We start from the raw sequence: 469,209 nt of genomic DNA, 5'->3' as shown, positions 1-469,209 counted from the left end.
AAAGAAGAAAGTAGCCTCAAAGGTAGGAAGGCTGTGGTCAACAGCAATTAAATGTTACAACCACTGGAAATCCAAGATGCACAGGCCCAGAATAAAATGGAAAATTTCCATCTCCAGTATAATTTCTGTGGGACTATGCTCCAGCCAATGCTGGTGATTTACCAGAATGTTAGGAAAAAAAGTTAGATGAGTGAGTGAGCACCTGACAAGGAGTCTAGGTATGTGACAGAAAGTTTTCCCCACCGACAGGGATCCAAGAAGTTATAACAAAGCAGTTAATCTCTTTCTTACTCAGAAGACAGTGGTGAATATTTAGGGATATTCTCTCTGGGTGCCAGCCCACAGACTCCCTCTGGAAACCAGCTGCTGCAAGAAAATGAGGGTATTCATAAAAATAGCTAAGGGGAGAGCAGGAAGACCAGGGCAGTCAATCTCAACAACAGATAGAAACAGACACAAATATCACGGAGGAATGGAAAAGACTCTTTTCCTCCCTGTGCAATGGTGCTAACACAAGAAAAGTGAGTGAACAAATAATATATGTAAGACAGTGGTAAACCAAATGTATTTGGGAGAAAGAGCCACTGCCTTTAAAACCCGTGCTCGTTTTTTCTTCGATAGTCTTAATATCAGAACAATAACAATAACATTGCACAGACAACGCAGGTAATATTTTCCTAGAATACATTAGTGTAGAGTTCGTGTTCATAGCTGCATAACTCATTACAAACTTTGTTTTGTCTGTGTTCAGAAAAGGCTGCTATAAGTTGGGGAACTTGCTGGATCAGAAAGAAATATGCTTTATGGTTAGACAGAAAATGCCATCTTGTAGAAGGACATCTCATACTATATATACCACTTTGGTTCTCAGAATACAGCCTTGCACTGGGCCTTGTGCAAAGGAATAAATTCAAAACATTTTCTAGTCACCAAGATACAGTCGTATTTAAATTGGAGGTACAAATTCATGCATTTTGGTGCCCATCTGTGGCCCCAAAGCAAGGTAGGCTTACAGCAATATTCAGCAAAGCTAGTGTTAAAGCCCCTCTTTATCAGTGACCTTTCCTTTAGAATTTCTGTGATAACACTTGGGGATATCACATTAAGTTTCTTAGTATAAAATTGAGCACTGAACAGACTTTTAGAAAGATTATGATGCTAGAGGGATATTTAATGGTGAAATCACTTACTGTAGTACTCATTTCTGAGAGCAAAGGTCTGAAGTGAAATGAATTTGGTGATCTTAGATTAGTCCTCGGTGGGCAGAGGTCCATGTCTGAAGTCAGCTACATGTATAATTAGGTATAATTTCTACATCTGTTCAATAGAGGTTAATTGAACTATCATAATAATTGAATTCCAGTACTTCTGATTTTTCTATTCAAAGTGTTCCTGTGAGATCAGAGCCAAGTATTCATCATCTAACACATTTGTAGGAAATTCCTGTTGCATTCGGTATTTGGCTTGTGGGTTAAAGCAGGGCATTGGCATTTTTCAAACGTCTGAGCACAAACACACGTCCAATCTTCCAAAATAAACAGGCAAAAAGAAAGCAAAATACATGCGACATGTACATAGATTCTGTACCGAGAATTCCTTATAACTTTAAGAAACAGTGAAAATCAGATAGATTACCAGCTGACAAAGCAGGAAAGATCTAATAATCTTACCCAAGTATTCTGCAAGAATTTCAGTTTTCTTATGGTGGTACTTTAGATTCAGATTGTGTTATAAGCACTCAGTGAATAAACACTGTGCATTAATTTTGAACCTGGAACAATACAGCTTTATTTTCTTTCTACAGTCACAGGTGTGCAAACATATGACAAAAGCATATGTACGAATGCTGTGTATATTTATTCTTCTGTGTATGCAAGCAGTTACACACATTTTACAAGGCTACTGCTCACTCATTCAGAAAACTAACAGGTTTTCTTTTACCGCTTCCTTATGAGAAAAAAAGTAGACAGGCACCGTGATGAACTGCATCCAATTATACATTCACCTGGGATCCAACATTATTGGATTATTCTTGGCTCACTACACTTGTCAGACCCACTCTTTAAATTTTTAAGGAAACAATGTTTGCTTTTTATTTACTGAGTTTAGCATTTATGAAGAATACAGACTTTTGAAACTGAAGTTCTCTGTGCATTGAAATAGGCAAGCTACTGAATTTATTTATTTATTTATTTTTCCAAATAGGTAGGAAAGGCATTCTCCATTCCCGTATAACTGTAGGCTTCTCAGCTAGGACTGCCCACAGAGGTGTTAGAGATGGTCAGGGAGTGCAGTTTCACCGGAACTCCTTCAGAAATTTAGACAGTTTTTAAAAAATAATAAAAATTAAAAATATTCCATTTTAAATAAACAAACAAACAAACAAAAAAAACAGATTGGAAATACTGCCATATTGTCTCAGGGGCTTTATGAACATTAAGCTTGAGTAACCCTGATCTGTCAGCTTGCTGGACTACGTCTCTCATGCTACACAGGTTTGATCTTAGCAGTGCCTTGCTTTGACGTAGAATGGGAGTCATGGGAGTTATTGTCTCTCTGGGGAGTCTAGTTCATAGTGGGAAATAGAGACAAGGCACAAATATGTCACAATTGCTAAATTACCATTTTAATTTTTTATGCCATTAATTCTCTCCAACCGTTGAACTTTTTGCTTATAAATGATTTCTTTTTTAACTAAAAGTGCAAGTTTCTGAAGAAAGTTTGGTTATCCATCCATTCTACTTTTTTAACTACAAAATAATTTTCTGAAGAAAGTCTTGTTACCAACCTATTAGAAGCAGGACTGGTGTTAATAACTGATTTAACATGAGACTGTAACTAGTCTTCTTATAAACTTTTAGACTCAGTCGGGCTGGTGGTATTGAATCTAGTGGCGGTCCTGTTTGAACAAGTGGAGTCAAGAGTAGTGCAAAGTTTCAACAGTGCAGAGAATGCAGGACTGATCCCTGTGAACACGCTTAACATTTTTTTGCAACTCAATCCCATAAACCAATTTTAGTGATGCAATGAAGTTCACTGTCTGCTAAGTCATTGTGAATCATAAAGTCCCCATTTGTGTGGTATAAATCAACATAACTATTCAACAATTAAATCTACAATGAATATATTTTTTAAATTACCAAGCATTATGTTTCGTTTTACAAGCTTGCACATGCATTCTTTATAGCTTACTGTCATGTAATGCTTTATAAATGATACTTGATAAACAACAGCTGTATAATCTTAGAAATATTCATCAAGAGGCACATGTATCCATGGTAAATCACTTTTGACTTGTACAATGCTGGTGCTTGGCATATAATCTTCTAACTGCTTGCATGTGGAACATAATAGGACATGACACTATGCTTCTGTGAGACCAAAATACATTCAGAAAACATACTTGAGTATCAATTGCAAGCAAGAATGAAAAACGTTCGTCAAGGGCACAGTTCTGAAGTGTAAATCTCAAAGTAGATGCTATATTTATGGTACACCACTATGCATATTTTGCATATTGTTTATTTTTAAAATGGACTTCTTTACACTAATTTTCACAGTTTATTGGCACTGAAAACTAAAGTTTAGGGAAGATGTGGTATTAGGGATTGGGGTTGGCGTCCCGTAAGCTAAAACTAACTGCAACTCCTGTACTTCTCTCAGCTGTTAGAGTTCGACTAATTCCCTAGATTATGTCATAGTTTATTTCCTATCTGTTATATGCGTTTCAGCTTTCAGAAAAGTTCTTGTGAGGCAGAATATAGAATAAGAGGGTTCGGCTATTCTTTCAGATGCTTCCATACAACTTCTGCAGAGCCAGATACCATAGTTCATATGTCATAGTGAGTTTTGGGGAGCAAGAGACAAGAAGGGCATCATTCACATGCTGATGGCAACCCACTATGGTTGCTGTTACACAGCACTTGGACTAAAGAATTGAAAGTGCTCTGTGATTGCTACCTTTGGTCTCTTCGCTGAATTGAACTGCTTGTTATAGCAACCTCACCTCTGTTTTATTGAGACCGTGCAGTTTGTATTTAATATTTACGCTATACAGTTGCAATTCTTTTTCAAGAAGCACCACTATTTATCCTTTATTTAAGATCTTCTGATAAAGTCAAAGTCTAAGGTAAAAAATGTATCTACTCGATTCACACAGTAATTTCCATGACACAGGTTATGCTGGTTTTTTAAAATTGTGGGTAGGATTCTCCTCACCTAATCATGTAAGACACCAAATGTAAACCCTTCAGCTAGGCCTCCTCTAATACCCAATGGAGAGAAACAGACCAATTAATTAAGAGTCCAATTAATCCCACCCTAAATAGCATGAAGAAAAGTGGATGAACCTCCCTGTGGAGGGGTCCGTCCCACTCTGTAGACTCTAGAGGCAGCCTAAAAGGCTTCCTAAGAGTAGAAATATACTTTTTATAGGGTAGCGTGAAGTGAGATGGGAGCAGCCAGCTGTGCCCCTCTTAGTCTCTGTGTAGTACCCACCCCCTGCCACAGCTGCCCTTAACTGCAGAGCACAACGTTTTTGTGTGCATATGGCAAAATTTACCCCAACTATGCAAATCCGAAGTAGTTCAGGAAAGCACAGGCCTGTTGTGTCCACCTAAAATTAAGAACTTGATCCATGAGTGGGTAAACAGCTTTCACGTGAGTTACATGAAGTGGTAAGAAACTTTTGTTTTCAGGCTAACCCTACAAGACCTGGAGATTTCTGGGGAATATTCTGCTTGAATAGGCTTTCTACTAGTTGTTTGCATCCACAATGTGTACTCGGAGGAATTTGCTGTCTCTGCAGTTCTGCATTTGTGTCCACGTTATGCCAAAACATCTCAGGTTTTCGACAAAAGTTAAAGGATTCCCTTTATATCCTCTTATCACCACCCTGAATAGAGGAAAAACTGGAGCATATCTTTTATTCTCTTACAGAGGCAGAACTTAAGTAAAGGCTCTCAACAGAGGAGGTGCTGCAGAGAAAGCCTCCTGGCAGGCAAATTAAGAGAGGAACTTCGGGCTGAAGGGAAAACTGCATACCTCTGAGACAAATGGTTGAAAACGAAGCATTTTTTCTCATTTATTAGATCTGAGTTTGGAAATATGACTCACATAAGAAAAAAAAATCGGTAGCTGTGTTTCTTGCTCATTAGAATTTATTATTAGGAAGTGTAGAAGATACATTTTCTTAGCCTTTTTTTTTAGACTTGAGGAGTTTCAATAAATTCATTGGCACCCTATCTGTTGTGTTGGCATTTCTGGTTCTATCTGTGCATTTTGTCCATGTCTATTTGTGAACAGACACAGCTGTTCCGGCTCCTGCCACATATTTACCCCTGTAGCCTGTTTTAGGCCTTTTTAAACCTATATGACATGCTCTTCAACAGTTTCACTTCTTTTAAACATTTCTGTGACCTGTGGAAACAAAGACTGGATCTGCTAAACCCAATCTAAGAGCAGAAGAGTTCTTATCACTCAACACTTTCGCAGAAACGAGAGCAAGTAGTAAAAGTAAAAACACAAAGTTAAAATGTTTCTTCAGTTAGGAACATACTAAATTTGTATTTTGAAAGCAGCAGAGAAGGTGGAAAATATTCAGGACTTGAAGTTACATCTCAGTTCGCTATTAATGTCACCCTGCTAACAACGTAGGACCAAAAAGCTTTACAGTGTATATTCCAATTAATTCTATGCAAGACCTTCCATTCCAGGTGACATGAAGGTTTCCAACAGAAGAAAGCGACAGGTACTTAAAGAACAAAGCATGTACAGAGGCATCTTTTTCTCTCCCATACTATTCCAGCTTTTGTCAGTTGTTTGTATTTCCTGAAACACAGGCAGCATGTGTAGAATTGTGTTTAAAATTCATTAATGAACCTCTCCTCCAGGGACTCATCTAATCCTTTTCTTGATTCATTTTAATTTTGGTCTCCACCCTGAAGCAATGAGTTCCACAATTATATGGTGTATAAAAGCATTTTCTTTTGTTAGTTATAAAACTGCTGCCATCTGAATGTTCTCTAGTTCTTAATATTGTGAAAAACAGTGAATAGCAATTCACTACCTACACCCTTGACATGATTTTTTGTTTGATAAATCTCTGTCGTGTTTTGAACCTGACCTGCTTGGTAGCTTTTTTGCCAAGATTATTGCCGTCTTTTGCTCTGTTTTGTTCTACTAAAAGTTTTTTGAAACAGGGTCACCAGAGCCGCGTGCAGTGTTAAACCTGTTACACATCTGAGTATTATTAAAATGTTTTCTATTTTGTTCTCTGTTCCTTTCCTAAGAAGTCCTAACACTCTACTTGCCATCAGTGATGGCATCATCTGGCAGATGATCTTGTAGAATGAACCCCAGTAACCCTCAAATCTCTGTCCAGGATGGAGATAGTTCATTCAGGGTCCATTCTTCTTATAATCAGGACTGATTTACTCCAAATGCATTACTCTGCACTTGCTGATACTGAACTTCATTTTATTTCACTGTCCTTTCCAGTGAGCTGTGGAAGTTCCTGCAGTCTTACATCCCAGGAAGCCCCCCTGCCAGGTAGCGCAGGAGAACGATGAGCAGTTCAGATTGAACTACTGGGGTTTAGGGGACCTGTTGGTTGAGAAAGTTGACCACTTACAGTTATTCTTTGCCATCTGCCTTTAAGTCATTACTAATCCATGGCAACAGCTTCCTGTTAATCCCGTGGTAATTTATTTTGTAGACGCCTTTAATGAGGGAATGTGTCAAAAGCCTTTTAAAAATCCAAGTACGTTATAGCATTAGGATCACTGTAATGATCAATGCTTGTTGACAGTTTTAAAAAACTTAAATACATCTGTAAGGAACATCTTCCCTCAGTAGAAACTGTGTATTATGCCATATATAGTGTTTGTCCAGGTGTCTATTAATCTCATTCTTTATTACAGTTTTACCATTTTGCCTGTACAGAAATCAGACTTGCAGACTATAGATCCAAGATCTCTCTGGAGTCCTTCATAAAGATTGGTGTCACATTTCCCACCTTCTGTTCCTCTGGCAATAGGTTAGACACCACTGTTAGTAGTTTAGTGATTTTATATTTGGGTTCTGTTATAAATCTTCAGTGAATACCATCTGTTCATGGAGATTTCTTACTGTTCAGTGTGTCAATTTGCTCTAAGCCTTTTCTATTGACACTTGAATTTGAGCCAGTTCCTCAGCCTTATCTCCCCTAAGGAATGACTGATATCAGGGCCTCATTCTCTTCTGTAATGAACACCGATGCAATAAATTAATTTAGATTTCCTGCAATAGCCTTACCTTCCTTGAATGTTCCTTTCATACCTTGATTGCCTATTGGTCCCATCTGACTCTCTGTCAGGCTTTCTGGTAATGGTATGTTTGAAAAAAGTTTTATTAATAGGTTACCTGTCCTTACCGTTACTCCTTCAAATCCCTTATGGCCTGTCATATGGTGTGTCTGCATTTAGCTTGCTGCCATTTATACTCCTTTCTATTCTGTTTGCTTGGATGTAGCTCCCAATCTTCACTTCTGATAGCATTCTCGGATCTACTATTTAACATAGGTCAGGTGCTTTTTTCACCCTAATTTATATTGTTAATGATAGCATATATTTTTCTCTGTCTCTCTGATATGGAAACTCTAAATGGTCTCCCTGCAAGTATTTTACCCCACTGATTGCTCCTCATCTTTGTTTCACCAGTTCATCATTTTATATTGTTCCTGTTTTTAAAGATTGTGTTATTGCGGCAAATTTCAGGCCTTTTCCCTTATAAGGACAATGAATGTGGTCACTATTAGGGTATGCTGTATGGGTATATATTTTTTTCCCTGGGTAGTTGTTCCACAAAACAGTAATTTCTGATACCTGAAAAGGTTCCCACAGAAAAGAATTTGCCCAGAAGTAACATTTTCTTAGGTAAATTAATATATTTTCAAAAAGTCTACTTACTTGCATTTGCAATAGAAAAAAGTAAGGAAAAAAAAAAGGAGCTACCTGGAGTATGACCCTTTATACCTAAAATTACAAAAACTTTGTATGATGTTTACTGTACTATCTACTATATAAGTATTAACATTCAAATTCTAAGCTTGATTTTAGTCTGCAAATTTTATTTTTTTCTTAACCCATTGTAGCTTTGATAAATTCTATGGATCTGCTTTTCTGATTTATACTGAAGTAGAAGTAAGATCAGAATCAGGTCCTAAATCTGCAGATATACCTGAAAGAGATACTATATTTTGTTGTAGTTGCAGACCTATGCACTGTGTGGTCCTTTTCAAACAGCCTTTTATTCCACCTGCTTTCCTTCTTCATAGTTGTTTTAAATTTATGGCTTACATGATTTATTTTTCGATGAAATTACCACAGAGAATCAAGAACTCTACAAATCTTCTGACTAGCTAACTTTCCCCTTCCCTGATAATTTGTGTACTTATGAAGGAATTTAGCCATAAATCACCAATAACACAGCTATCTCAGCAAAACCAAATGTCATCCATTCCTTTGACTTCCGGTCTCAACATAGTCAAAATGCCAAGGGAGGAGCAGGAGATGAGTGTAAGTGCTACACAGCGGTGCATTTCATTTTTCCATTTGTCATATCATGTCAACTCATGCTCTTCAACTTCTTGCCACTTAAGATGTAAGCAGGAAGAGCTGTCAATATAATCTTCAGGACATCTACAAACAAATTTAATCAGCTGAACACAAGGGTGACTAACAAACTCCAAGGAGAATCAAGAGTCTTCTCTGGAAGCAGAAGAGATATCAGTGCTTTGCTGGGGAGTTTATCTGTGTCATTGCCCGGCAGTCTTGTACTAAGTGCTTTCTCCTGATGTTTTGCAGCAGTGGACATGAATCTCCACCTGCATATTTTACCAGGAATCCCATTCTATCATCACACGCATCACAGTACCACGGATTTCTGCACAGAAAAAATTTTTTAGTTTTGTGGAGTTATCAGAGAAATTCCAAATTAGAGCAGTTTTAAGGACTGGTTATAATAATCAAAGAAAATCTATAGAGTGAAAAGGTGAGAATGGTAGTAACAGATCATGGAACTTTTCTCCAAATTAAATGCATATTTAATTCTGGTACCATTTCTCTCATTTTGGCACTTGTGTAACGTGAAAATTATTTTCTTATACAGCTAAGTATATTTAGTTAGCTTATATCTAAACATCTAAATGGAGGTTGCTGTGGAACCTTCTTCTTGTACCAGAATTGGTCTTGTCAGGGGCCAACTCATATGTTTCTGTGCCAGCTTCTCTCTTTATGCCAGTCTTAAATGTTCAGGAGATGGAAGGCAAGAAAGTGCTTTTCTTACTGAATGTTTTGTTGCAATAGAGAGAAATCTAAACTCTTATTTCTGATCTGTGACAGCTACTGGCACAAAGTTCTGGCAAGCCAAAGCTGATAAAAGCTAGCTCTGATTATGCCTGTTTCTTGCCATCAAGTGTTGTGTGCTTCTGTCATTCTAAGTAAATCCATCCAGCTCATGAATCATAATCTATCAGAGGTTGCTTTTATCTCTCAGATTGCAGCGATACCTATTCTGTACCTCTGCTTCCTGCTCTTACACCTAGTATAAATCTTATGTGCGGTTATTACTTAACTATTCAACTGCTCACTTGCTTTTTACATGTGTAATTAAATTTAAATGGCTAACAAATGAAAATGTTCCTGATATTTCATTTTATGTCTGTAAGGAAGCGTTAATTACTGTGTTATCTCTACCAAAAGTTTTGTCCAGTGTCAGGACAAGCTATAACTATTTTTGCTTCTTTGTTTAATGAGGGTACATTTCTTGGACTGTGTTGTGTCCCATTTCTTTTTTTTTTTTCTCCTCCTTTTTATAATGAAGAAGGGTTTCATGTTTAGTTTAGATCAGCGCTAGTGTAATGTAGCCCTGGCAGCTAGCAGAATAAGACAAAGGAAAGATAAAAATATCACATTGCTTCTTTTTAATCTTCCATACCCCCTATGATTGCTGCTTCTCTTTTCAAGAGAGGGGACTTCAAGACTTTGTCTCCATTTAGTGCCTATTTAGAGCTGTTTCCTAACTGAGTGTGACATCCCTGCTTTATGGGTGCTATTGAGAAGGAAATCTTGAATTTCATGCCTTCATTACAGCTCTCCTTTCCTCAGCCTGCTATGAGTAACACAGTTTCTCTCTGGTGGTGCATTCTTCTCTAGTTCTAAAATCCTGGTTTTGTGCACAGCAGCTTTAACAATATGTACAAGTATTACGACTATTGTATTTTTTCAAAGGTAAGACATTATGTGAGGAAGGGGCTGCTTGTAAAAGAAATTATAGTGCATAGTGCTTTGGCTCTATATCCTGCAGGTAAACTGACTGATATTTTAATTTCCTTGGACTCTTTTGAAAGCTCTCTAAATGAAGGTTCTGAAGAATATATATAACTTTGGTTATCATACTTTATGGTTATTACTGTGTACACATTAAATGTGAATTAATGTAATAAAACAGTACATTTCACATAAAAAATACTGCGAATTTCACTGCTGTTGCTGACATGGCACATGTATCAATGTAATTATGGGTTACAAATCCTTGGTAAGAGAGGCAGTGTTACAGTTTTTGAAATTCCCCCATTATGTGAATTCAGAGAGAATGCTGCCGCTCGTATTTAATTTATCTTGTCTGGTAGGTCTCTCAAAAAAGCAATATTGATGCTGGATTTATCTTTAGTTTGATGACAGGCAGAGTAAATAAGCATGTGGAATGTACTAGTGCCAATGAAAATGTTGGGGCTTGCTCCTCCCTGGATTAGCCTGATGTTGCGAAACCGTCAGAGAGAACTGAACAGAAGAGCTCTGAGGCATTTTGCTTCTCCAGGGCAGTTACAGACCTAACACATCAGAAAGCTCTCTGTTTAGCACTCATTACATTTGCCTCCACTCCACATATTTGTCTCAGGATGCCTGAAGTACGTTGTTGTTTTTTTTTAATAAATCACTGATCAAAAATGTTTCTTCTTAAGCATTTATGCAGAAGAACAGTGAATCTGCAAACCCCAGTATTCTGAAGATTGCATATAGCAGAATTAGGTGTGCCCATACCTGCGTATCTTAGGACTTGGAGAAACAACTGCATTATGATGACTTTAAAGAGCTGCTGAGTATGTGACCATATGCATCTTCTCAGCCTGCTGAAAATCTCTAGCACAGATTTAAGCTAGCACATTTTACTTCATGCTTCCCATGAGTGAGAAGTATGCAGATAGTTACCATGGCTCAGCTGAGATAGAATATCTCAACCAGCTGGGATAATTCAGCTGTGCATCTGAGCCTGTGACAAAGTTATTTATTATATTAACATATTATTTGTTCTGCTGTGTCTTTCATTCATTGCCAGTAGAGAATGAATATGGTCTTCCTACCTTTGCGCTTCACAGATATCCTGTCTAAATACAACTTTTGCACTCTTTTCCAGCATCTGTAATCAGACTTTATTTCTCCTGCTGATCATTTAAGAGTGGAATTTCCTTCCAGTTTTGATCCTCTGGTCATTCAAATCCCTCCTTCAGTATCAAGTCTTCCAAAAAGCTTACCTATTTTAATCCCTTAAGATAAGAAATGTTGTCATGACCCTAGTGTTTAGAAAAATCTGTGTACATGAGGAGTACCCTAGATCAGGAGCAGGTCAGTAAATTTATTGGATATACCACTAGTTTCCAATAAACAAAGAGCAGTTTCCTACACGTCAGTGCTAGAGGTGAGTTACAGCACAGCAACAACAATCCTGGGCAAGCAGACGAGTAGCTCGTTGGAGGGGACTGGGGAAAAGGAGCAGGACTGGAAGGGGAGCGTATAGTGCAGGGGAGGGAACAAGAATGCGTACGTCTCAGCTCAAAAAAGGAAACTGGGCTGAACCTATTACAACTGTGGGGTGTTCGGTTTGAACCTTAGGTCTCTCATTCCTTTGAATAAATCATATCTCAGTGTTCATTTATTAATGCAGCTATTACTCTTTTGCTTCCTGTTTGTAAGAATAAATTATTAGAAAGCATTCAAACTTTGTAACAATTAGGTATTATAACAATATAAGTATTCCAAGAGATTAAACATCTTCTATGAGTATATGAATAGTTTCCTTTTCAGCTTAGAGTCCCTTGTCAACACTTTCAACACCCACCAAAGACACGAGATGCAGATGGTCAGCACCTGCTTGTCATCGTATGGTCCTTCGGGCATTTCGTTCGGCTGTATACAGTCCTAAGTGCGCTGTCACTGCTTAACAAAAACATCATAAATAATTACCGTAATTAATAATGAAGCTACTTCCTTGGGCTAGCCGTGCCTCCTTTGTCAGTTCTGCTGTATGTAATAGTGCTAATCTTTTAGGCTAAGTAGCTATTAAATTCTTTGAGTTTTGTGAGTTGATTCCAGCAGCAGAAGAAATGAAGTATAATTAGAAATTTGCCTCATATTTCTGTTTATCCTCAGAGAATAGGCATCAATTCTTGCTTGCCTGAACACATTAGGAATCATTCAACAGGAGACTGCTCATAATCCCTTATCATAATTCCAAATTTTTCTACCCAGTTCCTAGCCCCAAAACACTGTCCCTTAGCCATGCTGCCATGATTCCTTTGCTATCCTCTGGGCTTTCCTGCTGCCTTCATGGTGGCATCTGCCTCACAAATATTTACAAATACATCAGAACAACACTCGCTCTCTGTATTTCCATTCAGACCCCAGGGAAAACTCTTAAGCACATAGTTCCATGGATATTCCAGCAACAGAGACAGTTTAAAAGGATCCTTCCACTAGCTGCCCTTTTTCACTTGTTTCTATCCCCTGCTTTAGTCCCTGCAGTTAGTCCTCTCTGAAGTACCAGTGCAAATGTTTGTGGGATCACAGTGTAACCTAGATCACTGACACTCTCCAAACAAATCATTCTTTCTCCTGTTTTGTAAGCCTTTTTTAAAAAAAACCAAAAAACCCAAAACAACAAAACAACTGACCAAAACCAAAAAAGTAAAAAGCCCTACAACTGGATTGTTTCATGGCTTTGCCTTAGCACAACTTGGGGTGGTAAAACACATGAGGAAGAGCGGAAACAAACAGGAGAAAAGGGGAGCAGGGATCTCTTGTCTGCTGCAAAGAAAGCAATGCCAAAACACACCCTCAACCCTCATAGCTGAGTGCCTATCCCAGCCTGGGTGCTGGTGTGTGATTGGGACACAGCCTGATATCGTTCCAAAATAAAGAGGAATGTGACTGTTTCCTGATTTAACCTGACTTGAAAGGAGCAATTACACCTACAGGTTCCATAAGGTTTGTGATGGCTAAAAGATCAAAGACGTCCTCTGGGAACCAGCCAATCTCCAACATAACAGTAAATCAGTATCTCCCTACATTGGATATGTTTTGGTTTTAATTTTCACCTAGAACTAGCTGCTACAAATTAGCTATCCTGTCTTTCCTCTTAGTTTCAATGGGCAATCTGAAAATATCATCACAGAGGCTCAAGAAATTGGAGACAATTGTCTATGATGATTTGTTATATGTTTTGTTACTTTAAAACCTCTTCTTTGCTGCCACACAGCCTTAGGGATGTTTTGTTATTATCACTGTTGTCAGTTCTGAACACTAAAATTTACTATATTTGATGTTAAAATCTCAACTCAAGGTTGTAATATCTGTAAAGAAAATATTGCTATAAAGATTAAACTCTGAAGGGGCTGTTCACATCCATGAGCAGACAGTAGAATAAATACTGAAAATCTTATCTTTTTCTATTTATCCAAGAAGCAGGAAACAATATGAAAAACATTTATTTCTATTTGACAGAAAAGACTTTTAACAATACATAATCATTATCAGTCAATACTCTGAGAGGTTGCTGTTGATAGTAGGTGTCTGGAAGATGCTTTTCCTGATGACCTTTAAATGCCACAGTCCTAAGTGATCATGCAGAAAGAATATTTCTTCATTTCAATATCTACTAGGAAAAAATCAAATTGGTTTTGGGTATAAGCAGTACGCATGACAGTAGGACATATCTATCCATTGGCTCGCTCTGCGCAGTGAGAAATGAACAGGATAACATTCTGAATTCTAAATCACTACCTTTGGGCACGGCATTTCTTACTGGAAACAACACATATTTCATTACTCTTAAAATACTGTGTCAATGATTTTTCTTTGTCATCCATCTCATTTTTTTCTCACTAGTACATCAGACATAATATACAAAAATATGCTTCCAAATGCAGTTCTAGCATATTAGTGTTTGTCTAATTGTCAGCACCAGGATTTTGCATGAATATTAGCCTCTTCCCAACTAAGCAATTAATAGGAGTATTCAGAGTCACATTAATAACAAATTTTCTCAAATATGGAACTTCAAAACTCTTATCTTGTGTCGGATTATTCAACAGAAGGAATAAGGAGCTGAGACAAAACTTTTTGTATGGGGAAGGGACTCAGTAATTGCCATTTCAGACATTTTTGTGTCTATATCTGAATTTTTTCTAATGATGTGGCCAATATTTTATACTGTCCATAAGACACTGAACTGAAGGGATACGTGGGGTCAATAGGTCTTACTTCTGTTGAGACTATCCTGTATATATTGGCCAAATTTTGGGTGCAAACATTGATTTTTTTCATTCAAAGATGAGAATCTAGAAAGTTAGTGCAGTAAGTGATGAATTTTGAGATTAAGACCAAATGTGAACTTAGACAAATGCATATTTAGTCTTACTGAACTATTTATATTTGTTGAAATGGTATTTCAGCAGCAGAAATACTGCTTAGAAAGCAAATAATTACTCTTATAAATCTGATTATCTTCAGAAGAAAATTACATATTCACAAATGGAGAAGAGTGTCCCCAAACTCTGGCTACTTGCCAAAAGGAAAAGAAAATATCTATAATATTTTATATTGCAGAATGTATCACATGAGCAGTGGGGGGAACTAACTTTGTGAAAGTGTGTGGGACTGACACTGTTTTGTTTTCTTTTTTCTTTTTTTTTTAGAATCTTTCTCTTGAATTTAACTTCTCTTTTATGCTCCTTTACATCCAGTAATCTCCAAGCTCTTTAAATCATTAATGAACGAACCAGGCTGAACCAGGCTGAACCAGGCCTCCCACTGATTTTATAAAGCAGGAACATATAATTAGGCTAATTTACAGAAGAAAGAGCTGATGTATGGAGGGTGAGTGACAAATCCAAGATCCCAAAGGACACCCAAAACAGAACTGGTTATAAAACGTACGCCTCTTAAAAACAAAACTATTTTTTTCACCCAATCCACTTTTGCAGTAGTTCTACAGGAATAGGTGCTAATGTAAAATAGCATCTACTCTCACAAAGGGAGTTGTGCTAAAGCGCAAGTCAACTAAGCACTCATCAAAGTAATAGGCTGATCAAGTTATGCTTTCATCCCTTGTTGCAAGTTCAGATCTGCAGGTCTGGATTCACAGAATCAGTGGAGGGAGATGCCCCAGTGCTTCTGCAGATCCATGTCAGTTTCCTAAGAGGACCAAAAAACTTCTGTTGCTGTAATACCTGCTGAGGAGCCAGTACTTCTAAAAAATGTGTTACTTGATGGGCACTGAGGAAAATGAAGCAAACTAAACAAAGTACATCTTACATTTTTCTTTAAGTCCACTGTGAAAACAACATTCAAGCAATAAAGTGGTCTCTGTGACTCAGTAAAGGACTCCGTTTGTTGTCAGTCCTTTATTTAAAGCTACGCTGACCTAACCACATAAAGGAAAATAATCTTCAGCCTATTTTTGTGCGATGATTAAGTCTGCATGAGCTCCAAAAGCAGCCACAACTGACAGTAGTGAAGAGGGTCCTGGGATATTTAGCTGTGATACGCTGCTTCTGTGAAGGTCATCACTTCTTTCAATCAGAGTGAATGATTGACTCAACACGAAGTTCATATTGCACGACATACTTTCAGAAATGATTCATGTTAATGGTGTATCTCAGGGGATTGATGTTGAACAGAAGCTACGTCTCAAGCTTAAAAAATGATTTAGCAATAGGAAAGCCTACAAACCAGAGCTCACGTAGACACGTTTCATGGTAAACATCAGAGAATAAATACAACTAAAAGTCATAAAATTGGATAGACAATAAATCTGACAGTTTAAGACCTTTTGGGGCTCAAATCATAAAAAACAAAATTACTTACGCAGCCATTCCTTGATTCAGCCATGCATCTTTTCCTGAGATGCTAACAGAAGACATTTTCACACTTCTGACAGGTCAGAGCAGCTCGAGGAAGTAGCTATGTCAAAAAAACACAACAAAGTACAATATTGAGGAAATACTGCTCCCCGACAGCACTGCCATCTCTCCCCACCTCAGCATTCGTGGGACGTATGTTCAGCAGAGTGTCTCTGGAAACTGTTTTCCAGATTTGGAAACGTGGTGATGCAGGCTGTGAGAGGAGAGGTGGTGACATACCGTGCTCGTGCCCTTCTTCCCAGGAGCCACCACTTTTCTGCCTCCTCCAGGCAAACACCCCCCTGGTTTCACTCACATAAAAGCATTTATTGGTTAATGTTTCTCTCCAACACAGCTGTTGGTTTTGTTAAGAAGCCTGGCAACTGGCAGCCCACTATCTGCTGGCCTGGCCATCAGCCTCAGAGCCCTGTTGCCGTCATGGTCCCACCAGACATGAGGGGGGCTCACCGAGGTGGCACTGGTGTTTGCATTCACAAGCAGAAAGACAGGTAGAGAAGTCAAAGTCATTTTTGAGCAATCTAGGGACATGGTTTAGTGATGGTTTTGGCAGTGTTAGGTTAATGGTTGGACTCGATGATCTCAAAGGTCCCTTCCAACCTAGACGATTCTATGATTCTATGAACTGTTCTTGAAGTATTGCTGAGTGTGTAAGAAGCAGGGTGTGAGGCCGGGAAGAGGTCATTTAAACATCTACTCAAAGCAGTGCAGGTTTGTGTAGCTTTTTTTTCTATTCAAATGCACTTTGTGTTTGTATCAAATGTTGGCATTGATAAGGCGAAAGGGATCGTCCTTGGCCAAAAAAAATGAATTTAGAAAATATGAAGTCAGAAAAGAAAATATGGATGGCTTGACTTCTGAGTGAACTTACAGTTGAGGGGGATTTCTCTGAGAGGAGGTGGTGTTCTGCTTGTGATTATCTGTCTGTGTTTAGATAGGCATAAGCACAAAAGGGGATTTTAAAGATTAGTTTGGTAATTTTAAAGATTACCTGGGTATATTTTTGTTGTTATTATTACTATGTTATGGTATGACTAAAATATTTTTTTTTCTGTACTAGGCTCAGAAATGCAAGTTATCCTCAATTTTTGTTGTTCAAATAATATATCTTGCACCCTAAGCTTCAGAGGAAGTTATAAAAAACCCGACAACCAGCAAGCGTTATACAATAGCTATTTATCTTCTTTTAAATCAATAATTATGATAGGTCTGTATATTCTTGATATCTGTATGATTATTCAGTCCTTTTTTATCTTATTGAATTCTTAGTCTCAATGATTTCCTATGGCAGTGAATTTCACAGCTGAAATGGATTTTAAAAGTATTGAGCTTCCTGCTTCTTAGTTGCATTGAGTGGCTCCTTTGCTTTACAACCAAGGACAAGCTGCCTGCTCTAGAACGTCCATTATCATACAGATTCACGTTTGTAAGACAAACTACTTCTGTCGTCTCCAGGAAAATTATTTTCTTTCCCCTTCGGCACCCATTTGGAGATGGGGTGACACATACCCCACCATGCTATGCCTCTGTTTCTGTATTCTGCTTACTGCTCTCCATGTCCTTGATTATTCCAACCCTTTGCACAGTCCCGTAGCTGATTTGCTTACTTGACTGCAGTTGTACATTGATCTGTGTACAGTGATGTCCCAGCTCTCCTTGAGATGATATAGTCAGCTAAGAGCTTTTCAGGTTGAACAGATTATTTTTCTTTGCACCCTGATTTTGAATCTCACTCTTATCACGCTAACTTTTCACCTATTTTATTTAAGTTTCTTTAGTGCTCTCCACAGTCATCTCAGGTCCTTGTACATATCTACAACTTAGTCTCCTCAACAGACTTTGTTGCTATGCTATCCTTTCCCCTTTCCAAGTCATTAATGAACTCATTAAATATCATGGCACGTCATATGGAACACCTGGGGCAGTTAATCTACCACCATGATGGGATTTGGTCATTTAATCTTACTTGGTTTTCATCTTTAATCAGGTCTAGACTGCAGCAATCTTAAAATCTCATAGTTAAAATGTTCAAACTGTGTCCTGACCTGTCTGCTAAATGTACATTCATTTCATATTTATAATTAATTCCCCTAGGACTAAAGATTAATTGAAAACCAAAATTCAAAAATCTTTCTAAAATTCTAAAACCCACTTGAAAAAAACAACCTGCCAAGCTGCTATGTCAGTACCCAGTCAAGTCTTTTGCACTGGTATGGTAGGGACTGCACAAAAAATGCTTTCTGATGCTTAATATATTCTCTTACTAGATGCATGGTCTTACATTGCCTTGTCCAGCCACTGTTCTAATATCTGCAGATTTTTTAATCTCGTGGCATTTAATTTATTCTAACTAACCATAGGGAATGCTTCAAATCTACAGTAGAAAAGAAAGGCGAATAACATGAGAACACATAAATAATTCGTGGAGCAGAGGCAGCAACCCAGGATTCCCCTATCTCAGGAGATCAACAACACCTATATGTCTTGATTAATGATCAGAGGAACAAGAAATTTATCATAATTCCCCAGTGATCTCTGCCCTGATGTTTATCTGTCATTTTCTAATGACTTTCTTCATGTGAATATGCCCAGTTCTATGAGGGCAATCTCGTATTTCTAAAACTCTTATCTATAGTCAGACTGTCTTGTACTGTAATTTTTCATACACTTTTCCCATCTAATTTTTTTGTTGTACATTATAGGACACAAATGGAACTGAAGGTTTTGCCCACTTCGTGAACAGCACACCTGATTTTCCATTTTTTTAAATACAGACTGATTGATAACAATTTTTTAAAATATGGGCAAACGAAAGGCAAAACAGCATTTCAGCATGTATGCATTATCTCACTAGTTATTCACACAACATGGGAAGAGATCTTGGCATGTTAATATCAGGATATGAATCAATAATAAAGGAAAGAAAAAAGCTGAAGAAAAATAATCTTCCTAGAAATCTTGGAATAACCTTTTTTAAATCAGTTCTTCATCAGAATTCATTAAATTTTCCAATTGATTGCCAACATGAAGTTTCAATTTTTCCTAACTTGGCCACAAAACCACCTACTTGACCTCTCTGAAATCAGAAAGAGAACGTCAGTTCATCTAATAGAACCTACTTTTTAGCAAAGAATAATATGCTAATGCCAAAGCTCAGGCTGGAGGATCCCTATTTTAGTTGTATTAATCACCTCTGCTGAGCTTCAGTAGCTCTAGCAAGGTTAGCAAATGTGTAGATGTAATGGGCCTGTAAAAACATTCCCTGTTTCTTTGAGACTTGGTGATTATTTTTCTTTGTCTGTTGAATTAACCAAGTAATGAATAATATTGGCCTGATAAGTCTTAAATAAAAGTGAGGCATTAATATTATCTTTATCCACATAAGTCTGTCTAATGTCGTGAATGGCTGCAAGAGGACTGAAAAGATTAAATAATTTTGAAAGAAGGATAACCTTTCTGATCTGAAAAAAAATCAGGATTACTTCATTATTTCCTCTTCTTCTAGCAGATATGTGAACTGCAGCTGAGATTTATTTATTTTACGTTTAGGCTGAGCTGCAGTGGCCCAAAGGGGGCTGCTTTGCTGCTTGAATAGTTAAAGCATAGCTTGCATCAGTCTTTTCCCCCTTCTGCCATTCCAGGGTACCTCTGCATGTTGTCCAATTTCCAATTTACAGATTTCAAGGTGGAGCAGGACAAATATGTACCAAGAAACCCCTTGCTTTGAGAATATTCCTGGAAAACCATTTGTGCTCCACTATTTACCTGGGCAGCCTAAGAACACCAGATGAACACAGCCTCTCTTAGATAAAGTCACATTTCTTTGGGGGAATGTTTTACAAGCACAGTCATACCCACATCCTGTTACTGCTAATGGCAGGATGGTTAATCCAGTAGAAGACTGACCCCATATTTCAAAGTCTCATTCAGCTAGTCAAACACGCAGTGGGGATCAGAAGCACAAACGGAGGGTAAGCCTCCAATTCTCTTTGACTTTCAGTAGAACTGAGAAACCTTCCTACTCCTTGTGCCTCAGAATGTCTCCCATAACCAATAAAATGCCAAGCTAGAAACACTGCACTGCAGTGAGGCTGACTTATGCTGAAGATAAGACAATGTCTCTGAGTTTATTGAAGCTATTGTTTTGGGTAGTTTTATAGCTTAACCTTCAGAAAGTGTTATGAACACCATATCCTTTAAGATTACAGGGAGAAGAAATTTATCTAAAAGATAAAATGTCTGATAAGTAATGAGAAGAAAATGCTGCTTTTGTATCAAGTTGAAGATTTACAGCACACAAATGTGAACTGCCTTGGTATGCTTATTGTAGTGTCTGCAGTAGGACATGTTTACAGAGAGGGTGCAAAGGCGGAGGAAGTTTCCCCATGAGCATTGCCCTGTGAGGTACCTACCCCAGGCACATTGCGGGGGACCAGCTGTGCCATTCCCCCTGCTTCTAAGCACACTGACACAGCATCCAGTCTTACTATACTTTCACACATCCTTAATCGCGGTATTTCAATTTATTGTGCACTAATTAGATAGACCTGTTGGCTGAAGGAGAAGAATCAACACCCAGTAATTACTTCACTGTAAAATGTAATGAGTTTTGGAACCTGACTTACTGTAAAAATTGCAGCATAATAAATAGAACGCAGTTTTCCAACTATAAACTAGCAGTGAATTCTGTTAGTGTATTTCTTCATGAAACATGTTTATGTGATAGTCTTCCAATTTTATGGCTGAAGTTTATCACCATAAGGTGCATTTCATGACAGCCAAATAACTACATTCAGTTAGACTTGTCACCATGTGCCTTCAGTATCAAGACACATGCTGATTGTATCAAATACTGTTGACTGTCTTAGTGCTGCAAATAGAAAAGATGATTACACTGTTCTCTTTAGATGTGATGTAATATTATTCACCTCACTAAAAACTGAAGGTCAAGGTTGTCTAAGAACATGAGAAAGATCATCTATTGAAAGCTTCATAATGTGATGATAATGCACTGAGACACAGCAGTGGTTTTACATTAACATTTCTGTGATTTCTTATGCAAGAGGCAGTGTGTATTCTACAAACTAAGCAAGTGACCCACTGGTGTATTTATATAGAAACGAGAACAATTCCAGGAATTCCAATGCTACCATGTTTTGCAGTCATTTGTTTGTCTCACAAAGGTCCATAAAAACAGTTTACACTCTTGAGTGAAATTGCAGCAGAGGATTAGTACATCATCAATACATTTAAGCCAGAATAGCACTATCATCTCCCTGACCCTGTGAGAAGGCTGGTGTAAAAGAAGGGATAGTCATGGAATCTACTGAAATAGTAAAAAAACTTACTTAAAATCGTATTCAAGACTCGTGAAACCACTGGCAAAATGATTTATATTGCATGCAGATAGTAGAAATGCTTGAACCTCATTCCATAAGTAAATACTGAATATATTGCATACCATGGTACATTGCTTGTGTAATTTGAATGGAGGTATAAGACCCATAGCAGTTTTAACTTTCTCGTTACAATTTTGAATTCTGCTGTGGTGCAGGGTGTATATATGCTGGTCTTGCAGGCTGGAGACAGGCATGGGAATTTCAGGAAGAAATTTTTCACTATGAGGGTGGTGAGACACTGGAACAAGTTTCCCAGAGACACTCCATCCCTGGAGGTGTTCAAGGCCAGGCTGGGTGGGGCTTTGAGCAGCCTGGTCTAGTGGGAGGTGTCCCTGCCCATGGCAGGGGGTTGGAACTAGATGATCTTTAAGGTCCCTTCCAACCCAAACCATTCCATGGTTCTATAATTTGGGCAATGAAGTATGTCTTCATGGATCCCAGTGGGGGATTCTAGACGTGACAAAGACTGAAATTATAGGAGGCCATAAAATTATTCCTGTAAGAAATTTAAATGGCAGGGGAGACTGATTTTCAGCAGTTGCACCTCAAGCAAGCGGTGCGTTGCTGAATGAGGGGGAAGTGGAAGGCAGTGAGTGCGGGATCATGGTGAGATGCTGCCCGTTGACCGGGAGTCTGGTGTGGGGATGGCTCTGGCTGCCTGATTGCCATGGCAACCACGAGAGGAGCTCCCCCTCTTTGCCCTCCGATGGAGAGACCTGGTCCCCTGCTGCCTTGTTGCCTGAGGCCCTGTGACAGCGAGACCCCCCGCCCCACCTAGCTTAAAAGAACAGAGATAGGTGAAAGAGAAACTGATCCATGATGGTTTTTTAGCTGCCCCCACTAGCATGTGATAATAGGAAAATTCAGGAGATAAACCCAGCTTTTAATACTGACGTGGTAATCATAAAGAAGTAGAGTGCAATCTGCTTTAAAAAATCAGTTTAGTCTAACTTAGGACCACACACAGAAGTATTTTGATGGCAGATACTGAATGGCTTTGTGGCAGCAAAGGAGGACAGAAATAAGGTTGTTTAAATGCCCTATTCAGGCATTTTCACCTTTAGAATATGTGGGTTGTAATCCTTACCCTTAATTTCTCTCCTTTAGGACACTCAGTACAAGGATAACATGTAATCTACCTAAATCATCTTAGTCTAAAATATTGATATGTATTTTTAACTGCAACCACATCTTAGTGTAATTTAGTTTGGGAAAACATGTAGAGCCTGAAATAATGACAAATGCTGAAATGATCTTATATTGAAAAATACTGTATCCGGGGATTAATTTTAATGAGGTTTCCATATTTATTTTATTGCTTTAATTTTAATTTTTGCATTTTGGTTAATGAGAGTTGTCCCCTTAAGAACACATTTCCAAATAGAAACAAATCAGTTTACTAAATAATTTTGATAAAATGTCACCCGTGACACTGCTGAAGTTTTGGTGGATGTTTAAAAAATACCAAATAATATAGTAGTGTGATCACCCCAGGTTTTCCTTTCAATAAGCAAAGGGAGGCATAAGGAGACATTATAGAAATTTAAAAAACAAAAACGAAAAAAACCACTAAACAACAAAGAGAGAGAGAAAGCAAGTGAGACAGAGAGAAAAGTGAAATTGAAGTCATTGAGAGAAGTGAAGTAAGAGGTAGAGGGGCTGCCAAGTGAGTAATGAGCTGCAGCCACAGAGACATGGATGGCTGGCTCTCAGCGAGCAGCTATCAATGCTGCTCGGAGCACCTCTTGCCCCATCCCCATGCCAGGGGATCTCTGCTGGGTGCCAGATGTTCCTCCCCCTTAAATTCTTAGCAAAAAGGTATTCAGACAGAGATCTCTTCTTCAGATCAGCCGTCCCTGAGATCTGCGCTGTGGCATCAGTTTTCCTGGCACAGTGGTTTTAGAAATGTGAGCTCGTACAACTGCAGCTGAAGTCAGTGAGTGCTGCAGGTGTTCAGCTGTCTCAGCCCCTATCCCTTTCCTGTTCCATGCACCTGCCCCTCTGAGGTGCTCCCAGAGTTCAGCCAGAGGGAAAGGAAAAGAGATCTGGGGAGCACCAAACACGTTGTGGCTTCCATATCTCCTGTCTTGCTGTATCCCTGTGCCTGGAATGGGGTTTGCCCTGCGTGTGGCAAAGGTGCTGTGTTGTACCTGTCTGTATCTGGGCACTGGGCCACGGTCAGGTACTTATTCTGTCCTCGGCATCCCTTCAGAGGGATGCGAGCTGGATTACTCATGTGGATAGAGTGGCAATATCTGTTCTTTAAATAGCTGCATGGAGGAGTTTGATTTTATCATATATATAAACCATTATGTTTAGGCATTATAAAAGATCTCCGTAATAACAAAAGTATTCTACGTAGGCTATGTTTGTTCCCACAAAATGTGGCAGAGTTCAGTTTTGTATCAAAATATCTGGTAATACAGTATGGGCTTGTTTTGTCTTTTTTAACTGAAAGTAAAAGAAGACTGCAAGAAAACAATAAAAAAGGAGCTATTATTAACTTCTAATGCTAATAACCCTATGCATAATAATCAGTATTTTGTCCTGATTGTCTTTTCCTATCATTCAATTTTCAAAGGGCCTAGGTCAGACTATGCAGTCCTCATTACTGAACATGCATAACATTGTCTTCTAAATTCCCTGTAACTATTCAAATAGCAGCTCGAAAAGACAAATTGCCTATCACTCCAAAGTCTTAAAACAAAACAAAAGGCACCATATTGCCACTTTAGGGACACATTTGTTGCCTGCTGTTGCTATTATATATGTCATTTCAGTCCTGCAGTTAGCTATAAACTACATCTTTTCTTTTTCCAGAGAGAAATAAGAGATGCCTGAAGGGAAGCAAGAATGGAAAGCATCCTTAAAATGACTGATTTACAATTGGTAAGGAGATACAATATGAAAATTATAGCTTTCTTAGTGTGTCACATCCCAAGCTTGTGCAATGCTCTTGCTTTAAAAGCTGCCCCACAGGCCAGTGTGATGGCTCAGAGGACAGCGTGGCATGCGAGCAGCTGTGTCACAGGCAGATGCTCCAGCTTGTGGTCCTAGGATGGGCAAGAAGCTCCTCTCAGGGGCTGAGCTCATGGGACACCTCTGCTGCAGAGACTGCTCCACACAACCCCCTCCACAAAACAACCATATGTTGCAACCTACCCCTCTGCTGTACATCGGAGAATAAACATGATAACGGAGGCCCCAAAAACATGAATTGAGAGAAGGAAAAAGGTCCCTGTCATTCAAACCAGACAGAGGCTGTCTCAGACAGTAGGAAACCTCTTAGCATAAAATCCTACCCCAAGTGCTAGTGAATAAATGAAAGCCAATGCGTATTTTATGTGACTGTAAAAAGCAAACACGCAGAATGTTATTTTTAGGCTCCTAGGATTTAGAAGCCTGATGTGAGTTAATCAGCTTTAGCTCCTGTGCAGCTTGGTCTCTAACCTAGAGCTGTTAAATAGGATGTGCTGCTGCAGCCTCTAGATTGCAGTGTTGTATTCTAGAGCGTCCACCTTCACTTGATCTGCAAGGTGTAAGAGGAATATGGGCATTTTGGGGTGTAGGAGATACGTGGTTGTTCTTTGCCTTTAAACAGTCTAAGCTGATAACGCCTAGGAGTGCTGCTGATTCATTTGCACTTTAAACAAAAGCCTTGTCCATCATGGCATTCTGTGGGGAGTTTGGCCTAGTTATGTGGTAGGTATGGTGCCTGGCTCAAACGCCTTCAGCAATGTGGAGGCAGGTGCCTTGAGTCTGTATCTGAGGCTGATTCAGTCTATTTCATAATCTAGTATTTCACAAAAATCCCACTCCTTCCTACCAGCATACACAATTTGGGATTGTGTTGGACCATCACATCTAATACCTACTGAAGTGCTTATCCTCCGTGAGTGTAACAACCCCCCTCTTTGATACCCTTTGAATTTTTGCTGTCTGTATTTTACTGTAGCATGGGATTCCATATTTTACTTACATCCTTTGTGAAAAAGTACTTCACTTTGTTTTCTGTCCTTTACCTGATAATTTCATTCCATGCCTGCTAGTTCTCATCTTGTCAGACACAGAAATGATTAATCTGCACTTTTGTTTCCCAGTCATTTGGGACTGCGAAACCTTTTCTATAACTTTCACAGTCAGCTTTAGGTTTAACTACTTTAAATAATGTAGTATCACCTGCTACTTTATTCATTCCGGATTTACACTGTTTCCCAAATAATGTATGAATAGTACAGATCCTTAGGAAACTCCCCCACGTAGACTTCTTCAGCTGGACATCTGCAATTTATTCCTGGTCTTTGTTAGATATTAATATTTAATTAGACATTAATCTATGAGAAGACCTTCCCTCTTTTCAATTAATAAACCGTAATACTCAAAATATGTAGAGATTTATTTTATTTAAAAATCAGACATTTCTATAGGAAATTCTTGAAATATGGAGCTAGTTGCACCAGTGTCTCCAAGAAGCAAATTTGGGTTGTTATAGATATAAGTGAGCTACTCCACAGAGCATTACTAATAAGTGACACAGTGATTATCACTCTTGTGTTCACATTTCCCCATCACATGCTGGGATTGTTGTTTAAAAGTCTTTCTTGTGGACTTGTTTTGAAAAATTATTCTTGATGCAGTAACCCAAGAACGTAAAACAGGGTGACATTTCAGTTCAATGTTTCTCCAGCTTTAATTTGTATTTAATGAGCTAGTTTTTGTTATGTTTATTAAATTTGGTTGACTTTTAAAAGGGCACCCACTGAGTTTTATAAATATGCAAATTGTATGTCTGTTTGGTATAGAATGAAACCCTCAATTACAATGACAATAAAGATGTAGTTATAGTTTTAATAATCAATTAACACGTAAGTATCCTGATTAGCACTTGAAATGAAGTGACTAATTAAATATTTCTTTATATCGAGGGTATGGGAAACACTTTTCTTAAGAAGACTGAGCCTCAAACCCAAAGAAAGAGTACCTGGATGCACATCTATACATTAAAAAAAGGTAAAGGAATTTGCTCCAATATTTACACTTGTTGCCATAATGAAAGATTGCAGGTCTGTGTCAAGATTCCTACCTGTATCAATGATCATTTAATCTGCACCAGGTAGTCGACTGTAAATTGGGATTCAGTGTTACATCTTAAACTGTTCATGAGCAGTTACATTGCTTGAGACAAATCTCTTCAATTTCCCCATGGGCAAAGTTGAAATAACAGACAGGTACTACCTATAGATAGTGTAAAAAGATGCTTGAAGGCATGTAAACAGAAGATAAAAACACAAAATACCATTAGTGTGAGACATAACTGCGATTTAACAAATAGCTTGGAGGACAGGAAATCAAAATATCTGAACTATTTTTCTGGCCTTATTGCTAATTGGCGGTGTGATCTGGGGCAGTGTCAGGTAGGAATTACGCTTGAGACCTTCCTAATAGGATGTTAAGCTGCACTGCTTAATGTTCTATACTCTTCTCATCCTGTATGTAAGTCTATAGCATGTTTTAGTGAAGTGCTTACAAATGGTTCGATATTTTCAGAGGTATGTTCACCATGTGACATTTTGAGCTAGTTTATTTTCAGTGTATTGCCAAAACGAAACCTCCAATGTTTTCCCATGTTTGTGTGCTGCTCAGAGCATCAATGTTTGCCTTGTTGTTTTCCCCCTAGGAAGATTGCCTTGTCTACTAATTTGAATGTTTTAGCCTTTTAATCTACATGGATTTTAATGAAAACTCTTTTGAGTGTTAGTTCACGGATTTGCCTTGCATGAAAAAGAGCCTGAGGTTTTTTCCATTGAAGTCATTGTCCTAATATGGTGAGAAAATGCCAGCATCTAGAAGTAGTGACTTAAAAGGAATGAATACTATTTGAATGAAAATAATGCAAGATACTAATTCTGACTGTATAGAAACTTTTGAAATAGTAGTGCAAAATAACAGCAAATCTAAGACGTCTCATCAAATCTTTGAGTGTAAACAGAAATCAAGAATCAAGAATATATAAAGAGATTTCAGAGTCCTGGAGAGAGCAGTAGCTTAGAGGGCAAAACCTAGCCTCCAGAGTTGGGAGAGTGACAGGTTGGAAGTGGGGAGATGGAGTTACTGATTTTGGAGGACGACACAAGGAAACAGTGAACAAGCATTTCTTGTAGCTTCCTCTCGTTTTAAAGAATTTGGAGCTGGCAAAGAGGGCTTGCCTTGCCTGCATTCTGGAGCCTTCAGTTTAACAGGTCCTTCCAGACCTTATACATCTTGGCACATCGTTTAAATCATTTAAATCATACTGTCCAAACAGGTCCCTAAAAATCTTTCTTGCTCCCCACCAGTACTTTGTTATCTTTGCTCCGAATGTGCTAATGTATGAAACACTTATATTTAGAAAAGATTAGGTTAGGCAAATATTACAGGTGGACAGTGTCTGCTTCCCAGAAACTGAATAACAGACTTAGTCATTCAAGCATTTGGATGTCTGCAAGGAAAACCTCACAGATCTCAAGGTATCCCCAAAGGACTTACTTATGGCTCTTCTTTTTCCCCTGACAGCACTTAGCAAGAATCATATTTTCCAAAGCCTCCTGACCTGCCTATGGCCCTCTCTTTTACTGAACGCTCTTACCAGTATGCGGGACATATACCAGCAAACAGGGACATCATTAATTCCTGTAGCTTCACTTCAGATTTTACAGATGCTGATGTCCTGGAACCTCTGCCCCACTGCTAACTCAGAGTTCTCCACACACAGGCAATTCACCCTACTTTACAATAAAAGCTTCAATCCCAAAAGTTGTTAAAAATGTTGTTAAAAATGGGTCCCAAAGTGGAAAAGCTTTTACAAATTTCAGCAATCGCCATCAGCCAGCGGGGATAATTGAATCTGATCTATGGGCGCTAGGTACCAACAGAAAGATCCATTCTAGAGAATCCCCCGCATCTTCCTTTTGTGTGACTAAGAGAAATAAAACCAATAGTGCCCAGGTTTCTGACATTTTTCATATTTTCATGTTTCTGTCTCCTTTTGTCACTCCAATTGCTATGAAGCCAAAACCTATGTTTTGTTCAAAATGCTGTAGAGGAGCAGAAAACCAGAGATTTCTCTGTCTTATAGAATGGGCAGGAAGAGAACAAAAGAGGAAGGGGCAAAATCCTACTATTTAAGAGTTCAAAAGTTTCAGTTTTAGATAAAACACCTTCTTTATTTAAGAAGGCAAAATGTTCCTGTGGAAGTTTTTGATGTTGAAAACAAACACGCCATTTCGATTTGTGGGAAAGAGACTGCAGACATAAAATTTAAGTGGAGCCATGGAAATTTTGCATAACCACAAGTTAGAGGAAATGATAGTTCTGCATGTACTGTGCAACAAAAAGAGTGTTTTTTCTTGTGATTGTATTTAAGATTGAGGCTAAATTCTGCTTTTATTGAAGTCACTGAGTGTCATTATATAATGAATATATCCTCCAATCTCTAAACCCTGGAATACAGAGTGGGCAAAATCAATTATGTATCCACTCTATTCTAGAGCAGCCTACACATCTTTGTCATTTCAGCAGCATCAAATACGTATAGCAGGTGCCATCTTCTGGCAATGTCATTTTTGGAAACGAGCACTAATCTTACACAGTTTACATGCAATAAACAATAAGGAACTGATTTTTTAGTATTTTTGAATGATGGTTAATGCGGAAGAACAATGTTACGTCCTTGGAGTTTCATAGAGAGCATTAACAGTTTAGAGACATTAGCTAAATGTTCTGCTTTTCACTTGACAGTTCCTAATAGTCTTGTAGTAAAGAACTGTATGTTAAAACCTTGAACACATGAATAACATACTTAAAATATGTTAGAATTGTTAAATTACAAAGTTTGCAGGTAGGGGTTATTTTTTTTCTTGGACTAACCAATACAGTTGGAAAAAGAGAATAAGCTTTGGGATTCAAAAGAGGGTTTGTAAACATCTTCAAATTCTTGTGTCATTATACACAGAAGAAGCAGGAGTTATAAAGTGCAATGATTTTCAAGACAGACATGTCTTGACTAGCACAGAAACATAGTATAGAAACATGGAAAAAAATCACACAGAATAAAAGTGGATAAATTGTAAACCAGTTTTATTTTATTTGGGTGTATTTAGAATATTTAATTGCATTTCATGAACAATTATTGAATTTCAGTAGCATCCCTAAGTGGCAAACAAGTATGGCTAGGCCACACAACAAGTTCATGGAAATGAGGTCTGCAACTTCTGACATGCAGCGATCTGTTTTATTAGACCAACAAATTGCCTGGCGCTCAGCAGAGCACCTTCATGAGATCTGTGGCACGGCTGCTTTCACAAAGATGAAGCAAAGACAATAGCGATGATTCTTCCAGCTAACTGTAATCTGTATTCATTTTGTATTTCCAAGTCCTCTTGGACTTAGTGATGTTAAAGTAAGGAACAAAGAGCAGGCGTCTCTCTGCTCTGTATCTCTCTGTTCATACCACACTGTGTTATGTGATTTCTAATACAGACAAATCCACACAAGACACCAAACCAGAAAGAGTAAGGAGGTCAGAAACAAGCTGCAAAGTGATCTGAAGATGTCAGGGCTTCTGGGGCTTCATGAAAAGATGGAAGTGGTAGTAAAAAAGCTGACACTGTGCACCAGATCAGCATTATTACAGTGTGGACAAGGTGAAAACTAACAGCTACACTCATCTTCGGACAGTAAGTTTAATTTTGCTGAAGCTTCGCAAGTGTAGTTAGTGCAACCCATTGCTATAGTTTCTTCTGTTAAAGGATAAGAGAGCAGGTGATCCAAAAAGTTGATGCTAAAAGAGGATCCTAGTTCATTTGCAGAACATGAAGTCCATGGCCTAAAAAAGGAGCTTTTTGCTGTGGTCAGCTGTCGAAGTAGCAGTCGAGTATTGAAGCAGTGGTGGTTAAAGGGTTACCTTTAGCTGGACGTGGAAGCAGGGTGCATTTCTGGCTAGGAGAGCTGTCAGCTCTGGCAGCTGGGCACTCCTACCCCCACATGTGCTCCATTACAGGACAGCACAAAGGCCTGGTGATCTGTTCTGGGACCAGGGTGAGTCTCCAAGGGAGACCGGTGATAGTAAGAGCAGCTGGCCCAAATCGTGGCATGAAAATCCTGGAGGGCTTCAGACAGACCCAGCCATTGGGAGTAACCCCATGAGATGGGAAAGGTTTTAACCGTACCTGGATTACACCTTCATGGCCACAGCCTTGTTAGTACGTGGCTGTCAGCCACATGTAGGTGGCCGTCCATAAACAAGCCCCTTAGGAGGCTGTGCTCACGAGAATTTTATTCTTAAAAAGGCTTAACACAGAAAAGTCTGTGAAGCACTGTAGTAGACCACTGTCTTTATGTAAATATATCTGTAAGGGGATCAACATGATACACATACTTCTAGATCCACGTAATGCTATGCATTCACGTTTACTGCAAGCAGAAACCTGTGCCTCAGATGCTGCAGCTGGGCTTGTTTATATTACAATTTAGTAATAAAGCCAACAAAGTGCCATTTACCAAAAATGATACCTTTTGCAAAAGTTTTAGAAATTCTCAAATATTTAGAGCTGCTTGTTGTAAAGCTTGCTTTTGCTTGATTTTTATGCAATTCGGCCCAGACGTTTTTCAGCAATGTTTTGCTGATGCAGCTGTATAGGGAACACAGCCCCAGTCAGGGGCTGGTTTTGCCATTGTCGCCTGTCTGGGAGCTGAGAGCCTGTCCCTCTGGGGCATCCCAGCTTGGCCAAGCGCTTCCCGCCTCTCACCGAGCTTGTGATCTTGGAAAGGCAGAGACTGTTTCCATAGCCCTAATTGCTCAGTTTGCAAGGCTCCTTGTTACAAGTGTTTTTGCGCTTACTGAGGCATGTGAATCAAACTTGTCTGTGTTTGCTTCAGCCCCATAAACAGTGCTTGTTACAATGCGGGCTGTTTGCCTGATTATTCAGAAGTCTAATCATCGTAGGCTTCATTCTAGCAGCTTTCACACTGAGCTTGTTTTTGCAAAGCCCTCTCATGACTGCCATTATTGGGTCTGTGTCTGGGAGTTTTAGTACTATGAAATTCTTTCACATCATATTGTTTTTAGAAAAGGAGCGTTAAAAAAAAAGAGCCAACACCACAGAAACAGCTTCTTTGCACAGTGCAATATTGTTTTCCAGGGCGTGCCCAGAACTACCCTGGGTACGAGTTATTTTGCTCTATGGGAACAAGGATGTGTTTCCCGTTGGTAATTCTCATCTGCCCATCCCTAAGCCTCATTATAATCTCTTATTCCCTATTGAAGTAGTTATTGCCCAGCTTCTAATTCTAAAAGTAGAATAAATTAATAAAAACTGGAAATTGCTATCACTGATAATAGGGAAAATATAAACTGGCCATGTGTTTCTCCTGGAGGTTTTAGCTGAAAAAACTGGAGCGTAACTGTTGTCATTGTCTAAAACTTCTGTAGCTGCTGGTAATTTACATTAATTAAGCATGCAAATAGATGACATAAACAACAAATTGGCCTCAGCATTAACAGTTTTCCTCCCACATTCTCTGACAAGCAGAAGTGGTATAATGGTATGGAAGAGATCTAATTCATCCTAATTCTGATCTTCCTCTGAGAGCAGAAGGAATCCAGCTGGGCTGCTGGTGGTGGTAGTAATTTTGACACATGGAAGATTTTGTATTTAATATACTTTCAGATAAAGACCACTTGATTTCTTCTTTCTTTAGCAACATTTACAGCAGAAAAAATGTGATGAGAGTTAGGGTATTGCTGGTCAGTCACATTGCCTCCAACATCAAGAGTTTCTTTTTTGTAGGTGGAAACAGAATTTATGGTTTATAGGAGGCATCAAACTAGTGCAAACTATTTCTAGGTAATGCGCAAGAATCCTAGTTGTATTTTTTACTGCCCTGAAAGGACCATGTTGTTGGAGCGCCGGAAATTAGTACTTAAGGTTATCGATCTGTTTTCTCTCCGGCCATGGTAGAGAATGTGCGAGTCAGAAAAATTTATAATAACAATAGTCATTTATTTCTAGACATACTCTTGTTTTACAGCGGAACAAAATGAATAAAGAATGTATTCATATTTAAATATCTCTGTATAGCCACCACAGTTCCCCAGAGAGCTCTGTAAACCCTGTAGATCACACCTACCTTTACGTTTCATCCATTTTTCCCTGTTGGATCTCACAATCTGCCTCAGCCCCAGAGCCCCTGGCTTACTTCCCCACAGCTGCCCCATATTGTCCCACAGGCCATTTGTTCTGATCTCATGCATTGCTCATCATTCAGTCATGTCATGCATGCTGTTTGCTAATTGCATGGTGGTTACGCTAATGCATGTCTCTCACTCTTTCACGTGGGGGGGACTGCTGCTGGACTGCTCATGGGCCTCTGCAACATCACTTGCAATATAATTCTGGATAAATGATTGAGCTGTGCTTCATCAGTAGCTTAACTTTTTTGACTAATGCATTTTCTCTGCAGATCTATTTCTACAACTCTACAATGCTGAATATTGCTCTTGTCTTCATCCCCGTACATATTCGCTGTGTGTAAGTCAGTGGTTATAGACCAGAACCATGCATTGGTGCTCTCATTGCTTCCTCATCCACAGATCCCTGCAAGTTTTACATTTTTGGAGTCAGATTTGCTTATTTTGATTGGGAGTATCATTCATGTGGTTTTGTATTGTCTCTTCTAAGTGGAACTGAGACACAAGTGCAAATTCCACCTTCTTTTGAGGTCAGAATGTTCCCCTGTGCTTTGCCAGTACATTTGTTCACCAGAGCACTGACAAGCCAGTGGAAAGCAAACACAGATAAAGCACATTCAGTAGTTAAGAAGAATTTTCTCAGGTATTAGCTTGGCTTCACTCATAGCTTTTTTACTTCAAATATAAGAAACAAAAGTCTCATGTTTAATATAGAGTGAAAATGAAAACAAACACAGCTGTATTCCACAGTCCTTATTTGACCAAATTATTTACTGTTGCACAATCTCCTAAACCTTTTATTATTTAGGTTTGCTATTTTGGAGGCTGATCCTTTTTCTTACATAGCTTTCTGCTCAGCAAAAGCACAACAAAATTATTTGATCCCATATGCTATAAGCCCAAAGTAAGAACCTCTGCCATAATAATTCAAGATTCTTCTTCAAAGTTTTTGTGTTTCAAGATGTGAAGACAAATTCAAAGAGGTTATTTTAATACTAATTTGGTTTTGTATATTTTTTTTATATCTTATGTATGAGCTCTACAGACTCCAGTGGTTCTGACACAGACTGAGTTTTTAAAGATTAGTCCTAGGGAATTTCTGTGTGACCATTGCACAAAAAATGTGTTCTTAAGTAATCAGCTGTGTTATAATTTCCTGTCAAAACTGCAGACACTGTGAATTTGCTATGATTGCACTGCAGCAAGACCTACTCGAAGAGTCAGGCAGCAGCCTGGATTTCAAGGAATTAAACTTAAGCAGAGAGACATACTTGCATTTTCTTGCTGTAAGCTAGGCCTGTTTGAAGTGATGATATCTGGAGAGAAAGGCCTTGACGACTTCTTACACTGAAGAAAAATCAGTGTCTGTTAAGTACAGACTCGAGTGGTAAGGCAGGCATGAGTTTCTTCAGAGAGGAAAGAGACGATGAGTGCCTGCCATTTGGGACAGGCAATTCCTCAGGCTTGCGGGGTGCTCTGTTGGTTGTTGTCTAGTAGTATATAAGGGCAGCTAAGCTTTATGAAAGATGGAAGGAATATGGCCATGAACTTACTTTTCCTTTGGTTAGATTAGTAAAATCGCTGTGCATAAACCTGAAAGGTTGTATTTGTATGGAGACGTTATTTCTGTTTAACCTCAGATTCCCACTGCTTGGATCTTATGGTCTCATGGTCTTGTCTCGTGGTCTATTTGGAACATCTCTCTAGGCAGTGTCCATGGGGAGCATGGCTGGAACTTACTTTAATATTTGTGCAGAAGGTACTGAAATACAAGTTGTGATCTGAAGCCATCTGGTCCAAATTTGACTTCTTCCAAATACTGTGTGCTGATGACTGCAAAGACTTTGAATGATCTGGTGCTCTAAAAATGAGCCTGACTCTGAGCCCAGTGAACCACAATGACCTCCTTAATAAAATATGCAGTTGAAAACTTGATGTTGAACTGCACCATGTATAATGGCCTTGCAGGCTTTACACCATGCCAGGCCATTTTTATAAAAATAATAAACTGTGGGTTTTTTTTAAAAAAAAAATAATTGGCATGCATGTACATTGACAGTTATCTTCACAGGAAATCCTACATCTTTGTATTTAAAAAAAATACAATATTCTTTAAAGAGATCCTGTGCTTTAATCCGTTTTGGCCTTGTGGAACCTCTGAGATTGCAGTGGAGTATCTAAAGTCTTTGGTGAGATGTAATGAAATCTTCATGCTGAGGTAACTTTCTTGCTTAATAGCATGGTGGGAAAGAATCTATTATGTATTAAATCCATCTTTGTCTCTGTGGAGACATTCATTTTAAAGTAACATTTTAATCATGGCTGCAGCCCGCAGAGGGAAAAGAAGATACCCGGAGCTGAATAATGCATGTCCAACTACCAGAGGGGATGCTCTATTAACTCTGATTTACATATGACTGCTTGTTTAAATTTGTAATATCACCATTCAGATGGCGTTTTGGAAAGGTGAAGACCTGGTTTAGGGCCTGCCATAACTCAAGGAGTAAATGAACAGTGTTTAAAAAACATTATTTGAAAGCACATGTTGTCAAAATAAGGCTGACCCCAACCATGATCACTTTTCTGATAAATCTTCCAGGGTTCTTTGCCTACCTCTTTGGCTTAGATGTTGTTTGCCTGGGTGTTCTTTACTGTGTTTATTTTGATGGACCCTGGGCAATTTTAGGGTTAGAAATAATGAATGTCAGCCGAGAATTAGAATTTAACACACCTCATTGTAGGCACCCAATTCTTTTACCCATTTTCTTGCCAGATCAAGTAGTTCTGCTCAGTTCAGTTTGGACAGTTGTTTTGACTTAATTGGTCTATGAAGAGTGTTCCTAAATTTAGTTTTCACAAGTTTCTCCTGGCTTTTCAGGGCTGGGTGCATAGAGGGAGGCTCTTTGCCATTCTGGCAGTATTTGTGCGTTACTAATGGTGTGTGCTGCAGTTCAGGAACGCCTGGTTAAAGACTTCCTTCCCACTTGCTGGACTGGCGCTGCCTTCACTGACGGCTCCTCAGCTCTGAGCACCAAACTGCCCACTCCTGCCTTTGTGAGTAATTGCCAGATCCAGTGGCACTTACCGCTGGGTAGAGGCAGCTAACAGTGCCATATCCACACAAAATCTAATAGCTTGTTCAGAATACTTACAAAGTAATCTCTATGAGAATACTTTCAGGATTTGTTTTATGAGCTGGAAGCAGTGAACACTGTTATAAATGCTAGCGTATAACACTCTGAGAGGAATAATTGCAGCACATAGTTACTTATGTTAATACTATCACATTATCTTGTGATAGCTGTGCAATTAAATGAGTCACCACTATGCCAAAATCTCATTTGTCTCCAAGCACCCCACAAATATGCTGCATTCACTGTCTGTGCTTCGGTCTGATAGCTTTTTAGTCATTGCATTCTCTTTGTGTTTGGAGAACAACAGAGCTGTGGAGCATTTGAAAAGATGGAGCACACTGTTTTAATAATAGAAGGATATTAATTTAATGAATGTTTTTCCCAAAACGTATTTAAGAAGATACTTTTCTGAATGATATTTATATAGCAAAGTCTGAACCTTGAAAGGGTATTTCAAGAACAAAAACACTGTTGTGAGACAACAGTCTGCATTCTTTTTATCCTCTATTCTGACTACAGCCTGTGTACTCCATATTCCACTGAAACAAATCCCATTGGCACCATTTATTCGATTTTAGATATTCCCAGAAATATATGCAGAACTTTTGTGCTGAGCAATACTGGAACATCCCAAATATTCCCAAAGGAATATTCCATCTGAAGAATGGTCAGCCCTTGGTTTCTGGTAGAAAAAAAAAGGACCTTATGATAGCAAACACAGAGAGGAAAAAGCTCATTGTTGTTAGGGGAAGCAGGTTTAAGATAACAAACACGGTTTGTCCCTTTTGCATTACAATAAACGTAACAGATCTTTACTGGAGAAATTGTGTCACAAATGCGGAAGAAAACTGATAAAAAAGAATTGCTTTTCTTTGCACAGTGTCTCTTCCATTTCTTTTCCTTATTAGAATCTGCAGTTTCATTTTTGTTTACTTAAAGATACCTCTCTGGCCTGGAAACACAGCTAGGTCTAAATGTGGGTAGCAATCACACAACTTCCACCTAAATCATTACAGAACTAGAATATAGCCGTAATGCAAGTGAGAGCTAAATACAAGCACAACAGCTCCTCTCCTGGTCGCGTAGCAGCTCAAAAAACAGCTGCGGAAAAACAAAGAAAAACAGAGTTAAGCAGTGCTTGAGAAAATGTTCCCTGTGGCCTCAGGACAGCGTTCTGTTATGGTCAGATGCTGTTAAGGTTTAATAAAACAGAGAAATCAGGAATGGTATGTTTATACCTCAGAGTTTAATTGTGACCTTTTGTATTTAGGCAATATATTTTCCCAGCCCAGGAATTAAATATAGTAGAGAGACACTCCTCAATGTGACATCAAGTATCGTTTTTCCCCTGAAGAAATAAATGTGAATGATGAAAGCAGGAATGTGGAAATAAAAGTGTTACTTCCACACTTATAATGCCAGCTAGCACTTGTTACCAAACTTGTGAAAATAACACGATTTACTGTAATAGTTTACACTTGACTAGTGAGGTATAAAATATCTTTATCTTATAGCCATATAAACCATGGTTAAATTAGGCAGAAGAGACACACAGAGCTGTTCCCACAAAAGGATTAGGAATACAAAAGCTTTAGGAATACAAGAGGCAGAAGCAGAACATCCTGTTCAGAGTATATGTTGAATGGAATGGAAGCAAAAGGAATTAAATAAAAGAGAAGATGAGGCAGCTCACCTCCTGGGTAATTCTTAATCTGAAGCAGAAGTGGATTTAGGTTGGGGCTTTACGAACCCGTTATTACCCTGCAGCATTTTGACTGATAATAATAAATAATAAAACAGGGATCCTAAATGTGAGAATAGTAAAATAATATCTGATTAGTCTGACCACTCGGATTTGCACTGAAACAACAAAAGCTTTCATTTAAACAGTATAATTTTATTTGTATGCTCTCACCTACCTAATTATTTACATTGAATACCAGAAATTTAAGGCTTGTTTTGCTTTGTTTTCACATCTGGATTACTGAGGTGAGAGTATTCACAATTCTTCTATTTGAGAGAGATGGGGATATCGAACTTTCACTTCCAGATATAGGAGTTAGTGGTACAAAAATAAAGTAACAAACTAAACAGCTGAAAACAGCCTGAGCTGAAAAAACATCTCAACTGAATTACACTTTTCCCATTTCCCTGATGTGATAAACCTTACGCTCTTACAAGATCTGTCTTTTAAATGGAAAATCAAATGGAAAACCTCAGCACTTTGGGGTTTTTTTTATACACCATGAAATATTGAACAAAAAAGAGGTCATAAGCCGTTTTGTCGACTTTATAGGTCTCGTGAGACTTCTTCAAGCTCTCTTCTTGATTGCTGCTGTACATCTGGAGTGAGAGTCAGCCAGAGACAAGATGGCAGGTGTAAGTTGCTCTTGGAGATGTAATACATTTTCCTTCACAGCATGCAAGACAAACACTTCCTTTCCTGTTTCCACCAGAAGGATAAAAAAACTTTATGAGCCACCTTCTTGCCCACAAAAGTCAATTGCATTTTTCCCAGAAGCTTCAACGTGACCGGGACTTCCTCCTATAAATTGAAATATACAACTTTTTTGTTGGATGTAAAAAAAATTATTTTGAGGAACTACCAGGAAAAAGAAAGGTTTCACTTATTTTCCTAAAATAACTCACTTATTTAATGTAGTAGTTGCTTGTGTCAAAACACTAAGTCACAGAAATCAAGGCTTTTGAAAATAAACATAGGAGAAGTAACATTTAATGTACACTAAAATTAAACACATCTATGTATATAGCAACGGCAATCCAATTACTTAGAAAACGTAGTCATGGTAAGCTTATGAGAGACAGAACTGAAAGTTAGAATCCTTCATAGCACGAGCACTGCTAAAATCACCTTTATTCGACTGAGCTTTTTCTAAAGACTACCACCGGATGGCACTGTAGGAGAGAAAAAGAAAATGTTTCAAAACGCCCGTGGCAAGTGTGGTAAATATTCGTTTTCATAACTTGGGCGCTTGCGCATTGCTGAAATAGTCTTTTCCATCCTAGTATACATGCAGCTTTCTTATATTAAACATTTCTCTTTCTATGTCATCAGTTATTCATTTTACTTCTCTTGAAAGTTATCGGGGAGAGAAATTAACGTCTTGAAATCTGGATGTGACTCACATTCAGCAGAAGTGCAGTGTAAGAGCTGATGGACTGAAATGATTTTGTTTTGCTTAGCAAATCCATGAGACTTCACTAGGCAATTCTGTGGTAGTTAAACCTCTGTGGTCAATTTCGATCTCACATTCTTTTCATTTATTTGCTTTAACCAGTACTACTTTCAAAACGAACCTCTCTAAATTCCACCTGTCTGCACTACCAAATCTCATAACACTTTTGTAGTTTTCCTCATATTCGCAAATAATTTTGCAGGTAACTATGCAAAGCTTGAGAGCAAGCCCAGACTGTAGGAGTACGAGCCCATCAGTCCGAGCTCTGCTGACCTACTCGGTACCGTTCAGACCCGCTGGAGGGTGATTTACTCTTGTGCTATCTTATCTGAGATCTGATTGATTCTCCTTTCATTGACAAGTTGGTCAAATTGCCCAAGAAACAAAGCAGGATTCTGGAAGAAACAAACAACGCACAGATGTTATTAGAAATCGTAATTAAAAATAAATTCCAATGTTATGAGGATTTGCCTAGGAACCAAAAGGCAGTATCAAAGGATATGTATCTCCTATTAGGCTATTATGTATTATTGAAATATGCAAATCACGGCTATTAAGGAGGAATTAAAAGGAACAGCCAAAGGAGTAAAAAGTTTGCAGGTGGCATGCTGATTGTTTAAAGATGCTATACCAGAGACTAAAAGCAAACATTTACTACTTATCAAAAAAGACTTTAAAAGGACCACACGCACACAGAAAGCTGGCATGATTAAACAGAAATGTGAAAGCGCCTGTTAGAAATAGTCTTCAAAAAGTGGAAATTATGTTGAAATGAGGAAAACAGAAAAGAGCATAAACTCTTCCACATTTAATATAAATCCTTTATAAAGTGGGCCAAAAATATTTTGAGGAATAACTTCTGATAAGCATAAGAATGAATAATAAAACTTTTTCTAAACACATCAGAAGCACGAATTGTGCCAGGCAGTTTATAGGCATTCTATAATGTTTGGGATATAAAAGGAGCATTTAAAGAAGCTAAGCCCAGAGCAGAAATGCTAAATTAATTTTTCACATTAATGTTCTCCATGGACAAGCTTGGGCAGGTTTCCACAGCAGAACCTTTTTTATGGGGCCAAGTCAAAGAAATTATCTCAAATTGAAGTGTCAGAGGAGAAATTTCAGATTAGATAGAAGCAAATGGTAACAAATCACCTAGATTAGATCAGGTTTTCAAAACACTTCTAAAGGAAGTCTGATATATGTGACAAATTATTAACTGCGATGTAACTCAACACGTAGATTGGCCTCTGTTCCAAAGGAATGGAATGTGGCAAATGTGACGTTCCTTTTGTTTTTAAATTCAGGGGGACCTCAGGAATTACAGACCAATAAGCCTGACCTCTGCACCGAGCAAGCTGATACCAGCTGTGATGAAAAATGGACAGACTTATAGCTAATCATGACGTAAAAAGGGAAACTTGATAAAGCTGTTGCAAAGGGAGGGTGTAAGGCACAAATGATCAGAGCTCATTGAAAGAATATGCACGCAGGTGAATGAGAATGGTTTGGATGATACATTAAATATGTATTTCCAAAAACTTTCAGCAAGATCCTTCACCAAAGCATGCTGAAGAAAGCAAGTATCAGATAAAGCATGTTTTCTCAGGTGTTCATACTTAAGTGAAAGAAAAACTTCAGAAATCAGGGTAGGGAATGAAACGGTAGCATTCCATTTTCATAATGGCAGTGGTTTACTCATAGGTGTTTTTCAAGGTTTTATGCTCACTCCTGTGCTACTTTACATTTTGAATGTTTTGGAAAAGAAGTAAATGGTGAGGTCATAAGATCAATGATACATAGGTGATACAAACCAAGAGCCAATTGCAATGGGATGCAGAAGTTCTTTCAATACAGAGCAATTTGGCAGCCAATGGTAGAAGAGATTAAATGTTAAATACAGAGTAGTACCCATGGGGACAAAAAAGCCTCATTAGAATTACACAAATTCAGCTCTAAATAAGTTATAACAGCTACAGGAGGTATCTGAGTTCTTGGAGAAATAGTGTATGCAAATGTCAGATTAATACTCAGCAATGGCAAACAAACAAAACCCCCAAGTATTAGGAGAATGAAATGGCCAATAAAACAGAAACCATGATACAATTATAATCATGATGCAATTTGCGGATCCAGATTTATAAATTTGACCCATGTTTTGAAAACTGTGCATTGTTCTGGTTGTGCTTATAAAAAATACTGTAGAAGTGGAAAGATAGTAATGATGGCAATATGTGTGACCAAAAGTAAGGAATGGCTTCCATAAAACATGAAACTTAATAGATTAGGGATACTTTAACTGGAATAAGAAATAACTGTTTGGGATATGATGTGACAGAAGTTATAAAGTCATTAGTGGCTTGGAAAAAATTAATATGGAGGGGTTCTTCCCCTTCTCTTTGTCCTGGTTTGAGGTAAAACAGAACCAATTCTCTGTTCGGTAATTTTACTTCTCAGCTAAGCCTCTTCTAACTAACTAACTCTCTGAAATTAATAGTATGTTTTTCAGACAGTGTCCACTTCTAGCAGATAAGGTCTGATGTTTATAGTGAATACCAAGGAATGGTGTGCAGAGAGGCTTCTGCTTATCCTTATTGCTATAACAACCAAGGTCAGCTAACTTTGTTATGTACCAAGTTGGAGGGATGGAAGCAGAAAAGCATAGAGGGGTCACACATGTGGGGAGGAGCAGACAGGACAGGGGACACAAAATTGACCAACAGGGTGTTCCATCCCATGTGCATCAGGCTCAGTATAAAAGCTGAGGGATCAAAGGGGTCAGTCTCTTTCTTCAATGGCTGGCATCCGAGGAGGACTCTGTTCATCTGCCTTTGATCCCGGTCTGTGCATTCCTGAATCCAGTTCCTGAGTTCAGCTCCCATCCATCGCTGAGTTCAGTCTGGGACTTTCCCAGTGCCTGCCGGTGACATGATCGTCATCCTGGGAGCGTGATATGGTTTTGTATATATTGTATGTATTTAATTATTTTATTTTTTTATATTATTATCCTTTCTTTTTATTATTAATATTTAATTACAGTGGTTTTAGGTTTTGTTTCAATCCATGAGTCTCTCTCTCTATCTTGTTCTTCTCTCCCTTGGGAGACAAGTTAAAGAGGGCATCTGTCGTTCATTTTAGTGGCCAGCCCAGACCAAACCGCAACACTCTCACAGTGTAAGAACTGGGTTGCCTGCAATGCCATTTGCTGATGGTAGGTTCAAAATCAAGAGAAGGGAGTAGTTTTTTATTTTTATTTGCTGTGGAACAGTAGGCGCTGTCTCAGAAGCAACTCCTGCTCTACGGAAATTGGAGAAAGCCCACAGAGACAAAAGGACATTAAACAAACAGCTAAACTGTACCTCAGTGAAGTATAAACAAATGTGATTGTCTACTGTTTCTGAAAGATAAACAGTAGAGACAGGGAGTATTAAAGTCTTTTCAGTACCACAGTCTTGTCTTTGCTACAGAGTTAACTTGAGTTAAAGAGATGTTTCTGTGCATTTTTTATGCAGATGCTTTTGTTCAAGACAGCACGAGAGGAGTTAATGCAATATAGATTACAGTTTAACTCTGCAGTGAAAACAACTTCTACAACCTAAGCATCAGTCTTTTCCTAATGTATAGCATTTACTCTTTAACAGAGTAAACATCTTCCATGGAAAACAAAGTGCTAGACACTATGAGATACAGCCTGAAAGACTAATTAAGATGAATGTGTGCACAATTAGTGCAGGAGATTGTGAAGCTCTGTGCAGTCCAGAAACCATTTTAGATGCATAAGTTCAGGAATGCACTCATAAAGTAAGTCCTGGGGGTTACTTATATTTTTATAGATTTTTAGCAATTGCAGGTAAAGGATTAGAAAGTTATTGCTGAGACTCATAGCTAATTAAGAGCTTAGTTATGATAACAGAAATAAGAATAGGAAGGTATATGAAATGGCTTACCTCTGACACAAAGAGATCATCTGGTTTTGTTAATGATATAGTAAAGCAATAAATATTGTTACATGTGGATCTGTTAAATTGGAGTCTGTGTAGAATAGGAAATAGAAGTGCATTATCATCAAATTCCCTGAAAAGACATTTATAAGGTCATGATATGCTGACGCCAAGCATCTTAATTAGGGTTAAAATCTTATAATAATACATTTGATAACTCTAATGAGCCTTTCTATTGGAAAAAAATATTTAGCTGTAATATTTAACTTAAAAAATGGTAAACCTCAAATGCGTTGTGGCATACATTACCACTATAACTTAAAATTAATGTATACATTAGATAGTTACAAGGGAAAAAGAGGCATTTTTTGACTAATGGAATGGTAGTAGTTCTGTCTCCTTTCACTTGTTCCTGCAGAGTGAAAGACATTGTGAATACGAAAGAGAAACAAACCATTAAGAGGTTTAGCCTCTTAACCTCAGCTTTACTTCTGCTATGCAAGCATAATATATCCCATACTAGTTGATGACTTTCCTGAATTCTTCAGAAGGATGAACATGAAAAAGAAAAAGAAAGTCTGGCGTTTTGAGCAGACTTTGTCTAACAACCAACGTTCATATTAAAGGCTGAACTGTGTTATTTCAAGCTGTACCATATATACCTCACCAAATAAGGGACCAGCCAACTTATGTAAAAGAATAACCTGCCTCTGAGCAGAACTTATTAGCTTGGGCACAGTTCCACATTAGCGTGTCCAAACAGCTTTTGGATTGAATGTGTCTTCCATTTTGCAGCTTAGAAAATGAGCTAAGCTGTTCCACAACTGTCTCCACCTGACTACGTAGACATGCCTTCATAGTATAGCTTGGACCAAGGCCCTTCCCCAGCTTGCTGACACAAGTTGGCTGTCAACTACACTTACTTCCCAGACGATGTGAAGCAGCCCCAGCAAGTTGAGTTCGGTATCTATATTTACATGAAAGTCATTAGATGAGCACTAGATGAGCACTCAAGGATACATAGCATAGTTTCTGAATTTTGTAGGTTCCTTAAAAAGTGTTGTGTGAAAGTGCACAGCTTTCTCTGCTTGCTTACTTCCTTGAAATAGGGATTGCCTGAAAAACAATTCCAGTTAAAACTGAAGACAGAAAAAAAGGTAGAATTTCCTGTGGATCAATCAGTCTCCAGTGAAATGGAGACTGTGCTTGGATAAAGTTGAGGAACTCTTCTCAGGAAAACACGTCTTCATCTGGGGAGCATCTATAGTTCAGAAGAGAAGGACCATCCCGTTTAACAGGGACTCTGCTCTGGTGAGTGACTGCGTTGCACTCATTAATTGTTGTGGTTCTAGGAGGCTTTACAGGGAATGTGCACCTTCCCAAATCTCCAGTTCTTGAGTGCATACGCTTCGGTCTGTTCTGCTCCTCCCCTGCCTTTTTTCTCAAAACCCAAAACGTTTTGGTTTTGACATCTGGAATGTATGTGACAATTTCAGCATTATGGGGACGTTTGTGTAACTATGTGTTTGCATGCTACAGAGGAAATTGATGCAAGCCCAAAGCGAAGAAGGCCACATAAACAAGGAAAACATTAGAAAGAAAAGTAAAGATAGGGTTCAGCAGCCAAACAAAAAAAAAAAAAAAAGAGATAGCCCTCAAAGAAATAGGAAAAGAGAAGCGGGGAAGGAGGAGGAAGAAACAAGAAACAGTTTAAATAAGACATTGATTACAAAGTTGCTTCATTGTTCATGTTTGGCAGTGTAAGAGGAAGGGGGACATAGCTTTTCGGAATGCCGCATGAACATTAATATTGATGGCCTCATAAAAGTAAATCTGTTTCTCAAGGGAGAAGAGTGCAAACACTTCTTTGCCATTTAAAGCTGAAGTTCATGTGGAGGAGGGTCACAAAAGTCTTTAGTCTGTGTACCACGGGTATTCAATAGACCAAATATTTCTGGCAATGTGCCTGCTCAGAGAAGTGTGTCAGTGCTGCTTGCTGGGTTATGTAAAGGGGGACACTGCAGCCGAGGCAGTGAAGCGGGAAGCCTGAAATATTCCGAAAGACCAACTGGGATTTCCCCTGCTGCTATTGTCACAGCATAGCCACTATTTTTAATTTAACCAGTATAAATGAATTTACTTGTCCTTTTCTAAACTTAGTCTGGTACTCAAAAAAAAAAAAAAAAAAGGATTCAGGCAATGCTAGTGGGATATTAAAGCATGTTAGATTTTAACCACACTAATTCTGTGCCCAGTGGGGAGAAAGCTGGGAAACCAAGAAGCACAGCCATGTCTGCCGCATGCAGTATTGTGTGTGGTGCTTGGTGATGGAGGGAAATACTTGGCTGTGGTGCAAAGGTGGTAGAAAGCCAACTGAAGCTGGCAACTCTGCTTGCATAAACCAGAAATTAGTTTAGCCAACAGTCTTATGGGGATGCATCGTAAAACGATGGAGAGGGCAGTGTGATGAAATTAGTTATTACAGCAGAGGGATGGGAACCAGGACGCCTTGATTTCCAGCGTTGTCCAAATTACACGCTGAGGACTGAGTCTTGCCAGGTACTAAATGTCTTCTCACTTAGGTTGTTATCTATTTAGGATCTTGCCGTGTGGCCTTTCCACCTCCACGTGCTTTAACCAAACATGGGGACTACAAATACAGTTCAAAACGTTATTCGCTTGCAAACTAGAGGTTTTGCTGAGTCATTGTTTCTAGGTTAAAAGCATTATGTATACAGACAAAAAAAAGAGTTTTAAAAGTAATTTGTTGAGAACTTGGTTCCAATAAGATACATTGTCATATTACTTTTATTGAGTGGTAATTATGTGCTGCAGTAACATAAATCCCATGACACATCTCTGCAGGGTGTATTTGCACATGATAAGTATACAAAACAGCGTTAGCTGTACCATGGCTGAGCTGCTGAGGAAAGGACTCAGTAACAAAGACAGTGAAGTGTAAAAAGTCATACATTAGTCACATATGAAGCTAGAACTAACAGTTCCTGGAGCCTGGCCCAGTGTACTTTTCCTTTGGCCAAAGGGTAAATTCGAGGGTAAAACAGAAATAAAAAGTTTAAACTTGTCCATGGTTACTTGAATTCCAGTGTTGAAGACGTGACCTAGCTTATGCCTGACTCAAGAGATGCAGAGGAATTTGGGACAATGTGATGAGTACTGGTACATTCTGAAAAGTTAGGAAGTGACTAACAAGTACTGCTATGCACTTGCAAATAATTGTTTTCCAGAGATTTATAATTTGTTCCATGATTTTCATGGCACATCCCATTATTATGTCCTGCTCCAGTCCTCATGTCCCCACTAAGTCCCTTTTTTAATCATTCCTTCTTCCCTCTCTCCTCCCTGACCCCTAAATCCTACTGTTTCCGCATCGTAAATTCTTCACCCAGTTTTTCCTTCTTTCCACAAGCTTCCAGTTTGTTTTTATACCAGGTTTTCTCAACAGTTTCCTCATGTATCAGCTTCACACCCATTTGTACCCTGTATTTCTATCAGGCAGCTTCATCCTCTACCTATAACAAAAAGGAAAAAAAAAACAAGGAGGATAAAACCCCAGGAAGAACAAGCTCTTGGTTCTGATCTGTAAAATCCCAAAGCTGCAACTGTAGGTAGGAAAAGCTCTGTCATTCCTGGCTGAGAGTATTGTTGCACTCTTTGAAATTTCAGGTGCAAAGTGCCAGTGAGTCTCTCCTGAGCACCGATGAAGAGAATTTTCAAAGACTTGGACCGTGGTCAAGCTCGGTAAGCTTTTCACTGACACGTAGACTTTTCACAAACCCATGTAATTTGGCCATGACTTTGGAGGAGACAGGAAGGGAGGAAGGGAGTGAGGGAATGAAGGAGGAATTGGGGGAGAGAGGGAAGGAAAGGTGATTTGGTCTGCAGCAAACACATATGACTGTATAAAATTCAAATGTGTGAAATTTCAATGGTAAAATAGCAAACAGTTAAAGTACTGCTAAGTTGTAGCAACAGAATATAGGGTATTATCATAGAAAGTGTCAGGCAAACTTAGTCATAGGTGATACTATCAGCACCACCTCTTACTGCAATTCACACATAGTAAACTCATACTTTTTCTGTCATAATTAGGTTTTATGTTCCTGAAACACATCATAGTGTGATATTTTTCTTGAATGCTTAAGGCCAAAAAAATCTTGCTGTTGATCCTTGTGTTTTAAATATCAGTTTACCATTTTAAAATTAGTGCTGTGTAAACAGAGGAATTTGTATAAGACTGTGGGAATTTCTAACCCATTCATGTACCAAGGTTTCGTCAGATTTGCTAAATGCAGGAGCTTCAGCTGTGACTTTAAAATCATTGACACTTCTTTCTCTGTGGGCCTAATCCTGCAAAGTATCAATCGCCTTCTACAAAGCAGCCCCCAAATCTGTCAAAACCTTGTGAATCAGGTACTCCGCCTCTGGAGTACTGAGTCTCAATACATCAATTTTATTTAGATTCTGTGTTTGGTCTCTTAAAAGTCCTGTCCTTTGTCATTATAATTTATGTTCGTGTATATTCAGTTTGCAGACACTGTTTCTGTTGATCGTTTAAAACTTTGGCATGACTCCGAGTAAAACATGCAGCATTATGCACTGCATACCAGATGTGGATTAACTAACTGGTGCTTGTGTTCCTAGAAATCACAATCCCAAAATGTACTTATGCATAATCATTCAATATAGCAAACCATATTTTAACATGAAATCTATTTAATCAACCATTTGCCAGATCACGGAAACATAGTTTTATGTGGTAAATTAGTCTGTATGAGATAATCTGTATTTTACAGGTTTTCCCAGGTGCTTATTTTAAATGGTGTAAATTTTTTCAATTTTTTCTTTCATCTGGAGGATCACAAAGTGCTAGACAAACTATAGCATTGAGCAGTAGAACATTGCTACGATGAAATGTGGCAAATACTCAATGACAAGTGGGAAATCTGAATGCCATTTAAAGACATTTAAAAAAGCCCAACAACAACAAAAATCCAACCCAGGATCAGGTTGAAAATATTGGGATGATTAACTCCCTGGATGTGAACCTTTGACTCACCTTGTTCTGCTCAGATATTTTAACTGAAGAATTCATCTTTTTGTACAAAAAGGATGGGGTAGAACTCGGGAAGCCAGACAAAGTCCTGAGCAGGCACGCACTGTGTGAAGGTCCCTACGGACCTCTGCTAGTGCCTCTCGGGTCTGACTTCATTTATAGAATCATAGAATCATAGAATGGTTTGGGTTAGAAGTGACCTTAAAGATCATCTAGTTCCGACCCCCCTGCCATGGGGGGGTCCAGGCTGCTCAAAGCCCCATCCAGCCTGGCCTTGGACACTTCCAGGGATGGGGCATCCACAGCTTCCCTGGGCAACCTGTTCCAGTGCCTCTCCACCCTCACGGGAAAGAATTTCTTCCTAATGTCTAATCTAGATCTCCCCTCTTTCAGTTTAAAACTGTTACCCCCCGTCCTATCGTTACGCTCCCTGATAAAGAGTCCCTCCCCATCTCCCCTGTGGGCCCCCTTCGGGTACTGGAAGGCTGCTATAAGATCTCCCCGGAGCCTTCTCTTCTCCAGGCTGAACAACCCCAACTTTCTCAGCCTATGGCAGACGTGTTCTGGTTTGAGGACCCAAACCATGACAAGATACTACTAGGCAAGGTCAGTTCTGGGTAGTTTTGCAAGGTGAACAATCACCCTGCAGAAACCAGTATTATTATTCTTTGTAATTAATAATTATTCTCAATTTAATGGAGCTTTACAAAATACACATTGAAATACATTCATTGCCATGTGGGCTCTCAAAATCAAATGAATCTAGCTGCGATGAAGGCAGAGTCAGCCCCTTTTTCTGGGGCAGTCTGTCATGCACTTTGAGAAAGGTTTTCAGGGAGGAAGAAGTAGTGGTGTGGACAGGACGCTGGAACATCTCCAAACACAGCAGTACAGCAGAGCTATCGTGCTTCTGGTGACACCTGACACTTTTGCCTCCTTCTCCATATAGCCTTTACCCTGTCCCTTCCTAAGTCTCCCCGCAAGGAGGTCCCACCCCAGCCTGCTGCTCCTCCTGCTCTGCCCATCCAGTCGCTGCTAGTCCCCCACCTGCTGCACTCCCTTGTCCTCTTCTTGGCTACCAGGCCCACCTGAGCATGTCCCCTCCTTACTTGCCCACCAAGCAAGGCTTAGCTCCTCTTCTGATAGCGTTTCAGAAGTGCAAGCTCCAGATGTGCTTCCTGGGAGTCCTCTCTGAGGGCAGAATTAGAGGATGCATTCTGGAAAAAAAATGGTGTATAAGTAATCCCACTGCAACATAAAAGGAGGCAGGAGGAATAGTGAAAAAGAACAGCGTAGAAAAAAAAAACCACAAAGAACGCGTATCTAGTGAGCATGGCGGGGGAGAGAGATGGAGTTTAAGGATCTGAAAAAAGATAGTGTTGGTATCAGAGACTGAGAGTTCAGGTGATTTTGATGAGGTCAGACATGAAGGGAAGGAACGGAGGGAAGGACACAGATGTGCTGAGGCACATCAGGAAGGTTGTTTCATTCTTGTAATTGTGGGAGACAATGAGGGAAGGGTAGGACTCATGTTTTATTCGCTTTCACCTAAACTAGACTGAATGGCATTATCCTATGCTGGAAGGGGAATGTGTTTGGACATGGAAAAAAGTTGGATTCTGTGGCATCTGGGAGATCTTGTGTTGGACACCACCAGCAGGAGTCTGCCGGATATGATACCACTGCCTTTCAAACACAAAAGCATTTGCTTTTCAAAACTGTCATTATGGCACACTGCTAAGTCCAGGCAAGGAGAGATTTGACAGGCAGTTTGTGAAGTGTCACGGCCGCTCGCGCTTGGCAGCAGCACCCCCATGTTGTGACACAGCTGCACAAAGCTTGCAGCTATGTCCCTGCGGCCTCGGTAGGGACAGACGATTATAGCCTCCTAATCCACAGCTGCAGCTGACTCTTGATTCTTTGTTATGTATTGTGCAATTGCATGACTGCACTCTCTGTATCTATTGTCTGTATCCTTTTTATTTCTGTAGCTATAATCCTAGGTCTGTGCAGATACCTTTTAGATACTCTTTACACTGTAACTTGCCTTTTTTTGCTTCTGGCTTCCATTGTCGTGACACTAGAGGGTGACAAAGATCCAAATGAGAACCACAATGGAACCATTTAGAACTGGAAACTTGAAATTCAGAGGAAATTCTTAAAACTAACGAGTCTTCCAGTAGAACAGGCATGAAGATTCAGCGCTGCTAATGGCTATTTAATAGAAACTAGTGGCACTTCATGGAAGCTTGTTTGATTCAAAACAACCCTAAACCAGATTGTTCAAAGTGAAGAAGGTGGTAACCAGATTTTCTGGGGTTTTTCCAGGACAAAGTGGAAAAGAATGGAGTGGTATTGCAAATTTGAAGTTGTGATGGGAAATCTGTGTTTTTAGAAGGTGTGAAATAAAGAGAAGAAAAAAATACACAATCAATTTTACGCCCTAAAAGTACTGTTTCTAACATGAACAGCAGTTTTCAGTTATAGAATTATGTAGAAAACTAAAGCTTTTCTGTTCGTAATATTGTTGACAAACGTGAATACATTGGTTAGGAAGTGCAAAATGTCCAGTTCCTGCCTTTACAACACTGAGGAAACCAATCTCCTTTTCTAAAACAGTCTCATGCTTTGCTACTGCATTTTTATGGACATACATACAATTTAGTTTGTACATGAAAAGAAGGTTTGGATATCTATTGGTCTCTTGTAAGCACAGACATGCAAGAGATTCAGGATCAAATAGACAATGTTTTTACTTCCAGGTGCTGTAGCAATCATGTCAGTCCTTGCATCACTTAAAATGTGGTCCATTATGTATATTAAACATTTAAATTATTTAAAAACAGTAAGAAATGCTCTCTTGAGTTCATTTCCTTGACTTTATTTGCAGATTCAAAGTAACTACTTAAGTGGAGTTTGCATGATATTACCAGCTCCCAGGGCTTTATCATGAAATTTGATAGAAACTGTAATGTACTGGCACTCAGAAGTGTGTAAATCTCAGCTTTCATTTCTACAAAAATATTTCCAGTCTGCAAGACAGTGGAAAAAGAGTAGAAAAAAAGGAACCTAAATTTCCAGCATCTGAAGTGTAATGAAAAGAACCTCCCTTTGTTATTTTAAAATGTTATTTTAAATTTTATTGTTGTTTTAAAATTTTTTAGGCAGTCTCGTGATGTTTGGGCTCTCATTCATGACTCTCAGGGCTTGCTGTTGGCAACACGGCATGCAAATGGCACTAATCTGTGCTATGGGGATCGCTGACTGCAGTGAGGGATTTACCCCACCCTTTAAAATGAGCAAAAGACACGTAAACCAGTCTGATGGAAACTTTGGGAAGAAATAAGAGATTTGGTTAGAGATTCTGGCTGCTCTAAGCACTTGGCCAAAAGCAACAATATTTAGTGGTCAGAATAAGACAGAGACTGTAACATTTGCTGTCGCCAGAACTGAGCCAGCACTTCGCCTGTCAGAGCCAAACCGCCTTTATCCTTCCCTTGCCCTCTGCAGAGGCGCCCTCCTGGAAGATATAGCCGTTTTAGGCAGACAGGCTGCCGTGCCATTTGTGTGGCATCTCTGCACAAGACCAAGCAAAGGTTAGGGAGAAGGTGCGTTTCCCCCAAGGGAGGAGGAAAGCCCCACACGGACGGTAACGTGCATGTTCCCCACTCTGGACAGCCCCTGTGGGAGAGGGGCCAGTCACGTCCTCTGGGGCCCTATGTGCTTGTTGGGTGAAGCAAAGAGTGTAGGACCCTGGTGTGGGATGTGGGAGTGGAAGAGAGGCCCTTGGCATGCTTTCTTAGTCCACCTTTTGGTTCAGTTTTCTCTCTAAAATAGTATTCCTGACATAAAAACCTTTGTAACATGTTTTGAGACCCTTATCGTCCAAGAGAAACACTGGTAAAGGCTGGAGAGGAAGAAGTTGCTGTCATAGATGCGTGTAGACTGAGCAAGAAGGCCTGAAGTCATCCCATTTTACTGTAGGTGCTCAACCACCACGGGTGTGCTGGGGCTGGGCCTTTGGTCTCTGGATAAGCAGTGACTGGAGAGTGACTGGAGCCTTTGGGCTTGAACTGGCCCTTCTGACCAAGTCTGTAATTTGTCTTAGTGCCATGTTTGCTGCTGAAAGCTAATCCAGAAAGCATTCTCAAGAAAATATACACATAAGCGTTGCTTTGTGTAACTTTTCGAGTGTATTAACAGCCCTGACTGATAAAAAATGAAGGGGGAGCCACCCAGCAGTTGGCCTAAGAGGAAGAGAGGGAGCTGCCTTCATGCAGTGCAAGGACTCAGCCCTAGGAAAAGCAGGCAATAGCAATTAGATAGGAAAGGCAGGCAACAGCAATTAGATGATGACATAGATGGTTGGTGCACCCACTGGTGGTTTTGGAGCAATAAAGAGCAATAACACTAATGTGCTCAAGATGCTGTCCAGAGAGAATAATCTGCATTGGTATCTCAAAGGCTGCGTCCAAGGGAATATAAATAGAAGTCAATGAAAAGGGAAGTAACTCAAAGCTCAGGGCAGGTGAGGAGCATGTGATTTTGCCATGCAATCTCTGACTTGTTTATGCAGGACATTCATAAGAACTGTAGGTGAGAGATGCCAAAAAACCCCATGGTTAAAATAATGCTGTTGAGGAGAATGGAAAGGCATTTTTTTTGCTCACAGCTTTTTTGTTACACTATTTGTTTTCTTTATTTTATTAAGCTGCCCAGGCTATGGGTAGTAGGTATGTGGACGATCATTAGGTATCTGTTACGAGTTTAGTGGCCCCACAGGTGGGAAGTGCTGCCTGTGAGGCTGCACGGTCACCGCCGACAGGGAGGAGTGTAGAGCCCTGTCCTCCCTCACAGGAGCAGATGGCAGAGGAACACCCCCAGGAGCCAGCTGTGGTCCAGATCGCCACGCTCACATAGGAGCTACTGGGCCACCTCTGCTGCTGTTGATGGTACGAAGCAGTAGACCACCAGATTTTTCAGTCTCTGCTGTGGAAGTCTGGATTTACTCACACAAATGGTTCCTGGGAAGGGGCTTTGCTGTGTTTGACACAAGCCTCCAGTGGAAGGCATGAATGCAACATTTTGCCAGTTTGTTTTATTCAACAAGCTTATTTTCTTTTGCCATTTAAAGGAAAATGCCTACTTCCTCTCAGACAGTTCCTGTCTGTGGCTATTCTATTTTTCAGTAGGAAGATGGAAAGCTTTTTTTTCTCTGCAGTCTCCAGACATTTGCATTTTGCTTTCTTTCTTTTAATTCTTCAGTACTTACCTGCCAAAATATAACTGCCAGTATATTTTTCTTCTCTGACCATTGTTTGTGAGAGTTTAAAATTAAGTATCTGTATCTTGGCATGTAGAAATCCAGAATATTCTCCACCTTCCTCTAAGAGACATTATGCTTTGGCATGGATTGCAAATTGTTCGTAGCATTAATAATGTCAGTGCTTAAAAAGTTTACCTAGTCCTGTGCTTTGCATAGAAGCTATGCAGACACAGCATATTCCTCCAGGAACACATAAAATATGGTTCTAAAGATATTTAATAAAGTTATCAAGAGTATATAATACAGAAAATCAATAAGGAATTTGTAAACTCTGAGTACATCTGCTTTTTAGAATTTTGCAGTAGAAAGATGATACACATACTGATTTTGATTTCTACAATTATTTTAAGACTCCATCTATTTTTTAAACGATCTGAATAAGCATTGTGATAAACTGCATATAATCTCATAGTGATAAATTTCTTAAATTCATCACTATCATCCAGTCCTGTGCCACCAGCTTGGAAACTTTGATCTTGAGCTTGTAAGTCAAAGATAAAGACACTAAGAAGAAGTTGTTTCATAACTATCTAGTGATTTGACGGTTAGAGTCATGATTCTTTCCTGACATTTACCATTTGTCATGACTGTAGCCTTTGTGAGCCGGATCTTCTGTGCTCCATAGTCTTCATGTTGCTTCAGAAGCATAATTCATATGACTGGTAATGGGGACTTTGCCTGCTTTCAGAGAGCTCCATAGAGGGAGCAGAGCAGCTTAATGGGTTTGTGGCACCTCTTCTACCCCCTGGCTTAGGAACATGGGGCAAACGGTTCAGGCTGGAGCGCTACTGTGCTCTACATATGCTTTGGCTGCATGAGCTGCTGGGAACTGCTACAGTCAAAACACATTGTAAGTCCATAGCAGCTCTGGCTTTGATGAGGGAACCTTCATCAGAGTCAGAAAAAAAATTTTCAGGATTCTTGAGTTCGTAATACTACTAGAGCTAGCAGTAACGTCCCTAGCATATTACAGATCCTTCTCTTAAGCAAAGCAAAAGGAGTAAACAAATTCAAGTATATTAGAAGAAGCCATTGTGGAGATCTCGTGAATCGACAGAAACATTTGGGAAAGTTTCAAAAAATGGATGACAACTTAATGTGCAAAATTCCATGAGCCAAATCCTCATCTGGTTAATATAACTTCTTTTCTATGAAACTGAAACCTCTAGATTCATTAACACCAGATGAAGATCTGGTCCTTGTCTGAATTTTTCCAGGCAGGCAGCTATTACTTTTGCCCTCAAATACTAGCCCTACTCCTTCAATAAAACAAGGCAGCCAAAAATTCAGAAATGACGGAGAAGGATATGGGGGAAATTTCAAATTCAAGCCAATAGTGAAAAGTTGCTTCAGTCTAATCTGGAGACTAATCTAATCTAATCTAGTTCTCCATAATGGTTTCACTAAAATGGTAAATTAACTAGATCATAAGTGTAATTGACGGCAATTGATATGATTGCTGTCAGTGCATAGGTTTTGTTCAACGTCTCATGTTTTCATAAGAATATAAAGTCTTTGTTGTTACAAATATACAGAGTAGTTGATATTAAGAAGAAAATACCATTTCTTGTTTGGCCCTTGTCTGCAAGCAATGGAAAAATCTGCTGGTTTTCCAAAAATGATTCCGCTGAATTTTGAGAAATCTGGCTAGGCTCTGAAAAGTCTCTTTTTCATGAAAAAATCCCCAACAAGGTAAAAGTCAATTTTATTTTTTCCCTGGTGATACTCTGCTGAGACTCTCTGAGCAAAATTAAGAAGTTACTGTGGTAACTGTACAGGCTGCAAGATGCTGTTCCTTGGAAAAAGACCTTTTTAGTGTTCAAGGGACATTTTGAATGCCTATATGCCAACGTCTTGCTTTTTGTAATGCATACCTTGTAAGCTTTTAAAATGGATCTTTTGTGAATGTACTTAATGCAAATCTAAACCCATGTGTTTTCTCTAGTTCATATAAGCTTGACAAAGTTACACAGACTCTTTCCTCTGTCTGGTGGTCCGTGTGAGAAATATTGTCTATACTGCATCTTATCACTAAGCAACACCCACTGTACTTCCTGTGTTATGTCCTGACACATATTCATCAGTATGTACATTTGGTTAGATTAGTATACGCATTTATTAGTGGACAACAAACATCTTTAAAATAATGGGTTCCTTCAGAAAGTCACGGTACTCTTAGGGATCTGGACTAAATAGACAAAACCCAATAACTCAGAGTCGGAACGGAAACTTTGAGCCCTGGATCATCCGAACGCACAGAAATATGTGAGAAACTCTAAACATTGCATGGGTCTTTGTTGTAACGTGTAGAGCCAAGTAAAGTCAGTGGAAGTTTTTCCCCTGACTTCAGTGATACCAAGTAAAAAAGATGACAGACAGAAAGGAATCTGTGTATTTTATAGCTTTGGAATTACCCAAGGAATTCACTTCTCAGTAAAAATTTTACTGTTGAACATCGTCAGACACATTGAGTAGTGTTCTCATCTCGAGCCCACATTATATCCAGCTTTGTCAGATACTGGCTTTTCATAATTATTTTTCAGTAATTAAATAAAAGGACTTTGTCTCGGATTTTGAGTCTGTTAGCAGAAGGCCTTAGAACACAACAGCTGCTTGGAGGGGTTTCCTGAAAGGCTTTGTTCAAAGTGAATCACAGCCAAACAAAACATTACTGAGACTGAATTAGTACTAGCTACAAAATAGGATGTTTAAGAAACCACGCATACATATCAGGCACTTAAGAGCTGATCACGGCCAAGATAAAAGACACGCCAAAGCAGCCAACTTGTGTGAAATACTCCTACCCTTCCTGCCTGCCTGCTTTCCCAGGCTAATATCACACAGCCTGCCTGCATTGCAGAGCAATCTGAAATGCAGTGATTAGTAAGGGTGACCCTTCCAGGCAGAACTACTGTTTTGGTCACCTCTCATCCCAGCATCCATTTCCTCCTTAAAATAGTAGCAGTAGTGGACACTCTGGATGGCTTCATGGGCTCTCTGACCCTTACTTCTTTTTCTTTCGTTGTTGTGTATGGAAAAAAATTAAACTTCCATGAGAGTTATTTTATTTCTGCATTTGTTTTTTTTTTTTTTTTTTTTTTTCTTAATTGTTTGCTCTGGTTTCTGTGCCAAAAAGCCTTTCTGAAGATGGTTTCAGTGTTGCCCTCCTGAAATAAGTGCATTTATTACGGCAATACAGAGGAATTTCTATCTGACAACCCAACCTATTTATTTCTTCATCAGATCAATCAATGCAGGATCAGTCCTTAGTCAAATAGAGCCCCAATAAATTGTAGTGAAGCTGCATAAAGAACTTCAAGATTATTTCATGACTAATAAGATCAAAAAGCCTTTTGAATATGTTTACTTGGTATTTTGTTGCTAGTAAATGGTAAGATATCAATAGCATCCAGCAAGATACCAATAGCTCCACAAGGCCAATGTGGGCCAGGCTGCTGCCTGGTAAAGTCAGGTATCTAAGCATGAAAGACAGAGGCTCTCCATAGCCTTAAAGTATTAACAGATGAGAAATTAAAAAAAAAAAAATTAAAATCAAGACCTGAGTCTTCAAATTTACAAGATTTGTTGAAGTATTGTAATACTTCTGCAAGTAAACTATGACATCACTTCTGTTTTCTGCTGCTATAGTCGTTACCATCGCTGTACTCAAGAAAGATATTTTTCCTGAGAGCCAGCCCTGTTTCTAAATCAGTAAATACCAGTTAAGGTACCTCAATGGAATAGTGACAAATGGGATGTAGCCATTCCCAGACAGTTCATTTGGCTTTGTTTCATGCAGTGAACTCTTGTTTTTGGCAGGGAGTTTTCCATAAAAATGGAGGCTAAAAGTAAAAGTACATGTCAAGTCCTTTTGGAGTGTTACATATAAAATTTGGAATTGTAACACCTTCCTTAAAAATAATATCTGCGTATGAAAAATACTGTTCTTTACTGTTGTCACAGACCTCTCTACAACTCATGCAAAAACGCCTCTGGCTGAAGTACATAATTAATGGCATCATAAAATCTTATTCTGTAATATCAGAAAATGATTTATTCCAGCAGATATATGCATTCATCCAGAACAATAAATTCTTGTATTGGAGGCACACTGTTTTAGAGAAAGTAATGGGGTAAAATTATCCTTGATTGCTCTTCAGGTGTTCATCTGAGAACTTTAATGAAAGTTAAATGAAATCACCTTTTTTGTACATTTGCTTTTTTACGTATTTATCTAAATACAAAGAAAGAAAATAAAATTAATAAGGATGAAACTTCTCAAAATTCTTGTCAATTTAGAGACAGCTAGGTTTATCTTTAAAAGACATGCATTGATAATCAAATATATAGGCCAGTTATATTTATGATTTTGTCATTATGGAAAAAAACTGTAATATGCCCATTATATTCTGTGTTTTTTTCCCAAAATAGTTCATGATTAATCATTACCAACAGTTTCAATGTGGAAACAGATGTATTTCTCCATGTCACTATGGTGTATTTCAATGCCCATGAAGAAAAATCACTACCATGAGATAAGCAGTTCTACATAGCAGTTCTGCAAAGCAACAAAAACTCCGTTTATTTGCCTGTTTTCATCCAAAGTATCTGAAAAAAATCTTGCTTTCTAAGTCTATCATCTCAGGCATAGTTTCCTCCCCAAAAGGTAGTTTATATCTCTGAATATCACGTGCAGTAGTCTGTGCTGCAGTTTAAAATAGTTCAGACACAGTTACAAAAATGTCATGTACTTACTGTCCAAAAACATGACTACTTTTTGTGATATTGCTTTTTCCAAAATTTACTGAAGTAAGTGGAAACGTTTCCACTGATTACATGAGTTTTGGAACAGATTGTGTATGTCTTCAAGCCGGTTAAGGTTCTGCCTAAGGAAAGATTACAGGAATATGATTCCATTTTAAGAAATTAAGAAAATGCCTATTTTAAGAGATTTCCATTTAACATTTTTTTCTGGACAAATGAGTACTTAAACAGGACCAAAAAAAAAGCTGAGATAAAGAAAGAGTCATCTGCTTACCAGGCTGCATACTTTTCTCCTCTATCTTCTTATTTTTTTATTCTCATAAATGACATTTTTCTTTATAAATATTTAATGTCTAAAAATATTCAAACGTCAAGGAAGAAAACTGAGGGAATTAGTTGACTAATATTTCAATATTACTAATATTTTGAAAATAATTAATTTAATTAAAATTATTCAGTAAGGCTTAATTAAGTATAAGTAAATTCTGGCATTTGCATTGCAAGATTTAATTGACTTCTTTGACTTACTATTAAATACTTCCCTTTTCTCACATCCAGTAGATCAGAAAACTGCTGGAGGTAAACTTCTGAGGTATAGAGAATTGTCTGAGCTTCATGACATCAGCTATAGGCTGATTTTTCTGGCCTGTTTAATTTCTGTTGGTTCCAACCAGTATTGTGATGTCTATGTTTTGCAATGATATCAATAAATACATTAATGCTAAAGCAATAAATATAACAGGTTAAATTTATGGCAGGTCATTCCTAATGAAATGGATATAGATGAAATAACCTTTTTCATGTCTTTATGATTAATAAGATATTATATAAAATGAATTTTTTCATTAGAAAATGATACATTTTTCATGTGTCATGTAAATAGCAAGATTACCATACAGAAATTCCACATATGGAGAGCAATCTGTCATGATGATCTTTTTCACTAATGAGTACATATGGTTTTTCCTCATGTTTTCTCTGAACACTTGTACCTAACCCACAGCATTCCAGAGCAATCAGATATTGTGGCAACAAGCCCACGCACAAAAAAAGTAGAACTTTGCTTCAGCAGGGAAATCAAAACTTTGCTATCATATATACGAAGTTTTTTTCCTAGGAGGACAAGGAGCAAAAACTTCAAACTGTTTTGAAGAATGAAGATTGATTTGCCATAAGAGGGTTTGCAAAATGGAGTTGCCTGTGATAACAGAGAACTAGACTAAATGACTCAGTCCTGTATTCCTGTTCAGGACAAGGATGATTTAGTGCATAGAAAATAGCTTAGGGACCCTCTAAGAGTCAGCTGAAAAGGAACTGAATAAAGCTAACTCAGTTTTATTCATTATCTATACGTAGGCAGGAACTAATATGTTTGGCGTATGTTAAGACTTGCATTTAATTTCTTCTCATGAATTGCAATAAATATGGCTTTATAATTACTTATGCATGAGTTAGCAAGCCATGAACCTCCTAAAAAGGAAATTATTTTCTTTTGTTTTTCTTGGATGGTAACGTAAACTGTACAATGTGAATGGAGCCCAAGTTTTGGCATTATTGCATTGGCTGCTGCTACAGTTGTGGTATTACTTTGACACTTGGTGATGCGGCAAGCACATAGGGTACGAGGGTCTGCCCCTGAAGAGCCTCTCAATCTATGTGTGCAGGTCTCTATAGGAACCTCAAGAAGTCCCTTTAAAAAAAATATCTAACATGCCATGGGTATAAAACTCTAGAGATCAGTTCCGTGATACGGAGGCTATCTCCTAGTGAGGCTAGATAGGCAAGAAGAAAATCTCTGAGGGCTTACCTGCACCTCGGATGCCAATCAGCTAGACTGAGAGACTTTTCTACTCTTCCTGAAGTGTAAGTCACACAGGGGGAGTTCATGGAGTTCTGTTGCATTTCATCCCCATTCTTCAGGGTTACCAAGGAACCCATAGCTGAGTAAAACCCAGAAAGGAGCAGCTTTTCTTCCAGACAGCAGGTTCATGGCTAGCCCACCTGCCATTGAACCATCAGTTGCCAGTGCTTTGGTAGTAGACATCTGTAAGACACTTCCTACCAAAGGTCCGGGATGAAAGGGAAGAGGAGAAAGAGGAGGTTAGCAATCTTGCTGAAATGCTAACTGTAACTGAGAGATTTGGGACATGGATGGGAACTGCTGCCTCAGTGAACATACTTCTGGGCAGCGCCTAGAAAATATATCACTCAGCTCCGAAGCTGAATCCAGATAAGCAAAAGGAAATAAGGCATGTCTTCCATGCTCATACCCTTGCGTCATGCAGAAGGACGATCTTGAGGAAATGTATTGTCATCATCAGGGGGAGGAAACGATAATGTGTATTGTTGCAGTGTCTGTATCATTTTATTTCCTGTTGCTTTTATGTAATTACAATATTTTGATAATGTTAACAACTTGGCATACAATTTTGTTATTCTTCACTCTTTATCATGTGTATAAAAATAACAATATATAGCACAATCAAAACAAGTTATTAACAAACACAACAGGAGTCCAAACCATGCACTTTTAAAAGCCATTGCAGAATTTATCTGCTTGCCAACAGTGAAAACACACACGGAAGTTCCAGTGTGCACAGGACCCTGTCTGTTGTCTTTCCTCTGGATTTTTCAGTATGAATATTCGGGCAATAGTTTGTAGCTCATGTGCTGATTACCCTAAGTGGATGACCCTAAGAGTAGGAAGGAATTGCTCTTCTGCTGTGTCCACTCATCTACACTCATCTTCTGGTGGTGTTTGAGGAACCATGTTGCCTTTCTCCTCTCTCTCCAGGCTTTCTTCCTCTTTCTCCCTATGTCCTGCTTCTTTCTCCTGTCTCCTCATGCAGCCAGCTTGTGCCCTGTCCCGTGCAGTGGGACATCTCAACCTTCTCCTGTTGCAGTTGAGACTCCTCTCCTTGTGACCATTATGTAGATTCCCACCTACCCCAGCAAAAGATTTTTGCCTGCTAGCTGAAGAGCAAATGGAGACAGAGAAGGCTGCTGATGTCAGGACATGGTAAGAACAGGCTGTGTTGAGGGTGACAACAAGGCAGGCAGGACAGGGGCCTCGCTGACAAGGGTCCAGTCCCACACAGTGAGAGCCACTGCCACATGAAATTAGCCTCTGCTGACTAGCTCTGTATTATCCCAGACTATATCTAACATCTGATCTAGTTTGTGTAAAGCCACCTTGAGTATCTCAGCTGAACTCCCCAGTTGGCAGGACAGATGTTCACCAAATCACAGCCATTAGCAGAGCTGGGCTTGGACCGGGGCATTTTCCAGCATGTCCCTTGAAGTGGCTGTGTCCAAGGCTACTAGAGGGAGAGCTAAAATCAGAGTGCTGCTTATGAAATTAGTTCTTTCCAAGTATTTTTTATCTGAACAACAAAAAAAAAGAATATGTTTTCCCTGGATTGATGGATCTGTGGGGATAAAGGATAGACTTTGCCTTGTTCCCGTTTTCTTTTGTAGGTGATATTATACGTAACTGACCAAGGCGTCCTTTGTCTTAAGTCTGAGATCTTCATTAGTTTTGTGACACTGCTAGTATGAAGAAGGAGTCCAGATTCCTCATCCTTGCCACAAGTACATGGACTGGAGTTAAACTGCAAGAAAATGGGCTGGTTTTCAAGGATCATTATAGTAAATTTTTCTAAGCTGTGCCAGCACTGTTCTGAAACTGCAGCAGCACTTAATGGTTAAGTACTTCATTACTAACTTAGGCAAACTTGACTGTAATAACAGTCCATACATTTTCACAGAATAAACAAATGCCCTGACTATTAGATTCGGTTGTTATGTCTAATTTGAAGTCATGTCTAGAAAACAAATTGAGTGCGTCACTAGATCAAGAATGCATCAGACTACCAAAGTTTTTTTCCTCGCCAACTTTTGTCTGAAAATCTGTTACCAGCGATCCAGGCTCTAGTGCTCATGTGATAGATGTTTTTATCAGCACTGGGGGAAAAGTCAAAGTGGAAAAAATTACAAGGCTTGTGTCTGTAGCATTTTATGGATTGACATAAGGTTTATTATTGTTTAGTAATATTAACGGGTTGACATCGAGAGGGAGATTTATTGGAACCATTCTAATATCAAGATGCTTCTGCAAACACAAAAATAGATTTAAGACCTGAAGGGTATCCAGGATCATTTCAATGTCACGTACAAGTTTGGCAGTCCTCTTTACTTTGATTTATCTGCTCTCTTGCTGAGTCCATAGTCTCCAAGACTGGCTCCTTGCTGATTATCATAGCATTATGGATTTCAGTTGTTGTAAATGGGAGAAATATTTATATAATATTTTCATAAAACATGATTTTATTATTAAATCATTGTTTAAATAATACAAATTGTAACAATAGTTATGAATGACAATTTCCTTTAAACTACATAAAATCTTTAATTTCTTTTTTTGAATTACCTTTTCTAGAGATTTTGTAACTGCACCAAGTAAACTACAGAAATACTAAACAAAGTAATGGAAATACAAATAAATCTCAGCTGACAAAACAACATATAACTTAGGCTATTATTTTCCCTTCTTCTAAATATAATACAGGTTTCACGTACCTTTCCTGTGTTTATCTAGATTTTTCTTCCATAAAACTTACGATTACAAGGACTCGAAGACCTCATGCAAGAATTATTTTTGATCAGAAATTTCACAGACATCCAGTGATTATTTTGTTAGCTGTGTGCAGACCTGTGAAATCAACAGCCATTTCTGAAAATTGTTGCCTGTCAGAGATAATGTTTATCTAGCATAGTTCTGGTATTTTCTACCTTTCACCATTTTTCCACTATCTGATTTTCACTTCCACAAGAAATATTTTTGAAAGTTATTCTCCTATTGTTGTTGTGCATTGTCATCTATAAAACTGTACCTGAAAAGAAAATTAGTGTTTTTCAGCTTTCTGCTGTAAGCATTTGGCAGCACCTTCACGCCCGTTTGACTGTCTCATTACACAGCCCAGTTTCTCTTCCCGTGTACACAGCAACAAGGGGAAGTAAAACAGTTTCAAAAGGCAAAATATATGTTTGAAACAGCAAGAATAAATGGGGAAGCAGATAGCATGTGAAAATATGCTTTATATATTTAATCTCTGATCTATTGACCCAAGATACAACATTCACAAACACTTTTAATGACTTGTTTCTTGTGCTGATGATCTAACTGAATTTATTGTGCGTAAATCCTTCCTTAAAACTCATCTCCACCCTTATATATGCCTTGACTTTTGCAAGGCATCTGGGTTGGGTTCTCTTACCTAATTTAGCCATCTAAAAGCCATTTAAGCACTAAACATACACTAGTTACCTAGGTGCCTTCTGCAGTCAATGGGCACGATCACATGCAGAAAGCGGTGATTCATCATGTCCTAAAATATGTTGGATGAATGGCCCATTTCATGTATCTGTCTCTCTCTGTGGGCTATGGCAACAGCCTAGGTCTAAGACCAAATGTATTACTTTTGTACAGCTAAAGTGAGGTGAGATAAATCCCAGTACTAGCGTTTTCATTGGATTTATTGTCTTGAATGAGATAGTCTTATTGTTTCTTTGTCTATTCTATCTTGTCTCTGGTAACTAAATATAATCTTGTTTATTCTAGACACATGTTCTGTTTTTTTTCTCCTACACATAAATTTTAAGCTCTTTAGAACAGGAACATGGAGTAGTCCATAGGCTTTACCTCCCCTCACCCTTCCCCCACCCCTCCCCCCAAAGAAGAAAAATAATAAGGAATAATTCTGGTCCCAATGAGCAATCATTTAATACATATCCTTTAAGCAATCTATTACTGCTGATTTACCCAGTAGAATTTATGACATCTGTTCATGAAAAATACCCACAAATAATTTAAAGACTGATGCTGGAAAATCTTACTCTCACAGTTAGTACTACTGAGGGCAACGGAAAGATTTATATAAATAAGGGTTTGAAATTGGTGAGAAGGCATGCAAAAATAAGAATTACTTGTATCAGTAAGATTTGCTGCATTGAGCTTTTAATTTACCATCTGTGAATGTAGCCCAATAAAGATGTATTAAGATTTACCACCCAGTAGTTACAACTCCAGGTTTTGTTATGTGATATGCCGTAATTGAATAAATGCATGGTATTTCTGAAGGATTGTGAAGGGGTATAGAAAGATTGCTTTCTTTACTGCTCTTCTAGTGGAATTTCATATATTTGAACAGTGTATTACTGCAAGCTACATTTATTCCTTTTCCCATTTTTAAATTAAAATTTATGAAGATGGGAGCCAGAAACAATATTGCTGGGTGCATTAAATAGGAAATTCTTGGCACCTGATAGGATTGAACCTTCAACAATGAAAAATAAGTGTCCTTTTCAGAATGACTAAGGCTATAACAACTTCTGAAGTTGTTGATTTAAACAATCCATAATGACACTGTCCTCCTACACTAAACCTACTGGATTGTAACAGTCCCCATTCCAGCCTGTAAAATATATCCACATTATGCCAATTCTTGAGAAGATCCTTCTAATACCATTACACCTCACTTAGTCCTTTCTCAAGTTTTCTCGTTATAATTCAGAATTTCATAATTTTCCTTGGTTGCAGTGAACAATTTGGCCAGTTGGAATAAAAAGAGGCTTTGTTTCATAGAATCATTTAGAATCATTTAGGTTGTTTCGTACGCTTGAAGGAGAATTATACTGGAAGGAGTCTGAAGTAGACTCAAAAAGGGCGGTTCTTTCCACCACATCACATGTGAAGAAATAGCCCAGAGAGAACTCCTTCCCTTCTTGAGCAGAAGAGGCCAGGCTTTGTGGAGCACTGAACCACTGCCAGCTTTCAAAATTTCTCAGCAGCTACTCTTCATCCTCAGCATTAAACACATAGCTGTACATGCTGTTGAACACATCATTTAAGATGGTTCCATGGAGTAACTTCTATGAACTCCAATGGGGACTAGATATTACCCATAATTAAATAAAAATAGTAACCCCCTTGACTACTTATGTAGTAAGCATTTTAAATATCATATTACTCAGCTTTGCAAGAAGAGTTCGTAATATTGAAATGATAGGTTACTACCTATGTGATTGAAACATCTACTAATTAATGTGTCTATGTGTTTATAATCCTTGGATCAACCTGGTATTTTTCAAAGGTTCGGAAACCTTGTGTTTGCCTCCATAGGAACATTTTAAATCAAATATCTCACAAACTTCATGCCAATGCCAGTTTTTACAAAGCAATCTAAGACTATGTTATTGGGAAAACCACTTAGAATAGAATCATAGCATGACAGAATCATTTAGGTTGGAAAAGACTCTTAAAATCATCAAGTGCAACCAAGTCCAAACTTGTCTGTTTCTATTGCTAGAATGGCATTTTACTTTTCCCATTGTGTGGATAGCTGGATCAGTCACTGACATCCACGGAGGACTATTCACAGTGAAGCCACTTTTGACCCAAAAAAGAATTTTAGGATCTGCTCCTCTTTGACTATGTGTGTACTGGTGGAAAGTTTTTGGTCTCCTGGGGCTGGGTATATGAATCCATGACCTATTTTCAGCAAAAGCGTTGCCAACGTGCAGCCACATGATCCCTGACCACAGTGCCCAGGTTTCTGTGGAAACAGAATGAGGGTTCACCAAAAGGAAAGGTGCTGCTGTGCCCCTGAGTGCCACCTCTGATTTGGGTGACTGGAGAACCTGAATTCTGGGGTTCAGGCATAGTGCTGTGTGAGAATTGCATCTATCTATCTCCTTTCTTCAGTTTCTTTAAATTCTCATGCTGTTGCCAAGTCAAGTTGTTTGAATATGTTTTTTGGTGCTCCAGTATTCCTTGCAGGATTTGCTTATGTAATAATTTGATTGCCTTATATTTACTTTTGCATTTATAAATGACCCATCTGTTTTTAATTTAGGTAATGCAGTTCCTTCTACAGTGAGACATCTCCCTGTATGCATAGGTACATAGATCAGCAGAAATCTTAAAATATCCGTAAGATTATCTAGTTGTTTTTTTCCTAGGCTATGAATCAGTCCCTGATTAAAAGAAACTCATCCTGCTTCTGTTTAAATCAACAGAATAACTTTTAATTCCCCTTGGACAGAGATGAGCTCATCATGATACTGAGAAAAGTTTGTTTTACTTTTTTTTCCTTAGCAAAGTATGTGTTTTTCTGTCCTTCTGTAAGACTGAAGAATTTTCCAATATTTAAACTTTATTTAGGCAAAGCTCCCATGAATAGGGATGTTAGTATAGGATCAACTGGCTCTTTTTAATAAAGAGGGTGAAAACCCCCCAATCAAACAAACCCCTGACATCTTTTGCTTTTCTATTAGGGAAAAGCAATAAGCGATATTCCTCAGCCCCTCATGTGAATACCTCAGTGCCCATGGGTTGTCCCTTAGGGCAGTAGGATGGGCGCGAAGAGTCCCAAGCTGCTACCTTTGACAATTTGGTTAAGGCTGCAGCAATCCAGCAGATGGGGAGGCTGCAAAGGCTGGTCCCTCTGTGAGCAATCCAAGATGGATTATTGTGTGGGGCAGTACCAAGAACGCTATAATCCTCTCGGTCTCTCTGACAAACCCACCATGGTTTTGCTTGGTCAATGCCTTGATTTGCACTTCTTCCTTACAACTTTTTATTTCTCCTCCGTCATATTAGGACTTAAGTATTAAAGTGGAATAACTGATACATTCCAAATTCACTGCATGAAACTTCCCTGCCAAGTCCCACAAACAAAATTACAAGGTCTGGTGAAATCTTACACTTCGTAGTTATTAGATCTGTCAAATGAATCATGCTTCTGGGGAATCAGATGTTGTCAGGATTTAAATATACATAGCTGTAAATGCAGAAAGATAATATATCAGAATAAAAGTTTACTGTTTAATGAATTTGGGCACATGATTTTTTCAATGTATCCTGTACGCAGACTGTAGGAATAACAGAAATGTAGCATGACACAGATAATAACCACCATAGCCCATGCTAAGCCATTATATGACAATCACAATTTATAATTAATACTGACCCATCTCTTGCGGAAGGAGGTCCATTTTTGCATGATTTCCAAGTCATTCTTTGTGTCCCTAGACACAGACTCACTGCAGAGTGTCACAAAGATTTCTTGCTTCAGAAGCAGGAAGGATAAAACAATGTAAAAAAAGATTTTAAAGCATTTGATACAGTGAAGCTTAAGACGGATTCGTTTTGTAAAATTTACAAAGGAAAAAAGCATGTATTGGAATATTTTCCTGCAGTTCCTTTGATTGTTGAATTCATTCATGGATTTTCCTTTTATGTGTAAAACATAAAGAAATATTTTACTGGGCAAATATAAACAGTGTAACCAAATTTAAAAAATTCTCAGTAATTACCATTGGATTTCTCTTCATTTGCAAATTCAGTACTAGCTCTGAAGAAGACAGAGACAAATCCTATTTGTACTATTTTTTAGGAGATAAAGCCCATTGCAAGAATCCCTTGTACAGCAAAGCTTCAGATGGAAATGGGAACACAGCCTAACTGTAATCCAATTTCGAGGCCTGCTCCTGCAAATATTTGGGGAGTACTGAAAGTGTTCAGCCCTTTGGTGGTATCTAGTGTCTAATTCAACAGCCACATTGTAATTTAAGCATGTGAGAGATCTCATTTCTTACAGTATATGCCATATAGAATAGGCTGGCCAAACCTGCCCTGGATTATTGAGGGAAGTGGCAAAAGTCCATATTCTGATACTTTTGCTGAGTTGAAGCGGCACCTTATTTTAGAAATATCTCTCTGGAGACAATGAGGCTTTTAAGCCTATCTCTGCTGGAAGCTGTATGTCCATACTCTACGTCTATAGACTGCAGAGCACTGTGTTCCGAGGATAAGCAGATAACTACCCACAGTCTTGATGCGATGGCACTGTGTCACTGCTGTAGTGATGACATCAAGCTACCAGGGAATCTTTCATCTCTTTCCTATGTTGTCTCCTACAAGCAGGAACAGAATTTAGTAGCCCTGGCTACCAGCGTCCCACAGGTGGCAAGCTGCACTGTGGAGCTGGGTCGGGAAGCGCACCCAGCTTTAGCCACCCGCTGCTGAAATCAGTGCAGGTATGGCCATGGTGTAGAGCCATCAGTCTGTTCCTGTAGAAAAAATCCCGACCCAACCCCAAACATTCCAAATCTTTTAAAGCAAAAGAAAGAAACCTCACAAACCCGCACAAAGGAAGAAGCGAAACAATAAAAAGCACCCCTCACACATTTAACAGGTAACTTAAGTATTTTTTCCTAGACGTCCAGTATTGGAAGTGCAACAGATTTGAAGAAGGACGTATAGCACATCTATGGGATTTCACCTCTTTAATTATATTCCCATTACACAACAGAAAGTGACTTGGATTTTGGTTTTATGGTTTTTCTATTGAGCTTAACTCTGACTAGTAAACTTTGTACATGCTACAAATGTTCTCTGATGCTCGCTATTGTAATAACTACTGTTACATTGTCTGCTTCTGAGGGTGTTATGTTTTAAGATCCATTAACAAGAGGGACCCTCCTCCTTCATTGTTACATTCATTAAACCCAAGAGACATAATCAGTGAAGGAAATAATTCATTTTGAAGAAATTTAAAGTTCTGAAGTTTTAACTTGTATTTTGTTTGTCTTCCATCTGATATAACTCTGGTATCTTCTTATTGGAAAAATAGTGTCAGGAGACCTTGACGATGTAGCTTGTATTTCCATTAATTCATTCTTGCCAGATAAATTATTGCCAGATCTTCTCAGTCACTGTCTTTATTAACTCAGTTAAATTTCTCCTTTGGGTCATTGTCCAGTAGTTTGTCCAACTCACTGAGCTGCTGGCAGACTGAAGGATCCAGTGTCCGGAAGAGTATTCTAGCAGGGAAGATGATGAAATCATAACATTTGTGGGATCACACTTTTTTTTTAATTGAGAAACAGGTTTATGAAAAACAGTCACTGTGGATGCATTTCCCTCAGAATACAAAGGACAAAAAAATTCAGTTTACTAAAATAATTTGTTTGGGTCTGGCTAGTTGCTCTCAAAGTCAGTTTTCCTTTGGACACAAAACTTCCATTCAGAAGCACAACCACAGACTGCTCTGTTAGTGAGGGATGGTGCAGTTTCCCTCCCACTCAGCATGACCCATTGAGAGGCTTAAGGTTATCTTCTTATTTGTATTTACTACACAGCTAAAAGCTTCCTCCCCACCTAGCTCTTCTCCCACCATGTTCTCACAAGCCTGCATAATGAGATTAAGAAATAAAGCTTCAAAAGGCAACCAGATCAATATGAGTTTGTACTCCTGAGCTTTTGGTGGTGGTGAAGTAGGTGTAATCAGCATCCTCAACTCTTTCCCATAAAAACCAGGAGAAGCTCCTGGTGCTTCAGATGGAGCCTGTCCCAGGCATTACATAGTACCTTAAATTACAAATCTATTTTCTAAAAAATGATGCTAGAAAAATTTCATAACCAAGTTATATTTTTATATTGTTCTGATTTGTTCCAGACAAAACATATCAAATTTACAAGTGGAAAGGAAATCTATCTCCTTTCTCAGTCCTAATGTTTTAACTTGCCAATACTTGGCTCTATCAACTTGCTTAGAAGCTGAATGTCATTTTGGACTCTTTCTCTTGTTTTTTCCACTGTATTGTCACCAGCAGGCCAATTCTGCCACCAGAAATACTTGGCAATCAGATTGTCTTCAGCAGCTCTGCATACACACAATGGATCCTGACATTGTACAAGAGAAATAACAGAATCCATTTCACTTCCTCTGGTCTGCTTAGCTATGAAGAGCTAACAGGAGTAAAAAATAAACCCAAACGCCCCCCTCATGGGACCAAATCAATATGAACACATATGGACCAAAGCTGCAGCAATAGTGGCCAAACTTCTGCAGGATCCTATGGGAAGCTGCCCTGCCTCAGAAAGCAACAGGAGGCTGTGCCTAAGGCACAGGCGTCTCTCCCTTACCCCCTTGCTGCTCCTCAAACTGTGCTATTGAATATCTGGTCCACTCAGCAAGGTTGGATCTGACTTTTCCTGGAGAATTGGCCCACATTACACATCCATCTTGGCACCCATTCAGCCTGCAGTCTTTCTTCTCTGATTGCCAAAAAGCATGCTAGCAATTCAGATACACTGGTGGGTCTGGGATATGAATAGCCGGCCACTGGGAACCGTATGAGAACTTTATTGTCTTCCATAGCCCATCATAAACCAAGAATGATTCGCCAAATGTAACTGAGCTGGTTTTGGATTTTAAATCCTAAGACATCAAGCCTTCCAATCTATTTCAATTATATTTTTTTTTCTTTCCGTTGCTCTGGGGGAGGAGAAAAAAAGCTTCATTCCAGCACAATAAAAAAATCAAGGGTTATCAAGAGGCAGTTCAGGGATTGTTTGTGGCCTGTCAGGCAAACTTATGCAGTCTTTAAGTATACAGTCAGCACACCACTGAAAATGGGTCATTTCTGTATGTCTGTTGGGACAAGGAACTTAGCAGGTTAGTCAGATGGAGAGTTATGCAAACATGGTTAAAAAAGCAATGCTTTTGTAGACTGCTTCAAAAATCAGATCCAAAATTTGCAATTCATTCAAAAGCTGAACAGAGAGAGATGGGGAAAAAACATAGCTAAAAATTAAAACATTGGAAGACAGATGGGATTTTCTCCAACAGTGTGACGAAGAACTGATGGTGAGAGCTGACTGTTAGTGAATTCTGCTGTATTACACTCTCAAAGCCATTAAAAGAAGTGTTGAAAAATTAACCACCATGCAGGAGTTCAAGAGATCTCTCAACCATGCATTTATTTTTCAGTCATGACACAGCTTTATGCATGTAAGAGAAAGAAGTAATCTACAATTTGTTTAAAATAACAAACCTCCCCAGCAGCCCTATATCTTATATAGTCTAAAAATAGCAATATTGAAAAACTATCCATCCAGTTCTCTAACCAGACATGTAGCATATTTATGTGCAAGACGTGTTTTACAAGCCTGCAGAAGAAAAAGAGGCTGCTCTTCTCGTAGCCGTCAAAGCTACGGGCCGGTGTGCGGATAATGCCATTGCATTACAAATGACAGTGGAAACCTGCACGGACAAGGCTGGGTACTGCCCACCCACCCTGCTTTCAGCCAGTGACAGCATTTCCTCTCTTCCTCCTTATTTTCCTCTGTTCCTAATTCAGCCATATGTTTGTGTTTCGTACATGTAAGTGAAGTTAGCAGGAGGCTCGCTGCTAACTTCAGGGGGGCTGAAATTTAACCCGCTATCTACATTTCTGCTTGTAACATTAAGGGGGGAAAATGGCATTTCGGCAGTGCTTTCACAAACAGAGCCTCACACAGCTCAGATCACTTGGGTGAAATTCAAGCCTGTTGCAGTCAATGTGGTAGCTATTTTTTTCACGACGCCTCTGTTTAGCCCACACTTGAGAAGAAAACACACACACACACTGAAGTATTATTTATGTAGAATAAACATCACTTGAAGGAATTGGATGGTGGAAACTACCTAGTTGTTTGTATCCTTGGTCCCAACTATAAAAGCTGCCTCCAGAATGGCGTAGTGTAGAAATAATATTATTCCTTCAGTCTTTTTCTCTTTTCTCTATAGGAGCCTTATCGGTAATACCCTCAATCATTTGGAAATGCAGCAACAGTGTATTGTAATACTATTTTGAGTACTGAGGAAAAGCCTCAGCTGTCAGTACTAACCTTTGTTTATTGCTGTGAAAAAAACACAGTAGCACATCATGCAGATCTAATTTGAGAATTGCATGTTGAAATTATTATGTAATTTCTTGTGTTTTCCCCCTGTTCAGATGTTCTACGACTATTCATGTGTATTTTGTTTTAAAGTGGTTATAAGACTGTTTACAAGGCTTTGTTTAATCACTGTGTAGCGAGATACTAGAAACCAGAACTGAATTTACCTCGGTTCCCCACCACCATGAGCTTGTTATAACCAGATTTGAACTTCAGAAAATTCAAATTGTTTCAGTGGTCCTTGCTGTGCAGGTAATGCAGCGCATTCTGTTGCTCTTTAAATCCACTGATTCATCTGCTTATTAGATTTCAGCACCACGCTGAAGTTGCACCTCAATTCATTAAATCGGTTGTATTTATTGGGTTTTGTGTGTTGCTTTTAAACAGTTTCCCTTTCTTTCTCAGGGAAAACAAGAAAAAAAGGGAATTAAAAGCCTGTGTAAGGACACAGAGGAAGACGATGGCAGTCCTAGTAATACTACTTCAGTCCCCTGGTGCTCGATCTCATGCCACTGCCCGTGACTGTGCTGCCATTTGACATCACCCGAAGAGAACCACAGGTACCTCCTACTGTAAGCTGGGCTAGCGGTGACGCAGTTTTGCAGACCCAACTTTCAAGGGAAATTTTCCAGTACACGCATGGGAGGAAGCTGGATGGTAGATACGCAGTTTCATTTCAACGTGCTCGCAGAGGCCTAACATTCTGCTCCACAGGAATTTTCCTAGAACATCCATTCATTTCTATTTCTAGAAGGTTGAAGTAGTAATGCCCTCTCAATATAGAAGTCCACCTGTGAACTATGTAAACTGCTTTGGGAGGGAGATGGAACATATTTGCTTTTCATGAAAAATACAAATATATATGTGTATATATATATTTAGTTTATTTTAGGTAGTTTTACATGCCTTTTTAAAGGAATCTAAATATATACACATGTATATAAGCACTTAGTTCTAAGAGTCAGCTCTGAGCAAGGAAACAAACTGGTCTGGGAACCCAAACAGCCTGTGCAACTGAATCTAAGACTCTTTAAGTTTTTGTTGTAAGGCTTCAGGTGGGCGCTCCTGATTACACAGAAGTCTATGCACTGCCACAGTTCCTATAAGAAGTGGTTTCACCAGCTTTGCAACCTTAATAAAAAGTCATTCTGTAACAGAGGAGAAAAAAAAATATCCTATTTTTAAAAAGCGTGGCACGGTTCATCTGTGTTTAAGTTACTTTTAAGAATAAACAAAAGTAGTGTTTTTAGGAACACCGGTCTCTGTCACGTAGCTGCTTGTGAGGTACCTTATACTGCTGTGCTTCAGCTTCCCTGAGCAGCGAACACTGGTGCCTGTGGAGCCAGCATGAACGGATCTGATACTCTGCACACCCATGACACGGGGGGCAGAGTAACTCTTGTGGATGTTTGCAGAGCCTGCTGAATTTTAAAAAATGCGGTAGATCTGGAAAACATACCACACTATTAGTTCAGAAAGAATTTATGCTTTCCTTCAGATTGTATATTGAATATTGGCAAGAGGGTCAAAGAGGGCTATTTATATTATAAGGTAGTTGCAAAAAGTTGCATTTTATATATAAGAAATGAAAAAAGAAAGCTAAGTTAATGAGATGGTTAGAAAGGTAAGTTGGTAAACTAGCCTTATACTTTTAGACATAAACAGTCAAATAATTTATGAATAGGATTGAAACTTCAGTTTAAATTCTGAGTTTGGGATGACTTACACCTGCCCCCCTCCTTCCACCCTGCTATTTGCTCCATTCAGTCGCTCACAGGGGAAAATACTACTGGGGGCATAGCCATAGATTAGGAGCCAGAATTTCACTCTGCAATAAGTGTCAGCAGTTCCTCCTTTTCTCCTCTTCACAAAGGGATGCTCTTATCAAGTGGCTTTCCTGTGGAAGAGGGACGAGCAGGCTTTTTCTTTCTGACCCCTGTTAAACAACTTGACGTGCTTTTCCTTTGTTTGTTTGTTTGTTTGTTTCTGCAGTTCTCACTTTCAGGACATTTCCTGTGGACTGTCCAAGTCCAAGTGCACTTCAAAAGTGAGAACTAAGTGTATCTGCGCAGTGTCTCACTGCATGTTCGCTGTCTGAAATGAAATAAATGAAATGACTGACCCATGGCTCTTAAACTAGTTGAATGCATCCACAACTGTGCCAACGTTCACACTGTTAATCCTCTTTGAAGCTCCAAAATTTAACCCTATTTTGGAGGTCTGGTGTTGGTTTTTCTTTTGTATCCCAGACATCTTTCCCAGTACAGCTCTGATCTTGGCTCAGACAAGAAGATACTGCCTGTGAGGTGCTAGTTTTTCTTGTTAGTCCGGTGTCAGCCTTCCTATCCCAAAATATGAACAGTTAATGTTTTTCTGGAACAACTAAGCCAATTACATTTGTAGTTTCACAGTCTCCCTGACCCGAAGACAATTTGCTGGTGCAGTTTTGCCCCCTTATTAGGTTACCTTGTCATAAGTTTTATTCAGTCCCAGCAAGCATCGGGGTACAGTGACAAGCGGGTGCTCTACAAGGGCAGAATAAAGCCCTTCCTTGGCTTTATTCTGATTGCAGCTTTGGTTGAGGAAAGAAGAACACAAGACATTTCCCTCTCCACAGCAGAAACCCCAGTGATTTGCATACACTCTGATCTCATCTGAACGTGTTTTTAACATGGATGTTTAAGATATTAATAGGCTACTTTTAACTTGGACCTCCCCAAATATCCTCACAGTGGTATTGTTACTGTAACAGAACATACTCCTACATGATCCTACTTGGTTAGCCTTAAAAATACTTTAAAAACAGAAAGGAAGAAAGAAGTCTTTGTCTACGAATGCTAAAATCTATCTTCATTTATGAGAAACTGTCAATGAATTGCCATGGAAACATTTACTAATTGTCCATGTAGCCTGTAAAAATAGTAAGAAAAAGAGGTAAGATTTGTTAAGAAATGTCACTCTGTGAGAGATGACCTGAACCAGAAGATTGTGAAGAGAGGCAGCGTGGTGTAGCAAAGCCTTCTCTTCTCCAGGTTATCTCTTGCACACTGAGATCACCTGGGCGTCTTCCCTAACGAGACGTCATTCCCACTGAGTTAAGAGTAGTGTCACTGTGTCCCTTGATGCCTGTTTACAACCCATCCTTCAAAACACAGGGGTTAGTGGACTGTGACTTCAATCAAAATTCAGGACACCTATCCATTCTCTATCATAGTTTAAAAAATTTGAGTAGTCACATTTCTCACATTTTTTTCCATTTTTTTACACTCTCTGTGAAAATGCTCTTTTCCAGTTCTAGGTGTATCACTTCTGGGTTCCATGTGATGCAAACCCAGTTGTAGCCCTGTGGAATTTTCAAGGTAATTTAAAAACTCACAGCAAATCAGGGCAGTAACTAGAAGAGGCAGGAAAATAAAATACATTCATGTAAAAGTGGTTAGTCAGAAGTACATCTTGAGAAGCCTCAATTATTATTTTTTTTTAATAAAATCATTTTGAAGTACTACTGTACACTAGCCATTAGTGTTCCATTGGCCAACCCAGGAGGCATTTGGGCTCTTAAAAAAACACTGGGCCTCTCTGCATCTTTAAGGTCTTGATGTTACTCATCATGTAGCAAAGGGATCTACCTGTTCTAGGAAGTATTTCTGTAGCTGTGTTGGTTTAAAAAAGTTGTGAAATGACAGCACTGATTTTTTTCATGGCTAATTCAGGCTGCAGCTAGCAGTAGGGTAGTTATTGACCTAACCAGCTTGTCTACTACTCAATCTAAACAATTCTTTACTCATTACACGGGTCATTTAACATGGGCAGAAAATAGAACCAAACATAAGGATTTTCTTTTCTTTCTGGGTTTCCCTCTCTCTTCCCATTACAAAGGAGTCTGTTCCCTACCAGGTCCCTGTGTGAACGAGCAAATGATGCCTTCTCTTAAGCGAAGTGGATTCCTTGCCCACTAGCAAAACTGTGGAACTTAGAATTAGTTTCAGCTGTAAGGCTTTCCTCCTCAGTGTTCCTGCAGGGAGTTATGAGAAGAAAAATGTGTACATATATATATACTTTGCTTAAAATGAGACAGTATATGGAAGTCTGACATATGGGCACTCAGAACATGTATGACAGCCTATTACTGTGGAAGAAACCTTGAATAAAATTGCCATTTCAACCACTGCATGTCTAATATTGATTTTAAACTAATGAGGCCCCCTAACAGAATGATAACAATGGAAATTTTCAGTGCACTTTGGATCAGAAAAAAGTAATTAAATTGCTTTGTATGTTCCTACTAGGAGTATCACAAGCCCACATTTCTTTAGTGTCTGAAATCCATATTTTGAAACATGAAGAACCGTGCTTTCCTATAGGGACATGAACAGAAGATCACTTAGGGCCTTAGTTACTCTCCTTGTGCCACTCCTTCAGATTTCTTCTAGGGATCACATGATGAGAGACCGTTAACTAGAAAGGTGAGAGGGAGAGTTAGCGGACTGGAGACAGAAGGAATAGCCACAGCAGAGCTGTGCGGCTGGCAGAAGGGAAGAGCCATGTGGAAGCAGATCCCGGGAGCCGGGAGAGGCCAGGAGCTGTCCAAGCATCCCGTGTTTGCGTCGCTAAGTGGGAACCGCTGCACGGTCGAGGGCTTTTCTCTTTCTGATTTTTTTCGTGTCTTAAACCTGTCTTCTTAGAGTACCAATCCTAGGAGAGTCCATGGAGTGATCTGCACAAAATTTGTCTGTCCCTTTATTCTTGGTGGATAAATCTTTTCATACGGTGAGCTGTCTGAGGCAAAGCTCATGGCAGAAGCTTTGGTCCAGATGAAGTTTTACTAGATATTCACCTCAAAGGATCATTACTCTACAGTCATTGCTGATTTAAAGATAACTAGTTTAAACCCAGTTCCAGTATACATTGTGTGGTGGCCACAGCAGTGACTGGTCAGCAAGCCACTGGCTGGACACTAGTCTGTGTCTGGACATGACCTAGCAAGCTAGAATGAACCTTTCTCCATAAAAACTTTGACTTATTTTTTTGTAAGTGTAGAGAGGGCATTACCCTTGCTCTATTTCTGTCACGCATAATTTTTCGACTAATCTGTTGCTAATCTAACTTCTCAGAGTGTGTATCAGCATAGTCTAAAAACAATTGTCAAAGGAAGACTGAATAACAAAAAAAGACTAATATAAACCACACATATTTCACAGAAGCATTTGATAGTCTCCCTCCTGATTTATTTTGTTGTATCTTGAAGCAATGTGTTGTGTCAAGGAAAGTAACTAATATCAACACAGCTTTATATCCACGTGCAGCATGCATAGATAAAGCATGAATGAAATGAGGTAAAATATTCCGCTTGATGACTGAATACTGAACAAGGTTGCATTGAACAAGGAGATGGCAAAGTTTTTAATATGAAGGCCCATCAACAAAAAAGATTAAATGTTTTGGGGTTACTGCTGATTCACTATCAGAAAGGTTTAGACAGCCAGACTATTAGACATTAAATGGCTCAACAGCAGTATGCTGAATTTTTATTTTGCTAGCGACTTAGGTCTTTAATGTCCACTCAGACAGGTAAGACTGTCTGAAAAGGTGAACTAAAAGACTACTGAGGATGATAGTAAACATAGGGTTAAAAATAATATAATAATATGCAAAGAATTATTCCAACAAGAAACCTAAAATTCAAGCATTGCCTTAGAAGGCAAAGGAGTGCAAGAGATGAGTCAGTCTCAATACCTTGGCAGTAATATGCAAGCCAGTGGGGGTATCTAGAAGGAAATAATGTCACAAATTGGCAAGGCAGCAACTACATGTATCTACTTAAATAAGATTCAGTCCTTGAAAATCTATAACTTAAAGAACAAACTGAATATTCAATTCATGTTATTTTCAACTTAACAGATGGATGTGCAAGCTGGAAATCTACCAAAAGTATAGACAGTCATCTAAGAAGCCTGATAAAACACTCAGAAAAACTCAAACTTAGAAAAATATTAAATAAGTGAATTTCTAACGAATTTTACAAAATTTAACAGTACCTTATGTCAGATATCAACATTAAAATGAAAAGGAGATAGCTGTATCTGGGATATGTGCTGGTAACAAAAATGAAGAATCTACTGGGTAGAAGTATATTCAGAAGCAGAAGGATACGCCAAAGAGGAGAACCAAAGGGACACCTTCCGGGTGACGGGTACCGCTTATGGGACTGTCTACCATGAAGACGACAAACCCAGCAGTTGGAAGAGACATCCCCCTTTCCCCCCGCCGCCCCCGGCGGATGGCGGCGGTTCCTCCCGCGGTCCCCGACCAAGGACAGCTCCCGCCCGGCCGCGCTGCCTCTGGGCGGCCGCTTCCACGCTCAGCGACAGCTACCTCTTCAGGGCATGAGTGTCCCTCTTTCAGTGGTGGGCTTCTATGCAATTCACGTCGTGAAAATAATTGAGGGCACCCCTGAGTTTCTTCGCGCTTGGACAACGCAGCGAAATAGGCACTACAGCGCGCCCTCTGTACGGGAGAGTAAAAAATGCTGCGTTCACGAAAATAATGAGTAAAAATGCTGCGTTCACACAAATAATGGCTGCCTGCTTCAAGCAGCTGCTTCAGGTGGTTGCGCTGTGTGGCTGGGAGTTTTTGAGTAGATTCACTCCGCTCGAGATTTTAAAGGCAAAGTCTCTGGGAGGAGATACATCTTTTTTGTAAGAGAATACAGAAACATGATTCTGGTCATTCTCCCTTCAAAAAAATCATCATTATAGAAAATAATGTTACAGTCTATAAGGAAACATGAATAGCAGACCCTCCTCCAGACATCGTTTTTCATTACACTGGGCCTTGTCTACTCTAACATACTTCCCAGTTCTTCCCAGTTCTGGCCAATTGTGTCTTCCTACCTAGCGCTTTAGCACATAATGAAAAAAAACCCCAACCAACCAACAACAACAAAAAAAAGCATAAATTGTAAAATCCTGTATACATCAGATATATTCTTTTTCTGCTGGATGGAACTATGGAGATTCTACAGAAAACAAAACCCTTCAAATGTGTCTCAAGAGAGGTCTTGAAGGCACTCTTCTTTCCTGATGGTCACCACCCTTCCTTGTGCTCCTGGCTACGTCACTGCTATTGAGCATTCAACTGGCTTCCCTTGCCCTGCTATATTAAGCTGAAGTTTATGTCCTTACTTGCCTTCACCTTGCTCCTTTGTCACTGATTTTATCATCATCACTCTCCTCATCTTTTGTCATGTAAGACTGCAGCCTCGTCAGCTCTTTTGCTGGCTTATTATAGCCCTAGTCCACAGACCTTCTCCTTCTATACAGAACAACTGGACTTAAAGGACAAAGGTGGTTCGATCACATCTTATGTATTTGTGCTAGCTGCAAAACTGTAATTTGTATAAAAATGAATGAACGTAATTCAGTTCATTACCCATAGCTTTTTAAAAGCATCTACTTTTTTTTTTTTCTAGAGCAAGAATGGTCCTCCCTAGTGTTTCTAGAATACATTGAAACTGTTTGTAACATTGTAACTGTTTACCACAGTGAGTTCCTAATTTTATAACTCCACAAGCATGATTTGGGGAGACCTTCTGCAATGTGCTACCAGAAGTTGGGGCCAAAGCATTAGATGATCTGAATAGAGAAGCTTGTTTTCCTGCCTGAACTATTTCCTGTTCAGGCCAATTCATGTTTGTTGAGTTTTGCTGTCATTTGTCAGGCTACATAACTAAATTAATTTGAATTTAAAATACGAAGCATGTTTTAGCTGGATTATGAAGAGTTATACTTTTTTTGGTGTAATTTTAGTGAAGACTTGAAGGTATTATGCTGCATATAGGAGAAGTTAAACTTTCAATCTATTTCAGTGCACTGTACTTAAGTAATTATTCTATTAGTTGAAGAGAAGATCTCAGTCAGCTTTGCAGGATTGTAATCCAGTGGCAACATCTTTTACGTGTAAACTGAGCCATGATGCAGAAAGCATTAAGACACGGTAAGCGCATGGTATCCCATCTTCAGAGCAGAATCACATCATAGAGGAACAGCGTTCAAGAACTTTAAATGCTAACTGGGATGGAGCTTTAATCCTTTTACGGCCTTTGAACTGCACTTTTGTCTCAGCCGTGATATTATGAGGCTGTCTAGTCAAATTAATTGCATTCCCTAGTAGAAGTCATGTAGGTGCTTATCTTCTTTATACATTTCTAATGCTGGCAGCACTGCGAGAGCTGAACTATGCTTTGTCCTTGTCTTTTTCTTTCCTTTTATTCCTTATTACTACATGTAAAAATTACCAGTAAAGAAGTTGAAAATGGAAAGAAGTAAGCCAATTAAAACCTGTAAACCAAACGGGCATAGAATCATAAAATCGTTTTGGTCGGAAGAGATGTTTAAGATCATCAAGTCCAACCGTTAAACCATCCCTGCCAAGTTACCGCTAAACCATGTCCCTCAGCACCACGTCTACACGTCTTTTAAATACCTCCAGGGATGACGACTCACCCACTTCCCTGGGCAGCCTGTTCCAAAGCCTGACAACCCTTTCGGTGAAGAAATTTTTCCAAATACCCACTCTAAACCTCCCCTGCAAGGGTTTCGATTTGGCTGCCCCGTAGCCTAGCCTCCACACCTGGCCGCCGCTGAACACGAAGAGAAAAAAAAAAGAAAAAAAACCAAACCAAACCACCCGGCAAACAAACTTCTTTGCAACCTGGAAGAAACACGGTGTTCAGCGCCCGCTCGCTGTTTGCAAAAAACCGCCTGCGCGGCGGCGGAGCCCGGCCGCAGCCGGCTCACCTTGCGCAACCGCGCAGCCCTTGCGCAGCCGCCTGCGCCCAGCGCCGCTCCGAGCCCGGCAGCCGCCGAAACGCCTTCCCCGGCCTCGGCACCCACCCTCGGCGCCGCCCTTCCCCCGGGGCTGCTTCCCCCGACGGGGATGCCCTCCTCGGGCGGCGTGTCCCCGTCTGTCCCCGGCGCCGCGCCGCGCCAGGCCGCGCTGCCATGACAGCTGCCGGGCGGTCAGCGGCCGCCGCCGCTCGGCCCCGCCGCTCCCCGCTCGCGGCCGCCTCCCTCCCCAGCGAGAGGCGGCCGCCCGGCCCGGCCCGGCCCCGCGTCCCGCCGCCGCCGCCCCCCCCCCCCCCGCCCCGCTTCCCCGCGGGGTCAGCCGGGGACAGCGCCCGCCTCCCGCCGCAGGAAGCGCCGCAGCCGCCGCGGCGTCTCCCGCTCGGCGCTCGCCTGTGGCAGGTGAGACTCCCCGCGTCCCTCCCCGCTCCCCCGGCCGCCGCCCGGCACCCTCTCCCCGCCGGACCCCGTTTCCCGGTCCCCGGCCGCGGCGGCGGGGCTGAGGTGAGCCCCCGCCCCGGGCCGGCGGGGCCGGGTGGGGCGGGAAGCCCGAGGCGGGGGGGGGGGGGGCGGGAGGGCCGGCGCTCGGCTGTGGCGGCCGCGCACCGCCGGGGGATGGAGGCGGCCGGGCGGGAGCGGAGCCGCCGTCCGCCCCCGCAGCCCGGGGCCCGGCCTGCCGGCGGGGCGGGGAGGCCCCGGTGTGCCGCCACCGCCTCCCGGGGAACGCGGCTCCTTCCCCTTCCCCCGGTGGCCCCGGCGCTGCCTGCGGCCACCGCGGGTGCGAGGACGGGGCTGGAGCTGCCCGGGCGGCCTCGGCTGTTCAGTGTCCCCGGCCCTTCGGTTTACCAGATGTGTTTACCCGTCACACGGGAGGAAAATCGGCTTCAGGAAGGGCCACGTCGTGTTGGCTGCTTCTGCAGGGTCCATCCCTTTCCCCCGCCACCCCCCACCACCGCCCCTGGGAGCTGCAGGGAGGGTGCAGGGGGGCCGAGCAGCTCCCCAGGGGCTTCGCGCTGCTGGCCCTGGGCTGGGCTCAGCTGGGAGGGTACCACGGGAGACGGCAGAGAGACGCTGGGGACATCAGGTCACAGACGGGAGCGTCCGTGTGGGGTTATCATTCCAGACCGTACTCTGTGACCCGCTGACAAATCGAGGCAAAGGCTGTAAGGACCTCTCTGTGAATGTAACACTGTTTGTTAATTGTACTTGTGACTATGAGGGACAATTAACCAACATTTTTTTTAAAAAAAGCAGGCGCTACTGGCCTCCTGGTCGAGTGAACTCAATACCTCATGGAAAAAAACCATAGTGTTCTGTGGGATGCTTCTGCGGGAGAGATGTAAACAAACTAACGCAGAATACACGTTATGTGGAAAAGGAATATGGAGTAACTTCTAAGTCCCACAGCAACAGGTGGCAGAGCTGAGAAGAAGAGGCTGCACGTCCTGGCTCTCTGTCTCGCATCTCTGTCACAGCACAATCTTCCTCCATTAGGGGCAGAGCTTCCTCTCACCAAAACAGCGGCAAAATACCATCAGCTGCAAGGAAGGCGGGATCAGCTCTTGCTTACTAAGGCTGTGATAAAGAACTGAGATTAATTTATTATTAGACTAGGAAAGCACCTCTGGGCAAAAAAAGAAATGTCCCTGTAACTTGGGCTGAAACCATATGACCAGAAAAGCCGTGTTCTGGTGAGGAAACTGGGGCTTTCCCGGGTGCAAATATTGCCATATGTGGTGAGGTGACCACTGTCGTCACAGAAGGACGCTCGGCTCGGTTGTGCAGCGTGGGTCAGTTGTGCCCTGGAGCAATCAGGAGGCAGTGAAAAGCAGAAAGAGGCTTGATGAAAAGCAAGTACTGCAGAACATATCTATAGGATAGTCAAATCACAGCTCTTTCCCATATTAAAGATCTTTTCCCCAGAAACTATACTTGAAAGAAAATACTGCAGGAGACTGAGGCATTAAACCAGTTGCAAAGGAAAGCAAAAAGATACTGTGCAGCATTAAAAAAAGTTAATAAAGTCTATCTATACAAGCAAGATTTCCAAAAGGAGTAAGACTTGGTTAAAAATTCAAAGCACAACAGGATGCTGGACTGTGAAAGTTTAAGGTCTTGGTCTTTTTCATTGAATCAATAAACATAAAATGAAAATACACAGCTTCTAATATAAACTTATACAGAGCAGTTGAGATAAAACTTGAACAGGGTAAATGAGAAGGCATTGTTACTAAAAAAGGCTTGGGAAATGGTATCAGGATTTATTAGGGAAATGAAGAAAGACATATTGTCTCAGATTTAAAAAGGAAATCTCTTAAAAAATGAGGCCTAGCAGAAAGAAAGAAAGGGAACCTGCTAATAAAACAATGCTTTGTTCTCATGGAAAAAAATGACATCGCAAAGTTTTGAGAAAAAAGGCTGGGGAAAAAAGTGAAATGTAAATAAATGTCTTTGATAATGATGGAAACCTCTTATTAAAAAGAAGTCAAAGAAGCTCCAGGTAAAATAAACATTTTTCAGATAGTAATATTGGAGTTAGCTGAGCAGCTTAAGAGAGTCAAACAAAAAAAGACACAGGTTAGCATTACTCAGAAAGCAGCTGAGAGGAATGGTACATTTATTTTCATCACATGAATTGTTGAGATCTGGAGATCGACCGGCATAAGGCATAAAAAGAGAGGTAGCTTGTGGAGGAGTTGTAGAAAAGGATTAGGAAAAGAGAGCGGGAAACAGAGCTGAACTGCAACAGATTCTTCCTGGGGACTTTCATCTGGGAGGGAGGATGCAAAACTTCAGGCTGAGGGAACTGTGGGCTAGCTTTGCTATGTGGACGGCAGATAAAACTAGAACCCCAAACCCTGAGATCTTATTGTTTGGTTTTCTGGACAAATGAAGATGCACTGGAGAAACCTGAGAAAATTCTTGAATGTGCTAAGCGCTGCTTTTCCAGGAAAGGGAAAAGGGCTAAGCAGGAAAACAGCCGATACAGAACGGTGAATCTGCCCCAACTGGGGGATGTCAGAGGGAAGGCCAAAAAAGTTAAGGAGGAAAAACTGAAACTCCTGTACAGGGCAGTGCAAACCAAGGGTACTTATAGGAAATACAGATTTTACATGCATCTAAAAGAAAGACTAAAGATTGTGAGGCGATTTCCTGGAAAGTATTACTAACCAGAGGAGCAACTGTGCGAAGGGCTGAGGTTCAGCAGCTCTTGCACAGCAGCACGTACGCGACTATGAGGAATGGTGTGTTACAGGATGTCCCTCAGACAAGGCAGCAGTTTATAGCCATCTCCTACCAAGCTGGGCCTTCTAGGCCATGGCAAAACAGCATTTCATGTAAGGAAAAGAAGGCAATTACTAGTTTCTTCATAGACCCAAAGGAAATGTAGCACTTCTAATGGGGTGTTTGCCACCATCACACAGAAAAAAAAATTACACAAAAAGGAAAATGCAAGGAAAGCTGTTGTAGAAAGACACAAGTAGCGAAGTGGTGCAATTCCGAGAGTACAGACGGTTAAAGAAAAGGCGTGACATAAATAAAATGAGAGGAAAAACAAGATGTATGGAGTAAACTTCCTGACCTTTCCAGGTCAACAAAGCAATTCAGCCACACTTGCAACCAGTCATAAATCGTGGCAGTCATTCTAACAAAAGATATCCTTACATTAGGATACATCCTGACATAGACCTTACACTTAGGTCTGACCTTGGCTTCCTGAATACATACTACTCTATTTTTACTGTTTTATGAAGTTCTTAATATTTCCGTTGCAATTCTTCAATTTGCATTTCCAAAAATGTGCTATGGAAGTGAAAACGTTAATAATATCATTCCCAATCAGTTAATCTTCTGTACCTAATAGTTTAGTAAAATGTAAGGGAGAATACATGAAACCTATGAACACTGAGGAACCTACGAAACTCAAGCTGAAAGAGGGCTAGAGATGTGCAGGATCTTCCAAACATCTCCTGATTTTTTATATTAATGGATTAGTAAACAGACAAGGGGGGGAAGAGAAGGAGCTTTCAACTTATTAGCTAAAACATTGCAATTGTCTGCCACGTAATTCAAATGAGATATCAGGGGCTGTAATATTGAGTGCATTATATAAATGGTATCACGAATTTGGTTATCTTTCTTTTGTGACTTGAAGTTTTAGCTGTAGCTAATGAATGTTAAGAGGCCATTTTTGGAAAATTTCTAGCCATTTTCTAGCCGTTTTTGGAAAATGACAGAATACGAAAGCCACATGGTTACTTCAGACAGTTGTTTTCCTTCAGGTGTCTAGAGACGGGCGCAAGAGAAACCCTTGGCTTTCTTCTGTATGGCTAGGTCCTGGTGGTTACCCTTGATCAAGCTCTTCGTAGAGTAGAACTTCATGAAGTTTACCTGTCCTCCTGGTGAAGGTAAGGAGACTTTTGTGAAGAGGTTTGACTTCTGAATGACAGGTGACTGTTTCCAGCATGTGAGTGGAGGGAATGTAAAACTTTGGGTTGAGATGAACTATTGAGATCCAATTTGTAAACTAGCCAGCTGAAGATCAAATGGCAGAGAAAACTGAGTAACCAAAATAGATAGGAAGACACTCAGAGGGTTTTGTGTCTCAACATTGTAATTAAAAGGGCATCAGAGTGGAAAATGTTGGATAGAACTTGTGACTTTGACAAAAGAATTTTGTATAACACCACATGGCTTTTGTTAGTATAATGGCAGGTTAATTAAAAAAAGGTTAATAAAAAAAGTAAAAGGGAATTGTAAATAAGTAAATTAATAAATAATAAAATAACCAACTAAATAACTAAGTATAGTAAAGTGGGGACCATTGTGTCATGAAATTGCAGAACAAGTGTACATCTGGAATAGGAAACTCAAAACCTACTTACTATATGTGTGCACATTTTGTTCTCCCTCAGTCTGGCCGGAGTATGTGGATTTTGGTTCGTTGTCAGTGTTATTTTTTGGGGGTTTTTTTTGTTTGTTTTTTTTTTATTACTGGTCCTCACAATAAGGATGCATGAATTATTTACTGTTCTGAGATACCATAGGAGATGTACTTACGATCTGAGATCTGTCCAGTCCTCTGGCATTTCGTCGGATGATCTCATTAGATTCAGAGCCACTGCAGTAAAGTCTGGAAATGTGCAGATGCTAAACATAATGCAGAATTTTAATTATTGTTTACAGTTAATTAAAATGCTATTTTTGTTTGTTTTGCCTCCCTCTGGCATCTTCAAGTCCTAATTAATTCTTAACTGTGGGTGGTGGGATTAGGATTGGCAGCAACGCGCACCTCAAAGAGCCCACCGGCACCTATGGCTGTACGTGCAGCAGTACTGCAGAAGCAAAGATCACATTCTTGAGAAGTTAGATAAAGGTCGCTATTGTTCTTGCCGCCAAGATTATTTTTATCGCTTTGTCAACATATTTGTTAATGTACAAACATGCAGGTGAGATACAGAACACATGAAACTCATAAAAAGGTGAAGACTTTGTGTACACGCGAAATTAGAGCACTGTAGATGAGATGTATAGAAAAATGCTGAAGGGGAGTGAGCGTTCGCTTGACAGATTAAGGAGCTGGCTGGCGCTGTTCCTTATGGTGAACTGCTTGGTGACATTTATGACAGTGATAAAGAAAATCTGTGAGCAAATACCATTAATTGATGTGGTTCAAGGAGTGGCTATTTGGCACGTTTCTATGGAGGCGGTACTTCAGGTGCATAACCAGATCGTTGATTGAGGGTTTTGGTTTGGTTTTTTTCCCTATAATGTTGCAGTTGTTTCAGAGTACAATAAGGTTTTTTTTGGCTTAGAAGTGCTGCTGTAATTGGTTTCTAGGGCTTTCTTGATTTGACCTAATTGGACATTTTGAAAGGTTGCCAAAGTACGGGGTAGGATTTTGCCAGTTTTCCGTCAATGATTAATAAAGCTCATTTGGAGGATCAATTAGAATTCCAAAAAGAGGATTTTGAACTGGAATTGTTATAAAACCAATGAATGCTATTTTATTAATGGCATTTTCAATGTTGAATGATGAAACATGGCACTGTAATGAACAGTAAATACACATTTTTTCTAGAGAATCTCATCCCTTCAGATGATTATCGTGTTGTATCGGGAATTCTGTAGTCAGGGTGGAGAAGCACTTTCATTCTGTTTTGTAATGACATATTGGGCAAAATTCAAGTTGTTGTTTAAAAAAAATCATTAGACCATTAAAAAGTGGTTTCAACAGGTAAGATTTCTTCCAAGGTTTATTTCCTCTTCACGGTGCTAAAAGTGTAAGTGCTGGCTTTCTAAAAAGTCTTTAGAAAGAACAAGTAACTGCTCTTGGTGTGTCTGAAGACCTAGTGAATGGGAAGAAATGAAGTGATATGTCTGGAGGGAGGAAAAGCAGGCAGTCCATGCCATCATCCGTTTCTAATCATCCCCAGCTCCTCCCAGAGTTCTTCTTTTTACGAAGATAATTTAAAAACAACCCAAGTTGTTCAGCCTGTCTCTGTGCATTTCTAATTTGTTTGTTGCCCTGGTACATGAATATAGATTTGGCAGATAGTTTTTTCTATAGTCAGAGGGCTGACTAGAGCGGATAATTTAACAAGCAGGAGGTTCCTGCATGTTGGAATTAGCTAGTTATCTCTCTCTCTCATCCATTGCTTGTTTGTTCATGTTTTGCTCATTCGGATGTATCCTAAAGAAATGAGATACCCAGCTATTAGGGTAGCGCCAGTTTCTAATTTGTTCCAGGAGTTCGTAGCCGTGGGTCGGAGTGCACCAGGTAGGATCTGTAGGTGTTCCCATAATACTTGTCATTGCATTCAGGTTGTACTTAGCTTTTTAATTTTCATGTTACTGGCTTTTGGCTGACCAGGTAACTATAAAAAGGTATAGCACCGCCGAGTGCTATGCTATGACTTGCTATACTTATTCTTTAGAAGTCAAGAAATAGCTTTTACTGAAGTACTTCCCTCTGCAAAGATTTACGCCCACTAAGTAACACTACCACTCTGCTGCAGCACTTTTACCCAGTTTATACTGGGGAAGGTCACTTGAAAAGCCAGAGTTTTGACTAAACTTGTCAGGTCCTAGAGAGAGCTTTTCCAAGCTGGCCTCCAAAGCATCTTCTGGGATTCCTGGCAGATCAGGTTTTCTAGGGGAAGGAACTGCTTCTTTTTTCAGACACTGTTAGCATACGTATCACAACATGAAGCCCATAATCGCACTCAGAAGACGCTTTCCTCTTGTATGTCAGGCAAATTGTGTTTAAATTGGCATTTACTGAAATACGACTGCTGGAACTGTACCAGTGCTACTTATTACAACGAGCTACCCTTGGAGCAAAAAATGGCAACAGCCATTCAAAATAATAGAATTATAGTGCTATACAATTATAGCATTTCAGCTAGCACCACGGTAATGTTTCTCTTCCATACCTTTGAAGAGAACTTCAGAACCAAAATACTTCAATGAAATCCCTGTGCGTGTCTCTGAATTACTCCAGAAATCCAACTATGACTGGATTCAGCATGAAGATGGTAAAGTGATGTCATTCACTCCATGTTTTAGGCCTGCTAAAATAAAGCTTAGCAAAATACTCCTAAAGTAAGAGATGGAGAGTGAATGGAAAGATGATAGTGCATTCTTTTACATGTTTTCACTTACTGAAATGAGTAGATGTCCTCATCTTCTCCAGAGGAGAGATACCAGGCTTCTACATTCTGTTCCGAGCTTAGTAGAAAGGTGGAATCCCAGGTAATTGTTTTTGTTATTTTTACTTAGAGGTGGAGGTTGTTTCCCGGTATCTCTATGTTTCTTGCTATCTTTTCCATAGTAATGCTCACTTATGAAGAACAAGTTGATTTAGAAAATGATGAGCTGCACGTTCCCTCAATTAATGCACCCACCCACCTGGTAGTTGAGCTCCATATGGTCTTAGATTAGGAATGAGAGAACTTGCAATGCTCTTGCTTCTGTCAGGCCTCCAAAATCAAGCCTCTCCCCAGTGGGTTTTAGCTTTCCCTCAGAGTAACCCAGTTATAATTATTCCAACTGCAGGAGCCTTTCCAAGCCCTAATCTTTTAACTGAAACCGCAGCGGTTTGGGACAAGGGATCTGGTTTCAATAGGACTTCTAGCCATCTTCCCACTCTACCTCCTGTCAGAGCTGCATTCACTTTTGCTTGGATTCTTCTTGAAAGAGACCTTATCCAGCACCGAAAGGGAACTGTGTGCAAAGCCTTTGGTGCTGTCCCACCCTCTCAAACTAGAGACTTTTCTGCAGGTCAGTTAAATGCTATTTATTCTTGCCTTACTGGTGTGCCTTACTGGGCTGTCCTTACTGGTGTGCCCATTTCGCCCTTTGCCCATCCCATTTAGTAGGAAGGAAAAACTACAGCTGTGAGCTAATGAAGCCTGTAATTTGCCATCTAGTTCTGCCATTAATATTAATTTATTACTGTGGAGTTTCTTCTGCTGTGTATTTTTGTGGAATTCGAACGAGGCCCGCTCTAATTTTTATGAGATTTGGAGCCATGATTTGGATCATAAAAACTTTGCATCATGGGTGACAGCATAATATGGCAAGAATGGCCTCGATCTTCTCTTCAGAGCATAAGAAGAGTCTGAACTACCGGTTTTATTTACTCCAGTAGCCCGTCTAGCCTGGTTGTCTTTGACTGACTGTGACGGGTGGAGGATGCTTGCAGAAAGGCTGGAAGAAACAGGACAAGTGTAGGATTTTCTAACTTCTGTCAGTCGGAGGTTATGGGAATTTCCTGAGCCAGAGATTTCACTGGATTGCATCATCATGTTTACTAGCCATCGATAAGACTTATCGACTATAAATTGCCTGATTCGTTTTGAACTTTCTCGAACCTCCACATCATCCTTTGATGACAGTCCAAATAGCCTTTTTTAGTAAAACGGCTTTTGCAATAAGAAGGAGAATATGCGCGAATTCCTACTTGGTCTAGAAGCCTGCTTCAGTGTAGGAGGGCTAAGACTGTTTTCTCCAATACTTTCTTGTTGCAATTTAGAAACACAGATCTTAACAATAATTTTTGGTGATAACCTAATCTTGCTGTTTTTCTTTCAGTTCAGATTTTTTTGCCCTTGTTCGTTTGGTTTTGTGGACTGATTACTAATGTCCTATGCCACGTGCATCCCCGCATAACTTGAAAAAAATTCCCTGCTGTGTTTTTGCATGGAAGATCAAAAAATGGATATGAACTGTGCATTGGAGGTTAGGTTGTGCCTCTAGGTTTGTTTCTCTCTCTTTTGCTTTCCTTCTTGTTATTTATTTTTCTTCCCTGGTTGTCTCGATTTTCATTCATTTCTCTTCTGTTCTCACACATCCGCTGTGGTTCCCCTTGAATTCTGATGGCAGGATGAAATTGGATCTCTGTGCAAAAACTAAGTATTATTATGTTAGGTTATTTTTATGTTCCCCAGAAATCTTGAAACAAACATACATTACACTGTATGGTAAAATGGAAATCGAAGAGGAAGAGAACTAAAGTTGAACAGTATATCGTATTAGTGGTTTAGTATCAATTTTTCACAGGAAATGGATGTTTGCCCCAGACAAAGACTAGAGGATGTTGGCCAAATACCTTCAGTTAACAGCAAAATGTCTTGAAGTCTTTCATGGCATTTAGAGATGATTGGCCTCAGCTATCATTAATAACAAATGGAAATTAATCTAAAGGCATTGTATTTACCTACTGCTTGGTAGTTTTGTTGTGTGTATAAGCACTGGTTATCCGTGGTTTAAAGAGGGACCCACACAGGATGCTTTCCTGCTGTGCTGGCTCACTACTGGTAGTCTAAAAAATGAAAAGGGACATGTCTGCTTCCCGATTTCCACATTCCTTGGAAGGTTTTTAAAACAAAATGGTTTGGATTCTCCTTGTGTGCCAAAAGGTGAGGTTCTCATTTAATCAGAAGACTCCAGAGTGATCTTAAACTATTGACACTTTGTGCTGCTTTACCATAACTGTTTTTGTCTTCAGTTGCCCTTTTCCATGCGCTGCTATTTCCCTTGCACATGCTATTTCACAGGACTGGGGAAATAAAAGGCCTGAGAAATTACAAATAATAAGAAAACCTGCATGTTTCATAAGACCTTCCTTTGGAAAGTGATTAGGAACTCCTCTGTCCACTAGATCAGGTGTGCTAGGTGGTCAAGTGACTCCGCTGCTTCCTTAGCTGTCTGCCTGTGCTGTCTGCCTGCTTGTGTATAAACAAATTAGTAACACCCCTCCTCAAAAAAGAACAGATAAGGTGTGTAATACTTCTGAGAAAAACACAAAGTCATTTGTATCTCAACTGATTTGCCAAGCAACCATTCTAAAATCAAAGATCCATAGGGAAAAACAAATCAAAAGAAGCAGTAACAAAGGAAATCTGCCAGTTGATGGCAGAATGCAAGATGTCCGTTACAATTAGAAAGCCCAGCTGAACTAAAGTTCTCCCCTACCTCCCCATACCAGAAGTATGAAAGCCGGACAAAAAATACTGAGGAGTAAATTGAGAGCAATAAGGGATAAAAACACTGAAATCCAACGAGGTACCAAGTTATGTCTGTATGTGTTAAAATGCAAAAGAAAAAATACAGTTTCATAGACAAGAGCTGTATGCCCTGAAAGGTGGAGAGATTCTCTTCCAGCTCATCTCAGAGCTGGATTACATCCTATGCACTCTTGCTCCAGCGCTCGGTCACTGGATGAGGGCAGTGTTAGGTTGCTTTTTAATTAAAGGATGTTTCCGACTCCTACATTTGTAGAACAAAGTCAGGGCCCGTGGGTAACTGATGCAGTGTGAGCTTATGCCTGTAGACGACCTGAACTTCTGTTCTCAGGGAGGAGGAAAATGCTGTCGTTACTTTCCTGGCTGTAGAAGCTATGTCCTTCCTCCCTTCACTCCTCCCTCCCTTCTTCCCTCTTAAATGCCCGCTCCAGGTTGGGCAGTGCAGATACTGCAGGGTTTCACAGGCGCTTCTACACGCCCTGCAGTTGGACTGAACCCCTGTCTCATGGTCTCTGCCTAGGAAAAGCGTTTATGTGAATGCACGGTAGGCATAGCACATCCCTGGTAGCAACAAGGCAAGCAGAGATTCCCTCAAATTCCCGAAGGAAACAAGAGGACCTACCTTTCTGACTGGCATTTCAGGCACTGGCAGGGGCCGTTGATAGTGAAAAAGTCACAGAGGGCTTTGGCTCCTGGATTGCCTAAATCTGGGGGCCTCTGCTCCACTGGTGTCCACACCACACCCTGGACCTGGGCAGCAGTATTGCCCTAGGTCCAAGTCCTTTACTTGTTACCAACGTGCTGTTGAGCTCCCTCCCATTCCATCCCTGCTTCTGTCCTTCTGCGCACGGGGAACTCACAGTCCGTAATAGAATCATAGAATCGTCTAGGTTGGAAGGGACCTTTAAGATCATCGAGTCCAACCATGAACCTCACACTGCCAAAACCACCACTAAACCATGTCCCTCAGCACCACATCTACCCATCTTAAATGCCTCCAGGGATGGCAATTCTACCACTTCCCTGGGCAGCCTGTTCCAATGTTTGATAACCCTTTCTGTGAAGAAATTTTTCCTAATATCCAGTCTAAACCTCCCCTGGCGTAACTTGAGGCCATTCCCTCATGTCCTATTGCATGTTACTTGGGAGAAGAGACCGACCCCCACCTCTCTACAGCCTCCTTTCAGGTAGTTGTAGAGAGCGATAAGGTCTCCCCTCAGCCTCCTTTTCTCCAGGCTAAACATCCCCAGTTCCATCTTCTGGCCAAGCAGGTGGAAGGGACGGTGTGTTCGTGTGAGGACCTGGAAGCGTCTGTCCTCATGTTAAAATGCAAAGCAGGTGGCTAGAGGAGCACTTTGGGATGCTCTGACATATCTCCTCTGAATGATGCTTTGTCTGTTGCGGGGAGACGGCATCAGGACATGCTGCAAAGCCATACCTCTCTAGTGGCTGCAAATATTTGCCGTTGCCATCAGTGAATGGCGCGAGGGATCGGTTTCATACAAGGAGGATGATGACACATTTTAAGGCTCCCGTTCTCACCGTCACATGACTTTGTGTCCCCGCATTTCAGTCATTTCAGAGCAGTGCATCACCACCCCACTGGCGCACGCTGTGCTCTGTGTTTAGCAGCACATAGTTATGACATGGGGAGTGAAGAATGAAGTTTAATTCATGTCCTTAACTAACCCATAAGTGCGGGATTAACTGCCTACTGCATTCTTCTACTAAGTATTAATCACTTAACATTATTTTCATTTTTTTTTAAAGTCTTTTGCTTCCTCAGTGTATCAGTACACGACTTGGTTTGAAACCACGGGCTTTGAGGGGCTGCCGATACATTAGTCACACCATTGCTGTTCTCGGCCTGACAAGGGACCTGTTGTGTTCCTTCTGGGTGAAGGAAAAACTACACGTCGATGGGCTACAGCTCAGTTATCGAGGTTCGCCCTTGCTTCACAAACCTGTCTTCCCGGCTGTGGTAGAGTTAAAAAAAATAATTACAAGTTTTTCAAAGGATCACCCACATACACATGGTATGAGAGCTCTTTTCTTTGTTGGTTTCATTTTATTTGTACATGACTCACTCTTGGCAAAATGAGTGAGCCTCATGAGCCTGTAAAAATTCTGTTTGGATTAAATGATTTGCATTAAATGATTTATAACTGCAAGAAGGGTTTAATATTCCTGTAATTCCTTCAGGAAAAACAAACCGATCTTAATTCTTTCAAGTAGCTATTGCTTTCACGCCTGTTACTTCAAGACGCCATCTTACTCGCTCAAGCCGATAGCCGTTAACGAGGCTCTGGGTGCTTCTCCTTCCTGGCTTTCCCTGCCTCATGAATTAGAGATGGGTGGTAGGGATGCGCTGCCATCCTTTTCCCAGCACATCCTTCTCCCAGCACATCCCTCACGACTGAAGGCCAAGGAACCGCACGGCCTCCCCGAAACTACCCGCCTTTGCTCTCAGCCAGCAGCACCGCTTGGGCTGAGGGCGCCGCGATCCCGTTTCCCACCCTCAAATTTTCCCCCCCAGTTTTGTAGCCAGCCTTCGTTTTCCTGGCGGAATGGGTGTCGGAAGGATGATGGTCCTCCTTTGGCCAAGCATCTGCCCGCGGCGCTTAACATGCGGCCGTGGATCGCCCTTCGGGCGATCCACGCCCGCATGTTAGGCGCCGCGGGTCCCACCGCATCCCACCGCATCCCTGGAGGAGAAGGGATTCCTCGGCGGCTCCCTGTGGCCCGCCGCGATGCAGCCGTGTGTGTGTGTGTGTGTGGGGGGGATCCCGCTCGCCTGCGGCTTGCAGCCCCAGCGGCGCTACAAGTGGCCACCGGGGGCGGTTTTCGGCTGCGGCTCCGCCGCGGTTTCCCTCCGCCCCGCTCCCGCCTCCCGGCCACCCGGCTCCGCGGCCGCGGGGCGCGTTGCGTAAGGCTGCGCCGCGCTGCGCCGGGCGTCGCTCGGGGCGGCGGGGAGGCGAGGCCGGGCGGCCGGAGGTGAGCGGCGGCGGCGGCGGCGGCGGGCGGGGAGCGGCGGGAGGCGCAGCGCGGCGCGGCGAGTGCGCGGCCCCGCGGGAGGCGGCGGCGCGGGCGGGGGGAATCCAGGTCACGTCCGCAGCCAGACGGCGGCTGGCGGGAGGGACGCGGCGAGAGGCAGCGGAGGGCGGGCGGGCGAGGGGAGCGGGGCAAGGCGGGCCGCTCCGCTCCGCCGGTAAGTCACTCGGGGTGCCGAGGTGCGTGTGGCGGGGGGGGGACGGCACAGCGCGCCCCGTCCGCAGGCGGGTGGGGCGGACAAGGGGGTGCCGGCGCCGCAGGTTGACACCCCCCACCACCACCTCCCCCGGCACCGGGGCACGCCGCGCTGCCCCCCGTGGTGGCCGTTCCCCGGTCCCGTTCCTCCCGCCGCCGCTCGCTATATTTAGCCGAGAACGGCGGCAGCGGCGAGCAAACGCTGCCGGGGCCAGGGAGCCGTCGGGGCGCCGGCCCGGCCGCGGCACCCGGGGGGCGAGCGGTCGCCCGGCCCGTCCTGGCCCGGCCCGTCGGGGAGGGCAGGGAGCGGAGCGGCGGAACCCGGCGGTGTTCATCCCCGGCGGAGGCGGAGGTGGGGGGGAGCCGGGGGCGTGCGTGTCTGCCGGCGTTTCCTTATTTATTGACGTTTTGCAGCCTAGGTGGTGTTTTCCCCGTTAAAAAAGAGTTTATCCATTGAAGTTTTATTTGACTCTATCCGAAGGGAACAGCAGCAAGCAACAACAACAACAGCAGCAGCAATCCGTCAAGTTAAAAAGCCAAACGTGTTAATTGTTAACTAAATATAGCAGGGGAAGGCTTGGGAGCTGCCGTGGGTGGGTCGATCAGGCAGCCGTAGGAGTAAAAAGGGAAAAGGGAGAATTGTCATCCTTACGGAGCCGTTTGCCGGCGGGGACGGTGGCACCTGTTCCGGTGAGCGGCAGGAGCCCCATCGGTCCGTGGTCCCCAGAAACCTTGTTTGCACTCCTGCGATCCAGGCGGTGGAAGCAGAAACACAGGCTGAAAAAGCTGTAATAAATGCCAGCTCTGACTCAGGAGGGCGAATGAGAGACGACTTTTTTTTTTTTTTTTTTCCCCCCCTACAGTATACACTTTTATTATTTTAACTTAACGCAAAATTCAGACCGAGCCATCTGCTAGTTATAGCAATATATTTAGCTTTTATTTACAAAACTTGGTCTGTCGTAAATATATGTTTGCATAATTGATAGACTGTGCATATCTTTTTATAAAACGATTTGTTTTCCTTTTGCAGTTCAGTACTACTTGGGTGTTGAGACAATTTACTAGATTTTCTGGTTCTTGTTTTCCCAGCTCCAACTTCTGAATAAACATCTGAGGGGAAAAAAAAAAGCCAGAGCAAAGGGTTTGCTCTTTATAAGAAATTTCTGTAGTAAGAAGGTAATTTTCAGGAGACTTTAATCGTAATCAGTGCAGTTGCATTAGTTAGCAGTATTGCCTTAGAGTGGGAGGCTTGAGTTCTCTCCCTTACTTTGGACTTTAAATAATATAAGTTTAAATGTATAGCCTTTTTTTTAAGTGAAGAAGCTGGACTAAGTCAGTGGAAGGTATAGCCCTTCATTTTCTCATAGAACAGCTGTCTAAGGCACAACAACAAAAGTTTTGTGAAACTGGATATGCCTACATGCTTCCTCACAAGAGATTTTTATTTTTTTTTCTCGTTTCTACTAACTGGCTCAAAATCATCCTTCATATCAGTCCAGGGACCCTTAAATTAGTCTCAGCCTTCCTTCAGTTTATTTGAATTGGTGACCTTTGGATGAGCTGGTGTGCTCCATTGTTACTTGCTAATGATGGAATAATCCAGTCCTGACGTACCAGTTGTGAAACTGACGGCACTGCTGCCGGATGGTCCCGAGGAAGTTTAAATGTCTTATGGCTCTGTGTTGGAAGAGGGAGGCTTTAGCTGTGGTTTGCAAGGGCTTTTAACTGTGCAGACTCTGATGTTCGGAGCTGAAAGGGCTCAAACCAAAGTCTGTTGGAGTCGATGGAAAATATCCCATTGATTTTTAGTGGTTTTGGATCCGGTCTTGCATGAGCTAGTGTTGAGCACATCATGGCTACTCCAGATTGTTCAGTGCTTTTGAAATTCTTTGCATATCCAAGTCATTATGTAAAGTCAAATTTATTGTGCTGTCTCCTTCTCCTGTGTGGGAACCTTCGTTTGCTGAGTAGAAAGTGGCGGTGGTGCTTTTGTTCACTCTTTTATATGCTACAGCATTAATTTTATTATCTGATCATCTCCTGTTATGAGAGGACAACTTGTATGCTTTTTCCTAATTCCCCTCCCAAATTGGGGGGGGGGGTGTGGGTTTGGAAAAAGTGGACCTGCTTTCGCTGAGGGCTGCTTACCCTGCAGACAGGTTTCTTCAGGTATTTTTCAATGCGTTTAGGGTAGTGGGACATCTGAAGTTGTAAAACATGCTTTCTCTGATGTGCGTACTGTAATTCCCTTGTTCAGTAGTGTCGTGGTTTTGGCCGGATTGGCCAATCAGAACGACAGATGGCCCTTCCCCCCCCCTCTCCTCAGAGAGGAGAGGAAGAGATAAGGAGATTTATGAGTTTAGAAAAAGAACTAAACTACTTTAATGAAAATAATAATAAATAAGAACATAGTAAATAATAATAGAATAATAAAAATTAAAGAAAAAAGTATACAATATATACAAAACCATACCCAGCTCCCAGGATGACAATCACATCACCAGCAGACACAGGGAAAGTCCCAGACTGGAGTCAGCGATGGACAGGAGCTGAATTCCAGAACTAGAGTTAGGAATGCTCAGATCGGGATCAAAGGCAGACGAAGACAGGGTCCTCCTCAGACGTCGGCCGTTGAAGAAAAAACGAGCCAGAGCCCCCTTGCCCCTTTGATCCCTCAGCTTTTATACTGAGCGTGATGCATTGGGATGGAATACCCTGTTGGTCAGTTTTGGGTCACCTGTCCCGTCCGCTCCTCCCTGCGGGTGGGACCCCTCTGCGCTTCTCTGCTTCCGACCCTCGAATGGGGCAAACAGCGAAGTTAGCTGACCTTGGTTGTTACAGCAATAAGTATCAGCAAGAGCCTCTGTGCGTACCATTCCTTGGTATAACCAGGTCTTTTCACTCTGAGAGTGAACAGTTTCTGACCAATATGTGGTTAATTTCAGGCTTCAGTCAGTTAGAAGAGGCCCAGCTAAAAAGTAAAATTACAAATCAGAAAATTGGTTATGTTTTATCTCAAACCAGGATAAGTATATGGTTGTTTACTGCTTTTTTTTTCTTTTTTTTTTTCAAAGGTGAAGGGGAGAAAGTTGTTAGTGATAACAGATACTGGTATTCCATAGAGAAGCTCGTAGAAAACACATACCTGTGGTAGGCATATATCCTCTCCTGGCTTCCCTGTTGTTGATGATGAGCAGGATTTTTCCTCTTGGCTATATGTAAAAACCCAGCCAAAAGAAAAGTAGGGAGGAGAAGGATTACTAAACTCAAATCATGAAAGTTTGTCAGAGTTTATTGTGTAGTGTAGCCTGTCTTGAAATTTGATTCTATTTGGATGGGAATCAAGAGACGAAACCTCAAAAAAGGCACCTGATTTGAGGCAGGACATCCTCCAGCAAGAATCTCATTTGCTACCGGAAGGGTGAGACCAGGAATTTTGGCTCCTTGGAAAAGGAAATTCTAGAGCTCGTTATCTCTCCTCCATCGTATTCTGGTTTACTGATTTGGGGTTTGCTTATTGCTAAAAGTTGAAGAAGGCAAAAGAGGCATGCATATGAAAGAAGCTCAGGTAAATAGCCTGTGATGAGGGAAGGCAGGAGAAGGAAGGTGACACAATTTCTGGGAGCCTTCGTGTCTTGGATTTCCTTCTAGGACTTGGGAAGTGCAAATTCTTCCCGCCAAACTAATTTGCTCTTTAATGGGAGATGGCTGTCATGGCAGAAGGCAGAGCCGTACTGCAGGATGCAGAGCTGCGTATTTCTTCTCTCTTGTCCTTTTGCATGCTGGATTTCCAAAGCACGTGAGAATCTGGCATCTGGAGGAAGGGAGGAGATACCACTGGGGCACTGTCCACCTGCCCACCTGGATTGAGGCAACTCATCCATCTGTTGGTTTCTAGAGGGTATCACCAGGATCTAAATTTATGAATTTTCTGTCAGACAGGGTCTTGATCAGGAAAGATTTTCGTATTTCCACAGTTTGTCTTTGTTCCCTCCTTTCAAAACGTTGGAAGTAGTTACATATACAGTCCTGGAGTCTCTCCTGCACGGCCCTGTTCAAATAAACAAACAAACAAATAAATAAACACATGCCGTTCAGTATCTCCTCAGGTTTAGTAGAGCGGAATTCTGCTAAGTCATGAAGGGATTCTCCTTGTATCTGCTTAACTGACGTCAGGCTTCTGAGTGGTTGAGGAGGTCTATACTGGCAAGTGCACTATAGGTGTGTTAGTGCAGGGGTCTGCTTGGGTTAATTTGTCCCATCAAAGAAATTAGTAGAATAATTGGTGTGGCCAGTAGTGTGCCAGTACTGCTTCTGACAGTTCTTGAACTTCTTGTTGTGCGACAGAGAAAAACTCTCGTCTTCTCAGGGATGAGCTAGGATTTTACATATTTTACAGAGATGACTAAACAAGTAACGCGTGTATTACAAGAACCTTTGTTATGAAAATCAAGAGCAGACTATAAATAAACTTAATTTCTGTGTAAAGATTAAAGAATTGTATTTCTTCAATTCTCTGTCATTTCATTGGTTGTATGTGGTCCAAGAGGGCATTTTGAATAAAGTAACTGAATCTTGCAGAAGTTGTTTCTCTCATTTAATTCACAACACGTGAATGAGATCGTTACCATTACTCACCACCATTACTTTGCTTTAAACATGGTTGTGGTCGGGGGACGCTGAAAGTAAAAAGAGCAGTTGAAAAACGTGGGTTCTGTTCGTAACCTTTTCAGTTTATGGTCACACTGCCAAAGTCCATGTAACAGCCTGCAACTAGACAGGATGAAACTGTAAGCAAATAAAATGGCTTTTTAAAATAAGAAAATTAAGTTGTGTGTTCAATTCTGAATTATTTTGGTCATAAAAATTTTCATTTTCCTCTGACCTATTGTAGCTTACTAGGAATTGAATATCCTGTGAAACTTGAACCAGTAAATTAGTCAAAGAATAAAGGAATAAACTGCTGTTTAGAAAATAAATCACTGTATATCCTTAAGTGTTTTAAATGTACAGAATTGTAATAATTTTTCCTGATGAGCTAAAATGGTAAATACTCTTATGTTATAATTAGATTATACTCATGAAGGCAATGTGATCATTCTAGATTACAAAACTGTTCTGTGTCCTCTGGTGACCCTAACCCAATAAATTAGGGTTCTGTTTTCCATTGGAAGAAATAAAAGGGCTGACTGTCCACCTGCTTAATAGGAAGGTAGAAAACAGGGCAAGATAATCAATGTCTCTTCAAGTGATTTTAAAGTCAAAAATGTAAGTCTTCTCATTGCTGGACGAGGAAGGAGTGAAGTTGGTACATGTAGAATGAAATCAGTTGTATGTATGCATATGCAATGCGTTCTTTTCTGTCTTGGATAGAAGTTTGTTAATTCTGCTCACCTGCTAAATATTTTTGCCTATTTAAGACTGATGTTTGAATGTGTTCTGGATTACTTTGTTTGAGTTGGTGGGAATGGACTGTAAGCCACAGGTACAGCAGCAACGTTGCTTGGCTGTAGGATGTGCTTTGGAACAGCTGCCGTGTAGGAAAATAGAGGAGCTCTTTGAAGAAGATCAGAAGTACTTTTCAACTACGTAAGTGGTTGGATCATTGGACAATTGCTCAGTAACTGATATCGTAGTGACACGCATGTGGATGAACCATTTAAAAAATATTCACAAGAAAAATACACTTAAGTGGGTAAGAACAGCTGCTTTCATCACCTTTGCAAGTTGGCTTCCTTGAGCCATGTGTCATGTTTGCTCTCATTATCTACATCTCTGCAATGTTCTTGAACTCTGGGCCTTTTCCTTTCTCACGCATCATGAGTTTGCAGGCCTTCACGTCTTTCTTCCACTGCCTTGGTCTTGTACTTTGGCCTCCCTTAGTATGCTGTTAACTCCGCACCTCCCACCCATGACTTTGTGGTACTTCCCTCGACTCCGCTGTGCCAGCGACTTGCCACGTGCTCCAGCCAAGCTGTACCTCAGCAGGTATGGAGTGCTGCTGCTACTCCTTCTTGGTTCCCTACCTGCAGAATGAATTAGCACTAATAAATTGAAGATATTTTTTCTTTAGCATTGTTTTTTCATCTGGCCTTTAGCACAGTCTTATCATTCCTCGTCCATTTGTCTACCTCCTTGCAACTGTGGACAGGTAGGATTGCCTTCATGTCGCTTCGTACCATGTCTTCTAGCTTTACATTAAAATAATTTTATTTCCATGGCTCATTAACTTATCCCTGGCTCCTTTTTTTTTTTAATATTTCAAACAACTTTTTAAAAAAATGTGGTATGTTTGCGTGCAAGGTGCTTCAAAGTGTAAGCATGAGCTGTAGCATTTCTGTACAAGTCTTAGAATAACTTTATTAATGGCTTTAGGAAATGGAAGGGTTTACCTGGAGCTGCCTTTTTTTTAACTTAGGTATCTTCTTTCCATATTGCATTTATTCTTCTAAAAAGGATAAGGTGAAACACATTATCCAGTTAGATAAACAGGGAAAGAATCCGTACGGAGTTGTATCCATTTAAATCCAGAATATACATGCCCATGCACATATGCGCTAGAAGAGTATTAGCCTATAAAATATTTATGACAAATTTCATTTTTAAAGCAAAATAATTAGTTCCATTAATCATTAAAGTAGAATTTTATTTCTACAAATATAGAGAAAATTATATCTGGAACACAGAATACTTTCTATGCAGCACTGAACTGCATGTAGTGTATGTTGTGCCCATTTCACTGATGGGACTTACTGAAGTGATTTGGTTTATTGAAGTGCTCTGTGTGACCAGAATAAAACAGCTTAGTTGAGCCAGAGAACTTGGATCAACTGTTTAACTGCATAAGTTGATGATTATTAAAGTTATAATGTCAAACACTAAGGAAAAGAAATACCGGAATTAAGGTTGATTATGCAGCCTTAATTCATGTAACTTTGAGTATATGCAAATAAACTAAGGTTTAGAGTCCAGGGATGGTACTGCTTCACTTGAGGTTCTTTGCATTATGTAGTAATAGTTTGAAAACTACAGTTCCTCTTCATTTGAAACCCTGAAACTTCTGAACATCAGATCATAGGGAGTGCGGTTGGTTACGTAGAATATGGGGAACATGTGATCCTTCCCTGTAAATTGTACACATGTATTAGTAATTTGTCACTGGTTATTGTGAATTTTGAGTTGAAAATCACTTAGCTCTGCACCGTGAAGGTGTCTACCCTGATAATCTGATTTAGCATTCAACTGTTGTAAACGGTTGAGCTCGCTCTTTATTTATTTATTTATTCACCCCACCCCAAAGTCCCCTTCCTCCAATACTTTACGCTTTACTCCTTTGGCGGAAATAAGACGGGGATGCTAAAGACATCTTTTTTCCTTGAAGAGTCCTGTGCATGGAGATGCCATCCTCAGCCTCATTTCCCCATAGTATGTCGTGTCACTTGCCCTGGTTGCTGCATCTGGCAGATGTTGAAGGCAGCCGCCATGCTCCTGCTGTTGGCAGAGTGGGTTGGACTGTCCTTGGTTCCCTCTGACAGGGTCTTCTTGTCACCAAAAGGGATAAGTCAACAACAAGAGTCCCTGCTTGCTGTGGTGTTGACTGGACCCTGTGTTTTTGTCTCTCATCTTTCTGCATTACCGAGTGTTGGGTTCTTTGTTGTTGTGTTGGTGTTTTTTTGCCCCCCATCCCACTGCCTTTTGGCATCTCCCTCCCTTGCCCCTCCACTTGGCAGTTGCGTTGCCCACGTATGTGACCACTGGCACGTGCTGTGAGACTTTGGCAGAAGTGGTGATAACCTCCAAAATGTACGAAGCCTTCTTTGTTGCCCAGTAGGTTGCTGCACAAGATACTGTCTTGATGACAGCTGCCTTCATTTCCATTGAACTGTGGGAGAACCCAGAGACTGCTCTGATAGTCAGGCTTCCTGGGAAGCCCTTTTGCTTTCATCCTTTGCCCAGGGAAGATGAATCCCACCTGCTGTCACTCTCCTGGTAGGATGCAGGGAATGTGTGTGGAGCCATTCTGGCCATGCTTGTCCAGTTGGTGGGTGGTGGGAGTGTGTTTTGTGAGGCAGAAAGATCTTCTACTGTGATCTCTTCAAGAGGCCTCGTATCAAAACACTCTTCAGTTTTGTGAATGTAGAAGTGCTTTCTCTGCTAGGAGGTTAGGTGTGGGCGGGACTGGTGTGGCCTGGGGCAGGGAAGTGCTGGATTCCCTAATTCTCTCTGTAGAGCTGTTTCCTGAGCTAGCCCTTCTGGTCTCCCCATCCTACCTCCAGTGATGTGGATTAAGATGGCTTGCTTTGGTGTAGGATGCTTGGAAGAGAGAGTGCCAGGCTAAGGTGCTTCCTTTCCTCTGCTGCTTCTATCTCCTTCTCTGCCTTACTTTCTCTTTAGGGCAGATTGCCCATTTCTTCCGTGGACCTACAGCTGTTTGCCTTCAGCCTTCCTTTTGCAGCACAGCCCTGAGTGCTGTCGGTGTTCACCATTTACGGTCAAGGTTAGTTATGATTTAAGCTGCCAGCTGTGGTTGTGGAGTGTTTCAGCGTTTCCCCCCACCTGTCTAATAGTAAATCCTTTGTTATCAAGCCCTTACTTTGCCTTCTTCATGAGAGACAGAAGGGGTTAGTGCCTAGCAGCCAGGCTTTGAGAGTGCTTTTCTTGGTGTCTGTTGGTGAGGAGCTTTCATGGCTCCAAACCAGAGGACATGGAGTGGACAGAGCCTTGCCAGCCCGTCCAGGTCACGGTTCTGGTCTGATTACTGGAGGAAGAGGGACAAGCAGGCTTTCCTCAAACTGCCCCAGACCAGGGGTTGGTGTGCCAGGCATCTGCTCTCCCTTGGCCTCTCCATTGCCCCAGTCCATCTCAGTTTGCTGAACTGGAGACCAAGGGGCATGGGGCAGACACCATGGCCAGCTAGCTGGCAAGGGGGTGAACTTCTGTAGGCTCACTGGGCTCTCCTGGGGGAGAGGGCAGACTTGGCCACGCTTGTTTCCACAGCCAGGACCATACCTCTGGCCTTTGGGCTCTGCAGTGGCTTCTTTACAGTGCCTGTTACCTGGCTTGGAGCTATGTATATGGAGAAACGTGTATATATAGTGTACTTCCTTCTGTTTTCAGGTGTCTTCAGATCTTCTGAAATACCTGATAGCAGGTAGATTCAAGAATCTGAATGTAACAAGTTTTTTTTCCAAATGATATAAAAATTTTTGTGGAGCACAAATAAACTCTGACAAGCCCCTCTCCCCCATTTTCCCTTCTGACTAGATTTCCACAGGGACGGCTGGGTTAATTCTCATTATAAGGGCCTTGCTTGCCGAATTACAGGTTCTGTTCCAAGGAATAGGAGAACTCAAGTAGTTGAAAGAAAAGGAGTCTAAAATCTTGCATAAAGGGAAAAACCCCCAACATTTTCTTTGGCTACTTCTGCAGAGGTAGCAAGACCATTTCGACTGGTTGAACATCAGCACAGGTTGCCCAGAGAGGTTGTGGTGTCTCCATCCTTCCAGATATTAAAAACCCAGGTGGTCATGGTCCTGGGCAACCTGCTCCAGGTGACCCCGCCTGAGCAGGGGGGCGGACCAGACATTCTCTAGAGGTGTCTTCCAGCCTCAGCCATTCTGTGACTGAAACTTTATGAAAAAATTTATCTCGAGATGGGCAGTCTGATATGGGGAACGGCAGTTCACTTGGTTAGAGATGAGTGCAGTAAAAAATAATCTAAGGTTGATTTATTTAATTGGAAGTATAGAGTGTACTTTAAAAATAAGCTGGTCTGCTAGGCTTGCCTAGTGGTTCAGGCAAGTCAATAAAAATATTATGAATTCATACCAAAGTAACAGAGAGGAAATCTCACTGGTTCTGTCTACACAAAAAACTTAAGCTGCTCTGTAACTTTAAAAAGTGCCCTAAATGCATTTTCCATGCACACATCGAAGTTGTGAGCTTACTTAAAACTTAGAACCAGAATTCGTGCTCTCGGCTTTGAACGTAAGGGGCCAACGCTCAGGATCATTGCCTTTGATCCCATAGAAAGAGTCATATGCGCAAAGAAAGCCAGGACTTGGCTGCTGGTAAGAAGTCATTTTCTGATCATGCTTTGCTCATAGCAATGGAAGTGTAAAAAGCCAACTCTACATAAGCAAAGTACTTCATGAACCCTTGCCCTCCCCGCTCCCCTTGACCTTTGCTGCCCAGTTTGGCTCCCAGAGCTTTTCCAGACATGTCTTGCTTGGGTTATATGTCTCTCCAGTGAGAAACCCAGGTTCTGAAAGCAAAAAAGTGCTGGAACTGCAGCCACAAAACCTGAACTCAAGCAGACAATCTTCCCTCTCCCATTACTACTACGCCTACTCAATGAGGCAGCCCTGTGGGGACCGGTGTGGACGGTGGCTGGCAGCCAGGGCATGTGCCAGACATCCCCTCACCTTTGCTTGTAGCTCGGGCTCATCCACAAATGGCAGCTGAAAATTCATGCCCCTAACATAAGTTCACATCAGTTTAACCTGTGTTTTGCAACACCACTGCAGGCTCCCTTTTTTCCTAAAAGCTTTCTGTTTCTCACTATTTTTTACATATTTTATTTCCTCCTCAACTTAGGAGGACTAGCAGGAAGGCTCGTCAGCAATTTACCTTGGAGATGGAAGGCAAAGGGGAAGTGGATCGCTGACAGGATATTGCTCGCTGTCTGGGCAAGCATAACGTGCAATAAGACAAAAAGCTTGGACTTCCCTTTGTGATGTTCAACTCCGAGCCAAGTTACAACTTGAGCTCAGTCCCTTCAAAACATGTCTGTGTAGATACAGCCGTAGTCCATTTTGATGTTCATGAGTCTGCAGCTGAATTAATTAATTGATGGTGCAAGAAAGATGTTTAAAGGCAGAGCTTTACCACTCATAAGTCCAAATCTACAAGATCAAATCTACAGTCTGAATTTTTTTTTTAATGTTCTTTTACTAAGGGTTTTCTCACAGATCATGCCTAATCTTGGCAATATTTATTTAGGTCTTGCTCCTTTAAATAGCTTTGGAGGAGTGGAACATCCCGTACTTTTGCAAAGACCTCCTGAAGTCAGTGAAAGCCATTTGTGGACATGGGCAGCTGAAAGAAGCAAATGCATTTGCGTGCCCTGCACAGTTGCAAGCCAGTCTGTGTTTGGGAGAGTAGTAGTATAGTATTACTGTGTTTGCTTTGGAAAGTAATCTAATCTAAAAGAGCTCAAAACAACTTGCAAATTAGGATTGTGAAAACCTCAATATCATTTTTTCTTCTGTAAGAGAACAAGTATTTAAACCCAGAAGGAGCAGTACTCAGGAAGAATTTGAGAGATTCACCTTGGCAGATGTTGCAAGGCATGGGACAGAATAGGACTAAGCTTTACCTATCGCTGTGTGAAGGTTAAGAGCTGCAATCTCTGTTAGGAGATCCAGATTTCACAACGCTCAGGTGATGGTGTAAGAGGAAGAAGGGTGTGGGCAAAACTACAGAGTGACATATGAGTAATTCAAGGCCTCACCTGTTTTCCCATCTGGAGAGCAGGGCTAAGTGGGGAAAGCAGATGGGAAGATCAGAAGTTAGAGTTTAAATGCTTACTTTTGCTGAGCTTATCTTTATTAAGGGTAATCTTCGTGGATTCGTGTTTGTTGTGTGCTTTTTGTATTTTTGGATGGATGTTTTTTAATTGAGTCAGAAGAAATAATGTCTTTAATATACCGTATCAGAACAGCAAGTCTGAGCTACTAGGATATAGCCAGCAGATGCCAGCAGTCTTTGTGATACTTTACTGTTAATTTACTTAGGATATGGTTTCTTCAATAATGTATCTGGTAGTGAACGAGCTACCTTTTTAATAATATCAAAGGGCTGGAATTACCGTCTCATTTCTGTGTGAAAAAGTCTTGGTGAGTATCAAAGGCAGATTATGACCTTAAGTAGTGCCCAGAAGTGGTATGTCAGAAAAGAAAAGTTATGATCCTAACAATGACTTTTGAAATTCAGTGAACATTATATATTTTTAATAAATATACATCTTCCTGCAATATTTGAAATCAGGAGTCGGGACTCCGAAATGAAACTTAGTATTAAGTACAGCTGAGATTGACTTCCGTGGTTATTACTGCCTGAGAAATGAGAAAGGCAGGAATAAAGGTAGGTGATACAAGCTTAATATTTTCCAAAGGTCAGCAGTTTTGTGAGCAAAATGATGTGCTTACAGTGTATTCTTCAGATAGAAATAATTTTATCTCCAGTACTAAATTTGGAATCAGTATACCCATCCATCTGCATCTGTATATGTCAAGCCTAATGTCTTGATTTAGGGATTAAATTTGTACCGTGTTCTTGTTTGGTTTTCTTCAGACTTTTGCTGTACCGCTTGGTTTTCTTCTGATGTAAGGCGGAGTCTCATTGATGAATTTGTTGTATATGTTGTCTACTGTTATCTTAATGAAAAACTTGGTGAAAGTTTGTGAAACCTCAGTATAAGAGTCCTTATGCCTTTACATGTCAGTTAGCCAGTGATATTAATATTTAAAGCAATTAATGCTGTTCCCTTTTTAATCCAAGCTAATGTTTTCTAATATAACAAAACCTAACAAATTAAGATACTGTACTCTTCTGTTATCTCTGGATGTGCAGCGTAGCACATATTTTTGTATCTTTTGAACATTTTGTAGATTCGTAGCTGAATTTCTGCTAGTAAACACATTATATTTTTGAGTCAATACTTTTCATTTTCTGTCAACACTAACATTCAAGTTATGTTTCTGCTGAATTACTCATTGTTAGTGAAGAATAATTTTACCACTTCGGTTAATATAAGAAATTGGGACATTATTAGGGTGTTGGCCTTGATGTTTCCATGACAGGTTAGCTGCTTTGATCTGGCTGTGTTGACAGTAAAATTGGGTCTTCTGCTTGGACGTGTAGGAGAAATACGTGTTTGGTTAGACCGTTATCGAATTGGAGGAAGTAACTAGAATCGGTAAAGCAAAGACAGGCACAGTAATAATAAAAAAAGAAGAGAGGAAAAAAATAAGCAATACAGGGTCATGCAGAACACTGTCGCTTTGCTGGTACAATTTATGGCTGTAAGCAGAGGTCGTGGCGTCACTCTCTGGCCATCCCAGCTCTTCCCAGCTTTGTACCAGTTTCCTATGGCCAGTCCTGGGACACTGTGTTCACTTTTGTGTGCCCCTCTTTATTTGTTATTTTTTCTACACCAGAAGAGATTAAACAGAAGAGAGTTCAGGGAGGTGTTGGAAAAATAATAGAGGGAGCGAAAGGCAAAGTGCATTAGCAAAGACTGCAGGGTGTCTGCGTACGTATATTGGCGACGCGTGTCTGAATTGTCTGAAAGTGTTTGTAAAGAGTGACCGTAAAGAGTGAAAGTGGCTTTTAATTTTAACAAAAGGCTCTCTGATTGGAAGGGATGGACCTAAGACTTCTGTCTGTGTATGATGGTGTTATCCCCTTGAAAGTGATGGGTAGGAATCTAAGTTGTGTAAAGCACCAGCAGCTGTATAATGTGGAGTGAACAACTTTGGTGGGGTGAGGGGTAGGTAGCTCCTGAAGTCCTCTCTTGTATGATTATTTTTGGTAGTTGTGACGTGTTCTGGTTTTGAACACTAAATGATGCCTTTGACCTAATTTAACTAGTGTAACAACATTGAGAATGTGGGCAGTTTACGTGATGAAAAGAAAAAAGGAAAATACTCACATTGAAGTATTTCCTATTTTTAGTGTAGTATTTTTTCTTAATTAAACACTCACAATAATATAATATTCTATTCTATTCTGTATAAATTCTATTATATATAAATTCTAGTCTATATTCTAGTTCTATTCTATATAAAGCAAAATACAGCAAAACCAGGATTCTGTTGCATTTGCCTAATATAGGCGTATATAAACTTGTAAGGGCATGTGACATTTTAGATTTTATTTCATTTTCCCTTTAAGCTTCAGACTGGCAGATAAAGTGCCCTAAAGGGGTCTTTATTCTAGTTGAAGTGCTCTGATTGCACTCGTCTTTTCTTCCCTTTCCTTTTCTTTATGGTAGCGTTGTAAGTTTTGAGGATTGTTGGGGAAGAAGTGCCATCTTTTCTATTACAGTCATTGGCAGCTGAAGCTACTCGGTGCCTTTTCAGTGATCTTAAGAATCATCAGTCAGCCAAAAAATGAGGAGTACCTCGTAGAATTGCAGGTTATGTGCACATGTGACCCTGATTCAGAAGCGTAAGTGTCTGTAATTTAAGAAACTTGTAGGACGGGTTGTGTGATCCATTCTGTGGTTGGCCATTTCACTAGCTGTCTGGTTCTTCTCTAAAAAAATGCTATTTAAAATGTTACGACAATGTTTTAGAACCTTGTGTTTTAAAATCACACAATATCAAAAAAAACCCTGAACTGTGAATAACTATATGGAGGTTGTAGATTGGTCAAAGCACGAGAGGTTACATTTCAAGACCAATATGCTAGGAGAAGTACACAGGGAAGAAAGGGGGGAAAGCACCCCTGTCCTCATGTCAGAACTACCAGGTGTGGTCTGTGTTCCCCTAGTTGCTTGGTAGCCCAGCTGGGCAGCACTCCCCAAAATGTGGTGGCCGTACCCAGCCTTGAACGGAGGTGTCGTGGTAAAACTGCAGTGCTCTTCCCAGCTGCCCAGAGAAATCTAACGTGACTATTTCATCCTCATGAAATTTTCAAATATATCCTGGCTTCCTTAATTTCAGAATGTAGCATGCCAAGTAAAGAGCGTTCATCCTAACATTTGGACGGCATCCATTTCAACTTTCAATCTGGATCTTTTTCTAATGGAGAGGTGTTCACAAAGAAGGCAGATTAGGTGCATGGGTTTTCCTATCTTCGCATCATTCTTTATTGTCCTTAAATATTTTATTTAATTTTTAGGGTCTAGGCTGTTCTGCTTTAGTCCTTACAAGTAAACATTTCAGAAGGTTATGTGAGAAGGCGCGGTTACAGTACAGCATGTTTATGCTCTTGGACTCTTACTGTCACTCTGGAGCCACCACTCACAGCTGCTGAGATGCCACAAGGATCACTAGCTTCCATTTAATTTTTCTTTTAAAACCACTCGTGAGCTTTGCAGGTGTCTGCGCAGAGTGGCTGGCAGCAAACTGTTATAGGCAAAGTCCTTACAGACAAATGGCGCTTTGAATGGACATGGTATAAGCGTGTTTTTCATAACCTTCATTCTCCCTTCCTACTCCCCGGAGGAACTTCAGGAGCCTAACGGTGAACTTGGAAGCGTAGCATTAGAGATAAGATACACACGGAAGTAGCAATAATGAAGGGGAGAGTATTTTACCACAGTCAGTGATTGTCTGGAGATGAATCCCTCCACAGTAAATTCTCAGTGTGTTGGGAAGTCATCTGAAAATGTGTAGGAAAAATAGGAGCAGTTTACCTGCCTGTTATAATTCCAGTGTTAGATTTACAGTGCTCCTTTCCTGCCTGATTGCCAGTACGGAGCGTTTCAATGGGCCACATTGTTTGGGAGTGTCGTACAGTAACCCGTCAAGAATGACAAAATTGCCACGGCGTGTTTGTGTTGTGTCATCCAAATAAAAATCCCTCTTCCATTTGTTCCTGCATATATTTAAGATTGTGTTTACCCATTTGTATGTCTTTAAATGCTGCTTTAAAGACGTAAGAAAAGACATAGCCTTTCTGAGATCTTCTAACACATTTTTATCTAATCATGGCTATTTTCTATAGCTTTTCTAATTTTTAACACTTTATTAGGAAAAAAATGCACGTAAGTGATTCAATTTTCAGCGTGGTCTGTTTACCCATGTTAGAAATTATTCTTTAACTCTGTGTGTTTGCTTTTTTAAGGTTATCATGACTCATTATTTACTCATGGGTAATCATCTTCAGTAAACAGTGCATCTTGTGAGAGCTAATACAGAGCCTCGTGTGTATCAGTTGGAGAGAGAGACCCTTCGATTCAAAAGCTCCTGCCAGCTGTCACCCCCCCAGCTAATATCACCTCATAATATAGAGCTAGTTACAAAATACCAAAAGTAATGTTTGTGTTCAGAGAAACAGGAAAGCTTGCAAATAAACCAGCACTCAGGAACATGCATGACTTCAGGGCTGCAGCAAAATACACTCAGGCATGTAGTACTACAGATTTCTATTTTGTATCTGATCTCTTGCTGCTATGTTTGGTTGGGATTTTATGCTTTTTCAATTAATGAAAGCAAAAAAATGGCGTAAAATAGAATAACTTAATCCTGTCCTTTTTCTGTTATGAGAAGGAGATACGCTCTGTCTCTATTCCCAGTTACCTTCCCTTAAAACGATAGTGTAGGTTTAGATTTTGAATCATTCCCTGGCTGACTAAGTGTTGACTCTCTCGTTTTGTCTCCTATTTATAAAAGAAGTGAAAAGATTTAGCTCATGGATTTTTCATACAGACTGCAGGCGTACTGTTTGGGGCCCAGTGCTGTCCTCGGTGACGAGTCGGTGTCACCAGTTAGCTGCCTGAGTCAATGGCAGCGGCGTGAACGTATTTCAGCGTAGTACTGAGACTTAAATGTTATGTTTCTGTCGTGTCTATGGGGGTAAGAATTAAGCAGATGATAGATAAACTGATTATAAAAATAGATAGGAAATAGAGGTTCATTTTCCAGTCCAACATGCCGCTGCCAGTACTGAAGCAAGAGTAAAGCCATTACTCACTGCCCTGCGGGTGCTGCACCCTGCAATGAACGAGTCCCATATTTTTTAAATATCTAGTAACATCATGAAAAACTGAAGTTGAAGCAGCAGTTCAGATCTTAATTAGTGAAACTGCCTTTCCTTCTGCGGGGCTGCCAGCCAGAAAATCTGATTATATTTTAAACTTCCCGAAACGGACTTTGCCTTTCTGCTTCTCAGGATCTGTCTGTGAAGCCAAGGTGGCTTCGCGAGGAAAGGTGTAGTATAAGAGGCAGCTTTACCTGCCTTCATCCACAGCTTTCAGGTTGGTAACATCCCTCTGAAGTTTCGCTTTCAGGGCAGCCCTTACCCCTGTATTCTTTCAGCCTCCAAGATTTTCTGTACTTTGTAGCTAAAAGCCGAGTTAACCTTTGACCAAGAATTTCAAAACCACCTGATGGAAAGCCCTTCCCTTTCTGCTGACCGATAAATGGAAAATTCTCCTCTGCCTATAGGGCTCAAAATGCCTCAGTAGAAAAGACCTGAGGCTTCATCAATCCTGAATAGCAGTTTTTCTGGATAATTCTTTTTCGGAGGAGGCATCCCCGTTAAGTATTTGAAGCTCTTCCTTGCTTTCTGACCCAGAGAATAGAAAACTGGGCAAAAATAATTAGAGAGAAAAACGTTAGTAGCGCGACTGTGATGTGAGGACCTTACCCACAGCTGGGGGTCTGCCAGGTAAACACGAGATTGCTCTCAGCCTTACCAGCTTGAGACCTGTCTGAAATAAAAGAAGAAAGCAAACCCAAAGAAAATGAAAGGGAAATACAGCCCCCCCGTGCTTTTTTGGGCTGTAAAGAGGAACAAATTCCCTTTGAGCTGAGACAGCTTAAGGTTGTTTTGCTTCCCGTTGCTTGTCTAGTTCAGCATCTGTTTTCTGAAAAAGGGCCGAGTGTCAGTTGTTGCTGGTTTCTCAGTCTTCTCCAGCCGGTGGGCGTGGGCCGTCTTCTCCCCCCCTGTGTGCCATCTCGATGGAAGACAGAGAACATTTTCTGGTATAAGGGTAGATGGTATATTTTATATTTGAAATTCCAGTCACTGCCCCCTGCATGAGCATCCTGAGGTTTCTGAACGAGTGTGTTAGCGGTTTCATGGATTTCTGTCCTCCTCGTGTAAATGCTTTTCGAAACTGTCTCCCGATCCTGTGGCTGGGGAGCTGACAGGCGCGCTCATGTGCTCTGCTCTGTCTCCGAGGGTTTTGTCTGGGGGGCAGCCAGGCATCGGTACATCCTAGGAAAGCCCATGCCGGGCTGCGCAGTGAGTTAGCACGGTGGCCACTGCTGTGTCACATCCACCCCTGTGCTCCTGCCGGAACGCTTCACGCGGAGCCAGCTTTCCATCAGATACATGTGGCAGCATCAGCGGCATGGTTCAGCAGATGGGCAGTTCTTCTTCTTCTTGGGGAGAAGGAGACTTCCAGGCTGCATCCCACTCTGCAGAGCTGGTCAAGCGGTTGGCGTGACTCTTGCATGGGCAGGTAGCCCGGCTTTGCTTGTATGCGGTATGCTCCCAATTCCTCAGATTGGGAAAGTCAGGAGATTTCTGCTCATGGTCCAGCTTTGAAAGCATCCGCATAGGACAGTTCTAATACCCTTTCAGGAGGCGGTATGTCCCTGGAAGCGACATTCTGTCTAGCGCAGGCAGCGCTGTTTATTGTGGGATACACAGTGTGGGAAGGCAGGCATGACACGAACTATCTGTTACTGTCAGGATAATGCAAGATAGGTCTTTTAAGAGAAATCATAAACATGTTTGGCATATATACACAATAAAGTGTCTCCTGTAAGACTCATTCTTCCAGTGTTGCCTAATCAATTTGGTAGGTTGTTTTTGAAGGTTTGATTTCTTTTATGCTTTGCATCTCCTTCTGGTACTCAGATGTCTGGCTGATGAGGTCTTTTGATGCTATGTGCTGTATTTATAGCCCTTATGAACTTGTCTTGCAAAATCACTAGATTGTAATCACTCACTTCTTTGAGGACTGAATCCTAAATATGCAGACTTGTTGGCACTTAGAGAGCTTTATTTGTCTATCAAAATACATTAAAAACAAGCCTGTCTATCGGAGCGGACTGTCTTGAAAGGGTTAGGATTAAGAGATCAGCTTTACCCAGCGGCAGCACTGAGGTGGATAACAGGAGATGGACAGGACGATTGGGAAAGAATTAACTATGAATTTAAGTATTTTGGAGTTACAAACTGATGTTTTACCAGGGCAGGTCTGTCATTATCTGTTTCACTCTTTCTGCGGGCAGTTCCTGATCTCTCCAAGTCTGCTGCTGCATGCCATTTTGAAAACCTTTTCAAGGATAATTGCTGCCGCAAAGGTAGATATTCTTACATTCTGTATGATGCCTGGGTTATAAAACTGGTGATGTCTCGCACTACCCATTTCCTTGATTTTTCCCTTTTCTTCCTGAAATTTAGAAAAAGAGGTGTTAGGGAATCACACTGATAGAATGGATTGACTGCCCTTGATTTTTGAAATCCCGGCTTTTCTGTGTGGAATTTTTTTCTTAACCTTTTGAATTATTTTCTGTGGAGAGTTAAACTTCTCAGAGAGATTGTTAGACATAGAATATGAGCCGTGCTAACTGAACAAATAACATTTCCTACTGAAGCCTGTCTGAATTGATATCTGCGTGGCAACATAAACACAGAACGGAAGAAAACAGGAGTTTTAGAATCTCAAGAATCTGATAAGTCCCCATTCTTTTGCTTCTAAAATATCTTAAAAATGGAGAGAAGGCTGATAAGGCGCTGTGTTGGAGATAGGCAATATAGTGTACGAAAGCAAAAGTTTAGCTTTCGGCTTGCATAACAGGGGAAAATGTCACTGCAGATTGTATTAGTGGCACTAAAGGCTTGTCTATTAAAAGCGATTTGTTTTTTTTTTCCTGCTGACGTATAGAGCTGCTGTCTTCTGTGCTATAGCGTTAAACCAACACAATTTCAGCTACGTTGAATTTATTTTATTTTTTTTTCCTCCCCAAAGTCTATGTCTGTCAGTCACTTTACCAAACTGGCTAGGAATTACGCATATAAAAGTTGTGCAACGAGGAAGCGGGCTGCTGTCCCACCGCTTTCTGCTTTTCAGTAGCTTTTCACGTGAACGCAGGATTTTGTGCTGTGCAACAGGAGCAATCACACGTAAACTCAGGGCAAAGCAGAACTGAAGAGTTTTGAAATGTCGTTTCTTCAAGCCTTGGGCGGGCAGACTGCTGCTTATGAGAGTTTTGCTGGGTAAATTTTTTTGGATTTTGACCCTTAGCATTTATATTCCATGGTAGGAATATGATATGTTTGGTTTAAAATCCTAGAGGCACAGTGCTTGAAATGGGCTGATGTTGCATACATGCGACCACGTTAAAAAAGTAGGCAAGCTTTTGTTACCCCTATTTCAATTTTTCTTCTAGAATACAGGCAGATGATGTTTAATTTGTGAGAAATCTATAGTAGGATTTTTCTCCCCATTTAAGAGAGAGCCTTATTTTTGTGTGGTTTTGTTTTTTAAACTTCTCAGTTGAAAATTTTTGCTGTGGTGTTGTGTTTTGTTTTGTTTTTGGAAAGAAACCAGCCAAAGTGGGCTTTTCATTCTCTCCAGATTATGGTGCCACTCTGATAATAGTTAGGGAATTTATTTTTTTCTGGTTTTTGATACTAGATACAGGGTCTCAATTTTTCAAAAGTGACTCGTGATTTGGCATAAGGCCATTTTAGAGTGCATAACCTAAAACATCTGAAAGATGGTATTCAGTTCTTACTGGAAACAAGGTTCCATAAAAGACACTTCAGTTCGTCAGCGAAATGCCCAGGCATCCAAAATCAGCACTCGTATGTGCAAATATAGATTATTAGATTTCCATTCAGGCTGTGATTGAAACCTTTTCATAATTTGAAAAAGTTACAAGATGAAAAGCAAACAAATTTTTACATCTAGCTCTAATTACATAATACAGTGTAATGTGATGATATAATTTAGGATATAATGTCATTTATTATAAAACGATTGCATTATTGCCTGTATTGTTGCAAAGGGAAGGCAAGCAGGAGTAACTAATGGCTAGACAGTATCTTAGATATTGCTAATTTTTATGCTACAGTCAGGCAGAGGGTGTAGTTGCATGGTTATAAGCCATTATGATCTTGGTTTCCTAAATTCTGGACAATTCTAGCTGGAAAATAGGAGTCTCTATAATTTTCTCTTTGCAATCCTTACAGCACTGTGTACAGCACAGATTTCAGTGGCTGTTTCTCCTTTTTTTTGCTTTTAGCTGGTGATGGAGCTGCCACCAACAGGTGATTAGGGAACAGCAGCCATCAGTTTGTCAGTCTGTGATTCCTCGGGGCTGTAGCAGGGGGAAGCGGCAGGAAAGAAGTTGCTGAGTGGCCTGACATAAAAGAAAAGGGTAAATCTTAACAGAGCCAAGTGTAAAACCTAGGAAGGGTTCTCAAAACAGCAGCACCGAGATCAAAAGTGCCATTGAATGACAATTTGTACGTCAATAGGGAAAAGCAGAGTGCTGTGTTTATTCCTGCCAAGGAGACATTTTTCAGATTTTTGTCATCAGTAAATACCTGTGAGGATCACCTCAATCAGTACCTTGTCACCAAAATACAGCTATGAAGACTGTAAGCATGAGCTGCTTGGTGTGTTTCATTCCCAAACACTGGACTTTGTCTCTTCACTGCTATAACAATGGGGAAAATCATTTGAACATCATAAATTAACAAGTCTGATTTCAAATAGATGAGACTATCAATAACAGCCGTCTTTTATGTTTACAGCATCACTTTCAGCATAGCATAAAAGGAGAAATTAAAAAATTATTTAGGAGTTTGCCATGGATGCATCCTATGGGACAGGTTTATAGTTCATTATTGTTTTGAGTGAAGAAGCCAGGTAAAAAATCCAATGAAATCTAAAATGGTTCCATGAAACGGGCAGATGTTCATCAAAATAACATGATAAGAACTGTCAGCATTTGGTGGAAGATGTGTTCATAGTTAATAATTTTGATTCTTTGTTGGTGAGGAAACCACAGAATATTCTGTCCAAGTTGTTAAAGATGCCATCCAAAACATTACCCAAGATTTTGATTAAAACAGAGTATGCCTTTTGTACAATGAGATGTTATGGCTGGATCTCATTAACGATGAACAATTGGAACCATGGGAGAACAAAATAAAATAATGATTCAGATAAGTTATAGAGCTTTTCCATTACATAGTCCATATGACCAATCCCAAATACGAAAGCCATGGATTGAGCCTGAAATAAAAAAAACAACCAACAATATTGAAATTTTATATGGAATGAAACCTCTTCTTTTGTAAAATAAAAAATGCAGATTTCTAGTCCATTGTAACTTAGCTGCAGCATTCAGTTGCTTTGTCATATTGTACTTCTGATGCATTTCATAGAATCATAGAGTCATAGGGTTGGAAGGGACGTCTGGAGATCATGTAGTCCAACCCCCCTGCCAGAGCAGGGTCACCTACAGCAAGTTGCACAGGAACGCGTCCAGGCGGGTTTTGAATGTCTCCAGAGAAAGAGACTCCACCACCGCTCTGGGCAGCCTGTGCCAGTGCTCTGCCACCTGCAAAGTAAAGAGGTTCCTCGTCATGTTTAGGTGGAACTTCCTATGCATAAGTTTGTGCCCATTACCTCTTGTCCTGTCGCTGGGCACTACTGAAAAGAGCCTGGCCCCATCCTCCTGACACCCACCCTTTAAGTATTTATAAATGTTGATAAGATCCCCCCTCAGCCGTCTTTTTTCCAGATGAAGAGACCCAAATCCCTCAGTCTTTCTTCATAAGAGAGGTGTTCCAGTCCCCTCATCATCTTTGTAACCCTTTGCTGTACCCTCGCCAGCAGTTCCCTGTCCTTCTTGACCCGGGGAGCCCAGAACTGGACACAGTACTCCAGATGTGGCCTCACCAGGGCAGAGTAGAGGGGGAGGATGACCTCCCTCGACCTGCTGGCCACACTCAGGATGCACCCCAGGATGCCATTGGCCTTTTTGGCCACAAGGGCACATTGCTGGCTCATGGTCATCCTGTTGTCCACCAGGACTCCCAGGTCTCTTTTCAGCTGAGCTGCTCTCCAGCAGGTCAGCCCCCAACCTGTACTGGTGCATGGGGTTATTCCTCCCCAGGTGCAGAGAAGAATTCCTTCCTTATAACCAGGAAGGAAAACAAGTATGAAGGCCTTTTCTGAATGAATTAGAGAGAAGGGAAGGTAGGATATTTTGTGTCTAATATTGCCTATGGACATGGAATCATGCCTCAGAGTGATCGGGCTGTAAGACTGTGAACCTCTGCCTGTCCCCCGCATTCTCCCCAAATTGCTTCTCTGTCCCGCTCTTCTACCAGTGGGCTTTGAGCATCTCCTTTTGGCACGCTGACATGGAAGGCTGGTGGAGGTGATGCTACCTATTCCTCCCTCCTGTCAGATCGGGACCACTCAGCTCCCCCTGCACCCTGGGTTTGCTCCACGTGCCTCTTACCACTGTGTTTCTCCCCATGCATTCCTGTTGCGCTGCTTTCCTGCAGCCCTGGCTGGTTCAGGGATCTGTGCCAGAGGTCAAAACATCATAATTAATATATTAAGAAAAAAGGTTCTACATGGGAGGCATATTACTCGGGGTATTGGTGTCTTGTTGCATTGGATCTGAATTTCTCTTGACCATCTAATTAATCATAATGCCTGCCTGCATCAATGCAATTAATAATAAACTAATGCATTTTTTGTCATATATAGCACTAACAGCTGTTCCCGTGTGTTGAAGGGTAACCTTAAAAATCCAATGCATAACTCTGCATGACACCAATAATTAATTATTTACAAAATTTAAACTATGATAATGAATCACTGATCTTAGAGAAGTAGTTTGGGAAAGTAATTCCAGTTTTATTTACTATAGTTTCTTGAATAACAGTCAGATTCTTCCATTTTAGGTTAACAATAAGCCAGTAGGGTCAAAAGGATCTCAGGATAACTTTATACAAAATGTTTTGACTTTGTTTGTGATTCCCAGCTCAATGTTTTATTGCGAGGAGGTGTAGAAATCTTCTGACTTAACAAGAACAGAAATCATGGTAGCCATCGATAACTAAATAAAGAATGTGCACCATACTGGAAAATAACTTCTCAGCTATGTTCTGCTGATGTAATATATTGAAGTGAAACCTAACATCCTCTTTAATTCAGACAGTGGGATGCTTGAAGCCATCTTTGCTTTTGCGTTTCTCTAGTCTTGGGGCAAGCTGGCTGGCAGTTTGCTTCAGAGCATCCTCTGACACAGCTGTAACCGCTATGGGTCCCCCACAGGTCTCTGGTGCACAGGGAGTGCCTGTCCTCAGGAGGCTGCTGGTGAAACAGGAGCTCCAAAATACTGTCTGCATCCACCATAGGTTGGGGCATTCCACTCCTGTGTGTCCAGGTGCCTTTCTTGTCCATGTAGACCAGCACAAAGGCAAGAACGTGGTCTTTGTCCCTGGCAGCATGCTACTCAACTAATGCGTTGTTGTTCCCGTGCTGATGGCACTTGGTGTCGGCAGTGAGCCTGACCTGTAGCCCCAGTGGGCTCATTGGTCAGTTGTTCTCCTGCTCCTGCTCGTCATGCAACCGCGCGGCTCCTCGGCGGCAGCTGGTGGGGACCGCGGGCACCAGTTTGTGGTCTCTGCTGCCCTTCCGCTGCCAGGACTTGCAGCAGCTGATGTGCTTTGGCTGGTTGCTGGAGGACCTCATCTACCTTTAGTGTGCTTTATTGCTTTTGGGCTCAAAGTTTGCTCTGCTCGTTTATCATCATTTGCTAACCGTAGAACCGGTACGTGCTACCAACTTCAGCCTGTGTAGGAGAGCTTGGCAGAGACTGCAGGCATCCTTTAGGGATGACATACATTTTAAATCCCTTTTATGGTAGTGTTAAAAGGGTCCTTAGTGTAAGTGGTGATAATGCCCAGAGGATTTCTTAAAAAAAAATTGTTTGGCGTATAGTATTTCTTTTAATATATCCTTATGCATAAACCCTCTCAGTATAATTACAGCTTTGTAAATCCCCATTATTTGTTCTCTGTTTGTAACAAAGGATTTGTCTGTTGAGTTACAACTGCAAATACCTCATAAACCCGGCAGCTGAGTATTATCTGTGATATACTGGGGGAAAAAACAAGTGAATACTGTCTTTCTAAAAATACGGAAATGTAAATGAAGCCTTTTTTGTGGACCATCCAAAATGGGGAAAATACCAGTTTCACATTCCCTGCTAGTTGTGCATTCAGAAGTCTTCAGTGTGCATGATGGCAGTTTTGAATTTGAGTACTTTGATAGATTATTTTTTTTTCTGATTTCCTTTGGTAGAAATAAACATAAAAGGCAGTTGCAACAGATTGGCTTTGGTATATTACTACATAGTTACTAAACAAATGTCTAAATCTGTCAGTTTGTCTCTTAATCGGAGTTTAGCCCAATTCCACCTTTCAAAAAAACCTGGAGCTTTGGCAGGCTTGACCTTAGCTCCAGAAAATAAAGCAAATATAATTTCTTAAGGCTTCTATCCTGTTAGCTTAGCCACAAAATCTTGATTCAACAATATTTTGAATTTAGTCATAGTTGGTTATCACTAGCAAATGATGTCGTTGTCACTAGCAGCGTTTAGCACCACCTCTCCACAAATGATGAAGAGAAGTTAGGCAGCTGCAGAGACTACTTAAACGTAATTGTGTTACAGTGAAGATTTATATTTGCTGTATATACTGGGCAGAGGGAGACATTTTCCAAGGCCCTTCTTAGAAATACCTGTTTCTGTTTCATTGTCTATTTCTTGTATCGGCAACCAAACCTGCCACTTGAAAAACGCTTTGCAGCGGAATTGCTGGCCTGATGATTATACAGTGTTGTTGCACAATGCTCCTTAAAAACCTTTACTGTACCATAAATAAGAAGAAATCACTCTCCTCTCTAAGCCTGCTTTCACTGACTTTCAAATGGCAGATTTCCATTTTATTTGTTCTTCGGGTCTTTTTCATAGCTTTCAAAATGTATGCAAGGCTTAAGGACATAACTCCTTGCTCAAAACCTGCAGTCTGCGCCACAGTTCTGAACTGTATTGGGACGATTTACTGGGATATATTTGAGGGCACGTGCTATACAGGAAGAGAAAAAAAAAGAAGAAAGAAACGTAACAATAATCTTAAAATCAAAGTTTTTGATCACAAATCACAGTTAATGTACTAGAGACTGGTTCACCATAATTTTTTCCCCATTAGGTGCATGTGTTAAACCTCTTCTTTCATAGAACTTTCTTGCTTTAATTTCGGATAGAATTACCATGAGAGCTGCAATCCAGTGTGCAGGTATGATGGTTGTCATCCGCCATCCCAAGCAGAACATGGCACTACCAACTTTTTCTAAGTATTGGGGGAAGTATCACGAGTTGGAGGCAGCCAGGCTTTAAGCTCTGGGATGTGTTGGATTGGGACTGGCACCCTGAAAAAGATAACATAACAAAGTCTGTCGTGTTTTATTCCAGGACTCAATAATGAATTCACTGGCTGGGCATATTGTGCAGCAATATTTACTATACATTCATCCTTGAAGATCCTAGCCTTTTTAATTCTGCCATCCCATAGAAGACAAACTAGGGGCAATGGGGCGATTATGTGCAGAAGAATACGTGCTTTCTGATACAAGGTTTGAAGGTCCAACTCTTATCTCTGATGTAGTTTGTGCTTACTCAGACATATGGATAATGATTAAAATCAGGCATCTGGTGTAAAACAGTCTGAATCTAAGGATGAAGTATCTCACCTTGTTCCGGCTGTCTTGGCTTGTCTGCCCTCTGGGTTCCTCTTCAGCAAGCTGAAGGAGCAGAGGACGAAACACCAGGGTGCTGTTTGCACCACCGATCTCAGAAGTGGTGACTTCCAGCAGTAACTGCAGTATGTGGTGAAACACATGTGGGATGAATACCCCTAAGTCCCCAAAACTTTCCACTTCACCATCTTCATACATTGCATTTAAAGCTTGAAGGTTCCCCTCAGATTTGACTATTGCTATTTTTTTGTGAAGTTTCGGGCAACACGCAGAAAAGTGATGAGCATTGATAGTTCAAAAATAAGTATGAAGGCTTGTTTTCAACATCCTGATGCCTTTTGTAATTGGGTTTTTGATGCTAGGCAAGGTTTTCAAGCCCAAGGTGAATGGAAGGTTTCTCGTTGGCTGCAATGTGCATCGTTGCGCTTTCGGTGGCACTGGTCCAGGCCCTACAGAGATGGCATCCTTAGATACCTTTCAGAGGGAGAAAATAATGAGGGTTAGGGTATATATTGTGTTATGCACAATAAAACAGGAGGGCAGTCCTTTCCTGAGATCTGCTTAGTTCTCTTGAATTCTATGAATCCCTACATTGCAATAATACTTTCGCTTTTCCTTTTAATGGCACAAATAGTAGATTTTTTAAAAAAAGAGTGGATAAATAAGTTTGAGGACTTGAAAAAATTATTTTTGGCACAGTTTTTATTTTAAAAGTGAATTAATTTACCTTGTCCTTTTTTAAGTCAAGGAAAATTGTGGCATTAACATTTATAATGTAAATGAAATAGCAACTTGAAGGTCTACTAGCCAAAGTATATTTTAATCTTGTTAATTCATCATTAAAACGGAGGATTGGAATGGAAATGCTGGCAAAACAGGACTGTAGACATTACTGTCTGTGAACTCACCATTTACCGGAGAGGATAATAGCTTCTGCATAGTGCACTCGTAGCATTTTCAGTAAAGCACCTGTGAGTTTTTAGCTCTTTAGGATGGTCTCAGGAACCATACAACAGTAGTAATGGTGATTATTGTTTCCTCATTATTCCACCTCAGAACAGTTGGATCAAGCTACCTGGCTGAAATTTAAGACTTCTTAGACCAAGGTGGAGGACTGTCATCCAAAAAAATCATTGAACTTTATGATTTCTATGACAACCAGTCATCAAAAGCAATCGTAAATGGCGGGTGAAGAAAGAGGAACGTGCCTGCACATTCAGCTCTTCCTTGGGGAGAAGGACAGACATGAGGCAGTGGCTCTGTGGCTGGTCACGCTGGTGGGGCAGCAGCGCACAGACCACATGTTCCTCTTGCAGTTGGCGGTTATGTGTGGGCATCTATGGCTGTGGGTGGGGTTACATGCAGTTTTTTGGCAATGATGGTTACTTTTTAATCTCTACATATGCCTTATATGGATATATTTTATGTGTTTCCTGCCTTCCAGCTAGGATCTTGTCTTTGCTGTCCAATCTAAACACAGGCTTTCTGCTAGCTTTTTATCCTGCAGTGAGCGTATACCCACATGATAATTACGATTAGCATTGTACTGGTAGTAAACATTCTCAGGATGCATCTGTAGGTCCCAGCGTTCAGACTGTGCTCACAGGCATATCCACAGCCTCCCCGCGCCCACAGAGACCGAGTCTCCCTAAGGAAGCACCAAACAATCCAAGGCATGCTGTGTAGAGTTTCAGAAATGAAAATGCCTGTCACAGATTAGACTCTGGCACGCTGCAGTCATGGCTTTTTGCTCTACAAAGTGCATGGCACAACTTGCTAACTACTGCAAGTGCTGGAACTGTGAAATCAAATGGCCTTGAGTCAAGACTGGTGGGGCAGGAAGAATTAAATTATGTTTCTGTGCCAGCAGAGTTCCTTGCATCTTGAGCAAGAACTTTGCTGAGGGAGGTCACTGAGATTTTCCCTGTTGGTTTTTTTTTCTGAGTTGTTTGGGTTTTTTTGGTTTGTTTTAGGTTTTTTTACAGACAAGCATTTTAATTCTTAGCTGCTAAACAGCTAAAAAACTGAAAAGCCAAACTTACTGGAGTGGCATTAGGAATGAATTTATCTCCTGGTCAGGATTGTTGGTCCTCCACCCCTTTGTCCTTTCTTGGCTCTGATGGAGTGAGATGGAGTGAGAACTCGGTGGCCTTTCCAGGCTTGGTTGTCTCTCAGTGATCTTTTGTGAAAAAGGAAATTGCAGTTGTTTTGCTCAGTCAGTCTCCTTGTGGACCTCTGACCATCAGAGCATCCTGTGGGGACTACAAAAGTAAACTGAAGCAAATTCTGGGATGATGGTGAACCTGTCTAGAAGACTGAAAAGATTTTAATCTTTTCGTAACTTTGAAGAATTTTCCCCTCGTTGTTTCTTTCTAATTTAAGAGGTCTGTGAAGGATTTCAGGAGCCTAAAAGTAATTTTTAAGAGCGTTAATAGGATTTTGTTGGATAATAATATATGTAGAAGAAGAAGAGTCTCTCATATGACATCTGTTCCCTAACATGATATCTGTTCAAAGACTTAGGCAGGATATGTCGTTTATATCTAAGTTTTGTGAAGTGCATCTGGATGCCTTTTCTCCTACTGTGTTCTGGATAAGTGCTGAATCATTTGGAAAGAACTTATTTTACCTAATTGGGTGTATTCATTATAGGGATCAAACCCACATTTTGGTTATGGCAAGATACGTTGCTTTATCTTCAGCTTTGCAAATTCTGATAAAAAGCATGCAACAGGAAAGATGAAATAACAATGACTGAGACTAAAAGGAACGCTTTTATGCGTACAGCTCCATGCAGTCAAGAATGTTCTAAGTCTGGTAAAGGGGGATATTTTCATCTACATCTATTCTGCTGTCTAATCAATTTGGCAGTATTAGTTTTCTGTGGTTCGCCTGAAGTCGGTGGCGAGTCTTCTTTAAGAAGACTTGTGAACAGCATTGATAGCAAGGTACATTGTTAAAAAAATCTCTGTCAGTAGTTTTTTTGTGCGTTAGTATTTACAAAAGAGATTCAAGAGGAGTTATTCTGGAAAAGATGGAGCTTGCAAAAAGATTTATGGTTTTTTTGTATCTGAATTGAAAGGATAATGGTAAATACCTTGCTGAAATTACAGAGCCTTTTGTCTCTGAGTGTGGACAGTTGTCTGCTTAGTTTAACTGAATTGTATGGATGTGCTTTTGAGGCAGTCTGCTAGAATCTCTCCGGAGCGCATTCAAATTTAACACATTTGGTGACTGGCAACAAGTACTGTTTTTACTGTAAAGAGGCATATGCTTAGAAATATGACACATCCGAATATTGCAATGAAAATGTCTTCTTTTTTTTTGTGTGTCTGTAGAGATCTTCCCCTCCATTTAAGCAAGGAGGTCATTTAGCATGAAAGCAGTGCAAGCAGTTAACAGGAAACGTCATATTTTTATGTGAAAGCAAAGAGCCCATGTGAAACTCTTTGCCAAGGTGACAGGGGCAGATAAGGCAGGAAGCCTGACGTGTCTTCTGCAGGGAATGTTGAACACTCACTTACCCACTGTGGTTTCGGGCGTGCTGGGGTGGGGTTATCTCCACTTGGATAGAAGCCAGATCATCTGAAGACAGAGAGAAGCTTCCTGCTACCTGATGGAGAACAATAACGGGTCCTTCTTCCTCTAGGATGTGATCCTCTTGGACAAACGTCTACTGAGACCATCAAGCTAGGCAGGCAGCAGGGCCTGTGAGAACGTATGATGGGAGGTGCTCATGGCCCTCATTACAGCTTGTCCTGTTATCAACAGCTAGATCAGATCAGGGAAACTTATGCAAACTGTTTCTTTAAGCATGCTAGGATTATTGTTTTTTTCCTGGGAGTCATAAACCCTGCCAAAGTCAGCTTTCCTTCTTTTAAAAGAACGTAGGATGAGTTAAATATGCTTTAAAGCAGCCTGTGCTGTGAGTGTTTCTAACATAGAAATACTTTGCTTCAAAAGCTGTGGATCTTGTCACAAGTCCAGGATGACTTTCAGTCTTCTTCAGATTTGCCTCTGTACCTGCTTTGTGGTTAAAACAGTCTGTCCTGTCAGATGTTCCCTTCCGGGCCTGCAAAGAACCATTCTGGTCCCATAAACTTTGTGCTGTGGCCCGCTGTAGTATTGGGACAGGTGAGTAATAAAGAATCAGAGACATACTGTGTCCTCAGTTGCACTCTGGCTAGCTTCAATGGGTGTTTTGCATGAGAAAAGTAAGAAGGATTTGGCTCGTGCTCTAATAAATCCCCCTCAATCCTATTGAAACCCTGCGTAGCATCCAGAGATACAATACCTACTGCTTCTGTCCCTTGATGCCCGCAACGCGTGCAAAACCTTTCTTAAGTTACCGCTGGTGGGTGATCCGGACCTAAAGCCAGACGGGTAAATGTGAAGTAATCTGTTGTTCATGCGTGTTTTAATAGCCGATTATCAGAAAGAGCTCTAGAAAATTAAGCCTATGAGGTTTTTATATATTTCACTATGTACTGAAATGACCTTACAGTTATTCCTCTTCCTTTAAAGGTATACATGTATAGATATTCCCTTGTGGGAAATCAGACATTGCAAATGTCAGCTCTGATGAGCTGATTCATAAAAACAAGATTTCATGCCTTTTCTCAAAATGGATGATTAATCTAATGTATTTCTACACCTCAGGAATGTCTCTTTATAAGTTTACCCATTCTGTTTCCGAAACAGGCTCATTTTATAGGTCTCTCATTAATTACCAGGTGAATATGGTCTAAATTAAGGGAGGAGGCACTTCTACTATTCAATTAAGCTTTGCTTCCCTCAGATTGACAGATTCCCAGCCATTCCTAGAAGACTCTGTTATTAGCCCCTCTGTCCCCCAAAAGACAGTATTTTCATCGGAGAGCAGAGAATTCATCTCTTCAGCCGCCCCATTGATCGCGTGCTCTGAGGCCAGGCTTTGAATTTGACCTTGACAATGATGAACAAGGTCTCTCCTTGTTTTCCCTTCATCTGTAAATTTCTAACCGTACTGACTGATGGCTAATGAAGTGTACAGAAAGTGCTAGAGGTTGAGATGCATTGGCTGTGACTCAGCATGATTTTCTCTGCTTTTCAACAAATACCAATAATAATTGTCAGATTTTATTAGACTTGGCTTTTTGTTTTCTATTTCATGCTGTGTGTTATGCTAATTTACAGAATGTAATAAGATAAAGTGTGATTCTGTTCTTGCATATATTAGTGGCAAAAATTTCTCATTTACTTCAGAGTTACCAGAAGCTAATTCCCAATTATAATGCTGATGCCTGCAAATAGTTCTCCTTGGTTGCAGAGGACTGAACGAAAGTCACAAAGAAATGAGAAGTTAATTGATATTTTTGCAGGCCTCAAAATTCATTGATTGTTCTGAGTCATGCCAGAGCTTTTTCAGAATAGTCTTAAAGCTTACTTGTTTTTTTTCAGATTATGTGATGTATGTTGGTAAGCTATTGGGAAATGTGACATTTGGGGTGAGTTGAAGCAGGTGTTTAATGAAATGGCTCTACGCTATCATTCTTCTACAACCGCCGCTGACTCCACCTGTTTTGGGATGGAGCAGAAAATAGCTGCTTTTAAAAAAAACCAAACCTTCCAGGCTAGGACAGTCTTTGAATAGGCATACTGCAACGCAGGTTCATCTTATAATAGAAAATTTCAAGTGTCAAATAAAAGTAATAGCAATACAAATACTGGTCGTAAAATACTGCCTGCAGTGAAAATAAACCTATAAAGTGTGCCTAATCAGCCTGCCGTTTAAGTGATGAATTGACTAGATCAATTAGTTGTATTGATATTTCCAAAGCATTTGAAATGTGTGTTCAGAAACAACAGCTAGTTAAGATAGTAAATAAATAAAGGCTTCCATCCCAGAGTGTTGAGAATGATTAACTCTCCAAAATAATGGAAAGTTATTTCAGTTATGTAAAAAGAACCCTATAGTTTTGGTGTTAATTGAAGTGAAACTAAAATAATAACTTCGAAAGAACTTTTTGCAAAATGGATCTTTAATACAGATTTCTTTACTCTTTTCAGTGAAAGAACAGAAAATGAAGCTCTAATAAGGTAAGATTTTTTTTTTAAATTCCACTTTAGTAAGACATTCAAGTTAATTGGAGGTATTTTTTAACAAATATGCTCAGTATTTCAGAGTAGGTCCTAGAAATGGTGTGGGTCAGTGTGAAAGGAGAGTATTGCAGAATGAGTGTAACGACATTTGACTATTTTTTATTGTTACTAAGACACTATTTGTTCTTTAAATCGAAATAAGATACCTGCATAGACTTGGAAATTTTCTTGCTTTTAAGGAATTTACAGGTAATTATTTTTCAGCAGACTATGGTTTTCACTACTCAGACAGTTAACATCTTCACTTATAAGGAGAACTTTTTTGCAGTTTGAAAAGGAAATATTAGAGTATATGCTGATAAAATAAGTAGCGTTGTAGTAAATTATTGTTTTTTGAGATGTGGTGGTGGGACTTTATGATTTACATAGTTAAATAAGTGTGTCTGTAGAGGGGGAGTGCACTTCCCTAGGAGCGGATATTTCCTCTTCTATGTAACGCGACTGAGGCTGCTGCATTCTGGAAATGGATTCTCTGTGTGTCTGCTAGATAAGCAAAAGCAGAAGAACGTCTTTCTATATATTACCAACAGCAAGGGGTGTTAAAAAAGGGGGTTTTGTCTTTTTATTTCTTTTATTGCTAGTGAGGATACTGACATTCACGTGCTGTGTTACCTAGAAAATGTAGAAAAGGAAGCAGTTATGTCAAATAACATAAATGGTCTATGGGAGCAAGTTTTTCTGACAGGCAGCTGCAGTATAAACCTGTTTGCAGCATTACAGAAATGCATAATTACTTTTCAGTCATAGGTAATAGTTTCAATTTCACTAGCGATTCACAGGATACCGAGGAAGGGAGGTGTTTTTGGTCACTGTTTTTCTTTCCTCTCGTATTTGCCTGTTTTGGTTTTTGTCGGTGATTAAAGTAAAAGCTTGCAGCGTTGTTAGCTGGATTCCATGCACTTATTTCAAGTCAAACACCTTCCAAATGGAAGTGTGATTAAAAGGACTGGTTTTTTTCAACCTACTAACATCTTAAACCAGTAAAAGTTGATACACCTACATAAAATGTGTTCCTGATTTGCAGAGGGGCATCCTTGGAAGATGGAAGCTAAAAAAAAAATACTAGTTAAGCTATGCAAAATGTAAACTGTTTGAAACCACAAGTGAGTAGAAATGTGAAATATTAATGGAAAAAAACAGAAGTGTTGTGAAAAAGTAATGAGGTGTCATATCACGTTGTTTTGTTGTGGAAAATTTTAGAGTCATGTTGTAAATAGACAATCTAGCTCTGCATATTCTTGCTCTGTATTAGTATGTGGAGAGTATGTGCGTGTATTTGCAGTTACAAAGGTGTGCGCATATATAATATATCTCGGAGACAGCAAGATGCTGCTGTTCCACACCAAATCAGTGCGAATGACTGAAAGCCCTTCTGGAATAGTCAGCCAGCTAAGGAACTTTATAATGTGTTGAGAATCACATGGGTGGTACAGGGATTTAGTGAATGCCAGAAGAAATTCTAGTTCTGAGCGGTCTTTGTACACTGATCTCATCAGCGCCTGTGATCCAGGGAGGACACAAGTCCTCCTTCTGTCTCCTTAGCAGGATTCAGCCATACACGAGCTGGGCAAATGCTGCAAAAATGAATTAAGCTTGCTCTGTTTGTAGTTGATCACCTAACACAAGAGAGCCTTATGCAGAGCCTCTGAATGCTGCAGTAATATAAACGTGTAAGTAATATGCCTAAGTAATATAGCATGACAGCAGTAGTGGAAATTTACTCATTTTGTTTCCCAGAGTCACAACTGGAAGTATTTTCGGGTACATATTGCTCACTCCTGGATTTCCGCCTTGGCAGTGCCTGCAGAAGTACTGGGTCATTCTGTTAGCAGGATTTTTATGTGATTTTGACATACAAGTAGTAGAAAACCACCTGCCATCAGCCATCTATTTCTTTATGAGTTAACTGTAGTGTTTAGTAACTACCAATCTGGTTTGAGCTAGATTTATTAGTTAAGTTAAAAATGAATCTCTACAGATTGCAGTGCTATTTATCCCAAATTTCCAGGTCTTACAAATGGGTGATTGCTGCGAAAGCTTGTTAAAGAAGGTGCTCGGCGCCTTCCCCTCGCACTTGAATTGACTTTTCTCTTTTAGTCTCTGTAGTCAAAAGCTATCTATAGTACCGCCACAGCTGCTGTGCGTTGGATTCAGGAATCCCTGTTTTGATTTGCCAAGCTGGCAAACTGTTTATCTCAGGTAAGAGAATTTTGAGGTGTGATGTGGTTGGTATCTAAAAATATCTGTGTAGGGAGATAGGATAGGGCTCCAACAGACAAAAACACAGCAAGATAAGCAAGAGGAGTTCAGGTTGGAAATACGATACTGTAGGTGTAATTAACCATTGGAAACGCTCAGAAAGGAATGTGGTAGATCACTTGGAGTAATTAAATCAAGATTAGATCTCCTTCTGAAATATCGTCTAGTAGAGTTACAAGTTCTTGTGCTTTGTAAAGAAATTGCTGCGTGAGGTATTACGGCCTGTGCCAGGCAGGAAGTCAGACCAGATTATCCTAAGAGTTCCTTCAGGCCTTTTAAATCCACATCTCCACCAACAAAGGCTCTTATGTGGTACAGGCAGCCGCAGGATTTCCAAGATCAGAGCTGGAGCAGGTCACTCTTGTTTCAGTGGTGAAAGGTTGAAAAGTCTTTGAGGAGATCCTTGAAGAAAGGCGGTGGTGGGTACGGCGCCGCTGCCTGCGCAGGGTTTGCCTGCCCCGGTCGTAAATACTGGTGCTGAGACAACTTCTGCTCTTGTCTGAGCAGCCCATAGACACATCTTGCTGCATAATCCTCTAATATTTCACCTGACTGACTTAGTAGGTTGCATTTTGTATTGAGAGTGATAGGACAAGAGGAAATAGCCTCAAGTTGCGCCAGGGGAGGTTTAGGATGGGTATTAGGAAAAATTTCTTCGCAGAAGGGGTTATCAACCATTGGAACAGGCTGCCCAGGGAAGTGGGTGAGTCACCATCCCTGGGGGTATTTAAAAGATGTGTAGGTGTGGTGCTGAGGGACATGGTTTAGTGGTGGATTTGGCAGTGGTAGCTTAATGGCTGGACTCAATGATCTTAAAGTTCCCTTCTAACCTAGCCGATTCTATGAGAGCACTGAAAAGTAATAATTTATCTGTCATGTTTATTGAATCCCTTCTGGGATGTAACTAAAATCTGAATGAATTCAGCATTTCCTACAGTTATTCTGTGAGCACAGTGCCATCATCTTTCACATGCGATTTTCTATAGCCAAATATGGTATCTGAAATCTTAATATCCCTAAGAGTAGAAAGAGCAGGTTAAATTTTTAGCAGATTATGCAGAATTCCTCATATAAAATAATCTGCTTTGCCCAAAACCGCAAAAGAAAAAACTTGTATGTTTTCTCTGGGGCCTACATGGGATACTGAGAGAGTGTGGAGGATACTCGCCTTTCCGTTCTCAGAGGCAGGGAAGTGCATCCTTGTTTCACCGGGTCAGAGGCAGCAGATCCTTTTCATAGAAAATACATAAAAATGGTTGATCAAAAAAGTAATTTTTTTTTATTAGAAGAAGCATGAAACACTGTGTTCAACAAGAATGGCCCTGGCTCCTTTTTTGTTACTTTGATAAGCTCATTAATTTCAACGTCCAAAACTAATCAGGAGTTACTGTGCAAAATCTTGCGCATGGAAAAATCTATCACCTTGAGCTCAGAATTATGTCATCCTACTGCATTTACGTAGGAGGAATGTACAATGTAACTCCACAGCAGTATGGACAGGAGCAATAGCTAAGAGTTGTGCTGGCTGTATGCATGCGAAAAAAAATTATCCAGGAGAGTTTTCATGTAATTCTGGCTCTGTTGAAAGATCTGTGAAAAAGCTCTTCTGTAAAACTTTAAGAAACTAGAGCTACCCAGGGTAATTCCAGGGTGAGCCCAGGCTTATCAAAGGATTTTGTGTTCCAGAATACCTGATACCCGACCTGCTGTCAGGTGGTGGGCACTTGGTACCTGCCTTGTTGTTCCCGTACTCTGACCATCCCTACTGCTCTCCCTCCCTGGACTAACCCGTACCTATGGTGTACACGTGGCAGTCTAAACCTGAATTGGGAAAATTATTAGACTAAAACAATAGGAAAACAAAAATAGAGAAGAGAAATACCCTTGTGTTTGAAGGTGGCTCAGATAAGAAGTCTGTGTCCCTGCACATGGAGGCTACACCTACTTTCATGGACATCCAAGAAAAAGAGAAAGGTGAGGGCGGGCAAGAGATTGGAAAAGGATAAAAAAAACGGTTAATTACCCTTGCTAGTAGGTAAGGGATTCGTGGCTGCAGTGAGGTAAAAAGGAGACTTTGGTTATTCAGGAGTCAAACATGTTTGGCTGGTGGCTGTGCAATAACAGTTGTGATTTTTTACTGTGAAGTTTCTTACGCATCTCTCTTGAAAATATATTACATACCTATGGTTTTCACAAATTCCTCATAGCCATAATACTGCCTGTGGAGATTATTTGAAAACAAACTTCAGGATGTCCTTTTTTCGCGTGTTTTTGCTACCACTGAGTCACTCTTAATGGGTACTTCAGCTCTGAAAATGAGTGCAGGAGGCTGTGCCACGGAAGAAAAATTGCTGTCTCCATTAGTGAATGTATTTGAGCCATCAAACTGCTGCTCTTTTCTTCTGTGTCAAAGCTCGTGGCTAAGTCATTTGATGTAAAGGAAAATAGTCTTCCGTACCACAGAAGAAATGCCTCTACTGGACGGTGGCACACAAAGCTGCAAAATTGATTTTGGTTATTGCTAGAGCTTCCGTGGCATTTCTTTCAGTTCAGGCAACTCTGTAAAAGCACTCCAGATGACAAAAGGGAGGAGTTGTGTTGAGGTCTGGGGAGTTCCTTTGGCTCCTTTCCAATGCACTACCAGTCCTGAAGTTGTTATTTATATTGAAGAACTGCGCTTGCTTTCAAAGCTCAGCTTTACTGCATTTAAAAGCTATTGAATCTTGTTTCCTGCACTTTGTTTACTTCATAACCCCTATACAAGAATCCATGATCTTGCCTGGGTAGCTTGCTTTTCTCTTCCAAGAAATAAATATATCTTTTTTTTTTTTTTTTTAAATTTATTTTTTAAATTCCCATGCTGGGTTGGGGCACAGTTCGTTGTAAAGAAGTACCCTGGTGCTTACACTGTGCCGGCAGTGTCTGCTCAGATCAGAGTTAAGCATGCTGTACTCGCTGTTACATAACCTCGCAAAAAGTGTCGATTCAGGGAAATTCTGCTGCCGTGAGAGAACGGGAGTATCGGGAATGTTCTCTCCCGCTTAACGGAAATGTGGCTTTCGGTGACTAGCACATTTGAAAAACAGCAGATTGTGTGTATGCGCTCATTGACCGAGTCCAACTGGAACATGACGGTGATGTTGAGGGCAGCAGGTCCTGCTGTTTGCTGCAGCCCCGGGAGAATGGATGTGGCTCCGGTAGCAGAAGGCTGGTACAGCATATGTCTGGCTGTTACCAGAAGGGATTTGCAGCCGGACAGTGTTTTGTTTTGAGTAACCTTTAGAAGACTGCTGCTGAAAAATTGCCAGGTTGGCCAAACGGATCAATTCCCCTCAGCGGGGGAGGCAGATGTTCATTTGGCTACATCTGCTTCATTTGGCTGTGTGGGTCGTCCCACTGAACGGTGTGGGCTCCAAAGGACATACCTGTGCAGAAAGGAGGCAGGTGGGACAATGTGCACTGCGTCAGAAATTCTTTTCATCTCTTGGCATTACAGAAATGGCCTTGCCTTCGGGATGTGGTGGAAGGGGAGGTTGCTGGTCTCATTTTTCTACCTTTGCCAATTCTCACATAGCCCCTCTATTTCAGCTCTGAGGGATCCTGTTAACTACAGAATATTTCAAATTACTGTACCCTGCTATTAGCACTAGCCAAAGCCTCCCCTCCCCTCCATATATTACTGTGGGAATACGCGTAAGAAAGTAAATTAAAGGTTGGGAAAGTCAATGTTGGCTGACTATCATTAGCCCTAGTTTCTCTAAGCAACATGTAACCATTCTCTGCCTTTTCGCCCACTTGAAGGGTCTGCGACTCCATAGAAAGCCTGTCTAGAAGTTGCTACAGATCTAAATGGCATTAGCTAGATTTGCTTCTAGGTCATTCTCATTCAGCAGCATCCTCAGAGCAAGCTTTGCTTCTGTTGTTTCGATTTTCTCATCTGTGGCTTTAATCCAGTGCTCTTTCTTTAATCACATTCTATATACACTTGTCCTTTGAGTCCCCCAGCTCTCCCCCTCTCCCAGTTTAGGGTCTCAGTTGTTTGCACTGTTGCGCAGGAGACTCTGTGAAAGATTTAATTTTGTCAATTGAGGTAAACAGACAGTAAAAACATATGCTGCAGCACAAAACGTTCTCTAATCGCTTATTTGACAAGTGCAGTTTAATTATTTAGCATAGCTTGTAAAAGTAATGAAGTCCTAGTAACATGAGACTTAACACTCTCCTATTAATTTTTCCCTGAGAGGTAGGAAAAGACTGCTTTATTTTTGTGTGCAAACTGAGAGCATGCAAACTAATGAGATTCAACTGAGAATACGTAAAAGGGGCTGGAACCTTTCAGTGCTTCTTAATAGTTTTGCTAATAGGTAGTAAATCCAAGAGCATCCCACAGTTAGACAAGATTCTGCCTGTGTTGGCAAACCAGAAGATGCCGTCTGATGCTTTGCCAAAACAAAACAGAGTTTTCTTGGCCCAGCTGTATTTTTATTGAATGTGTAACTTAGTAAGAGGAAAAGCTCTAAGTCACAGCCTTGTTGAAGAGGTATCATTCAAAATAATTTTCTGTAGCATGATAGATTTCATGTTGCTACAGAATAAATATTTAATCAGCGCTAATATTTTTGGTTCCCTCAGGCAGCATGAGATGTAGAAGTTCTAACTTTTTACTCAAGTAAGCGCAGATGCAGTCTAGCAGGAAGTTCAACGTAAAATCCATGTATATCCTAATGTATTTTTTTCAAAAATGGATGTTAGGTGCAGCCAGCCAGGATTGACGGCTAATTTTATTCCTGACGTAGAAAAGTTTATCTCTAAGTTGAAAAGCCCCCCTCCTGCAAAAAAAGGAAAAGAACCCCAAAAGAAGACCATAAACCGAACTGCAAGCTGGCATGCCTGTTTGATTGATTTGAGTTGTATGGTGAACTGTGTCCATCAAAATTACATTGAAAAAAAGAGAAGAAACACAGCCTCAAATGCGTTGCTTTTCAGTCGCAAAGCTGCCTCAAGCACGCCAGCCCAACTGGTGACCGAAGGGGACTCTGCAGAGTCGCACTTACTGGTTAGTTTCTAATTCCTTGATCTTGTGTTATATACCGGGCTCTTTATTCAGGGGTTTCACTTGTGTAGTACGAAAGGATATTGTGCGCAGGGAATATTTCTTATCTGAGCTGCTCTGTGAAGAGCAGCGGCAGAGCGTGGCCCTTGGAGGGCATGAGCTCTCTGTGGGCTTTGGGTACCGCTGAAGTTGGGGTGTGGTCGGGGGGGTCAGAGATGGCTTCCTACCACCGCCACAGCTCTCGTGATTCTCATCAAACGGGAGGATGGGAGACGAGGACTCCGGTTTCTTGCTCCTCCTGTGTTTCCACTTGGTATGATTTTGTTTGCAGAGGGAGCAAGGACTAAATGGAGTCTGCTGTATTTTACCTTCAAGTGTGAACTGCTGACTGAGGCTCCTTCTGCTGCTTTCCCTTCCTACTCAAGAGTCAGTAAGAGCTCTTCCCCAGTACCATGACAGGCAGACCTGTATTTGTAATGAATCAGTCTTGAGACAGTCATCGTGCTTGCATTTAAGAAAACTTTCAGGACACATCTGCTCATTAATGCTCACTTTCTTTTGATCTCTTAGAAACCTGTTTGCATCTTTCTAGCCATCAACATCTTTCATTGTCCTTTCGCAAATTAATTTAAAAACCAATCATGCTTTCTTTGATTTAATAACCACAGGAAAAAAACAAAAACAAAAACCAACACCACAGAGGTAAAGGTAAAATAATAAAATTTCAGGGAGGGGAATTGTACGTTCTGAACTTAGACCTGAAGTGCACGTGCACCTCACGTAAAGGCAGCAGGTTTCTGTAAAGGTCACCCAGAAACTAAGGAAAATGTTCTCTGCCACATTTGTCTGTCAACACGGAAAAGAAGTACTGAATTTTTGCTGACCGTGAGGATGTCATGTTAAAATGTGTCCTTTAGTTAGCGTAGATGTCTAGTACTTAGAGAGAATCCCATTGAGCAGTTACGACAAGTTTTGGCATTTCTGACTTCCTTTATATTAAGCTGCTGACCCTACACACCATTAGTATCACTCCCCGGTTGGGGCTGATTCAGAGCGCCTTACTTTTCATGGTTTACAGAGCGGGTTTGTGAAATGTAAGGACATACAGGATAGTAAAAAAGTCAGTGTAGAGCCACTTTAAAATACAATGCCAGTACTAACCCATGAAGATCTCCCGATAAGTAGCCACAATGCAGATGTTCACCAGCTCTGAATTTCTTCTGACGTAGGAAGTAGTGTTTCTCTCTGGCCAAAACTGCATTTCTGAAAATGAACTGATTGGAAAGCACTGAGATTGTGGGAAGAGCTCCAGCATGGCTGGCGGCAAACGGTAAGTGAAAATGACAGGGAGTGCTCGCTTCTTTCAGCAACCTGTCCTCAGTGGGAAAACGGCAGGCTGACCCTGGTGGGTTCCTGTTCTGCGCGGGTGGATTCGATGTTCCGTGTTTCCAAACGTTGTCTAAAGGTAAAGCTTTCACAAGGTAGGAAGAGACAGCAGTTAAATATGCAGTAAAATGTATTACCACTCATAATTCTCTTTAAATTTTATTATTCCTTGCTTCCTCAAAATAAAATTAAAACAGAACCTGCAGTGATTCCTTGTTCTTGCGGGATCCCAAATACTGGTTCTGACTGGCATAGTATCACACCCATTGTATCAAAACCTTTTAGAACCTCTGAACTTTTTCTGCCTTCCTTAGAATGCCAGTACAATTTGCTCCAGCTAATTCTTAAATTAAGTGGAAATTACACAAATAGGAGTTATTTGAAGCTGCAGAATGATTTTACGCTCATGCTTCTGCAATGAGCTGTAGCTGCACAGCTGACCAGAAAACAGTCCTTAATTCACAATTCCAGCCTGTTTTTCACTTCAGCGGCTTTTTAAACTTCCCTCTAGTCTTTACGCATCATTTTATGTGGTTTCGCTGAAATTCTGAGAAGGGAAAATGAACCATGGACACGAAGAAATGTGCGAGGACAGATGAAGTGAGAGGTTTCGTGTAGGCGAGGGGCATGGAGAAAGCAGCGCTGTAAGAACGGTTTGATCAAAATGCTTGGGATGGTAAAGTGGCGTATAGGAAAAATTTGATGAGCTGAGAAAGAATGCAGGTCTGTAGGAGAGATGCATTTTATCGGACTGGAAAAGTCTTCCTCAAGGAGGGCAAGTGGCATCATTTTCCAAAGAAAGTGTCTGTGTTCTTTGGGAATTGCAAACTCGATCAAATAAACACTAGAAAATTCCCCTATAAAAGCTGCTCTGCTGGAGGTGAGCACTCTCTGAGCAGAAAGCCTTTTCTACCTCTGTATTCTGACTTGCTTGAGACAGCTCCGTGAGTCTGGTTCAGACCATGGGTGAAACCATAAGGTATGTTTTCTCTCCTCTCTCTCTCTTTTTTCCCCTGAACGTTATTATACCGCAGCTTGGCTGCGTCCACATAGGGCTGGAGCAGACTGTGTTATAACTTGCTTTAGCCATCGCTGAATTTAACAGCTTTTGGCTTTGTAAGCAATGCCTTAGGAGAACTCTTGCTCATCTGTTCCCTGAGCCAAAGGAAAACTCCTCCAGTAGCTTTCCCAGTCTTTTCTCTGGCTGGAACACATAGTTACCAATTGCTAGGTGAAGATACACTATCTTTAATCATCTTTTATTTTTGTATTTTTGGTTTGTCCAGCTGACATACTCTTAAGACATCCACTTTGACTAGAACGGTGAAAGCCCTTTCACAATGGATTATTTCTTTTTTTTTTCTTTTCCCTGTATCCCATGTAATTAAACTCTCCCACTGGTGGGAAAAATGCTTTTCCTTGATGTAAATGTGTGGCAAGTAGATGAATGCTGAACCAGTCAGTCACATTTCCCTGTTAAGCATACTTCTGCGAATATTTTTCATAACAAAAGGATTTATCTTTGGAATCTTGTTCAGAAATTTCTTTACGCGGGTTTCCTAGACCTTCACGATTGGCTCTCAGGAAATCTGATCCTATTGGCATTTAATCCGTTGCTAGAAATGTGTCTACTGGGAACTTTTTAAATAGGATGGCAGTAAGCGTTTGGATGGTATTTTGCAAGTATAAATCACTAGCAGAAATTTGCATATTTATTTGTTGAATTTCAACTTCCACTTCAGGTTAGATGAGACATAAACAATTATACAGCACCTCTGGCAAAGAATTAGTCTAAAAAGCAAGTCAAAGCAACACTGAGAATTCAGAGGAAGATTTCTAAAGTTCTAGAAGTAACTGTGAAAGGCTTGCACATTTTATCTCCATAGATTTTATATAAAGTATGTTGTAGGCTTTTACTCTGATACATCTTCTTTTTTGTTTTACTCTAATATATCTTTGTGGAAAATATTAATGGCAGACACTGGTCAGAGGCAGGGACTCTGACCGCACCTTTGTCTGCATCGTTAAGGAAAAAATGACCCTAATTTAATGCCAGCTAAAAGATTCTTTTTTTTGTTTTTTTGCTTTTTGCCAGGGTCTGTGGATCAGTCTCTGCATTGCACTTTGTAACAGAGGCCCCAGATAAATGTGATCTGCCAGAAAGGTGTTAATAGGTTTTTCTGCAACTAGTTCAGGTGAGGCTGGTGCCGTCAGGTGAAGCGTGAGACACCCTGTACCGCCAGCCTGACCGGTGGTGGTACACTGTTAGAGATGTGGGGACATTTTCTGGCAAGAAACATCAGCAGTTTCAGACTTCATGGTGGTTTTATGATGATTCAAAGGAAAAAAAACCCTTCAGACTCACTGTCACTGATGTCCTAAATCAGTTTTAGGCCAAGGTCTGGCCAGGGCAGTAGGCGAGGTACGACAGCAAGCTTCGGTGACCTAGCAGAGGAAATACCTGTTTGGATGTATTCTTGGCCTGCTTCATTTTAGGAAAATCACTGCGGAAATTATGAGAGAAAATTAATGTAATTAATTATAATTAGTATAGTGTTTATAGAGGATGCACGTTCCAAGATCTTTTAACAACAGTGAAGGAGACTTCGTAGCTTTCAGGAACTGTAGATTTACAGAAGCAATTAGATCACTTAGACCAACCTTGAGTGTCTTTTGAACTTGGCATTTACAGTCCATTTGCATCTTTGAAAATCCTCACAGTTATTGACAATTACATTTGATGTCTGGATGCTTGTTTACATGAAAGCAGTCGGCATACTCTTTTTGTTTGTGTTTCAGTGTGCCTTATTTATTTAGCAGCATTGCTGGATTTTAAGTTCTGGAGATAAACCAAAGCATTAAGGGCACAAGGCTTTCCTGCAGTTCATTGCTTGTCCTTTCTTGCACGCGTGGATATGCAGGAAAGCCTTGCACTGAACGTGAACCTGATAAACTCCCAATTCTCAAAACAGAGTGCTAATTTTGTTATATAGTTAAAAAGTTCAGGTGACACTGTGCTTTGTACTCTGTTCCTATACATCCGCATGTCCTTTGAAGATCTGTCCTTATTATTTGTCTTATAAAATCTGTGTTGTTTCAAGGGAAAAAACCAATGAAGTGCAGTTAGATTTTATGATCTATCTCCTTAATATGGTTTCACACTTTGATGGGAATAATCAAGGGTTGGAGTCTGTACTTTGATTTGCAAAAAGATATCCTTGTTAGATCCTTGAACTGTATTTTCTTTTCACCACATGCTTCTGCAGCCATTTCCAATTCTGCAGTAATTTTCCAGTTACTCCAGTAATTACGTTCTGTATCTGAGGTTCATGTAAACTTTTTTTTTTTTCCTCCTCCTATTTCACAAGCATGAGGAGTTATCTCTTAGTACCTATCCTCTTATCAGAAAAGGAAGATTACTCAAACTGGGCTTATTGATGTCTGACATGAAATTCCTCCCACTACGTCTTTCATTTTCTGTTATTTAGGTAGGCATCCATTTTTCTTTAAGTTGTAGTAAAGGTTCACATACAAGAGTCCCTACCCTACATTGTAATTACTCTTTCTTCTTTTCCTTTCTCTGGTGGTCGCAGGACTTATTTGCAGTTCTCAGTGGATTAAATTTCTTGTAGCTGAAGGATGTGAAGGAGGTTTTCTGCCTTTGGTCACAACTGAAACCTTTCACCTAAGAGAGCTTAGTATAGAGCGGGCAGATAACTGCCTTTCGGATGTGGCCAAAAATTTAAAAAGTCAGTGTCCAGAGGAAGCCAGCATTTAATGAAAATTTAGAATCTGGACGGGTTTTGTCTGGGCTGCTTTTTTTTTCCTTGAAGGCAGAGGCAAGGAAGGATGTGCAGTGATGCAGCACTGAATGAAGGAGAGCAGAGAAGACACTGAGACTGAATGCAGGAACAGAAGGAGGTTTACTTTCTATACTGTTACTTGGTAGGATCTATTTTTACATAGAAATGTCACCTGACAGAAGTCAGGAGAGAATATTGAGGTAGTTTTGATGCAGCTAGAGGCAGGGAGCTAAAGAGATGAGGGAAGAGAAGCAGCAGCTGAGGTGATCTGAATGCAGAGCTGTACATAAAAATAGTAGTTGGAAGGGAGAGGTCTTTGAGGAAGCTGACCACAGATCCATGTGGCTATAATCACAGTGTAGAGGCTGGCACTAATTGGTACTGGAGAAATCAAGTGAAAGACTGATTTGTTATGATGGAGAACTCAGGAGAAAATGGATAAACAGATGACACCAAAGAACAAGAGTGGCACCAAAAAAAAGGAGGGTAAGGTGGAGATAACTAGAGACTTGAGGCTGGGGAGGAACAAGGATGCCATTAAAGAACTGGGGAGAGAAATTAGAAGATAGTTGGGCAGCAACAGGGGAAGAAGGAAAAAAAAAAACATGAAGATCTGGGATAGCTAGTGATATGAGGAAGACTCAGATATGTGTGTCTCAAGACTCCTTTTCTTTAGGTGGAAAGACACATCCATCAGCAGAGCTTAGCTAGGGGAAAGAGCTGTGTTTTATTTTCCAGGAGCAAAGAAACACTGTACGACCGTAAAGCTGAAAACGGTCCTGACAAAGTAACTTGAGACGAAGATCTCAGCATCCCTGTTGGAACAAAACAAAGATTAATATTTCAAGCCAGAGAAGAGTCTTCTAAAAGCTCTAAAAGCTGTGGCTGGTGTGGTATTAGTAGAATTATTTTGATCTCTGAGAAGGAAGGTGAGAGAATGACTAATGAAGATCTGCAAAGAGTCATGAAGAACTCTGGCTCATGCAGGCATCAAGAGGTCTTCATGCAATGGGCATGTCTGTGCTAGTAAACTGAATGGTGCTAGGAAGCATTCCCAGGCCCTGGAAATCGATTGTCTCTACTGTTAACTGTCCCTTGGTTTATATTACAGGAACTCACCTGAACTGTTCCCAGGTAAAGTATGAAAGTTATCTTGGGATTATTCCCAGTAGGCAGTTTGGAAGCAGCCACCCAGTTTTGGAGGGTGAGAGAGTTTAATAGCATGGCACCTCTCTGTGCCAGTTGGCCTCAACAGTCTCTAGCTTGTTTATTTTCCATGTAGAAATACAGCTGTAAATGGCTCAGTAGATGCAATCCCTAGGAAACTTAGGACACCGACTGTCTTGGGTGCAAGCTGTGACAGGCAGTGAATATCATTTCTTCTTAAAAAAGATTACTGAACAGAGATGTTGATGTGCTCTCTCAGATTTTGTTTTGATATAACATGAGGACATTATAGAATAGTTGGTTATACAAAATAAGGTTGAATGAAGCATGCATTTGTTTCCATTAAAATTTATACAAGCATAAGGAAAAGTAGATCCATAAATAAGGCACTTTCTCACAGAAGAGTAGGCTGTGAAATTAAGGAAACAAGGTATTGAGGTTGGTAGCTAGTTAAGTTGTCTGGACTAAAAAGCCTAGACATTTAAAAGTAGAGAAAACATTTTAAAAAGTACTTGAAACTTATGTCAAAACAAGGCAAATCTCCAGACCTAAATGGATAAGTCATGCAGACCTTGGAAAGATAAATATGGACCTAGAATGGAATAGGGGTAATGTGAAGGCGATGGAGGCATGGAAATTTTAAGCTCATTGAAGAAAAATGTACAAAATGAAATGTCATGTGTTGCACTGTATGTAATTCTGGGGTTTGAATTCAAGAACAATTTGAACTAGAACAGGACAAGAAAGAAAAGCATTTCTGAGAGCCTATATTTTACCAGAATAGGCTAGCAAAGTAAAACCTGGGGCATGATAAGATAGTTCTTAATAAATACATCAGGGAAGGGACTGCTAGAGAGGAAGGCTAGCTAATTAAGCCAAACAGTGTTGACACATGAACAAAGCTAATAACGGATTTCAATTTTAGCAGAAAGCAGTCAATTGACTCTGAAACTACGTTAGATCATCCAGGTTACCAAAGAAGCAGCATGCATCTTAACCCGCGTTTTCTAAATGGGTTCATGAATGTGATCTGTTCTTAACCAGGCGTGCAGTCGGTGTTTTCTGAGGAACTTCAGAGATGTACAAGAGGAGTTGCGCTTTCCTTTCAAAAGCCTTAGCCTCTGAAGAGCCAAATGCAACATTTTTTGAAAGGATGTTGAAGGGTATTTCAGCGGTTCTCCTCCAGCATGTTGCCAGTCTTTCATCAGTTATCCCACTCAGGGATCCTTTCCTCTTCAGTTCTGCCCTTTATTTAGATTTGCTCTGTCGTGAGTTGATGTTGTGGAAGATCTTCATGGCCCTGCCATCACAGGTGCCGCGCTGGTGTCCTGAATGAGATCAAGTGTTCAGCTCTCTGGGAGATCAAGCACACACAGAAGTTTAGCTGAAAGAGCTTATCTCCAGGCAATGTAAGTTGTGTCAGACTGTGTCAAACTGTTGCATTAGATTTTTCGTGGTGTGCTGCGTTGCTTGAGCAGAATTTCATGGAGAGCATTCAAAACGTGTATCAGTGTGATGTTGGGAAATATTTTGTTTATACGTGGCTGGACTTGAATGTGAGGTGATAATAATAACCCCAGATTGTGACATAAATTAGTTTTAATGTCTTTTTTATTTCTGTTGGCCTTTACATGTTTCTATAAATACTGTGTAGTTGAATGAATACCAGACCAATGAATGTGGAAGCCTGCCTGTCAGCATCTCAAAGGGAACGTTTTCAAATATAAATAGCCTTAAAAGTATAAATAGCAAGATCTCTATACTGTATTTATCACTGACCACTTTCTTTTTTCCTTTCGTTGCATCTCTCATTTTATTTTTAGTGATGCTTACTTAAAATAGTTTCCCTGCTTTCCTGTTGGCGATTAGAAGGCCACTCTGGAATCCAAGGGATTTCTCAGCCACATGGTGAGGAGAGTGTTCCTTACTTGAGCAGTGTGAGCTTGAAGTCTTCTCTGTCCAGGCCTTCTTTACTGAAGCATCAGCATAAAGTGAAACACATTTCACCCCAGCTTTGTCTGTTTGGTTGATTTCATGTACATATTTTTGAGTTGGTTTCAAAAAGTTATTCCAGCATTGTTTGGGACATCCAGTTCTTCTTACACTGATGTTATTCCATGTCCCCCAGAGTTTGTAGCTCTGGTTTTAGCTAATTTACAGGAGTCAATACTCTTCACTAATGTACTACATTGGCAGCCACAACATTTTTTAAAAAATGTTTTTTTAGTCCCACAAATTCTAGAATGTGCGTATGCTAGTGATCACCTCAGCTGCACATCAAGTAATGTGAACAGGTTAAAGTTTTGATGACCCTTGAGCCTTAGCTTGTCTTCGCTGTTGCAACCACAGCCTACTTTCCACTTATCAGTTGTGTTGTTACATCTTTTTCCTCTTTTGTGTGTGTTAATAAATAAATACATAAATTTAAAGTAGGGTTGAATATAGCACGAGCCACACTGCTATTCGGAAGGGTTTGCAGGCCAACGCTGATCTTCCAACACTACTTGCTTGAAGAGGCCGCAAATGCATCACTTGCTTGTTTTCTCCTAAATTATCTCAAGAAAGGCGAATAAGTCTCAGCAAGGACTAGCTGGTTATCTATACATTGCTTTAGCCATTTCTGCCTCAAAATGGCAGGGCAAGATGAAGGAGTTATGTGGGAGCTTCACACACGAGTGATGTTTACCAGACAGCATTGGGGTTCAGCCCAGTAGCTGGGAGTGAGGATCCACGCTGGAGCATTCCTAGAAAAGGGAGGTATGAAGGACATTGGGATCTTGGAGCACAGCAGGACTGCGCCTGCTGCTCGTAGCTCTGCTGCACGGTCTCAGGACACAGGGACTGAGCCAGCAGCAGCTCCTGATGAGCATGAGACCAAGTGCAGGGTCACCCAGATTCCTTACTGGGGTGCTTTGGAGGTGTCATTGGGGTCTAAGGTTGCCACGGGAGCATCCGCTGTGCCCCGTGGCTGCTTGGGCACTGTGACTGGATGGTGTACAAATGCAGTTATTTGAGCCACCGTTGGTTCCTTGTATCTCTGACTGCATGCTTTGGTCTCAGCCTGAAGCGCTGCCATGAGAAGGAAGAGGAAGGAAGCAAGATGGCAAGTCTTATGGCAGAGAAGTAGGAAGCGAGTGGACCGGTTTGTGTCCACACCACCGGCAGCCAACAGGTTCACTGGCACTTCAGTGGCAGCAGCGGTTCCCTCTCGTACCAAGAGAAATGCCTTCTCCCGCCTCACCTTGCCCCAGCAGCCAGGAGGTACGTCTGTACGGGTGGATGAGCTGTGCCCAGTGTGAACCTCAGCCATGCCAAGGTCTTTGCTTCTCTTTCTCGCGGTGTTGGTGGAGTCCCAAGAGCAGTGGATCTGGGAGCAAAAAGTCTTTGGGATGAGAGGTGACGTTCCTGTCTCTTCCCGAACCTTTGCTACTGTAGTCACCCCCACGAGACCGCTTGTAGCTTGATCCTCTTGCAGCTGTGGAGAGGCAGAGAAAGGAGCAGGAATGTGTTCTGCAGCTGCCTTTGAGAAGTGCAGGAGGCATTGCCTTTAGTGGGTTAGGAAGTCCCTGAAATGGCCAGCGGCTGCTCGTAGACTGAAGCTGTTTTCCTGCCCTCATCAGGGGGGAATATTTTCCCTGCCAGTAGGCTGTCGTGGAGGTGCCTCGGCTTTACATCTGAGCAGATTGCTAATGCATCCAGGCAATGACAGGTAAAATGGTCTGTGTTCATCCAGCTCTGAGACTTCGGGGAATCGTGGAATCATTTAATCATCGATCTTTATATTTAGGCTTCAAGGCATGCCAGCGTCTGCGAGCTTTTTGTTAGTTTTAAATGCAATTTGTGTAGTTTTATTTTTATACAGTGCCTTGGGATGCTTACTGTAGAAGGCTCTTAAAATAGGTGTAACTTAATGTGCTGTTCAGACTTCTCATTAATCTGCTTGTCTTCACTCGTACCCAGAGGTAAAATACAAAGCCTACAGAGTGAGGAGTTTGGAATAAAATGATAGAAAATGGGGCTCTGAAATAAAGACATTTAGCACTGAGGACTCAGACTAGCGGTGGAGGAAACAGAACAGGATGTTCAGAAAGTCCAAGCCCTTTGGCATGAGTTGAGGAGCTTGGAAAATAAGCAGGGCCACAGTGAATTTGTGAAACAATGTTTGTCTTCCTAAACTGAATGCTGGAAAGCATCCATTTCACACTTCGCCTTTGCCAGCGCCCTGATATCTATTGTAGCACTCATCTTCTAGCCTCTTTATTTTCAGAGAAATAGTTGATTTTGTGTTTAGAAGTTATTTGTGCTTCCCGCTTTCTTGTGGTGCTAACATGATCGCGTTGTGGCTACGGGACTAAACTCTGGAGTCTTAGTCCTCAGTCCTGCTGTACCGCCCGGTTTCCAATGCTTCTATTTCAACTGTGGCGATGGGCTTGAAAGGCTCCACTTCCACTTTGCTTCACCATTGCTTTGTCTGCATTGGTAAATTAATCGGGGCCAGGATTTGTATCTTATGATTGTCCGTATTGTTTAATTTCTAGCACGTTCCGTGACATGGTTTTGGCCCGTGCCAACTAGCACACTCCCAGATGACACCTGTGGCAGGATGGCGTGGGAGAGGGACTGTTCTCGGCAGGCGTTATTGAAAAGGTAACCCGTGTTTTGCAGGGGAGAAGAGTGTAGAGATGCAGATTTGAGCTGGATGTGCCATTTCCCTCCGAGCCTCTGGATCCTGGTGTATTTTATACACTAGACCGGCCTCTCTCGGGCTTAGCTGAGATGAGCATCCTTAGATGAGGATGCTGAAATACAAGCTTTTGCTTCCTAACTGCATTGCTAGCGCTGTTACCCGCAAAAATATCAAGCCACCTCCTCCTCCTCTCCATGGGCCATCCGTGTGGGGCTTACAGCCCCACTTCCACAGCACTAGGATTTTTTCTCTTTGAATAAGAGTCAGGCTGGGGGCACAACTCAAGTTTCACGTCGAGCTAGCAACACAATGAAACGAAACCCTGTGAGCTTCAGCGAGCTGTCTAGAGAGCGGTCTTCCATCGTGCAGCTCATTTGCCAGCAGAGGTACAACAGCAGCTCCCCAGCCAGTGTTGTCACAGGCCCACAACAGCAAGTTGGGTAAATAATTGCTGTTGTGGTATGTATATATTTACTTATCACACAGGGACACAGTAATTGCACGTACAGGTCACACATTTGCATGCACACATGGATTTTTTTATTTTTTTTGAACTTCACACCTACAGTTCAATCTTCAGGCTTCATTTGTAACACTTTACGTGCAAATAGGCAGTGTTTACTTGCCTCTGTGGGATTTCTACTTTGTAAAGCCCTCTGCATTTCTCTGTTGGAAAGGATCATTGAATTCCTGAGCACTGCTGATGCTTTGGCTGAATGTGTTCTTTCAAAAATTGTATAAGATATACCTATATATGCAGTATTCTTTATAATCCTTGATTGCTCTGACTTTGTTTTCTGTTGTCTGAATTTTTAGTTGCGAATGAAGACGTTATTAAAACCATAGTCTCACTCACTCACCATTGAAAGTATTTTTTCATTTAGTATGTGGTGTACTAGTAGGACGTACATCACTAGTAGCTGTAGGCTGCACAGGCTTGTGTTTTTTTTGTCTTGAAAACAATAGGATTGGCTGCACAGTGATCATGTATTTAGCACCAAGACTTAAGCCCCTGAGACAGTTCTTGATGATTCTTGAAGCAGCAAAGGAAGAAACAACCTGGAGTCATCTGACTAACCAGTGTACCTTCCCTTCTTCATGACACCCTGTGTACTGCGCTGTTATCGTGGGGATTAGAAACACTGAGCAAATAGGATTTTGTTGTGTCAGTGCTAGGTGGAATGATGTTTTTACATGCTGGCTTGGTGGGCAGTTTTCTTTTGAGGCTAGATGGTAACAGTCGCACAGAAATTGTTACGAAAAAGAAAAGGCAGCGAGAGTTGCAGAGCCTCCTGTGTAAACTGTGTTTACTGTTGTTGCCACGCTATGCGCTGCTCTCAGTATTTATTAGCTGAAGAGGCTGAAAAGTCAATCTGGAAGAGATTGTGCTGACTACAAGTTTCTGTAGCCTTTGGTGGTGCCAGCTGCAAAAATAGGCAAATCCGGCTGCAGTGGAAGGGCGTGATGGGGCAGCTCCAGCCCAACTGCTACCCTGGAGGTGTTTTGGAGGCTTTGGCTGGGAGCCGTGAAATGCATCTCCCTGGGGAGGACTGCATTGCAAACAGACCTTGCCCTTCCCTATCGGTGAATTCCTTTGGCAGTAGGCTGGCACCAGAACACCTAAAAATATTTATGATAAAGCTGGAATGATTTTTTTTTTCCTCTCTTTGAGATGGGGATGGGGTTTGCATTGTGTTCATTGATTCGTATCTCACAAATGACTCTTTCAAAAGGTCTCGTTATAGCAGCCACTCATTAGTGGTGGCACCGTACCTGGCTGAAGGCCAGGTAAAAACATGTTTCTCAGTTTCTCGCTCTTATATGGCCTAAAACCAAACACTAACAGCTCTCCTTTGACTTAAGTGGCTGTTGGTTGGATCAAGCCACTCTGTTGTAGGAAGCAGAGGACTGGAGCAGTAGCTCCTATTTTTCCTCGGAGTTTAGCTTTTGTAAAGAACAGGAGGAGAAGAACTGAAAGGTCTTCTGCACCCCAACCTAAAGGAATACCTTTGAAATAGGATATGTGTTTACATGTATGAAGAGATAAGCTTTAGAAGTACCTTAGAGGTAATAAATTAAGCCTTTATGAATGCTTCAGAGCACTTTCTGTTTTCCCATGGAATTATGGTCCTTGGTAGCTTGGTCAGCTCTGTGTAGGAAGTGTCTTTGTGGGAAGGGGTTAATGCACAGGGAGAAGAGTCTGCTGAACAAAGCAAGCTTTCTGCTGCACATTAAGAATTCAGAAAATTTAGAATTACTTTATCTGTCATCCTTTTACACTTTCTTAAATTGAGTTCATCAGTCACAGAGAATAATTAATCTTTCTTGTTTGTTTATTTACTTACTTTACATAGGAAGGGGAAAATGTTGGGGTCAGTTAGGAAATAAGTCTCAATAAGAGCCATTCTCTGCTTTAGGCAGAAATCGGACCACAGCAAATACAGGTAGACTGAAGGTAGCTCCCATGAACTATAATGACACTTAAACTGTTGCTGAACTAAGTATGCAGGTCAGCGGGTAGGTCTCTTCATCCCATACTGGAGCTCATACTGCTGCATGATTTACGGCTTTTAGGATCTGCATTAGGCAAGATTAAAGTCAGTGCTGCTTTGCCTACCTAGCTCCTTCCTGAGTGCAGGGGAAAACTACTTCTGAAATCCTGAGCACACAGAAAACAGCGAGAGACCCACACTCATCTTGTACAGAAACCCCCAAAATCACGGCAACGTTTCCCTGCCGAGCAAATGGCTGTGTTGCCTCAGTTTCATTAGTGTTGTTCAGACATCAGTTATTCAGTCTCTACCCTTGCACAAGTGCCAAAAATCACAGATGTGGAAATCTCGGACGCTGTGATTTTTCACAGTGTTCATGACACAAAGGCAGTTGGCTTGAGAGATCAGAGGCATCTGTGAATGTGAAAAAACTCTGTAAGTGTATGCTTCGTCTTGTAAAGGCAATCGCTCATTCAGAAGGCCCCAGAAAAGTGCAAGTACCCTCAGCTGGAACCCTCGTCCCTCTGCTGCAGTGTGGTCTTGCTCCCATTTAGAGTTGATGGGGCTGTTTGAGCCACTGCAGTTCATTACCCAGGGTTTTCATCAGCTGCTGAATTTTATTTGTTTTCTGGAGTGTGCTTCCTTAAAAATATGGTAGCCATCAGTAGAAAAACAGCTGAAATAAGAAGTGTCGGACTTGTTTTCTTTTTTCGGTACTATATGGTTCTATAACAAATAAAAGGTATAGATTATTTATACTTATTCAAACAAATAATTTGCAACAGCTGGAACGGTAAGGGAACAGCCATGATCTGAAAGTAAAAATTACAGCACAATTCCGTGTGCGTTGTCGGGGAATCATTCCCATGCAACCCAGCAATGGCACAGAGATTTCAGGGATTATGTTCAGATTAAATGTCAGCCAGAGCTGAGCCTTGGCACTGTGCCAGGAAGGTCATATGAGGAAAGTCCCAAACTTTTACACTCCAATAAAAATGTGTTCTGCTTAATACCCATAATATGCTGGAAATGTTAACAAAGCTAATGACCTGGGTTAGAAAATCTCATCATAACTTGATTTTTTAAAAAAAAATTTAAGAAATTTAGATTGAGGACTTTTTGCCGCTTTTTTGTTATTTAAGACTTTGTCAGCAATTTTGTATTTGAGGGTTATGCCTCTACTGTAGAATTTTTTCTTAGTAGCACGACATAAAGAAACATTAGTCCAAAACTTCTACAACACTGTAAAATTTTTATTTTCAAGTTACACATAAATGGAATTATAACCTGCTTATACATCCACAAGGATTACTACTACACAGAAACATCCCTATTATTTGTAAGATGAAATCCAAGATGCTACAATTCCACAGCATTTATGGGAGAATACTTTATTATGGGGAGGGAGTGAAAAAATAGATACAAATACATAGTTGGGAAGTTGGGGATGGTTCTTTTTTTTTTTTTTTTTTAATCTGTGGTTGGTCTGTGCCATTCCAAAATACCTGTGGACTTATGATGGACTATGCTGACAGTCTCGTACTGCATTGAGAATGCCTTCTTTTGGTTTAACTTGATCTCAGTTTACAGTAGATTGATTTTAACTAGAACAGGACATTCTTACTCTGAGGGATATCTACACATGCAGTTGTATGGCCTTAGCTATACTACTTGAAATAAACACTGTACTAATCTACTTGCCATCTCTGAAAAAGCTGAAACTGTTTTAAAACTGATTTATTAAATCTCTGTAGTTCTCTAAACGGGATCCTACTGCTGGATGCGGTCAAGGGTATATGACACTTTTTTTATGTATCATTTTATTTGCTGCCTAGCACTAAACCCAGCCCTGCAGTGGTGTGAGCACCCCTTCCTGATGCCCTTCGTGGGCATCGGGTTATACAGAGAGAATTTTCATGAGGCTTTTTTGGATGCGACCAACATACTGAGTCAAACCACAGCTGTTGGATTTGGTTTGCCAGTGAGCTTCAGTGTATGCTGCTTTGCTCCAAAATTGCCTCATGTGAACGGGGAGCAAAACTTGGAGTCATTAACCAAAGCAGCTGATGACTCTGTGGATTCAGGACTCCACCTTTCAGTTCTAATTATATATATATCTCCCATATTTGTAAACCTGATTTTAGGTATACTATATACACGTAAATGCATCTTCATATGCACATGTCTGCACGTATGTGTAAAGATACGTGTGTAAGCGCACGCTGAAGTTTATTTTCCCCTTCCTCCTCCTGCTTTTCCCCTCTTTGCCTGCTGCAGGCGAGGCACAAGGGAGGGGAGAAAACTCTTTTAGCTGACCCAGGCCAGCATCGCCGCGGGAGGATCGACCAACCGATCTGCAGTTTATTAAAGATGGAAGCTGGGAGAAAACAATTAGAACTGTCAGCTTTCTGGAGAGTGTCCCGGTGGGAATGGCGGGGTCAAAAAGCAAACTGCAAAGTACGAGGAGATGTGGGTGGCTGCAGGAGCAGGGGCAGGCGGCTGGTGACCGGCGTCCTGAGGCAGGGGCGCCACCGCTGAGTTTTGCAGTTAAAACGACTTCCATCGGTTTGTTATTTATGAAGGACGCGGTGCGCCACCCTCAACATGTCAGCACTTCTTTAAAGTGCAGATTTAAGAAACTGCAGTTTAGAAGTCAGTCTTTTGAAAAGTGTAAATGAATAAGGTAAATTCTCAAGTTATTTTAATAAAGTTAAGCACCTTATGTCGTACCACTTTATGTTCTGAATTATGAAATTGATAGGATTTTTTCCATTACTTTTACTAGACTTCTATTTAAACTGCAGCCAGTGGAATTTTACCATCCTGCAGCCCGAGACACACAGTAATAAATCAACCCTTATTTCCTTATTTGTTTGAAGCTAATATGACAACAAATAGTCTGTTAGCATACATTATTTCTTTGTACTACAAAATATGCAAATACTTCAATGATTATACTTTTATCTCTGTAATATTTTACAAACATGATGCAACGTGTTCCTCCGATAAGTTGCGTTACATAAAAGCAGCTTCACATCTACATAATGCTTTTGCAAAACACTCCCTCTATTTCAAGTTAGGATGTGTGTTCAGCTTGGGAATATGTTCCTAAAGAAACTTCGTTTACCTTATTAAGAAAGACTTCTGTGTTCTCTTAAGTTTCAGATACTTATTATATTTTTTTTTTAAATAATCATTTTATCACTTTCTGGACTGCTGCCTGCCCAGCGAGGCTGGCGAAGGTTTGGTAGTTACGGTGCTGCTGAGTTCTGCAGTTAAATTGAGTTTCTGGTTTATGAAGGGTGCCGTTGGACTCCCTTGCACTTTTCTTCCCCCCACTTCTGTGAATATTTTCTGTAACTGGATGTTTGTTTTCTAGTATTAATCCTTAGTGGCTTGACAATGCCAGACACCTTCTCCCTCTATAACCTGTAGAACCACCCAAACTGGCGTTACCCCAGTGGGGCTCACCCACCGTTGTACCTCTGCAGCGCCGGGTCGACAGCATTTATTTTAAGCAGGATCGTTTTGAGGGACCGCGAGGGCTCTTGGCTCTCTCTGCCTGTGTCGCTGCATCCCGGTGCCTTGCTCGGGAAGGCAGGTGTCGTGGTGCCCGTGATGCAGATGGCGCTGGTGGGTACCCGTGTGCTGGGGCAGGTGCGGGCGACTCCTCCATGCTGGCCACCCGGCCTGGGTTCCTCAGGGCACGGGTCAGCGCTAGTTGAGCATTGAGTACCGCGTAAAGTTGTATCCCGAATTTTTTGAAGTGTTTTATCCTAATGTGAAAAGCACAGTATGCTAGGGAGGAGTGGGAATGTCTCCCCCTTTTCCACAGAAGGGAAAGATAAACACATAATGATAGAAGAACTAATTTCCACTTACCTCTGCAGCACTGGCTGTACTGTCTCAAGCGTTTCTCTTTATAAAACCACGTAGCATTACTAAGCATCTGTTTGCTGGGTGAGATAGCCAGGTGTGCTTTGTGTCCAAGCGAGCGATTGTAGCCTGAAACATTGCTTCAGACGCTTCGTGAGTCAGATCATTCATGACTGCAGTAACGAGATTATTCGTGGTAGGCTCCTCGTTGTGACAATGGTCCTTTGTTTGAAGTTTGCATTGCATATGTGTTAGACTTCCGATTTGCAGATTGCTTCTCTGCTAGAAAACAGCATTGCAGCAGGGAACTGAAAGTGAAGGTCAGTGCTGCTAAATTCAGGATGTTACTCAGTGCTGGAAATAATTGGGAAGACTCATAGTTGGGTTAAAAGCTTTAATCATGACTTTCATTGAGATGATACTGCTTCCTATTGTTCCTGAGGTTGGATTTTTATTTGGTTTTTTGGTGTGTTGTCTTTTTTTTTTTTTTTTGGTTTCTTTTTTTTTAACTCTATCTGCTGATTAGAACTGGGTAAATACTGCCAAAAGCATTTCGTTACTCATGACCATATAAGAGCTGTTCTCTTTTTATGGTGATGATCCTTTGCGTACACACAATTTTGTTTAAGGAAAGGAAGAAAAACCCAGCATTTCTTCAGTGTTTTAGTGTAACCTTAGGGTTTTTTATAAAATTATGCTTGTTTCCATAAAATAACTGCTGTCAAGTCCCTGCATTACAAGGTGATTATCTCCCACCGCAAGGTGATTACGCTTTGTGGTGGAACCGTGACCAGAGTGCTTTAGGCTTAGGGAGTGTTTTCTATTAGCTTCTGGCTAAGATTTGACCTCCAGACCTTTCTCCCGAGGGGAGCATCCCTGTGTGATCTCCCTCTGCCCGGCGTGCAAAGCGGCCGGGGCGCTCATCCCTGGCGAGGAAAAGTGGGAAGCAGGTGGTACCAGAGTCTTCCTCCTCTTGTGGCATCCCACAAAGTTTGCAGGCAGGACTGGTGGCTGCGTGGAGAGGAGGCAACCTCTGCACCGCTGGAAAGATGATGATGAGTCAGTGATGATGGCTGTACGCAGTATTTCTGCTTCCCTTCGGGAAAAGGGAGAGGCCATCCCAGCGTTGGGCCAGCACTTCAGAGGGAATCACCGGCACCGTTTGCTGCAGTAAAGGTCTAAAATAACCGTGTTTCCCATGGAGGGTGTCAGCAGCTTGTAACGAAAACACAGAGCAAGCTCAGTTCCTGAAAAGCACATCTGAAACTAAAACAGTCCCTTTGTTTTTCGTTCTTTGATGCCAGATTTTATCCTTGGAGCTCAGAGATTTCCTGATGTTTTCATTTGAAACTGCACTGCTTCATGCAAGATGAACACGGCTTAAAATAAATACAGTGCGAGCATTGCAGGGACTCTGTCCTGTGCTTGGGCATGTGATTTTTAATTTTTTCCCCCCAATTATTTACTTGATGTGTTCTACAGGAGAGGATTGTTTAGGTTATCTATGTTAGCTATGAATTTTCAGCCCCGGTGTAAATTTGAATTCCAGGTCATTTTGTTGCAAGTTCACCTAATATTTATACACTCACTTTCAGCGATAAAAAAGCAGCAGTTAATTGTTTGACAGGAAGAATAAAGCATTTGACTATTCTGTATTGTGTGGGGCGTTATGACAGATTTCTTTTGATTGTGCAGCATTCAAATTATGCATCAGCAACGTAACGTTACATTATGTTTTATCTGTCTGCACTTCTACAAGCAATTTCATTATTTTAATAAAAACTTACAGTGATCTGAAAGCCACTTTTATATACATATAGTAATAACTATACACATATGATTTTGTATATTGTTATACGGGTCTACATTTTCTGCGTCCTACAGCAAGATGTAGACTATTGTTGCTCTTGAGATACCTGCCAGGTAACTGAATATAAAAATTGAATTTTTTGCTAAAGGTTTTGGTGATCTCTGAGAGTATTCAGATTTTAGCCATGTCATTTGCAGCCGGCAAAAAAGCTTTCACTGAAACAGAGATCAATTTTTTGAGACTTACTTATTTACAAATGAGATTAAATGGGAACATGACTTAAATTTGTCCTAAACAGTTAAAAGGCCAGTGTTTACTGATCACCTTTTCCATACATCTGGATCAGGGCTGTTTAAATTGCAGACTTTCATCTAGATTTGGAGAGTGAGTGTATTTGACCTTGCTACAACTACATGAAGTTTCTTAGATGTTGTTGCAAATGCGGCGCTTCTTGCTGTTTTTTCCAGTATTTTGGAGAGTGGATTCACCGTTCCTAGTTGTCAAGATTGTGCACGACTCTAAACCACGACATGCAGTTTAATATAGTGTTACCTTGTTATTTAGTGCAAAGGATTATTTTTTAATGAAAGGCAAAAAAATTTAAGCTACAGGATCCTGTTCTCAGTGAACTCCTTGATATGATAGTTTTATTTACCAAAAAAAAAAAATTCTGATATAGTTCAGGAGAAATTATTTCTGTGAAAGTGCGTCAAACCTTTGTTTTTGTGATCAGAACTTGTTACCAAGTTTAATAGGTATTAATTTATTTTTCACTATGCTATGCTTGAGGAAGCCCGAAGAATCTTATGTTGGTTGTAAGCATTATGAAGGTCAAAAAATACATTGGGAGTCCGGGGTACTGACTTCTGACATTGTGCCCCATTTGTAAAAGTGCAAAATGAGCAATAATTATATTGTGACTATAGTTATATGTGTAAGCTGTAATTGTAGAGATAGGAAAAGATCTCTTTGGAGTTACTAAGTAAGTGGAGATACTAAGTACCAAATTTGGGTTGTCTTATTTCTTCTTATGTTTTGAGAAGTTCACAGATTTGCATTTGCAGTTTTACAGCAAATACCAGATTTTAAACTCTTTTCAGCAGGAGCACTAACACAATTACTGTGTGTTCACAACTGAGCAAAAATTTTGAAAAGAAAACAGTTTCCCCTTTCCAGTTTCCACAAAACTCTTAAAAGCAAGCAGTCACATGAAAATATTCTCTTAAAATTGTTTGACAGTGCCATTCAAAAATGAGGTGGTTTGTTATCCTAGTTGTTAGCTCAAGCACTACCAGATAATGATACTTCTGAGACCTGTGATTATTCATTGCTAAGTTTATTAATAATGCTACTATCTTATTCTCTTATTGTAGCTCTCCACAAAAACCTATGTATTGCAAGGGAGCTTGCTCAGGTTTTTACAATCACAGCGTGCTTTTTTTTTTTTTTTAATTAACATATAGAAAAGGACATGATCCTTAATACACAGCCTTACTAGGGAAGTGTAAGGAGGAGAATGAGATAAATTAGCCCTAAAAGCAAAAGGCAAAATGAAGTCTAAAATCTAAGGAAAGGTCTTCACTGAACTTTGAAATATTTATCTAAATCAGCGTGGCAATGATTTCCTCTGTGAGCACTGTAAAAAAAGAAAATCTGGAATTATTTGCCCAAGGTTGAAGCATATCTTTACTAGAGATGCGTCACTGCTATCTGTGGACCATTCAGTGGTCAACATGCAACAATCATCTTATTCTTTATAGTGGTCAGTTTATCAAAATTTATTCCTTAAGATCTTCACAAACGCATTTTTTTAATGTGGTGGAATTAAAAAAAAAAACCACTACCACTACAACTTTTTTAATATACTTTTAAAAGAGCTTCCTTATGCGCACGCTTTTAGCAATGCTTTACCCAAAAGCATCTTTTGCATTCCTCTCATTTTTTGTCAATGTCCCACAAGAACTATACCTCAAGGGTGTCTTCACTTCCTTCCTGTCTTCTCCTGTGTTTGGGGATATTCCTCCCATACACAGAGACATCAAAATACTTGTTTACTGAAGTGTTTGTTCTCAAGACCTCTGGAAATCAGTCTTGCCCTGAGACTGAATTGGTCCATTGTTCCACTTAACACTAAATAAACAAAACATCTTCTTGCTTAGTAGGAATGGAAATGTATTTCCATGCTCATGAACTTCTACAGAGACATCCATTTGCTCAGTCTTCAATATAACAATATTGGTGACACAATTTCTGGATACCTAGCATCATTGTTTGCCATTGCGAGAAGAATTTGGAACGCATGTGGTAAAGGCCATTGCACTATAGCATAATAAGGCTATTTTTCCTCTATCTGAACAATTCTGACTTTGAACAAGGGATGGTACCGTGTACTTCTGTGCAATACTGGTGAAATATTTAAACAGTTGCAAATGTGAAGACAGGCTGTTCCAACTAGTTTGGCCAGGAGACAACATTATTAAGTCTTCTGCATGTACACACCCTTCGTAATCACTGAAGATTTCATAAGGAATTTTTGGCTTAGTGCGATAGCTTCACTGTAGAGCTGGAGTAGCTGACCGTCGAAGCTGAAGAAGAGCTTGACATATGGTGGATTATCTTTTGTACACTGTAGAGATGGCCGGAATCAAAACCTTGCCTCACAACATTTCAGAACAACAAGTAAAAGCAAATTGAACCCAGTTTTTGAACTTTTAGTCTTGATTTATTTTATTAAACTACTGTACTTGGAAGGATACTGGCCAACAGCACCAAATTGTGCACTGATCAAGGCAGATATCTTGGTAGGCAGAGTCACAGAAACCTTTTGGAAGCATCCTTTCATCTAGTGGTACGGTGTGTGTGGAATCCCCCAGAGGTAACTGTCATTAACTACTCCCACGATGTTCCTAACGGAGAAGGCCTTTCAACACCAAACCTGAATCACGAAGCATTCCTTTGATTGATTGCAGTCTCGTGTTTGGGAATGTAACTAACTTCTTGTTTCAGCTGCCAACACGCTGATGCCCAGTGATACCTGAGATGTCGCAGAGGGTGGGGTGTCCTACTCAGCCTCCAGCAGTGGCTCTAGAAGGGGAGATACCCCCTAATGTTGAGGTTGTACCTGGAAACAGGTGGTAGAATGTGGAAAGCCCGGTGTTATTTAAATCCACCTGAGAATTTGGGGTTTTCTCCATTTTCATCCTTTTGCCTTTGACTTTTTCCTCTGTTATAAATAAGACTTAAATGTTTATGTAAAAGGGGACCAGATTGACAGCAAAGATGTCAGCCACTTCTCACAAGAAAAGAAGCGTTAGTCTTGGTCTTCATCTTATGTAATAATGGCCAAATGACCAAAACTTAGTATTTTTTCTTTATTTTTTTGGCATGGAGATTAGCCACTCGTAAAATCTCTTCTACTCTGGCTTGTGATCTCCTCATTACAAAATCGAAGACTTCTTAGGACAGTTCAGGGAAGCGTGCAATGCGTTTCCTCTTGGCCGAGAGCCAGAGGATTCCAGCACGGTCGTTCTGGCACAGTTGGTGTGTTTTATAAAGCAGGTGTCTACATGTGTGTAATAAATCTAGTTATGCTGATAAATCTGAGCAGATAGTTTAAAAGTATGTGTTACAGTGAACAAGGCTGGTAATTTACCATGTCAATAAAACAAAATATAAGCAGCATTTCTCTAATGTGTGTAATGTACAATAATTCTGTAATGTAACGGCTCCATTGTGTGAGCCATTTTTAAATTCCGGTTCAAGATGTTCTTAATGCAGATGTTCATGTATTTTCTTTTATCACTAGTCCTCTTTCAGTTAAAATCTGCAAAACTGATTCTCTTCTTCCTTACAGTGGTATCAGCCAGTCAGGTTCACCAGCAACAGTCCCTGACAAAAGGTATAAAATTAAGGAGGAAACGGAGAGCTAAATCATACACATGAAAAATATATGTAGTAAAGTAAAATTGTCAGTAGGGTTGCATTACCAAAGAGTCACTTTTCCAGATGATGTTCCAGTCTGTTCTTTGAAATCAAGAAAGCTTTTTAATCCTACCTGTATCGCTTACATCAGACTGTTGCTAGTTAAATTATTAAAATTCATCAATGTCTCAGGTGTTCTGGAAATCTTAGAGAATCGGACTGGCTATTTTACTGCAATGAGCTCAGTCATTAGCATTTTGAGTTTTGGGGATTTTTTTTACACATTTTTCTTCCAAATTTTTAAAGTCTTAGGCCTTTATTTCAGATTAATGCTCTGTAGGATTGAGCTAATTATCCCTGTACTCATTTGGAATCAGATGACCTCCAGAGAAAGGTCTTCAGCGTTTTGTGAAGCTCATGAAGAGCTGAAAGAAAACGAAGCTCAAATGCTATAACCTCCATGATTACTGTTACTGAGTTTAAAAAAACCAGGGCTTTACAAGGAGACCGTTATATTGCATTTTCCACTTAGCAGAAGTTCTTCTAAGACCCAAAGGGTATGCTGTAGTTTGGACTCTGTTCCTCAAGTGCCTGAGGCACTCAAGGGTTGCCTCCAACTCTCGGAAGAACTAGCAGCCGTGACCAAAAATTTCCAAGATGCAGAGAGAACCACCGCAGAAAGCCCGGGATTCTCTGTCGCTTTGGGGTTTTCCTTAAGGAGAATGCATGCTGAAGTTGAAGGTCAGTTAGTCAGGATCTGTAGATGAGTATCTATACAGTATAACTGTATCTATATAGCACATCTATGTTGTATCTGTATATTGAGGATCTATATATGAGTTGATGATTTAAGAGGTGTGGCCTGCATAGCACATTAAAGGATAATCCAGTCCCTCCTTCCTTTAAATGCTAAATTAGGAAAAGTCCAACACCCTGAAGAGGCCACCTGGATGTGCGCTGAAAAACGGGATTGCGGCAGGCTCTTTTCCCCTCTGTAGGATGGTTTGTCCTTGGACATGAGCCCTGAGAATGCGTCTGACCTGTCTGAGCAGACCTTTCCGAAGTGCCTTTGGACAGAGCGCGCACACATTGCCCCTGTTGTCTCCCTTCCTCCTGCTCAGGATACCCAGCTAAAGCTAAGGGTAGCTTAGGTGAATTAACAGCTTTTTCACTTTCTTTTGAGACTGTTTTGATCATCCTGAGTTTAGGAGCATAAATTCCCCTTGGAGTCTGTCTGAGCTGCCGGTTGAGAGTGAGGGGGTTGTTCAGTGCAGACAGATGAATCCTCTTCAAACTGGGAATACGGTTTCAAGTAAAGCACTTCTTTCATGTGTCCTGATGCACCGATAGTCAGTTAATCATAGAATCTAGTTCTCTTAGCTGTGTGTTTTGGGGAGTCTGCAGATCTAATTCAAACTTCTAAAGAGCACTAGGAGCTGCAGATAAAAGGCTCGACATGCATGCAAAATACTGTGAGAACAAGCGGTGCACTGTGCTTAGGTTCAGCTGTAATTACATTTTGTGACCAAGAGGAGGAAGGAAGCATGATTTACAGTGTTGTGATTTGTGATGTTTTTCATGCGTTTTGGCATTGCAATAGTATTGGGGCTCTTTTATTGTGTACTGCAAATCTTTCCCCGATGAGAGTAATAAGGATGAAGGCAGGAAAACCACGATATTGATGACCATGCTTATAAGAGAGTTGTGTGATAATCCATTCTAAATCAAATGATGATGTACAATAAACAAGCACCTACCACAAAGAAGAAAGCATTGGGATGTCTAGCACTTGGGTGAAAAGAAAAGTAAAATACCCATTCCGTGATACTGCATTTCCCTTGGTTGTCATATGTATAAATTGAAAATAATTGCACCAGTCAGTGGAATTATATTACAGCTCAACAAAAGATGGGAATTATCTCCTGCTACTTGTTTACTGGAGACATGAAAAGTTTGAGTTCACATTTTGAAGTCATTATGTGTTATGGTGTCACCATATCTGGCACTGATGTGAATAGCTAAGAAATTGAAATGAATAGAGAGTGTTTATATAGCAATGAGTTACAGATCTGATCAGGAGGAAGAGAGTTCATGTGAACTGGGTTCTTGCACAGGGGGCTGGAGGGTTACCAGGCTTTGGACATACGTGGGTGGTAGTTCTGAGAACAGGTTCCAGTTTAAAGCAAACACTGGCAGAGTAATCGTTGTCTGATCCTTTCACACGTAACAGAAAGTAGTATATTTAGACAGGCAGTTATTTGTCATAGTTTTTATGTATGTTTGCATGCACAGGATAATTTACACTTTTGTATATAAAATATGTGTAAATCAAATAATGTAGAATTTTGTGTATATGTTCTTGGGTTTTTTTGTGACATCTGAAGAAGTACCAAGATATAAAACGATTTTAACTTTTTTTTTTCTTGCAGCATTAATATTAAACTTCATGTAGAATAAAGGAAGCATTAGTCAAAGCATTCTGCTTACCATTTCTATGCTCAGAAAACTGTGAGTTTTTATTGCCTTTCTTGGCCAATGTATAATGACCCAGCATTTCCACTGCTGAAGAAGACTGATTTCTTGTGCAAAAGCTGATGATACTAATTAATCTACCTGAGCTGTTTTCCTGAGTCTCTGCCCAGTCAGTGTTGTGTTGAGATGGGGGTAGGTGACCAAGCTGTAGGTGCCTGAACTTCTCGCTGTACATCTCAAGATTTACAGGGTGCATCAGGACATGGGCGCAGTACGTAGTGGATGTTATGCATGTAGTATCTTGGGCCTAATTTGAATGAAAATGTGGAGACTTTACACCTTACAGATTGAAAATGAGTGAAATGAATGAAGAACTGGACCAGAACTGAATTAATTTTTCCAACACCAGCTTTCAAGTGAGGCTGGATTGAAATTACCCTGCTTCTGATTTAGAATTGGAAGGGTTTTTAGAAACCAAAATTAAACAGAAACAGGATCCAAAGTTACCATCATGGAGAACAATCCTATGCTTTTGGCAACATCCAATGCATATATTCTCCACAGCAATCTGATCAGTGTAAAAATAGTTTGTCACCATATATTAATAATGTCTTGTAATCTTGACAGGTACAGGCTGCAGGTACATGGCATCTGTAAAACAGTGACACAGACCGCAAATATGACACAGACCAGATTAAGGAAGGAACAAACCGGGTTTTATTGATGATATCTCCAGTATTCAGAAAGAATTGCACCATTTTTTTGTCACCGTGAAATACATGCAATACTAGCAAGACCCTTGCCTTGTGATTTTTTTTCAGTGATGATGCATACGCTTTGGTACCAGAAGGGAAAGAAGCTAATTAAGTCCTTTACAAATACACATGAAATATGCAATAAATAAAATCTTGTGAGAGTGCTGCTTAAGGTTATAGTGTTCATCTGTCAGCCTCAAAAGAAAATTCCAATTATAATCCCAGCACGATGAGTGGTTTATGTTATGTGTGTAGCACAGGTATCATCATAGTCTTCCTTCTCTTGATATATCGGTAATTTACTGAATAGTGGCATGAGGCACTGATTTGTTTTATGGGTGTCTGAGAACATAGTATAGTGTTAATGCCCCATATTCTTCAGACTGAAATGGTTTGGATGCCTTCTGTGTTTTATCGAGGTCTAGTGCTATATTTAAATGTGTTTTACCTTACTGATTTATCAGCTTTTCATAAGCATATCTGAACTGTCTCAAATGCTCTCCTATCCCACATCATTCAGTCTGTGTTATAGTCCCTCAGACACCAAATCCTGACAGCTGCCTGTCCTGTATGATCATTTGTGCTTTTATTCCCTGATGGAAAGTGTAATTAGAGAACAATGATTTAGCTTTTGGGTTGACATACACCTCAGACTTATTACAATACTCTTCTCTTTTCATCTGCTGCTGTCTTCTTATCTAAGTATTACCAATATCTCTTATTTCTCTCCAGTTAACCTCCCAGCTCCCTCAGAGGCGGAATGCTGTGTCCATTAGCCATATAAAAACTTGTTGTCTAGGAGGGGAAGAGTTATTTCTCGTAGTCAGCCTAGTGTGGGAATTTGGAGAGGCAGAATGTAATTAATTATCGAGCTTGAATTTTGGCCAAGGCTCTATTAGACTGAGGGTTACAGTTTATTAATTTCTTTCATTCTTGTGATGATAGGAGGGGCAGGAGGGAGACAAGAGAGTGGGATCTCATGCTAACGTAGAGAGTTTGGACTCTTGCTGTGGCAACGTGTTTCAGTTGTCACCATTTTAAGCTGGACTGCTTTATGTGGCTGTGGCAGGAGGATGGGGGGGTAAAAATGATAGCGCAGCTTCGAATGAAATTATTTGCAGGGAGAAAAAATGGTTAATTATACATAAATCAAGCCCGCAAAAACCAACCAGAGCATGAAAGAGCTACAGTGCATGCCCTCTGCCTTTCACAGTCCGTTTCCAATTCACTTGGTGCTTTGTGTTGCTTTTCTGAGGCAATTCTTTTCACTTTAAGTGCATCAACACACATTTTGTCATAATTTGTTGATGGTAACTTTCGGGCCAGATCTAGCAAGTCTCTTGTAGACTATTTAGCAATTACATCAAATATAAATCAATGACTTGCAGCACAAGTTATTTTATAAGTATATTTTATTTGATTCCCCTGCTAGCTCTAGAGTTAATTTTTGTAGGGAAGAAATAGATGACCGTGACAAGAAGTAAGACTGAATGCATCCGGAATTGAGGGGGAGGAGAAGTTATGTATCCGCCGAGGCTACTCTTCTGCCACATTATTGGGAGCATATGCCACATCAGCCAGCACTTATTGGAATAGTTTTATGCAATGGGGAAATGGGACTGGGGAGTAGACGATCTGTCTTTGACAAATACATCTCTTGTGAAGTTTCAGTTGTGTTCCTCTTCATCACCAAAATTCTTCAAATGTTATCTAATAGTTAAAATGATGGAAGAAAATTATTCAAGGTCCTGACTTCTCTGAATCTCTTGGTTTTATGGCTTTGTCTTCTTAAATGCATGGTATGCGAAGTCCCAATATGTTTCTGTTTTTAAATAATATGAACAATAATAATTCACAGAGAATTAGATCTGGTTTTTTCTATGTCTAAAGAAATGCTTGCATTCTGAAAAGGTTGGAGCACTGTGTAATGGTTCTGTCGTCCTTGTAAAACAAGATGTACTTTGTCCTGTTAAAATTAGAACTACTTAAGAGGCACCGCAATTATTATGAAATTGCAAATCATCTCTCTCCTGGGAGAAGGTGATTTTCTTCGCTGAAGGAAAGTTGGCATTAATAAGCACATAATCAATGAAAATAGCGTTGTCATAATGGGTATTGAAGTTTATATCTGTGGGAATAAATGGTATTGTACAGCGTAGGAAGAAAAGCAGGGTCCAAGTGAACGGCCAGCATTCCTTTTCATCTTCTGCCCTTTAGACTAATTCATCGTATAACCAGCTGGTTGTGGAAAGTGGAATTCACTGCTGAAAGGAGAACAGGTGAACAACGTAGAAAGTGAGATGAAAATTGGGGAAAAAAAAGATTCTGATCGGTAATTTAAATTAATACATTTCCATGTATATTTCCAAGTATAATTTCTGGGTACAAGCTTGAACCTCCAGTCACAGAAAGTTTTTTGCCTTATTTCATTCCATTTCGACTCCGGACCGTGCTGTAGTTGCGTGAGCCATGCCTGCTCTGTGTTAAGCAACCAGCGCAAGAAGGGGTAAATGTTTAACCGATGATTGCGGTTCCTTTCTGGCCATTGCTCAAAAATCACTGCAGATGTGGGTGGAAACCTTCAGAAATTCTCCTGTGCTGAGGCAGAGCACTCGTCCCGCTTGCCTGCCTGCAGAGGACAGCAGTCCAGGACCTCCCTGCCTTTGCCCCTGCCGTCTGGCAGGGTGACCTTGACTGTACCGGCATCTCCCAGCCGTGGTGGGACAAAGACGCTGGAGCTGAGTCTGAGCGGTGGCTGTTCTGAAGGCAGGGACACGGGGATTTTGCCTGCGGCGGCTCTGTGCTGCTACTACGTCTGGGTAGCCGGTGGCTAAGGAGGTGTGAGCTGGGCTACACAGCAGCCGCAGAGTAAACACACTGTTTGCCTTTCCAAAGGGTTTTTGTTTAACGTTTTGTCCTCAGTCGTGATTGGTAGCTCCAGCATCCTCTCCCCACGACTGCTGACTGTGAAGTTGTCTATAGGTGGATTTGTAAGGAAACAGGGAAGATTTTCAAAGGCATAAATTTCCGTAAAAAACTCAGTACGAGCTATCTGCCTGATTGCTGTTTGAGGTACTTCAAATCTTCTTTCTCATTTTTTATAGATAGGTTTCTAATCGTGGAAACAGGGGGGTAAGTTTATATATCGTTTAAAAAGAGGGATCTTCTTCTGATAAAGAGAAGTTTATTTCTGATTGCAGTTATGAGAATGCTTAGAGTCTAAATAACAGGATACCTGCATGGAGGTGCCTAAATATTTAGGAGCAGGATGTTATATCTGAGAACGTTAGCTTTGCGTTGTCCCTTTCTGAGTTATCATGTGATGATATCCTTTTAAGCGTATTTTACTTTTGAGTTCAGTGCTGTACACACACAACACACAGACTTCGCAAAGGCAAGCACTGTACCCCACCCGTGAGTCTGGCTGGCTGTTTGTTTTCATCGTAAACTCATTATCCAAGTCACTTCAATCAGCTAATTAAATCCTCTTCTTTTTAACCTGTTCTTCAGTGGATCCTACTCAACTGTTTTCTGCAGAAGTGGTCCATCTGGGCCACGCGTACGTTCTTTCTCCTCCGCTTTTCACCAGGTTTTTCCCCGGGATGGCGGGTCAGCCTGGTCCTGCTCTTGGCCCGTCCTGATGTCCATCCCAGGCTATGGCACAGGCAGCAACGATGGCAGGGAAGGCATCTCACCTTCCTCTCCTCCTGTGGGGATGATGCTTTGTCAGTGGTACCCAGTTAACCCTATCCGGCACCTCTCACCAAGTTTGCGGAGGTTTGAAGTGTCATCAGATTTAAACTGGTTTTAACTGGCCTGGCAAAAACCACTTCCCTGACTAAAAAGCACCTTCTGCCTGTTTAAAACAAGAAGGATATTTGAATTCTTGAAGGAGGAGCTACCAGATAATATTTTCTCATTGTAAAACAATGTCTTTTTTCCTGGCTTTTATCTTGGAAATCATTGAACAATTTTGGCTGATGTAAGAAAAAAATAGCCTGAGGCACACATCCAACATGGAAAGTTTCAGCCCAAACAATTAGTCTGGCAAAATTATAAGCAAGTGAAAATCAAATCTTATGGGAAGTATTGGATAATCCTTAGTAACAGGCTGTGTCACAGCACTGAATTTGCAAGAACACTTTCTTTTCAACGTGCACGCATGCAACTTGCACACACTCTGATCCAGTGCATTCTGCTAAAATGCATATCACTTAATTAAATAATCCAGTTAATGTGCATAAAAATCACTCTATCTTAATATGACTGCAGCTAATTGCATGTATTGTTAAACCTGTTAATTGCTGATCATCTATTTGCCTAGTTTGAGTTTTATAACAGCAAACGGAGGATCAAATGCTCAGTGTCCTTTATTAATACTAGACATATTTGAATAATTATAAAATTTTTGTCCATCCTCAAAAATGTACAGTAAATTTATCATATAAAAGGTCAGTAATTGAAATTCTATTGTGACATAGAAAACTGTCTTGCAATTAATGATTCAGGAAAACAATAAGTTAGCGGAAAGCCTTCAGTCTTCATTCTTCTAATACATAATTTTGGTTATTTCCATATTGCGTTGTTCTCGGTGGGAGTCAGAGGAAGGCTTTGGCTGAATATTCTCTACCCCTAGCTAAGAGACTCTGTTGTGTTTTCATTACGTTTGCCTCACATAATCACTCACTGTTAATTTCAAAAAGGCTTTGATATTTTTGTGTTTGTGTGTGTCCCCTAAACAATAAGCTGATCCAAAACAAAACATGATTTATTGCCTTCTGACCTTACCCACAGCTTTTCCATGTGGAAAACAGCATATGAATCTGGGTGTTAACTGCATCTTGAGCACAGATAACTTCCCTCCTGCGTATGTTGCCTGCATTCCTAGGTAAGGCCAGGGATCTCATCAAGTGAGGCTTCTTCTGTTTGGATGGCCACTCTTGCCCATCTTCCTTATAATAATTTTTTTTCCTATATTCAGGTATGCTTCCCAAACCAACACAATCTTTGTGGAGAGGTCTCAGTATTTACTGTAGCCACGGGCTGGCGATGCGTTGCATCTAGCCTTAGTACTCCTAGGACCAGACTGAAAATGCCAGGGTGCTATGGCAAAAGCAGCAGTAAGCATGAACGCCTTCCCTTCAGCTTGTTTGTGCTGATGGGTTCATGTTGTGCCACCGGGACAAGTCTGGTGTCGGGGATGCCGGGTCAGGAAGGCTGAAACTTCCTGAGGAAATGGGGAGAAGGAAGGTGGCATGCAGAGAACACCCCCTTAATGTTTATAATTTTCAGAGGAGCTGTCTGCAGGAATGCCGTAGGCGTGGAGGAATGATAATCTCAGGAGATCGCTTTGACTGCACCCTGGGTTGTATACCCACTTATGGGAAGATTCTTCTCACAATATTATAGGTAGAAGTGTATAAATCTGGGTGGCCTAACTAAACCCGGAAAATCATTGCCCAGCATTGAACAGTTTGATTTGGGACTTTGAGCGCAGGAACCTCTACTACGTAGTTCTTTGGTAGACGCAGTAGACACGTGCTGCTTAGGGGTCACAGGAGGGAAAGGATTAGATGAAAAAAAGTAAGCAAAGCATTTGAAAATGCGGTATCTGTGCATGGCATATATGATCAAAGCCTGCTAGAAACCCTTTGTCAGAGAAAAGATGTGCAGCTAAAGTGGCAGTTTGTTGTTTGGACAGGTGCTTTTGGGAGAGGGAAGGGGGTTCACTGAATCTTCAGATGGTCATGGTTACTTTTCTGGTTTTGCGCGCTGTCCTGGCACACGATCCTGATTTAGCCAAGTTTTTCCTCCTCCACTAGTCTTTTCAAGGTGGGAAGAGCCCAGGATCATTTTGCCCCAGTATGATGGCACCGTGCCTTGCAGTCAGTCCTAGCGTAAGAGGAAATGATGGAAGAAAAAAGAAGGAGGAGCCCATGCCGGGGCAGGGAGAGAAGAAGGGAGAGCACAGTGGTACTGTGCTCTTTTGTGGGAGTGAAGTATCATAGGTTAGGGGAGAAGCTGGTTCTCGTGTGCGTTGAGATCTGCACCACACGTGCTGATGTGCTGATCGTGGCCAGTGACCTCATCCCTGCGTGGATCTGGATATCGCAGTGGTTGAGGTTTGCCAGCCAAGGACTGACTCTCTGGAGGACTGGTTTTGGCAGAGAATCCCTGCTCTTTGCGGCGTCAGTTGGAGTCTTGTGAAGACCATGAATCTTACAGTCTTTTCCGTTGCAGGGCTTTAAGGGTGGATGGCAGATGGAATAAGTTCATCCTCTGGTTATTTCATTCCGCAACTAAACCTGCTTTCTATTTGTGCGTGTGTGAGCTCACTCATTTGCATTCCCATACTGTGCTCTCTCTTTCTTTTTCTTTTATTTTTCCTGGACTATTTTATTATCAAGACCCCAAAAACCAGCATCAGACTTCTAAGTCCACTCAGACGCAGAGGAGTGGTGATAACCTGTTCCATGTGCAGGCTGCTGGGAATGTTGTCGCTCCCATGGAAAGCGTCATGACAGTCTGGATCAGTGATTTAGGTCTAGGCTGAAGCCTCTATCCCTGCAGGTGCTCTCAGCTGGATGCAGCGTTGTCGAGATGCCTTATCTGAACTAGGACTTCATCCCTAGCTCAGCCTTTCCGTGCAGGGAAAGGCGTGCTAACAGGAACCAAACGGCTTGCTATTTCCCAGCAGCGTTACGCAGCCCTGCTCAGGATGTGCCAAGGCCTCATAAACATCTCATGTCATTCTTAACATAGCTCTGGGATAGCAGTGGTTGGTATTTCCCTTTGGAGTGACTGATTTTTAGGTTCTGCATCTGACATTCCTTGCTACGTTTTATTGTAAATAAACACGAAACTCTGCTGTGGTCCCCACAGCTCTGCAGTAAAGGTAGAACTGTCCACCCCAAGAGATGGAGCATTTTCCCATCAATTCTTTGTCCCATCTGTTTTCAAATTAACTGATGATGGAGGAGAGGGGAGGATGGAGGGAAAGAATAGCATAATAAAACTCTTCTGTTGCATCAGTTACAATTCTCAAAGAATGTTTTTAAAAATCAGTGTTGCTTTTCTTCAAGCTGCTGGAGGGAACAAGTCTTTAGGCAATCAAAACCTCATTTTTGGTTTTGTTTTTTTCTCTGTGAAGGCTTCTTAAATGTCTTTGTGCTGTTACGTCTCTCTGGCGTCATTTTACTAGCTAAAATAATCAGACAAGTTTTGTGTGTTTTACATATATACTAGATAAACAAATAATAATGGGAAACATTAAAGTATTGTTGAAATTAGGAATTAAAAATTGATGTAATCTGGATGTGAGCCACAGGAGTCTGAGTTGTCTGACTAGTTTAGGTCATGCAATTGGGAAAATAACAAAAAGAAAACCTAAGTACCTTACAGATAACTACATTTGGTTATTCTGGATGAAGCAGAATATTATCTAAAATTCTGTATTTCTTTTTGTGATCATCCTTTCCAGTCTTAGGAGGGCAATCAAGATAAAATAAGATCTGTAAGCTGCCATTTATCCCGCTAGCTGTAAAAAAGTTATTCTGGTAATTTGTTCTTGAGCAGGTGAATGTGGCTGTTCTTATTGTAGTCTTAATTTTCATTTTGAATAGAGATACTAATCTGGCAAGCTGTACTTGATTTGTGTTTCCAAAAAACCCAACTGGTGGGATATCTATAGGCCAGATAGGAATAATTTTATCTAAAGATACTAGCTCCTTTAACAACAAGTCATCCCTTCTTCTCAGTGTAGTTTATCCCACTACTTTTTTTCTTCCTTTTCAACTCCGCTGAGGGCTTGTATCCTGAGAAGACCTCCATTCCTTGCGCTTTGTGTCTGACCTCCCAACAGTAGTACTTGTTTACCTAAAGAGATAATTGTTTTCTGGAGAGCATCCAGCCGGTAACTTACTTTTTCATTAGACCCCTTTTTCTTATTAGTTATCTCCTGTTAGTTGATCTGTGTCATTTGATAAAACTAATTAGGTAATAAAAGACTGCTTCTGAACTCCTCCCTTTTATTTTGGCATGGTGAAATGTACTTCTTGGCACCTCGCGCTTGCCTCATAAAGACAGCCTTCAGTTGACAAACAACATTAATCCAAAAGAAAACAAGCCAGTTCACGCATCCTCTCTTGATATATCCCTGTGCCAGAACAAAATAGTTCCTAACAAATTATTTGTACCAAAGATAGTGACATAACCCTGGCTCTGTTTTAGAGTTTTGTAAATGTTTGCAATGCATCTCAAGAGGCCAGGCTAAAAATACTCAATGAAACCATTCAGCATGCTACTAAAAGCATTTTGTTTCCTAGGACTTTCCTCCCTTCTGAAAATGCCCTTCCACAGCTGCATTACATTTATTAGAAGGTGATGCAGGTATAAGGTAGGAACATCACATTTTATATTTTATTTTAAAATTTAGCCTTATTTTCAGGTTTCCTTTTTAGGCTACTTGCTTGTTTTCTTAAAAAGAAATCTCAATGGAAGGAAAGTTTATTATTAGTTTCAAAATGAAGTATACTCATCCAATGAGAAAGAGGCTGATATCCCTCATAAAAGTTTTCCATTTGAAGGTTTGAGGTGTCACAATATGCAGCATTTCAAAGACAAATAGCAAAGAATTGTCACTTCTGTATGGCCAATGGCCTCTGCTACATTCTAATGAGGTGGAAATTGCCTGAGGACGCTGGTGGATTTTTTCTTGATTGCTGCATGTGTGCAGCCCAGGAGACGGGGGATCTCAAAGCTTCCTTTGAGAAAAATATGGAATATGCTCTGCTCAGGTGTGAGATGTGTAGAAATCACTGTAGTTATCTTGTTTGTGGTGCTCCAGATCCTGGAGGAGAGATATGTCCAGGATCCTCAAGGGTCCAAACACCCAGCCCACCAGAAACTGAAGGGAAACAATTGTCCAGGTTTCAGATGTTTAGAAACAGCCATCAGTTTATGGAGTGATGACTAACTGTAGGCATCTAGCTTGGCTGATGCTACACTTCACCTATTCAGACTTATATGGGGTCTTGAGCAGCTGGTGGAGGCCAGGCAGGATACTGAGGTCATGTGTGGACAACCGAACTGAACTCTTACCTAGTCTTTGTCTCTATCACAGCACAATTTCAGCCTAGAGAAAATCTATGAAAGCCAATGAAATTAGGCCAACATAAGGATCTCATCAGAATCCCATGTTTTACTCTCAAAAACTGTCATGTCTCTTAAAAGAGTGGCTTCTACCTGTTCATTATTCAGTGTTAAATGCAACCAGCACTTTGGTCAGGTCTGAAGAAGTGTTTTGATATTAGTTGCGTATTTGCAGTGCACTGGATTTACTTCCATGTCAGCAAGATGTACCGTGGGGATGTGCAGAATCCGTTGTGCTCACAGAGATTTGGAGTACTACATCTTCAGGGATGCAAGAGCCCCAAAATAGCAGCATATGAAATTTTAAAATAAGTGGTATGATACTCGGATAGTACCAGGGCCTGTTTATAAGTGAATCGTGTGATAAATAAATTATGGGAGTAATAGCGAGATGCAGTTATAGCAATAAGAAATGACTGTTTTAAAATGAAAGAAAAACTGAAGTTTGTACTTTTGTTTGTCCTAATTAGATTCAGAAAAAAGTTTTGACTTTTTTCTGCCCCTGAACATTTTTTCGTGTCTTCTACAGATGCACTTAGAGCCAACTCTGACTCAGGAGCATTTAGCTAAGATGCCTGAAGTAGCTATTATCCTCTGGAGCTGCTGCTTTTCCTATCGGGAACAATCCTGAGCTATTGCAGTTTATAACCTACCATAACGTCAGCTAAAACTTCTGGCTATTTTGACTAACATACCTTGTATCTCAGGCAGATTTGATTCTGTATTTCTAGCATTAAACGTAAAAGCTTTCTAAGCAAATGCCAGTTACCACTGCTGGCGAATTGAAAGCACGGACCAGCCTGCCATTGTGTCAAATCTGATAATTGCTTTTTACTCATAAGCAGCTCTAGAAATCCAAATGACCAAGCCTGTTTGTCCTGTGTGCTTTCATTTAATGTGCTGTTCATTTTCACTTCAGGTAGTTTCTCAGCCCTCCTGGCTGAAATTCGGTGCCCCGAGAAGACGCTATCAAAGCCTTGCAGGAATTGTTCCAGTGCTGTGCTAAGGGGTGCATCAGTGAATTGTATCCCGTGTGGCGTGACTTACAGCTTGCTGTGAACAAATTCTCCAGGATTATAGATTGGCTAAGAGGTAGTGCTGAGAGTTTCTGTATTTATAGGCAGCTCTGTGGTGCCCGGCAGTGCGACACCCATTCACCCCCCAGGATGCCTTCCCTGTCTGGGCTGTGTGCTGATGTGGAGCGGTGCCAGAGGTGCTCTTGCCAGCAGGGTTATGGGCTGTTTCTGGCCTGACCCCAAAACAAGGGCACAGATAAGGAGCAGAGGAGGCTGCAGCCTGGTTTTGAATGGAGTTGCTGTTGGTTTCGCTGCCTTGGCTCAATGTTTAGCCATGGTCTCGGCAGCGCTGTCAAGATCTGGTCCATGGGAAGGGAGAGAGATCGCTTGGCTTTTACAGCTGCACTCCCGTCCTAGGCACCGCAAAAATAAATGAAGAGGTGCTGTTGAGCAGGAGCGCTGCTCTGGGTGTCCTGCCAGGAGACAGCATAGCACCTCTGCTGATTTTTGGGCTGGACAGGACAAGAGAGCTCCTCTACCCGCTGCCCATTCGTGCTGCCGACAGATGCTGCCTGTAAAACTGATGAGATGAAGCAAACCTCTCCATCCTCACCCTCGCATGCGAAGGCAATGCATCCTCATATAACACGTCCTTTTCATTGCATATTAAAACTAAGCTGTCGACATGTTGTGGATTGAACCAGCAACATCCACATTTTCACTCAAATAGGGTCCGCAAACACTATCTGGATACGGGTTTAAGAGTACGTAGCCACAGGCGTTATCAGTGAACAAGGAGAGCTGTGTCCTTACTAGATAGCAGCCGGGCAGCTGCTTCTCCTGAATTCTGGAGAAACCATTCCACAGTGTGTAAGCAGTTGCAGTGATTTTTGCAGGATTTCTTCTATAGTAGGGATTGCTGTTGTGACACTAGATTCTTTTCAGGTTCGACCCAGCTGTGCTTAGGGGAGGCAATTATTTTAATTCTTTTCTGAATGAACACGTCAGAGAAATGCCTGAACCCATTAGATTTAAAGGGGAAAACCCCACCTTGCCGCACTGGTGTGAGTTTTGCTGACAATTCAGCAGTGGATGATATTTTACAGTGCTTTTGTCTGGTGCTAAAAAAAGCTTTCTGATGTATGCCAAAGTTGCATGGAATACATATAAGAGCTAAAATTAAGCATACCTCTTGCAAAGGAAAATTAAAATTGGAAGGAAAATATACTAAATTGCTGTGTGAGTGCGATGTTACAGTGACTTTCTTCCATGCAAAATTGAAGATAGAAGGTGAAAAATCCTAAAAGCTAAATAATAGCTAGCACTAGTAAACAGTATTTGTCTTCAAAGCGCCATGGGGATTTTCATTAATTTCAAAAGCTCTGTAAGAGGAAGGGGTGATTTGGCTTGACTTACAGATACTGCAGCCGAAGTAAAGAAGTTAAGTAACTGTCCATAGCAGAGCCAAAATGAAATCTGACTCAGGTATTCCCAGTCTCTGGTTGCTTGACTGTCAAAGCAGACTGACACCAAAATGTCAGGAAGGTCTACAAATTCTTCTTGATATTTTTTTTTACCTCATTTAGCAACTTTCGTTCTCTGTAACAGACGTCGTTTGTACCACAGATGCATAAAAGTGGTTCGAGCATGTCTGCTTCCAAATATATTTTATTTTTAGAAACTGCAGAATTTTCCCCTCTTCTTACCATTTCCTGTGGTTTTACTTTGGAGCGTGATGGATGAAGAAGGCTATTTGTGTGATTAAGGTATGAGAATAGAAATTACATGTCTTAGGTTTACAGATGCAAGTCAGATGTGATGGTCAGTCCCTTAAGCATACCAACAACAAGTGAGCTTCCTCAGCTGTAAAAGAATATTTGTCTTATTGGAAGCGTGTAGGAGGAGTGAGGCTGCATTGGGATTTGAAAAGCCCTGTGGGATCCATGTAGGAAAGTGTCCGTAAAATTGATGTTAAATCAGTGAGAGTGTAGAAACAGTACATTCACCTGTAGTAAGCAGTGAGAGAATTAAGCTAATTCTCTCCGAAACAGAAACAAGACACACTGGAATGAGTGCTGACACATGGAGTTAATTGAGAACAATTAAGTCTGTGTGTAGACAAGATCTACATAGTCCGTTTGAACTGCATGGTATTATGTGAGTAAAGGGTGCAGGATTAGAGCCATTGTTTACAGATTTACCTAATGCTTTAAACTATGTGGATGAATGGTGTTACACAAATGTTAGTCATAATTATTATTTAATTATGGCCACATGTTTATTTTGAACATAGTCCTATGCTTAATATGTAGGAAAGCCAGGATAACATTGCAGCTTCAGTGTGTGAGCTACTGTTTGCCAAGCAGCGTTTTCGCTAATGGCTTCTCCTTTTGTGTGATGAAAATGCCTCTCTGGATTGTGAAGTTGCACTGGTTGTGGTATGTAATGGGCAAATAGCTTTCATAAAAATACCTTCAGCTAGAACATTTTGAAACGGATGCGTCTTGAGATAGAATGCTAACTTATTAAAATTAATGCTATTAAATGTGCTGCTTGTGTATCATTTCAAAATATCTGAGATGCCAGCATTTCATTCTGGTTACATTGTGAGTGCAGAAAGCGAATTTCATAGTATGATTCATAAGATCAGGAGTGCTACAGGATTTCTATAATTCATGTGTTGCTACTTGCTTTTGCATTCAAATGTTTAAACTGTTATAAAATTTCACATCCTTTAAACTTGAATCTTATTTTTTAAGTCCTAAGCAGAATGAAGTTATTTCTACTCTAAGTCTGTGTTTTGAGGTATTCCTTTGCTCAGATATTCCATTTCAGATACTGTGGAAAGCTTAATATAAGTTTATGAATGGTTGCAGATAGAAACAAAGAAAAGAGCTCAGTGGTTTTTTTTTTATCTTTTTCATTTTTGTTCTTTTTTTAAGGAAGCTGATAAGAAATATGATTCCGAGGAGTGTATAGTATATCCTAGGCTGCAAGAGATGGGATGCCGTTCTATCCTTTTTACTAAGTTAATGCTTTTTTTTAAGTGGCTAAGGATAATGGAGAACGTTAGCCTTTTCTTTAGAATGCTTTTAGTGCTTTGAATGGAGATATCACAATCCCTCTGCGCGTGGCATTTTACAATGATTGTCAGTGCTACTGAGATGAGAGGGGGGGAAGAAGCCCAGGCTGTGCATGTGGGCTTCTGTGAGGGACAACCTGGTTGATTCAAAAATATTAGTCTTTCCTTTAACCCAATAGGGGAATCTTCTGAACTCTCTCAGTTCCTGAATCTTGTATAGTGACTGCAGACCATATTTTTCTCATTGCTGAAGGCACTTGGTTTTCCCTGTGGGCCTCCCCTGACACGCTTGCCCCTCAGTAAACCAGCTTGTGAACCCTACTCACCAGCATGTAGAAGACCTGTGAGTGTCCTGGCCATGGCAGGCTTGAGGTGACCTGACACTTACCATCTTCACTAAAAAAAACCCCATGTGTTTCTTCTGTGTTTCTGTACTTCAGTGGCCAGCATGTATTCAGGATTGTCCTTAATGCCTGTTTGCTTTGGGGAGAGATGACTTTTCTAATGCATTTTTAAAAAATAAAATATTCAATCATTTAGAATAAGTGTGTGTTTTCTAAGAGGAAGAGGAGAGACATGCTGGTTCCTGTAGGAGAGAAGAAACTTTTTGAAAAGTCCTAGGTGTTCAAAGTTTACTTAAACTTTCTTTCACACGAAAAGACGTTCTGTTCTAGATGACTGTTTCTACTTGAAAACAAAGTATTTTGGTAGAGGTAATTTACGTTTTATTTGAAAAGACTTCTGAAAGGAAGCTTGGTTTTAAGAAACCATTTCGCCTCTTCAATTTATTATTTTGGTGTAGAAATGAAGGTAAAAATAATTTGTGAATGCAGTTTCCTTGCGAGGGCTTGAGTTTCTGCCCAAGGCTCAAGCATTCCTTTGCCTTCCTCTGTGTTTTTCCAGCCCTGCAATATGACTGAATGTTGAATATTGTAGTGTCAACAGCTCCTTGTATTTTCACTTGATACAGTTGAGCAAAAGTTCTGACATTCAGCTGAAATGTTTGAGGAGCCATTACCAGCATAATTCTGCTTCTTAAGTAAATCTCATCTTGGTGCTTGAAATCTAAATGGATTAATATTTTTAATGTCTTGTTTACAATGCTGCCTATGAAAGCCTGTATTTGTCTACTTGCCAACCTTCCTTCTTGGCCAGGAACCGTTCTGGCGTGAATCTCCACGCTGGGCTCCCATCCATTTTCCTTGAGTCTCTCTGGTTCCCTCCCTTTTCCTCAGGGGCTCTCTGGAAGATTGTCAGAAGGGCTTTAATTTTCTTGAGCAAGTCAGCTTTTTTTGACTCCTAAATATTTCTGCCCCAGCCCTGAATTTCAGAGTTTGGCAGCCAACCACAGATAGCTTGCCCTGGTGGTGTTACAAAAAACCACATCTTTTCTCAGGTTTTGACGAAAACAAACCTAAAAACAAGCCAGCATTAGCTTTGCGAGTGGGCAGGAAAAGACGGTTAAGAAAAAAAAGAAGCTTGCACGGGGTGGGGGGTGAGGGGGGGTGTATGTGTGACTTGACAAGGTGCCCAGCAGTCACGATGGACTAAAGGTGAGCTAGTAGATAACTCCTGATGTAAGATTATATACGTTAACAGCGTACTACAGTATTTTGCCAGCAGAGACGTACTCTCTGGGAATGCCAAAAAAAAAAAATCCACAAAAAAAAAAGACAAAATGGTGCACTCCGGTGGCACTGGCTTAGATATGATTGCTGAGGGTCTTCGGGGGTAGGCAGGCTCTTAGAGGAGAGGCAGGAGACTTGCTGAGTGTCACATAAGCCCAAGTGCTAAAGCAGCTAAAGCAAGGTATTAGAAAGTAGAAACCAGGGGCGTATGATATCAGACTACATTACGGTAAAGTTATGCAGCTGTAGGTATGGTGAACCCTCACTTCTGAGGAGGCCAGCAAATCCTCACTAGTGGTTATTTTGATATGCGATACCCTGATGCTAATCTCAGAAGTTGAATGCAAACCCAGAGAAACCCCAGCAACAATAACAACCCTTAGCCGAGTGAGAAGCACTTGGCAGCGCTCACTGCCTTCTCAGAAAGGGAGAGAGAGCATGAGCTCGCTCAGTGACGGGGTGCAAGTGTCGCCACGAGGGATGGACGGATCTTTACGCGGTCCCCTCAGCTGGGTACGTGTGGAATGAAGAGGCGGTGTCTCCGCATCGCAAGACCGAGACTGGTAATCAAACAGCTCCCCCCTCCCCAAAAGCGACAAAAATTTCTACTTGGTCTGTCTTCGGATAAGGTGGGGGTTTGCTGCCTGGGCTGGCGTTAGAAGGGGGTGCAGCAGGGTGGCAGCCCTGGAGCAAAGCCTGGTGAGATCTCCCTTTGGCCTGCTTGCCCTTGCCCTCAGATGGGCAGGAGCCGCTGTGACCACAGGGTGGAGGAGCAGCCACGTTGGCCCTGCCATCAGGATGGCACTGGCCTGTCTCCAGTCCGTCCCCTGCCTCGGGAGCTGGGCTCCAGCCTCCTGGGAGGGTCCCCCTGTGCTGGAGGTGAAGATGAAGGCACGGATGAGAGGAGACAGCTGAACCCCCTCCATGTTCCTGCCCACAAGGGTCTTCAGGCAGGGGCCGGCTGTACCCCAGGAGTGAGTGAGTGAGTGAGTGAACACGTGTTGGTGCGTGTAAAGACGCTGATTTCCAAAGAGATTTCAATTTCTGGTTCCTAACATGCCATTTAGTTTTCAAAACATGGTGTTGCTCAAAATGAGATGGATTGACAAGACAAAATAATCTTGACAATCTTTAATTACAGATAACACAAGATATATGAGTATCCTTAATGTTGTGTAGACTAGCCTGTCTGGCACTAAAAAATTCCAAAAGAAGTATAAATAGCAGGGATAAGGAAAAAGGAAATCTGCATTTAATATGTGAAGCAGCTAAGTGTTTTGCTACCCTTTATCGATTATTGATCATTCTCTCTGCTGTTCAGAAATCATCCGGAGTCGGGGATTCTGAGTATTTTATTTCTTTTTTAAAAAAGCCTCCTTGCCTTTTTCAGACATCAGGACTACAAGATGAATGTGCAAACATGAGTGTGTGAGTCAGGAAACATGCCAGCGGAGGTGGCTGCGTGAGCGAGTCTGTAGGTAAACAGAAATAAAGTTAATTGGCAGTTTTCTTGTATAGCACGGGCAGCTGAAGTCCTTCTCACTGGAAGAAATTCTCTTTTCCCATTATCCTTCAGCATTCTCTTGGAGGGATTGTCTCAAGGGAAGTGAGTGAGTCAGAAAATATGCCAAGTTCATGTCACGGCTGTTGCGGCATTTCTTTCTCTTGCTGGCCTCCAGGAGCTTTATTGGCAAGTGTTTTTAAAGGAAATGTTGGCACAGGAAGGCCTTATTGTTTATGTCATGAAAGTCTCTTGGCGTCTTCTGCCTTGTTATTTTCTCCCTTAAATGGGGAAATTAGGAGTGGGGGGGACTGAGAAAGGAAAAGAGGAGAGAAGCAGAGTATTAACTTCCAGACTGTTGAGGGTTGCTACCAAAACTGTTCTCCCTACGTCAGGATGTATCTTGGTGAGTCCTCTCTTTCCTTTTTCTCCGTTGCTGCTTTGCAGGCTCTGCTGCAGCCAGCGGATCGATTTCTAAATGTATGTTTCCTCTTCATGCTTTTCAAGATGTGGCGTTTAGAGAGCTTTTTGGAAAGAGAGGAGCCAGCAGTTTTCTGGTGGGCTCTCCTCTGCCAGAGCAAGGCGGGGAGAGGCAAACGCGGAGCCCGGCCCGGGTCAGATCACTGACACCTTCTCACACGCTGAGCAGGGCTCTGTGATGGGCTGTCGAGGACATTTCATTAAGTTTTTTTCAGTTCTGTGTAAGGCTTGCATACAAAATACAATGTGATTTACGGAAAAGAAAAAAAATAAAATTGGGAAGTTCTGTGGAGCAGATGTGGTGGGTACGGACAGGAACAATAGCGAGATGCTGCGTGGTCAGAAATGCTGCTCGTTGAAAACCAAAGCAGAAAGCAAAAGCATTCATTTAAATGTATGCACATTCTTAAAAAAAAAAAACAAACCAAACCAACCCAACACCCCCCCACTAAACTTATTCATACGCACTGAGGCAATTTTGGCATAACATTAAAGCACACAAAAAAAGAATTATGTCCAGTGCAGCAATAAAAGTTGCTGTAACCTATTATCCTCAAATTAGGTGAGAGTTGTGAAGCCTCTGAGGATGCTATTAAAGAATTAAATGTTAACATTTCAAAGAATGTTTCAGTATTTAATATTTTGTCATTTGGAAAGTGAAAAGTTAACTCTCTGCTTGTGATATGTCATGGCAGAAAGCCTGTTTCTGTACCAGGTTCGTTTTTATCTATGATATTTACCTTTCTGATATGTATGTGTGGAGCTCAAAGATACGGGATGAAAAATCCTTTCAGGTTAACGTACCGAAGATATGCCTTCATGTACAAAAAGGGCAAACCCCTATTTCTTCTGGATTTGCTACCAGCAGGGGAAAAAAAAAAAAAGGCAAATGCCTATTTTTGTGAGCTCGATGTAGAGTAATTGACATGTAAGCCACTTTTCTTTGTACCCAGTTAAACTAAGGATTGTCTGTGGGATTAAATATCTATTTCAAGGCTGTGATGCAGTTTTTGTGATGTCTCTTCAAACCCTAAGTATTTGTTGGTACATAATACATCTTTTTATTGTGGCGTCTTACTTGCATTTTGGTGATGCTTTTTTGGAATGCTTTTTTTCAAAGGAAAGGGAGACGATTAATCTTGGCTCTTAAAACCTACATTGTTTTGCTTTTCAACTCTTTCATGTGTCTTTGTTTTCTGACCTACCTATTTGTGGGTCTATGCAAAATTCTGTAGTGTATAATAGTTTAATTTGTGGAAGCTCTTTCCTCCCCCCCGCTTCCAGTTTTGCGCTGTGATTTGCTCAGACCTTGCCTTCACTTTCTTGAAAAATGTATATACCATCGAAGAACGTTACTTTAGAGGAAAAGTTCTCGTAGAACATGCATTTCTAGGTCTGAATATTCTTAGATCTTGTTATTTTTTCAGATTTGGGATCTTGTTCAGACTGTTACAGGAAAAGTGTTGGCTGCCAGCATTAGAATCCAGGGAACTGGAACCTGGATCTTGCTTGGAAAACATCTTTAGGAACAGTGGCAGTGGCTCATATATCCCTGTTTTCAAGTATTTTTACCAGGAATGATCCATAAGAATTGTTTTGTAAAATTCTAACCATAAAAACAAGGTAAAATACCCCTTCTTGTAAGCACTGGCTGATTTGTATTTAATTTCTTTGGATGAACATGAATCTTTAACAATATAGTCGCTTATAAAAGGACATCCTAGTTGCATATAGTATGTTACAAGTGAACCATTTTCAGTATGTTTTAGTTGTTATCTAGAATAAACTTTCTCTGGTTTTCTCTATGTGCCATAGATATATTTATCTGTATCTATGAATATATTCAAATAGCTGTAAGTATCTCAAAAAGATAAGCTCTGTCATCCTTAGGGGAATATCACCATGGATTTTTCTTCTGTATCAGGAATGCTGCATTTCTCTGTTCCAGCAGATAGAAACCTTTGTGCTGTGTTCCTCACATCTCATGTCATAACATGAGAAAAACCAAACCATAAAAATGGGTGTGAATAACTGTACTTTGGCCTTTGTCTGCTATCCACTTTACCAGCCAGCCAAAATTCTTTGGACGTGACAGTAAAAGTGCAATATTAAATCATCAGCCTATACCTACGGCTCCAGTGTTGGGTACAGTGTGACAAAACTGCTTTATTGCTGTGCAGGAGCACGCAGTGAGATGCATTAGAGCTCTGTTAACACAGTGGCACAATGAAATTTTAAATGGAAAATTGCAATTTTCTGAACGGAAAGTTCAATTCAAAACCTTTTGGGTTAGGTAAGCCTGGGCTGGACCCAGGGGACAGTTGCCTGATGACCCTGTTTTCGTCCTGGCAGTCTGCTCCGTAGCAAGATGCCTGGCATTGACTAAGCCAGCGGGTGGGACACGCTCCCTGACCACGGGCAGCCGGTGGCCCTGCACCCCTCGGCTGTGCCTGGATGTCCTGGAATCCCCAGCTGAACCTATGTTCCAGCTGCTCTGAGAGGTCCAGGGTGCATGACCGCAGTTGCCCAAACTGTTTTTTGTTTAAACTTTGGCTAATGAGACATCAGCAACAAATACAACATCAGCAGGAAGGATTTGTGTCAGAAGTGGAGAGAAACCGTGCACAAAACCAGCAAATGGTGCACTACGCCCCGTTCCCTCCTACCTGTGCTGTGGGTAACCCCAGCTGGGTGCTGCCACGGGGCCTTCCTCCTCCTCCTCCTCCTCCTCCTCCTCCTCTTCCTCCTCTGGGAGCCTGACTCCCATCTTCCCGCTTGAGGGAGGTGCTGCTGGCCTCTCTTCCCAACGCCCAGCTCCTGCCTTGCCAGTGGTAATTGCCAGAACCTGCAGGGTTTTGGGATTTCCATGTCCTTGTCGAGCTGGGTTGAAGCCGCCTGGCAGGCAGAAGGTGGGAGGGAAGGTGGTAGTGGAGTAGTGCACAGCCACTCTGATAAACCTCATTTCCTTAGGAAATTGCATTGGAAATGTCCTTCTCCTCTGTCCCGTGAAGCTTTGAAGTCACCTGTGAGCTTGTAAGCCTTCATTTTGGGCTACTCGGTTGGTATTAGGCTTGCTGGTTTCCTTTGCAATGAACTCTTCAGAAAACTACCTCCACCCTTTCGAGAACTTTCTCCCCTCTCCCACACTTCCACTCATTTTTATTGCATTGGAGAAAGAAGGAAAGAGAAAACGGATATGGGAAATAACAGTCTTGTAAAAAAATTTTTTTCCATAATTCTGACAGCCAGACTCTGTCACACGTGCGTAAAGAGCTGGTTGGGATGATGAGTGCTGTCAAACCACAGCTACAGCTCAGAGCGGCAGTGTGGACTGAATGGGAAGAGGGAGTCAATTATAATTTAGGATTGTTTGTTCATTGTGCAGGCTAAACAGCATGCTTGATTAGGGAGAGGTCAAAATTCACAAGTCTACCCGGTTGTCCAAGGGAGGCAATGATTTGGGGAAAAAAAGTGATCTGGTTATAATCTACTTGGATTTCCAAAAGTTTTCAATAGGGTTCTTTCCTGAAGGCTTATAAAGAATTAAAGCTGCCGTGCAATGAAAGGGAAACTCCTGTTGTGAATTAATAGCAGGTTAAAAGTTAGGAAGCAACGGGGAGTAAATGGTCAAGTTTTACAATGGAGGGAAGTCACCAATGAAGTCCGGTAGGCATCAGTCCAAGCGTCTGGGTGGTTCAACATATGGAAAAGGAGGGAAATATTGAAGTAATAAAGCCTGCTGACAGTGCTGGAGTCAACTGGGAAGAGTTGTAGAAGGATCTGACAGTACTGAGAGTGACCAAGTAAAAAGACTGGCAGAGGAAATTCAGTGGCAGTAAATGTTATTTTAGAAGGAGAAGAACTGCAGTCATACTGGACTTGTGATCACTTAGGAAAAAAGTGTTTAATAGATGCTTTTATGAAGATAACAGCTGAATGCCCATCAGATGTCAAAACCAAAACATTGGGAATTTTTGGGAAAGGCACAGAGAAAAAAGCCATATTCTCCATGTTTCACTCTACATAGGACTGCATCCAAGTGATGCAATCTTTGTTCCCATCGGTGAGATTTTCATGTCTGTAGTGTTAGAGCTCATGAAACAGCACAATATTTTCTGCACATAGACATGATCGAGAAGCCCTGTAATACTGAAGGACAAATGAAGATAGACTCTGAATAAAAAAGGATAGTTCAGCTGGAGAAAGTTATGCGTACTTTGCTGTAGTGTGCCTGTCTTCCGTTGTGTTTTATTCCAGGATGTGTTAGTCCCAAAGGACTTTCTGAATGGGCGGATTCAGATGTATGTGCGTACAACTGTTATACCTGTCAAATCCTGTATTTATTCCTGAGCAATTTTACCTAGCAAAACTTGTGCCTGTAGGTATTAAGCACCAGTATCATGTCCATAAATACATAAAATTAACCAGTTTGCCATAGCTACTTCGCAGGTACAATAACTTGCATATTTTGTATATATTTCAGTTGTTCTCATAGTTACAAACTCGCACATTGTGTGGTACGCATACTGCACTTAATGATTTCCACTTTCCCCTCCCCATCCATCTGAAGGTTTCAGATATTTAATAGAAGAAAATCTAATTGTGTTCATGATTCAAAGGTCTTTGAATCATTTCGCTCATGGTTTTTTATGATCTTAAAAGTTCCCGATTCCTAACAAAAAAAAAAAAAAATTGCAAAATTCTTTGTCACCTACAAAAGGCTTGAGATCATACTGACCAGACTGCTCTTCAGAATTATGTAGTTGCATTCAGATAGCTTAAAAGATTATTATTGCTTCCCTGATAAAAAAAAAAAGATAGGTTATGCTAATATTGTTCTAATGTTCATTTAATATATGTACAGAAGTAATAAGTAAGTTTACAATTTACATATATACTCCAATTTAAATAGAAAAACATTGAACTTGAAGAAAAGCAGAATAAACTTTGATTGATAATCAGTGTGTTTTTTCATGGAAAAAGTAATGCAAAGATTGCCCCTGTATAAATAGATCGTGCATAATGAAAGAAAATGTTATTTCTGCATTACTTAATTTCTCATTTTTCTCCCTGACATTTTGAATCAAGCATTAGTCTGCAGAATAGATTCGAAATATCAGACGTAAAACAAAAAGCCGAACTTTGTCTTCAGAATGTAGTTTCATTAACTTCATTGGGCATTACTCAGAGCAGGTCCATTTTTAGCATATTGCATTTGCATACTGACCTTTTTTGCACTGTGAATGAAAATTGGTGCTGTGATTTGTTGATTAATCCCGTAAAATAACATTTAAGACTTCATTTAAATATATTCTTAGGTGAACAATAATGACATTTAATCCATTACAAGAATAAAAATGTCCTTTATAATAATAAAAGTAGTTCTAGATAGATTCCGGATAGTTGAAAAAGGTGGTCTTGCAAAGCGAAGTCTTATTTTCAGAAATGGTGACGTTCTCCCTCTGTCTTTGGTAGCTGTCAGTGAAGTGCAGAACTGTTGAAAGTTTAACGATCTCATGCAGGACAGATCTGGACATTAGGTCTGAAACGAGGGAATGCGCATACATTTGCATGTGTGCACACGCTGACAACATTAATTTGGAAAAATGTCAGCTAAAAAACCTGAGACGGAGTAGCTACTCCAGGTGAGCTACATAAATGGATGCTTTTATTTCTCTTCCAACATGATCTTTACATACTTTAATTTAAACTGAAAGCAGACTTACTCCAGAGGAAGTAATCTGGAATAGTTAATGTGTAAGTTCCCTGAAGTAATGACTGAAAAATACGTACGTAACTGCGTTGTCCTGCTGAGATCCCAGGTGGAGGACCCGCTCCAGTTTTGCATTGTAGGAGAGATAACGAGCAACCGGAAAGAGTCTAGGCAAGAGTATCAAGAAATATTAAAGGCTTAGGAAGCTTGAGTTCTAAGTAAAGGTTTAGCGAAGCACAGCTGTTCAGTTTTGCAAAAAGATGATTGGGAACACCATGGTAATACTTCTCATTAAATGCATAAAAATGAGCTGTGAAGAAGAGGGAAAGACAGCATTGCTTGTGGATATAGCAGGACACTGTGAGCTGAATTTACAGGAAGAGGACTCTGTATTGGGAAAACCACTCTAATTAAAGTAAGAGATGAGCAATAGAAGAGGCTGCTTAGGGTAGGTGTGGTGTTTGAAGCTCACATAAATGGGCCTGGATTTACAAGAGACATAGACCAACTCGCAAATCTCCCTTGGTCTCACATGGTGAGGTGTACGCTCTGTCTCACGCAAGACACGCTGTAGTAGTCCCAACAGGTGACCTGTCCTATGCCAGAATTTATATAAAATCCTGTAAGGTGAAAACCCTTTCAGTCTTTTCTGTCCTTCGCTACTTCGCCCTGCACTTAGCGCAAGCCCTGCTCATGAATTACAGCAGCACCCGCCCTGCTGGTGTGTCCATACGGACAAAGTAAATCCACCGCTGGATGGGAGCTGATGCCTGCATTGGGAAAATGAACTTCGGAGTTGTTGAAATGCTACAAGCCCGTTGAAAGCTGCAATTAAGTTCTTAACGTGAGGCTTAAGGATGCTTCATTGCTGTTGCTATACACAAATTGGGAAAATACATGCAGATTGTTCTGTATCAGAGAGGTTATTCGGCGTTTAATTTTCTGCTGTGTTTCTTGGAAAGAGGAAGCAAGCTTTCTGTCCTTCACACTCCAAGGTTCATTCTGAATGCCGGTTGCTGTACAGCCTACCGTGGCACCTTCTTTAATTAGCACTTGCTGCTTTTCTTCTGCTGAAGAGGATTGTGAGAGTGGCAGACTTCATGTCTTTACTACCAGCGAGATGGGAAAGGCTCCTGTAACTTTTATAACTGATGAGCTGAGACAGCCTGGCTGCCCGTGGTTCCTAATGAGCAGCGCATGACACAGTGCAGAGTATTGGCAAGATTAACGAACCCACATTTCCTTACCAGCAGACTGACTTGTAATAGGAATATAGAGAAGGAGTGAGAGTGTTAGCACAGGTAACGTAGCGTTATACTGAAATGAAAATCCTTTGCAACCAGCTACAGAAATAGGCAAAAAATCTAAGGTTTATATTTGCAAATCCAGAATTCATGCAAGTGATTGTGGACTGACCATTGCTAAAAGACTGAAGCCCTAAAGGGAGAATCTGCTATTGACCTTATTTTGGGAAAGTATTCCCATTCAGGAAAACAGTTCTCTTGGCAACATCCAAGGATATTTTTTCTTAGTTAAAGTCCCTGACAGTACTTTTGTGACGTCTTTAACAGCCCCCCTCATTTTTTAACAAGAAGTTATTATCACATAAAAACCCTGAATTGAATAATAATAATTCTGATGTCTTCTGATCAATGGATTCCCGCTAAGTTTTCCTCCTTATTGGTGAAATTGTTTTCTACATGCTGTTCTTTGGAAAGCTAATGACACTTGCGATGGTTTCTGACTAAGAATTTGCAAATACCAGATTTTCATTTGAAGTTTCTGATGTGACGATACAAACAGCTCTAAGGAAGGGTAATCTTTTGGGTAATCTTTAAATGGTGAGGACACAGAGAGATTCATTTGAGTTGAATCACATATTATAACCATTCAAGTCATACTTTGGCAACTAAAGTGCTTAAAAACACCCACTGATTTCTTTATATTTCGTCACTCTTAAGGAAGACCAGAAAGATGAAACTTTAGGAGTCTATATGAAGGGGGAATGAAAGAAGCCTAACAAACAGTATATGGGCTTTATCTTATGTTCCTTCAAGGAGCTGAGCACCTGCACACTGGAGGGACTAATGAATTTGTTTGGAGATCAAAATGCTAAGAACAGTAGGGGAGTCCTTTGAAGGAAAATGCATGAAGGTTTTGCTTTGTGTCACCTGTTTCTCAGAGTCTGAAGGTCATTTCAGGCTTACTTCTTGGGGTTCCTTATGGAACTTATGTATGAACCCTCTCCAGCTGCCCATAGTGAGAGATGCCTTGGAGAGCGGTGGAAGCTAAATCCCACCCCTAAGCTAGTGAATTTGGGCTGGCAGCGCTCACTTCTGGAGCCAGGCATGTTAGATCCGTCCCTGTCTCCCAAAAGCAGGAGGAAATGCCCTATGCACAACAGATCAGGTTTGCAGCACTGAGGCTTTCCTATTCCTGTCTCTCATCTTCTCCAATTTGATTTCTGGCTCTGCGCCTCTTTGCTAGCTAGGTAGCGTTGGTCACGGTGGGGGTCTCAGTATCCCTGCTGAAGCTGTTCTTCCTTATATATAAAATATTTAAATATTCCCTGAAACCACAGAAAGAAAAAATGTCAGTCTCTTCTGAGATAAATCTGTGCAGCGCAGAACTGAAATCAGCCTGGAGTTGTTTTACATGGATTTTAAAAAACAGAACAAAACAAAACAAAATATCCCATCAGCTGTGAGAGAATACTGAGAGAAACAAATATTCCCCAGCATCAAGTGAGGGTTTATTTGGTGAATACATAGAAACGTATATTTCTTCGGGAGCTGAATTACATGGTAATACAAATTTTGTAAGACAGAAGAATATTTCAGGAATCAGCTCTCCAGTTCCAGAGCAGCTGAGACTTATAAACGGTGTGTACTCATAGTCTGGTAAAATTTCAGCTGAAGCCCTTGGTCTCGGCCAGTGCATTGGAGTTGGGAGACGATGTGCTGGTGAGGGCTGTGGAATTGCAAATGAGCACCATGCTCCATCTTCTCCTGGGCGGTGTAGGCAGCTTTCTGCTCCAGGCTGCTGCCCACCTTGCCTGCTGCCTTGAGCTGTCTCTGCTCTTCCGTGAAAGAATATAAGCAGTGGGTAGAAGTTCTCTTGAGTTAAATGGGAACAGGATCAGGCTATGATTCAGGATCAGACTGTTGGGGGTTTTTTTGCATTTGTGAAGTCCAAGTATTTCAGTTGGGAATCTCATCTTTATCCAACCCTTCTGAAACAGGGAATGGTGGTCAATGTAAAGAGGAGCTTCACTTGTGATCATTCTTCTGTACAGCTACCAAATGTTATATCTGGGTCCCAAATAAATTCTGAGTTTTACATCAAAAACCTGGAGCAGTGTGATTACTGCTGCTAAGAATTATCGAGGGGCATTTGCCCATATATTCATCTTGCTTTTTTTAAAATGAAATCAGTCCAAGTTCTTTCCATCTGATTTCATTAATTTAAAAATCTGTTGGGAATTCAATATTTTCTAATAAGAAACAAAAATAATTTTACCTGCATGTCACAAGTTTGCCCACACCCCACAGTGCAGTAACAAAACAAAGAAACAGAAAAAGCATGCAGGTTATTTTATGTTATTTAGCTTGTAAATCTGATTTTTGACATCACATGTACATTGATCTATTTCCAAACTATTGGCTGTCGCAGTGCTGCACAGATCCCAACAAATAGAGTTTTTTCTTCAGCAGCTTAAAATCCTATTCCTGTAAAAAAATACACTATGTGTAAAGTATCCCTCTTCATGAAAGAGCTTTAAAAAAGAATGTATGGTGCTGTTAAATATTCTAGTGGGCTGCTAAACCAAACAAGAAAAATGCTGGCAAGGGCTAACATCCCAAATCCTAGATTCTTCCTAGGAGTGCCTGGATTCTTCAGTGTTACACTGCTTTGTGCAGCTACTTTCATTTGTAGCATTTAACGGTGCCTTGCTCAGCTGTAAATGTGCTATGAACGCAGGAGGTGCTATTCAGTGGAGATTCAGTCCCTGTTTCTGAGAAAATGGAACATTTTTTTGTTAAAAAACTCTTGTAGGGAGTAAGAGGTAATATACTTAGTGAAGTTTCTGGGTTTATATCCATTGTAGATGTCTTGGTGTGGAGCCAGTCAGATTTCTTTCTGCCAGCTGGTCTCTGGATTTTATTAAGTCTTCTCCTTAATGAACAAGCCCCTTTTTCTTCTCCTTGTCTGTCTCCAGTTGAGAGTTGTAGGACTCCTCCTCTTTATTTTTGAGGATATTGACTCTCGTAGACGAATTCTTTTTCCTCTCTGGTACCTCACTTCATATTTGAAGCAAACTTCAGAAGCGCAGCCAGCACCCGAAGGCAGCACATCTGTCTGCTGGAAAACTAAGCCTTAGTTATTTCACCCGTCAGCATCAGTAGTCTGAGTGGGGGTATATCACTGAGAATAATACGCTACATACTCTTTTTAAGGATAATTTGTGCGCTATCTAAAGGCGGTAATACTTACAAGGAAAACTCTGCGTGAAACTAACTGAAAAAAGATCTAAGGGTTATTTTAGAAAAGTGACAGTGGAAAAAACAATTTGAAAGGAAGAGACTTCTGTTTTCACCTAGTCCCTATTGTCACAAAAATGATGCTTTCAATGTAAAAACACAGCAATTTATTTAGCATTTTTCTGAAGAAAAATTCAGTTTCGTTACCCACTCTGTTGCTCATTGAATTTGAAGGTGTTAACTCCTTCTTTGGGACTAGGCAAGCAGTGAAGTGACTTCGGATGATTTTGCCAGCATACATATGTTGTGTAGGGGCATATAAAAATAATCACCCACTCCTAGCCAGTGAAATTATCCTGGCAAAGCCCCTAGTACACATGAAACTATGCTGACGAACAAGTGCCATTGCCTCTGTTGGTTCAGCTAAAACCATTTGGGGAGATGACGCCGCGTTGGTGGGAGAGGGTTTCCTTCTGCTGGTGTCCACATGAGGAGGAGGAGGAGGTCAGGAAGAGGCTGAGGCTGTCAGGCCTGGCATGGGCACCACCATGGCAACACCCGATGCTCGATCCATCCTCTCGGATGTTCCCCTCCACCCATCCCACCTGGTCCTCCTGACCATGCCAGCAGGTCGGCACACACGGTGTGCTTAGAACAACAGGCTTGTTCTGATTTTGAGCAACCTGGCCTAGTAGACGTCCCTGCCCATGGCAGGGGGTTTGGAACTAGATGATGTTTAAGGTCCCTTCCAATTCTAGCTGTTGTATAAGTCTATGATTTGGGACAATAGGCTGCAGGGGTCAAGGGTGTGCTGCCGGACAGATACCCACAAGCAGCCTCGGTTGATGTTATTTGCATCTCCTGCAATCTCATTTCTTGACTCTCCTTTTTGCTGCCCTTGTGCCTTTTTTCTACACCCCATCCTCCTCCCAAATAAACAACCCACCCTTGCTTTTCCCCCCTTGATCCTATTTTTTCCACATCCATCCCAACATGTTATTTCATATACCATTACCTAGGTAATCCTGGCCTTGTACTCCCCAGCAGGTCCTCTGCCCTCCCCTTCCCTCGTGTGTGAGACTTGGCCGTTTCTCACCAAGCTCCCCTTCACCCATCTGTGAAAGCTTTTGTTGGCAACGTTGGCAGCATCACTCTGCCCTCTTGGGGTAGGGCAGGGGTAGGGATTCCCACCCAGACTCCACAGGTGGGTTGGGATCAACATCTCAGATCCTACAGAAATCTTTAAGCATGGGAGAAAAAGCAGACTTTGGGCACTGCCGTGGGAGCAGGAGAGCGGTGGCTGGAGCATCGCCAGAATGGCAAGATGTCAAAGGGGAGCTGGGCTCCAGCACTCGGCAGGCAGACTGTTTTGTCCCTAAAGGTAATGTCCCTAAATGATGTATTCCCATGGGCCAATATTTTGGGCCGGATTTTGAAAAAGCCATCTCGTTGCCGGTGTTATTGCTTCCAAAGGGTAAATGTCCAACAAAAGACCAATCTCTTTGAACTTGGTGTAGGAAGTAGAGTAAATAAGAGGGTGAAGTGAAGGAATAAACTCAGATAGGCAGAGAAAAAGACTTTCCCTTGTAAAATATGAAGGCCTGGCGCCTCGCCCAGACAGACTGCATAAACTAAGGTAAAACTTATATAAAGGTTGCAGGAATGACGGTCCCAGTAGACTTTATTGAGCCTGCTCAAAAAAAATGAGCGCACATGAAGAAGTAAGTACAGAATTTGGCGTGAGAAGCTCGTCTTTGTGTCCTAATCCATGCTAGAGGAACGTGGTACAAAATAGCTGACGTCAACAGAAAAAACTCCCTCGGCTTCAGTGGGTCTTACAGCAGACCCTTATCTTTTCTCTTACTATCTTAATGCTGGCAGAATGACCAATACAGATGGATATCCTAATGCTGACAATGACATCTTAAATCTGTCCTGGAGGATCGAACAGAATATTTATTTCTACAGCTGCGTGGGGTTGTCATGAATGGTAGCCCATAACTGTACAAAAAACGTGTAAGGCTGAATAAAACCAAAATGAAGAAATACATGTAAAATGTAGTAAAAGGATGTATGATTTAAAAAAGAGAACTGAAAGAGAGACACATATTTTGGCTATTGCTGTTGACCACAATAGCTCAGAAATAAAGCCCAGCGTGGTTGTGAATTCCAGCAAACTGATGGATTGTAGTGATGTCAGTTTGTTCAGGAGAGAAGAGATGTCTGTGTTACTAAAGCATTTCCAATGATCCAGTACTGTCAACTTCAAGCACTTGGGAACTGTGAGTCAGGTCATTACTGGCAACTCTGCTTTTTCATTCTGAATTTTTAAGGCTCTTTTTTTTGTTTCATTTTATTGTCTGTCTGTGAGCAAGAACAGCGTTTTATAATCCACTGTACCCTGGACTATAAAGCTGTAGTTTTTGTGCCTGTTCAGAAAATCCTAAGAGTATACCAGTCTCACTTTTGAGAGATCTACAAAGATGTTTTTTAAAAAAACAAGCAGCTGGTTTTAAAACATACCGCATCCTGTTTCACAAATCTTTTTTTTCTATAATTTGGTTAGGATACCTCAAAGAAAATTCTGATTTTAAGTCATTATAAATAGCTTGTTATGTAAGATTCTCCAACAACTTCACAGATACTAAAAACTAAGCCCTCTTTAGAAGCTAGTACATTTTGTGCTTCCCTTACAATCAAACTGCTTTGTTGTTCAGACCAAAGTCTCTTTGTTAGTGGATGGCAGAACATGAAAATAATCTGGGAATCCTGTTCTGATGAAGTTTTCCCATAAAAAGCACAGTTCGTTGTGAATAGTTTCCATAGACAATATGAGATGTTCTCTCATTCTGTCAATATCTTTGGGGTTTTTCCAATTAATCTATTTATCTGCTTTGCACAGTAAAGACACTCAGTTTTGATTCCCACAAAAGAACAACTCAGAAACCTCCATGCTGGTTTTTTTTTTCGATAGAAATTTCACCGTGAGCTTTTGCAATCTCCACATATTGTATCTTGGCACAAAACACTACCTCTGCTTATGGTTTGCATCATTAAATATCAGATTGGCTGCTCACTGTGTTTATAGGATACAACAAGAAATAGCCTGTTAAATCTGGCTGGTTGGTAAAACTGGTGTTTGTTGAATCATTGTGCTACTGTGTTCCCACATCATACAGAGAACAAAATCCCATAAAACTAATAAGCTGTAAAAGAGAATTAAAGTCAATGGCAAATAATATGCCCCAATGTAATAAATAAATTGAGAATAACTTTTCTGAAGCTTAAAAAAGTCATCCCCAAAACACTGAGAACAGACCAGAAATGCAATCTGTAAGCCTGTTTTGAAGTAAAAAATGCATGCCAAGCATACATAATATTAATAATAGCTATTCTGATGGCTTATCTGTAGATCTTACTGGCATACTGTTGGAGCTGAGATGAGTATTATCATTATCATCTCCACTTTATGGATGAGGAAGCTGGGTTACCGTAAGAATAATTTTTCAACATGGAACATGAGGTAGTGCCGACTCCAATTCCCATTGCAACTCCCAGCTTTAATTGTTTTTCCGTGAGCTTCGTTTGTTTCTCTTCATTACACAGAACTTGTTCTTTCAGCACAAGGTAATTTGGATAACACTGAATGTAGATTAGATCCATATATTAATACTTACGAAACTTACTAATTCTAAAATTTCTCTGATAGATTAGCTCCTTCCCATCACTGGATGGGAAGATGGCTACATCCTTAATTTAGATCGCTGTGTCGCTTTTAACACTTTTAATGTTTTACTGCGCAAGACGCTATGGAAAGCAACAGGAAAAGGATGTCTCAGATGCTTTTTTAGCATGTTTTCAGATAAGCCTGGTGGGAAGTACACAGAATATTACTTGTGGGATCGTGTATTTCCACTGTCCTTTTCAATATCCATGTGATGCTGCTGAGATAAATCACGGGAAGCCTCAGTTATCAGCAGCGCAGAGATGACATCCCATTCTGCTTCTCCTGATGGGAGTGGCATAAAAGCTGTCCCTGCGTGTCTGGCTAAAATCAAACTGCATATTAGTTAAATAGAGATGACGCTAAATGGAGGAATGAAATCCACTGAAAAAGTAGCAATTTCCATCTTGTCTTGTGTTTGGGAGTCATTTTGCTTGTGACTTTGCCCTTGGCTCTCTTTGGCTTCTTTGTTGTCTGCATTTTCAGGGCAATTTTTCCTGAGATAAGCCGAGAGAGCTCATCGGATAACTTGACTTGGGTAATCCTCACATTTGTGCCTTCCATCCCTTACTTGTGCAGTGCATTTGCATAGAGCTTTAGAACAGAAAACTCTCAAATTCTTTGAATCTGTGCAATACGCCGCAGCGCTGGGGGCACACCCCATTTTATCGCTGTCTTGCCCCTGGGGCTCCGTATCGGGTCAGATGCAGTATCTTCCTGTTAACCTTTGAAGTCGTCTGTGCTGGGTGTCTTAAAGCAAAGTTTTCTTTGAATGGTGATCGTCCCTGCTCGCAGCTACGTTTCTCAAGGATCTGTTCTTCACATGGCAGACACACGGGAGCAGAAGACAAAGATTGACTCATTAGGGCTGCGGCTTTGGGGTTTGGTGATGGAGTCCCCAGATCTAACATCCTCAGGAATGAAACGCAGCATCCAGTTTTCCTGTTACACATTCATACAAAAAAAATTAGAAACTAGAACAGAAAGAGAGACTAATTGGAAAATTGGAGCAGGAGAGAATTATGTTTTAAAAGAAATGCCTGGCCAATCTTGGTAACTCAGGAGAGCAAAGAAACTCAGATTGATACCCTGGTGTTACCTTGGTCACGTAGCCATCATGAAGCACTGGGGTAGTACGGCATTGAGAGTTTAAAGAACTTAATAAAAGGAGTGGACAAGATTCCGCCATGTAATTTTTGGTGTGCTCTCTGGGGAAAGTGTGTCTGCTCATACTGGGGTTTTGCTCAGGACACTGGGAGGATGCTGCTTCCATACTTACCTAACATTATTGCTTTGATAAGCACATGCCTTAGGTCCCACTGCTTTACCTCTGTTAGGAGTTGAATGCAGGCAATGGTGAAACTGGAAAGATCTGACGGTACCAAGTCAACAACTGGCCAACCAGGGAAAGCAAGAGAGTTTCAGAAGTCCAATTCAGACCTCAAACGAAGGAGGCAATGCAGAACAAGGCTTTACAATTGAATTTTTCCCGCTTGTTCTTTCCCTACCATTCTCCCCAGGGGCTTGGGCTTCTTGTGTGTAGTCTCCAGTGTGGATTTCTGCCTCTGTCCTCCTACGCGCAGGCTACCCTCAAAGCTCTTCCAGTAGTTTGGTTTTCTCTATGAGTCTAAGCTTCTAGAATGCCTGCTCAGAGCCTCATCATCTAAAGATGGTTTGTATTAACATGGGATGTACAATATTAAAGCATATTCAGAATACAGCTGATAGGAATATCTTTCTGAGTCTTAATTCAGTTCCATTGCTGTGTCTTTGCCCCCTTCCTCTTTCCTAAGCAAATGTAAAAAAGCTTGCATCTTTCCTCTCTATACAACAGATGTATCCATTATTGAGCCTTTGATGGCTTCTCTTCAACAGGCCACACTGTCCCTGAAGGCCATCCGTAGGCTCCTTATTAAAAATTTAAGTCACCACTTTGTCTTCTGTTCTCCTTTGCATCGTTCTGCAATCCCTCATCTTCTTCCTCTGCACCTGTAAGCCTTGTCTTGCAGTCCCAAGTGCTGGCAAAGCAAATGCAGAGATGGATGCTTCTAATTAAGTACCGTGCAAAGATGGACAAAGATGGGGCTGGCAAGGTGAGCTCCCCAGGAGGAGGTGTGGAGTTACTGAGATGGGCAAGGAAGGCGTTAGGATGAATGCAGTGGTAGAATTTGGCAGCAACAAAATGCTGCTCCAGGATCTTCTAGCCCTGCACTATGTCTTGGTAGCCCATACCCAAAGGTGCAATGCACAGATGGCATAACAAGCTGAAAAGGTTAATTACGGCTTCCTCACTGGACAGAAAGACTGTCTTTTGGAAGGGTTACATAGGTTCTTATTAAGGTGTGCTCCGTAAACCCCTGTCATTTTATACACTTTTTTCTGATAGGAGCAAGGAAAAAAAAAATTTAACATTTAGACTAGTCCTGGATTTTAGCATTGTTAATGAATTCTCAGAACAAAGTCTATGTGGGAAGTTCACTTTGCTAAATATGCTGGCTTTCATATGTTTGGTCTTTATTTATTGTTTATTTCACCCATACATTTAGGTAACTTAGCGAAGATGTGGACTTGGGTTCTTGCTGGAAATTTATTCTCATGTCTCATCAGTACTAGAGTCTTGGCTTCATTTACCACTAAAGGGAAGACTGACCCTACCAATTGGTATTGCTATTCTCTAGAACATAAAGCAAGCACTTTTTAGTGCCATTCTTCAGCATATAAGGGTCTAAATGCAAAAAAAAAAAAAAAGTTAGAATGAATTGCGTTGTCTTTAGGGTTGGTTTTTTCCCCCCGCAGTACAAGATTTATAATCTTTAAAGGTGTTTTAGAAACCTTCAGAAATTATTTTAAGAATTAAAAGGTGATTTCAATGCACAGAACCATAAATACCCTAGTTTATTACTAGGAGTGTTCCTCCACGGTGCCATTTTGTGAGAGAGGGTGAACCCCATCTCCCTCCCCTGCCCTCCGTGCAGCCGTGGGCTCCTGACTCTTACTCTGTGCTGGCCGCAGGGCTCGCCAGCCACCATGCGGGGCTGCTTCAACTCACTAACCCAGCCCAAAACTAACCCCGCAAAAATGTGGGTATTTTCTGCAGGGTCAGTGAAGCGAGTCAGGTCTCACAAGGGGAAGAAGGGGGCTGTGCTACAGAGAATAAAATCTTTTATGTCTATTCTCATTTTTTATGGTGTTTTATATGGAGATGCTAAAGTGTGTTGACTGTTAGCCCCACACTTAAAACTCCTGATGTCCCACGTGTTAGATTTTCTCCATTATCTTTGTTTGAAGTTCAGCTGTTCATAAAGCTGTGTTGCATTTCATGGAATTTTAGTGTACGGCAAAGTAAGCATTGCAGTGATAGGCGTTTTCTAGAACTATTGACATAATTATTCCTTTATTAAAACTTACTTCAATAAAGAAAAAAATGCCCAATGTGATCTGTATACAAGGAAGAAAAAATGGCCTCCCATGTTTGCAGTAAACTTTCGTCCGTTAAAAATATTCCATTAGACGTTAAATCACCTAAGGAAAGCAGCTTAACTCTTCTTTGTCTTCAGCAGCTTCAGCAGTTTTTGCAGAGAGCCACCTGTAACTCGAGAGTGGTTCAACAGCTCCCCACTCATGACCCCATACAGCCATACCAGGAACTAAATAAACCCTACTTACTAGCAATTAAAGTGATTTAATTTAAAACACAATGACAGATGCATAATGGGTTAATTACAAAATAAGTAATTAGCAAATAGGATGGAAAAGGTTAAAAGGTTGTAGACTTTTGTTGTTTGCTTGGGAGAGATAGCAAAATCATCAGTGATTAAACTTTTTCTTTTGATTTCTGGGCCTGATTCTATTATTGTTAGCTGTAAATGAGGCAGCAAACAAGAGGAGAGGTTTATAAAAAAAAAAAAAAGGAAATTACTGCTTTATCGAACATACTGAAAGGCCATTGTTAACAGTGGGGCTATGCGATTTCTTTCCAGTCTGCACCCAAAAGTAGGTTTGCATCTATAATGTTTCTACTTAACGTTAGGATAGTTGCCTTTTTGGAGTAAAAGTAGTCGTCGTCTCCACTGCCCGCACTGGGGCCACAGTGAGGTCAGGAAAAAGGGTATAAGGAGTGACAGAGGTTAGAGCCCACCTCTTAGGAAACTCTGCCTGCCTTAAAGAATAAATCAGTGAATTATTTAGTTTGGAATATGCCATAATGTGTTTGTTTTCCAAAAAATGAGGTTAAAAAGGAATAGGGCTTTGAATAGGGTAACCTCTGAGCTGTGAAAATCCTCAGCTGAAATCCAGTTTACTTCATGCAGTGCTGGTCATACAGGCAGAGCCATTACAGAGGGTGCAAGCAATTTTCTGTTAAAATAAGCAAAATAAGAGCATCTGCTTCATTTTCACAAGTATTATTCCTTCTGTCCATGACTCCTGTCTGCCCAAAACCATAATCAAATGGGCGTTTAGATCGTTTTAATACAGTCATATTTTATGACCACTAGCTTATTGCCAGGTAACTTGAAACTCTTTATTTATTTATAATAATTATAAATATATTTATGTATCTATAAAACATGTGGTTTGTATTTTGAAATATCAGAGGGGATGTGTACAGAAAGCTTTCTCCAACTTGAGCTTAATTGTTCCTGAAGTCATTGAATTTTTTCTTTTGAAAAACAAGCTTTTGGGTAAACCTCAGAAATAGCAATATGGGCTGCTCCATTTCAAAATATCAATTAAAACCAGGCAGGAATTCTCCTTTTTAAATATAGCTGCCCTCTAACCTAATTACATATCCACCGGTAACCATTAGCATAATTTAACCAAATTTCCCATAACAGTCACATTCTTCCATGCTCTCTTCTGAGCATGGTTATCGCATGCTCACTTCCCTGTCACTTTGCCAAGCCATAGTCAGCTCTCAACTGATACATGTCAGTCCAGCCCCTTAATCGTTTAACTTTACTTGTCTGTCACTCCTTTTCTATTAATTCATGCTTTTGTCTGTCTCTGGTGTGCCTTCATCGTGCCTCCAGGGATATTACCTGCCTTACTGCTTGACGCAAGGCCAGAACCTACACGTCCATAAATGCACTGTCCCCTTCTGCTGCATATCGCGCTGTCAACATCTGTCTGATGCCCGTTGCCCTTGAGCCGCTTCTGCAGTGGCAAGTGAATGCTCCAGGACCACCAGTTCAACTTGTAGGAAGGATTTGCACAGATTTTTAGCTAGTCTTTATCCCCCTGCTGTAGATTTTGCTGGCTAGGGATTTAGATTTCAGAATCATAGAATAGAATCATGGAATGATTAGGGTTGGAAGGGACCTTAAAGATCATCTAGTTCGGACCCCCCTGCCCTGGTCAGGGACACCTCCCACTAGACCAGGCTGCTCAAAGCCCCATCCAGCCTGGCCTTGGACACTTCCAGGGATGGGGCATCCACAACTTCCCTGGGCAACCTGTTCCAGTGCCTCACCACCCTCACAGGAAAGAATTTCTTCATAATATCTAATCTAAATCTCCCCTCTTTCAGTTTGAAACCGTTACCCCTTGTCCAATTATTACACTCCCTGAGTCCCTCCCCGTCTCCCCTGTAGGCCCCCTTCAGGTACTGGAAGGCCACTATAAGGTCTCCCTGGAGCCTTCTCTTCTCCAGGCTGAACAACCCCAACTCTCTCAGCCTGTCCTCATAGCAGAGGTGCTCCAGCCCAGAAAACAAATTTTTGTTCTGGTCTGTTACCTTAATTTTGTTGAAAATAAGTCTCTTCAAAAATTTCCCTCAGTTATCATTGAATTTAAGCCATAGATGTCAGGTCTGGAATTTGTGTTGAACATTTCAGAATTCAGTGGTTTTGCAGTTCAGCTATCAGTTTTTAGGACAAATAGATTCAGGTTTGGAAACTCATCAAGTCACACAATATGCAAAAACCGATGAGGCTGAATCCATAGCTGTAACAGCATCTCTTGTTTTTCTTTTCCAAGGGATTCTGCAAAGTTCTATATATTTACACACTGTAACTCCAGGCGTGCAATCTAGACAATGATTATTCAGTATTTAGAATTTAATTTTTAAACTAAGTGGTGACTCCCAAGCTCTGGTTAAGAAAAACAGAAAGCCTAAAGCTGCATTAATTTTGCTGTTCATATCTGAATCCCTGAATATAGCCCAAACAAATGCCAGTACCAATCTTTAGGGTAATGCTTACCCCTATTCAGAGTGACATTTGTAGTTTAGAACATACTCATTTCTGCTTCGCTGATTTTTTAGGCACAGCGCATATAAGATGCATTGACAAAATTCATTTTTGTTAACAGATTCATCTAGGTACCTCCCTTCCTGACATTTAGAAAACATTCTTTTTCTTAAGTCATTTCATCATGAGGGTGGAAAATCACCAGTTTCAATAAAAGTCGTTGAAATTTAGTATCTTCAGGATTATCTCATGTTAGTCAGTTGTAGAGATTTACTGGGTAATACAAGACAGCCTTCGTCTAATACAAGCTTCGCAGTGAGTAATAAGAGAAATTAGCATCAAAGATAAACTGTCCCTTGTTGAAATTTCAGGGAGAGCTAATGTTTCCTGAGTTGACAGAACAAAACAGACAAACAAGAAAAGTTTTACGTCAAAGCTGTTGTCTGAATGAAACTCAGAGAAGCTGGAGAATGGACACATAAGCCACAAAGTGTCTCAAAGGCCCTTCAAAAAACACGGGGAAAATCTCTTAAATACGGGGTCTTTTCTATTATCCCTTTCGCTTTTCTATCATCCTTGGCTCTCCAGGATCCTTGCTGAACTGGATATTTATGCAAGTAGGTAGCAGACTTTCTGAATTAAGGCCCAAACCTCTAACGATAGAAACATCTCTTAACGCACAGTTACAGATCAGCTCCTCTGTGGCAAATCTGGCTAGCTTGCACTGTCACGCTTCATGTTAAGAAAGTCCCCTGCAGGGAATAAACCACTGCGTATCAAAATAGTGGCTAAGCAGGGCTGCTTCCAGTTCTGTGCTCCTCTCATGCCCTCCTGTGTACACATGTAGAAGGCCAAAGCGAAGCGCTAGAGAGCTGACGTTGCTGCAAAGGGGATGAAGTAGAGCAAAGAGGAGGCTGCAGCCCACTGCGCTGGCAGAGTTTTAAGCTGAATGTAAGCAGATTTCCTAGCGCCTTTACATTTTAGCGCCAGTTAACAGTTCCGCACCGTGATAATAAGTGATTTGAGATACTCTCTAAGTGAGATAATGTTATTCATTTATGTAAGTACAGAGAGAGGTGTATTCAGATTACTGCTGATGCCCCGGTGGTTTAAAGCTAATGTTACAGTCTTCCCCTGTGTACTTTCGATGATACCTATGAGACTGCCTTTTTTAGCATGTTCAGGCTACTGGGAAACAGACAGAAATACTAAAACTCTTCTTTTTTGTTACGATGAAGTCAATTATTATATTTTCCATTAGCTTCTAAAAGGATACATTTACCCAAATACAGTAAGACATTAAGTTCTGATGAAATCACAAAACCAACTTTCATCTTGTTTTTATCTTGCAATATTACATTTTGTGGTGCTGTGTCTATTTTCCATAGATACTGCGTTCAACACAACAGCTTTGTCTTTCAGCCTGTCCTGCAAACTGTATGCTGGAACAGAAGTCTCACCAGTGAGGGACTACAGGAGGAATTAGTTCGTCCATCTAAATTAACACTGTTCATCCTGTAGTTCTGCTTATTGAAACACAAGTGCTTTCAATAACCTGTAATGCAGTGAGTTTACTGTTATAATTTATCAGGCTTATTGTCTGAATATAATAATTTCCTAGCTGTAAAATAGCTGCTGATGCCTGCACAGAGCCGAGCACATGACTTATTTTGGTCTGATCCTGACTGATGCAGGGCATCCATAATCTTGACTTGTTAGTGCTTAGCAATTTTTAAAGTATTTAAGAAGCAAGTTAAAATAGGAAATTCTGAGCCTAGAATATAAACCCAGTGCCCTATTCTGAAGAGCACACGTTGAGAGTCTAGTCTCTGTGAGAGGGAAAGAACAGGATTACACAGAACTACTGGACATCCGTATTAGAAAGCTGAGTAGCTCCTTGCCTTTCAACCAAGTGTTTCAGGATAGACAGCAAATGTTTATACAGATAGCGCACTGTAATTTTGATTTTATGCTTTATTGCACATTTTTGTGTCCTTATGAGTTAAGCTAGACCAGCAGTAAAAAGCACGAGTCAGAGTCCACTTCTGAGCTTGTGCCTACAAGCCAGTTCTGATGGGGGCTTTTCATTAAACCTATCTAGAAAACTAGACAGATTTTTATATCTCATACGGTGCACAGTTGTTTTGTATGTTCTATAAGGGAGAGAATGCTGCTTGCTCATTACATAGGTATCATTCATTGTAAGCCATAGCCATTTTTCACTGAAAATGTATTAGTATAAAATCCTCTGTGTAACTCTGCTCTAAAATACTAATTTTATTTTGCTGTTAAATATTGAAATATTAAATATTGAAACAAATTTAAAAGTTCAGTTAGGCATTAATACAGCCTTGTCATTTTTAGGCTACCTTGTCATTTTTCCTGATGCGGAGTTGCTGCTTTGGTTTTTTCACTCAAGATGAAGTGAAAAGTGAGAGCAACTTTCGCAGAGGGAGGTTCCAGAACAAAATGTTCAGGTGACACATCCATCACCTCCAAGCCAAGGTAGCCCCCAAGAAAAACAGAAGTGCCATAACATGTGCCAGAGCAGAGTGTGTGGGGCTGCCATCCCTGGGGCGTTCGGTCTGACTTGTGCTGGAGGTTTCCCCTGTGCACTATTGCAGAACTGATGTGTTCTGCTACCCTGCTCCGCATCCTCGCCTGCTCCCTGCTGCATCCCAGGACCTGGGCAGGCTCCCGCCTGCTCCCAGCCCTGCCAGCAGTCCTCCCCTCCTCCCAGCACAAGGCTTCTCTCCCTGGAGGCAGCCCCCAGCTCCCGGAGAGCCAGAAACAGGGAGCGTTGTGTAAGAGCGTTGTATAAGGGTACTGGGGATGAGACAGAGGTACTGGGTGCTGCAGGTAGGGTTACAGGAGGGACTTGTTGGGATGAGCCAGGTCACCCCATGGCCCTGCCTCAAGCTTTTAAAGGGCAGCCAAGGGACAGTCCGGTGAAGAGCAAGGAGCCGGGTGGCTTGTCAGTGCTTCTGAAAGGCACAAAGTCCTTTTTCCCCCACTCATTCCTGCCTTGAGCAGGGACATGAGGCAGCAGTGCCGGTCCCCCACGCTGCTTGGGGCAACTGACTGCTGAGCGGGAAGAAAAGCCTGAGGCTCGCCAGGAAGCATGCAGCTCACGATATAGACAGGGACCAGGATTCAAACCACAAAATTACCATGCCCCTAGCCTGGAGGAGAGCAGTAGCCACCGCGTAAACCCAAACCAAAAAACTAAGGTCAGAAAACATCCTCATCCCCTGAGCAGTGCAACCATTTTCTATACCTATTAGGTAATTTGATGCAGTTGTGTGAAGGAGGAGGCACTTGGTGAGAGTGGGAGAACGCTTAACCACATTGAATAATGTTAATTGGTTAATCGCCTTCCATTATGGGAATAGAAAGTAAATGCAGTAATTGGCAATATGGCTTGACAGTGTTTATAGAGTGGAGACCAAAGCCTGAGAATTCATGCCAAATACAACCTTTTCAGGCCTGAGCAGTTGAAGATTGCAAAGATGTCTTTTTTGATTTGGGGCAAAATAGGGATATTCTTTTCCTGATGCAGGTCTGTAGGCCTGAAACACAACTCAGTATCAGAACAGAATGAGCATTTTGCTACTTTTGTTTGAGGTATCCAGTATGAATTTGAGGACTACCTTGTGAAAAAAAAAAAATAAAAAAGAAAGAGTAGTGTTGAACTTGAGTGATGGAGAAAGAGCACACTGCCCAGTCTGCAGCCTCGGCTCTCCAGTGGGGAGATCACGTGGGATGCAGAGATAGCAACCTCTGAAGTTAGTGCTGCGTGCTCAGGGCTTGTGACTCAGAGCCATGAGACCCCAGCTAGCTCTTTGTGGGCAAAGGAGCGCTCAACACACAAAAGATAATCTAATGAAGCCTGTTCCCTGTGATGTTAGCAAAGCTTAACCATAAAAATTGTGTCGCTTTTGGCAAGAAAGAAACTTATTCTGCAATGTCCGTGAAGGCTCCCAGACATTATTGGCCTGATGTGGTGGAGCCTTGCCTGTGACTCATCCGCCTCCTTTCCATTTGTGCCTGTTCACGTACTTTTTAGTTGTAGACTCTGAAAAAGAATCAGATTCCAGCATCTTCTGCATCTATGCCTTTGAGAGAAAGCTGTTTACTCTTCTTGTCCATGTAAAGTAGCAACAGTGTTGGGCGTGTAGAAGACAGTCAAGGTTTTGGGTGCCAGAATGGATAAATGGTTCTGTACTTCCACAACATTTCCATCCATGTGCCACATTCCTTAGCAGGAAAAACAGGAAATTACTTCTGGCATATAGAGTGCAGGATAAAAACATTCTTTAGAAGACATTTCTGATACATTTGGAAAGATTGTTAAAATCACCACCAGGTGCAAAGCAGGTATTACAGATGGGCTCATTTACGATGTATGTTTTGGCAGCTGCGAAATCAACCTAGTGGAGATGCCGGATGGGCGAGATGCTGTACATTGACACAGCAACACCAAGACCTGCTCCGAGAAACTTTTTTTCTCTAGGTGGGTACGAGGAAAAAAGGAGGATGCACACACACTCTCCATTTTAAGCTGTGGGACACAGGAAGATTGTGCCAAAGCCAGATATGTTAGCGTAACGCTGTAAACAAAAGGCTATCTTTTCCTACAGTCATTTCATAATTATTTTTTTTACACAAGTAGCAGCTGCCTTCATGCCAAGTCCTGGTCTCATCAGGGAAAATGGCAAAACTCCCAGGATAGCTAGAATTTTTCTCTTTATACAGAATTCATTGAAGAACTTTGTATTTCTCCTTTCCCCTCCCCTCCTTTTTAATAGATTGGCGCAAAAACAATAATTTTGGGATTAGTAACTAATTATTTACAGGAGGGGCAGAATTTTTATTTAAATCACTCAATTGTTTACTTCAAGAGCACTTGTGTGTCACTGAGTCACCAAACCACAATTAAATTCTGGGAAATGGCTTATTGTTGAGGTTCACGGGGTCCCATGACATGGTGGGATGGGTCAGAGTCTGATTTTAATTGGAGGCCTGATCGGAGTTTGTATCCTCTTTAATCTTTTGATTGACAGACTGTGAAGGATTTTTGAAGGCCCACAAGACGTCGGTAGCAAAAGAAAGCTCTTGTATCGTCACCTCTGGTTGTAGTGTTTGTGCATGGCAAATATGAAGTGGAGTATTTGCTTTTCCTTAAGAGTTTAAGGAGATACTTAAAGGTTGAGGGGGGTGATTCTGGCCCTCTACTGCACGCTGGGGAGACCCTACCTGGCGTACTGCGTCCAGCTCTGGAGCCCCTAGCATAAGAAGGACATGGACCTGTTGGAGCAGGTCCAGAGGAGGACCACAAAGATGGTCAGAGGGCTGGAGCACCTCTCCTGTGAGGACAGGCTGAGAGAGTTGGGGTTGTTCAGCCTGGAGAAGAGAAGGCTCCGGGGAAACCTTATACTGGCCTACCAGTACCTGAAGGGGGCTACAGGAAAGATGGGGAGGGACTGTTTATCAGGGAGTGTAGTGATAGGATGGGAGGTAACGGTTTTAAGCTGGGAGAGGGTAGATGTATATTAGATACTAGGAGGAAATTCTTTCCTGTGAGGTTGGCGAGGCATTGGAACAGGCTGCCTAGAGAAGCTGTGGATGCCCCATCCCTGGGAGTGTCCAAGGCCAGGCTGGATGGGGCTTTGAGCAGCCTGGTCTAGTGGGAGGCGTCCCTGCCCATGGCAGGGGACTGGAACTAGTTATCTTTAAGGTTCCTTCCAACCCGAACCATTCTACGGTTCTATGACAGTGTCTCTTCTGAGAAGAGCCCAGAGAGAGTGATTTTCTTGGAAGAAGAGACAAGGAGATAAAAACACATTGTAACATACATGCCGGCGGATATTTTACCCGCTCCCGCTGTAAAACCTCCAGCAGGTTTGACTTTGCGGCGCCGTCACAAGCGCAGTGGGGTCCGGGGGGTACCCGACGCTTCGGGCTCCGCCGCTCCCCTCCGGGCTGCTGCCGGGTGGCCGCCAGGGGGCGCCGTCACACCGCGCCGCGTCGTGTCGCGTCGCGGGCAGGGGGGGCGCGGGGGCGTCTGTGAGGAAAACGTTCGGGGAAGGCGGGGGGGCCGCGGCTCTTCCCTGTGCCTCGCCGGCGGGCAGCCGGCCTTTCCCGGGTACCGGGGAAGGCGCCGGCCTCTACCCCGGTCTCGAGTAGCGGGACGCGAAGTGGCGCCTGGGGCGAGGGGCCGGGGCGGTGCGGGGCCCGCAGGGCACGGCGGGGGCGTCCCGCCGCCATCTTGTGGAGGCCTTGAAGCGGGGGCTGCGAAGCCTCAGGTGTCTGAGTTGACGGGAGGGTTTTCGGCCCCCGCCGGCGTAGCGGAGGGGGGGGATCGAAGAGCTTAGGTGAAACTGCGAGGCTGCGTCCCAGATACATTAATTACACGGTACATGCGATTGCTGCAGTTCTTTCTCATTCTGGTGTGGTAGTCTGTGCCTAAATAGAGCAGATGCGCTTGATGTCCTTTCAGCCTGGCGTTGGTGGAGGGTGTTTATTTCAAGGGCAAGGAAGGGGAACGCTCCCCGTGTGAGGAGACAGCGGCTGTGGAGAAATACAGGCTGGGCTCTGGTGCTGGGTGGATGGGGAGAAACAGAAAGCAAAAGATTGTTAACAAAATAAAGACCAAAGGGCAGTTTCGTAACATAAAATGTCGATCAGGACAATCTGGGAGAGGTTCTACTTCCCCCATAAAATATCACTTGCATGCTGACATTACAAGATATTTGTTTCCTGATGATCGAGAGAGTGTGACTCTGGTCCTGGGCTAGTTTTCCACTGGCATTAGTGGGGTCAGTTGTAGGCCTGGGATTTCTTATTCAAAAATTCTAATGAGATCTTGTCTCTATTCTGGAGTAATGCCTTTAGGATTGTCTCCGCTCGGATTGGATTGTTGATGCTTAAACTAGGGATCGAGCTGGGATCATCCAGCTCGGCACCATGTTTCAGGTCGGGATGGCTGAACAAGGGCATGCTGCCTGTGATACCTCTGTTTGAAAACTGTTGTAGCTAGTATAAATACAGATACTGCTGGAGGATGATGCCATAACTGCTATTTGTGACTTTTTCTCCTGACACAAAATTAGGTTGCAGGGCTTCAGTCTTTGCTACCAAACAGAAAAGGAGTATAGTTAATATGTTGATGTGTATGTATGGACATAAGAGTGGGAGAGGTAATCTAAATATTAAAACCACAACTTCAGGATGCCAAATCCAGTTCCTCACAGCTGCAGTTATTTCCTTAATAAAACAGAGGAGGCCATTGTTCAAAAGTTAAGTAATAAGTACATATGGATCAGTTTTCTACAAAGTGAGTAAAATTACTATTTACATCTCAAAACTTTGTATAAATTTATGGACTTCTGAGTTTCAGATGATTGAAGAAGAATCAGTGTAACTCTAGACAGAGAATTTCTAATTCCTTTGAATCCTCTATTCTTACTGAACCTAAGAGTAATGGTCATGTATCATTAGAAACTGGAAAGTAAAAAATAATTAGCTCCTAAAGTTACATATTAGACCTAAAGGAACTTTTCTTCTACAAAAAATTAAGGGAAAGCGTTCCCTGAAGTGGGCAGAAGCGTGTTTTTTTCTGCATCAGTAGCCACCAGCTTTTTGACCTTGCTTCCAAATCCCTGTTACCCACAGCTCCTCCAGTCCACCAGGTTTTGGATCCGACTTCCATTCATTGACTCATGTGGTTAAGCAAGGTGCATTGAATTTAATGTGTTAAGCCATCAAACATGTATCATGGCATTCAAAATCCAAAATGTTCCATCCTGTTTAAATGTTAATGAAATTCTGCAGATTTGCATTTATGGACATATCACATGGGATTTTTTCCTTTTTTTTGGCAGGTGACATTGGTGACGGAAGAAGAACGAGAATGATTACATATCCATAACTCCCAGCAGTATGTCAGGTAATCATATTTCATAAGACCATCTATGTAATATTCCTTGCTTTGCTGTAGTGATTGTTATTAAATGTTCACTGCAAAATACTGCTTTAACAAGTTCTGAATGCGTTGGGTGCTGGGAATTGAAATCTTTCCTCTACCCAGAACATAGAGGTGTGGGACACATAGTAATCTTCCCCAGTGTTTTTCCACCAACTCTCATCCTCCTTGGTTTTCCTTCAGAAACAAAGTTGTATTGTGTTCTAAATGCATATTCCAACTTCCGCATTTCTGCTGAAACTGCCAGTACAGTGACAGTTTCTGCTGAGTACGTTAGCCTAAGTTATTTTGTAACGTGGACGTATCCCCTGTGGTTCAAAGTGAGACAGTCAAATTCATTTTACATAGATTACCGAGTACTCTTCAGGTAATAATTGACTAGGTCTGCAGGTGGGCTTAAGATCCAGAGTTGAAATGGCCATTAACCATTTTAAGTCTGCTTAACCATCTTATCCCTGCCAGTTGCAGAGCATTTGAAGGCTATACATAAATTAGCTGTGTCAAAACCCCCACATATTCTAATCCCAGAACAGGGTGTCTAAAAAGATGTACTTATTATGTGAAGATGATACAGAAAGCTGGAGAATTCCAGACTTCCAGAATTTGTTTTAGTATTCATCAAATTACTTAAAGTGTTCTGCTGATAGTGTTTTTCAATGCATATTTCAAGAACCAAATGCCATAAATGGGACCTTTTAAAAGCCTGTTTGTAAAATTCAGCATGTGCTACATAGGGGAAATCATAACAAACAAGACTGAATTCCTGGTATGCTCAAGGGACAGTTTATTTTTACTGGCTGGGCAGATCAAATATTCTTTCCTTTCCCCTGGAAGACTCCCATCCTTTTGTATTGACTAGCAAAGGGTAACAGCTGCATTCACCAGCAAAGCTGGTCTTTTAAGTTTAGGGTCCTCGATATGAGGGACTCTCGGGGGGAGAAACAGAGTATTATTTAAATGCATGCTTTCATAGTAAGATGTATTATTTGATAGTATGCAAATCTGTGTCATTTGACTTCTGTTTCTGTGGTTTCTTTGCTGTCTGTTGAAGCGGAGTTTAGGCATAGATGAATATAAGATGGAGGCAGAGGGCATCGAGGCTTCTCGTGGGATAAAGTGGAATACCTGACCCTTGGTTGCTGTGTCAGCTTCTGGATTAGCATCACTGCCACATGAGGATTGGGAAGGAGTTATTATCCTTAGGCTACATTGGCAGGGCCCACTAGAGTGTTCTTGCATTCTTCTGTAGGTGTTCTAGGCATGATAATTACATTTAGAAGTACTTGTTTTGGAAGAATTTAAAGTATTGACATGTAACTCAGTCTTCCCAGCTCTCTGATGTGCTCTCTCCTGTCTCATGTTAAACATGGGGTTTTGACCTTTTACTACAGGGCTTGATTTTGCTGTGGTTTTGGAGGGACCAATTGGTAGCTTGTGCTATGTGATGGCAAGAGATGGGGAAGGAAATGCAGTGTACCCCCTGTATCCTCACCTTATCTTTTCAGGGTGTAGCTTCCTATGAAGGGGAGTTTGATGGAGAATTCCCACTAGCACTCTAACCAGACCGGTTTCCCTGGACTTCCCCCTGCCAGGGCAGTTCTATTAAGCTCAGTGAAACACAAAGCCTAATTGGAAGGACCTACATTTTCTGCATTTCTTTTGAAAGGAGTGGGCAGAACAAGTATGTGCAAAGAAAATAATCGCCAGGTGAAAAATAAGGTTCGTTGCAGAAGATGACTGTTGGTACAGCTGTAGATGACCAGCATTTTTCATTATGAGCAGTTTATATTTTCTGTTTCTCATTATAGGAATTAAATTCCCTACATGAGTGTGAATGTGAAAAGAAGCATGGATGAAATAAAAATCTTTCAAACTCTATAAAAAATGCATAAATACCACCATCCAGAGCCAGACAAGGCTCCTTTCCTAATGAATGAAATGAAAGCTTAGATTCTGTTACCAAGTCACTGGAATATGAGAGCAGAATCTAATCCAAACCCAAGCCAGTTGCCTAAAATAATAGACTGTATTACTCTGATTTTTTGACAGATAATTTCTCTGCCCATTTTTACTGCAGTAAGAATTTTCCTCTTGCAGGCACTGCCCAAAAGCCCCCAGTTCTTGGTGCAATCTAGAGAAGTCTTTCTGACAGAAGATTGCAGAATTTGGTCTTTGGCAGTAAAGCTAAGCTTTACTACATTTTGTAGTTACCATAGGAAAAATATTTTTAATATTTTGACAGCTTTAAAAACACATACTGGTGTGATTATTTTATGACACACATCTGTAATTGCGTGTGTGTGTGTAGATAGATAGATAGATAGATAGGTACATAGCTTTTAATAAAGAGAAAGTTAGTTTTCCAAAATTATTTGGGGAACTTCAAAGTTATGGGTAACATGGAAGGATTTCCGAAGCGTAGTAGCCCTTGCGTAAAAGTGAATAAAATGAAAAATAAAAAGCAAAATGAAAGCATGCAAAAAGATAAACTGAAAGTCAAATGTTGAGATAATAAAGTCCAAACTACTCTTCCTTTTTCTTAGAATACAGTCAAAATAGAGTTCACTCAGCAGTACAGATGGAGTTAATGAACACCTAATATTGGGTACATAATGACATTAGAAGCTGACAAGTGAAAAGCTGGACCTACAGATTTTGTAAACACTGTGCTTGTCAGTATACTTTTGCAACTATGCCAGCTCTAAGTGTCAAAACTTGCCTGACAAGTTTTATGAACACATAACTCAGATGATGACCAAACAATGAGATAAAGGGATGCTTCTGGAGGGGGAGAGCTGGACATAATACGTCTTGCAGTCGACTATTAAGTCTGAGACAGACACATTCTGTTCTCATAAACTGAAGCTCGGTACATCCCTAAAATAAATAGTTTTCAGATGAGTGATCACAAAGATAAGAGTAACAAAGCAAATCTGAAAGTTTAGTTTTCCTGTTTTGAAACCTGATTTTTTTTTTAAACGTTCGTTGTCTTTTATGATGAATGCTGCAGCAGATCTAATGTTTTTAAAGAACGGCATCAAAAATGCATTTAGGGAATGTAAGTAAAGTATGTTTGGGGTTTTTTTAAATAGAAATAAGTGGAAAATGACTGATTCGATGCTCCTCCCATAGTTCAACAGCAGCTTTACAGTTGGCACCAGCAATTACTGTCCACAGAGTAATACCTGGGGAAAAAAAATGTAAGAATTTTTAAAACTAGTACTATCTTAGCAATAGCTTTAAGTCTTTCTGCCATATATTTGCACAATAGAATAGAAAAATTAACAAGTTGGAAAGTAATATTTTCTCATTGAGAAGATAGTATTTTCAAATAAATACGTATGTAACATAGTTCATAAAAAAATTCTTGCTGTTTAAATACTCTTGTGAATCTTCTGGCTTTAGCATCGCTATTGACTGGCAATATAGTCATTATTCATTGGCAATAATCTGTCACTGAAAGCTTCCTTCTGCACATTTTTTCCCAAAATGCAGGACAAGCCTCAGACAGATCTTCGTCTTACTTCATTTACAGGAGTGAGAACTGAAGAAAGAATTCAAGAATGTGTTCTAAAAACCATAAAATAGTATTTGTAGAATAAAGTAAATCTCATTAATTTCACCTTCATGTCAAATGAAGATAGAATATAAAGAATGTAATAGCGGTGTCAGTGAAGTCTGCAGCAGTTCTTTCACTGACTTCAGTAAGGACAGGATTTTACTCTGCTTTTATTTGGAGTTTCATAATCGACTCCGATATTGTGCTTCTTGTCTCAAATATTCACATTGTTCTATGTGGTAATGACTGTAAAGTTAGATCAAGATAGGAATTGCACTAAAATTAAGTGCTTACATTAGGGAATATAATTTAAATGTCATAAATGCATATTTTCAGTAAGTAGAATTTAATATGCAGCATTTCTTGTAACAGGTCACTCATTTGGAGAAGAAAATTAATCAGCTTTTGTGCAACAAATCCATTTGAAAACCAGTGTCTCCAGGGGTGTTGCATGTAGTTTCCAAGAACTGGGAAAAGGAATAGGATAGGAAAGGTACCACCTTTTCTTCATGAGTCTTTTCACTGTAATCCTCATTAACCTGTAAACTTGTCATTAATTCAGATGGAGAATAGTTTATTGTGTAACATGAGTTGAGAAATTATTTCTCCTGAATTTCTATAATGATTTTCCTGGGATGTGATTTAATTAGACATACATCGCTGTCTGACACTTCTTGTCCGCCAGACCATGATAAAATCCGACTAACTCCAGTGTATTATTTCTTTTAGGTAATGGACTTTTTAGAAGGACAGTAAATACTTTAATATAAGGTTTTGTTATGCCAGGATTCAGCAGCTTTGTAATGAGCTTTTGGGGATTTTCAAAAGGTTAACAAGATTTATATTGTGGGATGTTTTTGCATGAAGCTATGAATCACTCCATGATGGCTCTTATTACTTAGAAGCGTATTTTTGAATATGCAGTTAAAAATATCACACTTGTTAAGTTCTAGGTTACAGACATTCTGGTTTAATTTTAACTTTTTTGTTTTAAACTTTAATGTTTTTAAAAGTGCTTTCAAAAAGAGCTATATAAATACAAAAGTCTCAAAAGGCAAGTAGTCTGTATAAAATTTTGTAATGTTTCATTTTTTTATGCAATTATCTAATAATATGTTGAGGTTTTTCTTTCCCATCATGGGGGGGAAAAAAAGGCTTTCTAAAGAGTGTTTTTCTTTGGGAGAAACATGAAGATCTTACGTGTTTCTAAAGGTGTTTAAGTTTGGTATTTACAACTCATGGATACCTTCTATATTTTCCACATAAGACACACATATTTTTCAAAAAATTTGGATCTGTTTAGATTTCACAAAGAATAGAGAAACCAAGCATGTATTTTTTTTAGCTTTGCAACATCTGCTAGCCATTTTCTTAAGTGCGTTTCATTATGTTAGTGATGATATTTTTTCCTTTTCTATTTTTTTTTCAATAATCCATCAGTATACTTAGTCCCTTTCTGGAGTGACTTTATTTAAACCAGAGGCACTTCTTTTTGTTCAGTCATCCTTCTCATAGGAGCAGACTGCTGCGTTTGAAATTTTGAGTATCATTCTTACACTGTGTAATGCTGTGTTTCACTGCTGCCATCAGTTAGGAGTACATAGTGTTATCAATATAAAACATACTTGTTCATAACCTTTTAAAATAGTTCATTTAAAAGACACCAAAGGTCCCTGTGTTTTTTCTAAGTCTTCTCCACTAGCCTATAAAACAAAACACAACACTTTGCTGTGCTTGCCATGGGAGTTGCAGCCTGCCATGTTGTGGTCTTCACAAGCCTGACCACAGGGGCTGCTGCTCAGTTCTTCGGATGGCTGTATATCAGAGCAATGAACTTACACTACTTGTGCTTGATATACAGTTCTATATGTAGAGAGGACTGTAATTTTTTTTGTGACAAATGGAAAGCTGTTGATGAACTACAGGAAAGCTACTATCCAATCAGGTATTTTCCAGTTATTTCCATATAAACAAAATACCTTTTACATTCCCTAAATGCATTTCTGATGATGTTCTTTAAAAGCATCAGATTTGCTACAGCATTTATCGTAAGAGAAGATGTTTAAGGAAGTGTTTAAATCTTGCAAAATATAAAGGCCAGACTTTCAGATCTGCTTTGTTACATATATGATCGCACGTCTGAAAACTGCTTAGACCTGTACCAAGATTCAGATTATTTCAAGTTTTGAAGCATTTTCTCTTCACATCCCAGTTTGTCTGTCTTTCTGAAGAAGCTTTTGACTGCATTATTTGGGCAAACTTTATTAGTGGCTGGGTTTTGTCTTCCACAAATTACATAATTGTCAAGCCTGCTAGTTTTAGTAGTCTTTTTTTACCTGGCCATTGCTCAAACTTTGGTCTTTGAACAGGAGGTGTTATTTCAAGATATATGCAGATATCCCCAGGATGTGCTATTAATAAACAGTGGCCAAATATACTGTCCATTCCTCGTCGGAAGGGGTCGAAGGTCCAATGTGGGATTGAGGAAAGACCATGTGAATTGATTTGAAAGCTCATGGCAAAAGCAGTACTCAGAATCAGGATTTTACAAAACAGTGGTAGTGATTTGAAGTGATTTCCCAAATTGTTTCACTGTAACTTACACATTTTTTAAGATCTGTTTTATGGTATTTTGAGCCATAATCCGGAAATGGTGTTTTGGCTTCTCACTTTTATTGTAGTAGGTTCCCGGCATTAAAAGAATTGCCTAGCATAATATGAAGAGAGTAAAAATCCGTTAACATTCTTATATTCACGCAAGGAGTGGTCTGCAAAATGGGTCCTGGAGAGGTGGATTGCTGCCTGTTGAGCATCGAATTAACCTTGGTTTTAAGATGGAGGTGGTTCTGCACATAAAGGAGAGACAGATACTGGAACTCCCTGCCAAAGGGTGTTGTGAATGCAAGGAGTGTACAAAAGGAGGCTGGGCTGTGCTTCAGAGAGATCCCTTGGGTGTTACTACAGTTCAGGTAGGCTACAGGGGCTCAGGCAATCCCTTGGGCTGACAGGAGCTGGGGATTGGGAGATTGTTGTTGGCAAGCTTTCATTATATGCTTGCTTTGTTCTTACTCTTTCCCGGGTATCCACTTATGGCTGCCATTGGAGAACAGTAACCAGGCAAGCCCCGTGGTTTGAACAGAGCTTCTGTGCTCAGATATACCTTGTTCTCAGAAAAACTCTCTCCCCATGTGTTGTACAGAACTATGAGAGGGTCAAATGCATTTAGCATCTATCTGACTGTATTGGTTAATATCACCTTTCTAGTTCCGTTGTGTATCCCGGTATCTTACTGCTTTTCCCCATATAGCTTTGGTCATTCCTTTCAGTATTTTTATTCTATCTGTATAGATATTATCTATATTATATCTATATTATCTGTATAACATAAGATTCCATATTAGGCTACACAACTCCTGTTAGTTTCTCTTAAGGAGAGAGTTTCAGACAGCTCTTCACATACCAAAACCCTGGACCATTGCTTCTCTGTGGTCAAAACCTGCCTCTGATTAACTTACAGAGGAGTTGTCACATTCTTCTGGATATTCTTTTCCTCTGATTAATTTTTTTCTTATGTTTAGAAATTTGAGCAGAATGTCAAGCCCAGGTTCTTGATGAGATAAGTATATGTGTAGTGTTACTTTAATAGTAAATAGAAATTCAACGTGTTTTTAAAAAGCGATTACACTGGTTCACACTGAGGAGCTCACTGAGGTACCTGTCGGCAAGAACAAGGATAAAGCGATTACACTGTATATTACAAGTTTCTTAATGTTACCTTTTCTTAGACATTAAAAACTCTTTACACAGTTCATTATAATATCTGCACATTCATCTTTCACGGTCATGTAATCTTTGTCCAAAAGATTGTTTGAAAATATTGACATTTAATTTATATTGAAAGCCATATTCTAAAATATAATATTTAAATATTTTATAATATTGCCACTGTTAAAGCAAGTAACAGCACAACAGGCCTGGATTAAATAATCCTGTCACTGTTTGCTTCCATAAGCATACACATACACACACATGTTTTGGAAATACTGGAAACCACCTAGTGGTTTCAGCAGACATCACTAGTTCCACCTGCTAATTACAGTCCCTTTCTTTCATTGTATACTTTTTTTGTTACAGTCACTGTCGTTTTTACATTTTAGGAAAGGAATCATATGTTCTCAAAGGTTTTAGTTAGCACATTATATGAAAGCACGGTTTGCACATTTATAAAGAAGAATCTGGCTAGTCTGTATTAGCTGTGCTCCGTCCTGCTTATTCAAGGATCACACAAACCTAGTTTAGAAGTTGGGAGACTCCATTTTAAAGTGTTTCCATGTAAGAAGAAAATGCTATGGTGTTTTTTGGGAGAAAAGGAAAGGAAGAGAAAGATGAGAGGAGAAAAGGAGAGCAGAAGGAAGATAAAGGAAAAAAAATGAAATGCTGTGAACTGACTGCAACATTAGTGAGAAAAAATGAAACCTTAGCCTTGTCAGGCACAAATGCTTTTACCATTCACAGCACGAACACACATGGAAGCTTTACATGCTGTTACTTATAGTTACCTTCTGTGCTTGAAAATGCTCGTACAAAACATGGGTCGAGTTTTAATTTCGCTGGGGAAATGTCCTTTAATTGTAGTTTGCTTGCTTTGTTTTTCCTCAAGTCATTAGGTAAAAATCATCTAGTGTTATTGGACTGGGTCCATACAAAGCTAGGCTGCTTGATCAACCTACTCTGCACCCCTCAATTCTAATCCTGATTACATTTGCCTTAGTTGATCCCTCTGAAGCCAGCCCACTTCAGTGTCCTTAGATGCTTGCATACTTCAATGTTTAAAAAAAAAAAAACAAAACAGTAAAGTGCTGTTGCCCTTGCTGCTCTGTTTTCAGTAAACTTTAAATATGAGAATGAGCAAAACTTAATAGAAGAATCGCTTTAGTCAATCTTTTGTTTTGCAATCAAGTAAGGTAATGACAATTCAGAGACTGCTAATATATTCACCTACTGATACAAGCTGGAATTCTTACAGGCTGTGAGCTGTTTTTGGAATGTAAAATAACTTTTTGTTGTGAGAGGAAGTGTCTTTGTGACTGTAAAAATAGCAATCTTCTGACGTCCCAGAACCGTTGATTTACCTTTTGCCTTGAAACTGATAGACTGGTGCTGTGGGTGAAAAATAAATGTTTGTACTCCTTAAAAAAGTGTGAACAATGTAGTCTCTGAGGAGCAGGGACTGGTTGCCTGCGTGGTCACACAGCAGCTTTCATCACCAGTGGATCTAGCTGTCAACTGCAGCTACTGCGGTATAAAGCAATAATGGTAATAACGGTAATACAAATGCCAGCCTTGGGTGTAACAGGGCAGATCCCGAGTTAGGAAAAATGGGTGCATCTCTCAGGGCACAGCAGGGAGGGTTTAATGCGGTGCCTCTAGGGTGGTTGTGGTGAGCGCAGGGAACAAGCAGTCTTTTCAGTGTGCTTTTTGGTCCGATGCTGTGCACCCTGAGTTTTTGTCAGGGTCAAAGTTCAGGATAGGTGCTTAGCTCATTCCAACAAGAAATTGGCTGGCTGGCTGCCACCTCCTGTCTTTCTGGAAGAAGGAAGTTATGACTCCCTTCTCTTGAGATGTAGTAAAGAATGGAGAGGCTTTTTGTATCTCTTCCTTTATCACTGTTGGCAGATACTAATAGAGAAAAGGAAAAAAAGCATATATCTGTTTGAGGTGAAAACAAAGTTATTGTTCTGTTGTTTTTTATAGTCCATTATATACTGCCATTCATATAACACTTGCATACCTGAGAGCAGCCCAACCTTTACATTCACCCATTAGGAGTCTTTGTTTTGGCCTGCAATAAACAATTTTTGAGGGATTCTCCTCATCTGTCCTTTTAGTTTGGCTTGATGGGCCCTTCATCTCCTAAAACTCTGCTGCTTCTGTAAAACAAACTCACCTTAAAGACACTCTGATGGGAACCTGAGGAAGTCTTTTGAACTGTTGACTGCTCAGATGCCAGTTATTGCTACGATATGCTGGTTTTATATCTCTGAAATTACTTGGTGATTTTTTTACTTATGTTGACAGGAAGAGCTCTAGGTCCTTCTTATTAGTCCCTCTTTACTCTGAAATGGGGCCTGTAGTTTTAGTTGTGATTCATCCCAGTAGGCTGTACTCCTTTCTGCCTTGATTATAGCCATTTCAACAGTAGCTAGAGGGAGAGAGAGATGCTTCTCTTACAATTAGGGAGCTCAGGCAAAAGTACATTATTATCCTTTATCAAGGGTTTTGATTTGACAAAACCAAGAGCAGATGCAGGAGATTTAAACTTCATTCTCTGTTGGAAAAAAAAAAAAAAAAAAGGAAAAGAGAAAAGCTTTTGACAAATTCAAGCAAGATATGTTAAAACAAAAGTAATAGAGTAAATAACGTAGTCCTGTAGTGAAATTGTAATTTAACTTTTTTATAACCTTAATGGTAATTTCAGACGTATATATCTGCTGCACCACAGTATAGGAAGTCTAGGAAAGGGAGACAAATCATGAGACTTCCTCAGTGGTAGTTCCTTACAACTTAATCCCTGTTTGGCAAAATTTGAATTCAAAATGTCCCTGGTGACTGAATAGAATTTGTGAAATAAAATGGAAGCTTGTAGAATTAAATAAACTGTAGCTAACATATAGGAGTCAAAATAGAGAGACAAATTTCAGAGGTAACTAAAGGAAAAGAAAGGATAAAGCTGCTTGATGTTGGGTTAGCCTTTGTAAACTCTGCCTGGGAAAATTCCAGATGATGGAAGCTGTAATGGCATCAGTTTATTCTCATAGTTTAAGTGTGTCTAGAATCATATTTAAAAATACTAAATATGCTTTGCAAACACAGAAATTGGAAAATATGTTTTCATTTTATCCTTCAAGTTAAGGAGGCCTTTAGACTTCCTTGCTAAAAAAATCTGTGAGCCTTGTGTGACATCCTCTCTGAATCCTTGTGTGACATCCTCTCTGAATCCTTGCAGAACAGAAGTTTTACTATTGCAACGAATGCGTGTTTTTTTAATTAAAATTAGAAGTAAAGCAAATCCTCTTAGGCTAAAAGGCAGCAAAGATGGCCTTTAATATCAAAGATTAAAGTTGGGAAAAAGATGTGGAAATTTTTGCCTAAGAAGAATGAACAGCCTGCTTATGAATCACTGATGTCATTTCCAGGACTAATAGCAAGAACTGAGTAACTGAGCTTATAACTGACTTTTCTAAACAAGGTGGAGAATTATGTGGGGTCAGTGGTATTCTCAAGAGATTCATAAAGCGTAGAAATATCTAGTTATGATTCAATTATAGAAATGCCAGATTTTACTCCTTATATCTATCTATCTGTCTGTCTGTCTGTCTATCTATCTATCTATCTAATCTATCTATCTGTCTCACATGCCTGACTCTCGCATTTGTATAAAGATGCAATATTATCCATGCACGGAGATAACAAGAATGTGAGGGAAGACGAGGAAGAGGAGAGTAGCCTTGTACTGAAGGGTATGTTGTCTGAGGTTACACAACGCCTGGTGGAAGGGTGGGTTATAGTGTACGGTTCCTCTCTATGCCAAGGAGAGTGAAATAGACAAGTTCGGTTCAGATCTTACAGGGAAGTTCCGTGCAGCTTCCAGAGGGTCTTACCAGAACAATCCAGTCTGTCCCTCTCAACTTAAATTTATTAGGAAGTCTAGAAGACAGAAAAGCGTTCAAATTATGAAAAAAAAGTTTTATATTCTGTTCTTTTATTTTTTAAAAATTGCCTAGTATCTTCTGGGTTACTTTCACTATTCTATTTTAAATCTGATTATCCTCCTACAAGTGATATTCTCTTGCCATATTACCTGCATTTAGAGTTAATTTTTAATTCTACTAAGAAAACCAAGTCTGAACTAAGAGGAGATCTGTAAAGCCAGAAGTAGGTAAGTGCAAATTCTGTAGTTAACTCACCTGCCTTACGTATTGAAGTATGTGATGCCAGATAATTTCTTAGACAAATTCATGTTATTGATGTCCAGCTGAGATACAGTGAGTAGAAAGAATGGACTTTTAACTTCCAATATCAGGTGATCTTACAATCCCGGGAGAAAAAACAGTATGCATTTACATTTAAAATTAAATAAGGTATTGAGGAAAGCTGCATGTATTATGAGGATACCAGTATTTAATACTAACCATAGTTAAGTCTCATGAATATGTGCTATATTAGCAATGTTCCACTTAACAGAAGTCTTAAGACAAAATTTTCAGAAACGGCAATAGTATGATAGATCTGGTAACTGAAATCCAAAGTTATTTAAGAACATTTTTATTAGGAAATTACTGACTTGGTATGCACTTATTTACTAATATGTATATGAAAGATTTTTCTGAGTGAACTGCATGTAAAATTAACTCTTGGGTCCATTAAGATAGCAGAAGCTTACTATGATTAAGACCACAGTGGATATCAGTCGCTGAATTTCTGGAATTTGTGATTTCCTATATGCAAGTTAGAAAGCTATTTTGTATATGAATTTTGATACATATAATATACAATAAAACAATTTTTAAAATGTGGAATATCATCTCTGATGTGTCATTTCTATAGCATTTAGTTTTGCTACCCAAAAATAGAATATGGGCTATATTTAGTTTTACAGATTTATCAACTAGTGATATCTCAATGTCTTCTATATCAAAGAATAAATAAATAAATAAATTTGCCTAACTATTATGACTAATTAGATCAAATCATGCAGCTTTAGTGTTGCTCATTATCTACACTGGACACAAATGTCCAAACTCCTGTGATAAAATTTGTGTCTCTGATACTCCACTGTGACCACAGCTAGAGAAAGGCAGTAGGTAGCAACAGCAGAACTGCTAAGCATGCCCACATAAGAATGTCACACTTAGGTAACAGAGTGTCCCTCAGGTCAGCCTACGATAAGAGCAAAGTCAAACAAGGCTGAATCCTTGATGTTTTGTGTTTTAAGTATCTGAAAATTGTTCTCGACCAGCCTCGACCTACAAGACCTCAAATGATCATATGAGCAAGGCAATAAATTGGTGGTAACTTGCCCTGAGGCCCGTGCTGTAGTTGTGATGTCGTGAAAGTTACAGCTGGTGTTAGCCTGTCCACATAGATCTACCTACTTGTTCAGGCTTCACAGACAGGAAAATTTTATATTTACCGAAGGGGAACTATGGTGGCTGAATGGGCATGGCTGAAAGGCTCTGTATCGTATCAGTGCGGTCAACTGGAGATGCACGGGAATACCACGGCATCAGGAGAGCCGGGGAACCACTTGCTTTCCAAAACTCCACACCTGAGCAAGATTTTGGCGATGCCAACAGTTTGTAGCCCTGCAGTATTTGCCAAACATCCAGGACGTGGCCTCCTGTCATGGGACAGACTGATTCACCTTCCTGACAGAAATCAGAAATGGAATGTAGTGGGCATAGAGGAAAACCGTTTGTGTAGGAAAAGACACTCCAAAAATTATGATTTCCAGAGGAACGGACAGCAGCTTTCGCAGTGTCGACATGCTTCAACTTGGACTAGCACTGTTTTACAGCCAGGCCATACAAAAGCAAACTTTCAAGTACTGTCAAGTGCCCAGGAATACCAAAAAGAAGAAAAAAAGTTTAAAGGTAACTGACATTATTATGCAGAGCACAGCAAATGCTGTATTTAAAAAAACAAACAAACCCAGGTTGTTGTATCTGTGTTTGTGGTCAGGAGTTTGGCCATTGGTAAAAGCATTGTTAGGTGGGGGGCGTTTTCTTGTTACCATTTTTTTTTATTTTAATTTTTTTTTTTCCAACAGTGATTGTTGGAAATTTTCCAATTGTGATTTTTAGTATTCCTTTTTATTCAATTTAGTAGCTTTGTGTAGAGCTCTGATGAAAATGCCATGAGTACTTACTGGGGTTTTCTGTGTGATAACTAATATAAAATAGTATCTATTCCTTTATCCCTTTAAAAATTTGTCTCTATGGTCTTGATTAGCTGATGAAAAATATTTTCTGAACCTGGCCTTTTTAAATAAAGCATATCTTTGATACATTAAAAATGCAAAGGCAAACAAAAGCATTTTTTTACTACTTTCAGGATGTTCATCTCTCACCTGTCACTGTTGTTTGCCTTTTCTTCTTTCTTAACCATCCCCAAAGCTTCAGTAAGTGCACATACAGAACTGAAATAAATAGAACTTCTTGTTGTGAATATTCTTTGCCTCAGTAGTCAGGAAAATTAACTGGTTTCTTTCAGGTAGCCTTTTTTGTTCACATCAGTGCAGCATTGAAGGAATTCCTTTTAAGAATCACAGTTGCTTAGGTATTAGCACAAATTTAGTGTGAAAGTTATTTTTATTCCTTTTTAAAGTGGGATAAATAGTTCTTCATTGTTCTTTGCCTAAAAAATAATTGCTGCATATTGAGAGGGAGGGACTACAAGTTGTTTTCTTTTACTTAAGTCTTGCATCACTCCAGGAAGAAAGATTACAGTGTCAGGCAGGATATCACCTCATGAAAAAGTTAAACTGGTCTAAGTACCTGATTTCTTTAGATTTAGTTGCTCTTTACCTCAGAATGCCTCGTTGCTAACAGATGTCAGGTGTTGATCGCTTTAACGTCTTACTAAGGGCTGTCAGGAGGCTGCCAAACCCAGACAGTCCCACCCCAGAGTCTCTTAATTACGTTGTGTCAAACTACATTAGCTGGCTTTCTGCTGAGTTTTATTTTTGAACAAATGGAACTTTTTACGTTGAAGTTTTCATGTGGAGTTGGGGTAGGGGATGACTCAGAAGAGGTACATGTTTTAAGTGTTGGTGGTTACTTTCTCAAGAGATTAGCTGTGTAATTAACTGATGTCTGCTAACAGGGTCTTCCAATTACGAGATATGGGGAGACTTAACAAATTGGGTTGTCTGGGTCACAGGTCTATAATCACTCTTAGCAATATTTGCTGAGAGACCATCTTAAAACTTGTCAAACAATATTCAAGAATTTTGTTGGCCAGTTTGTTGGCAAAACCTCCCAAGGAGCAAATGCTTTCTGGCAAGACCGTGTGCTACCCACGTGTCACCAATTGTGCAAGGAACTCGTGCAAGAAAACAAGCACGACCCCTGGAAGAGTCTTGATCATGAAAGAGCAAGCGCCATTCTCTTTTAATCAAATTTATTCAAGGTGTCAAATATTTTCAGGGAGAACTGGATTTGTAGGGAATCTGAACATTTAAATATAAACTATGACATTCTTTGTTATCCAAACAGACTAATGAGCCTGAAGTGTTTCAATAAAAGGCACATCACACTGGCATTTTATGAGTCACATACAAATTTAGTGGCATGTCATAACCGAGGTACAGCGGGTTTTGTGAGAGAGGCAGTTCTAGAGAAGGAACTAAGTTAATACATGTTGAGGAAAGAGGTGTGCTGTTGTGTAAGATTTTCCTCAGGTTTAAACCAAGGGCAGCTAGTTTGAAGCTTGTTGCATCTGTTGCAAACCCAAAGACATGATTCTGTGCCAGAAAGCTTTAGCTCTTTTCCCTCAACTGTATCGCTTGCTATAATATAGATAGTGTAGACAAAGTGACAAATTTTAATGTCTTTTATTCCACTGAGACATACTCTGTCGAATGCTATTGCAACTTTACAGCACTAGAACTCCATAATTCTACATACTTTATTCACAAGTAGAGTTTTCAAAATAAGATAAATCCTATATAGAGTTAATTTTCTGTTCTTGTAAGTGCTCGGTGCTATTTTGGATTCTGATGTTTGAGCTTTTTCGTAGTTTAATCTATAACACTAAGGCCCACGAGGGTCAGAACTGATGTGATAGGCTGATACTTGGATTCCTCAAACAATAAGTTTGCATAGTCATATTTTTGAGGGCCCGTTTTGAGTCTCTGATCATAGTATGTAACGTGAATGAATAAGGTTGTGCAAATGTATACATTAAAGAGAGGTGGTAACTCATGTGGGCACGGAGATAGCTGTATTTGACAAATGATGTATGTTGCAAAAGCCACGTTAGTACTTCTGCTCAAGGTTCTTATAGTTTTCAGTATATTTTTTTATAATATGAAAAGATAGGGACTGTCTGGGATGTGCCCCATGTTATGTGCTGTGAGTCCTGAAAATGCAGATTTGTGTTCTTGAAGAGCAGTGTTCTAGGGTATTTTTCCCCCGTAACCTTCATCAGTGGGGGCTGAGAGAATGGAGGCAGCAAGAAAATCTATAAACAAGACATGTAACAGTTATTTTGTAACAGGTAAAAGTAAGTGTTATAAAACCGGGAGCTGGAAAACAGGCGTACAGAACTGTTAAGAGTTTAGAAAGGTATGTTTAATCCTTGCAACTACATGTTCAAATGTGCAAACCTTTTTGACCAAATGCTGGATTTTTATTCATCTGTATGCATAAAGTGTGAATACAACCAACGTAAGATCCTTCTGTTTGCCCCGACTACTTTGAATGCTCTGCAATACTTCCCACATACTGACACTGCCCGAATTTTTTAGAAGCAGCGCACAGGGGCCCTGCCTGCAACACTGAGACAGCCAGGACTCTACACCAGGGGTGCACAGTTTGGAAACAGTCAGGAAAATATGACTTTTGTGGGTAATGCATCTGCACGTTCCCCCAGGTAATAGAGGTAGACAACAGGAGTGGATTGCGCTGAATGACACACTTTTTTGTGTGTGCCGGGGGTCTCGGTTGGTTGGGGTGTTCCGTCGGGAGGATGATCCACAGGAATACTGTCTTGTCTTGAAATTTCTGTGGGTTCATTTTGGTGGTTTTTTGTAACTGGGTTAAGTCACAAGAGAAGTGCAGCTTAATAGGGCATTTGATTGTTCATAATTGAAAGTTTTAGAGTTTTAAAAACAGGAGTTGATAAAGAGTGGCATGGTCTAGTCTAAGGCAGTCTCTCCTGCAGACATCTCCTTTGAGGCATTCTCGACCTGACTTGTGCCACCCAGTGTAACATCACTGACTGCACTACATTTACTTCTAATTTACACCAGGGTGAGCGTTTCAAAACCTTTGCGTCATTCAAGACTTATGTTCTGCAAGTTAATTTCTACCTTTTTTAATACAATAAACTGATACCTCAGACTGTGAAGGCTTCAAACTTTGGATCCTCTTCTGCCACAGTATCAAAGTTTCTGTTTTATCACTGGCCTCTTTGCTCGCACCAGAGGTTTTATTCTGCTAGTGATTAATTTCCATGTGTTCGCATAATCATACCCTTGTGAACTAATAAAATTCCAAGTGCGATACTACATTGCTGAAGCCAATGAAAGCTCAACATGACATGATTTGAAGACTGTAATATTCAAGTCAGAATACAAGACAAAGAAAAGTTGTTAATATTATTTTCTACTCCACTTTCAGGCTTTTGATAAAGACTCCATCTGACTGTCTTCTATCAGATCATTTAATTCAAAGTGATACATGAAAGGGACCTGCAGGAGTGGACCCTGAGAGATTAAAATGAAAATATTTTAGGAATATTTCATTTTTAATAGGGGTGTTAAATCTTTGCGGTGTTTTTTGAACTGATTTGTTTCCAAGGGAACAACAATCTGCAGTGCTATAAACCTCTTTAATGTTAGCACATTAACAGGTAAGGAGCCCCCATTCCCTGGCAGTGTTTATAATTCTTTTTTCTCCCCCCCCCCCGGAAAAGGCTCTCATCTGTTTTTCTCCTCATTCTTCACAGTTTCATGTAATTTAATTTCCTTGCAGTGTGACAGTAATTCTGACAAAAGTAGTACATATGACACATTTCTAAGCATTATTGACATAGCAATAGAAAATAAAAAATGTTCAAGGGATTGGAAGAGAAAGTAAGTCATAGGCTGTGCCATGTCGAGATACCATATCCTCAGGTGCCATCCTGGCTGGGACGGCTCTGTCTACACACGGTCTCAATTCTGTTTAGTTTTTCAGTAACAAACCTAAATGAAATTGGGGAGAAAAGAAAATATGTAAGAATTTTGTCTCATCTAGCAAAACAAATACACATGGGGAAAAATTCCCACTAAGAATGTAAAGCCTAGTTCTCCAAAGCTTTTCTGGGTAGTCTAAAAGTATCTAGGTATTCTGCTCTGCTAACCTGTGAAGTACAACCTCCCCTCTGTGCAAGCCCTCACATAAATTCCTGTTAGCTGTACAGGAGATCATTTTGTGGTAAATGAACAACCCACATATTGCACTTGTGGAATGTTTTCTTTCTGGGGAGTGTGGAGAAGTAAGCTTGGCAGGTTGTATGTGCTGCATTTGTATGTACTACACTATTACCAACCGATGACATAAATGGGAATGGTTTGGGGGTTTCTGTGTAAACTGCTATTGCAGAGTTTCTTAGGAAACGCGGGCATGTTTTTATGAAGTGATGACCATCTATCCATTCTTGAAAAATTGGATTTTACCTAAGACATGCTTTTTATCATAGCCAAAATCACTGCTTGTAAAAACTAGATCATGATCCTGACCTAAAATGAAAATTAACTTTCTTTGTGCGCTCTTTCACATTGTGTTTCGCAATGCTATTTGTTGAGTTAGACCTTTGGTAAAAACAGCATGGAGAATGAAGGTTCATTTGTGTTTTACTTCTGGGATTTCAGTAGCTATTTGTGCTCTTAATGAAGTAAGATGTTAAATTATCAGAGTTTTATCAGAATAAGTTAATTTTGGAAGCAACTCCATTGACTTTGGTAGAATTGATCTTGATAAGAGTTCATTTTGACTTACCAAATGCATTATTATTTTCTGAGCAGGTTAGTAAGAAATGTGTGTTAAAGATGCTTCTTTTCTAGTTAGAGGGAAAAAAATTAAAAATCCAAGCATGAGCTTTAACTTTTCTGTTAGCCTGCACATTAGATAGTAATTGGCAACGGTTCTTATTTAGATAGGTTAGTTATGGTTGTGTGTTGGAAGGGAGAATGTTTGCTTCTCGGCTCTTAGAGTGAAACGTTAAACAATATCAGGTAGGGAGAGATACGTACATGTCATGCCCAGTTCTTACTTATTTCACTGAACTTTTGAGGACCCTTTAGGTGTATGTTCGTCAAGGTTGTTAGATGTCTACTTAAGATCCTAGATGAAAAGGTCCAACCTACGTGATAATTTTGGCAGTCGCGTAGATTGGTTAAAATGAGTGAAATAAGAAAACTGAGACCTCATTATCAAATCAGTAATAATTCTGCTTCCTAATAATAAGAACAGACATTAAAGAGGGATACTGTCTTGTTACTGACTTCACAAGTTTTTCCATATTTTAGCTGTGCTGTAAAGAAAAAACATGTCTAGTAAAAAACAAATAGCAGCTAATAGAAATAAAAAATAAAATAACTTCTTCTAGATCAAAAAGAATGGCTGGTTAAACAAGGTATATTAACCGTTTTGAGGTTTGGGGTGTGTTACGCAATTGTAAGATCGTATAGTTTTTGTTGTAGTGGCATTGACACATTCATAGCTCGTAGGTGAGCCAAAATGAGCAAAAAACCCTCCTTACGCTATTCAGTCTGTTGTCGAAAAAGATACACTTCTAACAGTACTTCATTACCGAAACATAAAAGATAATAAAGCAGAATAGCAAAGCAATTAGCTTATTGATAATATTTAAGCAGTGTTCTTTTTGCTGATTATATTATTTTGAAGTTTCCCACCTGTTGAACTCAATAGAAATTACCTCCCCAAATCACTGAAGTTTAGAAAAGCTGCTTTCCCGTAAATGCATTAGCAGGCAGTGGGGAGGATTGTGTATGTGTGGAAGGCTGGGGAGATTCATGCATGTAATTCTGTAACACAAAATCAATAAAGCTGATGACAGATTAAGTTGCTAAATTTCGTAAAACTAGACTACTGTTTGGGTCATCAGCACAGCACTATTGGATTTTCTATGGTTTAATGCTGAAAAACAGGATTATTGATTTTAGGATTTTCAGCGTATCCCCTCTGGGAGTTCTTAAGCAGTCTTTATAATGCTTCACACTTAAGTTGACAACTACAGTGACATAACTGTGTCCTCGCCTTAGTAATCATTTTCTAATCATATTGGAAAAGGCTGGAAATGGTTTATAAAACGATTATTCCAGACAAACGAGGGAACAGGAGGATTGTTGGGCCGTCGCTTCTTTGTCTGGTGGTCATTGCTACCTGCCTGCCATCTTCCCTTGGAATTAACTTACAGTCACAGATTAAGACCTTTGACTGTCATAAATCTGCTTCCCAATATGTTTGACTGGCAGGGGAGTTCACAAGCCGTCCCAGTATAAATAGGATTTTAGCACATCAGGTGCCACTCCAAAGTAAAACGGGCTGTTTTGCAGTCGACTTTGTTGGTGTATATTCATTGCTCCTCTCCCGGTCCATGTGTATGCATGCCTGCGTGTGTATGCATGTGTGTGTGTACGTAAAGTAGAAGCTGAGATAGGGTAACAAAATGAACTACTGTATGCAAGAAATATATGAAGTGCACCCAGCTGCTGGTAGCAATTGCTACATGCAGTCCACTGATTATTGCACATATATCGAAGATAATCAGGGTTACAGCAGTTGTGATGCTCAGGTCCTGCACAGTAACAACATATATATGGAACAGGCCTGGGCGGTGAATCAGCCTTATACCTGTAGTTACCCTGGAAACGTGTTTAAAAGCGAGTACTCTGACATGGACATGGCCCTGAATCAGTACAACCAACCTGAATATTTCACCGAAGAAAAACCTACTTTTTCTCAAGTGCAGTCGCCATCGTACTCTCAGAAGAAAGGTAGGGGCAATTTATTTAAATAACAGCAAAAAATTATCTCTGTTTTTGTTTTTGTTTTGCTTTAAACTTACAGTGGCATCAGTTGGCTCAGATACATCTTTGAATGTGAAGGCTGCCTGTTCAAAATTGAAAGCAGCAGTAACATAGGTTGCTAGGTGATTGTAAGGTTTTTCTGTGAGCAATGAGGATTTCCAAGCACTTTTTCTTAATCTATAAAAGACATTTGCAAATATAGTGCTTGTTTTCTGCTTTCTGGGGCTATTAAGTTCATTTGCTGTTCACCAGTGAGCTAGATAAGAAAGTTTCTCTTCTGAAATGTCGTCATTCTATGTTCTGCATCTTAAAGCTGTGTTTCTGGTTACATACAAACAATTTGTGTGAGTGCTTGTTATCAGTAAATGTGAACTCTGTTTACTCAGCAACTCGGGCAAAATATTTTGAAAATGGAACTGTAAATATGTACGGGAAAGCGATTACGTTTAATAGAGTTACTGTCTTATAAGTGAAAATCATGTAGTTTCTGATTATGCAAAGCAAAAAAACCCTGAAAATTCAAGGGTATATCGATGCAAGAAAGACTCTTCTGCACCCAGAAAGTTGATCTAATCAATATGTTTGTGAGAGATAATCAGAGTGCGGTATCTGCTCCCTTGGGGTTAAATCATTGCCTGTTTTTAGAATTTCTTCTTTTACTTTCAAGTAAGCAAAGCAGATTCAAAAAAGAGCCCAAAATACCAACAAACACTCGGAAATGTTTTCGGTGTTACTTGTTTTGAACTCAGACAAGCAAACCGATGCATGCAGAGTATACGTTCTCAGTGTTTCTTTAAAATCACATTATTAAAAAATAAAAATGCGCAGTCTGTTGTACGAACATAAGGTCCTTTTTCTATTAAGACCAGATTTTCTGTATGCAGTTAGCCAAACCCCAGATGAATCGGATGTAACTAGGTAGATAGAGAAAACACAATTTACTACTTTTAAAGTGGCTTCGTAGTAAAAAGACTGTTTAATCTTATTAACTACATGGAAAACCAAAATGTTTTCCTTTTTGCAGGCAATATTCATTAGCACTTGGTGCAAAAAATCTGTATGTTCGGTAGAAAAATGTCTTAGTTTTATACTTTATATTTCTTAATAAAGGAAATACTTTTTAAAATCCTGTTCTAGGAAGCTGTAAGAACATGGATCAAATTGTAGACTAAATGTAGTTGTGAGTAATGCATGGTTTTGTATTGTGCAGCATTTTAAATGCCTTTTAAGGCTATTTATCTGCTTTTGCGTTTTAACTAATGAATTTACAACTCTTTATAGACTTTTGCCATGTCTTATTTTTGGTTAAAGAAAAATAGTGCTCTGGAGTAACTTAGAAAAAATAAAGACTTGCTATTGCAAATTCAGTGAAGGAATACATTTTTCATAATGTTAAAGGTTATAAATAATAATAGATATACCTTGATCAGAGCTTTAAGTAAGTTATTTCAGTATTCAGACACCTGTCATTTGCTTGGTTTAAAGTTTTGGTACTTGTTTGGTTGAAAAAATACAGAGTTGTTTTTAAAAACTGCTTGTCTGCCCTTGTTTTCTACTGCCTCAGTTTCACTAAGAAATGGCAGTGAATTTTGGTGGAAGCTGGCTCTCAAGCAGGCTTTTAATTGATCATTCACGGAGCCTGAGCAACGTGCTTTGGGATTCTTTAGAGCCTTATTAGTGTGATAATCAATAAAAAGTTGCCTCCCTTCTGTCAAACCTTTGCAAATGCTGAGTTTGTTAAGCACAAGAGATCTAAACTGTGTGGGACATGTGCATCTTCTCTCTTTTAACCAAGCTATCATAAAACTAACGAATCTTTTAATCCTGTCCTAAGAACAGAAGGCTCTACACAGGGCATGTGTGTCTGTATTGATCCAGAATTGATTTTGGGGGGGACAAGCGAGTTTGTTAGAGAAGCTTTGGTAATAACTCATTAAAGCAAAATTAAGTCCCTAAGCAGGTGTTCATAAGGAGTCTTGATTGTTGCAGTTGGTATTTCTGTTAGTCCCCTGAAATCTGTAGTAATCTCAGTAATATGCTATCCAAATCAGATTGTAATTTACAGTAGCACATGGAGGCTTTTCGTATCAAAACTTCTGCTAGTTATTAAATGGTTGAAGTCTTTTCCCTGTGGGAAGAAAAAAAGACATCAACATTTTATACGGTGAAAAAATTATGTCACTTTAAAATAATTCAGAAAATAACTTCAAAAAGCAACAACCAAAGACCCCAACAATGTGTTACTAGAGGAAAAAAAAAAGTATTTAGAAAGTATGGCCAGTTATTCTAAAATACAAGAAAGCACTTAAGCTGCTTCAGCTATTACAGTACATTAAAAACTATTATTTCCTGATTATCTGTCACAAATTCAGATGAAAGTCTTGAATTTTAAAGGAAAAAATTGCACTCCAGAAAATCAAGAGAGGGAGGTGTGGTTTTAGTTTTGTGTCTGCTTGTTGCTCCGTTTGTTATCTGTTGTGCTGTAGTCTACACTCTTAAAAGGCAGCAGCACAATCTTTGTGCAAGAGCTTGCTGTTTTATTAAGGAGGTGCTTTTAGACCTGATCCTACCACAGGAGACAGGCAACCAGATACACTTTGTTTTCTACATGAGGCGGTGAAATCGGATGAGCAGAACGGGGCTCGTCATTGTGAGTTCCCAGTTCTGTCCCAGCATTTTTCCCCTCTTACGGTGCCGCCGGCCGCAGTGAGAGCTCGCAGTACTTCACGCTGGGCAGATGATGCTCCGGGGGAGCCCGTGCCACCCTACCCTCACACAGAGGCTGAGCAGATAGGCAAAAATGTCTCTGGATCTCCTCACACCGTCCGTACAGAGGAGGAGTACCCAGTGACAGGGTAGAGGTAGCACAGGCAGGAAGATGCAAAAGAAAGGTGTACAGAGTCTGGAAACCTCAGCATCCCCATGTATGGTCTGCGCGCAGTGGTTTTGGCCGTTCGGACAACGTGGGAAATAGGTGTGCAAAGTTAAAACTGGGATAAGAGTTGGCTTTCACTTCCCTTTACACAGACATTTCACGGACAAAGTTAACGACAGATGCCCACAGGTGTCTATGAAGTTAGACTTTAACTTCAGGCTCAGTGGGGGCAGACCAGAAGTAACCAGAGGCTGCCCCCCAAACCCAAGGGTTTACGATCGGGAATTCTTGAGTTGGGCTGTAGCAGTGGTGGCTCCTCAGCCCTGCATCTCACCTTGCTTCCCAGATGCAAAGTGAGGTTAATGCTGTCTTTTTAAGGGCTCTTGGTATGCTGGGAGAATGGGGCTTTGAAAGTTACTGTTGTTGTTGTTATTATAATTATTATTATTTCCCTTTATATTTTCTCAAGCAATTTGCATGCAGCTGAGAATACGTACTGTACGGCTGCTAGAGTATGCGACTGAATTAGTCCAAACTGAGTTCTCAGCCGTGTGGAAACATTAGGGTACTTTCTGAATAGCTAAGAAAATACAACATGGAGTTTATGTCAAGATGTCTTCTTATCAGTGCAGGGAGTATGTGTGCATATAAGCGATTTACAAAAACGCTGAGCATTTGTCATCTTGGCCTTTGCAGGAGAGCATGTTGACAATTATTTTGGGCGTTAAATTGATTAATTTTGCTCTTGACCACCCATCTAAGGAGACAGCACTGATACGAAAAATTGCATCTTATTCAGCAAATCGTTATGCATTTGGAATTATATCTGTTTCTTTTTTACTAAAAATGTCAGTGGCAAAAGTGTTTTCAGCTCCTTTACTGTACCCTTCCCACAGCCAAATGAAGGATGGGAAAGTGAACCAAGTCATACTTTGCTATTGCATCGGTAGTAAAACTGATGTTCAGCGAGGCTTAGATTTCTAAATAAGCTACTTGCAATACTAAGTTACGGTCTCTAAAAACATTTCAGTAATTTTGGGGAAAAAAATTTGCATGGTCTCACTCATACAGTAATACATTTTGTACCTGTAGTTGTTAATGGGTGCAAGTACAGTACTGATCACAGCAGTTTTAAGTGATAACACAGTTTGGGCTAAAATGTTTTTGGCACATCTGTGCAAAATGCGCTACTGTTGATGAGGTTTCTGACTCAGCCCAAAGAACAGGGTTCATACGTAGAAATGTCATCGAGGGAAAAGAGACTATAAAAAATGTTCCAAGTTCGATCTTTGCAGAGTCTCTTGCCAAATTTTAGTAATTCCATAAATCACAGAATGTCAACAAAGATCAAAATTGCAGATAAGCGAGCCAGTTAACTAGGAAGAAATGTGTGAATCTGTTTAGCAACATTCTCGGTGCTTCCAAGCTCGATGGAGAAATAAACAGGTTTGCTCAGTGGGAGTAATTTAAAGAAATCGGGAAACAAGGATCAGTGTATCAGCCCAGCCTTTCAGATCAATACTGATAATAGCACAAACAAGAATGGAGTATGCTTTTTCTCACTCGGCTCTATGCTTTCTCCGATAAACACTCTTTAAGCTTTTACTACACAAGTGTATCAAGGATGATACCTGGATGGTTCTTGCAATTTTGTATAAACTGCAAAGAGTTTCAGTAGAACAGCAGTATGAATTTTCTTTTCAGCTCTAATACAGTTGGGGATTCTCAAGGTAGTAATTAATTTCATCTTTCTCATTTTCATACTGCAGTGTCTAGTAAGTGAATACGAGCTTACTGGTAGGTCCTAAACTCCTCATTTTAGTGAGTGGTCTGTGGTCATGCAAACCATACCAGATGGGTGAAAGAAAGATTTCAGGGAATGTATTTAATACATGACTCTGCCAGTGTACAGTGAAAATCAAAATACTGAATAATGGCCTTAAAACACAAGTGTCCCTGTGCAATAGCAAAAAAATGGCTTTTCCTGCTTGCAAGTTATAAGCCTATGGTGGACCAGGAACAAGCTAATAAGGAACATCTGGTATACAGACAGAATTTGTTTGTATCGGTGTCACTCATATCCCTGTTTGGTAGTCAAATAGGTTTGGGTCCTAGAAATTTTTTAAGGTGTGGTTTAATCCCTAAGCCAATATTACATTATCTGCACAGACAGAGACCTGGAGATGTAAACTCTGTGCAACAGCTCTTTAACAAAACTGAAATCGGTTCTTTACTTTTCTCAAAACATGCTTTTTTTTTTTTTAATGTGTGCCAGGTAGAGAGTTAAAAAACAGTATCATTTTTCAGCGGTTGTTTTGTTGTTTTCATTTAAATAGACTTTCTTTGCGGGGGGGGGGGGGGGGGGGGGGCAAGAATAGCCACGGAGTGTCTTGTTTGTGTCACTGCAATCTGTTATGCTGTGCAGGGTCACATATACTGCTTTAAGGTATCATTCCTGCAAATGGTAATTCGAGAGTGTAGTCATACAGTATTCATGAAACAGAGTACCTCAGATGACTGCATAGGTTAGCAGATCTCGTTCTGTCCTTACGGCTGCTGGGGCAGACTCATTGCGCATTTTCCTGTCGAAGGGAATTGTTTCTTGCCATACCTCTACAGAGCTACAGTTGACATTTAAAAGATATTGTAAATCACTGTCAAGATTGGTTATAATGGACTAAAAGACATATTCTTCTAGATAGGGGCAACTGGCCCTGCTGAGTATTTTGCCTTGCCAAGACAGTAAGATTAGGTGAACTGGCAGGTGGGAGTCTGAGGAGCAAAGGAGTTACTTCAGGCTGCTTCCCCTGCTTCAGGGGAAACGCCAGACACAGCAGATCAAGGCCATTCGTTGGTGTTCTCCACTCAAAGCAAAGATCCAAGGTGGGCGTTGGGATGAACAATGTGAAGTCATAGTTGACAGATAGTTAACTTCGAGGTTCATGTGGGATGCACCAAATGATAGTCCATGAGGGTGCTGGAGTACAGCAGACAGAGCCTTGAAAGACCAAGGAAAGATGTTGGTTATTGTTGTACAGTTCAGTGACATTGGTGTTGCTTTTGAACTCTTCCTCTTAGCTATTTACTTAGTAGGTTTTGACCAAGAATTAAAGGATGAAGTAAGAACACCAGAAATAGGAACATACCTGATGTTCCCATGAAATTTGTCATCAGACATTCTTCTTCCGTAAGAGAGCACCTGCGTTACTCTGCCCAGGCAGCATCTGCTTCTTCCGCACAGGAGCTTTTATTTTTGCTTCAGGGTTATTAAACACATAAGATGGCAAAGTACTTGATGTGAGAGACAAGTCCCTATTAGTCTGCCCCTCCTCTTTTTTCCCCCAAGTGCTGCAAGGAGTGAGAGAATTCTGTTGCTCTGCTGCTTCCTCAAACCATCCAACGCACGACTCTGCTGCCATCCACATCTTCCCCAAGAATCTCCATTGCACTATTCATAGCTTCCGTGGTGGTACCAAGTTTAGAAAGACACCATTGAATTTCCTCCTGATGATATTTTTTCTAACTCTAAGTAGCACCAAAAATGCACTCAGGCTGCTTATCTGCACATCTTACAAATGAAATTGCGTTGAATTTATACAGAGGTCAGACTGGATATTTGCAACTACTAGAAGTTACAGTGGGCATTATGGTTTGTAAGAACTGAATGTAAGTCCCCTTGTTCCTCTTGGCCTGATGTCTGTTTGTCTGAATTACATCTTTTTGAAATACTACTGAAGGTCCAATTTTCTTACTTTCTAGCAGTTTATGACCCCATTAACTGTTGGAAGGAGGGTTGCAAATACACAAAAGTGGGGATATCACCCTCAGATTTGTAATAGAAAGAAAAAAGTTGTTTATTGCACACTTTTATTGCCAGTGATTTCTTGGGATAAGACATTTTTTCCATGTTTCTTGTTGAATCAGTAGAAGAGTTCAAAGTGTGTGCTTACCTTGTGACATGGGAACAATCCTGAAAAAGTGATGAACATAATATTTAACATTTAAGTAGCTTAAATAGCTGGCACTTCACACTTACCATGCAGCAAAATTGTGAATGTGGTTGCATATAAGGATGCCATTTTTAATGTCTGACTAGGAGTGCCTGTAGGAGATTTATCTGTTCTGCCAGATTGGAAGCTTTTCCTGAGTTGGATGAAGTCATGAAACTCCAAGAAGGAGATGGACACCAATGGTCACATGCGCAAGCTACTGTATATATTTAAGGAAGCGGTTTAGACGAGTGGTCTCCTGCGCCTCCAATAGAACAAAGCTGCCATTACATGAGCAGTGCTAACCAGATTATATACTTAATGAAACACCAGGGCGTTTAATTCAGCAGTAATTCTTGAGGAAGCAAACCAGGGAGACTGAATTTTAGAGGACATAGTCTATGCTACGCTAAGTCTGCGTTTCATGAATAGCAGTAACAAGAAGCCATTAGTCTTTATGAGAAATTTAGTGGAAAATTCTGCATCCCTTTGCTGACTCTGCTGCCTCCTGTATCAGCTCCGTGTTGTGTATGTGTTGCATGTGCAGAGGCAGGTGTGAGCAAAAGGGGGGCAGGATGGAGATAATAGCCTCTGCTAATCCCCCACTGGCATCATGTCTGTTAGGAGTCAGTGATGTAAATTGGAGACAAAACCCTGCTGTCTCTTTTCCCTCAAGCTCACGGAACTAGCTCCATGTGTCCACCAGTCTTTATCCAAGCACAACTTGTTCACCGTGGAGAAATGTAACCTGAATGTAAATCCAATCTTTTGCTATATTGTAGACCGGTATGCTACACCAGTAAGATCTCAGCTCCTTCCCCCACTCCCCTTTCAGATGCCAGCAGGAGTATTGGCAAACCTGAGATGCAGGTACCTGGGCACAGCTTCAAAGTGCGCCTGTTTCTTTGCATTACAGAAGAGGGATGCGTGTTCCTCTGTAATTTGAGGTTCTCATAGTTATGCTCAAAGTAGAAATATGAGGTAGACCATACAAATTCTTCATGCCTTCTTCCTTCTTTGCTTTTTCCTAGTCCACTCACCAGCCCGCAGAAAGTTAAAGTATTTTAAGCTCAATCAATTTCAAGTATTTTCTTTCTGATTTGGGCTTTTCGTTCTGGAGAACCTCTGTCAAGTGTAGCCTTATGTAGACACTTTTCATTTAAGCTGTCTGTTACTGAGCTGGCCCTCTGTCACATCAGTCACGGGAAGATGACAGCCACCCCTCCAGCATCCTCCAGTAGCCTTCTGCTGCCCTGAGTCTTGTTACTGGTTGCTTTCCATGTCACTGTGGTGTGCTGAGTCCCCAAGCTTTACTGAGCCGTACAGGTGTGGGGGCTGCACAAAGACAGCAAGCTTGGAGTCTACTCTAACATGTGGTGCTACAGATGGGTTCAGCAAGCCACTGGCAAGGGATAATGTTACAGGCAGCCGCACCCAAAGGAGTCTCCCTCATTGCACTCGTAAATTGCACTCAGCCAGTTGGCAGATGATGCAAAACTGGGAGGAGTGGCTGGTACACCAGATGGGTGTGCTGCCATTCAGAGCAACCTAGGCAGGCTGGAGAAATGAGATGAGAGGAATCTCTTGAAGTTCATCAAAGGGAAATGCCAAATCTCGCACTGGGGGAGGAATAACAAATGCAGCAGTACGGGCTGGGTCCCGACCAGCTGAAAAGCGCTTTGCATGGAAGTACTTGGGGGTTTTGGTGGGCAGCAAATTGAACATGAGCCAGCAGTGTGTCCTTGAGTCAAGAAAGGTCATCAGCATCTCGATGTGCATTAGGAAGATCGTAACCAGCAGGTTGAGGGAAGTGTGATCGTTCCCCTCTGCTCAGCTCTGGTGAAACATATCTGCAGCATTGGGTCCGGTTCTGGGCTCCTCAGTACAAGAAGGAATGGACATACTGGAATGAATCCAGCAAAGGGCCACAAAGATGATGAAGGGACTGGAGTTCTATGAGGAGAGACTGAGAGAGCTGGGATTGTTCAGCCTGGAGCAGAGAAGGCTCAAAGGGGGTCTTATTGATGCGTGTGAATACATGATTCCCCATTACATAGAAGACAGAGCCACCCTCTTCTCAGTGGTGCCCGGTGACAAGACAAGAGGTAATGAGTGCAAATAGAAAAGCAGGGAATTCCTTTTGGAGACAGTAAAATAATCTTTTCTTTTCACTATAAGGATGAGCGAGCACAGGTTGCCCAGGAAGGCTGTGGAGACTCCATCCTTGGAGATATTCAAAAGCCATCTGGACATAGTCCTGGGCAGCTGGCTCTAGGTGGCCTTGCTTGAGCAGGGAGGTTGGACCAGATGACCTCCAGAAGTGCCTTCCAACCTCAGCTATTCTGGGATTCTGTGAAATATTTACTACACTTTAATAATCTTACACGGTTACACAAATAGCTGCACTTTCCTCTCTCCCTTCAAAGTGAATCTGAGATCTCTGTGTTACATCTTTATAGAGGGATTTTTCAGAAGGAAAAGTAACGTACCATACCTCCATTAATTATGAATCATGGGAACACATATTTTGAAAGGTTTGTATTTTACCCTCTTTCAAAGTTCTCTTTAGTTTCGAATTACTTTTTGGTTGCCATCAGAATTGTTTTGGCTTTTTGCTTACGTTGGAAATATGTTTATGTTATCAAAACAAATGTCATTGTGGGAAGAGAACGAAGCATTGCCAATGTTTTTCGTAGCAGTAATGTTTTATTTCACTTGTTGGGTGTCTGGTAAACCACTTCAGAAGAGACAATGTCATTCTAACCCATGCAAGTACACACACACATATTTGAATGCCCACGTATTTTGCCCTAAATTCAGGCTATATTAAATACTCCTGCAGAACACGCCCAGGTGAGGTATGATCAATACAGCTTGGGCTATCTGTTGCTGGTACTTCTCCTACCACACCTGCAGAGCTGTTTTGAAACAAACGATCTCTCAGTAAATACTTCTTTTGACCAGGTCCCTGAGTCACCTGCAACCTGGGATCTCATCTTCAATGTACAAGTATATCGGGTTTTTTGTGAAACAGAATAGAGGAATATACTGTATGTCTCGCAGTTATTTTTTTATTCACATCAAAGCCTTTGAGGTAAAAATAAATATACTTATTTTTTCTGAGGTAGTATTTCAATAGAGAGCAATTGTGTTCCAGCTTCTCCCTCTTGACCAGTAGGCGCTGAAACAGTGTGAAACGTAGAAGATACTATAGATGATGTTTAAATAGTTCTGTAACATTGTTAGTATGGGCCTTTTATTCAGGAAATTTGGTGAGTTCAGATAGACAAGTGGATTTCAGTATAGTATTTTTATATCAAATGTATCTTATCATTTTATATTGAGTTTACATGCCACATCCTCTTTTTTCTTTACAGGGTATATACCCAGTTACTTAGACAAGGATGAGCTATGTGTAGTATGTGGGGACAAAGCCACCGGATATCATTATCGCTGCATCACTTGCGAAGGTTGCAAGGTAAATGGCACAGTGGGGAAGTGGGAATCAGAAATAGCTCTCCAGCTCCTCCATTATACAGACTTCCTGAACTGCGCTGTCAAATAAAACAAAGACAGATTAGAAGCGAATAAGAACATCCAGTACTGACGATAAGCCGTATCTGGCTATCCCACCACTCTTCATATGCATAAGGAATATAGTTGATTTTTGCAGTGTTTGCTTCTGAAAAGAAAACAAGAAATTTAGATTTTTGTTGTTGCTTTTTAACTGTTAGCTTTTACATTTCCATTTTTTAATGTTTCTTTGGCCATGTTCTCAGACAGTGTATATCAGCATACTCCCAGCAACTCCAGTGAAGCTGTTTATGCAACAGCTGAGATTCTGCCTATGGCCATGAAGAGTCTGTAGCGATTAACAGTGTTCCAGTGCCTCTCATCGTCTCCACGAAGAAGCAAAAATCAAAATCCCTTCCACATGCTCATACAACAGTAGCATCCATCACTTTGGGAAGCATTGACACCCAGTTAAAACAGTTCCAAAAAAGTTGTGACTTCTTTAACTTAAGCATATTGAAATGTGCTTTCAGCCCTAAATCGCATCTCCAAAGCTACATGCAAAATTAAAAAGGAGATTGCTTTGGGCAAGTAAATAAATAAAAAAAAAAGATTGAGTAACACAATCAGGCACATCTTACATGATTTCACTGCCATAAATTTGCCTGAGTAGCTTGTGTTCCTTTAAGAAAGCTATTCTTTGCTGCAGAAAATAAAAAATGATTATGTTTTTCTAAAGAAGTGGGACCACACATGTCATGGACTAGTGTCATGGGACTAAGCCACAAAAGCTGTATTCTGTTCATCCCCAAAGTCTGGAATATTCGGATCTGAGATTTAAGGTTTGGACTAGCTTTAGAGCCCCACATCACAGTAACTCTTGTGTTGAAGTAGCTCCATCAGTTGTACATCTTTGCCCTGAGTTACATTTATGAAATGCACACAGACCTAAATATCCCATGTATAGCAGGTTTGCGGTAATATCCATAATGGTTTTGTAGACATACACACATAATATGTATGAAAAAATATTTATATCTGAAAAAAAATGGATCTGAACAAGAGATTCTTACACATTTGCGTCCCATATACCAGATAATAACAATACATAAAATGTATTATTATGACTTAATTCATATATAATGAGAAGTAAGCGTCACTGTGGCATTATGAAATATCTTTTTGCTCCCAGCTGAACAGCTATATCTCTCACCAGCTTTCCTACTAAGGTTTTTGTTACTCCAACTGATGTATTTTTTTTTATGCCTACCAGCTATTTTAAAGATATAGCATACAAAATCTACTTTTATGTTCAGATACAGTTCTTTTGTCTCATGTACAATTTAAAATAATGCTTATGTGCACAAAGAACTGAGCTAACAATTTGCAAGAAGCAATTAATTTAATTCTCCTACTTAGAGTTGGCTTACAAACAGACCGTTTTGTTTTGGTTTATTGTTCTTGCAAATGTATCCATTGTAAAAGATGGGGTTGTTTTGTGTGGACAATTTCAATCCATGCCTTGGAGGATCTGCATAGATATTTCAAGTTGTATGATTTATCAGCAAAGTTATATGTAATCAATTCTCAATGAATTTGACATTAACTAGTTGCTTCCACTCAAAATCACTTTAATCAGGGCTGACAGCCAAAAATTTGCTTTGGCAAGTGCTTTCATGAACAAAGCATCCTCTCACACATGATTTCTGAAGAGTAAATTGTAAGGAATTTAAACACAAATAAACCGTCAGTGAGTTCTGACATCGCTGAAATATTTCTTGAGACGGTAGCCATTGGAACTATTGCTATATAGGTGCATAGTAAAGGAATTTAGGAAAGGAGTAGTTGCCTTACAATAAAATATGCTTTCTTTTATTGATGAAGTGTTTGGACAAATATCGAGAGCAACTTCCTTATCACATTGTATCCAGAGATGATCAAAGAGGATTTTTGCAAAAAGTTTCTGAGAAATGTGAAGAAATGGGAAGATGAAAAGTGCTGGTCCCAACAACAGGTGGTGAAGAGCCTTGCCATTGTAAAGCTAGAGCTTCGTTAAGACCCATGCAAGGTTTGGAAAACAGAAGTTCAGTGCCTCTTCCTGAGATTCATCAGAGATTTTTCTGTCTCTTGCTGTAACTAGAGATTACCCCGTGTCCTTGGTTGTCCAGAGCTGTCTTTGATGTTCAGGGAGGAGAGGGGCAGGTCCTGTCTCTAGGAATTCGTCACAGGGTTGAGAGTGGATCCAAATCCAGTTGTTGGGTAGATGAGAGTTTGAGACCTGATCCAAACCTTACATAAGAACATCTTGCCTCTGATTTCTTGGATTTTGGCTCAACTTAACAGGTTCCTGTCTTGCAAAGACTCACACGCATGCTTTATGCAACTCAGTTTAACTGATATTTCAGGTTTTTCCATTATCAAGGAAGAGAGAGTTGTACTCTTAGCTCGAGCTGGATCTTGTTAGATAAAACCCTAATGAGGACAAGGCTGTTTATTGTCTTCACTGGAGTTGGGAGCTCAAGCTGAAATACAGACTTATTAGTACTTCTTAATTCAACATTCTGTGTTAAAAGAAATTACACACTGCTATAAGATTTTACCGGGTGTTATTTAACATGATTAAAACCAGACATTTCGTCTAGTGAAGTGAAGAGACTATTCATTAGATAACATCTCAGCTGAAGAGAGTATTCATTAGGTAAAATCTCACTTGAATTTTGCAGTTGTTTTCACTGAAATCAAAGCCATTCACCAGGGTCCCAGCATGTTCTCTGTGTTGAGGTGGTCCCAAGCTGCATTGCTGAATGTAGACGGTCGCAAAGAATGGTGAAACTTGAAATTAAAGGGAAGTCTAAATTTCTTGCTTTACAGCCTATCTTGTCCATATCTTGCAGTCTTGGGAAGTTTATCCAGCTCTTGTGCAAGTCAATGAGAAAAGTCATGTTGAAATTCGTACCAGGATTAGGTCTGTAGTGTTCAGAGATAAATTCTTAGTTTTTTACCTAAGGCAGGGTCTATGTGTTGTATAAATCAGTGAATTCAGTGGAGCTACGTTGGTTCACATGAGCTTAGGATCTGACCCCATATCCATGTTGCAATTGCAATATTGATCTGTATTAGATAGATAGAAAGAAAGAAAGAAAGAAAGAATGAATTTGTATATAGAGGGATTTTTATTGGTCGTGTTTGCTTTGAATACAGAGGTCTGTGGTAAATACAAATTGAATCCTCTTCTCGGAAATACAGATAATTTTAAAATTATGGATCCATTACTTGGAGCAAAACTCAAAAGATTGTGTAAATTGTGTTTGCAAAATTCTTAGTCTTTCCCAGATTTTGTTGGTTTGTTATTTGTCTTTGATGGAAAGAAAGGAACAGAACTGTTTGTTCTTAACTCTTTAGTCACTCATACACACCACCATTCTTACTATTTGCAGAAGCTGCTCTTTAATTAAAAGTATGTATATGCCTCTTAATATCCCTCAAAATGATTATGCAATTTAGAAACGGGTACAAAATAAACTCTCTAGTTCAAATAAAAAAGGAATTTAACACACAGAAACGTAAGACTTCAAGAAGACACGTAGACAGCATTCGTCCCTCAAGACAGCATTACTTATGCCTTTACTTCCCTCAGATGTCTATATGTTTTCAGTTTTTAGGGAGGAAATGTTTTGTGAAACTCAGAAAAGAAACGCCATACACTATAAAACTAGTTTGTTCTGTTTCTCTTTGTGAGTTTCATGGCATGAGGTATGTTATCTTGCATACTTAGGTACATTCTTACCAAACAAAGTGGCTCCCAATTTTAAAAAATTGCACAATGCTAATGTTTTCCAATGTATTTATTTATTGCACTTAGGGTTTTTTTAGAAGAACCATTCAGAAAAACCTCCATCCAACCTATTCCTGTAAATATGAAGGAAAATGTGTGATAGACAAAGTAACAAGAAATCAGTGCCAGGAATGTCGCTTCAAAAAATGTATCTTTGTTGGCATGGCAACAGATTGTAAGTATATTTTTCTGTTTTTCTTTCTTTTCTCTTTTTTCTTTTTTAATGTGTTTGTTTGCTTAAAGTATGTTGATTGGTGAAGATTGTTGAAGTAGAGCACAATTACCAGAACTTTCTTGTTTTTAATAACTTGTACCGGAGAATTATGTTTATTACATCAAACCACTTTCATAGGGCTGTAATTTTTTGTTTATCCTTTGCCAGACTGCACCTTCTCCTGGCTTTACCAGGCTGAGTAACAGTAGGAATGTTCACTCTTTGCAGGAGAGGAGGGAGAAATGCATCTGGATGGACAGTTTGCTTTAGAAAAAAACATCTTGTTTAGAAAATTCTGGAGGATGTGAAATTGAATGTCATTGTATGAGTCATCCTGCAGTTGTTTGTTTTATTTTTAGCCCTGAAGAAGTTATCTACTGCAAAGAATTCGACTCTCATTCTAAAGAACTAGAACATATGGCTGTAAGATTAACCCTTAGGGGTCTTCTTTTCTTGCCGTTGCACAAGGATTTACACTGATAACGTCAATTAGTGCAAATGGGAGGAAGTCACATAAATCCCCCTGTGCGTTAATGTTAATGGTTGTTGCTAGCATAATCCTCTGCAGAAAAACTGACAGGAAAACAGGCCCAATAAACAACAGAAAAATACTCTAACTTGGTATTTTTCGTTGGTAATGTAATGTATAACAACATCTTCTGTCTGGAGGGAAATAGATGAAAAGACACAATTTCATTTTAGCCAGGTAGACCTTCAGGAGAGGGGCTGGATGCCTCTGGGTCACCAGTTTGCCCCAGCCTAGCCTGGTGCGGCAGGCACTGGTGAGCATCAGCCCCGCAGCGGCTGTGCAGAGCCAGAAGTTTCTCTGGGTCTGGTTCTGACCATCAGGTGCCAATACCGTGACGCTGGTATGGACTGTGTGGGCTGCACCTACGTACGCGCCAAAGGCGCTGTGGCTGAGCATGGCAGAGAAGGCTCAAGAAGGCTTTTTCACATCTTTGGGTGAAAATGTGTGAACAGAAGTGTGCAAGCAGGGCTTTCGGTGCACCTACCTGCCTGCCACCAGCTGCGGATCAGAACGGTCCTCCTCCGCTAAAACGGGCCAGCCTGTTCACGTTTGTACGGCAAACAGGATAAACTGTCAGCTCTTGGGGAATGCTACAGAACGGCACCATTTGTAGGGCTTACGGAAAGAGCCGAAGGGAAATTGTTTCTAAGCATGTCTTACAACAGCGAGTTGAGCCTCCTGTGAATAAGGACTCCAACTCTGTTAAATCCACGCTACCTTCTGCTGGCTTACAAGAACACATTCTACACAATTCAGAGCAGTGAGTGTGCCAATACTGCTTTAAAGAAAACAAAAGTGCGTCTTTCCCAACATGGACTACTCCAAGTCCATTAGAGGAGTGCTTTGTCTGAGTCCTTACAAAGCTTTTATGTTTTATTGATGGACTATAACACTGAAGGCAACAGTAGTATCCATTATGTTACCGGAAGGATAAGTCGTTCTTTGCAATCCAGGCTTCTGAGAAAATGAAGTTTGGAGAGAGAAATCAGAGAACTCTGTCAACTGTGTGTCCTACCAAAGTACTTCTTTACTGATTAGTTAAGGTGTTTGTAATGAATTAGTACCGCAGGCATAGAAAATACCAAAGTTTAGTCAACCTTAAAGAACTTCCTGTCATTTTTATATGCTTTTCCCCCTGCTAGTGGTGTTGGATGACAGCAAGCGGTTGGCAAAGAGGAAGCTGATAGAAGAAAATCGAGAGAAGAGACGTCGGGAAGAGCTGCAGAAAACAATTGGGCACAAACCAGAGCCAACAGATGAGGAATGGGAGCTCATCAAAATTGTTACTGAAGCACATGTGGCCACCAATGCACAAGGAAGCCACTGGAAGCAGAAAAGGAAATTTCTGGTAAGGACTGTAGCCTTTTACACTGCTCTTCGAGCCAGGTTCCTTTTTTCTTCTGAAGTCCCTTCCCAACATTGCAACCCCAAAGAGGATCTATCTGCCAGTGTATTGACATAAGTGAAAAATGGATTATTTTTAAAATTGCTACTTGCTTATTCTTGCCTGAAGCTCAGTGTTTGATCAGACGATGTATTTCAAAAGATAAACAGCATGTTGCTGAGTTAAGGCTCACCCAGCTGGATACTTTTCATGTACTATGATCAGGAAAAGTAGAAAAATCATTTCACTCCTGATTAACAGTAGTGGCAGTCTATAATGCGTACCATATCTTTTTTTATATATTGTATCTAAGGATAGTTGTCTTTATTAGGGACTAGCATACAACATATTGTAAGTGTTAAAACAATGTGAAGTTTTAGCTGAAAGCTGATACTTTTTATTAATAACTCGTGTTTTTTGCTCCCTTGTTCCAAAGTGAATACATTAATTAAAATAAATTTGGCAAAGAAAAGTTAATTTCAGTGAAAGCAGGATGATACATACATAATAGCACTGGGATTGCAGACTACAAAATGACTTAAGTTTTCAGCCTATAGCCAAGGATCAGAAAATAAATGGTGATTTATGATGCTCAGCCTTAGAAAATGATTTATTTGATTTTTCTAAATTTTTAAAGGAAATAAGTACAGAATACAAAATGCTTATATGGCAAGAAAGAGGGTTTATAGACTTCATGTCAGGAATACACAGGGGTCGTAACAGTTCGTGTATACTAAATCAGATAGAGAATGTTCATTTTTTTGCCAGTCTAGGCTCCTGCTGCCTAATTCACCATGGGAATCTCGTCCCACTGTTAAATCGCTAAGAGAAATTATATATTCAAACCAGCTGATCCCTTTTGTAGTGTTTTCTTAATTCCAGTGGCACTGTCTAACTTTCTATGTGAATGGCTGCATGTTCGTGGTAGCGTGCAGTCAGGAAACCACAGTCAGTGATCACTGGCAAGAAGCAGCAGAGCACTTCCCAGTGGTGCTGCACAGCAAGGTTTGCGGCGCTGGTTTTGGCAGACCAAGAAGCAGCTGCAATAGTGCGTTTGGTTACTTGGGCAGGAGTGCGGTTCTTCCAGTATCTCCTCATTTGGGATAAAGTACGGGGAGCTTGAGGTTCAGGCTGGGAATGAGGACACAGGCAGAAAGCTGGTAGGGACTGGGCTGCATAAAATGTGGTCATTGAGGGACTTCAGGCTCTGGAGACAGTCACAGCAGAGGGGGACCCTCCAACAAAGGGTGCCCAGAGGCAGGACATGAGGTGGTGTAATGACAGGGCTATTGGGAGAGGGGAGGGATAGGGCAGAGGCAGGGGTGGCGGCTGTAACGGATGGTTCAGAAACCAGCTCTGACTTCCACAGCTGGTTCCTAGGCCAGACCAAGCTGCTCTCAGTGCAGCCCTTGATGCAGGGCCTCCTGGTTCTTTGCAGTCCTCACATGCTGAAGCCCAGTGGTTTCAAGGCAAGCATAGGGAGCACACTGACACCTTGCATGAGCGCAGAAGGGAAAGCCCAGGATGACCTGCCAACCCCAGGTGGAAGGGCTTTGAAAGCCTCTGCCAGAAGCTGTTGAAGAGCAAGAGGAGCTGACTGCACGCCCCAGGAGCTGTGAGTCAGTCCTTAGGCAGCTGAGGCTGGTTCTTCAACAGCAGGAGCTCCTTTGAGGTCTGGATCTCTTTTCCTATTGAGGTGAGTTAGGTGGCAAGGGCTCTCCAGTTGCATGCCCTTCTGGAGCGCATTAGCTTTAGCTAGTGATCCTGACTTCTTTTGGCTTTCCCAAGAAAATAATGTTCTCTCTTTTTCTCCCTAACAATGTTATGTGTGGTTTTAAGCATTTGGTCTTCTTGCTTGGAAGTGATGAAGGTTGTTTATCATGAGCACACAGACAATGTGGTTTAGTTTCCCAAGATTCAGGGAGGGAGGGATCCTAGAACTGGGATTACTTAAGTGTTTTAGTAGGAACCATCAGATAATTGAGCCCAGTCCTCTTCATTGTTCCTTTACAATTGGTGCTTGCTTTATTAACGCATTGCTGAGCTTTTTCTTGAAAGAAGTTAGATTTGGATTCAGATTTGTGACAGAGCTGTGGAAGGATCTTTTATGATGTGTTGCTCTAAAAAACGGGTGAGCACAAGTTTTTATTATAGACAGCACTTTCAGCACCATCCCTCTTTAAGTGCCCTTGTGTAAATGTCATTAAGTCCATCAGTCTTAAAGGCCTTCTTCTCTGGGTGTTATCCAGTTTTTGTCTCTCTAACAAAGTGGAACCTCTGCATGGTGGTTGGCAGGTCTTCTATAACTGTAGAGCCATGCTCAGCAAACAGAACAGCTTTGATAGACCTGATTTTAAAATACATGGTAACATTGATGAGCTGTCATAAAATCAGGTGAACAAGTTGAAGTGCAGTTGGAATAAAAAAAACCACTGCTCGCAGATTCTGCTTGAGTCTACTTCATTGTATATCCCTCTTGAAATACTCAAAATATTATTTTTTTTCTCTCTTGGGGAAGTGTTGGGCTGAAGTCACGCAGAAGGTGATTTTCATCCAAAATTTTACCCAGACAAGTTCAAATTCTAGTCATTTTGTGCAGACTAGCTCTGGGTTAGCCCATTCTTAGTCATCAGTTGGTTTAGCCTAGTTTTGGAAAGAGGCCTTGGCAGTTGCCTGGAGCTCTGTGATACCAGGCAATCTGTTCTTGGGAAGATTTCAGAATTTTGAGTAGGTGAAAGAGCCCAATTCTGCAACGTTCTGAGCATCTTCTCAGGGGTGACAAGTCACCTCAACTCCCTTCACTTTTAGAGAAACCTGAGAGTTCTCAGCACCTGTAAGAAATAAGAAAGTGCCTGTAGTTTTAAGAAAAAAATGCATAGGCTACACCCATAAAATATTCAGATACGGGCACAAGGAAGAAATTACATGTGCAAAAAAATGCAGCTGCCCACACAGGATGGGTAGCAACGTGCCAGTCATCCATTTCTCTGTGCAGTCACCTCTTTCACAAATGCCTTGCAAGCAAATTCACATTTTGTGGTGTAACGGGCATTACTTACAAAGTGAATAGCGTTATTTTTTATTTTAGCATATCTTCCTTTGCCAAGCAGGACTTTTTGGAGTATAAAATACTTGCTCTAAGATAGATTATTCCTTTAAATATCTTTCTTCGTATCCTTAGCCAGAAGACATTGGACAGGCACCAATAGTTAACGCCCCAGAAGGTGGGAAAGTGGATTTAGAAGCCTTCAGCCAGTTTACAAAAATCATCACACCAGCGATTACAAGAGTGGTGGATTTTGCCAAAAAGTTGCCTATGTTTTGTGAGGTAAGAAAACTTCCTTGCAGTCCTCATTTATATGCCTGTTGTTGAAAACTATTCAAAGCACTCCTGGCATGGAACTAAAAAATTCACTATGTTTAAAATCAGAAAAATTAAAGAGACTCAAAATAGATGGAACTAGAATCATCTGGATTTTTATGAGTTTGCATTTTCCTGTGAATACTGAAATCCCGATTTTGTTCATCTGGAAGTCCTCATGGTTTGTTAGGGACTCGAATATGTCTTTAGAGGTGGCCTTGAACAAAGCAAATGGGCAAAAAGAGACTGTCTAGAAGCATCTTTGATACATTTAATTAGATCTTCCAGCACACAGTTCCCTCTGTGCTTTCTGGCCCCTTGGCAGGTGCAGTATCGTGGAGTTGGGTCTATGCAGTAACTAATTCTTCCAGTTCAGGAAAGCATCCCTTTCCAGGAATGGCACTTGCCTCATTATGTTCCCGAGGCATGCTTTTCCTAACGGGGAGGTTGTGCATAAAAGAGTCTGTAAAAGTAATGGACTATCACTCCAGGTCGATACTCACATGTAAAATATACAGTAAATAGACTTGGTTGCACATAAGGAATACAGAGACCCTAGGCTGATCTCATTTGCACTGAGGTGTCATTTTTATTGCAGGACCAGATGCAATGGCTCATGATATTTTTTTCCTAATTTAAAAAATGTTATCAGAATGGCAGCCTGATACAATGTTTCAGTCTTAATAATCTTACTCATTTTAAGTCTTGCGAGTCCCTTCGGATCCACAACCATGGGATTTTTAGTATGAAAATATCCCACATCCAGCCATGGAAGGATGCCTGCCTGCTCGCCCACGCTGCAGAGCAACACTTGACTCTGCTGGTGAAATGCCAAGTGAATGACATTCAAAATAGGAGTGACCATTATCAACGAGTTCATCAGGCTCCCTAACTCGGGAGCAGTGTTTCCTCCTAATAACTAAGCACCAGTGAGGAAGGACGTTTAAGGCAGCCATAGCATTTTACTCTTGTGTGGCTGGCAGCTTTTCTTTAAGGTCAGTCAAGGAGAACTATTTATGTCCTCTGGCACCTACAGAACAAGAAGTAAATACCAATAGTTGGCATAGTGTAAATAGCTCTCCCTGGCTAACCTCAGCATTGGCTCCATCAGCCAAGAAAGCATGAAATAGTGGTCAAGCATGAAGATTATAAAATACAAGGAATGTGTCCATAGATCAAGAGGCCCCCGGAGCATTCAGTGTCTGACAGAATCTGTCTCCTCTGATTTGGCGTTTGTTGGTAGGAAGTCGCAGTGACATACCAAGGTAGCCTTTTTAATTTAGAAAGCTTTGCCAGTCACACACAGACTGCAGTGCCCATCTGACATCTCCTACCCCTCCTGGCTACCATGGGCCCACTTGTGTCAGAGCCGGGCAGGAAGCATGGATGAAGAACTCAAGGCGTCGTTGGGCATGACCTCTGTAGGTTATGCAGCTCAGCTAGGACATGCTTTGTTTTCAGCTGAGCCACTGTGTAAACCTGACACCTGTATACAGCAAGGTCTGATGGCAGAGTGAGGGACAACTCCTGAATGCAAAGGTATAGGACAGCTGTCCTCCGAGCTGTCATATAGCTCCTGCTGTAGCATAAAGAAAATGACAAATGTTTCCCCTTTTTGAAGTGCGCTGTCTTCTTAACTTTATTTCATTTATGTTTTTTAACCCATATCTTTTCTCAGAAGCAACACTGTGTGGGCTGTGTGTTTGTTTATGGGAAAAAGCCCTCCTTTCTCCCATCGGACCTGCAGAGCATTTAAACATTATCCTGGTTTTTAATTTCCACAGATTCTCAGGCTGAGAGTGCAGTAAATCTCAATGTAGGAGGGGCAGGGCCTCTCACATATCCACAGCCCCTTTTCCTTCTTTCTCTCTCCTTTGGACACATGCACAAGACAGCAGAGCAGTTTGAGTGCCCAGCTTAGTTCACGTGCATCCAGTGGCCTGTGCCTCAAAGCAAGAATCTAGCCCTGGAGTAATTGAAGTACAAGAAAAACTCATTTCCTTCTCAGCATTTCTGCTGTTGTTTCCTTCTTGCATTCCCTTCTGCTTAGAAAATGAAGATTGAGGGACACTTAATGAGTCTGATGTGAGTTTAGGTGTCACAGGCATCGGTGGTTCTTGGGTAAGGCTGTGTAAATACCCTTCTAGGTATCTCAGCTCACCTCAGCTGCATGGTGCTGCGTTACACATGTGATGGCTGCCAGTGTCTCCCACCAAGGTGAGCACCTCAGGTTCCCGCCTTTTGCTTTTTCTCCCTGCAGAGAGAGAAGGAAAGGACAACACGTGGCACATAATCAGTCACATTTGTTGACCCCAGTCCTGGAAGGTGCTCTGGTAGCAACACTCAGGTGGTGAATCTAGTATTGAAACCTGCATAGTCAGGAGCAGGACTGACATTCAAGACCCCTGTCTTTGGTAACTGCTGCTACTGGCAGATAAGACCTGTGGCCTGGCATCCGTGAAACAGGTGTCCTATGTGTCCTATGTGTCCTTCAGAATTAGGAAAGCAGATGAAGGATGGACATAGTCAGATCACCACTACCTTAAGGAAGTTTTAAGGAGGTGCAAGTAGGAAGAGAAATGCTCATGAGTTTAATGGCTCACTAATAAAACAGCTGAAGCGTCATGAAATATCTTCCCTACTGTTACCTGTCTGTTTCTCATTCACCATTCTTCCTTCTCCTTAGTCTTTTTTTCTTCATTTCTCTTTTCCCTTCTCCCTTCCTTTCTTTCATGTCCCCTTTTTCTCTGCAGTTACCTATTCCAATATTTCTTTGTGGTTGCTGCCACACATCTTTTTCTTTTTTTTTTTTTTTAATTATTTTTATTTCTTACTCTGTGTCTTTCCCTACTTCAGTCTCAGCAGCCCAACAGTGGCGTCATTGTTGGGTAGCGAGACTACCACTGTGCCTGTGCAGCCTTCCCCGTGCTGCTGCTGAGCTGAGTGTGATCCGCAGAGAAAGTGATTTGCCCTGAACAGGATGAGTCATTTTTCTTCTGTATCAAATACTTTACACCTGAAGTTGGCATTGCTGGGAAAATAGTTGCATGATTCAAATCATTTTTCTGTCTGGGGCTGGCTTTGTGCTTAAAACTCTTCTCTAACAGGCAACTGCTTTCTACTTGCATGAGGTAGCTGGCATCCACTCTACATCATTTTACACCAAATCAGTATACTTGCTTTGTGAGTACACAGCTGCCATGTAAATCTGTAGTTGGTAGGTTTTCTGTGTTCATTTTGAATTGCAAATCAGGTAAATATAACTTTATATGAATCAGAAATTGTTGGATTTTTGCTTTCTTTCAATCCAAGTAGTAATGAGTTGCTTTTTCATATACGTGACCACTTTGTTCATTTAGTGACAGTCTCAAAATAGTCTTGGTGGTTTTTGCTATCATTGAATTACCTATGAAAATATAAAGACATGCTTCTGTGCTTCACAGAGCACATTCTCCTCATGTGTCAGCATCCTGGTGACACTCTATAAATACAGAACCTACGTTCACCAATTCAGACAGCTTAACTTTTTTTAACGTTGTAGAAAAGACAGGTCTAGCCACGTGCCCTGAAGATCACGGCTTATGCACCAGCATAAAAGCTGGACCTGTACCATAGATTTTCTGTCTGTCCAGCCATAATCTAGGGAGTCTAGGCAGATCAGCCTTCGTAGGCTAAATATAGCTTAGTAAATGCTCTGTTGTTTAAATGAGCAGTGAGAATTAAGAGCACACGCCCTATTGATCAAGGGTGTCTCTTCTAGCTACAAAAATTTATTTCATTCCTTTTATTTAAAAAGCAGTTCACTCCTATGGACCTTCCCAAATGTTTTTCTTTTCCTCTGGTCAGGTAGGAAATAAGCATGGCTGGCGGTGAGTTTAACTGGCATGGCTGAGGTCTGTACCAACCCCAGTTATAGTTTATTCTGTTTGCTAAATTGTAAGCTGAGGGAGTAGAAGAGAGAAGGGTGAGCAGCTGAGAACAGTGACCACTTCAGCCATCTCAGTTAGATCCACCCCTGATGGGAGACAAAGCTAACAGTATATGCCACCACCAACCTGGCACCTGACAGGTCTGCTTCACCCTCCACACGTTGTGAAATGTTATTCAAAATGGAAAGCTACGTTCTTAGGGTTTATTGGACTTAACTTTATAATGCTCCCACAAACTGAGTGATCCCATGGAGAGCAGCACTTCTGCAAGTTGGGTCACTTCATTTCAGCATCTGAACCAGCTTGGTTTGCTTTGAGTCTTTTGCCCAGGACCACTTGGCTACTGCTGTGTCATCACTAGATTTCATAAGAGTGTGTGTGGATGTTAACCTGCCGTCAGTTTCTGGACACAGGAATGTGAGTCTTGGAGGTTTCTGCGGTGCACTGGAACTAGTCGGTCAGCAGTGTGTTTGGAGGGTAGTGTCCTGTGGTGTGAACTGCAACTTCATGCTCATGGATTTAATGTAGTTGTAAGACCAACTCGGTTTGAAAAGCACATGTTTTTTCTTTACTGTTTATAATTTCTGCAGCTGCCATGTGAAGACCAGATCATCCTTCTGAAAGGCTGCTGTATGGAGATAATGTCCCTCCGAGCAGCAGTTCGCTATGACCCCGAGAGTGAGACTTTAACACTAAATGGGGAGATGGCGGTGACAAGGGGCCAGCTGAAAAATGGGGGTCTTGGCGTAGTGTCTGATGCCATTTTTGACCTGGGCATGTCTCTTTCTTCATTTAACCTGGATGACACCGAGGTTGCCCTTCTTCAGGCTGTTCTGCTCATGTCATCAGGTGAGAACAGAAATCTGTTGGGACTCCAACCAATTTGAAACTCTTTAGCCTTTTGTCACAAGCCTCTTTTTAAAAGAAATGGGTATGTTAGATCGTAGAATTATAGAATCATAGAGTGGTTTGGGTTAGAAGTGACCTTAAAGATCATCTAGTTCTAACCCACCTGCCATGGTCAGGGACACCTCCCACTAGACCAGGCTGCTCAGAGCCCCATCCAGCCTGGCCTTGAACACTTCCAGGGATGGGACATCCACAGCTTCCCTGGGCAACCTGTTCCAGTGCCTCACCACCCTCACAGGAAAGAATTTCTTCCTAATATCTAATCCAAATCTCCCCTCTTTCAGTTTAAAACCGTTACCCCTTGTCCTATCGCTCCACTCCCTGATAAAGAGTCCCTCCCCATCTTTCCTTTAGGCCCCTTGTGGTGCTGACCAGAGTAATGTGGGAGAAATTCTCTCTCAAAATCCCAATGCAGCTTAGAACTGGTTTGGTAAGCACTAGGAAAAAAAAATCAGGGTATACAGAAAGATGGGCATGAAAGTGGCTTTGGTAACACACCTTGCTCGTTTTAGATCTCAGAGAGGAGGCAGGGATGATCATCAGGAAAAAAAACAGATGTGGCTCTGAGCCAATTTGCCTTGAATGAAAAACTGATAATTTAGAACCAGCTGTCCTTAAAATAAGTTCCCTTTTCCCCTAGGTACTGTCAAGCGCTGGGTGGGAAGTTCGTACACATTTCCATCAGTCTCATATGCTTAGCTTGACCTGCCTTCTTGTTTCCCTACTTAACACCACCACCACTTGCTAATGGGCATTTGAGAGCTGTGCTGTTTCCCCACACTGGGACCATTTGCAGCTGGTCTCTTGGTGGTGTCACACAGAAGCCACACAGACCATTTCATATGATTTCCAGAGTTTCATGCCTTCTTAGATCGAGTATGTTTTCAAATATGCTTCCACTGACTGTGCCAGCCCAAAGAGGAAATTCCATCCTTGGGCAGTGGCAGATTTGGCAAGGTTTTGTTTTAAGACCACTTTGAAGATTGGGCACTGAATAACAATACACAGACAGTGATCTACAAGCATTAACTGCGTCTGAGACAGAAAGGTTTCCACATCAATCACAGCACCTGACCTTCCCAATCAAAACATTTTGATTTCTTTTTAGTTCCCTACACAGTGATACACGAGTAGGGGTTTCAGAAGGCAGTTCAGAGGACCTGCTTTTCCAGAAGTGTCTCCTGAAGAGTGACTTGTGAAAGGAGCTTTCCCAGCGCCCATCTGGGTGCCGATTCAGACCATCAGCCAAACTTTTGGCCTTTGCTGTTCCTCGGTGCTCCATAACAGTTTCCTTTGCAGCTCACCTATGGATCAAATCTTGATCAAAGCATTGGTCAGACTGCAGAGAAACAGATAGGAAAGAACTATAATTTAGATATCTGACAAGGAATTTTTTTTAGTTCTTTATTAGTTGTTTTACAGAAAGGTATAGATAGAAGCCTTAGCTGAGATCAAGGATCTGTTGCTTTAGTCACTGTAAGGAAACACTTCCCAAACAGCTATACTCTAAATAGGCAAAGCAGGCAAAGGATGAAGAAAGGAAGGATTATCTCCTCATCTTAACACGGATAGTACTGATAAGTGAGGTGTCCAGAGTCAAAGAAGTTGTTTGTGGCAGAGACAGATGTCCTTGGTCTCCATCCTTTCTTTACTAACAATAGAATTGTCCTATTTTTCCTGATTTATGATCAGGAATTCATTAAAGTAAATAACAATAATTCCGCTTCTTTGTACCTACAGATCGCCCAGGCCTTGTTTGCGTCGAGAGGATAGAAAAGTGTCAAGAGGGTTTCCTCCTGGCATTCGAACACTACATTAATTACAGAAAACACCATGTTTCACACTTTTGGCCAAAACTGCTGATGAAAGTGACAGACCTGCGAATGATCGGAGCCTGCCATGCCAGCCGCTTCCTGCACATGAAGGTGGAGTGCCCCACAGAACTCTTCCCTCCGTTGTTCCTGGAAGTGTTTGAGGATTAGAGAGACTGGAGCGGTTCTCCGCACCCCCCGTCGCACTACTGGCTGTCATTTCATCCCATTGCCCGGCTCTTCTCCCCTCTGTTTCTTCTTCTTCTTCTTCTTCTTCTTCTTCTTCTTCTTCTTCTTCTTCTTCTTCTTCTTCTTCTTCTTCTTCTTCTTCTTCTTCTTCTTCTTCTTCTTCTTCTTCTTCTCATTCTCTTGTTTCTTGAGGCGGGGTTGGGGTTTTGTTTGGGTTTTTGTTTAGGATTGCTGGGGGGCCGTTGTATACACATGGATGAAAACATCCTTTTAATGCGGGTACTTGTGACTATTGCAATTTGTTCTTCAGTCCTTTGATGTGAATGCTTTGACAGCTTAACAGTGAAAATACAAACAGACCAGTCTCATTCACCAGCACTTGCGTGGTCACCAGCTCACACACATCATTGCTTGGAAGATATGGGAGAGAAATTGAAATGGCAGAAAATAAATTGGCCTCCAAGTTAAAACAGCTATTGTTAATTTGACCCTGGCAATTCTGTCTAGTATTACCTCATTTTGCAGGGCACAAGAGAGCAATTCATGAGATGAAATTTCTAGTCTTCGCGGTTGTTTCTATTGTAACTATCACCATTATGGTCTAGGATCTTCATCATCATCAAGATCCCATCATTATCTGAGGATTGTTCCAGCAGACACGGCTTAACTGTGCCCCATAAATCAAGTACTTAAAATAATGCAGAGTGTTAGAAGGGACTGACTCTTTTTTTTCCATGTGTATAAGAAAGTAAGATCCTTCGGTTTTTACTACATTTGAACTCCAGGTAACTTCACTGGAAGGTCTGTTGCGGTCAGGAGGGGAATTTGATCCTCTGAGGTGCTTTTCCTGCAAGTGGAGAGGTCTGCTTTTCCTGAGGTGCATGGAAAATTCGTCACTCTAAAGGAGAAGGCTCTCTGTCAGGATAGCAGGCTTTCCTCGGAGTTATTCAGGGATGTGAATGATCACAGAATGAGGACAAGGAGAACGAAACATACGGGGTGACCTTCAGATGGGACAGAAACCAGCTGTGTTAGTAACAACACTCAAGACTGTACAGCTTTATCCCAGTAATACAAGTAGTGTTGCTTGGCAGTAATCTTTTGTTTTATATATATATATAAAGTTTATATGCACGTATATATATAATTTTATATATATATAACTACAAATCTTCAGCAGATGTCTTAAACATTTTCCCATATTTTTATCTTCTCCCTCTCTCCGTCTCTCACCCTCTCCTGTGCGTGTGTGCGTTTATATGTGTTGATCAGCTAGGTTCTCTCTCTTTGGTGTCTGCGTGTGTTCCGTTTGGCTAGATTCTCTCTTGATTCCTTTAATTTATTTCCACTAACTGCACTAGCAGGAACTGAACGGAGCAATGACAGGATGTCCTGCTGCCGAAACCTGCAAGCCAGTACTCACAATCCTGGAATGTTTGGGGGCCGGTGATGAGGGCATTATAGGAAGAGGTTCCTCTCTGTCATCCATCTCCATGCAGGGGTGTTGTCCCTGGGTTTTTTTTAAACTTGATATTAAACCATTCTCTGAATTTGTATGATACATCAAAAGCATCCTTCTGTTCTTCCTGGGAACCAGAGTCTTAGTTCACGTATTTCGCACTTCCTCATACCCCACGTTCTTTTGTGTTGTGCATTCATTTGTACCAGTTTCTTTCTCTGCTATTTATTGATACATTTGCCTGGCAAGTCAGTGGGCATTGTTAGGGTGGATGTTTTGACTTGGAAAGTTCATGGCCCATATCTAAACCCATATGTTATGTGTTTATCCCCTCATGAAAGTATGATACTCAGGAAAACTTACCTTGTAGGTGGAACACAATGTGTGTGTGTCAGGGGCTAAATTCTTTCCTCCTCTCTTTCCCTACATCATCGATAAAACATCTGGAGTGCTATTGGCTATGTTTTCAGGGACATGGAATCTTGTTCTCCCTGTTCTTGATGCACCTGTGATCAGTTGTGAGCGCTGATGTTATCACTTAGGGGTTTGTACCCATCATTTTGTGAGAATATAAAACAAAATGGGATGTATAGGGATGGTTTTTTTGCAGGTAGAAAGGAAGACAGACCATTGGAAATTTGTTCCTAAATGTTTGCTGAAGTTGAAGAACCTCTGTTGTGGGCTGTGTTTGCTCCATTTCAAAGCATATGTCTTAACAACATCAGTCTCTATCCAAAATCCTTGTAGAGCACTGCGTCCTGGGGACAAGGAGTTAGAAACTTTCTAGCTTTTTGGAACGAGAGGCCAGACAATGTGATGAACTCGCGTGTACTCATGCAGAATCTCAGATGAGCAGCATCCATAATCAGTCAGTCAGTCAGAGCAGTGAAGAGTGCTAAATACCTGATTTGGCGCTGGCTTGGTAGGGAACTGATAGCATATATGGAAAGCAAAAAACCAGCTAATCCGTTACTTGCATCTATACCCACAATGGCTTGCAAAGAGAAAAGAAATGTGCGTGTCTTTTGGAGTTCTGTTCTGCTAGAGATCTGAGGATGGCGTTCCTCCTGAAGCCAGTTCACATATCTCACCTGGTTGCTAAACGTGAGCTTGAGTTAGCGTACAAGTTTTGACTGTGCTGCAGATGAGACCCGGGAGAAAAAACATGACATTTCTCTTAGTAATATTCCCGGTGATCTCACTACTACAAGGTCCATGATGCTTCATGTATTTTTCAGAGCTTCAGTTCCTGGAGTTGTGCTGCTGCTTGAGAGGTTCAGTCTGTCATTAAGGTCAACAATTCTTATCCTTTGGGCGACCAAAAAAATCAGTAGCCTAAACGTTAATTATTCAGATGGGAAGTCACTATCCAACAGGGATTTAGCTCGTAACTACTGAGGCCCTCACAACTGGCTTTTGAACACTTGGGATTGTTAGGACTACATTAATAAAAAAATAAATAAAGATCAGAGGTTAGGAAAAAAGTTAGTTACTGGATTGACTTGGGGAAGCAGCAAGAGATGAAAGAACTTGAAGTGCTCTGAACAGAACTGCAGTTTGAGACAGTGCTGAGAATTAACACTTTGCACACTGGCTGCTGTAAAAATCATTGCTCATACAGCAACTTGTCCCCAAGGTCTACCTGGCAAGTTACAAAGTTTTCAAACACAGCCTGCATAAATAGTTGTCTGAATTCGGGCAGGTAAGCTGCATTTAGGCATCCGAGCTAATGGTCTGGCTTCCCAAGATGCTGATGCTGTTTGGAGTTGTGGTTCATCAGGGTTCAGAAAAATCAGGCCTCTTTCCTTAGGTGACTGCAGATGGACTGAAGTGCCTAAAATCAGGCAACGACTTTGACAGGTTTGGCAGTGCTTTAAGCAGAAAGGACATATGTCAACATACTTTTCTAGCTTTTTAGGTAAGTTGGAATCTGGCACTGATTAACAGAGGGGGATTAGTAGTATTCCTCAATTGAAAACTAAGACCAAGCTCTTAGTTTGACACATTTGATGTACTGACATCTAATGGCCTCTGATCTCCTGTCAGTCTTACTTTGTGTGATTTCATTGACTCCCTCAGTACGACTCCTGATTTATATGATCACGAGAGCAAAACCAGAACACACGAGGGTGATCTTGTAGACTCTTACCAGTGGATACTGACCTCAGTCCTACAAAGACAGACTTGCTGTTAAATATTGGTGGTCTCAAGGGGTTGAGCCACTGGATTGACCATCTGAGTGGCAGACGTCAGTGCTGCAGTCAGCACCCTTTGGGGTAACTGGCCTTTTGAGTGAAATAACGAACGTGCACTTTCCAGTGCAGTCCAGAGTCTCGTTTCTGATGGTGCCATGTAACTCTCACGTTTCCTTTGTGGTCTACGTGTGGGTCTTGCGTAGAAGGTTCTTCCTGTCAAACCTGATTGTCACCGTCCATGGTTTTGCCCTGAGTAACACGTGCATTTAGATACTCATTTCATGTGTAATCTCAGTTAAGTTATGATATTTATAATGACATATATAGTGCGTGATAATGATTTTTGTTTACATTCTGCCAAAATGTAGACGTTAGAGTTAGACCTCCAAGGTCCAAAATCATCCTTGAGCAGACTGCTTGCTTCTTCAGAGGCAGGCATCAGGAAGAGGAAAAAAACTGTCCAGAGAGACCATTTATATCAGAAATCTGCCAAGACAGGGCTGTTGATCACAAGCGGAGCATGTCGTTGCTAGTGATGTATTTTTATGCTATGGAACTCTAACCTGTATGTGTCATATTGACTTTTTGCTGCATGAATCATAAATTATAAAAATCAGTCTTACGGTTTTGAGATGTAGCCAGCATTCCTAAGGCTAAACCTTTTTCATTGACAGAATCAAAATCCACAACCAAGGAACGTATTCCTCTCGCTGTGAGAGCGATTGAAAGTGTTCAGCATTTTCACAAAGGAAGAGGCGACCGGACCTCTTAATGTGTCTTGTTATCGTGATCATCTGGAAATGATTGCCAGACGTTTCCTTTTGATACAGCAATGAAGTGATCCATATTTAAATTTTATAGAGAGAATTTTATTCTAGTGTGATAGAGATTTATTTTCCACTTAAAAGACTCGAAGCGGTGTGAGCACATTTTTTTACTATGGTATATTTTTGCTTTAAAATTAAAAACAAACAAAAAAAAAAAGGTTTGGCCTTATCACGAAGTTTTAGTGTGTCGTATAGATGTTAGCAAATGCAAAGAGTAAGCATTATTTGTGTGTATCCACATTGACTGATGTCGCCTTCAAAAAGCAATATTGTGCAGGTAATAAGTTGTTTGTGACTGTCCATTGCACAGTTTACCTTCTTCAAAAGCTAACCTTGTTTATGCACAAGACAATCAAATGTAAATCTACATCAGCATCCGGGTGTAGATTAAATTTATGTAAATTACTGAGCACAATGTAAAACATTAAAAGACACTTTATTTAATTACACATTTAATGTTGGTAAAGATAGTATCAGGGCATGAACTAGCTGACATACTGTAATTTCTTTTTCTCTTTTCCTACTTCCTTAGCACTCTTCAGTTTTAGTTTGCTCATAAATACATCAAATTAGGCATTCATAATTTTTTTTTTTAAGAGAAGGGTGGTGTTTGGGGTGTTTATTTGTTTTTATGAAGTTGGTTGGGAGGACTTCTTACTTTGTCTATGAGGTTTGTGGGTTTTGCTTATTTGGCTTATTTTTTTATATCAGTTTCGTGCCCTGAGGGTAAGGCAAACATTACACCGTACAGTAAAAAACAAAGTACCTTGGATGATGTATTTTTTTGCAAACAGTGTTAAGAGTTATGCTAGATTGGTAATATTTTTTCAGCCTGAAATATATTAAAAAAAAAAAAATCTGTGATCACAAATGTTTTAAACTATCTAAAGAGAAAATTTGTATATTTGGGGAAGAAAATAATTTTTACATAGCTTTTGTATGCAGATATTAAAATGTAATTATGAATATAGTGGGCATAGATAACTGTGTAAGCTTGACTTCTAAAAAAGAAAAAGCTTATAACTGAAAAAATGGTCCTGGTGTCTCCTTCTCTTTTCTCGCAGGCTCTTTTTGGCAGCTCTGTCGCACACTTCCAAGCTGCTGGAATGGGAAAAGTAGGACCCCGAGCACAATGTTGTATCAGCTCTAACCTGTTCACGTTTCTACCCTCCTTCTAATCCCTTTCATCACCCACTTCATATCTTATCTCCTCTCCTCCCCTCCCTCGGGCACCCAGCCAAAGGTTTTCACTTCCCCACTGTTCACATCAGCCAAACTTCATTCCCTCCAGTGAACTGGCTCTTGATTTATGTCTCGCTCAATTACATTTTTTATGGGAACGCCCTTTCTTTCCTTCTCCGTTCCCAGTCTAGACAGGGATGGTGTGACAGGAGCAATAGGCTTCCCCTCTCTTCGCACTTCCCGTACCTCAGTCTCCTACCTTTGGAGAAGGTCTCCTTGTTCAGCTGGTCTCTCTGTTCTCATGTTCCTTTGCAGTTTTCGTTTCTACTCCAAGTCTTTCATTCCCCTCAGGAAGAAAAGCGAGACCTAGAGCCTGGATCCAAATTCGCTTCTTAACCTCTCCCAGGTGGGAAACCTGTTTAAGGCTGTTGCTTCACAGTGGTTGCCACAGGCATTTGCCGGCTGACTGCCAGCCCCTGCCCCTGCTCCCCTTCCACCTGAGGCGCTGGGAGCCTTCAGATGGACGTTGAGCTCCCTGACCTCCCTCTGCCTGGCGTCGGTGGGAGCTCCTTCCCCACACCAGGCTTGGTGTCCCTGGGGAGCGCCGTGCCGGCACTTCAAGGGTTTGTTCCCACTGTTGCCCGTGGGAATAGGGCCCACCTTCAAAGGCAGAAGCTCCATGTAAAGAGCCTAAGGGAAAGCATGAAATCCATGCTGTCCCTTAAATTAAATCCCTTTGAGCGCTTCAGTTGAGGCGCCCGAGGGAGGAAGTCTTGCCCAAGCCTCTGGTGGGTCTGCGCTGAGTGAGCAGTGCTGTGGGCTGCTCGGGCTCCCCAGGACCAGCTCTGGAGCGAGGAACCGATCTGCTGCATAACAACAACTTGTTTACTCGGTGTGAAGAAATAATCCCGGTACCACAGACCCCAGTGCATGGGCTGTGGCATTTTCAGGCTTCATTCATTGTCTGTAGTGGTGAAATCTGTGTTTTTCAAAAAATAGTGTGAGGGCTGTGGAGAGGAGCAGTGTTGTGGCAGCGACGTGTTTGGTTGGGTGTATTTCTATCGTTGCAGAGAAGGACATAAAAGGTGGTGAGTTCTGCCCCCTGAGCTCTGGCACTGCCAGCAGGAGCATGGTCTCCATGTGTTGTGAGCTGCCTCGTGCGTCCGGAGCCTGTTGTTGACCGTATAGCTGCAGGCTGTCCTTCCTCTTAGTGGCAGGGGATCAAGGCTTTCTCCCCTTGAAAACTGAGCCACCTCTGAAGGATTTTCTCAGTGTGAACTTAGGAGTCTGACATCAAACAGCCACGTCTCTTACACCCATGGGCATGCGTGCTGTGTGGTATTCCCAATGGCATCTATGGTTTCAAAATGAAGCATGTTCATCTTAAGAGTGACTGTGGGTGCACCACCTTTGAAATAAGCAAAGGGTTAGTGCAAAAGTCCCTCCACTCTAATCATATTGCATTGCATACTCATTTACAGTTTACCAGGTAGGAAGACTCCTTTCCAGATTGGATCACAGAGCGTCTGTCTCTCGTTCTCTCTCACGCCTGTGTCTGGGGGGAGCACTGGCCCCGCAGGTACTGACTGAAGCGGCTTTGGCAGGCACAAAGAAAATGTGCCGGAAAACAGATCACCATTTGCCAGGGCCAAGGAGCAGATTTCAAGAAGAATTTTAAAAAAAAAAAAAATGGGGGAGCTCTTTTGAATCATTTATGAGAACTTTGAGACTTCTGAGGTCAAGGAATACTGAGAGATTTAGGGGATCCTGGAGTCAGAGGTCCTGAAGGGAGAAAAAAGGCTCCTAGGTCAGGCTGACCTTGTGATGCCTTGGAAAAGTACAGATTTGGAAAAGTAGTACAAGTTCAGTGCCCTGCTGTGCAGAACCAGTGTGGCCGCCTACAGGGAAAACAAGACAATCTATAGTGGATTGTGTTTGGAAAACTCAGTGTAAAAAAGTAGAAAAGGACATCAGCAAATCAATAGCAAAACCACCAGCGAGTCATTCCGCAAATGCCATTGGAATTTGAATTTGCTGTCCAAGTGGGTATGGGGGCAGCTGTAAGCAGTGTCCATCTGAACAGAAATGCTCTAGTTGCAAGAAATAAAAGCAGTTTTGCAAAATCCAAAGGAAATCAGTATTTAAAGGGGGAAAAAGTGTTACATGGACCTGCGAGGTCTTTGATATGTCCCTGCTCAGAGGTAAGAGGAAAAAAAAAGGTAAGATGTTGTCTTCGCTGGAAAAACTGTAGAAACGGAAAGCTTCACTGCTGATGTAATGTTTAAAATGTAAATGAAAGCTTGGGCGTAACTGAATGTGTATATAAAGTTGCAGTAGGTGTTGGCTAGGGCTGAAAAAGCGTCCAAAGTGAAATCTCAAAGACATATTCTCCACTCTAAAGAGTGTGAGCCCAGGAAAATAAAAAGTTATAAAGTCAAAGACCTGAAAGAACCACAAATACAGCAATATCTGAGGATGAGACAATTCCTGGCAAGTGGATAAAGCACTGAAAAAATGGAGACTGATGAAAGAAAGAGGAAACAGCACTATTAGAAGAACCAAAAATCATAACAAAATGCCTGCCCAGGGGTGAGTAATTCAACATGAACAGGGACTTCACATGGTCCAGACAATCCTAGATTTGTTTGCTCATGATGAAAACACGCATGCTGGCTTTAGGCTATTGTTCTCTCTCTCTCTCCAGAACTAGTCTTCGTCAGAAATGGCACTGTAAGCTAACCTTGCACTGTGGGTCAGTGTCTACGAAGGTGCACGAGACCAGCTGTGACAGCTGCAGGCGATGGGCTTTGCAGCTTTGTCGAAGAGCGTGGCTCTGGCCGTGTGTTGCACCAGGACGTGCGTAGCCAGGGCGCCGTGGGGACCGGTGGTGTCAAAGCTGTAAGGAAGATACGGAGAGAGGCTGAAGGGTCAAATGTCATCCCCTGCTTTCGCACTGCTAAATTACAGGCTAGCATCCTTCAAGCGGGGACCCTTACTTGATGAAGAGTGAATTGTGTTGAGTTCCTGTGTAGTCAAATTTAAAAAACAAAGCTGGAAATAATTAATGGGTCTGAGAGGCCAAACCTTGTGTCCCCTGACGTCAGAGCTATAGGTAATGGCAAAGACTGAGAGCCAGGCTGTGGTCTTGGTGAAGTTGTTCCTTGCTCCTCCTGTGAAGTGTAGAAGAGACCACAGGTACTGTTGGTTGCTTTCAGAACCATGTGTTTGTCAACTATGACGCAAAAATGTAACCCATGATTTGAAAACAGCACGTCCTGGTGAAGCTGGTCAGAGTCAATGGATGTGGGCAGTGGAGAGCCTCCAAGACACTGAGCTCCCCGCGGAAAGAAATGTATTTTGTTCTTTTGCTCTTGCCCGTACAGATGTAGCCTGGGGTTCTCCAGCTTGACCCCAGAGAGCAGGACACAACCTGCGTTTGGCTGTGCTGTGCCGATGGGTAAGAATTGGGCCATTTTCTCTGTGTGTGCCTTGAGGAGCGGGAGACTTTGGGCATGTAATAGATGGTGAGCCTCTCCGAGAGGTGTGCCAGTGAAGCTGCCACAGCTGCTGCAGGTCCAAAAAAAGCCAGGGCAAGCCCTCCTGTGGGAAGGAAACGCCAACCTCAAGCTGTTTGACCAAGCAGAGAGCAGAGGGAAACAGTGGGCAGCTAATAACTGTTGAGCAGCACCTTGCCCAGTAGCTGTGCCCGCCGGCGGTTTGGCTAGCAGCAGCCGACAGAGACCGGCTGACTTATTCCCAGCCAGGCACGAAGGTGGAGATCCCAACCTACAGCAGGAGGGGCTAAACAGAGGTGTCCAAGCTGCTGTTGCCAGAGGAACAGGAAGAGGGAATGGGCCACCAGCTCCAAGAGAGTGTCTACGGATGGCAAATAAAATTTATAGGCCACCTTCTTGCTAGATATCTGAGGTGGAGGAGTAGCCCGTGCCCCAAATGTTTCAGAAGAGTCTGAGCACAAGGGGATGAGCAACGGGCTTTGCCAGGGTGCTGAGAGCTACAGCTCATGGTTAAGCACTTCAGGCTGTCCTCAGCGGGTCTGACTTAGGTCTTAGTACTGGAAAAAAGTGGTGGCCTAAGGAGGAGAGCTTGGGCTCCTGAGTCCCAGAGCACGCACCAAAGCTACTGGCTTCTCCTCCTTCCCAAAGCGAGATCTTTGCACCCTGTGTCCACACTCCTGGGTGTATCCCTGAGGCTCCCCCGCGGGATGGAGCAGCTGAGCACGCTCTGCTCTGGCACAGCCGGTTCCCTCAGAGGGGAAACCCATCTTTGTGTCTGCCTGGAGGGTGAACAAGGTGCTTTTCCATTCGGTCAGCAGCTTCTTTATATATCAGGTGGAGACCATCTCAGGCCTAAAGACTGTTCTCTTCTGGAGTTAAATCATGTCAGGAGGGGAGGGTTTCTCTGCTGCTGCCAGGTCACTGCCTGTCTTGCAGCATGGTGAGAGAGCATCCAACAAGGGGCGCCTAGGTAGAGTCTCTACCAGGTAGCCCTGGAGAGCCCACCAAGCTGATGTGTGTGGCAGCACCAGGCTCCATCTGATGCTTTGCAGGAGACATGGCAGCCTTCAACTCTCAGAGGGAATGCTTTTCTCTGCCCAGTAAATCCTGCTCCTTTCATATCCCCAGCCTTTGCATTGTGGCAGGACAAACAGGCCCTCAGCTCCCATACGTGTCCTTTGAAGGCAGGTCCTGACATCAGTCATGCATTTCAATGCTGCATGTGTGCAGAAGAAATGTACCCCAGAGGCATGAGCCTTCCCTGGAAGTCCTGCTGACACCAGATGAGGGGCACCAGACCAGACTTCTACTCAAGTCAAGAACTTCAGAGCTGGAGAGACAGTCACAAAGGTCTGCCTGGAGGAAATGGGTGGTGACAACAGGGACAGATCTGCTGCCTCTGAAGCCTGTGTACAAAGCTGAGGAGCAAAGTAGTCTTTGTTACGACTCTGTAGTACTAAAATGGGCATCTCGTTGTTATAAAAACCCAGCATTCACTTGTCTGTTCCCCTCAGAAGTATCCTGTCACCAGAGCTTGCAAGTTGTGAATAATATCGTTGCCAAGACCCATGGGAGAAATGAGAGTCTGTGGGAGAAGCTGTCCTGGCCAGGAGGAGAAGGGTTTGAGCTCTCTGCAGATTTTGTGTTTCCACAACTTTAGACTCAGCACAAGGCTAAAACCCCAAACTGGGCTCATCCACTTCAGTCTACATCCCCAAAACACTATGCTGAAACATAGGTGCTGATTCCCCTTTGAATCGAAGCTCTTCTGGGGCCGACTGTTCATTCTGGGAGCCAAGGACAACTTCAAGTCCCAGGGTGCCCTGCAGCAGGGGCGAGGGAACGCATCGGGCTGGGAAGAGCTGTGGCGAAATGGCCACGTGCTTCCAGCAGCCCGTGGGCACGCAGCCCTCTGAGCCTGGAGCCCTCAGAGGTGCTCTCCGGCACTGGCACCGGGGCTTGGCTGCTGGGCTGAGCGCAGGGTGGAAAGGGCACACGGAGACCACTGGGGTGCGCGAGGCGTGGGGTTCTTCTTCATTTCACTTTTATTTGAAGTTTAAAAAATGAAATTAATTAATCACCTAATGTTAATTATACCTTGTCACATTTCCAGCCGTGCTGATCTGATTTGCCTCTAGCCTTGGCTTCAGACAGTTGAACGCACCTACATGCTATTTTTCCCACACATGTTTTTTCCTGAACTGGGGATGATGACAGTGTTTCAACTTCAAAATAAAGCTCACGCTCTCCATTTCTTTTTTATGGTGGGAAAGAAGGTGGTAGTAAGGATTTTAACCAGGAGATGTCAAGACAAGACAGGGGTCTAGGACAGGACAAGAGGCTAGACTAATAAGCCAGGTTTTAGGATCACTTTCACGAGCTGCGATGCTGCACTTTTATCCCTCCACAGCTCAAGGAGGCCGATCCCAGTAATACTTTCATCAAGGAAATGAATAAGATTATTTTTTCCCCCTTTTTTCTGGGCTTCAGAATAGACCTAGGAGATGTTTGACTTCCTCCGAGTCAAGATGTTTGATTTCTGCAAAGTCAAGTGAGCCCCTCTCAGCTGTTGACGATTTGCGTCTGGTGCAGATGAAGCTCTCCTGTGCGATGTGTATTTTAAGCAGAGAGGCTGAGCGGTAAGAGGGAACACTTGTCTGCACTATTTGGCCTTCGCTCCCACATGTCACACATAGGCACACGCTGGCTCCCGGGCATTTTCTTTTCCAGCATGCAGTAGTAGCTCCTGCCCTTGGACCAGGTGCCAAGGTCTTCTAAGAAGGAGGACTATTCTGGGTGGATGCCAGCGGTCTCCATAGAATGGAAACTGCTGTCACTCTAAAAGTACTGCAAAAAACTTACATGCTTTGTGAAAGGGAGCAGATTTTTTCCTATTGCATGAGTTAAAGGATCAGTCATGAAAACCTCGCTCTTCTCTGCTGTTGCAAGCTGTGGGATGGCTCAGGACCGCATTATTCTTGGACCAGGTTTGAAGTAGTCTAGCACTGAACACAAGAGCATATTCTGAGCTTTAGTTTGCCTGGCCCTAATTTTAGAAATTGTATTAAGAAATCTGCTTGTTGCCTTCCCTCTGAGCTTCCATCACGTCCCTGAAATGGGTACTGAGTGGTTTGTATTGAATTTTCCCATTTTTTTTTTTCCTCTGTCACTTCAGGCCCACTGGACGGAGGGTGCCGGGAATAATTTTTGTATAATGCAGAGTAACTGACGATTAATAATAAGACCCAAGACTTGAAACTGTTTTCTTAATTCCCCTTCTTGAAAGAAGAGGTTGGAAAAAAAAAAAAAAAATCTCCATTTCCCTCCTCTGTGTATGTCTCTGCGTAAAATGCCTTATCTAACCAGAAATGTATCCTTCTGCTTCTGCATTGCAGCATCAGTATTTTAATGATTTTTAAGTGCAAATACGGTAACTAACAGATGAAAACTACAGCCTGCAACGCGTAAACAAAGAGATAAATGATAGCTTAAGGCTTGTCTAGTTTAAAGAGGTCACCTAACTGATGATGATGGGGTTGGGTTCAGGCCTAAAAACTGCTCAGAAATCAGGTGGCTGTAGAAAAATATCTTACTTGCGTATGAGTCAGCCATCCCCATTGTTTGTGTCAGTGGCGATCTTTCTGAGTAAAATGTCATTTTAATTTTTTTCTTAAAGTGGGCTTAACACCATTGAGAAGTGATATGTTTACCTAACGATCAATGAGAGGATTTTGGCCTTTTTCACCGGTTTTACAAAGCGCAGCAAAGACAAGGAAAGGTTTAAAGGCCCAGCCTTGTTGAACCTCCACCCCTGGAGCTGGGCTCACCCATCACAGCAAGAACTTGTCTTTGGCAAAGTTGAACCTGTTGCATCTTGTGTATGGGTTAAACTTCGTTGAACGGGTGCGAACAGCTGTGTGGAGATTCTGCCTGTGGTTCGAGCCAGCTTACATTCATGAACTGGGTACCAGTTTAAGCTAAATTAAAACAAGAACGTGTCTTTTCCACGGTCACCTCTGCTTGGCCGTGCTGACTGAATGAAACCAGCGAAAGCCTAAGGAAGAGAGACAGATCTCGGCCTGGTTGAGGTGGTTATTTGCACCCACAAAATGGGTTTCTGAAGTGCTAGCAGGGAAGAACAGTGTTACAACGTTGGCATCATTCACCTCAAAGCATATCAAATTATACAGCTCTGTGGACTGGGAGGAGAGCTGTCTCAAGTGTTGGTGAAGAAGTGATGCTTGTATGCCTGTGCGTGGTGAAGTCTGCTTCACCCAGACGGCGGGTGCAGGCCCCAGGGGTGCTTGTGTTGCACCTTGCTGCATGGCTCCTGCCTCCAAGCCCCTCATCCTGGCCTCCCCAGAGAGTCCCATTGCCATCAGTAGAGCCACTGAGGCAGTCGGACACTCGCAGAGCGTTGCGAAGACATGAATCCGGCCCTACTGTGGTATTTCAAAGATGATAATTCCTGGAGGCGAAAAAAAAAGGCAATGAGGAGAAACATCTCAGAATGTTTTATAAACAGAAGTTTTACATACAAAGATGCTCAAATAGCATGAAAAGTCAAGCATATACAACACCACCTTTAAGAAAAAGAGCTAGAGAAGAATGAAAATGACACATGCTGGAAAAACAAAGGAAACGGCAGCAACTGGAGGCTGCTTGTGATCCCTGCTGGTGATTCATGAGGTCTTCCCTGCCACGACGTGCACCTGAGCAGAGACTGCTGCTGCTTTGAGTCACAGCACTCCGCACCACCCACCCCGTCTGCACGGTGCCTGCGTAAGGGAGCGAAACCCAAAGCAACCGGGTCTGATTTGGTTGGAAAGCCAACTTTCTAGCTAACCCTGGTTTGAAATGGCGTGTTCCCACCAGCCCCACGCACAGTTACAAACAAAGCTCCAACAGAAACAGAATAAAGTGGGTTTTATGAGCCCTGATTTGGTGGCCTATAATGCCCGCTCAGGATGCTGGGTGCCAGGTGAGACCCTGCCGGCTGTAAAGCTGGGCAAAAAGTGTTTGCACCTCAGTTGTTTAAAATGTTGGGAGTCTTCCCACATGGAAAGGATGGTTCATCGTGCTGGGAATGTTGATTTCACGCCTAGGCAGTTACGTGGTAGCTTTTGTGACAGGAGCACCAATAAGTAGATGTAGGGAGCCACTTAGCATCTAAAATATCTCTGCTGAGAAACCCAGCCTGGCTACGAGTCTTGATGCACCAAGATTGCTGGCAGAGCATCTATAAGGGCCGGGGTGATTTTAGTTTGATTCTGCATGGATTTTTTTGAACCCGCCCATGGTTCTTGCAGCACGCAGATGGTGTGGGCATGGGTAGGAATTTTGGCTGCCTGAAAACCGTATCATATTCACGATAGAAATGTCAGTTTCTCGCTTTTGTAGCTGGGCGCCACAGACAGGCTGAGCTTGTCCTTGTGAAGAGTCCAGGCAGAGAAGAGCACTGAGGAATTCAGGTAATTGTTTCCTTTGGAACTTCATCTGTGACTGCACATCGGGCGGGTTGGAAGCTCATGTTTCAAACTGGGTTAGAGAGAAAGCTGGTTTTCCAGCTAAATTAGATGTTTTATAAAAACATTCTTCTTTCCAGCAACTTAATTCTGCAACTCAGGCATTCTTCTTCAGATAAAATGTTGCGGTTTATCCTGGGACTGTAGCATGGGCATGAAAACTGGGAGACAAACACCTTCAGCTGAAACAAAGCAAAAAATGGTTTTGGAAATATGACCAGAGGATATTATGAAGCTTGTTGGTAACTACCTCCCTGTCCGGCCTGCCTTTCTCGGTCCTTATCATCTGGCCTCTGCACAACGACAGAAACTCTCAAAGGAGCTCTAAGCCCCCATGACCCCAGCCTGTGCAGGAGGATGGGGACACGTAGCACCCACACCATGGGCTGCTAGAAAGCACCTCTGACATTCCTGATAAAATAACTGTAGGAGAGAGGGCAACTCAAAGCTTTTCTTTCAACTACCTTCTTTCCCAAAAGTACTTTTTGCCAAAACTGCAAAAGTCACAGAAAGAAAAAAAAAAAAACAAACCAACTAATCTAAACTCCAGCAAACCCCAGGACAAGGAGCGTGCCAGACTATATGATAAACAGGATTTAGAAATTACCTACTTTGATTTATCCTTCTGCCTCCTCTCCACAGTCGTTTGATTTCACAAGTTTTGCTAGGGAGATTGTAGTTTAAATAGAGGATCTTTGCCCAAACCAGTAGCAAAAAGTACTGGAGAGCTTAAGGTGAAAAACAGGAAACTCCTACACCACAGGAATCCTGAATGTTCAGTTTAGAGAGGATTCGCTGATTGGAAAATGATAAATATTGACTTGAGGGCAATAAGGAGAAATGTTCAGAAAAGAGGACATGAGATCAATTTTAAAAAAAGAAAAAGAGGAGGCAGTCCAGCTAAAAAGCATGTTTTGCCCTTCGGGAGGGGGAAATCTAAAATTCTGGGACTACAAAAAAACCCTGGGATAAGTGCTTAAGATTTCATGGGCTGAGGAACTCCATTGAATACTAAGCTTTGTGCGGCCTTTAAAGTTTGAAAAGGGATGGTGAAGCCATGCCATAAAGGCAAGAAAATGTCCATTTACTTTCTTCCAAGTACCAGGCAGACCCTCCAGAAATGAGAACAGGCCTCAAATACTGCCTCCTCTCTGGACAGCCCTCAGAGCTAAGTTGAGGGATGGTGTTTGTGGTGGTCAGCAGTGAGGTCTTCCTTCAGCCCCAGGTCAGTGCCCACCTTGCTGCTCAGCAGGAGGCTGGCCACCGGTCAGGGTGAGGGCTCATGTTTCCATGAGCAGAGGCTCCTGATCAGTTTTTTCACAGCCTGGAGGCACAGTTGACTCAGAGGAACACCTTCATCCTCCTCCTGGGGCCAACAAGCTTTGCACTTGGCCCACTTGCTCAAGACGACTAGTATGGTCAGGAGTTGCGGGAGGGTTAGGGAAAGGAGCGGTGGCCACACTTCATTCCTTCCTGGGTTTTAGAAGACTTTCAAAGTAAAGTTGAAGGCTGGGGGACACAAGCATTCCTGAGCTCTCCTGTTCTTTGGTGACCCCACCTGACCTGAATGCCGAGCTCAATACTCTGCATGGCCTGACACCACTGACTCCATCCAATTGTGGGGCTGTTCTTCCCATGCTGGGCATAGATCCCCCAACCCTCTCCTCAGCTCCAGCCACTCATGAGAGAGAGGAAAACCATCAACTTGATAGTTGAAAATACTAATTCCTACCTGGCCCGTGTCATCACAGGGACTCTTTCCATCAGAAATGGCATGCAAAACCAATGATCCATTTTCATCCCACCCCTACTCTGTCTTCTAGCATTAAGAAAGACCATGCTGTCTTTTTTATTTCACTTAGTCCCATTTGATCTGTGTTGATTTTTATCGCTAACTTCATTCTGCTTTTCTATAAAGCGTGGTGTGTTCTTTACAGGCAGGTATAACTTTCACTTCTTCTATTTGCTTTCCTTGGGAGGGGTAATACTGTGGGTTTCAATTATTCATAAAAGTCCCATTGCTACCCATAGTAATAAATTAAGTTGTTCCTCACGTATGATTTGCTTTTATGATGATGTGCTCATCCAACTTGAAAGAGTGGGATTTATGCAGAAATAATTGAGTAAATTAACTATCTAGGAAATCTTAGGTAGAACTTAATAATCTCCTTAATATGCTTTCGTACTTAAACTTTAAATCTTCAAGGCTGTAACACCAGCAGTTCCTGTTCTTTCTCACCTTTCTGTGTGGTAGGATAGAACCTGTTCCAGCCAAACCCTGTGCCAGGGTTGCCAGTATCTCAAGAACACGAAAAGCACAACCGTCATCTGATCCAGTGTGTCGTGGAAGGAGATGTCCTTCCAGGTGGGCAGAGTCACTTTAGTACTGCAGTCTCCCACTGGTCTGGCTTCTCTCCTATCCTCTGCCTTGCTTTTAAGATATAGCCATTGAGAGACTGCAGACAACCAGCCTGTTCCAGCATGTGGTGTCACTGACCAAAAAAAGAGCTCTCTTCTCCTTCTTTACAATATACTTTGAAGAAAAATAGTAGGCTGGAGCCAATTGTTCCCAATGTGACAGGCCTAAAAAATATATGGAAAGAACTGGTAAGACTTTGTTTAGATGCCAGTCAGGATCTGTCCTCAAAAGTAGAGCTGTGGTCTAGCTGTATGTTGCTAGAAATAAAATGCCAGATGGCACATATACTCTCAATAATAACTCCTGATCATTGAGGATCAAGATGGCAGGGAGTGATGCAAGTTCCCTGAGCTCTGTTACAGCAATTACAATAAATATAACACAGACTTAGGAGCTTTTACTAATAACACTTCTTTAATTAAAACGTCCCATACATATAGACAGGAAAGGAAAGAAACATACTGTGGGGAACGAGTTGCTAATCTCAACACAGTATAGAGAAGGTGTTTATAGTTTGGCACCCTCTCATTTTTTCCTCTTAGGATGGTCTGTGTTTTACACTGTAAATACATTAGGTCCTTTCTCACTTGTATTAAGAGAATTCAAGAGAGAGATGGAAAAAATGGCAGCTATTTTTAAAAACCATACCATCACCAGTCTGAACTTCTTTGAACTGTGCAAAACCAGAAAGTGAGAGCTTTTGGTTACATCTCACACATTTGCACATTAATTACCAAATGCACCTCTACTGCACTTCTGTCCTATTCCAACAAAAGGTAACAGCTGTTCCCTCAGCTGGCAAGACCTTTACTTCTCCTATGCCAGAGTAACTAAAAGCGAAATTGTAAAAATTCAGATTTCTCAAAAGATTTAAGTCCCCTGACTTGCTTTCTCCAATGTGCTATTTAAAAATCCTGACTTTGAGACCTTTTTCACAAGCCACTCATAAGGCATATTCCATTTGCAGAGTATTCTGGCTCCACCAAGTGACAATTGTTGTGATTGCTCGTCTAATGCCTGCAGCTCAGATAATACGAATCTGGCACTAGGTACCACTACAAGCCACTAAAATCAGAATTTCATTGGAGAGCCGTCGTGGTTTAACCCCAGCCTGCAACTAGGACCACGCAGCCGCTCGCTCACTTCTACCGCCCCGCTCAGCGGGATGGGGAAAAGAATCAGGAAAAATAAGGAGAATTCGTGGGTTGAGTTAAAGACTGTAATAAGTAAAGCAAAAGCCGTGCGCGTAAGGAAAGCAAAACAAGGAATTAATTTACTGCTTCGCATTGGCAGGCAGGCGCTCAGCCATCTCCAGGGAAGCAGGGCTCCATCAGGTGTAATGGTTACTTGGGAAGACAAACACCATCACTCCGAATATCCCCTTTCCTTCTTCTTCCCACAGATTTATGCACTGAGCATGATGTCACATGGCATTCAATATCCCTTTCATCAGTTGGGGTCAGTTGTCCCAGCTGTGTCTCCTCCCTAGTTTTTGTGCACCCCCAGCCTACTCGCTGGCGGGGCGGCATGAAGAGCAGAAAAGGCCTTGACTGCCTAGCAACAACCGAAAACGTCAATGTTTTACCAACAGCATTCTCACCCCAAATCCAAAACACAGCACTAAACCAGCTGCTAATAAGACATCCAACTTTATCCCAGCCAAAACCATGCTAAGAGCTTTCAACTCGAGTGTTCCATGCCCCTTAGATTATTTCACTCTAATACCTATGGAACAAATTATTGTTGGGTAGAAGGATTGCAGAAAAGCAATTTCCCACAGACTAATTTCACAGACTTCCAGATGCTGGGTGAGGTACTTACCTCTAGAAAAGTGATGGAAACCTGAGGGAAGTGTAGAAATGACCATTCTGTGTGGCCTTTAGCATGCAAAGATCTGAAAGATGATTCATTGGAAGATGCGAGTGAAGTGGAGAATCCTGCTGACACGCAGCCCTGAGGCACGATGCTCTCATACCTGTTCTCCTATTCTTTTGAAAGAAAAGGTAGAACAGCAGAGCTGGTTTTTTCCTCATACAGCGCCAGTGTGCATACGTGTATATATAATGAGAAGAGAGGGAAACAGATTGCTAATGTTCCTGTCCGTCATTGTGTTACACTCTGCTCCACCAGCATCCAGGTTTCTGCGTGTGTTCATTATATGGTCAATATTCATCTCTCGGGTTGGGACAGGTATTACAACAACAGCTCTACACTAGGGTATTTTGCTTTACCTATGGGTGAGTTGCTTTCTGTCACGTCAGGTATCACCATCGTCGAGACCCACTGTACCCATCAGAGACATTTTTGTCTCATTATACCACTGTTCTACTTTGAGCCACTTAATCACTAGGTAAAATGGGGAATAATTAGCGGACAGCCACATATCTTTATTTTTTTTTTAAATTTAAAATAACTTAGAAAAGTATTTTTAAAAAACTACAAAGAAAAAAGTTTTTACAATTAATATCCTGTTCAACAATTACCGAGGGGTAGGGGGAAGAAATAATACAAGCCTTTTGGCCATTTAGTTACTGAAGCCTTACTTCAGTCACGCCGTGTAGTGTGTGCGTGTAACTTTATGTGCATATGTGTGCCGGGGGGTGGGGCATGCTTTGAGTTGAAGGTTCTGGGAATTTTGTGTTTGCTTGCTTCTGGCTGCGTGTTTTATTACTGCTGTGTAATGGAGAAAGCGAGAGGTCTAGTGAACCGATGGATGATTTAAAGATACGCACTCAGTGGAGGAATTCCGAAAAGTTAAGTGCTAATATGTATTTTATTGACTTCTGTTTCCCTCTCTTCTCACTATATATACACTAACGTTATACATATTACTATTGTATTACTAACAATATCAATGTTACAAATTGGTATATGTATTTTTGTAACGGTGCCATGGGATTAGGATATCCCTTTTGGCATTCTAGATTTTATCTGAATTTAGACCAGTATATGTTAAAGTATTAATAATAAATTATGTTTGTAGTAGAAGAGACTGAGTCTGAGCTATCTAATAACCCCCGTGTACTTTTTCTTCTTTGGAATTCTCCCATAAATAGACCAAAATGTTAATTCGTCTTCTACTTACTTATTTACACTAAACTGGTGAATAACTGGAAGCATTTTAGAATAAATGTGTACGTCAAGAAGACAGTGATACAATTAACATGGCTATGATGATTTAGAGCATATGCATTTTATCTTAATGAGACATATGTTGTATCATATTAAATTAACTCATGCTTGTTTGCTGTTATTGTGTATGTGCTGTTTCAGCTGTGAATATGCTAAAGTATATCATTTAAAGATGAAACATAAAAAGTAAAAAAAAAAAAAAAAAAGAAAAAAGTCCTGGCCAAGCTGAGCTACCCCGATGGTTCCCACCATCATTGTGGTTACCTGAGTTAGCTTAGCTTAGTTGCCTGGGTACCTTAGCTGAATTTCTGGAGGATATACTGCTGCCTGCATCAACAAAAGCTTGCCATGAGTCACCCGTGCATGGTGGCCCTTCTGCCATTCCCTGGTCATTCCCTACGTGATCAATGGCATCAGCAAAAATGAGTTGACAAAACCAAATAAGGTGAGTCTAATCATTTGACCTGACAAAGCCATTGAAGTCGGTCCTGTTACTGAAATTAGTAGAAGTTTTTAAATGACTTTCTACCAAGAACTGTATTATCAATTTATCTTACAAACATCCAATAGAAATGTTATCATTCCACTTATTCAAAGACTTTCATCAGGGAAGCAACCAAAACAACTAATTAACATTGCATAGGACATTTCAGATCCAACTTCTTGCTTAGATGGGAAAAGCAAGTTTCTGACTTAAAAGCACTTTACTTGGACCTCCAGCAGCACATGGTGGACAGCAGCATGTAGCATCAGTTTCACGCTCTGATGAGAAGTGTCCAGAACGTTCCCAGAATCACAGCCCCCATTCCTTTAATTTAACATAACTATACGACGTAACTCTAGCCACCTGACTTAGTAAAGTGAGATCAAACCTGAGCTGCGGTTATATCTTTTAATCCTCCACTGACTCCGGTCACTGTAACACCTCTTTTGCCATATGAATACACCTACCTGCAATAATCTAATCCATGCGTGATGTAGCATCATCTTCATAGAGAAAAACACTAATCCACTTACAACAGAGTCACTTGAGCTAGAACTATTGACTTCTTGGGAAGATTCATTACCAAAGCACCAAATAATACAGAGGAGGTAGCTTGAAGATTAGCTAATACAGTAACAAAGAAATACAAATGTTTTAAGCAATCTAGAAACGAGCAAAATTTGGTAACAATTTGTCAGTACCACTAATACCAGAAGTAAGAGAAAAGTGATCAGAAATTATTTTTTCTTGGTAAGTACACTTCGGGAAAATAAAAGGAGTGGGTAACTGGGACTGCCTTTGGATAGCCAAAAGGAAAGCAATCAAACACCATTCACTTAATTCTAGTCAGTGTATTCGTGTCAAGCAAATGGCTGACTAATGGCTAAAAGACCTTATCAGCACTGTTAGAAACCACTAATTTCCAGTTGGCCAAATGCAAAATATGTTAGCCATAAATGAGGCAAAGTTTACAGGGAAAAGTATTAATTTGGTTAGACCAGATGCTATTTGGCTGGAAACACTGGGAAGCTTAGTCTAATTGAATAATTAAATAGCTAGATAATTTTAGAGGCAGCTGTTTGCAAGGGGACATGTAAAGACGTTAGTGCTATAGTACGGAGAGATATGCCGAACCACTAGGGTGTTAGAATGAAGCTAATTGTACAGTACCATAAAGCCAATACTGTGTTGAGTACTCGTTCCTTAAGACCCTGTAAGGTCCTTTTTTCCCCCAAGCTTGTGGAGCCTTGGGGGGCTTTTGGAGGTTTGTTTGGAAGGAGGTCGGTAGATGTTTGTAGGAGCTAAGAAGAATGATCGGGGGACAGAAAGGGGGTGGGCGAAGTGAAGAGAAACTAAAATGCTCGTTTGGCTTCTGTGACATTATGAACTCAGAGGCTCTTATTACCTAATTTGCTCATCATTTCTCATCTGAAGCCTAAGAGTCGTGACTCTTTATGTTATCATCTCATATCTCAAAAAGGCATCTTCACACTGGATAATGAAATGTGCTCCCACAGCAACTTATTTGATAGAAGGAAAGTGAATCCCAGCTTTTTCAGTGCAAATCAAGAATAAGTTAAATACATTAAATAAAAAGACTTACACCACTGTAAAAGCTATGCAGACAAATCCAGAAATTTTGAGCTGAAGAAATGAAAAATACAGAATCTTCCAAGGAGTTGATATGCATAAATGGATACATAGTGTGACCACAGTTCCCATTCTCAATCCATAAAAGGCTTTTCCAGTTTGAAAGATGTCCTTGCCCATGGCAAGGGGTTGGATTAGATGATTTTTAAAGGTCCCTTCCAACATAAACTGTTCTACGATTCCATAAACCGATGTTCTGGGTAAGTATCTTTTCTTGTAAGTACCTTTTCTTAACCTGTATTTATATTTGAAAATTCTATACAGTACACTTATTTTTCTGATTGGAAAAGCGAAGGAGCCCAATGCACTAGGAATTGTTTGCTGTCCTAAAAATGTTGTTATTCATTAAATTCTACCTTTTTTCCTTGAAGAACTTCCACAAAATGCTGCTGGAGATGGTGAAATACTTGGAAGTGAAATGGCAGCTGATAGTAACAGAAATGAGCCTTCTCATTTTATTTCAGAGGTCTGCCCGCAGCCTGACAGCGCCATTTCCTTAATGAAAATGGCTCCAGACAAAGGTAAACAAATCTAAGTAGAAATTAGGCATTGTTTCTAAAACATAATTACTGCTTTTGAAGTAATTGTGAAGTCATTTTCACTTATTATCATAAAAAGAGTACATTAATGTCAGTAAAGGATAAACCTTTTGAATGGAGATGCCTAGCAGAATAGAGGAACTTGAAGATGGGCTTTCTGATATCTGCAGTCTATTTTCATTATCTACCGAGCAGTTCAATAGAGACAACTATTGTTCAGTGGTGCAATTAGTATTTATGTAATCAACAGCTGTTACAAAGTAAAAGATTTAGAAAACCTATTTAGAAAACCAGATGTGGCCTGCAGCTAAATTTCCCAAACTGAAGCAGTTTAGAGGAATTCTCAATCAGTAGTCCATTTACGAGTTGCTTTCTGGAGGATGCTTTAAACAAAGATTATCTTGGTTACTACCTACAGGTTCGTATGAGTCTTTCTAGAAATTCCTATCAGTCTAACTGTTTACAGGTTCCAAATATGAACAAAACTCCAAATTGTTGTGGGTTTTTTTTGTTTTCAATTATAAAGCCATATATCAGATTTTCTTCTGGACAAAGTAGTGTCAGAGCTGGAAGATGCTTTTTTCAAGTGAAGAAGAGAGGCCATTTTATAGCAAGTTACCAAAAAGCACATCCACTGGGCATTACTATTTAAAGACAAGAACTCAGGATGTACTTTGTACGTGTGACTTGGACCGCTCGGAGACACCTGAATCAACAAGACGGTTTTCTAACTGAGGGGCAATTGGACTTGAAAGTCTAGAAAAGCACACTGTAGGAAATACAATTCCAGTATTTTTCCAAGATATATCCAGGATTAAGCAATTGAAAGTACAGATTTAGAGATCTTAAAAGGATTGGTGTAAATATTTATTTAATCTTACTTGAAAGTTGCCTCTATGACCTACAGCTAGGAGTTCCTGTCTGGCACCTTCACAGACATTGTCTTTTAAAAGCCACATTTGCCTGAATCATCCTAAGTGCATAATGACACAGCATACTTTACATTTTTGAACAGGGAAAACCTCTGAGATACTTTCTGGTGCTGTCAAAAGTGCTTCATCACTGCAGCACTGTGAATGTACAAAATTGTCTCAGAAAGTGAAGACCCAGTAGCTCCAATAGGCATCTGAATTGTGCCCTTACCACCTCTCAAGAGGAAAGTATTGAAAGGAAGCTATCTTAGTGAAATTAGGCTGAAAAGTAAGTGAATCAAACTATCTTTAAATACAGGCTCGGAGGGAAAGATATTTAAATATGAAAAATACATTCTTAATTAAAACATTTACAGAAGGATTGGGTAATAGCAATACAAAAGAGTTCAAGCAGAAACAGACTTCCTGGATTGCCAAACGTTGTATTTCACGGTCTACTACCTGTTGGAGAAGGTATCCTCATGCAGATGTTATCTCTGTTCTCATATTCCTTTGCAGTTTTCGTTTCTACTCCAAGTCTTTCATTCCCCTCAGGAAGAAAAGCGAGACCTAGAGCCTGGATCCAAATTCGCTTCTTGACCTCTCCCAGGTGGGAAACCTATTTAAGGCTGTTGCTTCACGGTGGTTGCCACAGGCATTTGCCGGCTGACTGCCAGCCCCTGCCCCTGCTCCCCTTCCACCTGAGGCGCTGGGAGCCTTCAGATGGACGTTGAGCTCCCTGACCTCCCTCTGCCTGGCGTCGGTGGGAGCTCCTTCCCCACACCAGGCTTGGTGTCCCTGGGGAGCGCCGTGCCGGCACTTCAAGGGTTTGTTCCCACTGTTGCCCGTGGGAATAGGGCCCACCTTCAAAGGCAGAAGCTCCATGTAAAGAGCCTAAGGGAAAGCATGAAATCCATGCTGTCCCGTAACTTAAATCCCTTTGAGCGCTTCAGTTGAGGCGCCCGAGGGAGGAAGTCTTGCCCAAGCCTCTGGTGGGTCTGCGCTGAGTGAGCAGTGCTGTGGGCTGCTCGGGCTCCCCAGGACCAGCTCTGGAGCGAGGAACCGATCTGCTGCATAACAACAACTTGTTTACTCGGTGTGAAGAAATAATCCCGGTACCACAGACCCCAGTGCATGGGCTGTGGCATTTTCAGGCTTCCTTTGCAGTGCTGAAATCTGTGTCTCTCAAGAAAACAGCATGGGGATGTTCAGGGGCTTCCAGGAGTTGCCCTGCAAGACCAGTGTCCAGCAAAAAAGCACTTGAGATGGATGGCAAGAAGTGTGGGGAAAGGTCTACAGCCAGCACTTGGGTTGTGCATGGCAGGTTTGTACAGTGGAGTTAAACAGTCCTGAACCAGCCGGACTCTGCTGACCACAAGGGCAAGAGCTGCTCTGGCTGAGCTGCAGGGGCCTGGTGTCAGGCAAAGCAGTGGCTGCTGATGCGCTGGAGGCTCCTGCTACAACTGCCAAGTATCATTTTCTTGTCTCCATGATGACCAGGTTGTCTCTCAAACGGAAAAGTTGGTGCTGGAAGTGTAAGTCACTGCTCTGTGGTGACATTTGAAGCCGGTGGGAAGGAACTCATGATCCCCAGCCATCAGGTGCTTTGGCAGCCATCTCTCCATGGTCAGATCCAGGGGCATGGGAGGCTGACACCATCACTTCAGTGCAAAGAGTGAAGTCCTTCTCTGCACTCGGGATGACTCTGGTAGTCCCATCTGAAGCCTGGCTGTGGTTTTTTCCATAAGTCTGGGCATTTCCTCCCCGTGACCCAAATCACCCTCACCAAACACATTTTGGCCATGGGGCTGTGCAGGGCAAATGCATTGCCGAGCTCCCCAGGGAGCCAAATGTACTCTTTGATCTGGGACATCAGGAAGTACTGTGAGGCTTGGGACATTTCAAAGCCTGGGTTAGTCAATGAAGCAGAGAGCAGAGGGACACGGTGGGCAGCTAATGACCTGACGGTGGTTTGGCTAGGAGTAACTAACATCCCAGACTTTTTCTGATTCCCCTTTGAATCGAAGCTGTTCTGGGGCCGACTGTTCATTCTGGGAGCCAAGGACAACTTCAAGTCCCGGGGTGCCCTGCAGCGGGGGCGAGGGAACACATAGGGCTGGGAATAGCCGTGGCGAAATGGCCACGTGCTTCCAGCAGCCCGTGGGCACGCAGCCCGCTGACCCTGGAGCCCTCAGAGGTGCCCTCCGGCATCGGCACCGGGGCTTGGCTGCTGGGCTGAGCGCAGGGTGGAAAGGGCACACGGAGACCACTGGGGTGCGCGAGGTGTGGGGTTCTTCTTCATTTCACTTTTATTTAAAGTTATATTAAAAGAATCAATAGTGAAATTAAGTAATCATCCAATGTTAATTATACCTTGTCACATTTCTAGCCATGCTGATCGGATCTGATCTGATTTGCCTCTAGCCTTGGCTTCAGACTGTTGAACGCACCTACACGCTCCATTATTCCCACGCACGTGTTTTTTTCCTGAACCGGGCATGATGACAGTGTTTTCAGCTTCAGAACAAAGCTAACAATCTTCCCAATTTTTTCTTTTTTTGGAAGGAAAGAAGGTGGTAATAAGGATTTTAACCAGGAGATGTCAAGACAAGACAGGGGTCTAGGACAGGACAAGAGGCTGGGCAATAAGTCAGGTTTCAGAATTGCTTTCATGAGCCAACAACTGCAGTGCTGGACTTATACTCAACTAGTGCAGCAAGCCAAGCTCAGGAATTATTTCAGGACTATTTTTGCAATTCCCATGATTTTACTAAGGAAGTAAAGAAGATTTTTTTTTTTCCTTTTTCTGGGCTTCAGAAGAGACTTAGGGGATGTTGACTTCCACTGGTGAGCCCCTCTCAGCTCTTGAGATTTGTAACAGTCAGCACTGGGAAGGGAGGAATCCCTTTTTGTGGTGTGTCTGCTGCAGATGGAACGCTTTCCTCCTGCTTAATGTGGATATTACGCAGATCCCCTACCTGTAGGGGAGACACTTTTCCACACTGACCATTTCGCCTTCATCCCTACGTCTTACGCACATGCGTACTCTGACTCCTGGGCATTTGCTTTCTTAGCGAGGGGTAGTAGATCCCATATTTGGATGGGAGGTTAGCTGCCAAGGTTTTGTAAGAGAGGAGGCTATTCTGTGTGTATGCCAGTGCTCTCCACAGAATCCTCACTTTAAAAGTACTACACTTGCAAAAATTTATGTTTTTCATCAGCCAAGTACAGTTTGTCTGCTGCTTTTACAAAAAGCCACAGGAAGTAAAAGTACGGATGCCGGTGAAGCCTGACTTTGCCCTTGGCGCAAGGCTGTGATTCGTGACCAGGGATCTGGGTGCTTGATCAGACCATGGCAGCTGTGGGGCAGAGCGTTTACACCTCTGTTGCTCAAAATGTTCTTCTCACATGAAATGGTTGGTGCATTATGCTGTGAATGTTGGTTGTGCACCTACGTAGCATAAACAATACCTTTTGTGACAGACATAACAACACACTGATGCAGGGTACCATTTATCATCAAAAATCTCTCTGCTGAGAAATACAGCCCGGCTGTGAGTCCTGATGCACCTGGGTTCCTGTCCGAGCTTCTGTAAGGTCCAGGATGATCTTAGTCCGATCCTGTCCAGATTTTCTCATAACATTCCATGGTTCTTGCACCACACAGCTGGTGGGGATATCGTGGGCTGCCTGAAAATCATGTAGTATTTTTTAAGGCTGCAGGCAGATGGCTGTGTCCTGACCTGCCTTTGAGCTAACCGAATGGGACATAAGAAACTGCTGGGCACAACGTGAGCAATTGCCAGACATGACAGCTCCCAACGTGAGAAGCCAATGGAAGTTACATATAGCACCATGAGGAATGGACAGACTTCACAGATGGTTAAAAGTGATGTCTGTGAGGAATAACCAGACTTCACAGATAACTGTAAGGGAGAGTTGGGGACCTTCTAGGGGGTGGAATCTTGCAAGGCCTACAATGCCTATGTAAAGAGTACCAGTAATGTCATATAAGGTCAAGTTTATCTATGTATCGTTATCAGTAGAACAGAATTTGGGTATGGACGTAGTCAAATTTGGATTGACGGGGAAAAAGTAATTAGGGGTGGCTTGTTTATTTGGGAGGAGACTAGGGTGGAGAAAGGAGGATCGAAAGATGGGAAAAGAGCTAATAGATGTAAATGATGTAATCACAGCTGTCCATGAATACCTGCCCTTTATCACTAAAGCCTGGAGCAGGACAATTAGCCAAACCTGTTGTTCTGATCATACCATGCATGTCTAACTTGTTTCCAGAGTCAGGAGGTCCAGGGTGCATTCAGTTGAGAACACCCAAGATGGACAAGTTGAGCATCCCAGCATCACCATGTTGGTATCTGTTCCAGGCCTGATAGTATCAACAGCTCCCTATCAGACTAACATCAGTATTCATGATACAAATGTTCATTACGTACTTCATAACAGGTTGATTGCCCTGCTTCAAAATGCTCTGTGTGCTTTACTGACTCATCTTGGAAAGTTTCTTGTTACTGAGCCAAGCTATAATGGGGAGAGCAATGACCGTCTCCAGCCAGGGTCTGTAGGATGAAGCCTGCAGTTGTCCGTTTGAGGACTCCAGACACAGAAATGCACCGAGGAGCTCGCATAGTTTTTATTTGGTTTACTTTGGATCTTCGTGACTTCAGCAAACCCCAGAACAAGGGGCTTGCCAGACTATATGATGAACAGGATTCAGAAATAACCTGTTCACATTCACCCTTCTGCTTCCCCTCAGCAATCTTTTGACTTCACAAGTTTTTCTAGATTAAATAGAGAAGTTTTTCCCAAGCCAGTAGTAAAAAGTACCAGAGAGCTATAAAAAATTCAAAGTCCAGCACCACAAAGATTTTGAACTTCAGCTGAGCTCTTCGGTCATACAGCATATCATGTGCTTGGTACATGTTCATTACCGTATCATGCATTCTACTTACAAGACTCCATGTCTGGAGAGTGGATCCTGTTCATTGCCTCGCTCACCTGTTTGTCACAAAATGAGCACTGAAGGGGGAGGACGGCACCTTCCTGTCTCCAATATATTGTTTGTAAATGGGACTCTAAGAGCGTAGTTCAGTGAGATGTTTCTTGAATAGGTGTGTCTTCAGGAGTTTCTCGTTCAGCTCCTGGGCCTCAGTCAGCCCGAGTGAATTCTGCTCCCAGCGCTCCAGCTTCTCTGCCTGCAGCTCTTGAGGCACACCAGGAGGTGAAGCCCACACCCCCTCCTACCCACCTGTCCCTTGTCTCCCTTTGCGTTCTGGCCTGGGTTCCGGATGCTGTTTGGGTATAGATCCTGTTCAGCATTAATGGAGACTGAGATAAGAAAGGGGTTGATGATGATGGGAACTGGAATTCAGGAGGTCCAAAGGTCATTCCCACCTTAGCCAGGGATTCTTTTTGTGATCTTGGGCATGGATCTTTAGCTAAACTGTCTGCAAAATGGAAGTAAAATATCCCTGCCTTCCTGGGGCACTGACGATACAGAAATAGCACAACAATTAGGGCCATATTTACACCTCTAAGAGCAGCGTAGGGCACCCTGGTCTCTTGCATATGCATCTCATAATTGAATATCACCCTTTGCAGGGAATTTTGCTAACAATGTTGTATCCAATCGTCTTCAAATGAATTCTTCTGGATGGTGGATTAAATACAGCTCATTTTATCACGTTTTCCTAGGCTTTCTGGCAGGGTAATTAATAGCAATACACGCAAAGCATTAGTAGGTTTTGCGTGGCTCTTATTGTGAAACAGTTGCAATAATGAACCGTTTTCTTCTGAAGATCTGAGGACTGAGTCTATAGGCTGTTAATAAAATTAATTGAACAAAGTGAATAGAATCTCAGAGAGGGCAAGACCTTTCCTTCTGGCAAGGACAGGTATTCTGCAAGTGAGATGTGCTGTTCTGACAGGGGAACAGGAGCAACGAAGTAAAAAAGGCTGTTGGTTTCCAGGCAGACACTGGTCTTTTTCTTCAGCCACTTTGTCAAGTCTGCGGCAGACAGAAGTGTCTGGAACCCGTCCAGCCCTGCCATCTCAGTATGCTCCAGTCTTACTGGCATGTCTTACTGCCAGGAATGAGCCATGTGGAACAGAAAGTTTGCTCCTGCCTCTGCGACACTTGGTGTTTTTCTTTCACAGGCCAAGTAACATGAATTCCACCAATATTTTCCCTGTGATTTCTTGGGCTGTCGCATTAATGACCACGTATTAATGCTGAGGAAGAAATGCTTATAGTAGGAGTTTCAGGTTCAGGATGTACTTACTATAGTAATTGATGGCTGACAGTGCTGGCAGGGTAAGATCTACAGTTCAGTCTCAGAATGAGTTCATTAATTCTGCCATTCAGGAGCTTGGATAAATTGTTGTCACTGGTTTTAGCTCGGGAAAATACTAGCCTCCTCAAGAGACTGGCATCTTCGTACTTGATGTGAGACATAACACGTGGAGTTGGAGGAAGGCACACAGGGTGAGTGTGGATGGGAATTGAATGTGTGGCAGCGTGGAGCAGTTCCCTGATCTCTACTGGTATCCTGCAAAGGACAGCAAAACTAATTCTGCCCTGCAAGTGCCAGGAAGATGGGGGAAGCACAGGCATCATGAATAAATGAAGAAGGGAAATGAAACACACAGGAGCTAGAAAATATTGTATTTTTTATCCCAGGTTCTTAAGAAGCCTGCAGTCACGCACTCTCACTTGCTCGCTCTGTCCTTGTGTACCTCTGTTGATTTTGCCCTCCCCTCCCATCAATAACTTTTGACTCTTGGTGTTTTCTGGAGGAACTGAGATCTCAAGAGTGCCTGTCAAGAGGCGTCAAGGTAAAGAAGAGGCCCTGTAAAAGAGAAGTTCAGTGCTTATTCAACAGAAAGGCTTCCACGTGGGAGGGAGAGAAAAAGGGAGAGAGTGAATGACTGTCCAGATTGCAGAAGTGCTTCAGTTAAAGATTACATAAAGTCACACTTAATTATTATCAACGTGCTCAACACTTTTTGCAGCCCATGATATATTCTTATTAGCAAGCATGGAATATATTCTTTAGCAGCAATTAATAAGGTCCGATAAAACATACATAATTGTGTTCCAAGGCTGCTGGACTGACAAGATAATCTTCTGGATGGGGAAGAGAATGTGAAGAAGAAAAAGAGGTTAATAAGTTATTTTAAGACTTTAGGCCTCATAATAAATTTGTTATTTACGTTCTTTCTTGATAAGGATGATGTGAGCTGTTTACATTACTGAGGGATGCCGCACCCTGGTGTTACAAGGGCTGCCAAGAAGGTTTAGAAAAAGAGGGCTTCATGGATGAACTGCACCTCCAGAGGTTCAAACTATTAGCTGTAGGATATGCTAAAGGGCATGTGATCTATGGGCCCATGCAGCTGTGTAGTGGTTTTGAGGGATGTGTGGCATCCAAGTGGTAGACTTTGGAGTCTGAAGAGGGATTTGGATGCTTTTGAACTCTATCTAAATATTATTCCCGAACAGTTTTGCGGTTTCAGAAAGTTCAGAGGAACGGTTTACCTTTGAAGAGCTTTAAAACCAAACAGTCAGGTGTATTTTTTTCATCATTTACCCCAGCCCTCAAAGTGATCTAGATATTCTGCAGATAGGTAAGAAGGCCAGGGGGATGATTCAGCAATCTTTATGCACATCAGCAGCCTCAACAGTAAGGCTTACTCTTCTCTGAGGGATTTATGATCTCCTTAGAGAAGGGCCAGCTAAAGAAAGGGATACAAAAAAGTGATGGTGTGGGAAAGCTTAGCTGTCTCCCTCAGCCAGCATCTTCTGGTTTGATCTCACTGTGCTGTTAATTTTTATATTTATATTTGGCGTCTTTCTGAAGTGCTTCTTATCACAATGGGAGCACAAATCATGTTAATTAATGAGAGTAGCAGCCAAAAAAAAAAAAAAAGGAGCTTGGACTTCTTTCCCATAGTCAAAAGCTCTTGAAAAACTTGTCCTTGACATTGTTTTGGCTGAACAAAAATTAGATGCATAATCACTATTAGACTTAATTGACTTGATATTTCTTTCTATTTCAGTGATGAAAAGTACATGGCAGAAATTCTTAGCCTTGTACAACTATATTGCCACATACACATATTGCTAAATAGCTGAACATCATCTCCTTGACTTGGCCATCTATCACTGAGAGCGTTGAAATGTCTGAGGTAGTCCACAATAGCTTTAGCATGATGGAGAAGAAACCCCTCCTGTTGATGTAAAAATCTGTCAGGCACAAAATTAGGGCATGATGCTGTGAATCACCACAGCACAGCTGGAGAAGCCGTAATTTCAAAACCTTTGGTGACTTCTCATACTCATCTGCAATCATCCAATGAGTATGAATTTAAATACCCCTCTTCATAACCTCAGATAGCAACTCACGTTGCTCACTGTGGGATGCTGTCCACTTGGCCACACACCAGCAGCCCAGGTTTTAAGAACACATGAGTCTTCTTCAGTCACAAGTAGACACCAGTGCAGCATGTAGACTGCCCACCTCAGCAGAGGAGGGAGCAACTAGCAATGCTCTCAGTGAAGGCTGCCTTGCATTTCATTAAATTCATAATCATCATAATCATCAAAATCATAATCGGTCATTCAGTGGTTGCTTCCCAACTCTCCCATACCAGTCAAACATTTTCTTGTGGGCGTAGATCCGACAGTGAAAGAGAAACAGAAAATTTACCACCAGAGTTTATTCAGTTCTTTCTCCGTCTTCGGCTGAGAGAAGATGAAAGTGTTGTATCATCTGGCTCACTGACCACCAGCAGCGAAGCAATGCAACTTGCTTAGCAGGGACACATAGCTCTTCTCCTAAGAAGAAGAATGATTCTCACAGCTACTGAATAAACCACCTCTTGCAGGGGGGGTGGGGTGATTATGGCAATTTAGATCAAACTAGCTAAGTATTAACTTTTCAGGTCTTTGCAAACCCTCTTGGAGCTTTTGAATCATCTTTATATGCAGCTAGAAATAGCCCTCTGAATGTCCAAGGCTGTGAAGGTTGGGGGTCAATCCTCTTGATCTTGTGATATACATACCAAAAGTCTTCGGGTGGCCAAAAGCCACAGGAGATGTACCACAGAGAGCCAGAAAGAGGGGGAGATGGCAGCAGCTCCCTGTATGTGGAGTGAAGGAGGGCAAAAAGCATGGCAGCATCTCAGAGAGGTCTAGATTGAAAGCCTCTCAGCTTTCTTTCCCAGCTGAAGGAAAAGGCTGTGGTTATCCAGCAGCACCAGCACAGCTCTGTGACAGACACATGGTGTATTGCCATGGAAGCCATTTCTGAACTGCAGACCAGGGGGCAATATTGGAGTCACAGGGTGTCTGAAGGACAGACTTTCCTATCCACTGATACTATTCATCTCAAAGCTGAATCAGGATTAGACGTAAACAAGGAAGAAAGTAAACTGGCTCTCCCTGGCAGCAGCAGATCAATGTAGCCTGAAAATTTTAAATGCAAGACTGGTCCTGGAGAACCACTTAAAACTCTCTTTAAAAGTTTGCCATCGTTCAGAGATGCTGTCTTGGCATGAGTTACATGGAGCAAAACTGGGTTCTTGCCCTCCCACCTGAACAGATGATCTCAGACATCTCTAGTACAGTGTCTGGTCTTAAGACAATAGGTAGAGAAACCAAGATACTTGCAATGGTTAACTGATCTTAAATAGCTTAAAAGCTGTACCTGAAACAGCTGGGCCTATGGCATTACAGAGCTGTCAGTCACATACACTGTTCAGTTCTTGGTACCTCATTTTTCTTCATCTTGTCAAAAGTCAACCCTTGATTCTTTTCCCCTCCTTGATCACTTCGTCTTTAACAAAATACTATCCATTGCTCTTGGGCTTCCCAGACACAAGTTGGACTCAGTATAAACACAAGAGCTGTCTCTGTTGCTAACTCTTGCCGGGGTGGTGGGATGGGAGATGCTGCAGGGGAACGCGTTCATTAAGGAGGGGGAAGTGAAGCCAATCAGCAATAAGCAAGCAAGCGTGAGTAGGAGGGAGAAAGATCCCAACAGCCCCAAGTCAGGCAACACAAACTGAAGAAGGTGGCCAAACAAACTGAAGAAGGTGGCCAAACAGGCAGGACGTAATGGGATCGGGGCCGGAGCCGGGGCCGGGGGGGGCTGAAGCTGGTTGCACACCTGCCAGCTGGCTACTGGGTGGTTTTTGGCAGGCAAATGAGGAGGGGGCTGTACGGAGCTGCTCAGGGAAGGAGTGGGTAGATGACCAGAGGTGCTGGAAGATCAGAGCAGAGATCTCTGCTCTTTGACCAGCAAGCGGGTAGAGCCAGAACAAAGTAAGCTGTAGAAGGCACAATGCAAACGTCGTTACCTCGTCTGGCAAGGATGCGAGGTATTGCTGGATGTGGCACTGCATAGCAGGGACTTGAGGCCAGGCACAGCACAGCTGAATTCCTCTTTTCTCTCAGCTAAAGCCCAACCACAGCAGACTCCAGCAGCACCCTCTGGAGCTGCGGCTTGGCATAAACACATTAAGAGCTGCTGTGCATGGGAGCAGAGAAAATAATCCAGGGGGCTGGATCCGCAGCTCCGATCAGTCACACGCGGAGCTCTGTTTATATCTTCCTACACAACCAAATGAGCTGTGATTAACAAACACAGGCATCACAGACTAGACTCGCTGTTAATTAAAGAAGGAGATGGAGAAGGAAAAAAAAAATGTTATCCATCTCCCCCCAGTGCTTCTTCTCTGTCTTTATTCTCCTTTTCTTGCTGACATTCTTCACGGCCTGTCTCCCAGCAGTGAGAGAAAGGGTATATGATTCTATTAGGACTGGTTTGCCTTATGGGACAAACATCATCCCCTGGGAAACTTAGGAGTTACTAACACTGCCAGTGCATGCCTGCATGCCCACAGCTGATGGTCTCCATCAAGTTCCAGGTGCTGGAAGCATGTTAGACTCTGGCGGGGGCGGGGGGGGGAAGAAAAAAACAAAAGAAACTCAGAAAAAGGTGGATCCTAATACACAGCTAAAAAAAAAATCAACTACCAAAAAAAGGAGGAAAATTAATGGTACCTGTTATTATTATTATTATCAAGCCCCAGACTGACAGGCAGCGTGCAGGCTGATTCTGTAAAGGACTGCTTGCTCTTAAGGCTCTTGCCCTCATCTTTCTCTCCCTGGAAGAAACTGTGTCCAGGAGGGGAGATGTGGGGCAGGAATGGCGGACGAAGGCAGAGACGGTACAGAATTACTCCGATACGCGGGCTCTGAAGCTGCAGCATCCCCTCCCCTGCCCCAAATGCCCAGCCCCGAGAGGGGTTCGGTAGACTATGTTGTAGTCCTGATTACGCTCAGCAGTGATTTAGGGCTCTTTCCCTCTTTCAATTCCCTCCCGCTCCCTCGCACTCTTCCAGGGCCTGTGCCGTCACCGCGGTGCCTGTTTGCGGGGCTGATGCTCTCCTGGCTCCACCGCAGAGGCTGCAGTGAGAAATGTCTGTGCATCGCCGAGCAGCTGGAAGCAGTTATTAACCGAATTTGGCATCCAAGCTGAACTATGAATGCATCTGGGTGGCTTGAATTGTTCTTAATTATATTTTTGTTTTATTGTTTTCATTTCGAGCTGCGCTCTACCACTACTCTCTGTATATCTCTGTGCTGCACATTTTCTTTGCTTCCAGCCCGCGGTAATTGCTCCTTGTCGTGCTGTGTTTGCCATTTTAATTTTTTATCATCTCGGTTACTTTCTTTTCTTTTCCCCTTTTGATTATTTGGTTATGTCATTCCCATTTGCCCTGACATTTCAATAAATTCACTGCTACATTATCTTTGTCCCTAGAGCTGCAGTTTATCCTTCTCTTCTAGTGGCTCTGTCTCAAAGCTGGATAGAAACTGTTTATTTTTTTCCTAACAGCTTCCCTTTTGGGCTGAGGAGCAAACAGCAGCAGAGAGCAGCCCTGCCGCAGACAGCAGCCTGCTGCGCTGCAATCGTGGTGCCAGAGTGCCCCCTTCCAGAAATACTGGGGAATGACACGGCTCCTCTTCCTCAGGGGAGGAAGGAAAACCAGGCAGGGCTCTGCAGCTCAGTGTCTGGCTATAGGTTAATGTCCAGGCACTCAGATGAGGCGAGCTAAAAGGATGCTGGTGCAAACGGTGTGTAAGGAAATGGCGGCTTTTGGAATACATTTTCAGGCTGTGAAAAACTGTGGCCAAGGCGGCCAATAGCGCCCTGGCCTGTATCGGAAATAGTGTGGCCAGCGGGACTAGGAAAGCGATCGTCCCCCTGTACTCTTCACTGGTGAGGCCACACCTCGAATACTGCGTCCAGCTTCAGGCCCCTCACTTCAGGAGGGACACTTGAGGTGGTGGAGCATGTCCAGAGAAGGGCAATGAAGCTGGTGAGGGGTCTAGAGCACAAGTCTTATGAGGAGCAGCTGAGGGAACTGGGGATGTTTAGCCTGGAAAAACGTAGGCTGAGGGGAGACTTTATCTCTCCCTACAAGTACCTGAAAGGAGGCTGTAGCCAGGTGGGGGTCGGTCTCTTCTCCCAAGTAGCGAGTGATAGGGCAAGAGGGAATGGCCTTAAGTTGCACCAGGGGAGGTTTAGATTAGATATTAGGAAAAATTTTTACACTTAAAGGCTTGCCAAGCGTTGGAACAGGCTGCCCAGGGAAGTGGGTGAGTCACCACCTCTGAAGGTATTTAAAAGGCGGGTAGATGTGGTGCCGAGGGACATGGTTTAGTGGTAACTTGGCAGTGCTAGGTTAATGGTTGGAAGTGATGATCTTAAAGGTCTCTTCCAACAAAAACGATCCTATGATTCTATTTGAGGTTGAGGGAATGCCCTTTACCTGCTGGGTTTTGCATTTCTCTCTCTGCCTGAGGTGCTTGCACTTCCCTCTGTCACACTCCCTTTTTGACCCTTCCAGCCAAAAGCTCCCAGGCAAGGGCTGCCCTGGGCAGGGAGCCCGGCGGTGGGCTGGGGAAGGGGCTCTGCTCCTGCTCGCTCGCGCTGTGTGTGGGGAGGTGGTACTCCTGAGGGAAAGCACTTTTTTTTCCTTTGCAACAGCCGATTCTACCCCGAGCAGCCTAGTTTCTGTTTGGTCAAGACTTTGGGCTTTGGCAGGCGCAGACAAATCTTGCTCTGTGGTTAGAGACTGTTCCGGGCTGCTGGCCAGTCCGCCTGCTCATGGAGGGAGCGCCAGCAGGGTGGCACGCGTGGGGCGGCTCACGGACCACAGCTTTGGCTGCTGCGGGCAGCACCTGGCAGCTCAATTTAAAAGGGTCGATGAAGATGGGTTTTGGGGAAGTCATTGGCCTTTGTGCAGAAGCAGGGGGGGCACAGCCAGGCACCAGAGCCCAGTTTATCTGCTGCGGGGGCAGCAGCATCCAGGGGAGATGCAGGATGGATAGCTGCTGGGTGGAGAGGTGAAGGGGACAGAGGCGTACGAGACTCTCCTAACCGGCCTTTTTTGGGGCTGAGTAGTGCTTACCTTGTCACCACTCTCTGCAGCAAGGTCCTCACAAGTGGTTTGGTTCCTGTACCAACAAAATGACCGAGACCTTGAGCTGTGGTTTGACGTATACAGCCCTTTCTAAAGTGCTAGCTAGCGTTGGAGATTTTTGGCCATTCAAAGCTAGAACACTGAGCCAGATCTTTGCATTAAAACTACTCTCAGCCCAGGGGAGGCTGTGGTCATACCTGCAACAAGAGGAAACATGAAGGGAACACACTGTCCGTGACTCACTCGAGGGAGGTATGAACCCATACGGTTCACTCATAACCATAACACTAGGTTTAAGGTGAAGTTAACAACATTACGCAATCCTTTTAAAACGTTGTTCTTATTGTTATTAGACTTTATTCATATATGAGAAACACCATTTTCCTTCAAGGCATTCCTTTCAAACTTTATATTAAAGTCCTAGTGTATTAATGAGTTGAGCCACCGGAGTCTTGCTCTCTCTTAAGTCTTTTAACACTCTCCAGAGGAGAGAAAACCCACCCTGGCAGACACTTGTTTATAAGCTGTTTTTAAGTGCAGGAAAGTCCCTTCCTAATACGTGGCAGCTCTTCAGCACTTTGGGAAACACAAAGGTTCCTGTGGGGGCTCTCCCAGCAGTCAGCTAATGCCGTGGAATGAAAGCCCACGGTATTCACACGTGGCAAGAGCTGTGTCATGCAGCAAGGGCAGCTCGGGCAGAGCAAGGGTAGGTACTTGACGTGTCCAAGAGCACATAGCAAGGGACGAACAGATTGGAGACTGAAACCCAGCTGTTCGTCTCGAGGCTTCGCTTTTACTAGACCAGTTTATCATTTTAGGCCATAGCAACACCGGGAATGCGACCCATGGCTGTGTGGTCACCCTCGTTCGGGTTTGTCCACAGCAAGTCTGGCCAGCCAGGGCAGCACCGCAGGCTCCGAGAGGCTCTCGCCGCATCCTCAGGTGGCCATGCGCACTCCTGAGGCCACCTTCCCACCGTCCCCAAGCCAGCCGTGAGACTGCCAAGCCTGAGCATGCCCGAATGCACAGGTCCTGAGCTGGGAGCGCACCGGCACGGAAATACAGCTGCACCCCAGCAGGACGACGCTAAAGATGATCTCTCCTCCGTGGAAACCTCAGCGGTTGGTAGGCATCAGGTGGTTTGTAAGGCGGGAAGTCCTGTGGTTCAGTCTCTGGGCTGAACTAGCAACTGAGCCTAAATTATGCCAGTCTGTAGGCCAAGAGGCAGCCATTGCTATCAGTGACTACATGATCGCCAGGGTACATATGCATGGCTGCAGACGTGTGAACTGTCGGGCAAAGCTGTGCCCTGGTTCTGGGGATCCTGTAGTTTTATTTTATTTCTAATGAAATACTAGGACTAAACCAGGAAATTCTTGCGGCACTAAGGCAAACTTAGCTCTGTCATAACTCCGACAGCACTGTTTCTGGACGTTTTGGGGGTAAAATGGGTAAAGAGGCAAAGCAAATGCTTACTGCAGCAGCCATCTGGGGCTTGTGCCGAGTGTGTTTGAAGGCCAAGCCATGACTGGACAGCCACACCAGAGACACCTAGGGACATCAGAACATGAGAGCACTTTGCTCTTCAGCTCCAGAACTATTTTTAAAGAACCTGACCTGGTTGCAGACCTGCAGAAACCTGGTGGGTGGGAAGGAGCAAATACAAGGAACTTCGTGATTTGAAAATAATTACTAGCTGTGGATGTAGTCACTGAGCCTTATCATCCCCACCCATCCCATGTTTGTCTTCTCACCCAGCCCTGCGAACGTGACACTCTCTCTTCTTGGCTTCAGCACATCAGGAGGCTTCTCAGGGCCAGACGTATGGTCTGAGTGTGGCCCAGGAGCTGTGGTACCGGTGGGGCAGCAGGAGGAGGCTGACGCCCCTCCAGCACAGGAGCAAAGGCTGAGCCCGCAGCCTGCTCATTTATGCCAAGGAATTTTTGGCTGCAGGTGCCAGGTAATTCCTGGTAACGCTGGCAGGCGATCCCCCTGGCTATTCGCAGCAGCACTTTTATTCAGCCCACCCACGTTCACACAAGGCTGCTGTGCAAGAACAACCCCGTGGCGGGGCTTACATGGAGTTAGCTACCCAGAAAGTTTTATTTACAGTGAAGTTAAAAAGTGACATCCCCACTTTGACTTAGAAAGCCATGGAGGAACCTCTCCTATACGAAAACCAGGACTTTTCTGCCCAGGTTTATCACAGAATTTACTGTGCGCAGATAAGCAAAAAGAAAGCAGCCACTGAGTGACAGAAGAGGGTTCCCCGGTACGTCGCTATTTTAGCACAGCTCCTCCGCTCGGCACGCAGCAAATGACTGTAAATTACGACTAAATTTCCCGGGTGAAATGTAAGAACCAGCACTTTTGTTTTCTGGTGCGTTAACCCCGCGTTTTTTGCTTATACTCTTATCGAGGGACCAACAGGGCAGATGCTCCCCTGCAGATGTCAGGGGGGGTCGCTCTGGCCTGGCGCCAAACTACCAACAAGGGGAAGCCTGTGCGTGGGCACGCGGAGGGCCAACGCACACTGCACAGTAGGAAACGGGGCTGCCAAGCCGCACACACACCATCAAGCAGCATGAGAGGAGGCCAGAGAGGTTGCTATTGGGCAAGGATAAAAAGGCCAAAGGAGAAAAAAAAAAAAAAGTCCTCCGTGCAGCATGGACCGATCTCTGTACCACAAGCCACCCTAAGAGGTACGAGGTTAGACGTTGTGGAAATGCAGCACTGTTAAATAATTTGTGTCATCTGCCACTGGAGACCCAGGCGCACATGTTAGCTGGCCATTTATCCATGTGTTTTCTCTGTCCTGAAGTGTTGTGCAGCAAAGAAGTCAGCTATCAGGATGTCTCTACTGTGTGCAAATCTGGGTTGCTTCCTGGGGCTTCTGCATCCGCATTTGAGCCAAACGAGCAGAGGGAAGGGGACTGAGGGGTACCTGAGGTTCTGCTCAAGATCCTCCCATATTCTGGGACTATATGGGAACCAAGTCATCCCGGGTCAGAGGCAATCTTCAGCTGTGTGTTGGCAATTGGACCTGCCAAAGTGGCATAAAAGGGGGCATTAGTGTCAGCCTCATCACCATCACCACTGCTTATGAATCACACAGCTTTGACTATCTGCGTTAAGTAAATGAAAATCAAGGTGGCAATCATCTAGCCGTGAGGCTAATTCCAGACACGAGGTCTCCGGAGCATCACCCATGAAGGAGAAGAGCTGTCGTACAGCGGTAACCCAGCAGGCCTCCCTACATGTGCTTCATTTCAAGCTGCAACTTCTGGGCCAGGTGGGCTTTTAACACGACGTATTTGCTTCTGCCTTTCTACCACCATGTAAGTAGCACCCAATGCTGTTCCATGAAACAATTTGAACCACAATCTTCTCAAGCTGAGGTACAAGGACTGAGGCAGAGAGAGGAGCCCTTTGAGAAGACATTTCCCCCAGTTTGAAGCACGTAGCTTTCCAAGTAACCCCCTGAAGGTCCTCCTCCAGCCAAAGACTCCTCTGGAGAGCAATGCAGGGGATGGATAACCCATCCATCCTGCCTTGGGGATTCAGGCTGTTTGCTTCTATGGCTACAGGAGATGGCAGAGTTCAGCCCTCTGCCATTGCAAGCTCTGCCTTCAAACAGAAGTGCTAAGGCGTGCATTTGCAGCAGATACAAACTGCTCTGTGAAGGGGCCTGGTGCAGTGTTTGTACAACTCGGGGGCTTTGCTGACATGGATGGACCTGTTTGTTCCCGATAACCGGGGATCTGCAGCCTTGCAGCCTCCATGCGCGCCTGCTCAGCTCCGCGCTCTCTCGCTGGCGACGCGGCCGTGTCCTTGACCAACTTTCCCGCCCAGTGAGCACAGCCTCCGCGATGGGTTTTTCCAACCTGCCCATGGCAGTTCAGTCGGCTCTCGGGGGTGGGTGTCTCCGGCCTCTCCCCACACCTGGATGTTTCTCCTTCCCGATTTCAAATTTCAACCTTGAAAAAAAAAAACTTTTTAAAGAAAAAAAAAAAAAGGTATTCGCTGATGGAGGCTCTGGCAACTGCTCACTGTACTCATCAAAGAAAAGGAAGTGCCAATTATTTCCTTGTACAAAGTGTTTCTGCAGTCAAAGCACTCTGCGGTTCAGGGGCGAATGCCGACTGCCTCCCACCCCACGCACACCCGTGGGTCTCGAGCCTGGGCGGGAGGCAGATGGCTGCCCGCACCCTCCTCAGCTTGTACTTTCACGCAGTGACACTCATACCTTCGTTTTCCTTGCAACATTCGCTATTTCCTCGTGGAGGGAGGACAGAGACAGGGACAGGCTTGCTGCGGGCATGTTTGCGCTTGTGTCGGCACCGTCAACTCCCAAGTCCAGCAAGTTTCCCACCGACAAGCACCAATGCTTCATGTCCCATCCCCAGAGCATCTTGACAAACCAGGGGGGGTGGGAGAGGGGGAAAGGAATCGTGTTTTTACCGGGAAGCTTCCCCTGCCCCATCTCCCCGTTTGCTGTGGTAAGGCTCTCACAGCAAAACAGGGAAATATTACTCATGCCCCACCTGGAGCATCCCAGCAAAAGCAGGGAAGTGCTCTTCCCAAGGACCTCCCAGGCCCTGGGACCACTGTGGCTCGCAGTCCCGCTTGCAGGGGCGCAGACTTGGCGGCAACAAGGGAAGCCATATGCAAACATGGCACCAGAGAATACATGCCAAGAAAAAAGAAAGAGTTTTTGTGCTGTTATTTTTTTCCAGTGCTGGCAGTCATAGTTTTGTTTCTGTTTTAATTTTGGGGCTTGGGGGTTTTTTAAACACTAATAGATACAACATTTCCTGGAGAAGCTTATCTGCTAGAACAGTAAACACTTCAAACTAGGAAATCAAGTTGGAAAAAAACAGACTTATCTTTGCCCTTTGTGTGCTATTTTCCATCTACCTTTCTTATAACCCAGCTTAAAGACTCTTCACAAAAAATGAAACCATCTACGTTTTTTCAGTTGCAAGGTTATCTTCTTGAGACATAGTGAAGGTGTTTAAAATTACTACCTATTTTAATGAAGCTACCCAAAAAGTTTGTTAACTGCACTAAGCGAAGTGCACCAGAAAACCCCATCCAACCATCTGGCAAGGCAGACCAGTATCACGGGTGGACCCAGATACGGGCTCCCAGCCACCCTGTAGCTGCCACGGCCTTACAGCAGCTGATGTTCTCATCCATTACTGCTGCTTTGTTCATCTCGGCGTGTTGTCCTCCCTTCCAGATTTCGTACGGAAAAATACAAAGAACACAGAAACACGGTGTAGCTTGCTGACATAATGCCCATATTTAATCTTTTAAAACAAGAACAAAATCAAGAATAAAATCAAGAATAAAAATTTCATTTAAGTCATACAGTACATTAATCTTTCAGCAATGACCCAATCTACAGTACTCAAATGCCTGGCATGAAGTCTATTATCTCAGCGTTTAACAAGTGTATAACCAGTGACACAGTAAAAGAAGAGCTCACAATACACAGCTAACACGATGAGTTTAGATTTTCTTCTAAGAGTCCAGCTAGGGTTTTTAATACGTGGGTCACTTTTGAACTGCACTTTAATCAACTTTTTTGTTCAGTCAATCCGTTTGGGGCTTTTTTTTTTCTGTTATACAAGTTTTTCCGTTATGTACAGGAAGATTATTTCAAATGAAATTGCACAAGTTAGAATATCTATCTATAGGTATACACAGTCAATCTAACTAAAAATTTAATAAGCAGTAATTACTCAGTCCTGGTTATACATTCCTAAAGGCTTAATAATACAGTTTTAAGAAGGAAAAAAAAAAAACCAAACAAAACACAACAAAACACAGTTGTAGGGTGGCAATCTTTGTAAGAAGCCTTCTTCCCTCCCAAAACAACCAAGGGTTAACTGTACTTTCCACATGTGAAATGGGGTCTACAAAGAAGTCATTTCAGCTCCTAAATAATACAAAACATGTGACTGTGTCCTTTCTAAAGTCTGAATGGTTCAATGCGTAATTCGGTGAAGCTCTCAAACAAGTAATACTGGTAGGATGAAGACTGTTAACAGAAATGAGGACAATATGCCCCGATACCACATTTGGATAGCAAAACTGTACGTATTAAAGGGCCATTATCCAGTGGTTAAAGCAGTTTCAGGCAAGAGGATGGCTCTCCCTGTAGCAGCTGCAGAGGAGGGGAATGGGTGGGCTCTTCTGCTCTTTAGACAAGGCTAAAGCCAAATTTTCCCCAGCTTTTACTCCCTGATCAGCACTCCTTACCGCTTTCCCAAGGGAAATCCCCAGCCCAAACCTCCCCTCCTCTGCTCAGAGGCAGGCAGAGGTCTGCCTCTGCTCCCGCTCCGCAGCAGGGACGAGGGCTCCCACGGACCCGCTGCTGCCCCGGAGATGCTCCTGCACAGCGAGGAGGAGGCTCTGCAGTCCGGCGGCTTCCTGCCTCCCCACCTCAACCACCGCATGCATCTAAACGCAGTAACAAAAACGGAGAGGTCTCTCCCTCCGCAGCGTAGTGTTACCAAACGCTAGAGCCCCGGAGGGCTACCTCTGAGGGAAGCTGACTAAACACAAGGGTAATGGAGCATCTTCTTCCCACATTAGCAAAATATAAACATAACTAATTAACACAAGTGCTTTGACTTTTTTTAATCTCTCTTTTCTGGTGCCAGGTCCTGCTACAAATGGAGAAAACCCACAGAGAACCACTTTTCCTAGAAGGAAAAGCGGCAGAATTTTAAGCCTTGAGGATCTGCTTTGTAATTTGCTACTGGCATAAACAACGAAAAAAAAAAAGTCCCATTTGTTTCTTAGTTTTTTGTGGTGGTTTTTTGTTTTTGTTTTTTTTTTTAAGAAAAAAATCCAGACCATCCAGCGCACCTTCTTTGCACATACACACACACACGCACATGCACACGCACCAATGGAGAGCTCCAGAAGAACAGGCATGGGAACTGCAAAGCCCAAATTGTGAAAAAACATGGGGAATCTCACATTTCTGTGTTCAATACGCATTTAGCAATGCAGCAGCAAAATGATGTATTGCAAGAAATAAATGGTCACAGAACACACATACACCCAAACGCAACCATGGATACATTCCCCCACCCCCCCCTTTTTTTTTTTCTCTGATAGATGCTGTTACTCATCTGATTGTTTCTTTCTGGCTGTGCTGAAGTTTTTGAAGAGCATCTGGTGCTTCTTTAACCTTTAGCAGAACGCAAGAACCTCAGTGGCAACGGACAATCAATCTCATCAGTGCCACAACCAACCCTCTCCACTTGAGATTCTCTACGAACCCCTTCCACAAGTTGAACCTGACTCTGCCCCTTTGGTGCCACTCTGTTGTGTTTTTTGTTTTTTTTTAAATTAACAAACACAGCATATTAATGCAAATTCGATGTTTTCTAAAAATTAGAAATGCTCAGATAATTAGCTCAGCAATATGCAAAGTGCATCTATTTGGTTCTTTCCATAGATCACCTTCTGTTGTAAGTTTAAATTCCTTCACAGTTTAAAATATTGTGAAGAAATTATATGTATACTTTATGTATAGAACTATTTATATACATACACATATATACACACAACTCTGTACTTTATATAGCGATAAACACCCATTACTTAACTATTTATATTATATACACATGGCATGAACACACGCTCAGTGAAGAGTTGATGAGGGCTGAAATCATTCCATCGGGTTTAATGGAACAACAACAGTGAAACCATGAGTGAGTTACCAAGAGACACAGACGTACATCTATTAGATAAGTGAAAGACCAATTAAATCAGCTCTTCCTATTAGCGCAGGATTGTTCCCACCCCATTCCATGCTCCATATGCACATAACACAGCTATTTTGCATTCAGTTTACATGAGAGGGCAGTGGTGGTTCTTTTTCTCTAAGTGAAAGAACAGTCCCTATTTACTCGGGCTCATTGCGACCTCTTCTGCAGAAGTGGGGCACAGCTGGGTCTGGACGTCTTGGGGGACTCCGAATGCTGCGCCGCCCTTAGCTGAAAGCACCTGCTGAAGCGTTATTGCATGGTTATGGGACAGCTATCAATTGTTCACAGTCCGTGAACTCTCTCCGACAAGTGGTACAACTGTATAAATACATATTTTAGCACAAAACAGTTTTAACACGAGGCAAGTCCAAGTACAAACGAGACCTAAAGGCCTATGGGTGAACTTTAAAGGCCAAGAGTTCTTCAGAGTGCATGTTGTTTAAGGAACGCAAGTCAGGTAATTTCAAAAGAAGTTTTGTGAAAATAGAGGCTTCATTTGGGTGGTTTTTCATGATTAAGGTCCTTAATGCACGGATTAGCGTTTCCTGAAGTGCCTCCACAGAATTGACATTTTCTATTCCAGAGCGATCTAAAGAGAAGGGGGTGGGGAGGGGAAGAGAGAAAGAAAAAAAAAAACAAAAAAACAAAAAAACAGGATGGGGGGAGGAGGGGGGGAAAGAGAGACTGAACACATGTAGTTTGCAAAATAAAGCCACTGCAAGAATCACTTACTAAATTATCAAACACAAGAAAAAATAAACACTTACGCCAGAAGTTTCAAACAAAAAAGTCTCTGAAATACTATTTAGCATCAACTTTGTACAACAGTATGAAGCTCGTGCTGAATGGGCAGCACTCCATCACCTTTTCTGTAATCACTTACCCACGTTACCAGAAAAGGGCCGATTGAAACACACGCTTAAATATTTTGCTGAATCACAACTTTCAACGCAAGGAGAGAGACAGGGCACATGGAAGTAAACATTTCAAACGTTTTTCAAGGCTGGACATAGAACCCTATGCTGAAACTGGAGGCTCATGTTTGAGGAGGGAATCCCACTCAGGACAAGCCACACTCTTCTGCACAATGGGATCCCCAGGGGCAAAGGGAGTCCAAGCCTTGACATGACTGGGGCACCGTTTCTGAGTGCGTTCTGAAGCACTTACAAAATGAAACATGACGCACCCGAAAATTCCCAGCTGAGGAAGAAAAGAAGAATTTCAACATCAAGAAAAAATATTATGCTTTCACATACTGCACTCGCCCCACACCCAAAACATCTCTTTCAAGAGAGCTGTATTTAAGAACGTGCCCGTTGTCCTTAGGTCGAACCTAAGCAAGCAGCTGAAAAGCATGGATTTTTAAGCAAAACATCTCACCTAATAACCACACACAGCAGCTGTTTTTTTCCCCCAACCTGTAGCCTCTCTTAAATGCAACATAAATTCAGCAGGGCCCGTACATACACGGGTGACGGACACAAGCAGAAATGCGCTTTGATGTGTACATGTACTTAAGCACTTTGCAGAACTGGGACACAGAATGACAACAGCTTTCCGGAGTAGCACTGAGTCAGATCGTACAGTCAGAGTGGGAATCCCTTCCTTATGCTGTCAGTGTCGATCCAGTCTGACCCTAGAAGCCCTCCTGGACTATTCAGTGCAGGTCCCTACCGCTGTGGGAAAAACTATTGTACAATCCACTTAGGGATCCATCTTGAAGCAGTTAATGTGTTTTGTTCCCTTAGAAAGATTGCTCCAGAACCTTCTACTCTAACAATTGGGAATTTTGATTAATATCAAACGATGTTTATTAGCACATATCCCACTCTTCCGTGAAGACTGTTCATTAGGTTGGATAGCCGCACTCCGAGAGAGCACATGCGAAGACATGCCTCCCTGCCTTTATTTGTTAAGCTATCTTATTCCACTCACCCCCTGCTTCGCAAAACCTTTAGGTTTGCTCTGTCCTGAGCAGGGATGATGACATTTGCACGGAATACGCCAGATGAGGTTTCTCAAGAGCTCTGTAGAGTGACAGCAGTACTGCCTTGCCTCTGAAGGCAGAAGAATGCAGGCCATTCTTTCCTGGCTGCCTCGGGGGAGTTACTGGAGCCTCCTCTCTTCAATTAGTCCAAGTCTTTCTTCTCCCTCTCCGTCTACTTCCAGTTGCTCCCAGTGGCCAGCAGAAGTTTTTGTTAGTACCATCTCAGTAAGAGGGAATAATAGAGGGTGTGTATTTTATATTCTTCTGCCACAAGGCATCACCCCCAGTTAAGAGGCTATTTGGTCTCTAGACCTGCACAAACCACATTCTTTCAGCTTTGCTTCCACCTTGCTTCTTCCTTCTTCAGTGCCCATGATCCGTCTTGCTATCTCCCCTCCATCTTCAACACATCTGAACACAGCTAACTGAAGCCAGACGTGAAGCGTTCTTTCAGTTTTGGAATGCTACCAAGGTAATTCCTCAGCACCACCAGAAACACTTCCACATCCTCCCTGTATGGCCCTGCTTTTTCTTTCTTTGCCATATGACACCAAATCAAGAGGATGTACACAGTTACGCTTATTCCTTGCTACTATCCCTGCTGCTTCTTGCTGCATGTTCTAAACATCCCTGTAAGAGTGACTGTTCAGCCACTGTTATGTGGAGATGCTTCTGACAAGTCTTCTCCCCACGAGCACTATTTAGAGACTTATGAACATTTCTTTTTTTTCCACTGGTATTTTTTTTTTTTTTAAGATCTTAAACAAATGGAATTCTTTTAAAAAGATTTTTAACTAGTGCAGCATGGTATTTTGTATTCTGGATCACTTAATCAGGATTTGACAGTCACACTCTCCTGTCTGCTTTGGGAACTGATGTGAATCTTGACTACTCTCTATCTTTCTTTCAATCTTCTCTTGAGTGACTTTCATTCTGAGATGAAGTAGTCTTAACAGCCTTATTCTTCCACCTTCAGTTCTTCTACCAGTTACGCCACCTTTTGCCTTTGCCCACATCTCCATGTCATTCTCTCTCATGCTGTTCCTCAACTCTTCCCCCTTATCTAATTCAGCTCTGCCTCCACCTTATGGGAAATAACTCCCTGGGTCACACTCCTCCTTGAGGGATGGGGTGCAGGGGATCTGTCCTTCAACACCTGTTTAAGCAACAGATACCTGCAATCCTTCAGTTCTACAGGCACCTCTTCCTGCTGGCAAGCCCCTGCACTGCAAGCATCTTCCCCAGGAGCTCCGCTGAGGACACGTCTGTTCTTCTTCGGTAGTTGCTCAAGCGTGAAGCCTGCTCACTTACTCACTGGCTTGGGCAAGTAATGACTGCAGCATTTCAACTGAGTTGCAAGCTACAGAGTCAAGTTGATACGAAAATTGCTGGACTCACAGTGGCCGTCAAGGTCACTATTGCGTCTGGAACATGGTACAAATGCAAGTTTGGGCCCAAAAGTTAAAAGACCAGTGAAGTTTTGCTTTATAAAACCCTAGAAACATTTTGTGAAGATGTCCAGGAAGGCTGTGATCAGACAGCAGATCAGATCACAAGGCAGCTAAGATAGGGAGCGACAACATCCAAAGCTATGATCTGAAGAGTCCCCAGCAGCTGCAAGCAGCCTGAATACCAAACAGCTCCTCTTTTTGTCCTGTTGCACGGCTCTGACGTGATGTGCTGTACATGTTACATACCATCCCTAAGCTAAGACCTGCTGGGAGCTGGCAACAGCATGGAGCAGTGCTTAAAAGGCTGAGGGAGGCTCTGTGCTAGAAGCACATTTTACAGAAGAGCTATGGCCTCTTACACACAAAACAGGTGGCACAGAGACTGCAATAAGGGCTCAGCAGCTGAGCAAGCAAGAAGAATGGCTGTAGCCTAGTTACGACATTGCACAAGGAGGCAAGAGGCCTGGCTCTCAGTCCTTATTTTAAAGGTTGTCTCCAGTTCTCATCAATTCAAGTTTTTGAAAGATAAAAATATGTAAAGCAGAGTCTGGAAAAGCAACAAAAGCCCAGGTTTCTCTCTGCTACTTGAACATTTTCACTGACAGAGTACAGTGACACACTTCCTTCATGCTGCCATTCCTTCTGGCTTTTGAAGCTTCCGGATTCTGTACCGCCCTCTGCTCATTACCACCACTTACAAACTGCAGAGGCCCCATCCTGTGCTATTGTACTTCGCTTAAGCCATGCATAAAGCTATTAGACTGAACTGTCCTACCATGTCTACAGAGGCTTCACGTGCCTCCATCACCATGCCTGGGGTGCCCCTCTCTGATCCGAGAAATGTGGGTCTAAATCACTCCTGGAATGAGTGGAAGAGGTGCACTTGCTCAAGAGGTGAGTGGCCCCCAAATGCTGGCTTGTTGTAGAAGTGGGCACTACTAGCATTCCTGCAAGGTACCCCTAGAGAGCTCCTTACCCAGCAAGCAGCTATTCTGCATCTTGTATTCCAGGCATTATATGCAGAGCTAATGTGCCTAATTTGAGGCTTTAGATAATACTAGAGAAGTAGGTGCTTAATCCTTCTTTGAATCTGGGCCAGGGCGTTCTGTATATCCAGGGACTGAAACAAGATATGAGGCTGGTGAAGATGTTAGTGGATTGGCAGACCTTTAGCAGTAAGAAGTCACGATGCAGATGAATAGGGCTTTCCTGCTGACATAGGCAGAGATCAAACTTGGATTTAGACTTAAGATACGCAATAGACTTCAATGATGATACTCGGAAGTAAAAATACCACCTTATCCCAAGACTTAGGCTGTGCAAGTCAGGAGTAATTTCCCTGATGCTGTTCTGTGAAACTCAGATGAGTCAGACAAATAGCTTCTAAACAGCCACCGGGCAGCTATGACATGTATTTTTGCATTCTATAGAAAAAGTAGCAGGAAAATACAAGCCCATTGCCACATTTTTCCAAAAGGCAATATTAGAAAGAGCAGATATGTAAAAAAGTAAATTACAGGCTGCTAGTAGCTTAAAATCCACTAAATTGCACTTAGACGTGAAATAATAGGGTATACACTTTACAGAAGTCTTTTAATAGAGAGCCATATTCAAAATTTGGCAAAGGTGTAAGTTAACTTTCTCTCCTTACCAGCAGATACCAGGACAACCGCTGTAAACAAACTCATTTCCTCATCACTAAGTTGCAGGGCATTTAGTTTCTCACTAAATTCAAACATTGAGTTGAGCAGATCACCAGCTCCCATTGAATGCAAGTCATCCACGCTGTACTTCTTTCCACTCAGGAAGGTGACAGTACGCTCCTTTGCGTCAAACAAAGATGCAAACCGTACCATTAAAACCTGGTGAAAGAAAGAGAGAACAACAAAACCAGATAAATACAGGTGGGTTTCTAGAAAAGCCAAAGAAACAATTAAACCTTTTAACATCATTCAAACTGTCTCGTTAGCCACTGTACAAGCATTCTATACCAAACTGTCAGCATGCTACTGCGCTGTAAAAAACAGTGCAAGCTCTGGCCCAGTAGTCCCAGAGAAACAAAGAAGTGAAAAAATTAGCAACTGGATGCAGGGGAGGGGCTATAGCTCATGAAAGGAAGGAAAATTAAAATTTAAGCCTCAGACAGCCTGAGCCACGGAGACAATGCCATTCACAAATACGCCAGTAGGACAACTTGCTTAAGCCACTGAACAGCCAAAGGCACACAGAGCATCAAAAAGAAATGTTTTCTTGGCCACACTTATGAGGAGAAAAACAAAGGTATTGAACCAGATTCTCGCCTGGCGTAAAGTGGAGCAGCTCCATTGCAACACTGCCGATTCACACCACCTGACGATCTGGCCCACTAGGCATTCTTTGGGAAAGTACCATGCCCCCATCCCTGCTCCCACAGGAATGTTAATGAGCTCTGGTAGAAAGGTGCCACATGTAGGGCCTTCAAAAGGCTGGGGAAGCAGGGCTTGAAACGGCACCTGGTCTGTAGCTGCAGCTGGGAATACCCTTTTGGTATAAGCACCTGGGCTGGAGCAGTTGACATGTGCTGAACTTACCCCTCTGGGCCGAAATTTCTCTTGTGGTTTCTCAGGCGTATTGTGAAATGTTTCCCTCTGGAATGGCTCGTAAAGTTTCATTTGCTCATGTTCAACAACCTTATTTACATTTTCAAGGTTTAAGTTGCACACAACAGCCTTCTTATTTGGAGAAAATGAACCAACTGGCACTGGTTAAAACTTCAGACTTGCTGTAATCTCTTGGTGTGACAGTTGTCTCTTCTCACTTACCCTACATAACTGCATTAATTTAAATGTTTACTACAGATAAGAGGAGAACCAGGTTTCCAGCAAAGACTAGTGCCTTTGACAAGCGTAAAAAAGGAGGGGTCAGGGGAAAAAAAAAAAAAAAAAAAAAAAAAAAAAGAAAATGTTTGAGAATTCAAACACCATTCATGCACATTACATGACCTGCTCCTAAATTTAAACAGCCAAACGACATGCAGCAATCTTGATGGACACATGGGCGCTATGTATTATTCACCTTTGTCACCTAAGCTATCTGTCCTTTGATGACATTAACTACAGAGTGCAGAAACCTAGGCGCAGAAGCCCTCAGAATACAACAAAAGGAGACAAAGGGTAGACAGACAAAGCTGAACTTGTGCATTAGCAGGGACCCACCAGATACTCGACAACTCTCCAGTTCAAAATGATATTCCCCTTACAGAACTGGGCTTTAGAAACATGAACTTTAAGTAGTGAGCAACCACTACTAATGCCGGTATTCAAAACTGAAGCCCGTGAAGCTGTGTTGATTTATACTAAGGTGAAGATCTCGCCCATAGATTTCAATGTCACCATTCTATTCCAAGGAAGAACAGTTTAGACTATGGTATAGCACATCACTGATTAATCCTGTTTCACTTCAAGATAGTCTCCTATTTCTGCATGCTGAGGATACACCTGATCAACCCTATCACCTGTCCATAGCAACATAAGCACACTAAAACCTCCACACAGGCAAGTTCTTGCTCACTTCCCCACCACCTGCAGCCAAATTACCAAGTTTATGAGGCTGTGGAGGAACTGAGTCACTACCCGAGTGGACCCAAGGGGCTTCTTAGCTCTACCACCAACTACATTTGGAGTGGGGGCTTGGTGGGGTGGGGGAGGACCAGCTCAAATCCAGTTGAGTTCCTTATTTTAGGCTCACTGCTCTTTCTGAGCTGGCTCCCATACAAAGCCATACAAATGCCACCACAATATACTGAGATCCCCAGCACTGCCAGTTCTAAGAGGGCTTTTTGGTTTACATGTGTGCGAAGACACACAGCTATGTTGCTTCTGCACCAACATTGTCTCCATGCATCTTAGCCCCAGACAAACAAGCACTTCTTGAACATGAGCTGCTGGTAAGCACAGTGCCAAAACAGCCACACACTGGTACCCAGGGGAGCCAAAACAGGCTCAGAGGCAGTACTTTTACTCAGGTTCTTCTATTAACATGTAGAAGTTGGGACATCCTAGTTTAGTTACCCAGAAGACAGAAATGACTTCATATGCACCAGGCTTTCAAGCACTGCCTTTTGCCTCAGTTGCAGTGGTTTCATTAATCCTGACTGGTTTTGGTTTTTTCCCCACTGGCCTGCAGCATTATTTACGTCGGGTTTTTTTTTTTTTCTGTTGTTAAGATGCCACGTAGGCCTTTAACTGCAGGTACCAGCTCTCTAACAGAAATCACTAATATTTCTTATAAATAAGTGAATAGGGATAAGCATGCAGCCATGCATTGTTATTAATTCCCCTGGATATAGAAACCTTCTTATCAGCAGTGCTTGTAACCGGCAAAAAAGGCACAGGAATGAGGCTTGAGAAAAGCCTGAGGTGAAGAAAGGCCACGACAAAATATTTTACTTGCAAGACATGAAGGTTTGGCTTTATGTTATAGGAACAGTTCAAGCCTGATTTTCTGCCCTCCTTGAGGGCACTGGACAGTATACCACTTTGCAGAGGAAGGAACCAACATTTTTGTGTAATGTGAACAGCAACGTAAGAGACTGTAGCTGAAGAAGTGAAAACACAGCCCTTAGCTCCAGGAGTTGTAGATGAATATTAAAAGATCAAGAATAAGTGTAACAGCAAAAAAATACATGACAGCAAACTGGAAGAAACAAAGAAACTGACACGCTCCAGGCACCAAGTCTTCCAGTGTAACTTGTACCTTCCAACCCAACAACTGCACATTTTAGAACCAGGCTGTATAAACACAGATGAAAAACCCAACACATTACTTGAGACATGTCTTCAGTTGAGGTAAATACAAAATCCAGCACCCCTCTTTGAAAGAATAAAGCAAGTAAACAAGACCAAAAGCATCACCAACCCTGTCCCCCCCAAGAAAAGGACAGTAACATTGAATACTTGGGAATTCAGCTCCTCTGGCCCTCTCTGTTTAAACTTTGTATTTGAACACTTGTAAAATGTGCATGGTCTCCAACAGACACAAGAATCTGGAAGAGCAACTAAAACCTTAAGTAAAGGTCCCCTGGTGACGGCCACTAATTATAAAACAGCACCAAGCCCTCTGGTATACTTCCCAATTTAACAGCACTAATTCACACACATGTCACGCTCGCAAGTAGGTGAGATTAACCACAAGAACCTGGTGGGATTAGTCTAGGGTAAGTCAGGCTGCAGCTGGCACACAGTATCTACAGAGCCACAGCAGTACAGCTAGTTATCAGTGTTACTGCGTTGGAGATGAGGCTTCAGCAAACCCCAGGTGCCTCCAAAGGCTAGTGGTGACTGCTCAGCGTGGATGCTCTGACTTTGGCAGGGAGCACAGTGGCAGACGGAAAGATATACAGAGCAATAAACACATTCCTCTACAAAACCAGGAAGTCAGTGGATAGCTTTCTAAACTATCCACCCTTCCAGATGCAGTCTGCTTCTCTCCAGGCTAAGCAAACGTAGCTATCGAAGTAACCGCTGCTATACAAAACCAAGAATCTCCTCCTCAGTCTTTTATTAATGCCCAGAGAAGAGGAAAGGGTAAAAAGGATGAGCACTTTAGAGCTACTTGGAAGAGGGACAGCTCACCACGATTTGACCAAACAGAAGCACTGGACGCCATGGACACCACCAGCTTAAGGAAAGCTCAGAGCTAGCATCCACAAACAAGCTAGTTTTGCCTGATATAACCCAGTTCTATTTGGTTTTGGTCCTAAGGGAGTCAGACTGATGCATAGGTTGTCAGGTCCGCAATATACACACAGTGGTCTCACCTCAAAGGTCCCAGCCTTCAGAAGATTAACCTGGTCATGTTGGGAGAGATCTCGGAAACCTGGGATGCGCTTGGCAAACTCCACCACTTCCTTCACTGCAGGGGTAAAACTCAGGGAAAACTCTTCCCAGACTTCATGGCCAGACTTGTTTGGGTCCACATGGGGAGTCTTACTCATTGGGCAGACCTGGTGTTTACAAAACATAGGCAGAAAACAACTCTTAAAGATATAATTCCAAATACTGACAAATACTTGAAAGAAGCAGGTTCATTCTTCAAGAAAAACTTTGCAATAACAACTAATCGAGAAAAAAACATCAGTATTCCTCAGTCAAGTCCCAAAGCAACTGGATTTCTCCCCCTCCCTTTAAAACAAACAAACAATAAAAACCCCATGGCAGTCCATTAGCACTCTGTTTCTAAATTTGCTGACCTGGAAACGCCAACACTGTTTGCAGCCAGAGACTTGAGAGAACCCAGGTTATGCTATTCTTCCCTGATGTCACTCATGCCTGACATGTGGATTTCTCTTACTTGTATTATCCCTGTAATCTCACACTTAATCATGATTTCACAATCAATTGATTGTAATCTCATAATCTCTACTACAATCATTCTCATGTATCTCTGTTTTGCAGACACCTCAAGTGATTCAGTCAAGGTGACAAAGGTGTCAACACCAGAGCAAGGAACCGATCCTTGGTTTCCTGAGTCACAGGTTTACACCCTCATTACCAGGACAACCTTCCTCTCCTACATGCTTGCTTTTATTTGTATCACTGAAGGCGGACCAAGGAACTGGTATTCCAATTTTGCTCAGTCACAAAATGACAAAATGCTCCTTCTTTTATACAAACATACAGTGATTTGTTTGTAGGAAAGTCTGAATCTGTTACAATGAGATCAGACGTATCAGTCAAGGCTGACTGCCAATAAATCCCCTCTGTAAAACCCAATCAGACGCTCTGAGATACTTACAGTTCTGCTTTCTAAAATTTACATCTTTTAATGAAGTTTAAACCTTTTAATATTCAGTTCACCTGTCATCATCAAGAACGTCAATTCCTTTAAGTATGTCTCACAAGTATACTACACAGTGTATATAATCCTCCATAATGTTAGCAAACCAAAGAGAAAACAGTCAAATACATCAGTAATTCCTTAGAGCTACACTGCTTTTGCAGGGCATCTGGAATCTGATAATCGCCTAGCAATTTTTTGTGTGGAAGGTCCCAAGTTCCATTACAGGGATATATTCAACAGGTATACACATGTGTGCATGTTTGGCAACAGCTAGGGAAAACACAATGGAAATAGTTAGATATACATTTCTGGTTGTTTTTTTTTTTCCTCCAAATATCAGTTACTAACTGGGCAGTCAATATGCAGAAAACTCATCCCTTTTCTTTCTCCCCAAAAGACAAGGAACGGAATTGCAGATTTCTTGGTTCAGTTGTGAATCACAACATCATTTGTGTGCCTGAGGAAACGCCCAAACCCAAATGACTGCTTGTCGGGTGGAGGAGGACCTTTTCCATAAACTGAAAATCACAGAATATTTTGTCAAAATGAAAGCCCTAGGCACACAACCAGAAGCACAGCACACACTAACCACTGCTCTGTCCATGATGTTGCAACAGTTGATGTGGGTATTATTGAAAATTCAGTACTCTGAGGACAAGGAACCTCTGGTTCAGCACCCCGCTCTGATTTGGACACAAAAAGCCCCTTAACTTCTCCTCCTACGACGGTTTACCCTAACCCCCAGGCACTTGGTCCCAAGGGGAAACTGCCACTTTCCCCCCATCCGTGTAATATGTCTAAGCTCTCTTGAGAGACCTCTGCCCAAGCATCACAGAGTATCTCAAGTTGGAAGTGGCCCATGAGGATCATCGAGTCCAACTCCCTGCTCCTCACAAGACTACCTAAAAACTAAACCATATGACTAAGAGCGTCATCCAGACGCTCCCTGAACTCTGACGGGCTTCCTATGGAAGCAGATGTCAGCTTGCACAGTCACTCTTAGAGGAACCTCTTCAGGAACGACCTGTTCGGCTTTGCTAGTTGTGGGAGTATTGAGTAAAAAAAACAGACCCCTGAACATCTGTCTCCGTACTGGTTCAGAGTCTAACTACACTCCCTTACTGCTACTGACTCATTTCGGTCGGATCCACTCTCATTGAGCTCTCCGGCAAAAACCCTCATTCATGCCAGGGATGCTGGCGGAAGGCTGCAGTGCCCTGTTGGATTCGGTTTTGTTTCCTCATCGTCAGCTGCGTTAAACCTCCCTGCAGCTGCCACGCAGAGGTCACACCGACTGGCCGGGCCTCTGCAGGCAGCACCACTCCCTGCCTGCCCGTACTGACAGGTTTAACCTCTGCTCCTCAGGAGCGCCAAGAATGCCGTGGCAGTGACTCCACATACTTTCCCTGCAAGGAAGAAAGGTTGGGAATGATTATTATTTGCCACAGTGTAGTGCCCGGAGTCTGCAATTAAGGTCAGAGCCTGCTAGGGATGGTATGGTCCACTTACACCGTAGCCAAAGATGACAAAAAACAAACAAAGAAAAAAAAATTTTAGAAAAAAAGGAAGTCCAGCATCAAAACAAACAGCCTTTGCTGCATGGAGACTCTCAGGGGCCTTCAAGAACCTGTGAAGAATCTTTACGAACTAGGAGGAAGAAAAACACCGGCAGCTCGGGCACTTGAGAAAGGTCAGGGGCTCACGCTTCTCAAGGGGAGCGCAGGATGAGAACGAGGATGTTATGTTCTCTCATCCCAGGCGGTTCCAGTGATAAAGAGAAGGACGATCTATTTTAAGGGGCTTACAGAACTGGTTGCCTGAATGGCAGAAAAACAGCAGGTGCAAGGCAAACGAGAGGGACCTGTTATGGAAAGGGGGAAAAAAAAAAAAAAGGAAAGAAAAAAAAAACCCAAACCAACTGAAAACCCATATGCTAGAAAACAGGAAGCATCCTTGTTAAGAATTCAGTGAGAAAACACTCCAGCAAAGGGGTCATCTAAGGTACCATCTAAGGTACCCGGAAGCATGTTAAGAGCTTCGCTTGTGTAAGTACAATGGAAAAGACCCTGGACTTCTCTCAAGCAGTTGAGCCGTGCATCTTCCCCTGCCTCTGTTCAGACCTGAGGATGTTCTAGGTGAGAAAGATGCGCAGCCTCTGGGTCCCATTGAGCCTGTATTTTACACTGCCTGTAACAGAATCAGCCTATCCCCATTAAAACAAAACAAAACAACTCCCCCTTAAAAAAAACCAACACAAACCAAAAAAAGAAACAAAACAAGAGAGATTTTATAACCCATTAGCAAGGCGTGCACTGGCTCAAAATCCTAGCCCTGAGGTTTCACCCCAGAAATTTGCTCTGAGTACCTTTAAGAAAAATACAGCATATCTGATTGTGCAGATTATTTTAAAGTGAAGTCTTCAAGAGAACTGAGTGAAGAAGCAAATTTATAAGCTCCTAGTATCTATTTTCAAGTCAAGCCAGTTAAGAAACCCGTGAGTTTTCTTGCAACCAATGCTCTTTGACATTAGCCTACTTTCAGTTTGCTAAAAACCAAGCCAAGAAACCCCATCACTTGTATGATTTCAAATCCCCCGCACAACTTGAGCCATTATTCTCCTTCATCACAATTTGCGCTGTCAAACTCACACCACTATTTTAAGTTTCAGCAGTTGTGCCAATTGTGTGCAGCTCCACTGATTAAGGAGTGGGGTCACAGCGGGATCACACCCATCACTAAGCCTTTCACTAAGTCAAATCAAACAATTGATATCAAAATACCAGATGCATTCTTCCTCCAGTGCTGCACGAGTAAGCGGTATTCTTGTTTGGAGAAAAGCCGTCTTCTGGGATCCTATCACACAGTCGCTGAGTATAACCACTGCTGAAGTTCATGCAGTGGCTATTTGGGAAACACATGGCGTGCCCGCTCGGGTAATGCATTGCGCTTCTCCCTTTGTACTGTCCACCAAGGTGCTGCTCGCCTTCAGGGTACTGAGGGCCACCCAGCCCACTAACACAGTGCTCGCTGCTCAAGACGTACTGCTCCGTGTTCTTTGACACTCTCTCCCCACTCTGGGACTGCATCATCTCTGCTGGGTTCTGGGACTGTTCTTGGTTGTACATGAAAGTGTCTTTGTGGGCCCTAGTGACCATACCAATCACTTCTTCCTTAGCCATGTCAACGCTAGGAGGGGGAGAAGGGCTTTTGATGGTTTCCCTCTCTTGTTTGGGCTTGGACAAAAGGTCTTCTTGAGGTGCTTGATCCTGATGTTCTGTTAACGCTTCATTGGGTAAGTGACCGCTGAACTGACTGTTCATCATGGTTTTCATGGCACTCTGCATTTCAATCAGCATCCTCTGTTTTTCACGTTTGGGAATGCGGCCAAATCGAACAGCTACCGAGGTGGAGAAACAAAAAGTGGTGGGAAGGAGGGGGGCGGAAACCAAAAAAAAAAAAAAAAAAAAAAAAAAAAAGGTCAATCCTGGAAGCGTTAGCATGCACACCCACAGAATACACAACCCAACCAAAAATCTTGTGTTTTAAGGGAAGACTTTAACTGCTCTCACCAATACTACAGCAGGTCTATTACCACTGAAGTCAAGGAGCTTCCTGGGCATAGGACAGGCGTGAGATATGAAATGTATGCTGTTGTTTACATACAAAGAGAAGGCGGCTCTGAAGCACACAATCTCTAAAGCCTTTTCCCCTTTTGCTAACAAACCTGGCTATGGACTATACACACAGTTGTGCTAGTTAATTAAGTGCCAGGCTTTAAGATTGGATCAATTAAATCAGTATAACTTTGTGACATGACAATTAGCTGAATTTAAACACAGTTCATATCACATTTGAATAGAAGTCCTACAAGACAGCTCCTCATAGACCAATTATACAACTTGCCAAAACAGTTAAGAGAATCAACGCTGAATGAAGCTTACCTTGGTATATTTTCCCGATAACTTTGCCATGACAAGGACATTTTCTGCTGGCAAGGGGATGGGCATCATTGTGGCTGCAGCACTTTTGACCCTGTCCTAGGGAATCTACAACTGCCTTTACCATCCTGTCCAACCACAGCCTTACAAGGGCTTATAACCAGTTTCGACTGATGTAATTATGTTCATGCAGTAGTCCATCATTAATGTAACTAAATCTCTTTCATTAAAGCAGGTGCAACCTTACGCGCAAACAAGCGCCTAGGGGATGAAATAACTCCTATGCACGACAAGAACTCAGAACAATTATTTGGAATAAGTTTTAACACTCCACCCACTAAATTATTAACAGCCTAAGATTCCTAGCTCTTGTGAAAGAGACACCCAGAGAAAATTAAAAAGTGAAACAGAAGGAAGAGTTCTGGTTTGTGACAGTGTGTAAGTTGTAGCAGACTCAGGAACTACACTTTCAGCATTGCACTTTAAAGAAAAGTCACAAGGAGTGGACAGCCAGCAAGGTGGTCAGAGATACAGCTCAACATTACCCTTCCCTCCTTGCCTTCCCCCTCCCTCCAAGAAAAAAGAAAAAAAAAGGAGCAGATATATGCTCATCCCACGCACCCAAACCTACGTCTTTAGGCTCTATAATGATTACTCTAAGGTTATCAGCTCAGGCAGAATTCCTTTTCATTGAAAAAGCAACAAAACAAAACAAAAAAAAAAAAGAAAAAAGAAAAAGAGAAAAGTCTTGTTCAGATTCAGGCAGGATACAGCTATAAATATTAAGTCATTAAAACAAAACTAAGACTCTGGTTACAACCGTCCCCTTTAACAGACCACTGCAGCACATCCCACCGCATGAGCCTCCAGAGACGGGAGGACAGCACTGCGGCCGGTATTGCGTTACCAGTTCAGGAGAGTCGCGGAGCAACAAGGCAAGCTGACCTACATGCTCTCAGACCGGGAACCTGTCCCTGACTGTAGGGCTGGCTGCCTTCACTGCCATTGAGACCCTCAGCAATCGGCTTTTGAGGTGGGCAGCAGATTCCCTCTCAGGGGATCACTGCTCGGTAGAGGAACGTACCATCTCTCGACATCCCAACAGACAGGCATTTTTTGAAGCGACACTGCTGGCATCTGTTCCTATTCATTCTCATTATAGAGCAGTTATTATTCTTCAAGCACTTCTTATACTGGATGTTTTGCTGAATGCTTCTTCTGAAAAAACCCTGTAAACAAACAAACAACCCCCACAACTATTATTACAGCACATGTCAAATCCTCCTGCCAAGATTCACCTCTCCGCAAGCACAGAAAACCCCACTGTCTCATCAGCTGCTTCAGAGCCACCAGCCCCAGGTGATTTTAAAGAACATGCTACTCTTCATCACTTACTTCCCCTTCGTGTGTGACCTGTGTAAAACACAAACTAGTTATGATTTCTAATTATAGAAGATGCTAAGTTGTTCCCTGCAGAGTCAGCACCTAAGAGCAAAATATATCCACTATTACTTCTATCACTGTACTGACCATTTACAAGATATCCCCTCAGTCTCCTATGACATCAAGTGCAAAGATGGAAGTCAAAATCAGATCTCTTGACTTCAGTCTCCATAGTTTGGCAACAAAACCATCCTGTTGCACCACATGACCTTCAAAGGTAGTTCTCTCACATAACCCTTAAGTTGATAAACTCTATCACAGAACATAAAGTTTGGAGCGTTACAGTATCAGAAAATACAGATCTACTGATGCGTGCACACACAAGCACCCAGTTCTGGCTTTCCCTGTGGTAAAGAATTGCTTTTCCAAAGCTGTTTTGTTCTGTGTCCTGGCCCAGGTGACAACTCACACCCACTATCTCTTAATGCAATTAACATTCACATGTCTTGCGTGACATGGTCCTCACCACCTCCGTCTCCAGTTCTTCTTCTCTGCCGTGCACTCCAGGTCAGGCAGGATCAGACAAGGGGCGAGAACAGAAAGTAGTGCAGAGTCTGGAAAATGCTGTGTATTGCTAAGTGGTTTGCCTTTTCCTACAACTTATACACTGTCTGAAATTTCTCAGACTTAAGTTTAACAAAGAAGCATACAGGTGTTTTTTCAGCAGAATCGCCCCTTTCCCCTTGTGGGGAGAACTAGAACATTTCACCAGCAGGTTGGTAAGCAGAAACATAGCTCACCTTGCAGCCCTCACAGGCGTGAACACCGTAATGAAATCCTGAAGCAACATCTCCACAGACTTTGCAAAGAAGAACCATGCCATTAAATTCTAGAATCAGAACAGAAAAGTCAAGGATATAGAAAACCAATGACAATTGCAGGAACCTGTTTCCAGCTTTTAAAACCCGGGCTAAAAGCAAAATATGTCAGGTCAGTTCAATATACAAAAAAATGCAGCATAGGAACAGGCAACAAGAATGTACAAAACCCCTGAACAGTTCAGAAAGTACCAGTGCAAGGGCTGGGGGGGGGGGGGGGGGGGGACGGGGAGGGGAAGAAAAGGACAAACATGAAGCACTCAACAGAACAGGGAGAAAGCACGTATTCCCTGGACTTTCAGTCACAGTAGCATTGTACTCAACTGTAGAAACAGAAAGTCTGCTTACATTTATGCACTTTTAAAAGGACCATTAAATTAACTACGCCACCAAAGCTCAGGCTCAATCTGTTTTTCCATCAGGACATGTAAAAGCCCATATCCAGGATACAGGTTCCCTAACTAAGAATAAACATATTTTCTTAAAAAACAGAAATATTAAAGGACACTTTATTTTATTATATATTGTAAACAAGCCATACAGTCTACCCATGTTATAACAATTAAGGACTGGTAACTCAGCCACATCTACGCATGTAAAGACTACTCATTTGAGTGCATATCCAGACTGGCATGCTTGCTCACTTGAACTTGAAAATACCTTCTCAGCCCTGTAAATATGCTCTTGGTTTGGGGTTTTTCTAAGGTTTTCCCCACCTGTTTTATTTCAGCTTGTCAATAAAGATTTTTTGCAAGTCCTAAGTGCTGGTCTAACACTGGTTTCACTGAAGCCAATGGGAATTTTACCAGTGACTTCAGTAACCACAAAGTTACCTTAACCGTGAGCAACGCAGACAGCTGGAAATACACCCAAAGAACCATATTCTACCAGAAAAGCAATTTATTTTGACATTTGGGTTTCATTTATAAAGAGGAACTAAAACTTTTTTTTCCTAAAGGTTTTGAAGAAGAACCAAACCACAAAATTTCTCTTTTTTTTTTTTTTGGGGGGGTGGGGTGGGGGGGGGTTTGGTTTTGTTTTTTTAAATAGAGTTAGTACTGAGCTAAAAATGTTACCTATCTATCTATACATCTAAACAGTTTACAAGAGGTTTCATCTTCAGGAACCTCCGACCTGATATCAAAAATCTAGTTGCTAGCGAATTTTTAAGAGGAAGGTTCTTACTAAGAACTTAGGGTAGGGACACTTCAAAAAAAAAAAACCAAAAAAACCCCAAAAAACCAACAACCAACCACAAAACTTTTAAGGTAGAACTGTTAGATACTTATTCTAGCTTCACAACAACTCAAATTAATAAATTTGATAAATTCTGCCAATAAAAGAATTCAGCCTTTGAAAGACTAAATTCGAGCTGAGTGTTTGTTGAAACGCTCATTCCAGCACTCAGTTTGATTCATGCCCTTCCAAAACTGTTTAAATATAGTTCTTCATCATCAATCTTCTCTGATTACCAAAAAAAAAAGCATGAAACAAATAGCTGGAGATGGATTGTCAAATGCATTTTAAAAGGCTATCCTCTCGTTCCAGCTTATGAGTACTTTGGTTTTTTACATCCACAAATTAAGACTTGGAATGAAAAAGGTAAAGGTCCCAGCTACAGCTATGTAAATATAATATAAAGTTTCGTCAATTTATTGTTCCTCAAAGACATGTTGGGGGGATGGAAGGCGAAGGGGCAGGGGAGGGAGCATGAAAAAACAGAGAAACTAGATTTTCAAGACAGCTCCATAAATACTCCTGAAGGCAGTTTCTGATTACTATTAACTTTACTTCATTGCATCTTTCTAACCAAATGCTTGATTTTTATTAAGATCAGTTTTCACTAGCGAAAAATCTGAAGTAAAGCTGGACTGTATTTATAGACTGTTTGAAGTTAGCAGCAACAGGACATCCATCTATTAGCATTTGTATGGCAATAGCGTACATATTACCACACATACCATGGAAAAAGATAAAAATGGAGGCTTTGCTATGTGCCTTCAAAGGAAGGCACACGGAAAACCTGGTTGTAATATACACGGGGGAAAAAAAAAAAAAAAGGTGGTTTCAGGAACCAGCAGCAAACATACTTGTGACTCCATTATGGCCTTTTGTCAAACCAGCAACACTCGACTGGTTTGTTTTAATAGTCTCCTCGAGCCGATCGCTCTTGAGTGCCCCATCCGAGCCCTCGCTGCTCCGGCCATTGCAGCCGCCTTCCGAGGAGGAACTGTTTGGAGAAGACGGTACAGGCGAAGAGGACGACTGGAAACCGCTGTCTGAGCTCTCGCTGTGACATGAGGCTGGGCTAGATGCCGAGCTTGAAGAGCTGATGTAAGCTATCACACCCCCTGAGGCAAGAAAGAAAAAAAAGAAAAAAAAAAAAAGAAAAAAAAAGGCGGGATGTAGTGACATAACAAGCAGACATGCACCGCTGCCATGTGAGCCACGCCATGACCCAGCACCGCCAGACCCAGCCATCACGTGTTCCTGGGAGCACGCCTTGCCCTCCCTCCCTTCTCTCCATCCATTCCCAACAGCTGACCTCCCAATCTGCCCCGTCCCCTTCTCCCATCTCATCCAGCCTCCTTCAACACAGGTCGGGATGAAACGGCAGAGCCAAGAGGTGAAGGAACGAGCCATGGTGGCTGGTGGGATGGGGAGAGGGCACGGGGTAGCCCAGGGAGGGTTTCCCCATCCGCCCTCTGAGCGGAGCTGGTCTGGAGACACAGCAAAGGTGAGATCTCGCAGCGCTGCGGAGGCAGAATGCAAACCAGACAGGTTAGGGACAGAAATAGGGCAGGGTGAAAGACTTGGTGCAGGCTGCGTGCCAGAGGCACAGAAAAAAAAAAAAAGGGCTGGGAGGTACCGGTGATGCAGAAGGAACGGGGGCAAGGGGAACGAGCAGTGCTGCAGCCTGGTGAGCCCAAACCGAATGCCTTTTTTTTTTTTTTTTTTGCAGCGTTTCTAGCAGCAGCTGAACTCCCGACTGCCAGGCTGCAGTTTGCAAACAGCCTCTGCCCTGCCGCATCTTGCAACCTGACACACTTGAGACTCCCTCAGATGAAACAGCTTTTTGTCCTCGGGCAGCCCTGGGAGCAGCCCTGGCTTCTCGCAGGCTCCTTTTTCTTGCTCGTAAGCAAGAGACATTGTTCTCGCTTCACTCGAGTTTGTCTCCAAGACTCGGCATTTCAAAAGTCAGTATAAAAAACACTTGACAAAAATTTCAACAGTGGAAGCCACGCAACTGCTTAAATAAATCACACTCAGCATCTTCTGTTTTATGCCCGTATTGCTCTGCAGAGTCCCTTCACAGACGACTCAGGACGTTGCAGCAAGGAACTCCACACACCAAAGAATTAAAAAAAACTTTAAAACAGCCACGCGCCGGCTTCCTTTGGAGGAAAAAAAAGCATGGGGTGTCTGTAGAGTCCTCCATCGAGCGGGTCGGCATGGCAGGCGGGGGCTGCAGCCCCTTACATCAGCCATCGCCTCCTCACAGACAGAGGCGGTGGTATTATACAACCCTGGGAATATCCCTGCTTGCAGGCAGAAATTCTGACTTACAAACCTCCATTACTTTTATCAGCTATAACGGTCCTCTCAGCATTTCTGTGCCAGCTTTACTGGCCCATTTCCTCTTTAACATTTAATTTATTTATTTTCCCCCCCCACCAAGGAAACCACCGCCAGCACCCTGAGGGACCCTGAGCCCCGAGAAGCCCCTGGCAGAGCCACCACCGAGCAGAAGTCAGACCAAGCGGCCGTGTGACATGCGCGCTACACACAGGCTGCCGCTCACGTTCCTGGACACCTGTGACCCTAAGCCCCACCACTGCCGTCATTCCCACAGGGATTTATTTATTTAATTATTTATTTATTTCTTTTAAAGAAATCCTCCACGCAGCACACGGTCCAGGATCAGGTTTTTGGAGAAAGGAGGATTGCGATGGACGCAGGGGTCCCACAAGGACATGAGGAAAAAAAGACAGTGCCAAACACCTGTGCCTGTGGTAGGACACCACCTATGTGACAAAGGTCCTGCTGTCCCCTGGGCGCTTGCATGCGCCTCTGCCAGGTGCCAGGTCAAAGCTCACAAGTCCACCCAGTCCAAGGGAGGCACCGAGTTCCTCAGCAGGCGCCATCCTTATCTGCGAGGGGCAGAGCAGGACACAGACACAGCCCCGGCAGGGAACTCCACCTTGCCCCACACCGCCACCTTGCCCCACTGTCTTTGAAACTCTGCCTGGTGAAGGGAGATGCTCTTCTCCTTCAAGGGTAACACCAATGTCATCGGGGGGGCACGGAAAGAGCATGTCTGGGCGGGGGTTCACCTCTTGTCTTCTGAAGGAGACCCAGACAGCTGGGCTGCTCCCGTACCCTGGAGAGCCTGGTGGGCCTGCCTATGCCACGGTCAAGGTTTCTAGTATTTTTGTAATTTTAGAAGTCGCATTTCCTCACGAAGCCTATTTTTGTTTCATCTGCAGTTAAAAGTTGAACCTCATAGACGGTACAGGGCGATAACTGGAAACAGAGACCACTGGGCCAGGGGCGCACTCGCGCCCCGCCGAAAGGGACCCCGGGGCCCACGAACCGATGCGGGGGGCTCTGCTCGGGGCCGGGTGGGGGTGGCGTGGGGGGTCAAACGCGTCCTTCTGTCCCCGCGGAGCCGCGCTGGGGCGGAGCTGCAAGGGTCCGGCCTGGCGGGGATTTAGTTGGGGGGGGGTGGGGGTGTGGATCACGGTAACGTGCAGGTATTTCATTGACGCAGAGAATGGTGAAGTTGTAACGACGTTAGGGACCGTTCCACCCGGGCCCGGGGATGCTGCCGCAGCAGGGGCTCCCCCGGCCGCCACCGCCACCAACAACCCCCAGTGACAAAAGAAGCAAAGCGGGGTCACCCCGCCCGCCCTCCCTCCCTCCGCCGCGGGGACGCAGAGGCCCGGCCGGGCCCTGCCCCCGGCCGCCCCCTCCCCGTTACACAACGCCGCCCCCGCGCACCGGGCCGGTCCACGTGCGGCCCCCCCTCCCCACCGCCACCGCCGGCTCCGCACCATTTCCCCCCCCCCCCTCCCCGGCTTCCCCACGGGGCCTGTCGCGGCGGGGGCGGGGCCGGTAACGGCGGGGGCGGGGCCGGCGGCGCCGCAGCGGCGCGGCCCCACGTGTCCCCGGCGCGCCCCCGCCGCCGCCCCGAATGTAGGTCACCAAAACAGCGGCCGCCCGCCCGCCTCACGTGTCCGCGCCGCCCGCCGCCCCGCGCCGCCGCCCCGGCACTATTATGCAATCCGCGCGTCACCGCCCCGCACGGCCAATGAGCGGGCACGCCGCGCGGAACGTAAACACAGGGCGCACATGGCTCGGCCGGCGGGTCCATGTGAGGCAGCCCGCCGCCCTCCCGGCCACCAGCGGGGACGGGGACGGACAGCGCCGCCGCCCGCCGCGCTCCCCCGCCCCGCGGCGATCCCGGCCGCTCCCCGCCTGCGCCCCCGCACCCGCCCGGCCCGCCGGGACCACCCCGCGGAGCCCCCCGCCCCCCCCCCGGGCCCGCAGCGGCCGCTCCGCTCCTTACCGGCGCTGACTTCCATGGCGGCCTCCCGTCGGGGCAGGGGCGGCGCCGGGCCCGGCGCGGTTGGGCTCGGTTCCGCTCGGTCGCTGTCTTCCCCAGCTCCGCCGCAGAAATCCCCCCCCCCTACATGCGGGAGGGAGAGGCGGCCGCGCTGTCGCCTGTCAAGAGCGGTGGCTGCTGCCAGTGCCCGCCGCGGCGCCCTCCCCTTTACAACAAAAGCGATCGGGAGCCGCGCAGAGTTGCGGCACCGCCGGCCCGCCCCGCCCCGCCCCGCCCCGCCCCGCCGGTCCGCCCCGCCCCGCCCCCGGCCGCCCCCCTCACCCAGTGACACACTTTCCGCGCCCGCCCGGGCGGCGGGCGAGCGGTGGCTCACGTGCGGCCGGCGCGTGCCGGGGCCACTGCGGCGGCGGCCGGGCTCGCCGCGGTGGCGCGGCTCCTCCTCGTGAACGGGGGTTGCGTGCGGAGGGTCCGTCGCCCCCCCCCCCCCCCCCGCCTCTTCCCCACCACTCGCCACCTCCGCAGCGCTCGCTCGCCCACCGCGGCTGGCAGTGGCCCGCGGGTCCGGGTGACGGGCGGCGGTGTCAGCATCCGCCGCCGGGCTGCTCCGCCGCCGGGCACCGGCAGGAAATGCCACTGCTCTGATTGATTGCCGCGGCTAATTAGCTCTCTCCTCTCCCCCACCACGTTGGCTGGCCGGCGCTCCCGTCCCCTGCCGGCCGCTGGTTTGCCTCAGTGCGGGGCGGGGGAAAGGAAAACCCGGGAGAGACCCCCTGGCGTGCACGCCCCTTCAGCCGAAAAAAATGCAATTAAGGGTCCGGGCACGGCCTGCTCCCCCCCCCACCGCCCCCCGGGGGGAGGGACGCACCCCCGCGGACACACCGCACCTGGGCGGTGAACCAGGGAAGTCCCCGCTGGGGGTGGACCACCCGCAGCCTCCCACAAGGGACCCCCCCCAAAAAAAAACCCATCACAACACTAAGGAGGATGGAGGGAGGGACAGAGAGGGGGTCGCCATTAAGTGAACGCAAAGCCCAAAATGAAGCTCTGTCCTTCCCGGGCCCCCGGGAGGCGGAGGGAGATGGACGTGGCGCACTTCGCCGTGTATTTTTGACTTCCAGGCTGAGCAGGAGGCGGTGGGGTTAAATGAGGTTAACAAGCGGAGGTTAAACGCAGCTAAATGTAGTTTGCCGCCTCCTAATTTGGGTGAGTTTCCTCTCAAATGAGGTAAACAGGTCAGTTTGGGCGAGCTTCCTCACTTCTCGAATAAGGTAAACGGGTGAGTTTTCACGTTTTTTCCGCCTGTGGCCCAGCGGCCGGGAGGCATCCAGCTTTCCTCTTGGTCCACACACAGAACCCACCGCCATCTCCGGGCCCTCCATCCCCCAGCCCTGATTTCTGACAGCAAAGGCTTCTTGTCCTCATATTCCCAATTTCCTCCTCATATTCACAGGTGTCCTCCTCATACCAACTCCAAACTACGTTTCCTAAGCCCTGCCACGTTACCCTCTGTCTCTCTCGCACAGCCCCAGCCTGCTCGGCTGGCCATCAAGCTGTGCTGCCTGTCCTGGGCACAGCCAGCTATGGGACATGATGTCCCTTCCTATGGTAAGGGCACCTGGGTGGGTCTTTGTCTCACTCCTCTGCCTGTCTGCTGCTCTTCGCAGACCAGGAACAAATTTGATGTACTTGAGATTAGCCCAACCTTGCTACGTTAAACCTCCCAAAGGCTGAAATTGGCCAACAAACTCAAAGGAGAAGATAGCGTATAAATCAAATATCTTAGGAAACCAAGTTGAACACCAGAAACAGCAGAACAAGTCTTCTCTGCCCATGCATTCTGTGTCTCTGGGAATTTTTTTGTTATTTTTGGGTTTTAGCAAAGCAGATGCTTGTGTAATATTTACTAACCAATGGGTTACCAACCCTAGATGTTCCCTGAGACTAATGAAAAAACTACAGAACTCGAACTCTTGGATAAGGCAGGAGACTTCAATTTGCAGGTGGTGGTGGAAGCACTCAGAGATGAGTATGCAAGCACTGGCACTCAGACCAAAGGTCCCATCTGGCCTGCAAGCAGTCTGTGGTGCTCAAGGGAGGCTCCAGGTTTTTCGGGTCCATGGACTCCATTCCTGAGAGTGGCCAGTAAAGGGAAGGACTGCTCCTCCACTTCCTTTGTGGGCAAGGACAAATGCTGCTGCTCCTGCCTGGCGGGACAAATGGGAAAGGCAACATACATAGCTTCGTAGAACACTGTAGGGAGAGGCTGTCACGCTATTGCTCCCAATCTTGATCTCTCCCATTTACCACCAGGATAGGACTTTGTCCCTCCCAAAGGGATTCCAGCCTCTAATATCATCTGCTTTTGAGACTCCCGGGGATCATTATAGCAGTTTCAGCCTGCTCTTGCCTCTGGCACTGCACTTTACAGTCCTGGAGCCACCCCCCGCCCATCTTCAAGAATGTCTTTATTTTGCTTCTCTCTCGTATCTTAGACCAGCCCCTTCCTTAATGACCTTGGACTGCTCCCTGTGCTCCCATAATACATCCTCTCTGGTTCCTTCCCTGAGGTGGCTCCACACACACACGGGTTGCAGGAGCTGAGCAGTTCTCTTACGGACAGAGTATGGCAAAAGCAAGTAATAGGCCCACCACCCAGCCTTCCACTCCAGCATTGTCCTTGTCCACAACACCAGAGGAAGCCAAAAGCTGTGTTTTTCTGAGAAGGTCCAGCAGGTAGAGCTGGCTGTGGATAGCCACGGGATGGTGCAACCAGTGTAACTCCCATCCTGGAGTTCCTAATGGAGAAGGTCTCATAAATGGCCCTCTCCACTGCTATGATATAGGTCTGCTGGTCAGCCCAAAGGTGTGGACTACCACAGTAGTCCATGAGAGGCGCTTCAGTGTTTGGAGGAGAAAACTGTTTTAGAGAGCAACGAGGTTTTTATTCTGCCCTGTAACCTGGGAGAAGACAACACTCTGCCAATGGGTTGCAATATGGGAGCCAAATTTTTCTTGGACCCCCTTTCCACCTACCTCTTCCAAACCTCACATAAACAAACACCTGTGGCTCTGGGTGCTGATCAAGTCGTGATGCCTGGGCCTCTTCTTGAGGGGCTTCTCTTTGACCCTAGCTTGTTCCCTAAAGCTCTAGTATTACTTGCTGAGGTGCCACTTCCCTTCAAGATCTGATGCTCCGTGGATATTCCCTGATCCTCACAAGGAGACGTGATTCCCTCCATGTTGTTCGCCCCTCCACAAAGGGCAAAACAAATCCTGGCATTATGGAGAGGCAGTCTACTGCTGGCATCCACAGTGGTGTGGCACCTCTCCAACCCGAAGGCCAGGTGGGCAGTAGGATGACCACCTGAAGATTGAGAGTCCTTGTGTTTGGTCAGTCCTCTGAATCCTTCAGCCTCCGTTTGCTAAGGGTGCTGCTCTCTGCAGATGTCTTGTGGTTCTGGCAGGAGAGTGAAGTGAGATATTGGCACGTGAAGGGCAGAGGAGGGAGAGAAGCACAGAAGGTGGGACAGAAAGCTTCTACAATCCCTCTTCCCACCCCTGGGGAGGAAAACAAACATTTCTTCCTCTTGCCCCCCACCCCACACTCGTGTAGCAGCTAAAACTGCATGTTTAAATTCCAGAGGTTGCGGAGCGACTCCCACCTGTGCTATGGACTCTCCTACCTCTGTCTGGGAGACGGCACAACAGTGTTGCAGCAACTAATGCTGACTTAACTGTTAAGTGCAGTTGATAGCTGGATGGTGGGACAGGATGCACTTTGGCCACCTCACCGGAGGTATGTGGAGGCTGATGACTCCTTTTCCTCAGGCCTGAAATGCTGGTGGTTGCTCAGGTCGGGACAGAATGCCCGCACATTTCTGTCCCTGTGGAGAGGCCCTCCTAATCCCAGTAAACATCCACACACCAGCCAGGAACGTAGGAGTTTCCATCAGCAGGCATTTGTCTGCTTTTGGATGAGTTGGATTTCTTCAGTGCCTGGCACATTTACAGTAATATTAATTTGTTCCCCAAATATATATTTTGCAAATAGTAAAAAATTGTTTACACGAAGAGTGCCAAGGAGCAGCATCTTTTCATGCCCCAACAGCTCCTGATGTTTTCTGTTTCTTTGTTCCTTATTACCTCAGGAAAAAATTCCTAACCTCTTATTTGTCTTTTTGACTGATGCTCAGAACAACGCTGACATTTGCACAGATCTACAGTGAGTCCGAGTTCTCTTCCCTGGTCATTTACAGCTTCCGATGGTTTACATATAATGAAAGTTATTTTCCCCCATATAAAATGCTTTGCCACTATTTTTCTGTCCGGTCCGTCTGTTTGATGAGACCCTTCTGAAACCTCTGGTAATCTGTCTGTCCTGAATAATTTGTGCTCCACAGCTGCAAGTGGAACTAGTTCATACAAGTACACTTCTCGTAGGCGAGGCAACTGATACCAAAGCCATCCTTGCCTTTCCAGCTCCTTTAAAGCAAAGATTTACTTGCTATCTTCAGTTAGTAGCTTAAATATTTCCCTCTAAAAGTCATTATAATGATAGCTATAACCGTGACTTCTTTCCTACATTAAATGATATAAATAGCAATAACTCGCCTAACTAATCTCAGCCTCTGGAAGCCAGTGGAAATTTTTCTATCGATTAGAGACAACTTGGGTCAAGCCCTACACAGCGTTTTCTGACCCCTTGCCCTACTTATTCTCCATTTCTGTTTCGCATGTGTATCTAACTCTTCAGATTGTTGCACATTTTTTTCTCTCTGCTGAAGAGAAATCCGGATAAGGAGGTCCCAGAGGTCTTTAGCTTGTCATCACATCCCTTCATAGGCTGAAATGTGTGCAGAACGCTTTAGGAAGAAGCAAAAGCTAAATATAGAATCATTTAAAGCCTACCCATTAAGGGCATGCCTACATGACACGAATGCAACTAGCTTCGGTACCGGGAGCAGTGTAGTCAGGGAGCTAAGTATAACCGAAACAGAGGAACTGGCTCACAAATTGTTCCCACCCGCTCACATCCTGTCTCTCGGTGCCAAGTATCAGAGCCTCGGAGGAAGATATAAAAGCTCATAATAGACAGTTACATACTAACTTGCCCATAGGGTAACTTTCTTCCTGATTCAGCTCTTTAGCAGTCAGTTTATGGCCTGAAGCACGTAACACTTCTGCTTTTTTCTCTTAGCTAGTGTTATTGCAGGTGTGCTTTTTATTCACATAAATTGATAATACACGTGGCCTTCTAGGCTGGTCAAAATGATGGGACATAACCTCATGCAATAGTGACATCTTGCAACTAGCCTCAGCTAGTTGCCCCTGCAGATTTTAATGGAAGGCGAGGACTTGGACCTTTAGTCCAGAAAGACAAAGCATTAATTTTGCATTAATTAACCCTATATTATGTGGCTGTAATGTCACCACTCACCTTTTCCTTTTCGTGCTATAAGTTACTTAATCTGAACCATAGAATCATAGAATGTCAGTTGGAAGGGACCTCAAGGATCATCTGGTCCAACCTTTCTTGGCAAAAGCACAATTTAGACAAGATGGCCCAGCAGCAAAATGTCCAATAATGGGGAATCCACTGCTTCCCTAGGGAGATTATTCCAATGCCTGATTGTTCTCTTTGTGAAAAATTTTCCTCTTGCGCCCAATTGGAATGGCCTCTGGAGTAACTTGTACCCATTACCCATTGCCTTTTCCACCTGCTAATACATCGTCTATTTATCCAGAAATAAAATCATCAGCTAATGAAACAAAGACAGGAATATTTATTGCTTGATTGGGCCAATCGTGATTTGGGGGAGAGAAGCAGAACGGATTGTACAAAGGATGCACAAAGAGCTACCCTTTACTTTCACTGAAATACTGGGACTTATGCGACTTAACTACAGGTGATTTCTAATGACACATTGTACTGTCCCATGGACAACATCAACGGGGCTGTATGGAAGGCGCACAGTCAGCAGACAACTGTCACCTTTCACTTAGAGGAGCCATAAGAGTTGCCAGTCCCTTCTCCCCACCACCCAAACCTCTCCAGGGGCAACTGCATTTCTCCCTCTGATGTCTTTTGTAATAAATGTCCTTCTAAGACTGGTTTTTCTTCTGCCTTTCCCAAACCCTCTTGTATCACAGGGTCCTGCAGAGCATCTTATTTCAAAGCACTGATGGTCACTAGGAAGTTGCCTAAGCTGCAGGCTGCCAGCGATCGTGTGGCATTGCGTGACACTGGCAAGGTGCTGGCCAGGACATCCCCAGTGTGGCGGCACTGCTGTCACCGGATCAAAACCGCTTCAGAAGTCACGTAGCTCAGCTCCACCATTCCCCTTCTGAACCCTCCAGGCCACCAAAACATAAATCCTGTGTGCCTTTTCTCTTTGTAAACTATGTTAATCCTTGGAGATGAGTCCTGGGCAGAGCAGAGACGCAAATGATGCCTTCTCCTCATCTTGGGAAAACTCTGCAGGTTGTATGGAGGGGACACAAAGTCAGAAATGCCACCCACAGCTCCTGCAAGGTTTTGCATATCGCCCTTGCTTTTCTCCTCTGGAGCAGCACAAGCTTATGTAATTACTGGCGTATTTTACAAGGAAAAACCCAAAGAAAACAAAGCCCAGTCATGAACAGAGGTAAATGCCACCCACATCTGGGCCCTAAATAGCCCAAGATTGTAGAAAACAAACAGCCTTTCATTACAGGTGCCATTGGTCCCTGTGCATTGGCCCCAAGAGAGAGGACTGCCTTTTTACATCCAGGCAAAACAAAGGCAACTATATTCAAATCAGTAAAATTTCTCTGGGGCGGAAACCAAAACATATTTTTGTCCCCAAGAATTATGACCTGTAACAACCCAAAGGACAGCTGGCAGTTTAAGGGCCAGGACAGCTTCAGACTTTCAGCAGCTCCATATAGCGCAGTGGTTTTTTCCCCAGTCGTTGTCTCACCCTGGCTAACTTGGAGGTCAAAAGGCGATTTAAGGCCTAATGCTTCAAGGTGCTGGGTTGTATCAGGAGACGATGCATGGAACACTGTATCAGACCTCGTGTCCTCCTGTACTAGGTCCAAGTAGTCAAATTCTTGTTCCAAAATGCTGGCTTCTCTATTCTGCTGAGAACCTGAAGAGTTAAAGTTATTAACTGGTTCAGAATAAAATGCATTAGGAATAAATATGCTTTAGGATAAACCTATTAAATGGATAAAAATGCCATTACCAGTGGTGAAATATGATTGTGTGACCTTTTAAATAAATAAGCCTGCTATGCACCAAATTATGGCAGATAATAAGCTTTATACATGATAAAGTCATGCAGTAGGTCTCGATCTTCAGGCATTCAGTGAAATATCGCTAGCCATAAAGGGCTTCTGAAATGTTACACTAAAGAAAATTGCTTCCAGCTATAAAAACTTAACTGTTAAAACAAATGTAGTTTCTCTCATAAAATCCTACACAAGGCACTGGTAGCAAGAGTGAAAGCTTACCAGAAACAAACCTGAGGTATTCAAACTATTTTGCAAATACACAATGCTTCTTAAAATAACTCGGATTCCAGATAAATGTGGAATAACTCTATTGAAAGCAAAAGGGTTATAACCCTGTAACGCCAGCGTAAGGTCCAAATTATGTTCGTAGGGTCTTAGAAATATGTTTGTGGGATATCTCTGGATACCAACGTTGCTGCGGATCTAAACTAATCTATACTTGTAGTTTTGGCACTTGTACAAGCGGTGGAAATACTGACCTCTCCATCTGTCCTGAATCCTGGGCCTGTCTGTGTTATGCCTCAGTGACTTGCCCAGATTACTCCTGACACAATGATATTCCTATTAAGGGACCATTCATATTTGACATGATGGAAACGGAGCTGGATATGATCAGCCTCATGAATAAAGGCAGACACGTGTTTAAGTCAGGTTCAGCTACCAGCTTCATGCACGGCAAAACTGGCTCTCTACAGTAAGTCAGGGTAAGAATGCTCTGCTCTAAACCATTGCAAACAAGAAGGAAAGAAGCAAATTCTCTCATTCCTTCTAGTGATCATGGGTGAACCAACAAAACCTCCTGGTGAGGCACTTACAGTTTTAATAAAATCATCGCGGTCACTTCGTCTATTGTTACATGAACATCAGGGAATACATGCGTTGCCCAGCTAGGGTCTCAAACACAGCTCCTAGGACTGAAAATACACTTGGAACTCCCTGCCATGATCAATTGTCTTCTCCAAAAGGTGATACAAAACAACACATCAGACATTAACAAAATGGAGCATTTCTGTCTTCTGGTGTTTTGTTTTGTTTTGTTTTTTTCTGAACTGGGAGAATGCAAACACTGATTTTGAGGATATAAAGAATCTTCTTAACCGCCAGCTACAAACACTTGACAATTTTCAATGGTGTTCAATCCAGGACAAACTTTTCCAGGAGGGGAACTGAAAGAAATATAGCAAAATTCAAGCACACGAAAGAAGCCAGCTATGCTCCGACTCCCATAAAGCAGAGAGTTCACTCTCTGCACCTTAGCCATTTTAACTGTAAAGAAATAGGCACATTCTCCACCACTACTTTTAGTGCTTTTACTAAATAGAGCGAGATATGCCATAGAATCATAGTACCTGATGGGGGCTTGCAAGAAAGCTGGAGAGGGACTTCATACAAGGGCATGTAGCGACAGGATGAGGGGCGATGACTTCAAGCTGAAAGAGAGCAGATTTAGATTAGATATCAGGAAGAAATTTTTCACTATGAGGGTGGTGAGGCACAGGAACAGGTTGCCCAGAGAAGCTGTGGATGTCCCATCCCTGGAAGTGTTCAAGGCCAGGCTGGATGGGGCTTTGAGCAGCCTGGTCTAGTGGGACATGTCCCTGACCAGGGCAGGGGGTTGGAACTAGATGATCTTTAAGGTTCCTTCCAGCCTAAACCTTTCTATGGTTCTATGATGCTAAACACAGCTTAAATGTAACCACTGCAAAGGAATGGGTGGCATCATAAGGCTATCAGTGAAATTTTATTGTCTCTTCCTGAACAACTGCAACACAATGTCCAGAAACAAATAATAGGTCTTTTCCGCGCAGGAGCTCAGCTGCATCCTAAAAATGCCTCCAGGCCCTTGCCAGTTTGTTTTACTGCAGTTCTTCAAAACCGGTCAATTGTGAGCATAAATCTGGCGGAGAAGGCACATTACCAGTGGTGAAGGACAACTGCTTGTTATATAATCCTGCCAAATCCTTGATACAGCAGTTCTGGGTGAACAGCCGTCCTGCTCTGAGTCATCTGGAAAGTCTCCGGTTCGGTGAGCTTCCAGGAGCAGGCCATCAAAACAGGTTCTATTTCCACTTCCCATTTCAAATTACAGTAGGCACCTATGAGTCAAGGCAATCATTTTCTCTTTATCTGCCTTCAGATGCCATCCCGCGTACGAAGCCAGCCCAGGCTCCTGCTGAGCCAGAAGCCCCGTGGGAGTTCCCAGCTCAATTCAGATGTCACAGCTTGCGGCTGTCCTGTTGGCATGCAGGTCCTGCTGCAGGTGCCCAGCAGGACGGTCCGAGGAGATCCTTACTCTGCTCTTTAGAGAACCTGAGCCGCTACACACGGGGATGGACTTGCTCCATGCTCACCAGCCTTTCTCCAAACACCCGTCGCCGGCCCCCGTCAGAAGCAGACGCCGTGTGTAGACCTCTGCACAGCCATGCAAGTGGCGGGAGGCCAGGCACTGCCAAATGCCACATCCTCACTCCAGTCACCAGAACCAGGGTCTCGATTAGCTCACTCTTATTTATTTTTCCCCCCTACTTTGAGGCAATGCCAAGTCTTAATCTGGTCCTGGGTCACAGATCTCAGCGGGATGCGTGACACTGGGTCTATCTTCGAATTAAGAAGTCTCCCACCTCCAAGCTGCCCAGCTTAGACCTCCTGCTCTCCTGCCTCTTCTCTTTCCCGTACCTGATAGACAGCCGGAGTCAGCTCTTCCAACAGCAGCGTTGGCACCCAAAGCTGAGAAGCTCATTTTTTACAAACCCAAACGACTGCAGTTTTGGCAATCTCACCCCTATTGACCAACAGCAACAAAAAGAACCGAGTCAGCAGCAAGCAGTAGCCTGTTGCACAGGGCTGCACCAAACCCAGGAGAAACGAGATGGGTCAGGTTGGGTTGGCTGGTAGGTGCCGAAAGAGCTGGTCCAGGGTTACCACTTCAGGAGCCAAAGAGGGGCAAGATGGAACATAATTGCTTCCCCAGTTCTCCATCCCACTCCTCTGCAGAGGACAAAGTTGCTTCAGCCTTTCCTGCTCTTACCTACGAAAGGACCATACAATTCAATACGCAAACAGCAATGCAAGTAACTTGATTTTAGGACAATTTGCAAAAACCTACAAAAAACATCAAGTTTCAGCATTCGTTATGATCTGGAAAAAAATTCCAGTTCTGTAGTTCATTTCCACCCGGGCATAATTTGGCTAAAATAATTATTCAGGCTCAAAACGCATCTCTCATTTCCTTATTTTAAAATTATTCTTCTTAAAATAAATTAAAACTTAGGAGTATTGCCAGAATGGCACCTACAAGAAGGCAAGATCATTTATTAGAGAGGTATTTTAAAGTTTTCAGCCCTAAATGGATGGGACCATCACTGGAGAAAATAGAACTCATGTATACCATATGCTTTCCATAGCTTTATGGTGCTTGTATTTTTATTAAACTAGCCAATGAAAATAATAACTATAGCGGACTTTTTAATTTAGCCTCAGGAGTCAGAACAATGGCCCAGTTGTTCACAGTGGGTTGTTTCCTTTTCTCCTTCTCAGCAACATAAATCATAAGTCTAAGAATTAGGTTTCCAGTGTAACCCATCATAGTAATCCATTTTTTTGTTTCCCATGGATAAGGTATAACTGCTGTTTTAAAATTGCTGTTTGGGTAAACCAGGGTCCAAAAGCACCAAGTGTAACCTAGAATGCATATCACACATAAAGGTGATAAACACCTTCCTGGTACAAATCATTGGCGTTAACACGAAAAACTTGGTATCTCACTGTGAGTTTGTACATTTTTTTTAAGCTGTGTCTGTTAAGAATGGACAGCCAGGCACCTGTCAGAAATAAAACTACCTACATTAAGATTAGGAACTAGGTTCTCTAGATTCCATAGAATCAATTGAATCATGTATTTTGTATAATGTATGTACAATTCTATTAAAAAAAATAATGAAGTTCCTTTTATTTCCACTTCTTCCTTAATTTATAAATATTAACAGATTTATACTTGTCCTTGATTTTTATTGTGTAGCTGAACCTTACTTTGTGTCTTTTTGTGTAACAAAGATCATAAGCAGATGTTTTCCATCAACACCTGTAGCAATAACTTGTAAACAAAAACAGTATGAAATTTTCTATTTTACTCAAAAGCTTTACTCTGACTTTGTTTAACCGTGCATTGCCAAAAACACTATCCAAATAGTTGCAAACAACATAGCAACTTATAAGACATCATTTTTATATATAGCTCTGAACGAACTGAAAAGACAAAGCTCAAAACACGTTGTTCATAAGGGTTGGGTAACTCGCTATCTAAACTCATCTGATTAATCACGAAACCTGTGAGAGAGGCAGGTGGATCGTAACAGCGGATGAGTTGAAGGGCCACAATTCTCATACGAGGAAAGGGTTCAAATAATTGCTCGTTAGTCACGGAAAAACAATGCTGGAAGAAAAAAAAATGTATGAATAAATGAATGAGTGAACACACCGGACTAATGAGCTACTTCCTCCACTTGGCGTATGAGCTCTCCGGGGATGGCGACTCATTTTCGGTACACGTGTGAACACCGGGCAGAGTGGAACAGGGGCTTGGTGCCTGCCTGCTGTCCTGGCTGCTGACACAGGGCCTGGTGATGAGGCCGGGAAGATGGAGGACACCGGCATTGGATGTGGTGCCTTTCACAGCACCAGCTGAGAACCCTCCTTCTGCTCTGGGCTTGGCGAAGCACAGCCGCTGCCTGCTCTGTCAGGGTTGCAGATGGACACCGGAGACACGGGCACGCGGAGCCAGTTCTGTGCTGAGGAGACTTGGGTCTGGCCAGGCTTACACTGCGGGGACCACACCAGGTAAACTCAGCTGAGGAGCCCTGCTGGACCCTGGCTGGCTGTAGCCTCCTCTGTAGACTCCTCTCCCATCAACGGGCAGCACTGGGGTACTGATAAGCCCCGCTGGAAGCCAGCTGGCTTGTTCTCTTTTTTTTTTCTTCTCCTTTTCTTTTTTTTTTTTTTTTTTTCCTTCAACGTGCCTCTCGATTCTTATGTTTCCAAGGGAATTTACCAACTTGCCCATGGACGGTCAGTTTGGTTCCAGAGGTAATACCTCCACAGCCCTTTTGCAACAAGGTACTGGCTGCACAACCCCTGAGGAGCCAGCTAGGGCCCAACATATTGAACCAGCAAGGGTTTTTCTAAAGCCTGGTACCAGGAAGGCAACGCGGGGAGACCTGAGCAGGCTCAGAAGGGGGCTACGTTCCACCCAAGAGAGCAATCCCAGCCAGCATCCATCTGAAAAGAGCCAGGCTTAATTTAATCGCTCATCTGCTCCCACTGAGGTCCCTGTTCTCCAGGATACCCCAGCTCTCCATTTCCCTGAATGATGGAGAGTTGACAGTATTTAATGAGATTAAATGTCATCTTCATTACATAAGAGCCTTTAATTATAGGATATCATTGAACATTATTTGATACTGAAGAAAAGCATGCTCTCTCCAATTTCAGGCAGCGACAAGGGGCCCAGAAGAACCAGGTTCCTGTCCTGGCTTTGCCGGGGGCCTCTTCTGGCACATTAGGTAAGAGCAGCGTAGCCACCGAATTCAAGGTTGCATAAGCAGCGTAGCTCAGGCACTTCCTAACTTTAGGGAGCTAGACTTTGCAACCTAAACGCTGTGGCCACAGTTATTGAACTGAGGCTGATTCAGAACCTTGACACAGGGAGAGAACAACAACCCACAGGCTCTCCATCCTTTTATACGGCCTTGCATTTCAAGCAATTATTTGAAAAGGATGGGATCAAAAAGTTGGTGGTTGCTCAAAGGCTCTGAAAAGAGTGTCCAATTCAAAACCAAATTGCCTTTTTTTTTGTGGCTGAAGCAGTGTTTCCATCACTGTGGGTATTTTGGGTTGATACTCTCAGAACTAGAGCTGTGTGTGCTGCAAAAGAGCTGTACAAGGGCAAAAAAGATGGTGTTTTTTTTCCCCATCTTGGAGAGTGAATAGATAAAGAGAGTAGGAATCAGGCTCTATTTCTAGAGTCTAGCTTTTTAATTCATTAGCTGGATGGGACTGTTCACATGCAGCCACTTTTCTCACTGGGTCAAGGCTAGAGAAGAACTGCTGCATTGCAAGGACAGAGATAAGCGAGCAAGTTGAGCTATTACTCTCCTCCGTCGCCAATTACTTCGTTCTAAGACACCCCCCCAAAATCACATTCAATGACCTTCTGCTGCAGGGCAGGAGCCAGCCCCCCCGCCTCCACCAGCATCTGTGCCTACCGCAGGCAGCACGCTGGCATCCCTGGCTGCCTCGCAGAGACTCCCAACGCTGCGCAGACAACGCGAGGAAACAATTATACTCGCTGTTGATTAGCGAGTCTGTACTTTTCAACTCAGCTAGCGTTGACAAGTAATGAGCCCTTGTATTAGCTGCGTGGAAGGGAGTTTACTACTTGCTTATTTAAAGAACACGCTAAAAATCACACTATCTGTTTATACACATCCCACCCTGCAGGAGGGCAGAATTAGTTTCTAATGGGGGCTGAATTACTCGCCCGGCCCTCACCTTCTACCAAAGGCTAAGTGATTAATCTAGACGGCTTACACAAAAGTGAAATACAGCCTAATAAAAGCTTACAGTCAACTAGTTTCAACAGCAGCCGGTATCAGGCTGAAATAGGCTGGTCCCGCACAGCCCCATTTCTCTGCAGTCTAACTGCGGCACTCGCGCTGTCTTGCCTAGAATCCAGGCAGCTCTTTTAATTACATCTAAAAGATGCCTGGCCTGTTCAGACTGAGAAATAAGCATTCCTGCAAGCAGAGCCAAGTAGGTGGCTTGGAAACCGCTTATTGGATTCCCCCCTCTCTTAATAAATTTCACCAGTGAAATTCCTGGTGCTGCCTCTTCCCTGCCCTATCCCCCTTCAGCCTCAGCCCAGTATCCGTGTTTCAGGCAGACTCGGTGTACAGGGAGGGCTGAACTCGACAGCCTCTCACGAGGACTACTCCCAGGTGACTCCCGAGCTAACAACCCCAAACAAGATTTTCCTCAATTTCTGCCTTCTTTAAATACAGATTTCAGTAAAGATAATTTACTTTCCTCTTCACAAATGCTGCACTGCAATTTCCCCTCCTTCCAACCCAAAACACTGTTCAACAGAGCATAAGATACTTCCAGCATGAGAAGATGCTCAGGCAATCTGATTTCCCAAAGACTTGGGATGAGCCGTACGTACCCGGAGCTCCCGCTGAAGATGGTACCATCTGCATCAAATTCCTCAGCTAGTCTGATCAACACCACGCCCTCTCACACGCACTTTGGTCAGGATCTTTCAATAAACTTCGGAGGGGATAGTATTTCCTCCCCTATTTTAAAATTCAAAAAGCTACAGGACCATGAGTGGAAACCTCAGGCAAGTCTCACTGAAGACACCCCCCACATGCTAGAAGTTTTGAACCCTGGCAAGCAACGCTGTGTTAGTGGTGACTGCCCTGTCACCTGCCCCCACCAATGGCAAGGGTCCTTAACAGCTTAACAAGCCCTAGTACAGCATCATCAAACATCTTAACTTAAAAAAAAAAAAACAAAAACAAAAAACAATGGACATGTTGGTTATACTGGCACCACCTTAAGCCCTTAGATCTACAAAAGGGAAGGATCAGGCTAACCCCCTCCATGCTCAGCGGAGGCCTCATTCACCAAATCTCCTCCTAGGAACATCCACCTCCTGTCCTACGCCATCACGGGAGCTGCTTTCAAGAATACTAGTGCTACTTCACAAGTAAGGTTAAAAAAAAATAAAATCTCCCATCTTCAGGGGAGCCGACAGCACTTTTTAAACAGAAAATTCCTTTTAATTTTTTCTTGAGCCAAACATGTCATGAAAGGACTGCCGCCTTGAGCTGTTCTTCCTGGCTTGAAGAACGCACTGTCAAGAATTGTTTTCTTCAGACTGCTATCCTCCTGTAAGAACTTAGAGAGCAAAACAAAGTTAATTTATCAGTTGAAGGGCAAATCTTGGACGTTACAGTCCCAGCAATTTTTTTTTTTTAGCTCTTTCCACATCCCACGTTGAAGGTCCAGGAAGACACAGCTTCTTCTTGGCCTTCAGTTCATCCCTTTTCCTATCACTACCCAATGGACGTGGCACAAAATCCATGGAAGCTAGGATAGTCCTGCTGCTAATTTACCAGAAATTGCAGTTGTTCTCCTCTCAACATTCATGGGCAAGTTGACTTCATGCTGAAAGGTCACACAGTAATTTCACAAAATGTAGCCTAAAATACATCCATCTATAACTGTCTGCCACCTAAATGTGATTATTTCTACCACCTAACCATGCAGAGTACCATCAGAACGCAGCTCTTCAACACCAGAGAAATGTTCTCTGTTCTGGTATCAAAAGGCCGATCTAAGAAACACTGTCTCCACTGCAAAATGTAAAATGAACAGCCTGAAATCCTGCACAAAGTAACACCTACAGTACACAGTAACACCTACCTACAGTATTTAAAATACTGTGCACTTCAATGAACAGAGCAAGCCTTACCTTTCTGTTCTGTGCTTAGTCGATGTAGCCTATATTTGCAGGTAACACAGGCCCAAGAGCTGGTTTAACACCGAAGACATTACAAACAAACAGAACTTGAAAACTAAAAATTGCCATTAGTATTTAATCGCCTATAAAAAAAAAATAAAACTAGCACTTTCAGTTTACATCTCATTGCACAAGATCAAAGCTGGCCTTCAGTCTAAGCCCAGGACAAGACCCCGACCTACAGACAGTGAAGAAGCATACCCAGACCGACAGAAAAAAAAACATGGACGAGCCATTAACTTTCAATTCACACCGCACATGTCTTTTTAGTCTTATCAAAAGTGAAACCCATCACAGAACTCTCCGCTCAGGGCCTACAATCTTCACAAATATCAAATTACATTTTCAAAAACATGGAAACAACTGAAGTCCTGGGGAATTCTACACTTCTCCACATAAACCAAGAAGCAGCAGAAGCACTTGTTAAATTCAACAACCCGCATCAGCTTTATTAGATCGTTACATTTACAAGAATTAACGGTAACGGTGCAGCTGCAGGGTATTGCGTCTTCTCCAGGCAGCACGACGTGAGCCACCAATGGTGTGGTGGAATTTGTGGCCCTTGCCAAGACCACGACTCTTCCGCCCGGCCGATGTCAGCCCGCGCATCTCTCTGTGCTTGTGAACAGGCTTGGTGATCCATTGGGTATCAGGGTTGCGCCTGATGGTCTTATGGAAGGGATCGATCAGGATCACTTCAAAAAACTTGTAAGTGGAATCTTCACCCACCCAATACGAGTTCAAGACTCTCAGAGCCCCACAGTGACGGCCAGCACGTTCCTAGAGGGGGAAAAAAAATGCAAAAGGCTGTAAAGTTATGGATGCAGGGCACTCTTCATGCAGAAAGATATGGGTAACTCAAACCTAAAATTTTGTAGGTGCTAGAAACTTCAGTTTTCCCTGAGAAACCTTCTCTTCCTAAAAGAACTGTTCCCCTTCCAGTTGCAAAGACACAAGAAAAAGTAGTCACTGAAAGGAATGCTGTATTAAAAAAAAAATTAAAAAAAAGTAAGAAAAAGGCTGCTTGGATTCTTACATGAAACAGGTTTTAAAGAATGGAAGGAGGAAGGTGCTTGCTTGACAAAAGAACGAACTACTCTGTACACAGAAGCACCCAATAAATAAATACACAAAGTTAAAAATAACTTTAATGTGAAGACGAACACACAGAGCACAAGTTTACTTGGGGACACAGAAAAATCTTTTGTGGGAAGTTATGAAAGAGTGATCAATTTGCACATCCAAAGCTACATCGGAAAAAGACATTTCTGCAGAGAATAAGCCTGTACTCATAGGAGAAAAGAAACAGCTGATGTAACAAGTCTTTGTTCCACTGCTGGTATAAATGCTTTCTGTTCCTACCCTCATTTGTGGTTGGAAAGAAGCAGTCTTAGTTTGGAAAACAAAGTAGAAAATATAAATTATGCAACTCCATCTGCCTCTCCTGTCAAGAATATTCCTTATTTAAAACACTAAATGTGTGTTTAATCTTAGGACTTTATCGTACATGGGAAAGTACAAACCAATGGAGCCCACCCATCTTCTATCCCAACATGAACCCTACCTACTACTACAGCCTTCCACTAAACAGCACTTGACTGTTTTCTGCATATATAATAAAATTCCTTCAAGTCCTTGTTTTATTCTAGTTATGCGAGAGCAACACATATTAAACATTAAAACATCAACCACCCTCAACCAGCTTGTATGCGGGGATGGCAGCTACAATCCAGGTTTTATATCTCTATAACTTCTCTATCTGAAAAATATAAGTCTTCCAGGAAAGAGCAAGTCACACTCAGAAAATCGCAAACTGTAAATGAGAGCAAACAAGCTTTTCCATAAGCTGCCACCACAAGCGAGCATGTGATTAGCCATCAGTTATGGGGGAATAGCATACATGAAGAACATGCTATGAGCACTGAAAACACAGAACTGCATTTTTAACTTGAACTCACAATCTGTATTTCTTTAAAATTAGCGTGTCCCATTTAATTTTTTTTCCCTTTAAAAAAAAAAAACCCCGCCATATGCAACTTGCTGAAGGCAGTCTCCATTCTTTTACAATGTCTCTTTTTGAGAGTTCAGACTAGTACTAATTCTAACTCACTGAAAGAGGTTGTTTTTTTCCTAAAGATGAGAACTACACCTCCTCAATGCTACCACTGTGACACTATGAAACTTAAAAGATTTCACCAAATAAAAATTTCTGTTTTGAGTATTTTTATTTCTCATGCCTAACCCTTTATTTTACTGGGGCTTATACTAGCTGTATGTCTATTTTTCATTACAAATAAGTATACGCTATGAACTTCCAATAAACCATCTAAGTAGCACTTTCCCCAGGCTCCATTTGTAAAGTCTGAATAGTTTTTTCATTTGTCTCAATATAGCTTTTCAAGACATTCTGGTGCTCTCCTGCCATCGGTATTCATGGTCTTTTACTCCCAACACATTAATAAAATGGTTGTTTGGGGTTTTTTTTGTCTCTGAGCATTTTCAGCTCTTACAGACTAAATAAGACCTTCCTACTGTCACATTTCTGAGCAATAACCGAAATAGTCACCTCTGCTACAGACTGAAGACTCCGGGCAAACTTCAGCTGGTTAACACCATGATGCACAGGTTTACCATAGGTTGCACCTTTCGGGACTGGGCGTTTACGACCACCACGGCGAACACGGACACGGTAGATAACGTAACCTAAAAGAAATGGTGACTTAGGAACTAGAAAAATTCTGTAGTGTAGCAAGTGCAAATCACAGCCAGGCAAGTTTGCTGCCCGCACTGCATTTCCAACCCCAAAAGCTTCACATGAAAATTAGGTCATTATACCAATCTTCACCCAAACCTACAACTGGAGGTGGCTAGCACAAGATGTTTTTATTATTTCCATTAAAACTGAGTAAGGGAAGCAACTATTTTTTACTTCCAAACCAGAGTTTTGTGTCACCTTTCCACTATGCAGTTCCAAATACACTAAGAACAGCTACAGCTACGTTGTAACAAAAAAAACCCTCCCACCTTGAAACACACAATAAAACAACCACCCCAAAACTAAAATCCCGTATTCTGATAGTGGCATTCATAAAGCACTGAAGCACAAGCCACCCATGAACCCTGCTGAAATCTGATCACTGAAAAATGAGGAAAATAAACAAACTTCACAAACAGTAAAAGAAGCACGGACTCTTAGCTTTATATTTTCATAGCAAACAAACATATCGTTTCAAGGATTTGCCCAAGTTGTAGATGGATGGCCACTTTCCTCAAGTTTCTTTCACTGACCAGTAACTGTTTTTTAATGACAGCATCAACTACGTCATCTTGCTTACTCAAGCACGTGTATACAACCAAAGTAACGCATGATAAAATCTGGGTGGAGAAGGGACACCCACCAAACCTAGGACACTAAAAGCATCGGTCAATTCTGCAGTGGTAACACAGCACAAGAACTAAAGCCAAAGCCCATTTGATCTCCATCTGCGAAAATGGCCACAGATAGCGTGAATTCAAAATTACATGAAGTAAGGCTTTGGGTTGTCAGCACTGCTACCAATTTAACATATTTATAATATTAAGTTAATTTCATGCAGGACAATTCTGGTTCTTGGGGAATATTTAGGTTTCAGATTTTGTTATTCTACTTAAGGAAGGAAGCTGACATAAAACTCAATCGCTCCATCACGAAGCACATGGACTTCACCTCTACGTCTCATTACCTTGCTTGGCCTTGTACCCCAGCCTGCGAGCTTTGTCTGGTCTGGTGGGCCGGGGAGCTCGGTGCAAGGCAGACAGCTGGCGATACTGCCAACAGCGGACGCGGAGGAGGAACCGCATCACATCCGACTGCTTTTTCCTCCATAGCTCCTGGATGTACTTGTAGGCACCCATGTTGGTCTACCTGCTGGATTGAGAGGTCAATGAAGAAAGTGCACCAAATATGATTCCCGATTTGCACAGCTTCCAAGAGAGACATCACATAAAACCAAACATGTAACACCACTGACACATGGGATGCTCTCAAGCCTCTTTATACCACGGGTGCATCAGGTAACACAGCTCACACCTGGCAGCCTCCAACAGGACACATGGCAGGTACCAGTCTCTTCTTTCTTTTCATATGGCTTAAGTATTACACTCTTCAGCTGAGGATTTTTCAGATGTTTACCTCAGATACTACCAAAATCGACAGCAAACATCTGAAACAAGTTGTAAATATTAATCTATAAAGACGCATGTGACTGTAAGCGGTGTGGTCTTTATTTTTAATGGGGTTTAATTATCTCTAAAAACATCTGAGCTCTCACACACCTGCAGTGAACAGTGGATGTAAGTGAACTCCATTGAGCCACCACCCAAAGCACCATCAGAAAAACTAATTTTATTTGCACCAAAAAAAACCCTGTTTAAGCGTGATTTTCTGTACCCCTCTCTGCCCAACCACGGCACAGCTCTTACCATCCCAAGCTACCCCTTCTCCATACCCCCATAATGGCATAAAGCGCCACAAGCCACCTGCAAACCCAGCGTCAAACCAGGAGGCGCGGCCTGTCATCACCGCGCACCCGCTACGCCGCGGTGCGCGGCCTCCCGCCCGCACCGGGCAACCCCGGGCTCGACCCAGCGTCCCCCTTCCCTACCCGCCCCACACCCCGGGCGGCCGGGCCGCCCCGACGAGGGGCAGCCGGTGGGGCCTCCCCCACCAGCCCGACAGGGCCCGCCGCCCTCCCGGGCCCCGCTCCTCGCCCCGGGACACAGGAGCGGCCCCGTCCCACCCCGCCGGGGTGCCGGCGGGCGGGGGCGGCGGGGTGGCGGGCGGATGGCCGCCTCGGGCCCGCGATGGACGCGGATCGCGGGAAAGGCCAAGCACGGAAGGCCCCTCACCTGATGGCGCCCAGCACCGGAAAGGAAGAGGCCTCCTTCCCACGACCCCTTGCGGCGGCACCGCGCTTCCGGTGGCGGCGCCGGCGCCTCATGGGAAATGTAGTCCTGGGGAGGGGAAAAAAGGAACACAGTCGCCCTCCTCGCCCCGCCCCGCCGCGGCCAGGCCCCCGCGTCCACCAATAGGCGGAAGGAGGCGGGGATTAACCGGCCAATGGGCGCCAGGGGGCGGGGCTCGTCCCGCCAGGCCGGCGCGGCTCAATGGGGCGCTGTGGAAAGCTGCGGCCCAGGTGCGCGCTCGCGCTGGGAGGGGGCGGGGGGGGGAGGCGGCCGCGGTGGCGCGCGGAGCTGCGTTCGTTGGGAAAAAACCCAAAAGCCCTAAAAACAGCCCCAAAACATGTTCAGTGCTGGGGCGGGGGGAGCAGCGCAGTGCCCTTGGCTGGCGCGGGGGAGTCCCCGATGCTGCAGGCCCTGGGGGAGTCCCCGCGGGGCTGGCGGGGCGGGGGGGTGGGGGGGTCGGGTGTCCCCGCCGAGCTGAGCGTGAGCAGCCGGTGCTGGGCCCGCGGCCTGGCTCTACCCGCCGCTGTCGGTAACCGGCAGGTTGTTCCCCAAATCTGGACCCGCTCACGTCCCTCCTGCCTACCCGAGCATTTCTGTGCCCCCCCCACCCCCCCATCCATCCCCGCAGAAGGGAATTTGCCGGAGCCCGGAAGGGGCCAGATGCTGAGGAGGCTTTCGTGTCACCCCCATCTGGCCTTTTGTCCCCTTCTCTGTCTCCTGCTGTGCTGCTGCGGAAGGTGTCGGGCCCTGCCGGGGAATCAAAATGGGAATCGGGCTTTTCCCTGCCTGGAAATCCCCCCCGCTGCGGCTGCCGGGTGACCTTTCTGTTTTTCAGATTCTTGCTTCGCGGAGCGTATCCCCTCCCACCCCCCGACATTCACCAGTTAAACTGGGATCGAAACAGGACAAGGCCAGCCCCTCCTGGTCCTACAAAAGGTACTCACCGGCTGACTCTGTGGCAAAGTGCTCCCAACAGCAGCTCACTTGCAGAGGGAGCTGCCCCTGGCTTCTGCAGCCCTCCTGCCCATTAAACTGGTTTAAAACAGATGAAAAAACCTGCTTTTGCATTTGCTTTCCTGTGCTTCTGCCTTTAACGCTCCTATTTTCTTGCTCTGAGTCCGTAAAAGCTAGAAACTTTCTGTGCATGAAATAAAATGGAAGGAAGAGCTGTTTTGTTGCGTTCCCAGAAGTCATCCTGATGCCGCCAGATACTGTCAGGCACGCAGCAATAAACACGAAGCCCAGTAATGCAAGCTGAGCGGTGCACGCACACACACCGACAAGCACAGCCCCTGCCCCAGAGGGCTTCACACACCTCAGCACCAGCAAACAGCCTCTCCCAGCCTGACGGGATGGGTGTTGAGGCTGCAGGCAAGCACCAGCACCCATGGCAGCAGCCTAAAACCTTAAAAAAAGGTGTGGGAGGAAACCTCTAGTCCTAAAAATATCTATCAGTTGCTGGCGAGCGCCTGGGAGGGAGCTGTGCCTCCCCGTCACCCACTGCTTTGCGTTTTGCCTCTCGCTTTTCGGGGGCTTCGCTTCTGTCTGGTGCTGAGCTCTGCCACCGTGCCGGGCTAACAAACTCCTGTGTCTGCACAGGGATCCCCTGCTGACGCTGCCCTCGCGGGAAAGATGGGAAAGGGCTACAAGGTGGTGGTTTGTGGAATGGCCTCAGTGGGAAAGACTGCGATTTTGGAGCAGCTTCTCTATGGAAAGCATACTGTTGGTGAGATATTTTTACTTTTGGAGGGGGGTGTGTGTCTTGTTTCCTTTTCCAGAATCTTGTTCTGTGTGGGCCCCCAAAAAGCAGTAACTGCACAGAGGTGAAGGAGGAAATTAATGTGGTTTTGTTGCATCTCTGGGCAGTTTGTAGTCCCTTGCTTACTGATTTTTAAAAGAGGCTTGGAGAAGAACCCTTTCCATGATGTCCCCACTTATAAAATACATGAATGGTTAAAAAGACACAGACACAGAAAACAGGTGACGTGTTTGCTGCCTATTTACATAATACCTCATTCCCTGAAAGATACTGTAAAAGCCTGAAAAATAAATAGATATCACATGATGAGTGGAGAGACTGCTTAGACTTCTGTTCCGTCTTCTTAAAGCTTTATTTTGCTTGCGTTTGGCTAATATTTAATCAAAGTGCTGAAAAGAAAAACAGCTCTGCTTTAGGTCCCACATTCCGTGCTCAACTTCAAGGGCCAAGCTTCTCAGCTCTCAAAGAAATCCTCCCGTGGAAAACGGACTTGAGAGAGGAGCACGGGATGTCTGAGACTTGCTGCGCACAAAAGAAAGGGAACGAAGGCAAAGCTGGCTTGTTTCCGTCTGTTTCCACATGACTTGGCTTTGAGAGGAAGGGCAACGACCAGCAGGCTGACGAGTTATTCCCACCTCACCCAGAAACAAGGGGTGGCACCAGAGGTGAATCTCGGGGCTTTGACAGAAGGTGTCTAGTCCGTTTGCATCTTTTTCTTGGGCTGGTAAATTAAATGTTGGGGTAAGTGATTGGATAAACGCTAGGATTTCTAGAACGGTGCTTTGCAGGCACTGTGCCTTTAAAATGTGTGGATGGGAGGAATTTGCTGGCAAAGCGTGATACAGAACTGCGTGCTAATACCCTTGTTTAACAGGAGGATTTCCTCTAACATTGCAGCAACATCTGTTTCCAGCGTCCTACTGAGCCCCGTGCACGTAGCCCCATGTAGCTTTTCAGCGTGAAGGTTGCAAAACCTGCAGGCTGAAGGTTTTTCCCATTTTTCCCTGCCTCTCCTCTGCGCTTGGCGATTCTCAGAGGCACCCCAGTGGCATGAGCGAGGCCACGTTGCTTAAATCGTATTGCCTCGCATTACTTCCTGCCCCCAGCTCCTATTAGCGACCCAGGCAGGAAGGATATTCGGGTGTTGCTGATCAGAGGAGCTATTTATGGAACCAGCCGTGTACATGATTATACAACGTCATGGATACTGGCTGACATAACCGGAGGGAGGCCTCGTGCCTGGGGTTTAGCTGCGGGTGTCCCTCGGTCGCTCCCGAACGCTCAGCTCCAGCTCGGCCATTGCGCAACACAGACTTTCCCCCTCCCCTCTCAAAGAGATGTGTTTTCCTTTCCCGCAGCTCTGCTCTTATTTGTCAGAGTTAACAGCAAGGGAGGGAGCAGCTGATAGTGGAGGAGGGGATGCAAGGGGAGAAGGAAGAAGGTAGCTTCCCGTTTTTTATGATTTTGGTCACATCTTATTCCCGAGATGTTTGGAGAAAGAGGCACGTAGCAGAGCCAAGATCAGAGTCAGGAGAGAGCTCGTACGGAGCCACTGCAGCCCCAAGGGATGAGCGGCCACGGCCCAGTGCTTTTGATATCATCCACGTGTGCCATCAGGCACATTTTGGGGGATGGACTGATACGTTGGTGTTTCTGGCAGTCCCGCTGAGTGGCCACCATCCTCCCTGCTTCCTCCTCAGCCCACGGGCAGTTCTGGCAGAGGGTGCCTGAAGTATGGTGAAAACAGTTCCTGGAAGATCTCTAGCTACTGCACCGATCTGTGTTGATTTGACCCTCAGACTGTGGAGGCAGGACACCACTGTGAGGGTCTCACTGGGCAAGGACAGAGTTTGAGGACTGGTGAGTCCTTGATTGCTCCTCAGCTGAGTGGCTTTAAACTGCAGAGACCCGCTGCTGGTGCTACCATTGCAGGGGCGTCCCCTCCACGCTTAAAACATGATCGCTGAATCTCAATCCTCATTTCCTAAAGCTTGCGAGCTCCAGAAAGCTGACATGTACATCTTGGCCGCTGGCCTTTTTGGCAGGAGGCAAAAAGGGCTAGTGTGTTTGCTGAAAGCCTGTCTGTTCAGAGCCAACCAGCAAGGCAGCTCACTGGGCATGGCAACATGGACACAAGCTGTTTCAAAACCTGTGCTTCCTGACTGACGTCAGAGCAGCTCTGCGGCCAGTCCCAGGGCCGGGGAGCCATGGGGAGGACTGCCGAGCCAACCCACGGATACTTCTCCACTCCTGACGGCATCCACATCCACCTCCCAGTGATGAGAGGCGTGCTCCGACTTGGTTGTAGGCTCAGAACACAAGGCCTGGTGCCATCCTCCGAGGTGTCCCAGCCACTGACATGGAAGTCTCCTCCTGGCTGTAAATCAGCTGTGAGTCTATGTCAGTGCTCATGTGCCTCCTGTTGACTTTCCTGTAAAGAGGAGTGGTGGCGCTGCTGCTATCAGGGAAGTGACTAGTGTCCTTGGAGGTTTCACACTGCTATATAAAGCCCTTGGCTCTGAGTCCATGCTCCCGGCTGTGTGCTTGGTGATGGTGCTCTAAACCCAGTTGCACTGCGTTGCTTTTCCTAGAAAATTGTGCACCTTCAGCTCTCCCTGGCTTGTCACGGATGAAGATGCCTAAGTGCTGCCATGGCTTACGTGGTCAAAGGCACTGAGATTGCTTGAGGTCAAAGAGGAAAAAGTACTCAGGAGGGAGGAATACCCCCCAAAAAAGGAATATCTCTGTCCCTGGAGCATGTGAGCAACAATGTGTGGTACTGGGCTTTGTGCTAGGCTTTAAAACTGCAAGAGGGGCTGTTTGCCTTGGGCCCGAGGGCGAGAAAGGAGAAGGCAAAAAGATAAGAGGTGTTTTCTGAGACGTGTAAACTGTGTATTTCACGGCAGCCTCTCTGGCTAAACCGATACAAGGAATCAGACGCAACCTGGAAGGAGGTGTTCGAAATGAGTGCAGATTTAGCTTTGAGTCACATGGGGACTATATTGCCATAGGTCAGGCCAAATAGTTGCTAAGGCTTGCACATACGGATACAGTTGCCTCATACCTGGGACTATCTTTTTGTGGCTTTGGTGTTGTGTTTGTCCAAATCTTCCAACTTCTCTTGCGCTCCTGAAGAAAGAGGTGCCAGTCTTTTCTCCTCGGTCATGAAATGGGTCCTTGACCAGCAACAGAAGATCGTCCCACTAAATACCTGTGGTACCTGGCACTGCTTGGCCTGAGCTCTCTTGAGAGCGCTAACAGGAGAGTTGCCGGCTTAACTTTGGCATGGGACACATCTGTAAAGAGGATAGGTATTTTTCCTTGAACAGTGTCCTTGTTCAGTGACACCGAGCAGGCAGAAAGGAGTCTTCCTTCTGCCTTTAAAATATCCCTGGCTCTTCAACCTATGGTAAAGCTTATCAGCTCGACAGGAGGAGATGAGAACTCTTCCTGTAGAAAACACGATTTTCCTTATCTCTGCCTCCTGGCTGTGTGAACAGCTGGTATGGTCAGGTTAATCATAAGCAGCTACTTCAAATCATCTTACTAGCTACGAATGAACACACCATATAGTACTGTGGTAGAACCCATAACAAGAGAATTTACCTCTCTCGGTCTCAGCTGGAGGGATTTGGGGTTTTGGCTTTCGCGGCTCCAAAGATGAGGAGGCTAATTAACCAAATTATGCTTTCTTACATCTCTGTTTCTTAAATCAAAACTACCTCCTGATAGAGCTGCAGTCAGCTTCGCATTTTAGAAATAGATGAAAAAGGAGCTGAATGTTTGCAACTGAGGGTCACAACTGTGGCTACTGATTGGTGGAACCCGTACTTAACTAGCAGCTAAATCTAAATAGACCAGCTCCTGTTGAGGCCTGTCCAGCTCTTCTCTGAGTCAGGAGTCCTCTGACACACTGTCATTTGAGATATGAGTAAGAAAAGCCTGTTATCCTGCAGTTTACAAACACAAGGAAATAGGAGGCTTTAGGGTCTCTTTGCTAAATTCCTGCTGGAAAGAGGGAAGGGGAGATTACATAGGAGGTCTTCAAAAGTACTCCATAAGACACAAAATTCGTACTGCGTTTATGTTCAAGAGTCACTGGGGAACTTCTGAAATTCCATCCATCTTGAAATTTTGCTATATTTTGGTATTTGCAATATCTCTGCCTTGCCTAGCCTGAGCGTGCAGTATTCATTGGTATATTGAGCCTTTTCTTTTCCTCACTGGGAAACCACCAGGGGTTGAAACACCATCCAATTTATGACTGAGGTTTCCCCTGGCAGTTACTCTGTGGCAGCAGTCGGTAACATAGACGAAGACCTTTCTGTGTCTCCCAAGACTCGCACCAGCTAAGTAGGCACTAGAGAATGGCATCAATCTCCTGTCTATCCCTCCTTTCCCTCCCTAGCTTTTTTTTCATCTTTAGTTTCCAAAGAAACCGCGAGATTGTTCGCTGTCTTGTTAGTTCCCCCTTCTCCCCATAGCTTCTGAACCTGAAAGCTGGTTCCATCTGCCCGTGCATCTGTGTCACAGCAGTAGGTATCTCAAAATATGTTTCTGTAAATTTAGAAAAAAAACTGGCTGCAGGAAAGAGAGAAAAGTCCCACGATAATGATCTCCTCCAAGGAAAACCTACTTGAGCCGGCAGCGATCTGCAGGGTGGTAACTCCCCAGCACAAGTGCCCTTCCCCACCCAGGGAGCGAAGGTGGGAGGATGCCTGGGGATGCCAGGGATGGAAAGGAGAACTGGGGTCCTCGTGACAGGGAGGATGGGATGGTGCCAGACACCCTCCTAGGACACTGGGCTTTCCTGGCTAGTTTTGCCCCTCGTACAATGTCTTGCCCGGCACGCGTTTGAATGGAGACCGGGAAAGTGTTTAAATGGGATGGTACTAACAAGAAGCGTAAATTTTGCTGTCAGCAAGATGTGGCTAGCACGCGGTCTGGGCTTTAGAAGCAGGGCCTAGAATAAGGTGACACAGGTTCGTCTAAAAACTGTGTTTGCTTAAGAATCTACTTGCATATACTCCCTCCCCCATTGTACATAGGTGGAATTTCACCTCCGGAATCTGATACTGATACATAAATACCAGCTCCCTCCAAAGTCATCCCTCCCCCCTGCCTTTCACATCAAAATTTGTTGCCGTATTCTGCTGACTTAAGAGCCAGGTCTTAATTTTTCCTCCTCGATTTCAAGTAGGAAGTTAAAAGACATAATTTTCACTGCTACTTTTAATGCCATTAGGAAGAGACTGTCACAGGAGAATGTGGATATATTAAAGACTGTTGAATTACAGTGCAGCATTTAGATGGTAAGAACCTGTACAACATTATTCGTTGTTTTCTAAAAAGAAAACTTAGGTACTTATGGTTCACTGCTTCTTGCCAAAGTAGTATTTACTGATGTTAGATATTTCCTTGACGTGTCTGCAATGAGGCAGAGCAAGGAAAAATACAGTGCTATGTCCAAAAAGGGATCTGTTACCTACCTCGGTCTTTAAAAATGCCCTTGTAACACATTCTCCAACCACTCGGAATGCGTTCCTGCTTCCTTTTTTTTTTTTTATTAAGCTTTGTTTTGTCCTTCTGCTCTTAGTTTTGCTCCCGCACATTAGCGTGACTATATTTGGAGGTGAGATAAATTAATTTGATGCAAACCTAATAAGAGTTTGATCTGTGAAGGCTGCACAGAGAGGGGCAAAAAGAACAGCTTGTGCCACTTTCCTGTGCAGGAATGCTGCATACATCATGGGAAACCGTCAGCGTGGGTGGAATGCTTTAGCTTGTTTGTCAGTGTGGAGTATCTTGAATAGTGTCATTGAATACAGCAAAACCCGTATTTTCACAGGCCAGATAATCCCTCATGTTTTCTTAAACAATGCACTAATATGGTCCCTTTTTGGCAGACAAAGAGAGTAGCGCGGGACTTACCGTCGTAGCCCTGCAACAGCAAACAATTTGTGTGTATAAGACAGCAGTAGAGGCAAAAACATGGATTGCAGAGGGTTTACAGGAATACTTAAAACCAACTCTGAAAGTGGCCCAGCTACACTATACATAGTTTGTTGGGACCCGTAACCTTATACACCTGCACCCAGGGGGAATACAAAGGTAAGGTGAGGCTTGGCTTGGAAAAAATCATTTTAATTTGTTCAAAATAAGCTGCCTTGAGTTACCTCACATTTACCATGGGGAGAGAAAGGAAGGAGAGCCAGTAGGCAGACAGTTACCATAGAGCAGGTGATATATATATATATAAAAAAGCTTGTTAGCTTGTGCATGCTTTTACCTTGGAGTAAATGAGCTTGCTCCTATTAGCAAATCTGAGTCATTTTAAATCCCTAAGGGATGGAGAAAGCTCACTGTGTATTTGAGTAAATATAGCATACAACTTTGCTTGCATGCAAACATCCCCTTCTCTTTCTGGCTTGATTTCACTTGTTGGTTGGTTGTACCACCAATACACATTCATTTCCAGAATTATTCCTTTGGCTCCTGCTTCTGCCGTGTGATCCAGCTCGGTATGAAGCAAAGAAGTAGGCTCAAGATGTTAGTACTTGATTTTCTGGTGTTCCTTGGCTGTTCTTCCAAAAGGGTATGTTTGGGCAGGCCCCTTTGCAGCATGTTTGGCACAGAACTGGTACACTGGGTGGCTGGAGTTTGGGAAACCTGGAGGAAGAGCCATGTATCTTATCCTATCCTGAACGAGCATGTTGTATAGATTAATTTTCCAGGCATAATCATGTGCTCATATATTAGAGGGTTGTGTTTACACAGTGTCGCTATTGTAAAGAGCTGGTGGGGTGATCTATCAATACAGCCCTTCGTGGGAATGTCAGGCAAGGTCGAGCCCAGGTCAAGTCACTCTGGGAAACATGCATTGAAAGCTGTTGTGGGGTAAAATTCTGCTGTACTGCAAATAATTCTTATAGCGGTGCCGTACTTACACCAGCTGAACTTTCCCGCTTGTTTTAAAACAGGGTTAGAAGAGGCTGCCACAGTGGAAGATGTGTATTTGGCGTCGGTGGAGACAGACCGAGGCGTGAAGGAACAGTTACGGCTTTATGACACCAGGGGTCTGCAGGAGGGCGTAGAATTGCCAAAACACTATTTCTCTGTCGCTGATGGCTTCGTTCTCGTGTACGCAGTGACCAGCCTCGAAGCTTTTCAAAGAGTTGAACTGCTCAAAAAGGAGATTGACGTCTTCAGAGACAAAAAGGAGGTAAATGCGTGGCGCCTTAACCGCTTAGTTTATCGCTGTATCAGTGGTAGGAAGTTAAGGTTGCAAAGCATAGATTTTGCTTATGTAAAACGCACACAAAGGAAAACAAATGTACCCACAGCCTTGGGCAATCCAGCAAAAGGAGGATTTCTCGTGCTGGGGAAGGCTCATTCACACGCCACGCAGGTCATGCAAAAGAACGCGGGGGTTTTTTCCCTCCTCGCTTCCTCTACTACAGCTAAAATTCAGTTAGCTGAATGCACCAGCCAGGACACTTACGACTAATAAAACATATGGTCTACAGCAGTGCAGTTCATATGTTTTTTTAGATATTGTACACGGGAAGTCAAGTGCATAGAATAATATAACGAAGGGCATTATCTTTGTTTGTTTTGTATTCATGTACTTGATGGCTTACAAACTAGTGTAATTGACAATGGGTCTCCCAGACATTAGTCAATTGGCAAAGCAGCTTTAATGTATTTTAACAACCATATTGAATCAATTCAATTGTGTGAAATGACTGCTCTATTTTCCCTTAGAAAGCAGCTAGTGTTTTCAGCTGACAGTGTTCCAGCTTAGCTAAACAAATATAACTTGCATGTGGCATTAGCATTGTGGCTTTTCCTACAGTATCTTTATATTCTCGAGTAGTTTTCCCTGTTAAACGTCTTTAGCCTACAGCTTTCCCAATGTCTGGTTTATGCTGTTAAAAAAAAAAAAAAAAAGGGGAGGGGGCATGAAGAATTAATTGGATAATGGTAGGGAGAGACTTTCCAAAAATGTAACTCGTTTAGTACTGACAGCACACAGGGTGGTGGAGGAAGGCAGGCTCCAAGCCTGACAGCAACAGCCCGTGCAGTCACAGGAGAGGTATGTTAGCTGGGAGGGCTGGTGTGAGCTGCAGACTGTCACGTATATCAGGGATACGGGAGTCAATCGTAACTCCCCTACAGGGCAAGGAAAGGTGGACGAGCAGGAAGTTTTTGCCAGGCGCTGTGTTTTGTGGGGGCCCCGGTTTGTTACTTTACATCAGGTTGTAATGAGGAGAGGGAGTCACAGCCCCAACGGGATCTGTGTCCCTCTCTTCTGTGACCCACCAGAGCTCTTCCTTTCTCATTGCACGCAGGTGTTTTAGAAAACAGGGAGACCTTAATGTTGTGATCTTAGGACTGAGGGTAACATAGTCGAAAGAGTGGTGCCCACAATAAGCTGGATAAATTAGTTTTATTCCTGTGATTTCTAGTCCATGTAAAATAGGCTTTGAAGCATAGAAGGTGAGATCAGGAGTCCTACCTTAAGGTAGCATCAGCGGACTTAAAGTTTGGGCTCTGCTAGAATGCATCCTTAGCTGAATTAGGGATGTACCTCCACACATGGTGTTTCTGAGCTGGCAGAACTTCACCTTGTCGAGCGGCACAGTCCCCCGTTGTGTGGCAGATGATGGAAAGCACTGGTGGCTGGTTCCTTGCCTCTGCTGGCTCTGGGGGCTCTCCAGCACGCATCTTAAAGCCTGGCCAAATTTTGTACTAAATAGAGGTTGTGTTCTCTCGTACTGACAGAGCTTAACCATAGGTAAAATTCAGTTGGAGCATGCGGTAAATGCATATGAAGATTATAGCTTCTTTCAAGGACTTCGCAGAGGGGAAAAAACATTTTTCCAAACAGCCTGGGCTGCTATAGAAAAGAAAGGAAGCCTCAGAGCTCACATGAACAGGACAAACATCTCTAGCTGGAAAGAAACAGAAGACATCCCGGAGTTAGTCTGATGAACCGGAAAGAGCAAGCAGGTGTGGCCACAGCAAAAACCCCAAATCATCAGCAAAAGAGGACTTTATCGCTTGATCTTTGTCAAACCACTAGCATAGAGATGAGACCGGATTTCGACTAAGGGCTTCGAACTATAAATATTAGCATGGTTTCCCCTAAGAGCTGATGCTGGTAAAACATTTTTAGAAAATGGTTAACTAAAAATAAGCAAGAGAAGTAACTTTAAGCGGCCAGCACTACCTTCAGCACCTCCTAGAACTGAAGTGCCGGGGAGGCCACTGACCTCAGCCACACTGGGCTGTCTGGGTGATACAGAAGCCACTCGATGGACCCTCACAACGAAGGGTCCGACTTGCTGCGGCTGCGCTGCCCCGGCTGGCTAACCAGCTGCTCTTGAAAGGGCTTCCGAGGGGACGGTGCCGGTGCTTACCTGACCCTTCCAGCGACAGAGGACTGTCCGCCGAGGTCCCTCTAGTGGCTCCGCCTGCACGGAGGAGCGGGCAGCCGCTGGGCTGGCACTGGGGCTCGGTAGCCCAGCCTGCCCGGCAGCAGCCCTTGTGGCAGGGTGGGCTTTAGTTATATTGTGGGCTGGGGCTTGGGGAGAAAAAAAACAAGCCGGGCAAAATCCACAGCTGGGGGGTCCAGGCTTTCTCCGCTGCCATGCATTTTTTTCACCTCTCAAGCGTCCGTGGCTCTGACCTACTCGGATGTCACGCTCTTATCATTTGTCTAGGGCAGCTCAATTGCAAAGTAAACGGAGAATAAGGCTGTTTAACTTTGGCAGTCTTGGGTATTGTTTCCCTCTAAGCAAGCCAGGAGAAAAGGGGAAGTCCTGCATATCCTATGATTAAAACCAGCTCCCAGCCCACAAGTAGATGAGGCTAATTCAAATCCCAGACCCCGATCTTCCAAACTCCACGCAGCTTACCTTGTGCCAGAACGAAGTTAAAGAACAGGTCTGAACTGTGTTGCTACTTGCCTGCTGTTTAAAAACATTGCGAGTGGTGGATGCTTTTTTGTGTAAAGCTCACCCTTTCGTTTTGCTTGTAGGTAACAGTCATTGTCTTGGGAAACAAAACTGACCTCCTGGATCAAAGGCAAGTGGAAACCGAAGCAGCACAGCAATGGGCAAGGGCCGAGAAAGTGAGACTGTGGGAAGTGACTGTGACAGATCGAAAAACACTGCTTGAGCCCTTCACCTTCTTAGCGAGCAAACTCTCCCAGTCCCAGAACAAATCAACATTTCCCTTGCCTGGAAGGAAGAGCAAAGGGAATAACTGCGATAACTAAGTTACCTTAGTATTGTCTGCTGCTGGCCAGGTCACAACCGAAGTCCTTTCCGTGCCATTTGCTTCTCACAGTTTCACTTAAAGCAATAATCTCATTCAGCAATAAAATCAGCAAGCTTATGGCTAAGATGTATCCTTCCTTCTCACAGGCTTGGCTTGAAAAAGTCACTGATGGTAGAAGCCTTAAAAAGCACTTATCGAGAGGAGTTATCTTGCAACAAGGGTTATGGAGGAGGGAGGGACAGGTGGACACCTCTGTCAGAGGCTTTGACTATGCCTGGACACAACCGTGTTGAGGGACAAATCAACAAGCTTAGCGTTAAGCAGCCCCCCTGCAGATCTATAGCACTAGGCACAAACAGTACTAGCTGCAATAAAGCATTAAATGTGGAGAGAGAGAATGTGTTTGAATTGGCAACAGTCCTTTTACCTTGACCTTAAAAGGGCCACAGGGCTTTTTGATGCTACAGGAGGCTGAGGTCAGCGTGTTGTTGCAGGAGCAGGGTTTGGGGCAGGAGGAACAACTACCAGCAGATTCAGCTGCTGAAGTTCTGCTAGCGTCTGGAAGAAAGAATGAAAAAAAAAAAAAAAAAAAAGAAGAAGAAAAAAAACCCTAAATCTTGTGGGATACCAGAACAGATGGTGAACTCAAGGTGAGGCCCCACCTTGAGTACTGTGTCCAGTTTTGGGCCCCTCACCACAAAAAAAGACATTGAGGTCCTAGAGTGTATCCAGAGAAGGGCAATGAAGCTGGTGAAGGATCTAGAGCATGAGTCTTATGAGGAGCGGCTGAGGGAACTGGGGATGTTTAGCCTGGAGAAAAGGAGGCTGAGGGGAGACCTTATCGCTCCCTTACAAGTAACCTGAAAGGAGGCTGTAGCCAGGTGGGGGTCGGTCTCTTCTCCCAAGTAACAGGTGATAGGACAAGAGGGAATGGCCTCCAGTTGCAGCATGGGAGGTTTAGACTGGATATTAGGAAAAATTCTTCACTGAAAGGGTTATTAAGCATTGGAACAGGCTGCCCAGGGAAGTGGTTGAGGCATCATCCCTGGAGCTATTTAAAAGACGGGTAGACATAGCGCATAGAGATAGGGTTTAGTGTGGGTTTTGTCAGTGTTAGGTTGATGACTGGACTCAATGATTTGAAAGGTCCCTTCCAACCTAGGCAATTCTACGATTCTAGATCTACCCCGACATGAAGGTTATCAGCAAAGTCTGGCAAATAGTGCTTTCAGCTCAGGGATTTATTTGGACAAACCAGAAAAGCTCTCAGAGCACTCATTAATTTAACTGCGACCTGAAGGACAACATAGCTGTAGCTGCGTTTGTTCCAGCATGTCCAGTACAAATCAGTCCCATTCACATAGGTGATAATTTTACCAAGGAATTATATGGAACAGCTTTGTACGCAGGAGGTAGCGCCCAGGCTCTGCTTAGTGCATTGCCTAATACTCCTACCCGGCTGTACAGCCCCGCTGCACCGATCCACCCTCGGTACAAAGCTACAGGCCAGATAGATAGCAACTGGTAGGAGTGCTGTACTACTTTTGTGAGAGGGGGGCTAGGGAGCGTAGGAGGCTGCCTTTTGGGAGCATCCCCATGGTAAACGCCCAGAAATACCTGCACAAATGGCCTTGGTCTTAATACGCCGCACGTCGTCCAGCAGCAGGAACACAACTGCGTGTTGCTGTGTTTGACTCTCCACGCTGGTAAAGCTTGTGCCGCAGGAATCTGCTGTCCTGGCTCAGCCTGTCAGTAAAGTAAACAAAATTGCATATAGAGGGACAGAACGAGGAACTGTTCCCAGAGAGAGGGTTTTTCCCCCTCTTCCCTCCCGAGCTTTTGGCCTCTAACAACCCCATACTAACGGATACTAGCTTTTCTTTGTATTTGAAGACAAGAATGAGGAGAGGGAGTGAACTGAAGCACCTAGCTCCCTCAGTTTCCACTAAATTAATGTTGTTTTGATCAAATATTGAGAATTTCACTGTGAGTCAGCAAAACCACGAGCAGTATTTGCACTGTCATATCATAACTGCTAAATAGTAAGCGTGCTTAATGATCACAATTAAGCTGTGTGCTTATAGCATTGCTCTTCCTGAATACTGACAAATAAAGTCCGTCAGCATTACTAATATCAGAGCAGCAGTACAATTCACTAAAAATTAAGCAGGTGTTCCTACCTTTATAATGAAGGCAGACGAAACTGTTTATGTGCTTTGCACAATATAGTTTGGATTGCTGTGGCCAAGGAGTAAGATAAGCGAGCAATTATGAATGAGCAAGCTCTTGTAATGCCCTGCTAGAAACATCCAATTGTTCCCATTGCAACACCCCAGCTGAGTAAGCACTATAGCACGACCTCCCCCAGCCCTGGCCAGTAATAGTCATTGTCCCCAACGATGCTGCAGAGCAACACTCCCTCCTCACTCATTTCCTACCCAACACACGTGTACTCAAGGCTTTTCCCTATCCACAAGGCTCCGTATCTGCCTGCGTGCTTGGGAAGTGGGGGTGGCTTCAGAGCAATAGTGGTTCACCTCCTCGCTGCAACCTCTCACCGAGGAATTGGTTACGTTCCTCCTCTTCAGCTCTGCAGAACCCTGCTTCTAGAAGGGACTTGATTCAGCTCCGGATCAATCAAAATAAGTGAAGACCTCTGCTAACCACGCACGGCCACTCAAGCTGACTCTTGAGCCAGGGGAGCACAGGTTGATAAGCCAGGATTAACTTAAAATGTGTGGAGATGGAACGGAGATGACTGGCTGTGCACCCCGCAGACTCGGTGCCACTTCCACCGCCAAGCCTGATGTCACCTGCAGGCTGCCAGGGCTGTGTCGCGCGAGATCAGCTCGCTCACTCGCTCCCCTGCACACTCAGGACTTGATAATGTTTTAAGAAAGGCGAGAGGAAAGGGATCTTTTTCCAAAAAGGTTAAGTAAAGGCAAACACGTTATCTTTGATTTGCTTAAATTCGTTGGTAACGCGTTTGGATCATTTTGGGCATTCACGTAAACAACTACCACCCACTGTTTTCTTTCATAAGCTTATTCTGATGCTTTTGAAGCACTCAAATCAATTGTCTTTTCTAAATACCATAGTATTTTATTGACAAGTGATGGAAAATGTAGCGTCTCCTCTGCAAACAAACTGCACACAGCGGTTGGTACTGAGTCAAAGTGAAACTCACTATAGTACAGTTTTATACAGGGTTAATAAGTAGAGTACAGAGTATAACGTAGTAGCCAAAGGGCAGAACACGTATTTTGTTCTTACTATTCCACTGACTCGAAAACCCGTCCCAGGTCACTGGGATCACCTACTTACTAGAAAGCTAGACAGTCCCTTCATAAGACAATGGAGAAAAAGTATTATAAAAAATAAAAATAAATTAGTAAATTGAACTGTCTTCCTCTGTTCCTTTTAAACTTCTATCCTGCTGGATAAATACAGATCAGTCACCCCAAATCAGCTCCCTCCCCCCTGCCAGCTACAACAGTTAATTTGGCACGTCCTGGTATCATGAAGCAAGGAGCTGGCAAAAAACCTACTGAGATGAAGCCATTTACCTCCTCACTCAGTAAAGGAGAGGAGGAAACCATTACCACAGGCGCTCCTGGTGTGATGTAGCTGTACACCAATGATTCTGCTAGGGCGAGCCAAACAGCTGAGGGAGCTCATACACCAAAACATACGTTGGGTCAAAAGAAGGCAGTTCAGCAGATGAGGCTAACGTGCTACTCCCCACGACCACCCAGCAAGGGTACCGCTAATTAACAGATTACTTTGGCCCAAGTTAGATTTGATCTACATATAGATAGGAAGTATATAAATAAAACATATACAGACTTTATTTTAAAGTACCAAAATAAATCCGAGCGCAAGACGACCACACAGCACTCAGAAGAATGTCGCAACGTGAAGTACTTGCCGTGTGAAAATGAATCTGTACTTCCGGCCTTCACCTTAAGGGAGCGGTCAAAAATGCCATACCCACAACTGCCCGCCTGTTGCGTCACACCTCAGCGTAAACACCATGTCTCTAGGAGATAATCTTTGTAGGCAGTTAAAGGACTTACAGATCAAGCCTCCTTTACTCTCCTTTAAAGTGTCTCCTGCTAGCTTACCAGGACACGATTCCTTCTCTTCCAAGTGGGAGTTGACCACTCCATCAGAAAACCACGATCTCTTCTTCCTTTTACCTCCTGCCCGTTTCCCTTCCAGATCTCTTACACTTTTTCCAGTTGTACTCTCAAGTAACGTGCCAGTCCTGAAAAGCCAATGCTGTGAAAACTTAAGCTAAAAAGAGACTAGCGTGGACTCTGCGGCAGGTTACCTCCTTATGGGCCGTACCAGCTCGTGCAACACTTACGCAGCACACAGTTGAAAACATCGTAGCTGCAGCTCGTCTACAAGTGTCCTCCCAAAATAGCAGCAGTCAGTGCACTCACCTGCAGATCTCCCTTGTCCTTATCCATACAGCAATCCTCAAAGTGTACCGGGAGACACTATTCTGGCAAAATGACAAACCAAGGCACTAAGCAGAAATCTTTTCTTCTTCTTTTTTTTTTTTTTAAACATCTTTTTATTAGCACAGTAACAAATGCAGACTTAAGTAGCCCACAACATACAACCAATCCACTGAGTGACTCCTATTCCATGCCTTACAGTTAAACAGCTTAAGGTATTTCACTACAGGTTGCCGTAAGTCCTGATTAAACCCTTTATTCTTTTCACGAAGATAGATTGGCTTATAAAATAATACATTAACTACTTCTCATTTCATATATGACGCCATATATCCCCCTCTCCATGTCACAGATCATGAGATGACAGTCTTTAAAAAGGATTTGTTAAATACCAATGTGCCCTCCATAGGGGAAAACAATCCCGATATCTTTTTACAAAAAAGCCCAAAGAAACCCAACCCAGAACAAAATAAACCCCCCAAACCCAAAACAAAAAGCAAAAACAGTGTGTAGAGTCTTGAAAGGACTTTTACATAAATGTCAACATATGTACCTGTACAAAATTAAGCTGTTTTAATCTTTTACATATTGCAAGCAAACTGAAAACCAAAGAAGTCTAAGAAGTTTACATTCTTCTCGGTACTATATGTGAGCTAATATTGCTGAACTAATTACAGTCTTAAAATATGCTATTCCCAATCCTAGCTGTCTACTGTAGCAAGATACCTTAAGTTACAACAACAAAATTGTAGGAAATAAAAGACTGAATAAAATCTGTTATAGAAATACCCTACTCTTTACCAGCACCCTCCCTCCCCCCACCCCTTCAAAATCATAAGCAGCTCTTTCCATCACAGACAAATAATGTAAGAGTTTGACGAAAATCCAGCTTATGTAGCGTATCTTTTGGTCCATTGTCTGGCCATTCTGTCGTGCTCTGCTCTGTTAGTCATATACTGAGTGGCAATACTTCCAACCAGGGGGTCAGCTGAAAAGAAAAGAAAGCAAACTGCTTATTTTGGACAAGTTACTGAATAACAGCTTCAAGATAAAGCTGAAGTGTGAATTTAACACAAGGGAATCACACAGGTAAGGTACCTTGCGACAATCTAAATACAACGAATTGATGGTCTGTATCTTCACTGATTGTGTGTATTTATGGCGACATGCTAATCTATTACCTATTAAAGAGTGAAATGCCAATTAAAGTTTTAAGGAGTTTAAAAGACAATTCAACCATCGTATTTTGCATCACTGAGGACTTTCACTAATTCATGCATTTCAGGTTTATTTTACCCTTTCTAAAAGTGCCTGGGACATGCTCATTGCTCAGTGTACTTGTACCAATACAAATCTGCCTTCTAGGAAAGATCAGGTCACGAGGGGAGGTTTTATTTTTCCCACAAGTTTATTTTTATTATATATAATATAGCATGTACTCTGGTGTTTCTCTCGTCTTTTACAGACACATATAGAAATACAACCTGTAAAACTGACTTTGCAAACCAAGACATATTCCTCTTAATTGGTGTGGATAACGGGTGGGTCAGAAAAGCAGTGAGGACTACCTGTGGCATAGCTGGTTACTGGTTTTAAATGGATGATGGAAAGTAAAAGGCTAACCGCCGTGTTTTCAGAACTGCGTTTGTGGCTGTGTTTCCGAATGACTACAGTCCTGCAGACCAGCGAGGAGCGTTGAACCCTTACCCCAAAACCAGAGTTGGTTTGGAAGGGGAAGTTTTCATGTGCAGGAGGAGGACCGCCGCTTTCCTCGCGGGCCAGCCTGAGGAGCGGTGAACAGCAGGCAGGTAGGGTGTAACACCTCCACCACCTCCAGCCCCTCTCCAGCTGCCCTGGAGAAGGGAAACGTGTTGCGCTGGAGGCCGGAGCTGTGCTGGCCGAAGCCAACAGGATGAGATGAGGGCCACGTTATTTGGGTGCCGGGCAGGGTGTAAGGCGGCAGGTGGCCTGCGTGCCTGCGCAGGGGGACTTACCCGGGTTGCAGTCTGTGAGGAGGGAGCAGATGGAGAGGAGAACTTTAGAAATGGTTAACGCCGGGCTCCAGTTGTCTTTTAAAATGTCCAGGCAGATGACGCCTTGGCTGTTAATATTACAGTGGTAGATTCTTGTCCGAAACGTTACCTGCAAGAAACAGCTATTAGCCGGCGTGCTGGGGTACCGCGGGCGATGCCGTAACACGCACGATGCCGTTAAATACACGACCTCAGCGGCAACAGCGATGTGACAGGGGGTGACAACTGAAGGGAAAGGAAAAGAGCCCCCGCAACCTTGGCGGAGGAGGGGGCACCGGCGCCGGTCTTTCGGCGCGGGCTCGGGCTGCCTGACCCAGCCGGGGCCGGGCTCCCCGGGCGGCCGCCGCCCTCTGGCGGGCGCTGTCGGGAGCGCACCCGCCGCCCCGCCTCCCCCGCCCCGCTCTCCGCCGGGAGGGAACGGCCGGGCTCCGCCGGGGAAGGGGGAGCCCCGACAACCCCCATCCCGGCCGAGGGCAGCCGCCTTGCACGGAAAAGCCCTTTCCCATCGGTAGTTGCTGGGTGAAATAGCGGATACAGCCCCAGTACTCTCTGATGCCGGAGGCAAATCAAAAGAGAGACAGATTTTAAACAAACAGTAAATAAAAATCTCACGTTTCCAGCCCCTCCGAGTACACCCGAGCGGTGTCAAATACACCGTGACAGGTGCCGGGGCAGGTTTCCCACCCGAAGGAGAGGGAACCGAAACCTAGGACGTGGGTGCCTTATCGGAGCCCTGGGGTGAATCACTGCGGCCTCGGCACGGGCTCAGGGCTGGCAGCCCGTCTGCCATCCACCTCCCTGCAAAACAACCGCCAGCTTTCCAACCCTGGGTGCTTACCAGCACTGTGACACCCAGGTCCTGGGGTTTCACATATTTTTTATTATTATTATTTATTACACCTTTTGTCTTTTTGCTCACAGCGGCAAAGGGGCCTGTGGCTTTAACGCCAGCGGTTTTCTCCCACTGGGCTCCCAAGGACTTGTAAAATCCCCCAGACAGGCCAGGGCACTTGGAATTGCGGGTCCCATCACTTCTAAGTGCTGAGGAGTTGGCTGGATTTTATTATTTTAAAATTTGGGAGATGTGACTGAGCCGGGCAGCCTGCCACAGAAATTACCCGAAAGGGAAACAAAAGCACCACGAGCCGTTTTCAGGAGAATACAATGTGACCTGCAGAAAGGCCTTACTCTGACTCACTGGGTGAACAGCGACAACAAATTTGGTGGAACTTGCATGAATTAGGATTATCTGGGTGAATAAAGGTTGGTGGGTTCATGCCCTAAATCCTCAGAATTTGTCAGCTATCCACACCCACAAATTTTATTGTCTGTTTATAGGTCACAGGGGTATTTGCGAAACATGCTCGCTAACTGTGCGGTATGACAGGAACACACCAGTGCTTTCTCTCGAGATTAGACCACCCCGCACGTAAAACTTGCCAGCCAACCCTCATTTTTCCCTACTGTCTTTCGGATGCAAAAATTTTGCCTGTGGCCCTCCCTCTCACCGGCTCCAGGGAGCAGGCACGGGGTGGGGTGACACAGCTACAAAACCCCAGTGCCTGGCATGTCCCCGTGCCCGGCATCCGTGCAGCGTTCCCAGGAACGCTCCCGATGCAGGGAGCACACTGGCCATTTTTGGTCTCAGACTCATACCTGCAGTTACTTGTCACACAGGAGACACCCACACTTGGACAGACTTTCTACTTTGTTCCTTGTAAGCTGCTTGGATTTTAGATTAAAACAAGGAAGCAAGCAAAAAAACAAAACAAAACAAAACAAAAAATCTCAGAACAACCCAAATCCCTACGCTTTTGCACATTATGGCTGGGAATAGCAAAACTGCAAGAGAGTGGAGACGTGTCCCCTTCCCACATCTTCTGCAAAAAGCTGCAACTCCAAAACTAAGAACCCCTGCTACTTTCTACCTAAGGAACCTTAGAGGTACATCAGGTAAGAAATCAAAATGACCTGTATTTCCCAGATCATCTAGTCCTCAGAGGAAAAGAGTAATGACTCCCTACAGCCATGTGGAAGTCCTCATCAGCCTGAGCAGAGGGTGGATCTGGCTGTGCGGTACCTGCCCCAAACCACGCTGTTTAGGGCAAAATAGAAGTTTGTGGCATTTGCAGTTGCTGGCAACGGCTCTGCCTCGGGTTCGCGAGCCCAGCCCCACTGCTTGCTCGGTATTTCTCTATTCGACCTGCAGCTTTGGTCTCCTTCCAAGAAGGCTTCTAAATGTAAGTGCGGTAATAATTTTAACAGATTAAACACTTCCAGAAGGGGCAGTGTGAAGTATTCCAAGTTGATACAATAAGGACCAAATTAACAGAGAGGTCGAGAGTTCTAATTTGTAGAGACCGAAAGTTGTTAATCCTGATTCTGAGCACAAAAGCTAAATACTCTGTAGGCAGTCTCTCAGACCAGTTGACAAATAATTGATAACAAAGCATGAATCCTGTTACCCTTTAAGTATAAGACTTAATTTTTAATTATTATTCATGAAGGAGGGGAAAGAGAAAGAAAGGCTTCCCCATATATTTGCAGAACAGCTTGGTTCCTTAAGAAACCTTAAGATAGAATTCTTACGGGTTATACCCCTGGCACTAAAAGCAGTTTTCTCCAGTTAGAGAAGCCCTACCTAACCGAAGCACTGTGGGGAAAAAAAAAAAATCTAAATTTGTTTTCACTTAAGCAGCAAGTCAGAACTGGGATGGTGTTAGACACATGTAGTCCAGCTGTTCGCCATTTACAATTTTTGCTGATGGTACAAAAGCCAGCAGTGCAGGGAACCCAAACGAGGTAGGGAGAAGGGGAAGAATTGGAGGCTCACTTAAAAACACACAAAAATATTTAAAGCAAGTGTACGTTACACCTTAAAGAGGAAAAAAAAATAAAAATCACATAAACCTAGCAGATTCTGACCAACACCAAGAGGTAGTACAACGTATTCAGGGTCAAGAGAATAGCATGTGGAATAGCAGAAAAATACAGTGTAACTGAACAATCCTTTGGAAATGTCCCACCTGGGATTACATTAATGCAGTAACTACACAGAGGCAAGCACAGCTTTTGAAAAGACATAAAAGAAGGTAATCTCCACCTCACCCCGAAGTGATAGCAGAGGTTAATTTACACAAGCAGCAAAATGGGAGTGGGGGGAAGGAAGTGGTTAGAGGTTATTAATATAAATGATCAAAGCACACACCAGGTCAACACAAAACTACTGTTTTCACCTCAATAAATGAAATCTAACCCAACTATAACGTAACTCTTGGGAAAATGTCCATTGTAATAGTACAAAAGGAAAACAATCATCTTGAGGACTAAGTACTGAACTCTTAAATACTAATTATACTTGTTTATTGGATTCTCCTGAATCCAGGCCCACCCAGCATGTGCCTGACTGAGTTGCTATCTGAAACAAAGGCAAAACCAGAATACCACACAAAATGAGAAAACATAAAAAGCAGAGAACAGATTAACACTAACATCTTCAAAGTGTTGTATGGAATGCTCAATAAATGCAAGAGAACTTTGTCATACATATTTAGGGCAGAAGAGAGAGTATCTTTCCCTGTCTCAGATTTCTCCCACTGAAGTCCCTTGTACTCTGCGAAGCATTTCCAAGTCAAATTTTAAGACCTTTAATTTCTCCAGCCTCAAGTCCAGCAGTGCAGTCCCCCTTTCCATCCTTCCAGGAATCTATTAATATCACTTCCAATACAGCCCTCTGGCTCTCCTATGGCAACATTTTCCCCAAAAAAGTTTGCTCCAACATACTGGATCAAACCCTCAGCTGGAGAGACAGACCCAGTCCTCAGAGGCTGCACCTGTATGTCCTTCATCACACATCTGTAGGATGCTTGTCAACCACGCGGCATTTGTCAATACTGGCTATGCCTCAACACCTTCTCTCACTCATATTCCTAAGGGCTGGGAAGCCTGCTGGGATGACCAGTTTCACCTCACTTTATTTAAGAAGGTAAATCCTTTAATGATAGTTCATTTCCCAGTTATGGAATGTGTTCTGCCATAGGCACTTCACCATGGGGCAGCCCACAGCAGGGACTGTCCTCATAAGGATTACAGAGGATTCAAAGAGGCAGCAAAGGTTTTCTTCCACTGCTCTTGCAAGGCTTATCAAGGAAGATTCAAGGGAAACTAGTCCTTTCACTCTAGACAGCTTAATCTTTACAGAGGTCGAGGCTTCTGAAATGACCTTCAGCCGCTCTATTACTCTACTAGTGCTTATCAGCAAAATGATACACTGGGTTTTGTTTCAACTAGCTGTTTCTTTATTTCTCGCCCTAAAAGACAAATACAGGAAGGCTGTGGTAATTACATTAGTCCCACCACTTCCAGATGACCCACAAACAAAATTTATCAGTCGCCGTAAGCAGTTGGGCAATCTGAATCAACAAATTAGTGGGAATAAAGCAGGAGCAATATGATAATTATATTTTCCACATTATCATTGATTAACACTAGCATAGGTGTTAACAGAGGAGCTGCTATAAGAGTCTTTGGTTCTCACCAAAATAAAGGTTCTTCATTTAAACCTGAAGTACTGAAGTAGCACAAGTACGTTCTGATACAGCACTGCTATGCTTTCTCCTATAACCTACCCCACTGTGACTGAAGCTGCATGTATTTTGTTTACATACATACATACATACAAGTGGTTTGTAAACCAACTTGGACTCTGCCAGATGAAAGACTCCGTTTAAATGCAACTCCGCTACAATGCAGTGAATCTCCGCTAAACTGGTCTTTTAAGGCCTCACTAGGTAGTGCCTGGGGTTTTTTTTTTGGTTGTTGGGGTTTGTTTTTTTTTAATCCTACCCTTCTTTTCATCTGGGTTTGGGTTTAGATCCAAAGATAAAGGCAAAGAGATCCCTGTCAGAGGCGCAGAGCAGAACGCAGGGCTGAGCTGCAACAACAAAACTCTATCTTTGTTTCTGTGTGACGGAACTTGGCATATAAGGGTTGTCTCAATACCACTGGTAGTTATAATACGGTCTTGTAAAGCATCAGGCTGGAGAAACCTGGGACCATAAATGCTTCTGACCTGCAGCAGAGGAAGCAAAGGTGTAGCAAATCACACATGGGAAGACAAAAGCTCCTTCTTTAAATGCTTACTGGGCTCATGACATAAGATAATGCATATAGTTGGTTGGACAATAAATTATCCAACACAAACTAATTAAACCAAAATAATGAAAGACTATTCTGAACTGAATTAAACTCTAACACAAGAGAACCATCTGTGCTGCCACAGAACCCACGAAGAGGTGGACAGGTGTCAGCAGGAAATCACTAGAGATGTCCCCAGGCAGACCATGCTGCTTGTGAACTGGAGCCCTAGCTTAGGGGCAGAATTTAAGGTCCTGTTGATACTACCAGAAACCCTGAAGTTATGCTAGCAGGAAGTTTCCTTTATTTGGGAAGTTCCTATTCGTTTGGCTGGTATGACCAATCAGCATCGTCTCTGCGGAGATGGATGGATGGCCTCAACTATGGCAGCAAGTCCCTTCTACTGCAGACTAGACCAAAGCCTGAAGACAGGGCAGTCATTGATGTTTATCTCATCAATGCAACTATTTTTAAGTAGGAAGTTAAACATGCACATAAATGCTTTCAGATACAGGGCAAACATGAAGTGTATACACAACCACCTCTTCTTGTAACCCAACACTCTTCCTCTGGCCAAGTATGTGAACCACAAGATAACATTCGTTTGCACTGGTATTTGCCTTGTGGCATTGGAACACAACAAGACTGGAATATAAGAGCTTCGCAAATATAACACACCTACAGAAAAAGTTTGTTACTGTACAAGCAGGTGAACAACACAAGTACCCAACAACACTGAAAAATTAAATACTACTTTAGTGGCAAAACCACACACAAACGTTGCTCTTATGGTAACCGAGTGGTTTGAGAAACAAGTATTTGTATACTTCCTCCTCTCCCCAAGTTTATTTACTTTGCAGTTTCTCAGTCCTGTCCTGATGCTCCCGCTAATTGCTTAGGACTTCTCATAAACAGAATCAGAGAAAAAGAAAACAAGCTCTAAAACTGTGAGCAAGTTGATCGGAAAAGCCATTAACATTAGCTAAGAGAAACCAATGTAATGTCTGAAACGAGCTTAAGCTTGTTCTTAAAGAGAACGGCTTTCAAATGGGCTGTGTTCCTTTAACACTGCTTGCTACTTGACGGGCTGTTGAACTTTCATGACTTCAGAGGTCAGGTACAGGTCTCTTACCTTTGGAGGCTTGAAAGGATATTCTGGTGTAAATGTGATGTCAAGGAAGAAAACACCTCCCTCATAGACTGAACCTGGAGGTCCTAGAATGGTTGATCTCCATTCGTAGATGTTATCACCTTTGGGGCCAGCGCTGAGAGATAAAAAAAAAAAAAAAAAAAAAAAATGCTTAGGAATATTACCACAGTTCAAATAAATATGACCTCTTACATTCTTCAAGTATGATATGGAAGAGAGTTTTCAGTGTTACACCTCATACACCACCTGGAGTCAAGACAAGGATTAAAAGTAGATCGAATGCTTCCAAAAACCTCAGAAATCCTACCTGGACTTACCTGTGTTCCAGACTGCTTAGCAAAGCTGAGAAACAAGAGGTGGGGTAAGGTTTTCAGCATCTCACTCCTGACATTTATAGGAGCAGCATTGCCCAGAACTACTCCTAAACATGCTACACAACCTCAACACAACAGAAAAATGACATTTCAAAGAACAATTTCCTACCATATTTCAGAAACGGCGGCCCCAGCTCAGCCTTAATAGAACTGCACCACATCAAAGACCATACTAAATAAATTAAGGGCTTATGTTGATTTTATTAATCTTGTGTGTTCTTTAAAATTAAAATATATTCCTGTATTATTGCTAAACCAAAGCTCACTGTATAATTGAATGAAGCCAAATACATGATGATACTCTTAAATGTCAAAATTTTCTATACTCATATAATTTTGCTACACTGATTTCTAAACCGAGACCACATGAACTCATCCCATTGATACTATTTGCATTGTGGAACTGCTTTTGTAAAGGGAATTAAAATGCCTGTGTCAAATTAAAACAGGGCTTTCTCAAATCGGCTTTGTCGAATTCCAGATTCTCCCTAACCTGCCGGCAGCTCACCCAGAGCCGTACAAACTAAAGGTGTTACAGAACACAAATGTCTGCTTGTTGAAAATTAGTTTTACTGAGATCCTCAGACACTTGTATTTGTAGCGTGCCATATGTCGCTGAGTATTTCTAAGTACAGCTCAACCTATAAAGCCATTAATGGTTTAGGACTCCATTGTTGCCTCTTTCTTTCTGTGCTGCTACGGTAGTATTTTATCAGTAAGATGCCAGACCTGAAAACTCCCTTTGCATAGAGGGAAGTGCTGACACAGCTTTTTGCTATGACTTCAGAAATCTCTTCTCCCCTGGTTCTGTAAGGGGCCGGATTTTAACAACACTAACACAATGAAAACCAGCCTTGCTCTTCTTTCCCCATTCTTTTAACAAGGCTCATACAAGAGAGAAAGATAAAAAAAGGGCTCTTTTTATATTATAACAATCACGGAGCAGTATTATTTGAGAGGGAAGGTAATCCAATAAATTCAATATATGCATGACAATACACATTTGATTAATGTGAAGGAAAACAGTGTAATTGCTAGGTGCTAGTAACAGTGTTACAAATAGAAATACAATTACAAAAACATAAATTCTCAACTTAACAACAGGGCTCAGAGACATGCTTTCTTCCTCCTGCTCTTTGCAGTACTGGTGAACATGATCTTGACAGCAGGGGAATCAGGGGAGAGAAAGGGAGTTCTGTCACCAAACATAAAATTTTATTTTTAGATTAAACTAAAAATAAAAGTTCACAATATGCTGCTGCCAAATAGTTCAGCACTAGCAAAGCTATGACTAAAAGCGTGCTTCCAGGGGCAGGAAAGCATGTAAGAAAGCAGTAAAGGGAGACAAGGTTCTCTGCAAAGTGATGCACCGGCCACTAGGGAAAGGTTTCTCTCCTCAGAGCACAAAACCCTGCACAGCTCAAGATCGGTACTAAATCAAAGTAAAAGCCGTTCCATCCTGAACAGTCCTGGCATCCCGCTCCACCTTAATGACTTGTCCCTGTCCTATGCAGGCCTATATATTTGGGCACTCAGTACTCTCCAGCTACCACTTGTGCATTAGACTGGAAGAGCGTTGTATTTCGACAGGAAGCTCTACCTCTTGAAAGACATCAGCTTAACTGTGAAAACTTACCGAAAAGGACTCTCTGGGGCACCCTTAGCCACCACTCCAAGGAATCACCTCTTTATGTACGTATTAGCAACCTACCGACACACTGTCATTACTGCAAGTTGCACCAGCGATCACCCTCCCCTCCTTCCCCTAAAGATGGAGCTACTGAACGGAACAGGTACTTGAGCTTTGTTAGCACCGATTTACTGTTGGAATTTATATCACGAGAACTGCCAACTGGGAGCACTTCAGCACTCAAGAAATGTGATGTGCGATTAGCACTGAATACAGCCCTCTGAACCAACAGGAAATAGTTCAACATTTCGCATTTTATTTCCAGCTTCAACCCAAAGGACTGTCAATAAAAAAAATCCCACAGACTTCAAAAATAACATATTATTATTTGTAATAGTCTTAGAAACCTCTTGTATCCTATTAGGTTTCCAATTAGAGCTATCACTGCATGCAAGTAATATACTGCTAGACCTCCGTATTAAAAGTGCAACATCTTTGTAAGACATCAGTAGGCTCTAACAGTGATGTACTAAGCTTACCTTTTAAGCTTTTCATAATTCAATTAACAGAGTGAAATAGCTGTACATGTCCAATTTTTACGTATTAACATTGATTTCTTATAAAGGAAAGACTGAAAGAGGAAGATGCAAGTCAACTACAGAGTGCAATACTGCTCGGATTTAAATAAGGATTAGGTAATATCAAGCGGCTCAAGACAACCTAGTGCTTAATAGAAAAGTGACAATACTGGACCACAGCATAAGTGCAGCAGCATTAACTTTTGGTAGAGATATAAAAACTGCCAAAGGTTAAAGATTACATTCTTTGTTTAAAATCCTTGCAATTATCTGCTTCAAAAAGAAATTCACTGATGCATAGATACAGGGCTCACAAGCACAGCTGCCACCTTGCCCGATGTGTGTCACCACTGCTCAAATTAAGTGTCTAGATCTACTAAAGCAACATTTTAAAGCTGTACAACATATGACCACTGGGAAGACAATTTTAACCAATTAAACAGAAATTGTTTTCACTGCAAGACAAGAGCATGAGAGCAACAGCTTTCTGTATTGAACTCAATAGCCCACAACCTCTTCACTTCCAGAGAAAGAAATGAGACAAAGTCCAGTAAGATGGAGCAAAAGATGACATCGAAAAGAGAACTGAAAAGAATCCCAAGCCATCATTATCATATCAGGCAGCATGTTTTACACAGCAGTGCAACCGAGATCTTTCTTCCCTGGAAAAACAGTGATACAGTCAGTGAAGATACGCTGCACCCACTGTAAAAACTGGTCCTGATCGTTCCCAAGTTGCTGCTGGCTTATCCTCCGGACAGCTGTTACAACAGTAACACCCTTCAGAAATTGCCCGGTGCCAAGGTAGTTTTTGTTCAAGGACTACCTAACTTTCCAAGTCTAGAAGCAGTGGTCTAAATCCTCCTGGTAAATGCAAGGCAGAGAGAAAGTCTCAGCACAGTCGAGACCAAGCTCCAAGTTCTGTCTGGGCCAAGTCCCAACCAGCCTTGTGTTGCTTTGGTAGAACCTCATCTTGCTCTGCCTCCCTTTAGCTTTAAAGTTGAAAAAGAACATGGCAGTAAACAGGGAAATTAGAAATGCCTGCAGCAGAGGCTGGGGATGCCTAGGAGATGCCTAGGTAAATTGTCTGCATGCTCAGGTGCCTTGCAGTACCGAGGAACTGTAAACACAGGATTCTGTCTTGGAGATTAAGTGTTCATGGAGAAGACACACACACTTTTTCATGTATTGAAAAGGCTGAAAATACAGATAGTCTGCAAGAATCACAGAATTGTTGAGGCTGGAAAAGACCTTTAAGATCATGGAGTCCAACCATCAACCTAACACTGACAAAACCAACCACCTCTAAACCATATCTCTAAGCACTGTGTCTACCCGTCTTTTAAATAGCTCCAGGGATGGTGACTCAACCACTTCCCTGGGCAGCCTGTTCCAATGCTTGATAACCCTTTCAGTGAAGAATTTTTCCTAATATCCAGTCTAAACCTCCCATGCTGCAACTGGAGGCCATTCCCTCTTGTCTTATCACCTGTTAGTTGGGAGAAGAGATCGACCCCCACCTGGCTACAGCCTCCTTTCAGGTACTTGTAAGGGAGCGATAAGGTCTCCCCTCAGCCTCCTTTTCTCCAGGCTAAACATCCCCAGTTCCCTCAGCCGCTCCTCATAAGACTCATGCTCTAGATCCTTCATCAGCTTCATTGCCCTTCTCTGGACATGCTCCAACACCTCAACGTCTGTCTTGTAGTGAGGGGCCTAACAGCCAGCCTGGTGCTTTTTTGTATTAAGCCAGCCAGATACAACTGCCACCACAAGCATTATGTGATACCACCCTGATATTTTGCACACACAAACTCACCTCCCTCCTCTGCCTGGGCATCCTTGGGCAAATCACTCAAAGTCTGCCTATGCCATGGAGGGAAGGCAGGATTTTTTGCCGATCACCACATATAGCTAATGTACAAAAATCCCTGGCAACACACTGCTGGTACTTTCCAGGGGAATGACTCAGAAAGAGCCCCCTGTACATGTCAGCTTGCTAGTAAGTTGGAAACTACCTGGTCCTTTCTAGGAGCTGACCAAATGATAACATAAGCTTTTCTTCCAGTGAAAATACGATCTGGTGAATACTTCAGTTCCTCTTCTTTGAGATACAAAAAACTTGCAATGGCAGATCACTCCAGTGATAAACAAATCAAAATCAGTCGATGCTACAGGCGCCAGGTTAATATCCTGATATACCAAAGCAGCGCATATTCCTTTTAAAAGCTAAGTAATTTAGCAGAGTAGTTTAAAAATGCCAGAGACAGCTATCTGTCAGGGTTATGAGAAGAAGGGCGATTTCATGGTATGCTGAAGTAAATAACAGCTAATGAAAAACTACAATATGTTTCAGTTAAAGCCACAAGTAACAATACCACAAGCTCATGCTCCAACTACTCCATATCCCTAGATGCTATTTTTGAGGCTATTTTGCCCTGAACAGGAAGAGTCTGATGCAAGAAGCTAAGCTGTTTTGAAGTTGCACACTTGTGGAAAATATAATTTCCAAAACCACTGCAGACATGACCTTTTCCAAGGGACATAGCTCAAATCAGAAAGCAAACAACACACTAACAGCACATGGGAATTCCAAGGTGACAGAGAATCTAATGATCCCCAACGTAAAGCTGTGCCATTACAAACTGATAGCAACATCATTTTTTTTTGTTGTTGCTTTATTTTGTAGTAAGAAACCGTGAACAACTGAACATGGAATTGATGTTGGTCATATACACATCACCTTACACTAGGCAGCTTTAGGAAATATTTAGTTGACTGTTAGAAGGTCTCTTCCCGCCCCCCCCCCCCTTTTTTTTTTCTTTTTTCTTAAAGATGTGAGCCCAAAATGCATTACAATTTTTGACTCACAGGGAGGTAGCATATCATTCTCACTTGAAGTTCTGGTGCACCTTGACCTTCCCCCTCCTAATCCACCCCATTCCTGACCTCAGGGTAAATATGCTTTCTTTTCTGGTAGTCCACCCTCCAAGTGGTTCCACTGAGCTTGCTCATGTACATTGTTGGGCTGAATCTGGTGCAGAGACTGCAAAAGTACTTGCGGAGGTGGCTATAGGGTCTACAAAGCAGCAGGACAGCTCATCTAGCTCAGCCATTGGAAAACACACATTTACAAAATCCCTCATTCACAGAAATTTTGCTCTACAGGTCTTTAAGCAATCCATGTTAAAAATAGGAACATCAAAGGACAGAGTTAAAGCCAGACAAACAAAAAAGCAGCTAATCCTTTGGCTACAATGTCACTTCAAAGATTTTGTATTAATACATAGCTGTAATTTTAGAAATAAATTGTCACATTCTGCACATGCTTTAGCTAGCAAAATGTAGTATTATTATTTTTATTACTACAGGACCGAGACATTCCTTCACAGACAGGACCCCACTCTGCTAAGCATGCTACAATGCAATCTAAAGGCTCATGTACACAACTTACACAGGTTTTCCAATTATAAAATAAGCATTAAAACATTACACAGTTATTAGGAAGAAATTCAACGAGACAAGGCAAAAGTAGTTAAAAGGATACCCTGGACCAGCCATGTTTTGGTCAAGTAGTTTAGAAGTGGGATATAATTTTTTTGCCTCCCATTTTTAGTCAAAGAATGGAAATGAAAGGAAAAGAAAGGAAAAAAAAATAAATTACAACACAACAAAGCCCCTCCTGGACAACCGTGGAATGTAAAAGGTAACATACTGAATTACCACACGACTACGTGAAGCAGAGTGATATTTTTTGCTCACTGTCATTCTACACAGCCAAGCTGCTCCTCTGTGTTAACATTAGCTAAAAATGATGGATTGACCACAGGTGAAATGTCTATGAGCTCAATGAGAGACGCAGGAAAAAGACGGCAAGAGAAAAAGTTGCAGCTGGCTTTAATTAACACATAAGGCGGCAGCAAAGGAGGGAAAGGAGAGGTAAGTGAGCAAAGATGGAACCTTATATTGTTACAGCAATCCAAACCATAAAATTGTGAAAACAGAACTTAATTCTCCCTCTAATGCACGTTCAGGGGCATAGTTTTCAAGTACAAAGCAGTAAATACTATTATTTTTCTTGTAACTCATTGATGGTACTGTATTTTCTGTCTTACATTTAGAACAGCAGTCACAATATTATTGCACAAGGGTAAGTACCTTACAAATCCCACCACAGTTCTACGAAGAGCATGCACAAAATTTCTGGTTTAGCATCTGGGAAAGCTTTTCCCTTAAGTATCAGACTAATGTAAAATTGGGGAGGGGAGGTTTGAAAAATTGCACATAAATTGCACAAAGCTTAAACTGGAGGATAAACGGTGCAGTGAATTACATTCTTACGAGGTTAAAAAAAGGAACTAAATAACTAAATAGCCCTGATAATGGAGCTGATAAGGTGTAATGCAGGGATTTATGAGACTTCAAGGAAAACTGTTTCAGGGGGATTTCTTTGTGGGAAGAAAAAAAAAAAAAGACCAGGTTTTCCAGTTTATATAAAAAATACTTGGCAACAAGATCACACAACAACCAAGAGCCTTATCGCTGCCAAGATCTCACTCTTTTCAATTACAACAGGAAGAGAAATGCCCAGGAGTACTTGCAAATTTAGGACCTTCACCTGAAATATTTCAGTCTCTGCAAAATATTACTGTAAAGTTACTCCTAAACTACTTGGTGAAAAGGCCAACTCTCTTGAATAATTTCACTGCAGAGTTTGATTTTTAAACCAGGCTTCAAAGATTTAAAATAAAAACTCAGTTAACGAGGAGGTCAGAAGGAGACTTACGATACTCTCAGGAGTGTGCTGCAGCTCTATTTAGTTTAACAATAATCACTTCAATTTAGGAGCAAGTCCTCACAAAAAGGTTCAAGAGAAATTAATCCATTTAGCATTGGTTCCAAAACTGAAAATGAAACCAGCTTGCTCAGCTCTCAAGGGCTTACGTTTTTCTTTGCAGTGGCTTCTTTCTAGCTTTCTCCACCTCAAAGCACTGGAAGTTTGTCCCACTACACGTAGGAACATTTTCAGTGTCCAACATGACTACAGAGAAGCCAACTGTTTCTGCAAGTCTGTGGCTTTAGTTCATACAGTACACAAACACAGAAAATGTCAGGCTTTAAGTAGTCAATGAAATTATTTTCATTGTATGCAAATCTGTTTTCCTTTTCTCCTCATAGTTCTAGCTTGACACCGTGACCAAATATTAAATAAATTAAAATGCGCTGGTTTATATTTGACCTTGCATCTCCCATTTAATAACACTCTGCACAAGAAACAATAAAACAAATTGGGAAAGATTAGAAGAGAATCTGACTTGCCTAACAATTAGCAACCGTTTATTTAAAATGACAAGAAGATGTGATGGTAGAAACTGTGCTCTGCCAACTTAACCTTGTGTTATTTTTACATCAGTTTCCTTCCTGCCATTTGTCAACTGGACTATTAGCTGCCAACACGAGGACAGAAATTCCTTCACATCATCAGACCTCATTTCCAAATTTAGTATTTACGGCACAGATATGTAATTTACAATTGGTAAGCAAAACTAGGCAGTTTCACAAATGCTGCATTTTTGCAGCGACATCATTTGGTCTGGGTCTCCTCACGTTCCAACAGGTTTTTTGAAGCTGCTATAGAAATATCTAGTAAACCTATTTGTTTCTGTAATTTTAACGCTTTCATAAAGCAAACATACTCTTAAAGTGGTTGCCCAGCATCAAATTGACAGTCCTGTATTTAGAGACTATAAAAGAGAATCAACACTATTAATAATTATGAAATTTCTTGTGTCACTAATCTCAAGTGTGGTGTACCCCTCAAGTGAACATAAAAGCTCTACTTCCTCCTGGTAATTAGTGGGACATAGTAGGTTCTCCACACATGGAAAAGAAACTACCCCCTCTGGCAACAAAACAGTTCAATGATGCCCCATTCCCGCCCATATGCAGCCTCAACTGTGCAACACTGAAATGATCAGAGGGCTCTCCCCTAAATACCATATTTTACCCACTAGAGAGAACAGAAATGCACCACAATTAACCTGTCACTCCAGAGTCAAGCTGGGACCTGCATCTGTGTTTCTGTCCTCCATGCCCATCTCCTGTCCTGTTGTTATCAGTGTGGGAATATGAAAGGTGGTCTCAATAAATGGATAAAAAAAGCCCAGCACATTGTAAATACTTAGGCGCCCTGTAGTAAATAAATTGTAAAACTGCTAAGTTTGGACCAGTGGGATCTGGAGGCTTCTTTCTCTTCAAAAGTCACTTGCCCTCTTCAGGAAAAAAGAAAAAAAAAAAAAAAAAAAAAAAGAAGGGATCCCACCTATTTCGTAAGACTACCTATCCAGCATTGAGATAACACTGTGGTCTCATTATCTTAGACTTTATTATCACCAGTTTGCCCTACTGATTTCATTATAATGAGTAATTCTGTAGATCAGGAAACGCATACGCTAAATAACTTAGATCGAAAGGGCAACAGCAGCTACAAACCAGCTTGGAAAAACTGGCCCCAGAAAGTTAAAGATGATGTGTAACACTTGGCAAGAAGCCCCTGCTATGCTGAAAATTGAAAGCAGACAAGATTCTCAAACTTCCTCCAACTAATAAGGACACAGTTCTTGTGGCTTCACCCAACTGTCTCCTCAAGTAGTTTCTTACTTCCATGGGGAGCAAAAGGGCCATTTTAAACAGGGCAGCCAATGCGTTGCCAGACTAGAGATACACCACCATCTCTCTGGCACTGAACTATGGAAATTCTGTTTAAAGTCTGTACTCAGAACAGATGATGCAGTATTTTAAGATTGCTAGTTTACATGCAACTTTAAGTTATAAAGAGAACACAACCTGAGGAGAAAAAAATCTGCACACATACAACATGCTCCAAAACTGGTCCTCCTGTCCTACCACCTACCTACCAACTCACCCTAAAAACACACTACAAATTAAAACAAGTCCATCACCCAATCAATACCAACAACATCTCTTTCCCATTAGATCAAGGATAGGTAGAGTCAACGTTACTTAACTAGAGAACCAGGTCATCCCATTATCTTGGCTTTGCATCATTCTATTGCTTCCCATCTGCACACAAATGCTGATGCTTATAACATTATGTTGCTAATCAAAATATATTATGTTTTGAAGGATGTATCTTAGCCATTCAGGAAACCCAGAAAGAAAAAGAAAATATCTAATCTGGATGTCTTCCCCTTCTCCTTCATCTACATTAAACTCTTTACATTAACTCCTTTCCTTGCCATTCACCAAACAAATCAAGATCACTGCACTTGGATTAGCCTATTTCACTGCGGGTGATAAAAAAAAAAATATATATATATATTGAACAAACCACCCAATACCAACCCAAAATTTGGTTATTCAAAACAACAAAATATAATCAGTTACACTGCACTACCCAAAGCATCTCTCTACTGATTTTCACAATTCTAAACTATCAAAGCGGCCAGCAGAAGTCGTTTGAAAACACTGCCTTTGAGTTCTGAAACTTTAACATGCACAGACTAGAAATTTTAACTGAGAGATCTGAGTTTACTACTTTTTAAGTAAAACAAGGTTACCTACACTTTAATATAGCACAGCTGCCAGCTAACTACATAACAGCTCCTAAAAATTGTTTATATACCACTGCAAGTTGTTCTCATTAATAACAGTTGCAAACACGAGCCAGTCACAATAGCTAATCAGCATTTATTGTAGCATTTTCTTAGGTAAATATTATTCTGAAGCTGACATGAGGGCAAAAGCTTGGAAAAAACCCAACCAACCAGAACAAAAACCAGCAACAATCTTTCAACGGATTTAAAAAACAAAAACAGGCTTTTGATTTCTTGATAGCATTTTCACACACATAAGGATAGCCTGAATAGGAATTTGTGGTGGCCTTCTAAAGTTTTGGGTGGTTTTTTTTTTTGGTTTTTTTTTTTGGTTTTTTTTCCTGTGTCGTTTTGTTTTCAAAGTATTAGGAACAATAAATTTAATCCACATTGGGAGGCACAAGAGGACTAAGCAGTGCTCTTAAATAATGTATTCAGTTTTGGGGCCAACTTGCACGCCTTAACTTGAAGGGGCAGATATAGTCCTTCACAAATTATCTTTTTTCTCCAGAACCCTATTTGGCAATTGATGTTAAGTAACTTTCCCCCAAAGCGAAAAACAAAACAAAAAAATCCCACACAACAAGAAAAAAAAAACTGAAAACCCCAAACCACCAACCCCCTCCACCCCCCCGCATCGTTGACTTTCAAACTTCCTAATGCCTTCACTTCATGACATTTTTGTCTGGAAGTATCTTCTGAATGTAAGGAAACATTAAAGACAATGAAGTGCCAGGCAATAAGAGTTTCAACTTAGGGCATTACATCACTTACACCTTTTATAATAAGCACACCGCATTCACACACATAAAAGCCAACACACAGGTGTCTGCTCCTCCCTCATTTCCACCAAAGAGAGAAGACTTAGCAACAATTTAATAAGCTGGAAAAACAACATCAATGGGTGGCAGTTAAGTTCTCCTGACAGAAGTCTGCAACAGGCAAGTAAAAGGGAACTGCCAGGGAGCACAAGTAAGTCCTGGCATCTCCCTCAACGTCATTCCTGGTCCCACATGGCTTGGAAACTTTGCTCCTTCAGCTGATCATTGACATTCTTAGTTTAAACTAATTTTCAGCCTTTCCTTGTCATGAAAAAAAAAAAGAAATCATGCTAAGTTTACACTGTAATTAGCTGAAAACACTGATGTTAAATAATACTTCAGGTATGTTCCCATGATCTGAAAGCTTTCCTAGTGATTAAAAAAGACATATTTTCCCCATAAACATCCTGCATAACCCACGAAGTCCACAAAGAAGGACCTTTAGTGGCATTTAGTAAAAATTCACATTTCTTTATTGGATGGTGTTAACAATTGGATTTCTAGTAATGCTAGCATGAGATTTTTCTACTATATTTCATAGAGACAGAAGGAGGAAAGTACACCTCACAGATACATGCACTGTTTCAGTTTACAATTTCTAACCTTTTAACCTCAGCATTGTTAAAAGTAACACCTTAGAGCAAGAGTGACAAGATCAGGAGAGAGTTCTGGGTATGTTTGGAGAGTTGTTATGCTGTAACCATTTCCATACAGATAGCAACAGAAACTAAGAGGCACGCCCATGAAACTTTGAAACAGCCACGAATATATTGTTTGCACCTAATTTTACACTATTAATTTTCCGAAGAAAAACTGAGTATGCGACTTATAATTAGGCACAAATATAAAACAGGCGTAATAGCGTACAGTAGTACGGCAAAACACCTGGAAGAACTGACAGCTTTAACACCCATGCTTGATGCAATTTTACATACATATCAACATAAGAGGAGAAATAAATCTATCATTAGCTACAAATCACAGGGATGTGGGGTATGAAGGTAGGGAAAAGCACGCTAAGAACAAAGAAAAATGACTTGTTTCCAGTCACTACAGCTTCATTCACTTTGATTTTCTCACTAAAAGGCGTTTCAAATATTCCTTTTAGTGAAATAAAGATGTTCAAACAGCAATACGTTTACAATGTAAATATATTTACAGTATTTACATTACAGTAGAAAATTCCTCAACCAGTCTAGGCAATCCTATCTGAACTTTTAAGATAAAATAATGAAGAGCTATTTCTTCATTTAAGTTTCTACGCCAAGATCTCAATTCAGAAAGGTCAGCAAATAAAACCCCTAGAGTACAGTTTTCTTCATAAATCTGTAAGAATAGACAAATTCCAAAGGCAGCTAACACTCCCATAATTAAAACAAGTTTTTAATAATTTTATATATATATATATATTGAGTTCTTAATCAAATGCAACTGAAAATTATGAGACAACTCTCTTTTTCCAATTAAGCCAAACTAACCGAAAATAGCTCTCTCCTCCTGAGTTTGTGCCTGTCACAGAAGAGCAAAACGGATCACACATACACAAAAAACCATCCCAATGGCAGTATCATTCACAGAGTACCAAACTAACCAATACTAAAATGATTTTCTTAATTCACTCTGCATAAGTATATGTGAAACTACACCTCACACATATTACTTTCAAGCCATGAGTTAATGATACTACCCGCATGAAATTTGATTAAAATCAACCTTAAGATTAAGTACTGGAGTAAGACAACACAGTATGTATGCACTCCTTTTCAGCTTTAAGACTCAATTCTCTGAGACAGATACTAATTTGACGAAAACATTATGGGAAATACTTTGGGGAAATGACTCTTAAAGGTGCTCTTATCACACGTATACATGCAGGTGTGTTTCATAATGCACAAAACCTTCTATAACATGACCTACAAAGACTTTCTTTTACACACAGTTTTCCCCTATAAAACAGCGATAAAATAAAGCTCAGTCCACCCATTACTATGATAGAGGTAGTATTACTGCAAAGACTTTGAACACAGGTCAAATGCAAATTTTGTCACAGAACTTTGTTCCTCTACTAGCTTATCAGAAGAAACATAGGAGATCACTGGGCTGGATCCGATGTGCAGTCCACCTATTCCAACGCCCTGTCTCTGACTGGTTTCCAGTGTCAAATGTGGCAGAGATGGGCATCAGAAGGCTCCTGCCAGGTCTTCTGCTTTCCCCTGCCTCAGCAACAACCTGAGCCTCAAAAACAGGCATCTATGTTTCCCTTCTGAAATTAGTACTACAAATAAGCAGCAGTGATTCTGTCTGGTTTTGCCCTCCATAGAAGTATGAGTCTTTTTGAAGCTTGCTAAATTCCTAGCTTCAGCAACCTAATGCAGCATGGAATCCCTGTGTCTAATTTCATTCTGTAAAAATTAAATAAATTAGATTTCTCTACCTTTTAATCTCATTCCATATGCCTTTGTTCTTGTATTGGAAGACAGAGGAAAATAAGCTTCCCATCTATTTTCTCTAGAGAATAAAAATAAGGAAAATAAATATTCAGTCTATTTTCTGAAGGAAACAATCCCTGTGTCTTCACATGAGAACTCCTCCAGTTTCTTTTTTAATAATTTCCATCTCTCCTTTCCATCTCCAATATTCATTTTCAGATAAAGTGGACAGCATTACACAAAAGTTGATGGAGGAGACATTACTTTGTATGTATCTATATTAAGCTTTTTTCTCATTCACATGCCAGAAAAACCTACCACACTTCCTTTTTCCAAATGGGAAGACATCACCATAGGTATGCCCTTAATGAGCACTAGGCCAGTAAAGAGTAAGTTTCTTTCCTACTTTCAAAGTAAAAAGTTTGCAGCAGATGATGCGTTGTTAAAGATCTGTCCTGTTAGCAAATACGTTTGTCATTTGTCTTTCTAGAAGCCAGTACTTCTCTATCAGTATGGGCTAGTTGAAGTCAATGACAAAACTTCCATCAAATTCAGCCGAACAAATTCATATGCAATGCAGGACAGAGAAATCTCTTTTTGGGAACCTGTAAAAAAACCAGCAGTGACTGAAAAAGCCAGATTGCTGCAAAGCACTTTGATTAGGGGTTTGCTTCATCACACTTAGCCCAGACAGTAATTACAGCATTCCTCATTCTCACACTTACTGTCAGCAAAGCATGCTTTTGAAAGCATCCTTGCTGCTTCTGCATCCTGTAAAGAGACAGAATATTATATTCTTTATGGAAGAATAAACTAAGAGTTTTTTATCAATCAACGCTGCCGCTAAGCATCTTAAAACCAAGCTTTGCTTCTGTCATTAATCTGACTGTAGTTTTTAGATAATTACAGAAGAGCAGAACCTTACAAAGGAATGCAAACAGCTCTGCAGAGAGCCGAACTCCTCTTCAGGAGACATTTTAAGGTTCTTTCCTTTAAAACCACGTGTTTTACTCAAGTTGCCTTTCCTAAACTTCCAATAAGAGAATCTGAAGACCAGGAATATTTTGGCTAATGCTCAGGGATTTCTAATTATTGATTTTATTATGCTTTTACTCAACTACTTTTTTCTTTTCTTTCTGATAGTACAGATGTGGGTTTGATGTTTTTTGATTGCTTTTTTGTTTGGTTCGTTGTTTATTTTTTTTTTTTTTTTTTTAAAAAAAAAAAAAGCTTTAGCATATCAAGAAGGTATTTCTTCCCCTGGCCCTAAAGGGTAGGAACTGTGTGGTTTAAAGCTCTGCTGAGATTTGCAGGCATAAATGTCAACTACAATAGTCAAACCTTTTAACATATTTATTACTTCACTCCTGATATTTTTCCACTCTGTGGAATTAATTCCATAACTTGAAGTGCCACTTATTAAAAAGCCAAGACATGGTAAAGAGCCTGCTACCATCATCACTTCCTTTACAGAAATACAGTGATTTCACTCATCACAGCGTACTCAAGTTTAATCAACGCTGTGGCTCTTGCTCTGTGTAGGTATTAATCATTCATAAGTCTTTGGATTCTATTGCTCACTTTGTAGGTCATTTCCGTAGGCATTCACGGGCAACCTGATCAGACATGATGCATAATGGTCATTCCTGGGATGAGCTGATATGGAAAGGGACAAAGAAAATACCTGAGGAGGATATCCAGTCCCAAAGACATATAAGACAGGTGTGTACATGTGTATGTGGAAGAAGGGAAGGAAAAAAATGCTTGCATACATACAAGCTGGGATTGGACAAAGAGAATTCCATGCAATGCTCAGAATTCAAGTAAATTTTGTCTATAGGCAAGTTTAATTCAAAGGAACACAAAAAAGCACGCTCTTCCAATATAACATCTCAAGATAAACTTGCTTAAACCTAGGAGCATGGGTTTAATATTGCTCCAAAATCACCATAATTAATACGACTGAATTTGAACATTCACAATAGCTGTAAGCCTGTCCAATTCTATTTCAAATTCTGTTATGTTCTTGGCCTCAGTAATTTCCAGACTAATTATATGTGTGAAAGACACATATAATACCTTCCTTTTATTACTCTTATATTTGCCACCTTTGATTTCAATAGAACGTATCTCTTTGTTCTTCTGTTATGAGAAAAAGAAAACAGATGTTTCCAATTTATTTTCTTTTACACTTTACACACAGTGCAGCATGAAGCTAACAGTAAAATAAATGACTGAAGTATTTCATCCCGACTGCGTTCCTCCAAAGTAAACTTACCTGCCTACTAGGAGAATCAGAGAAAGATGAACAAGTAAAGGAAGTAAAGAAACTCAGACTTACAAACTCTAAGCAAGAGGCTTACGAAAGAACATGAGAAAACAAATACTACAAGCATTAAAAAATGGCCCCTTATTCAACGCGGGTCCACTTATATTTGAAGAAGAAAAAACAAACCAACCAACCACAAACTCCTACCCAATGAAATACAGCACGTATGGCTTAAGATGCTAGTGAGGGAGAATAAAAAGAACAGAACCTATCATGTAATGTCACCCAAACCTCTGATACCACACATACTTAGCGTACTATTTTAAACCTCATTGTATAAGCAGTTACAGTCATCAGTTCCAACTTACTTTGTGACCATAAGCAAGTTCTCAGGTGCCATCATCAGGGTCATGGATGAATGGTTTAAAAGGGATTGAAGCCACAGTTTCGCAATGACATTTCTGGGCACTTGCAGGAAGGGTGTGCCTCTATTTTTGTATATAACCACCACTATCTGGGTGAAAGCTGTGCCAAACAAAAGCATGACATCAAACAAAACATTTCATAAAATAGGGATGTCTATGCAGAGGATTAAATTTATAAAAGCAGTGGAAGCAGATTTCAGAGGGACTTCACCAGATTACAGACACTGGCATTACAATTTCAGTGGAAACCTTGCTTGATTTAGTTATTGCAGGACAGAAAAGGACAATTCAGAGAAACTACAGAGCTTTTGAATTACCTCAGCTACAGGACTGATCCCTAAATACAAAGGTTACTTATCCTCAGATGCAATATCAGCCTGCACTGTGGCTTCCTGAGCCCAGTTCCAACTTCCCTCCTCTTCCAATGACTGAGACACTGCTGCAGTTAGCTGCATCCAAACTAGCACCAAATCATTCAAATAAAGACAGTATGCAGGAAAAAACTGACATCAGAATTCTGGCAGTTTCTGTAGGAAATCTTAGCCACCTGTCAAGTATGCACAGAGCATGCTTGAAGATATTCAAAAGAAGCATGGCCAGCAGGTCAAGTGAGATGCTTCTCCCCCTTTATTCCACTCTGGTGAGACCCCACCTGGATTACTGCTCTGGAGCCCCCAACACAAGAAGGGCATGGACCTGTTGGAGCGAGTTCAGAGGAGGGCCACAAAGATGATCAGAAGGCTGGAGCACCTCTCCTGTGAGGACAGGCTGAGAGAGTTGGGGCTGTTCAGCCTGGAGAAGAGAAGGCTCCAGGGAGACCTTATAGCAGCCTTCCAGTACTTTAAGGGGGCCTACAGGAAAGATGGGGAGGGACTCTTTATCAGGGATTGAAGTGACAGGATGAGGGGTAACAGTTTTGAACTGAAAGAGGGTAGATTTAGACTAGATATCAGGAAGAAATTCTTTACTGTGAGGGTGGTGAGACACTGGCCCAGGTTGCCCGGAGAAGCTGTGGATGCCCCATCCCTGGAAGTGTTCAAGGCCAGGCTGGATGGTGCTTTGAGTAACGTGGTCTAGTGGGAGGTGTCCCTACCCATGGCAGGGGGGTTGGAACTAGATGATCTTCAAGGTCGCTTCCAATCCAAACCATTCTGTGATTCTATGATATTTGCATAAATTTGGCTCAACATGTCTCCCGGTCTAGGCAATGAAAATCACAAGAAGATAGTAATTCAGAAGGACAAACACAAAACAAACAGATCTGAGAAGTTCAAGATCACAGTCCTTTTATATTATGCTACTTAAATGAGGACTACAGCCTCTTCATTTTGAATAATCTGGTTGTTCTTATGTTTAATGGAAATGATACTGTACTTCAGGAAAAATATGCTTACATTGCAGTATCATGGGATCCTTGATCTTGAAACCGGCATAATTAATATACATTAGTTACATGTGAAAAAGCATCAGCTATATGTGATCAGCTTTGAAGACTTGAAAACAAATTTCTGGAGCAAAGAAACTCTTGTTGACAATACACGTCACCTGGATCAGATTATTTTTTAAAGGTGTATTTTCAACAATGAAACAGTTTATGAAACAAATAAAGCGTCCTTACATAGTTAAGAAGTCCATTTTTCCAAGTCAAAACTCTGCAAAGAGTCGGGGCAAGCTACCAGTCTACTATGATTAGCCAAGGGCACAAGAGCACAATTAGTACTAACTTGCTGACAGAAGGACTGGACGGAAAAAGGAAACCCAGGTAGGTGAAATACAAAATGAGGTGTCCTAATTGACTGTGATGACATTCAGATTGAGTTTTCTAAAAGTGTCATACATCTTTTAACAAACTTGGGTGATAAAGGTACAGTTACATCTATATCTATTATATGGACACTATTTCATATCTAAAATCTGAGTATATATGCATGCATGTATCAACATGCACACAGGCATACAGACACACAAAATCTGTATGCCTCCATAGCTGCATTAACTCAGTTTGGTGGCAGTTAAAATGAATAGCTACTGCTACCGTAATAATACTGTAGAAGTGCAGAAAGACCATTCAGGATTGATAAAAGAGAATTAGCACACTTCGATCCCTTTGCTTAGACATCTGTTCAGAACACACACACTCTTATATAGTCTTCCATAATGGCAGATCCAGAATGATATTATCATTTTTGCTACAAAATGATAACAAGAATATACAATATTGCAGCACTGATCCCAGCTAACACCTTTTGCTCTCAGTCATGACAAGAATTTTAGCCTTATCCTTTATACCACTGGTATTAACTGTGGCAAGTCAGCATCATCCTTAGATTCTATTTTGCCTGCACTTAAGAGACTCTCCCACGTACGCTTCTCCTACGTGATGCAATGTTCAGAGTTCAGGAAAATGTGTATTCAGTCAACTTCTGCAAGTCAAGTTAAATGCTGCAGAAAAGGAAAGTTGATCTGACAATAATTATTTTCCATACAGCTATTTTTGTGCATTTGGGATGGGTAAAGTAAAGAAAAAAATAACCCTTTACTTTCTCAGAAACACAACTGCACTCCGCTAAGTGAATGCAAAAGGGGTGTTTGCACAGACACGCGCGCTCTAAACATACCACTAACAACAAGCCAATCTGATGCAACACTGCTCCCTTACAGCTGTTGCATCAGATAACATCTAGTGGTTTTAAAATTTGTAAATTATCATCAATTACCTCATAATTTGCAAAATGAAACGGTGGGCAAAATAAAAAACAAGCTAAAATCTACTTCATGTATGTCGAAGTCTGTCAGTTGTATTCTATTCTCAGTCTTCTTGAACAACTCACCTAACACATACTGAGAAGCACTATTTGGAGCCTTCCTTACTGTAAGGGATTTACCTTTAACTGCTGGCAAAATCCAAGTACACATTCCCCTCCTGAGCATCTTTTAAGCTTTATAGTTTGTTTCTGTTCCTTTAATCCAAGTAGGGCAGACCCCCAACAAGTAGGTACGCCTCCCCAGCAGAGGCTACAGAAGGAAGGCAGCTCTGGCTCAGGGGCGACTGAATTCAGGTATCTTTCTGGATAGAGTGGAAAGCAGGATCTGAGCTATGCAAGCTCCAATTAAAGTAGAAAAATAGCTTAAACCAAGAAAAAGTCTAGCTATTAAAAATGTCTTAGCAGCTGCGACCAACATGGATGAAAAGTAGTGAGAGAGGCTGCCCGGTGGCTGTTGTGCTGTTTTTACACACTTTTCCCACTAGGGCAAAGAATGATCAAGAGACTCATCACCTCAACAAGTACTCTTACTGTAAACAGCTAGTGTGGAAAGTCAGACCCTTAATAAATATATACACGTCATAATTTTACTCCTGAGACACGCAGTTCTACTACATACCAAAAGAGGTACAGAAAGAATCAAAAATACAGGATAATTTAAGCACTTGCTTTCTTCAGTACTACTTGTAAAGAGAAACTTGAACACATAAAATAAATCACCTTTCATAATCCTGTGAGGGTGCTAAGGATGCACACAGGATTGATTCCCCACAGGCATGATGCAAGTATTAAAAAAAAAAAACAACAACAAACCAGTTCAAAAGACCTCCCCTCATCTAGATCCATGTCTTGCTGCACATCTATTTATCTTTTGCTTTTTTTTCTTTGCTATATGCTCACTTGGTCTATAATTGTTGAAGTTTCTTAAAATCTGTAACAGTCAAACCAATGCACGGAGAAAACAAAAACCACAATTCTTCTACAAAAAAAAACAACCAAACAACAAACCCAAAAGCCAGCACAGCATGCCCTAGAGTTTCTTATACTGTGAAACAGAATAACAAATATGAATAAGGAAGCAACGTGAATTTGTGCATGGCATTATTATTATTTTTAAACAAACAGTCTATATGTTCGCTTTTCATTGTCTCCCTGTGGTGGCAAAACTATAAACGTAAAAGTTAGAGACATAAAGGGAAAAAAAATGAAGTAGCCAATAGCAAAGATTTCAAATACACTTACACAACCACACTGTTTGTTTTACAGCTGCTTTACATAACAATAAAATTGTAATATACCATGTGTTTTTGGCAGTGTGTAGAGAGACAGCGTCAAATGGCAATAACGGGAGTAAGCACAAATGATCTCTTTGGAACAGTTAAGCAATTTTAGAAGCACCACTATGTCCAACAGTTAATGGGTCCAAAGAGACAAAAAGGTCAAAAGTGTGAGTTTCTCCCTACTGACCAGAGATCACATATATGACCCTTTGGAAAACAGGATAACTTCATAATCATATTATATAATCCCTACTAGAGAATAACCCTATATAAAATCAGAACACTAAAAAAAAAAAAAAAAAACCAACAAAAAAAGAGAAAGCTCTTTCCTTCAGAAGCCAAAAGCAAGATGCACTCTTTCATCCAGCTGCCTCAGCATAATTAATAAATCAAAAAAGTAAGAAAAAAAAATGCTTATGCTCTTTGTGTATAACCAGCTGAGAAAAAAGAAAAGTCACTGGCTATACATAAAACATTCAAGGTGCTCATGCAGTTCTGTAAAGAGTCTAACACTTTTTAAGAAAGAATGGGTAAATCATACATACTGTACGTTAAAACCCACAACTCTTCTAGTGACCTGGAACTCTAGCAATATGAACAGGGACATACAAAACCACTTATTTCTGGACACAGTTTGTTCACTATCTCCAGCAAGGACTGAAATTTAGCACTTGACCTAGTGTGTCATTAGGATATGACAAATTATCTTCCAGGAAAGCCAATCTAAGCAAACGTCGCAGTTCCATTACTATTTTAATACCCAGAAAATGAGATTCTCGCTCTGAAAAAAAAAAAAAAACATTTGCTAAAACAGCAACTAGATGACTTTCCGGATGTGTCATTCAATGTGTACATGAGAGAAAGATTAGTAAAAATACTAACCAACGAATCTTTCATTTGCCTGGCATACAGCTGCCTGCTGCTCGTACAGGCTCACCTACTGCACGTCAGATGTCCTCATAACCCCAGAGTGAAGTTTAGATGCATCCTCTTGCCTAGAAACCTTTCAATGATAATAAAATACACTTCCAATGACCAAAGAGTACCGCATAAGGAACAATGACAAATGTCAATTCTTATGTATACCTTGTACATGGGATTACTCCAATTGCCAATTTAAGTACTTTAAAAACACTTTCCTCTTTCCCTTTCATCAAGCTCCTCTGATTTGTGATCTGAATACTTAAGCAATTAAAAAAAAAAATCTATATACACATTCAGTAGTTTAGCTGATCACTGCTAATTCATTTTGCAAGTAAATTCATAAAACAAGAACGGTTTTGCCTGCATATTTTTTAATTCCTCATACACATTTTCTTTCTGTCAACAGGACAACCTCGCCTCTCCAGTTCCCTGCAGGCACAGGCTGCAGCCTTTGACAGATGTAATGGCTTACTGCTGAAGGATCGGTGCAGCCATCAGGAAAGAGAAGGGGCCAGAACCTGCTCAGCTCAGCAGGATAAGGAGGCAGAAGACACTAGCACCGTTCCTTACAAGCCTGTGATGGTTTGCAGGAAGAGGCCCAGCTGCATGAGCCAGAACTGTCACACGATCTCTCTTTTGGAGAGCTTATACCCCACCGTTGACTTGGGAAACATTGGACTGTAATGTAGAGAGTGTCTAGGAAAGACGTACAGAGAGAGCACTGAGAATCTGTGCAAGAGACTGGCAGGTTTGGCAAAATGCATTTTTTTTCCTGTTGTTCTCGGCTTTTAAGGGTCACATCTAACCCGACCTTGTATTTTCACTCTTTCGTAGCGTGTCATAGTTTAGCCCTCAACTCTAGCTCCATCCTTTTTTTCCCCATCCGTTCTGGATCGATGAAGACTGCCTGCAAATAGAACAGATTTCACTAGGTAACAGACAAGTCTCCTTCCCAGATCCAGACCCCCATCAGCATTCCTTCCTTATCTCTCTTTCAGCCAAGCTGCGAATCACTAACAAATCCCGTCCAGCTGTTCGGCCAGCTGTGAAACAGGTCACATCACATCCCCACTTGCCCTCAACCCTTCACTCTGTTGCTACAGCTTTCGGCTGGACCCTGCCAGTTCATCACATCCCCACTGCAAAGTGTTACCATATAAAGGCTCCACTATCCAACCCCTATTTTTCAGTCTTTCCTTACAAAATCCAGTACTAGTTATTAAAGATCCCCTAAATAGCTAGTTCTATGCTACTTTGCTCAGATGCATGTTTCACTGCAGCGCTATCTCAATGCCAAATTATTTGTCTGAACTTCACATCTCCTCATAAATAATACTCTACTATGAAAAAGCAAAGCAAAAATCCCTGTAAAGCAATGTAGAAAGCACAGCTTGCACCACCTATGGGTTAGAAAATTTGCATTTTCTGTGGAAAAAACAATGTCCAAGACATACCTGATACATTACAAAACTTCAAATGTAACATAATATTTACAGTCATTAGGAGTTAAGTACACACACTGAATACTAAGCACTTTAAATTGGAATGTCTCAGCACACGTAATAGCTCTGCAATTTAACTAATATTTCCCTAACAAATAGCTACAGTCCTCCTAGTTATTGAGGTGGAAGGTGAAGTAGGAGTGCAAAGACAGCAAAGAAAGAGATTAGCTGTTGGACACCTTTATTATTTCTCTGCCACTATCCAGGAAGAAAAACCCCAACACCAATATATCTCAAAACACATTATCCTATTACAATGTAGTAGTATCACAAAGTAACAGCTGTGATAACCTTGATGTGCATAAAACCGGAAAATAACCAAATCACATATTCAAAATAATACAATAGCTGCTGAATAAAACAACTCACTTATTTACCTCAATCATATAAGGAAGGAAAAAAAAACAAAACAATGTTGCAACATATGCAGAACTTCATTTTTTTGGGAAGTGGGGATAGGGAGACATCTACAAGTCCAAGGACTAAACCTACTTTATTGTTAAAGAACACTTAAACATAGCTGGAAATTTACATACCACTTTGCAAACAAAGACAAAAATGAAAGTAGCCCTTTGCCCTGAAAATTTTACAGTCTGAATTCAGCAGGACAAACGCATGAAGGTTAACCCTTTCACAAAAGCAAGGAGAAGTAAGTGGCTGAGTGACAGGAAATGAGGGCTTGCTTTAAACAGCAAAACATAAAAAGAAGAGAGGCGGGAACTGTTCCATAAAGGGCAGAAGTTGAACGCTTTATGTGGCTAAAAGCAATGTTGAGAGGAACAAGGAAACAATCCATTCCCCTTGTACTCCTGCAGCATCCACAGCCACTGGATTAGGGATGCTAAAGGGTACATCCCTGACTTTTCTCTTTCAGTCTGTTTACAGACCTGTTGCCCATGAATTTGCTCAGCCCATTTTTGAGTGTGCTGATACTATCTGCCTCCGTGACCTCCTGCAGGAACAGCTTCCAGAACTCCACTGCCTACTGGGCAGAAGGACTTAATCTGTTCTAAAATGATCTCTCTAACAGTGTCAGTGAACATCTCTCTTTCTAGCATTACGGAGTTCACTGAATAACAGCTCCTGTCATGCTTCTCTTCCACGTGCTACAAAAACAAGGCGTGCTCCTTTGGGAGATGCAGTCTCGCAGGGCCTTCAACAAATTAAATTTGCAACTTTTTATCTTTAATATTAGTCTACTTGATTGGGACTGACTGAGTTTCAAGCAATTTTTTAACTTTGCTACCCTTTTTTGCTTGCTTAATTGTTTCTCTCTCCCTTCTCTCTGTTTCTACGTCTGCCTTTCTCTCCCTCTGCTCCTTTCTTGCTGTCGCTCCCCTAATTTTCTTCTCCCACTCCTCGTTGTTTTTTCACATCTTGTTCATGCACTTCGAAAGATAGAGAAGGGCAGTCCATGAGTCAAGAGCCGCATGCAGCTTGTGCAGCGGTTCAAGGAGGCCTGCAAAGATACACCTGGGCACTTGTTACATGCATTGTGTTCTTCAAGCTATAGTAGGTTACGCTTTCTTGATTTACAGAGCATTGTAAATAGGGTAAGCTCATATAAATGTGTTGACTTTATTGCTGTATGAATAGTTTGCCTCCCAGGTGGGGGTGTAATACAGGCAGCACAGCAAAAACTATCGTTGCAGCTTGCATGATTGCCTGTTTTAAAAATTCACTCATGCCCAAGAAAAAGCTGGCCCATGGATGGTCCATTCAATAGGAGGATACCCTGTCTCTTCTGCTCCTTATGAAAGGCAATAAGAAAGTGGAGCTCAATTGATGGAGCAGAAAAAAAGAGTCAGTCTGTCTCTGCTTCTACCTTTGCCACAACTATTTCAGCAACCAGTGCAAAATTGCCCCAGCCACCGTGATGGGCCATCTCTTTCTGCAGCCCTTTACATTCACCATTAATGCCTTGCACAATCTTGCTGCCCATAGGAATGTAACACCCTTCTGCCTCCAGTGGGCTTGTGCTCTTTTCTGTTCCTCACCTCATTCATTCTCTCAGTCTTACCAATGTCTGCAATCTGATTAACCTCATAATGGGAGTGAGGGGATGGCGAGAAAAAAAAAAAGAGGAAAAAAAAAAAGGAAAAATGCTGTTTTAAACAAAAAAAATTTCACTAGAGACTTCAATACTGGGATGTAACTAGAAGACAAGCAGTAGAGCAGCTGAAGGCCTGACACTAGTTACATTCCAAGTCCTAGATCTCCTGGGTCACACTTGTCGCTACTATACATCTTCTTGCCTGATTTCCTAGACCACAAGAGTGCTGTTGAAGTTTGATTTTCCTCTCCCACAGTCCCCCAAGTGCAAGTAAGCATAAATACTTTTTATCAGAAGCCATACAATACAGGATGAGATTCTTAAGTAAGGATTACTCCATCAAAACCAAAACTCTACAATTCTTACTGATAAACAACTTAGAAGTAAGTCAAGGACACCAAGTATAAATGCTTGTATACATCATCTCATTTATCTCCTTTAAAAAGGTTATCAAGAACAAACGGGAAATAACGTGCAAATATAGTATTACAGCAATCAGTTTGATCAGAAACTTCTGACGAAATAACCTTTTGTGGTATACTATAGTATTGATACAGTTGCTTTAAAACGATGTCATTGCAACTGTATGCATTTTAGCAATCTTTCAAAACTATCTGCATCAGTTAAATGTTGCTTTAGTTAAATATATTGTACTTTCTCCACCATTTACAGGCCACTTCCCAGAGCAGTCTGTACTTGTTCAGAATACCAAATAACACACTGAAACTTTCTAGAAGTTGTCCACTTGAAAATTTGAAACATATGACAGATCCATAACAGTGATCACCTAAATTAGCACCTTAAAATTTCAGTGAAGATATTCAAACTGCATGTAAAACTTTTGAGGCAGTTACCCTGATGGGCTTCCTTTTATAACAATCACCACTGCCCTGGAGCTTTGCTGTTGTCTCCAATAACTCTGACAAAGTTCTGAGTCCATATCAGAAGTATTTTTCTTCTTTTCATCAATTCAGCTATTGTGAAAAGACACCTTCGATTTCAGAATTTATTTTTAATGTTTGTGGGTCTTTTTACTCCTGTGTGCACCTCTCTGTTGGATCCTAGGCATCAACAGAAAGAAGGAGAGACCCCAAGACCCCTCTCCTCATTTCTTCTTAAGAGACACTGGAATTAGCTCACCAGCAAAAATCTATTTCTCAGATATTCATAGTGGCAAGAGCATTAAATATCAGCAGCCCACCTGCCCCAGGAAGCACCTCTCCTTTAGCCCACAGCATTTATATTGCCTTTACAATTCTCAGTTCCAGATTCTCTGTGTTTCCAGCAAGTCCAGCAGCTCCAGAGGGAAAGATGAGAAATCCCTTAAACAATCATTTACACCGATACAAAGAAAGTGCAAAACACATCTAACATGCTGATTTGGTTTACACTCACTTTCGACTGGAAAAGTTGAAGCCCTTGGAGGAATCAAGGCCTGAATTCTCCACTGATTCACAGAAGCAAAGAAATTTAACAGGACTCTACATCATTAATCGTACAGCCTCTTTAATCCAATTACTTTGTATTTTCTCTTAAACAAATGAACTGCCAAAACTTGGCCTGGACCCAGTTCTCAGAACAGCTCAACTTAATCTCACCTGATCTATATTTTCAGTTGTGAAATCATGGAGGAGATTGGAGGGAGTAGGGGGAATCAAACGCCACATCTGCCCTGAGCTACAATCTCCATGCCCCACTCTCCTTTTCTCCCCCACCACCTCCCATCCCAGGGAGTCCAGGTTAATAAAGGAAAGAATATTGCATAAGGGATGTTGCAAGTTAAGCATACAGATCCGTGATTTATTCTCCTGGCAATGTCAATTAGCCCCTCATGCACAGAAAGTATGTATTAAATGCACTCTAGTAACCATTATACTTTCCACAAATGCCTTGGAAGACCAACTGCATGTTGCTGAAATTTGCAAATTGGCAAGAGAAACAAGAAAACCCCTCTGAATTCCACAGTGTTTATTTTGACAGTTGTAGTTTATTTATAGTACTTGACAATACATGTTCTCTAGTTCATCTTGTAAATTAATGAAGTCAGTATTTAGACCTCCTCTGTTAAGCCTCAGAGGGAAAAATAAGTATAAACTTATTTCATTCAAATAAATATACAGATTGGCAAGATTCTACTATAATGACTAAATTACATCATTAATTTAACTTAGTTTAAAGCACTTTCTTTGGTGGAGAAAGCATAGCCCTTAACTTTGTATGTGGTGTGCAAGTCTGCACAGATGTGCAATAATCTCTTAACCCATTCATATTAAACGATATCTTCTTTTTGTTTAGAACATTAAATACTTTTAGAGAGGTACTGTATGGAAGGCTGGTCTTCCACATACAATTACAGAAGAGCGCAGGCAGAGGCTGCAGAAGTTTTGCTATGCCCTAACTCATCGATAACCTTAATCCATCAACGTAACTTGTACCAGTGCAGGTGAGCCCTGTCTCCATTTCCAGCACAACCCCCCTCGACAGCAGGGCCAAAGTTAACATCTTGTCAGAAGGCATCTTATCAGCTTTCAAGAACAACCCATTCTTCAGAAACCACAAAGCTCTCGGTCAGTCGCAACCTGCCCTTGTTGAAATCCTCAAACACAAAACCATCCCCTAACACTTTCTCAGTCCCCTAGACTAGCCAGTTCTCCGTGGATAATTTTTGTCTTCATATAAAGAGACAAGACAGATTCAAGCCCCTAAAGTACAAATACTCCACACAGTGTTTCCTCTTTGTTTCTATAAAGTACCATATACATATCATGAGTATTTCTTAAAATAAAATCAGACATAACCTGCATATGTGTACAGCAATACACATATCCAATACAAAAATCTAGACAAGAGGAGCTGGAATACAACGGAAATGAAACCAAATTAAAGACTGCATAACCAAAAAGAAATATTAGAATTTGTCAGATAAAACGTATATGCAGCACCATAAACACAGTTGCACAGTGCCCTCCAAGGGCAGCAAAGCTGAAAGTCAAATAATAAAATTAAGTGGTATACAAGAGAGCGTGCACAGAAGGGATTTCAATCCTCTTTGTTCTTAGCCATGATACAATTTCACAGCCGCTCTCAAGATTCATCGTTCTGATGTTTGGCATGCAAGAGCACAGAATGCAGTTCATTTGGGAATTACTGAGCCAGGATGTGCCAAACAAAATCTACCACAGCGTAAGCCAGCTCCTGCCACAGCATCCGAGGAGCCTGGCCATCAAAACATTTCTGATTTTGAAAGGGGAGCCAATAAATAAAACCAGGAATACCTCCAGAAAGGTGAATCCCTGTAAAATTAACTAATCAATCCGCACTAAAGAAGCTGCTCCTGTGCAGCTATTGTCTGAGTACATCAGGCAGAGGACTTCGCCTGCAGGAGCTGCTACCTACACGTACTTTGAATTCACCGAGTGTAGAAACGGTATTATTTTTATGGTTTGCAAGCTAGACCCTACACAGCTGCGGAGGATCTCTAAATTAGTTAATACACCGTTTCAAAAGGAAGAGTTATTTCTCCAGGGATCATGTGCCAAACAAAGGGGGGAGGGAATGCTGAACCACTAGTAGTTTATATGACAAAAGATATTTTTCAACTACATGCAGCACTAATTACGAAGGTCCTTCCTACCCTACGGCTGGAAACTTCTCAGAGAAAACGCTCCCATTTCATAGAAACGAGGGAGGCTGGGGGGGATGGAAAGTACTAAAATCACTTTTGTAAGCTGATAATTTTCATTAAACATTATCTGCATTTTTTATTTCTACAAGGAAGTAAACCCCAGAATTTGTGTCATTCTTGATCTAACCATTTCAGTGTGCACATTAAAAAAAAAAAAAAAAAAGGGTCATACCAAAATTAAGCTTTTTAATTACAAAATGTAAGACCAGAAAGTTTATGCTAGAATATTACTAAGTTCAGGAAGGACTATTCCAAGCATGAAAATAATAAACTATAATATCAGTGTTGCTTTTAACAGCGACAATCCACCCTTAGACAACACACTAGCTTTAAAAGCAAAAACACTTAAAGCATTATTGGAGTTGGAGGTATTGAGAAAATACATTTGCAAAAAATTACAAGCACCATAAAAACAAGTGTAATCAGAACAAATGCCAGACTTTCATGGTATGTAGACAAAGTATATTAATTATAATACGAAACTATTGAGTTCAAAACAGCCTTTGAGCCACACATTTTCTGCAGACTTCTCTATAGCCAAGAAATCTTAATTCCACATTGCAAAGTTTTGAAAACTATGAATATTATACACATTATAGCGAAGAGCACTTCTCCCCGCTATCTATACTGATATGTATATTTATTAAGTGCTGACAGTTAACTTTCACAAGACTCTTAGGGAGATCTGGTCCTTATTCTGTGAATTTACAAAAACTGGCCTGAAGGAGCCAGGAAACACAACTGTATTTTATTATTATGTAAATGATGAATTTGTGATAGCATTTCACTCTGAAAGGAGGGTAAGCCTTGCAGGCAAATGCCTCCTTCAGTAAAGATTTTAAAATTATTTTTGTTTAAATAACAGCTGGTCTTGCCTATATGGACTTAAATGAGCCATGTGGAAGACAAACTTGTTTCAGTTTGGGTAAGAAAGATTAAAAGACATTAATTGTAGTTAATATCCATTTTGGTCCCTCTACACAGATGGGAAAAATAACATTAAATTACCATGCTTACATACAGTCAATACCAGACACCCAATAAAGCACAGATTCAAAGCCCTGCTCATAATGCAACCGACGCACACAGTTCCAGGAGAACAGCTCAGCTGCAAGTTAGCCTGAAACAAAGGAGATTTACATTCATTTCTCCACTTTGCCACAGACTTCCTGCGTGACCTTGGACAAGTCACTCGGTTTTTCTGTGCTGCAACCTCCCATCCCTAAAACAGGGAAAGACATTTCTTTCATAACCTCACAGCAATTCGCAGATTTACTATCAGGAGATGCTTAGATGCGGAGGTCAAATAAATGACATAAACAGAATAAACAGTACTTAAAGCTTTAATTAACTTTCGTAAAAGCTTTGAAAACCTTGTCACAGCGACAGAAACAAAGCTTTGGGCACAATACTCACAAGTGTTACCTACAAACAAAGATCAGGTTTCCCTATGTAGCCAGATAGAACTGTATTTTGACAGCCACAGACACAGACTTCCATGACCCAAAGCAAAGACAGGACATACTCCTCTATCACCAACACATAGAAAAGACTAAAAGTCCAAAGTCTTTTTTTTTTTTTTTTTTTTTTTTTTTTTTTTTTTTAGTTCTAAAACAAGAGTTATAACTTTCTGGTATAATACAAAGTAGGAAAAGAAATCACCAGGTACCCTCTTAAAAGATTTGGAACACTTCAGGTCCAAAGAGTTATTCTCCAATTCACATTAACCACTAACCACCTTTTGAACTTTAAAGCCACATTTAACTTTCATAACTCAGTATTAATATCAGGAGTCAAATCATCTTGCGGACAACAGAATATTAAGGACCTCTAGAGCACCAGCCTACTGAAAACAATGACGAGGTTAAGAATCATTCAGAAGTAGACAAATGCTACACACGTACTACACTAGGACACTTGGGAGGACAGCATTGCCTCCATCAGGTATCCACAGATTTGTGACGTGTATAACACACATCTTTTCCGAAAAGGTCTTAAAGTCCAAAAACCTATTTTTTAAATGCAAGCCAAACATATACTGCGCTTCCATACATGTACCCTGCACCTCTGTACAAGTAACCGCACTAGCCTGCATAAAATCAAAATCATAGCCTGGAGAGAGAAACATAAGGGGCAAAGGGACTATATGGGATGATGAAGGAGTCAATGATAGACAAGGACAGGTAAGCTTTTGGGGGACACAGACAAGCTATGGAAAACCAGAAGCAAGGAAACTACTGAGGGGAGAGGAAGTTCTGGGATAAAATTCCCCTCATATTACCCACATATGTGTAAAACCCACACAGCTGCTCAATCACAGGGTGTTGAGTGTGCTTGGGGTTTGGTCTTTTGTTGTTTTGTGTTGGTTTTTTTTAAAAAAAAAACCACCAAAAAAACCAGATGATCTGTGGGTTACACTCACGAAAATACGGTCACTGCAAGCTACAAAAATAAAAATGAAACTCATTTGTTTTTAAGCTATTTTGTTTGAAATATCAAATGGTTTTCATTATTTGTAATTGCGTCTTATATGTGGTGTTTTATAAGAAGAAAAATAAAACAGTTCTTACTAAAAATCATTTACAACCTAGAGCTTTTTCTTTCAACATGCAGAGCTGCTCTGGGATGTGTTAAATATCTTGAACTCCCATTACTGCAATAAGACTGGAAAAAGAACAGCACTTTGCAACGAGGCCAAAAATTAAAGTATGGCCAACAACGAACTGCTATCAAACACCGAACACAGCACAGAACAGGGGAAATTACAAAGATGGTGGTGAGGGGTACAAGAACAAACATCCAGTAGAAAAAAAAAAGAAAAGAACATGACATTTCCAACATAACAGAGGATACAGTTTTGGATGCACATTTTCAAATGTGACTTCTGAGCCTTTGGCACCCCTAAAGTTGACAGCAGGACAGGTAATACCTGGTATGTATATAGCTCCCTGAATATGTTAAGTTTTGAGATCAGTCTGGCAGGAGAGAGTGAGATGACTATAAGGAGAGGACTGCCCTCCCCCTCCAGTGACTCCTGAAAAAAGTCAGTAGAGGCAAAAAGGCAGCAGAGAGATGAGTGGCTGGAGGTCAGAGAAAAGGTGAGGATAAGCAAAGTCACGAAGACAAGAAATTGAAACTAAGTTCTGGAACTATGCATTTAATACTTCCTTCACAGCATGCTAATAATGTTCATACAAAGGGAAAAAAAATAATAATAAAGGAAAGCAGTGACACTGTTAGCAGGCTTCCCCCGAGCAAATTTTGGCCGCCTTAAACATCACGCAGCAACCAGAATGTCTCACTTGCTTAATCTCTTCACACTCTCAAACTGACTATTTCTATTTCTTTTTCCACGAGAGGTGAACTTTCCCTGTAACTGTGACAACTGAAGTTCATCTCACTGTTGCGGCAATCGCCACCTGCGTACCCTTTTACAAACCAGCTGCTGGAGAAGCAAACCCCCAGTGCTTGACTGGGCAATTGGAACCTTGTTAGCCACAAGCAGAGCTGCTCTGCACTCTCGGCACTATCTTCACCGAAGTAGAATAGCTTCACCCCAAGATGAGCAATACCAAAACTCCTTTGGTCACACGCACAGACACACACAAACCCCTCCATTCACGTTTTCCTACCTATCAACATATTGAGAGACAGCAACAATTACACCAGTTTCACGTATTATTTGCAAGAGCTGCCAGCCTTCGCTGTCACTCACCTGAAGGTCGAAAGGAATGCAGAGTACTCGTAATTGCATTATGGGCGAAGATTAGTCATCACTACTTGTACTATGAACTGATTTTTACCATTAGAAATATCTATAAAGGCCGAAACAACACAAACTTACTATGTTGGCCTTGAAGTGCATTATCCTCAGCGGTCTATGCAATTAAAAAAAAGAAAAAAAATCACAACCACATTCTATTTCACAGGTAGTCTGCTAGCTCATCTTTACCTGTGAATGATGCCAGTTGAAACAAGGACAAAGTAGGGTTCTAATATTATTTACACAAACCTGCAGATGAAGCCTGCAATCTGACATGCTCATACACTGTCACAACTTTTGGATAGATTTGCCAAGTTCAGACTGCAGTCCCTGCACCTTGATCATCCAGGTTCAGTTATCTACAGAGCAAGCCACAGCACCTGTCTGAGCTGTGCTTCTGGGTTTCTTTCCCATGAAAAATCAGGATATGATGGGAGGAGGAGGGATGTGGACTTCATCCTGACACAGAGCCAGGATGCAGACAGGACAGACACCTCCAGCCCAAGAGCTGGAATCTCTCATAATATTCAGGTAGTCATTGCTGTCACCAAAACCATATTGTCATGGCTAAAGATTTCAGAGCTCATCAGTTGTCTTCCAAGCAGCGCAAAAATCTTAGTATCAGCCTAGACCCCTGCTCACACGCCTCACCCCATCCCTCCTTTCATTAATAATGATCCTTGGGACTGGTACTGAAATAGTGGCGCTGGACCTGCCAGGCTAACTCTTGTGCTAATGCGCCCCTGCAGACTAACAGCAGCAAAAAGCTTCAACGGAAAGGTTCGTGTGCATTTGTGGGTGACTACTCAGTACTAAAAATACCAACTTAAATAGTTATTTATAAACAGAATTTTCTCTGATTTCTGCCATTACCAACATCAAAGGGCCTCAAACTCAGCCACAACAAAAAGATAGGAACAGAGTTGCGCTTTGGCAACTACAGCCAACACAGATCAGACCGAAAGCCACTTTCCTCTTGAATAAACAAGCACAACCAAAGTTGTTACACTACTACTGTCTCCTCTCCAAACGCAAAAAAGGCTTGGGCCACCGTGCAATGAACCAAATCAACCTGCTAGATGTTTTAAACAAACAGTGCAAGTTTCTAAAACATACTTAAAAACAAGCTGCCCTATAAAAGGGCAGCAGAATACCCCTGCTTGTTATTTCATCAGCTAACACGTGTGCTCCTGTAGGGCACCCACGGAGTGACGAATTCCCGCTTCTCTTCCACTGTAACTTACTGTTCACAACAGAACTCTCTGAGCTAAAAAGCTCGTAGCATTTTACTATTCTTTGCTTCCTTGGCAGGACTCTTATTTATATAAGATTAGTGCAGTCAGGCATTAGATTTATAAACCAGAAAAAACAAACAAGGAGAAAGTTTTGACACTCTTCTTTATAGGCCAGGTTCGGAAATATACACACAAAGCAGTGTAACAGATCGAAATGCAATTGTTCAAGAAAAACAAAAACAAAACAACCCCCCAAACAAACAGAAAACTCATATCAAAACACACACAATCCCTGGAGGGCTCCCCCCCTGGAAACTATTTAATGTCACCCAAACATTCACAAAAGTACTCTCAGCCACCTAAACAGCCATTCCTCTGCTCTATCCAGAGCCTCTGAGGACAGTGACAACACATGCCAGCACCGTTCAGCCCCTCGCCTTCCCCCACCCTCCTCAGGGAAGGAATCAACACCAACCTGCAGTTGGGAGGTGGATCTAAGGTGATGTCAGCCAATTCCTTCTGAATCCTGTGGCAATAAAAGCGAGAAGGAACAAAGGTAAGTCACTGTGTGGGATAGCAGTTAACATATATGCCTCACAGACGTACTGTCACCGCCTAGTTTGCAACGCTACATAAGAGAGAGGCACTCTCGGCTGTAGCCTCCCACCAGTCCAAACACACTAAGCAGGACAGGCACCCTGTTATGGAGATGGTCGGAAAAAACAAGACGGGCACTGCGGACTGAACCCAGGCAGGTGCATGGTTGTACGCTGCCACAAAGATGCCAACCACACAGGGGCAGCAGGAAAAGACTGTCCGCTTTACTCTGCCAGCCAGCCTGTAAATGAGGGAAAACCTCTGCAAATGCAATGCACCAAGTGCTTGGAGGAAAACTGCAGTCTGAAAAGGAATTTTGTCTTGCTGGATTGAGAGAAAGAGTCATTGCCAAACTGGCTCCCCCCCTCTCCCCCCTACAGCTTCCCAGCACCATCCTGAGAAAAAACACCAGCCCCAAGGGACTGAATAACTGCACCGTTCCCAAGGACATTTAAAGGAAGGTGAATGTCTATTTCCAAGGCTCTTGCACATTCCTGCCACCTTCAATTCTCCCCTCTCTTCACCCTCAAGAGCCACACAACATCCCCACTTCTCCTCTCTCAGGACTCCAGCCGCTCCCTCTCTTCGCCGCGTTCAGCCACCACCCTGTCCTCCCTGCCCAGACTATTCTGGGCTCACTCTGCTTTTGCCACAGAACGCCCAACCAGCTATCATCCCCTTCCCTGGAGTCCCATTACTGTCACTCAGGCTTCCCCTCCAGATTTCCCCACCCAGCACTCAGTCTGCCTCCCTTCTCCTTCAAACTCAGCCAGCATCTTCTGCCTCCCTTCCACTTGTCATACATGAGAACCACAGCCTTTTCGTATTAGGCAGTTTACAATCTTCTTCATAAAATAGTTAAGGACACGACACATAAACACTGCTTGCCACTACCTATGTCAGTTTGCCACGGAAACCTGAAGAGTAGAGATCAGGAATAACCAAACTGCCCAAATTCTTACAAAGCCACAGAGAACTCAGTTGCGATGACAGAGCATTTGCATAAAACCCCAGTCACTTTTGACACCTACAGATACGACCTCTCTGCGCCACTTGGCAAAGCTGTTCAGTGAGATGGTTTATTATTCTTACTGAAGTACGGCAAGTTTGCTTGAAAACTTCCATTTGTCAGCTTAGCTCCCTGGAGCAGGATGGTGCTGAATTCAGGCGAAAGACTGAATAAATGAGAAAGGCTAACCATTTATTTAAAAAAAAATAAAAAATGGAGTGGCTCTAAAAGTCTGCCTAGGTGAAGAAAACTGAATGATGTAGCTGCTCTGGAATCACTATTCTATGCAGGCATCTCTTCCCCATGTAGACATTATTCCGGAACAAAAATGATTTCACTCTCAAAAAAAAAAAAACCACCCCACCAACAACCAACCCACTCTGTGCTGTGAGCAAAGACTATTTCAGAGCAGAATGTCCACAAGTGGACCTGCTGTGGGTTATTTATTCTAGTCACCATCCAACCAAACACAGAAAATTCAATATAGGTGATGAGCAGACAGAAAAACAGTAATATATTTGGGCAGAAAAGATTTGGGGCTATATTACACTACTTGCACTGGAGTGCACTACCCCACTGCAAGCAAACTCAAAACTCTTCACAAATGTTAATTAATCCCCAGAGCAGTCCTGGAAAGAAAAAAAGCCACTCCAGATCAATCCCAGCCTACAGAGAGGGAAACTGATGCTGAAATGCAATGCCTTACTCAGGACCATACAGCTTCCAGTAGCAGAGCAGGAATTAAGGTACTACATGCCAATCCTACACCATCCCTATAACCGATGCTCATAAACAAAAAGGAAAAGCCAGAAGAAATAATTGAGGGACAGAATAACAGCCCGGAGGAAGAAAAGACAGGAAAATATTTGGGATGGAACGAAGGAAGATGCAGGAAGAGAGAGCAGAGAGCAGCCAAGTTGGGCAGACACTCACTGCACAGAGACGCTGAAAAAAGTGAGACAATGGCAGCTTCATGTGGAAAGGTTGAGTGTAACAGCTAGAGACAAGGAATGGGAGCAGCAAGGGAGCAGTGGGGTAACGGATCAAAATAAAACAAGGAAGGAGAGAAGATGCAGCGAATCAGTGAGAAAACTGACTGCAGCCTCACCTCTTGGCACTGGTAGATAGCAGCTTAGAGTTTTTACTCATGCTGACTTTGCTTTCCTTCTTCTTAGGCGTGCTTGTCTCTTTCTCTGTCTGTTGGTTGGAGGATGAAGATGAGGAGGAGCTGGTGCTGGCCCTCGAATCGTCATCCGACATAGCGACCCCCCCACCACACACCCCAACCTGGAGAGGAGACACCATGGGGCGTGGGGAACAAACAGTGAACACAAACACACACAGAGAAAGGCCGCTGACAATCTCGCTCTGTGTTTGGGTCACACTCCCTTTAAAGGGTCCTCGTGTCTCCCTCTCCTCGTCAGGCCCTACGGTGGAAGCAGAAGGAGCAGCAGCCTCCCCTGCACTAGTAACACCGTGGAGAAGGGGGACTTTTAAAGCTTCCTCTTGGAATGCAAGTGCGAAACAGCAGGAGAAGAGACTGGAACGAGGACGACGGCAAGGATCAGGAAAGCTCAAAGCAATTCCTTCTAATCTCCCCCAAACTGCACACACAAGAGGAGCCATCACCACCCACCACTATCCAGCCTAGGGGTGTAGGAGATAAAAATGGAACAGCTCTGGTCCCTTGGGTTCCCGGGAGGCACGTGGGGGAGGTGGGAAGGGACGGGGCTGGGGGTGTGTGTGTGGGGGTGACCATCACCAGCCCTAAAATGGAAGTGGGGCATCACTGGCAACGGGGCGGGGGGGGGGAGACCCCGAAGGGGGATCAGTGACCTGTGGTAGGGAAACCCCTGCCCGCTGGATAGCCCCTGCTGGATCGGGCCCTGGGAGCAGGGACGTGGGGGTGGGGTGGGGGAACGAAGGGGACAAGCTCAGCAGGGAGTGGGCTGCACGGCGGGGACCCACCGAGGCCCACTGCGCCGAGGGACGTGCCAGCAAAGGGGGCCGGGGGCAGAGGGTCTGTGCTGGGGAGCGGGGGGAGGAGAGGAAAAGAAGGGCCAGGGCCTACGAGGGGTGAGAGCGGAGGGGCCTGGGGAGGCCGGTGGCAGGGAGGGGGGCGGCGGGTTGCCGGGGGGAGGCAGCCCGGTTTCCTGCGGGCACCTCAGCGGCACAGGGGAGAAGGGCGAGCACGGTGGGCTACCGAGGGCAGGTCCGGACCCGAGAGGGGGGAGAAGCCGTCGGGAGGAATGGGGGGCCAGGCAGGGCACCCCGGCAGAGTTAGGGGGGGAGCCAGGGGGGGCAGCCGCGGGCCCCGGGGCGAGCGGCGGCGGGGCAGCAGCGGGGCCGGGGGTGGGGGGGGGCCGGCACACGGCCGCCTCCCTCCTAGGGCCACCGGCCCCCGGGGAGCTCCCCTGTCCCCGCCGGGCGAGAGCCGTGGGGCCCGGCCGAGCTCCCCCGGCCGCGGGCCCGCAGGGCCGGGCGGCGAGGGGCCGGGGGGACAGCGGTACCTGACAGCCCCGGGCGCGATCCCCCCTGCCCCGCCGGCTCCGCCGCCTCCCGCCCCATCGCCGGGCCGCGGCCGGCCCTGCCTCTCGCCCCTGCCCCCGGGGCCGGCGGGGAGGGCGGCGGGGGGGTGCCCCGTCCCCCTACCTCTCCCTTTGTGTCTGGCTGCTCCTCCTCGGTGCGGCTGGGCCTGGCCACTCGTGTCTCTCTCGCTGGGAGAGAAGCGGAAGTGCTGCAACAGCAACTATTAAACAGGCAATGGCTTCCCTGGCTGCCTCCCCCACCGCCGAGCGGGGCTGGGGGGCGGCGGGGACCGGGCGCCTCCCGCCGCCGCCTTGCAGGGAGCGGGGGCTGGAGGGGAGGGGAGGAGAGGGGGGCAGGCGGCGGAACCCCCGCTCCGGGTCTGGAGGGGGGATCCCGGCAGTCATAGTCCCCCGTGTCCCATCCCCCCCTGGCTCCGGCGGGGGCTGGGGAAAGAAGAAAGGGGCGCCCGGAGCGGGGACCGTGAGTTTTTAATGGAGACCCTCTGGAAAGTACTCTGGGGGGTGCCCGGGGGGGAGGGATGAAAGCCCTCCCCGGGTACGCTTCCGTGCCAGAGCCCCACAGGGACGCGGCCGAGGCAGGTGGCTGGGAGAGGGGACAAGGTTCCGGGGCTGCTGCTTTTTGTTTGTTTGTTTGTTTTTTTAAGACTGAGAGGGGGTTATTAGGCTTAGCCGGGGGGCTGCTTGCTTTCCTCCTGTTCTTACAACTGTTTCAACCCCAAAGCTTCTCCCCTGCCTCACCTGCTTTGTCCCTCCGGCAGCAGCAGCAACTTCTCACCTGCCTCAGTTGGAAAGCAATAAGGGGAAAAAAAAAAAGAAAAAAGAGAAAAGCCCAGCCCAAAGCTTCCCCCACCACCACCACCCCGGCCCCGAAAGCCAACAGGGATCCCCCGGCAGCTTTCCCGTCTCTCACCTGTTTCAGCCCTAAAGCGGCAGCTGTGTCCTCCCTTCCGTCCCCCAGCTCAGCCCTGAACCAGCAGCAGGAGCAGGCGCTTCCCACTCGCCCTCGCCCGGAGTTCAGGATTCCATTGTCCCCCACACTGCACTTGGTGACATCACTGACACACAAAGAAGGGGCACTTCGTGATGTCATCAACGCATGCTGGGAAAGAAAACAAAATCCTGGGCTTGGCAGCGACAGCACGAAAAAAAAAAACACCCCTTCAATTTTCCAAAGGTAAAAGTATTAGGGATTTTTTTTCCCTTCCCCCCCCCCCCTTTTTTTTTTTTTTCTTCTCCCAAATCCCCTGATGGGGAGCCCGTCTGCGGGAACAGCGCAGCGGCGTTCAGCCGCTTGGGCTGCTGGCGTGTTGTGTTTGCCAAGCGTTTTACTCTTCTTCCCCGAAATCTTTGCTGTCGATCTCTCTCCCTGCCCACCCAACGGAGAAAAGTGGTTTGGCCGGAGCCACCCCCCGCCCCCCAGCCCACGCGTGGGCGCGGGGAGCAGCCCCGGTGGGCTGCCACCACTCTTCCCGGAGGTGACCACTCGTGAAGGGACAATAGGGACCAGAGTTTTCCCACCGACCTCGCCCGGGGCAAATTTGGCCCCGTGCTGCCGGTTTCCACAGTCTATCGAGGGATCGCCTATCGAATTACTCGCTGTCTTCGGTGGCCGACAATACAACGCCTGTCACGCCTGTCACCACCGGGCGTCACGACAACGAATAGGAGTTTGTACGTTCTCCCTTCCTCCCCTGGGAGGACCTCGAGGGGATCTGCAGGCGCACACGGATGCTGCCTCGACAGAGCGCTGTCGTGACATGATGCCTTGTGAGTCCCAGGGCTTCAATTACAACACCGAGGCCGCTGGACCAGCGGGGGACAGAGGGGCGACACGGTCCCTCGCCCGGGGGGACATCCTGGGGCTGGACATCTCCACTGCATTGCGACTTTGGGGGTGGGGGGCAGACTTGAGTGGGGACAAACACCTAAAGGTTGGGTCGGGTAATGGATGCCCGTGGCTTCTTTTGGGGACACTTGGGACCTTGAAGGAAAGGTGTGTTTGGGTCAGGTGTAAGCAGGACTGCCAGGCGATGCTGAGCCAAGCCTCTGTGGGACAGTGGCTTCACGCTGTTGTGGCTCATCACGAGGATCTGGTTGTGGCACCGATCTTTCACCGTTTATGGCCAGTAATCCTTGAGCCAGAGGTATCCCTGGAGGAGACACCCAAGAGGGGACAGCCTTTCCCTTTGCCAGCCTTCCCTCTGTTTCCTTGGACCTCTGCATCTGCTACTTCTCCCTCCTCATCTTCCCCCCTCCGTCTCCCAGTCCCTCCCCCCCAGTCTTCTGCACACATTTCAGCAGCACTTCATTTCACCTGGATTAATCCCAAAACTACCTACCCTCCCACAGACTTGCTGCCTGGTCTCTGTGTGGTTGAGCAGAGCAGTGTGTCATACAGGTACACCAGTGACATTGTGAGAGTCACCCTGACAAGAGAAAAATTCCACTGCAGTGTCACACTTCTCGGTCTTTGGGTGTTGTGGTTTTTTTTTTTGGTTTAGGGTTTTTTTTGCTAACCCTCCTCTTCAGTCTTTATTACCTGTGGTACTTACATATTAGGCCATAGTGAATTGTCCTCCAAAAGTAGCTTGCTAGCATAGCCAACCTGTCTAGTTTGACCTATGGGAATGACACTTGAGAAGTCATGTTCATCCTTCCCTCTAGTAACTGTGGAGCTTTGGCATCTCCACCATAGACAACAGCCTTGAAGGCACATAATAAATTTCATGAAAACTGGCATTTAGATAAAGCCGGGTGACCTGATCACTTAGTGCCCCTCATTGACAAAAAGGGGACAGAATTCAGCTCCTATATACTTAACAGCAACCAGCTGCTCTGTCAGCATTCTCCAAGCTAACCCAGGGGGCTGTGGAGGATGGGGCTGGCGTATGGTGGTACGTGCCAGACGACAAATACAGGAGATGAGAGGACACAAAGCAAGGTGACCAGGCTTCACAAATTTCACTGCTTATGGAACAGCTTTTTAAAAACAGAAAATCTTCACTTTCACCACAAACAAACCTCCAGCCCTTTCCTGTCATCACAGGAAACCTGCACCAAAGTCAAATAAGACAACTGATATTAATAATGAAAGCCCTCTGCTTCTGTAATAGGGGGCAGGGAGAATGTGAAGTTTGTTACAAAATTACACACACGCTTTTCCTTTATTATGTTAATAACCTTGGTAGGGGGTTATCTGTAGACTAACCTTTTCTGCAGCACACAATCCTTGCTAACCCCGTTCAAAGTAATAATACGATAACCAGCAGCAGTAGTTATTTACTTTGAAGCCTACCCAAAAACGCATTTGCTGAAAGCACCTACTAATGTCACCGCTTGAGCAGCTGTTACAGTGGCAACTCCCATTTTATGACTCACCTCTTAGGTCATGGCTAGGATCAGGCAACAGGCTGTTCTCCTGTGCTAGCCATTCCGTACACTTAGCCCTGGAGCGAGAGGGAGCCAAGAAGCCGACTTCTATGCCCAGAAATGATTTTGCAGCTTGTGTTGTTCCCACCCGTGATTGCCCTCTCAGCCCTGCACGGATACCAAAGAACTGGAAAAGAGTATATAGAACACGATCCTTTTCCCAGCAAACAGGAGAACTGGCTCCTCTAATCCAATCTCTTCCCATCTTGGGAATTTTGACAAAACCTTCCTGATTTGCTTCTATCTCTTTTCTGTAAAGTATGTGCATTTTATTGGGTGAGCTTTCCTTCTTATCAGTGCTTCCTCTCACTGTCTCCTTACTTTTCTTTTTTCTTTTTTTTTTGGCCAAGTTGTGCAAAGGACTCCCAGAGGAAAACTGACCCAGATTATTCATTTTCCCTGTGCCCCAAGCTTTTTTAATCGATGGCACTAGCTCAGTGTAGCAACTGAATAGGATTAGTCACTTTTCCCTCTGGATCGAGTTTGGAGAAGGCTGCAAAGCTAGATGACTAGAATCGAGTTGCCTTTGGGGCTTTGAGCTTAATTCACAACAGAAGCTAGCCAATTCAAATCACCCTGAGCCTCCTGCTAAAGGAAGGTGACTGGGATTAGTTCCTTTGTACCATCTCAGCTCCAGATACATTTTCAGCATTATTCCCGGCTGGTCTGTTTGGGTCTGAGCCAAAGCCCCTTATATTTCCAGCAATTCCAGCGAGTTTTGCGTCAGGCCTTTTGTGGGGAGCAGAAAAGAAATGATCATCTGTTTGGCTCTCCTCATGTCAGCTCGTTGCTAATGACACACTTGCAAGTGACAGAAACATGCTGATATCTCACACAGTCCTGTGATGACACACTTTGTCCTTTCTGTGTGACCCTGTGATACAAGGTGAGGTAGCAAGGAAGAGCTATGATAAGCGCAGGACTTATGACACAGCTATTTGAATAAAGCTAGGCAGAAACTCTGAATTGGGCCAAAAGAGGAAGGAACTGCATTCAAATGAGAGAAAATGTAACAGAGAAAACACAAGTGGCTCATTTATGTGACATGAGGGTAGTCAATTTACAGGCTCACCCTTCGGTTTCCTGCTCACAGCTATCTTGCCATACCTTAATGATGCAGTCCAACTTCCCTTGCTGTAATTTTCTCACACAATACAGCTCTTAGTCCTTAGAGTTATATCTTTTTCAATTCCTTACAGAAGAATGACAGGGTCCACAAGCAGAAAAAGTCGTTTCCTCTCCTTTTATTCCAGTGCCAAAGAGGACTTAGTTGTGGAAGGAAAAGTTTAGGTCTCGTTGTCAGAACCCTGTTATTTGCTACTGGGTTTTGGGTTTATTTGAGATAAGCCCAGGGAGCTCTCTGAAGGCCTTGCCGAGAGACGGTCGCGTGGGCAGGAAGGCTTGAGACCTGTTACATGTCTTGGCCTTATTAAAGTCCTGGCTGAACTCCCACAGACGTGAAAAGTGGCTGGCAGTTAATTCCAAAAGCTTAAGCAGAGAAGCACGGCTGCATATATCTATATCTATCTTCTACCTCTACTGTGCTTCTTTTATGCCTCTCCTGGTATATGGTCCGGTTCATTCTGGTAACTGAAAAACTGAAGATGCTTAGATCAATTCAGTTTCACAGCATCATAAGAAGCTTCATGAGATATATTTCCAGGGGTTTCTGCCTTGCTTCCAGGTGATAAGATTGAGCCTTAAAATTGCTTTACCTTGAAGATATGATGATTCACTGCTTTCTCAGTTTGCCCGATCTATAGCTAGTACTTGTCGATCAGGACTGAGAAATACGTGATGCTTTCCCTGTCTATGCCTCTAGCAGTGACTCCATATTTCTGATCCTCGTTTTCCCTCCTGTAAAAGAAGAGAACAATGTTAATCAGGAGTTAGACTGAAAGTGTAAATAGAGGTGCACATACAGACTTTACCCTAGCCACTCATTGGAGTTTTCTGTCGCTTCCTTTTTATGCCCGATGGATCTGCTTTTCTGCAGAATGCTGCCTCCCCAACGGTCTCTCTGCTTCCTTCAGGCTTCGCAGTAGCTGGCTCTGCTTTTCTTCTGTCTCTGCAGCACACAGGCTCCCTGGATTGCTGTATTCCAGACTCCTTGGCTTTTTCTCTTCTTCCACTGCGTACTCCCCTGGTTCAGGTGTTTTTCCTGTTTCTGCCTCTTTTTCAGTTTACAGAAACCGCTGCTTTATTGATTGTCATCAGCTCTCCATTTCTACATACCACTTTTCCCTGGCAGCAGTACGTAGATCCTGAAGAAACTCAGAAAGTGGAGCGATTATACTATATTAAGCAGTAGATGATAGACTATCATCAATCAGTTCTGCCCAGGAAAGCTCCCCTACAATGGCATTCCCCAGGGCAAGAGCCCTGGAAGAGGTGAAAGGTGTTGGACAATGTGACCTAGACAAAAAGACTTCTGAAGGCAATGGGTCAAACAGCAGCAAATGCACAATTTTTGCTGCTCTTCTCCTGCTAACTTGCAGGAAATTCCAACTTGACTTTAGACTTGTGTTTCCCTCTTATTTGTCACCACTAAATGGCTGATGGTAACGGCTGCTGCTGGAGCAAATCTGTAGTTGCAGCTTTCCACTACAGTAATAAATGGTTAGGTAGTGACATTCCTATGCTGGCAGATTGCCAGGTGCAGCCCAGGAAAAACCAGTCTAAAAGACTGTGTTCCCAGCACAAACTGCACCTTCTGATGTTGCGCTTTGCCTGTGCAACAGTCTTGCCTGCACAGCTATCCGGAGAGATCTTTTACTGTCTTGCAACAGAATAGCCAGAGAGGATAACCGCTGGGGATTGCTGATTAATGATGTATGCTCATAGTTTACGCCTCTGCCTTTGTAGGGTGCTTTGATAAATTCAGATGAAAAGGACAGTATTTTTCATACGGTCACCAGAATGTTACAGGTTGACCATAGACTCCCAAGACGTATCCTGGAAAACCACTCACTGTGGAGATGCAGGTCTGCAATAAGATATAAAACGCCAGCCAATTGTACAGAATGGGCTATTTAAGAACTCAGCAATATGTGGACAAAGTAATTTTCCTAGTATCCGAGACAAAAGGGTTTCTCACCATATAAATAATACTTACACCTACAGTCCTTTTTTTCTTTCAAATATTTCCCAGTGTCACAGTATGTGTCACTCTGGCTCAGATGGGTTAGTACAAGAAAATCTGCTTTGCTTGCTCATATGCTGAATTGGTAATATTCTTATTCTAGTTTATTCTTTCTACTGAAAAAATGAGTGATTCCCCGTCTGCTCCAATTCTGTGGATTTGTAAATCCATGTGGGGAAAAAAATCCACATGTCCTAACTTCTCAGAAAATGTATTTAGTGAGGATTTCAATTGAGTCTTTCAACCTCTGCCTCCTCATCTAACAAAGGTTCTTCTCAACAGAGAAGGATCAGGAGAGGTGTTCAGGGCTCAGTAATTTCACTCTGTGGCTTGACTACAGTTCAAGACTTCAATGGTCTTCAACTGCAATTTTTCTCCCTAGGCCTCCTTATTATTAGAGCCCTTCAAAAGGAAGCAATAGAATCACTCAGACTTTTACAGATCCCCGATGCTGCATTCTTGAGAAACCAGTGTATAGCACTTCTTTTCTTCTTTTTTTTTTAATCTGACCAGCACACAGAAGCAAAGAATAGAACATGCATCTGATTGTTAACCATTACTTATATTTAACACTTGAATCATATATTTTTCATATTTTTTGAGGGATAAAGAATTTTTAATTTCCCACATACAGTCTACAGTTAAAACGAGAAGGTGTATGCTCTTAAAAACTCCAGCATTAGAGAGCCCTTCCTTTAAAGACTTCTTAAATGCCGTTGTCTATTTTGTTCTTCCTGATATAGGCCATGGCAACTCTCAGATTACGCCAAAGGTTATAGAAATGTTCACAGCATGGACTAAAGCTTCACACGTAATATTTTCTCATTATCCCTTCTCACATTCATGATCACAAAACTTCCATGTAGCATCTTCAGGACTTGCTTACATGGAAGTATAGGCTTAGGAAACTTAAACATTTATGAATGCCTGTAAAAGACTTTTTTTTTCTGCTATATAACCTTGTGGTGTTCTGCTCTGTTCCCATAGAATCCTAAAAGAGGTCTTTGAAATGTGGCTTCTTGCTAAGCTAAAGAATGTCACATCTATGGCTTGAAGGACAGCTAGATATTTCAGGCTTTGTCCACACAGGCACATTTCACCCTTCACATCAATACAACTATACAGGTATAGTTAAACAAGCATAACCCTACCTGTGAACTCCTGTCCCAACAGAAAAAGTACTGTCTCCAGTTCAACAAAAACCCTTTCCAGAGCAATATAAGTCAAAATTGGAAAAAGACTCACTTCTGGAGTGTTCACATGAGGAACTATAGCAGTATAATTATATAACATTACATAATGTAATAACCTCTTTCGTTGCACAGACACGCTTTGGGAAACTTTATCCATGGTGTAACGAAGTTGTTACCAATCTTTTCATTCAACATTTTTGTTGAGTTAGAACTGAAACAGGAGGACCTTGCTTTGATGCTGTGTCTGAGATCCATTCTCAAAGAGTTCATTGCACCTTTTCTCCCCCTTTGGCTTTTGCTTTTCTTTCCCCTCCCCATAGCCTGAAGCACTGTCTTTCTCCATATTTGCCTGGCCATGACTCTGCTTCTTTTTAACCTTTTCCGCCTTTTCTCCTTTACACCCTTCCTTGTTTCTGGCTTTCCTTAACACCCTGAGAGCAATTCCCTGAATTTTGGCCAGTGTGTCCCATCAGCCAAGTTTTTTTTCTCCCGTCTTCTCCGAGCATACAAAATGGACAATTAATTGCTTCTTCCCCTTTCTTCCAGGTGGTATGGTGGCTACTTCTCCAGCAAATACCTCTATGTTAGTTCCTTCTCCGTATTTTCTTCTTCTTCCAGGCTTCCAGGCTGCTCCTTGAAGTGCCTTGCAAGTACCTGTGGAAGCTGCTCTCTCTTGATGGACCAGTAACATAGCAAATGCTCTACAGCCTCACTGGTCTGCAGTGGCCGTAGTTTGAGAGCCACTACTTATTGCATCAGTTGGCATGATAAAAATAGGGGGCCTCTGGGCATGGACTTTTTCTTCTTATAACATAACTGGGCTTCAGACATTACCAGAACACAATAACATAGCTGCAGAAATTTAATTCCTGCTTCGTGAGTTTTAACTCCTTTTTTTGAACAATATCCCAAGTCAAAAAATATTTTTATAGAACCTGATTTAGTGAGACACATGGCTGGTAAGAAGCCAGTCATGCGTATATGCTTAAAGCAGATCAGAAGGACTCCTATACAGAATGCCATGTTTAAGGTGTCAGTAAAACTGCACAGCTCTGTGGCACTTTGGGTGGCGACACTGTACCACACCCTGGAAGGGTTTGTTTGCAAAACTGAGGTTGAAGAAAAAAGGACGCTGCACAACAGATGTCAAGAGCACTTCCTCTACCAGGTATAGTCAGGAGGACAGAGAAAAAGCTTTTCAGTTGCTCTTTGAAGATTTGCACACAAATTGCTGTGTCCTCAAAAATGAGATTTGCATTTCAAATCTCAGAATTTATGTATTGAAACTACAAACTACAGGCAGTCGTTACAGGGTGGGCTGATATGAAAGGCATATTCATACGACTTTTTTTTTAAAGAGCTAATAATGAAATGGAATATTGCCATTTCTTCTAGGAATTTGTTGGCAAGGAAATTGGAGATTTTTCAAATAGCAGAGACAGGACTAACACCTTTCCATTGCCACTTCTAAATTCTGCCATTATTTTTGTTTTAAACATCTGTTAACCTCAAAAGATGCCCCCTCCCTTTTTTTTTTATGTCATAGAAAGGTGACACTCACCCTTCTGAATATATAGCATCACACAGGACAAACAGTGCAGTACAATCATCTGCAGTCTGGGAAACCGTGGGTTCATTTATCATGACAGTATTTCACCAGTTTACCTTTTATTTCATAGCATCATAGAATCATAGAATCTTCATGGTTGGAAAGGACCCTTAAGATCATCGAGTCCAACCAAACAACCTACAATCTCTGCCACTAGAGCATGCCCTGAAGTGCCACATCTAGACGTTTCTTAAATACCTCTAGGGATGGTGACTCAACCACCTCCCTGGGCAGGCTGTTCCAGTGCCTGACCACTCTTTCAGTAAAGTAATTCTTCCTAATATCTAATCTAAACCTCCCCTGCCGCAACTTCAGACCATTTCCTCTGGTCCTGTCATTATTCACCTGGGAGAAGAGGCCAACACCCACCTCTCTCCAACCTCCTTTCAGGTAGTTGTAGAGGGCAATGAGGTCTCCCCTCAGCCTCCTCTTCTCCAAGCTAAACATGCCCAGCTCCCTCAGCCTCTCCTCATATGACCTGGTCTCCAGACCCCTCACCAGCCTGGTAGCTCTCCTCTGGACACGCTCCAGCACCTCAATGTCCCTCTTGTACAGCGGGGCCCAGAACTGAGCACAGCACTCGAGGTGAGGCCTCACCAGTGCTGAGTACAGAGACACGATCACTTCCCTGCTCCTGCTGGCCACGCTGTTCCTGATACAAGCCAGAATGCTGTTGGCCTTCTTGGCCACCTGGGCACACTGCTGGCTCATGTTAAGCTGGCCGTCCGATAGCACCCCCGGGTCCTTTTCTGCTGGGCAGCTTTCCAGCCACTCTTCCCCAAGCCTGTAGCGTTGCTTGGGGTTGTTGTGACCCAAATGCAGGACCCGGCACTTGGCCTTATTAAACCTCATACAGTTGGCCTTGGCCCATTGATCCAGCCTGTCCAGGTCCCTCTGTAGAGCCTTCCTACCCTCAAGCAGATCAACACTCCCACCTAGTTTGGTGTCATCTGCAAACTTACTGAGGGTGCACTCAATCCCCTCATCCAGATCATTGATAAAGATATTAAACAAAACTGGCCACAAAACTGAGCCCTGAGCGACACCACTGGTGACCAGCCGCCAAGAGGATTTCACCCCATTAATCACAACTCTCTGGGCACGGCCATCCAGCCAGTTTTTAACCCAGTGAAGAGTACACTTGTCTATGCCATGATTCACCAGCTTCTCCAGGAGAATGCTATTTAAACTCATCAGGCCTCATGCACTGACTGATGAAGTCAATAAGATTCTTTTCACTAGTTTAATCTGTTTCAAACGAAGCCATTGGACAGGAGCCGATTTTTGGAAGGAATTCATTAGAGGAGATGCTGCTGCTTTCTGCAACTCCGAGATTGCCATCAGGAGAATCCTTTAGTTGCTTTAATGTCTCCGCTGCAGCCATGTGTTGTTTTGTGGCCATGTTACCCAGGTATTGTGGGTTTCTTTAATTTAGCTGCCTTGATCTCCATTCAGTTATATTTTTTCCCCTGCTGTGAAATATTATTTTCCCGTCTTCTAGTTTCTGTGCTATTGGCAGCCCTTCCTCTCTGCTTATCAGAAAAGCAAGAGAGAGGACAGCGTCACACTTGAATGATTTTTTATAAGGTTGGGATATACTGTAGGTTTCGCAATAAGATAGTCTGGCCAGTGGAGTTTGTATATATAGATTTTTCAGTTTCATTGCAGCTATGGGATTAGCTAGCACAGTGAAAGAAAAAAAAGCAAAAGGGGCGATTTTGATTTTGTCTTGGCATAACTCCATCGAATTCAGCGGGCTTACTCCAGATTTACGCTGGAATAAAGGGAGTTCAGAGTCAAGCCCAATGGATCAGTTTACAGTGCTTTTGGAGGCATCAATTTACTCAGTGACTTGGAAAATCTTACTCCCTTACTGCCAAAGATCTGGGACAATTCACAATTCTAATGTATTTGGGGGTCTGCACTGTGGTGTGTAGATGTGTTTGCTTAATAGAATTAGTTATCTGTAAAGTAAACTTTGTACGGCAAGCCCTGCCCTCTCTTGCGCTCAAGGGCAAAGCAGAGCATAAGACGCACAGGGAATTTCCTGCCCCTGTACAAAGACAAAAAGCTCATGAGTGCTGGCCTGTGGCAGCCCTGGATACAGCCTTCCAGCCAGCCATCGCTCACGCAGCCCTCAGAAGCAAACTCCAGCTAGATGCGCGTCTGAGTGCTCTCGTTCACGGGGAAAAGGATGCCAACAGCCTACTGTGAGGAGTCCTGTCCTGGCTAATAGCATTTCTCATAGCAGAGCCCGCGCTGAACAGCACCTTCGCTCCCCTTCGCTGCGCGGACGGGGTTCTGGTCCTGCTGTTAAATGGCTTCATGTACTCACCCTTGTTCTCTAATGAGACAGGCTTAAACAAGTTTGTAGGTGTGGGGAAAAAGGCTGTTTTCTTCCCCTATCAGTGGCAATTGCATGATGTAAACTCATCAACATTGACCACACACTACTACTGTAAATTTTCCTTTAAGAAAAAGGACTCTGTGGTAAGTAAAAACAGAGAAATGTTGTTGTTTGGAGGTTTGTTGATGGATTTTTTTTTTGTGCTCCCCAAGGTGTGAAATCACACTTGGCAAAAAGCATCCAAACACTAGAACGTGTCATTTAGTGCCCTCAGTGTTTACGTCCAAACCCCTGCCACTGAAAACACGACACGCTGCAAGAACAGAAGTCTGTTGGCTGGAATCTGAACTGGTTTCCGAATTTGCACCTGTGCATTGGCAGACGAGCAGCCATCAATCCCACATTCCCGTGCGTCCTCGGTACGGTGCTGTAGGCAGGGCTGAAAACATTTCTCAGAGCACTAATGGGGGGGATAGGGCAAGAAAAAACAATAGAAGAAAAGTAAGAAATGAAAAGTAATAGAATTACAGGAAACAGGGCTGGAAGGGGTGTCAGGAGGCTGGATTGACTATACTTGTGTAATTCCTGACAGATGCGATTTAAAAAAAAAAAATCTCATTGAAACGCATTATGGCCACAGAGCCACAGATACAATTTGTTAGAAACAAATCACTCTCTACACCTGCTAAATCTTAAAGCACTGTTCCAGAGTGGTAGACAGCAGTTTGAGTCTCTGTACAGAAGTTCCTATATCTTGTTTTATTTGAGTATGTATAAAGTATTTGTATAAAATATTTATCTGCAGAATGGAAGAGCATAGGTATGCATGATTTTTGTAACACTCTGCCGAGAAATGGAATTTTATTAGAGTAAGGCTTGTGTGACATGCTTGAAATTGGGCTCATAACCAGCTTGTACAGCTTTCAGTTTTATGAGTGTATTTTGTGTTTAAGAAGTAGAAGTAAATAAGAGAAAAAAAGAAAAAGAAAATTAAGTCCTATGCAGCTAAATCATCTTTAGAAAGGTATCAAGGCCAGGTCTCCTCATTAGTTTCTTTCTTCATTAGCATTGGAAGAACAAAGAACAGCATTTACTTTATATTCTAAAGATTAATTGAAGTGGGGGATGAAACACTGAAATTGAATTAGTAAATTATTAACCAATTTCTAAGTAATAAGAAATAATCTATTACAGAGTCTATCCTTCCATCTAGAGATTTGTCTTAAGCATTTGTCTTCAGGAGAGAAGGTGGAAGGAATAAGGGGACACAGACTAGAGACAATCCATCAAGTCAGCTACTGGAACATTAATAATGAAGACCTTTGAACTTGGCAAATCTTCCAGATATCTCTCTCTTAACTGTGACTTACAAATTGTCCCAGGGTTGCTGCTTAATCTAATGGCCTCTTTTTAATTTTTGCCCCCCACGTTATTAAAAATGCTCCCGTTATAATCTCAGCAGCTGACAGTGAAAGCAACAGTTAACAAAGCCCGAATCTGGCAGCGTGTCAGCTCAGGAACTCCCTGAGCCTGCAAATACAACTCCACCCACTCACATTTGCAGGAGAGGAGCCTGGTGCCAAGGCAGCTCTGGCGAAGGTGGTGGCTGGGGAAGTGGAGGTTCTGGCTTCTTTGATTTGGGAGGCTGCCTACGAACAACCGGGTTCTTTCTTCCCTTTTGAGTCAAACCTCACTTTGACGACTGGAAGGTTTCCCCATCGCTTATTTCTAAGATTAAAACTCTGATTTACTTTTAGAAACCATAGTAATTAACACGAGCATCCGACTGAAACCAACAAACTTACCTCTTGTAGAGTTCTGACTAAGAGGAAGGGTCTGGCTCTCACTATGAGTACTTCTCAATGGCATCGTGGCATAAACCTGTTTTCAAGCAGCTCACAGGGGTGAGCTTTTAATCTGTCAGGCCCTCCTGACCCCTGGTTTATGGGATGCGCTTGCAGGACACATGGAAAGGTTGGGGAGGAGGAGGGGAGAAGGTGTATGGGCTACTCACAAGCACCTCCACCCACAACAACTACCTGATGGAGGTTATGGCTGTTCTAAGCCCTTACACCAGGTGTAAAGCTCTATTTCTCTCTGCCTGTATGGTGATCTCCTTCTGCCCTGCTTCGTATATGCATCTCTCAGCTCACAGCTCCAGCTCACAATACTTTGCAACCAAACACACATATACAGTCTCTGCTCGGAAGAACAAATGTGTTTTGTCTTACGGTCTAACTGTGCTCGACAGTCTATAGGGGCCTATGAATGGCCTTGATGGATTTGAGAGATGGGAGGGGGGAGGATGGAAGTAGGATTTTTTGGAAAACTTCTACCCTGTGGTACCTGAACTGTGCCAGATTTCCCTGGCTGGGCTACAAACTGTGCAAACACACATTTCTCTCTCTCAGACTTCTGCTTAAGCTTTGGTGAAAGCCCATAAGTAAGGTACTAAATTCTCTACTCCCACCTCCCGTCTAAAATGAATAGCTTCTTGACTCATTGTACCCTATGCACAGCTTTAATGAATGACTTCAGGTCCAGGGGTGAGCCTCTCTCCCCGGTCTCCTTCCTTGTGCGTCAACACCCCTGCCTCCTCCCCACCCTAGCCCAATGCCTTAGACCATCCTCCAGGCACTTCCAGGGCCTGCCAGGAGTGGGAAGTGGCAGAAGGACACAGGTGAAATTATCCTGTGCCTGGGTTCACTTTCACCCTGAACGATGCTCCTCTTGTTCAATTTTAGTGACAGTTCTCAGCTCACATTCAAGACAGGCCTGAATCCATTTTCCTCCTTTTTCCCCTCCCTCCAAATGAGCGTTGGCTTTGGTTTGTAAATGAGGGAACAGCTACACACCTTGAGCCGCTGGCTCACAGTTGCTCCAGATCACACCCTGCCTCTGAGAAAGAGTGAGAGGAAACTCCTGGACTTGTTCTGCCCATCTTCACTTTGTGATTGGGCTCTAAACCACATCAGACCCAAGGGTAGACCTACAGTGATTGCCTGTTGTCTGGCAGCACTGGCTGGTGATGATTTCTCAGCAGAGCTTTCACTTGGAAAACCTCATTCCTTCTTAAAATGCTCTCAAGACGCTGTGTGTGAAGATGAGCTTCAGTAGCACTCACAGCAAATGCACTCCTGGATCTGTCTCTCCTGTCCCTCACACCTGGAGCACACTGCAAGCTTCTGACCATCCCCTTGCTGTATAAATACACGCTGCATCTATAAAACATAGATGGGGAGAGCCTGAACAAAATTGTTCTGACTACTATGCATGTGGTGCCCTCTCTCCACACTGCTCTGTATTCACCTTTCCTTCCTGCCTCAGGGGCAGGCTTACAGTCTCTGAAAAAAATTCTGTTTTCTCCTTCCTAGATCCCAAATGTGTTAAACCATGACAAGGGAAGATGCAGAGATAGCAGAGGAACAAGGGATTTTCTTGTAATTTTAGCGCTTATTTCCTCCTTAAAGATACAATTGTTTAAAACAAGTGACGGCCTGGCAAAAGCTAGCATCCTACCGCGCCAGACAATTTTTATCAGCCCAGCCCATGAAGGCTCTGGTGTACAACATAAAGCCGCTTGGCTTTCCGACATGCCGGTTTTTCGATGCCAGACACCCCCATCTCCCGCTCCCCCCCAACCTTGGCAGCGCCCTATTCCTCTCCGGAGTTTTCTTCGTTCAAAATTACATCCCACCCTCCCTTTCTCCAGCATCCTTCTGCCCTCCTGGAGGTACCACCGGGTGCCGAGCCGGAGCCGAGCCCAACCGAGCCGGAGCCGAGCCGAGCCGTACGGCTCGGCTCGGCTCCGGCTCGGTTGGGCTCGGCTCCGGCTCGGCGACAGGAGGGGGAGCTCGCAGCGCGCCGGCTTTTAATCAGGGACTTAATTTAGCAAAGCTGCAAAATCACCACTGCGGCTGGGGGGCCCTTAAGGCCCTTCTCAGATCCCCTCCCAGAGGGAAAAAGGTTTTTTTGGGTTTTTTTTGTTTGTTTGTTTGGGGTTTTTTTGTTTGTTTGTTTGGTTTTTTTTAATTTTGGTGTTGAGATCAGGAACAGAGAATGAAACTAAATTCAAGGGGAGCTGAGAGGCGATGCCAGGAAGTGATGGAGCACCTGGAGTACTGTGCCCAGTTCTGGGCTCCCCGTTTCAAGAAGGACAGGGAACTGCTGGAGAGGGTACAGCAAAGGGCTACCAAGATGCTGAGGGGACTGGAACACCTCTCTTTTGAAGAAAGGCTGAGGGATTTGGGTCTCTTCAGTCTGGAAAAAAGACGGCTGACGGGGGATCTTAACAATGCTTATTAATTCTTAAAGGGTGGGTGTCGAGAGGATGGGGCCAGGCTCTTTTCAGTGGTGCCCAGCGACAGGACAAGAGGTAATGGGCACAAACTGGAACATAGGAAGTTCCACCTAAACATGACGAGGAACTTCTTTACTTTGCGGGTGGCAGAGCACTGGAACAGGCTGCCCAGAGAGGTGGTGGAGTCTCCGTCTCTGGAGACAGTCAAAACCCGCTTGGACGCGTTCCTGTGCAACTTGCTGTAGGTGACCCTGCTCTGGCAGGGTGGTTGGACTAGATGATCTCCAAAGGTCCCTTCCAACCCTACGATTCTGTGATTCTGTGATTCTGTGATCTTAATAGGTGTTTACGGTGCTAGCAGTGATGAATAAGATGCTTCCAGTAATAAATAAAACCTTCACTCTGATAAACCAGGGCAAGTTCACTGCTGGTGCAGGCTCCTCAATCCAGCTGAGGTCTAAAGAGTTATGCCCACTTACACTAGCGCCGAATTTAGCTGTGTATCTGCTCGGACACCCGTGGAGGGAGCAATGCCATGCAGGAGGAAAAGTCTTTGTTTCCAAAAGTGAGAGTGAAAAGCATTGACTACCAGTTTCATCATAGAATCATAGAATGGTTTAGGTTGGAAGGGACCTTGAAGATCATCTAGTTCCAACCCCCCCCCGCCATGGGCAGGGACACCTCCCACTAGATCAGGTTGCTGAAAGCCCCATCCAACCTGGTCTTGAACACTTCCATAATATCACAAGACCAAAGGACTGAGCTCTCTTCTTCAGTATAAGCTCAGGTGAAGGATATTCAAGTCTGTGCTGTTACACGGTGCAATAGGGGCAGAATTCGGCCTTGTGCGCAAACTTTCTGACACACCTTTAGGCCTGACTCAAGACAGCCCAAATTAACATCAAACTTCATGAAGTTAGGACGCTTTCCTGAAAAATTCCTCTTGAATTTGGAGGCACCACACCTTTTTTTTTTTTTCTAGCTTTTGCTTTTGCTTTTTTCTCTGAGAAGGCAACTGAAGGCAGAATCTGGGAAAAATTCCCAACCCGTCAAAGCACCTTCCTGAAGCCATTTCTCCCTAAGGATGCAGAGGAAATCTCAGCTTTCAGATTGCATTTGTTAAGACAAAACTAACATCAGATTTTATGGAGCTAAGCCACGAGAAAAAGTTGTATTAGTTTCATAGCGGTAGTGAGAGCAGGTTTTCATGATGGAATGATAAGATCAAGGACCTCTCTACCCTTGCCCACCGCCTACCGGTGCACTACTGCAGCTGAGCTAGTCTTTAAAATGGGCATTATTTTTCCTAGTGCAGACAGCCCTGTAGAAAGCTAATCTCCTAATACTGTAGTGATCCATTTGGGAAAGATTTATTTTACAGTCCCCTAAGTGCTTGCATAATTCTCCTGTATAAATTCCATGAAAAATCCCAAATTTGAAATCCAGCTACCTTGCAAAAGATAGCTTTCTAAGATAAAATATCCTCCTCCTTATGCATAAGCTTGTGAGCCTCATTATTAGCGCAAGCTGGGCCCATGATTAGAAGAAAAAGAGCCTACCACTTGTGCTGGAGAAGAAAGAATCTAGATTGGATTCAAAATACTTAGTGCCAAATTAAAGAATTTCCTGAGGAGCTCTCCCAGACAGAGGGTTGTATCTTCCCTTGCAATGGAATAGGAGGAGGGTTCTCTGCAGGCACAGAAAGCTTTCTACAGATACCGCCCTGTGATACATTTAAACAGGCTGAACCTCGTTCTTAAACCTATCTAAAAATGTTGGCGGAATCATGAACACTGACCTTAAAATGAAAAATGATTCGCAACCTTTGCAGTGTGTCTTTATCATAGTGCCATAATTTAAAGCATTTTATCCACTCAGCTACACAATCTTACCATTCATTTGCAGTTGTCATTTTACCTACAAAAGAGTTCACCTAATATCCCCCAAAGCAAGAGAAACCTACCGAGTATTACAAGGGGGAAATTATTACTAGTATATTATATAGAAAGGCTGTAAAGTTCAAACAGAGGCAGTTGTGTGTGCACACCACGTTTCATGCAAATTACGCGTAATAGTTTGACACTGCATTCTATTTTGCCTCCTGAATAAAAATGCTTCTTTAGTTATTTTTCTAATAATCTATGGAACTTTGGGGAACTCATTAAGGCAAACCATTTCCAATGTGCCTGTTTAGCTGCCTAAATCAAGTGGCTTGATTTCCAAAAGTGCTGACGCTTAACATCTCTTACTACCTGGTCATTTTTATGTGGTCAGTATAAATTAAGGAGCCCTATGTGAGCTACCTATGTGATATTTTTGGTTTGATTATTTCAAATGTAAGTCCACAGCTCACAGTAAGAAAATTAGATGGAAGAAAAATTTCTAGTAAGTTTATTTTTCCTCTCCCTTCCCCCCATCTGTCCGACTGAGCTGTAGGAAAAGATGCCGACCCACAAGACTGTTTCAGCGTAAAGGTGTTTCTGTAGCTGCAGGAAAATGCTGATGTTACTTTCTTGATTGCAAAAGGAGCATGAGATGCATAATTAATCCACATATGGATAAGGAGGCCTTCCAAGACTGGAAATGGAAAACGAATCAGGAGTGCGTATGACACACTGGATCCAATACACATGCTTCACTGGGACTTCTTGGCTGCCTCACATCTGGCTGGCTGGAGCGCAGGCAGAGCAGCACATGACTGTCTGCCCTCTTTCATGGAGGCGAACACTGAACTGAAGCCTGGCTGTGCCTACAAGGCTTCAGTTTCATCAGCTTAGCGAGCGCTCAAGTATGGTTTATCTGCCTGGACTAGAGTTTTGCATATATTAATTTGTTTCCAGCGAACTAACACCACCCAATAGGAATATGAGGAATCCTAAACCTTTGGCTTGGTCTACACACAGATTTTGTACTGATGTAATTAACAACAGTGCTAGCATGATTTATTTATTTTTTTATCCAGGGACCTTTCCCACAGAAACAAATCCCTGCTGGCAACTGACTCGCAAACCGCATACCGATACCTTATTTTGAAGGGCCAAACTGGCTGCTGATACGGACGCCAAATTCTCATTGACTTTAGCAGGGGATCTGCCTCGGAAAGGATGGGGTGTCGTGTTTTATATTACTGCATTGGCTACTGGAACCAGCTGTGCTTTCCAGTCATATGGAGAATCGTTGAGGTTCCCATGGCTGAGCACCACCAGAAAGACTTGGTGACTTGGTTCCCCAGGAACCTCTTGCTTTCCTCAAAACACAGATGAACATAATGACAAATTAATTCTTCAGTGCTAGATGCCCTACCTTATAGAAAGATTTACAGAGCTGTTTGTAGCAGGTGCTTTGGCTGTGCTGTTTACTGCTTCAATGAGAGACAAAGTAAGATTTTTATATTCCTCTCCCATAATATTTAATGAGCAATATTTATGCCTAAATCAGAGATATGCTTTGAGCTGTGATTACTGGCTGCAATTTTGCAGGCTAATGCAATGTCCAACTTCAGTACTCACTGTTACGAGGTACCGTTATGAGGCAGTGGTCCTTGTCGTCTGGTCTTACAAAAGAGAGAGCAGTAATGGCTTGGGAGGCTGGAAAGGTCTGTCAGTGTTAATAGTGAATTATGAAACTGTTGATTTTCTGTGTCCTGAATCTGAAGAGCAGCCAACCAAAGCAATGTGCCTACTATATATACACACATATATAAATACAAACGCGCACACGCACATGAACAATACAGATATGGAGACAACGTTTAACTCGGTAAGTGTGCCCTGAATCAAATACTCTAAAATAAATCTCCACTGCATATTGTCTCAAAAGTGCCCCGTAAACAGTAAAGTGCTCAGACACGTTTGACCCCGCTAGCAAGGCACCACGCATCAGCTGCTCTGTAATGCTTCTCTTGGAGTATCTGACTCATCAGTCATGCCACCTCCCTTTTACAATGGGCCAAGGGATGGCCACAATCTCCCATCTCATGGGTGGCTATTTGCTGGGCCTGGTAATGCAGGAAGGAGTCTGAGCTCTATTTCTGAGGGAAAGCGTGGACACAAGGCTAATTCAAAGGAAACATAAAGGACGAGACCCTGGTGGGGCCAAATCACTGTTAAGTGTTTCAAAGTGGAAATTTGCATCAGCTCAAGACGAGGCCTGATGTACTTTGAGAACCCAGAGCCTTAGTGAAACAGGGGGTCTTTTCTCTTTAAATGTGTGTTACCTGTTACAGGTCAGATTCAATGAGCACTTCAAAATGCGACTGAGGCACAAAGATTGCAAAAGCACTCCATGCTTCCCCTGAATATTCATCTTAGTAGGACTGCGTTTGAGGTACAAAACTTTGAGAGAGATCTTTGCACAGAGGATTTTAATTCTTCCCATGGAAAGATGGTGAAAGGAAAGTAGAGAGAGAATGAGGGTAAAGGAGGGGGTCTTATGCCGAGGAAATTGTCAAATCTGGAAAAAACTGTCAAAAAGGGCTTTCACAGTAGCTTTCTTTGGGAGAACTATTCTTCAAGTAAGGTCTCTTGGGGCCGTATCACGCTATTCATTAGAGAGAATTGGTGGGTAAAGTAGTGGCAATGATCTTTGAAAAAAAAGTCCTATTTCCACGTTCCATTTTGTCATGAGCTGTCAGGAAGTGTTACACAGTGCTATTAAACAGCTGTTGCCTTTGTCCTTAAAGACGGATGAAGTAACGCTGGTAGAGAGCCTTGCTCTCAGTAGATCTGTGAAGTGTGATGGAAATCCCCCTAACCCCCACCTCACAATACTTTGAAATCTTGGTTGCCCTGGATGGTTTTTCTTCCTGAATTCAAGAAATTTCCAGTTTTGTTCCCTGGGATGTTCCCGGGCGGCATTTTAGTATTTTTCTTGGAGAGATGGGTGCTGTCACCAACTGTCACTTTGGATGGTTCCAGGTCTGGGTGAGGAGGGAGTGGAGAAGGAGGAAAGAGGATGGTGGGAGAGGATGTAGCCCTTGGACTAATGGAAGCAATTTTTTAATAGCTGGTCCTAGCAACAATTTCCACCATGGTTTTGTTTGGCTGCTGGCAGGCAAGTGTTTTGCAGTGGCATCTACACTCTGTTAGGAGACTTGGAAAGGAATTAAGGTTTTAAACCAGATCTCACTGGCTCTTGTTGACATCCTCCTGATTGACGCCAGTATAGATGAGCAGAGGATCTGACCTTAGGGCTTATAAAAAGCCCCCACATTTCTAAACAAATTTTTTTGTGTGATTAAAGCTGGCAGAGCGCTGGTGCTACCTCAGAGAGAACTGAATCAGCAACGTAGTCACTTGGCTCCACATTCCTGCTTCTCCTGCGGCAGCCAAATGACAGCGAGAGGGGGAAGGAGGAGCTGCGATGAATGTGTTGCAAAAGCACCAGAGTGCAAGAAGATGGGGGATGAGACAAGCAGTTCCCTGCTTCAAAGAACTACCCAGGGAAGACTTCTAGCTTCCACAAAGCGGTGCAGCTGAGGCTGTCAGCCCACATCTGAAGGAGGCGGCTTGGATGGCTACGCTGAGTTGCTCAGTACGCACCCCACTACATACACCCAGCTAATGCTGTGAGGCTCGTACACCTGAGGTGACGTTAGTGTTATCATCCCACTGACGAAGTGTCACAGCCAGCAGAACAGTTCTCCTGCTCAGGTTGTCCTCCCTGCAGTAGCTGAAGGATATCTTCTGCTGTCAGGGCATCACTAGGCACATGTGGGGCGAGTGTCTCTCACTGAATCATGGCTCTTACGGTGGGAAACCTCAGTGGACAACTGCATTCTTGAACACACCCGGCATCTCCTCTGTTCAGGTACTGCGAGGACATTTTAACGCCTGAATGCAAATATTATGTACTACTTTCCAAGAGTTCATATTTAGAAGTCTCACAGTCGTTAGTTCATATGGACCACCAATTCTGCATTTCAGATGCTCCCTTCATCCCACGGCTGTGTAGGAGCAATCATCGGGACACCTCTACTGCTGATCCACAGCAAAGATGGTCCAGCAGAGCAGTGGACTACACAAGCTGAGATTCTTCAGAGGAAAGAGCCAGGCTCACTCATGCTGCCATGGAAGACAACCTCTGTTTGCACAGAGCAAGGGACCAAACGCCAGCGGGAAGAATCAAGTATTTTCAGGCTTCTCAGAGGAATATTATAAACAAAGCAGAGTAAAAGGAAAGGTGTATAAAATGTCTTGACAGTGCCTTTTAAGTGAGTCGCCATGTGTTATTTTAGCCAAGTCTTTATTCATTTCTACTTAATGCTGTGTGCTAAAGGTCTCAAAGCTGCTGGCAATACTCAGTGGAATAATTTTAGAGCAACCTTAACAGAATGAGCAGAATAAAGGACTGTTCAAATACATTGTAGCAAGATAGCTTTTTAATAGAACAAGTTATCCAAAACACTGATGGCCTGGGCTTGTGAATGGAAAAAATCTCCCCTGTGTTTAATTACCCCAGCCTGTCTTTATTTCCTTCTTATAATTCTAAACGCTACTCGCCTGTGCTGGACGTCGTCCAGTTGGAAAGTCAGTGTTTGATCAACGACGTGTCCTATTCGCAGGCTGGAGGTCCAAGCAGGATGACCACAGCCAACCATCCCATCTGACCTCCTACATAATGTAGATTATGGCATTCCACCCTGCGAGGCCTGAGGTGGAAGGAATTACTCTTTGCTGCTATTCCGGATTCAGGAAAGCATTTCTATTTAGAGCAGTACTTAAGCACACACTTAACTTTAATAATATGCTTAATTCCCATTTAAACATGCGGTTAAGTGTGACTTTGAGTTTGAACCTTTGTGAGCAAACACTATGAGGTCCAGTAACTTGGTCATGCTGAAAAGTGTACTTTATGACTCCCAGTGCAAAGTGAAATCTTAAGAGTTTATTAAAAAATGTCAGATGGCTTGCTAATGTGTCTCCAGTCAGCAGGTGACCTCCGGAGAGGTCTGATTTGCTCGGGGATTTTCAGGCCTATGGGAGTTCAATGGTGTTGCCAGTTGCACTATGAAACTGCTGCAGGAAACACAAGCGATATCCCCTTCCATTTCACTTATTAGAAAGGATATATGAATCAATAGTATTTCATTAATTCAGTAACAACCTCTGCTAAACCTCTCAAAAGACAAGAAAGAAAAGAAGCTGATTTTGTCTTCATTTCCAAGGTTTTTTTCACTTGCTTGGGGAATGGAGGAAATCTCTGCTGCACCATAATACCTCACCTAATTGAGCTCTTAGATTAATGTTTAAACTTCATTTGCAAGTCCATTACCAAATCTAATCAGTTACAAAGGTACCATTAAGGAAGGGATTTTTTTTCTTTTTTTTTTTCAAATCCACTTTTAATTCACATTTCTCCCCACAACTGTCCAAGGCCCTGGCAGTAGCTGCAAGTACTGCGTTATAGATATTGTACTTACACCAGGAGGGAAAAAGAAACCACAGAATATTTTCAGTGAAGATAATCTTATACAAAATTACATGGAGTTCATATGCTGATGTGAGCCAAAAAGGGGTCGGTTAAATCTTGAATCTACTTTCAATTATCAAAGGAAAACAATACTAATGTTCGGCCTCTTTTAAATTGATGATACCGCCTTTGAGAAGGTGCTGGACTGATTGCAATGAAGGCTTTTCCCTAGATCCATTACCTGCAAGAGATGTGCAGCATCGTCAGCATTATCCACAGTGTCTTCCAGTGTACTAGAAACCTGACACAGCCCAGAAGTTTCAGGCCTGCTTAATTTTCCATGCTCATGTACTCCTCATCTTTGGTGCTAATAAATCCTAGTAAAATGTTCCTTTTTAAGTTACACATCAGAGTAAGACCACCAACTTCTCCGTACATGGGATAGCAGACAACATAAGTGCTAACACACGGCTGACCTGACCACAGTTGAATGGGTGACTTCAAGCCAAAGACTCTCTCTCCCATTACCTAATCCCTGAGACATCCCGACTCCCATCCTCATCACCACTTAAAAAAAATAAATCTGGATTTTATTTTTATAACTGTTCTCAGAAGATAAACAAAGCTGGAATTGAGATATAAAAATCAGCAGGGTGATATTATGCAGACACCACTACTTTCAGGGAAATCAAAATTTTGCTGCTGTGTGTGTGTAACCGGGGAAAGCTCTGCCTGCCCTGGGTAGTTGGACCCTGGCTCTGGGAGGGAGGGGTGTTTAGAGGTAGCTGATAATAATCAGGTGTTTAGTCACCTCTTCCCAATCCCCTGATGCATACAGTCATTTCCCGACCCCTGCCCACCCTTTGCAGCCTGCTCGCCCAGCCAGCCTAGCAATCTCGATGGGAAGCAGTGGTTGGGAAGGAGTTTTGCAGAGTCCTGAGACGAAAGCAACTCTGTTGCTGGAGCGCAGATAATATTACACTGCACTGGCTTGTCCACTAAAACGTGCAGTGCTGCAGCTCTCAGAGCTGCTGTTTAAAAAGGATGTCTTCTGCTGGTCAAAATGTCTCTGATTAAGGACAAGAGAGGCCTTCCCACCAGGCTACTTGCCTTAAGAAGCACATAGCATAAAACCCAACACGCTGCATGGAAGCTGTAAGATCTCTTCCACCCTGTATCACTGGCCTGCTGCGTGCCCTTGGGTTTCTCTCTCAGCCTCGCTTCTCTAATTTGACAAACAGGGATGATAATTGTTATATTAGCGCTTACCTTTGTAGAGCACTTTGGGATCTGTGGATAAAAAAGTGCTGTGTAAGTACTTCTGCTATGATATGCTGCTGCCTTTCTGTCTCCCTATACAGAAAAGAGCGGGAGTAAAGAACAAAAAGAGAAGCAGGTAAGAATGATTAATAAATATGCAGCCTACGATGGCCCCTCTCCCGAGATAAATGTCGCAGCGACAATGAATGCAGAGGAGGAGAGGGGCCAGCGTACGGCAGAAATGAAAGTGTAGACAATGCCGGCATTATATCCACAGATCCTTGTCTCCGCGGACTTCAGTCGCCGCTGTGTGCCTGAAGCTGGTCAGAAGAATCCCCAGCAGAGGTATCTGACTATGCGCCCTTAACACAGGATCACTCTGCCTGCTTTAAACATGAAGAAGAAGAAGGAGGGAGGGAGAGCCCCAGGGTTCAACGTCAACAAGATCTAAACTGCTTGACATTCTCGTTCTGAAATGCCAGCTCTTAAATTATCAAGGCGTTTTTTTTTTTCTTTTTTTTCTTCCCTCCCCGCCCCCCCCATCCCCACTGAGTGCTCTGTATTTCCCCGTGTAACAGTGTGCAAACATTTTATCAGCAAATACCGGGGGGGAAAAAATTGGCTATCTAAAACTGATAAAGCAATTTGGCACGGAGGCAGCAGCTATCACTTCTAAATGGGTATGAGCTTTCCAAGCTTTAACAAGTGGCAGGGATAAAATTCAGGGGATTGACTGCTCCGAGGGTGAACGGGAAGCTGTGCTCGCTCGCTCCATGACATTTCTACCTGCTCCACTGCCCATGTTACCGGGACCGTGCCCTAATGAAAGGAGTTATACTACTCTGCTGTATAGCAACAGTCCGTGACGCTGTGCTAACAGTATGTTTGGGGCCATTATTTAAGTGATAATCTCACTGCTCCTTTGTTTTATGAGGCAATAATCTGATTCCCATGTGCATAAAATGAGGCCAAAGGGTAAAGAGTTTGTTATAATGAGGGAACAACATTAAGACTGATGAAAACTGGAGGTCAGTGTTATTATTTCTGTTATGACACCCATTCATTTAATAATCCTTGTGTTCATATTCTAACGGCAGGGATCCATGTCCTGGCTTTTCACGGCAGTATCTGTCCCCTAATAAAGGCAGATATTATCCTGCTGCCTCTCATATCTAACTCAGCTTGCTCTCGATATGGTTCCTCATTACGATCAGATCTGAGAGACTCACAACATGGCTGTGTGGTGAAGAGCTACTGGAGGGGGACCAGAGATGCTAAAGAGGCATTCTCTGGGTGGCCTCAAGGCACAGAGCTATCAGTGGCAGGACAGGGAACTCCTCACAAGTTTTCTAACTCATCATGAGCTTCCCACTTCGTAGCCTCTTCTTTCTTTCTGCTGCATCTTTTTATTTTTTTTTTCTTCCCAAAAGTATCTATTCTCTGCTGATGGTTTTTCATTCCCAGCTAAAAAAATGTCCCCAGTAGGAATTAGTGCATCAGTGATGCACTTCTATAGGTCTTTCTTTTTTTGAGAGAGAGACATAACAAAAGCACAGCTGATCTACTTAAAATGGACCCAAACATGGCAATGTTATGAGGTTTTCTTAATTGCAGAATAAAATAAGTAGTGTCATGCATTCTGAACGGGCAAAGTTTCCATGTGTATTAAATGTATATATGGGTATGTATAATTTCATAACCGGTTAAATAAATAAAACATTTTTATCTAGAGCCTTATTATAGTATACATCCTCCAAGTGCCCTGGATCCACCGGTTCCCATCCTATTCTCTTGTCTTGTCACACAGTTAGACTCCTGTTAGGTAAATTCCTTCTTCATCTTAATACATATATCATTGGTACATATTCTTCTGCCTGTGGAGTATATAAAGTATTATTAATAATTTGTTTTTATTTTAAATTGTATTTATTTTTTATTTTATTTGTATTTATTTTGATAATAAAATAACAGCAGTAATAAATATTATTATTATTAATTATGATGCTGTGCTGCCTAGGAGAGGTAAGTATGGACCAGCACTGTGCTGGAGTAATGTATGTAGAACAGTAGATACATCTTTTTACACATCAGCTATAGACAAGAACATTATAATAAAAACAGTCGGGAAGTAGAAAACAACTGCTGAAGAACAGGGGACTTATTATAGGTTTTCTAACTCATTTAATGTGCAGTATGCAGTATTTACATAAAAAAACCCAAACGCGACTTTTATTAACAGCGAGGAAATTTGACCTAGAGTTCCCAGTGAAATCAGCAGAAGTAAAGCTGGCTCTAACATTCCACATCCAAGATCTTTACTTTGTTTAAACACATTTTTTTCCAAGTATACCTAAAGGCCAAGTTTTCAAGGAGGTTTTATGAAGCAGGGAAGCAGGTATGACAGACAAAATGAACATTTCAGAAAAGAGTGTTTTTATTGTAGGAGCTAAATCAAAGCTATTGGGATGAATTCCCTTCAGGTCTTCTAGAATATTGTCCCTTGCTTTTGGGGGAAACAAGGAAGTTCAAAAACCAAATTATCTGGTACTGATATTGCGAAAATGAACCTTATGATGGAAGTCAATACTCTCCTAGTTGTGAAAAAAGATAGTGTATCTACAGAATTACCTGTATCTTGGCAAAATATAATTTGCTCCAGAAATGGGTAACAGAACCATATGCGTCATTTTAAGAAGCTTCTGGATGGTTTATAAAAAAAAAAAGCCCCCAGAATGTAAAGTTTGAACCAATGCAGACGGACTCACCGGGTGTGCATCCAGATTTAGGCCAATGTAGCTAAAGTGTGTTCTACTGACTGGCTGTGGATACCAGAAAACTGCATAATGACTGTCTGAATGTCAGTGAACCTGATAAAACTTCCACTGGAAAAAACTCTGTGGAGACTCCCTTTAGTTTCACTGCTCTTTGGACTGGGCTTGTATTAACTACTTATCACAGACAATAACAGGAACCTCCAGATGATTTGGTTCAGTTGCTTAGCAAATAAAGACATTCATTTGCTTAAATTACTATATTGAAAGCATAAATTCAGAGGGAAGGAAATGAAGAATTTTGTTGTCCAAGCCTGCCGGTAGGAAAGAATTTAACAATGGGAATCCCTGCAAAAATAAATTAATTTCTTGTCCTCTGACATTATTACTAAAGAGTAAAGTTATAAGTAAAGTAAAAAGCTTCCGGTTGTTAGAAGCACCCCTACTCCTCTCTGGATGCTGAAAACACCTTCATTCTTTCTCAGTTGGTAATATCTCTCTGTAGTGCCAAAATTCATTCCTATTATTCATTGATGCACAGAGGTTAAGGTGAAAAGAGATCGTTAGCTCATCTGGTGTAGCCTCCCGTGCATCACAGGCCATTAAATTCCTTGCAGTTATGTCCGTAATGAAACCAATAATTTGCATTTGGCTAAGGCACAGCCTGATTTGAAGAGGCCATAAGATGGAGAATGACTTGTTCCTTTGGTTACTTGTTCCAGTGGTTGATCACCTTCACTACAAAAAAAAAAAAAAAAACCACTTCAGTTTTCTAATTTGAGTTTGCCTGGCCTTAGTTTGCAGCCATTAGTCCTTATTACAGTTTTCTCCACTAGGCTGGGGAACCCTTCTATTTTCTGCTTACAACCAAGGTACTTCTGTGCTATAATTCAGTCCCTTCAATATGCTTTTCTATGAGCTAAAGCACTAAGCTCTTGCATCTCTTGCTGCAAAGATTTCTCTCATTTTGGAGGCTCTTTCCTGTTTCAAATATCCTTTAAACTTGTGGACACCAAAACCAGATGTTGTATTCCGATATAACTTGCCCCAGTGTTCTATCCAGTAAAATCACTTCCTTAGTCCTACTCACTAATCATCAGTTTAGAAGTCCCAGGGTAGGACCGCTCATGTTTTATCACAGAATCGCCTTTGGAGTCCATGTTGAACTGCTTTTCTGCTATAATCTTTTTCAGATCCGTTCTTCAACAGGATGAAGTCTGTAACTTTGGCTTGATTCCATGCTGCTAAATGAATTACTTTACTTTTCACTGCATAAAACCACATTTTCTTAGAATGATCCAGGATTGCTAAGCTCCTGGTCAGTTCATATGAGTGCTCTGTCCTCATCATTGTCTTTATGTCATCTGCAAATTTTATTAGCAGTGATTTTATATTCATTTCCAGGGCATTCATCTGAGATGTTGAATGTCCTCAATTGTAATGTTGATGCTTACAGAAACCCAATAGAAGCCCCCAAATACCATGCCGTACAGTTACTATTACTTTTTGAAACCTTAGCAGTGTGTTTCCCAGGCCACTGTAGGCGTACTCTGTGGAAATTTTATAGTGTTAAATCTAAACAAAACAGCATGAAGTACTATGTCAAACATATCAGCTGGTAAAAACAACTACATAGATGTAATACATTCAGGTTTTTTGACCCGTTTTTCACAACATCTGTTGACCGGCAATAATTGTATCTTGGTCCTCCAATTCATTATTAATTGAGTCTTGTGTCATCATTTTCTTTTTCTCTTTTCTCTTTTTCCCCTGGGATTGAAATCAGCCCAACCAATCTGTACATCATGCAGAACCCTGGAACCTCAGGGAGACATCTACTAATGACCAGCACAGCAGCTATGAAATTTATTGTCTGATATATGTGCAAACGTAATACAGGGCAAATCTCATTTTTAAAACGTACTCATAAAACTTCTGGAAAATTCAGCTCTGTAGCAACTGAACTTACATGTGCGCCCGAAGATCAGGCACAGCTTACCACAGAATACCTGAGGACACTAGGTATTGATACAAACATTTGCTTGTATTGGGGAATCAGCCAGGACTGTGGCTTATATGGTCTTGGGGTGCTCACAGTAGCTATCACAGTTCCATGCTGCAGCTGAGATAGACTCTCCTGTGTTACGCTAGGACCCTCTCCAGCATCCGAAGCAGGCAAGACCAGGGCAGCGTTCAGGTAGCTCTCTCTGCCCATAGGCAAGAAGTCGTGTGAGGCTCCTCTCAGTACACCTTGGGTGGTTTTTTTCTGCCCCTGCACTGCCCGACATGGAGATGTATTAGGTACTTTTTTTCAAGGCTGTCAGTCTGGCACTTCTCACAAGGACTAATATGATGTTTGCTCTCTCTCCTTCATCCCAAAAACAAGTGACACAAACGGTTAGCATTAAAAATGACAAGGTGCCCAAAGACATTAATGCCTTTATATAACTTTATACACATCGTAAGATGTACAAGCAGTACTCAGAGGCAACCGACGCTATCTTTTTGCCCTGTGCTATCCTTGAGTGATTGCAATTTTACTTCTGAGTCTCAATTTCCTCACTTTCTCCATTGTTATAGAATCATAGAATGGTTTGGGTTGGAAGGCACCTTTAAAGGTCATCTAGTCCAACCACCTTGCGGTAGGCAGGGAAACAGCCATTAGTATCCGAGGTACTTTTATTCTCTGCTTGAGAACAAAAAAGGTAACGATAAAAATAGAAAATCCACACTAGAAAATAAACACTGATGTTATTTAGTACATTGAACAAAACCAGAACTTTGGAGACCTATAAAATAAGGATAGCTGAGGTACCACGAGTTCACTGTGAGCCTCCCTGAACTCAGTCAGAGTTTTCCTGGTCTAGTTGGAAAAAGCAATGCTTCTTTTTTTCTTATTACTTATTGTTATTCCCCTGAGTTTCCAATTAAAATTTCTTGGATCAGGACCCTGGTTTGTTTGCAGTGCCACTGATGGAGAAGCTCTAACTTGCAATTAGGCCTGAAGCGTGGTGGTAGAGAACCACCACGGTACTGTATGTAGCTCCACAGATGAAGCAAAAGAAAGCACAGTGGTTCAGGCTGGGGGATTAGAAAGCTGTGTGGCTAATGATGAAGGGCCATATTTTATAGCCAAATGGCATAGTCAGTGTGTGCTCCAGACGATGATGGACACAACAGGAAGACAAGAGGAGAGCTGTGGCTGAAACGTGGTACTCCAGCCATCAGCCTTGCTACTAGAGGTGCTGCGAGCTTGTTTCTCCACCACCACAGTCTCATTTGCATTAGGCAACACAGCTTCTTTGTACTTTTAAAGAAAATACAAGTAGCAATAAGGTATCACAAGGTCAGCTGCAATCATATATGTTATCGGTGGTTATCTGGAAACCACATGAAACAGCAATCTCTTTCCTCACACCAGCTCTGCACTGCCTTCTTGTGTAGCAACAGCTTGCAGATGAGGAGATGAGAGTGGTTTTATTTTTCTTCCCCTCTATGCAATTCTTTCATGACTTGCACAGCCTTGCATCTTGAAAAGTAGCTGCAAAGTTGGTCTGTTCCCATGAACACTTCTGAAGGCAATGGGAGAGGAGGTGCCGCTGTGGGAAGCCCAGCTGTCCCTGCACCTTCTGCAGGCTCTAAAGGAGATGTTAGACCAATGGTTATGTAGGGGGCATAGAAGAGTGGTGGTGGCCTTCTCCAGCTCTTTGTTGACTGCTCCAAGACCCACAGCAAGGATGACAGCAGGAGAACCTACCAGGCGAGGTACGGGCCAGCCCTACCTAAGTGTTGGTCCAAGGTTGTCTCCAAACAGCAGAAATACCCTCCTGCCTCTGTTTCCCTGCTTCAATGTGGAGACAAATCATTTCCTCAGGACAGATTTAAAAAAAGAGATGTAATGCAGGCCAGTGGCCCTCCTTCAGCGGGCGGTATGGGGAGCCCCGCAGGTGTAGCAGCTCCAGCTTCTGCCGACCCATGGCTGTCCCCGGAGGTGAGCGGGTGCCTGCGTGGGCAGCCCGTGGTTTCTGTAGGTGCACAGTCTGCGCTGCGACTGCTGCAGCAAATTCTTTTCATGGGAGGGGCAGGAAACAGCTTTTTTGTAGCGCAGTGGAAAGCAAACCATTCACTGCCGTCAGAGTTTCATCTCCTCACAAATAAGATCTTTGTTTAGAAATGTGGCTTTGTAGCTCTGTGAGAACCAGTAGAGTTCCACTTTCAGGAAAATATTAATGATTCAGCATGAATAAGTAAAGGAGGATGAGACCTTTGTGGTGTCTGCTGGGAGACAGCAGTATTTTGCCATAGCTGACAAAAAACCCAAGCCCACCGCCTGCGGATACTTACTCCAAACTTCCACTTACCCACAAACAAGGCACACACTACATAGCTCCTCTCCAAACTTACCCAGAAAATTGCCTTCCCCCCCCACCCCGAGTATGCAACCTCGGGGATTCTTACCCCAGACCTCCCCTGTCCTCCCAGCAGACCAAGGGGTGAGGACTCAGAGATTTGCCCAGTTCCAGTGAAACTGCGCAGTAAACTTCAGTGATCTTTCCAACGTAGGAATTGGTATCCGTTCTTCTTCCTCCTCCTTCTTCCTCTTCCATCAGCACCAGCTGCTACAATGCGTATTGCCCTATAAAACACTTTCCATTGGATTCTGGTGCCCTCAGGTGCCCTTCTCCTCCCCCCTCCTCCCAGATGAACACCTGTGAGAGGCAGATGGTACAGATAATCCAGAATATATTTCTTGAGTCCATGTAGAGAAGCTGCCAAGCTGCCGAGTTTTTGGCACCATGCCTTGTGGCATCCGTGGCTGGTGAGAGACGCAGATGCCGCCTGAAAATAGCTGAAGAGGAAATTCTCCCAGTGTCTCCGGAGGTCCGGGGAAGGCGGCTGCTGCCGCCGGGTTCACGGGCAGGCGTCCCGGCGGCACCCCTGCCGGGAATGCCTCGCCAGCAGAGCTTCCTCGCTCACGTCTTAATCAGTCCTTCCTTCGGCTCCTCTTCAACAGGCTCCCTGGGCACTGCCTTGCCTTCTTGTAGTGGAGGGGGAGAAGCTGTTTTCGGTGGGATGTGGCCTGGCAAAGGGAGGAAGCGCGTCTGCAGGGAGCTGGGAGCTGTTGTTTCACCCCCGCGGGCTTCACCTCCACGCAGACTCAGACACTGCAGCAAAAGATATTTCTGTTCATTTGTTTTCATGAAAGATAAGCACCAGCGCATACTTAATGTCTGCTCAGAGGTATAATATGCACCCTCTTAACTGCCGGGCTTTGTCAGAGTGGTTGCACGGGGAGGCTTTGTGGGCGTCCAGCCGCGCAGGTGAGAGAGGGCTCCCAGCACAATCCCACACCAGGCTGCATCCTTCAACTGCAGCGAAGGGGTCGCCGGGACAAACCACCACCATTAGCGGCTCAGCTCCTTCCTGATGAGAGAAGTGGTTTTCTAACATGTGATCGTGCCTGGGAAATAGCTGGTTCACACAGGAAGAAATTAACTCTGGGGTAAGAAATTAACTCATGCCCAGGCACAGCCACGGCAGTCCGCCTGAAATTCAGATACTCATCAGGGCCCATCACAACTGAAGCTGGATTATTCCACAGTAGTCGTAAGGAAAAGTAGCTGAGACCAGCTTACCAGCCCATAAGACTAACAATAAAAAATACCAAAGAGTCAACACACTGTGCTCTTCCTATTGTCTGGGGCTTCAGGGCAGCGTAAATCCTTGCACTGCCTGGCCAGTTTTGAAAGGCACGTTCTTATTTGCCCAGGCTCTGCCAAACACTTTCCGGACATGAAGGAGAGCAGGGTCCTTGCCTGAAGGGGCTGATGGTCAGTGGCAGACTAGCAGAGAGGGAGCGGAAAAAATAAGACAGAAGAATAAGCATGTGAGCGTTGGAAAGTGTGTGGTTTGCTCCAGTGTATTTTGAGAAGCTGGAAAAGATGTGGGAAACATTAATTTTGTTTCCACTATTTATTCTGTATTAGTTCTATAACCTTAAGATCTGTAATTCAGTGTCTAATATCCTTCATTTCCAGTATTCAGTCCTTTTATGCACATTTTGCAGAAAGATGCCTCTTGCTCCTTGTCCCCTCTTCTTCCTCCCCGAAAACCAGGACGCTACACCCAGTTCCTTAAAAACACAGGGGTACCTAACCCCACTGGGATCAAATAGGCTTAACCAGATTTAGGTGCCTAAATACCTTTGAGGATCTAGGCTTTAATCAGCTCATTTAATGAGCTCCTATAGTCAAAATGCACAAACAAGGTCTTAAAGCCGGTGGCTCTGAGATGCAGTGCAGAACAGGCCCTCCAAATGCAGGCACGGAGGCAAAAGGTCAGGGAAAGTTCCGGAAAGGAGTGTTGAGATGGAGACAGGCACCATGCTCCCCAGGCACCAATGCTGTGTCCACAGCAGGTGATGTAGTAGCAATCAAAAAAGAGCCGCGCAGTATTTGCAGCAGACCTGCTTTCTGAATTCCCTGTGAGACAGTCTCTCCTGCTCCCATTTTGTGAAGGAACCTGATTTCTCGCTGCAGACCAGGTGCAAGAAGGCAACATGGAGAATTTCAGCTGTGCCAACACAGTTTTGGTGAGAATACATCTTCCCATTAAAGGGCACAAGTAACAAATGAACTAACTTCAGTCACAAGTGACTTAGCAGGGAGACATGAAGAAGCTCATAGCTGTGGCTGCTCTTGCTGCTTCACCACAAAATGAAGAAGCAGCTGCCTCTAAAAAATGATAATACTATTCTCATTACCCCAGACCTTGCACACCAATCCCACTCTACTACAGAATATAATTCTGCTAGGTAACATATGAACAGAAAACAAAAGAAAAAAGAAGAAGAAAAGGGTGCCTTTTGGATGGAGAAGTTTAGAAGAAGAATAGATGGTGTCATAAGCAGCAAGGAGCAGTACCAATGCTGTAACAGCTCAACCATAAAAGAGTTTGGGTTGTGGTTTTTGGGAAAGTGTCATAAGAACAGACCTTTCCTGGAGAAATTTAGGAGAAAAATAACAAGATTAGTTTTTTCAATAGTTTATGGGCAGCCTGTGGATAAGAAGATGTAGATGATGAGGGTTAAACCATGCAATGCTATGAATTGTGGCACTGCCTGCCCCAGGGGCCAGTGAGGGCTCTGCTGTCCTGAGCAGATGGCAGCTGAACATGAGGACACAGCCACGGATGGCAGCACCCAGCCTCTCCAGGAAGTCACTTACCTGCTACCTTGCTCAGGAGGTCTGACACAGCCATACGCACATGATTTTTCGTTGGGTCCTCTATGCCTTTCATCATGTAAGAAACGGAAATTTTTTATTATTCAGAATATTTCGCTGCCTCTGGACTGGCTGATGGATCTCAGGAACCTTTTTTAACAGTGGTGTAGGACTGGGAAACTGTGGATACATGCCTTAAAATAGTCCTGGACCATGATGGCAATTTTCACTGTGAGGTTAGCTAGGAAAAGCCATTTCTTGGTATTATTACATAGAGGGGACCACTGATACTATGTTATATGTGTGAGCTTGGAAAATGAAGAGACAGATTAACAATGTCTAATGCAGGAGATGGCTTCCACAGTAATCAAGAAAGACAGTAGACTTGGAGGATCTACATGATAGTAATAGCCATGGTGAGTCAAACTCATGGATTGACTTTCCCAAAGCAATGTCCAACAAGCTGGAGATATGAATGGAGGCAAAGAATCACGTCCACAGCTGGCAGAGAGGTCTGGTGCTTCTCCTTGCTCCTCAAATAGTTCTGGACTGTAGAAACTGTTTGGATAAGGGCTGCAGCATTACATGATGCAAGAGTGAGTCCTTCTTCTAACCACAATATGACCCTTCATCATTGTCTGCTGCACCTGAACACACTTTGCTTTAACCCGCTACTGGGCACAGTTCTTCTGTTTTGGTACTTATTCCATAGCAACGGGCTTTGGTATTATTGCAGTGTCTGAAGTATCGATCAGAATGGGGCAGAGGGATCTGGGGTAACAATTGTTCTGCTAATCGCAGTTCTTGGAGGAGCTGCCATTTCTATTTTGTTCAAGCAGCAGTCCCCAGGCCTAGGGCTGTACTGGGTTTCAGCGGCAGGCCTCCTTCAAGGCAGCTGTTTCAGAAGCCCTTGCAGATTTCTTAGATTGTTCTCCATTCAAGTCAGCACACCGGCACCCACTCCAGCTCTTCTCTTGCTCTAAGTGATGCAGGGATGCTCAGACCAACAGATGGAAAAGAGTAGAAGGCAGTGAGCACTGTTTACTGTGCTCTTGTGGAAGCACCACTACACCTGATGGTACTCTAGGCTACCACTCTCTGTCAAGGACCCGCTCATTTCCATCCTTCTAGCTCAGTCCTCAACCCTCCTGATGCAACAGCTTTGACAAGAACCACCTATTCCTTAGGATGCAGCCAAATCCTGCTGGACTGCCCAATCCCCTGCTTGCCAGGGAGGCAGGATTTCTCAAGTTGCCTGAAGACCAGTTAGGCACTTCTACAAATTCTGCAAATTATCAGCGCAGGAGCAACGTTGAACTCTTGGTGAAATCAAGGAGATCTGAGGACTTAGCCCGAAGAGATATTTTTAGAGTGGAGATATCTTAAAAATATGTCCTGTCTGCATTTTCAGGAAACTCACTGACTTTCAAGATCAGCCTCCGTGGTTTCTTTATCATTCGAGCGGTGCTCAGGGTGTTAGGTAAATGTCACAGCATTTCCAGTGAAAAGAGGCATTAGTGCAAATCATAATCAGGCCTGAGGATTCAAATCCTCCCTCCAGGTACGTCAGTGTGACCCTGGTTCCAGGGGGGCACCTCTCCAAGCATAAAATGGGGAGCTCTCTGACCTGTCAGGGTCAAGATGGATTAGAAATTCAACTCAAGCCCCATGCAGCTGCATTGTAACCGACAGAGGAATCCCTGCATATGTGTTCAGCTTTTAGGTTAGCTTTCAGTGTTATTAATTTCCTTTTATAATCTCCATTTCATGTTTACCAACTCAGCACGAGATTCTCAGCTGATGTAAATCAGCAGTGATCCATTGCTGTTAAGTGAGTGGCATTATATTACAGCAGTTGAGGGGGATGGCCCCTAGCTATTAATTTCGCTTTGCTCCTCTCTCTTGACAGGAATAACCTCTTTTAGAATTTGAGACTAAATAAAAAATCACCCCTTGGACAGCTGAATCCTGTTATTCCCTCCTGCCCTCCGCTCTCCTTGCTGCCAATGGAAATGAAGAGCACTGAGCACCTGGCAGGATCAGGCCCTCAGGCGGCTCAATGGCTGTGCCAGCCCTCTAATTCTGGGGTAATGATAGTAATCAGGCTTGCACCGAGTGTTGACATATATTTATTAATTGCAAGGTGCGGCTGGCCCTGCGCTTTGCTAAGACAAACACTTGCAGAACAATGTGCGCAGAGGAGGCTGGAAACCACCCAGCCGTGTGTCAGCGGCAGCTGAAAGGGGAGGAAATTGCCGACTGTCCCGCGCAAGGAGGCAGAGCGCTGAAAATCCGGCTGGAGGAGGAAGGATCTCCTTTTCTTGGGCTCAGCTGTCCTTTTGGGAATACCTTTCCTGTTCCATCAGAAAGTCCCCGACCTCGCCGCGGCCCCAGCGGCTCATGACACAAGACCAAGATGACACAATCGGAGCCAGGCTTTGCGCCAGGGCTGGCAGTGATTTAGTGACGTTCCTAGAGAGCAGGGGGAGGCAGGCCCTGGCCCACGAGCTGAAGGTTATTTGTGCAGAGTCATATATTTAAGGCAGCAATCACGCAGTCCCAGAGCGGTGGGAAGGGAAGAGGAGCCGGCTGGCTGGCCTGCCTGCCTGCAAGGTAGCTGGTCCTGCAGAGGTGAACTGCTGGACGCTTGAGGGAGAAACCATCAATGGGGCTGGGATGGAGAAGAGCTTTCATTCTTACTTTCAATGCTAAAAAAATAAGTAACAAGTGACTAGACTGTGTTTATTTACTGCTCTGTAAGCGGTGCCCAGTGACTCACTCCTTTTAGTGCTTTCCTTTATCAAGTGATGAAATTACTCTCTCTTGTGAGCAGCTTCTTTCCTTCCTTTTCCTTCAGCCTGAGGATTTACATACGGCAATACCAGATAAGCGAAGACGGTGCAAGACAGCTCACTGGGTTCATACCTCAGCTTCGGTTGAGTTATGCCTGGCAAAACTGCAGCTTGCTTGAATGTGTCTGTAGGCTCTTCTTCACTGTGCCTCTGCTGGCTTTCCTGCACGGCTGAGAGCACTTGGGAGCTGCGCTAACTCATGTCACTTACAGCGATTTTCAAAGCCCACTTAACTTATCTGCCCTGTCATAGCTGTGACCAGCCTGGCACTAATCGGGATGTTCAAGAAATATCAGCCAGTTACACACAGTCCCCTGAATCAGTGAAAAGGAGAAACTTCCTTTCTCATTTTAAGTTGTTTCTATATGTCTAGAGACGTCTTATAGAAACAGAAACTGTACTTGATAAAGTGCCAGCATTAATCCATTTGATGTATTTAAGTGCGGCTGTTTAACAGCAACATATCAAGTTAATGCAATACTGATGGAATAAGAAATGGCATCAGAGGGTTTCAAAAGATTTCTTATCTCAAGGAAAAAAAAGGATTGTGACTTCCCATTTCACTTCTCTGTGAATGAGAACACCTTTGCTATTTACATTATTTACTGTTTACTGTAGTAGAGTCACTACTGAAAATCAAAGTGATTTGCAGAGCCCTGCCAGTTCTTTTTATATCTCCTTTGCTGACTCAATAAACATCTGACACTCCAGTATTGTAACTAAGTACTGTACTGATTCTGCCCTCATTGAAAACATCTTTCTAAGAGAAAGGAATTGTTCTGCTTCTGCTAAAAATGTGATTCGTCTGGCGGAGCATTTGTAAAAAGCTTTTTTCCCCCAATGTTACTGTGGCAATTGGAAGCAGTTAGGCATGTACTTGAGAAGCTATGTGAAATCTTCTGATATGCAAATATACTGCTGTATACATGGCAAAGAAGAGCTTTGGGCACGCTTACATGAAACAGAGTTGCGTTAACAAACAATTCCCTTATATGCTGTTTTGAAATAAAACTTTGTCCTGAAAAATGATGTGAAGTAAATATTCCAAAAAAGCCTGTGCTGGTAGAGGACTGGTTCTGAATTCAGACCAGTTCTGCCCCAGGCTAGAAATGTTTCTCCCAGTACAGACACCTTTAAATAAAATAGAGCAGGATTGAAGCCAAGGAGATCAAGCAAGGTGCAGCAAGGGAAGACAGCCTGGTAGCAGCTGGCAAGGACAGGGCATTTCACTTCTCGACCATCACCTGGCAGAATCAAACTGGATGGATGTCCCTGGGGGAAAAGGTGGCCTTCCAGTCTGAAGAGGACATGTTGCATCTGGTCCATATCTGCTCTTGGATCCAAATTCAGGCGGGGAAGAGACAATGGGAAACCAGAAAGAACAGCCTAACGCAACTCCACGATGGTGTTCTTGGATGCCAGCCACAGGCGAGTCTTCCAGGTAAGCACAGAACACAAAGGAATTTATGAGCGCATAAATCATAGGTGCTGAAGATGGGAAAGGCCACTGGAGGACTAGTCAATGCAGGCCTGTTTTCTACAGGGAATTTTCCAGTTGACAGTTTTAACAATTTCAAACAATAGGGCTTTAACTTTCCTTTGGAAGCAATTCAAGGTGGTTAGGCACCTAGCTGAACCTTTCAGCATCTCGGTGCATTTCACGGCACTGGTCCTGTGCAGATTCCTACCAACTCTTACATTCAGATTTCTTTTTGCTGTTTATCCCAGGCTTATTCTATAAGGAAGGAAATGCAGAAGTGGAGGCAGTCACTTCAGGCTTGCCTACACTGTGGTTTTCCCCAGACTTCCTCCCAGGGAAACCGACTCAACAGGAAGAGAAGTGAAAAGGTCCGTGGGTGGACAATCTGGGCTTGGGTTACAGGGAACTGGGAAAATGCATTAAAATCATGGAACAAGGAAGCCTGCATGCAGCGTTGTTGTGGGATAGCTGCAGTGTGTTGCAGTTACACTCTACCGCACAGCAGAATGTCCTCTGCGCAGCCCGGTCCCTAAGATTTGAGCCACTTCCACAAACTGCTCCTAGAAACTAGGCTGAGTTTCAACAATGCAGGTCACATCTTCAAATGGCTTTGCTGGATTGCACTAGGGCAGGCTGTGCATCAGCAGTTACTCCACGACAGATTCCCAAAGAAGGTGTAAGAAAGAAAGGGCACACAGAAAGATCGAGGAAACCGCCTCTGCCCCTAACATCTGACAGTAAGGCTGCTACAGCAAGAACAGAAGCCTACTTGTGCTTAAATTCCACTTTATATTCTCCGTAGAGATGAACAGAGTCTGTTGGCATTTTGCAGTGATTGTGAGGAACTTTAGTGGTTAATTATATCCTCTGTTTCTTGCTTCGCTATCTCTGTGCACATTCACATGAGTCCTAAAAGGAGTTTACTGTTCAAATGCCTAGGCTCTGGGCCAGGAGCAGTGCCTAGATAGAACACTGTGAAACATCTCCTCACGTGCTGTCGGGGACACACTCTATAGAGCTACGAGTACATCCGCAAAGTCACGAAATGTTATGTCATCAGTGCTACGAGCGCTGCAAGGTTATAATCTCAGAGCAGTCTGTCGGCCAAAGTAGGAGAGTAACAGATCTAAACAGCAACCAGCATGCAGGGACTGTGTCACCATTAGATGGTGGGACTTTTCAACCTGGTGTGCCAAGAGTGGTAAGGAGGTGGCTGGCCAAAATGTGCAGGTCAGTGCAGTGGGAGAAGTGGGGCAGTGGCATAATGGGCACGAAGGAAGGAAAGGGTGAAAAGCAGGTGCCAGCGGTGGTGGCAGTGCGGTGGGAGGCCAACAGAAGGCTCTCAAGGCAGCGGTGTGCTTAACCGTTTCCTCTTGCCCTGGGTTGGGCCCTCGCTTTCAGCGTGTGTGAAAGGGGAAGACGGTGGTGTGCCACTGTGGTGTGCCAGGTGAGAGTCAGGACGGGGAGAGGAGCGGGAGCTGGGGGTAGGCGATGGTTTAGCCACAGCAGGAGGAAAAGGGTTTGTGTTAGCCTATGGCTTGTTTGAATCCATCACCACCCTTCACCGTCCCTTTCACATCGGTCTCACCACCATTTAAATTAAAATGCTAATAAAATGTAAGGGAGGACAGATACTTTCCACTGAGGTCCCTTGCCCTGGAGTGTCAGTCTGTGTGTCCGTGCCTATGCACAGCCACATGTCTTTCCCTCCTGTGTTACGGAGGTATCCTTGCTTACAAGCAGAGATGCTCTCGGAGCCCAGCCACTGTGGCAGCTCCCTGGGACACTGTGAAGGAAGAAGGGCAATATACTTAGCTAAGATAAAAAGCAGCAAACACATCCAATGCTGAAATGGAAGAAGAAAGGGGCTTACCTCCTAGCTTCCCCCTGGCATACTAGAATTCTATGGTTAGGTCTTCCTTACCAGGCACTCCGCCAGTCACAAAGTATTCAGCAGTCTTGACTAACCTGAGGCAATCATAATAAAACATAGTTTAGTAGGAATGACCCATGACAAGACCCCCTCTCACCCATCAGAATTTGGCAGGTAGCACAAACCCTGCTGGAGCCTGACTTCTTTCCTCACGAAGCACTTCAGCTCCAAGCTCTTGACTGAGAGCTACAAGATGCCCTGACGTGTTCCTGCTCCAACAATTCGTTAGCTGTGGCCTTGTGCAATGATTGCCATATTGCAGTGTTTCTTCAGGGCTTCCTGGGTCTCCCCGGAAGACAAGGAGATGCCGGATCGGCGGCGGGGCGGTGCATCAGGCAGTGCAGTCATGTCCACAGCGGAGCTTTGCTGTTGATTCCAGCAGTTTGCAGTGGTGAGCGAGCTGCACTGGAGTGCAAGCCCACACTGAAACGCAGCCTTGGCCATCTGGCCAACAGGATTGCAAATGGGTGGAGGATGCGCAGGCACTGACCAGTTTTGGCGTGACAGGAAAACAGAGTGGGAGGGTGGCTGGGGGCCAGTCAAACCAGCAGAGAAGCGTTAATCCTCGCTCACTGTGTGCTATTAGTGAGCAGAGCACAGATTGTCTCCGGCGTTAATGCCCACTGGAAATTGGGCCGTGTGGGTGCAGGGCGGTTTGGTGAGAATATAGCTGGGCTTGGTGGGAGTCTTGTGCCAACAGGCTCTGAGAGTAATAGCAGGCACGGGAGTCGGGAGGCATGGGTTTGATTTTTGTGGGGTTCATGGGGCAAAGTCCTTCCTCTTGGCCTTTTGTCCTCCTCCCTGGCACTGGGAGGTGGCGAGTCCTTTGGAGCAGAGGCTGTCCTTTCAGATGGTCGTGGACTCAGTGGGTCGAAGATCTGGTTTGGGTACCCTCATATGCACACAAAAGAAGTTCAAGCAATCATAGTGAGGTCCTCCCTTGCTTAATTGTCTACCTTTACTAAACCCTCTGCCTGCTTATCTGTGTCACAGTGGCAGGGAAAAGTGTGGCAGGAAAGGGTTAATTTGTTGGGGGGGCGGGGGTGGTTTGCAGGCAGAAGGGAGGAGCAGAAGAGTATTTCTGTATTAACATGCAGCTGGTTAATGCAGCTGAATAGCCCTGGCTCAGCTGTTACCTTTCTCAAAGCCAATGGCAAATGATGAAAAACCGTGGTAATATCTATTAAAAGTTTGTGGAAGGGGCCTGCTCAGTGGGAGCTTTTCCATCTCACATACAAGTGATGATTTAGAACAGAGAAAGATCCCCTCGAGGGGATTTTGTGAACCATGCAATGCTAATTAACTCCATTGTTGTATTTTGTTTTGAACATAAGAGTCCCTCTGGGATTGCAGCACTCTTTCCTCCTGCAATAGATTTCCATTTTGCACCACTGTATAAAATCTCCTCCACATCCCATCAGCAAAAGGGATTAACAATAGGGAGAAGCATATGTGCATAGTTTTATGGGGTTCTAGGGAGGAATGTCTCTCCCTTCACCTCCCAGATGCATTCTCAATAGGGGCCGTTCTGTACATCCTTGCTCTCGCTGTTTCTTTAACCTTGAATTAAAAACAAGTGTACATCAAACACTGGGCAGCATCTCCCTTTGATCTTCAGCATATTCAAACCACTTCCGACCATGCTGTGCTGGAGTTTGTTTTGGTGGTTGGGTTGTTTGGGCACAAATACAACAAAAAAAAAAAAAAAAAAAAAAGAAAAACAAAACCCAACACCCCCTCAGAAAACCAACAAAACCCGTCAACACCAGGAGTGGAAGCACTGGTGCAAGACTGATTTGCTCATCTCCCCTTCATCCCAAAAGGAAAGCAAGAGAATGAAAGCTCCCATCTGTTTGAAGCCCTTACTGTCTTGAGCCAACTATGTTAGGAAGAAACTTGACTCCCTCTGTGCTGGATCTGCTCTTCATTTTCTGGACTTCTGGCGTCCCACTTTGGCTTGTGCAGACACCCTCTGCTCACTCCTTTTGTGTTGAACAAAGTGGATCCTGACTCGCCCTCCTGCTCTGGCTATTACAATGGAGCATCTACTTCAGCCAAGTCAGAACAAGAACAAGAGTGAGGAGCATCAGGTGAATCATACGGCATCTTCTTAATTCATCAACTTCAGTCTCTGGCCTCCATCGACTCTGAGAAAGCCCAGATCTCCATGTGGTGTCTTGGATATTCTCTTTTCTCCACTGCCATAAGTTTCAGCTCTGCACAGGCCAGTATTTACAGAGTGTTGATGTCCGTCTTCCTGCTCTAGGCAATTTGGTTGTTTCATAGTAAAAAATAAGTATAGTAAAAACAAGTCCCACGGGAGAGCCTAGTGTACTGGCGTCAGATTGACAACTTCTGGATGGAACTGGAACTGAACTGAGAGCTACCAGGAGCTACTTGCCACCAGCTGTAATGGGGATTCTGCCCGAACCTGACCAACAGGAGCAGGGATTTGCAACTAAGAGACTTTCTTGTGTACCTTATGACACTGTAAAGTCTTGATTCTTAATTCATGCTGGAATGTATATATTATATATATATTTAATTATAATCTGGGCAATTTTTGAGTTCTCTGAATGAACAACAGGAAAGATATTTAACAACATCTTCAGGAGCATAAATAACAGGAGTCATAGAGGAGCAGTGCTGCCTTTGCACTCAGGCCCCTGAGGGCATGACTATGCCACCTGCAGACCCAGGCAGAGCTGTGGCCCATCTGAGACACTGCAGCCCGTCAGAGACCCTGCCCGCCCCGTCTTCGGTCAGCTAAGCAGAATACTGGGTATATTAAACAGCTTTGTCAGGGTTCCCGTGGGGATGCTCCTTGAAGCAACAGCCTTTGTGGTATTGCTACTAGACTGATGAAGTAAAATTTGTCATGTAAAGCTTCCTGTTCTCCCCACATCCCTTGCTTATTGCAAACTCCTCTTTTCCTTCCCAAAAAGCAGGGTAATCAATTTCAAAATGTTCATACTGCTTCTACTCCAAACCTTCCTGCACCACCATGGCTGGATGGACTTTGGCTTGGAGTAGCACATTCGGTGATCCTAGCAGAAACTGCTTCTGAGACCCCTCTTGTTCAAATGCTATGACATTATCTTATGCTGTAGGGTCTTGAGGGCTATTACTACAACAGTTGAAGTTGGAGTTGTCTGTCACAACAGTGGCCTACAGAACATGCTAGTGTAGATAAAGCAACATACTGAAAGGATGTTCAGAGTTATTCTTTCTGAAAATGCTGCTAAATATTTTCTGCTTGAGTGTTACAGATATGTGTAAATACATCTTCACAGTCCCTTTATAGCAAATGACGGAATTAAAAAGGTAAAAACTCAACGGGAGGGACTTTCCATTCTAAAAACCTCAGCTGACTTCAAAGACACACACTGGTGTACTGACCTCAACATCTTCTCGCTCACACCTGTATAAAATAACCAGAGCAACTCCATAGGTTTAGCCCCCTCAACATCCAGAGAGGGAAGCCTGTTTTTGAGAAGCATTTCCAGTGCAGTCTTCTCAGCAGGAGCGCATTTGCCAAATCCTGCTGCTTTTTTCACCCTTTTATATATATATATATAGCTACAAGGGACGATTTCTGTGAACAGAACAAGCCCACAAGTCATTTTTTCCAGTCCGCCCTGTAAGTTCGTCTTCCTCTAGCGCTCACTGACCACTGGCTTGTGAATGTATGGGCAGAGAGACTCAGTGAAGGTGCTGTCAGCGTGGTCCTCATCATGCCAGCCAGGACCACCTTCTCTGCTCTCATGTGGCTCAAGACGACAGTCCTTTATTGAGCTGCTGCGGATAGCCATTGCCCTGAACAGCTCAGGTTCATGTCCAAAAGCTGATGACCAGTTTCCTGCTAAGTGTGCGATGGGGACATCAAATGCCACGCGAGAAAGCAAGCCCTTTTATGACTGCTGAGATCACAGCAAGACAAAGTGCAGCAAAGGTTTTCCGCAGGTACTGAGGGCTGATTTTGCTTTAAGCCGCTCCTGCTCCTGGCACTGCAGAGGCATCGCTCCCCTCGCCCCCTCTCTCCTGGGCTAAGTATAGAAGACACTTGAACTCCCAGAAGTTTCATTCCCACTCTGAGTTTTGCAGTGCAGTTCTTGACAAGCAATCTCATCTGTGTGCTCTGCCCCCAAAGAGGTCCCCACCTTCTCCTCTAGGGCTCTGCAAGGGGCCTCACGTCGCCAGTGTGCAACCCACAGCTGGGCCTGCCCATCTCTGGCTTCCTTGCTTCAGCAGCAACGTGGAGATGTTTTTGTGGTTTCCATGATACAGATGCTTAATGCCAATGTCCGTTTGTCCTCTGTGACCTATGAATTTCCACACCCTGCTAGAATGAGTGAGAAGCAACTCCTCTGCCATTTGAGTGGCTTTCACGTGCTGTTAGGAAGAGGTTGGATGTGGGGAAGGTGGGACACAAGGAAGGGTGGGAGCTGCTTCCTCAGCTGCTGAGCTTTCTACCAGCTGGTTTCTGAGCTTTGCATCACCATGTCAACATTTTTCCCTCTGTCAGGCAGAAAGGAGTAGGAGGGTAGCTAGTCCTGCTCATCACAGAGAGCACGCACTACTTGCAAATATTATTTTAGCATGTCCCTGATCTTCCCTGTCTTGGCCTAATATTTGCAGTGGATAATTTCTAAAGCCTAGATAACATAAGCTCGTGATTGAACATGCTTTTCTTGAGCTAAACTCCACCCTGTTCCCAAGTAATTGCTTCCTCTCGGTGCCCCGTGTTAAATCCTCAGGAGAACAGGACAAAGGCTCAAACTCCGAGTCTTGCAGCCAAACCCACATGTCTGGGAGCTCCTGTGTCACACCCCAATCCATCCCTCTTCCTTCCTCCATCCCTCTCCCCTCTACTGTCATGGGTCAAGCCCGGCTCTTTTCCTGCAGAATAGGGTTTCCCTGCCTGGAGGTGGCATCCACGCAGAGCTCCTCCGGGTCAGGTCCCTGAACTGCCCAAAATCTCCCGCTCAGCTGCCGGCCGCGTGACAGGAGGCAGAGGCGGGTGTCACGCCAGGATGCATTTCAAAGCCAAAGAACCCTCGTTTTAAGTCTGTTGCAAGCTTTGTGCAATAACCTTTCTCCCAGAAGATTGGCGATAAAGCTTTTAAAATTAATTTGCATAATTGGATCTTTAATTCTTTTTAAATGGAAACCAAAATGGCACTGTTCGCAACAAAAAAGACTTTCACAAAAGCCAAAGGATTGGTTGCAAGGTGGTGATGTGTCACTGAGCTGAAACTAAGCCCAGATAAAAGATAATTAGGCGGACTGAACCAAATTCTGGTTGCAGATAGAGCGGGGAAAGTCTGAGGTAACAGCACAGACTTCAGTAAAATTACTTCACGCTCGTGTCAACATAACTGAGACTCAGCCTGCAGTAACTGCTTTAACTTTTCAGGTCTGTGGTTAATTAGCCACCCTTTTATTAGGTTAATAAACACTGCAGACATTTTTATAACAGCGGGGCAAATGTTCCATTTGTGTGAAAGACCAAGACACCATTTGAGTCAACCTGACTGCGATCACTTAATTCAGTGGAAATTTTGGCCCACTGAGATACCATTGGGGGAGCTGTGCACAGAAAACCAGACAGAGTTCAGCTGGTGAAACACTGTTCTCACGGGCTTGTAAATGAAAAGCACCATTTCTAATGAAGTGCAACGCATTTTACCTCCCACTCCTCCCCGAATTACATGTGTGGGTTTATATGGTGTTTTCGCCTTAAAATAATAATAAAAAAAGCAATTTTAGTAGGTACAGTTTGCCACGCTCGTTTCTAAAGAGCTGTTTTTATTGTTAAAAATATCCAAATGGCGAGGTACGAACCTGTTCTACAAGAGAGCTTGGTTTTCTCCCCCTGCTTGCAACAATTCATTCTTTAATCAAATATAAAGAAACTCCATCGGTGTCCTCTACTCGCCAGCGCTGCCAGTTACCCAAAGCAGCCTGAATACCAGCCAGAGGCTTATGGCCATAACCTCGTTAGCCTTTGTTTTAAAACAGTAGTGAAACAGAAACACCGGAGCTGGGGCGAGCTGGCAGAATACAAATGGAAGATTTCTGCGACTTGTCGGTCCTCCTGGGTGCTCCATCACTGCTCGTGCCATGGAAACGCAGCCCGGGTGGCGGGAGCATGCAGGAAGCCCACAGTTGGATTCTGCTCATGGGTACCACGGTGTAAATCCAGAACAACACCACTGGAGCCACCGGGCTTAATTGGGATTTTCACCTGGGCAACCAAAAATGCCTGAAGAAGTAAGGCGTAGCCGGGCTGCTGCAGACACTGCCAGGAATAAAGCTGAGCGGTCAAGGTTAGTTGCAAGTGCTGCTGCTCAGATCAGTGTTAGGTAGCTTACAGCTCTTAAAGATATCAGTATTGGCCATATTTTATTTTAAATTTTTTTTTTGTAATTTTTCGAGAATCCTTGTAAGAATAAAAACTGTGTTGCTATAAATTAAAAAACCCTCATGAAATACAGTGAGAGCAACACATACCACACCGTGGCACCAGGGATGTGATCTGTTTTAAGAAACACATGGCTTGATGTTTAATGAAGGGAGCCTGTTGAAGGATTGCAGACCAGGAGGGCACACTAGATTTGTTGTTTTATTAGGTTCTGGGTTATGTACTTCTCCTTGTGCTGGGTATCTGACAACATATGCCATTCCACTCGCAACCAAATGAGCTGGGGGGAGGAGGGCAGAAACAAAGCATTTATGAGGGACTGGAGCAATTTTTTTTCTACCTTTGGAGAAAAGTGTTAAGGAAAAAAAATTGTATCATTTTGTCTAAACTAGAAACAGAAACAGACAGAAAGAGAAATGGAATTTAAGTGGATGGAGGAGAGTAATAGTTCTGCACAAGCACACGGCAGGAATTGTTAGAAATACACATAATACATTCACCAACATCTAGTTCATTGAAATCATGCACTTAAGATGCAGCAAAACCCCTCCAGTCTATCAGGACCAGATCTTGAAAATACTTTACTGCCTACAAGATGAATTGAAGTCACTTTCCAACACATATGAGATAATTTGCACTTTGTGGGGTCAGGAACTACACAGCTATGATCAGACTGTGCTTGCAGGTACACCCATCCATGCTCCACCTTTGGAATTGCCTGAAAGTAGCGGGTAAAGGGCACTGCTGAGGCTGGTGTTTGCTGCCTCTCCTCATCCAGCATCACTGCAGGCCACTGCCAGAAGGGTCCGTCTCGAATTCCTCTCTAACCCTGCCTGTGTCCCCATCACTTTATTTTGGATGTTGTGATGCTGCAGCCAGCACTGCTCCATTTCAAGTCCACCCAAGATAATTTCTCAGAAAACTGCTTTTTCCACACATGCCTCAGAAAGCCCCTAACATCAGGTTAGCAAGCTGTGCCAGCTTGCCTATGGTTGTACAAGAGTGAGATTTGGGGCAAAAAGAGATGAACTGGAATCTGCGGCCAAGGCAGAGGGAAAGCTGAATCACCTCTTCTAGCAGCAGCCTACATAGGTGTAACATGAGGCCACATGTCTAAAATGTGATCCAAAACCTCCCTCAAGAAATCCAGGCCTTCTGCCAGTACACTGTGGAACTGCCAGAACGATCCCACAGAAAATACGAACAACAGAGGTGGTCTCCAAAATCCATCCCAACTCCCAAACTTTATCAGTTGACAAGGGCTGCAGGAAGGTTGACTTCTTTCTTTGAATTTCACAGCCTCAAGCCAACTCCTGAAGAACATAAAAACCCTCTGCAGCGTTTAACATGGTAGCCTTCCACGTAAGAGATTGACTCAAGACATGTGGAGACTTGGCCTCAACTCCCTTCTAACTCAGAAAGGAGTTAGACCCATGCCTCCCAGAAATTTAAGGAATAGGTGGGAGAGAGGACAGGGAATCCTCTTCTTGATAGTCTAGTGGTGTGTGGCAACAAATGCAATACTCACAGGGCTGGAACTAAGCAGAAGGGAGCATTAATCCCCCTCTCCTCTCCTAGGCCACTGGTTAGGGAGAGGGGTAACTCTCCCTAACCAGTTACTCCCATACCGGAGTATGAGGCTGGCTGGATGAGGCTTTGAGCAGCCTGGTCTAGCGGGAGGTCTCCCTGCCCAGGGGAGGGGGTTTGGAACTAGATGATCTTTAAGGTCCCTTCCAACCCGAACCATTCTGTGATTTTGTGATTCTGTGATTCTGTGAGTGTAACTCTGCTCTTCAGCTCTTTTCCACAACCAAAATCAACACCTGGATCTGCTCACCTCTTCAGAGCATCACCGATTTCATGCATTTGGCACTTTGGTGCTAGCAAAGCACTTAACGCTGGCATGATTTCACTTAGTAATGGCTTCCTTATGAGTACTTTAAGCTTGTTGCGCAAAGAAATCATCATTACGGTACTCTGGTTCCATGACACCACCCTCTCAGGTGGCAACTCTGCACACCTTCCACTTTCTCCTCGAGCCCCTTGGAGACTGCTTTTTGAACAGTATGGTATAAGTATTTTGCACAGGCTCCAGGATATTAACAGCTGGAATTTCTCACTCCCACGCAATGCAAATATCCTTTTATTACATACTAGAGCTACTGGATATTCTGGTGACAGTGTCTAACAAAGCTCTGGTGTTAGTTCAGCTAATGGACCCCATATTTACAGTCGTCAGTCTTGGATATATAAATAGGCTAAGGCTCTGGGAATAGAAGATTTCCCCCTCCCTGTTGCTAGCAAAGAGAAATTGGAGAAGCTGGTGAGGCAGAAGTGCTGGGTGTGATGGTCCCCTCTCCAACACCTCGGGCTCCGCTCAAGAGCTCCCCACAGCAGCCCTGCGCATCCCGTGGGATCACCCTTGGGGGGAACACCCTTCGCATTTAATGGCAGAGGGAGATCCCAGTTTTAATTCCCCGGCCCCTTTTTCCTCACCAGCTCAGAATAATGAGCTGTGACTCTTCAGCGAGAAAACCAACACATTTTAACATTTCTCTGAAAACATTCGGAGAAAGTCCCAAACCCATGGGGTTTTGTTTATAATTGCTGCCAGGCTGATAAATCCTGGAGACAGGGGAGCCTATATAAACAAAAAGCTTTCCAGTAGCACAGGGAAACTGCAATACCAAGCTATCATCACCTTCTGATAGACAAAACATTTATAGTTTATTGTCAGGAGGACTCTGGCTGAAAAGCGCTTGCCTGAGCCAGAACGGACTGACCTTTTGCGGCAGGCACAATAAGGCAGCGAACACCGCTGAGCTGTCAGAACTTCTGCAATAAACCCAAATCCCTTTTGATAAGGGGAATCAGAAGCACACAGCTCCCCACCACCTCCTAATAATGCCCGCGACCTCAACGGTGCCTTACACAATCTGCTACGTAGCTTGAGAACGAGATGCAACACCTGCTTCCCAGCAGCAGCCTTTTGTTTTCCTCTGGATAGGTGCTTAGCAATTTCAAATCAAGTTCCCCAGGTGCTGGCTTTGGAGCCATAAGACAGTTTTCATTCCCTATCACGCTGTCCTAACGCGACCTGTCCAAGAAGCCTCGTCGATGTTACAGCGGCAAAGAGCTCGACAGCTTCCTCGTAAATAACACGCTCCCACTCTGCTTTGTGCTCTGCGTTTAATACCATATTGGATATTTTAGAAGTACCGGGAATCCATTTGGAAACATGTAGTAATAAGGTAAATGTTGTGCCCATCAAGAGTCAAAGTGCAGGCTGCTTATTCCTAGCACCTTGTGAGTCACTGCTCAATAAAGAAACAACTCAGACAAGGCTCCAAACAAACCTGAAATGGGTATAATTGCTCTTCCATTTGTATTGTGCAATATATATACATATTAATAAAAAAACAAACCAAAGCAAAAAAACACTGTATCACATTATGGAGTTTAGTAACTTTGCATATACCTAGCCTACTGTAGCATCAAAAGCAGCAACCCTTTCAAATCTCTTGTGTGATTTGCATTAAAAGAGAACAATCCTTTATAGTTCAAAAAGGTTCATAAAAATAAGAGAACATAACGAAAAAACAAAACCAAGCCAAATAATGCCAACCGAAGTGGGAAGTCACCAGCCTTGGGTGGTGGACTTGAAATGCAAGTCCATATTCAGAACCAGGGTCTCAGCGCCTAAGCCACAGCACACGTGTCAGCTCTAGGGGAGCTGAAAATCAAAAGGAGCTTTAAGCCTTTTGGGTTTAACTGTTGTTTTAGTTGCTTTAAACAGTTATTCAAACACTAGAGTTCCACAGGCCCCTAAAACCCCCTCAGAGCTCGCTATGTCAGGCGCCTCAGGGTCTTCCTTACGCCCAAACCCCCACTTCAGTCATTCCTCCACCTACGTGGGGGTCCTTTACAAAGTCACCATGAACCCAAATAATTTCATTGAATAACTGGATATGACAAAATAAACACAAACTCTGAATCCAAAGAGGATGGGGGTTCTTCCATGTGACTTTGATTCAGACAGTGGAATCCTAAGTAGAAGGCAGGCCTCTCTGTTTCACATTTTTTGCTGGCAAAGTAGAAAATTCTCCACTCGGGATGCAGATTTGCTGCAGTTTGCTTAGACACCAAGCCTCCATCTGCTCTGTCAGGGTTGTAAACCTCTTGCCTTGGCTCTGGGTTCTGCTAGTCCTTTGCCTCCCTTGCCTTCTTTCCTTATCTGAGGATAAGAAATGAAGTGAGGATAATAGCATTTTATTGCTGCACAGCAAGGCTGCAAAGGTAATTAAAGAGTCTGAAGTTGGAGTAGAGAGAGATGTATATGTTCCCTAGGTAAGTGCATTCATTGTCCTTTAAAAATGTGAACCCCCAAAATGACTGTAACAGTACATTTGTCCCTCTTCCGCCCCAAACAACTCGACCCATTTACCTGGAGTTTGATGAAGTTACAGCACGCCAAATCCTGTTTAAAAACAGGGCCTGCCTCTCTCCCTTTTTACTCCCATCTTAACGCTCTACAAAGCAAAACTCCAGACACTTCGTGAGTCACATATCACTACCAAATAAGTAGCAGTCATTGAATGGTGCCTCATAAAGGAGGCAGGAAACAGGAAAAGCTCAAAATAAAGCTGTTTGTAAATTAAAGAACTAAGGGGAAGAATGGATAGGAAATGAGCCCCTTATTTTTTCTTCAAAATTATTCTGATTAATGAGGAGAAAGATCAATAGCCTATCTGCAGCTGCCATGGGGAAGACAGGGTGAAGAGTGAATCCAGACCCAAGTATCCCTGTGGTGCCAACACATCACATTCTGCACAAGCTCCATATAATGAGCTGCAGGGTGAGATTTCGTGCGACTGCGCTACTTACCTGGCTGTCCGCTCAGTTCCTCATTATAGCTTGATGTGATCAGTTATAGGCTACCAAAAGGAGAAATGTATGGCATGCATTCGTGAGTAGTCAGAAAAAGGATTGTTTCCATTCCTGCAACACCGCTTCCCTCCTGCTGTAAGAAGAGCCCCAAATACTCCTGACTTCCCTGCGCGCTGCTGCTGCTGCATGCAGCTCTGAAGTCATGTCCATTGTTTCCACAACATGTGGCAACAACTGGGCCCCACCGCTTTGTGCAAAGCATACGGAAAGCAGTAAAACTTTCCCGCTGACATTTTTGGATTTTGATTTTTAATCAGCCCCTAAATGAAGTGCCTTGGATACTGCTGCTTCCTTTATCAATGTTTGGTTTGGGGACTTCAAAATTATGTTTAGTGGCTCTTGTGGGCTAGCAGATTCCTAGGCAAAATGACTTGGCAGGCTGCTGAGGCCATTTCCACTGGTTTTGGAGCGCTGTGTAAGGAGGGAATGGCTGTTATTTGGATGGAGACTCTAGATGGAACAAGACAAAGCATCATGCTCCCATCCTCTTTGGCTTGCCCCAGCGACAGGGAGAAAGTACCCAGCATTTCATTAAGGTCTTGGCATGTTCCTTAATGGCACTTGTGGTAGTTACAGGCACAAAGGAAGCGCTTATCCCCCGCCTCGCTCTTCCCATCTGCGGCCATTCATTTGCAGATCTGCCCAGAGATCAATCCACACTGGCATGAGAGATAAGAGGGGACCCTGATGCTGGGCTTCAGAGATTACAGCAACCAGGCCTGCTCCAAGGGCCATTGCAGAGCCACAGAAGGGCACTGTATTTTTGAGCATCCCGTGGTACACGCATCCCAGAGACGTTATCGCAGCCCAGAGACATTATCACAGTCGACCTGCTCCAGGCTCTGCTGAGAACTGATGGACACCAGCACTCAGATGCGGTTAGGGAGTGATTCCTCCTTTCTACAGCAACTGTGAACGTACAAAGCAACACACAGAGCAAGGCTAGTGCCAAAGTACATTACTGATACATATTTGTAAGAGAAAACTCTGCTTCCATTGCCAGCTCTCCAGAAGACACCATCTCCTTTCTGGCATTACCTTGCTCCAAACAGGGAGGCAATCAAAGGGCTTTTAGCAGAAACCTCTCTTAGCAAGAGGCACCACTGCCGCAGCCACAGGAGTGACTAGCAGATAATGGGATACGGTTCTTAAAGAGTTGTCTCATTGCTATAAATACATACAACAGTTAAAAATTCTTCACATAAGTATTTGCAAAATCAAGAAAAACAGCTATACGATGCTCATATTTAGACATACCGAGGAAAATGCTTTCATTTGGTAGGATACTTAACTGTATCCTTACACTTGGGCTTAGGCCGCCCCTAAAATTGGCTCAAGCTGCCACAAAACAACAGCTTAAACCAATTTAATTGCTGTCTGCTGCAATCCCACCCCCCTTCCCACTCCTGGTTGCACATTCCCAGTCTCCTTCCTTACGCCAGCTCTCGTGCTTGTCTAACCCTGCTCTAAGCCATTTGGGAATGCAAGCCAAACACACACCCTCGACACCCAAAACCCCATCCATTTTCTACCAATTTAGCGCGCTGGAGCGACGCATCGCCAGGTCAGATGCACACTGGAGCCAGTGTAAAGAAAGGGGTGGAATTGCTCAGTTGAGGCACGGTGGGACCATGAGGTTCAGACGTGAGTTCAGAAATCTGGCAGCTCATCCCTGAGGTCCCCGTTCCTTCCACCGCCGCCCAGGCCGTTTAATCCCATCCCTTGCTGAATTATCCAAAGCCTAACCTGACCCTCCTCCCTCCGCACACGCGCTCTCTCGGTTTATGCAAGGTCAGTAAATTGAATCTGCTCAGCAAGAGTCCTTACCAGCATGGAAATGCATGAGTGGAGGTGAGAAGGGCCGCTCCCTTTCAACACCAGGGAGTCATTAGATCAGCTAACTGGTGCTGTCAAGCCGTACCCTCAGGCTTCCCCACGCATTCGAGTCCCTCGTACCCTAAGGCCCGCGCTACAGAATTGGAGGCAAAGCTTTACACTGAAGAGAGCAAGGCACCCGCTGCAGTCAGGAGCTGAGCAATAACCACACTTCCGCGCCCAGGCTCCAGCTCCTGGCTACTCCTCCTTGCAGCAGACGTCCTATCTGGTCATCCTAATAGCCCTGTTTTAAGATGAGGATACCAAGGATTAAGTCAGATCTTTCAGGAAGAGATGTAGGTCAATTTAAAGGAAATTCAAAGACACTGAACTACCCAGAACCTAATAAAAATACATGGAAAGGGAGAAAAAAAAAAAGTGAGGCCCTACATGAAAGACAACTGAGACAACTGAGATTCCAGCAGGATACCCTGCATTGATTTACCAGTGTTTCGTGACACAGACAAACTCTTAAATATGAGGATAAGTGCTCATCTGTAATGAAGTTTTCTGCATACGTTATGTAGCACTGTCTCTTCCACACTTCATGTATAGCTGCCTGTACCTATAAATAGAAGAAATTATGCCTTATGTGCATTAGCATATATTACAGCCTCTGGTAAAGGAGAGGAAATGAGCAAAGGAAGTGGTGTGCTCCACCAGAACATACAAACTTCGCAGGGCCCTGGTAAGTCAGCTTTGGGCAAAGCAGTGCTGTGAAATAGTCCAAAAACGTGGAAAAGCAAAATGATGATCGAAGAGACAGCAAACGGACGGTTTTGTTGCGTGACAGAATAGAAGACTCTTGTGGAGAGGCTAAAAGACCAAAAATAATCCTTGCATGCTTAAAACCAGGATATTGCACAAAGTGGCATGGAAAAAGTAGGGAGAAGCAGAATAAACAGGCCAGAGCAGGTCTGCTGGGCAGCGCTGGAAGGAAGATGACTGACAGGGGATTCCTGCAATGCTGAGGCCAAAGCCAGAGTCGAGCCTTGACTCTCTGCAAGAGATGGGAGGTTGTCACTAGAATCACTCATCTCTCTCATTTTTCAGAATGTATCACCTTTACATTTTGGGTTTTTTTTTTTTCCCTTTTTTTTTCTTCAAAAAAAAAAGAAAATTCTTCTCCATCCTCACACATTTGATGAACTGGTGAAGTATCTTCACGACTTGTTCTCATCAGATTTTTTCTTGTTTAGTATTTCAGCCTGACCACTGTGCCTACGGGGCTAATGAGCTGTGACTGGCAATACAATTAAAGATAGATTTGATGGCATCCTAGCAGACAAAAAGTGTTTTAATTAAACTGAAAGAAAATTGTTTATCATAGAGTAAGCCAGGAGCCCAGACTGAATAGACGGAAGTAAGCCTTTTGATAGGAAAAATCAGTGCCATGTCTAAGAGATGGTGAAATTAAGGTTTAATTCTTGGCTCTAGCAGATTTCCCACAGAGCCTGTTACTTTGGGCCAAGACCACGTTTTGACTTGCCTTTTGGAAGACGTAGACAGTCCGGTCTCCGCCTCCTGGGAACTTGCTTGCTGTTTTCACTCAGGAGGGCTGAGCAGTCCAGAGCCCAAAGGAGGCTCAGCGCTGATTAGCATCAGGGCCACTTCCTAGTTCTCCCCACAACTTCATTTAATTGTAAAACTCAGGGGTCAGTCACGAAAAGGCGAAGCTAAATCTGAGCTAGGCAGGGTTACATCGAAAACCATAGGATTTATAAAGACCAGTTCCTTCTCTCACCCCCTTAAGGCTCAAACAAATAGCAAAACTTGCTTTGACTTTACCAAGAATAAAGTTAAAACCTCCAAGTTTGCTATTTTAATCAGCTTCGGTTAATTCTCATCAGCTTTGAAAGCAGTATAGTTTCGAGCAGTTCATTGTGGAAGCAGCATACGGAGAGAGAAAGAATGGTAATGAATCAGCTCCTCCAACATAGAAATATCACACATACGCATTTCAAGGCCAGGTTAGGCAGCATCCCCTAGTGAAGTTGTGCAACGCTTTTCATTTTAGTACTATGTTGTCATCTGCTTTACTTTGTCAGCTTGTGCCACTTTGTCGGAAAGCTCTCACTGGATGCCACAAGTTAATGGAGAAGATGCTTTTTCTTGTTTTATCCAAAGCGTTTCATTTTTTTCAGCCTTGTCAGGAAAAAAAAAAAAGAAAAAAAAGAAAAAAAAAAGAAAAAAATCTTTAACCTTAACAATGTATATATCTCCATAGTTGTGATAGTGTACTTTATTTTTGGAGTCCAATAAAACAGTCAAGTATAACCCGTATGAAAGAGAAAAACTTCGGAAAACTGAAGTTGTTACAGGACTGACAGTGTAGCCCATCTGTTAGTGAGTTCACCATGAGTGAGTGAGACCTGTCGAGGCAGAGGATCGTTTACACAAGAACTGAAGTTGATTCAAGGCCACCATTATCTCCCACTAGTCATCTCTCTTTTAATTCAAATTCAGATTTAAAAGCTACCGGTGCATGCTTTCCAGGTCTCTCCCGCTTTCTGGGGGTGTCCTTTAAGCTGCACTAAATCCCTCCCATTTGCCGTCAGCTTTCACCTGAAACACAAAATGCATCCTACGGTTTTGTCAACTGTCACCTAAGAGTGGAGGCACCTGCAGAGGCTTTGGTTACTGGAACAAAGCAGCTTATTTTGCAAAAAGGCTCAGGCACAAAAGGATTCATGCTTTTTTCCCCTCCACCACATAAGAAGTCAGAGGTGTTGGTACTCCCAGTAAGTTGCCTCCCAGAGAAGCACAGGAGGAAGCCAAGAGTGGGGCAAAGCTGGCTGCCCCTCCTGTGGCCACCTCTCAGCAGGAAGGCATCCCCCAGCAGCTGGGCAGCTGCAGCACCTCCCAAGTGGCAAAAGGCACCCCTCCTTCAGCATGTACCCTCTAAGGCGGCCCAAGGCACGCAAGCCAACAATCTAGGGTGACACTGTCACCTAAATACACATTTAGGCTCAGAGAGCCAATCTAAAGAAAGAAAAAGAATTTAAAAAGAGCTTCTTGCAGACGATTTCCAACAATGAGAAAGGGAACGTGCCACTGGGCAGCTCTCCTTAACCTCAAATAAAAGTCCTACTTACTCTGCCTCGAACTGTTGCTCCAGCACCCAACTTTTTTGGTATTCTCCTACGCCTGACCCAGTCAGCACACGATGCCTTCACCCCCTACCTGCTCCCCCTCCAGCTCCTACCTCGGGGCTGCCCGTGGTGGCCATTGGCCCTCAAGGACAGGCCACTGAAAATCTCTCCGGCTCACTCCCCCGCAGAGCAGCTCAGAGCACCAGAGCCAGGCTGAACACAACACGTAGTAAATCAAAACCTCTCCTTGCTTATGCTGCTAATGACACCTCAGATTACTAGCACTTAATTGAATTTACTTTTCAGTATGCTTTTTACATTTTGCTTTTCTATCAGCTGAGACAATAGAAATCAATTCCTGTAGCACGATTTCATTTAAGTTTATACCGTGTTTTATATTCAGATTTTCAATGCTGCAACATTTGAATGACAAATCCGTAGAGGGCTATTTTTTAAGTACCTCTATGACATTAGAGCAGACCCATACCGAGAGTAGGCACTTCATCAAGCAAAATACTTTAAAAACAAACAAGTATGAAGGAAAAACAATATCCTGGAGAAAAGTTATTCGGCCACCCGAAGCAGATTCATTAGAGAGATCTCATACACGTGTAAGAAATAAAATTACATGTATAAATATTTGGAGGATTGGTGACACAGACAAGTAGTTATTTAACCAAAAAAAATAACAAGTAGTTATTTTTTTTCTGCTGAGTTTTACACTAGATTTAATACAAAATACTGCTGAGATCATCCCCCCGGGCAAAAATACCTACCATACAAAAGGTCTTGATTCTGCAAAAAAGTCCTCACGTGCTGAGCTTTGTGGATGAAGGGCAGCTGTGCAGATCTACAAACTGTATGTAACTCACAGTGCATGAATTTAACCATGGGACAGGTTGGTCGAGACTCTGCGTGGGTCTTGTGGACGGTCCCTCCTGCTCAGGCAGGGTGGAGCGGTGCGAGAGCCTCTGTAGGGAGTAAGGGAAGACATCTCAACTACAAGCTAGCACTTTACCACTTCCCTGGAGAATTATTGGCTTTAACATATTTCACTTTCCCCAAACGCTTCAATAAAGAACTGAAGATACTATTTTTTTTCCCTTGCTGATGGGCTTTGCTGCTTTCTGGGAGCAGGAATGCTTATTTGGAGGAGCAGACTTTTAAAAAGGCAAATATTTAGTGTTAAGGAGTTCAGCATGGGGAGTGATTTAACTTTAGCATCTTTAAATATTCCTAATAATGTTAATAATTCTAATTAGGCTGTGTAATAACATGTGTGAATTAGTTGTCCATAGGCAACAAGCATTTTAATAGGTCTCCACCCCCACCGCACCCCCTGCTGGAACAAGGCAAGTCCATGCATTTCAGGGCTGCGTGCTCTGTGTCTAGTGGAAGTGGCTTGATCCTGTTTTGCCAAGGTGTAGTGCAACGCTAGGCAGGGAAAAGCCGCTCTGTACTTTGGGATATTCGTTTATGACTGGGTGGTGACGTTTTTGATCCTAAATTAACTCATTTGGATAAGTTTACTTCTGCTAGATCTACAGCCGGTTTCTGCTGGCATTCCTCCCCTTTTTCTTTATTTAGTAAGTGCCTCACCACTGGTTCCTGTTGATGTTATTTTCTTTATTTTACCTTCTGCAGTGCTGGAACCACCCCTGTGAGTGGCACCATGGGCAATGGTGCTCGCACCCACCACCACGTTGTTGGAGACGCTTGGGGGCTGAAACTTCTTTGGTGCCGGAGGTGCCAGCATGTGTCCAAAGCAGGTGTTTGTATATAAAACATGCATCAATACACATATATCACATACATACACATATATTTTTGCTGGGGAAGCACCAGCCTGATTTTAAGTTGGGTCTCACAATTGTGTTTTTTCTCCTCAGCACCTCTGCCCTGGCCCTCTGTACTGCCTCATCCCCGGCCCTGTGTTGCTCCGACAAGTCCTGAAGGCAGCAGTGGGATGAGGAAGGACCTGGGCTGAGGGTCACAGGGTTGCGGCCACCAGCTTTCCCCTCTCCTGTCACCCCAAGCCTGGCTTAAAATAATATAGGAGAAGGATTTACAAATAAGAACACATGCAGTGTTACCCTTCAAAATACATTCATCCATTGGCTTGATATAACCCAAGAAAAGGCAGGGTACGTCCTCTGCAAATAAGGTCCAGCCGGCCAGGTAAGCATTGCGTTGCCTCAGCTCTGCCCACATTGGGCAAGCTCCGGAAGGGAGAAAATTCCTGCTTCCCAATAATTTTCTTGCTACTGGTTACATCTTTCCCCACTTCTCAAAAAAGAATCACTTCTAGATCCACAGGCAGGCTCCCAGGCTCAGCCTGCCGGGCTCCTGGCGGCATGGCAGCGGGAAGGCTGAGTGGGAGAGGAGAGGAGAGGAGAGGAGAGGAGAGGAGAGGAGAGGAGAGGAGAGGAGAGGAGAGGAGAGGAGAGGAGAGGAGAGGAGAGGAGAGGAGAGGAGAGGAGAGGAGAGGAGAGGAGAGGGGAGGGGAGGAGAGGGGAGGAGAGGAGAGGAGAGGAGAGGAGAGGAGAGGAGAGGAGAGGAGAGGAGAGGAGAGGAGAGGAGAGGAGAGGAGAGGATGCATGCACAGACACAGTGCGCACCATGTTTGTTTGTTTTTTTTTTAAAGACAAGAAAAGCCTTTGCACCAAAAAAAAACCCCATGAAGAGTTTCCTAACGTTACATCTCAAGGCCTGCGATGGCCGAAGCTGTGCCATGACCATTGAACTCCGCCATGAACAGCAGTGGTGCTGCTGGAGGGGGAGGGGTGATAGTCCTGCCCTTGCGTGAAAGTCTGTCGTACAGGAGAGCGTTACCTGCTGGCAGTTTTGGCTCTACATGTGGCTTCTGAATTCTGGAAAAATCCTTTTGGTTCTGCGTTAAGTTGAATTTGAACACGCCAGAGGCGATGACTCCCGGGGGTCTGAGCAGGGGGCTGGATGTGAGGGGAGGAGGAGGAGGGGAGGGAAGGCTGATCCCCTCATCCCCTGGGAGCAGGGGTTTCTGCAGGGGGGACACGCCGGGGGCTCTGCCCTGGGTGAGCTGCAAACTGGATTTAAAGCAGGTGCCGGGTGCCTCAGTTGCAGGGATGACGCGGCCAGGCACAACCCCGTGTCCTTCTCCCGCTAATTTTGCATCATGGCAGGGTCAGCAAAACCACTGCCAAATATCACTGGGCAGGCACAGGCCCAACGGAGTCTGATGATTGGGATCAGCAGGAGGAAAGGGAAGCCCCCCTGTGAGGGGGTTGCCCTGGTGGAACCGGGAGCAAGGAATAAGGCACAACTCCCTCGGCTTTTCCATTTTACACTCTGACTTCCCGGGGTTACCTGTTCCCATGCACAACCAGGAGCCGGGTAGCCAGCAAGAGCAGCGTGAAGCTGGTGGATCTGGATGTTTGCTCAAAATGCTCAGCATCCTGCTACCGGCAGAGCTGGTTTTGACCTAAAGGGGATGCCGCAGCATGTATACATCGCTGGAGGAAATTTGTAGCACATGGGTGCAGTGTTTATTTCTGCCATTATTTTTCTTTGCATTTTCTCTGGGGGTTCAACTGCATCTCTCGTCCTTCTGCCTCCAGAGTTTCAGTGCCACTCTTTGGAAATCAGACAAAGTTATCACGCCTAACAGCTCCAACTGGCACATTAGCAGGGCTCAAGTGACTGCTTTTCATTTTTCATTTGCAGACTTTTCTCTGTCTTTTATAAAAAAATGAAAGAAAAATATTACAAATAGGATTATGGTTTTTAAGAGAAATAAGTCCACACAGTCCTATACTACACAAGTTATTGTCTTCTTCTTCCACTGGAAAACTATTGATAGAAGTTGTTCAAATCTGTATTTATTTTAAATAGATAAAATGGTAAGTTTACACAGTAATGAAATATAGTATTTCATGATGTATATTATGAAATCGAAGAGAATGAGATTATTCATTTAAGCCTATCAATTATTAAATTATCATAAAAATGTATGTGTATAAATAATTCCATGAGCCTCTCTGATTAGATTACCTTGATATGACAGAGCACGCTTTGATTATTCTTTGCTGCTTTGCAATAAGGATTTAAATTCTAAGTAGATTTCAGGAAGATTTTCTTTTAAAACTGCAGCAAGAGGTAGTGGGTGGACAATACATAATGAAGGAGAACAGGAAACAGGAGAGACTATTTAATTCACACAATTATTTTCCGGTATAAAAGATGATGAAGTTGCCACTGCACACATATTTTTTTGGAAAGATTCATTCTATTAATTAGATAAGTAACATTCAGGGCATTTAATACCAACCATTTTGCTACTGCTTACAATACTCCTCCTAAAAGACCAACAGAGAGTGCTGCTGTGAACTCTGAGACCAGGAGACCTGCAGCGGGTTATTTGTGCCTTAGCGTAAGGGCTGAGCACCGGGAGCATCACCTGGTCTTTCACACAAAAGCTGGTATTCCTCCCTCTTTTTGTGAAGATGACAGCAATTTCAGGTGCCGCAGTGGGTTTTCCTTTCCTCAGTGAGATGTTGGCACGCCGTGGTGAGACAGCAATGGGCTGCGAGGAGCCTGGTGTGGAGGTGACTCTGGCGTTTGTTGTGTCGGTGGGCTTAGCAAAGTGTTTGGGTCACTGAAGCCAGAATGAAGAAGCAGATTTAGGAACTGGGGAGCAGCAGAGAAGGACCAGGGAAGAAGGCTACATGAAGTCCAAAGGAAGAAGGAAGCAGGATTTTTGCAGGTCCTTGGTGTCGAGGAGTGATGGCTAGAAAAAGGCTCTTATAATTGAGAAGTGTCAGAGAACTGCAAATGGAAGAGTTTGAAGATGGGCAAGAGCAGCTAAGCTTTGCTATGAGCAAGGTGTTTCCAAAGCACGATGGGCAAAAGCAATTTCTTTGCATGGTTTATGACAAGCGGAGAAAGGAGCGGGGCTGCATTGAAATCTGTGTGGTAGGAGCTCCATTCATGTGAAGAGACTCCATTCAGGGCCTTACAAAGGCTATGAGTCAACTGCAAAGAAAGGAGGCATTTCACAGAAACTGAAGTGTGACCCTTTGTTTTTCCTGACCCCGAGGTCCTCAGCGACACAAAAGGGGACCCCAGCACTGATTCTGCGGCAACAAATGCCTGTTGTGAGTGAGTGTATTTGAGGAGCAGTGACAATAAGGAATGACCCAAGGTGCTTGTTTCCAGCCCTTGTTTCCCAAGGGACTGCCAAGGGGGGAGCCCTGAGTGCAACCCGGCAGAGGTGGAGGGGATGAGGGTGCCCGGGAAGCTCTTCCTAGTGGAAGCATTTCCCTAGAAAACCTCTCCTGAAGCGCTTGATCTGACCATCCATGTTTACTATCGGGACACCTGGACAGTGGGTTTTTTGGATTCAGTTCTGCAAAATCTATAGAAGTAAACACAGCTTTTATTTAGCTGTTACGTGAAGTGGGATTTTTCTAATTTAGGACTGGCAAGGGATTAGGATGACTTAGTAGCCTTGTCTTTATTTCAACCTTCCATTAGCCCGAGACTACTTTCTTTTGCAATCAAAGCAGACATGAAAGGGGTGTTTTGTGTTTTGCTTTGCCCTTTTCATTATCCCAAAGTGCTGCAGGTCCCTGTTAAAGTTCATGATGGAATTAGGGTGCAGAATGATGGATTTAAAGGTATCATAAAAGTCTTCCTGGTAAATAGTAGTCCCCAAATATATTCCAGTTGTGGCCCGAGAGAGGCTGCTGGAGGCATCCCAAGCATCCATGCGTTGGCTCTGCAGATCCTTTGAGCTGCGGAAATGCATTTGCATATGGATGTCATGCTAAGGAGGCAGGGCAGCCCGGATTTCATTACTGCTAATGACGTGTGTGGGAGAAGTGATTTAGTTTATAGCCAGTGCCAGGCGTGGCACAATGAGGAAGTACTTAATTCATTCAAAGCTTTTTCTTGCTTCTAAGAACTAAAAATCGGGGCATTTCAAGCAGCTCCGGGAGGCCCAGTGTTACGTGACATGGTCTCGTTAGCACCAGGGGAAGAACAGAGCTGTGTTTGAGGTGAGGAAAGTGGGGAAAAGGAAGCTTCACGATTTAATATTGATGTCATGGAGGAAAGGATAGGAGGAGAAATGAAAGGGAATGAAAAGGAGAAGAGAAGAAAGAGCAACCAAGGATGGAAAACCAGCAGGCAGAGCTGGCTCTGCAGGAATCGCGGCTGCCAAGGACGGACAGTCAGACTTTGGAGGTACCAGAATTTTTACTCCGAGTCCTTGCTTTAGCCTGCCCAACTCAAAATGCAGGCAAGCGCATTGGGCCTGGGGCAAGATGTCCAACTTCAGAGGCAAGAGAAGTTTCTGAGAACTCGGAAAGGAGAAGTGGGACCTCAGGATAACGCTGGGGCTGGAGTAACTGGGAGTTGCTGCACTGTCTGAATCATCTCATGGCATCTTCATACTTTAGCAGAGCCACCTCTGCTTTTCCTGCTGCAGTAGGCACTGCCTTAGGCAAGGGGGAGCAGAGAGGGGCCTGGGGGCACTTTTTGGGCACGTACTTTGGGGGACAAAGATTACTATGCTCAGGCAACTTCAGGCATAGCTATGTGAACGGGGATCAGTGTCTTGGGTGGCCTCTCAGCCGCAAGCAATGAATCAGTCAAGCAGAAGAGAGCAGCCAGAGAGAAGGAAAGGGTGAAATGAGAAGGAGGAGTAAATCAGAGGGATTAATGCTGGAGATAAGGCAGCCAGCGAGAGGGAGCATGCTGCAACAGCACGCTGAAAGAGCAGCTCAGAGCACGCCCCACGCCCAGACTGTGCGTCGGGCCAGAATTTAAAAGGCTGAGAGGGCCTTGAAGAAGGGCCCAATTTTGGGGTTTATGGTGCCCAACACCTCTGTTATTTTGTACTTGTACAGTATCATTGCACGGGGTAGCAGGGAAGAAGGGCTGTGAGCTGCTGCCCGTCTTTTGGGCATGAAGTATGACTGTGTAGCCATCTGCAGCTCACAATATGAAAACGTGAAGAAAGAGCTTTCAAGAGGAATTACTCCTGCCCTGTTCATGGCACAGCAGCTGGTTTTAATGGATTTTAACTGTTTGGCTGCAATCACCCACCATGCATGCAATCAAAAGGGTTATGAGCTGCTAAAACTTACTCCTGGAGCAAGTCTGGAAATACAGGATGGTTTTGGGTACCTTAATATAGGCTATGTTTTTCTGCCATTTTCTGGAGAGGGAAATCAGCGGGTCAGTTGGAGAGTTGGGATGTGAAGGCCACTTCAATAATTTGTCAATGGGTAAATACAGTTTGGAGAGTTCCCTGATTTCTGCTTCATCTGAGTGGAACTCAAAGGGGATGAGACATTTACCTGGTGTTACTGGAAATTAAATACGATTTACTTGATATTGCAACTGAATTCAGAAAAGCTGTAAGATGTCTTTAGTATTTGTGTGTCCCTGAGAAAATGCTGAGTTTGCTGAAGTGTTGGCCTTTATATGCTGCTTTAGGACAACTGTATGCTATTGATGTTTTACTATGTGCAAGTCATTTGAATGATCTTCATACCCTAGGAGGGCAGCATGTGGACTTCACCATCTAGCAGAAGTTAGAAAGATGATTTGTCATGAAAGAGGAGGCAGGAATCACCTAAATTTGCAGAGGATCTGAAGAACAAAGGTGAGACAGAATAACATGCAATATTTTCTAGATGTAGAAAAAAAGAAAAGGAAAAAAAAAGACAATGCCAATACATTATTGTTCAGTGGGGCTCTGCTGGCAGACTGAATTCTGTTGGGGATGGCTCATTTCTCCTCAGCGACAACAGCAGGCTTCAAATAACGCTTCATATTTCCTAGGTTTAGCAGATGAAGAAAAAGAATTACTTGGGAGGCAAATAGAGCAGATTTGCAAATAGAGGAGAATGTTTTATGGCCAGACTTGCAAACATTTGGCTCCTGCAGACGCCAGAAGACTCTGCATCTGCTTTAATCAACGTGGGTTGATCCTTTCTGATTATTTCTTTGAGATCCCTGTGGTTCTTAAGGCAGTAGTTTTATATTATCTAGGACAAAGTCTTTGTTCTGCTTCACACGGAGAGCAACTTACCTGAAAATTCAAACTGCGCAGCTTTTGATCGGTAAGAAAGACAAGCGAGAGCTGATGAACTGAGAATAGACATTTATTAAGAATTCTGTGATTCCCCCTCCAAGGTATCTCAGCTGGCTTTCAGTTACGTCTTCATTAGAGATCCATAGTCTCTTCTGTTTATAATGTCTTCTTTATATTTTGGCCAAAAAAACCCAACAACCCAACCCCCAAAAAAGAGATGATCATAGGGATTAAAGACTCCTTTCTCAAACAGGTTTAAAATGTACCTGTAAAATTACTGCATTATGCTCAGTTGAGTGTAAATAAAGGCTGCAGAGTGGCAAACACTTAAAGTAATTCATAAAAAATCTGAAATTGCCCATTAACTGCTGTCTCAGGGGATACAGGTCTTTTATGGCAGGAATCTCTTCAGCAGATGGGATAAGAGAGGAAGTAATGCAGTTACTGTACTGGGCAAGATGCAGTTGTGTTTTTTGATCCTTTTACCCCTTTGTTGTATTTTTACAACAGGAAGGTTCCTTTCAGACATGGAGGTACTTCGTGGCAAGTTGTATGGTGGAAGCACATATAACAGTTGTCCTAAGAAGGTGTTCTGGCTCCGAGAAGTCTGGTTTTGGGGTT

At 42.7% G+C, this 469,209-nt stretch overlaps 5 protein-coding genes and 2 long non-coding RNA genes across 24 annotated transcripts; 3 read left to right on the top strand and 4 right to left on the bottom strand.

The window, feature by feature from the left end:
- The first annotated feature begins 81,278 nt into the window (after positions 1–81,278).
- On the top strand, positions 81,279–258,427 carry THRB (thyroid hormone receptor beta). 13 transcript variants are annotated; one of them, XM_063325192.1, is made up of 10 exons: positions 81,279–81,330; positions 85,212–85,337; positions 127,297–127,326; positions 205,917–205,981; positions 236,637–236,737; positions 240,635–240,782; positions 242,493–242,698; positions 245,916–246,062; positions 250,615–250,873; positions 252,674–253,058. In XM_063325192.1, exons 4-10 carry the CDS (start codon positions 205,975–205,977, stop codon positions 252,913–252,915), a joined length of 1,110 nt encoding a protein of 369 aa, XP_063181262.1. In that variant the 5' UTR covers positions 81,279–81,330; positions 85,212–85,337; positions 127,297–127,326; positions 205,917–205,974; the 3' UTR covers positions 252,916–253,058. The 13 variants fall into 13 exon arrangements, with proteins under 13 accessions (XP_063181262.1, XP_063181265.1, XP_063181264.1 ...); XM_063325195.1 differs by lacking the exon at positions 81,279–81,330 and adding an exon at positions 145,596–145,704 and having other exon boundaries at positions 85,057–85,337; positions 252,674–253,059; XM_063325194.1 differs by lacking the exons at positions 81,279–81,330; positions 85,212–85,337 and adding exons at positions 94,337–94,451; positions 145,596–145,704 and having other exon boundaries at positions 252,674–253,059.
- On the bottom strand, positions 245,264–258,936 carry LOC134511365 (uncharacterized). The gene is made up of 3 exons (XR_010069868.1): positions 258,856–258,936; positions 248,257–248,349; positions 245,264–245,565 (listed from the first exon to the last, which is right to left on the bottom strand). It is a non-coding gene; the product is annotated as an uncharacterized LOC134511365 (long non-coding RNA).
- A 13,801-nt stretch (positions 258,937–272,737) lies between these two features.
- LOC134510618 (uncharacterized) lies at positions 272,738–277,413 on the top strand. Its single transcript, XR_010069673.1, has 3 exons — positions 272,738–272,808; positions 275,786–275,842; positions 277,291–277,413. It is a non-coding gene; the product is annotated as an uncharacterized LOC134510618 (long non-coding RNA).
- Positions 277,414–297,423: 20,010 nt separating this feature from the next.
- On the bottom strand, positions 297,424–320,383 carry NR1D2 (nuclear receptor subfamily 1 group D member 2). Its single transcript, XM_063325186.1, has 8 exons — positions 320,099–320,383; positions 316,620–316,880; positions 314,452–314,540; positions 313,353–313,497; positions 311,111–311,727; positions 307,309–307,494; positions 303,163–303,373; positions 297,424–298,662 (listed from the first exon to the last, which is right to left on the bottom strand). The coding sequence occupies exons 1-8, from the start codon at positions 320,112–320,114 to the stop codon at positions 298,466–298,468; spliced, it is 1,722 nt and encodes a 573-aa protein (XP_063181256.1). The 5' UTR covers positions 320,115–320,383; the 3' UTR covers positions 297,424–298,465.
- Positions 320,384–336,368: 15,985 nt separating this feature from the next.
- Positions 336,369–340,940, bottom strand: RPL15 (ribosomal protein L15). Its single transcript, XM_063325182.1, has 4 exons — positions 340,836–340,940; positions 339,671–339,855; positions 338,515–338,651; positions 336,369–336,728 (listed from the first exon to the last, which is right to left on the bottom strand). Exons 2-4 carry the CDS (start codon positions 339,840–339,842, stop codon positions 336,423–336,425), a joined length of 615 nt encoding a protein of 204 aa, XP_063181252.1. The 5' UTR covers positions 339,843–339,855; positions 340,836–340,940; the 3' UTR covers positions 336,369–336,422.
- A 71-nt stretch (positions 340,941–341,011) lies between these two features.
- On the top strand, positions 341,012–354,443 carry NKIRAS1 (NFKB inhibitor interacting Ras like 1). Of its 3 annotated transcripts, XM_063325185.1 has the most exons (6): positions 341,012–341,122; positions 341,728–341,828; positions 342,492–342,618; positions 349,632–349,873; positions 351,436–351,663; positions 352,694–352,828. In XM_063325185.1, the coding sequence occupies exons 3-5, from the start codon at positions 342,525–342,527 to the stop codon at positions 351,640–351,642; spliced, it is 543 nt and encodes a 180-aa protein (XP_063181255.1). In that variant the 5' UTR covers positions 341,012–341,122; positions 341,728–341,828; positions 342,492–342,524; the 3' UTR covers positions 351,643–351,663; positions 352,694–352,828. The 3 variants fall into 3 exon arrangements, with proteins under 3 accessions (XP_063181255.1, XP_063181253.1, XP_063181254.1); XM_063325183.1 differs by lacking the exon at positions 351,436–351,663 and having other exon boundaries at positions 341,013–341,122; positions 352,694–354,443; XM_063325184.1 differs by lacking the exons at positions 341,728–341,828; positions 351,436–351,663 and having other exon boundaries at positions 341,055–341,122; positions 352,694–354,443.
- A 3,198-nt stretch (positions 354,444–357,641) lies between these two features.
- On the bottom strand, positions 357,642–404,326 carry LOC134511360 (ubiquitin-conjugating enzyme E2 E1). 4 transcript variants are annotated; one of them, XM_063325177.1, is made up of 6 exons: positions 404,132–404,326; positions 401,781–401,959; positions 399,542–399,592; positions 365,703–365,835; positions 359,396–359,543; positions 357,642–358,389 (listed from the first exon to the last, which is right to left on the bottom strand). In XM_063325177.1, exons 1-6 carry the CDS (start codon positions 404,309–404,311, stop codon positions 358,292–358,294), a joined length of 789 nt encoding a protein of 262 aa, XP_063181247.1. In that variant the 5' UTR covers positions 404,312–404,326; the 3' UTR covers positions 357,642–358,291. The 4 variants fall into 4 exon arrangements, with proteins under 4 accessions (XP_063181247.1, XP_063181249.1, XP_063181250.1 ...); XM_063325179.1 differs by having other exon boundaries at positions 401,781–401,869; XM_063325180.1 differs by lacking the exon at positions 404,132–404,326 and adding an exon at positions 403,325–403,630.
- Between the last annotated feature and the right edge of the window lie 64,883 nt (positions 404,327–469,209).

The sequence above is a fragment of the Chroicocephalus ridibundus genome, chromosome 2, assembly GCF_963924245.1.
Source record: "Chroicocephalus ridibundus chromosome 2, bChrRid1.1, whole genome shotgun sequence".
Taxonomy (NCBI): domain Eukaryota; kingdom Metazoa; phylum Chordata; class Aves; order Charadriiformes; family Laridae; genus Chroicocephalus; species Chroicocephalus ridibundus.
Note: the sequence above shows the minus strand (reverse complement) of the source record. Positions and strands in the feature narration are given on the sequence as shown.

Bases quoted from the DNA above. Each gene is read 5' to 3' on its own strand.
- THRB (XM_063325188.1), top strand. From the start codon at position 218,782: ATGGTGGCTGAATGGGCATGGCTGAAAGGCTCTGTATCGTATCAGTGC. The intron at 219,230-236,636 runs GTAACTGACATT...TTTTCTTTACAG, and splicing joins AGAAGAAAAAAAGTTTAAAG to GGTATATACCCAGTTACTTA. The intron at 240,783-242,492 runs GTAAGTATATTT...TCCCCCTGCTAG, and splicing joins TGTTGGCATGGCAACAGATT to TGGTGTTGGATGACAGCAAG.
- NR1D2 (XM_063325186.1), bottom strand. The intron at 311,728-313,352 runs GTACGTTCCTCT...CCACCTCGGTAG, and splicing joins TGTTGGGATGTCGAGAGATG to CTGTTCGATTTGGCCGCATT. The intron at 298,663-303,162 runs GTAAGGAGAGAA...CCTTCTCTTTAG, and splicing joins GGTTGTCCTGGTATCTGCTG to ATCGCTCTGGAATAGAAAAT.
- RPL15 (XM_063325182.1), bottom strand. From the start codon at position 339,842: ATGGGTGCCTACAAGTACATCCAGGAGCTATGGAGGAAAAAGCAGTCG. The intron at 338,652-339,670 runs GTAATGAGACGT...CATTTCTTTTAG, and splicing joins GGGGTACAAGGCCAAGCAAG to GTTACGTTATCTACCGTGTC. The intron at 336,729-338,514 runs GTGACTATTTCG...TTCCCCCTCTAG, and splicing joins GTCTTCAGTCTGTAGCAGAG to GAACGTGCTGGCCGTCACTG.
- NKIRAS1 (XM_063325183.1), top strand. From the start codon at position 342,525: ATGGGAAAGGGCTACAAGGTGGTGGTTTGTGGAATGGCCTCAGTGGGA. The intron at 342,619-349,631 runs GTGAGATATTTT...GTTTTAAAACAG, and splicing joins CTATGGAAAGCATACTGTTG to GGTTAGAAGAGGCTGCCACA. The intron at 349,874-352,693 runs GTAAATGCGTGG...TTTTGCTTGTAG, and splicing joins TCTTCAGAGACAAAAAGGAG to GTAACAGTCATTGTCTTGGG.
- LOC134511360 (XM_063325177.1), bottom strand. From the start codon at position 404,311: ATGACATCACGAAGTGCCCCTTCTTTGTGTGTCAGTGATGTCACCAAG. The intron at 401,960-404,131 runs GTGAGAGACGGG...TCTCCTCTCCAG, and splicing joins CCGCTTTAGGGCTGAAACAG to GTTGGGGTGTGTGGTGGGGG. The intron at 365,836-399,541 runs GTTGGTGTTGAT...TTTATCTCTCAG, and splicing joins GATCCACCTCCCAACTGCAG to CGCTGGCCCCAAAGGTGATA.